Source organism: Hippopotamus amphibius, chromosome 4 (genome assembly GCF_030028045.1).
Source record: "Hippopotamus amphibius kiboko isolate mHipAmp2 chromosome 4, mHipAmp2.hap2, whole genome shotgun sequence".
Taxonomy (NCBI): Eukaryota; Metazoa; Chordata; class Mammalia; order Artiodactyla; family Hippopotamidae; genus Hippopotamus; species Hippopotamus amphibius.
The window spans coordinates 125,899,510-126,476,225 of record NC_080189.1 but is presented as its reverse complement, the minus strand read 5'-3'; the positions used below and the strand labels follow the sequence as shown (position 1 = coordinate 126,476,225).

The 576,716-nt window shown below is 41.6% G+C and overlaps 4 protein-coding genes and 1 non-coding gene across 5 annotated transcripts; 1 reads left to right on the top strand and 4 right to left on the bottom strand.

The window, feature by feature from the left end:
- Window positions 1–227,203: 227,203 nt before the first annotated feature.
- Window positions 227,204–230,658, top strand: FZD8 (frizzled class receptor 8). The gene has a single exon (XM_057732166.1). The coding sequence runs from the start codon at window positions 227,938–227,940 to the stop codon at window positions 230,005–230,007; it is 2,070 nt and encodes a 689-aa protein (XP_057588149.1). The 5' UTR covers window positions 227,204–227,937; the 3' UTR covers window positions 230,008–230,658.
- A 20,412-nt stretch (window positions 230,659–251,070) lies between these two features.
- Window positions 251,071–254,447, bottom strand: GJD4 (gap junction protein delta 4). The gene is made up of 2 exons (XM_057730391.1): window positions 254,384–254,447; window positions 251,071–251,993 (listed from the first exon to the last, which is right to left on the bottom strand). The coding sequence occupies exons 1-2, from the start codon at window positions 254,445–254,447 to the stop codon at window positions 251,071–251,073; spliced, it is 987 nt and encodes a 328-aa protein (XP_057586374.1).
- Window positions 254,448–300,569: 46,122 nt separating this feature from the next.
- Window positions 300,570–367,968, bottom strand: GAD2 (glutamate decarboxylase 2). The gene is made up of 16 exons (XM_057732047.1): window positions 367,862–367,968; window positions 367,092–367,151; window positions 366,768–366,917; window positions 365,447–365,680; window positions 360,711–360,801; window positions 360,048–360,160; window positions 355,526–355,641; window positions 341,273–341,352; window positions 326,086–326,140; window positions 324,598–324,714; window positions 322,305–322,369; window positions 315,327–315,405; window positions 311,912–312,061; window positions 304,949–305,056; window positions 304,522–304,611; window positions 300,570–301,181 (listed from the first exon to the last, which is right to left on the bottom strand). Exons 1-16 carry the CDS (start codon window positions 367,935–367,937, stop codon window positions 301,008–301,010), a joined length of 1,758 nt encoding a protein of 585 aa, XP_057588030.1. The 5' UTR covers window positions 367,938–367,968; the 3' UTR covers window positions 300,570–301,007.
- A 4,862-nt stretch (window positions 367,969–372,830) lies between these two features.
- MYO3A (myosin IIIA) lies at window positions 372,831–570,144 on the bottom strand. Its single transcript, XM_057732602.1, has 35 exons — window positions 570,036–570,144; window positions 569,327–569,413; window positions 554,322–554,506; window positions 551,607–551,741; window positions 539,572–539,676; window positions 538,847–538,946; window positions 516,021–516,097; window positions 511,807–511,952; window positions 508,854–508,919; window positions 505,849–506,004; window positions 483,382–483,481; window positions 481,243–481,359; window positions 479,960–480,064; window positions 479,770–479,853; window positions 474,639–474,841; window positions 464,736–464,834; window positions 464,528–464,642; window positions 458,314–458,440; window positions 454,385–454,595; window positions 452,658–452,805; window positions 439,897–440,050; window positions 438,246–438,334; window positions 436,468–436,597; window positions 430,985–431,064; window positions 430,457–430,534; window positions 427,991–428,196; window positions 421,445–421,556; window positions 418,497–418,659; window positions 409,930–410,053; window positions 407,714–408,629; window positions 405,893–406,037; window positions 384,850–384,956; window positions 379,287–379,327; window positions 377,605–377,748; window positions 372,831–372,948 (listed from the first exon to the last, which is right to left on the bottom strand). The coding sequence occupies exons 3-35, from the start codon at window positions 554,487–554,489 to the stop codon at window positions 372,831–372,833; spliced, it is 4,869 nt and encodes a 1,622-aa protein (XP_057588585.1). The 5' UTR covers window positions 554,490–554,506; window positions 569,327–569,413; window positions 570,036–570,144.
- On the bottom strand, window positions 492,615–492,690 carry TRNAK-UUU (transfer RNA lysine (anticodon UUU)). Its single transcript has one exon. It is a non-coding gene; the product is annotated as a tRNA-Lys (tRNA).
- Window positions 570,145–576,716: the final 6,572 nt, after the last annotated feature.

Here is a 576,716-nt window from a genome sequence, read left to right as displayed (position 1 = left end):
TTCATACTACGGAACGTCTAGTTTTGCCCAAAAAATCCCATACAACCATATCATAAAATTGCACCTTTTGTCATCAGCATGAAATGTCTCTTTTTCATAGAAGAAGGCAATGTTGCTCCCTTTTCCTTTCTCCCTTGGGGTCCCTGGGGGCTTCAACAATGATTCTGGCAATATAACGATAAGTAATAGAGTAACTCTAGCCCACTTAACAAATTTTAGAAACTTAAAGCAGCAAATTACAAACTCCTTTTGTTTTATTTCTCTTTTATCTTCTTGGGAAATTCTTCCTTAGGATATTGAAAATTAATGTGGCTTAAAAAGAAAGCAGCTAGAATTAGGTAAGAAAAAATGAAATCTTTTTATTTTAAAGAAAACCAAAATTTAAACTTCAAATTGAAGGCATCTAAAGTTCTGATGTATACAGACAGAATCCTTGCCACTCCAGGGACATGGACCTTCTGAAACACAGACCCACCCAACTTCCCCATGTGTCCTGGACAGTGAATCACCAGATGAGCCCCAAACCCTGGCATCAGGCTCCTGGGTACGCCCAGCTCCAGCTCCCAGCCTGGCTTCCCAAACGCTTGGAGAGCCTTGCCAGGCTCTGAGTCTGTCTCCACCTGTTTTCATTATGCTATTTAAAGAATAGGAGCCCATCTTAGCCATTAACTGGAAAAGATGTCAATTCTATGCTAACTAGTTGAACTCTTCTAATGTCCTGAAATCTGGAAGCTGCAAAGCACAGGCACACAAACAGGAAGAAAGGAATTGGGGCTTGTTTTTCCCCTGCTGCACTCTCCCACTGGATCTGGAGAGGTCGGGAGAGTGCAAAAGCCCTAGGGGTGGCAGGTCTAGCTCAAGCACAGGTATAAGCTGAGATATCTTTTAAAGGGGAGTCGGGGAGTATTCTTCCTTAATTAGGGGGCTGCCCATCAGAGCCCTGGTTGCTGAAGACAGTCAAGGAAACCCATCAGGTTTAAGAGAGCTCATTCCGAGACCCTGGATATAGCACCCATAGGTCCTTCTTAGATGCTTCTATCACTAAACTAAGACTCTGGTCCATGCACTGTGGCGAGGTGGAATTACAGAGTCAGAAAGCACACGGGCTGAGCACCAGCCCCACCATAACAAGCTGATAGGCAGGCTGAACGTCTGTGCCTCTCTTTCCTCTTGTCCAAAAGAAAGCTAAGAATTCTTCATATGCATAAGGATGGGATTCTGAAGGTCAAATAGATCACACACGACTTCCCTCTATACTGTGTCCGTAGACAGAGGGCACACGTTATTACGCAGCATCATATCATGAATATGAATGGGTTTAAGGTCTATCAACAACTGACATCTTCACCTCTCTCGCTGACCTTCATCCTCGGCTCAGATACATTTCAACCAGAAAAATTTACCTCTCACCCTCCACATATGTGGTTCATGTCTTTGCCTTGATCTCACTTCTAAGATTCTTCAGTGACCCACTTTGCCCCCCTTCAGAGCTTGCTTCCGCCTCTGCTCTCTTAGGACAGGATCCCACTCAATGCTGGTCACCTCACTACCCAGGCCCACGGGCACCCTTGCATGTGTAACCAAACAGCCTCCACTCCCCACTTGTCAAGGACTCATAAATCCATCTAAGAGCTGAAAGAGACTGTAGGAACCACCTCGTCTGATGTCTTAATCTTACAAATGAGGAAACGAAGGCTCAGGTTATTTAACTGATCTGTGAGTTGGTAGCAGAATGGACACTAAAGTCTAGACCTCCAGAGAACATGGACCAACATTTGGGTCTAAATCTGACAACATTAAGCCATGACAGTGTCAACATCTTTTCCTAAAATACACAAGCAGAGGTATTTAATACAAAACACGGATGCCCCAAAGTCTCATTGTCCAAGAGGTCGTTAGCTCCTTTTACGACAAAGGAGTACAATTGGTTTGTCTAAAACATGTGAGTGCAGGAGAAGCTTGGAAATGTTTGTTGACAACACTTAGTATTGTGCTACGTACCCAGAGGGTGCTCAGGTTTTGTTGGCGAGTGGGTGAATGTGTGTAGGAACGAGTGAGGACCCATGAGGGAAGGGCTTCTCAAACCATCATCATAGGATTTCAGCTGCAAAATTGAAAGCTTGATTTAGCACAGAAATTCATTCCTTCTCTAGAAACATAGACCTTTCGAAATTAACTTTGCAGAGTCCTTGTGCTCGTTGGAGACAGTATATTCCACATGTGCAGACGTCAAAGGCAAAAAACTATCCAGGATCGTATTAAACCAATGCAGCTCCAACCAAAATTCCAGCTGAAGCCTGAAAAACAAGAGCCATGTAGTTAGAATTACTTCACCAGATATTAAAGCATGGAACATGCTGTAATGATTAAAAGATTATATTTCTGGTCCAGTTATTTAAAAATTTGAGCCATGGAACAGAATGGAGAAGTTAAAAACAGACCCAGACTCATACCAGAGTAAGTTGTGATAGAAGTAGCATCACACGGGAGCACAGGAACATGGACAGAGTTCAACAGTGTTGGCAAAATGAGCTCATTGTAATGAAAAGATGCAATTATATCCCTATCTCACTCTACAAGCAAAAATAAATTCAGATGGGTTTAAAACCTCAGTATGTGGACACAGAGAGTATCCTACTAAGTGAAGTAAGTCAGACAGAAAGACACATGATATCACTTATATGTGGAATCTAATAAATGATACAAATGAACTTATTTACAAACAAGAAACAGACTCACAGACATAGAAAACAAACTTATGGTTTACCAAAGGGGAAAGTGGGGCGAGGGATAAATTAAGGAATTTGGGACTGAAATATACACACTACCGTATATAAAATAAACAAGGAACTACTGTATAGCACAGAGAACTACATTCAACATCTTGTAATAATCTACAATGGAAAAGAATATGAAAAAGAATAGATTTATATATACGTGTAACTGAATCACTTTGCTGTACACCTGAAACTAACACAACATTGTAAATCAATTACACTTCAATTTAAAAAATTGTAAAGTTTAGTATAAAACATGTGAAGGGGGGAGGGGAAATTAGGAGACTAGCTTTACGACCCTGAGATTAAGAAAGGTTTTTTGAAGTATGTCAGAAAAAGCACGATCTGTAAAGGGGGGAAATGGAAAGATCTGATTATACCAAAATTAAACACGTCTTCTCTGCTAAATACACTATAGACAAAGTTAAAAGACAGGAGATGGATGGAGAGAAGATATTTTCAATGTATATAATCAAGAAAAGGTTAATACCCAGAATATTTAAGAAACTCCTATAAATCAGTAAAAACAAGAAGCCACCCAATAGAATAATGTGCAAAAGCTATAAATGCTCAAATGGCTAAAGTAGCAACGGCATGGCTGATATGAAGAGGTATTTGTCCTCACTGGTAGGTAGCCAGAGAATTCCAAAATACAGGCATCAGTTTAGAGACACGCTGACAAAAAATAAATATTCATAAAATAGCCAATGCCAGCAAGCATGACAGGAAATAGTTATTCTCACATGTGCTAGTGACTTTGCAAATACTTACAACAACCATTTTGGTGAGCAGTCTAGCGGTATGTAGTAAAATTGTGTTAGCACACACCCTACAACACAGGAATTTTCAGATCCATACCTTCAGAGAACTCAATAAACACAGAGACGTATGAAGATCGTTAGAATAGCAAAAGAAGGGGAAAATATTTTCAAAGCGGGGTTTATATACATATTACTATTCAGAGGGCAAGCAAAGATTCTTTACCAAGAACAGAGCTGGAAAACAATGTCGAGAAAAAATACATGCGTTCAACCTGGTATCCAGTACAGTCCTATGAAGATCAAGTTCAGAGGATGTGGAAAACATGTATCTTTCATAGGTATTCCTATGTAGAAGGAGAACGCCCACCAAGCTTACAGGAATCAGCACTCTATGAGAGCCAATGAATTCCATTGGAAGACAAAGGAACAAATAAAGGTTTGAGATTGGAAGACATCTTTTAACTGACACAAACCAAGGAGTGGCATTAATACAATTTTGTGTGCTTAGAGGCCCAAACAGTTACAAAAAATCAAGAGAACAGTTTAAAATGGGGTGGGGAGGAGGAAATAAGTGACCTGTCTTTCATTTCTGGACCGTGAGTGTACAGAAAGGGGTTAACCTAAAATTCACTGAAGTCAGAAATTCTTCTGGAGGGGCAACCCCCCTGGACAGCCTTTCATCCTTTCATCCTGAGGGGTAATTGAGTGTTAATTCTGCTGACCTCATTTGCTACAACTCCTCCATCCCCGGAGCAGCCCGGGCTGTCAGGCAGCAGGCTTTACAGAGCTGTCGACTTTATGTTTTTCTTTTGACTGAATTTTTTACCCGAGGCATTTCAATCCTGTAACTTCAGCAATCAATTTAGGGCCCAAAGCGGCACAGGCCTGAGTCCCTGAGAAGCAGGTATTTGCATGCGAGCTAAGAGCTTAAGCACCGGGGCATGAGTTCAGTCCAAACAGACCTGAGAAGGAGAATCTTATGCTCAGTCTCCACCCAGCCAGCTGACTCGTCTGTGCAGAATTGCACTGAGAGGGTGTGTGTGTCTATGTGTGTGTGAGTGTATGTCTCTGTGTGTGTCTATGTGTGTGTGTGTGTGTGTCTGTGCATGTGAGTGTCTGTGTGTGTCTATGTGTGTGTATGTCTGTCTCTGTGTGTGTCTATGTGTGCTTGAGTGTATGTGTATGTGTGTCTGTGTGTGTGTTAGGGAGATGATGGGTTAAACTTTTATACTATTTTTGAAAGTGGTAAGCTATTTTTAATGCTGTTGGCTTTAATGATCCAAAGCCAATGTTTTAAAAGTCATCATGAAATTCCAATAGCCAGGTGTGTCACAGAAAGAGAAATCATTTGCAACATAACTTGAACGCAGTTATACTAAAAAAAAATCAGAATTTTGTTTTTTTAATTTTTTTAGACAACGGCGTTTCTTCAAAAACTACAGTGACAAAGGGCACATGCTAAGCCTGGCCTGCCAAGAAATGGGACATCACCTCCACTGAGGACTTATTATATATCTTTTAAAAATTCTTAACCTCTAAAATGACACAGAAACCATTTTCTGCTCATTACAAGGAATTCTGGATACAGGATAAGACATTTGTTGGGATCTTGCAAACCAACCAGTAGATCACTTATTATATCCAGATCTTTTACTCAAGAGAGAAATTGCTACATTCATTGCTGTTATTTGTGAAGGAAGAAGCCAGGCTCTCAGCTAGAAGTTTCCCATGTCCTCCCAACTAGGCTACAGAATACTGATCTAGCCTAAACAACCAAGCCTAGTGAGAATGACATCCAAAGCATCTCAGATCCAGATACTTTCCTGGGTGTTTGGAAAGAGAGCAGCTCCCCTTTCAGCTGTACCGCAGGAGAGAAAATCACACCGCATTCTCAGCTAGTCCTGCAGACGACAATCAGTATTCCTAACTCCACCCAACAGAGGCATAACTTGATCCCCTAACAGTCAAAATAAAATCATTGTACTGACTCCATTGGCCTGCAGGTCAGTACCGAGAAAAGCAGCCATTCCTTAGTAAGAAGTGACACATTCATTTACGTGAGGCAAGAAGAGCCTGGAAGCGTATTTAAAAAAAAAACAAAAACGAAGACAAATTGAGTCAAGGATGAGTTTGGCTGAAAACTGAAGCTAGCAGGTTTCAGCCCACCCTGCTGAGATGAGTTACTGAAGATACAGAGAAGTAAAGGCAGGCATTCTGTGAGCCACAAACATAAGGTGAAGAAGGGGTCTTCTTAGCCGCAGTTATACAAGGATTCATGGGAAGAAAGTCTTGGAGGTGCAAAAATGCTCCTGGTAGATGACCACCTTTAGGGGTCAGTTGGGAGAAATGGTTACTGGGCACACTGTCCCAGCATCTTCACCCAGAGCTCCTCTCCTTCCAGGAGCCACCCTAACCCCCAGCAGTGGGAAGGGAAGCCAGTAGGAAGTTTCTCCTTCCCATGAGAGCAGCACAGAGCACTTCATGGGACAGAGAATGTTCATCTGAGATTTCAGTAGTCACTGAAGATGTGGGTGGAGAGGGAGGTGGAGGATGAGAGAGCAGAAGTCCAAGGCATCTCCACCTTATTGTGCAGGTGACTCACCTGAGACTAGGGAGAGCGCGTTTCCAACCAGCTCCCCAGTGTGGACCGCACTGCGAGTCTGACCTCACTCTGAGTGACCAAGTTTAAAGCAATGACCAAGCCAAAGGGGACGACAGATGCCCAATTCCTCTAATGTGATGAACTGATGGGGAAAGATGCTATAAAGTGCACATCTGCATACCTCCTTGCCTCAGAAGGACCATGTCCCCAGAGATGCTTACAATGGGTCAGGTGCCACCCTGACTACTTTCCCTGCAGTCCTGCTCCTTCCTGGGTGCCCGGGTCTGCGAGTGGCATCACCAGCCACCCAAATCCTTGAGACAGAAAATTCAGATTTATTCTTAACGCCTCCTTTTTCTCAACCCCACAGCAGACATTATTTTGCACCACTGAATTTGGGTGATTTGTTCCTTGGCCGTGGATAACTGTATGTATGTCAGGCACTGTGTTAGGTATTTAGGGATACTCATCCCCTTGCGGAGTTTAAAACTCACCGACCCAACACTCTTTGTGAATGTAAGAAACAAGCTCTGGTCTCCTTGATTTTGCTGTGTAAATAGCAATATAGGAAATACTCACATAAACAGTTATATGCCAATATAAGAATATACAGGTAAGTACTATAGGTTGTTTTTAACTATTAATTAATTTATTTATTTATCGGCTGTATTAGGTTTCGTTGCTGCACATGGGCTTTCTCTAGTTGCGGTGAGCGGGAGCTACTCTTCACTCTGGTGCACCATCTCCTCGTTGCTGTGGCTTCTCTTGTTGCAGAGCATGGGCTCTAGGCGCATGGGCTTCAGCAGTTGCGGTACACAGGCTCAATAGTTGTACCTCACGGGCTCTAGAGCGCAGGCTCAGTAGTTGTGGCACACGGGCTTAGTTGCTCCACGGCATGTGGGATCTTCCTGGAGCAGGGATCGAACCCATGTCCCCTGCATTGGCAGGCGGATTCTTAACCACTGCGCCATCTAGGAAGTCCCAGCTATAGGTTGAAGAGCAAACAGAATTGACTAAAAGGAGAGAGCTCTTGGAATCTGTACAATCAGGAGAGTCAGCAAGGAACCAGGACCTGGACTGAATGTCCAGGATTCGTGTCGGGACAGGTCCTGAGAAGGCAGGCATTTTATCCTGAGCCTGGTGGGTGTCATGGACAGATCTGGGAGAGAGTTCCCACCCAAGGAAGTGTGTGAGAAAAATGACTGGGAAAATCAACAGGAGGAAGATGACAAAGGGTCTTGAAGGTCATAGGAAGGCTTTAGACCTCATTTTCTATGCAAGAGGATGGTACTGAAGGTTTACAAGCCATAGACGAGCCGTGCTGAAGAGCACAATGAAACTGCCAGTGGAAGGAACATGAGTTGGATTCACACAAGAGGCAGGGACCCCAATGGGGGACTCTTGAAATAATGTTCAAACAGAGTAAGGAGCACCTTTCACTTTATGTAACCCCCTCCCCTACTCTTCCAAATTGTCATTTGCCGCCTCTCCCGTCTGTGTCTGTTTCAGTACTTTCTGGCCTCCGGAGCCATGATGTTCTCTTACTGACCCACGTTCCCCATGCTGGGCCCGGTGATGGAAATTCTGCCCGGCAGCTGGCAACCCAATGGGTGGGCTCCTGCCATCAAAAGCCCCCTGGCAGCTGCTTCCTGGTGATCCGAGGGCTTCTCGGTGTCTGTTATTTGTTTTGAGTGTTTGATCCTCCGTGCTCTACATGCCTGACAAGTTTTATCCACAAGTGAGCCATGCATGTGAAGACAAAGTCAAGTGTCCCTGAGGTAGAAGCATTCCTGGCTTCTGGAAGAGATGCTCTGTAATGACAACTGTGTGGTGCTTTCATCTTTAAAGCCCTAGGCAAACATTACCTTAATTAACCCTCCCCGCATACCTAGAAGGTATCTCTGAACTCAGTTTCAGAAGAGGAGATGGGAAGCTGCAGTGAGATGGCAAGACCTCCACCAGAAAGGCTCAGCTTGGTGCCAAAACTAGTCAAGGAAGAGCCTGATCCACACCCTACGGCCACACAAAGCCAAGGAGGAGACTTAACACCTAAGTGTTCAATTTATGGTCAAGGTCATATGCCGTACCTCCTTGTAAGGTGTAGCAGAGGCCCGGGAAGGCAGGGTGCTGGGTGCTGGTGCTGTATTTTACTGTGTAGTTGCATGACCTCTCTGTACACTTTGACATCTGTCAGAGAAGCCCTATGCGTCTGTGATTGCCATCACATAACAGCACTAAAGCAATTCATGGAAAGAGTGCTCAGAAAATGAACTCGAATGAGGTCCTACAATACGGATCATTTGAGCAGCTGGGAGAATCCTACGTAGATGAGTCCTATCCCCCTTTTGTACAAAATTTCTACCTCATTCTGCCTTGTCCCCACCGGCAACGATGTCCCTCATTACCTACCTGAGCAGTGTCCTCGGGAGCTCTCTCCCTCTCCCCCATCAAACCCACCTCAGAAACAGCCTCCCGCCTCACCGATATCAGGGCTAGAAGAGAGTTAGGGTTTAGCGTAAGCCGTCCAAGGGGACTTTGCATTTCAGCTGAAGTCCTGCCTGTGGCGTTCTGGCCACAGGGAACGAACCTATAGAGGCATCTGCGTGGCAGGACCCTGATGTCATACACCTCACGGCTAACGAGGTTTGAGTGCTCAGCAGGACCCAAGCCCTGTTGAAAAGAAAGCCTGGTGCTGTGGTTAAGAGCATGGCCCCTGGTCTTTCTACCACTGAGAAACTGCTTCATCTCTCTGTGCCTGTTTCTTCTCTAAAATGGGAACAATAACTTATCCCCCAGGCTTGTTATGATGCTGCAATGAATTAATGCACATGCAGCACGGGGAAGAGTCCCAGCACATAATAATTAGTGTCAAAATACAGCTTGTATTATAGGTACTTTACTTGCAGTAACAAGTGTGTGTTGTACCACTTTTGATGTGAGCACTAGCTCCAGCCCTGCTCACAGATAGAGACTGAGGCACAGAGGTGAACACACAGCTTGGTCGCAAAGCTGGTCAGCAGTGGGGCCGGGCACTCACTGGGCAGCCTGGCCGCAGAGCCGGACCTCACCCCACCCTGCGCTGCCCAGGCCTCGCTGTGTGCGGGGGCCCCTGGGAGACGGGCCCAAGGCAGCCACACGGGCCGGGTGAGAGGATCCTGGGTTCAAGCTGTGCCTCGTCCACAGCAAACCCACCAGGGAAGCTCTCTCTCTCTCTCTCTCTCTCTCCATCCCATCTTGGTATCTTCATCTTTAACACAGACATAATCCACCATTGCAGGTGGCCATGAAGATCAGATAACTGTGCCGGGGGATTTTGAAAGTTCTCAAGAGCTCTCTCTTCCAGGGTAAGGAATTATTCTGATCCACTGTGGCATGTGCTGACGTGGGCAGCTCTAAGTGAGGCACGGGCGGACACCAGGCTGGAAGCCCTCGTAGGTCGCTTGTACTGTGGGGGGCGGGGGGTGGTCCTTGTTCATGGAGGTGATTGCCCAGCAGAGAAACCTGGTCAGAGCTGGGCTGGGGGTCTGGCATCCAGGGCTGACCCCACACCACAAACCCTACTGTAGGTCCCACTGTGCAGCTCTCCTCGTAAAACAGGAAACTGCCCCGTTGCAGAGGCCGTGTGAGAACCCCTCCCAGGCCGGGCACCCACGGGACAGGCTGGGACTGGGGCCCCTGGAGGTCCCTAGCAAGGCAGCCCCTGCAGGGTCTGCAGGACCCCGTGCCCTTGGCCCCCACCACGGGGCTCGATCAACTCTGCTGCACCTACTGTTCTATGCCAGAGCCACACTGAGGTCCCCAAGGCTTGTGGGCTGTCCTGGTCAGCACCCAGCTGTGGGGTCTGGGGAGAATGGACCACTCAGGCCTTTGGAGAAATTCACCCCATTCCTCATTACCCGATGTTCTCAGTATGTAGACTTTTAAATTCCCAAAGGCAAGTGACCCAAACTGCTACATGCTGGGGATGTGAGGGGTCTGCAAAGGCATTTTCAAATGACTGTGTTCTTTGATGGCAGTAAATCTCCTTTCCCAGCTAATCAGAACAATCTCTTTTAAAAATCATTACTTTTTTATCCTGTGTTTTGGTTAATAAAAGCCACCATCCCTCGCCCCTGGATGAGAACAGAGAAGAAAGGGCAGCCCTGAGAAGACACTATGCAGCCTGCAGTCCGGGCCCATCCTCCACCTGCAGCCACCCCGAGTGCCAAGCTAAGGTGACAGGGTCCCTGGGGGTGATGACACCGTGGCTCCCAGCTGCTCTGGTCCTCACACCATCAGGCTGCTCACTGGCTCCTCTGAATGCTATTTCCTGTGTTCTCAGCTTGATTTCACTACAATTTGCACATATTTTACCACTCATGAATAATGCCCCATTCAAATCTGTCACAAGATGTGGTATAGTTTGGAAGCCACTTAATGACAAAGGTGAGTGATTTGCCTAATCTTGTATATATTTTCCAACTTCTACTTCCCACTGGTCTTTTGCCTGCCACCCCCGGCTTACAGTCTGTGTCTTTTGTTACAGTATCACCGTTTGACTGCATCAAGTATGCTCTGTGTGCCCAGTGCTCTAGCGAATGAACAGAAACGTAATGTTCCCGCTAAGCTAATTTAGCATCTAACCAGAGAGAGCAAGAGAAGAAACAAACAGTAAAAGGAGAGGTCCCTGTCACAATGAGGTCAGACCATGGTAAAACTAGGCCCGAAGTCTTCCTCGTACAGCCTCCCATGATTCTCCAAGGGATACCACTGTAGGGAAAGTTGTAAGGAAATGTTTTTCCTGAAGTAAGGTTACCACTTTATTTGGGACATCCCCTAAAACAGGATCCTGGTCTGAGCAGCCTCATTTATCCATCCTAACCTACAACTCTGGCCCCCTTCTGTCTGCCACCCTCATCCCATCCTTCAAGGGGAATATTCATCACACACAATTTTATTTTAAATTGCATCAAAAAGAATAAAATACCTAGAAATAAATTTAAGCAAGGAAGTGAAAGACCTGTACACTGAAAACTATAAGACACTGATAAAATAAACTGAAGACACAAATATCAATACATGGAAAGATATTCCATGCTTATGGTTTAGAAGAATTAATATTGTTTAAAAATTCCCTACTAACCAAAGCAATTTACAGTATCAATGCAATCCCTATTAAACTCCAATAGCATTTTTCATAGAGATAGAATAATCCTAAAATTTGTATGGAATCACACAGCATCCCAAATAGCCAAATAAGTTGAGAAAAAAAAGAACAAAGCTGGAAACATCACACTTCCTCATTTCAAACTATATTATAAAGCTATAGTAACCAAAACAGAATGGTAATGGCACAAAAACAAACACATGGGGATTTCCCTGGTGGTGCAGTGGTTAAGAACCCACCTGCCAATGCAGGAAAAACAGGTTTGATCCCTGGTTTGGGAAGATCCCACATGCCGAGGAGCAACTAAGCCCATGTGCCGCAACTACTGAAGCCTGAATGCCTAGAGCCCGTGCTCCACAACAAGAGAAGCCACTGCAGTGAGAAGCCCGCACACCAAAACGGAGAGTAGCCCCCAATCTCCACAACTAGAGAAAGCCCGCACACAGGAAAGAAGACCCAACACAGCCAATAAATAAATAAATAAATAATATATATTATATAAAATTATATATATATTATATATATATAGACACATAGATTAATGGAACAAAGTAAAGAGTCAGCCCAGAAATAAACTCACACCTATATGGTCAATTAATTTACGTTAAAAGAGCCAAGAATATACAATGGGGAAAGGATTGTCTCTTCAATAAATAGTGCTGGGAAAACTGGACAGCCACATGCAAAAGAATGCAGCTTGACCACTATCCTGTACCATACACAAAAATCAACTCAAAATGGATTAAAGACTTGAACATAAGACCTGAAACCATGAAACTTCTAGAAGAAAACATATCTGGTAAGCTCTTTGACATCCATCTTGGTGATGATTTTTTGGATTTGCCACCAAAAGCAAAGGCAGCAAAAGCAAAAATAACCACATGGGACTACATCAAACTAAAAATCTTCTGCACAACAAAGGAAACCAACAATAAAATGAAAAAGCAACCTATGGAATGACAGAAAATACTTTAAAATCATATATCTGATAAGGGGTTAATATTAAAAATATATCAAGAACTCATACAATTTAATTATTTAAAATCCAATTTGAAAATGGGCTGAGGATCTGAATAAATATTTTTGTAAAGAAGATATACAAATGGCCAACAGGTACGTAAAAAAGTGTTCAGCATCACTCACCATGAGGAAGATGCAAATCAAAACCACAATGAGATATCACCTCACCCCTATTAGAATGGCTATTATCAAAAACAGAATAACAAGTGTTGGCAAGGATGTAGAGAAAAGGGAACACTTGTACACTGTTGGTGGGAATGTAAATTGGTGCAGCCACTGTGGAAAACAGTATGGAGATTCCTCAACGAATTAAAAACAGAATTACCATATGATCCAGCAATTCCACTTCTGGGTATTTATCCTAAGGAAAGGAAATCACTATCTAGAAGAAATACCTGTTTCCCCATGTTCACTGCAGCATTATTTCCAACAGCCAAGATATGAAACTAACCTAAGTGTCCATCAATGGATGAATGGATAAAAAAAAAATGTGATGCATAACTCAGCCATAAAAAAAGGAGGAAATTCTGCTATTTGCAACAACATGAATGAACTTTGAGGGCAGTATGCTAAATGAGACAAGTAACTCAAATGTCTTATGAATATAATTACATGTAGAAATTGTCTTAATGTGTAGTGCTTGGATCATTTCTCTGTCTTGTCAGGTACCTCATATCCTACAATGACTAAATCCTTGAATTAGAGGGTGGCGATACTTTACAAAGTTCTGGTGACTCATGATATTGCAAAGGTTAGAAGGAAACTCACCTGACCTGAAAGTCACTGCCCCATGTCACCCAGGAGTCCGCTCATGTCTACATGAGAGAAAGGAGGGAGGAGGCGAAACTCTTCCCCAGCATGTTCTGTGTTTCTAGGGTCTTCTCTTATCTCCTCTATTTCTGAAGCAGAGTCAGGTTAATGAGTCAGTTTGGGGTTTGAGTATCACTGTTTAAGATTTGACAATAATTTTCATCTTTCAAAACAAGCGAGAGGAGGACAATGTTTTGACCTCTAACTTCTAGGTTTGCTTTTCTCCTTTGGACTATATTAAAAACAACAAAAAAAAAGTAATGCTTCTTAGTTGTGGCTGCAAACGCTCATCACCTTTGTCATCAGAAAGCACTCATTAAGCCCTAATTGGGCCAGGTGCTCCAATTAGAGATGGCGTTATCAAATGTAGAGTTGTAGAAAGCATCTCATTGTACTCCTAATGGAAAGATGCATGTGTCTGAGAAGGGTTTAACTTCACATATTTGAAAGTATGTTCAATCCCAAGGGATTTGTTTTGTCTGAGTCTCCAGATAGCAAGATGGAAGATGAGAGGGAAAAGAGGGGGGAGGGTATAGCCGCTTGCTTGCAAACAGACACTGGTGTCTATCACTAAAATATAGATATGCACATATCTATATTCCCCTGAAATAAGTCCTCTAATGAAGGCATCTCCCCCTAGAGAGCAGCATATTTAATTAGAATGGATTTATGTACGCCTTGGCTCACCAGGATAGCCTCCAGAGATGAACATCTTGTTATGGGAAAGCCCAAGAGGTGTAGCCGCCAATCTTCCTCCCCCAGAATCCGCACAATATGAGCAGTAGGTACAGGGTGTTCTGCTTCTAATAAAGACACAGATCCAGAGTCACTGGCTTCTGCTTATTTTTTAAGAACAGTCCCTTCGAACCTGGGTATCCCTCCTTTCGCCATATTAGGTAAACCTGCTTCTGTGGTCAACTTTGAAATTCCAAGAACCCACTCCTTGGCCTCTTAGCTGCTGTAATTGGCAAGAAGGAGGGACTTCACTTCTACCCCAATTCATACCACGTTGGATTCCTAGATAGAAAGCTCACAAATCCTTTCAGTGCAAATATTTCCTTCTTTTTTCTATAACCAAAAAGGCACTCTGATAATGCCTCAATGAGGTCCATTTTTTTGTTGTTAATTTCTTCTAGAAAACAATAGTCTTCTTTAAAATAAGATTTTTGCATTTCAGATTATTACATAAAAAGAAAATGTAACAATTTTAAAGGGATGACGTTTTACATAGTTTCAGTTTTTAAAACGAAAACAACTAATAGGTAAACATGTTAAAATATTGAATAATGGAATTAAATAAAGGAATGTTGAAATATCTTATGTTTGTGCAGCCCCTCTACATTGACAAAAAACTTAGGAATCTTTCCAACAGCTCTTTGAGGAGGGCAGGGGATGTGTTACCATCACTCACACTCTAGAAGCAAATTGTAACTTCCTCTGTTAACTTCAAAGCTATGAAATAGTTGGAGATTACAAGTCTGAATCATATATAAGGTTTTTAAGTTGAATTGTAGATTGTGTTAAACGAAAATCTGATGGAAATGGCCATTTATATATGCATCTGTCATCCCAACTGCTCTGGTCATTGCTATTGGCTGACTAGCAATTCTAATCCACAATTTATTTAGTCATTACTAGTTTTCATTTATTTTATTTAGTTTTAGGCCTCATGTGGCATGCAGGATCTTAGCACCCCGACCAGAGATGAAACCTTGTCCCCTGCATTGGGAGTACAGAGTCTTAACCACCGGACAGCCAGGGAAGTCCCACTACTGTTCATTTAAAAGGGACCACATGGCCTTGTGAGAAGAGCTTGGGGTCTTGATACAAATGATACAAATGAACTTAATTACAGAAAGAGACTCATAGGCTTCAAAAACAAACTTACGGTTACCAAAGGGGAAAGGAGGAGGGAGGGATAAATTAGGAGATAGGGATTAACATACACACACTACTATATATAAAATAGACAATCAACAAGGACCTGCTGTATAGCAGGGAACTCGACTCGGTATTCTGTAATATTGACCAGAGAAAAAAATCTGAAAAAGAATGGATATATGTATATGTAAAACTGAATCACTTTGCTGTATACCTGAAACGAACACAACATTGTAAATCAACTGTACTCTAACATAAAATAAAAATTTTTAAGAAAACAGCTGCACCAGAATTTTTTTCGAAAAGCAAAAAATAATAATAATAATTAAAATAAAATAAAAGGAGCCACATGGCCATGTGAGAAGTTCTTGGGGTCTTGGGTCACCCTTCTTGTCCAGCATGTATAATGCATAATTACCCTTTGGTAACTGACCAATTTAGCGGAAACATTTCATACAGAAGAAAGTTGAGCAGAATGAATCCCATCTCTTGTTGTGCCCACACACTCAGCTAGCCCGGTGACCGTTAGCAGTTCTGGTGAGGTTGTAGAAAACTGCTTTATCAGGAGACTTACCAAATTTACAGAAAGAACGTTTCCGGGATTTAGCAAAATGACACAGGCAAAGAACACAGGCTGAAATAATGAATAGGCAGCTCCAGAGAAGGAGGCAACAGGAGTAGCCAACGCCCTCCCAGGGTTCGTTATGCCTCTTGAGCTGCTGGTAGGAAAGTTAATTTTTAAATGCTTTGAGGTGATTAAGAAGTTGGGCATCACTCTAAATGTAAATAAGTCCCGTTTCATTTCCTCGAAGCGGACTCTGATGGGGGCAGTCACCAGCTACCTAGCCTGCTGATAAAGTTCAGATCCATAGTCTAGTTCATAATTAACCCTGTCTTATGAAGCCAAAGCTTAGCAAACTCATTTGTAAATACAAGCACAGCCAGAGACCTCAGTTCTCGACAGTTTCACTGGGAAAAAGTTGGTTTATCGCAGAAAGCCATATCAAGACCTGAAAGCCTTCTTGCATTTTTGTTGGAGTGCTGACCAAATATTTGGTGGAAGGTGGTGTCATTTCCTTCAACCAAAAAATCTGAAAAGTCATTTGAGAGCCCATCCTAGCGATTGAGTTTTAGTCCTTTTTTTGATACCAAGACTTCGGTCCCTTCAACATACGGCTTCTGGAAGGAGCCCAATGAATTATGTATTTCCCACTCACTCACTCTTTTACCCTGTGTAGGCGCTATTCATTCTTCTATCTTATCGTAATGAGCCAGGTCACCACTGAACTGAACTTAAATCATGACCGCTTGGCAGTGCCTGCTTTACGGGCCTGGATGGCCTACTTTATATTGTTTGTACTTCACTGATGTCGGTGCGCTGGTGTAAGATTGTACAACTGCTTTACCCTGGGGACCCTCATAAAAATGAGTGGGTTGGCTCATAAAACTGTCCCACTGCGCAAAATTGTAAATAGATTCCTTAGAGGCAGGACAAGTCCAAGGCTGCAAAAAGGGCATACCCTTGGTGCCAGAGAACGGAACTGCCCCGCTAGAGTTTGTACATTCGTAATCCGGCAGCTCCTGTTTGTCCTGGGAATTGCAGTGCCAATTGTTTTATCCGTGTTTTGCAACTCAACACCGTTTCCTCACTCACAGTTCCCTTCTGTTTCCTCTTTGCCACTGTTTGCAGACACAGGAAAAGGCCAGTGGGCTCACATAAGGACAAGGCCCCTGCTGGAGCTCGGTCATGTTGACAAGCCAAGTGATGACCCGTCAGTGTTTACATGAGGGATTAAATAAATAAACACTCTCAGTACAGCTGCTGTTTTTACTATCCGCTTTCAAGACTCGGAATGATTTTCCAGAAAACCTAGACTCTGACCCAGTAGATTGAGCAGAAGTGACTTGGGGGGTGATTCCATTGCCTGTATTGTTTATAAGGCTTCCACTCCCAGCACACTGGGACATCCTGAGATGCAGGAAATATTTCCTCCAGCCAGCCGCTGGGAAAAAGCAGCACCTCAATTCAAAACAGCTTTCTCCCCCGAAGCACTGAAGGAAGAGTAGAACCCGAGGAGACACTGTCACAGATAAAGATTCAGCACAGGGGAAGCAGCACTGTGGCTTCCCGGCCCTGCCACTGCTGGGTGTGGTAAATGAGAGCTGCAAATTAATTGCAAGCTCACATTTCACCTTTCCTAAATCAACTGGAACCACAGGGCTGGGGGCACACAGGGGGAGTGGAGCCTAGAGCTGCAGTTCTCAAAGTACAGAGGTCCTATGAATACCATCTGGGAACTCGTTAGAAATGCAAATTCTTGGACTTCTGAATCAGAGACTTTAGGAGTGGGGTCTGGTCCGGAAATGGGTGCTTTAAAAAGCCCTCTAGGTCATTTTGATGGAGCTAAAGTTTGAGAACCACTGGCCTAGAAAGAGGAAGCACAGATCACAGCTCGAGTCCGTCCTCAAGCTGCTGTGTGCACACCTGCGCTGTGCTGCCCGTGGGTGACTTATTTATGTCCCTTAAACCCCAAACTCCATCTGGAAAACAGGCGGGAATAAGCTGTTGGGACTGTTCAGTGAATGCATTTGGCCTATTAAACACTTAGTATACGGCCTGCTAATAGAAAATACTAAACCTTAGCTAGCATTATTTTAAAGCACTGGGACTGGAACAAAGTATATGTCCAATACCTGAAACACACAAACGAATCCGTGAGTGAATTCACGAATGAACGACAGGATGACAGATTCTCGGGCTCGGTGTGCTCAGGGAAGGAGAATGCTAAAGTGAAGGCAGAACACAGATGAGAAAAATACATGGACTCTTCCAGGAGACCTTGTGAACACCAAATGCAATTAACTAGTGGGAAGGGCAGGAAGAGAAAGAGAAGAAAAAAGTAAAGGGGAGGGGGTGGAAAAGGCAGGAACTGGAATTAATTGCTTTCCTTGCATTTCATTAGACTGTGGCTCTGAGCAACTATTTCCTCCAAGTGGCCCACCCCAGAGCTTGAATTTTCTGATGCCTTGAGGGTCTTTGTCCTCTTCTCCTTCAGCCATGTCCCTTCAGGTTAAGGCCCCTTGTTCCTGATGAAGAGGTACTTTGGGTTTCCCCTAATTCTGCTGCTTACAGGGGAGGAGTGCTGAGTGGGGGATGGGGGGTGGGGAGTACCAGGTATGGGAGACAAGGAGGAGGTGGGACCCCAGGGCTGTGAAGGGGGAGCCAGAAGATGTTGGCTCACGGGGTCATCATGGTGGACATCCACTCATGGGGTCATAAGGGTCATCCGATCACGGCTTCAGAAAACAGAGTCGCCACAGCCAACCTTGGTGTGAAGTTAGATCGGGTGGGGAAATGAAAGCTTCCAGCTGGAAATCTCTGTAAAAACCAGCAGAATCGGATAGCTCTGCTGCCTTCATTTTGCTGTGAGAAAAATCTGCAGTGACTTGACAGATGGAGAAAGGATTTCCCTAGGCATGAGGTCATGAATCAACTACAAACCCAAACGGAGACGAAAGGAGACTGTCCGTCACTCATGCCGATAGCGCATTTCCTCTGCTGGACATGACTACCAAATTCTAGGGAGTCTAAGAAAGGAAAGAGGCAGCTGCAGAATGTTAAAAGGTAGACCTTTAAATGAGTTTAGCTGGGCATTTCTTCAGTTTTCTGCCCAAATCAGATCTGCCCAAATCAAGGAACAACCAAAGAAAATAGCTTATATAATTGTGAGATAAAGGCACTTCTTGTAAGTCAGAAGCACTGCACTCTGAAGCTAGAACAACAGACTTGACCCAAGGCTTAAGACAACAGAGCTGCCTGCTCTCAACAGTGTATCTGCAGTAGTGTCTTGGGGCTGTGACCTGAACCACAGTCCCACCTTCCCCAACCCATTCTGATCAAACTTTCTTCATAAAGGATGTGACTGTGAGTCAGGGTATAAACTACTTTCAAGTTGGGTTAATTGCCTGCCTCTGTAATGGACACAGGATGCTGTGTCCATAGACATATCCTGGATGGAAGATGTCTTCTTAAGTGCCTCCCAGCTGTTCACCGCCATTTTCCAGCCTCTGAAAATATCTGACCTGACAACTCTTCTCAGTGAAAGAGACTTCTTCTCGTCCAAAAGTCATTTCTCTCCATCTGGCCCCAGTGAGCAATTTATATCCCTTCACCGTCCTCCTTCCCCTCATTCAAGACCATTTTCCCATTAGAAAGGGAATTCCAGCTTGGAGCCTCTAGTATCCCTAATGCTGAGAGATGGTTGCTCATAAGTGGTTGGGGGTTTGCTTTTGTCCCCAAAGCATGAAGCACTTTTACTGAATGAAAACCCTTTTCTCCTTTAAAATTTTTTGTTTTGCATAATAATAATTCTTCATTCATGAGGTCTTTTTATTTCCATGAAAAACACTGAGGCCATTTTAATTTTTAGTTACACTAGGGTTCCATTGATTGTAATTCTGTAGTAATATGCACAGAAGCCAGATCTTTACTCACCCATTTCTACTTTAGAAAAATATAAAGGAGGAAAAGCTGGTTTAAAATAGTCATGAATTGCATTTAGTTACAACCTTTTGGCTGTATGTTATTTCTAATTTCACCTAAACCCGCCCTACAATTTTATATCCAGTTAACTCTCTTATTTTTGTCCAGATCCTTTGGCTAAAAGTATTGCCGCGGGAAGTAAACTACAATAGAAAACTTGGCAATGGATGTTGGTAGAATAAGCAGTTTGGGAGATGTATCAGATTGCTGCGAAATAATAGAAGAAGCAGAGAACTAGTTCTGCTACTTACTTAACTGAGTAATCTTGGGTGAATCACTCCATTTCTCAGACCCTCGATTTCTTTTTATTGTTGTTGATGTCGAAGTATAGTTGATTTACAGTGTTGTGTTAGTTTCAGATGTACAGCAAAGTGATTTGGTTATATATATAATATATATATAAGAATATATATCTACTCTTTTTAGGACTTTTTTCCATTATAGGTTTTTACAAGATATCGAATAGCTTGTAATAAGTTCCCTGTGCTACACAGTAGGACCTTGTTGTTTACCTATTTTATATAATAAAATCACTTCACTCTTATCTCCAACCCTCCTCTTTCTGGTCTTTACGATTCTCAATCCAGAATCATCAGGTCTATTCCACACAAAAAATCACCCCCTGCTTCCCCGTAGAAGCTACCAGACATAAAAGAAAGTGAAATGAGAACCAAGAGGAGTGACAAATTTCTCATCTAAGAACAAGAAAGTGAATGTTCTAAAGCCAAAATGAATAAATACATAAATAAGTCACGAGTAGCCATGTTCAACCTGTAAATTCAGCCCCATGACGAAATCTTTTTTTTTTAAAGCTCTTTATTGGAATATAATTGTTTTACACTGTTGTGCCAGTTTTTGAGGTACACCAAGGTGAATCAGCTGCATTTATACATATATCCCCCATCCCCTCCCTTCTGCGGCTTCCTCCCACCCTCCCTCTCCTGGCCCTCTAAAGCATCACCCATCATCAAGTTCATCTCCCTATGTTATGCAGGAACTTCCTACAAACTATCTATTTTACATTTGGTAGTGTATATATGTCAATGCTACTATGTGACAAAATCTTTTACCAGAGCTTCTGGCATAACTTACCGTGTTTATCTTGATTTCCTCCTTTTTTTTTTTTTTAAACAAATGACCAAGGGCAACAGAAAGGAGATATCATTTGCTGCCCTAAAGTAGGAGTGTTTTACATGATAAATTCGCTCCACAAAGATCTAACTTAGAACATAACCCACATATTAGGCAATGAAGAATCCACAGTGGTGCTGAAGCCATAGGGCTACTTAATAAGGGTACTTCCTGAAGCCGCCTCCCTCTGTCTTGTGGTCTTTTGAGGAGTTATGACTTAACATCTCTTCCTAAATGCAATCACGCTTGAGGAATCCAAAAGTTGCTCCCTTAAGGAAGTGGTACCAGGTCAAGCCCAAGCACCATCATCTCCGAGAAAAATAACATGCTTTCATGATGCCATTGACATTTACTGAAACAATAACAGCAGCAAAATAGAACCTGGCTGTGTGGAAACAGCAAATAAAAATACGAGCTCAGGGGTCACGCAGAGGTGGGTTTGAATCTTGGCTGCACTTCTCTAAGCCTCAGTGTCTTTAACCAGAAAATGGGAAAATAGCATAATTTCCCTCAAAGGGTCACTGTGAGGATAAAGAATGCATTACACACACAGTGCAGTCCTGGCCCCCAGCTTGTATTTCTATGTAATTTACTACCTTTACAGTTTTACAAGTTGGCCCAGTTGATCCCGACAGCATCAAGATGAGGCAGGTAAAGCCAACGTTCTGGTCGCCTCCGTTTTACAAATTAAAGTGAAAACTGGATCAGACTGAGGAACTGACCTGCATTTGCTCACCAAGCCTGTGGCTAAGCCAGCACTTCAGGTCTCCTGATCCCAAAGTACTCGCTCATTTTCCTCCACTATTTTATACTTTTGTGCTCATATAAATTTCTTTTGTAACTCACATCAAGTTATTTTACTTGCTTCTAACAGCAAGCCCAGGAAGCAGGTGGGATGGACATTATGTTTCGCAATCTGACAAATGGGGAAACAAGCTTGTGAGCAAAGGTCGGCCGTGAGCGCCTTTCATCCGGTTCTGGGTCCACGGAACCCGCTGCACCTCTGCAACAAGAAACAAACTCCCCCGTCAACCAACACCGGAATCTAGTTTTTTCCATTAGTTACCCTTGCCCTAAAAACTTGCAAAAATTAACGACTTTCAGTCCACAGAAGGCGATTCCAGCAAATCATTTCAAGAGCTCCCAGAACTTTTAAAAGGGCAATTTGTAATCCAAGGTGAGAAAGATAAGATGTCTAGTAAACACGCGTCCGGAGATTCCACCTGATCTGGGCTCTTGCTTTGCAGACCCTGGAGGTGACCGCAGAGGTGGAGGCGCAGGGAGGGCGCGCACCTGGCCCTGGGGCCACCTGCGCGGGCGGCGCGGGCGGGTCCCCGATGGCCCTTTGCAGACCCAGCCGCGCAGGGCTCCCCCACCCGGGAGAGGAGAGCCTGCAGCGCCGCGGGAGTGCTAGTAATTTTGCGACCAGCAAATGAAAGGGCAGAGAAAAATCACCAGGAAACCTTTCTTTCCGAGGTATCTCTAATTTGTGCAATTATGTAAATGCATTATGCAGCCCTCCTGGATTCGGCACTGCTGTCTGACAAGGCCGGCTTGGACTGCTTGCTAGGTTGAAAGGCTGGGGAAGCGGGGCAGGGATGGGGTCAGAGGAGAAGGCCTTATTCAATTCAAATATTTCATACTTTCGGAATCTTTTATTTCTGCTCCATTTTTCTAAATCTTGGGCTGAAGCAGAATGAGACTTCGGTTGTGTGCCACCATCCAGTTTTACAATAAATCTTATACAGACTGACAGTCCCCAAATAGAGTTATTTCTATGCCACAAGCAAGATCAAAGAAAGCGAGTGGATGATTTGACAATAATAGGTAGGGGGCGGACTGCACCCCTGCTGGAGGAAGACTGGGGGAGGGGCTGCTGGTGCCTGACCCCGTGGGAATCTCGGCAGCCAGCTCTTGGCCACTGTGAAGATAAATAACGGATCCCTTACTCTCATTTCTCAAGTGATGGTGGTAAAATGTCAAATTGAAGTTAATATACAGAATAATAACAATCTTTGTCATCGCTTTGTGATAACAATTACTAGTTCTTAAAAATGACTTGAGACTCATTTTGCTTTGATTTCTAGAAGTGTGAGAACTAGCTTGGATGGTCAAGTAATGTCTCACCTCTGCTAAAAAAAGAGCCTCCTTTGTTTTATACACAATTTCTAAGCAGGGTTTCTGACCTCATTCCCTAAAGTATGAGCCTGAGTACAGCTGGAGTCAAAGAAAAGAGGTGAAATGTAACCTGGTCATTCCATGAGCTGGGAGGTGGGGCTGGCGGTGAGGCCAAAGTCAAGGCCTCTGCCTAGGCTGAAGGCAGTCTATAGCAAAAGGCTGGCAGGAACACTGGATTGAGGCAGTTTGGAACTGGGGGGTGGAAAGAATTAGGAACCTGGCAGTGGGTATGGGAAGGTTTACGAGTATTACATTTTTGCCTCAAAACATCCCTAAAGGTTATTTTTTAATCTCTATTTTATAAGTGAGGAAATAGGCTCAAAAAGGTAAGGGATTTGCTTAAGGTCCTATGGGGTAGAACAAGGGCTCTGCCCCAGGCAGTGCTCTTCTGGATGGTGATAAAGGCTGCTGAATAGAATACATTCAATAATCGTTTAAGTGGGAAATCGCTCATTCGACAGGTTCTCCTCCACAAGGAGGAGAAGAGCCAAACCCCTGCCCTGGAGGGGCTCACAGTCTTGTGGAACAGGCAGGGGGAAACAGTCACCCACAGTGTGAGTGTGATGGGCTGAGGCTCAAAGGAGGTCCTCCCGGACCTCCTGGACCAGTTACCAGTCATCAGGGAGCAGTGGGTGGGCGGCCTCGAGAGGAGGCAAAGATCACAAACAAGCTCACCTGCAGGAAGAAACCTGAAGGAATTCACTGTCTGGAGCTCCAACACTGGAGGGGACGAGGAGGCAGGGAGGCTGGAAGGAGAGACCGGGCGGAATCATCACGCCCTATCACACACACTGAAGCCTTTACCCTAAAGGCACAGGGAGCTCTTGGAAAGATTTAAAGCAGGAAAATGGGATTGCTGGGTCATACCGTCTATTTTTAGGTTTTTAAGAAAACTCCATCCTGTTTTCCATCGCGGTTGTATCACTTTACAGTCCCACCAGCAGTGCAGGAGGGTTCCCTTTTCTCCACAGATACATGTGCCACAATGTTCACAGCAGCACTATTTACCATAGCCAAGACACGGAAGCAACCTAAATGCCCATCAACAGATGAATGGATAAAGAAGGTGTGGCACATATATACAGTGGAATATTACTCAGCTATAAAAAGGAATGAAACTGAGTTATTTGTAGTGAAATGGATGGACCTAGAGTCTGTCATACAGAGTGAAGTAAGTCAGAAAGAGAAAAACAAATACTGTATGCTAACACATATATATGGAATCTAAAAAAATAGTATTGATAAACTCAGTGGCAGAGGAAGAATAAAGATGCAGATGTAGAGAACGGACTTGAGAACACGGGGAGCAGGGGAAGGAGAAGCTGGGACAAAGTGAAAGAGTAGTACTGACATTTATACACTACCAAATGTAAAATAGATGGCTAGTTGGAAGCAACCTCATAACACAGGGAGATCAACTCGATGATTGGTGATGACCTAGAGGGGTGGGACAGGGAGGGTGGGAGGGAGGGGATACGGGGATATATGCATAAATACAGCTGATTTACTTTGTTGTACAGTGGAAACTGACATAACAGTGTAAAGCAATTATACTCCAATTAAGATCAAAAAAAAATTTTTAATAAATAAATAAAATAAAATAAAGCAGGAAAATGACTGGGCTACGTTTGCCTCTTAGATGATCCCCCACCCCAAGGGTGGAGAATGGATTAGGGGCTGCACTGGACACAGAGGTTGCCACCCCCTCCCACATCCCCCTTCCTTGTTCCTAACAGATTTTGTGCCATCGACGTGCTGCTTAGGCTGCACTGGTCCTTCTAGAACTAACACCACCCCCTTCACCCTTCTCACCTCGTTCTCTGCATCACCTGGCCTTCCTTACCCTTGGGCTTCTGTGTGGGGTCAGTCTTGGGAGGCATTCCAGCCCAGTTCCCATATCTCTCATCCTCTGGGCTTCCCTAAGGGCTACCTGTCTCATCTTGTTTCCATGACACGGTCCCCCTAGTCCCTGGGAGCTTCACCATTCTTATTGGCCCCCTCAGTCCTGCCCATAGCTCAGCAATTTGCCTCCTTATTTATTTTTTTCTGTTTTAATTTTTAATACATCTTTATTGGAGTATAATTGCTTTACAATGTTGTGTTAGTTTCTATTGTACAACAAAGTGAATCAGTTATATGTATACAAATATCCCCATATCCCCTCCCTCTTGAGCCTCCCTCCCACCCATCCTATTCCGCCCCTCTAGGTCATCACAAAGCACCAAGCTGATCTCCATGTGTTATGCAGCGGCTTCCCACTAGCTACTTATTTTACATTTGGTAGTGTATATATTGCCCCCTTACTTAATTTTTTTGGAATCGAGTATGTTAGCCAATTCCTGTGGAGGCTACTGCTCCATCCCCTGTCCAGAGGGCAGTCCTGATTAGTCTAAGCCAATCAGCATATGGCATTGCCTTGACCACTGTTCTTGGTCCAGGGATTGGCAAGAGCCTCCCCCCCCACCCCCCAATCTCTCTAAATTGGTTCCATTGCCATGAGTCACCACAGATGTCACCAGAATAAAGCTGATCCTGAGAAAGAAGGTGGAAAGTGGAAGGACAGAGTTCTTCACATCATGGCTCAGCTATGAGCCGATGCTGCTCGTTGAGCCAGCTCTGCCTTTGGACTCCTAGTTATTTGACATAATAAATTTTCCTTTGTTGAAGTCTATTTAGGCCAAGGGTTTCTATCACTTGCAGCCGAAAGCACCCCAGAACATACTAAGGGGGAAAAATGGAATCAAAGAGACATAAGAGATTGTCACACTTGTCCAAGCCACAAAAGGAGAGAGAGAGAGAGAGAGGAAGGAAGGAGGAAAACATCTTAACTGGCAGCCACAGAGGGTGGAAGGAGAGGACCAGATGCTTGTAGGTTTGTCTCCACATGCTGTATGAATAGTAGACAAGGATCACCATATCCCCAATCCAAGTGAAGGCCAAAACGATAGGTAGAACTGAACTGTATACTGAACTGTATAAAAATGGTTACAATGCTGAATTTTATGTTATATATCTTTTACCCTATTTTTAAATACATTTTTTAAATAAAAATATGGACCAAAAAAATAAAAAAAAGCTAAAATGATGGGTAGAAATCATCACTGGGTATCTAAATACCCAGATAAACCACGCTAAATGTGTGTCAGAGATCAGATAGGAACATGCTATAAATTATATAAGCAATCATCGCTTATGGTGGTTTTATGACTTCAGGTCATGCTAAAATGCTGTTTCAGTTTTGTCAGGTGTTATTGTCAGAATTTGGAGAGGAGGTCCTGCATCTGTGCTAGTGACTCTGTCACTAGATATGCTAATGGTGCATGCACTTGGTGCTTGGTGCCACAGATGCAGCATTTCTGTGTCAGGTGTAATGGGATTTTTCTATAAATAACAGCCACCCATCTCACATTTTAAGTCCTCTTGGGTGCATTTTAAAAAATAAAACCTGTGCTGCACCTGCTTTAAGTTTTTGTTAAAGTGAAGAATTCTCTGATAAAGCAGATAATCCCATTCTTGACATGCATGTTCAGATTTCTAAATTTCTGATTTTGCCTACAAAAATTTCTTACAACAGGCCATAGCTTTACACATCCAACCTCTTAAAGTTGCATCCTTCCATCAACACATATTTATTGTTTCTATGATACTTAAGATACTTTTCCAGGTACTCTAAGGTCAAAAAGCCCTCAAATATTTTGTCAACAGTCTAGTTAAATGAGTGAAAAAAAATAAGCTTTGCAAGAGACCAAAGAAACATGACAAGTGAAAAATGCAGTAAAAGATGCATAAGATCTCTGGGAATTCACAGAAGGCAGAGGTCAGACAGAACAAGATAATCACACAGAGCAGATACTCTGGATTGAGTGCCCAACTCCCTTTCTAAATGCCTTCTTGAAGATCCATGCCAGAGCTGCAACCTGCAATTGTCAGACTCCTGTGCAGCTATGCGTTCTGGATGTGGTCTTAGGAGCTGCCACCAGGAGATGTCTGCCCCGGGAGGGAGCATTGCACACACAGCTGGGTTATTCTTGCTGGCACAGTGGGTAATGCTGGTTGAAGCGCTCATGTCTTTTCCCTCGTCTCAGAGTTGTTAAGGAGCCTGAGGCTGTGGCAATATCTCCTGATTGCTGTGGTTGACAGCTGAGTAGCATCCAAACCCGGTTTTCTGATCTAAGTTATTTCATATTCGCTAATTAATCACTTTCTGCTTAAACTAGCTAGATGGATCTAAACCTTGACACAGAAAGTCAAGGAAGACTTTATAGAAAACAGGGAATCTGGGCTGAGTCTTTGAAAAAAGGGTAGAATTTGAATAATTGAGAAAGAGAGAGGAGGAAATTCTAGGTGACAAGAGACAAAAACGCAGGAGGAATACACGCAGAAGATAGTCAATAAGACGAAGGAGAGGGCCGATAGGGAAGAGATGTAGAAATAAGATGGAAAGAGGGTCCAGCTCAGAGTGGCTCCAAGGTCTTTATCGGATGGAAATTAACAAGCGTTGCAGGATCTTACCCTGAATCCAACACAAAAGGTACTGAAGAAAAGGGGGGTATGATTTACAGCCATTAAACTAGAGAACAAAATTGACCTAACTGCTTTAATTGAAAGTGTTAAAGGAGGAAAAATAGGTAAGTATAAAACATGAATAAAAGAGAAGTTCTAATCAAACTCTAATATAACCCAGAGACACCAGAGTATAACGGTTAAAAATGCGAAGCCAGCACCAGATCCTCTGAGCTGTCTCCTCTCCATTTACTTGTTGTGTAACCTGGAGCAACTTTCTTAGCCTAATGGTACCTCAGTTTCCTCATTTGTAAAGAGAATGTTTCATCAACCTGATGAGGTTAATGTAACAATTAAGTGTGTTACATCCTTAGAAGCATGCCTGGTATGCAGTAAGCAGGACACAAGTGTTTATTGTTGTAACTAATACATGAATTTGTGCAACTCATTGATCAAAAGAACATGTGGTACAGATTGGATTAAAGAGAACAGATGATCATGTTCTCTCCTTAAAACTTAGGGACACAGAGTTGAAAATATAGAGATGAAAAATGAGTCGTGAATATGTGAGAAACTTTGGTCCTATTTTAGTATTGGACAAAAGACAATTCAAAGTGAAAAAGTCATATATATATACAGGGGGAGTGATGTATATGCTTTTAAAGGAAAAAAAGTACATCAAAATGTTTTAATTATCATGAATGTATATGCATCTGACAATATAGCTTATCAGAGGTTTAACATATTCCTCTCAGAAAGTGATAAATCAAGCTGTCAAAAATTAGCATACACAGAAGATCTTAATAGCATGAATAGGAAGCTTGAAATAGTAGATATATGTAGAATCTTATACCCACCTAATATAAAAATATGATTTTTTTCAAGCAAACATAATATTTTCAAAAGTTGACCAGGTAGAGACCACATAGTAGTCCTCAATAAATTATAAGAAAAAAAAAAAGTATTTCATGGACAGTTTGCTTCTCACAATGATTTAGATGTGAAAATCAGTAACAAAAAAATGTTAGCTAAAAAAAGCCCATATATCTGGAAACAAAAACACCACTAAATACATCTTATTTGAAGAAGAAATTATACAAAAAGTTCAAATACTAAAAACCGAACGATAAAAAACACTGCCTGCCAGTATGTATACGATAAAACATACATAGTACTCAAAAGGAAATGTATAATTCCAAATATATTTATCAGAAAACAAGAGAAATAAAAAACAAATCACCAAAGTGTTCTGAGCGTGCATGTAAGTGTAAGGCATATTTGTACTGAAAGTGTTTCTCTGTAGCTTTAATTCAATGCAGGGAGATTTAAGGAGACATCCAACCTCCTTCATTTCTCCTGATCGAAGATCTCAATTTATGTTCTTCTAAGGACTGGCAGATTCGTGTCCCTAGGAGTATTTATTTTCCATCATTCTATCAAGGCTCAGTGAGGTGATGAATTTTGCTGGCCCCATGCTCCCATACAGCAACAAGGCACCAGCTGCAAGTTTCAGCGGGAGCTCTTCGGCTTCCACTTAGGATTTTTGCCCCCAGGCATCTGTGCCAGAAACCTTCGGGAAATCACCCGACTCCCTTCTTCCCAGGCAGCCCCAGACAAGCAAGACCTACACAGACCTGTCAGGTCTTTCTAGTCTCCTGGACTTAAATCTTTTTATTTCCCTCATTCTTTTCCAAATATTGATGTGGAAATATTGCTGATGAGCACAGTAAGTCATCGATGTACCACTGGAGTGAAATTTCCTCCTTTTTTGAAAATTAAAATATATATAAATATAAAACAGAACTGAAGGCTGTGAATATATATATATGCATACACATATTTATATGTACATATAAAAATTAGAGAGAAAGAGACAGAGAACATTTAGTCCTTTTTTGCTCTAAGTTCTAAGGATATAGCAATAACCAAAATGACAATTATTGCTGTCCTGGGACCTTACAATCTAGTTGGGGGGAAGTGGAGACAATTAATGAAATATATAAGTTTATCACATAGTATTGTATGATGATGCTGAGAAGAAAAGGAAAGCAAGTAATGGATAAGGAGTGTGAAAGGGTAGGAGAAAGATGGGTGGCAAAGATTAAAGGACAGACTTAGAGCCGCAGTCTGACGGCAGTCAAGAAAAGGAGACAGCATCACCGTTCTCTAGTCAACCAGAACCTCTGTCACTGGAGACCCTCCTTTCCCTCATCCTTATGCCCCTCAAAGCCACCAACAATTTCTTAATTCATCCCTAGTCTTTGTAACACTTTCTCTTCCCCATCCCCACATATGGATATCCTCGTCCTCTCTCCTCTCCCCAAGACCCTGCTCACACCTCTCCCCTTCCAGGAAGCCTTCCAGGATGCCTCCCCGGAGCCTTGGCCTGAATTGACCACTCTGGCTTCTGCATCCCATCTCGTTTACTATCAGCCACACCCTTTGGGCACTTAGTACTCACTGCTGTGAGCTCTCGGCTATTGGAATACAAAGGAAAATATCCATTATTAATGCTTTGGGGAGGAAACTTTCTCTGTATCAAAGTCTATGAGTGATAAGAAAAAATTTATTAACTGTTGAAGCTGTGCTACAAAGGCCTGTAACTGGCCTGACAAAATGTTCCGTGGCGCCTCCTGGAAATCTGAGGGATTGCAGTGTGTAGCTTCTGAAACCTCCACTTCTCCATCTGTAAAATGGGAGTGAATAGTACTGTTAGGAGGACTGAATTAAGTACTTAGCACGTGCCTGGCACGTTGGTAAAGCAGTGTTTCTACTACCATCATCAGCTCAGAGGTGATGTTTCTCTTCCGCCTCCCCTCTTAATGATCCCTCTCCCTGAGCCACCGTGGACTCCCTGCCTCCACCATTCCCTGTAGTAGAGCTTATTTTTTAAAAAAATATTTGTTATTTACTTATTTGGCTGTGCCGGGTCTTAGTTGCAGCATGCGGGATTTTTAGTTGCAGCATGCATGTGGGATCTAGTTCCCTGACCAGGGTTTGAACCCAGGCCCCCTGCACTGGGAGCTCACAGTCTCAACCACTGGACCACCAGGGAAATCCCTTGTATTAGAGCTTAAAAAGCAAGTACATGGTTACTCAGTCACACCTGACCAGTATCATTAGTCTAGTTTACCGGGAATAAGTGTTCGTGTGTCACCTCAACCAGCATCCACATCTTACAACTTCTGTCTAAGTGTGGAAAAGCTTCCAGCCTCACAGATAGGTTGGGAGACACGTGGGCAGTTAAGAGGGTTTCGGAGTGAATCCCCAGAAGCTCTCCTTCCTGCCTCCCTGTGATGGATAAAAGAGCTCGCCCAGTTACTGCTTTGGAAAGCTGTCTTCCTGGTCAAGGACATTCTCAGAATCTAACATCCAGCTCCCTGAGAGCCCCTCCCCACCTCTCCCCTCCTGTCAAGAGTCAGCTAATGCAGGTTCCCCCTGCAGCTCACACAGGAGGGTTCTAGGGACCAAAGAAATAGGCTGCTTTCTGGGAAGGGTGCAGTGGACCACACTCTATTCCCAGGAAGAGCCTGCCTGCAGGAGCATCTCATATGAGGCTCTATTAAAGGGTGTCCCAGTCTTCTTTGCACCCAAGTTCCTCACCATAAATGAACATTCAGCTTCAAGTTTATCAATCTCGTTTTTGCTGTGAATTTGGGTATCTTGAACCCAAGATTCAGGAGCTGAAAACTCCAGGAGAGAAACTGCTAAATGAGTCTCTAAATCTGCCAAGTCAGAGCTCGGCTGTGGCTCTGGGGCGGGGGTGGGGGGGTCAGGAAAGAGCAACCAAACCCGCCCTGACCCCGTAGTCTTCCAACAGTGGTAAGATGCAGAAATACTGTAGGATTCCTTACATAATAGGGTCTCGTCTGCCAACTCTGGATACAAGTTCCTTGAGGGAAGACGTGTTTCCCATGGACTCTGCCTGTCAGTCCTTAGCACCTTGTATGTGACACAGATTTCATCCCCGTTGGTTCATCAAATAGATACAAAAGCAGAGTTCCTCACAGTCCACATCCCATCTGACATTTTTTTATGGATGGGCGCCCAGTGGCAGGGGTGTAGTCTCATGGTGTCTTCAACTCTTTAGCTCTGCGTCCTACACATGGTGGAGAGAAATTGGGCAGTGTCCGCCCCCCGTGGCTGATGGGAGGGAATTCCAACCTTAGCCAAAAAAACAGGCAGTAGAGTTCTGAGACTAATGTATAGCATCTTGTTGAAAGGGACAAGACTCACGAAAAGTCTCCACCACTTGCGCAAGCATTTCCTTATACATCACTGATTGGAAACATGAGATTGTAAATTACTTCAAGCTGGCAGGCCAGTATTCAGGGATGCCAGTTCCCCCAGACTCTGGACTGACAAGGCAGAGACTCGTATGTGAGCGAATTAACCCTCTGCAAAGCTTCCAATGATGAAACTGATCCTGAGGGGAAAGCCACTAATAAGTGGGTTATTAGCTACATGGAGAAGAAAAGCAAACGCTTAATGAAGAAGGAAACAATTTTTTTAGAAAAAGCTCCTAAGCAGTAGAATTTCTTGCTTTGTTTCAGTGGCTTCAGAGATGGACCAAGCAGCCGGGCAGCCTGCCTTGTTATCCTCAGCGGCATCTGATGGCACACCTACTCATGGTCATCAACCCTTCATGTCAGATAGCGTTTCTCTAATTTCCACGGAAAGGGTGTTTTCTCCTCACCTCAGTAATGAACCGTGCAGGGCACGCAGCTGAAGAGGAATCCAGTGAGCACCCAGGAATCAAACAGGATCTGATGGTCCAAGCTGCATGCGAGTGAGATGGGCATCTGGTCCACGGGGTGCTCGGAGCCAAGACCTGCTCTGTGCAGGGGCCCCGGGAGGCTAGGGGTCAGCATCCCTTCTCGCCCAGCCAAGTGCACGTGCTCTTTCCTCACCTCATAAAACGCATTCTCATCACAGGCTTGACATATTTACAGATAAACGACATTCCCATGATTTAATTTTCTCCCTGAAAGCCTAACTCACACTGACAGTAATCGTGTTTGCTAGGGTGTCCAAATTAACTGGGATTTGAAGGTCTCGTAAGCACGCCCATCAAAACGATCAGAATTCTCCACAAAGTGTCAGAGGTATTCACAGCCAGGAGGAGTGAAACTGGGGAGGGGGGCGCAGGTACAGTAAAAGGTATTCCTCCAATGTCCTTCTTGCAACTGCTCTGACTTGATTGTTCCATGTTTTATTAAGAAACTATTTTGCTCTAATGCTGCTCTGGCTTATACATATCTCTGCCACTGTCCTTGCAGCCCCTGTTGTGTTAGCTTCTGCAGAAGACCTGCTGTCTCCGTGAATGTCAGGGACACCCCGGGCACTAGCTAGGGCTCAACAAGGTCTGTAGAGCTGGTTGGAGCCCAGCCTTCTTTGGGCTCAGTGCCACGGCTGTCTCTGACCCCTCTCGCATCTCTCATCCCTTCCCTACCTGTAACAGAGAAAAGCAGAGAAGAAATGCCTCCCAGAGCTGCTGACTTGGTCACTGGTGGCAAGCTTTGCCCAGCTGCAGCATCATTCTGGGAAATCCTGCTCTCCACTGTGGGCTCCTTGTCTGCTCCCTGAATGCCCTGCTGGCAGCGCCAGGAGGGAGGCGGGAAGAGACTGCAGCTGGATCTTGAAGCAGGGCCCCCACCCAACCAGCGAAGCTCCTTCACCTCTAGGGGAAGGTACTACCCTCCGTGCCCTGTCTTCACTGTGTCCCTGCCAGGCGTGGGGACTCCCCTGGGAGGCCAAGGGCTTTCTCTTTGCTCACAGTGCATCCTCTGACTTTGCACATGGCTGGCATGGCGCTGGCCTTGAGTGGATGTCCTTTGAATAAACAAGTAGATGGATCTGTCCCTGGACCCCCTTATTCCGTATCCCTCTGTCCCTTGGGCTACACGTTGGCCCTTTATGATCCCCCTTCCTCTTCCTCTCTTTCACTCTGACTTCACCTGGATGAAAGCCCCTTAAGAGCTCACAGCCTCCCTTCACATGGCCCCAACAGATGCATGTGCAAGTCCAGGGTAGGGAGCAGAGGTGCGGATCCATGCCTCGGTGGTGCCATTATGGGCAATTAATTTTTTTTTTTTTTTTTTTGCTATTAAGCCAGATCCCCAGATTTCATGAGAAATAGAATTAGATCTTTGTATAGCCTAAAATGCTCCCAAGTTTAACTTGCCAAAGCCAGTCCAAAGCCAGGGACTGACTAGAAAGACTTGTGGAGAGAAAGTCTCCAGAGTGGGGGACCTGCTCCCCACCTCACACGCTTACGAGTCGTGTGACGCTGGACAAGTCACTAAACTTCCTTTCAAAAGTGAGATGACAGCACGTATCCTTGGTCCCCTCAGGTCCCTCTCAGGATCCCAGGAGCCCTGTGTGGCAGGGCTTTGTAAATGTAAATTACTACCTAGGGGAAAATATTGCTTCTTAGTCCATTTGCACCTGGTAAATTGATTTGGGATTTTGCAGTAAATTAGAGGGGCTGCTGTACGGCCACATGTTGTGCTAATTTTTTTTCTCAGTCTTAGCTCACCCTTTCTCGGGGTCTACAAGTGGATACAAAGCGTTTGGGGTCCTTTACTGCTACAGTTGAATTCACATTGGCCTCACCACCCTCCATGATTCACTCCTTCCCACATACAGCACTTGTAGCTGTTCTGAAGCCCTTGAATGGGGATGGAGTTCACACCCCTCAAGCTTCCTTAGGAGATGGTTTGAATAGGAAATCGATCGTGTGTCACATTGGAAGGAAAAGGAACTGTCTATCACAGATTTCCCAGATAGGAGACTTTCTGGCTCTAGAAAGAGTGATAAAGGGAGGAGGAGCCTCGGGGCAGTTTCTCTTCCTTTCCTTGTGAGCCTCTCTGGCCTTCAGCAGCTGTGCAGAGCCCACGTGGCCTTAGACAGCAAAGGAAGCTTGGAGGGGAGGGGTAGGGGAGAGGCTGGGAGGCTGAAAAGAAACCCGTGACTCTCCTCACCCCAGAAGAAGGGCAGAGGACACCCCAGGCAGCAGATGTCCGCTGCCCGGCCCCTGTTACTTAGCACACACCCTGGACTTCACCGACCCTGTGAACATTATGGAGTGGGATGAGGGGGAGAAGAACGAGAAGGACATTAGCAAAAAGGAAAGATGGGAAAGGATATTTAAAAACACAAAGCAAAGAATTACACAAGAAGAGATGGGGCTTCCCTGGTGGCGCAGTGGTTAAGAATCCACCTGCCAACACAGGGGACACAGATTTGATCCCTGGTCTGGGAAGATCCCAATGCTGTGGAGCAACTAAGCCCGTGTGCCACAACTACTGAGCCTACACACTGCAACTGCTGAAGCCCACATGCCTAGAGCCTGTACTCCGCAACGAAGAGTAGTCCCCTTCCACCACAACTAGAGAGAGCCTGTGTGCAGCAACAAAAACCCAAAGCAGCCAATGCATACATACATACATAATTAAAAAAAAAAAGAAGAGAAGGAATAAGAGCAACTGAGAGGGGGTTCACCTGGGAAAGCTGCGGTGGGAATTTGTAACGCCCACCAGGGATGTCTGGATGGAGATGCTGCCCCACCTCATCTAATGAAAAACTCCCGAGGTTCCCAGCAGCTAATGCAAGTTGCATCAGCAAGCTTCTCTTGTTTACCTGGCTGTCCGCCAAGTTCAAGTCAAAGTCACCTCACCTGGACTAGGAGGTAAATAGCCTTATGACCTGCCTTCCAGCCTGCCCGCCATGCCCTCAAACTGTTTTCCACAACAAGAAAGCTCTTTTCATAACATAATTCTATCTGTGTCATTCCCTAATTAAGACCCATTATCGGACACACCTCCCTCCATTCAAGTACAGAGCAAAAATAGATAAAATAGAAAACTAGAAAACTAAAGGCGTTAATGAGGCCCCCAAATCAAGGTAAATCTCTCCATGAACCAGAAGGAGAAGAGAGATACAACCCAGTGGGCTCTGCTGGAGCCAGAGGCCTGCTGGAGCCCATTCTAGAAGGAGGCAGTCTGCATTTTGATTCCAGTGGAGTAAAAAGGATAAAATTACTCCACTCAAGAGTGTGAATCTGGGCTGGTGTCACTCACCAGCTCCCGCCCCCCACTTCCAACACCCACTCATAAAAGAAACCAAAAACTGTAGCTAACCATCCCTGGGGGTTGAATTTTTAACAGGCTACCAGTGCAGGAAGGAAAAAGAAGACAGAAATGCAGTCTCCCATCAAGTCAGGAAGCAAGTCACAGTATCCCCAAGTTCCACCGTGGGACAGAAGCTCTGTAATACCAAGTTTGGGACAGGGAGTCCTGAGCAGCTGGGCAAAGGTAGCCACAAAACCACTGACCCAGGAGGGGTGAATGCAAAGGAAACAGAAAAAAAGAAAAACAAAAACAAAAGGATCCCACTCAAAATAAGCCTGCAAAGCAAAATTCCAAAACAGAGGGCGAAATCTAATACTGAGAAAGACAGCCAAGAAAATCAACATTCAAAACATGAATATGCCCCCAAGGAAATTAAGTTCATGCAATCATCTGGCTAAACTTTAAAATGGGTATGTTTGGTTGCCCATTGAGATAAATGAATAACTTCCATTTTAAAAGAGTGAGAATGTTAAAAATAAAAACAGGCATAAATTTGAAAAATAATAATAATAAAGGTACTGAGTTTAAAAACTCAATAGATGGTATACACCCAAACCTGACACATGGAGAGAAGCAGAGCATTGCAAGGAATCTGCTCAGGTTTCAGTACAGAAAGCATATGTACAAAGACAATACATGGAGAGGACTGGGAAGGCTCTCACGGCCAACAGGAGTTCTCAGAGGAGGAAAGAGACTCATGATTCAGAATTAAAACTGTGCAGATTTGAAGAAAGACGCCCAATGAATCTTCAGATGGAAAGTACACTCAGAATAAATAATGGTAAAGCCATTCTAAGACTTACCATAGTAAAACAGCAGAACATGAAAGATAAAAAGAAAATGTTTATAGCTACCAGAAAGAAAGGACAGATTGTCTACAAAGGAACCATAGTGAGAAAGACAGTGGAACTTCTTATCAGCAACAATAGATGACAGAAGACAGTGGAATTTTAACTTCAACTTGATGAGAATAATTAGTAATGCTCAACCTCAAATCTCATACACAGGTAAATTATAATTCAAGATCCAAGGGGAAAAATATATGTTCAGACATAGAAAACTTCACAGACTCTCACTAAAAAATAAAAAATAAATAAAAAAAGATTAAGTGATTATCTCAGGAAAAAGAAAAATGAACCAAGAGAATATATATATGTGTGTGTGTGTATATATACACATATATATATATGTTTTAACTATTAACTGAAAAAAACCAAACTTTAAAAAAAAGAAAGCTAGAAACAAAGATAAGGTGAATAGAATATTCCATGGATGGTGATGTATGCAAAAGTCCATGTCACATTCAGAGGCGGGATAGAAATACTCTGTTAGAAAAACTTACATGAAGGATGTTGGTTTGAAAATTGAGAATTACTAACTAAAAAATGGAAATGTAATATGTAGCTTCCAAGTCAGTAAAGATTAAAAAAGAGGAATCTAGATAACTTTATCAATCCAATAGAGAGAAGAAAAGGAAGAAAAAAGCTGAAAAGAAGGATGGTATAAAGAAAATTCAAAATAGGTTTATAAAAATATATCAGTAATTACAGTAAATGTAAAAGGATTCAGTCATCTATTAAAAGATAGAGATGATCTGATTTGCTTAAGAAAGTAACTCCTGCCATAAGCTACTTGTAAGAGTTCATCTAAAACAAAAGACATTAGAAGGTTAAAAATCAATGAACAAATACTATGCCATACAAATATGTTTTTTAAAAGTCTATTATAGCATTTTTAAGACCAAGAAAATATAAACTAAGAAAAAAATAAAGAGGGGTAGAAAGGAGATAGAAAGGAATGTAATTGTATACAATTCTGCACCCAAAGAAATGACAATACACATTCTTCTCACACCATTTTTTTAATGATGATATTTTAGGTCAAAAAGGAAGTCTCAATGAAAAGCAAAGATTTAGTATCATATAAACCATGTTTTCTGACCAAAATACAATTAAATTATGCATGAACATAAAAAGACAGCACTTTAAAAGGTATGATTAAAACTTTAAAGTGCATACAAAAACAACTCATGGGTGAAACAAGTATTCACAATAGAAATTAGTAATGTTTAGAACTGAAGAATAATGAATTAACTACATAAATATTTATGAAGTACAGTCAAAGGGTATATAAGTATAAAATTATAGTGTTAAATCTATTAATTTTAAAAACAAGTAAGATCAAATATAGATGAGAAGCATTCAATCTAGATGCTTGGTGGGAAAGAGTATATCTAAAAAAGATAAAGGAGGAAAGTAATAAAGATAAGAAAATAATAACATAGAAAACAAAGAAATAACAGGTGAAGTAGTCAAAAAGCTGGCTCTTTGAAAAAGATAATGGAATAAACACCAGTTCAAAAAGATACATGCACCCCATGTTCATAGCAGCATTGCTTGCAATTGCCAAGATATGGAAGCAACCTAAATGTCCATCAACAGATGAATAGATAAAGATACGGTATACATATATACAATGGAATACTACTCAGCCATAAAAAAGAATGAAATAATGCCATTTGCAGCAACATGGATGGACCTAGAGATTATCATACTAAGTCAGAGAGACTTACTGTGTGATACTGTATGATACCACTTACATGTGGAATCTAAAAACTACAACAAACTAGTGAAAATAACAAAAAAGAAGCACACTCACAGATACATAGAACAAACTAGTGGTTACCGGTGGGGAGAGAGAAGTAAAGAGGAGCAACATAGGTGTGGAGGACGAAGAGGTACAAACTATTAGGTATAAAATAAGCTACCAGGATATATCGTGCAACATGGGGAATATAGACAATATTTTATAATAACTGTAAAGGGAGTATAACCTTTAAAAATTGTGAATCACTATCTTGTACACCTGTAACTTATATAATATTGTACACTAAGTACTCTTCAATAAAAATTTTCAAAAAAATAAACAGTGACCATGGAAACAACCTCAATATCCATCAGCAGGGAATTGGTTTAATAAGTAACTGATGATAAATCCACCCAATGGCATGATAATGAGACAGTAAGTTTTATTAATTAAAAGTAAATATATACTCCTATAAATAAAAAAAGGTAATGGAATAGACAAATCACTTGTAAGACTGGTTAAGAAATAGAAAACGCAAATTAATATTAAAAATTTTAAAAAGCCATGACTATAGGCATAGAAATATATTTGAGATAATTCAATAAACAATTTTATGCAAATAAATTTGGAGGCTTAGATTTAACTTTAAAAAAGATAAAAATTACCAATACAGTAAGTCCGCTACATATGAATGAGTTCCATTCTGACAGAGGGTTAGTAAGTCCAATTTATTCATTAAGTCCCACAAAGTTAGCCTAGGTACCCAACTAACACAATCGGCTATATACCACTGCTTTTATGTTTGCTTCCGGACAGCCTGGGCTTGAAATAAAAATACTGTACTACTGTACTCTATACCATACTGTACAGTAAAGCACAAAAAGGAACAACCACTTGTGGAGGATGCACGCGTGTGACAATGTATACCAGACACATGAACTAACTTATGTGATTGGATATGCAAACGCATGTTCGCATCTTTGAAAGTTCACAACTTGAAGTTTTGCATGTAGGGGACTTACTGTATTTACTGTGGAAGAAATACATAGTTGAATAAGTCAATAATTCATTTGAAAATTCAATTAGTAATCAAATTGCCATATCCGAAAGTCATCAGACCCAAAGTGTGTTGGAGGAGGGTTTTACCAAACTTTCATGAAACAAATAACTTCTACTGACGTTTTCAGAGTTCGATAAGAAGGAAAAGGAACCCATTTGAGGATATTGGTAAAGGCTTGAAACCCACAAGAGACAGGATCCATGTCATAAAAGAAAATTAGATAAATCTCATGTATGTACGTACCTGCAGAAATCCTAAAAATTTTAATTTTCAAAAAGTAAGTTGACAAATAGATAGGTTGCCCGAGGCCGGTGGGGGACCTGAAGCGGAAGGAGACCAGAGGAAACCTGGATCAGCTGGGTAGGACCTGGGGGAAGACGGGGGGCGGGGAAGGGGAAGCCTGATGGGACTGGTGTCCCAGGGGGGTGGCTGGGTGAGGGGGGAGGTTCCCTCCTGGAGAGACCTTTGAGGGCTGGGGAGATCTGAAACTGCAACTGAGTTTCTTGAGCTCCCCGGCCTGCGAGCCTGCTGGGCTCCTCAGCGGGGTCCTCCATCCTCCAAGGCCTCCTCTGGGCTGCCTGGGTCCTGGGGGTGTGGGAAGGAGGGAGGAGGGGCGAGGAGGTGGAGAGGTGGACTGGTGGGGGTGGGGGCTTTGAGATCAGGGGACGGGGAGGCGAGAGGGCATTTCACCTGCCCTCTTGGCCAGGGAGGCCGACTGGGCTCCTGGGCCTGGTCCTTCACTCTCCGGGCCCCCCTCTGGCACAAGGGTCCTGGGGAAGTGAGGGAGAGGGAGAGAGGCAGACTGTGGGGGTGGGAATGGATCTCTCCGGGTCAGAAGAATGGGGAGGTGCTGCCGGGTATTTCTTCTGGGTGGGTCCTCCATCTTCCAAGGCTCCTCCCGGCCGTTGGTCCTAGAAGTACAGGAGGGAAGCTATGGGGGGAAAGAAAAGAGGGGGAAGGGGGGAGGGACCCTCTGGGATCAGAGGATCGGGGGAGGAGCAGAAGGCATTTCCTCTGCCCACTGGCCCAGGAAGCCTGTTGGGCTTCCGGGCTTGGTCTCCAACTCTCCAGGGTCCCCTCCCAGACACGCTGGTCCCAGGAACGTTGGCGCGTGGCAGGGGAAGAGGAAGAGAGGCAGACAGTGGTGGGGGGTACCTCGCAGGACCAGAGGATCAGGGGAGACGCTGCGGGAAATCTCCCTACCCACCTGGCACCGCGAGGCCTGTTGTGCTCCCAGGCCTGGTCTTCAGTCCTCCAGGGGCCCCTCTGGGTCTCACTGGTCCTGGGGGTGTAGAAGGAAATCAGGGGAAAATAGGAGAGGTGGGCAGGGGAGGGGGCCTTCTGGGATTGGAGGATCAAGGGAGGCAGAGAAGGTATTTCTCCTGCCCACTAGCCCTGGGAAGCCTGCTAGGCTCACGGACCTAGTCTTTCACACTCTGGGGCCCCCTCCAGCTGCTTGGGACCTAGGAGAGTGGGGGGTGGGGGAGAGGAAGAGAGGCAGACAGGGACCCTACGAGACTGGGAGATCTGGGGAAGTGCCACAGGCGTTACCCTAGCCCAGTTGGCCCTGGGAAGCCTGTTGGGCATCAGAGTCTAGTCTCCTGCCTTCCAGTGCTCCCTGCAGCTGTGAGGGTCCTAGGGGAATAGGAGGGAGGGGGTGAGGAAGAAGAGAACCCAAGAGGGAGTGACCCTCTGAGATTGGAGGGCTAGGGGAGGTGCCTAGCATTTCTCCCACCAACTTGGGCCAGGGGAGCCTGTTGGGTACCCAGCCTGGTCCTTTGCCCCCAGGACCAGAGGCATCCCTGGGCCCCTCTGCCTCATTGGGCCTAATCCCCATTCCCCACCACCCCCAGGGCCTTTTCAAAGTGTAGGCCCTGCCCATTGCCTAACCACCACCCCCACCACGCCCCCCCCCCCGCCCTGTTCTAAGCCCCGCCCCCACAGCCAAGGCCTTTTCTGGCTTTTTTTTTTTCTTTTTCTTTCTTTTTTTTCCTTCTCACCTCCTCACTTCAGCTATTGCAGTTGTTTTACCTTCCAGTTGTTGCTCCATCTTTTCTTTTTTTTAAAAAATTTTTTCGTTTCCCTGCTCCACACAACTTGTGGGGTCTTGATTCACAAGCCCAATGTCAGGCCTGAGCTCCTGAGGTGAGAGCCCTGAGTCCAAAACATTGGACTAACAGGAAAACCCAGATCCCAGGGAATATTCATCAGAGTGAAGTCTCCCAGAGGTTCTTACCTCAACATCAAGAGCCAGCTATACTCAACAGCTTACAAACTCCAGTGCTTGAAACCTCAGGCCAAACACCCAGTGGGACAGGAATACAATCCTGCCCATCCAAAGTGGGGGGAAAATGAGATGACAAAAAAATATGTCACAGAGGAAGGAACAAGGTAAAAATACACAAGACCAAATAAATGAAGAGGAAATAGGAAAACTGCCTGAAATAGAACTCAGAGTAATGACAGTAAAGATGATCCAAAATCTCAATAACAAAATACAGAAAATACAAGAAACAATTAATAAGGACTCAGAAGAACTAAAGAGCAAACAAATAGTAATAGATAACAAAATAACTGAAATTAAAAAATACTCTAGATGGTATAAACAGCAGAATAACTGAGGCAGAAGAACGAATAAGTGAGTTGGAAAATAGAATGGGGGAAATAATTGCCACAGAGCAAGAAAAAGAAAAAAGAATAAAAAGAATGGAAGACAGTCTCAGAGACCTTGGTGACAACATTAAGCGCACCAACATTTGAATCATAGGCATCCCAGAAGAAGAAGAAAAAAAGAAAAGGTCTGAGAAAATATTTGAAGAGGTTAGAGTGGAAAACTTCCATAACATGGGAAAGGAAATAATTAATCAAGTCCAAAAAGCACAGAGAGTCCCATACAGAATAAACCCAAGGAGAAATACACCGAGGCACATATTAATTGAACTAACAACAATTAAACACAAAGAAAAAATATTAAAAGCAGCAAGAGAAAAGCAACAAGTAACATATGAGGGAAAACCCATAAGGATAACAGCTGATCTTTCTGCAGAACATCTGCAGGCCAGAAGGGAGTGGCAGGATATACTGAAAGCCCTGAAAGAGAAAAACCTACAGCCAAGAATACTCTAACCAGCAAGAATCTCATTCAGATTTGATGGAGAAATCAAAAGTTTTACAGACAAGCAAAAGTTAAGAGAATTCAGCACCACCGAACCAGCCTTACAACAATTGCTAAAGGAAATTTTCTAAGCAGGAAACACAAGAGAAGGAAAACACCTACAAAAACAAACCCAAAACAATTAAGAAAATGGTAATAGGAACATACATGTCAATAATCACCTTAAATATAAATGGATTAAATGCTCCAACCAAAAGACATAGACTGGTTGAATGGATACAAAAACAAGACCCTTACATATGCTGTCTACAAGAAACCCACTTCAGACCAAGGGACACATACAGACTGAAAGTAAGGGGATGGAAAAAGATATTCCATGCAAATTGAAGTCAAAAGAAAGCTGGAGTAGCTTCTCCTAATCTTCCTCTCATTAGCTGCATGATTTTGGACACTTGATTAATCTGCCTGGGTCTCAGTTTCTTTGGTTATAAATAAGAGCCATGCTACCTACCTATAGCATACAAATCACCTGAACGATGTTGGACAGACACACAGTCTACTGCCAAACACAAAGACTAGCTTGTGTGACTTTTTTTAAAATTAATTTTTATTGGAGTATAGTTGATTTATAATGTTGTGTTAGTTTCTGTTGTATAGCAAAGTGAATCAGTTATACATATACATATCTCCACCCTTTTTAAGATTCTGTTCCCACATAGGTCATTACAGAGTATTGAGTAGAGTTTCCTGGGCTATACAATAGGTTCAGCCCACGTGACTTGAGTCAACCCGAGGAGCAGACTTTTCAGAGTATCTCCAAGAACAGCATGGTGGAGTCAAGGAATTTTAGCATCAAAGGAAACTTACAGGTCATTTTAGTACAACTCCTTCATCTTAAGAAAGAGGAAACTGAGAATCTTACTATCCGTGAGAATCTTTTAATATTTAATGAGAGCACATTTAAGTGAGAACTGATAGATAAACTGGTTCCAAAAGATGGTCCTGACACACAGTGAAGTCCCCAATGGGAAAGGCAAAGCAAGGGCTCTATAAATTTCTAGGGGAAGAATGACTTCATAGAAGGATGTTGCCAACACAAATCTTATAATCCCTAGTTTCTCAAGAGAACTCAAGGTCAGCCCATTGTTTTTAACTAAGGCGTCTGGCCACTTGGCTTCCACTTAACTGGCACTAAAATAGGGGTTCTTTTTCCAGTGGCCTGCTTCCAATCCTCCCCATCAGAGCCCCAGTTATTACAAGTATGTTTTAAAAAATGCCATTTATTCCCACTGCTAAACTTTAGTCTTTTTAAATTAGTTCTGTATCTGAGAAGTTAAGGAGTAGAACATGAAGGGCAACAATTGCCATAAATTTCCTTCATACACAAAGCACACAATTAACTATACAATAATAGATTCTATGAGTTGGACCGTATTCCTACCTTCGAGTCATTGAAGAAGTCCCACCTACAGTATGAATGACTTGGTTTTTCCATCTCAAAATATATCTGGATTCAGACATTCCCTATTTGATAAAGACATCTGTTCCACTTTTAGACGGCTCGATTGCATAGAAAGATTTCTTTTTTCCCTAAAACCTGTCTCCCCAAAACTTTTCATTATTCCTAGTTCTTACCCTGGAGCTACAGTTTGGACCTAGACATATTAATCTTATTTTTTTATTTTCTATGTTTTATGGTATTTTGACATCATGAGGAGCTAGCTGGCTGGAGGGGGGCAGGGTTGGGAGACCACACTTTCCAGGGCTAGCTAATTCCTAAGAACATGCTTTTCATATACAAACCAACGGATCATAAGTTCATACCCCCAACAACCTATGTTATGTAATTCTCAGCCACCAAATCAATATTTCGCCTGCCATAAATCAACTACCTCCAGGTACCAGACAACTAGGAACACCCCCAGCCCCCAAAACCTGCTGGGATTGTTCACACTAGCCTGTCCTAAGCTGTTTCCCCTGCTCTGCCTTGCCTTTCGCACGGAAACCACTATAAAGGCCAATGCTCTCCCCTCACTCTTTGCTACCTTGTGACTGGCACTGGTGCTTCCCCACATGGCCCTGTGTGGCATGCCAGCCCCTGCTCTCAGGAACTGTAAGTCGTGAAAATCTTTTTTCACTCTCATTAACCTCTCTGTGTTGTCCTTTGGTCACCTCTATGAATTAAAATGGGTACAGTCATTGAGATGCCTGATGACCCACTTAATGCTGTTACCCTGTCCCTTCCAAATCATCCCGTTATGCCCTAGACACTTGTCCTTCATTGCCTTCCTCAAGGCTACAGTCCCTCATACAGGGTCTGGTCATTTTAGAGGGCTGAAGGACTTTTTGACACCTTTGACCTGGGCAATATGCTTTTATCAGCTTGGTCACTATCATTTTCAGTAACTAATTTACACTACTGGTTAAAATAAAGCTTTCTTGTTAACAAAAACCTTCAACTCCATTTCACATGACTATTTAATAAAGCAAGCTTCCTCATTTCTTATTTGCACAACTGACAGTTTCGGCTAAATGTTAAAATGTATCATTATTGTCATTAAATTTAAAGTTACTGACAAAGACAAGATACCTCTACCATAGTATTTATATATATTATAAATAATATATAGCATATAGTATATAGCTACTATTAACTACATAATAATTATATATAAGTTGTGTAATATATGTAATTGTATTATTCTTTTTTATTGATGTATAATTGACATATAACATTATACTGGTTTCAGTTATACAACATAATAATTGAATATTTGTATATACTGTGAAGTGATCACCGCAAGCTTAGTCAGTATCCATCCCCACGCCTAGTTACAAAATTTTTTTCTTGTGATGAGAATGCTTAAGATCTACTCTCAGGAAATTTCAAATACGCAATACGGTATTATCAACTTTACTCACCATGCTGTACATTACATCCCCATGACTTATTTATTTTATAACTGCAAGTTTGTACCTTTTGACTCCTTTCATGCATATAACATTATTCTTAAATCATAAGTCTTATATTATCTGTCTTATTTATTGCATCTTCTTTTAGTTGTTTATGCTTTTATCTCCCTCTTACATTTTAAGAATCCCCAATATTTCTCTTTATATAGCCTCCCCCTTGTACCTGATTTATGAGTGCTCAGGTGTGTGTTTCCATTGGATTCTAGGTTAAATCTTGATCGTTCATCAATCTTATTGTCCAGTCCACCTGGATTTGCACAGACACCTTTGTTGTCTTCAAGCAGCCACTGACAAACACGGTGAAACATACGAGACTGTAACTTTCTATGAGACCCTCTTCCCTTTGAGATAATGATGCCGGCTTGGATGTATAGCTGTTCACAAGCTAAGGATCACTCCTTTCAACATTTCTCCCTACGACTAGCAAGTGCTTCCTGAGTGTCAGCATGATTTCTACCTGAACACCGACATTCCACCATGAGAGGATTTTTCCATGATTTTTTAAATTATGATGACATCAAATTTATGGTCATGCAGTCCTCTAACAATAATCCTTTTATCAAAATAAAAGGGGGGGGCAAGGCATAAGCTTGCTTCCTTTCCTTCATGTACCAACAGGCTCACCTACGTCTATTCTGAGTGTGCTCTATCACATTTAATGATACATTCCAGTTTCATTGATGCAGATCCAGTCAACTTTCCATCATTCGAATACCTCATCCTCCAACAGTGTTTTGTAATTTACCAAAAACAAAAAATCTTTCACAAAATGTGAGGGTGTGGTGAATCCGCCACCTGAAGATGTCAGCTCTCCGGGAGGTACAGCCAATGGAACTGCTGACCTTAAACCAGGTCTTCTGTCTGTACGTCCAGAACCCCTTGCACACACACCCCACCCCAAGGCAGCAAAATGTAAGCAAGACAGCACTTCAGGCTCTGTGGTTTCTCAGAAGCCTATAGAAGCCGTCACCCGGAAGTGGAGGCTGTGGCATGTTTCAAGTGTTTGGGAGGCCCCTGCTCTCATCTCCTCATCCCTGGTATGTTTCAGTCCCCTCCCTGTGAGGCATTGTTCTGTGCTTCCAAGTGTAGAGGTCACCATCCCTGACTGCAAAGATGAAAGCAATAAAATATATCTATTTACACACACAAGATTCTACATTCTTTTCAATATTCTTATACCTGCAACTTTTGACCTGGAAAATCTCTCCAAAAGAAGACTTCAAACTGCAGCATTCAACATGGAAAATATTTCAGGAAGCCTTCCCAGAGCAATAAAAGGAGAATTTGTAACACTTGGCTGTTGGGGAGGGGCTGTGTTTACAGCTCTAAGGTAGAGCCCTTGCGGCTGCTCTGTGCTTGTTCTCAGGGGGCATCCTTTCAAAGCCCTTCCTTCCTCTGTGCCCCAAACGTGTTTACAATAGTCTCTCTCCTCCCTAGAACTTGCCACAGGTAGTTAAGTGTGAATAATGACAACCAAAAAAAGAAATAAAACTAAATTCCCATTACTAAAGAAAAACTCAAGTCAGCCCTCTGGGGGAGACACTCAGAAGGATTAATTATATTGTAGGAGTTGATATCTTTCTTCATTTCCCTTTCCAGCAGTTTTGCAAATGCATTTTTCCACATTTTTAAAGAAATGTAAGAACTCCCAAGTTCCACAGCCAGAAAATCCTGACAGTCTCTGATAGCTGAATAATGGATGAAGCTTCACTGTTTACTTAGCAGGGGGAGAAAAAAAAAGGAGGGGGGGCAATAGAGGGGTCCAGATAAAGTACAGGAATCTGACATCCCCTTGTGCTAGACAATGGTGAGAAGAATACTGGCTTCTTTTCTTTTTTGTCCGTGTACAAAATATATGTTGGAAACAACAGTTCAGTATGAGCTATATTATTATCATTTCAGGCCCGTACCTAAGAGTTAATCCCAGGATTCTACTCTGTGTCAACATGACTGCTTCCTTCAGTAAGGGGATAAGACCTGGAACGCAGATTATTAAGCATTTCCATCTCAAAAAATCTCAGATTTCCTATTGCACCGGCACTAAAGAGACTTTTCCTAAGATACTGTATAATTTTCCCAGCTGGAAATTGCCTCCAACGTTATTATATATTCATTCATTGGGAAACTGGTTAAAACATGATTATAATTAGCAAAGATTTAAAGTTTTCTTTTCAATAAAGTTCAGTACTTCCCTGCTGATTAATTCACATTCCTGTCCTCCTTTGTAGGGCCAACCGTACCAAGTCAGTGGAGTTGAAGGCTGTCAGGGTGTTTGCCTTCTGAGAGAACCCTCCCCCTAAAATCTCCCACCATGCCTGTCATAGATACCAAAAATTCCACCATTAGAGATTCACTCTTTTGGTTCTGGAGGCATTTTAATCCCTGGGGGCCTTATTAAAATGCAAAAAACTCTGAGAAGAATAACAGCATGGAAAGCTATTATTAACTGACAGCAAGGAGGCCCTTGGGAATCGGACACAAGCTAGAGCCTGAGGAATGACTACAGGATATCAGGACATAGGAGAGGGATGGTAAGATGGCAGCAAAAATAGACTTTATCTACCTCACAGTTTTTCAGGGGCAAGGCAGCCATACTTCTGCTACTTCCTGCACCGGAGGAATTCCATTCAAGGTGGGATAATGGGCACAATATAAGCAACTTATTTTCAGTTGTGCTAAAGGAGAAAATCAGCAGCGAAACATAGGAGACTTTACGCAGAACCCTGACTTTAGATGAAGATGTTTAATCAGGACGTTGCCCCTGGACTTCCTCCTCCAATGCCTTGAAGTCGTCACTTGGGCTTGTCAATAAGGGTTGCATCTAAATCATATGATATATATGCTCCTATTCCTCTATTTCCTCATCCTCCTGGGAAATAACAGCAATGATGCTAACATGGTGGAGTTGGCAAGATGTACAGAACATGTCTCAGTTTTGGGAGACTGCAATATGGGAATTTGCTTTTAAAATTGTATATTTTACATACACTGTGGGGGGGGTGGGTTCTTTAGGAAACATGTGAGTATCTTAAACTAATAAGATCTCCAAAAGAGAAGAACTTGGAAGTTACTGAAGCTGACTTTCTGAATTTCAGGAAAATCTGTCTCCATCCAAAAAGGTGCTGATATACATCCGCAGGAAATGGTCCTGGAGCAAAGTGTCTGCACCCTTCAGAGATGCTTCCTTCCTTGAAAGAGTAATGTGGACACTAAAAGTTTAAAAAATGCCGGAAAAGATTGAAATTCCATCTAATTATTGTGTTGTGGGTGGCATGTGTGTGTGTGTGTGTGTGTGTGTGTTTAAAGACATAGATGCACAGTGGATAAAAGTGCAGTGGGACATTAAATTATTCCCAGAAAATTTTTGAAGTATTGAAGTATTTTAAGTGTTATGTCTATAGGGGAACAAGGGTAGTTTGAGGCAGTAAGGTTTTATGCTCTTCTCTTGTGCCTGGATTAAAAGCCTAGGGAGGTACTTTTCTGTGTTTTGCTAACTTGTGGTGTCATTTTATAGTTAGTAAGCAGACAGGAGAACTTGACTCACACCCAGACCCCTTTTGGAGCACTTCCAAGTGCAGTGAAGGCTCTGCTCACTGCAGGGTGACCTGGTCGAGTCAGCAGAGGGTCTCTCCTGGAAGAGAGGCATGGTCTAGGGAATACGTCTAATCCTTAGGGAATAAAGTGGGTGATCCTTAAGAAAACTGTACAGTCAAGAAGAAAGAATAGATATATTTCTTTAAATCTTGCTTCAAATAGTGTTTTCACTCTAAGTGAATAACCACGTGACTGCAGTTAATTAAGGACTGATGGTTATGTTATTGATGGGTACGTTCTTATTTTAACAAGAGTTATATTTTCGTAGAGAAAGCCTGATCAAGCTGCCTTTGACCCCCATCGCAGTTCTCTGAGCCTGATGTAAGATTTTCCACTGACCTGACTACACCATCACAGGCACACCTCTAACATAAGGTGCTCCCTTTCTGACACCCCAGGAAAGCAAAACACAAAGGTCAGAGCATCTGAGAAAAATCCCAGAAAATCCTAGGCTATAAACATAATACTTTGGAAGCCCACATACAAGGAAAACCACAAAATGAACATCCTTCTGACCACAGTTCATCAGCCTTTATAGATGTGAAAAGCAGCAGCTCGTTTTCCTCTGAGCCTATGCATGGCCTTACTCTACACTCTATTCTTCCCAGGGTAGAGAATAAGGAGCAAGGATTCACAGGAAGGCCCGAAGCCACCTTCTGTAGCCACTTCTAAGAGAAGTAACAGCAAATCCAGTGCTTGGGGATCGTCAATATTTTTATCATGGGTGTGGAGGGGTATCTTATGACTGAAAACAGGCAGTTTCACTTCTTCCTGATAACCATGGAAACCATTCATTCTACCAACAAATACTGAGTACCTATTAGGTACCAGGGCACATGCTGGATACTAGGGAGAAAAATAAATAAGAGCCAGTGTCTGCCATTTGGTGTAGGCTGGGAAACTAGTCAATAAAATAATTACAGTGCAAAATATGAAGTTAAAATGATGTATATATGAAGTGCTATGAGCTTTGAAAGCTGTCATTATAAGAATTATGACTGTATATTGTGATTAGTTTGTAATACTATCTGAATAATTAGTATGTACTGAGTATCACCATGTGACAAGCATACCCATCATATCTCTCTCTTTTACTCTTTACAACACCCCCCCCCCACTCCAAGATAAGTACTATAATCAAGCTAAGGAAACTCAGGCTCTGTGGGGTTAGTTGATTTTTCAAAATCAGAGCTGGTATCTAAACCCAGGTCAGACTTGCCGATGGCCATGTTCCTAACCACTACGCCATACCAGTTCCAAATCCTAAAATATATTCTGTCCTCTTTACCTTGGTTGGCACTACTGTTCATGGCTCCAGAGACTTTTGGACCTCATCTTTGACAACTGCACCCATGTCTGTAGCACGTATTATTTAACTTATTTGTGCTAAGTATCAATACAATCGATCCCCAAAGTGATGCCCTGGTACCTTACGAATGAAACAATCTCAAGCAACTAAAATAAAAAGTCAGCAAACTTCAGCAAAGCATCCCAGTGGACAAACCATGTGCAAGGAAATATTCTGAGGTCATAGAGGAGACAGTAATCTTTGTTTGGGGGCCAAAACACACTTCCCTAGTGAAGCTGCAGGATGCACATAAATAATCCAGCCTGGAGAAAGGTCGTCTCTGGGGCCAGAGCCAGGGTGAGCAGCGACAGCTTGCAAACCGATGGATCTGAAAATCTTCCACGAGTCTGGCTAAGTACCGCAGGGAGAGCGGTGCTGAAAGCAGATAAGGCTTCACTCTTCTGCAGGAGGAGCCACCCTTGAACCCTATGGTTGCTGGAGATTTTAATGGGCATCACACTGCACTCCCTGCAGCAAGGCAAACCACGGAACAGACAAGAGTGCTCCTTGAGGGGCAGGAAACGCAGGCCACCGGGCACTGCAGGAGGTCACGAGACCACAGGGCAGCAGGCAGGAATCAATAGCGCTGAGCAGAGTCCAGGGGGATCAATGACCCCTAGACTACGTGACAGTTCAGCAAACGATGAACAGCCCACGTGGGGCTCGCCAGGGCTGTTCAGAGTCGCAGACACCAACTTTTAGGGAATCAGATGAAGAACGCGGAACCGCACAGTGAAATAGAGCTGTCAAAGATGTATTTCCTGAGCAGGGACGCCTGGCAAAAGCAGACCATTTGGTCACTTCTGTATGATCTGAGGGCCCCAGGAAAGCGTTCTTCCTGGTGCCTCTAGGCCTGAAATGACCACTATCTATTCTCTGGGTCAAATTGTTTTCCCTCTCTCTGTTATACTATTTTTAACTGTTTTATTATGAGGAGTTTCAAACATACACAAAAGCAGAGAGAATAATATAATAAAACCCCACCAACCCACAAGCTATTGGATTAGTACGTGGCAAAGCCTACACCTAGTAATGGGATTTTACCCGTAAGTTCTGTGGTTTGAATCTCTAGAAGGACTTCTTTCTTAAACACACCACACTATTCTCATACCAGAAATAAAGTGAACAATAATTCTTCAACAGCATCAAAAATCCAATGTGTTCAAATTTCCTGGAGTGTCTTAAACGACCTCTTTACAGTTTGGGTTGTTTTTTTGAGTAGAACTTAAACAAGGAGCACCCATTACAGATAGTCGATATGTCTCTTAAGTCACTTTATTTGTGTATGTCTCTCTTTCCTTCCATTTTTTTCTTTGCCATGTATTCATTGAAAAGCTGTAAAGTTTCTCAGGTTAGGGGTTTTGCTGATTGTATCCATATGGTATCATTGAATGTATTCCACTGTCCCCTGTATTTCTTGGTAATTAAGTCTCAATACTTGATCAAGCTCAGGTTCCATTTCTTGGCAAAAATACTTCTTAGGTGGTGATGTGTACTTCCATCCAGAGAACAGAATATCAGATTGTCTGTTATGTTGTGATGTTAGCTGCCATTGATGATTATGGGCTGGACCTGCTACTTCATTCAGGATCACAAAATCATATGTTAGTTCTATTATTTCTCTTTTATCTAATAGGTGGAAGACACAGGATAAATGTACCTCTGAGAAACCAAATGTTCTTGACTCCTCTCCTATATTTACTTGTTTCTTAAGTCACTGATGGGACTTCCCTGGTGGTCCAATGGTTAGGACTCGGCACTTTCATCGCAGGGGGCCCGGGTTCCATCCCTGGTCCAGAAACTGAAATCCCGAAAGGCACGCAATGTGGCCAAATAAGAAATTAAGTCACAAGTTGGCTCATGAACAGCCCTAAAACAGCTTTTCATTAGTATTACTATGATTTCATTGATTTATACGTGTTTGGTGTCTTACAATCCATCGCTACTATTATTCCCATCAATAGTCAAGTTGCCCTATCTTTTACCAGTGGTAGCCTCTTCAAGTCACCTCTAAGTTCCTTTTTGATGTAACTTTTTTTTTTTTTTTGGGGGGTACACCAGGTTCAATCAACTGTTTTTATACACATATCCCCATATTCCCTCCCTTCCTTGACGCCCCCCCCTCGATTCCCCCCCACCCTCCCTGCCCCAGTCCTCTAAGGCATCTTCCATCCTCGAGTTGGACTCCCTTTGTTATACAACAACTTCCCACTGACTATTTTACAGTTGGTAGTATATATATGTCTGTGCTACTCTCTCGCTTCTTCTCAGTTTCCCCTTCACCCCCCGCCCCCTCCCATACCTCGAGTTCTCCAGTCCATTCTCTGTATCTGCTTCCTTGTTCTTGTCACTGAGTTCATCAGTACCATTTTTAGATTCCGTATATGTGAGTTAGCATACAATATTTGTCCTTCTCTTTCTGACTTACTTCACTCTGTATGACAGATTGTAGTTCTATCCACCTCATTACATATAGCTCCATCTCATCCCTTTTTATAGCTGAGTAATATTCCATTGTATATATATGCCACATCTTCTGTATCCATTCATTTGTTGATGGGCATTTAGGTTGTTTCCATGTCCTGGCTATTGTAAAGAGTGCTGCAATAAACATTATGGTACAAGTTTCTTTTGGGATTATGGTTTTCTTTGGGTATATGCCCAGGAGTGGGATGACTGGATCATATGGTAGTTCTATTTGTAGTTTTTTAAGGAACCTCCAAATTGTTTTCCATAGTGGCTGTACCAACTTACAGTCCCACCAACAGTGCAGGAGAGTTCCCTTTTCTCCACACCCTCTCCAACATTTGTTGTTTCCAGACTTTGTGATGATGGCCATTCTGATCGGTGTGAGGTGATACCTCATTGTGGCTTTGACTTGCATTTCTCTGATGATGAGTGATGTTGAGCATCTTTTCATGTGTTTGTTGGCCATCTGTATGTCTTCTTTGGAGAAATGTCTATTTAGGTCTTCTGCCCATTTGTGGATTGGGTTATTTGCTTTTTTGGTATGAGGCTGCATGAGCTGCTTGTATATTTTGGAGGTTAATCCTTTGTCCGTTGTTTCATAGGCAATTATTTTTTCCCATTCTGAGGGGTGCCTTTTAGTCTTGTTTATGGTTTCTTTTGCTGTGCAAAAGCTTTTAAGTTTCATGAGGTCCCATTCGTTTATTCTTTTTTTTTTTTTTTTTTTTTTATTATTATTTTATTTTATTTTTTTGGGGGGTACACCAGGTTCAATCAACTGTTTTTATACACATATCCCCATATTCCCTCCCTTCCTTGACACCCCCCCCTCGATTCCCCCCCACCCTCCCTGCCCCAGTCCTCTAAGGCATCTTCCATCCTCGAGTTGGACTCCCTTTGTTATACAACAACTTCCCACTGACTATTTTACAGTTGGTAGTATATATATGTCTGTACTACTCTCCCGCTTCTTCTCAGTTTCCCCTTCACCCCCCGCCCCCTCCCATACCTCGAGTTCTCCAGTCCATTCCCTGTATCTGCTTCCCTGTTCTTGTCACTGAGTTCATCAGTACCATTTTTAGATTCCGTATATGTGAGTTAGCATACAATATTTGTCTTTCTCTTTCTGACTTACTTCACTCTGTATGACAGATTGTAGTTCTATCCACCTCATTACATATAGCTCCATCTCATCCCTTTTTATAGCTGAGTAATATTCCATTGTATATATATGCCACATCTTCTGTATCCATTCATTTGTTGATGGGCATTTAGGTTGTTTCCATGTCCTGGCTATTGTAAAGAGTGCTGCAATAAACATTATGGTACAAGTTTCTTTTGGGATTATGGTTTTCTTTGGGTATATGCCCAGGAGTGGGATGACTGGATCATATGGTAGTTCTATTTGTAGTTTTTTAAGGAACCTCCAAATTGTTTTCCATAGTGGCTGTACCAACTTACAGTCCCACCAACAGTGCAGGAGAGTTCCCTTTTCTCCACACCCTCTCCAACATTTGTTGTTTCCAGACTTTGTGATGATGGCCATTCTGATCGGTGTGAGGTGATACCTCATTGTGGCTTTGACTTGCATTTCTCTGATGATGAGTGATGTTGAGCATCTTTTCATGTGTTTGTTGGCCATCTGTATGTCTTCTTTGGAGAAATGTCTATTTAGGTCTTCTGCCCATTTGTGGATTGGGTTATTTGCTTTTTTGGTATGAGGCTGCATGAGCTGCTTGTATATTTTGGAGGTTAATCCTTTGTCCGTTGTTTCATAGGCAATTATTTTTTCCCATTCTGAGGGGTGCCTTTTAGTCTTGTTTATGGTTTCTTTTGCTGTGCAAAAGCTTTTAAGTTTCATGAGGTCCCATTCGTTTATTCTTTTTTTTTTTTTTTTTATTATTATTTTATTTTATTTTTTTGGGGGGTACACCAGGTTCAATCAACTGTTTTTATACACATATCCCCATATTCCCTCCCTTCCTTGACACCCCCCCCTCGATTCCCCCCCACCCTCCCTGCCCCAGTCCTCTAAGGCATCTTCCATCCTCGAGTTGGACTCCCTTTGTTATACAACAACTTCCCACTGACTATTTTACAGTTGGTAGTATATATATGTCTGTACTACTCTCCCGCTTCTTCTCAGTTTCCCCTTCACCCCCCGCCCCCTCCCATACCTCGAGTTCTCCAGTCCATTCCCTGTATCTGCTTCCCTGTTCTTGTCACTGAGTTCATCAGTACCATTTTTAGATTCCGTATATGTGAGTTAGCATACAATATTTGTCTTTCTCTTTCTGACTTACTTCACTCTGTATGACAGATTGTAGTTCTATCCACCTCATTACATATAGCTCCATCTCATCACCTTTTATAGCTGAGTAATATTCCATTGTATATATATGCCACATCTTCTGTATCCATTCATTTGTTGATGGGCATTTAGGTTGCTTCCATGTCCTGGCTATTGTAAATAGTGCTGCAATAAACATGATGGTACAAGTTTCTTTTGAGATTATGGTTTTCTTTGGGTATATGCCCAGGAGTGGGATTACTGGATCATATGGTAGTTCTATTTGTAGTTTTTTAAGGAACCTCCAAATTGTTTTCCATAGTGGCTGTACCAACTTACAGTCCCACCAACAGTGCAGGAGAGTTCCCTTTTCTCCACACCCTCTCCAACATTTGTTGTTTCCAGACTTTGTGATGATGGCCATTCTGATTGGTGTGAGGTGATACCTCATTGTGGCTTTGACTTGCATTTCTCTGATGATGAGTGATGTTGAGCATCTTTTCATGTGTTTGTTGGCCATCTGTATGTCTTCTTTGGAGAAATGTCTATTTAGGTCTTCTGCCCATTTGTGGATTGGGTTATTTGCTTTTTTGGTATGAAGCTGCATGAGCTGCTTGTATATTTTGGAGGTTAATCCTTTGTCCGTTGTTTCATAGGCAATTATTTTTCCCATTCTGAGGGTTGCCTTTTAGTCTTGTTTATGGTTTCTTTTGCTGTGCAAAAGCTTTTAAGTTTCATGAGGTCCCATTCGTTTATTCTTGATTTTATTTCCCTGATTCTAGGAGGTGGGTCCAAAAGGATCTTGCTTTGATGTATGTCAAAGAGTGTTCTGCCTATGTTTTCCTCTAGGAGTTTTATAGTGTCTGGCCTTACATGTAGGTCTTTAATCCATTTGGAATTTATTTTTGTGTATGGTGTTAGGAAGTGTTCTAATTTCATTCTTTTACATGTTGCTGTCCAATTTTCCCAGCACCACTTATTGAAGAGGCTGTCTTTTTTCCATTGTATACTCGTGCCTCCTTTGTCAAAGAGAAGGTGCCCATATGTGTTTGGGCTTACTTCTGAGTTCTCTATTCTATTCCATTGATCTTCCTTTCTCTTTTTGTGCCAGTACCATACTGTCTTGATCACTATGGCCTTGTAGTATAGTTTGAAGTCAGGAAGCCTGATTCCACCAACTCCATTTTTCCTTCTCAAGATTGCTTTGGCTATTTGGGGTCTTTTGCGTTTCCATACAAATCGTAAGATTTCTTGCTCTAGTTCTGTGAAAAATGCCATTGGTAATTTGATCAGGATTGCATTGAATCTGTAAATTGCTTTGGGTAGTACAGTCATTTTCACGATGTTGATTCTTCCAATCCAGGAACATGGGATGTCCCTCCATCTGTTTGTGTCGTCTTTGATTTCTTTCATGACTGTCTTAAAGTTTTCTGCATACAGATCTTTTGCCTCCTTAGGCAGGTTTATTCCTAGGTATTTGATTCTTTTGGTTGCAATGGTGAATGGGAGAGTTTCCTTAATTTCTCTTTCTGCTCTTCCATTGTTAGTGTATAGGAATGCAAGAGATTTCTGTGCATTAATTTTGTATCCTGCTACTTTACTAAACTCATCAATGAGTGCTAGCAGTTTACTGGTAGAGTCTTTAGGGTTTTCTATATATAATATCATGTCATCTGCAAAGAGGGACAATTTTACTTCTTCTTTTCCAATTTGGATTCCTTTGATTTCTTTTTCTTCTCTGATTGCTGTGGCTAACACTTCCAAAACTATGTTGAATAATAGTGGTGAGAGTGGACACCCTTGTCTTGCTCCTGTTCTTAGAGGGAATTCTTCCAGTTTTTCCCCATTGAGAACAATGTTGGCTTTTGGTTTTTCATATATGGCTTTTATGATGTTGAGGTAATTTCCTTCTATGCCCATTTTCTGGAGAGCTTTTATCATAAATGGATGTTGAACTTTGTCAAAAGCTTTTTCTGCATCTATTGAAATGATCATATGGTTTTTATCCTTCAAGTTGTTGATATGATGTATCACGTTGATTGATTTGCGTATATTGAAGAATCCTTGCATCCCAGGGATAAACCCCACTTGATCATGGTGGATGATTTTTTTAATGTGCTGTTGCAGTCTGTTAGCTAGTATTTTGTTGAGGATTTTTGCATCTATATTCATCAGTGATATTGGTCTGTAGTTTTCTTTTTTTGTGACATCTTTGCCTGGTTTTGGTATCAGGGTGATGGTGGCCTCGTAGAATGAGTTTGGGAGTGCTCCGCCTTCTGCAATATTTTGGAAGAGTTTGAGAAGGATAGGTGTTAACTCTTCTCGAAATGTTTGATAGAATTCGCCTGTGAATCCATCTGGTCCTGGGCTTTTGTGTGTTGGGAGATTTTTAATCACTGCCTCAATTTCTGTACTTGTGATTGGTCTGTTCATGATTTCTATTTCTTCCTGGTTCAGTCTTGGAAGATTGTATTTTTCTAAGAATGTATCCATTTCTTCCAGGTTATCCAATTGATTGGCATATAGTTGCTTGTAGCAGTCTCTCATGATGTTTTGTATTTCTGAGGTGTCCGTTGTGACTTCTCCTTTTTCATTTCTAATTCTGTTGATTTGCATCTTCTCCCTTTTTTTCTTGATGAGTCTGGCTAATGGTTTATCAATTTTGTTAATCTTCTCAAAGAACCAGATTTTAGTTTCATTTATTTTTCTTATGGTTTCTTTCCTTTCTTTTTCATTTTTTTCTGCTCTGATCTTTATAATTTCTTTCCTTCTGCTCACTTTGGGGTTTCTTTGTTCTTCTTTCTCTAGTTGTTTGAGGTGTAAGGTTAGGTTGTTTATTCGATCATTTTCTTGTTTCTTAAGGTAGGACTGTATTGCTATAAACTTCCCTCTTAGAACTGCTTTTGCTGCATCCCATAGGTTTTGGGTTGTTGTGTTTTCGTTGTCATTTGTTTCTAGATATTTTTTGATTTCCTCTTTGATTTCTGTAGTGATTCCTTGGTTGTTTAAGAGTGAATTGTTTAGCCTCCATGTGTTTGTCTTTTTTGCAGTTTTTTTCCTGTAATTGATATCTAGTCTCATGGCGTTGTGGTCTGAGAAGATGCTTGATATGATTTCAATTTTCTTGAATTTGCCGAGGTTTGATTTGTGACCCAAGATGTGATCTATCCTGGAAAATGTTCCGTGTGCACTTGAAAAGAAAGTGTAGTCTGTCGTTTTTGGATGGAATGTCCTATAAATATCAATGAAGTCGAGATGGTCTAATGTGTCATTTAAAGCTTGTGTGTCTTTATTTATTTTCTGTTTGGATGATCTGTCCATTGATGTAAGTGGGGTGTTCAAGTCTCCCACTATTATTGTGTTCCTGTCGATGTCCCCTTTTATAGCTGTTAGCATTTGCCTTATGTATTGAGGTGCTCCTATATTGGGGGCATAGATATTTACCATTGTGATATGTTCTTCTTGGATGGATCCCTTGATCATTATGTAGTGTCCTTCCTTGTCTCTTTTAATAGTCTTTACTTTCAAGTCTAATTTGTCTGATATGAGTATTGCTACTCCAGCTTTCTTTTGACTTCCATTTGCATGGAATATCTTTTTCCATCCCTTCACTTTCAGTCTATATGTATCCCTTGGTCTGAAGTGGGTTTCTTGTAGGCAGCATATAGAAGGGTCTTTTTTTTGTATCCATTCAGCCAGTCTGTGTCTTTTGGTTGGAGCATTTAATCCATTTACATTTAAGGTGATTATTGACATGTGTGTTCCAATTACCAGTTTCTTAATGGTTTTGGGTTTGTATTTGTAGGTGTTTTCCTTTTCTTGTGTGTCCTACTTAGAGAAGTTCCTTTAGCACTTGTTGTAAGGCTGGTTTGGTGGTGCTGAATTCTCTGAACTTTTGCTTGTCTGGAAAGCTTTTGATTTCTCCCTCAAATCTGAATGAGATTCTTGCTGGGTAGAGTATTCTTGGCTGTAGGTTTCTCTCTTTCAGGACTTTCAGTATATCCTGCCATTCCCTTCTGGCCTGCAGAGTTTCTGTAGAAAGGTCAGCTGTTATCCTGATGGGTTTTCCCTTATATGTTGTTTGTTGCTTTTCTCTTGCTGCTTTTAATATTTTTTCTTTGTGTTTAATTGTTGTTAGTTTGATTAATATGTGTCTTGGTGTATTTCTCCTTGGGTTTATTCTGTATGGGACTCTCTGTGCTTCTTGGACTTGGTTCATTATTTCCTTTCCCATGTTGGGGAAGTTTTCCACTATAACCTCTTCAAATATTTTCTCAGACCCTTTCTTGTTTTCTTCTTCTTCTGGGATGCCTATAATTCAAATGTTGGTATGTTTAAGGTTATCACTGAGGTCTCTGAGGCTGTCTTCTAGTCTTTTTATTTTTTTTTTCTTTTTCCTGCTCTGTGGCGTTTATTTCTCTCATTCTATCTTCCAACTCACTTATTCATTCTTCTGCCTCAATCATTCTGCTGGTTATAGCATCTAGAGTATTTTTAATTTCAGTTATTTTGTTATCCATTGCTGTTTGTTTTTCTGAGTTCTTATGAACTGTTTCTTGTACTTTCTCTATTTTGTTATCGAGATTTTGTATCATTTTTACTATCATTACTCTAAATTCTTTTTCAGGCATTTTTCCTATTTCCTCCTCATTTATTTGGTCTTGTGGGTTTTTTTCCTGCTCCTTTGCCTGCATGGGGTTTCTTTGTTTCCTCATGGTTGTCCAAGCTTTTGGGGTTGCTTGTCCTGGTGATAGAGGTGTTTATAGAAGACTGTCCAAGCCTCAGACTAATGTCCAAGTATTGGATTAAACGAATATTAAGTCTAGGAAACACATACCTGTATAAGACACACAATTACTGAATCCATTAGGACATAAGGCTCTAGAAAGACCTGACAGAACCCCAGTGTGCTATCAGATATTCAAAGAGAAACCCAACAGAAATTGACAACTGAAACAGAACAAATCAGAGACAAAAGCAAAAGCAAACAAACAACAAATAACACCCTACACCTACAAACATCAATCCAGGGAGATTTTGTAAGCTAGGATCAAATATAGAAATGAGCTGGAGTACCACCAGAGAGAATGGAGATTCTCAGAATGTAATTAGACAACTGTACTAAGAACTAAGATAAAGACAAAAACCTAATATTAATACCAAGGCAGTGCATCATCTGGAGAATAGAGCAAGGAGTCTGAGCAGACCGATAGTGTTGCTTATAAGTATGTTAAGATAAAATACACTTAAAATTGCTGGAAGAAAGGGGCACAGAAGAGCGTAATGTGGTTGGAAATATGCAAAGAAAAAGAAAGGAATAGAAGTGTATAAAAGAAAGGGATGAAAGGAAAGTATGAAAGATATTTTGTCCGTACTACCAAAAACTTAGCTAGATATAGAAGTATATAAAAAGGCAAAAAAAAAAAAAAAAGAATAAAAAATATCCTTAAAAAATTATGTTGTAAAACTTGTAGATCCCTTAGGGCTAAGATCGTATTTAATAAATCAAAAAAAAAAAAATTAAAAAAAAAAAAAAAGAGAGAGAGAGAAAGAAAGAAGAAAAAAAAAATCCAGAACTGATCCCAGAATGGACCAGTTCAATAGGTATTGATACTACTATTTCTGTTTCCTTAGCGTCTCAGCTGTAAGTGTCCTTCTTCTTGCCTTGGGTTTTTTTTTTTTTTTTTTTTGGGTTATTCTGTGACCAGCAGAGGTTCCTTTATTGTTCGTCTGTAAGCGTCGGTGTGTGGGGAGGGAGAGGGTACAATAGTGGCTCCTTCTCTTGGGAGTGAGTGAGCAGTGGCGCACTGTTGTTTCAGTCAGGCTTGGAGGTGCCTGTTGCAGAGGGCGCTGGTGGCTCAGGCGTACACAGAAAGTCTTAGAGTTGGGCCTCTCTCGGGGGTTTTTTCTTTTTGATGCTGGTTTTTTTTTTTTTCTCTCGGCAGCCTCTCTGCTGCTGGTGTTGCAAGGAGTTTTAATCTAGCCCCGCCAGAGTGCCTGAGGGTGCTTGTTATCCCTGAGCACCTTAGGTGGCCCGCAGGGCGTCTCTCCACTGCTTGTTGCAGAGGCACGGAAAGAGAGAGAGAGGCTATGCGCGCAGCTCCTCCCCCCCGCCCGGGAGCCTGCAGCCTCCAGCCGCCATCATGGCCGGGCAGCTCTCAGGGACGGGCACTCCTCTCCGTGGACCTCCTCCCTCCTGTCCTCTCGGTCCGTCACCCTACCGGCAACAATGTTTCTCCCCCTGAACCAGCTCTCTGGTTCCCACGCTCCCGCTCCTGGACCCTCCGTTCAGCCGCGGATCGATGTCTCGGTCCGGGAACGCTGAGCTGCGCTGCGGACCCTCCGTATGTTTCTCACTCCCTCCCGTCTGCCACAGCTCCGCCGCTTCACCCTCTTTGAGCCGTCGTAGATGCCTCCCTACCGGCTATGTCGGGCTCCCCACAGCCCTTTCTGGTGTCCGAGGCCATCTGCTGGTGTTCAGCTGGTTCTCTGTGGGAATGACTGCGTCCTTCCGTGCATTCCCAATGCATCTGTGGAGAGGGATGCACTCCACGTCTCTCTACTTCGCCGCCATCTTTTTCTCCAAGACCTGATGTAACTTTTGATAACTTACTTACTTGTTCATCTTTTATATTTCTTGCCCAGACCAGAAATCAGCCATTTATCTAAGAGCTGCTAGTTCTCAGACTTAAGACGTGATGTCAGAAACCACAATCAGCCCATGAGAGGCACTCGTTAACAATGAGTTGATCACTGTTTCCAGGTCTAGGGCTAAACCAGATACACGTTTTTTTCCCAAAAGAAAATAATACATGAATTCATACGAAAGAAGTTACCAATTAAAATTTAGGATTCCAGGGTTTTTACTTAATCCCTGTGATTTTATATCTGTATACCTCTTTTTTCTTACACTGAGATTAGTTCCTAATTACACTGACAAAATTAAAGTGATTGCTCTACCTGATAATACGTCGTTAATAAGTTTAGACTAGCAACGTCAAAATTATTCCTAACAATATTACTGCTAAAACCTATTCAAGATTTTTAACAGGTTTGTTGTTTTGGTTTTAGGGTATAATTCTCAAGGGATGTATAGACAAGTTACTGAGTTTAAAGCCACTTGAAATAATTCTTCTTAGTGTGGTTATGCCACCAATTTGATACATGGCTGGGTTCACTCATTCCTTTTGGTTTTCTTTTTTCTTTCTCTTTTAAGGAATAGCTTATTCCATTTTAATATTGTTTTATAATTTGATAAAACACTCGGTTTCTAAATTGCAGATACAAAACACAGGACATTTAGAGAAGTCTACCTTCTCTCTCTGTCTTCTCCACTCTCTTTCTTCTTTCCAACTTGAGTGATTTTTGTTAGCTTTGAGATTATTATATATAAATATGAATCTTTATTATATGTAAATGTATGTGTATGGATATACACTTAAACAAATATGTATAATATATGCATTCTTATCCCTCCTTTTTAGATTATAAGGTAGTATACTATATACAGATTTTTTTAAAAATAAATTTATTTATTTATTTATTCATTTCTTTATTTACTTATTGGCTGTGTTGGGTCTTAGTTGCTGTGCATGGGCTTTCTCTAGCTGCATCAAGATGGGGCTACTTTTTTGTTGCGGTGCGAGGGCTTCTCATTGCAGTGGCTTCTCTTGTTGCGGAGCACAGGCTTTAGGTGCTCGGGCTTCACTAGTTGCAGCATGAGGCCTCAGTAGTTGTGGCACACAGGCTTGGTTGTTCTGTGGCATGTGGGATTCTCCCAGACAAGGGATAGAACCTGTGTCCCCTGCATTAGCAGGCAGATTCTTAACCACTGCGCCACCCGGGAAGTCCCTACAGAGTTTTTTTAATCTTAATTTTTTCACTTAATAAAATATCTTAAAGATTAATTCATAACAGTATATAGAAATATTTCTCATTTCTTTTTATAGCTGTTTAGTACTCCATTACGTAGGTGTATCACAGTTTCCAACTAGTTCTGCCTGTATTGATAAATATTTGATTTCTTTTCAATCTTTTGCTATTGCAAATAACATTCCAATGGCTAATCTTATGAATGTATCCTTTTCTTTCTTTCTTCTTTCTTTCTCTCTTTCTTTCTTCTTTCTTTCGTTATTATTGTTGCTATACCATTTCTAGGATACAAATAGTTCTCAGAGAGATACACTTATTATTGATTCTCACTTCTAGAGGAATTGGATTAGCATATCAGATCACTTAGCTCTGAATATGCATTTGGCTATTTGTTAAAATAATCCATCACTTGTTCTCTGCCTAGATGGGTTTGAGCAGAATGAGAATACTTGGCACAGAAAAGGAGGTTCAGCGTTGAATTTTGGAAAGGAGGGCTCACAAAGGAGCTGCGAGGGTATATAACTAGCTGGTTTGTAATTTTGCCTTATCAGCAGCTTGACGGAGACAGAAATGCTTACATGAAATCTTTAGGTACTTTTCAAATCGAATATAATTCGCTTGGGTTACTTTCCTCAAGCCTATATTCCCTTTGGTGACCATTTAGTACAGTACAAGTTGCTTTGTTACAATCATAGAGACACACTGGTGACGATCATAGTTAAGATTACAGTTTGCATTTCCCCTCAACAGCTGCTAACAAAACCACAGCAGCCTACCCGAACTGCATCCTCCCCTTTACTAAAGAATCATGGCTCATCTACAGTTGCGTGGCAAGCATGGCAAAGTAATTGGAATTAGATGTGCCCCAAATTCCAGCCACTAAAAGAGCCACTAAGACAAAAAAATTTTAAAAGCAAGCCATTTATTTTTATGAATGAATGACAGAAAAGGAGAGAGAGATTTGCAAAGCAATTGGAAAACAACTGTAGTTAGAATTACTTTTTTTTCCTTTCCCAACTTTAGGTTTGAGGCTTAATCACATCTCTACTAAAAGAAGACCAGATATGGGAGGCCCAGTTACCCCTCCTGATCTCTGCATGAGGTTGGAGTGGCTTTGGGAATGTAGTAGGACTGAATTTCATTCCAGGAAAAATTGTAGGGTGACAGATTGATAAGGAAAAAGAGAGAGAGTGTACAAGGGCGAGGCAGTATAGAAATGTGAAAGCTCTTAAGTGATGAATATCACAGGGCAACTTTTACTTTTGAAAGGGAACAAACAAGGAAACCGGATCCCTGACCAATGTCCACCGGATGCTGAGAGCCAGCCTGGCCTCTGGGCCTTTGTTTGTTTTCTGTCAGATGGAAGCTTCTGTTTACCTTCCAAGACTGACCCGAGCATGAGGTTTGCCCCTAATTTCCACTAATTGATGGACACTCCAAACATTAGCTTTCTCTGGCATGGCTGGGTTTAAATTCTATTGGCTGGTTTTGCTATGCCGTTGTCATGGCAACCTTTGTGTTATAAACCTGGGCACTCAGGGGAGGGGACCATTACATCTGGAAGGAGGAGTATATTTAACCAGACAAGTAAGGCATGAGCCCAGCCACCCAGACTGGACAGACCAGTTTCAGGGAGGGGATGAGGGAGAGTGATGGGGGTGGGAGAGAGGGAAAAAGACTCTGGGCATCCTCGTCCAGGGAGATGGACACGTGTCTGTGTCCCCTGTACAGCAAATTCATTTCCAAGCACTGCCAAGGCTCTTCACCGCCTGCCCCATGAAATGCCTCAGCTCACTCTTGGATGCCCTGCACCAATACCCCCATCCTTTATAACTATGGCCTTTTCTCTTTAGTCCCTTGGAAAATCTCTTGCTTCAGCCAAACCTATCTACTCATTGGCCCCAAACTTTGCTATAGCCAAACTTGGGTCTTCATTCAACCTAAGCTACCTTCTCAGCTTTTATCCTTCTCCTCCTAAATGCAGAGAGTAATGCACCCCCTTCAGGAAGCCTAACCCTTCAGGACATCTCACAAGTCTAACTTATGGGGACTGTGATCACACCTGGCTTGCAACTGTGTGTGTTCACAGATACAAGTGTTTCAGAGAAAAACCTGGCCTCTGTTCACTGATGTTGAATAGAAATACAGAGACAGAGCTTTGGAGGAGTAGAAAGGAATAGCTTTATTACTTTGCCAGGCAAAGGGGGAACACAGTGGCTAGCGCCTCAAGAACGGTGCCCCCCTCCCTGGGGAATAGGGAGAGGTCTTATAGTTGGGGCTCGTGGTCAGGGGTAAGCGATAAGGACCAAGGCAGTAACAGTCCTGCATTATTCTCATGGCTGGTGGTGAGGTAAGTAGGAGTCAGCATCATCCACCTTCAGGTCCAGCTGGTCTGGGGTCTACATGCTTGTGGGCAGCAAACCACGGTTAATCATTAACTTCTCACACCTAGAGGGGGTTTCAACTTCTGCAGAATAGCTCAAAGATATTGTTGTGTGTGTTGTTGCTGGGGAAACAGGACCTGCCCCAAGGATGCTCTTGCCTGTTTCTCCCAGGTCTCATGCATCCCCTCCCTTTATTAATTATCAACTGCTTGAATCTGCCCACTGGAACTCAGGGAAGGTCATGGAGGCTGAATGAAGGCTGTTTTCCTAGAATCAAAGAAATAGGGGACACAGAAAGGCTTTGTGCCCAGAAGCCCCACAGGGCCCTGCTGGGTATCACAGGTGTGCTGTGGGGAGAATGCATCACCTCCTGGATGTGTATCTTTAACAATATATTCAGGGACAAATATTTATCACTTTTGAATTAGCTGCGATTTTAGAATGCTGGCTTCAATGTTTCTCTCCATTGGCACAGAAAGTTGAGATGCCCGTCGGTCTTCACAGCTGCTGTGATCTCCCCCTTGCTTGCACGGCTGCCCCCTTATTCAGGATGTGGTGCAAACATCACCTCCTTCCAGATGCCTTCTCTCACCTTCTAATCTAAAGATGCCCCCCCAGTCTCTCTAGCTGGCATCTCCCTGATTTTTTTTTCCTCATCATAACACTAGTCATTTCTTGTGTGCTCTTGCATGATTTCTTTATTGCCTCTGTTTCCTCACTGGAATGTAAGACCCAGAAGAGAAAGGAGCTTCTCTGTACTGCTTGCAACTTGCCCCTGGAATGGTGGCTGGTACATATTGCATCATCATTAAGTATTTGCTGACAAATCAGTGAATTCACATTCTAAGAAAGCAGTTTGTGATTTTTCTTTAATTATTCCACCCATTCATTGACAAATAAAGGAACTACTTGATATCATGGGAAGTTCTTTCATTTTCTTTGTTATGGTTCTGCTCTTTTGTTATTGCTATAACGGTAAAGACCAACACAGCAGCATTCCCAGAGCTCTTGCACCCAGGCTTTCTCCCCTCTGTCCTTGCAGACCACCCCCTGTACAGAAAGGGCTTAATTAATGAAATTGTCAACTGCAAAATGCAGCCAACTTAAACATTTTTAATAGCTTCGTGGGGTTTTTGTGGAGGGGTGGCGGGATCTTTACAAGCTTGTCACTGCCTTTTTTATTTGATCCCTCCAGTGATCCTGTACTTTCCCACAGGACAGAAAATGGAACAGGGGTTCAGGGCAGAGGAGTAGGAAGTAACCAGACCTGCACTCAAACTCGTGTCTTTTGATTTCACGTCAACTATTTGTTCCTTGGATGTTCTAATACTGATTTCCAAGAGGCAGTGTCACATCATGGAAAGACCCAGAAATCTCTCCTCATTCACAGCTGGGCTGACCATTTGCTGGACACATGACCTTCAGCAATGTCTCCGTCTATAAAGCTGGTGTCTCAGCCAGCTCAGGCTGCTACAACAGAATACTGTAAACTGGTGGCTCATAAACGACAGAAACTTATTTCTCATGGTTCTGGAGGCTGGACTTCCGAGATCAGGGTGCTTGAATGCTCAGGTTCTGGTGAGAGCCCTCTTCCAGGGTGCAGACTGCTGGCTTCACTTGTGTGCTCACGTGGTGGAGAGTAGAGAGGGAAGCCAGCTCCCAGGACTCCTGTAAGGGCACTAATCCCATTTGTGAGGGCTCCACCCTCATGATCCCATCTAGTCCTAATCACCTCCCCAAAGGCCCCATCTCCTGATACCATCACAATGGAGGGGGGAGGGTTTCAACATATCAATCTGGGAGAGATACAAACATTCAGTTCATAACAGTTGTGGTGACAAAAAACATACCCTCCCTGCCAACTTCCTGTGGTGGCTGTGATGCACAGATGGGCTGATATATGTCCAAGAATAATGTTCCAAGCGAAGAATGGATTCCAGCAGGTTCATGTCCTGACTGCCTGCCCCTGTACCCTGTTTGCTTTGTCTATTCCCTAATCTGCTAAAGAGAGAGAGGAGTCACAGGTAGGGAAGTCAATGAAGTCACAGGTTTGGTGATGTGAGATGGTAGGGTGGGGATGAGTATTGAGGAAACCTCTTCTGGAAGATTAAAAATATAGGTAGCAACTGGTGGTCAGGCAATGCTGCTGAGGGGAGTGAAATGGACTTGAGTTCTCTCAGCAAGTCCTGGGGACACATCTCACAGTGAGAACAGGAGTTAAAGATGGTGTGCTCCAGCTAGCACATTTCAGTAGATTTAACACAACAGACCCAAAGGAAACAAACCCATCCCCAAAGGGACCTGAGCTCCAGGCTTCCCATCCTGGTGACAGACAGTTAATACTCCATATGGCAAACGAACCACTGGAGGACCCTCAGTGCCTCCATCCCTGTCTCTGCCTGAAGATTCAGATCCCACAGGTCAAATAAAACAAAATCATCCTTCACTCCTCCCTGATCCAGTTTTCCAGAGAAACTGGTGAGAGAAAAAAAACAAATCCCTCGAATAATCCTTTTCCAGCAGAATCCTCTTCAAGCCTGTAACTGAACTAAAAACCAAAGCCAACTAAGAGAAAAAGCTAAAAGTTTTTCACATTTCAGTTGAGTCAGACGGACTCATGTGATAACCTAGATAAGAGGTTTTTATATGCTTTTCTTTTTCTTTTTCCTCATGACACTATTTAAACAAGGCTTTTAATATCCTATTGTGAAAAGACGTGGACAAATCCCTAATTTAGGGTATGATTTTTGAGAGGTTTCACCTGAAGGAAGTGCCAAGCCTACCTTGAAAATGCTTTCCATTACTAATAGACAGACCTTTTTTTCCTTATTATTTATATGAGGGCTTCTTTTATTTTCTGCATGTGACACTTTGGGATGAAAAACTAGTGACTGCATTAAATAGAAATAAAGATGAGATGTCTTATTTTTTTTTTTCCAGAAAAATGTTAGTCAAAGTCCCTGCAGCAAACCACAGTGTGAGCCTGCAGCCTGCCAGGCAGGGCCCAGGGCTCTGGCTTTTGTCGTTTGATCTGATACACACCTAAGTCACTGATTAGAACCATTAATTGGAGAGTAAGATGGAGCAGTGAAACGCTAAGCCGCTGAGACAGGCATAGGTGGCCGCTTGTGCTGTCCTCTCAGGATTTGAAAACTCGGCTCCACCCGCCCCTGCTCCCCCCTGCTCCCCCCCGCCCCACCCTGCCTCCCCGCCCCCATCAAATTGGAGATTTCTTGATCAGATGAGAACAAAGGGTGGGGGCTTCTGCCTCAATCTGCTGTCCTCCACTCTGCGCGACTTGGGGCGATGGGCCTAGGTGTCTGGGGGGCAGCACATCTGGACGTAAATCATGAATCAAGAAGTCCCACCTTCTCCTGCCTCAGAAAACCATTCATACGACTCCCCTGGCGGTCCAGTGGTTAAGACTTTGCCTTCCAATGCAGGGGGTGCGGGTTCTATCCCTGGTCGGGGAGCTATGATCCCACGCGCCTCTCAGCCAAAACACCAAAATATAAAAAAACAGAAGCAATATTGTAACAAATTCAGTAAAGACTTCAAAAATGATCCACATCAAAAAAAAAATCTTAAAAAAAAAAAGGAAACCACTCATGTAGGAGAGATGGACTCAGGTTCTCAGCTGTGGTATTTGCACAACACATCATCCTTGCAAGAGGACTTTTATAGTTTCAAGGAGGAGGAAGGTACCCAAGATTCCCTTATCACAGAAAGAGAAGACTCACGACAGGAACTGGAAAAACAGATGGGTTTTCCATCTCGTGGTCAGTGCTCTTTCTGACCAACCTGCCTCTTTCAAAGAATAACTATTCTAAGACAAAGGGAAAAAAATAAACTACTAGACTTGATCTCTATTGTCAAAGGGCTTCCCATTCTGTTTGTGAAAACAGAATGTCACACAGATATGAGTTTCCAGCTGTAACATCTCAGTAAGAAGCAGTGAGTTTATGCATTCATTCCAGGAATGGTCGGCTCCTACGTGCTCTGCAGATTGCCCTGTCCAGAGAGACTCTGCAGCCCTGAGTCAGAAAGACCCACACACGGAGTCCTTCTGTTATTGTTATTGCACGAAAAACGGACAGTTTTCAGAACAGTATGGTAATTCCACAAAAAATTAAAAATAGAATCACCGTATGATCCCTTTCCAGTTTTGTACCCCAAAGAACTAAGAGCCGGGTTTTGAAGAGATATCTGTAGCACATCATTCACCATAGCCAAGCGGTAGAAGCAGCCCATGTGTCCACCAAAGGACGAATGGATAAACAAAATGTGGCACCTACATACAATGGAGGCTTAAAGAGGAAGAAAATTCTGACCTCCTGCGACAACATGAATAAACCTAGAGGTAAGTTTGATAAGTAAAATAAGTCAGTTACAAAAGGACAAATCCTGTATGATTCCACCTATGTGAGATACTCAGAGTAGTGAAATTCATAGAGACAGAAAGTAGACTGCTGGCTGTCAGGAGCTGGGAGGAAGGGAAGGAGGGGAGGGAGTGTTGAAAATGGGGACAGAGTTTCAGTTTTACTGGATGAAAAGAGTCACGGGGATGGACGGGGATGATGGTTACACAATAATGTGAAAGTACCGAATGCCCCTGAACTGTATGCATAAAAACGGTGAAGATGATAAATGTGATACGATGTGTATTTTATCCCAATTTTTAAATAATCGTAATAATACATTGTAAACTAGTTTTTTAAATTAACATTTTGTGAACGCGCATACACGTGTCAAAAATGGGTTTTCACCGGCAAACTGCTGACTGTTAAGGAGCATGATGAATACGAGAAATCATGTTCCGTTGGTGAAATTAAAAGCATTCAGAGTATGTGGATTCACTAAAACCATTCAGAGGCACTCCCATCCTTGAATGAATTGGGGAGAGACCACCACACAGCCTGCACGGGGCGCCCCCGGGGGAGTCCACGTGGAGTCTGATCCCCAGTGCCGGGTGCAGTCGGGCGCCTGATGCCACCAGAAGGCACAGAATCCCCCCTCCAGGGGACTGTCAGCTTGACAGACAGACCCTTTGGGGTTGGAACGTCTAAAAGGCCAGGAGTCGGGGCTACGCTGAGTGCAGAACAGTCTCATAAACTGTTTGTGCCTAAATATGTGACGAATAAATGTCTGTAGAGAAAATCCAGTTCCTCGTAACCTGATAGCAGTTGTGGGGAGCAGCCGCCGCCACCGCTTCCAGCATCGCGATGGCTCTTCACCAAAATCAACCCAAAAACTGTGCCGCTAATGATGCTTCAGCCTCAAGGCCCCTCGCGTGTATGGACCTCTCCTCAGGCTCTGTATTTAATTTGCTTCACGTAGTTTTATAATCTTTGTCTTCAAAGGGCAAGCCATCTCTGGCTAACCCCTGACTGGAGAACAACTAAGCCCAGGTCTCACGTGGTTTTTCTGGGAGTAGTAATCGTGTACCTCTCCCTTTCTTCTCCCTCTCTTCTTTGGACTCCAAGGGCCATTTTTTTCTTCCCCAACCTAGGAGAGGATAAACGGGGAAATGTGACCCCGCTTAGGTTCCAAGTCTGCATCTTGTTTGCAGAATTCGATGTCCTCTTCCAGGACCAGGTAAGCCATGACTGAGGAAGGGGAGGAAGCATCCGAAAGAGGCACTGCGACATCCCCGGGGGAGAGGGATGGAGACTTCTGGCACAAGGACAGGGAGCAGGTAGAGGGACCCAAAGGAGAACACCATCTTTGGGTGCGGAAACTCCAGGAACTGTGGACAACGGAGATATGTCACCTGAACGGGGGTAGGGAACGTGGATGTCCAATGACATGGTGGTGCCACATCTACACACAGGCTAAAACGATAAAGATGCCACGAAGCAGCCCCACTGTGCATAACAGAGATCAGAGAGCTAGCAGAAATGCAGCTTTGGGATCTGGTCTGAGTTCAAATCCCTGTCCTGTTGCCTACCAGCTGTGTTGTCTTTGGCAAATCAGTCAACATTTTAGAGCTACAGTTCCCTCTTAGGAAAATGGGGAAATAGTAGTTACTTCTTCTTTTTTTCTTTTTTTCCCTTTATTTATTTTTCAGTTAAGGTATAGTTGATTTACAATGCTGTGTCAGTTTCATGTGGACAGAAAGTGATTCAGTTATACATACATATATACTTTTTCAGATACTTTTCCACTATAGGTTATTACAAGACATGGAACATAGCTCCCTGTGCTATATAGTAGGCTCTTGTTAGTTTTCTATTTTGTGTATAGTAGTGTGTATATGTTAACTCCATGCTCCTAATTTATCCCCCGCCCCAGCCCCCGACTTCCCCTTTGGTAACCATAAGTTTGTTTTCTGTGTCTGTGAGGCTATTTCTTTTTTCATTTGTTTCATTTTTTTAGATCCCACATATTTCATTTGCACCACATAATTTTACTTGTATTCCACACAGTCCACTTGTATCATATGTTTAGATTCCACATATAAGTGATGTTAATTCTCAGGGTTGTTTGACGTCTTAAGTGGAAATGAAACACTCCGTGTGAAGGGACCACATGGAGTAGCTACTTGGTAGGTACCAGTGATCACGACTAGGATGTCTAAAACACTCCACTCCTCAGAAGCTGCATCAGCAGATGCTGAGCAGGGCAGGATCTTGATGGCAGGAAATTCAGCTTTGCTCTCTGCCCTTGAGGTACACAACCCTTCCATTAGGCATTATTTCATTGTATCACAAACTCAGAACGTTTTATGGGGCTGGAAAAACTACATTAAGTATTTTTAGGTGAAAACCAGACCTCTGTTTCTATTATTAAATTGCCATACTTGGCATGTAGAACCACATGTGTGCATTTTTCCTGCTATTCAGCATCTCTGTTCCAGCTTTTACATGCCAGGACCTGCCCAATCCTCCTGGCCAGCCCCACCGCCACCCTGTTTCTGGGTGGGTGTCTATTTAATGCTGGAACTTCCTCACGCACGGCCCCTTTCCTCTCCCCTGCGTGCTTGGCCACTGAGATGCCACAGTTACCTGAAGCCAGGTTACAACCATCTAAGCCCAGGAAGCCATAAGCCAGCAATAGAAGAGAAAGGGTTTCTTCTAACTCCCCAACTGCCCAGAGAAGGTGGAGAGAGCTGCTGACCAGAGCCCCTCACCCTAAGACGGGTCTGCCTCCTTCTACCCCATCTCCTCCCAGACAGAGAAAAGGGGGAACACAGATCGTGGGGTGACACTGGCCTGGCTTCAAAACCCCAGCTGCTCCATGTAAAGCTGTGTGATTTCAGCCAAAACACTTAAGGTCTCTGAGCCCCATTTATCTTATTTGTAAAACGAAGATTATACATAGGCCATGGTGTCTCGGTGAGGATTCGATAAGCTGTAATATACATAACACTATCAGGTATTAGAGAGCACAGTATTCATGCAGTTGGTTTGTTTTTGTTTTTTGGTTGGTTTGTTTGTTTTTTGTTTTTTGGCCACGCCAAATGGCATGCGGGATCTTAGTTCCCGGAACAGGGATCAAACCCACGCCCCCTACAGTGGGAGCATGGACTGCCAGGAAAGTCCCTCTGCAGTTTTTATTATCAAGAATATTCTGTACTCTTCCACGATGGGTGTCTGGCTTCTCAGTTCCTTTTTTTTTAAATTTATTTTATTGCAGTATAGTTGATTTACAATGTTGTGTTAATTTCTGCTGTACAACAAAGAGATTCAGTTATATATATATATATACACACACACATATATATATGTGTGTGTGTATATATACACATATATTCTTTCTCATATTCTTTTCCGTTATAGTTTATCACAGGATATTAAATATGGTTCCCTGTGCTGTACAGGACCTTGTTGTTTATCCCTCAATGCTGCTCTCACAACAAGTAAACCATCACCAGGTAGTAACTCTGAGCTGTGGGAGCTGCCCTGAGGACAGGGGACAAGCTGGGGACAGACCTTAGCATGGCACGGGGAACAGAGACCAGCACAGGCACAGCGAGAGATGCAGATGGGGCCCACTTCACCCTTTTGTCCGAGGTGGGTTACAATCACTCTGCAGCCACATGGTTCAGAAAATCCTGCTGTAACAGCACAGGCGAAAATACCCACAAATTCCATGGTAGCCAGACAAGGAAGAGTTGCACAACTAGCAAAACTGACTTCATAACACAGCCCATGGAGAAAGAACTGTTTTCTATTTTTCTCTTTTGTGAAAACGTGTTGTGTGCTATTTACCAACTCCAGGCAGAGCTGCATTCCCTGCAGGAACACAATGCAGTTCTTTTTTCTCTCTTTTGTGCCCAAACCTCCATCCCAAACTCAAAGTAAAAGCCAGACATCCTCTACTGGATCACAGGGAGCAACCATAATAGGGATACGCCTGGCTCATTTTTCATATTCTGTTAATTTCAAGGTTAGAGTCTTTTCTCTCTGGCTACTTCTCTGAGATAATTTGAAAACTTATTCCTTTTCCCTTGCCTTCCCTGGGTCAGACCTTTCCCAGCATTTGCAGAGAGCTGTCTTGTCGAGGAGGAAGGAGATGCACCTGGCTTTTCCTCTCCTGCCTTTGGGATTTCTTTCGGTTTGAGCCACGGAGGGTTTTGCAGGAAAGCAGAGATGTTCTTTTTTTTTAACTTCACCCATTGAATATTCATTGGGTGATGGATTCTACCTCAACGGTCAGCCAAGGGAATAAAAATAGTTTGCAGTCAGCTCTCTGCACAGACAGAGCTCCCAACCATTGTAGTGTGGGACTTTTCCTACCCGGTGAGGTTACAACAAACAGCTGTGATTTCCCCAGACATAGCCCTGTGCCCAGAGCAGCTGCCTGTCAAACCAGCCCCCAGTAAGTGGCAAGAGTGATCTCACTTCCTTTCCCTAAAGGTAACTGTCCTCATCACTCTCATTAGCAAGCTGAGTGAACCTTGGGTGCATAATAGAATTTTCTTTAAAATATTCATCCTCTGACAACTGCTATTTCAGCCATATTTCCTTGAAAACTACATTGGGAGAGGAAGGCTGAGCAGAAGGGCTCAATTAACTTAGTCTTTTGCTCACCTTCTGAAACTACTTTTCAAGTCCAAGTCATCAAAAATTCATGGCACTGTGTAACATGTTACTCTCCTGCAAGGACTGAGCAGAACAGAGGTGGCTTCTGGTGCAAGGCTTTCCCTCCTGCACACACAGGGCAGCTGAAGAAGCCAGGGCTTCCCCTGCTGGGGTAAATGGAAAAATCCCCCCACCTCCCCCCAATCCAGGGGCATCATTTTGTGCAAGAAGAATCCACACCCCTTACTAAGCCCTGGATGGGTTTTTCAAGTGGGCAGCCCAGCTTTTTCATAGGTTTCCGGGTAAAGAGGCAGCCAGGGGTACCCAGGAGCACCTTTGAAACATAGCAAGTGGGAAAAGTTGAAGAAAGAGACACACAGATTTACGTGCAGTTTTGCCTATTATTTCTGTGAGCTTCGGTTTCCTCATCTGCAAAATACAGAGTTACAATGTAAGGATTGGGACTAGCATAGAGAAGATGCACTGAAGCTCATGACACTTCACTGATGCTAAATAACCACCTCCATCACCTCCATCACAGGTGGAGTGGCATCTGGACCACTGTGCACATTCCACTGCATCACCATTGGTCGCCAGCTTGTCTGCCTCCCCTACAAAGCACCAGGGCCCAGGTCTTGTTCACGTCTAACCTCAGTGTTCAACATTGTCTGGAACAGAAAAGGAACTCAGTGAAACATTTACAAGATAATTATAATTACATGTAATTATAATTATTCATTGATTCATATAATAGTTTCATATAACTATTATAAGGAAACACGATTATCATCAGTCCATTAATTATTATAACCTTTGAAAAAGAAGAATTACTATAAAGTGAGCACAAAGTAGTCATTGCCGATATAGTGATTTTTTAAGCAAAAATTTAACAGGAGACTGACCAAAATAAGTTGTTCTTCTAATGACTCCAGCTGCCAAGTTCTAGGCAAGCAAGAATTTCACTTCAAAAGAGAACAACTGAAAACAAAAACTGGCCCTTTGGACGTAGTCTAAAAAATGCTTGATAATTGCATCCTAGTTGCTAATGGACATTTGCCCATAGCCCCTAACCCATCCCATAATCTGAAAATTTTCAGTTTGTTTGTCATTTCTCAGTTTGCTGAGGTTCGGTGTTGTCTCCACATCCAAATGCTCAGAATCTTATTCAACCAGATCCAAACCACTCTGGTCTAGAAATAGGGCTTGAAATCTAGCCAGCCTGGGTTTTTATGCAATATTTCCAGTACTCCTGCTTTCAAAACAAGTTGGTGGAAAGAAAACACTTAGACAAGCCCTACTGTGGTATTCCAGAACTTTCCCAGTTCAGCCTGGAAACTTCAGAGGATTGTGAGCTACAACCAAGAAAAATAAAAATAATACCCCATTACATTTGTCTAACATCTGATCGTCTGTGTGTAGCTAATGTTTATTCAGCAATTGCGTTTCACACATAATGTCCGTTGAATCCTCTAAACGAGCCTGTGAAAAAGGGAATTTTCTCCTTTCCACAGAGGATCCTTTTTACAGGGAATTAAGTGCCCAGCCCAGGTTCATGGTTTTCCTGGAGTGTTTACATCCTTATCTTCTTCCATCACCCGGGTTCAGCAAGCCCTGTGAGCCCCTCCATGCAGAACCAGGGTCAGAAAGGTGACTCTCCCAGGGTCACACCACCACCAAGATTCAGAAACTAAAACTCAGGGTTCTGATTCCTGGGTCTGTGCTCTGTCCAAGCACCGAGTGTATTCTATATAGGCTATCAATGCTGCTACGCTGTGAATGCCATCACAATACTAACTGTTTTTAAAAAATAATTATAGAAATACAGGTGTGCCACATAAGAAGTCAGCTTCTAGTGTGTTCCAAAGCATTTATAGCAGCGTTTTATCCAGTGAAACGAGAGTTCCACAAAGTTGATACTAAGTCTACACCCTCAAACTGGATAATGAACAACCGTTTTTTTTTTATTAGAGTATATTTGTTTTACAGTGTTGTGTTAGTTTCCACTGCAGAATGAAGTGAGTCAGTTATATGTATACCTAGATTCCCTCCCTCTTGGACCTCCCTCCCACTCCACTCCCCCATCCCACCCACCTAGGTCATCACAGAGCACCTAGCTGAGCTCCCTGCGCTATGTAGCAGGTTCCCATTAACTATCTACTTTACCCATGGTAGTTCATATACGTCAATCCCAATCTCCCAATTCATCCCACCCTCCCCTTCCCCACTTGCATCCACAAGTTCGTGCTCCACATCTGCATCTCTATTCCTGCCCTGCAAATAGGTTCATTTGTACCATTTTTCAGTTTATATTGATTACAAATTAAACCAGTTAATGAGGATAGAAAGGGCTGGTAAATCCCAGTCGTCAATAGGTCTAACCTATGATTAGAGGGGCAGGATAAGGCAGTATTAGTCAGAGCCTGTGATCCAGGCTGTCTGGATTTAATCCTTTCATCTACTCACTGGTTCAGATGTTGGGTGGGTTGCTGAATTCTGCATGTGTCTGTTTTCTCAACTGTAAAATAGGGATACTGATGTTACCTACCTCACGTAGGTGTTGTATTAATTGAATTGATATATGTGAAGTCCTGGAACAGACTTTAGCAGGTAGTAGGCACCATATAAACATTTGCTATTATCATGAACTACATTGACCCTCTGAGTAGTTGCTGCCTTCTTGTTTTAAGCAGAGACATATTGATTTCTGTCACTCATGTTGTACATATTTCGCATCTCCAGTGAGAATACACTCCCTGAGGGCAAGGGTGGTTCATTATTAATTTGGTCTGCCAAAATGCCTAGAAAGAGTGGCAGACATAGAGCAGGTGATTAATAAATACTCTTGGAAGTAGTAAGCCAATTTTAAAATCTTGTACTGTCCTGTACCAACTCAAGAATCTCCAATGATTTCTGTTGCCCAAGGAGCAAATCTGACCTTCTCAGGCAGGCAGCAAGTCTCTCTTACAAGTCCCGATGCTTCTGCCCCCATTTCTGCCTCAGCTGATTTATTCGCCACATTCCAAGCACAGGTGGCAGTTCCACCTTGCTGCCTTTGCTTATTTTTCTCCTTCTACCTGGAGGGCCCTGCCTCCTGTTTTCAGCTTATTGAAATCACACATGCTCTTCCCACCAAGCCCACTCAGGTCCACCTCCTCGTGGGAGCTGTTCTCCAATTCCTCAAGTCAAGCAGTTACCTTCATCTTCTCTTGAACCCATAGCTTTATAACTACAACTCATTTGAAGTGTCTCACATTCAGTCTTAATTGTTGGTCAAAAAATTATGTATGGCCCCATCATATTTATTTTATTCTATATTTTTTCTTTTTTTTTATTGTGGTAAAATACACATAACATTTACCATCTTAACCACTTTAAGTGCACAGTTCAGTGGTCTTAAATATATTCATATTACCATGCAACCATCACCACCTTCCATCCCCATAATTCTTTTCACCTTGTAAAACTTTTTTTTTTTTTAATCCAGGAATGTCTTTCTTTCTTCCTCACTTTTGAAGGACAGTTTTGCCTGGTATAAGATTCTTGATTGACAGGTTTTTTCTTTTAGCACTTTGAATATATTATCCCACAGTCTTCTGGTCTCCAAAATTTCTGAGGGGAAATCTGATAATCTTGTTGACGATCCCTTGCTTGTGATGATTTGCTTCTGTTTTACTGGTTTCAAGAGTCTCTCTTTGTCTTTTGCTTTTGAAACTTTGATTATAATGTGTCTCACTGTGGCTCTCTTTGAGATCATCTCACTTGGAGTCCAGTGAGCTTCCTGGATATTTATATTCATGTTTTTCATAAAATTGGGGAAGTTTTTAGCCAATTTTTCTTGACATATTCTCTCCACATCTTTCTCTCTCTCTCGCTTCTCCTTCTGCGACTCCCACAATGCAGTGTGTTAGTGGTCTGTTGCTGGTTAAAAATCCACCCCCAACATGTGCTTACTGAAAGCAAGAAAAATCTTTCAGTGCCTTCACAGTTTCTGTGGGTCAGGAACTCAGGACCAGCTTACCTGTTGGTTCTGGCTCAGAGTCCCTCCCTGAGGTTGCAGCAGGCATTGACCAGGGTCACAGGGATCTCAAGACTCTACTAGCATGGAGTGACTTCTGCCATGGCCCCCTCACCCTGCTGGCAAGTTAGTGCTGGCTATGGCAAGGGGCCTCGGTGATTCCCACATGGCCATCCCCACAGGGCTGACAGTATTTTCCCTGCAGAAGGCTGGCTACCCCAGAGTGAGTGATCCAAGACACCAAAGCAGAAGCTGCAATGACCCAGCATTGGAAGTCACTCTGTCTCTAGGAAGCTAGCATTACAGTCAATAGATAATTGGTTTTGGTTGGGTGTCTTCTCCTTCATTAGTTTATATTCTCTTTGAAAGAAGAAACTGCCATAACTTCCTTGTAGGATATGGTACAGGGCTTTGTATCTAGTGAGCATTTAGATCTTTTTTTCTTTTTTATTTTGGGGGGGGGTACATCAGGTTCAATCATCTGTTTTTATACACATATCCCTGTATTCCCTCCCTTCCTTGACTCCCCCCCTCGAGTCCCCCCCACCCTCCCTGCCCCAGTCCTCTAAGGCATCTTCCATCCTCGAGTTGGACTCCCTTTGTTATACAACAACTTCCCACTGACTATTTTACAGTTAGTAGTATATATATGTCTGTGCTACTCTCTCACTTCATCTCAGCTTCCCCTTCACACCCCGCCCCCTCCCATACCTCGAGTTCTCCAGTCCATTCTCTGTATCTGCATCCTTATTCTTGTCACTGAGTTCATCAGTACCATTTTTAGATTCCGTATATGTGAGTTAGCATACAATATTTGTCCTTCTCTTTCTGACTTACTTCACTATGTATGACAGACTGTAGTTCTATCCACCTCATTACATATAGCTCCATCTCATCACCTTTTATAGCTGAGTAATATTCCATTGTATATATATGCCACATCTTCTGTATCCATTCATTTGTTGATGGGCATTTAGGTTGTTTCCATGTCCTGGCTATTGTAAAGAGTGCTGCAATAAACATTATGGTACAAGTTTCTTTTGGGATTATGGTTTTCTTTGGGTATATGCCCAGGAGTGGGATTACTGGATCATATGGTAGTTCTATTTGTACTTTTTTAAGGAATCTCCAAATAGTTTTCCATAGTGGCTGTACCAACTTACAGTCCCACCAACAGTGCAGGAGAGTTCCCTTTTCTCCACACCCTCTCCAACATTTGTTGTTTCCAGACTTTGTGATGATGGCCATTCTGATTGGTGTGAGGTGATACCTCATTGTGGCTTTGACTTGCATTTCTCTGATGATTAATGATGTTGAGCATCTTTTCATGTGTTTGTTGGCCATCTGCATGTCTTCTTTGGAGAAATGCCTATTTAGGTCTTCTGCCCATTTGTGGATTGGGTTATTTGCTTTTTTGGTGTTAAGCTTCATGAGCTGCTTGTATATTTTGGAGGTTAATCCTTTGTCCGTTGTTTCATAGGCAATTATTTTTTCCCATTCTGAGGGTTGCCTTTTAGTCTTGTTTATGGTTTCTTTTGCTGTGCAAAAGCTTTTAAGTTTCATGAGGTCCCATTCGTTTATTCTTGATTTTATTTCCCTGATTCTAGGAGGTGGGTCTAAAAGGATGTTGCTTTGATGGATGTCATAGAGTGTTCTGCCTATGTTTTCCTCTAGGAGTTTGATAGTGTCTGGCCTTACATGTAGGTCTTTAATCCATTTGGAATTTATTTTTGTGTATGGTGTTAGGAAGTGTTCTAATTTCATTCTTTTACATGTTGCTGTCCAATTTTCCCAGCACCACTTATTGAAGAGGCTGTCTTTTTTCCATTGTATACTCGTGCCTCCTTTGTCAAAGAGAAGGTGCCCATATGTGTTTGGGCTTACTTCTGAGTTCTCTATTCTATTCCATTGATCTTCCTTTCTCTTTTTGTGCCAGTACCATACTGTCTTGATCACTATGGCCTTGTAGTATAGTTTGAAGTCAGGAAGCCTGATTCCACCAACTCCATTTTTCCTTCTCAAGATTGCTTTGGCTATTCAGGGTCTTTTGCATTTCCATACAAATCATAAGATTTCTTACTCTAGTTCTGTGAAAAATGCCATTGGTAATTTGATCGGGATTGCATTGAATCTGTAAATTGCTTTGGGTAGTACAGACATTTTCACGATGTTGATTCTTCCAATCCAGGAACATGGGATGTCCCTCCATCTGTTTGTGTCGTCTTTGATTTCTTTCATGACTGTCTTAAAGTTTTCTGCATACAGATCTTTTGCCTCCTTAGGCAGGTTTATTCCTAGGTATTTGATTCTTTTGGTTGCAATGGTGAATGGGAGAGTTTCCTTAATTTCTCTTTCTGCTCTTCCATTGTTAGTGTATAGGAATGCAAGAGATTTCTGTGCATTAATTTTGTATCCTGCTACTTTACTAAACTCATCAATGAGTGCTAGCAGTTTTCTGGTAGAGTCTTTAGGGTTTTCTATATATAATATCATGTCATCTGCAAAGAGGGACAATTTTACTTCTTCTTTTCCAATTTGGATTCCTTTAATTTCCTTTTCTTCTCTGATTCCTGTGGCTAAAACTTCCAAAACTATGTTGAATAATAGTGGTGAGAGTGGACACCCTTGTCTTGTTCCTGTTCTTAGAGGGAATTCTTCCAGTTTTTCCCCATTGAGAATGATGTTGGCTTTTGGTTTTTCTTTTATGGCTTTTATTATGTTGAGGCAATTTCCTTCCTTGCCCATTTTCTGGAGAGCTTATATCATAAATGGATGTTGAACTTTGTCAAAAGCTTTTTCTGCATCTATTGAAATGATCATATGGTTTTTATCCTTCAATTTGTTGATATGATGTATCACGTTGATTGATTTGCGTATATTGAAGAATCCTTGCATCCCAGGGATAAACCCCATTTGATCATGGTGGATGATTTTTTTAATGTGCTGTTGCAGTCTGTTAGCTAGTATTTTGTTGAGGATTTTTGCATCTATATTCATCAGTGATATTGGTCTGTAGTTTTCTTTTTTTGTGACATCTTTGCCTGGTTTTGGTATCAGGGTGATGGTGGCCACGTAGAATGAGTTTGGGAGTGCTCTGCCTTCTGCAATATTTTGGAAGAGTTTGAGAAGGATAGGTGTTAACTCTTCTCGAAATGTTTGATAGAATTCGCCTGTGAATCCATCTGGTCCTGGGCTTTTGTGTGTTGGGAGATTTTTAATCACTGCCTCAATTTCCGTACTTGTGATTGGTCTGTTCATGGTTTCTATTTCTTCCTGGTTCAGTCTTGGAAGATTGTATTTTTCTAAGAATGTATCCATTTCTTCCAGGTTATCCAATTGATTGGCATATAGTTGCTTGCAGTAGTCTCTCATGATGTTTTGTATTTCTGAGGTGTCCATTGTTACTTCTCCTTTTTCATTTCTAATTCTGTTGATTTGCATCTTCTCCCTTTTTTTCTTGATGAGTCTGGCTAATGGTTTATCCATTTTGTTAATCTTCTCAAAGAACCAGCTTTTCGTTTTATTTATTTTTCTTATGGTTTCTTTCCTTTCTTTTTCATTTATTTCTGCTCTGATCTTTATGATTTCTTTCCTTCTGCTCACTTTGGGGTTTCTTTGTTCTTCTTTCTCTAATTGTTTTAGGTGTAAGGTTAGGTTGTTTATTCGATCATTTTCTTGTTTCTTAAGGTAGGACTGTATTGCTATAAACTTCCCTCTTAGAACTGCTTTTGATGTGTCCCATAGGTTTTGGGTTGTTGTGTTTTCATTGTCATTTGTTTCTAGATATTTTTTGATTTCCTCTTTGATTTCTTTAGTGATTCCTTGGTTGTTTAAGAGTGAATTGTTTAGCCTCCATGTGTTTGTATTTTTTGCAGTTTTTTTCCTGTAATTGATATCTAGTCTCATGGCGTTGTGGTCTGAGAAGATGCTTGATATGATTTCAATTTTCTTGAATTTGCCGAGGTTTGATTTGTGACCCAAGATGTGATCTATCCTGGAAAATGTTCCGTGTGCACTTGAGAAGAAAGTGTAGTCTGTTGTTTTTGGATGGAATGTCCTATAAATATCAATTAAGTCGAGATGGTCTAATGTGTCATTTAAAGCTTGTGTGTCTTTGTTTATTTTTTGTTTGGATGATCTGTCCATTGATGTAAGTGGGGTGTTCAAGTCTCCCACTATTATTGTGTTCCTGTCGATGTCCCCTTTTAAGGCTGTTAGCATTTGCCTTATGTATTGAGGTGCTCCTATATTGGGGGCATAGATATTTACCATTGTGATATGTTCTTCTTGGATGGATCCCTTGATCATTATGTAGTGCCCTTCCTTGTCTCTTTTAATAGTCTTTACTTTCAAGTCTAATTTGTCTGATATGAGTATTGCTACTCCAGCTTTCTTTTGACTTCCATTTGCATGGAATATCTTTTTCCATCCCTTCACTTTCAGTCTATATGTATCCCTTGGTCTGAAGTGGGTTTCTTGTAGGCAGCATATAGAAGGGTCTTGTTTTTGTATCCATTCAGCCAGTCTGTGTCTTTTGGTTGGAGCATTTAATCCATTTACATTTAAGGTGATTATTGACATGTGTGTTCCAATTACCAGTTTCTTAATGGTTTTGGGTTTGTATTTGTAGGTGTTTTCCTTCTCTTGTGTTTCCTACTTAGAGAAGTTCCTTTAGCACTTGTTGTAAGGCTGGTTTGGTGGTGCTGAATTCTCTGAACTTTTGCTTGTCTGGAAAGCTTTTGATTTCTCCCTCAAATCTGAATGAGATTCTTGCTGGGTAGAGTATTCTTGGCTGTAGGTTTCTCTCTTTCAGGACTTTCAGTATATCCTGCCATTCCCTTCTGGCCTGCAAAGTTTCTGTAGAAAAGTCAGCTGTTATCCTTATGGGTTTTCCCTTATATGTTGTTTGTTGCTTTTCTCTTGCTGCTTTTAATATTTTTTCTTTGTGTTTAATTGTTGTTAGTTTGATTAATATGTGTCTTGGTGTATTTCTCCTTGGGTTTATTCTGTATGGGACTCTCTGTGCTTCTTGGACTTGGTTCATTATTTCCTTTCCCATGTTGGGGAAGTTTTCCACTATAACCTCTTCAAATATTTTCTCAGACCCTTTCTTGTTTTCTTCTTCTTCTGGGATACCTATAATTCGAATGTTGGTATGTTTAAGGTTATCACTGAGGTCTCTGAGACTGTCTTCTAGTCTTTTTATTCTTTTTTCTTTTTCCTGCTCTGTGGCAGTTATTTCCCCCATTCTATCTTCCAACTCACTTATTCGTTCTTCTGCCTCAGTCATTCTGCTGGTTATAGCATCTAGAGTATTTTTAATTTCAGTTATTTTGTTATCCATTGCTGTTTGTTTTTCTGAGTTCTTATGAACTGTTTCTTGTACTTTCTCTATTTTGTTATCGAGATTTTGTATCATTTTTACTATCATTACTCTAAATTCTTTTTCAGGCATTTTTCCTATTTCCTCCTCATTTATTTGGTCTTGTGGGTTTTTTTCCTGCTCCTTTGCCTGCATGGGGTTTCTTTGTTTCCTCATGGTTGTCCAAGCTTTTGGGGTTGCTTGTCCTGGTGATAGAGGTGTTTATAGAAGACTGTCCAAGCCTCAGACTAATGTCCAAGTATTGGATTAAACGAATATTCAGTCTAGGAAACACATACATGTATAAGACACACAATTACTGAATCCGTTAGGACATAAGGCTCTAGAAAGACCTGACAGAACCCCAGTGTGCTATCAGATATTCAAAGAGAAACCCAACAGAAATTGACAACTGAAACAGAACAAATCAGAGACAAAAGCAAAAGCAAACAAACAACAAATAACACCCTACACCTACAAACATCAATCCAGGGAGATTTTGTAAGCTAGGATCAAATATAGAAAAGAGCTGGAGTACCACCAGAGAGAATGGAGATTCTCAGAATGTAATTAGACAACTGTACTAAGAACTAAGATAAAGACAAAAGCCTAATATTAAATACCAAGGCAGTGCGTCATCTGGAGAATAGAGCAAGGAGTCTGAGCAGACCGATAGTGTTGCTTATAAGTATGTTAAGATAAAATAAACTTAAAAAGGCTGGAAGAAAGGGGCACAGAAGAGCGTACTGTGGTTGGAAATATGCAAATAAAAAGAAAGGAATAGAAATGTATAAAAAATAAGGATGAAAGGAAAGTATGAGAGATATTTTGTCCGTACTATCAAAAACTTAGCTATAGAAGTATATAAAAAGGCAAAAAAAAAAAAAAAAAGAATAAAAAATATCATTAAAAAATTATGTTTTAAAACTGGTAGATCCCTTAGGGCTAAGATCATATTTAATAAATCAAAAAATAAAAAAAAATAAAAGAATAAAAAATATCATTAAAAAATTATGTTATAAAACTTGTAGATCCCTTAGGGCTAAGATCGTATTTAATAAATCAAAAAAAAAAAAAAAAAAGAGAGAGAGAGAGAAAGAAAAAAAAAAAAAATCCGGAACTGATCCCAGAATGGACCAGTTCAATAGGTATTGATACTACTATTTCTGTTTCCTTAGTGCCTCAGCTGTAAGTGTCCTTCTCCTTGCCTTGGGTTTTTTTGCGTTATTCTGTGACCAGCAGAGGTTCCTTTATTGCTCGTCTGTAAGCGTCGGTGTGTGGGGAGGGAAAGGGTACAATAGTGGCTCCTTCTCCTGGGAGTGAGTGAGTAGTGGCGCACTGTTGCTTCAGTCAGGCTTGGAGGTGCCTGTTGCAGAGGGCGCTGGTGGCTCAGGCGTAAACAGAAAGTCTTAGAGTTGGGCCTCTCTCGGGGTTTTTTTCTTTTTGCTGCTGTTGTTGTTGTTTTTTTTTCTCTCGGCAGCCTCCCTGCTGCTGGCGTTGCAAGGGGTTTTAATCTAGCCCTGCTCGAGCGCCTGAGGGTGCTTGTTATCCCTGAGCGCTTTAGGTGGCCCATGGGCGTCTCTCCACTGCCTGTTGCAGAGGCTCCGAAAGAGAGAGAGAGGCTAGGTGCTCAGCTCCTCCCTGCCGCCCATGAGCCTGCAGCCTCCAGCCGCCATCATGGCCGGGCAGCTCTCAGGGACGGGCACTCCTCTCCGCGGACCTCCTCCCTCCTGACCTCTCGGTCCGTCACCCTACCGGCAACAATGTTTCTCCCCCTGAACCAGCTCTCCGGTTCCCATGCTCCCGCTCCCGGACCCTCCGTTCAGCCGCGGATCGAGGTCTCGGTCCGGGAACGCTGAGCTGCGCTGCGGACCCTCCGAATGTTTCTCACTCCCTCCCGTCTGCCACAGCTCCGCCGCTTCACCCTCTTTGAGCCCTCGTAGATGCCTCCCTACCGGCTATGTCGGGCTCCCCGCAGCCCTTTCTGGTGTCCGAGGCCATCTGCTGGTGTTCAGCTGGTTCTCTGTGGGAATGACTGCGTCCTTCCGTGCATTCCCAATGCATCTGTGGAGAGGGATGCACTCCACGTCTCTCTACTTCGCCGCCATCTTTCAGCACTTAGATCTTTAATGTATCGACAATTAGTAGAAAGATATTTGGCAGTAAATATTACCAATGTTTTCATGATCAGCCGAATCATAACTTAATTTTTAAGTTTTCACCAGACAATTATTTTATTCAGATGAATAATGCTGGAGGGAATGGAATTCCCATCTTCAATATTCTTTGAGCAAGCTGGGCATTTTGATGGACACCATCAGGAATGAGTGGCCTATGTAATCTCCTTTAGCTACTGAGCATGACACTTTGTGATGTTCTTATTTAAGTGTTATGTCTACATGTTTGTGGTTTTCATTTGCTTTTGTTGGTATGCACTCACTGTCTCCAGACCACCAGTACACCTACAGACAGAAATTAATTGCTAGTTTTATAGTTCTCTATGTCTCAATGATAGGGATGCCAGATTGTTTCAGAATGAAAACATATCCAAATTTAATGAAGTTCAAAGGAAGAAATGTTTATTTATGGATTAAAGTATAAAACGATCTGTTGCTTGTAGTTACTGAAGTAGTGACAGCTCTTCTTAACAGGCAAAGAAGGGAGGGCTAGAGGGGAAGCGCAAGGGAGAAAGTCCTTCTGTGCTGCTGAGCGCAAATCAACAATCCAGACAGACAAATAAAAGGCTCGTGGGTTTTGACACCAGTTGAGAACACACATGATATCTAAGTGAAGTCTGCAGAAGGGAGGGGGAACCTCTGGAAAGAGAGCAGAGGTTTCCTTCTGCCAGCTCATCACATGTTTGCACAGGGATGTCTCGACATGCCTTCAGGAACAGAGCATACTTGGTGCCTCTGGGGCACAGCTGTGGTGGTTGTTGAAGTTCAATGGTATCATTAAGCATTCCTAGAGTTGTTGGAATGGAAGACACAGAGAATCTAAACTAGAAGGCCACCAAAGAGACTTATTCCCATGTTTTTTATGGCCATCACATCCCTGTGCACAGACTGCTTGAGATCATATCATCGGGTACCATGTTTCCTGCAGCAGAAAGAACTGGACAGCTGCTGTAATTGAGCAGAAGTCCTGAACTGTTCTCTAAAGCTTTTCATTGTGTCCAAGGATGTAAGAGCTTCTTAACAAATACTTTCTCCCATCACAAAATAGACCAATATCTAATTATACTTATTTTACCCAGTTAGACCCTTCACCTACTGCATTCTTCATTTGGTTTCATCTGAACTTGTTCTAGTGCTAGAATTGGCAAATATGGCACAAGGATTTATCATTTAACATTTAGGGGCATAATTTCTATTAATTTACTTCTGAATTCATCCAAACTTTATATCAGCTTTCTTTGAAATGAATATAGTAGAAAGAATATTAGATTTGGAGTCAGAAAACCCAAGTCCAAAGCCCAATTTTGATACACATTTCCCCTGTGATCATAAATATATCACTTAACTTCTTAGAGTTTCATCTCGGTTCCATCACAGCTGAAACAAGGATAATCCTGTTGCCCTCTGTGCTCCATACGATCGCTGTGAATATCAAAAGCATCGGTGTATATAAAAGCCCCAGTAACAGACGTGTTTTACAAGAGTGAGATGTGTTAATATCTTTATCTTACACATAAGAGACGCGAGCGATGCTTCCAAACATCCGGTGTGTCCTCTGCTCTGCCTTGTAGCACGACCTCCACCACCACCTGGCCTCGAAAAGCTAAGTCATCAAATTAGCTCATCTATTATAAGCTTCTGACTCCATCAATGGAAATTGTCCATGAGTCAGATTGCATGATCCTGGTAGAGACTGTCAGCTATTGCTGCCCCTTCAAAATCTTAGTCATAATGTATTCTAATGATGATAACATAATAATAGTCTAACAATCTGAGAGGACAGAAATAATTTTTTCAAAGACCCAATCTTAATTCCAAATGGATGGGAGATTGGGATTGCCATATATACATTACTAACAAGAAAAAAATACCAAATTGTACACTTTAAGTATATGCAGTTTATTGTATGTCAATTATATCTCAATAAAAGTCCTTAAAAAAAAAGAATTTTGGATGTATCCTAAAAAGAAAATCCCAAATGAAGTGAAGTAAGACTGTTTTCCAGCCCCCTTCTTTCTCTATGTCTAAATAATTTGATGCAGCTTTTAGATGGATTAGAGACATGATTTGCTGTGAACACTGTTTTCTCCAAAAAAAAAAAGAGAGAGAGAAGAAATGGATCTTCAAAAAGAGTAACTCAAAAATAATGTTGGAATAAAAATCATGATTTGGGGCAAATCATCTTCATTGTCCAAATTAAATATGTTAAATACCTCCACCCTAGAGGCTAGTTTGGTTCCTTTGTGGTAGATCCTGTAGCTAATTCCCATTGTCGAGCGGCGGAGTACTCAAGATCAACTATCCCACAGGAATCCGGGCAAGGTCTTCCACAATCAGGCTGGCCAATTGGCAATACCCGCCCCCTTGACTTTGTCCTGGAGCCAGTCATCTTGCCTGTGATCTATGGCGTGTAACACTGTGATTTTAACCAAGGAGGCAGATCCAAAGCTGTCCATCAGGAAAATGTGGCCCCAGCCCAGTTTCACACTGGAGTGAGAATGGCTTTCCCAACAAGGAAGTATTCAGCTAGGGTTCCCTAGCCTCCACAAAGAAGTATCAGCTTTGCCACCTGTGCGTCTGGTGTCTGATAAATTAGGATGTCCCTTCAATCAGCAGTAGAAGCTCTGCCCTCCAGGCACTTGCCGAAGAACACAGGCTTGAACTCATCTCGGTGCTGCTAAAAGCCCACGGAAATAAAGGCTCTTTCGAAAAAGAATCACTTGAAGTCCCTTACGTAGAGATCAACACAATTCTTTTCAAATTTAAGAGTAAGTGTATCCCACCTGATTATTTTATCAGGCAAACAGAAGTATAAAACACATAGAAGTATAAAATCCACGTCTTGACTTAGTTGTAATTAGAGGTGGATTTCGTACTGAATTATAAAAACGTAGCCCACAATTTTAATTTCATTCCCCCTTCCCACTCTATGATGTTTAGTTTCCATTCAAATATTCCTAGTGTGTGTAGCTGTACACACATACACACACTCATCATCGCCATCATCCATGAAAGTGGTTTGGGGAAGTAGGTAAAAAATAAATTATAAATAAATGGATCTTATCATTCCAAAACTTTCCTATACACGGTATAGCAAGGCATGAAAACATAAGAAAGATGTATACACTATCAGCATTAAAAATATCCTCAGTAGCTCCTGGAAGCAAATGCTGAACCCTAACTTGACTAATTTCTGCTCATTACTCAAGAATCATCTCTGGAGTTATCACCTCCAGGAAGCCTTTCCACTCCCCAAAACTCTAGCCGTAGTTGGAGCCCCTGCCCTGTAGCCAATGGAGTCTATCATAACCCTGACCATTCCCTGCTGTAACCTGTGAGTCTCCTGAGACCAGACGCTGTCTTATCTCTGAAGCCCCAGCACCTAGCATAGGGCCTGACATATAATAATGACATTAAAAATGTTTCTAGAATAAATACAAAAATACTTACACCACTTCTCTTAACAGTAGGAAGCAACTTTGCAAAGATGATAGAAACTAAAAATCTAGTTTTTTTAAAAATTTAAATTATTAAATCAGACACTGAAATAAACAAGCTCTTTTATATGCTGTTCACACATCAATCTCAGTCTTGTTCATTTGAAGAAGGAGAATTGACATGATTATTAAGCAGTTCACTCAAAATATTTTGAAACAGATGATGTCACCATAAACACCTGCATTAGTAAAAGATGTAAGGTAAGAGCTAAGGAGAAAAAAATGCAGTTTTAAACATAATTGTTCTTTTAATTTAGAAAATATTTTAAAAATTAAGACCTGCAAAAACCAAGTGAAAATGTTCATGCTGGATTTTTTGAGAAAGATTGAATCTCACCTTGCTGAGAGTTTTAAGATGTATAACCTTGACCAAATGTAGTCTAAACTCCGACCTAGAATTACCCAAGTGATCTTCATATTAATCAGAAAATCAGAAGAACTTTTGATCATTAAGAAAACACACACAGGGGCCTCCTAGGTGGCACAGTGGTTGAGAATCCACCTGCCAATGTAGGGGACACAGGTTCAATCCCCGCCCCAGGAAGATCCCACGTGCCGCGGAGTAACTAAGCCCGTGTGCCACAACTATTGCTCCTGCACTTTAGAGCCCGTGAGCCACAACTATTGAGCCCATGTGCCGCAACTACTGAAGTCCACGTGCCTAGAGCCCATGTTCCGCAACAAGAGAAGCCACGGCAGTGAGGAGCCCACGCACTGCAACAAAGAGTAGCCCCTGCTCGCTGCAACTAGAGAAAGCCTGCAAATAAGACCCAACACAGCCAATAAATAAATAAATAAATTCAAAAATTAAAAAAAAAAGAAAACACACACAAGAAGAGCCAGCGGGCTGTGGAAGAAGAGTGAGACAGTTAATAGAACAAGATGAGACGCCAAGATGCTATTCATTTTCCCAAGCTTTTAATATTAGCTATTCACAGTAGCCCAAACACGGATGCCACCTAGATGTCCACTGATGGGTGAATGAATAAATAAAATGTGATCTCTACACACAATGAAATATTATTCAGCCTTAAAAAAGGAAAGCCTGCCATTTGCAACAACACAGATTAACCCAGATGACGTTATGTTAAGTGAAATAAGCCAGTCACTGGAGGACAAATACTGATACCACCTTTTGTGAAATCTAAAATAGTCACATTCATAGAAGTAGAATGGTGGTTCCCGGGGCCAGAGGGAGGGGAAAGGAAAAGGTATTAGTCAAAGGGTACAGAGTTCCAGTTACATAAAATAAATAAGCTCCACTGTGCACAGCAGCACAGAGCCCATCATTAGCAACACTGTACTGTATACTTCAACGTTTGCTAAGAGCGTAGATCTTGTGTCGTGTTCTTACCACATAATAATAGTAAATAAAGAGGATGGGGTAGGAGGAAACTTTTGGAGGTGATGTATAACTTTACAATATAGTTTGCAGTGATGGTTCATGGATGTATATCTCCAAACTCATCAAGTTGTTAAAAAAAAAAAATCAACAGACACAAACACATAAATACACATACACAAAAGCATGCCTTTCATATCCCCATTTACGAAAGTCCATGTCACCCAGTTTTGAGATCTAGTTTCTAGTCTCACAACTACAGCGTTCCTGAAGTTCAAGTCCACATCATAAAAGAAAGAGAACGGATGGAGATTTGTCTGCCATCTTCATTACCACTTTGTTATTGATGTGTCTGCCAAATGTGCCCACCTCAATCCAGGGATTAGAGGGGTCTGGAATCTGACCTGTCCGACCTATCCGAGGGATGGAGTCAGAGCTTGGGGCGGACGGGGGCGGGGGGGTGGGGTGGGGGGCAGAGAACCATCACTTCCCAAGAGAAAGGGAGGAGGTGGCAGAAGCTGGACCCAGTCAAGCCCGTGGGCGGCACATCAAAATGTCCCCTAGAGCAGCTCACTGCTGGCTGCACTCAGGTCCAAAATATGTACATATTCAGAGATCTCGTATAAATACGCAGAGTTTTTCAGGCACATAGATACGTCTATTCCACGTGTGAGGAGAGAGAACCTTTGATGTGACAACTTTAGCTGAATGGAGTTTCTGAAAAAGAAGACCTAAAAGCTGAAGAGGAGACGTTATTGGCTCAGGAATTTGTCCTCCGGAATTTGAAATCTTATCCCCAAGTTAAAGCAGGGGAAACACCAAAGCCTCTCACACCTCCTGGCTCTGAAAATGCTGCTTTTTCTCTCTTCTCTCTGGCTACACCTGCTTGCCTCCCTTTCAGCCTCCCAGACACCACCACCATCATATACACATACATTTGACAAATAAGTTAATTCTCTTTGTTAGTCCATTGAAGGTCCCATTAAATTGCCAGAGCCCCGACTTCAATCTCCCCTAGGATCAACAGTGTGCAGCTGCCTGAGAAACATCCACGCAAGTTTGGAGAAAAGTAGGGATGGGTCGTGCTGTGTGTGTAATTTGTGTGCGTGTGTACTTATATACATGTATGTGTGTGTAAATGTGCACATGTGTGCATGCGTTGGGTGGGGCGTAATCAGAAAGGAGAGAGAAGAGGGGGAACCAAGAGAAAGGGACCGTCTCCATTTCCAAAGAATTCTTGGCCAAAAGGAATCAGCCCCTTCAGTAACCCATCCACCCATCACTGGCAACGAAAACAAAGGACAACACAATTAGGGACGGGGGGATGCCTTTTTATCTTAAAGGAGGGAGAGAGACAAAAAGTAAGCAAGCTAAGAAAAATAGGCCTCTACCTCAATTTTTTTATTTTTTTACCAAATCCAAAATGTACTGCTTATAGCATTGGCAGTTTACAATGGCAATTAACATCAATCCTAGGGTCTAATTAACCTCAATCAACAAGTCTAAGTAGGTTAATTAAATAGGATTTGGCTAAGCATGAAGCAGAAAAATACAGCTGTCTCATTTAAATATGATTTACGAAGGAAAGTCACCCCTTAACCAACGTTTTTCAATTTCTTTTTGGGCAGCAAAGCATATTGGAGGGTGGGGTGGGGTGGAGGTGTCACCCAGAACATCTCTAATGGCCCGCCTCTTCACAGGTTTCCTTGGTCCAAGCCAGTCCAACGCAATGCCAGTATTCCCTCCAGGTTATCTGCCTTGATCGCAATCTCATCTTCTCTTGGAAACCTGGACTCATCCTTTTGTTGTTTATTTTCCTCCTACCTACTCACCCCCACTCCCTTATGTGATAAATTCCTTCAGGGCACAGAGCCTATTTGATTCATCCTTAAAGTCATCAAGCAAAGTGCTTTGTGAATAGTAAGTGCCCAATTAATCGTGCTTGTAATTGGATTTTCATCAAAATGTACTTTTTTCTCACCACGCCCCCAATCATAATTTGGATTTCTAGGCTTTAAGATGAAAGGAGTCTAGATTCCGTGCGGGAGGGTAGCATCGCAAGCCGCAGGGGCCTCTCTGGCCCTGTCCTCAGTGCCTCATTTACTTCCCGACGATCGTCCTACTCCTGTCGTTCCCCATGTGATCAACGAGGCCAATTCGGTCAATGGTGGCGTCAAAGGTTCTGAATGTTCGACTTTCAAAAGAGCTCAACGGTATTCACTTTAGGAGTTCCGAGAACAGCGCCCACTGCTATAGCTTCACAAAGTCAAACGGGCCAATTCTGACTCTGTGTTGGCTCTGTCGTTATTGAACGTCTACTGCCTAGTGTATCTAGATGAATACATAAATTTTTTTTATTAAAAGCATTTCAAGTTGCATAGGCACAGCGGCCTTCTCCATCTCAGATCCAAAAAAGACCTATCTGGTAGCTGACACTCTGAAAGCAAAAAGATGATCCTTCCTGACCCTCAGCTCTGAGATCACAGACGGGCCCTCAGGAACCAGCATGCTCCGCCCCCTGATTTGACAGACGTGGAATAACCAAGCGGGCCAGGCCACGCCCCCCGGGGAAACTGACCAGCCCTGCGCCTGCTCTCTGCTCCTGATACTGTTCTGGCTGGTGGGGAGCTGCTGTCACCCCATCAGAAATGAGAGCGCAGTGTCCCCCAGGCTTGCCACAGCTCCACTGGAGACAAAGAACTGCAGAATCGCGCTGAGTTATCAGGTATTCACCAGGGGTGCGGTCTTGTCTGAACCATGAACTGGTTCCCGCGCGGGGCCAGGAACTGTGCCAGGCACTTATTACCACAGTTTTCTTAGTGAGTACTCAAAAATATCATGTGAATGCTTATTTTTAGATTTGAAAACTGAGGCTCAAGATTTTTTTTCAAACCCAGATCTCCGAATCCTTTCCCATTTCACACCAGTTGAGCTAGAAAATCAGACAAGTTAGACCAAAGATGACATGGGCAATCTTGTCTGACATGTGAGCTGACTAACTCAGAAGGACCCAATTATCCCAATTACGCCTGCCCCCTCCAGTCTCTTGCTGTCTGCTGTCTGAAACACACACACTTGCTTTTTCATTTGTTTTGAGCCCTGCCTAGGACTGTTCTCATGATATGGTCCTTAAACTACTCTTTCTCTTGACTCCGAGTGCCTGTCTAACGTGGCTTCATTCTCTGGTCACTCAGGCCGAAAGCTCTGAGTCTTCACTGGCTGCAGTCTGCACATGTGATTCTGTCTACCCCATCCTCTGCAAGGCCCTTCCACACTCCTACACCACTGCCCTGGTTAAGTTCCTCTCCCTAGGTCAAGCATCTCCTGCCCCAGATCCAGTGTCTCCATTGAGACTCGTTATTCACTTTTAAAAAACATTTTTTTTTTTTAATTTTTCTGGCCGCACCACACAGCATGTAGCATCTTAGTTCCCTGACCAGGGATGGAACCCATGCCCCCTGCAATGCAAGTTACGAAGTCTTAACTGCTGGACCACCACGGAAGTCCTTGGTTATTCAACTTAATGACAGCTTTTAACCCAAATATAACATTCTAGGAGCGTGCAGTCCAACAGGACCTTCTGTGGTGATGGAAACCTTCTATATCTGCTCTGTTCAGTGTGGTAACCACTGGCTGCATGTGACTGTTGAACACTTAAAATGTGGCTGGTGTGACTGAGGAACTGACTTTTTTTGCTATTTCATCTTATTTTATGTTAATGGATTTAAATTTAAATAGCCACACATGGCTAGCGGCTACCACATCGGAGAGTATAGTTCTGGGCAAAGTCATTTCCTCACTGTCCCCAGAATAAGGCTTGTTATTTCCCTAGCCTCTCATGTCCATAAAAGCAGGAATAGGGCCCCTTTTGTTTACTGCTGCATCCCCAGTTCCTAGATAAAGTCTTGACATGTGGTAGGTTCCAAAGAAACATCTTTTAATGAACAAATCTGTCTCTACCACCTGTCTGTCTTATGGTTTGAGCTTTGCTAACATTTATATTTTTCCCCCAAAATCAATAACACATGGTATTGTGTCTTCTGGCATATGACATATAGTACAATTTGTATTTTTAAGTGGATTCTCATATGATTTGCTTTAGTTTCTTGAAAGCAGAGACCAGGTCATATGGCCTTTGGATCCCACAGCACCAAATACTGGACACCACACGTAGCTAGTGATCGGTCACTATTGGTTCAATGAACAGACTGTTTGTCTAGCTCAGGCCTCCCACCAAGGTCTCAGGGCACCAACACATCTCTTTCTTCTCAGCTCAGCTCTGGCCAGCCTAATCACCTGCTCCAGTGGAAGCTGGAGAGATTTTCCCAATGTCTCATTCCTCAGACCATAAAATTGAATCTCAGCTGGTCTTAATTCAGCAGTGGTTTCTCACTCATAGCAGCCAAAGATGCTCTTGGCCACTTTAACCTGATACCCAAGAAAACACCAGGATGGTATACGGAGGAGACCCGTGGAATAGTTTCCACAAGGGCCATGTTCCCTCTCTTACTATGTAATCCTAACTGAATTTCCTCAGCTGCAGAATCAACATCATCAGAGTTGCCACACCAAATCCCCTAGACTATTGTGAGCTTATAGATGTGAAAGTATTTTGGAAAATGTAAAACCCTATACAAATGCAAAATATTTTAAGTCAGCACAAACTTGAGTCACTGAGATGTGAGGCAAATTATTCATGCAAAATATTTAGTTCATTCATTCAGTGAATATTTACCAAGCAAAAGCTCTGTGCTAGGCTCTATGGAAGCAGCAATGAATAAGAGCCACACACACAGTTCCGTGCTCAAAGAGTGTCATTCAGGGTTAAGGATAATCTCAGACAAAAGACATGATCAATTATATACTGCTGTGGCGTGAAGAGAAATGCAAGGTGTTATATGCATGTGTGACTCTAGGAGGGATTAACTAGGTGACCCTGGACAGGGTCAAGTAGAGAGGACAGCAGCTGCAAAACCCTGAGGGGTGAAGGGTGTGCATCTCTGAAGCAATGAAAGACCAGTCAGGACCAGTGGGAGCAGGAGTGGTGGTTGCATGTGGGGGAGGTGAGAGATGAGGCTAGGGAGGTAGGCAAGGGCCAGATCAGGTTGGGCCTGCCGAATGGTGGTTTTATCCCAAGAGCAAGGGAAACCAAAGAAGGGTTTTAGGAAGGTGGGTGATACACTACTGTATATAAAATAGGTAAGCAGCAAAGACCTACTGTATAGCACAGGGAAGTATATTCAATAACTTGTAATAAATTATAATGGAAAAGAATATTATATAATATATATATAAAAAACTGAATCACTTTGGTCTACACCTGAAACTAACACAACATTGTAAATGAACTATACTTCAATTAAAAAACAAACCCACCACCTCAAAAAAAACAAAAACCAAAAAAAGAAGTTGGGTGATAAAAGCAGATTTGCCTTCTGGGAGATCCCTCTGGGAGCACCATGGAGAATAAACTAGAAGAAAGCAAGTGTAAACACAGGCAGAACAGTTGGGGGATTCTTAGAGAAAAAAAAATTCTTATAGTAAACAAGCAAGAGGTGGTCTTAATTCAACCTATGGTGTTAGCAGTGAAAACAAAAGTAAATGTTCAGATTCAAGAGATACTTAAAGAGTAAAATTCTAAGATTGTTTGACTGTTTGGCTGTGAATGAAAGTAAAAGAATTAATAATAATAACCGTAAGGAAGCACCCTGTAACAAAGCACCTACCAGGTGCCAAGGATTACTCGGATAAAAAATAAATTTGAGGACTTCCCTGGTGGCGCAGTGGTTAAGAATCCACCTGCCAATACAGGGGACACAGGTTCGATCCCTGCTTCAGGAAGATCCCATATGCCCGTGCGCCACTATTGAGCCTGTGCTTTACAGCCCATGAGCTACAACTATTAACCTGTGTGCCACAACTACTGAAGCCTGTGCACCTAGGGCCCGTGCTCCACAACAAGAGAAGCCACAGCAATGAGAAGCCCACGCACCACAATGAAGAGTAGCCCCCGCTCGCCACAGCTAGAGAAAGCCCGTGTGCAGCAAGAAAGACCCAACACAGCCAATAAATACATAAGTAAATTTGAGGAAATCTACTAGATATTGAACAGAAAAATAATATCTGAATAACATTTATTGAGTACCTCCCATGCTCCAGGCACTGTTCCAGGTGTTGGAAATAAAAAGTAAACAAAAATCTCTGCCCTCTTAGAAAGTGCATTCTCCACAAGGAAATGAAGTATATAAAGAAAAAAATAAGGTTTAAATCCAGTGACCAAACTCCCAAGAAATATGAGTTCCAAAAAGAGTACACAGAAAAAAAAATAGAGATGCAATGAAATTATCATAGAAGTAATACAAGAAAATTTGCAGAACCAAAGGATATAGTTATCCAAAGGAAAGGCGCTAAACAAGTGCCCAGCACAACAAAAGAAAAAGGGTACACGTTATAATGACATGTCAGAAAATCAAAGACAGAGTTCTAAAACTTCTAGATTTAAGCAACAGGTTAATTTGAAGAAAAAAGAATCAGCATTCTCAATAGAAATAATGAATGCTGGGTTAATGCCTAACATATTTTGGAGAAAACTATTCTTCTAGGTACCTATACCTAAATTACCAATTCTATTGTGAGAACGGGATAAAGATATTCTCAGATATTCAATAACTCAAAAAAATTAACTTTCACAAACTCTTCCATACATTGCTACTTTTTGATGGAGGAATCAAAAAGAAGAAAGCCAAAAATAGGAGTTTCTAAAACAAGTTCAAGGCTGATGGTAATACGGGAGGGCTGAATAGCAAGCAGTCTAAATGGAAGCATGAAGGCACAGAGTCCAGGAATATAATTGTTAACGTTGTAACATACCTTGAATGAGAGTGAAACTCCAAAGAACAAAGCCACAAATCTCCAGCGATAATTCACATGACACATCAAAAGCCCAAACTTGCTCTGAAGAAGACATCCCCATGAAAAATTATCTGTATTGTATAACAACCTTGAAATTATCTGCCTGACTAATGATGCTCTGTCTCTAACAAAGAACTCTGCAGTGTTGAACAGAACAAGGTAGATCCCCATACACTGATGTGGAACAATCTCCAGATATATTGGTAAGTAAAAAAAAGCAAGGCGAAGGACTTTCTTTCCAGCCTGCCAATATTTATGTCATAAAAGTGAAATGGTGCATTGAGACATATGATTGTACCCACAGAGAGTATCTCTGAAGAAAATGCACGAAACAGAGTCGTTTTCTGAGGAGGAGGACCAGGGCCTGGGAGACTGGAATAGAAGAAAGACTTTGTGTCATTGAATTTTTTTACCATGCACTTGTATTATCTAATCAAAAGTTGTGTAATTACAGTTTTAAACAACGTCAGTATCTGCTTTATTTAAACAGAGTGCTGGAGGCTGGGAGGATTATAGTCTTAGAGATTCCCATCACAAGTCTTCAGAATTTTTAAAATTTCTCTTCTACCTTAGAATTATCCACAAAATTTCATCTATTTTATCTGAGTCGTCTTCTGTTTCGTCACTAGAAATTTGGCTTGCATAAATATTTATACACTTAATGAACTGAAAAGTGCAACTTTAAATTCATCATCTCATGCCCATACTAACTGGTACATTTTCTCTAGCCCCACTAATATGACCTGAATGTAAAGATACACCTTTGGATTTGTTTGTAGACGCCAAAATTTATTCATCCCTTATTTTTTAAAATATTTGCTTGTGTTAGTTTATTACTATCCACGTTAGAAAGTAGAAAATAATGTCTTGGACAATAAGTCAATTTCCTATTAAAGTCAGGACAATGAAATACCTAGCTGGAATCTAAAAATTTGATTTTGGGTCAGTACCTTGAAAATGCATAGCCTTGCGAATGAGCCAGACTTTCCAAATATCAGACACCTGGCAAATGTTCATTAAGCGTCATCTCTCTACAGAGCACAGTCTAGGAAGCACATGAGGAAAATATTTGTAGCATGCACAGTTCCTCTCTCCCTAAGGAAAAAACGTCTACTGAGAGATGTGAGACAAACCCGTGAAAATACTCACATGAAGTAGAGTTCCGCTCAATTAGTTTCAAGTGGATAATATGGTCAAGAAGTGTAGAGAACTAAAAATGTTCTGGCTGGGGTGCTTAGAAAAGGTTTTGTTGAAGAAGTAGATTTAAGCCAATATTAAAGAGTAGATATGACTTTTTATAAACTATATGATCAAAGTATTCAAGATAATTCAAATAGTTTACACAAGTTTATCTTGACCATGTTACTACATCCACCTCAAAGGTCAAGTTAGAACAATAGCCATCACTCAACAAATTAGATCAATCACCATCAATCATCAGTTCTTCGCAAGGAATTGGGAAGGCAGCCCTCTCTTTACCCACAGCTCTTCCCCTCCCTGCCCTCTCTCCCCTTCCTATTCATCTCTCTATCCTTCACCCCACCCAGAAAATAAATAACTGCAAAATTGTTAAAAAAAAAAAAAAAAAAGAAAAGAAAAGAAAAAGGAAATAGCAAAAACATTCAAGGAAGCTGCGCTTGCACACCCCATTACAAGTCTGGCATGGACACAGGGTCAAAAGTGCAACAGCCTGGCCCATGGGGCTTCTGCACCTCATTCAGCAATGGGATTTTTTACCCTGATTTTCGCATGGTGATGTCAACTTGAGTTCTTCCAAGTTCAACGTGGAGATTAGGACCTGGGGAAAGGGCCTTCCCTTCACTTGCTGACAAATATTTCAAGAACTCCCTGCTTCATTTAGGGACCTGCCTTGGACATTCCTTACCAACGTCCCATGGCCCCAAAGCAGACCTGACGTTGAAGCAGGCAGTTGTCGTCTCTCAAACTTCCTGTGGCTCCCAGTCCAAGGGCCCTACTGAGAGAAAGCCTTGAGGGTCACCAGGGGTGCTGGGGTGCCGGCAAGACGTACAAATCCCTCAACCCTTTCAAAAATGTCGCTGTTCTTGGGGCTTCCCTGGTGTTGCAGTGGTTAAGAACCCACCTGTTAATGCAGGGGACACAGACAGGTTCAAGCCCTGGTCTGGGAAGATCCCACATGCAGCAGCTCAGTCCACTTAGGCCTCCATCTCCTCATCTGTCAATGACGGGGTGCAAAGTCGGAGGTCACTTTTCACCTCACGAATTTACTAATTTTGGAAGCACTCAACACTCTTAGCTAAAAGTGTGATAAAATAGTTTACTTTGTGCATTTCAACATTTCTAACTGTAAACATCTCTTTCAGGTGAATAGTCCTGCCTACCAGGACCAAACAACCTCTTCCATCATTTTACTCATATAAAGACATTCAAAGTCTACACAGAACAGGTTTATATAAATAATTTCCATTTAGTTTCTTTTCTTTCTTTTCCTTTTAGGAAAGCAAATGCTAACAACCATGAAAGGAGAAATCAACATCTTTCGTTTCCTTGAACATTTCATCCATAGCTATTTTATAGTTCCTGTCTGATATTCTAATATCTGGAGCTCTCGGTGGTTTAAATCTGCTGTTTACTGTTTGTCTGAAGTCTCATTCTTTTCTTTCATCCACATATTTTGGTGATCTTTGATTGTAAGCTGACGTTTGGTTGATATTCGTCTGTTTAAAATCTGTGGCCCAAGTTGAGGATGCTTCCTCCACATATGATTTTTTTTCTGCGTCTTCCAGGAACCTGGGACGGCTGCAAACCTGCAGCCACTTTTAACCCATGTTTGGAGCACGAGGCGTCTTGGGCTCATCCTGCCTCCCTCCCCCTCCTCCACCTCGCTGCTGACCTGACAGCTTACTTTCTGGATTGCAGAGCTGAGGCTGCAATTCCATTTACCTCCTGTGCAAGTTTACCTTCTCAGAGTTATGAGATTCATTGAGTTTTTGGTTTTTTTCCTTTGGAAAGTTCTCTATTTGCTGTGATACAAGCAATATAATAAAAATTGTGTTTTATGTAAAAGAGAAAGGAAGGAAGGAAGGAAGGAAGGAAGGAAGGAAGGAAGGAAGGAAGAAAGAAAGAAAGAAAGAAAGAGAAAGAAAGAGAAAGAAGGAAAGAGAAAAAGAAAGGAAGGAAGGAAGGGAAAAAGAAAGAAAAAGAAAGAAAGAAAGAAAGAAAGAAAGAAAGAAAGAGAAAGAAAGAGAAAGAAGGAAAGAGAAAAAGAAAGGAAGGAAGGAAGGGAAAAAGAAAGAAAAAGAAAGAAAGAAAGAAAGAAAGAAAGAAAGAAAGAAAGAAAGAAAGAAAGAGAAAGAAAGAGAAAGAAGGAAAGAGAAAAAGAAAGGAAGGAAGGAAGGGAAAAAGAAAGAAAAAGAAAGAAAGAAAGAAAGAAAGAAAGAAAGAAAGAAAGAAAGAAAGAAAGAAAGAAAGAAAGAAAGAAAGAAAGAAAGGAAGGAAGGAAGAAAGGAAGAAAGAAGGAAAGAAAGAAAAGAAAAAGAAAAAAGCAAGCAGGAGGAAGGAAGGAAAATACCTAGTGGTGGGAAACACTGGTAATGTGATACTGAGATCAATGCCAATAACACTATGATTCTGACTGTGACCTTAAGTCTCCCACAAGCCATGTAGGCTGCTCATTGAAGAACACAAGAAGCATCACCTGTTTGACACATGGATGGAAATTCACCAAAATTTACGCATATGAACTTCTGCAGCTCTACCCGCTGGTGAGGTTATTTAATACATTTAATCTACTGTATCAATTTGGAGGAAGTTGAATGTGACACATACGCTTGCGTGTCATGTCATTAGAGAGCTTGGTATGAGGTGGAAATGAACTTTCTAAGTTGTTATACCAACAGAGAATAACATAGTTTTCTCCTAAAGGGCTGTATGTTAACAGGTTTCATCCACTACAAACATATTGGATATTTGGCTTCTGTCTAAAATAGTTACCTGATTATTTTTAAATTGTTTAGTCTGCCTTAAACACCCTCCAACCACATCTTCCAGTGGCAAGCGAGGTCCTGGGGGCGGATCACAACCTTTGCTTGGAGCAGCCTCCTTCTGCCGGAGCCATTGCCTTTGACATCCTGGACACATTTCCATCATCGCTGCAGGCAGCAATCAGGAAATGCCAGCCACAGAGACTAGGGGATGTGCAGAGTGACAGCGAGGGGAGAGAACCTTGTCACATAAGCCCAGAAAGGCAACAAATCTGCAGGAGTGGACGAATTTCAGTGACTCCTGGCTTTTTACTGGTGCACCTGCCATGGTTTCAAGGGACGGACGTTATTAGTAGTTAAGTTGTTCTTTCTGCTGCTCTGCTCCTTCAGGCCACAGTAATGGTGGAGGATGATTGAATATAATCTGAGCAGCAAACCGTGGGGAAGGCAAATAGGCAGGAGAGAGTGGCTGCACTCACAGTCTACACAGTCCTAGCAGTAGCTGGGACCACCTGGGATGTACAGTCAGAGAGGATGGGGACAGGGCGGGTGTTCGTCATCCCTGATGCGACAGGACGAATGATTAGAGAATAAGAAGAAAATTGGAGGTTTTGGTGAGCTGGGCCCTAGGAAATGGCTGGGAGCCCTCCCTGATAAGACCCACAGAACAGTCACCCACGTGACCCAAATGCCTCTTGAGATTTCAATTCTAAGAAAACAAACACAGAACGCAAATTTTTGTAACTACATAAAGCATAGTATATTGGGGACAACAAGATATTTGGGCATTAAGACAGGCCTGGGTTCAGATCTTCCCTCCAAGCTTTTGCACACCGAAACCTGCCTCCTCAGGTCTGGTTCTCGGTTTCCTTTTTTTTAGAATGATGGTCCTGATTCCTACCTTTCAGGCCTGACGGGCCCTGGGAGACAAGGCACAAGCCCGTTGCTATCAGCAGCAGAGGACAGGAAAGGCCTGGTGAGGACAGTGGATTAGCCTAGGAAACTCTGCAGAGACTTTCAGATGTGAAGGGCCTCCCCAGAGCCTGGTGGACATGGAGACCTTCCCCAAGGACGATGGGTGCGGTATCCTCTCCTGCCAACCACCACCATTTAAAGTACCTCTGCCCTCATCCTGCACAACCACTGCTGTATGTGATTCCTGGAAGATGAGTCAGCTCTCTCGGGATCTATTCCCTGCCCATGTGCTGCAAAACTTGCCCAGATGGGCATCAGAGATGCTGCAGACCTACTGACCCACAGGCCTCCCGAACACCTGCCAGCCTGGCAGCCTTGATGACAGCATCTGAGGCTGGAAACTGAGACCTGAGAGCCCAGCACAGTCTTTCCACCAAGACAGGCCTCTGTTCAGGCTCCACCAGCCTAAGACAGTGGCTATTCAGCCAACGGGCATTCACCCCTACAGAACCCTTCACACGCCCCAGTTAGAGTCCTGGAGCCCCAGCCCTGCCAGGCACCCTCCAGAGACCGAGGGACCCTGGGCTGGAAGCCCAGCCACTGGTTCCTTCCTGCTGCCTCCTTCCGAGGCTGGGCCATGGCAGGGAGCGGGGCCTGCTTTCACAGGAATGCTCTGTCCCAAGCGTTCTTGCTACTGTGGCAACTCGCCACCTTTAAAAGTTTCACTTAACCTTCTCCTGCATCCCCACCTCCAGACCGGGGCAGGGGGCGGGGGGGGGGGGGGGAGGTGTTTCCCCTGGGGAGCCTGTCTTGATCTCTCCCTGCAGAACCCAGCCACATCTCCTGCCCGGGTGCACAGTGTGCTCCTGGAGGCAGGATTAGAAGCAGGTTTTTCTTTGCACCTTTGCACCTGGCATAAGTCCCGAATGAAAATCTAAAATTCATTATACATCTATTATGTAGTTGACATCTTATACACTTTAAGCTTTTCATCCTCACCACGATCATTTAAGTATCGTCCTCACCATTTTACAACTTGGGGAGACCCGCCCCCAGGACCCTGTGACTTTCCAGAGTGGGATGTTTCCATTGACATCGGTAATGACACACAGTGAGCCCTCGATAAATGGCTGATAAATTAATAAACAGATGCAAAATGTGTTTAAACATTATTTACTCACCACTCTACATTTCATTAAATATAAATTTTCAAAATTGTAGGGAAAAATGCAAAGAGAATGCAATTGCTCAGATATGGGTACATAATGACTTTTAAATAATGTCAAATAGAAGAGGGTTTTTCTTAAGACAACTGAATGAAAAGCTCCCTCATTCACAGAGGAATGAAAAACGTGGGAACAATTGTCAATCGAAGCAGGAAAAATTTCTCTGCTGTCAGTCCTCGGTCACTGAAAAGAGGTATTTTGGAATCTCCATCTCAGGAGAGATTTACAGAAGAGAACGGAGAAACCAGTTGTCCTGGGTAGATTAATCACCGAGCTGGCCCTGGTGTCCACGGGGCTTAAGCATCTTCTCAGTAAGAAGCGGCCTTCGAGAGCTGTCATTCCTCATCCATCTCTGGCACCTGAGACCCGAGGTGACAGGATTCGCACATGGAGACAATGGGTCTTCCTGAAAACATGGATTTTGGACGCAACTCCAGATCATTTCGGGGAAAGAAATGCAATTGACAGAACTCCTGTCATGTGCTCTTTCCTCTCTGCTCTCTTGTTCCCATGACTTACCTTCCAGGAAACAGATACAGCTGTGGTTGTGCAGGATGAGGGCAGAGGCGCTTTGGATGGTGGTGGTTGGCAGAAGAGGATACCGGACCCATTGGCCTTGGGGAAGGTCCCTGTGTCCGCCAGGCTCTGGGGAGGCCCTTCACACTGGAAAGGCTCTGGAGAGCTTCTGAGGCTTAATGCACTGTCCTCACCAGGCCTTTCCTGTCCTCTGCCCCTGGTGGCAACATGGCCTTGTGACCATTTCATTTTCAAGGCAACAGTTATGCATTTAATCTTTACTTGTATGAGTAGTACTTCCCAAGAATTCTAATGCAGAATCGGTAATCAAATTTACAAGAGAAGATACAAAGACTGTCAGAGGCTTTTATCCTGAGCTGAGATCATAATTAAGCTGTGTTACCAAAGTGAATGGTCTGAGACAGATCTGGTAGCAACTGTGCTCCCATTTTGAAGTGAATTTATCTAATGACGAATGGTTAGGTATTGAAAGTCAAAAAGATAAGAGGTGTGTCTGCCGCCGCAGGCAGGCACCCCACTCCCAGGTGAGGCCCACGTGCCCTGCTGGTGCGGGCTTCTATTAGTTACACTGGACAAATGCATTGACTCTAATTGTGAAGAAGCTTCCAGAAATACAAATTGGAGTTAGCTATGAAAAATCTCACTGTCCCCTGCACATTTACAGGACAGTTAGGAGAAACCTCAGCAAGTTTCTCTGTCCCTTGCCATGGGGCTCTATGGCCACAGATGACCTCAACCAAGCAACAAGCCAGACAAATGGAAGCATAGACCCAGAAGCTGGCAGTTGTTAGGCTTAGCAATGATAAATCGCTTTTTCTACTGTCCCTGGTATGGTTTTGAATTTGTAACATCTTTATACTGGCAAGTCCCAGCTAGGATGTTTAATTATTTATAGCTGCTGCTCGATTCAATTTTTATAAGACTGGAGCACATATATAAGAATTCTATCATCAATGAAGCAAAGAAGATAATATCGGGTTGAATACAATGCAAAGGGGCTTTATTACAGGACAGAGAGAAAGCCTTTCTCTGTATTTAACCAAAGTCCACTGTCTGCTCTGAACGCTCCTCTTGCCAATACAGCTGCCGCACGACATGAAACAGGATGAGCATCTCAAGGCACCAGGGGAACGGAGCACAGAGACTCACAGCAGAGCAAGTGCAGAATTTCAACTACAGCCAGATCGGCAGTACCCTCCTGGGTCACGGTTACTGCCTGAGACGATGAGACCGACTCTTTCAACCAAGTCGGTCCGCACATCCCAGCGTCTAAGCGATGGCTTTTCAATTTGTGTTCATTTATTAATGGGATGCACAACTTTGCTATTTGAATCATTGGTACTGTTTTCAGTGATTACGGAACACTTATTTTTATTGAAGTATAGTTAGTTTACAATGTTGTGTTAGTTTCAAGTATATAGCAAAGTGATTCAGTTATACATATATATATACTTTTTTCAGATACTTTTCTATTACAGGTTTTTACAAAATAGTGAATAAAGCTCCCTGTGCTATACAGTATGTCCTTGTTGTTTATCCATTTTATATATAGTAAGGTATATCTGTTCATCTCAAACTCTTAATTTACCCCTCCCCACTACCTTTCCCCTTTGGTAACCATAAGTTTGTTTCCTATGTCTGAAGTCTATTTATGTTTTGTAAATAAGTTCACTTGTGTCACTTTTTTGAGATTCTACATGTAAGTGATATCATATGACATTTGTCTTTCTCTGTCTGACTTACGTCACTTAGTATGATAATCTCTAGGTCCATCCATGCCGTACAAATGACATTATTTCATTCTTTTTTGTGGGTTATCAAACACACTTGATGAAGCACTCCACATAATCTACTATTTCTAAAAACAAATGTTTAAAAAGGGTGAGCATCATTTGAATAGGAGGACGGTGACGACTTACACACACAGCCTCCCTTGGTCCCTGGGAGTCACGTAGGTCGGCACTGAATTTTAAATGTCTTTTAGTTGCTATCATTTCATTGTGTTTGTTGACTGTTTACTTTTTTTAATCACTACATTTACTGTCTCATCAATCCGTGACTAAGCCCAAGACCTAGAAAAAAGGTAAACACGCTGTGAGTTGATGCTTTCATTTTTGTCCTTCAACAAATATTCACTGAGCATTTACTATGTGCTGTCAGACACTGATGCTCTCTAATGAGTCAGGACTGGTCCCGCCCTCAGAGGAGGGTCAGACACAGAAATAAGGACTCGAAGAAGTCGCTGTGCACACTGATATAGAAGCGTGTGGACAAGGTACCATGAGGTTTCCAAAGAGAAAGCTGTCGGCTCCATCCAGGGTATTCATGGGAACGTAGTAATGGAGGTGACCCACTAGATGGGCCTGAGGTATGTGTAGGAGTTCGCCTGGCAGGCGAGGGCAAAGTGCATCAGGCCAGTGGAAGGAGACACACAAGAACATGCACACTCTCAGGGACTGAAGGGTGTGGCCCCTGAAGTATCACATGTTGCACAGCAAGGTAGCAAAGGTGAGGAAGGGGAGCCAGCCCTGTAGGACATTGCATGCCGTGCTCGGCACTGGGACCTTAACCCTGGACAGGAAGGGAAGCCTTGGCTGGATTGTGAGCAAAAGAGTAGAGCCCTCCTGCTGGCATCCTAAGAAGGAGAGACTGGCAGTGGTGTGCACGGTGCCCTGGAGTGGGCAAGACCACCGGGGCAAGACAGGTGGGGGACCATCTCAATGTCTTGAGTGGACTTAACCCAAGGCCCGAAGAGAGGCGATGGCATGAAGGCATGGAACCAAGGGACTCCCAGTCCTTCAAATATGCCGAGAAAGTAGCTCCCTTACCTTTGCTGTGACTCATGAGTTAAAACCTGGGTAGCAGGGAAAACAAACTTTCTAATTAAAAATAGCACAGTCTCCTAGAGTTTAAATATTGTCTTTAAGTAATCAACTCAAGATTCAACTCCCCATCAGCACTGGCTTAGATCATCTCTTTTGGATAACTCCGTAACTTTGGGGAAATGTTAAGTCTTTAAACTCTCCAAGGCAGGGTCTGGGTGGATGAGGGGGACTTCTTGGCAAAAGATAAAGGTCTGAAGATGCACACCTTGGCTGTTCATCAGGGCTCAGGCCCTGGTCCCATCTGGGTTTTCAAGGCATCCTCCTGCCTCCATCCTCTGGAGTCCTTGCCAATTGCCTTTTTGCAGCAGACGTAAAGACATGTGGTCCTGATCCAGATACAGGGAGGTGGGCTGAGAAAATGAAGAGATGTGCAAGTTCTCTTTTGGTCAGCTCTGCTCTCTGGTTAGATGGGAAACAAGATTATTCACTGAACAAAGAAAGGATGAGAAGGAGGGAGAAGAGGAAGAGTCACGCACAAGAGCCAGGAGGACTGAGTGGACTGGAGAACATGGTCTCCCAGCTCCATGCGTGAGAGCCCACGGGAGGCTCATAGGTATGAAATAGAGTTAGATTGGTCAGCCCGGATGTGTGTTTTTTCTCCAGCCACACTTAGCTACTCTGGTTCAGGAACAGAGTAGAGGGAAAGTGGATTTAGCCAGTGTTTGGGTTTTGCAGGGTAAGTCGGATTCATAGAGAGGAGAGGGACGGGGATAGAGGGAAGGATGGGAATGATGAAGCTGGATTCTAAGCTGGGAATGGAGGGGAAGGAAGGTGTGAAGGGGATGAGGGACAACGCAAGCAACAGGACAGGTGAGCTGTGGGTCAAAGGATCGCTGATGACGGGGCAGTAAAGATGGAGGTGAAAGGGGGGTGTGGTGGAGAGTGGATGCCTGAAATGGGGGTTTGGAGTTGGCAGCTACTGTAGGGTGTGACTGCAGTTATTAACAAGGGACAGCGATGGTGTCTGGAGTGAGATCTTTGGAGAACAGGTCAAGAAACTCAGAGACCAGATCATTGAAAGGATGGTACCCGTGGATATCTAAATCACCAAGAAGAGGGTAACGTCATGGTGGAAAGACCCGAGATGAGTTGGGGGGGCCGCAGGACCTGTGGATGACAGCAAAGTGTGGGCAGGGACAGGACCCCAAATCCACAAGCTCCAGAGAAGAGGAAGGGAGAGTTTGGAAGGGGTGATGCCAAGAGGACCACAGTGACCCCACTCCACTGCGGACTCAGCATCCGACGTGCAGGAGAGAAAGGCAGCAGGGAAACAGACTGCCAGCATCTGAGCACCAGTACCAAGAAGCTTGCTCTTTATCTGAGACATTTCTTCCCTCTCGGCAAACTGACCCACTCACTATTTGTAAAGAATTTTAAAAGAGTAATGCTTCTGAGGCTAACAGACAGAGCGAGTTAAATGCGGGCTTTGTGAAGAAGGGCATTATCCCGGCTTCTAGCAAACCTGAGAGTCTGTGGCCACTGAGCCATGCCTACTGTATTTGGCTCCAGAGGCACGAAATCTGGAGCTGCAGGTCTTGAGTTTTCCATTACCACTCACTCGAGTCTTTGTCCTCAGGAAATAGAATAGGCAGCTTGGCAAGTGCACTATTGTTCACATTATATGGGCAGGAAGCTGAAGCTCTTCGTTGATCAGGGAATGGATCATCGATCCTTGTAAGTCCCTGAAAGTAGTCCCAATCACCTATGATTCCACAAAATTGATCATTGTCTTTTTCCCTGAAAAGAGTCATGATGGCTTACGCATCATTTTGTAACGAATGCTGAATCATTTTCCCTTGCCTGGGAATGGTGATCAGCGGTTTGGTAGAGCTTGGGATTTTCTCAATGTGGAAACCTTCCCGCAGTTTATATCAGCCTCTTTTGAGAGGGAGATTTCCAGATTTCCAGATACCTGGAAGAGTAAAGGATCAATAGGGGGGAGTTTTTAACCAAAAGAAAGCCAAACTTTTCAAGCAAAAGTGATTTGAATTCAACACTTAAGGAAACCCGGTGGCAAAGTTACTTTAAGGATCAGAATTCGGTTCAGGATATTAAACCTTGTTCTCAGCTCTTCCCCGCCACCCCCTGCCCCAGGGCATCATCTTTGTTGGGGAGAAAGGAAAAGATGTAGAAGAAGGAAAGTCATTACAAGTATGAAAACAGAATCACTGCCAAAGGGATTTTTAAATTCACCTCCATTTCCTGGCTTTAATGGTCTCAAGTTAAGGATTAACTTTATCCATGTTCTTCAAGTTATTGTTTTCCCCAAACCTGCTCTATTGAGTCAAGGAAAGAATCAAAGGGCGTCTTTCAAGTCCCAGCGTCCATGGTGTGTCTTCAGCAGAAAAGTTTCTCTCGTTCTGCCAGACCTGCTGTTACCCTGGTGCGAAGAGCATCTGTATAAATAAACATGAATGGCGGCAAGCTCGTAGCTGTGTTTGGCAAACGTAGACAATACATCCTGGCAATGTCATAGCATGAATGGCAAAAATGAAAGGTGCACCAGAAGAATCTTCCTGAAGAGTGATGTAAATCATCAGTGCTGAATGGGGTAGTTAACGCACAGTTCCTTGATCAGCCATTGTACATACCTTTAGTCGGACAGAGGTAGGAGGGGAATTGTTCATTCAGCCAACTGCACTGGCCTGTTTGGTCAGGCAGCACTTAGCTTGGACTGTGCTCAGATTCCCCACTGCCCCGTTCACGAGAGCTCTGGCTCCCTGCACACGATGCATCCTGGTACCTGGGAGTCACTGCAAGTGCACTCAACAAACCTGCCACAGGCAGAAAGATCCTCAGAGAAGGTGACGTTAAGTGTGTGCCCACTTCATGTTGCAATAACCGAAGATTGTCTGCTTTATCAAAAAAAGAGTCACCACACATATCTGTGAATAGCAACTAAAGCAATTCAGAGATCAGTTTTTATTGGGATGATGTGATTAACAACTGTGCAAAATGGAGCATCCTTGCAACTAAGGATGTGTCTGCCTTCACGTCCCCAGCCCCACCTCATGCCACTGGGATCAGAGAAGTGAGTTGAGACAGAGGCTGAATCTCCTGGTCTCCCCTCTCTGCAGATACATAAGGATCCTTCATTCCTACAAATTTTTACGCAGTTAAGACCTTACAATCTTTCCACACAGGGTTTGTTCTAGCAAATGTCTTCAAAAAGGAAACGTTTGGTTTAATGTCCCTTCTACTTCTCTTCTCCAGCTGTCCTTCCTCTTGTCACTCTCCCTTCAGCTCTCACAGCCCCCCTGACCGTCCCCCTACCCACCCACAGGGACCCCCATGAGGGTCTACCCCCTCCTCCTCCCAGGACACATGCTGGACCTTCAAAACTTACCAGTCCTGTGTCGAATTCTTCCAGCCTGAGTCTATAAGACTAATTTTGGAAACAAATCCTGTCTAGAATTAAGGGATGATCATTTTTCACAGCACAACCCCTTTTCTGTAATATATTTCCAGCCCAGCGCCTGGAAACTCAGAGTTCCATATACGTGTTGCTGTCTCTCCTTCTGCTCCCAGGACAGATGAAGACTGTCCCATCGGTGACTCAAAGGGACACTCCTGTGGGTTGTCAGCTCCAAAGAAGAGTCTGAAGATGCAGGGCATGTGTGTCAGGTTACCTGCAATGGTTTCCTGACCTGGACCAGACTGTGAGAGAATAAGGTCTCCATCAGACTTGTGACTCCAGCCCAGATGACGGAAGGTTAATTCTGAAGGAAGCAACCTCACCAAGACAGACTATCATGTGTAACACGAGGATGGACCACCACGGGTTAGAGTTCAGAGCAATTCCAGAGAGATGAATTTAAGAAAAAACAAAAGTCTTGTGAGGGGATGTTAATGAAAACCTGTTAAGTAGAGCACAGAGGGATTTGATCAAGGTGGTTTTAGATGGAAGAAAGGAAGGTCGGAGGCCTGCAGAGGCCAGCTGGACATCAGGGTGGGACACCCAAGTATTCGGCCCCAGGAGGATTTCCTGCACCAGAACAGGAGGCTGAGTTCAAAGCATGTCATCCAGAGAGAAACCGGGTGATCAACGGAAACTCAGAGGCAGAGTCAAAATAGGGGAGGATGAGGAGTCAGGAAATCTAAGAATAAAGAATAGAAAACCGTATTCAGGGAAATCCCTGGTGGTTCAGTGGTTAGGACTCTGCACTTCCATTGCAGGGAGCACGGGTTTGATCCCTGGTCAGGGAACTAAGATCCCCACAAGGCACACAGCCAAAGAAGAAAAAAGAAACAAAGAAAGAAAGAGAAAGAAAGGAAGAAAGAGAGAAAGAGAGAAAGAAAGAAAGGAAGGAAGGCATATTCATGGAGGCTATTTAATCATTCACGTATTCAGCAGATGTGTATTAAATACCTTTTATACATGAGAAGTTGCTTTAGGACTACGTGTTGTGATGAGAGTCCCTACTCTCATGAAGTACACAATCTGTTAAGGAAGATACATAATTTAAAAAGCAATCAGCATAGGAGCTTCCCTCATGGCGCAGTGGTTAAGAATCCGCCTGCCAAAGCAGGGGACTCGGGTTTGAGCCCTGGTCCGGGAAGATCCAACATGCGGCGGAGCAGCTAAGCCCATGCACCACAACTACTGAAACTGCACTCTAGAGCCCAAAAGCCACAACTACTGAGCCTGCTCACTGTAACTACTGAAGCCCACGCACTTAGAGCCCTTGCTCCGTAACAAGAGAAGCCACCGCAAGGAAGAGTAGCCCCGGCTCCCCAAAACTAGAGAAAGCCCGCACACAGCAATGAAGACCCAGTGCAGCCAATAAATAAATATATAAATCTTAAAAAAAAAAAGCAATCAGCATAAAGGAGACGTACAAGACCCTCCATGGAAACACAAGGCAAGACCACCTGACCCTCCACAGAGGCAGGGAGGAAGTGGGTCCGGTGGGATGCGATGAAAGTGTCCCAGAGGAAGTAACACACACACACGCTCAGACATTTAATCAGTGGTTCTCAATACAATTAGACTCAACACCCTCATTGCTACAAATATTTTATAGCATTCTCCTTATTATCCTAAAATGAAATTCACAGGTAACATTACCTTTCTAGACACATAATTTAATCAATGTAATTATTTAACTACAGTAAAGAGCAAAAGAAAAATCACATGTATTTCAGTATGCAAATGTATTGCTCATTCAATCAGGACGTCATAAAATCACCATAAAAGTGACAGCCTCGAATACGGACTGATGTCCATAACCCAGATACCATAAGGGCATTGCCGTTTGTGACGCGATTTCCATTCTTGATGAACAACTCCTGGTAACGTTCAGAATAAAAACAAAACTCTATCTTCCCTTGTTGTACACAGTTCCTACTTGTATTCCTGGAAAATTCAACACATAAAGAAATGGCACGAAATAGACTTTTTATTCATATGTAAAATGGAGGTTCATAGAAAAGAAGGGTTTTCCCTACAGGGATATTAAGAGAGGCATTTGAAAGTCTTGCAGATGTACCAAACTCTGCCACGCAGGATGGTCCCACGTGTTACACAATGTCTAGACTCCCTGGGCCCTGCTCATGATGTGTTAGTTGTGTCTCCTGATCATGGGCAAACAAAAACATGCCCACGCTTTTCCAAAATGCTTCCCACTGCCATTAAAACTGCTGATCTGAAATACAGTAATTCCAAAGTGAGATTGTAGAAACCTAGGGAAGGTTCGTCCCAAGACAGACTTCATGGGCAGGCTCTTCTATAAACCCAAGCTCATGGGTTGAGGTGGGCCTGCGCCCCTGCCCAATTCTGCACCTTCTGGGGTGGGGACATGACCCCGACCAGAGGATCCAAACAGCCGCACCACAGTGATCAGCCCAGGACGGTGGGGACGTGGTGGTGATGGTCCGACCAAGGCCCCTTAGCACCTGTTCTGGATGTGTGCTGTGGATACTGGGGGACAGTGCTCTCTTTTCTCCAGGAACACGAGATACAAGCAAAATGCAAAGCCTTCCCACACAGACGAAAAGATGCCTCTTAAGTGCATGGCAAATGCAACACCTTGAAATTGGGTGCTGGTTCACATTTGTTTACTTGAATGTTCAGTGGACACAAAGGGGGGTGAAGGAGGTGTGATCCTTCCTTCTCCTGATTCTCCTTTCAAGAGGCAGAACACCACTGGTGGACCCTTCTCACCGCTTTCTGGGTCTTTACTCGCTTTGTTCCTGGGGAGAGTGATGCCATTCACCTAGGGTTGACTCTGAGGCAAATAGCCAGGCATCATGGCTCTTCATCTTGCAGAGAAAAACCGGGCTCAGGGAGTCAACATTCTCTGTGTTCAGTGCCGGAAATTGTACCGAGACCCACTTTACAGGTTCAGCTGTGGCCCCCAAAGAAGATACATTGAAGCGCTAAGCCCGGGACCTCAGAATGTGCTCTTATTTGGAAATAGTCTTTGCGGGTATAATCACGTTAAGATGAAGTCATTAGGATTGACTACTAACCCAAGATGACTAGCGTCCTTTTAAGAGGGACATTTGGACAAACACACAGATGAACAGGGAGAAGTTCATGTGACAACAGAGGCCCAGGAGGGAGTGACACAGATGCAGCCACCACCGAAAGCTGGAAGAGACAGGAAGGATGCTCCAGGTTTCAAAGGAAGCATGGCCCTGCCCACGCCTGATCTCAGACGTCAAACCTCTGAAACTGTGAGGCAATAAACTTCTGTTGTTTTAAGCCATCCAGTTTGCGGCACTTTGCTAGGCAGTGCCAGCAAATTAACACCCCCTCCCTGGGGGAGGTGGGGCCCACCTGAGCTACACAGGCAGGTGGGGAGCCTGCCTCAGGTGTCACCCTAGAGCCCACTTAGCTGCCCGCTTCTCTAACGTTCTCCAACTCTGCTCCTTTTACCTTAATGTTTTGGCCTCCACCTGTCCCTCCTAGTTTAAAATTTCAAGTTCTTTAGATCCCCAGCAGGACAGGTGGTGACATTTGTGGGGGAGCCTTCAGAAACATCCATGTCTCATGGATAAATAAGGAAGGTATCTATGATTTCCACACTGTGCAAAATCTTCTTGGGGACAAAAATGATCTTTTCAAGAGCACATTTCTTGTCATCGTAGAACTTCCTTCAGTCTTACGTACATTTTTCCAACCATCCTGGTAAATTGAGTTGTCAAAAGAAATAAAGTTATTGAAATCGAGCAGCTGTTGAAATAAAGAACACTGAGCATGACTGCCACACTATGATTTGTAACCTAATTTTTAGGCTGAACATATTATTATAACTACTGCTGCCCAACCTGGTTGCAAGAGTTGCGACTCCTCGGCACGGTGTGCTCTCTTCTCTCCTCTTTATCTTGAACAGCGCTATTCATCCGTCAGATATCAGCCTAACTGTTGTCTCCCCAAGAAAGCCTTCCTGGACCTCCCTGACTGGTGGCCTCCCCCATAAGCATAGTTCCAGGGACCTCTCTATATGAGTGGGGACCCTGTGCCTTGTATGCTCACTGTGTGCCCCAAAAGTCTGCTCAAGTGTCACACACCGGAGCTCAATACACCCTTGATGAATGAATGAATGCACCTTGTACTGTGGTGGAAAGTGGCCAGTGACATCATCCCTCCCGTGGTTTCTCCCGATTCACCTCTGCTGCTCCCACTGGGCTTGGAAACCTTCAGAAAGTCCTTGGAGATGCAGGAAGTGTCCTTCTATTGGAGAAGAGATTCAAGAGTCAACACACTTTTGTTGTTCAAAATATAACTCAAAATCCTATTAGTTGCATCAGTAGGCTAACTTCATTCCTGATCTACTTTCTAGTTCGAATACCAATGGATGGTTTTAGTGCCATTTCTCTTTAAATTTGGATTTAAAAGTACAAATTTAGTATTTCAATAATACTGAAAAATTAAAACCTACTTCTTGTACGTGGAGAGAATAATGAAAAAATAAAAGTGGGAGCAATTTGGAAAACAGCAAAAAAATACTATTAGTTGCAACCTTTAAAGTATTATAATGCTATTATATGTAGAGTCTAAAAAAAAAGGATACAAACGAACTTATTTACAAAACAGAAACAGACTGCCAGACTTAGAGCGCGAATTTATGATTACCAGGGAGGAAGGTGATAGATTGGGAGTTTTGGGTTGACATGTACACACTGCTGTATTTAAAATAAAATGCCTTTCCATGAAATTAAAATAAAATAAAGTAGGTGATCAAGGAAAAAAAAGGCATTTTAATGACAAATATTTAAAAGGCAATATACACAGACACGTGAGGCTGTATCACTGCTTACCTGTGGTCACACTGTCATCAGCAAATCCTTGCCCAACATTCAAGAACAATTTTCCTGAATTAAAATTAGTTGAATATTGGCAAATCTTTTACAAGAGAGTTCCCTGGAGTCTTTTCTTTTCCCGCAGCTTGTACTGTGACATTATTCAATTTCAGATCTCCTGAGCATGGTCTAGCTTGTAGCAGGCAGCAGCTGTCTGTTCTGGTCCAACTTGTCTTCATCACAACAAGAGGGAGATGATGCCAGTTGAGGACTACTGTGAACTGTTTGCCTTCTTATATTTACTATTTTCTTCACTTGGGCATCTTCAACGTGAAATACTTGGTAAGCAATTAATTCTTAAGAGCGATTTTCCTTTTTTTTCTTTTATTCCCTGTGATAATCCTATTTATGACCATAGGGTGAGTTAGTCTCTTATTCAGTCATAGGTTATGTGGCATACAGATATTTTAACATTTTAATTAATTGTATTTTTGTTATGCTTGTCCTAAGGCTTCCCAGGCTATGAGTAGAGTGTATTAAATCCAAAATAGAAAAAGCATGACTTTGATTGGTTCCTAAGCGGGATCACTTTCAGTTTTAGACCGAAGAGGCAGCTTCATTGTGACCCAGGTAGCCAAGGTAACCTCTGTAGGATTTATTCTGATGACAGTCAAGGTTCCCAGCCCAAGGTAGCAATATCTCCCAGACACACACACACACAGAGTTAATGCCTGTCGTTACTCCATTATTTCTTTAGCTCTTCAGGGCTTCCTGGCCTTTTAAAATACCACTTGAAGGAATTAAGGCTTATCAGTTCATAGCTTTGTTATCGACCAACACCTTAGTTGACAACCAGCTGAGAGTGAGAGCGTGCCAGGAATGTGACCTGGATGGGTGCTGGGGGCGGGGGCGGGAGGGGGGGAGAAGGGGTGTCCAGAGAAGGAGAGCACTGGGGGCAGAGGAAGCGGCTAGTGACAGCCTGGCACAGGAGGCAAGACCTTGCTGTCCTTGGGCTGCTTTACTCAGAGCTAGACTTCATCCTCCTGGAGCGAAACCCCCCAGCCTGTGGTGCCAAGGAGGGAGGGAGGGAGGCTGGTTGCAGAAAATCAGCGGGCTCCTGGCTGGGTGAGGGAAAGGTAGGGACACAGCCCCTGCCACAGGCCCTGACGCAGGCCCCAGACAGCAGTTTCTCACACTTATCAGACTGTTTCTATCAAGACCCCCATCCACACTGACAAGGCAGCCATCCACATCACACAGGTGAGCTCGCTACCAGGTGCGTGATATTCACTGCCTGGCGGGCACCATTCTGGACCCCTGACTCACCACCTGATGGACCACGTGAATGACCATCTTCTAAAGATTAGAACTGAGGTTTAGGGAAGTAAAGAACACACAGCTCATAATCAGGAGAAGCAGAAATCAAACCCAAACTTGTCTAATGCCAGAGCCTAGGATTGTAACGACTATGCTTTTGGACGTCTTTATGTTTATAAATTACTCTTTAAAACTTACTCTCAAAACATCCTGGCAAATACAGAGGCTGTGCATGCTCTCTGATTTCCATTTTAGAAATTCAGATGCAAAGACCTTGGGGGACCTAAAGTTGATGGCCCTGAGTAGGAATCGATTGCAGAACAAGGATAGAAACGTGTCCCCAGGTGTCACCCAAGGATTCTTGTAGGAGGCTGCCTATCTTCCTGCATCTCCCTCAGTGCTGCCCCTGGTATTTTTATTTGTTTGCTTTTGTTTTAGCATGTGTTTCTGTATCTACCACTCACAGTAGGTCTTTGCCAGAGATAAACCTTCATATCAAAACACCATCTGTTCTATTTGTTCACGGACCCAACTCTGTGCTTCGACTACCATTTAGGTAGTCACTACATCACTACAATAGGAAGTTCTAATCAAGGATAAAAACGGCATCAACAGTAATTATCAAAAGCATTTCCGAGAAGCCTTCCAGTGATCATGTAGCCTCAGGAAAGTCCCCTGAAGAAATGGGACAGAAGGCCCACCCCATGGCTGCCAACAAAGCCTTGCAGAAGTTTTAACAAGCAGCCCTGGTTTTTTATTGACTTAAAGGGAAATGGAGTCAAGAGGGAAATGTCAGTGAAATTGTAGGTGAGTCAAAGGTTTGTTTTGGTTTCTGTGGATTAGTTCTCACACATTTCCTGTTACTAGACTTTCTTTGGGTGATGTGTAATTTTAACCACAAACCTAGCATTAAGCAATGAGTACTAGTCTATTTCCTGAGGAACCTGAGAAAGGTCAGAGGTTAATTGGGCCATGCCTGGTTAAAATGTCATAAGCTCGAAGGGAGCGCAGTGCACCCCCATCTTATCAGGACCAGGGACGGTTCAGTGGTTTACTAACAAGCAGACACAGGAACGCCTTCGCTTTAGAGAAACAAGCGTAATTTTGTCTGAACTGTGCTACACTAAATAAATGACTCAAACTTCCCGAAACCTTAAGAAAACACAAAAGACCCTTAGTCTGAGAATCTGGGCCTCACCGATGTTACTCCCCCACCCTTACTGCAGAGAACAGAAGCAACTGAAATTTATACTCATCAGCAATTATACAGAATCACATCTGTCACCAGGCTCCAAAGATGAATTTTCTTGTGGAAAATGAATAACACATATTAACAAAAAGTCAAAAGGGAACTTCGAAGGGAGGAGAGGGAACTCCAGAAAAAAAAAAAAAAGCTACAAAAAGCTCTGTGTGTGAACAGATTCTACTGGAAAGTGAGCTCCAGGTTGGACTCAACTTTGCTGCCTGGAAACTTAAGCAGTGCCCCTGAAGAGTCAAAAAGAAGTTTTTCTGAAACACAATTTTTTTTAAATTAATTTTCATTAACCCTGTATTTCTTTTTCTTATATAAATTTATTTATTTTTTCATTTATTGGCTGCGTTGGGTCTTTGTTCACGCACACAGGCTTTCTCTAGTTGTGGCGAGTGGGGGCTACTCTTCATTGTGGTGCACGGGCTTCTCACTGTGGTGGCCTCTCTTGTTGCAGAGCACAGGCTCTAGGTGTCCAGGCTTCAGCAGTTGTGGCACATGGGCTCAATAGTTGTGGCTCGAGGGCTCTAGAGCGCAGGCTCAGTAGTTGTGGCACATGGGCTTAGTTGCTCTGTGGCGTGTGGGAACTTCCTGGCCCAGGGATCCCTTGTCCCCTGCATTGGCAGGCAGATCCTCAACCACTGTGCCACCAGGGAAGCCCTAAAAAAAAATTATTAATTTCCATTTAAAGTTTCAGTGAGGTGACAGTCAGTAGCTGACATGAGATGGAGAGAACAACTCAACATCTAGATGTTCTTCCAGAATTTTCTGTCTTGTATCAGCAAAACTCACTGGGGAGTAATAATGAGAGTCCAAAATCACAGCAGGCAGGTAACTGCTGGGGTAAGTATTTACAGAGAACTTGCAAATAAGGTGACCTAAGACTGCTACCATGCAGACTTCAAATCATATTTCTATTTTCAATGAATTGCTTAAGTTCCTTGTCTCAGCCATAATATTTTTAAAGGAGAGTAAACCAAAAGCAAACCTTATCCTAGAAGCGCTGGGCTGCAAAGAGCTTTCAAACCTTCCTAGAATCAGTTCAGCACATTTCTGAGACCCACATGCCTGGGGCAAGAGAAGAACCTGTCAACAGAATAGGATTGTGAGCTAATTTCTCACAGGGACCAAGCTAATGAAGCATCTTTGACAGAAGAGAGCTACACCTGAAGGAAGCTTTACATGTTCAACACATGCTCTAAGACCTGGTCCACTCAGAGCTTGGGGACAAACTTTCAAAACAGAATAATATCTTACTTCTCTTACTGAGAGTCTAAGATTGTAAATTATTTGAATAATTTAGTCTTCAAAAATTCCATTTTGAGCAAGTTCAAGAATGAACTTCGGGGACTTCCTTGGTGGCACAGTGGTTAAGAATCCACCTGCCAATGCAGGGGACACGGGTTCAATCCCTGGTCCTGGAAGATCCCACATATCGTGGAGCAACTAATCCCGTGCGCCACAACTATCGAGCCTGTGCTCTGGAGCCCGCAAGCCACCACTACCGAAGCCCATGCGCCTAGAGCCCGTGCTCCGCAGCAAGAGAAGCCACTGCACTGAGAAGCCCACGCATGGCAACAAGGAGTAGTCCCTGCTTGCCACAACTAGAGAAAGCCCGTGTGCATCAACGAAGACCCAACACAGCCAAAAAATAAATTAATTACTAAATTTAAAAAAAAAAAAGATTGAACTTGGGGTGATAAAGGGGGGTGGTAATGTTTTTCATATTGGGGAAGATTTTTCTTGACTTTTATCTTTACATATTTTTACACTTAGGATATATATATCTCTGAATCTGAAGAGAAGTACAGTGCTGAAAATGCTGCCTTTGTGTCTTGGATACTAGAGTGTTTTTAGCCAGATTGCCTTGGTAAGTGAATTACTCAAAGATGGCACTTTGGAAAGCTCTAGTCACTCTCGATGACATTTTCTGGAGCAACATTCTGAGTTTTCGTTGTAACCAGTTAAACTGAGAAAGGTGAGTCATGCCACCAGGACATCTGGACACTCAGAACGACTCCGTCCCCGGGGGGATGGCGGTGGGGGGGTGGCATGCAGAATCATTGAAGGAACCTAAGTGAGCCATGCATCCTGCTGTGTGTCTGCCTTCCAAAAAGCTGCTTTCCCTCCTGGATAAAATCTATTTAAATAGGAATTTACTAAAACAAAAAGACAGAACACGTCCATTAGGCTCAGCCAATAAACAGACTGCAAAAAATGTGTCTTAAATAAAGAAAGGAAAATTTGCCCTGAAAGAAAGAATAGGCAAGACTATGCCAGAACATTATCAGTGATTACCCCAGGGATGGGCAATAGTTTTCCTGACGCTTTTCTGTGTAAGTATTACTTGGAAAGTCATTTGCAACATAAAGTAGAAAACAAATTCAGAACTTCTGGTTAAGATAGCACTGTAAGGTCACGATTTAAAGAACTTCCTCTGTTTATATGTATATCAATCACAGACAACATTTTTTTTTAAACAGAAAGAGCACTATTCCAAAGCACTGAAAGATTAGTAGTCATAACGTGGAAAGAACCCCACATAATAGAAAAGTGGATAAAGAATATCAACAGGAAATTCACAAAAAGATACCCACACTCTCTAACAATGAAGTCGTTGTAAATTGAAATAAGATAGAATTTCATATCCATGTTAGCAAAATTTTAAAGTTTTAAAATTCCAAGTATTGGCAAGAAAGCAAGAAAATGGAAACCTCCACGTTGCTAATGCTTACACAAATTGGTACATCACTTTGGAGAATAATTTGGTGAGGTCTAGTAAAAGTGAAGATAAGCATCCTGGAAGACTGGTGAATACTGTTACAAAGTGTAACTTTATCACTAGTGCACAAGGAGAGAGGTACTGGAATACTTATTGCATTAATGTTAATGTTTATTCTAGAAACAATCTGAATGTCAACAAAAGAAAGGTTAAATAAACTGTAGCATGGTCATAAAAAATAAATCACTTTGGAGAAATTAAAATAATCAAGATATCATTGTGTTAATATGGGTAAATATGGAACACATTAATTTGAATAAGAAAAGCAAATCACAGAACGATATACTGTATGCATTACCACTTGTGTGAGTTTTTGAAACACATGACTGCATATTGAAAAAATGCCAACTTCATAGTATCAATTAACTTGCCAAGGAGGGAAGGAAATGGATAAAGAATGAATAAAAAGGTTTTCAAACATATCTGTGTAACATTTTATTGCTAAACAAACAAAAACTTTAAATATCCTAAGCAAATATAGCATTTGTTGCATCTGGGCACTGAGCACATGAGAGTGTATCCTATTACTATCTGTACTCTTCAAAATGTTTGATATATTTCACAACTTAAAACAGCCTGGAGGAGCTGGTGGAGAAGGTGTGGGGCAAGGGGTGAGGCAATGACTGATCCCTGAGCTTGTCATGGACAATTGGACGCAAAGGCTAAAGGGAAGACATAAGACACAAAAAGTATTTGACGTGGTAGAACTCCGAGTCTAGGCTGCAAGAGCGGAAAAGACAGACATCACAGAAGGGCTACTAGAAATGAGAAGCAGAGGAATCAAGAGTGTGGGATGCTCTACAGGATGAAAGAGCAGGGGCCATGGGATGCAGAGTGGGAAGGTAGGAAACTGTGGTCAGACCACAGAAATCGGAAGCAGAGGGGTTTTGAATGGTCCAGGTCTGAGAAAACACACAATAAATGTCGTTGAGCGGACAAAGCTATTGCTGCGGGGGTTGAATGGTCAAGGAGAGGGAGGGACCACTCTGGACTCAGATCATGAGGAGTGAGCCAGGATCTGGGGGAGGAAAGAAAGCAAAGAAAGGAAGACTATGGAGCTCAAATGCAGAACACCTCACTGCTGGCTGATGGGTGCTGGTAGGAGGGGGACACGGAAGAGGACATGAATGACCCTCTAACAGCAGGCTGGCTGGCATTACTTTTGACAAAAAATTGTCACTAGGAAAGGTAAGCTATATTAGCAGAAGCTGCTTCTCATCATTTGGGCTCCTCACCTGCATGGGCTCCTCCAGGTTCTAGGAGGTGCCTGAAAAGTGCATTCACAAGGACACAGACTCTTGGGTAACTTGCCCAGGTGAGATTTTTTTTTTTTTTTTTGGCACACAGGCTTAGTTGCTCAGTGGCATGTGGGATCTTCCTGGAGCAGGGATCAAACCCATGTCCCCTGCATTGGCAGGCGGGTTCTCAACCACTGCGCCACCTAGGAAGCCCCCAGGTGAGATATTTGAACTGAAATCAATTGAGGCTTCTGTTTCTTACTCCAGCTTCCCCCGGTCACACTCACAAAAGTGTCAGGCAGAGTTGCAGGGTCCATGGGCATTTTGAATTCTGGTCAAGGAGATCAGTTGAGGGTGCATTTAATTTAGAGCTAGAGGGATATATTTATATGGTTGCAGGGCAGGAATGACTTCCAGGAATAACCCTAATGACAACCCCGCCAACTCACTTGGCATCATGATATAAGGGCCAGAAGTTTCATTGTTCTAAGAATGAGTTCCTCCATGCTCAGGGATAGAAAATGAGAAACAATGTTTAAAACTAAGGGAGGCAAAGTCTGTGGAAAAGCCTTCAAACCACCTGAGGTGTAAAATTGTAAATTAAGGAAATGTAGGGAAAAAAAAAAAAGCATTCTAGCTGCACGTCATGGATTCGTCTAATAAGGATATTATTGTTTTCTGCATTTGTAACGTGTGCAGTATTTGTCAGCTTTTGTAAATTTGTGATTTGTTGTTTGGGTTTTTTCATCCTAAAGAAATATTCAATTTCGTACCTAACTTTATATTCATAATTTAAAGAGGGCCCTTTAAAATTGTATAAGCTTCCAATCCCCCCAAATATAGATCATTCCTGGTGGTTAAAAATTGGATTCAAAACTATAGTAGATAGTAATTAAGAGTCAACTTGGTTTATCCATCTTCAGTTCACAAGATTTTTGCCTTTCCCCCAAAGAATACAAGTTAAGATTTTAGCCAAACATCATTTATTATATTAAAATTTATGTAATCACTGTTTTCTTAAAATGTAATCCAAAGACCAAGGAATGAGACCAAAAATTTGGATATAGCAATTCTTGCCAAGCTTAATGACCTCTTAATGGTATGAGAGTTTCCATGATTTTATATTTCTAATTGCTTTTTTATTATTGCTTGGATGAACTCTGCAAAACAAAAAATAGTATTAATGATAACCATAGCTTTTTTTTAATGAGGATGCCAGAATTCTACTCATTATATAATGACTCAGACAATCCCAGAAAGCACTCTATCCTTATGGAAATAATTCAGAAGTAGAAGGGATGGATCCCACAGAGTCCTCCTAGAGCAGATACGGAAGAAATTCATCCTGTTCATACAAAAAGGGAGACGATGCCTGCAGAGCCTGCAAGAGATGGAAACCTGCTGAACTCTGCACATTCTTTTATTTATTTATTTATTTATTTATTTGGCTGTGTTAGGTCTTCATTTCCATGTGTGGGCTTCTGTTGTTGTGGAACTTGGGCTCTAGGCGTGAGGGCTTCAGTAGTTACAGCACACAGGCTCAGTAGTTGTGGCTTGCAGGCTTTAGAGCACAGGCACAGCAGTTGTGGCACATGAGATTAGAGGCTCCGCAGCATGTGGGAACTTCCCGGCCCAGGGTTCGAGCCTGTGTCCCTTGCATTGGCAAGTGGATTCTTAACCACTGTGCCACCAGGGAAGTCTCATCAACTCTGTACATTCTTCAACCAAAAATGGAAACGCATCAGTAAACAATGGTCATCTGACTTATAGAAACGTTCTGTTATTTACTGCCAGCGTCCCAATCACCTAGCCATTCAACCTGTAAACCTGTATTCAACATTCCACTTAACACCCCCTTCAAATGAGTTCCTCACCCCTAAGCCATCAAATGGTTGATCTGCTTGTCTTTCTAACAGACATCCTGCATATTCGAGAGAAATCTTTTCAGATGGCTTGGCCTTTCTTCTTAAAATGTCTTTACATTTGCGTTGTGTTGTGTTGTGTTGTTGTGTTGTTGTGTCGTGTCATGTCGTGTCGTGCCGTGTTGTGTTGTGTTGTGAGAGTGATGACTTGCCTACTCAAGAAAGGTGTCGGCTGTTCATTGCACTCATGTGCCACCTCTCCAGTACCTTGTCCGCAATCCCACCAGAGCACAAAGCTCACCAGAGCCTCGCCCGGAGCCTTCCCCATCTGCTCTCTGCTCTCAGGGCCCTGGTCAAGCTCCCCTTGGATGCTATGAGTGGCGGAATTCAAAGGCTGCCCCACAAAACCTGCTCCAACCCAGGGAGCATTTGGTGAACAGAGTGCTTTCTCTGACTGCTCTTTGCCAACCATTGATATTAGGGGAGGGGGAGAGGGTATCCTTTTTGTTAGAATTTACTCATAATGGGAGATTGTTTTTAAATGATTTTTATTTTCTCTTGGATTACTTTCCTCTTTCTTTTTCCTTTCTTTCCTTTTGGTTCAGAAAAAGAAGCAGAAATCGGTGCCTCTCTGATTTCTCCAAATGACAGATCATTTGCTTTCCAAGACTGATCCACTTGTGGAATACCGAGACGTTACCACCCAGGATGCTTGGCGGTGAGCAGAGAGGCAATAGGATGTTGAGACGGGGTGGCTGGCGAGGCGGTCATTGCTGTGCTCATGTTTCCCTAAAAGTTGGGAGGTGATGTTTGCCACAGACTGCTCAGAGCAGGGGACTCCAAGATCTTCAATTTACAGTATATTTGGTTTTCCCGTTATGCTAAGCTACCTTTGTGAATGAACATTAAAATTAATAATTGTAGTTTAAAAGAAAACCTTCTTCTTGCTTAGTTGGCCTATGTGTCTTTCAAGAGATAGGGCCCCCAAATATCTCCCCTTCTCACCCGCCCTCCTCTCTGCAAACCCTGTGCTCAACTGTCTGACTCATCATCCGACCCAACCTGGGTACTTCCTCCACTTCTGGCTCCCATCCAGGCTATGAATCCTCCTCTTCTGTCCACTAGGCAAACCCCATTAATCCATCCAAATGTTGACTAATTCCTGCCCTGGTGTGCAGACACCTGCTCCCCTGAGGCCCACTCAGCATCATTTTTTTCCCCTTTCTTTTCATTTCATTTTTTTTCTATTAAAAAAAATTATGTTATTGAAGTATAGTTGATTTACAATGTTGTGTTACTTTCTGGTGTACAATAAAATGATTGCTATCCATATATAATAGTTTGCATCTGCTAATCCCAAACTCCCAGTCCAGACCTCCCCCACCTCGCCTTCCCCTTGGCAACCACAAGTCTGTTCTCTATAACTGTGAGTCTGTTTCTCTTTCATAGATAAGTTCATTTGTGTCATATTTCAGATTCCACATAGAAGTGATATCACATGGTATTTGTCTTTGTCTGACTTACTGTGCTTAGTATGATAATCTCTAAGTCCATCCATGTTGCTGCAAATGGCATTATTTCATTCTTTTTTATGGCTGAGTAGTACTCCATTGTATATATATACCACATCTTCTTTATCCATTCATCTGTTGATGGACACTTAGGTTGCTTCCATGTCTTGGTTATTGTAAACAGTGGCACCATTCTTTAATGCTGGGTCTATATAATATCAGGTGGAACTAACTCTTTCACGGCCACTCTGATATAGTCTTACCACTTGTATCTTTATTTACCATTTCGCATATTTATGTCTTAATTTCTCAACTAGATTAAAGGTGGAGGTATTTTTGGCATAATTCTCTGTACTCTCCAGAAAAATATTTAGTATAGTTCCTTACTTGTAGCAGGTTACCAATAAATATTCATTAATTCAACCTAATTTGTAGGATGAATGGATGGTAAGTAAGTGAATTATCTATGCACAGTCAGTGAGTTAGGGCTATGCATTCCAAAACAATGCGGTGCCCTGTAGTGTATCCAAACAGGATTCTATTTACCTAGTTTTGCCCATTCCTGGTGCTGATGCTGACGGACACAGGTAGGTTCCACTCGCTCATAATATATATATAAATAATGACACCTAGAAGGATTCTTTAACTCACAAGGTTATAAAGATTAAAAAAAGAATTTGTTGCAGATTACTGAACACACTCTCTGCAGTGAGAATCCTGACAGTGTCTTAGGCATACTTTCACATAATGAACTCCAAAGGAAATACAGTGGCTCTGAGATGAATTTCCAGTTCCTCCTGATTAAGAAACTAATGAGAACCCTCCCTAGCAAGGTTCAGGGTATCATGCTGTCCATCTAGAGGCCCTGCTTTTCTCCTAGGCTCTAGCGGTTGCACTGTCATATGTGTTTCCTGCAAGGCCCTTGTAAAAAAAGTGTTAGCCATTCTTTATGCACTTACTTTAAGAAAAGTGGTGGGCAGGGAGATCAGCTTGATGCTTTGTGAAGACGTAAAGGGGTGGGATAGGGAGGTTGGGAGGGAGGCTCAAGGCGGGGGGGGGATATGGGGATATATGTATACATGTGGCTGATTCACTTTGTGGTACAGCAGAAACTGACACACTACTGTAAAGCAATTATACTCCAATAAAGATTAAAAAAAAAAGAAAGAAGGAAACGTGGTGGGTACCGAATTTTTTACCAAATTTATCAACTGCAGGAGAGTCTATATAAGCTGCTCAAAGCTGAGTGAGGCTGGTTGAGACCACAGGTACTTTTCTGGGTCTCTCCTTGGGCCAGACTTCCCTCCTGCCTGGTAACAGGGAAGGTGACCTTCACACCTCTCTGGCGGGAGACCCCACATCAACACCACTCCTCAGACCCTGGAGCCGCAACTCTTCCTGATGACTTGGCACCCCGTTTTGTGTGGGCCTCCAGCCAATTCAAAGGAAACAAATGGACAGCAGTTTTCATCAGGCAGATGACAAAAACTCAAAATTCTTGGCTAAAATGGTCTCTTTCGTTGTGAACACTTGGTGAAAATGTCAAGAAAACGAAATCTCCTTGGACTTTGTAGGAGCGTTTTCACAGCCAGAGTCCTTTAAAGAATTTTTTTTTAAAGCTTCCGAGGTAAATGACCTCCATGAGAAATTCTAGATCAATTCAAATTATGAATTAAAAGTCTTCAAAAGGGGCCTTTAAAATGAATCCAACTCACAGATATAGAGAACTAGTGATTATCAGTGCTGCGGGGGGCAGGGGAGGGGAACATATAGGGATGGGAGAGAGGGAAGTACAAACTATTATGTATAAGATAGGCTGAAAGATGTATTGCACAACACAGGGGTTATGGCCAATATTTTGTAATAACTGTAAATCGAAAGTAACCTTTAAAATTGTATAAAAATAAAAAATTATAAAATATGAAAATTAAAAAAAATAGATAAGCAACGAGGATTTACTGTACAGCTGAGGAAACTATATCCAATATCTTATAATTACCTATAATGAAAAATAATCTGAAAAAATTTGGATTTATATAACTGAATCACTTTGCTGTACAGCTAAAACTAACACAACATTGTAAACCAACTATGCTTTAATTTTTTTCAAATGTGGTGAAAAAAAGGGGGAGGGCCTTTATAACTCCAGAAATACACAATTCATCATTTTTTTAGAGGCTTCCCTTGTAAATAAGTCCTTCAAAACTGCCTCCTTCCCATTTCCCAGCATTGAAGCATTGTCCATGTCAAATGCCTCAGACACGTATCTGTGGTGACCCTTTATACCTAGTGTGGGGTCATCTGTGATGACACCATCACTCTACTGGGTCTCCATTGAGGACTGCATTGTGTCAGACTCATCCTTCTGTCCTAGGGAATGACCAGCTTTGCATATTGCAGATACTCAATGAGTATTGTTGGTATGGTGACAGGTATCAGTGCTTTCTTATTTTTGGCAAGGCTAGAAGCAAAACAAAGATGTTTATGCCAAATGTCCAGAGCCAGCAGCCATCCAAAGGTCACATGTCATTCTCATTGTACAATTCCTGCAAAGAAGAGTCATGCACCTAAATGAGCAAGTGTTCTCCATACGCACAACAGCAGGCTAAGAGCTCCTAACCAATGAATGAGTCTGACTCCCACTCCAGGGATGGGTAACCCTCGTCTATTCATCCAGTCATTCCATCACTTAATAAACAGTTGTTGAGGACATAAAAAGTGCTGGGCACTGTGTAAGATAGTGACGCTACAGAGATAAGAAAAGCACAGACTTTATCTTCAAGAAGTTCACAGTTTATTGGAAAAGACAGACATGATGAAAATAATTTGAATCCAAGTGACAGGTCAAAAAAGACCAAGTGCTAAGGGATCCCATTAGAAGGAGCATGAAAAATGAAGTCTTTCTTCATATAGGAAACCAAGACAGACTTCTAAGAGGAGATTTAAGTAAAATTTTGTAGAAGAATATTTTAGGACAAGGGAATAGCCCACACACTGGCAGGAAGGGTAAAGTGAAAATGACAGGATTAGGAAGAAAATCCATGTATTGTAGTTAGAATACAGAGTGGGGCAGGGGCCATGGCTGAGGATGAAGCTGAGAGAAGTTGGGACCAAATTGTGAGAAATACATGACAGCAACACGCAAAAGTTTTGGAAGCAGCAAAAAAAAAGTACTAAAGTGTCAGACAAACTCAGTGAAAGAAAGCCAAAGATATGAAAATAAGAAAATAAACAGGAAGGACAGGTCAAAGATCAAAGAGATGTATCCTACACTTAAGTATATCAGCTATGTCTCTTTGGTTGCTGAAGTTTCCGAGAACCAGCTCTTAAGCCCAAAGGGAAGCTATTGGCAGGATCCAGGGAGCTCACTGTGTCATCCAAGCAAGACTAGAGATCTAGGCTGGACAGAGGAAGAATTCTTGCCTGGGTCAAGAGAGCTCAACAGTCTCATCCTGACACAATCACTGAGGAAAATGAACTCCAGCCCCTGGTCAGTCTTTTAATCACTCGGTTCAGAATTTAAATTCCAGGGGGGAAGACTCACATTCCTCAGCTGAGGGACGGCAGGACTCCCAGATAAACAGCCCCACAGGCTGCATCCAGTGAGGAAAGTGCAATTCCCCCCAAAGAAATCAGGCAAGGGTCCCTGACGGACAGTCAAAAACACAAAGACAGAAAAAGTTCACGGCAGTATGCAATACTCCAGGAGGGAAATCCAGCCCAAAAAGAGAGGAAGTGCGTGAAGATTTGAAAGGAAGTAATCCCCAGACGGAAGAAAGACCTGAATCTAGTTCACAGCCAACAACTAGTAGCATGAATGGCAGGAGTGCTGCACTCAGATAGACCCTGGTGAACTGCTTCCACTTCTCTCGTGCGACCTGGAGACCCCGCCCCGTCCCCTGGACCCTGCTGCACCTCCTGTTCCCACTACAGACAGTGGAGAGAGTCACGTCCAAAACTTGAACTGAGCTAAGTGAAGGAGATTCATTTTGGGGTATCTGATGGTCATGGCCGGGGCATGGGGGTCAGACTGGGAAGGCACAGCGGGAGGCATTGCTTCTGTGCCCAGGGGGCTCTGCGCGCACGGAGGGCAGAGGATGAGGACGGGTCCTGATAACAGCGTTAGGTGACAACATGAAACACCATCTTCACCAGGAGAGGGAAACCCTGCGTATGTTGCCTTTAGGAAAGTAATTATCTGGGTTCATTTTAAAAGATTGTCTTTTTGCAAATTACTATTTATCCTTAGAAAATGTGTGCTGCCCAGGAGTTACAGACCAAACCCCCGGTGAAGATGGAGGAAGCATATCCTCCCCGTGCGACAGGGCCCTTGCAGAGAGACTCATCAGTGGGGGCAAAGCACACTCGGGATTATTTTGTTCGACTCAGAAGCGGAAACATGTCAGGGTCTACTGTGCTTAACTCCCATGTGTCAGCCAGACCCCGTAAGTCATGCTTTGAGAACTGTGTGCCTTTGAATTAATGGGTCTTTCAAAATGCCCTGGGCTAAACGAGGTACACATGTGAAAATTCATGGATTTGTTTACTGTACATATATTGGACCTCAATTTAAAAAATAACTGTGGGGACTAGGGAACAGGATGTTCTTAATGACATGGCAATGTGCACCATGACTGATGGCTTAATGAGACAAAAACGTTCTCAATTATTTACGTGGTTATATAAACAGAACGCGTGTCAAAAATATTATAATTATATAATTCAAGGGTGTAAATGGTAATTAAGTAATCTTCATCTGGACCTAGAATTTAATTTTTATCGAAAAAGAACTAGAGGGGCTTCCTAGGTGGCGCAGTGGTTAAGAATCTGCCTGCCAATGCAGGGGACACAGGTTCGATCCCTGCTCCAGGAAGATCCCACCTGCCGCGGAGCAACTAAGCCCGTGTGCCACAACCATTGATCCTGCGCTTTAGAGCCTGTGAGCCACAACTATTGAGCCCATGTGCTGCAACTACTGAAGCCCACGCGCCTAGAGCCTGTGCTCCGCAGCAAGAGAAGCCATGGCAATGAGGAGCCCGCGCACCCCAACGAAGAGTAGCCCCCCAGCGCAACCAAAGAAAGCCCGCGCACAGCGAAAAAGACCCAACGCAGCCAATAAAATAAATAAATTTATAAAAAAAAAAGAAAAAGAACTAGAAAATGAAGTGCGGAGTAGGGAGGAATTATCTCATCTAAATCTGTGCTCTGATAAGGAAAGAATAGATGGTCATTGTATCAGTAGTGTTGAGCATTAGAGAAATGTGTTTAGATATATTTTTTAACTCAGTGACAACAAAGGGATAAAAATAACATTTAAAGCCACTAAATCGTGACGTAGATAAAAACTATAAGAAAATATAATCCTTATGATGAAAGACATAAGGTTCTTAAAATAACAGCAAATCTCTACAATTTTTTTTCATATTTTTCATTCAAAGTGTTTTCACTCATGTTACCAGAGTCCTATTTCATTGTTGGTATCAAATGCACTTTGTTTATCTTATCAAAGCTTTGGTCTTTGCTTCTTGCGCACAAAGTTGTAGGCAGAAAAAACAAGGCTTCCATGATCGAAACAGTAATATTCCATAAAATTCTTTTCCTACCTAACAAGCCCATGAATTGGATGAGCTTACCACAGAATGAAAACATCATCAGCAAGGACAGAAAATAGCATACTTTGCCATTCTTTTTTCTTTCTATTTTTCTTTCAGCTTTATTGAGGTATGATTTACAAATAACCTGTGTAAATATTTAAAGTGTACAATCTGACTTTCATAGTGTCTGACTGTGATGTTCCTACCATATTTATTAAATACAAAAAGGCAGATGCCTTCTTATTTTTTCTTTTTACAAGCTGACTCCTGGGTTAAATCATTTGCCTTTTGGATTCTGGTGATTAAAAGAGAAATATGTACAGCTCTTTTAACTGACACTCAATTACAGAAGGCAACTTAGACGCTCAAACCTTGAACTGGGTCAAGAATTGTTCTTAAATGTCTGTGATTACTCCCAGTGAGAAAAAAAATATTGACAAAAGTTTTAGGTCTTTCTTGATACTCTATAGACATATTGGACAAGAAAACTTTCCAAACAAAAAAACATCGTTTTGAATTAAGTTGGCTTTTATTCTGACTTCGATTAATCTAAATCTAAAAACATTTCTCATCTAATGATTCTTTCTATTTGTTAAATAGGTTTAAGCTGGGAAATAATTCTTAAAAATTAAGCAAAAATCCTGCTTCATGATAAAAAATCCAAGGAGAAATTCCGGTTTTCATTTAAACCCCAGCCTTTATCAACATAGTTTTATGTTGCTTTTTTAGAGCTAAATGAACAGAAGGTCTTCAAAATTCCTTCTCCCCCAAGCATCTAGAAAACTTATTCTCTTATTTTTCTGGATTTCAGTTACCAGATTGTTTCAGTTGTGGTTAGCCTTAATTTAATAGGCATGAATTAGAACCTGACATTTCCTAAAATGTCCTTTCAATGTATTCAGGTTCAAATCATGCATGATTGATCTATCAGATACAGGGACAGCCATTTGGGCCACTTGCACTATTGGGATCATTGGCACAAATAGCAGAACTAGTAGGCAGAGTTCCACAGTCACAGAGATAAAACTATTGCCTTATAAATAGAAAAAAATAACCCAACACACAAGTTAGCTGTACGCTATGCTACCTGGAACTCTTCTAAGTGTTGCCTCAGGATATCAAGAGTAAGATGATCTGGACAAGACTTAGAGAATTGTAAAAACAATGTAATATTTATTTTATAAAAAATACCTTTCAATACCTGATCTCCTGGGTCTGTTGATTAACACTGGTTACCCAGGTTCCCCTGTTCACTTCTCCTCGCTGGTAAGATGGCTGTATCAGCCCCTAGCATGACTGAGCCCATGTGCCGTATGACAGACACCACGCTGAGCACTGAACTTTTATGATCTCACTCAATATGCCATAGGTTCAGGGCTCTTTCTTTTTTAAAGAATTGTCATTTCATGCAAATCAAAACTACAATGAGGTATCACCTCACACTGGTCAGAATGACCATCATTAGAAAGTCTACAAATAACAAATGCTGGAGAGGGTGTGGAGAAAAGGGAACCCTCCTACACTGTTTGTGGGAATGTAAATTGGTGCAGCCACTATGGAGAACAGTCTGGAGATTCCTTTAAAAGCTAAAAATAAAGTTGCCATATGATCCTGCAATCCCACTCCTGGGCATATATCTGGAGAAAAACATAATTCTCAAAGATACATGCACCACAATATTCATTGCAGCACTGTTTATAATAACCAAGACATGGAAGGAACCTAAGTGTCTATTGACAGATGAATGGATAAAGATGTGGTACATATATACAATGGAATATTACTCAGCCATAAAAAAGAATGAAATAATGCTGTTTGTAGCAACATGGATGGACCGAGAGATTATCATATTAAGTGAGGTAAGTCAGGCAGAGAAAGACGTATATCATATGATACTGCTTATATGTGGAATCTAAAATACGACACAAATGAACTTAGCTACAAAACAGAAACAGAGTCACAGACATAAAGAAGAGACTTGTGGTTCCAAGGGGGAGGGAAGTGGGGAAGGAACGATTGGGAGTTTTGGATCAGCTGATGCAAACAATTATATTCAGAATGGATAAACAAGTTTCTTCTGCATAGCACAGGGATCTATATTCAATGTCCTGTAATAAACTATAATGGAAAAGAACAAAAAAAATTTTTTTAAAGAATTGTCGTTTCATGGATTTTTCCTTTTCTTTCACATGCCTTGCTCACTTTCACTGTTGTACAAATGTTGTGCAAAGATAGAGTGTAAGTGCATCTTTAAAAAAATCTCACTTAGAATTAAACAGGATTCAACGTTCATTTGTCAGCAACTAAAATGTCAAGGAAAGCATGACCTGCTCCAGTCCAATTAGATCTGAATAGAGAAAGCTCTAACTTGGGTCAAGTTATAATCATTCAGCAATTAGGACAAACTTGATTGAATTAAGCGTTCATTTCAATGTAGTTAGTTGTTCATAAAAAAGTAAAGGGAGCTTAAATCAAGGTGGGGAGATGGAACCATTCTCAATTAGATTTAGATTCCATATACTTTAATCACCGAGGTTCAGATGTAGACACTGCCAAAAAACAATCAGACATTTGTCCCTCGGGAGTCACTGAACAATCAGAGGAATAGACCAGGGATGTTTCCTGGGAATATAAATTAGTGACTTTACATCAGGGAGGGCAGCTTAACTTAGTTTCTGAAACTAGAATCACGCTACCTGTGCCAGCCCCTGCGGAACCTGGGTGTGATGGAAAAGCACCTCGTCCTCCGAATTGTTTTGAACTAAGTGAAGTTAAATTACCTTTTATTCCAGATGTGATTACCATAAGCCTGAAAAGAATAGAAATAATAGGTCTGCAAAACCATTGTAGAGATAAATGTAGCCCTGCTCCAGAAGCCAAGGCTCATAGAGCAGAAAGCACTTTGGATTTTAGCCCCAACTCACTTGCACTTTGGATTTTAGCCCCAATTCATCTGCACAGCCTTTGCGTTACGTGGCTTATGGGACCTGTGATAGAAAAATGCTGGTGCAAGCAGGACGGCATCAGGCCCTCAAAGTTATCATTTCATTAAGATTTCATGCTAAACCTTCCTGCATGCTCTCTCTCCAGACATAACCCAAAGTCAAACGATACCTGAAAGTCTATATCTAAGTCCAAAATGTTGCCTATATTTCTATATTTTTCCCCAAAGACTATAACAGAAGCTAACGGGAAAAGCATCACCACAGCACCACCCACCACAGGCACACGCACTACACAGTTTTGTCAAATTTCTAACTATTGTTGAGTTTGGCAGACAACATCATGGAATCTGATGGTGAGTAATGACCTCGCTGTGAGGAAGGTTCCAGTGTGTCCTGAGGAGATGGGAAAGGCAGGGGGAATCAGTCAGGAAAACAAACACCACTGGGTACTTTCAGCAGAGGGGACTGAATACAGTGAACTGATTACACAATTACTGGAACAATGGAGGAGACAAAAAAAGAACAGGTCATTGAACCCAGAAAGCAGTGATTTTAGGAACCTGTTAGGGGTAGAGACCAAAGCTGTTGGTGACTCTGTCCTTCTAACGGGACCTTGTGTTTGTGGGCAGAGGGTCGCTTTGAGAAGCATCAGCCTGTCCCGCTCACTGACAGAAGCTCACATGGGTTACGACCCGCATGCTTTAGTCACCATCACTTGGGACCTCTGTCCTAATAGAGTGAGCACAGGCGACACAGCAGAATGTGAGAGAACGGGGTCAGTTCAGCGTGACGTGAGGTTTGCATGAGAAAAAGCGAGATACCCAAAGGGAGTCGAAAAGTGGATTGACTTTGTTGAGAAGAGAAGACGCAAAACAAACGTCAGAACGTTATCAAGTTACTCACCGTCTTCACTTGGATAGCCGCACACTCTACTGAGTGTCTTCAGAAACATCACCTCACGTAATCCTCACAAACGAGAGAGCAGCCGAAGGGAGGTGGTTCACAAAGAAACAGCAAAGGGTGCCGGAATAGCCCAGAAACATTAAAAGACTGAGGGGTGCCCTAGCTGTGAGGGGAAGACGGGGCTTCGGAAAGGAGGCAGTGGTGAAATGCTGGGAGACCGTGAGAAGAGTGAGGGGGCAGAAAAGCAGCAAAGGAGCCACTGAGGACCTGGAGGAGGATGTCCACGAGAGCACAGGGGACAGAAGCAGGACCACAAAAGCAAAAGGGAGCCAATGACGGCAGGTCATGGCTCTCACTCATTTTTCTACGGAAAATATGGAACATGAGGCAATAATTCATTTCACCTGTGTGTGTGTGTGTGTGTGTGTGTGTGTGTGTTGGTGGGAAAGGGGTTCGTGAAAGTTCCTCAGGTTATAATAACATTTACATTCTGATGCTTTGAGGAGTGAGATGCAAACCCTTCCTCTCTCTCCTTCCGCCTCCCTCTTCCTCTCTTCTGCAACCTCGGAGGGGTTGGGAGACCGCGTGTTTGACTCCACGGAGTGCCACGTTTTTGTTTGCCTCTTTTGACTTTTTAGACATTTTTCCATACAAAGAGAATTGATCAGGATAACGGAACCTTTTATTCGCCAAGGAATTCAAACCTTAACACAATAAAACCATTTTTGGTGATAACAGCTATTTCATTTTTTCAAAGTTTTGGGGTTTTCAGTTTTCTCTGTCAGTGGCTCCCACCCCCAGAGACAGACTCTTCCCCAAGAATCGGCTCTCCAGAGGGTCACTCTAAATAGCACTGCCATCTGCAGTGAAAAATAAGTTTAAATCCAAAAAGAGGGCATTAAATGGGCTCAAGGTTTCCTTTCCTTTCTTAAAGGGGGCCTGAGGCCCTGCGGGGACAGGCAGTTTTCGGACTGGCAGGATGGTGACCTGAATGGCTCGGGAAACCTGCGAGTCCCCGTGGATGTAGAGGCCTTGCCCCGTCGCTGAGGGAGCCTAGCTTGGCTTCATCTACTCATCAGGTTCGAGGCTGTTCTGCGGGAGCTACATCACCTCGCTTCAAATAGACGGACTTCTTGCCAGAGCGACATTATTTCACTGGAATCTGGGGCACTTTTCTTTTTGCTTTTTGCAGGCAGGTAAGGTTCCTATTCTTACTGAGTACTTCTTTCCGAACAGACCAGTGAATGAGCCCCTGTTTACTGCTTGGGAAATAAAATCACTGCCATACAGGGGTTCCTTTTACATGACCTTGAGTATAGAATCTTCCACAAACCCGTGTCAGAAGTTCACCTGCCCAACTCTGTTTGCTAAGACATTTTCAGATTAGCGTCCTCCTCATTTTTCACAAAAGACCAAACATGACTGAATCAGACAGTCACTGACTAACAGAAGCCCTGGGAGATAAATCCTACAACGCCTGCCCCCTGGTATTATCTGGAATCCATCAGATTTCGTCAGGCTCACCAAGTATGGCCTGCCACATTAGTCTGTATCACAGCTTGTCAGCTGTTGTCATAAAAGGGGGACCCACAGGCTCCAGGAAAAAGGAAAGGGAGTTGGGGGCCAGTGCCCCTGAATTCTTTTTTTTTTTTTTCTAATTTTTATTTTATATTGGAGTATAGTTAATTTACAAGGTAGTGTCAGTTGCAGATGCACAGCAAAGGGATTCAGTTATATATATACATATATCTATTCTTTTTTAGATTCTTTTTCCATTTAGGCTATTACAGAGTATTGAGTAGAGTTCCCTGTGCTATACAGTAGGTCCCTGTTGGTCATCTATTTTACGTGTAGCAGTGTGTATGTGTTAATCCCAAACTCCTAATTTATCCCTCCCTGCAACCTTTCCCCTTTGGTAACCACAAGTTTGTTTTCTATGTCTGTGAGTCTGTTTTGGTTTTAAAATAAGTTCATTTGTATCATATTTTTAGGTTCCACATATAAGTGATATCATAGGATATTTGTCTTTGTCTGACTTACTTCACTCAGTATGATCATCTCTAGGTCCATCCATGTTGTTGCAAATGGCATCATTTCATTCATTTTTATGGATGAGAAATATTCCATTGTATTATATATATATATGTACCACATCTTCTTTATCCATTCCTCTGTCTATGGACATTTAGGCTGCTTCCATGTCGTGGCTGTTGTAAATACTGCTGCTGTGAACATTGGGTATGTGTGTTTTTTCGAATTACGGTTTTCTCCGGATACATGCCTAGGAGTGGGATTGCTGGATCATATGGTAGCTCTATTTTTAGAGCTCCCTCAGAGATCAACCTCCTATGACTCTCTAGAGCATATATTTTTTGCATCATTAAATTATACTCTCAAGAATCAGTTTCAAATGCCACCCTTTTCCCTGAAACCTTGACCCATTGTACTAATACTACCGCTGAGCATTCTGGTAGCTCTGTCATTTACATTCTCATATTCTGCTTCCCCAGACACCCTTATAAACACCCTGAGGGTGGGGACCGCCTCCCGTGTACCCACCACAAGTGCTATCCAGTTCTCCACAAATGTAGTGCCAGGGCCACCTTGGCCAGAATCTGTCCTCATCTGTTTTCTCTTCCTCAATCTCCTATGCACAGGTGCATTAGGTCTTTTACCAAATCATACATTTTTCTGAGGACAAGATCCCTGGGTTATACTCACAACTCTTAAGACACGTGATCCATTAAAACTTACCCTTGACTGATTGGCTAATTGTTCCAGCCACCGTCCTCCTTCCAGCAATTTCAGTTGTCCTAAGCATGTCCTGGTCCACAGCAGAACTGGGTTGGGGCCCACTCCACCTGTCTAGTCTCTTCTTTGGACCAATGGTCTAAGACGAGTAACACACTCTCCACAAATCCGGTTTCCCAGCTCTGAGGACACACGAGGAACTGTGGGCTCCTGCGTTAGAAAACAGCATTCTGACCGCTGCATCACAAACAGCTCAAGTCTGTGCCTTGTGGGCATCAATTACCATTTGAAGCCGACAAGAAAACACAAACATACAAGTTCTCACCAGTGTTGGGGGGAGAAAAAGAAGATGCAAATATTTGAAGTGAATGATTTTAGACTTCAACTACAGATACTGTGAAATCAATTCCCCAATTACATATATAATAAATCATTTTCCCCTCAGCAAGAAAACTAATGAATGAGCAAAACAGGCAGACTATCACTGTCCCTAAACAGATGCTTATTTCTAATTGTCAGGATACCCGCAAAGGTCGTGATGGGAAGGAACCAATTCCAGTTCCTTCCATTCCCAGTTTCCTGCTCTGGGTAACCATTTTTATAGCGAAAACCAGAACTCCCTGAAGAAGGAGAGTCAGTGTCCCAGCAGCTCAGAAGCCCAGGTACCACTGAATAATTCAAGAGCAATAAGCTCTCACGTTGTTCTCCCCACAGACATTTCTTTGGGGGCAAAAGATCTCTTGGAAAGGTTTCCTTCTTTTCCACCAGGGAGAGGACCAATCCAGGAGGAAATGCCAAACCCAGACCCATGGGGTGAATTTGAAGGCACAGAGCTGACCTCACAAAACTGGGGCCATATTTTCAAAGATGTGTCTTCTCTTTTATTGACTAGCCAGCCTCCAAAAAACATCATTTCCCCTCTTGAATACATTCTTTAGTTTGAAGGATGAGAACTTCTTGCACCTGCCCGGGCTCTTTCTCTGGTGGCACAGTGGTTAAGAGTTCACCTATCAGTGCAGGGGACACGGGTTTGATCCCTGGTCTGAGAAGATCCCACATGCCTCGGCGCAACTAAGCCTGTGTGCCACAACTATTGAGCCTGCACTCTAGACCCCACGTGTTACAACTAATGAAGCCCATGTGCCCTAGAGCCCAAGTGCCACAACAACTGAGTCTGCATGCTGCAACTACTGAAGTCTGCATGCCTAGAGCCCATGCTCTGCAACGAGAAGCTAACGCACTGAGAAGCCCACATACCGCGTCGAAGAGTAGCCCCTGCCCTCCACAACTAGAGAAACCCCATGCACAGCAACGAAGACTCAATGCAGCCAAAAATTAAAAAAAAAAAAAATTAATTAAAAAAAATAAAGTGAAACCTATATAAAATAATAAAATTAAATTAAGTTAAAAAAATAAATCAACTAACAGATTCCTTCCAGCCTTCCAGGCCTCATTGCCTGAGAATCCTCGCCTCCCTCTGACCCACCTTCCCCACCGCCCACTGCAGCTCAGCCCAGCTCACCCGGGGCCGTCAGCACCTTGCTGGCACTCCCCTCATCCTGATCTGTTGAGCTTTGCGGTGTCATTTAGCCCTGAATTTTTGTCTTGGCTCCTGGGCTGAACTGAAGATTCCCAGCGGGCAAGTTTACCTGAGTGGGTCTCTTGGTCGAGCAGCTGTGCCTTCAGGCTAATTTCTACAAAATTAACTCCTATGTTTCAGTGGCTAGGCTCTAGCCTTTCCTTGATAATTCACAGCAAAAGAATTCCATGCAAGTAATGAGCGTGAGGAGATGCACGTGGGTTATTCTAGAGATGGAGAGGAATTGGGATCTCAGTAATGTAAAGGGAACTTGACTTCCAAGGATAAGAATTGTGAGATTCAAATCCCTAAGAGCTCCCTGCCCAATTCTGTGCTCCAGCCAACACTCTCAGAGCACTCAGTTAATATGAAACAGAAATGGCCCTCAATCTACTTGTTTAAAAAAAAAATCATAAAATAGCTAACATTTACTGCACACCAGCAGGTGCTCAGCACTGTTCTAAGTGCCTCCCAGGTACCATCTTATGTAGTTCTCAGTGGCCGTGTGAATGGATGTTACCATCACCTTTGTATCACAGAGTGGGTGCCTGAGCCTTAAATCCGCCCATAAGCTCAAAAATCTTTGAAGAATACATTATAAAGCTTTCGTTTTGCCTCTAAGCTTTCATGTTACCATTTTAAAAACAATCTGCATCCTCGCTAAAAGTCATGGATTCCAGACACGTGCTTGATAAATCTGGCAAAAAACACACAACAATATCTGAGTAAGATGTAAAAATATCAGGGAGGCATTTAGGTGACCTGTTTCTTCTAAGACCATGGAACATAAATGCAATCAAACTTGCTTCCTAGCCTTGGCCTGTAAACCTCTTCAAATCTTTCATTTCCCCGTAGTTTCATTTTTCATACCAGTTCCAATATTATCATGTAGCACTTTAACTTCTAATGTAACTCTGTATGTCCATTTTCTAGAGCATACCTTTTAATATTTGTAAGTTAAAGATTTGGGGAAGTATAGCCTATATCCTAGGACTGCATTTTTTTTTTTTTTATCTTCTTGAAATAGTCAAGCTGGTAGTGTTCAGCTCTTAAGCATGTTAATATTGCGCTGCTTTGTTCTCTGGTCAAAAGAAAATGGGAGATTTCTCATTGACCTACAGCTGAGAGTTACGCTGACATTTATAATGGCATCTCAGATGTAGAAGCCTTCAGGAAGGTAACACACTGCTCTCTCACACCTAGAAATTCAAGCTTTTCTTACTGATTCAGCCAAAGAGATGTCATAACACCCACCATTATTCCCAATATGGAATCTTAGGATGAGTAAACTGGTCCAAATAAGAATAGTTTTATTGTGCGAAACTGATTTTGAGTTTTGTGATAGCATTTAAGTTCTTTTAAAAATATTCATTGGTGTGTGCTGCTTCAAGTCCAAACTGCCAAAAAGGAAGATTGTTCTCACAATGTTTCCAACTCAATTTTCACAATATCTGAAACCCTTATATAGCATTTCCTATGTTAAAATGCCAGACAACTCTTTGTCTCCCTGATGCCTGACATTTAAGGCTGGCTTGTACCTATGTCCCCTAGTCTTATTGAAAGTATACAAATGTAGATCCTTTCCTAAGAATATGAGGTTTCAATCTTTGAAGTAGTCAAAATCTAAGAGTGAAATAAAATTGAGAGTGTTCCTAATACATAACTGTCACCAAAACCTACCCATTCCAACTCCTAATCATCATTTGAATTTACTTCTACTTCTTTTTATTGTCATTGTTTTGGGTTTGTTTTTTTTGTTTTGTTTTGTTATTTTTGGTTTTGTTTTGTGCTTCTACTTCTTAACCATAATTGCCACTGTCTTAATTAAGAACAATTTCTCACTAGATTCCTTCACTGGTAGCTTCACCAGTCTACCTGCCCCACAGTCGCACCATCTACGATCCATCCTCCTTACCATCTGTTGGAATAACTCTTTAAAAATCCCTTTAAAGGGGTCTGTATCTATAAAAAAAAAAAGTGTTCGAGGTTGGACACACACTGCAATTTTCTACCCATTACTGATTTCCCCTTCATCCTTACTAATAAAATTCTTCCCTCTTACAAAGTGGCAACATGCCCAGTTAAAAATACATATTTCCCTAGACCCACAATATCATTTCTGGCCAATGATATGTATGTAGAAGTCTCTGGGTGACACTTCTAGAAAACTTTACTATCCTGATCAAATAGCAGAGTTGACATGGGCCTTTCATCCTTTCCCTTCCTTCTCATTCCTACCTGGAATGCATCAACAATGGCAGGAGGCATGGCAGCCACTTTAACACCATCAAGAAGGAATATATCCATCAAAGTGGAGGAACAGGTCAACAGAAGAAGTTGGGTCCTGGCTAGTATCTTTGAGCTGCTGCCTCAACCCTGGCTGCACTACACACCACTGGCCTTACTTCTGCTTCTTATGGGAGAAAAATAACCTTTATTTGTTTAAAGCACTGTATTTTGAATTTCTGTTCCTAGCAGCCAAACACAGTCTAAACTGATAGAGGGGGTCAGGATAAAAGCTTGGTAAATTCCTGCTAGGTCAAATGCTACATGGTTCCAGGATTCAACGCAAATTCACCTCAGCAACAGGATTTGATTTAAGAAAAAAAAAAAAAAACTGACACCAAGTTATACCAAAATGCTCATTTCCCAACATCTAAAGGCTGTATTCTAATCAAATGGTTTCCCAAAGTATAGCTGATTAACACATGCTCTTTGTGTATAATAATCAATGGAACAGAAATATAGGGAATATTAATTTAATTCAAAGTCATTCTATGCATTGTAGAATCATAAAGGAATTAAAATATAGCGTTCACAACTAGTCATATGCTAAGCAGCCTAAGCTGTGAATTCACGCAGAGAAGCAAGTTAGCCTTTCAACACCTCCATGGCTCACTCAGGACCTAGTACACTTTGTCTGGTTACAGCTTCAGACCGGTTAGCACCCCAAAACTTTACAGATGGTTTGAATTGTCATCACTTATAGTTAGAGATCATTCCATTTGTTCCATTCAGCTAATATTTGTTGAGGGTGTCCTCTGCACAAAGTATGTAGGGTCTCGTAGGGTAACCAATGACCCGTGAATGAGACACTGTTCCATCCTTTTGAGTCTCAGCTTAGTGAGGAAAACTGACACACAAATGAATGCTCATATGTATTGGGTTGGCCAAAAAGTTCTTTTGCCTTTTTCTGTAAGATGATGCTAAAAACCTGAACACACTTTTTGGCCAACCCAATACAAGGAGAATGGTGAGATGCGTGGCCACTGATGGGGCTCAGTCATGTTGAGGAGACCAAGAAGGCTTCAGGGGGAGGAGCAGAGACTGGAATTAAAGAAACAGATCTGAGAGCTTATAAGGAGGAAAGGATGGAAGATAACTTGCACAGAGGCCCAGAGGAAAGGAAGGAGAAGAGGTATTGAAGCAACAGTGAGGAAAATTGTAGGGTCGAATCTCATGGCTCACAGGTGAGCAGGGTAAGAACTAGGGCGTGGGTGTGGGGGGGGTGGGGGTGGGAGGAAGCCTAGAGATAGAGGAATCTAAACACCAAGCAGAGATGAACTTAAGTCTCTAAGGAGTGGCACGTCACTCAAAGGCTTCCAAGAGAATGAGGGGAACAAAGTGATGGGATCTCTGCTGGCTGGAAGAGTGACAGGAGGATTAGGGCTTCAGCAGTGACCTTGGCAAGAGGGAGTAAAGCCAGAGTTTGGGACAGTGAAGACGGGCACAGAAGTTACAGGGGTGGACTCCAGAGATAGATGCTCATCTTCCAAGGTCCAACGAAGTCCTTGCTTCCCAAAGAGCCATTTTGTCAACTTAGATCAATATCATAATCTGACAGTGTCTTTCTTTTTCTAGGATGTAAATGAAGTGATACCACTAAATTTTCTTCCTCTAGTGTAGAGAATCCTCGCAGCCTAGATCTGCACATCTTCCCAACATTAGAAAGCATCACCTGCTTTGAACAAACCCTACATAGTACGACTGAATACTGATTTTACATGAAAGTCCTCAACTACACAATTCAAGTACAAGACTACAAACCCCATTCTCCAAATTTCAAGCATGGAGCTTGAACATAAGCTCCTAGGTTTCTGAAGGCAGTAAGCGGCAGGCATAAAATCTCAAAGCTCATATGCCTGATAAATTCAAAAAGCTAATGAGTGTTGAATCCCTTCCCTCCATTTCCTCAGGTCAGCTTTCTATATTCCTGGCATGCAGAAAGTGCTGGGGGACTTCCCAACTTTGTCATAAATGTGCTCATGGCAGGAACGGTAATGTCATATAATTATAATTCAGACCCGCCAGTGTGCAAAATTTATTTGAAGAGTTTTATCAAAGGATCTCTCAGCACATTGAGTATCTTTGGATCACTTCCCAATATTAGATTTTTACAATGCTTTCTGGGGATCACAGTCATGGTGACTTGGTTAAAAAGGATAGGTAGCTCTTTTCCCATTTCACAAATAAGAACTAGTCTCATATAATGAGGCAGATCAGCGCCACTCTGACGTGATATTTGAATATAGTGGTGACTCTCTTCAACAAACACAAAACTGATATCTATACGTGGATATGGGCTGAATAGTGCCCCTGAAATTCATATGTTGAAGTCCTAACCCCCAGTATCTCAGAATGGGACTGCCTTTGGATATAAGATCTTTAAAGGGGTAATGAAGTTAAAAATGAGGTCATTAGAGTGGGCCTGAATCCAATGTGACTGATGTCCTTATACGAAGAAGAAATTTAGAGACAAGAACAGAGGGAAGACCAGGTGAAGACACGGGAAGAAGACAAGCATCTACAAGGCAAAGAAAAAGGCTTCAGAGTAGACTATCCCAGCCCTGGCACACTTATATACAATTTTATCATCTGTTTCAATGGACCATACAGGTATAGCTGGATGAAATTTATCATTTCTTTCTTTCTTTCTTTCTTTCTTTCTTTCTTTCTTTGTTCATTAAAAGAGCAATAATATATGGTTTCATTGTTTTTCTACTCTGGGAAAAGCACTGAATTGGAAGACCTTGGTCCATCCCCAGCCAGCTGTGAGATCCTAGGAAAATTATTTGACCTCTCTAACCTTCCATTTTCTTATAGGCTGACTGAGAAACTCTTAAACTAGGTGAATATTTCTCAAACTGTGTCAAGCAAAACCCTAGAGTTTCAGAAAGGTGCCCCAGGAACTGCCTGCAAACGCAAAAGCAGCTCTACTCTGCTCTCTTTGGAATTTGGCATAAAATCATGAGAATTCACCTTCAATGTGGAAGGTTAAAAAAGAAAACCACCACTAGATGATCTTCAAAGATCCTTCCAGCCCTTATGAACTGGATAATTCTACTAGCCTGCAGAAGTGTCTCCACTTGTTAGTTCTGTGTTTCTAGAATATCCAAGTGTTCAAAACAAAAGTGCCAGTTAGTCAACTGGTAAACCTCAGGAATACTTATCAGAATGTGGCACAGGGTTTCTCATCTCTATGGAGATTCTAGCCTGACTGATTCTTTGCTGGGGAGGCTGTCCCATGTCCTAGAACATTTAGCAGCATCCCTGACTCCATTCATTATATGCCATGAGCAACTCTCGCCCTCAGTTGTGACAACCGAAAATGTCTCCAGATATTACCAGTGTCCTCTGGGGAGCCAGAATTTCCCCAGATTGAGAATCACTGTGTTATAGTAACTCATATCTCCTCACAACCTATCAAGAGGGCCAGAAGGATACAATCTCAACCCACGACTCTCAATTCTACTCATCGTACGCTTGGGCCCAATGAGCCTCTTCCACAAAGAAAAGAAAAGTAGAAAAAGAAGCAGTCACAGAAGAATGTTTCTATGCTGTGTTTTTCCTTTGATCAGGAGAGGTTAACAGACTGTGAATAACTGCTGTGCTGGTTGCTTAAGCCAAAGGAGAGTGGTAAGGAAATTGTGTTGCCCCGTTGGGGTGCTCTGCCCATTCAGAAGGGCCCCGAGCTCCAGGCTTAATGTTCTGAGCGCTCCATCTTGAAGTTCTTTACAATTACATCTTTGAGCCTGTGTTTTGTAAGTGAAGTCCCATAGGACAATGATGCATGGTCCCCCTCTCACTGCCTGCCATCCCTGAGACTAGTTCTCGACATCTCCCACTCCCCTCCCACATCAGGGACATCCTGGTGACATCTCAGGGCTGGGGACCCGGCAGCACTCCCCCACCCCTCCACAGCAGGCTGCCAGAGCCAGGAGCACCTTACAGAATGCCCAAGCCAAGTACGAGCACGTCACCACGTAGAGGAAGTAGTCTCTCAGCACATCTATCTGCTGTGATTCGTGGCTACAGTCAAGGGAAGGGGAGACTGACTTACCTGTCCCCAGAAAGAACAGGGATTTTTCATTTTGCAAAATCCATAGCCTGCCCTACAGCTGTCATCAGAAAAAGAGTTTCTTTGCACCAGCCCACAGTGACTTGGAACTTCCTTTCAACCTCTCAACTGTGTTTGTGAACTGAATGATGTGATGAAACTAGCAGAATCAAGTTAGCTGGTTGGCAGCAGCTGAACTATCCCACTCTTAACTGGATTGCTTTGTAAACTTTTTTTCCTAGGATATATCTAACTAATCAATTTATTTATCTGTTTTTCTAGGAACCATAGTTAATTAGGCCAATGTTTTCAGAGACATTCTTTTCCTTGTTATTACCAGCTTAGTATCCCACGGGCCAATGCTTGCTTTTTCTCACCTCTGTGTTCCCTGAAACCTAGCAGTGTATCTGGAATATAATAGGTCCTCAATATTTATTGAATGAATCAATGAATGCCCCCCCTCGAACTCCACTGCCCAATTTTATAGGTAAAACTAAAACAAAGAATTATTCTTCTATTTGGCTCAAGAAAAGCATCCATGGCAAAGCCAAAAAATAGAGGCATTTATTTAATTCCCACACACTGAAGAAGGGGGAAAATGCCTATAAAAATAAATCCTGTGAATGCTTTAATTTTCTGGCAAAGTCAGAAGACACACGAGTGAGCTGGAATACTGCAGGATGAAGAACGTCCGCATCTCCAAGGTCACAGCAACATCTGCATCGTGTTAGAGCTATGTCTTGGTGGGGTAGTGATGAACTAAACTGAAGTGTTGTAACTGAGATTAATTGACCATTTTCTCGAACAAAGTGCTCTAAGTGCTACAAAAACCCGTGCGAAACGACCACATGGTCGGAGTTCCACAAGGAAACTCTTACCGCAGAAGGCAGGATTGTAATCAAGTTCTGAACTGGAATACACTTCATCGTAATGGTCTGCACAATTTCTAAATGGTAAAAGGGTCATTTTAGAGGTTAATAATAATAAGCACTGGGTTTCTTGACTCTGGGAATTTTCCAAAGGACTGTGAATGAACCCAAAGCATTTCTCCATTATCACGAAATTGACTGATGTGGGTCAGGCAGCAGTAAGTCAATGCTGAATTAATTCTGAAAGCAAGTGTCTCACCGGGGAGTGAGGGAGACCAGGTAAACACTGCTAACCTTATATCCTTTTCTAAAGAAAGACAACACAAGCAATGGAGCTTCCTACTGTCCGAGTCCACCAAGGACAAACCAAGGAGACCACACGTGGGGTCGGTTCAGTGTGTGCCCTGGAATTCCCACAGCAATGTCTGCTTCTAGAATGGGCTCATGTTCAAAAGGCACCATAAATGCCTATCACTGGCCCCAACAGATGGGCTCCTAGCATAGAAAGGAAGGAGAAAGCGATGAAACTGTACCAAATTATCCTCCAAATGGATTTCTTTACAGGAAAAAAAAGTGAATGCAAAATAAACTATTTCAGTTTAGCAGCAACTTCAGCAGAAAATGAAATCAAGTGGGTTTGTCATTAAGCAAACACATTACTTTTTTTACATGCAAATATCAAAATATTCTTGGTAAACGATATTTTGAAAATCAAAAAAAGTCCCTGGATTCATTTCAGCTCCATTTCTAGTATGTGTTTTCTTATCACTGTGAGTAGATAACTCTCAGTCATAAACCAGAGGGATAAATTTGAATACAGAGATCAGAACATACAAAACAGCTGCTCACAGGAAGTCATCGGTGCCAGAGGACTTTTGCAAACACGAATAGTCTCAGCAACTTTTCATCACAAATCGCTCATCTCAAAAGTCCTGGAAATTCATTAACAGCAAAAAATCCTGCCTTTCCCGTAATTGCACCACCATTCAGAGCCCAGTGGCTTGCACGCAGTGACTGCAAAGAAAAATTATTTAATCAAATTTTACTTCTGCTCACCACTATGCAAAAGAAGCTCCCTAGAAGCGTTCCTTAGGCGGGAAATAATAGAAATCTGACACAAGGTAGCTACAACAATTAAGTTTTTTGCTAATTCTTACATTTAAAAAAAAGGGGGGACTTCCCTGACAGTCCAGTGGTTAAGAATCCGTGCTCGCACTGCAAGCGGTCAAGCAGCCTATCCCTGGTCGGGGAACTAAGATCCCACATGCCGCGTGGTGAGGCCAAAAAGAAAAAAGGAAAAAAGGAGATGTTCAGAAGTAAGGAGACTGCCAGGTTAATCCAGCAGCCTGACAATAATGTCGATGGTCTGTTGCTTTACATTTCTCCCTTTTCCCACTTTAACATTGGCTGTATCCCTAACTGGTAGTAGTGACTGGCCTCATTCCCAAGTACAACAGTCTAGAGTAAAGAAGGAAAGAGAACCCTCTCCTGGCTCTTTCTTAAGGGAAAGAAAACCTTTCCTGGTGGTCCCTCAAAAGTCTGACTTTCGGGTGTCATTTTCTTTTTTTTTTTTTTTTTTCCGAGTAACTGTTAATTTATTTATTTTTTATTATTTTTTGGGGGGTACACAAGGTTCAATCATCTGTTTTTATACACATATCCCCGTAACAGGTGTCATTTTCTATATTGGTTCAGAAGCTGCTGTCATCTGAATGTTTCTGCCCCTCCCCCCCCAAATTCATGTTAAATCCTCATGCCCAATGTGATGGTATTAGGAGGTGAGGCCTTTGGGAGGCCCTCGGGAGTAGGATTAGTGCTTTTCTACCAGAGGCCGCAGAGAGCTCCCCAGCCCCATGCCACCACACGTGAAGAAGTCTGCTACTTGGAAGACAGCCCTCGCCTCACCTGGCTGGCATCCTGACCTCAGAATTCCAGCCTCCTGAACTATGAGCAATAAATTCCTATTGTTTAGAAGGCACCCGGACTGTGGCATTTTGTTACAGCAGCTCAAACTAAGACATAGTCTTTCCCTAAACTAGGAAAATAAATCTGATGAACTCTGAGGCTGTATTGGGTGATGAAGTGTCCCCCAAAATGACCAATACCGGGAAAATGTCACTTCCCCACCTGGTATTTCATTGCAGAGAGCTTGAAACCCCAGGACAGGCCAGACCCACAGATGCAAGGCGTTGAGTCCCTGGATGCCTCTGCTGGCCAGCAGCAACTACATAGGACTGTTCCCTGAGTGAGAAACTTCTAGCATGTTTTGCCACTGAAGTGAGTTATTTGTTGCAGTGGCTAATGCTAGGATGTGCTATTTTGTTTTTGTTTTGGGTTTTTTTGTTTATTTGTTTTTTGGCTCTACCACGCAGCTTATGGGATCTCAGTTTCCCGACCAGGGATCGATCCCGCACCCTCTGCAGTAGAAGCGAGGAGTCTTAACCATTGGACTGCCAGGGAAGACCCTAGGATGTTTATGAGGGACTTTTGAGGCAACACAAATTTGTTGAGAATAACTGAACTCATATTCAGGAGTCGGGGTACTAGAAAATGCACTCTATGTCAATCATAGCCAATGTTCCCTAGAGAATCTAGAATGGGTTTGACATCTGTCTCTAGTTCTCTCAAGAAAGAGCCCGTGAGATCTCTCCACAGTGACCAAGGACCGAGTCCATGTTCTGTGGTCTCTCTAAAATATCCGCTTCTTGATTCCAGGAGCCTGGTACATGACCTTGGGCATTGCAGGTGCACAAGCTCCACAGGTGCTTGATGGCTGCATTTCAAGTATGGATTTTACAGAAGCCCTGGTCTCCTCTGATACCCCTGCAAAATTCTAAGCCTGTGTTGCTGTAGCTGACCGTGTCTCTAGCAGGAGAATGTAGCATTGGTGTTTCTACATCCCATCCCTCACATCAGAGGCTATGCTGCGGTAATTGGCAGGAGACAGACGGGGCAGCAGCGCTTGTCGCAACCATGACATGGGGCTGTTAACGTCATTTTACAGAGAAGACTTGCTGCTGGCTTAACAGTGGAAACTGAAACTGGTCCTCCAATGTCGGCAGCACTGACCTATCGCCGTCTTTCAAGCATCCCTCCTGCAACAGTCACTTGAGGTGGTTATTATTTATTCACATCCTGTCCAGCGTTGTCTAGTTTATGATTGCTTGGGGGAAAAAAGAATCTTTTTCACATACCCTAATTTATATGTAGATGAAAATTGAGGAAGGCAAAAATGGGGGAGTTCGGGTACTTCATTTGGAAGAACACAGGTTTTAAAAATTGAATTAAAACATTCAAGGACATTTGCCTCAGCTTTCGTGAGACTATATTCCAGGCAGAAGAAGCACAAAAATGGTTCTTAACCTTTCAGAAGCATTGGTGTGAATGAAAATTCTTCAAAGCAAAATGAGTATATTATTCCCTCTTTTATTCTATTCCTGTATCAAAACCGAAGTTGAAGGGGAGTCGAAGGGGAGAGGATATCGAAACGCACTAATTCATATCCAGTTGGTTGAGAAAGGTTTTGTGAAATAAGTGAAGTTTTAGGAGTCTAGATAATGACACAGAGAAAAAACTTGAGCACAGGGAGGTTGAAGGTGGTAACCCAAGAGTAAGATGTCCTCAGCTAGGCAAAGCTCAGAGATAAAACAGAATGAACAAATAGAAAAGTCCGGGGAGGGGGGAAGGAGAAGCTGGGACGAAGTGAGAGAGTAGCATTGACATATATACAGTACCAAATGTAAAATAGATGGCTAGTGGGAAGCAACAGCATAACACAAGGAGATCAGCTCGATGATTGGTGATGACCTAGAGGGGTGGGATAGGGAGGGTGGGAGGGAGGCTCAAGAGGGAGGGGATATGGGGATATATGTATAAATACAGCTGATTTGCTTTGTTGTACAGCAGAAACTAGCACAACAGTGTAAAACAATTATACTCCAATAAAGTTCTGGAAAAAAAAATAGTCCATTTTATTTTCCCGCATCCATTCAAGCAGAAGCTTAAATTCAGCGTTAGACACAAACACCTTTTTTTCTGAGTTTATAAAATCTCTTAGGCTAAAATCCTGATTCTCACCACATTTTTGCCACAAACTGTTTATCTCTTTCACAACCAAATGTATCAACAAAATATATCAGCAGGACATAGATTTTCTACTAAACTGTCATTATGCAGCTAGTTTATACTTCTCTCCTAAGGTTGAAATAGAAAACTATAGTCATAACCACTTTTGAAAAATTCAAGGATGAGGGAAACTGAGAGGGAAAAAAAGCAGAGAACTTACGTTTGCTTTGGAGCTTAGGTTCCAAAAGGATTCTTGACAGAGGAAGGAATTCATTTGTCGCAAAATAGAAACTCAATGAAAGAACGAAGCTTTCAAGTAAAAAGATCTACATCCTTTTGGTCTAAGATTTAGACCAAAAGATCTAAAGTAACTCACGGGCCTCAGAAGTTCCCTTAATTTGCCATCATCCCACTTCAAGACTTAAAGGGTAGGTCAGCGTGGGATGCCCAAAGGGCCCATGGAGGCACGGGGTGGGGGGCCAACCAACTTTCCTAAGAATGAACTGCGATTCCAGAGTACCCGGGTGGAGCTGTGATTTGGGATCTTCCCTCCACAATGAACTTTCCATCCTGGAAAGATGTTCCTCAGTCAGAGAAAATGCCCAGTTGTGATCTCCAGAACACCTTTTAACTAGTGGATTTTAACTTAGGGAAAAAATTAAGCAAGGTCATAGGAGTCTGACCAAGTTGTTTGAACGATGTTTACTTTTTTCTGGGTAAAGTCTTGCCCTTGGTCCATATGTTAAGAATTCGATTATTAGAGCAGATTCTCCATCTATCTTTGAAAGCACAATTCCGTTCCCTTAAGCAAAATAAATGCAAATGTGCATGAAGGTTCATTTTTATCTTACGCACTGAAATATATGCTTGTCTTTCACAAGAATTTGTGAAGTCTGGACCACTTCCTTCAGAAATCATCAGGGTGTAGTAAATGGGGCTAAGACACTGATTCCATTGTGTTTCTGATTCCATCAGCAACTTTCAATGTACAAGACCTGTGGTCCATGGCATAAAACTTTGCCTTTGGTTTTCTACTTCTACACAATCATTAAATAGGTAGCCTCAAAACATGCAAATGTGTGAAACTGAATGGAGAGGGGGAAAATGTAGTTAGCATTGTCATTTGTATTTTTGCAAAACTCCTGAGGAGGGAAAGAAAGAAAAGGTTTATTTTAATAGCTTTTGCATATTGGAATTTGCTGCATCTTCAGAACAAATATTTATGGAAACATAATCAAGACTTTTTCAAACTTCCTGCTTCCTTTTCAACATTCTCTTCCAATGTGGTCATAATCAATGTAGCGTTACATTCATTTTTCCACCTTGCCTTTTATTTTTAAACCATCTGAATGTACATTGAGCAAAATCAGATTGATATTGTTGAATTTTGATACTTGTGAGTTCTGATAAAAGTAATCACTGGTTCAACAAAAACTGTGAAAACCAGGCATTTTATGGATTTTAATGACAGGAAATTCTGTAAAGCAAGGCACAGAAACTCAGCAAAATTGTTCAGATTACTTTAGCTGTTAGCCTAAGCACAGGAAGAAAAGAAAACCTATAAGAAAAGTACAGGCTGACAAACATAAGATTTACAAAAGATATTTATGAAGATCAGCAAGAATGCATCACGTCTTTCTAATCCAGAAAGAATTCCCTTCGTGATAGATCAATGATTATATGGAGAGTTCAGGATTTTGTTTGTCTAAAAGACTGCAATTCCTTCTTAATTTCTGTCAAAAATGTATTACCCTCTGCCCATATTAACTACTCCACTCCTTGCCTTTTCCTCTAAATCCATAAAAGAATATTATTATAAAAAAAGAGCAAAATAAATGAATGGAGGCTGAGAACAAGAGAGATAGGAAAGGAAAGCAGAAGGGGGAAATCCTTGAATCTTAGTGACTCCATCTAATTAACCTTCGACCCTCTATTTAATTTGCTCAGTTATTAAGACAGTAAGTGACCCATCGAATCCAGCACAGTCGACCTAAAATGACCATTTTGTGATTGATGCATTAATAGCTGATCTGATTGACCATATTGATTGGCCCTAGAGAAATATCACCTGAGCTGAAAAGAGACCTGGGCTTAGGTCTTAGGAGTCCATAAGGGATAATCAGTTTCACTTGGCAACATTAAATGGAAAAGAGTGTTGTGAAGAAGGCCAGCAATCAAGCAAAGGAACATCTAGAATTATGACTTCTCTTGCCAACCACTTAACTCCTTCCCTCCCTTCGCAAAGACAGAAATTGTACTCAGGATAAGCAGTCAGCTCGGCCCTTGGAGACCTTCTATTGCTCCTTAAAGGATGCTTTGGCACCAACTATACACAAAATATTTCTTTGCAGTCAGAAGATTAACAACCCTACCTCAGGATCCTCCTGTTTCTCTAGATTTAATGTTCTTCATATTTAATTTGAAAATTGATTTCTTAAGTATTCACACCCATGCTTTCTTCTTTCTCCATGGGGACTCTGTCTAGCCTTCCTCTTTCATTGTCTATACCAGTGGTTCTCAACCAGGGTAACGCCACACCCCAGGGAATGTTAGACAATGTCTAGAGACATTCCTTTATTTTTTCAGTATTTCTTGGGGTATAGTTCATTCACAATGTTGTGTTCATTTCAGGTGTACAGCAAAGTGACTCTGTTATACATATATCCATTCTTTTTTTGATTCTTTTCCCACGTAGGTCATTTGGAGATACTTCTGATTGTCACAGCCTGGGGGTGGTGGGGTGTTGCCACTGGTATCTACTGGGTAGAGGCCAAGGATGCTGGCACACCTCCAACACTGCACAGTACACCCCCACGACGGAGAAAGAGCTGGTCCCAAGTCTCAGTGGTGCCAATGTTAAGAACCCCTGACCTCTGTGGTGTTATTCACGCAGCATTTGAGACCAATCAGTGTGACGGGAAGCCTACCTTGGCTTTCCCAGGAGCTGCTCAAATGCAGACCAAACCTCTCTCCTCCTTTCCATCAGCATATAAGCGGGATTTAAAGTCATGAGACTGAATGAGTTCTCCTGGGAAGTGAGTACAGATAGTAATTTTTTTAATTGTTCACACAAGGTAGAAGTCGATTTCTCTTACATGTGACAGTCCAAAGAAAGAAATCGGGACATGCTGGGAAGCTCCATGGCCCAGAGTCACTGAGAGACACAGGCCCCACGAGTGTCCAGCCCACCACCTCCTCAGGAAACGCCCCCCTCCTGACGGTCCAGGCTGACCTTCTGCTCTGAGGGCAGGAATGAGAAAGCCCCACCAAGCAGCCTCATCTTGAAGAGAATGACTTGACACATCGTCTGATCCCGTCCCACGGCCTGCACTGTCACATGGCGACACCCAATAAAGAGTAAGGCCGTGAAGCTTACTGTCTAGCTGGGAGGCCAGGGTCTAGCCAGAACCAAGGGTTTCTAAAGGTAGAAAGGGAGAGTGAATGCAGGGGGACAACGACCAAGTTCTGCCCCACTGGGTCTGCACATTTCCCTTCAAAGTGCTCTCTGAAGGGCCAAGCTCTCTTCCGGTATTTATTATTTTAAAGGTGTGTCTATGAATATCCTCACGGCCCCACGTCTTTCTTTCCTAAACACTTATAGGATTCTTTTTTTCTTTGTCTTCGGTGTTTAACATTTTCAGGATGACCTTTAGAAGTGGGTCTATATTAAATTTACATTTTTATATATTCTTTTCCATTATGATTTATCACAGGATATTGAATTTAGTTCTCTGTGATATACAGTAGGACCTTGTTGTTTATCCACCCTGTATATAATAGTTTGCATCTGCAAACCCCAACCTTCCACTCCATCCCTCCCCCAACCCCCTCCCCCTTGGCAACTACCAGTCTCTTCTCTATGTCTGTGATTCTGTTTCTGTTTCATAGATAGGTTCATTTGTGTCATATTTTACATTCCATATATAAGTGATATCATGTCTGCATTAATTTTACCTTGATCATTTTAAACATTCTCATTGAAGCCTTCCTTTAGATCAGGAAAACTTTCTCCATTGTTTTCTTTTTTAATATAATTTTTTAAATTGAAGTATAATGAATTCACAATGTTGTGTTTCAGGTGTACAACAAAGTGATTCAGTTGTATGTGTATTTCATATTCTTTATATTTCATATGCTTTCCCATTATAGGTTATTACAAGATATTGAACATAGTTCCCTGTGCTATATAGTAGGTCCTTGTTGTTTATCTATTTTATATATAGTACTGTGTATCTGTTAATCCCAAACTCCTAATTTATCTGGTGTTTTCTTATTATTTGTATTAAATTTGTTGTGTTCTATTAGCAAACCTATTATCCTTCCACTGACGGCATCTCTGATACATGCCTTCCATAATTATTGTTTCCTCTCTTGTATTTTCATTCCTTTTTCTTTTTCCTTTTCATTTTCTAATAATTCTTCAAGTTTGCTTTCTGTGTCATTGATTCCATTTTCTTCACTTAGCAATCTATTCACCGGGTTCATGGAATTCCTCTTTTTTTGTAACAACTCTTCTGCAGAAAAATGCAACCACTTCAAAAATTAATCCGAAGAGTATAGCTGCATGCTTTTGCCATGTTCCTTTCGTTCTTAGGGACATCTCTGCTTGCCAGTTATTGAGTATTGCCAAATAGAAGTCAAGCTTTGGCAGGGACTTCCCTGGGATCCAGTGGTTAAGACTCTGTGCTTCCACTGCAGGGGGCATAGGTTCGATCCCTGTTCAGGGAACTAAGATCCCGCATGCCATGCAATGTGGCCAAAAATAAATAACTAAATAAAGTGTGTGTACAGTCTGCCATACTTCAAGAAAAAATTAAAAAGCCAAGCTTGGCAGGGTTCCAAACTCACAAAGCAACCTCTAGGCCAAAGTAAAAGAAACGAAAAAAGATATTGAGTCGGAATAAACTAGTTTTATGGGGGCGGGGATGGGGAGGAGGTTTTGGTTTTGCTTTCTTATCTTCTGCTGAGGTTTGAAGGTGGATACTCTGCCTTTAATCCTGGCCTCCTTACAGTACACGGCAGGCATAGCATAACCACCACAGGAAGGCTCATCTCCTGAAACAGCTGGATCCCCAAAACAGGGCTTCCCCACACCCAGGTCTCTGTTTTGTGTAGCACCATGTCAGGACCAAGCGAAGGGACCTAAAAAACTGTTGAGATCCTAAGCTACTGGTTCATGAGGCCAGAAGTAGCCTAAGAAGTCCCGTGAATCCCTTTCCACTTACCACCTGCACCCAGCAAGGATGCTGTCACCTTTCAGTGGCAGGCGTCAGCCCTCGATGTCAGTGGCACAACTCTGACTTTCAGCCACGCCACACTTCTCCCAGGAGGAGGGCCGTTATTTTGTCATTTGAGTTTTTTCCCCTCATTCTAAGTCCATTAGCAGATATTTAGCAGAAATTTCTCTGAATTTCTGGTATGTGTGTATATCAGATAGATTGAGAGGAAGGGCAGAGAGTTGGAAAGGATGACAGAGAGAGGAGAGCTGGTTCTTTTAAAGAGTATTGGGACTTCCCTGGCAGTCCAGTGGTTAAGACTTTGTGCTCCCACTGCAGGGAGGCATGGGTTCGATCCCTGGTCAGGGAACTAAGATCCTGCATGCCACCCAGCTTGGCTAAAAAAAAAAAAAAAAATGAGTATCTATAGGGTGGGGGCAGGGTTATATCTATGTCTCCACACTGCCCCTTTACCCAAATGTCCTGTCCTGCTACTTAAAAGGTCCAAGTGTCCCCAAACTGCCATCTACAGTTGTATCAGGTGCTATCTGTTCAATTGCACCCCTTTCTGCACCCCGCTCCCTCAGGCATTCCCTCCCCCGGTTTTGTAGTTTCCAGTCCCCGGGCTGACATGTGCCCAGGAGAACCCACTCTGTGTAGCTTCCCCATCGCTGCTCCTCAGGCCCGGGGGCCCATAGCTCTCACCCCAGCAGGACTAGACGCAATGAAATGCCTTGTCTGGCTCTTAACTGAGCAGAGGTGGTGTGTTTTTCCCCCTAATGTTAAAACCAGGTTCCAAACAGTCCAAAGTAAGCAATTTGCTGTCATTAGATATTTCCCTCGCACCACAGAAAGAATTCACACACCATACCTATACCATCAGGAATCCAGAAACATCTCACGTTCAACCCAAATAGCCCGTTGCTCTTCATAAAGGCTGTTCCCGCGCCTTCGGGTCACTCATGAATGTCTTTAGTTATTCAGGAATCGAGCAGCTTTGAGACCTTTGGGTCCCTGTTATAATACAGAGCCAAGGATTGTGTTACAACTGCAAAAATTAATCATAGCAATTAGGCAGGAAAGGAGGTGTCAGGCCAGCTCCTAGTTCCTGGAGCAGAGTTAGGTTACCGCATAGGGATTACACAAAATGTTGTTGTAGTCAGCTTTTTTAAGGCCGGATTGGGAGCTCAGATGCCTACATTTTAATTTAAACACTGAGCTGCTATACTCTGCACAGCAACAAAAAATACTGCTTTAATCTGCACTGGCGTCACTTAGCTCCTTTTGATGTTGCATTTCTTAATAATCTTCCATTGGTCATTTCTAATGATGAAAAATATATACTGGGCTCAAAATATGCCAATCCAAAAGGCTTTTTAATCTCTTTACAAGGTGGACAATGCTTTTACCTAAGCACATTCTCTTCTTTCACTTCTAGAAAGGCTCTAGCTGTGCAACCAGGTGCTAAACTATTCAGGAAGTGCAACCGAAGTTCAGCGGAGAAAGACGTCCCAGGGGTGCCGTGGTGGAAACGCTTTATGAAGAATTCAGGCCTTGAGTGAGACTCAGAAAGATAAGTGGGCTACAGAGAGGCGGTCGGGAAGGAGGAGAAACTGCGGTTGGGGGAACAGCACAGACAAAGGCATGGGAATCAAGTCATTACATAAAACAGATGCAAGATACTGCTCCAGACTCTGTGGGATAAACAAAGAGAAGAAAATCTGTCATTGAGGGGTATGAAACTGGTTGGAAAAACACACACAGAGCTAGCAATGTATTTCACAATGAGATGTGGCCATGAAAAGCAGCTCCACGATAGGGCTGCTGGGAGCAGAGACATGGACATAAGGGTGATGGAGGCCGGAGAGATGAGCATGTGAAGGTCTGTGGGGAACAGGGTGCAAGAAAGGGAGGAGAGCTTGAAGTCACGCCTGAAGTCACACAAAGAAAGCCACAGGTAGCACTTATAGGTTGACACAATTACTTCAGTTCCATGTTTTCTTCTGGTCCCCACAACCACACTGTCAGGAAGGTAAAGTGAATATTAAACAAAGTTATAAGAAAATTTCCAAGGAAATCAAGACTGATTTATCAAGACCACCACCACTAGTTTCCTGTATTTTAAGTCCAGTGTTCTTTCTACTCTTGCTTACTTCTGAGTGTTACAGCTATTATAGAGGGCTTCCTCTCTGACTGAGCCATTATCCTAGGGTTCAAATAGCATGCAGATATTACTCAAAAGTGAGACAAAGAATGACCAAATTAAACTGATCCTAGTGAAGAAAAATGAAGAGGAAAGAGATAAATGCAATGAAAGAATCAGTAAGACTCAAGGACTGATTCGTCATGGAGGGCTAGACACCTTTACCTTCATGGGCCTCTTCTTCCATGAAATGTGTATTAAATGTAATACATTATATAAAAGATATACATTATATGAATATAATGACGTTGTTGGTATAAAGATGACTATATAAGTATTATTGATTAGAAAATATTTTTTACTTAATTTTTTTCATATTTTAAAAGAAATTAAAACATTTTCATGGGACCCTAAAACAGTAGGGCCTCCCCTACTGTGCCTAACAGATAAATCAGTCCTGGCTGAGGGGCAGGAGGGAAGATGAGAGAATTAAATGATGGCACAATTTCTAACAAGAGTGAAGAAGTTAAGAAGGGAAACTAATTTGAAGAGGAAGACAAACAATTCTGATTTTGCACTTGTGGGACTTGAATTGGCTACAGACATCCAGATGAAGATGTCCAGTAAGTCGTGTGCTGTGTAACATATACGTTCATGCATATTTGAAAATCAGTAGCTTAAAGGTGTTATTGAAAACCATGAAAGCAAACCATCTTCCCAAGGAAGGGAACTGTAGAGGGAGGTGCTGGAAACTAATACAAAAGGCTTCAGAGTGTCCCACAGTTAAGGAGATAATAGAGGAAGAGGAATCGGCAGTACCTATAGAAATGGTGGATTCTTGTGCTCCTGAGAGAGGTTGTTGGTGCTGTGATTGGGATTGTGGCTGTATTTTGCTTTCAAAATGGAGTCCTATTTAGAAGTGGTATAATTATGAAAGTGAAGATGAAGACAGAAGCAGCTACAACTTTTTCATTCTTTCTTCTTGTGTCCTTCATTGTCCCTAAATACCCACCACACAACCCCCACACACACATCACACACACACAGCTGAACATAAGCTTCCCACATTATGAAACATTTCTAAATATCTCCATCCAAAGGTATCTTCTGAGTGAAGATACATGAACTCAACTGATGGAAACAACTGGCAACTCAGCAACCTGAGGCAAGCACAGTAACTTGGCAAAGCACAAGTTACAAGAGCACCTTTATGGTTAATGCATGAGCAGGTGGGAAATACAGAGCCTTTTCTTTCATCTCAAGAGAAATTTTCCTTGTTGGTAAACTACAAACTCCACTGTGTGCAGTCATCACAATAACAGTCCCCGGTTCTGTTGAAGACAGTGCAGATGATGGAAGTCATACTTACAATTTATTATGAAAGACTTGTTTTCTGTGCTAACATTTCCTTAAAGAAAATTACCACTGATGAGGCTTGCAACACATTTCCCCTGGGACTGTAGATTCTAGGTATTTCAGTGCAATTGCAGAAACCTACTCAGAACCAGATGGATCTGTGAATGATTGATGGATGAACAGGGAGGTGGTTGTTTAAGGTCAGTCATCTGAATCATGTCTTGGGAGAGTTCCCATGAAGTTACATAGGATGAAAATCTGGGCCAGTATTCACATGCCTGATTATTGAAGTCAGAACAGCTGCATTTATTTCAACATTCCCAGCCTCACACATACATACATGCCAGTGAAGCTTAGAGGTTAAAGTGTAAGAGGAAAATCACAAGTGGGATAATAAGAAATAGAACTGAAAAAATACCCTGGAAAACTAAATACATGCTTCAGCTAGGCTGGAATATAAAACTGAAAAATTACTAAGGTATGGTACAGAGGAAAAAAAGAGGGGGAAATGTGAGAGATTGTGAGATGTGGAGGAAAAAATGAGAAACTCTGAACTGCATTTAATTGAAGTCTTAGCAAAAGAGAGTAAGGGTGTAGAGTACAGGAAATATATAGGAGATAATAGCTGACAATTTCCAGAATCAATCAAAATCATGAAATGACACAAAAAAGAAATGCAAAGTATACTAAACAAGTCAACAAAACAAAAACATTAAATCTTCAAAACATAGTCAAATTGAAGAACAATTTTAAGAAGAGAGAAAAGATCTTAGCATCCTAAGAGAAAACCTAGATCATGAACAAAAGAACAGTGAGACAGACAGCAGACTTCCCAGCAGCAACAGTGGGAGATAAACAGGAGTGGAATATCTTCAAAATGGCAAGACATTCGGTATCAGTATAGAACAGTGTATCAAGCAAAACTTTCTTGCAAGAACGAAATAATCAGCCAAACATTTTCAGATTTTAAAAACTCTGGAAAACACCTAATGGAAGAACTTTCAGAAGAAAGGAAACAATTCCAGAAGAAAAATCTATGGCATAAAAAGAAATGGTCAGCAAAGAAATTGGTAAACACGTGTATGAAACTAAACATAAGAAATCTAAATAATAAAAAAAAAGCAACATTGGTAAAGTCTAATTTGTGAGATGATGAATCTCAAGGACTGGGCAGCAATAGCAAAGGGGCATGTAAGGGGTTATAAGTCCTTGTATTTTTCCAGAGAAGGAAGAAAGTTACTGATACACTTTACATTTTACATTTACTTTACCTAACTTCAAAGGAAACTAATAAATAATAGAAACAAAATTTAATTTCCCACACAGTAGGAGATGAAATGAAATGGAGTAGGGGTCAGGGAATATAAAAGACAGCAAGAAGGAAGGATGGGGGTGAAGCATAATAAAAGCAAGACAAGCAAGTACCAATAAAATGGTAGAAAAAATCCAAAGATGAATAGACACAAACTCACCAATTAAGAGACGTGCAACAATCACAATCTCTTTGGACAAATGGGATCTAGTAACAGGAAACAAAGAAAGCGAGGTCCAGAGAGCAGATAGCCTCTTACTAAAAACGAGAACATGCATCACTAATATAGATGCTAAAAGCATGCAGAGAAAAAGGGGGTGGGGTCGTGCCATGCCGTAGCAGCAGACCTAACATGGTTTGACCTCAATCTTCTGCTCAATATCTGCGTGATCCTGGGCAAATATTTAGCCCTGTCTTTATTTTCTAAAGCGATAGAATCAAGATAGGAACAGCGTCTACTTCATAGAGTTATAGTAGGAGCATCTGAGATAAAATATGAAAACTGCTCATGACAGTGCCTGGCACATAGGATGGACACAGAGAAATTATTAGTGTGGACTGCAGGAGATACAGCAGGTTTTATACTGTGAAAAACCCTTAAATTTGAGGAAAGGGTGAGTGGAATTAGGGAAGGTGGACAATAAGAAGGACAGAAAACAGAAAAATTGAGCAAAGCCAAGGAGACAAAACTAGGAAGATGAGATGCACCTGGCCTGGGTGAGACTCAGGCGGGCTGGCCGGGGAATCTGGGCCCCTCAGCATCCCACTTCCTCCTGCCTCTCCCGTCCCTTCAGGATGTCTTGCTGGAAGTCAATGGTTACCAGGAGAAAACATCTGTATCTGAAAACAGCTGTATGTGCCTTCATCTCATTACATGTTTTTTTTCAGAGTTTGGACCTTAATGTTGTGTGTCAACAGCAATGTCATGAGAAATCTGGAGAGAAAAATGTGGTCTGTGCAATTAGTAGCCCTCAGGCAATAAAGCTTCTGTTTCAGACAGTCAAAACACTGCAAGAGCCAGGGAGGCAGAGCCAGCTGCCAGAGCAGATGCCTGAACTCACTTCGTTTCTGGCTGCACAGCGCATACACATTCTTACAGACACATGCACACACACACACGTGTGCATGCGTGTGTATACACTGCCTGTGCACACTGACACAGTGCCCACATGCACACACAAACCACACGGTCTCACACGTGTGCACGTGCCACACATGCACACACCACATATTCCATATACACCCACGAACATGTGCATGGACATGCATATTTGCACACCATATGAATGCATGCGTGTGTACATGCCACACATGCACAAGCACGCATGATCACATGTGCACGTGCCAGTCATATGTCATACACACGTGCACATGTGTACACAATGTGATCACACAACACAGGCACACATGCACACTACATACACCTGTGTGTGTGCACATGTACACCACACACATACAAACACCACACATGCACAAACACACCTCCTAGCAAAATAATTACTTGAACATCTCAATTAGCAACCACCAAATGTCCTTATACGCAGCTTTATTTTAATTCTGTAGTTACCTTCCTTGCACTCTTCCCACTTTTTGAACATGAAAACAAGCCCAATCTATGTTAAATTTATTTCAGGAATAATTAAGTGTATTCTTAAGGGCTCACATTATTCAAATAGTATTCCACGCTTGAATCTGTCCTGAGTAATGAATTCATTTACATACCTTGAGAATACAACGGTTGTAATTTCATAAATATAAAATTCTCTCTCTCTAAACAGACAGTGAAATGTTTTATTACATTATTATATTCTACTTATGGTCAAATTATAGCTATATAATAAAAAACATATTTCTGTGTAGGCCGTTGAATACTATTAAATTTGAATAGGAAATCTTTGGCACAAAGAATCCAACACTTGTAGAACAGACCACAACAGCTTTCTGAATTATCTGCTTGTCTTTATGCCAATATATAGCAATTCCCTGTCTTTTCTAGTATTTTCCCAACTCAGTCATGAGTCTAAAATAGTTGGACTTTTCACCACTTCCTTTGGTAGCGGAGTAGGAAACAAAGCTGCAGATAGATTTTGCTGTAATTTACCCTGGACTTTGTGGGGAAAAACTTTCTCCAGTGTATGTGTGTATCTGGTTTTCCAGGACATCCTGTGTGCTTGTTTAGTCAATGCTTTCAACTACTAATAACAGCTCCTCATCAGTAGCGGCGTGAAAGGAGCCCCACGCTGGAGGTTCTGGCCCCATCACACCCCACAGAGGCTGTGGCCACGCGTCCCTCTCTCTGGGTCCGGGTTTCTTCATCTCTGCCGCATGTATCTCAGGCTTGTTGTGAGGATCCAATGAAAAGGTACATTCATCGCCGATCTGGTGCCAATTACTGCTTCATGCCTGGGGCTGCTCTGAAGGAGGCCAGTCGAGGGCAGGGATGGTTAGGGCACAGCTACAGGGGTCCAGTCTGCCAAGTGCCGCAGGCAGATGCTGATGGCTGACTGGCATGGTACCATCCTGGGACGGGACTACAAAATCAGAGCTAAAGAAGAAGACTTTAAATCTTTTGAAGGGATTTAAAGTTCACAGTGGCATCTGTATAATGTAAGCAGGCTGAGTGTTTGGTCAATGAGCTCAAACTCAGTTGGGAAGCCAAGGAGACTCCCTTAGGGGTACACAGACGTGAGATAATGGAAATGCTGGGACTCTTACAACCCCTGGTGAATTTAAAGCTTGGTGCTGATGCTATAGACTTCTCCAACATCCAAACCAATATTTTTCTCCTAAATTGGTTTTGGTGCGGCTTCAGCTATTCCTCCCAGTTTTGTCCCCACCCTTCTCGTAACTGGGCGGTCAGGTCACACTGAACAAGCATCCTCAGACCAATCCTTGTGTGTGTACATGGGGTGGTCAGCACAGGTCAGCAAGAGGTGGTCCACATGGGTCCCAAACACAAATAAGATATAGTTGTCATCCTTGAGACAACAAAATCTTTCTTCTTAGAAGCGGATTAACACAGCAATAAGAAAGGGACTTACAGTTTATTGGAAAATGTAGCAAATTAAACAGTGAGGCTCACCCGTCAGAGCAAATCATTCCCTAGAGGCTTTCAGAAGGAAAGGAAGGACCACGGTCTATAATCAGCCTTGTCACTATTATGATATTTATTTCAACCCGGTTCAAAAATTATTTAGGTCATTTACTGCAATTGATAGAATTGCCCATTAATATGACAATATTTGTAGTCAAGAGTCAAGGAGGTTTGACCTATTCCTTTGAGATATTAAGAAACCTCACAAAGGTCTAATTCTGGAAACTGATTTATTGGGACAGTACCTAAATACCCATCAATGTTTGGGCAACTTCAACAAGAAAAGTCACCACTGCTGAGTTTCACCAGTGTCTACAGGAAAGGCATGGAAAGGGGGAAATTCCAACCACAGCAGCTCAAGAGAAAGCCTTTCTTCTTCCAGTGACTGTCTGCCCTCCCAATTATTAATGAAGAAAGACTCCTTTTTTCCATTTCCTAATGACGTCCACAGTTGAAGTGCAAACTGACTACGGCAGAGTATTTAAGTGGAATATTTCAAGGACATTTATCATAAGTGGATACAGAGAGACCAGACTCCTGTTTCAGTGTCAAGGTTTAAATGTCAAACACCTGGAGACATAATTACTCAACCTTAAAATCATTCTATGAGTTCATTGCTCTGGTTCAGGGAAAGTCAAACTCATAAGTTAAGTTCAAGACACGTCTTAGGCTGGGGAAGGGAGGGCCCCTGATTACGTCCGTAACCCAAGAGCACGCTTGCCCCATCACACAAGGATTTCACTTACTAAAAACTACATTCGTACAGAACTTAGATGGGAAGAATGAGCATTTCCTATGTGCTTGAGGAACCAGGTACAAGCAACTGAAAATACCCTCGCTGAAAGTAAACTCATCGAAAATTTTGCCATGAAGAACTTTCTAGTAGGACAGGGATTCTAATATTAAAACAGCAGCTTCTTTGACTCAGATTCAAGTCAGCTGCTATTTCTAACTTCTTAGACCTAAAGGACCACTCACCCGCTTCCACAAATTTCCAGAACAGGACAGACATGCGTCCTTTATTTCAAATGCATCAGAGTAAGGATGTCCTCCTTCTGACTTCACCTTCTGCACCTAATTTCCTTCTAGTACTCATTCACCATGTTCTTTTAGTCAAAGTCTGATTGCAAGTGAAAAAACAAAATAGTATGCAGATTAAGGGTGGTCTGGTTAATCCACATACTTCCAGAAACCCTCGACTTGAAAAATGTTTCAGTTCTGAAGGGCAGGAGTCACACACCCCTGAATATACTGTTCTCCACTAACAAAATTCCATAGCGTCTTATTACCCACAACACGAACTTTTCCATTTCTACTGAGCATGTGGAAAGGATTCATGCTGTCCTTGTGCAAAAATCCGAGCTAGGAAACAGTTCTTCGGCTGCCCCAGCAACTCAGAGCAGCCAGAAACAGTCTCTCACCCAAGACGGCTACTCACACTCCCTGTCTCATGTCTTGGCACACAACACAGAAATAACAAGAGAGGCTAATCAAAGAAGAAGGGAAAAGAAAAACCCATATCCCAAACTAGGTTACATGGAAATGGTGTCATAAGTCAAACTGGAAGCATTTCTCAATTTACCATTTTACCTAAGACCCTGAAAAGGCTAATTCTCATATATTATCACATAAAACACTTATAATTCCTAGTGCTTACACCAAAAAACTTTAACGAAACATTGATTTTCTTTTCTTGAACACCCAGTGGGACCCCAGCTGGAGATTATTCCCAAGGGAAAGGAGGCTTTCTTGAGTCCCTCTTCCTTACTGAACACTAAAAGTCAAATAATTGAAAGTAATGTTTTAGCTTAACAAAATCTCCGTATTGACTTGAATTTAGTCAATGCCACATCCTCAGCTCATTAGGGTTGAAAACAAGATGGTAAGGGGACAGGAAACGCCAAATCCAGCTGTGTTTGGAAACCAGTAGTCACTTCCGGTCTGGATCGTAAAGACCCCAGCTGGAAGCTAAAACCACTTTTGTCCACAATACAAAATAGATTTTGAGTGAGTATTTTCCACTTGTTAAATTTTTGGCTTATGCAGCCTTCTCCCTTGTGAACCACTCTTCCTCCTCCTGAGTGACGGCTGAAGAACAGAAACCCCACTGTGATCCACCTTCACCAAAACGCATGTGATTATTTCAACTCGATTAATGGGAATCCCTGCGGATAAATGTGACATCCATGTAAGACATGGTCAAGATGCGACCTAACTGCAAAATTCTGAGTGTGCTTTCACATAAGAGAAAAGCCTAAGGGCCAGAAGATTAGCTGTAACTTATTCTGTATAAAGTTGGTAGTCAGTTTACCAAAGCAGGAAATTTCCACAAAATAGTTGTTTCACTTCCCTAAAGTAAGAGCTCACAAAACCAGTTCCTAAAAGGAGAGTCAAAGGAAAATAATTGTCCTTTTCCTTTTACAACTACATTCAATTACTTGGGAATGAATGGCCCTAACCCTTTCTGCATGATCGCCCATAAAACAAACAAACTAACAAAAAACACTGGTTCACAGGCACTTTGCTAGGATGATTGGATGTGGCCTCTTCCATCAAGGCTTTTACTATCTGGGAAGAAAGATAAATATAGAACTAATTTTAGGACAATGTGATATAAGTTGTAATATAGGTATGAACCATGCATTATATGAGCACCATTATATGAGAATCTCCTCGTCAAAATTACTTACAGTAGGAGCTCAGTGAATACCTGATGAATGAATGGATGGATAGATTTTGCACATGAGAAAGCAAGGCTCCGAGAAGCAAAGCAGTTTTCTCAGAGTCACACAGCCAGTCAGCAGCAGGAAAGGACTAGAATCTGTACCCCCGACATGTAGTCACTTTTTCATTTTCCAGCAAGGTGACTTGTGAAATCTTCCAGCCAATGAGAGAGCCTCTGTTCGTTGTCTAACGAACTACCCCTGCCTTGATAGAAGCAAAGGACACACAATTTTGGATGAGTGTTCTTACCCCTGTGGGAGTTAAAATCCCTGCTCAACAGCTCCCAACATCTGGAAAAGCAAAAGACGAAGAAAGACCCAGAGCCCAAAACAGAACCCAAAAGAAGGGAAAAATTATCTTAAAGGACAATTTTTATGATAAAATTAGTTTTGAAATCAAACTAAAACATGATTAGAGATTATCATACCAAGTAAGTCAGACAGAAAAATACAAATATATGATATCACTTATATGTGGAATCTAAAATATGATACAAGTAAACTTATTTACAAACCAGAAACAGATTTACAGACATAGAAAACAAATTTATGGTTACCACAGGAGAAAGGTTGGGGGAGGAATAAATTAGGAGTTTGGGATTAACAGATACACACTACTGTATATAAAATGAATAAACAACAAGGACCTACTGTATAGCACAGAGAACTATACTCAATATCTTGTAATAAGCTATAATGGAAAAGAATATGAAAAAATATACATATGACTGAATCACTATGCTATACACTCGAAAATAACACATTGTAAATCAATATACGTCAATAAAAATTAAAAATTAAAAAATTAAGAAAAAAATACATGATTGATACAAAACTGAATTATCAGCAACTTTAAAATATGACACAGTCCTTGGCCCTGAGACATTTAATTGTGGAGCTAAGAATTACTTTGGAAAAGGTAAATGCCAACCATGGTGTTGTTTGTTGAGTCCTAACTGAGTGATCAGACCAAGCTGGTTTGAGTAAAGAGAGTAGAAAAGAATTTTACTAGGGCTTCCAGAGGTCAGGGAAGCTCCTTCAAGGAAGGGAAAGTAGGCCAGCCTTTGGGGGATGGATAGACTTGGAAGAGAGAAGGAAGGGAGGAGGCCACAGCTGGTCAGGAGACTGCATGGAGTCAGAATGTGCAAAGTGTGTCTCAAAGCAGTGTGTGGCTGGAGCACACTTACTCCCAGGAACAACCAGGATTAAACTAGGGGGAATTCTGAACAACAGTGAAGGAGCTTCAGTTTGGAACTTTAAGGGGGCCCACATTTTTGAGGCAGGAAAAGGCATGATACAAAGTAGTTCATTAGGAAGATTAATGCAAACAGAGGAAGCAACAAGGGATCGGATTCCTGACCACAGAAAAATCACTGAGGAGGCTTGTAGAATTGTCCCAAGGAGGACGTAAGTGGGGCCGTGGCAGATGGGATGCAGAACAAAGAGAACGTTATCCAGAACAGACTGGATCTCGCTTAGAAACTGGTTGGAATTAAGGGAAAAAGATGGTGGGTTCATGAACAGAAATGGGACTGTTAAGGAGGAGAATCAAGTCTGTTCCAGGTTAATGTGTTAGTGCTGGGGAGGAAAGCAGTGCATCTGAATTCAAGTAGCCAGTGAAGAGTAGGAAATGTGAGACCAAAATGGAAATCGAGTTATAACACAATGACCTTTGTGCCCTAAAGGTGGTAGCCCAGGGCTTGGGAGTGGGGCTGAACTGGCAGGTGTCCTACAGGAGGGCTGAAGCTGAAGGTGATGGGAGGGGAGCCCTGGGGGAAAAGAGGGTGTCAGGAACAGGGAGCAGCCAGTTTCCAGAAGGAGATGTCACGATGCTGTGAGTGGTCCCCCAGGGGTCCATGTGAGACTCACATGCCCTCCCCCCACCCAAGAGCGAGGCCAGGGTTTCCCACATTCCATTTCTGCTCAATTCCTATAATGACTAACTGAGCACCCAGGGGATGCAGTTCTGTTGGAGGGGCATCTTTAAAGTGTATCTCAGCTGCTCTAAGCATCCTGGGATTTGCTACAGTATTCACGGCCATTAAAGTTATGTTCCAGAATCACAAGCTTTAGAAGTTTAAAAAAATATGTTTCAAAGAGAGGGAGAAAGCAGCCTACTGTGTGTATAAATTTTCCATGTGGTTTTAAACGGCGTAAAGGACTATAAAATGCATCCTATATCCTGCCTTTCACACCCCTTCCCCCAGACACAAGCAGCTTTCCACAGGCAGACCCCGCCCTCCAGATGGCAGAGGTCATCTCCGGAAAACTTGAAGTTTTCCCTCCACTCTCATTTCTACTTTGATATTTTTATATATTCCTTTTCCAGGGAAGGTTAAAAAAAAATGAGTTTCCAGAGTTTAAAATGTCAGCCTTTGATTGATCAGAGTAGCTTTCCCGGCTTAACCAGTCAGTTGATGTGAACGGTTCATCCCGTTAATGCAGTGAAACACATGTCAAAGATTACAAATTGTTTAACAAGTTTTGACAAACAAGTCCCCTGGTGGTCCCGAAATTTCTGAGAAGCTGATGGAAGAGGTACAATTTTATAGATTCCCCTTCCTATCTGCACAAAGGCACAGAGGTCTAAAGTAGGTATTGGTGCAAATAAGGGCCATTGTCAGACAAGAAAGAGACACAATTGCCTCTGTTAGCACAACAATTAATTTTGTTTGCAGAGTACCAGTCTGTCTATTTGTTACCAGGAATGTGCTAATTATTCTTGCTAATTACATGCAAAACACTCATTATCACCTATAAGTGGAGCCGGACCCCTCAGGTTTCAGTGACAAATTAATTACTGTGTTTTCCTTCTGAATGTATTTCTAGTCTGTTCCTGGTATTATCTGAAAAATAAATAGTTTAGCAGCCTGCTCGGCTCTCAGAGCCACGCATTAAAATGAAAAGTAGGCCTACAGAGCTAGATCGGTTTTCCTTCCCTGTTCTTTTAGGGTGGTGGCAGTTCCTGAAAGGCTCCAACTCCAATCACAGATTTATAAACCCCAACGCCTGGTACAATGCGTACATCTGGGTTTGATTAGGTACCGGAGTGTATTTGCTGCAGTAGCTACTCGCTGAACCTCGGAGAGAAGGCAAGCTCCATTTCCCCAGGAGGAGGAAAGAGCCCTAAACCCCTTACACACCACCCCACACCTCTTGATCCTGCCTTTCAAAGGGTAGGGGCAACATTTGCAATCTGGTCCAAATTTGGAATCCCCCCCACCCCGCTTTTAGAATCCAATCTACCACCAAACAGATCTTGCACTGCCAACTTACTTCTGTAGCCCATCTACCTTGGGAACAAACAGGATAGCTGCATGCATTTTTATTCTAAATGTGGGGACATTGGAAAGACCAAGACCCACACATATATAATTCTGCCTTGACCCTGTGTTGCCTGGAGTGACTGTCTAAACTGTCTTGACTGTTTCTAACAGGCAGAGATCCAGTCTTCCTTGCTCTCCTGACCTTACACTTGCCTCCCACAGCGGCAGCCGACTGAGGCTTGTGAGATGAAAATAAATCTGCAGGGTTTGGGGCTATTCGGATGAGCTTTCTGAATCAGTAATTCAGAGTTACTGTTACTCACTCTTCCTCCCACCACTGAAGCTCAAATGTCTAGAAAGTCTTTAAATAGACAGCATTTTGGGTGAAAAGTTTGCACCTGAAAGGGAGATGGAAGAAGGTAGCTGTGGGCCACCAATTCCACACCTGCAGAAGGAAGCCCACCTAAGACTCTAGCGTGATGCACGGCTTCTGGGGCAGCGGGGTCTCCTTTAGCTCCTGATGAGTCCAGATGAGACCAGAGCCTGCATCACACACAGGATTACTTTGCTCCGTTTATCAATCTCAATCAAGTTCATTAACTACTACGTGCTCAGCCCTGCAGGGGCGCATTTTGCAAAGATCCAGGTTCATGAATCTGTATCTCTTGTTCTTCCTAAAGCTTCCTCTTATTGGTTTCTTCATATTTGCTCTGGCCCTTTCCAGGCTGATATCTGCCAACATTTGGTCTATTGCTCTAGTAGCTCCATAACACAGATGCAAACAGTAGTTCTTGATCATAAATAAAATAGGAAGGAAGTTTCCATTATCACGTAATTTATTCTTTCTACAGTTTTTCAATTTAAAACAGCATTTGGAAACAGGAAATACAGGAAGCTAAATAATCCTCTGTGTGAGGTGCCCATAAATTTCACACTGTCTGAATAACGCATTGTAGTTGATTTCACCAGAATTGAGGTTTATAGGATTATGGCTTTCATGTTTCACAAAGGAAGCAGTTTAGAATTTTTATTCCTTTATTTTTAGTATCACGTCTATTTCTTCTTTAGTTTCCTTAAGTTTGTCATCATCGTGCCTGAAATGTAAAGTTTCAACAAAAGGAGTAAAACTGTGTCCCAAGATCGTGGAACCAGGAAATGCCTGTAAGAATCAGGTCATGAGCACATTACTGCCTGATTTCCATTTTGATAACAGAGGAGGGGTACCAGCTGAATTTGACCCCTGTGGCCGGATGAATCTGTCCCATCCTCCCCTTCTCCCTCCCCACCCATTTCTGACGTCCTGTTCCCAATGGGGTCACCACCCCATCTACACCCTGCTCCTGCTTCCCCACCTTCCCAAAATTCCATCCCTCGTTTTCACTCATTTAACAGTGTTTGGCTGGTTTTTCTTAGATAGTAGACACTGTTATATACTTTTAAATTAAATGCATTACCATGTAGCTTTCTTTTTCCCCTGTTATTTCAAAGTTTTGCTAATATCGTCAAATCATTCAGGCTAAAGTTTGACTGTGTTATTTCAGCCAGTCTGCTACCACTTGTATATTATCAAAGGAGTCCTAGAGATAATTTTTAACCCAAAAGAGATGAATGTCTAGTGGTAGGAATGGCTAATCACGTGGCAGCATGGGGATGGAATTATTTTGGAAGTGGCAGGAGGTCCTTGGCAATCCGACAGATTATACACAGAATGTGACCACTTGTCAATCAATGCAACAAGTCCCACTCTGTGTGCGTTCTATTCTTAGAGGATTCAGGGAAAAGATCCCACCTCCAGGAAAGGCTGAAGAAATTCTCTACACTTGCCCTGAGGTCATTCAACCAAGTATTGAACAAAGTTTCAATTTCTTAAAATTACAGTTCTTCTAAAATAGCAAGTGACTATGTTATCCTGAGGATAATCACCCAGCATGGACTCCTGGAAGGTCAACCTAGAGAATCTTTGAGTTCACGAACCAGACGTCTTTGCAGGGAAGGTTAAGAGCATGTACCTTGGAGTCAAGGAGACCTTGAGCTTGGACGCAACACTTACTAATTCTGTGACAAGTCCTGGTTTCTACACGAGTAAACTATAAGAACAACACAAGGTGGTGTGAGAGTTAAAGGCCAAAAAGACAGGAATCTGACATTTAATTGCTCTACTGTCTTAGTAAATCCTGATATAATTAAATAACATTTTCATCATTTTGCAGGTTATGTGGACAAATGCATCATATTTCACCCAACTGTACAGAATTAAAGAAATAAGCAAACAAATTCGACTAATCTAAAAACTGAAAATCTTTTTCTCATGTAACTTACCCTTTCAAAAATAAGAAACTCCTTGCACAAGAACTAAAAAAATAAGTTTCATGAATTTCTGGTATCAATCACCACCATCGTGGTTTGGGCGGGGGGCCCCACTTAGGATTTTGAAACAAGCAGAAAAAGAGCGGAGGAGAAACATGGCGGGGAAGGAGAGGTGAGGGCTGCACCCTAGATTGTTTGTGAGGGTGGTGGAGACCAGCTGCAGCAAACAGCTCCTGACACCAAAGTGTCAGAGCCAGCTCTCGCCCTCCACACACAGCACACGGATACATAACCCCCACCACCCACCGACATTCCAACCTGAGATGCATACGTGCTACTGGCCGCCCCAGAGAGGAAATGTCAGGGGAAGGCTGATGTATCTTGGCCCTAGGACCAAATTTCACCTGGCAGGACCGTGCTTCCAAAACCCATCAGTTCCCCGCTTTTCCTGGAGCTAAATTCACCCTGAAATTCTACTCCTCATGGCTCCTTCCAGAGCTCCAGATTTCACGTTTGCTTCCCACACAAATTAAAACCATACAGTGTCTCCTTCAACAGCACTCCCCTTTTTCTAAAATGTTGCAGATAACATTGGGCTCCACCCCAGTGCGAGGGTGCATTCTGTACACCACTGCTATGAATTGCCACCCCTGAAGGAGGCTCTAATCTGCAGCTCTGTTCCTCTACAGACCCTTCTGGGGTAACTCACCCTGCCCTCCTTGACAATCCAGCAACGTCCTATTACACTGGTCACAACGGTATCTTCTCTAAGACACATAATCCATTTCCACTTGGTGACTTTCAAGTCAGTTCATTGAGAACATTGTAGAAAGGCTAAACCTAATAAGTGACCTTTCTGAGAAATGGATTTCTACCTTCACTCCCCAACCAAAGTCTCACAGCAGAAAGATCTTAATATAATCATCGTTCCTTTCAGTAGTATTACCAAAAATAGGTAGTAATTAATGAGATCCCACACATTATTTTCTCCAAGGCTTGCAAAATGGAAGATTTTAATCCTTGCACCTATAACCAAATAACGGACTATGAAAGGAAAAATGCTACTGAAATTCATTTTAAAAGAGCGTTAAGGGAAAATTCCACAGATGCTTAATTTTCAGACCTACCTGACTTTTTAAAAATAAATTTATTCATTTATTTATTTATTTATTTATTTATTTATTTATTTATTGGATGAGTTGGGTCTTCATTGCTGTGCCCAGAGGTGAGCAGGGGCTAGTCTTCATTGTGGTGCATAGCCTGCTCACTGTGGTGGCGTCTCTTGTTTTGGAACACAGGCTCTAGGTGCACGGACTTCAGTAGTTGAGGCACACGGGCTCAATAGTTGTGGCTCACAAGCTCTAGAGCACAGGCTCAATAGTTGTGGCACACGGGCTTAGTTGCTCCAAGGCATGTGGGATCTTCCTGAAGCAGGGATCGAAGCTGTGTCCCCTGCATTGGCAGGCGGATTTTTAACCATTGCGCCACGTAGGAAGCCCCAGATCTAGTTGACTTTTATTTAGCAATTCCATGAATCAGGAAGCATCCGGTCTAGAAAACAGAAAGGAGCTCTGCAGCCTAGGGTAAGCAGGAGCAAGGAAGTTGTACTAGGCAAACACAGATTGGTTCATACAGGGTTGCCTTCTTTATTTGGAAGAAAAAAGAACATTAGGCTCCATAACCAGAGCTGAGCGGGCACTATTTGAGTGGCTGGCTTGGGTTTGGGTTTGCTTGTGTAGGTACTAAGGTATTAGAACCACCTCAGTCTGATGGCCTCTTTAATTAATTAAGCAAGACACACTGTCTTAGTTCAGGCTACTATAACATAGTACCAGAGACTGAGAGGCTTACAAAAAAAAGCAATTTATTTCTTAAGTTCTGGAGACTGGAAGTCCCATATCAGGGAGCCAGCACAGTCAGGTTCTGATGAGAACCCTGTTCCAGGGTGCAGACTGCCGATTTCTCCTTGTATCTTCGTGGTGGAAAGAGAACAGGAGAGACCTCTCTGGGATCCCTTTATAAGGGCACTAATCCCATTCACGAGGGCTCCACCCTCATGAACTAATTACCTTCCAAAAGCCCCACTCCTAACACTATCATATTAGGGGCTAGGATTTCAACATACAATTTGGGGGAAGACATATTTAGGTATTGCAGACACCTCTGAAGTTGAATAACTCTCATCTACATTTGGACAGTGCTCAGCATGTAATAGGCCTTTAATAAGTTCTAGAATTGAGTTGCTAGCCCCCACTTGGGAGGTCTCCCTAAGATCCAACCAATTGTCATCTGCCCTGGTATTTACCATGAAGTCAAGTATCCACCATAGGATATTCACAGTAAAGATGAAGTCCCACTGAAATATAGGAGAAAGCACATTCCCTCCAGAGTGAAGTGTTCAAACTTCTTCACAAGAATTCAATCAAATTCGTTTATTCAATCAAGGAAACAGATAGAAATGTATCTTGAGCATCTGAATCTTGAAGGACAGGAGATAACTAGATAACTCGGCTTCCCCATCTACTCCTAATGGAAGGAGATGGTCCCAGCCCCTGTGACTGCCTGTTGCCAAGGGGACCATCTGGCAGCCAGGGGACTGATCTGGACATAGATGTAATTGATTTGGCCAAGTGAGTAGACTTTTATGAACTAGTATGTAAATATTGGGACAGTGCAGATAAAATCTGCATTTTCAACTTCTTTTTATTTATTTATTTCCATTTGTGTTTTTGTTTTTGTTTTATTTTGTTTTTTAACTTTTTATTTTATATTGGAGTATAGCCAATTAACAATGTTGTGATAGTTTCAGGTGCAGAGCAAAGCGACTCAGCTATACATATACAGGTATCTATTCTCCCTCAAAGTCCCCTCCCATCCAGGCTGCCACGTCTTCTTTTTAAATACAAGGACCTCTGACAACACCAGGCTGCTTCCCCGTATGGTAGCAATTGGTTAGAATGAACGCAGGCTGCCCTTATTAGCAGAGGCTGGATTCTTGAGGGCTCCATTGCCTCCACAACCTTTGGAATTTTCTGCCTGGCTCGCTGCACTCTTACCTGATCTGCCTGGCCCATGTTGGCATAAGAGTTTCAGTAGTTGAGCTATAAATAAGTAATAAATATATTTATCATTGACTGATTTTTCTCATGTTCTTTAAAGGTCATACTGATGCTAAAGAAAATCTTGGCAGAAAAAAAAAAAAAGAAAAAAAAAGGAAAAGATTTTTTTTGCCCGGTACAATCTAATGAGAAGAAAGCATCGCTAAGAATTTGAAAGTTTGTTAAAGACTTGGGCGGGAGGAGTGGTCCCTTTAAGACCTGAAACGGAAAGGACAGAGTTGACCACAGGGCTGAGCAGGACCAGGAATTCCAGCCAAGGTACGGGGGGGAGGGGGGCTGCCCTGTACCTGAACAACTCTTTTACTGAATGGAGTAAGGGGCTGAGGTGAAGCCAAACCCATCCTGGTGAGAAGCAACACATTGATAGTTGTGAGATGTGTCCCACAAGCAGATAGCTTGATAAAGAGACATGCAGTCAACAAAGCTGACCAGTCTAGCTAAGGGTCTTGGGTCCACTTGTTGCTGGTTTACGATGTACAAGATTCAAAACCAGCCCAGCAGAGACCATGCACAGATGCAGGCAGGCAGGCAACAGGCTGTGGAAAAGGCCAAGGTAATACAAACAATCTCCAGAAGATGAAGGAATCTTATTCACTAGGCAGCAAGGTAGATGGTCTGCAACTGGGCAAATCAGGACAGTGAGGAAAAAGTGATCAGAGAGAAAGCCCTTTGGCAATATTGTTACCCCCGAAGGATGCCGTAGCCCACCCCAGGAGAGGCGGCAGCAGCAAACCCAAAGCCTGCTTTCCAGGGCTTGTAGGTCCTGTTTAAATTCCAAGACACGACAGGGTACTATATTCAATATCTTGTAATAACCTATAATGGAAAATAATCTGAAAAAGTATATATATATATTTATGTGTACATGTATGTATAACCGAATCATTTTGCTATACACCTGAAAGTAATGCAACATGGTAAATCAACTATACTTCAATTTAAAAATAAATAAGTAGGGGACTTCCCTGGCAGTCCAGTGGTTAAGACTTCGCCTTCCAATGCAATGGATGCGGGTTCGATCCCTGGTCAGGGAGCTAAGATCCCACGTGCCTCGCGGCCAAAAAACCAAAACGTAAAACAGAAGCAATATTGAAACAAATTTAATAGAGACTTTAAAAATTGTCCACATCAAAAAAAAAATCTTTAAATAAATAAATAAGTGAAGGGGAAATAATTTCCAAGACACAAGGAACACTTGAAGTAGTTTCACTGTTTGTCCAAAAAAGTCCACAAGAGCACAGTTAAAAGGAACCTTAGAGATCACCTAGATTAAAAGTCCTCATTTTACAGATGAGGAAACTAAGACCCAGAGGGTGGTTATCCAGGCTGTACACAAATAGTTAATGCAGATCTGAGACTAACACCACCTTCCCTGCCTCCTGTGGCCCCAAGCTTCCAGCTTCTGAAACAATACATAGCAAGTCACTCAAGGAAAGAAGGAACTTTATGATGTTTTAAATAAAAAATACTATTTCTTTAGAGAAGAAAATCTAAATAAGAGAAAAAGGAGGTAGAACAGGCTTATTCCTCCTTATTAATTGATAAGAAGGATTCTTCTGAAAAATGTATATTGCTGGTAACTCTCATCTTCCACTATGCTCTTCTTTACCTCAGAGTAAAGAAGGTTTCAAATATTTAACAAATGAAGCTAATTATTCAAAAATAGCTGAATCTCTAACATAATCCCTAAGAGAATCATTTTTTGAACATTTCTTTGTTTCCACTGTGAATCCCAAGAAGATAAAACAGTAGACAGGTTTGGAGAAAGAAAAAGAAACCCTACCTTTCTTTTCAGGCCTGCACTTGACTCAGGAAAGAAGTTAATTATTAAGCAAGTTTCATTTTTAAAAAGTAAATGTAATCATTCCTTCTTTATTCCAAATGTATGCTTTACTGAGGCGTAAGGATGTCATTCTATTTGAAGAACTGTTTGCTGGAGCTCAGAACTACCCCAGGGCCATGGGTTATTGATAAATCCATTTTCTTAATAATCATCACTTCACATTTACAACAGTTCACAGGATTCCATCGGTAAGTTTCACAGAGCAAGGGGACTATGTCCTCCGTGTTTCCCAGAAAAAGTCAACCTTATTCTGATGGGTAAACTCTTGCAGTTGAAGTCCCTAAGTAATTTGACGAGACTTTCTCACAGAAAACACACAATTGAGGTTACTTGTATTGCTATAATAGCTATAAGGCCTGCAACATGTTAAGACGTATGCCTATCTGCATACATTTACATGTACTTAAGGCACCTCCATTCAGAGTATAAAGGTCCACTTCATAGAGTTGAATATGGAAGCTATGACCGGGTGACAACACAAGGGCTTATTTAAACGATATTGGTCTCCACATTCCTTTACTTTCTGATGACAGAAGGATCAGCTAAGGACCTTTATCTCTAATACGCTTCACTAAAGCAGTATTGTGCTTTTTTTTCCCTTCCTTTTTTTATTATTGAGAATTGGTTGGTTGGTTGGTTGCTTTTTGGCTTGTTTTTGCTTTTTTGTTGTGTGTGTATTGGGGGTTTATTTGCACAGTGGGAGAAAAAAAAGAGCTTCTGCCAGCTAACAGGAGGTGAGAAAAATGCACAGTGTACTGTGGCAGGATACTCAGGAATCTCTCAAGTGTTTGAATAAACACATACCACACCAATTTAAAAAAAAAAAATAGAGCTGGTTTAGTAAAAAGACAAACATAGTCTTCTGAGTCCGTCCAATGGGCAGGCATGTTCGTGTCCGTTCCTAGAGCCTGGGACGGCACTAATACTGCCTTTCACCCTAATGGGCCCTGAGCCCATCCTTTGTCTGCTGATTAACTGCTCTGTTCATTGACCAGCCCACTAATTGCGTGTTCCTTATAGTTAACCCTTCATTACTGTAAGAATTAATGAGACACAATTACAGCTTCCAGAAATCTCAAGCCTGGCCAACTGCACGGCACTCCAAGTGAATTAGAACCCTCCAAGGGAAAAGAGGAAAACCGGTCAATTGTTCACAGGAAGCAGAATGTTTTTTTGTTTAAAAATTTTTGTATTTATTTGAAGTTGTTTCATAATTAGGCCTGGGGGTGGGGGGGTGAAGGTGAGAGGAAAGGAGAGAAAGGATGGATGAAGGACTTGAGAACTCAGCTTTCACTGAGAAATCAGGGTAGATGCAAAGAAACATATATAATTTAGTTGTAGGAAAAACTTGGGAAGCAGAATGAACACAAAATGAATGCTATGAACAGTACATCAAACCAGTAACAAATCAGCTGTTTAAACAGAGCGTGTATTACAGGGAAACACACTGTAAGACCATCCTTCTCGTCTCCCCATGTAAAAGGTAATTTGCCCAATTTAAGCAAAATCCTGAGTTGTATTTATTTTTTTCAACTCATGGAATTTGATGGTCATTAGAATCCATGGATTATTTGCCAAGATTTGTGGCAAATGGCCAAAGAAGGAAGAGCTCTTTAACTACAGAGCAGGGAGAAAGGAGTACTTTTCCCTCTACCAAATCTTTTCAAAGCAAAAGAAATTTTTTTTTTTTTTATTTTGAGTGTGGAAATAATTCCAAGACACTTTAAACTGCAATTATTCCAAAACTCTTTGTAGGTTGTGCTATCTCAGTTTTCTCTACATATAGTGGTTTGTTCTCACTTTTCACCAGTCTGATAAAAGGTACTATTTTAATCCAATTTTCTCTAAAAATAAGGATATAGTTTTTATATATTGACATATATATATGCACAGTTAGAGAATTGATGGAGAGATGGGATAAAAATAGAGGGAGAGAAAGATGCAAGAGAGAAAGAGAGATGACAGCCAACTAGACAGACAGAAATGAGTGTCAAGTTCTCAGGAGCAGACAGACTGAATCTTCTTCAAACCTCAACTAACTCTAAGAACTGTACTTTGTATATCAATCTGACCTGGAGGGAGTAATGAAAAAAGAAACTCATCTTTTCAGGTACAAGCCTGAAGACATCACATGTGTATCAATGAAACGTCTCCAAGTATGTGTGAGAGTAACTCAAGGTTGGACCATGAAAAGTCTACAGGGCCTTTTCCAAGGCAGACAAGCCCCCATGGAGGTGACAGAACATTTGTGGAGACTTAACTCTTCAGAGCAACAGAAAACAGCAGATATATATACATGTTAAATTTCTTAACATTTATCGAAAGGCAGAAGAAAACATCTCTTTCTCTGTGTTTCCATTAAAAATCGTGCTGTAGAAAGTAAAAGAAGGGCTAGAGAGGCTGATGCCCAGGTGTTCCTCAAACAAATGACTGCCAGGCTAGGGGGGAGGGGCCCTGTATCTCTGCACACCCTGTCTGTTCCATCAGGGCTGCAGCTCCCTCCTGCCAGTGGGTTCTCTCATCCTCCCCACCTCTCAAATCTTATCCACGCTTCAAGTCTGCCTCCCTTACACACCTACCTCCCAACCCCATCCTCCCATCAAAGGAAACTATTTTTTCTTCTGACTTCCCAAGGCACATGTTGCTTGTCCCAACTTGTACCAAACATTTGTCACTTAATCATGTGCAGTCTCAACTTTTCTGCAAATAAATGCCTGGGTCTCCGTCTAGACTGCAAATTCCTTGAAGAAAGGCAAGATAACTTCTCCCCCTCCCTCTACAACTGGCACTTAGCAAGGCTTTGTGTACCTTGCTGGAGCTTAACAGATCTCTTAGGAATAAATGAAACCATGAACAAATAAGTCGATACAGAAAAAGGCAATTGTAGTGAAAAAGTAGATAATAAGAAACAGGGATGATTTAACATGCTAAATGGTTTGTGAACAGATATGGAGAGGCTTGCCTCAGGGTTGGAGTGTAGACCTAGGGCCGGACCCAAGATCTTCCTTGGATCCCCTTCATGAATATGCTTCACTGGGAGGGGGCTTTTGAATGACATTGAGGGAGGAGAGAGGGCCACCTCTGGAGCTCTAGAAGCACAAGGACCTGATACTGGGAGGAAGCAAACAAGGGAGTGGGTTCGCTGGGCAATCAGAATCAATGCAAGATGAGATGTAAGAACAGAAGCGGAGATTTACAGCCAAGAGTTTGGATATTGATATGGAGATGGAGGGAGTGGCCAGTGCAAACATCCAAGGAGAATGCTTATCTTAGTACCTAAGTTAGGAACGAATGAGGTGGAGGCAAAGACGGTGAGCCCACCTTGCTCCTTGGGTATCCAGGGCCGGGAGGAAGTTGATACTGTGAATACAAAGAAGGGAGTACAGAGTTGCAAGTGACTTTGAATATGAATGCAGGAGAGGTAGAACTAGCTGCCTTAGCTCTTTGGGGCAAGGGAGGACAGGCCCCTATGTACACTGGGACTTTTACCAGTTTCAGTGAACTTTCAAACAATTCCAGCTAATGGTTATCAGCACGGGGACCATATTAAGAAACTAAGTACAGGCTACAGAAGAGGAGCGTGCATCTCAGTTTTCTCTCAAAAGACTAATATATCAATAGTTACTCAATCCAGACAGGAAAAATTACCTTAAACCTGAAATTTAAGGAAATTTCAATAAGGAGGAGGAAAAACAAAATATGACTATTATTTCCTGCCAAACACATTGAACATTGCAGTAATGACAGACAAGTAGATGCAGAAAGAGAATAAAGAATTTTGAAGAAAGAAGTGACACAACCACCTAAAGCCAAAATCCAGGGGTTTTTTATTTGTCGTTTTGTTCCGTTTTGTTTTTGCTAGTATATAGATCGTCAAACTGAATTTTCACTTTACATGCAGATAGTTAGCAAATTGTCAACACCATCAGAATGAAGACTTCGTAGCTTTGGAGATGTTATGTTGGGATCGTGCAATAATCAGATAAATTAAGCTTTATCCAGTTATGGTTCTCAACTAGACTCACCAGCTACAGGTATCTACAAAATAGTGTCAACCAGAACCCTCATTAGACCAATTACATCACTTTGTCTAGTTAATTTAAGAAGTCAACTAACTTTACTCCTTTAAATTTTCATTTCAGAAAAAAACAAGTTATCTATAGAATTGTATTTAAATTAACGTCAGTAAAGTATTCAACTAACTAGAAATTGCATTCATTAAAATATTATTTTAATTACAAACAAGCATATCAAAAAATGCTCCACCCCACTGATATTAATTTTATTTATTTATTGTTCAAAAACAATAAGAACTTTTTTCCCATCAAACTGATTTTAGAAGATGGACAATAATCAGAACTGACTAACAAACTGGTAAACAGAAGTTTAAATTGGTAAAAGCCTTTTCGAGGGTACTTTGTCCCAAGCTGTTAAAATTGAAAACATGAGCATCCTTTAACTCAGCAATTCTACTTACAGAATTTTTCCTAAGGTAATGCCCTAATGAGTGCACAAAGATATTCTTTTCAGCATTGTTTCTAAGAGTGAAAAAATTAGAAGCAGCACGATTATTCAATAATGGGCAATTGCTAAACTAAGCAAGATAACATGTAGTATATTTTTAATGAGTTTATTAACGTATATAGACCAACCAGAAATGTACAAAATATCGTTGGTGAAAGAGTCGGTGCTAGATGTATTTATGATATATCAGTGTGTATTCATAATAATTATAACTATAGTATCTATTGCTACATACATGAGAAAGTTTGGGAGGATATATATGTCAGCAGGCAGAGAAAAGATCACCAGAGCTTGCTAATTTCCATGCTACACATTTCTGTATTCTTTTGAATTTTTTTTATAACTAGCATATATTATTTGCGTATTCAGGAAAAAAGCTAAAATATAAAGAGTAAGTGCTTGAACTCTTTTGAAGTTGCTTCCCAGTGAAGGTCAGCAATTCTACTACTAGGAAACATGTGAATTTTTCCTTCCTGAACAGCATACTAAACCGGCCCTACGAGCAATGCACACAAACTGCTCAGGCACTTTCTCAAACTCTCCAGGTTTTAATCAGCTCACTTCCACATCTACCATTAATCAATTCTATCGTACTTTACATTCAAACAACGCTCCAGGAGAGATTTGTAGCTCTACTGAAAGAAAACGGAAGTGATTTTAGAATTTTTAAATTAACATTACTCTTGAAGTAACTTGGACTCTTTTTAGGTAACATACTCACTGGCTGTTAAAGTATTTCAGTGGCACACATTTGTTTTTAGATTTTTTGAAAATCTGCAGTAAACCCATTTCATTTATGACATTAAATATACTTGTAAATATCAATGCATGAATACAATGGAACTAGCCAAAGCTCTTTCAACCCCAAACTATGTCATATAAACCCAGAATGCATTGTGTCATATAGAAGTAAATCTACACCAAGCTGAACTCTCCAAAATGGAATCAAACGTCAGCTTTAATCCATGTTGTTACATGTTCCCAAAACAGTCATTTGGCCTCCTCCCCACCACAGAGCAATGTGAAGTTTCACGCAGGTATAAACTTTGTACATTTGTTCTTATATACAGACATGTTGACAATAGAAGTCAGCTGCTTTTTAAAATAAACCCTCTAAGAATGAAATCACAGAAGTGACGTCCAGTTACTGGCCCAGCACATAAAGAGCTTAGAAGTTGTCACCCCATCCCAGCACAAGTTAAAAACTCAACAAATTGAAAAATTAACAACTCTTCTTACATCTGCCAGAGAGGCAAGGTCACAGGAAAAACTGCAGCCCCAAAACTCGGAAGACAGACAAGTGGATACGGAAAGATCACCATTTACCAGAGCAGAAACCTCCCCGGAATCAGTGCCAGGGTCGGAATATCCGAACCGTAATTCACAGATTGCTGGAGACTCAGTGTAAACAAGCCTGAGAGTTAAAAATTCCAGAGGAGCACAGTGTTGGAGGACCCCCATGCTTTTGTGTGTTTTACATCCATGAGCGCTACCAGGTCCTCACAGTGAATATTGCAGAAAGATCTCCTTGGACTTCTGGCAGGGAGAGGGGGCAAGGAACACTTTGAAATATGCCAGAGCATATTCTCAACAAGGCCTATTATCAGAAACAGCTAGTTAAGCAGGGCCTGCCTGCTGTGATTTTTATCCAAGCCTAACCACCTGGGGGATGGGAAGTACCCAACTCCAAGTCACTCGAGCCATCCTGTCCCACCTAAAGGGGGTAAAAAATAAACTAGAAGCAGGAGTGAAGTTCATAGTCTAGGGTCACAGGCCCACTGAAAGACTGATATCTAATCATTGAATTATACATTGTTTCCCTTCCCCTCACACCTCACCACTCCATTACTAAAGGACTATCAACCACAGTTCCTTGACCCAGTACATCACGTCTGCCTTTCAACAAAAAAGTACAAGTCACACTAAAAGGCAAAAAACATAGTATGAAAAGAGAAAACAAGTATCAGAACCAGAGCCATATATGGAAGAAATGTTGACATTATCAAACCAGTAATTTTTAAAACTACTATGCCAAGGGCTTTAATGGAAAAAGTAGACAATATATAAGGACACATAATATAAGCAGGGAGATGGACATTCTAAGAAAAAATACAAAATAAATGCTAGAAACCAAAAACACTGTAACAAAAAAACAAAACAAAACAAAACACTGTAATGGAAATGAAGAATGCCCTTGATGGGCTCATTAATAGTCTAGACGCATATGAGAAAAGAACCTCTGAGCATGTAATTTCAACTACATGATATTTTGGGAAAGGCGTAAGTGTGGAGACAGGAAAAAGCTTACTGGTTGCCAGATGCTGGGCAGGGGAGAGATGAGTTGGTGGAGCACAGAGGATTTTTAGGGCAGTGAAAATACTCTATGATACTATAATGATGGTTACATTTGTCCAAACCCATAGAATGTACACCACCAAGAGTGATCTCTACTGTAAACTATGGATCCTGGGTGATCCTGATGTGTCTATATAGGTTCATCCGTTGTAACAGATGTACCATCTGATGGCGATGTTGATAATGGTGGAGGCTGTGCGTGTGTGGAGTATATGGGAAACCTCTGTACCGTCCATTCCATTTTGCTGTGAACCTAAAACTAATGCAAAACATAAAATATTAAACAATATATAAAGCTCATTAATTGTTCAAACATGAAGTCATAACTATTCTATAATCTAGAAAATGCCAAAGTTCACTGTGTCACGCTCAAAGCACGTCCTCCATCCAACTAATCATTGTAATATGATTGGAATTTGTCTAGATTCACGATATGGTTGTCAATTCCAATTATTTTGAGGCTTAGAGACTAAAAATACTGACCCCTATTCATGTGTCATGAGTAAGAATGTGAAGCCAGCCTTGTTCACAAGACCCTAACTTGGTGAGAGTCTGGGAACCCCGAAGTCGCAGGAGATCCAATCCCCCAACGAGGATGTGTTTAGAAAGCACGCTGTCACCTATTTCAAAGCTAAAATAGAAATATTTGTTTACAAACAAGGATACCTGTCAGTTTTATTGTTCACACCAGGGATTTGCTTTTAAAAGCACAGCTGTTGTTGCTGCTGCTGCTACTGAAGAGACAGAATTTTAAAATCACCATGTAATCTATAGACATACCTTGGTTTGTTGCAGGGCTGGGTCCCGTTGACTCCATGTGGACACAGGTAAGTGCGGCTCATGGTCTCCACTTCTCTCACTCTGTCTACCCATGAAAGGGAAGGAAAGAGCTGCTACCCTAATAACAAAATTAAAACCCACCTTCTTTTCTTAATGTGCTGTTTCAGGCAAATGTGGTTTGGATCCAAGTTATTATACTAATTGCCTAACTCTTCACATCATAAACTGATGTTTGTGCAAAGACTTAGCATATAGAGTTCAGCAAACAGTGTTATTTTTCCAGTGGTAGTATCTACAAAGTTCAAAGGAAAGCCTTTATTTCACACTGTAGACCAAGGCTAAAGTAAAACATTTTAATCTCATCCATAATATAGAGCTGTGTGATCTTCAAGCTGTGACTTATGCCAAAAACTGATGATCTATTCATGAGAAAAAAATTTAATCCTAGAAAAAAATTCATCTATTCTATTTTCAGCCAGTGTGGAAAATGACCACCGTTATTTACCTTTATAGGTGAAATACATCAGTTCCTTTTAGGGAAAAGTGATACTCCATAAGGCTTAGACTAAAGACAATTTATGTACATTTTCTTTCTAAGCTAATGGTAATGTGTATATAATTCTAATGCTTAAAAGTTTAGATCTACTTTAAACATATATACTTTAAACACTGTAGTGTCAGGATGAAGGGGGGAAATTGCATTCCGTTTATATTATATGTATTTATTCAGCACCCAAAATATGCCAGGTGCTGTGGTCAGCAGCAGGAAGAATAAAAGCCACTATCTAAATAGGGTTCCTGGGGCTTCCCTGGTGGCACAGTGGTTAAGAATCCGCCTGCCAATGTAGGGGACACGGGTTCAAGACCTGGTCCAGGAAGATTCCACGTGCCATGGAGAAACTAAGTCCATGAGCCACAACTACTCAGCCTGCAATCTAGAGCCCATGAGCCACAACTACTGAGCCCACAAGCTGCAACTACTGAGCCCATGTGCCTAGAGCCCCTGATCTGCAACAAGAGAAGCCACCACAATGAGAAGCCCGCGCACCACAATGAAGAGTAGCCCCTGCTTGCCACAACTAGAGAAAGTCCAGCTGGCAACAAAGACCCAATGCAGCCAATATAAATAAATAAATTTATTAAATAAATAAATAAATAAATAAATAGGGTCCCTGATTTGAATGTCTATTTCCTAAACCTGAGATCTTTGGAAAATGGTGATCAACACACACTTTTTTCCACATCTTTATTGGAGTATAACTGCTTTACAATGTTGTGTTAGTTTCTGCTGTACAACAAAGTGAACCAGCTATATATATACATATACACATACATATATCCCCATCTCCCCTCCCTCTTAAGCCTCCCTCCCACCCTCCCTATCCCACCCGTCTCGGTTGCCACAAAGCATCAAGTTGATCTCCCTGTGCTATCGGACACAAAAACTTTCTTTCATTCATTTACTTTTTTCAACAAAACTCTCTTACTTAAGAGAAGTCACGTGAATTAAAGGAGGTAAAGCATACTGTATATTCCAATAGGTGCTCTTGATAAAACTCTAAGCACCGTTGAATTCTGCAATACGTACCAAATTCCTCCAGCATATGAAATGACTTTGTTGACACAGTATTAATAGTGACTTTTGAAGAGCATTCTCTCTTCACAGGTGGTTAGAACCCTGATTAATCCTGTTCTTTGCTCAGTTGTTTCTGAGCTGCTTTCACGTTAGCAATGAGGTCCTACACTGGCCACGCCTGCTCCAGCAGTTTCTCTTTGAATAAAGCTTCTACTTACGAAATGGCTGGTGGCTTTAAGGAACATCTGGGACAGCAGTTTTCTCCCCACAAGGTTATTTATCAAAGAAGGGTTAGGACCATGACCTTGGAATCATTACCCCTGTACGTTAACCCAAATAAGACTATTAAAGACAATGATTGTCTCATTTCCAGGTAACTGGTTTCTTCCTTAGAGTCCAAGTAGGAGGTGAAAACATGAGTTTGAAACGAATCTTTGCTCTTTCTACTTCTTCCAGGAGGGTTCTCAGTTCTCTCCATGGAACTTGTACTCTGGTAAGGTCTGTTTACGTTTCTGTCCATTGAAAAAGAAAGCACTTAGCATAAAGGGACTGCAATTGTAAATTTTTTCATAACTTAATTAAATTTCAAGACAGAAATATTAGAAATTAGAAATGTCCGAAATTAGAAACATTTTCGGAACACTGTCTTTTTTTTAATTGAGGTTTAGTTAATGTACAATATTACATAAGTTTCTGGTGTACAATAGTCGCAAAAATTCAAAAAAAATCACAATTTTAAAGGTGATATTCCATTTATAGTTATTGTAAAATCTTGGCTCTATTCCCTGTGTCGTGCAATACATCCTTGTAGCTTATTTATTTTATACATAATAGCTTGTACCTCTTAATCCCCTACCCCTATCTTACCCTCCCCTCTTCCCTCTCCCCACTGGTAACCACGAGTTTGTTCTCTATACCTGAGAACACTATCTCTTTGTATATACAAAGCAAAGATGAAATTTCAGAGAACTGAATAGTGCCAGGAAAGACAAAAAAAGAAGAAATTGTTTTCATATTGTTACTGTAAGCCAGGCATATGTCTACCATCATTATTATTTTATGCCCTTTATAAACCTACACAATTTGTAGTTCCATTTTGGAGTTTTTTTGAACGGAGGCAGAAAGAAGGTACAGTACTGAGCAAGCTTTATATCACACTGCTGGAAAATACTAGAGCTGAGATTCAAACCCATGTCTTTTGAGTCAAAATCTAGTCACCATTCTCTTCTATGAATTATCCATCTATTTCTAATTAAAATACAAAATCTTTCTACCTGAAATACTTAGATTTTTGCTTTACATCTCAACTTACATTTCAAAAGCGATGGGAAACCTTCAATTACTAATAGAGCAACCAACTCTAAAAATCTTTCCATGAAAGAGTAAGACATCATCTTAAAATAAACATGTTGTGAAGTAAGAAGAGTGTCTTTGTACATCTAGCCCAAGCACAATACTCAGTAAATGTTGCTGATAGCCGCTAATTGGAAAGGATATCAGAAAATAGTTTAGTTCTCTGTCGGATATTTTCTCCAAGCAAACCTTGGCCTCACCAGCTCCACCCTCCATACCTCTGAGCCTCTAGAGAGAAAGGACTGGCAGACAGCAAAGAACAGGATTAATCAGGGTTCTAACGACCTGTGAAGAGAGAATGCTCTTCAAAAGTCACTAGCAGAGGTTCTTGATGCTGGGAGGGAAAGAGGCCTACAGTCTTCCAGCCTCAAAACGCCTCTAACAGTGCTGGAAACTGACTCTGCACGTGTGTTTAACTTTGTGAGCCATCACTCCGGCCACACCCCTCGTCTCCAGCCTTGCCCACTTGGCAAAATGCAAGAAATTCGTCAACCACGTTCTCACCTACTATCATCCCCAAACTGTGTTTCTTCCCACCTACCCCTACCCTCCAACTTCTACTCATCCTCCTTCCATTGTTTCCACAGTACTCTCTGGACTCTTTATTTAGTTGTAAATAAACTATCTTTTACCCTCACTGTTGTGTCTTGGTCCCTTTCTCCTCTGAGTTGATGGATTCTGGCTACACCACACCATTCTTTTTCTTTATATTCATCTACTAACCCAACAATAAAACCATCACAGTCTCCCCACACCCCCCACACTCCTCCCTCCCCCACACACATGCACACACTCACACATTTATTAAGGACTTTGGTGTTGGTTCAATTTCTTATTCCATCCCAGCATCTACCATCATGGTTGCATGGCATCAGTGTCGACATGGAGGAGTTCCACTTTCAGTTAAGATGTAGAAGGTCGTGAAAGACCTTTATTCCTGCTTTGAAAAGAAGACATTAGATGAACTAGAAGCATGTCATTAATGATCAGTGACTCCAAAGTAGCCTAAATGAACTAAATTTCAGAGAGGAGCTAGCCCTTCACAGATAAGCAAAGCTCAGCAGGGGCCCCATACTTGGGACTGGATCTTGCCTTGTCTGGTATGAGTAGACAGGGATAAGGACCTGCCCTAAGTAGAAAGACTTTGCTAGGATGAGGGGAAGCAAACCAAACTTTTAAGAACAACTGGAGCTGGCATGACAGATTGAATTCCAAAAGAAACCAAATATAAAATGTCTATTGGCCTAACAATTCTACCCGGCAGGAATATTGCTGAATAAGTGGTCACAGGAGTGGAATTGGAAAGTAGAAAAAGATTTTATAGTCATGTTCAATGCTTAAGTTCCAGGGCCCTCCTGGTATTGAATTTAGAGGTAAACTGAAACTAACTAAAGCTGTAACCCAACTCCCTGCCAGCCCAGATTCTGATGATATCCTCGAGATAAGTCTCCCTGTGGTGGCAGGGGAAGTTGTAAATTAATCTGAGGGGCAAAGAGAAATCTCAATAATCTCATTTGAAGCCATGGATAACTGAAACTGAGTAAAGCTGTACCAAATCCCCAGCTCAACAGATCCAGGGTGGGACCTAAAGAGTCATAACTTATCCTAAATGCCCCACAGAGGAATTGAAATAGTACCCTGTCTGGGAAAAAATAAAGCAAGACAAAAAATATCTAGTTCAGCCTCCACTGTCCTTTGATTTTTAAAAAAATTTCCAGCATTTAAAAATTAAAGTCATGGGAAGAAGCAGGAAATTGACCAATAATCAAGAAGAAAATATCAATAGCGGCAGACCCACAACTGACCCTGCTGGTGGAATTAGCCAATGATGATTTTAGAAAATAATTATGATATATATTAAAGACTTTAGAGAAAAATACAGATAAAATGAGTGAGCAGATAGGGGATTTTATCGCAGAATTAGAAGTTCTAAAAAAATCAAATAAAAGTTCTGTACTGAAGATGTAACATCTGAGATGGAGAATTCAGTGCATAAGCTTACAGCAGACTGACATGGTAGAAGAAAGGATCTGCTAACTCAAAGACAAATCCATTGAAAATATTCAAAACAGATTAAAAAGTGAAAAAAATCAAACAGCATAAAAGACCTCTGGGATAATTCTGTAACACATGTAATTGGAGTTCCAGCAAAAGTGAGAAAATAGGACAGAATAAATATTATCCAAATTTTTTTCAAAATTTATAATCCAAGATTAGCAAACCTCAAGCAGGATTTAAGCAAAAGAAGAAGACAACAAAAAGGACATAGGCATTTCATACTCAAATTGCTGGAACTCAGAGAAAAACTCAGAGGAAAAAAGATGGAATGACATCTATTATATACTTAAACAAAATATTGTCAACGTATAATTCCACATCTGGTGAAAATGTCCTTTTCAGTATCCATGTGGAAAACCCAGCCAACACCCTTCAAATTTCCTAAATCTCTGTCAGTAACCTCCCCCTATGATCACACTCAGATCTCAGTCTCCCATAACTGAATCATTTCTAAAATCTTAAACTCCAATAAATCACTCTCTACCCGCAGCAGCTTTTTTTTTTTTTTTAACATTCTTCTTTCTTTATTCTTACTACACTTGTCTCTCTACTGGTTCCTTCAGTTTTAAATATTCTGAAGATATCTCCATCTCAAAAAAAAAATTTAGGACTTCCTAGGTGGTGCAGTGGTTAAGAATCCACCTGCCAATGCAGGGGACATGGGTTCAATCCCTGCTCCAGGAAGATTCCATATGCCTCGGAGCAACTAAGCCCGTGTGCCACAGCTACTGAGCCCGTGCTCTTCAACAAGAGAAGCCACAGCAGTGAGGAGCCCGCACTCACTGCAAAAAGAGAAAGCCCGTGTGTAGCAACAAAGACCCAACACAGCCATAAATAAATAAATTTTTTAAAAAATTAAAACAGGGCTTCCTAGGTGGCGCAGTGGTTAAGAATCCGCCTGCCAATGTAGAGGTCACGGGTTCGATCCCAGCTCCAGGAAGATCCCACATGCCGCGGAGCAACTAAGCCCGTGTGCCGAAAAAAAAAAAAATTAAAACAAAAAAGGAAGCACAACTGATCCTACATCTCCTTCTGACTACAACCCTTTCTTACCACTTCTTAGAGCCAAGTTCTTCAAAGGGACATCTGCATGTATGCATCGATCTCCTGCAACTTATCTGTCCAACCCATAGTAATGTGATATTTCTCACACACCATTAACTTACTCTGGCTACAATCACTGATGGCATGCTGTCAAACTGAATTGATATTTTCCAGAATCTTCCTAACCTTTCAACAGCATTTAACCCTGTTGACCACTCTTTTCAAGGCATTTTCTCCACCTTTGGCTGTCTCTTCTGGCTCTCTTCCTGTATCTCTGATCAATCTTTTTCAGTTTCCTTTATAATATTTACTTTCCCTTATATCTTCTTTTCCCCAGCCTGAGTAGTGTGAGTCTGGAAGTGTGATGCCTGCTCTAAGATTCTAACATTTTTTCAGTGTCAGTAATCAAAGATCTGCATCACGTATCTACACATGAGTGTCTGAAAATAGTAATGACTTTACTGTTGGAAAATTAAAATGACTGTTTCTGCTGCAGTGAGTATCAGTGATTGAGTAAATCACAGGGGATAATTAACTAACTTTGAAAATGATCATTCTCTACATTCCTTTCAAAATATTATTGTTCATTGACAATGTACCTGGTCACCCAAGAGCTCTGATGGAAATGTATAATGAGATCAATGTTGTCTTCATGTCTGCTAAGACAACATCCATTCTGCAGCCCGTGGATCAAGGAGTAATTTCTACTTTTAAGTCTTATTATTTAAAAAATACATTTCATGAGGCTATAGCTTCCAGAGATAGTGATGCCTCTGGTGGATCTGGGCAAAGTAGATTGAAAACTTTCTGAAAAGGATTTACCATTCTATATGGCATTAAGAACATTCATGATTCATGGGAAGGGGTCAAAATAGCAAAATTAGCAGGAGTTCTTCATGGATGACTTTGAGGGGTTCAAAACTTAAGTGGAGGAAGTAACTGCAGATGTGATGGAAACAGCAAGCGAACTAGAATTAGAAGTGGAGCCTGAAGATGTGACTGAACTGCTGCAACCTCAGGATAAAAGTTTAATGAATGAGGAGTTGCTTCTTATGGGTGAGCAAAGAAAGTGGTTTCTCAAGATGGAATCTACTCCTGGGAAATATGCTGTGAAGATGGTTGAAATGACACCAAAGGATTTAGAATATGACATAAACTTAGTTGATAAAGCAGTGGCAGGTTTTGAGAGGATTTTGAAAAAAGTTCTACTGTGGGTAAAATGTTATCAACCAGCAGTGCATGCTACAGAGCAATCATTCGAGAAAGGAAGAATCAATCAATGCAGCAATCTTCACTGTTGTATCATTTTAAGAAATTGCCACAGACATCCCAGCCTTCAGCATATACCACCCTCATCAGTGAGTCACCAACATCCAGGCAAGACCCTTCACCAGCAAAAACATTAGGACTCACTGAAGGCTCAGATGATGGTTAGCATTTTTTAGAAATAAAGTATTTTTAATTAAAGTGAGTGTATTTTTTTAGATATGATGCTCTTGCACATGTAACAGACCACAATATAGTGTAAACATAACTTTTATATACACTGGGAAATCAAAAAATCAATGTGACTTGCTTTATTGAGACATTTGCTTTATTGTGGTGGGCTGGAAGGGAAACTGCAATATCTCCAAGGTCTGCCTGTAAAATTACTGTCCACCATCTCCCTGAAATTGAGCCTGGTTATCAAGGCACCTCCACTTCTGGGCTTTGTCTACACTGTCACTCATTCTGACTGCCCTCCCCTGCTTATCATCCTTGGCACTACCTATTCCTCTTTAAGAAAAGACCCAGGCTGGCATGGCCATTTCTCACTGAGAATGCTGTTCTGAAGTGCCAGGTGTGAGGTCTATGCATGTGGCCTGCTATGAGCCAGTGAAACTAGACTAGGCACAAAGGAAAAAAAGATGCATCAGGAATACACCAAAAGATGCAATAATCCCCACAGAGAACCAGCTGAACACCAGCAAACGACCTTGGACACCAGAAAAAACTGCAAAGATCCTGACATACCTGGGTAGGACAGAGGGAAAAAAAAATAGGAGAAAGAGGAGGAGAAGAAAGGAAAGGGATGGGTCCCACACCCTGGGGAAGGGGAGTCTGAAACAGAGGGGAGATTGCTGAATTCGGGGAAACATCCCTTATCTGATGGGGAAACCCCTTCTCCAATGGGAAATTTCCCTGGGTCAGAAGGGAGGCATTTGGGACTGTTCAAAGAGGGTGAAGAGGCTGAGCTGTGGCAGATGGGAAAGAGTGAGAAACACACAGAGGGTCTGCACCACGGCTCAGCGTGTCCAGACTGAGACATCCGTTCACAGCTGAATAGGGGGTCTGGGAGCTGGAATGTGGGAACTGGAGAACTGGTTCAGGGTGAGAAACATTGTTGGCAGCGGGGAAACAGACTGAGAGGACAGGAGGGAAGAAATCCGCAGTGGAGAAAGCCTACCGCGGAAAGCTGGGCATCCATGGCAGCAGCTCACTACTGCTGACTCACAAGCAGGCGGGAGGAGCCATGGGTGTAGCCTCTCTCTCTCAGCGCCTGTGATGGACAAAGGAAGGACCCCTCTGGGCCTGGCTAACACACTCAGGGATAACCAAGGCCCCTGGGCGGGGCTGGCCTAGAGTGCCTGTAGCAGAGAGCCAAAAGTCCTCAGAGTGGCCCAGCTCTGGAGACATTCTGTTTACACCTGAGCCACCGGTGTCCCTCTGCAACAGGCACCACCAGAGGTGACTGAGCCACTGCAACCCAGGCAGGGTGCCACTGCTCACTCACTCCCAGGGGAAGGAGCCACTGTTGTACCTGCTCTCTCCCCACACACCAGCACCTACAGACGAACAATAAAGGAAGTTCTGCTGGTTGCAGAGTAATACAAAAAACCCAAGGCAGGGAGAAGGACACTTACAGCTGAGACCCCAAGGAAACAGAAATATTATTATTAATTCTATTGATCGGGTCCATTCTGGGGTCAGTTCTAGTTTTTTGTTTGTTTTTTTGTTTTTTAATTTTGTTAATTACAATCTTAGTCCTAAGGGATCTACACATAATTTTTTTATTCTATTTTTTATTCTATTTTTATTTTTAGCCTTTTTATATATTTCTATTTCTAGCTAAGTTTTTTGTAGTGCTGACTGTATCTCTCCTACCTTCTTTTTATCTCCATCTCTTATACATTTCTATTTCTTTCTTTTTCTTTTCATATTTCCAGTCACACTATGCTATTCTGTTGCCCTGTCTTCTGTCCCCTTTTAGTTTATTTTATCTTAATATACCTATAAGCAATATTATCGGTCTGCTCTGTTTCCTTGCCTTATTCTCCAGATGACACACTGCTTTGGTATTTATTATTAGGTTTTGTGTTTGTCTTAGTTCTAAGTATAGTTGTCTGATTTCATTCTGAGAATCTTCAGTCTGTCTGGTGGTACTCTCGCTCTTTATTATATTTGATCCTAGCTTTCAAAATCTCCCTGGATTTGTGTTTGTCTGTGTGGGGCTTTTTTTTTTTTTTTTTTTTTTTTTTCGTTTTGAATTTCTGTTGGTTTTCTCTTTGATTGTCTGATGGCATACTGGGGTTCTTCTATCAGGTCTTTCTAGTGCCTTATGTTTTATTGGATTCAGTATTTGTGTGTCTTATACATGTATGTGTTTCCTTGACTTAGTATTTGTTTGGCTCAACACTCTGCCATTAGTCTGGGGCTTGGACAGTCTTCTTTAAACCCCTTTATTGCCAGGACAAGCAACCTCTGAAGTCTGGACTACTCCATCAGAAGTCAAGTAGGAGGCTCTGGGGAGGGAGCACTGAATCCAGGATGCTAGACTACTAGGGAGTCCTCAGACACAGGGAAGATTAACTGCAGAGAACTCTCACAGAGCCCTGCATCAGAGTCTAAGACTCGGCTTTGTCTGACTGTCTGCAACTGCCAGTGCTGGACACCTCACACCAAACTACAAACAAGACAGGAACACAAACTCACCCATCAGCACACAGACTACCTAAAGCCATATTAACCTCACAGTTACCCTAAAACACCCCACTTGACACAGCCCTGCTTATCAGAGAGAAAAGACACAGAGCCACACAACGGAAAGCAGACACCAGAACCCCCACCAGGAAGCTTACTCAAGACACTGGACAAACCCCAGCACAGCGGCAGAAGTCAGAAACAAGAGGAATTACTACTAGGCAGCATAGGGGAAGGAGACAGCAAATCCTATAAATTAGACAAAATGAGAAAACAAAGAAACACCATGCAGGCAAAGGAGCAGGAAAAAAAAACCCACAAGACCAAATAAATGAAGAGGAAATGGGAAAATTGCCTGAAAAAGAATTCAGAGTAATGATAGTAAAGATGATCCAAAATCTCAACAACAAAATAGAGAAAATATAAGAAACAGTTAATAGGGAATCAGAAGAACTAAAGAGCAAACAGATAGCAATGGACAACAAAATAACCGAAATTAAAAATACTCTAGATGGTATAAACAGCAGAATAACTGAGGCAGAAGAACGAATAAGTGAGTTGGAACATAGAATGGGGGAAATAACTGCCACAGAGCAGGAAAGAGAAAAAAGAATAAAAAGAATGGAAGACAGTCTCAGTGACAACATTAAGTGACAACATTAAGCGCACCAACATTTGAATCACAGGCATCCCAGAAGAAGAAGAAAAAAAGAAAGGGTCTGAGAAAATATTTGAAGAGGTTATAGTGGAAAACTTCCCCAATATGGGAAAGGAAATAATTAATCAAGTCCAAGAAGCACAGAGAGTCCCACAGAGAATAAACCCAAGGAGAAATACACAAAGGCACATATTAATCAAAATAATGAAAATTAAACACAAAGAAAAAATATTAAAAGCAGCAAGAGAAAAGCAACAAATAGCATATAAGGGAAAACCCATAAGGATAACAGCTGATCTTTCTGCAGAAACTCTGCAGGCCAGAAGGGAATGGCAGGATATAATGAAAGTCCTGAAAGAGAGAAACCTACAGCCAAGAATACTCTAGCCAGCAAGAATCTCATTCAGATTTGATAGAGAAATCAAAAGCCTTACAGACAAGCAAAAGTTAAGAGAATTCAGCACAGCAAAACAAGCCTTACAACAATTGCTTAAGGAACTTTTCTAAGTAGGAAATGGAAGAGAAGGAAAAGACCTACAAAACCATACCCAAAACAATTAAGAAAATGGTAATAGGAACACACATCGAAAATCACCTTAAATGTAAATGGATTAAATGCTCCAACCAAAAGACACAGACCGGCTGAATGGATACAAAAACAAGACCCTTCTATAGGCTGCCTACAAGAAATCCACTTCAGACCAAGGGACACATAAAAACTGAAAGGAAAGGGATGGAAAAAGATATTCCATGCAAATGGAAGTTGAAAGAAAGCTGGAGTAGCAATACTCATATCAGACAAATTAGACTTGAAAGTAAAGGCTATTACAAGCGATAAGGAAGGACACTACATAACGATCAAGGAATCCATCCAAGAAGAACATATAACAATTGTAAATATCTATGCCCCCAATATAGGAGCACCTCAATACATAAGGCAAATGCTAACAGCCATAAAAGGGGACATTGACAGTAACACAATAATAGTAGGAGACTTGAACACCCCACTTACACCAATGGACAGATCATCCAAACAGAAAATAAATAAGGACACACAAGCTTTAAATGACACATTAGACCATCTCGACTTAATTGATATTTATAGGACATTCCATCCAAAAATGACAGAATACACTTTCTTCTCAAGTGCATAGGGAACATTCTCCAGGATAGATCACATCTTGGGTCACAAATCAAGTTTCGGTAAATTCAAAAAATTGAAATCATATCAAGCATCTTCTCTGACCACAACACCATGAGACTAGATATCAATTACAGGAAAAAAAACTGTAAAAAATACAACCACGTGGAGGCTAAACCATATGCTATTAAACAACCAAGAAATCACTAAAGAAATCAAAGAGGAAATCAAAAAATACTTAGAAACAAATGACAATGAAAACACAACAACCTACGAACTATGGGAAGCAGCAAAAACAGTTCTAAGAGGGAAGAGCTACCTTAAGAAACAAGAAAATTATTGAATAAACAACCTAATCTTACATCTAAATCAATTAGAGAAAGAAGAACAAAGAAACCCCAAAGTGAGCAGAAGGAAAGAAATCATAAAGATCAGGTCAGAAATAAATGAAAAAGAAATGAAGGAAACAATAGAAAGGTCAATACAACTAAAAGCTCGTTCTTTGAGAAGATTAACAAAATTGATAAACCATTAGCCAGACTTATCAGGAAAAAAAGGGAGAAGATGCAAATCAACAGAATTTGAAATGAAAAAGGAGAAGTAACAACGGACACTGCAGAAATACAGAAGATCATGAGAGACTACTACAAGCAACTATATGCCAATAAATTGGATAACCTGGAAGAAATGGATACATTCTTAGAAAAATACAATCTTCCAAAACTGAACCAGGAAGAAATAGAAAATAAGAACAGACCAATCACAAGTATGGAAATTGAGACTGTGATTAAAAATCTCCCAACAAACAAAAGCCCAGGGCCAGAAGGATTCACAGGCGAATTCTATCAAACATTTAGAGAAGAGATAACACCTATCCTTGTCAAACTCTTCCAAGATATAGCAGAAGGAGGAACACTCCCAAACTCATTCTACGAGGCCACCATCACCCTGATAGCAAAACCAGGCAAAGATGTCACAAAAAAAGAAGATTACAAGCCAATATCACTGATGAATATAGATGCAAAAATCCTCAACAAAATACTAGCTAACAGACTCCAACAGCACATTAAAAAGATCATACACCATGATCAAGTGGGGTTTATCCCTGGGATGCAAGCATTCTTCAATATATGCAAAGCAATCAGTGTGATACATCATATCAACAAATTGAAGGATAAAAACCATATGATCATCTCAATAGATGCAGAGAAAGCTTTTGACAAAATTCAACATCCATTTATGATAAAATCTCTCCAGAAAATGAGCATAGAAGGAAATTACCTCAACATAATAAAAGCCATATATGAGAAACCAAAAGCCAACATCATTCTAAATGGTGAAAAACTGAACGCATTCCCTCTAAGAACAGGAACAACACAAGAGTGTCAACTCTCACCATTATTATTCAACATAGTTGTGGAAGTTTTAGCCAGAGCAATCAGAGAAGAAAATGAAATAAAAGGAATCCAAATTGGAAAAAAATAAGTAAAATTGTCACTCTTTGCAGATGACATGATATTATACACAGAAAACCCTAAAGATTCTACCAGAAAACTGCTAGCACTAATTGATGAGTTTAGTAAAGTAGCAGGATACAAAATTAATGCACAGAAATCTCTTGCATTCCTATACACTAACAACGAAAAAGCAGAAAGAGAAATTAAGGAAACTCTCCCATTCACCATTGCAACAAAAAGAATGAAATACCTAGGAATAAACCTGCCTAAGGAGGCAAAAGATCTGTATGCAGAAAACTATAAGACACTGATTAAAGAAATCAAAGACAATACAAACAGATGGAAAGACATACCATGTTCTTGGATTGGAAGAATCAACATTGTGAAAATGACTATACTCCCTAAAGCAATTTACAGATTCAATGCAATCGCTATGAAATTACCAATGGCATTTTTCACAGAACTAGAGCAAGAAATCTTACGATTTGTATGGAAATGCAAAAGACCCCGAATAGCCAAAGCAATCTTGAGAAGGAAAGATGGAGTTGGTGCAATTAGGCTTCCTGACTTCAAACTATCCTACAAGGCCACAGTGATCAAGACAGTAAGATCAATGGAACAGAATAGAGAACTCAGAGGTAAGCCCAAACACATATGGGCACCTTATCTTTGACAAAGGAGGCAAGAACATACAATGGAAAAAAGACAGCCTCTTCAATAAGTCGTACTGGGAAAACTGGACAGCCACATATAAAAGAATGAAATTAGAACACTTCCTAACACCATACACAAAAATAAACTCTAAATGGATTAAAGACCTAAATGTAAGGCCAGACACTATAAAACTCCTAGAGGAAAACATAGGCAGAACACTCTATGACATACATCAAAGCAAGATCCTTTTTGACCCACCTCCTAGAATCATGGAAATAAAATCAAGAATAATCAAATGGGACCTAATGAAACTTAAAAGCTTTTGCACAGCAAAAGAAACCATAAACAAGACAAGAAGACAACCTTCAGAATGGGAGAAAATACTTGCCGATGAAGCAACAGACAAAGGATTAATCTCCAAAATATACAAGCAGTTCATGCAGCTTAATACCAAAAAAGCAAATAACCCAATCCACAATTGTGCAGAAGACCTAAATAGACATTTCTCCAAAGAAGACATACAGATGGCCAACAAACACATGAAAAGATGCTCAACATCACTAATCATTAGAGAAATGCAAGTCAAAGCCACCATGAGGTATCACCTCACACTGGTCAGAATGGCCATCAACAAAATATCTAGAAATAGTAAGTGCTGGAGAGGGTGTGGAGAAAAGGGAACTCTCCTGCACTGTTGGTGAGAATATAAGTACAGTCACTATGGAAAACAGTTTGGAGGTTCTTTAAAAAACTACAAATAGAACTACCATATGATCCAGTAATCCCACTACTGGGCATATACTCAGAAAAAACCATAATCCAAAAAGAAATATGTACCATAATGTTCATTGCAGCACTATTTACAATAGCCAAGATATGGAAGCAATATAAATGCCCATCAACAGATGAATGGATAAAGAAGATGTGGCATATATATACAATGGAATATTACTCAGCCATAAAAAGGAATAAAATGGAGCTATATGTAATGAGGTGGATAGACTTAGAGTCTATCATACAGAGTGAAGCAAGCCAGAAAGAGAAAAACAAATACTGTATGCTAACTCATACATGGAATCTTAAAACAAACAAACAAACAAACAAAAACTGGTACTGATGAACCCAGTGACAGGGCAAGAATAAGGATGCAGATGCAGAGAATGGACTGTAGGACACGGGGCTCGGGGGGCGCGGGGTGAAGGGGAAGCTGGGATGAAGTGAGAGAGTAGCATAGGCATATATACACTACCAACTGTAAAATAGATAGCTAGTGGGAAGTTGGTGTATAACAAAGGGAGATCAACTCGATGATGGGTGATGCCTTAGAGTGCCAGGTCAGGGAGAGCAGGAGGGAGTTGCAGGAGGGAGTCGCAGGAGGGAGGGGATATGGGGATATATGTATAAATACAGCTGAGTCACTTTGGTGTACCTCAAAAGCTGGTACAAGAGTGTAAAGCAATTATATTGCAATAAAGAGCTTAAAAAAAAGAAAAGACCCAAATGAGGGGGTGAGGAGGGATAAATTAGGAATTTGCGATTAGCAGATACAAACTACTGAATATAAAATACATATAAAAAACAAGGTCCTACTGTATAGCTCAGGGAACTATATTCAGTATCCTATAATAAATTGTAATGGAAAACAATATGAAAAAGAATATATATATATATATATATATATATATATATATATATACACACATACATATACATATATATAACTGAATCACTTTGTGATACACCAGAAAGTAACATAACATTGTAAATCCAATATACTTCAATTTTAAAAATCATTTAAAAAAAGCAGAGACCCAAATGTTACCTTTTCTAGGAAGCTTTCATGAATTGCTCCCCCTCCCACTCTTGACTCCCCAGTGAAATCAGCCACTCCCCCAGGTACACGGTGCCCCATTCCATACAGTACCTGCTGGACTCCATGCACTTGCTTATTATAAGGAGGCCTCTCTGCAACCTGGCAGCAGCCTGAGGGCTAGAGCCATGTCTTACTTCTATTGTAACCTGAGCACCTGATGCAGTGCCTGCCATATAGGACTTTACTGTGGTGACTGGATGGATGAATCCTTAGGACTGTAGCTATATCTAGATGCCTAACCATTTTGGAAATTTTGAACAAACTCATCAGCATTCCCTCTTGAGTCAAAAGATTTCAACTAGAATCCACCCATATAGTCAACGTAAGACTTTCCTAAAGTAAACCAAAAACAAAAACAAAAACAAAAAAAGTCACTTGCCACAAGTATAATATCAACACGTGATTATTTAATAAAACCATGCAAAGACATCAACAACAGTATCCCTGTTGGTAGCCAAATCTATAAAGCATTTAAGTATTTTCTCAGAGGCGAGAAAAATAACTCTTATTTTCTTTAGGCATTATTAAAAATCCATGAATGCTAAGTCTTCAAAAAGGGAGAAGTAACATTACAACCAAATTTCTTTCCATATTGTTTAAGAATCACATTCATATTGGAAATTGTCATTTTCCAGCATTTGAGTGTGAGATCTCTCTAGAGTTCAAACCTGAGAATGTGGCAGCCCCAGTTAGCCTGGTCCCTGAGAGCAGAGCCTGAGACAAAGGCAGGTGGGCAGGTAGTCTAATGGGAAAGTGATCCCAGGCTGCAGAAGGGAAGGATTAGGAGGATAAAACAGACCGAAAGATTGGCAGCTGGGGGGATATGTAATTGAATTGGCCACTGCTGCAGGCAACTGTGCTGGATTCTGCCAGAACCTTCTGAGGAGCCTTATTGAGATACATGTCAGAATGATCTGCCTGGGGGAGGTAAAGGGAAACGTTTATTCAATGGCTTTTGCCCATGTTGGTCAAGGGTGGCCCCTCGGGTGATACTCCCCATTAACTCCTCCCACCAGACACACACCCACACTCCCTGGTTGCTTATGCCTGAGTGTGAGGCAGGTGCCACAGTTGGGTACCCACTGGGAAAGCTCCAAGACTACAGACAGGAAGAAGTCATGGGCTGATGTGACTCCACCATCAGACTACACCTGCACAAAACTGGCTGAGCCTCGCCTCTTCCCACAGACACACCAAAACTACAACTGCATGTAGAATAACTATCTGCAAGAACGACCAGAAGATTAGTCGAAAGGATTTTCCACAGCTAAGGATAAAATGAAAACGCCCCATTGAGTAGGGTAGGAGGGGCACAGACATGGTCTGGTTGGGACCCACTCCCCATTACGGTGACTCAGAGGTGGGAGGAATATCACAGCTTTGTGCATCCTTCCTAAGGTGCAAAGGGTCCAAACACCACATTGGGCTCCTCAGCCCAGAAGACCTGCACCAGGAAGATGAGCCCCCATGATGCCTGGCTTTGAAAACCATGGGGGTGTACAACTGGAAGGGCTGGAAGGCTGAAGGAAACTGAGATTTTGCTTTTAAATGGTGTTTGCAAAAACTCACTCACTCTGAGCCCCCGTACAACGGCAGCAGTTGGAAAGTGCCTGGGTCATACACGAAGTAGATTCATTGACCAATCTTAGGTTGTGTGCCCAAGAGCCAGTGATCTATTGGAGGGTACAGAGATGTTGATGAGTGCCAGTTCCTTTTGGGGGGTTGCTCATCTTCTACCTATCTTGCCTGGCACTGGGTGGGGGGGGGGTGCCATTTCTGACTCTCCCACTTACCTTACTAGCACTGTTCACCCCACCCCAGATTCACCTGTGAACCCAACCTAGTCAGTACTCCTCCAGAGTGGTCTCCTGCCCCAAGACCTGGTGGATGCCTTCAGCTGGCACCAAAGTCTCACCAAAGTGGCCTCCTGCCCCGCCAGACCCAGTGGGTGTCCTTGGCTGGTGCTGGAGTGCCTCTAAAGTGGACCCCTGCCCTACAACCTGTGGGTGTCCTCAGACAAGGCTGGTTTCCCCCCAAAGGAGCTCTCACCCCAGGGGCCAGCCCCACATACCAGAGTATCCATGATAGTCATGGCCAAGCCTTGCAGCCACTTGGGCCAGGGCCAGCCCCACACATTAGGACACCTACAGTAATCACAGCCCAACCACAACAGGAAGCTACACACAGCCCACCCAGGGAACACTCCTGTAGCACCAGGCTCTGGTGGCCAGGAAGGACTGCACTACTGAGCCCTGCAGGACACCTTGGACATAAGCCACTTCTTCAAGACTGAAGATGTAGCTGACCTACCTAATACTAGAAACAAACACAGATAGTTAAAAAAAATGAGGAGACAAAAGAATATGTTCCAAACAAAGGAACAAGAAAAAACCTCAGAAGAAGAACTAAACAAAATGGAGATAAGGAATCCTCCAGATAGAGTCCAAAATAAAGGCCATAAAGATGCTCACCAAACTCAGGAGAAGAATGAGGGAACACAGTGATAACTTCAACAGAGACACAGGAAATAGAAAAAAGAACGAGCCAGAGTGGAAGAATACAAAAACTGAAATGAAACATACACCAGAGGGAACAAAGAGCAGATTAGAGGATGTACAAGAACAAAGCAGTGATCTGGAAGACAGGCTAGTGGAAATCACCCAGTCAGAACAGAAAATGGAAAAATATAAAGACAGTTTAAAGAACGTCTGAAACAACATCAAGCATGCTGACATTTGTATTGTAGGGGTCCCAGAAGGGGCAGAAATGTACATGAGGAAATATTGGCTGAAAACTTCCCCAGTGTGATGAATGAGATACACAGGTCCAGGAAGCACAGAGCGTCACCAACAAGATGAGTCCCTGAGACCCACACCAAGACACGTTATAATTAAAATATCAAAAGTCAAAGAGAAAGGTTTAAAAGCAGCAATAGAAAAACAACTAGTTACAAACAGTGGAGCCCTCAGAAGACTATCAGCTGACTTTTTAGCAGACTTCACAGATCAAAAGGGAATGGCACCATGATACTCAAAGGGCTGAAAGGAAAAAACTTACAACAAAGAAGAGTCTATCTGCCAAGATTATCATTCAGCATTGAAGGAGAGACAAAGGGTTCCCAGACAAGTAAAAGGTAAAGAAATTCAACACCAGTAAATTGACCTTACAAGAAATGTTGGGACTTCCCTGGCAGTCCAGCGGTTAGGACTTCACCTTCCAATGCAGGGGGTGCGGGTTTGATCCGTGGTCAAGGAGCTAGGATTCCACATGCCTCTCGGCCAAACAACCAAAAAAACATAAAACAGAAGCAGTATTGTAACGAATTCAATAAAGACTTTAAAAATGGTCCACATCAAAAAAATCCTTATTTAAAAAAAAGAAATGTTAAAGGGAATTCTTTAAATGGAAAAAGCCATAAATATAAATATAAAACTTATGCAAGAAAAAAATCTCATTGATAAAGGCAAACATATAGTAAAAGTAGTAGATCAACCATCTCTATAGTTAATATGAAGGTTAAAAGACAAAAGTAGTAAAATCATCTGTATCTGTAATAATTAGTGAAGGGACACACAAAATAAAGAGTTGTAAAATATAACATCAAAAACATAAAATGTGGGGGGAGGGGGTAAAAATGTAATGCTTTCAGAACATGCTCAAACATAGTAATTACATAGTAACTGGATATATAAGGTTATAAAAATAGGTTATAAAAAAAATCTAATATTTGTCAATACATGCACAGATGGGTGGCTAAGAGGCTGGAGTCTAACCAAAATGGAATAGAGGTTATATCTGAGTGGTTGGATTATGGATGGGGGGGGGGGGGCTCCTGTGTGTATGTTTGTGTAAATAAATATATTTTTGTATTTATCCAAATTTTATAAATGTTATATGTGAATGTTTGTAAATACCCTATAAGGAATATACACTTATTTTATAAGAATAAATTAAAATAAAGACCTTTTTAAATACAGGTATCCCTTGCATTTCAGAAGTTCACTTTATGCCACTTTGCTTTTATAAAAAAAAAAACAAAACCTCACTAGCACTGATTTTTGATAACTGAAAGAAATTCAAGGAGGACTTTTACTTTTAGGGAAAAAAGCAAAAAGTAAAAATAGTGTTCAGCGCATGTTTTGCAGCAGGCTGTTACAGAAGCTCTAAGAGCAGCAACACCAAGCTCTTTCCAGGGAACCACACTCAGCTTCTCAGCATTCAGCCGCCAGAGCGCTGAACTAACTGGATCTGTGAGCATCTGTGCCTGATCTCCATTTGTTTTGTGCATTTGTTAGCAAGACGTATCTTAAGGTAATTGCTTCTCCATTTACAGCATTTCAGTTTACAAAAGCATTCATGGGAACACTCTTCCTTCGGATAATGAGGAAACGTGTTATTAACTTATTTTACCCCAGATTACATACAAAGAAACTGAGGTATTGAGAGGTTCCGTAATGCCTAGAAAGTTACACAAGGTGAGCAAAGAATTCAGGATTGAAATCCTTGGTCTCTAAATCCGTGGCCAAGCCTTTAGCCACAATTCAATATGCTCTAGTCTTTAATTATCTGGAAAATTAAAAATTGATCAAGTCTGTCTAAACAGTGTTGAACTCCAGTTAAGGCTCTTTCCCTCATTTGTATATATTAAAAACAACTTCAATTCAAATGAAACAGAAAAAAATGTTAAAAGCTTTTCTGACTGTCAGAGTAATATAAATGTAAACAATGTGAGAGAGCCCTTCAGTTGGTTTAATCTAAACAAACAAAAAAATTAAGAATTCAGCCTTGTTTCCCTTTATCCCCAGAAGATAGACTCATAATTAAACTTTTCACCTTTCCAAATTACTAACTCTGCATCCTGCATAGTGGGTGGTTTCTTTCCAGACATTCTGACTTGGAACAATATATAAAGCAGGAGACCATGAATGGAATTTATAGCTAAATTTAACCAGGCATATTTTAATAAGATTAGCATATCTTTGTCTTTCAACACTAAGTACCTTACAATTAACTGAGTTTAGGTAGCATATTGTTTCATCAGAAGTGAGATTTGCAGCCTTCATTTCCATATTTATTGATGTTGTATGTGGAAGGAAATCTGAGTAAAATTCCTGTGTCTGCCCTAAAGAGATTTCAAGAGCCAGTGTATATTAACCTTCCCAGGAAGCATATGTAGACACAGAATCTCACCTAGTCAGTGCTGACTTACGGGAAAATTCATCACAGCTTTTACTGGGGGCATGGGGTGGGGAGAATTAAATAGGAACACCAAGGTGTTACAGCCATGAGAACTCTGTCTAGACAGAAAGGAACCCAAATGTTGTGAGTGAGAAGATGGCGGCAAGAAGGCTGTTCTCTCTGGAGATGGCTGGAAAGGATGTTTTCAGAACCTACTGTCTTCGTCCTTACAATCAGGTGACCAGATAAAAACCCTCAAGTGTAAGCAAGTCAATATATCTGGGTTTCAGTGAATTCAAAATTGGCCAAAGGTCTTAAAAAGCATTCCCACGATGTAACTCCAAAAACACAGTTTTCGATAAGCTATAAAAAAGCAGTCATGAGGGGCAGGAAAGATGGTCCTTTTCCACTGTCAGCTTTTCCATCTTGCAAAGTGTACTTCTCAGAAGTCATCCAGTTAGGAGCGTATACACATAGGTATGACTTACGGAACTCATCACAAGAAGCTGTGAAAGCAGCAGTTGGTCACTAAAGGGACAGGCTATGTTTACTAAAGCTAATGAGTGAAAGCTGAAGCTCTTCCAGATATGGGGACCATCTCTTCATGGGGCCACACCAATAGGATGTACAGAAATCTCCTTCCTCCCTCCCCAAAGCTAATTAGCAGCAATGCCCACATGTAAATAAACCCAGGAGGAGGTAAATAGAAGTGAGGGGAATTCCAGAGCTGGAAGTTATCACACACAAATGGCTGTGTGTCAGTAATACAGTATGTAAGATCACGAACAGAGTTCAGAGAGGAACGTCAGAGCCAGTATTTCCTACGTACACAAGTCTATACTCTTTTAATGTCATATTATTGGATGAAATAGACTTTAAACATGAAACCAGCATCAACCAAAATCTAGCAGATGGATCATCTTTGCTGAATGAAAATGTGGACCTTTAGAATAAACACCCTCCCAGAAACTAACATGTCAGTATTAACTGAAACTTTTAGTGATGGAGTTGACATAAACATTAAACTGCATTCATTTATTTGGACTAAAAATGTGGCTATAAAATAATCTCATTCACTTTTAGGCAATTTGAGTGGACTTCAAAGTTAAATATTTACAGAACTCTCACTATAACATCCAAATATTTAACAATACATGAATTTATTAATAAGGAAAGTTTTAGGTATATATTAGTAGTTCATTGACATACAGGAAACATTTTGACCAACTACACTTTCCTGACTTTGCTTGTCCAGAATGTTCTTTGTCAGACCAATTGCTTTACTTTCAGTTGCTGCCAATAAATAATAGTCATCCTATAATTAATTTATGACATGTTTTAATAGTTTTCTGATTTTTAACCAATTATTTTATCTAGTGTGGAAGAAATTTTAAATATTGCAAAGTACTTTACAACTGCATTAACTGCAACATTATTTCACCCAATAAGAACTTCAGGACTGACAAACGACACATGATGCTCTAAGAGTTATCAATGAAACAGGAAACCCCACACACACCCCTGACCCAAGAAGAGCTATGGAAATCACCTACATGCCACATCTCCTAATTTATAGGTGTGTCCATACCTTATTAGTATCATTGGTTCTGTGATGTCAAATCAAAACATCTAAGAGGCTAACATCTCCTCAGAGATGAGACAGTCCCTCCAAATGTAGAATAATGACCTGAGTCGTAACTGTCAATGAGCAGGGCACACCTGCTTTATCCTTATGGGAAACAGCTCTTCTCTAGAGCTCTAGTGAATAACAGTGTGTGTGTGTGTGTGTGTGTGTGTGTGTGTGTGTGTGTTCTATAGTAAAACTGTACACACCTAGACACAAGAAAAAGAGTAGGACAGAAAAGGAGCACAGAAGTTTAAAACCCGCAAGTTGACACAGTTTTTTTAAACTTGGTTTGGTCACAGTACTTTTAAATTTTCTCTTCAAGATAATAAATCAATAATAGAAACCTATCATCAGGCACAGATACAAAGAATCAATTTTTAAAATACTACACCATTATCATCACTAATAGGCAGTGGTTTCTGAAACAAACTGGTATGAGTTTGTACTCAGTTTCTGTTCGTTTCTATTCTAACTGGTCAGTAAGATGACGCACCCCTTGCCCTGTGTTGTGTAAGTTATATGGGCACGCCAAAGAGATAACTTTGGTATTTTGTCTGGCATTACTCCTTTCCCACAGAACCCCAAAGTGGTGGTGTAGACAGAGAGTAGAATAATAAATTGTCAGTCAGTCCCTGCTCACAGTGGATTAATTTATACACTACACTGTGGAAACATCAGAAATTCTAGAAGATAAAGATTTTGACTGGAATGAACAGGAAAGGGCAACAATTAAATCTCTACTTATGTCAACCTCAAAATTATAATTCACTAGCCACTCATGTTTCGCAAAAGAGTAGTGACCAACTAACTTCAGACGCTGTTGAAATTGTTCAGGAAAAAGTGACACCGTAACATCTTGCCTGGTATTTGCAGACAGGACCCCAAAACTGCACAAACAGGAATTATGCCAGCCGTCACCATGTCTGAGTACCATGATGACTAGGCTGAATGGTGTGCTTTAAAGAGGGTAAGTTCCAGACGCTTGCCCTGACTTGGGTCTGGTTTACTAACCTTGAAACACTGCCACCAAGCAGCACGTGTGACTGAGGGAAGGCGGAAAGAAGAAATTCCCCCTCGCCCAGGTGCACCCCCATGTTCACGGGTGCTCGGATGATGAGCCTGAAGCCCAGCTCATGAGAATCATACTAAGTTATTCCTTTGTTTACGTTCAAATTCAAATTTCATTCATTGTTAAATGAATATGTAAAGGCATTCATTTGGTAAAAAATTCAAGTGATACTGATACCCCCCAAAAGAAATAAATTTCCTCTTGACCGCCACTCCAGCCCACCCCCTCCATAGCAGTAACTACTGTTCTCCATCTAGAGTGTATGCTTCTCGACATTTTGTCATGAGCATGTGTGATGTGACGTAATGTATCTGCAGGAATTTAGCTTTTGTATATGGTGGGAGCTATGAAGTGTGTATGGACTGGCTTTTTTCATTTAAAAATGTCTTTTTTTTTGGGGGGGGGGCTGTGTTGGATATTAGTTGTGGCACGCGGGCTTCTCTCTAGTTGTAGCGTGCAGGTTTTCTCTTCTCTAGTTGTAGCCTGTGAGCTCCAGGGTGCATGGGCTCTGTAGTTGTGGCACATGGGCTTAGTTGCCTCACGGCATGTGGGATCTTAGCTCCCTGCCCAGGGATCGAAATGGCATCCCCTGCATTGAAAGGCAGATTCTTTACCACTGGACCACCAGGGAAGTCCCTAAAAATATGTCTTTTTAGGATCGTATGCCTGAATCCATCTCATGCGCTTCAACTGCGTTATGGTATTCAATAGCACAGATGTTTTTCTCACCCCCCAGCCAGTGTGCATCTCAGTAGTTCCCAGTGTTCTTCTATCATACAGAGAGTGAGATAAACACCCTTGTAGATGTCTAACATATAGGTATAGACACCGAGAAGGCTGTATTTATTTTATAGAATGGCAGTTTACAACAATGGCCAAAAGGTTATCGGCATCACTACACATACACTCTTTTGCAATGTGACTTTCATGTCTTCCAGTTGTATGATTTGCTTTGGCCCACAGGACATTAGCCAACATAATGCAAGCGGAGCCTTGACAAGGGCTTGTGCAGTGAGCTTCTCTCTTTTTTTTTTTGCTGCTCTTTCAAAGGCTGACATCACTGTTGGAAGAAGCGTCGGTGAGCCTCCTGGAGGTTGACAGCTCACGTGGAGCATTGTGTGTTGTTTCTAAAGCACTAAGTTTTGCAAAGGTCTACTACACACCCAAAGCTAACTGATTGAAAGAGATGGAATCCCACTGGCTACACCATCTCATACGTCTCCAATGGGCTAGGACATCTTGCATTTCCTTGATATCACATCATAGAAAAATAAGGAGGTCGTTTCCTTTTACAGAAAATTTAAGAAAGTCAACTAGCCAATAAGCATACAAAAAGGCATTCTCTCTTCTTTGTGCATAATGATTAACTGCTCTGTCCTTTTAGACCACTTTTCTAAGCTAGCCTCTCAGAAGCTACAAATCAGAGCCTGGAGAAGTGCACTGGCTGCTCTGGGAGTGAAAACCCAGAGCCTGTATAGGAAGCAAATTTCTGATACCTCAGGTGTGTGTTTGCCATAGGCTGGCAAACCTTGAGGGGATGTGTCCTGCCTGAAGTCTGTTTTCTCCACTCCAGGGCTGGGATCTTATGCCCAGACAGCCACTTAACTATGGATTTCAAAGTCATACAATAGAGCGGTTGTTAAACAGCCATATTTGGGGGACTTCCCTAGTGGCGCAGTGGTTTAGAATCCACCTGCCAATGCAGGGAACACAGGTTTGATCCCTGGTCCAGGAAGATCCCACATGCTGTGGAGCATCTAAGCCCATGCGCCACAACTACTGAAGCTCGCATGCCTAGAGCCCGTGCTCTGCAACAAGAGAAGCCAGCACACTGAGAAGCCTGCACAGCGCAATGAAGAGTAGCCCCCACTCACCACAACTAGAGAAAAGCCCCAGACAGCAACGAAGACCCAAAACATAGCCAAAAAAAAAAAGTACTTTAAAATCATTTGAAAAAAAAATTTTTTTTAAAAGACCATATTTTGGAGAAAGCCAAGATTCCATGGAACCAGAAGTTTAACTGAACACTTGAATTTCCCCTCTTAATATAATCTTAACTATTCTTAATATTTTGAAAATACATTGTATAAAGACAAATGCAGTATTCTCAGAGGGTCTATGGAAAGGCAGACTGGGCCAATACAAAACATTCCTGCCGCAAAATACCTAAAAATGCAAGATAAAAATGTAATGCAGACCTGAACTCAGAAGATAGAAAGAGAAATTCCCAACACTAGCAATAAAGAGGGGCCTGAAAGCTGGAGGGGTGAGCAGGCAGGAAGGCCAGGAAGTGGGTCAACTCTACACACGTGTCCAATGGGACTGACACATGGATTTAAGCCAGAGCCATGGAAAGGCTTCCATCTCAGTGAAGGGGACTAAGAAACCCTGCCTGCTGACAGCAGGAGACAGGAGACAGCAATAATGAGCTTGTTTCATAAACCAAGGGCATGAGTGGGATTAGAACCCGATTTACACAACACACCTGGTGCTAGAAATCACATATCTCTCTTCCTCCCAAATTCTATGTCCATTTAGGCTATCATTTAAGAGCAAAGGCAGAATACAGATATTTTCAAACTAAAAGATGTATCTTGGGAAGAAGGAAACTGAATTCAGAAGGAAGAAGCAATATGTTTTGAAGAAGGAGATATAAAGAGTGAAGGTAAGAAAGGACATGGTTTAAGGTGTGAGTAAATCTGAGTATTGATCATAAAAATCACAACACTAGTAATGAATGTCACCAACTTGGCTGGGTCAAAACAATTTGGAACTGTAATACTAGAGAACTAGAACATGTTGGAGAAGGAGGAAATAGAGTCAAAACAGTCAATTTAGTGAATTATTAAAGAGGTGAATACAGATATTGATTAACTTTATCAAGTCAAATATGGATGCTAAAAATGTAGTTTATTTAAAAGAAAAAAAAATAATAAAATGTGTAACTTCCAGTCCAGTAAAGAAACCTTTGTCCAATAGAAGGCAGGAAAGGAGGTAAAAATACTCCAGGACTTCCTAGGTGCCACAGTGGTTAAAAATCCACCTGCCAATGCAGGAGACTCTGGTTCGATTCCTGATCCAAGAAGATCCCACATGCCTCGGAGCAACTAAGCCCATGTGCCACAACTATTGAGCCCGTGTACTGCAACTACTGAAGCCCAAGTGCCTAGAGCCTGTGCTCCACAACAAGAGAAGCCACCAAAATGAGGCACCTGTGCACCACAATGAAGAGTAGGCCCTGCTCACCCAACTAGAGAAAGCCCGTGTGCAGCAACGAACACCCAATGCAGCCAATAAATAAATTAATTAATTAATTTTAAAAAATACTCCAGAAAAAAAAGTGTCTATGAGAAAGCAGAATAAAGCATTAAAATAACTTTTATATCTTTATGTAGATAAAGTATAACATGTTTCATCAATTCTAAGGTGCACATATTCACATTTTAACACCTCTGAAATCAGAACGCATATTTCAACTGATGCTGTTTTTCAATCCCTGTTGGCCATCCAGCGCCTGTGACATGGATGCCAGTGACTACACATAGTAACATCAAAAGAGCCAGCAACAAAACTTGCAGAATTAGTGTCAGCATCTCAGAAGAAAATACTGAAAACAATGGTGGAGCTGTACTTTAACTCTTAAGATCCAAACAGTTGTGGGGAGGGAGTGAGAAATTGATGAATAAAACAGGTTTAACCACATTCTCAAAGCCAGACTCCAAAGGAGGTTTGTTCTACATAATTGCAAAGCCAGCTTAACAGTCAATTCTAATGGCTTTTAGCTCTTGTGAGAATTGCTGCTTCTGATAGCTTGGAGGGTGAGAGGGCCTGGAAAAGCACAAACATTGGTGAGTCTGAGTCAAAAACTAGTTGAGAAGAGTTAGATACTGAATGTGATAATTTTTCAAAAAAACTATTGATTTATTTCATTTATATGTATGCATACAATTAACATATGATTTTTACGTATTTATAATTAATTCTAAAATACCTCTTTAATAAGTTCCAAATAAGCATTGTGTCATTTAATTGCAACATTTTTTCTGTTTCTTAATGATAACTAAAATGGTTTTGTATCTTATAATCAATGGCAGCTTAGATCTGATGAAATACAATATACTGGCATTCATAATAAATGTAAAGAAACTAGACCTCCCAAATAAAATACAGAGACTTACAGATTGTATATTGAAATTCTAGTTATATGTTGTTAACAAGAGGCTCACCTAAAGCATAGTGACACAGAAAAATTGAAAGGAAAAGAATTGAGGGGGAGGAAATATCTGAAAAATACTAACAATAACAACAACAAAGCCTTACATAAACATATAATCATCAGTAAAATCAACTTGGAGGGAGAGATAATCAGGGATGCAGAGGCTAACAGCTGCCTAATAATGAAAGGAACAATCCTTTCCAGGAAAATAGGACAATTTTGACATTTATGCATCTAGGAACATAGCCTCAAAACAAACAAACAAACAAACAAAATGGATTTACTGGAAAGAACCTAGAAATTCACAATTTTAGTAGGGGACTTTAACTTTCACTTCTCAGCAACTGATTAAATGGTCATTTATCGAACTCTGAAGACAACAGGGAAACCATATTCTTTTCAAGCACATATGGAACATTTACAAAAATCGACAGTGGGATAAGCCACAAAACACGTCTAAAAAAAGAAATCTACACGTTATAGAACATGTTCTCTGACCAAAATGCAATAAAAATGAGAATTTAAAAATCACCTCTGAATACTTCCTGGTTCAAAAAAGAAATTATAATAAAAATTAGAAAGATTCAACAAAACCCAAAACAAATTTCTGAAAAGATTAAAAAAAGGACAAACTTCTGGCAAGACTATTTAAGGAAACTATTCAAATGGTATAAATTAGGAAGGATGAGGAAACAAAACTATAGATACAACAGAGTTCTCACAGAACTTTTGACAAAGTGGCCCTGAACTTCTTGGAGGGAAATGGATATGAACGACAATTTTGAAAAGGAAGGTCAAGGTGTCCTCACCTACTAGAAATTAAGGTTTATAAAACCATAACAATTAAAATGTGTTATTTATGCAGAGTTAGAAAATAGATCAGTGTAGCTGGATAGAACTAGTAATAAACCTATGAACATTAAAATGAAGAGAAAGAACGGACTATTCAATAACTATACCATCTTAATTGGCAATGCATATGGGAAGAAATAAAATTAGAAACCTACTTCACACAAATCACAAAGGTAAATACTATATGGATTAAAATTTAAATGTAACAAGAAAAGCCTCAGAAAATATAGAAAAATATAGCATAAAAACTTTACAACATGTTAGAGGAGGATTTCTGAAACAAAACGAAAACAAAGAAAAATTGACAAATTTGAACAGATTAAAAGTTTTAAGACTCTATTATATTTATTATATATAGCTACATATTATGACCACACAATCTATTACCAAAAATACAGTAAACAAAACAAAAAGATAAACCACACACTCAGAGAAAAAACCTCTTCAAAGCATAAAAGATGAATATTTTAGGACTTCCCAAATTCAAAACAAAAATGGCAAATCAATGCAGGAGAAAAAAAAATGGACAAAGTATAAGAAGAGGTAACTTGCAGAAAAGGTAGCCCAAATGGTCAAAAAAACACATAAAAATGCATTTAATCCCATTAGTAATCAGAAATGCAGATTAAAGCAATGAGCTCCCTTTGTAAACTCATCTGACTCGTAGAGTCACATCTCCCAAGGGTTGGTGAGGCTGTGAGAGCCAGAAACTCCTGTATATTTTCTGTGGCGTGTGAGTTGGCTCAACCACTGTGAAGAGCAATTTGGCAATACCTAGTCAATTTGAAATGAAGCACAATCTACCCTTCAGCCATTCCATTTCTACTTTACAAATTTAGGTGTCCTCTTTAGAGAAACTCTTGGACACTTGCACAAGGGGACATACAAAGAAATGTTCACTGCAGCATTAAGTGCACTAGTGAAAAACCACCAACCCTGATTGGTCATGCAGTAAATAATAAAGTGGCTTGTTCACACAATGGATACATGATCAGCTCAAAAAACTAAGGAGACCAAAGTTAAGCAATATAATGTTGAGTTTATAAAGCTATTTATAAAAGGACATATACAGAGACTTCCTAGGTGGTACAGTGCTTAAGAATCCGCCTGCCAATGCAGGGAACACAGGTTCGAGCCCTGGTCGGGGAAGATCCCACATGCTGTGGAGCAACTAAGCCCGCAACTATTGCGCCTGTGCTCTAGAGCCCGTGAGCCACAACTATTGAGCCCACGTGCTGCAACTACTGAAGCCCTCAAGCCTAGAGATCATGCTCCGCAGCAAGAAGAACCACCGCAATGAAGAGCCCACACACCACAATGAAGAATAGCGTCCCCCCCAACTTGCTGCAACTAGAGAAAGCCCGTGTGTAGCAATGAAGACCCAATGCAGCCACTAAATAAATAGATTAATTAATTAAAAATAAATAAAAAATAAAAGGACAGATACAATACCACTTGTTAAATATTTAAAAATCATTCAAAACAGTACTATTATATATACTATTGGTGCAAAACCATCCAAGGGTTCAAGTCACAGGATCTATAGGACAGTGTTTACTTCTAGGAAGAAAGCAGGATGAGGTGTAGAATTTTAGCCATATTTGTACTTATTTATTTATTTAAAGAAAAGAGATCTGAAACAATCACATCGAAGTATAGCACATTAAATATGGTTTGTATATTTCTTGCATTTTCTACATTTGGAATATCGTATAACATAATGCTTTTGTTTTATAAAAGAAAGTATATCGAAGTAAAGCGAAAGTGGGGAGGGATAAATTAGGAGTTTGGAGTTTTATTAAGCATGAAATAGATAAACAACAGGTCTTACTGTATAGCACAGGGAACTATATTCAATATCTTGTAATAACCTATAATGAAAAAGAATATATATGTATTAGTGAATCACTTTGCTGTACACCAGAAACTAACACAACATTGTAAATCACCTATACTTCAATTTAAAAAATAAATAAATAAATAAAATTTAAAAATCCAAAAAGTAAAAATAAATTTTAAAAAAAGAAAGCAAATCAAAGTATTATGACAAGGGTGGGGGTGGGGGGATAAACAGAAACTATATTGTTCCTTGGATTGCAAAAAAATTGAAAACTAAGGTACGAGGCAGCCAATGGAGGATAAAATACACCTTTATAACCAATAAAGCTGATATTAGGAAATGCTGCTTTCGTTTATGGGCTGTTTCCTAATACTGAATGCCAGCACCGAGCAGACTTATCCAGGGGTCACTGGCCATCCTGCGAGAGGCAGGCCTCTCTCTGCAGGAACAGAGCTGGCCAGAGGGGTAGCAGAATGAACGAGAGATGGCTGGCTGGGCAGTGCACACCTATAGCTTCCGAAATCACAGCCAAGTAAGTAGGAAGGAGCGAGCAGTGGGGCGCAGAACAGCCAGGGGCGCTGTGCCCAGCGGAGATGCTCCACATACAAGGAAATATCAGAAAAGACAGTCCCTCAAATTACGATACAATTGTAATGCATTGAAAACCCTCAAGACAGCAGTCGTTGCAGTGAGATCAGCATTTACGTGAAGTGCACACAAGCAAGCTGTTTTTGTCATTTCTGTGCATGCATGTAACCTTCTTATGAGACACTGGTTGGGAAAGATGTAGGTCAGCACTGGTCTTTTTCTGAACTTAGGTGTGCATCTGATGCCACAAATATCATCCGTAACTAATATTCTCAAATTTTTGCCTTCAAAAGCTTTATTGGAGTTTTAAAATTGATTTTCTTTTCCATTTCATTATTTGAACTTATAGTTTTATCTGTTTATGTATTGTAGTTTGGTGCAAGATTCACTTGGAAGAGAGAATTCCATTGTTTAAAAGCTCTATGGTAGAATACATGATACTGAACTGAGCCCCATCTGGAAAACATGACTTTTAGTATTAATATCTATCCCGCAGATTTTCCATGAGGCTCAGACATGAGAAAGACAGAGATGCATACAGTCACGTAGCAGAGTGTTGGTTGCCGTGCCAACATCCATCTCCACTTCTCTCTTTTTTTTAAAATTTTATTTATTTATTGGTTCTGTTGGGTCTTCATTGCTGCACATGAGCTTTCTCTAGTTGCAGTAAGCGCAGGCTACTCTTTGTTGATGTGGGGTCTTCTCAGTGCGGTGGCTGCTCTTGTTGCAGAGCACAGGCTCTAAGCACGTGGACTTCAGTAGTTGCAGCATGTGGGCTCAGTAGTTGTGGCTTGTGGACTTAGTTGCTCCACAGCATGTGGGATCTTCCTGGGCCAGGGATCGAACCTGTGTCCCCTGCATTGGCAGGCGGATTCTTAACCCCTGTGCCATCAGGGAAGTCCCTCTTCTTTCTTTCCTATAAACCCTAATTGTATTCAGATATTCACCCTCCTCTACCTAGCCAGGTACCTTCTGAGCTCCAGGAGATAGGGTGTCCTGATTTCTTTAAGCCAAGTGTGGCAATCCCATTCCTTTTATCAATGGTTTAACAGTGAGGATTCAGCCCAATACAACGAATGAAGTCTTCCAGGAGATTTCTGGAAGTGTGTACTTCTCCTAAGAAAGAGAAAAGGAATGAAATAGCCCCACTCTTGTTTGTTTGTTTGTTTGTTGTACTTCATTGGGATGTTGTCTCCGGACGTGAAGTCATCTCCTGACCCTGAGATCACCACTGCCAACACCCTAAGGGAGGCAGGACCAAGAAACAGAAAGAACCTGAACGCTTGATGATGTTTTTGACAATCTTTAACAATCACCCTGGGAATCTACCCTACCCTGTACTTCTTGCTGCGGGAGATAACAAATTTCCATCCTGCCCAAGCCAGTTTTTGTAGGGTTAACTGCTGCTAGTTGCCAAAACACCCTAAATGATGAGAAAGGTCAAGCCCAGAGCCACACACATCAAAGGCATGATAAAAATAGTTAACATTATTATTCTACTTTGACCTCGCCCATCTAACCTCCTCTCACCACCCTCTGATACAACGCAATGTAACATAGATCAAAATACTTTCCATCCTTATTCTGGTCACTCCTATTCTTAAGTGAAGGGACTATTCCCTGTAGTAACTATTAGCATAGAATCCAAACTTCGTTTTCTAAGTACAGTTTTTACGGTTCTCTTAGGGGATCTAGGAACAAGACTCACATTCATCATTCTGCAATTATAAATTATAGGTTGGGATTCACTCTGTTTAGTTTTACCTACATTTTTTTACTCTAATCAAAAAAATTAGGATGTATAATCTCAATGAATTACCTTCCAGCAGAAATCTTGGTCTTTTATTACCACAAGGCAACCGAACTCCAATAGCATCCTAATAGAAAATGAATCCCTTTTCAGATTTTTGACAGATACAACATAAAGTGAATCTTTCTGTTCTATTTATTTTAAGACTGGAGGACAAGACATCACAAAATGAAGTGTCACAGTGGAGACAGACATTGTTTGAAACAGGAATTCAGAGACCACACGGATCCCACTGGAAACATAATGATTTAATAATCAACAGGGTAATAGACCAACAGGTAAAAACAGGAATCTTTCCCTTTTAGCCCCCAAAGGAGCAGAACATGACAAAGCCAACACATCTGAAGAGCAGAGATTCTCTCCCAAGAGTCACAGTTGCTCAGGAAGACATTTGTGAATGGGAGTGAGGGCTAATGCATGATGTAAAAAGTCACCTCTGTGAATCTGGGGCACTTCTTCCCGTAGAGAAGGCTGTCCCAGCAGCTCAGGAACCACATCCCACCCAAAGGCTTGTAGGCAGGATTTGGTGAGTCAGGAGCCTCTTGAACCAGCATCTATAGCAGAAAGGCAACTCCCAAGGTCACTACCGGAGCTGTGCTCCAACCTTATGCTACAAGGGTCTTCCTGAGAACTAGGAGTGATGTCAAGAGAAGAATAATGTACTGAAAGTAAGTAAAGACACAAAATGCTGGAGAAAAGATAAAGAACAAGCAAACTAGTACTTTGATGGCGCTGTAATTCTCTAGAAGGTGGTTTGTTTGGGGCACCAGCGGCAGGGAGTCAGCACACGCAGAGCCTGGAGCACCATCTGGCCCCTGCATTCTGTGCTCTCCTCAGGTTACTGGAAGCAGCTCAGGCCTCAGCCCCACAGGGCTCTAGAAATGGCACAGGTAAGAAATAAATTTTCATCTCTGGCAGTTCCTTAATAGTCATGCTTCCCAGCTGTTTAGTAAGGTGTTCCTCCAAGTAATTACCCTGCAGGGAGTTTGCGGTGAGACTGGGACGTGAGCAAACCCTACAAACCACCCAGCTCGTCCTGCCAGACAGAGTGGTTCCCCAGCCTGGCCAATGGGCCCTGAAGGCAACTGGATTTCTGAACACAGAAGACACTATACACTCAAGCAAAACAGACCGCTCATGAAATAAATAACCGGAACCTTATTGACAGATCACACCTGCCTGCGGCTTTAGGGGAAGGAGGAGGAGAACGGGTTCCAGCTTTGCTGATAATCAACACACAAAGGGCACAAGGATCTTCTCCAGAGACGTCTAGGCTCTCAGTTTCTGACCTTGGGCAGCAGGTCTTAAAAGAGATGCTGGCCTCTTACATCAGCTACGACAGGCCGTGGATTCCAGCAGACACCCCTAGTCACCTACCCAAACCTATTTCCTTACCCTTTCCCTTACTGGCAAAGCCCCAATTTTGCTTAAGTGTCCCTCCTCGGCCAGGCCAGGGTTCAGTGACGTGGCCTGTCACCCACTTCTGACCTGTGAAGCGTAGGAGGAAGTCCCCTCCAGGAAAGCCTTCTTGGCTCTTGCAAAGAGGCACAGGTAGAGGAAGGTCCCTCTTTCTGCCTCTTGATGTCAGTATGTGCAGACGTGAGCTTTGGTCTGTAATGACTGTGGAACCAGGACTAACCACCAAGGAGAATGACAGAGCAAGGAGGTGGAAGGACCCAGATCTTGATGGTATCATGGAGTCACAGCATCAATCAGCTCCGCAGCCACGCCCCCTCCTGATCCCGGCGATGTGAGTGGCCTCTGGACCACTCTGGCAAGGGACCTGTTACTAGACGCTCAAAACATAGTAACACACACTGAAGTCTAGGTCCAGATGTAACCTCACCAAAGGTGCACATTACTTCAACTGATTGAGTACAAATAAATATGTTTCTGTTTCAGGATGGTTCTTGCTGTTTCACCAACAAATGTAACCAATGCAAAGGCAATTTCATCTTTTCCATCTGTAAATTCTTTGCCACCCGCTTAGGACTTTCCACCCACCCCGCCCTTCGAATTAGCAAACTCCTGACCACTCTTCAAAAAACTCTGTGAAGGCCTTTCCAGCTCCCTTGGGCACATTTCGTTGTTCCCGAATATGACTTCTGTGTGTTTAGTAAATACTTTCACCTAAAGGCATTGTGGTTGTGTGTCGGTAGCTGACCCACGTGCATTCCCTGTGAAAGAAAACGTTTGTGATGGTTGAGTTTACGTGTGGACTTGGCTACATCACACGGTGCCCAGATTTTTGCCTCAACATTATTTCTGGCTGTATCTGCGATAGTGTTTCTGGATGAGATCAGCGTTTGAATCCGTGGACTCCGTAAGGTAGATCCACCTCCCCGGTGTGAGCAGGGCCTCCTCCTCCAATCCACTGAGGGCACAAGTAGAACAAAGGTCAGAGGAAGGGAGAATTCGCCCCTTTTCTGCCACACTGTTTGAAATGCGACATCAGTCTTCTCCTGTCCTCAGACCGGGACTCACACCATCGGCTCCCCTGGTTCTCAGGCCTTCAGACTTGGACCGAACTACACGGCTGGCCTACTGGGCCTCCAGCTTGCAGATGGCAAATCATGGGACTTCTTCGCCTCCATAATCACAGGAACCAATTCCTCATAATAAACCATATATATCCCATTGGTTCTGTTTCTCTGGAGAACCCCTACTAATACAATGCCTTATGCATCCTTACTGCCCTAGCACGCCACGCAGGACGCAACACTTAGTTGCTCTGACTGTTTTTAAATATGGCCTGCCAAATGTTTGCCATTCCTTCCATTTTGAGGAAGGTCCATGCCCTTGCCCTTGAAGCTGAGCTGGCTTTACAGCTCCAAACTTCAGAGTACAGCAGTTGTGCTGCAGCTAAGTCACAAAAAAAGATCGTGCAGTTTCCACCTGGTTCTCTTAAGATGCTCTTGCTGGGAAATGCCCCACCACATACGGAGTCCAACTACTGGGAAGTGGCCACGAGGTGGCGCTCCAGTTGGCAGCATCAACTGGCAGCCACTTGAGTTGGCCAGTGTGGTCCTAACCCTGCGACGTCTTGTGTCCTGTGAACATCTGCCTGCAGCCACAAGAGAGATCTGAGCATCTGCCTAGACAAGCTCTCCTAAATACCCAACCCACCAAACTGTGAGCAAAATAAAATGGTTGTTTTAAGCCACCAAGTTTTGGGGTCCCTGTTATGCATCAATAGTAACCAGAACAGGGATTAAATTAGGAGCTAGGGATTAACATATACGCACTACTATATATAAAATAGATAAACAACAAGGACCTACGGTATAGGACAGGGAACTCTACTCAATATTTTGTAATAACCTATAAGGGAGGGCTTCCCTGGTGGCGCAGTGGTTAAGAATCTGCCTGCCAATGCAGGGAACACAGGTTCAGTCCCTGGTCTAGGAAGATCCCACATGCTGTGGAGCAACTAAGCCCATGCACCGCAACTACTGAAGCCCACGTACCTAGAGCCTGTGCTCCACAACAAGAGAAGCCACCATAGTGAGAATCCTACACACTGCTATGAAGAGTAGCCCCCACTCTCTGCAACTAGAGAAAGCCCATGTGCAGCAACGAAGACCCAACTTAGCCAATAAATAAATACATAAAATAAATAAATTTATAAAAAAAACCTATAAGGGAAAAGAATCTGAAATAGATATATGTATAACTGAATCAATTTGCCATATACCTGAAACTAACACAGCATTGTAAATCAAGTATCGTTCAATAAAAAAAAATTTAACATTAAATTAAAAATAAAAAAATAGTAACCAGAACAATTGGTACTAAATAAATATTTATTGAATTTATGAATGAAAAAAATTTTTAGTGAAAGATCAGGATAACTTCATTCTGTGGTCATTTCTGTGGTCACAGATACATTTCCTATCACTCTGTACATTCAGAGTACTCTTGTGAAGCTCAGTTTATACATCAAAGTCCAGACATTGTGCTGCACCAAGCTTTTAGCTTTTAGCTCATCTAATCCTCATGACCTGTGAGGACTCTTGTATTTGTCATTCCATACTTTATGCACGAGGAAGTGAAGCTCAGAGAGTCTACAGGTTACTTGTCCACACAGGTAGGGAATAACTCAGCTGTAATTCCCCAGGGCTGTCTGATCCAAAGTTCTTCTCCTCCACCGCTGCACATGCTCTTCTACAGCTACTTACCTTACCCATAACCAGTAAAAAGAAATGCTCAGATAGTTTGGCATCTCAATAAGTAAATACCACAGAGATGACCTCATGTCATGCACAATAGGCTGGATTAGCCTAGGGCAAAAATGGACTTGGTTCCAAAGACAGGCAAAGCTGGCATCATGTAGAATTCTACCGCTAATGCCAATTCTGTGGCCCTCGAATGACAAACTCCCTTCCTCCTCCCCTCCCCCTCATCCCATTTAAAACCGCAACTCTCAATCAGAAAGACAGCTCTGGGGCACTGAGATTAGAGCATCCAACCAAAGGTAAGGACAATAAATCAATCTCTGAATCAGCTACAATATATTTTGACAGCATATGGTCCTAATGGTACAGCATCTGTGGGAGGAAAAAGAGAAAACAAAGACCTAGTCCTCACTCTTTGGTCATTTTGATCCATGTAAGAAGGAAACACAAAACACAGAAAATAAAGAACAGCATAAAAGAATATATAATAAGTGCTAAGTCCAAGGTAGGTTCAAGATAATTTTTTCTCAGCATAAAATTCAAATCATTATAAGAAAAGAAAAATTACTGCTAGCTAACCCAATTCAAATACAACTATAAGTAACATTTTGATGAACTTCTTTCTAGTCTTTTTTCTATTTCATATATAACGATATAATTGGACTCATACCATACAGTTCTATATCCTGCTTTATTTCACTTAATGGTATATTTTGAACACATTTTAGACTAGGATTTTTCAGACTGAACCCTACTGGATTCTGTTTTGAAAAAGCACATCAGGAGTTCATATTAATGATGTGATGCTATTTCAACACATTTGATGTATATTTTTTTCTTACTTTATCTTTCTAAATTATTATACTTATTACAAAATGTAAGCTTAAACCTATATAAGTACATTTGCTTATAAGAGCAAGTGAGACACACACCAGAAAAAAAAGAAAAATCAAGTGCTGTCACCTCTTGAATAAAAATTACATCTGTTTACCTGGATCGGGTCAAAAATAAAGTAGAAAGAAATGTCATTGTTTTCTCCACCACCTCCATGCCCTCAGGATAATTATCATTCATATTACTACTGAAAATTTTATTATCGTTTCAGACCACCATTTTAAGCAGATCAGTGTTACCAGAAGTAAACTCTTGCACCAAAGTTTTTTTCTATAAAAGGTTCTTTCACATCCATAAGCCCTTCAGAGATGAGATTCAACAGTTTCTCCTACATTATTTGTTTGTCAATATCAGAAAAGTTACATGATACAAAACTTAAAAGAAAAAAAAAACACTAAAATTCCAGAATCGTTTCCATATTTTTAAGGAAGTCTCCAAAAGGGAGGGGAAGGGTTTACCAAAAAGGAACTGAGGAGTTACACTACACAGTTTATATACACATTATATATAAAACAAGTAGTAAACTGTTTGACATTTAATTCACACCACTGTACAGAGTACTTCAAAAGGAAAAAAAAAAAAAAAACCCAGATATCAAGATTTTCTTGGATCTAGATCATACTTAATTCATTGCTGGAACAAAATACTCCGGAAGACTAGGCGTGTTGGTAAATGATATTCCTCATAAGTTAATTTCAAATAGTAACGTGTGGCTGACTGCTGTGTGTTGCTGTGTGTCTGCTCGATGGTCCTTCTCCCCTAGGGGACTTTGAGCCATGAGAGCCTGTCCACCACGAGCTGCCCGCCAGACCCTCACCTGCAGAGCCTTCCTTGCAGCTATGGGTGGTGTGACAGGTTCAGACCAGTGCGATCTAAGGCGAAGGATTTTCTTCTCTAATACTGGGAGCTCCTGCCACTCTTTCTGCCTTGGTTGCTGTCCTGTGAAAGGTGATGATTCCGCAGTGGGAGGCCCCACACAACCCAAGGGGAAGCCGAGAGACCAGAGCACACCCACAGGCCTAACACCGCTGTCCCAGCATGAACCAGTGGTGGAACTCCCTGCTTCTAGAGGGATTGATACAGGAGATTAGTTTTGTCCTTCTTGGCTCTGACAGTTTTACTTAGGCGGTTTTTATTCACCCGAAAATTCCCAAACTCAAGCACAATGCATCCTATGTCACAAGAGTTTCAGCATCTGGCCAATGTTTCAGTGTGAATGAGAGGGGGGAAATCAATGACTGATTTTTAAAACATATTTTACAATAATTATCAAATTAAATGAAAGTGCAGCTGCCATTTTCCAAAATGGCAGCTGCATGTAAAGTGGGAATCTGATTCCTGGCCAGTGGCACCTGTTTGCCTCAGTCACCTCCAACCGTTTACAACTTGGTCTCATTATAACAGACATGGCAAGGAGTACTTCCTCCTGACAGAGTCCTTTTCCTGGTGGTGGAGAAGATGGAAATCCTCTGATGGAGTTTATTATTCACATGGAAGGATATAAAATAATCTCACCCATTTTAATTCTAACAGAGATTGAAGCAAGACCAGTTAACCTCTATCTTTCCTTCCAGCTATGGTTGGGTGACTCAAGACATAACCCTTTGAAAGACAGATTCTAAAACATCGAGAAACCCCAATATTACTCGATAGAGTTTAATATTCTCTAATATTATAGACTTGGATTGTTCCCCTGAAAGAAGCTTTTATATAATGCCAGAAACATTTTATTAGTTACTAAAGACTTCTCTGTTTAACCTCTGTGACACATTGGTACATGTTAGACCCACTCTTGGATTAAGAGTTTTAGGTTGGCCTTTTAGATTAAAATCCATTGAAACATAATTTCACCCAAGTTTCTTAAATTCACGACTTATATTGATAATCTCCTATCTGACTAGGTATCCAATGTTTTGTAAAATCCCCTCACGCTTCCACTTGTTTATATTACTATGCTCATGGGCTATTCAGTAACTAGACATCTGTTCAGAAATCCCTCTAGAAAGTTTCCTACATTATTTATGTCACTACTAAAGCTATTTCCCCTCCCTGAAAAAACAGCTGCTTTACATACAAAAGAAAAATCATTATTTAGCCAGAATGTTGATAAATGATTCTAGTTTCTTTTCGCTGACCCATCATTGCCTTTTATACACTAATTGGCTCCCTAAACCTCTTCTGCTCTCAAAGATTGCCAAGTAGCCATTTAATTTAATAGTAAAATTTAAACGCTATTCTTCTATTCTCTCAAATTAAAAGTAAATGTTTAATGATTTTCTGTAAATGGTTTTTATCTCACCCCCAATATCTTTTAACATGATTTTTGAAAGCTCTGAACTTTTTGTCTGCTTTTCTCCTGCAAGCTTAATATATTTCCCCCAAATTTCCACATTCCACATCATCAAAACTTTCATCTTGTCTCAAAAGAAAAAAAAAGATTTAAATGCCAATTAAAAGCTAAAATCAACTATTTTCAGCCTCAATTTTCAAATGTCAGTTTGTTTTTACCCAATTCTAGTAAATGTATAGAGTGTAATTCTAAACTCCACTATTTGACATTTCCTGCTGAAGAAAATCAAAAGAAACTTTTCACCCTTTATGTTGCTTTTGGAACTGAGCCCCACCTATCTATGGTTACCATGAGGCAGAGCCCAGGCTGGTCCTTAATAGGGGGATTTGCCTTCACTACTTTGCTTAGAATCCTATCTCCAGGTATTACCTGCTGTTTCTCAGCGGTTGAATGTTCTGGAGGATGGCCATCTACGAACAGGGTACCAACAGGACAGAGGTGACTTTCTACATTCAACAAACCATAAAGGGAATTCCCATTAAGAGGAGAAGGGAAAGAAATCCATTAAAAGCCCAACTAACCGTGGAGTCTTTGCATTTTTGAAAACTCGAGGTCATTTTCTGCTGAATCAGCTAATACTTCTGAAGACTTAGAATTTCTGATTCCTATGAAGGTTAGTTTTTCTAAAACAAAAATGGGAAGGAAGTGTCTTGTTTTGTTTTAGTATAAAGATGTCCTAACTAGACTTCAATTTAAAAGAAAAAAGAAAAACACCAAGGGGTATAACTACAGCCTGGTGGATATACCTAGAATTCTTGGTGAAAATACAGAACTTGCCAAAAATCAGGCGTGGATCTGGGGTGGGGGGAGAGTCTGCCTTTCTATTTAGAAGATGGTTGCTAAAGTAAGCTAGAGAGAACAGGAGGAGGAAGACATAGGCTTCCTCCATGTAGAGATGCTGCTAGTTATTTTTCTTTCATGACAAGAGTTGCTTGTAAACAGATAATCACCAACTACCACCACCACCCTCCCCACCCCACCCCCCAAAATGACCTCGCCTCAAACTTGCCTTTAGTTCTACTTCTCCTTCGTCCTCACATCCTCAATAACTGTGGTTTTCTAGCCGCACTCGTCCCTGCTATGAAACCTGACAAATAGCAAAAATCTGGAAACAGAAAGAGAGAAAGAGGAGAAACTAAGGAGAGGGAGAAGGGAGAGGGAAGAGGAAAAGGGAGAGAGGGGAGGGGTGGAGAGAGAGAGAGAGAGGGAGAGGAGACGTCTGTTGCCACCCTCCTGGCTAACTGAAATGCTTGTTCCCGAGATTACAGTAATTACAACCCCAGCGTGAGTTCCGTACAAGCGCTAAATGAAACAGCACATCAATTAAAAAATAAACACTCCATTCCAGGAGAAAGACAACCCCCTGGGACGCCCTAACAAGCGTAAATGAACCTACCAGGCCGCCCGCCCCTCCGGCCCCTCCCCGTCTAAGGTGGCTGCTAGCTGGCGGGGGCCGCGCTCGCTGGCCGCGTCCCCAGCCGCTCGGCCCCGGGTACACCGCGGAGACGTGTCCGCGCGTCCGCGCCAGGGCCCGGCGCCGCCTCCCACGGCGGAGCGGGAGGCTCTGGCAAAAACATGTCAACTTTGGAGAGACGTATATATGTTCCAAAAGCACGAGGCGAAAAGGGAGCATCCAGCCGCAGAGTTTCCAGTCTGTCCTAATTCTAAGTTTTTCTTTCTTTCTTTCTCTCTTTCTTTCTTTTTTAAAGAAGAAACGGAATTATGTCTCATAAAGGAGCACTGTGTCCGGATGCTTTATATATTTTACCTCACCTAATTAGCAGAACCCCCTTTGAGATCTGTACTATGACCCCACTTTCCAGGTAAGGAAACTGAGGCTCCCCCACGTCTCTCAGCGGAGGCGGGAGGAGACCCCCGGGCCTGCCCCGGTGCCCGCGCCCCTCGCGCGCCCGGGGCTGGGTTCCCGGGCACCTCCTCCCGGGCTGCCCCCGGTCCAGCCCCACCAGCCAGAATGAACTGCAGTCGTTCCACTAATCCCACCCACATTGCCAAGCCTCCAAGACCATCGTTCTGAGAACCCCAAGAAGGGCACCCCTTTCCAGGATCCCCCGCAACGCCCCGGGGCACTGGCCAGCTCGCGGAGGGGCGCGGGGGTCCCCTTGCCAGCAGGTCGCCCACATCTGGGAGCGTAGGAAGAGGGGCTTGACTAGTTCGAAACTGGCCTCTGAAAACGCGCGTTGCATAAAACCTCGTCCCCAGTCCCCAAGCGCAGACTCGCGGAAATGGAACCCCGACCTCAGCCCCACTGAGCGCCGTGGGGACGGTCGTGGCAAAGCCTCAGTCTCCGCGGTCAACCCCAAGGTTATCCAAACTCCGGCCGCAGACAGCGCGCACGGCCGCGCGGACAGCTGGGCCCGCCCCAGGAAGGCTGGGCCTGGGGAGCGCGCAGACTCCGCCCCGCGCCCGGGATTGGCGCACCGGCCACGGGCGGAGACGGAGTCCGCGCCGTATAAATATTCATGAGCCGGCCGGGGCGCAGCGGGGCCGAAGCGGGAAGTTGGCGAGGGGCGCTGCTCCCGCCGAGGAGGAGGCGGCAGCGGGGCGCGGGCGCGCCGCTCAGGTGTCCGCTCCGCCTTCCGGCCTGGATTTAGCTCCGTGAGTTCGGCGAGAAGGGGACCGCCGACACCTTGCCCTGCTGCCGGCCCGAGTGCGACGCGGACTTCCACCGGAGGCGGGGCCCGTCACCCCGGCGGCGGACCGACGGACCAACGCCGGGGACAGAGGGCGGCGGCCTCGGCGGAGGCGGGCCCCGAACCCCGGCGGCAGCCGCGCGGCCTTGGGGGCGAGCATGAGCCCCGGGACGCCGAAAAGGGGCCGCTGGGGCTGACCCGGCGCGGAGCGGCCTGGCCCAGCCATCTTGACTGCGCACCGCGGCCCGAGAGGAAACTTGCTGCGCTGCCGCCCTCGGTGCCCGGCAAAGTCACCGGCGCGCGCGGAGAAGGCGAGCGAGAGAGGGACGATGAGCCGGGGGCCGGCCACTCTGCCCCGCCAGGGCTGAGCCCGGCCGGAGTGAGCGGGGCAGACGCGGGGACCGGGGTGCCCTCCGGCAGCCTCCCTCAGCTCTCGCAGCGCCTTGAGGACGCGTCCCGAGAAGGGACTAGGCTGTCGGCAGAGCCCCTCCCGGGAGAGGCGGGAGAGAGCCCGGCAGGGCGCCCGCTCTCTCCTCCTCCGGTGCTCTCGCAGGACCCCCCGGCGCCCGGAGGGCGAAGGCGCGGGGCCGAGGCGCGCAGCATGGAGTGGGGTTACCTGTTGGAAGTGACCTCGTTGCTGGCCGCCCTGGCGCTGCTGCAGCGCTCCAGCGGCGCGGCGGCCGCCTCGGCCAAGGAGCTGGCGTGCCAGGAGATCACCGTGCCGCTGTGCAAGGGCATCGGCTACAACTACACCTACATGCCCAACCAGTTCAACCACGACACGCAGGACGAGGCGGGCCTGGAGGTGCACCAATTCTGGCCGCTGGTGGAGATCCAGTGCTCGCCCGACCTCAAGTTCTTCCTGTGCAGCATGTACACGCCCATCTGCCTGGAGGACTACAAGAAGCCCCTGCCTCCCTGCCGCTCTGTGTGCGAGCGCGCCAAGGCCGGCTGCGCGCCCCTCATGCGCCAGTACGGCTTCGCCTGGCCCGACCGCATGCGCTGCGACCGGCTGCCCGAGCAGGGCAACCCCGACACCCTGTGCATGGACTACAACCGCACCGACCTCACCACGGCCGCGCCCAGCCCGCCGCGCCGCCCGCCGCCGCCGCCGCCGCCCGGAGAGCAGCCGCCCTCCGGCAGCGGCCACGGCCGCCCGCCCGGGGCCCGGCCCCCGTCCCGCGGCAGGGGCGGCGGCGGGGACGCGGCTGCGCCCCCCGCGCGCGGCGGCGGTGGCGGTGGCGGCGGCGGGAAGGCGCGGCCCCCTGGCGGCGGCGCGGCGCCCTGCGAGCCGGGCTGCCAGTGCCGCGCGCCCATGGTGAGCGTGTCCAGCGAGCGGCACCCTCTCTATAACCGCGTCAAGACCGGCCAGATCGCCAACTGCGCGCTGCCCTGCCACAACCCGTTCTTCAGCCAGGACGAGCGCGCCTTCACCGTCTTCTGGATAGGTCTGTGGTCGGTGCTCTGCTTCGTGTCCACCTTCGCCACCGTCTCCACCTTCCTCATCGACATGGAGCGCTTCAAGTACCCGGAGCGGCCCATCATCTTCCTCTCGGCCTGCTACCTCTTCGTGTCCGTCGGCTACCTGGTGCGCCTGGTGGCGGGGCACGAGAAGGTGGCGTGTAGCGGCGGCGCCGGGGCTGCTGGCGGGCCGGGGGGCGCGGGGAGCGCGGCAGCTAGCGCGGGTGCGGCGGGCGCGGGCGCGGGCGGCCCGGGCGGGCGCGGCGAGTACGAGGAGCTGGGCGCAGTGGAGCAGCACGTGCGCTACGAGACCACGGGCCCGGCGCTGTGCACCGTCGTCTTCCTGCTCGTCTACTTCTTCGGCATGGCCAGCTCCATCTGGTGGGTGATCCTGTCGCTCACGTGGTTCCTGGCGGCGGGCATGAAATGGGGCAACGAGGCCATCGCCGGCTACTCGCAGTACTTCCACCTGGCCGCGTGGCTCGTGCCCAGCGTCAAGTCTATCGCCGTGCTGGCGCTCAGCTCGGTGGACGGCGACCCGGTGGCGGGCATCTGCTACGTGGGCAACCAAAGCCTGGACAACCTGCGCGGCTTCGTGCTGGCGCCGCTGGTCATCTACCTCTTCATCGGCACCATGTTCCTGCTGGCCGGCTTCGTGTCGCTCTTCCGCATCCGCTCGGTCATCAAGCAGCAGGGCGGCCCCACCAAGACACACAAGCTGGAGAAGCTCATGATCCGCCTGGGCCTCTTCACCGTGCTCTACACCGTGCCCGCCGCCGTCGTGGTCGCCTGCCTCTTCTACGAGCAGCACAACCGCCCGCGCTGGGAGGCCACGCACAACTGCCCGTGCCTGCGGGACCTGCAGCCGGACCAGGCGCGCCGGCCCGACTACGCCGTCTTCATGCTCAAGTACTTCATGTGCCTGGTGGTGGGCATCACCTCGGGCGTGTGGGTCTGGTCCGGCAAGACGCTCGAGTCGTGGCGCGCGCTGTGCACCCGCTGCTGCTGGGCCAGCAAGGGCGCGGGCGCGGCGGGCGCGGGCGCGGCGAGCGGCGGCCCGGGGGGCGGGGGCCCGGGGGCCGGCGGGGGCGGGGGGCCGGGCGGCGGGGCGGGCTCCCTGTACAGCGACGTCAGCACCGGCCTGACGTGGCGATCTGGCACGGCCAGCTCCGTGTCTTATCCAAAGCAGATGCCATTGTCCCAGGTCTGAGCGGAGGAGAGGGGGCGCCCAGGAAGGAGGGGGGGGCGAGGAGACCGGGTGATGCGGGGGGACACTCGGAGGCAGAGGGTCCCACCCCTTCACCGTGTTGATTGCTATTAGCATGATAATGAACTCTTAATGGTATCCATTAGCTGGGACTCGCTTAGAACAAAGTACCTGGCATTGAAGGCTCCCAGACCCAGCCCCCTTTCCTCCACCTACGGGCAAGGAATTCCTCTCGCCAGGCGTTAATTTCTGTTGGCAGAGGAGAGCGAGCTCTGCTGCTGCGTTTCCAGGACCCAAGGCTTGGAGCCCTCGCTGGTTGCCATTTGCTGAGCTTGAAGCCAGACCTACAGATCTCACCTGAGGGACCTAGTGTTCTCCCTCGACTCTCCTATGTAGACTCTTACTCCTAACACGTCCTAGAGGAGGGATGACCGAGACCTAATGGGATTGCACGGTTTGGGTATTCTTAATGACCAGGCAAATGCCTTAAGTAAACAAACAAGAAATGTCTTAATTATACACCCCAAGTAAATACGGGTTTCTTACATTAGAGGATGTATTTATATAATTATTTGTTAAATTGTAAAAATGTGTAAAATATGTACATATCCAAAGATATACAGTCTGTACATTTTCTGTAAAAAGTTTAGAGGCCACCCCTGTAAGAACAAATATAAGTATTCTATTTTGTCAATAAAATGACTTTTGGTAAATGATTTAAACATTGCCCTCTCCCCCTGCCTCTCCTAAACTGTTAAACCTCAAAAGTGCTTGCTGAGGGCCCGTTGGAAACACGGACAATTTCGAGTTTCTCATATGTACACTGACCTTAGGCATGGAGAAAATGACCTGTTAAACTCCAGTTTGTAAGTTGTTAGCAAAGTTGAAATATCACTATTGAACTGACATCAAGATTGAGATTTTGCACCTTTCCGAGAAGATGGTGTTTTTTTAATGGTCACTCTTTTCTGATCCATGGATTACAAGACTCACCTTAGTGTATGTAAATAGAACTTTTGCAAGGCACTAATTCCACTCCTGCCTTGTTATTTATCTTGTATGATATCACTAAAGGCTTCAAACTCCACGTTCATTTCTCGCGTCCGTGATTTTGAAAGCACCTGCTCTTCCAGGACTGAACACACTGCTGAAGGGTAGAGGTTAATGTTTTAAACCATCAATCACACTTTACAGTGTAAGTCACTCGACAATGGTGGTAGAGCAGGCGTTCTTTAATGGATTAAACTAACGGGTTAACATCTTAATAACCTTCCAGGCTTGTGTATATCAAATGTGCTTCTTTTCCTAGAGAAAAAGCTATTGTTCTTCTGTCAAGACTAAGCTAATTTATTTGAGCAGAAGGCTGTTGAATTAGCAGAAGAATGCCTGGGCAATTGTTGAACTTTTTACCTGTCTGCCTAGTGGCTCAGCACATCATTCCTTTAAGAGGAGCCAAATGAATAGGGTTAATCTGTAGGGAACTTGGTCTTTTGAGTTTGAAAAACTTTGATCTTTTCTCCTCTCCAAATGTGCTGTATAGTCTGAAGTTTCTTTCCCTGCGGCCCGGCTCCTCTTGGTGCAGACCAATTGGCCACCGCGGAGCCTTAAAGTTCTTCCATTAAAGGGATGTGGGACTTTTACTTTAAAAAGGAGAGAGAGCGAGGGAGAGGAAGACTTGTAACAGTTAGTGAAGACCAGAGGCACAAGTGCGCGCAGCCTTTTAAACAGCTTTCCCCCGCATTGTTAGCCAGCCTGCAGGCAGCTAGGCATGGGTTGAAGCATTATAGAAAAGGGCTCTGAATGCCCTACAGGTGGTCTGCACACATAATCCCCCAATTTAAAGCGTTTTCCTTTGCTGGACAATTGCATTACAAAACTCCCTTCTTTTTCGCTCCTAATTGAACCAATGAACTATTATAAACTACAAGTTTTTCTTAAAAAAAAAAAAAAGAAAGAAAGAAAAAGAAAACCTTCAGTGCCTAAATTCTATTGACTAAATTCTGGCAAGTTTTCTGAACCGAACGTTTTAAAGCACCGGAAGTAAAAGCTTCTTCAGCAGACATTTCTCTTTTTCAGATATTTTTATTCCCCATGCTTGTTATTTTCTGACAGATTAGCAATCATTTAAAAGTAATTGGTAAGGTTGTGTGTTCAGCCTGAAAAGATAGCCCCAGGTCCCTTATTAACCTGTCAATCAAGATAAGAAGTGGGCAGCTACCCTGCTCATGATGGGGGCATCAGACATTGAGGGGTGGGTAGGGACTTGTTCCCTGCAGCCTGCTAAGAAGTTCGTTCTCTTTACTTTCCCTAATAGGAATATTTAGTGGTTCAACAATTTTTTCTTTTAATGAATAGGATGGAAACTACTTCCTTGACTGATCTTTCTCATGTAAGTGGCTTTTAAGAAGAGTTTCTTGGTAGGAACATTTTGCAAATCCTTTCCAGAGTCATTCTTGGTGTTAATTGGATTTTTAAAATTAAATATACGGTAAAACACCTACCTTGGCTATCCTGCCAATTATATATTTTAAAGTCAGAACCACCGTAAGATCGTCACCTCCTGGCAGTTTATATTAAAGAATTACTATTTTGTAACTTGGGTACCAGTGAGTGGCCTGCATCTAACCCATGGGGTGACTTGCATGTCATCTGTGTACATAAACTAGCCATAAACTTGCATTTTCAGTTATAAGCTTTCAAAGGCAGTTTTCATAGTCTTTACCACGTATGTGAGATGGAGAGACAGAAGATGACTTAGCATAGTGGTTTCCAAGTTTAGCAGGATTCTCACTATTGACATATTTTCAACTATGTGACAGTGAGGAATGGTCAACTTTGAAGTTTTTTCCTTTATTAATTCTTCAGTCTAGCCTTGTAAAATGTCATACTTGATCACTTGCGCAAAATGGCTATAAATGTGCTTAATAAAAGCAAGCTTATACACAGAAAACTCCACTGGCAATCTGAGGACAGCTTTCAGGAGAAAGCTGCACCTGTCATCGTAGAGACTGATTTTAGGGACTAAAATGAAAACACAAGTGCTGATTCTTTGCCTTTAAACCTAAAACTTGAGTTGCAAAGTTGCCAATACCCAAAAGGTATCTATTAATGGGATAAAAAGCCCCAATTGGTTGGAGGAGTGGAAAAAAGGGAAGAAGAGTATTTGGCCATTCGCATTAGATGAATAGATGGGTCTCTCACCAGAGCATGGAGCAAGTGTAAGTTTCTGAAAACCTTGTCAAATATGGGGGGATGGGGAGGGGATATGCTTACTGTGTGGCTTAGAAGATCGATGTAAATAAAGTCTAATATGGTTAAAAGCATTAGAAAAGCCAAAACTCATTAAAAGTACTTGTGGGAGAAATTATGTGAAACACTTTCTTTTTGCTTTATGATAAATGCAATTTGAAAGTACCACAAAAGAAAGGGGAAAGTGTATTAGAAGTTTAAGGAGCAAGCTTTGTCACCATTACAGTGACGCCTGCATTGATGTCACCAGCACTGATGACCTTGAAGGTGTCTGTGAGCCTTCAAAGATGGAGGGAAGGAAATCAGATTAGTTTACCAAAAGATAAGTCCACACGTGGAGACTCAAGCAGTTGTGGGCACAGGATGCGATTCAAAGCACAGCTACAAATAGTCCCTTGAGATGCTGCACACAGCTTCCCACACCTGATACAATACTGCCACCTGGTGATGCTGCAAAGTTCCAGAACCAGAGGATGGGCGGTCTCCTTCATTTCAATTCTTTCACAAATACTGAGCCCCCGCAGTGCTAGCCTGACCCCTGCACAGAGGGCCTGCAGCTATTTGTATTCATAATTTTGAAGTCTTTCTCCTAAGAAAAAGATTCCGCAAACTGCATCCGTTTAAGGCCCCACAAGACCTCACTCGAATTAAACCCTCAACAGAACAGTTATGCTAAAAATCTAAGTAAGCTGTGCTGAAATACAATGATACGTCCTTTTAAAGATTATCTTCTGAGTTACTTATATTTCAAGCATGAGCTGCTCACCACAGATGCACCAAAACTTAACAGGAGAAAGAATAAATCATGAAGACCATCTTGAGGGGGGCCACGCAGTCGGTTTGTTCATTTCAGTGTACGCCTTACAATTTCCCACTAGGAAGTCCATCTGCTGAGTCCAGCGGATGCTCTCCAATGCCACACACGAATGCTGCTGGCTTGGAAGGGATGCAGGCTGTCCCCCCTCGTCTAGCCAGGTGTTCACGGAAACACACCAAGGAATAGAAACTGCCAGGATACAGGTCAGCCAAAGGGAAGAGAGGGGGAGGCGTCAGTTCTGGAAAGGTTGAGCACAGCAGTGTGGGAAGCCCAGGCCTGTAAGGGGTGTGTATAGAAAAGGGCAGCTTCACGAAGCCCATGTCTGAAGACTTCTTGCTCCTGAGGATCAGAATGGCTGGTGGGACTGGAAGGGAGGAGGCGGCGCTGGTCAAGGGGATGAGGACTAATGTAGATCTTAGAGGCCACCTACGCGATCCTGGAGATTTAAAGGGGTTATTGAGAACCTTGCTGCTCTGCGAACAAGGAGGAGCAGCATGACCTAGAAATGTGATGGAATTGGAATCAGAAGCTGTACTGTATCCAGATGCAGAGCCGTTCAGCACGGCCATGTAAGTGCCTCATTTTACAGGCCAGGAAACTGATGCCCAAAGCGGACTGCACTTGCCCAAGGTCCTACAGCCGGGACCAGAACTGGGCTTGGAAGCCACAGATCCTATGTGTCACTCCTATTTCCCTAGGCCTTTCCCGGCTGCCCTGGTGTCTGTGTAACTCCTTAAGGCCACCAACTGCCACGTGCATGCATCCCTGACATTAGCTTTCCTGGCCGTGTTTACTAGGTCCCAGAATCCCACCAGGGTTCAGGTTTCCCATGGCCAGGTGCTGACCCACAGAGGAACAGATGGACACACAGCCTGAGAGCCTGCCAGGAGAGCTTCAGGAAGCTTTGCCTCTCGGGCCCCTTGCCACCTCGGGCCAGATCACCTGCTCTGTGCTGCCTATATTCACAGTAACACAATAATTGGCCAAGTTCACATTTTCTTCATTGATACAAAGGCCCAAGGACATCATCTGTCTGCTACTTAGTGAGGAGCTGCAGTGACTGGGTTGAAGGAAGGGGTCAGTGGCTGATGGAGTCACAATGGGAGGAGGGCCCCAAAGTGGGGAGCGCCTGCCCTGGTCAGCAGAGGCCTGGGGCCTCCAGAAGGAAGGTGAACAGTGAGCTGCTGGGCGGTGAAGAGCCGGACCGGAGCAGGAACCAGAGAGTGTGGCTGAGTCCCCCGGAAATCTCTGGAGGGAGAGGACCAAGGTGAAGGGAGATGAGCTCAGCTCATATAAACCACAGGCTCCGGGAGATGTTCCAAGAGGATGGTGGTACCCGAATGGGGAGGCCAGAGAAGGATGGAGTGGAGGAGGACCGGCCAGGCAAGAGCAGAGTTGGGATAAGTTTTAACTAAATGACCATGTTCTAATGGCTTTACAAGCCTTGGGGAGAATCATTATTCACCCAGGACAAAGGTACCTATTTATAGCACCTTATTTAATGCTCAGGTGAACCGTACACTAATTTAAATTAGAAAAACAATTTCCAACATTCGTTCTCTAACAACCCTGTTTCTAATTAACTCACAGCCTGGCAGTAGCTCTCACCCCTGCCTATACACTAGAACCACTCGGGGTGTTTCTTAAAAATACCATGTCCCAGCAGCACGCCAGACCAACTGAACCAGAACTTCTGGGCATGAAATCTGGGAATTCAGAGTTTTCTCAAACTACCCCAAGTGAATGATTCTCGTGTGCAGGCAGAGTTGAAAGCCAGTGAATGCAACTGAAGGTGACGTTATGATCTAAAGTGAAACAACAAAACACGAATAGACGTTAACTAAGGAAACTGCTGTTGTGATCCAATTTTACTAACTTAAAAGGAAGTGGTTATTTTTTGTCACCTTGAGTAAATATTTGGGAGAGGACAAGGGTGCCCTCACCTGGTCCAAAGGGAGAACTTCATGCTGTGTTGTTTTGAACGGAAGCTCTTGCTACCCAGGGCTGTTTTGGATAACCCTGTTATTTCTTTCACTTGTAAAGAAATAACCAAAAACTGGGTACACAGAGAATGATGCTTTTAAACTAGAAGTTAAACCCAACCTGTAAACTTCGGAGGACCCAATCATGTCGATATATTATTAGTATGATATTAAAATATTAAATATTAAGATATTAAAATTAAAGATACTCTTCAGTAAATGTTTATTTAGTGAAACCAACTCAGCTAGAAATGAAGGTTCATCCTGTGCTGACCTGATCTCAGTGTGACTTTCCAAGATGAGGTGGTCTGTCACCTTGCAGTCCTGGATGCAGGTGGGCAGGGACCCTGAAGTTATGTCAATATGTGTATCTTTAAAAGGAACCTCATACTATCTTACCTGCTGCTGGAACTTCGCTCAAGTTTTAGAATTTTAGGATAACATTTATTCAGTGCAGAAATCTACTCTTTCCAGGTAGCCTGAAAGAAGGGATGAGTCCTTGACCAAATATGCAAAAAGTGAGATTTATTCTGCAAGTAAATTCTGAGGTTTTCCTGAGTCCGCATAACAAGTATGATTTTAAATCTTAACTGTCACACCTCACCTGATTTCTGTAAGAAAAAGTCTAAGCAGAGGGTCCTAGACCAAACCCATAGACAGGATACAAATTTTGTGTAATACCATTAAAGAGCATCCTTGGCTATACTTAGTGAGAAGCAAAAAGAAATTAATTCCAGGAATCAGGAGGTGGACATTTTTGGGGGGCCATTATTAAAATGGAAGTTGTTATTAAAAGAATCTGTTAGAACCAAACAAAAGGTATCATTTCATAGCATCATTGGAATTAGAAGTATAGGATGTAGCTGTAGACACTTAGCTTGTGAAAATCAACGTGTAAGTGTGTCCTCATTAAAAAATACCCTCCTTGATCCTGTGGTTTACACTTTATTTGAATTTATGCACTTAGGACATTGGTACAGAGAGTAGAGATGCATCCCTTGGACTCTATCCAGTCCCTATTCACTCATCTCACCACCCAGCCACCCAGTGACCCATGCTTTCTTTACCCATTCATGCTCCTTCACTTCTGTGAAGGGGGTGGGAAAAATGAGTAAATGGGATCGAGAGGTACAAACTTCCAGTTATAAAATAAATAAGTCATAGGGAGGTAGTATAGGAGCCTGAAGAGTATCGTCAGTAACATTGTCATGTAAACTTGGAAGCTGCTAAGAAAGTAAATCAAGACAAGAACAAAAGGAAACTTTGTAGGGCGGCAGATGGTAACTAGACTTTTTGTGCAGATCATTTCCCAGTGTATACAAGTATCAAATCATTATTGTTGTACACCTGAAACTAATATTATATTGTATGTCAGTTATACATCAATAAAATCGTGGTAATAACTTATCACTTACACACACATGCACAACGTGTGTCAGCAAAGGGATTCTTTCCACCTCAGGTGACAGGTTGGTGAAAGCTTTATATTGGCACGTGCTACCATTTTCCCTGCATATGTTGGGAGGGATGTATCCACTGATTCTTCAAGTTTCTGCTTGGAAATGGCTGTGTCATATCTTCATGTGTCATTAACCAAAGCAAATTGTATGCCCATATTACACCCCAAAGGGTGCAGGGAAGTAACCATGTGCCCAGAAATATCTATTGAATGGCAGTAACGACCACCACACCTTCCCACAGACTATTCACCACAGTTAAGTCTGCCTTCTCCTGAAAGGAGGGAAGTAAAATACAAGAAGAACTAGACTAAGATAGAATTTCTATGTTCTTGCCCTAGTTTTTATTATCAATGTTTCTGGATTCCTTGTTCCTTGTCTGTGAAATGAGGGTAATAACTGTCGCGTGACTGACTCTTCCTTTTTTATTTTTTCCTCTCTTTTTTTAAATTGAGGTATAATTGATCTACTATTGCTCTGCCCTTCTCACACAGTTCTTCTGAGAAACAAATGACATGATTGAGAGCAAAATGGTATATTTTAAATCTCTATTTACAAAAAAAGAAGGAAAATCAAGATATAAATATAAACTCCTCAGTGAGATGCTTGTGACTTTCCGCTGTGCTTATGATGCTGTGTCTGTGCTTTAACCTGCTTGGAAGAGAGCATTTCTATTATTTTTTAAAATTTTATGCTGTTCTAAAAATCCATTCATTCAGCACATGTCTGTTGAGCATCTACTGTGCAGAGAACTGGGGATTACCCTTGAGCATCTCCGTGAACCATCATGATGTGGGAGGGAATTCAAAGCAGCATATTCAGCTGCAGACACTTTCTTCATGAGAAACTCACTAGAGACAATGAATACCCAGTAGAGCTAAACAGCAAGAAGAATAAAGAAGAGAGAAGAAAGTGTACAAGAAGCAAAGCTCAGATGAAGCAAAAAAAATAAAAAAGTTTAATCAGCGTTGCAAAAAAATGCTGCAGGTACCATTAGCAATATACCACCATACCCGGTCTCCACAGTGGAAACTTGTAGTTCTATACACTGGAAAACCTTGCGCTTCATAACTTTTATGCTGGAAAGTTGGATTTCATGTGAAGGAAATGACTAAGTCTGAAATACTCTAGGTTGAAAATGACTCACATACTCTTCAGATTAACAGAACCTAGCACTGTATTATGATTTGTATATTTGCACTTCAAAATTCTCAGGGGATTTAGCAGTCTGAGAGCAAAGATTGGATTTTTCCAAATCACACAGAAGCTTTTAAATCCAAGTTTAGTCTAATTAAAGGATGAATGTGGCGAATTCCATGACTTTCCGGCACAATCGTGTTGCACCAGCTCAAGAAGGATTAATGCAAGACTAACACAGAGGTTTCCAAGTTCAATAAAGTGAGGGTGGGTCTATGGAAAGTCGGTAACTCCTTTCCAGGCCCCTAAAGTTACCGATTTAGTTTTACTGTAAGCTGTTCATTAACTTGGGTGAGAAGTGTCAAGTTAACAACAAAAGGTGTTAATTCCATTTGGATTATCAGCAATGTGATTTCCCAGCACAATCAAGACTCTGCTGACACAACCTGGATGCCATTCTACCCCCAGCTCTATGTGAGTCTCTGGGCTTATATTTTGCCTCCAAATCTCCCATAACATCCCCCACTGGACTAACCCCCATCCGGAGGCACCCTGCTGGGCTGGGGGCAAGCACCCATTTGAGAAGTAGGCAAAGTGTGTCTTTGGGGTCCCTCCATCCTCGTTCCTTGTCCCCCTCTTTGGAGACGTCCCTATTTCCTTCTCTGGTACCAAGTTACATCCTGCATCCTTTTATTTACAATGAACTTTCTTATTAGTCTCTTCACCAATCAAACCCAACAAGACTCCAAGGAAAAGGATACAAAACAGAGTTCATGTCCCATCCAAACCAGAATTTCTGGGAGGTATAAAAAAAAAAAATGTAATATAAAAAGCATGCTTTCTGACCCAACTAATGAATAACAATTTATTAGGAAACATTGGTGTTAGAAATACATGCAGCGCCCCTAGGGAGATATACTTGGACAGAGTCTCTCAGTACCCCACAAGGAGACCACATATACTCCCTTACCTTGGGCTGACTCATAGGGAGTCTTTTTGGACCTCTGTTGGCCCCATTTAGAGATACAGAGTTACCAACAGATCAGCTAGGCCCTTAGACCTCTTCAACCTACACACACAAGGGCAAGCCACCCTTCTTCCACTTTCCCAGCATCCAAGGCCACTAGGCTCCAGCCACACCCTGTCCCCATGTGCTGTTACCCAGCCTCACAATGACCAGGCCTTAAACTCTGCCTCTGGCCCTTCATCCCGGGGTTGGCCTTGATCTCTCCGAGCACCAGGTGCTCCCTGCCTGGGCTCCCTTCTCTGTCCCTTGGCGTCTCTCACATAAAGTTGGTCTTTGATTCTAGTCTCTCCTCCTTTTCTTCCTCTTCCCACTTGGGTACCAACCACGTCTCCCCTCCATCCCCAAGAAGTCCACCCCTCTTCCCGAATCTTATCTTCTTCCTCCTCCTCTTACCACGATCATTGATCTGTCACGATCACCAGAGTAATTGCTGATACCAGGTGATAGAGGGAGCAGTTTCTCCCAAGGCCTTGGGACTTTAAAAGGTGTCCAAGCTTGAATACTTAATGTAAGAGCTGAATCTTGATGGGTAATTTCATACGTCAGCCATGCATGGCCCCCACCCAACTAGAAAAAAATTCCAAGAGTTACAGAAATATTTCCCACCTCTGGGGCTTTTTTATTTTTTAATTGAAGTATGTTCAATTTATAAAGTTTCAGGTGCACAGCCAAGTGACTCAGTATATGTGTGTATATACACACACACACACACACATATATACAACTTTTATATATATATATAACTTTTTCAGGGTCTTTTCCATTACAGGTTATTACAAGATATTGCATGTAGTTCCCTGTGCTGTACAGTAGGTCCTTTTTGTTTATTTTACATATAGTAGTGTGCACACCCCTGTTTTAAAGACGTTGGATACAGTTCATAAAAAGTGAATTTTAAAAGTTTTATATTACTATTGAACTTTAAGTTGTATAGAAAGACATGGTTGAGGTTCCTCGTGCCCTGAGCAGAGCTGTCGGGCATCTGGTGAAAGAGTCGCGTGCAAACAGACTGCTGCACACCCGGTGGGAGGGGCGCACAGAGTGAGTTCATCGAGCAGCTGAGAAATCCTCTTCTGATGGAACAATCAGCGGTTGGCCAAGGTAGTACCTCCGTGACCGTAAGCGTCCTCTCTGTTCCTGGCCCAGAAAAGGAGTGATTAAGAAGCCTCCAGCCGGCCAAGAGTTGGTTGAGGTTTGGGGAGGGCTTTTCTCCTTAATGAGCCAAAACCTCGCAAGAGGCAGTGGGGTGTGGGGAAAGAACATCGGTTTTTGGGGTCAGATCTATTGATAAATTCTTGCTGCAGTCTCCTTCACTGTGTGGCCTTGAGAAAGTTACCGGTGCACCTCGGTTTCCTTATCTGTCAAATGGTACCTTCAGGGCTACTGAGAGGATCAAGTAACCTGACTTGAGCTCTTGGCATGCAGTAGACACTCAGTTAATGCTTTCCTCCTCCAGTCTCAGGGACACGGGCTGATCTCTTGCGTGTGTCCTTGGGCAGCTTCCTCCTCCGTTCCTTCCTCCTCCGTTCCAGACTTTATCCAAACACACTTGCCCACAGACGCTTCCCGCCCTCCCATGAGCATCCCATCTGCTCTGCCCTCGCCCCCTCGCCTCTGGTCTCCAAGGAGACGTCTCCCCTCCGCTCAAGGTCAGCCCCTCATCTGCATTCTTCGTCTGATCCTCCATCAGGTCGAACAGCCGTTCTGTTGTTGATTCCTCTTTACCTCATGTCTTCAAACCTTCCCTCTGTGCTGCCATTTCCCCACAGCTTTAAGTTTCTCCTATACTAAAATTACCTTGAAAAATTGCTTATTGAGCACCTAGCTGGTGCTGGACACTGTGCCCTATATTGGGGCTACAGTGGGGAACTTGGAGTTTATCAGACCTTCTCTTTTTCTTCTGTACACTGAGCCCCACTACCCATTCTGTAAGCAGATTATAACAGACTCAACCAGAAAATCCAGACAGGGGAATTCCCTGGCTGTCCAGTGGTTAGGACGCGTGGCTTTCACTGCCAGGGTCTGGGTTCAATCCCTGGTCAGGGAACTAAGATTCCACAAGCTGTGCAGAGCAGCCAAAAGAAGGAAATCCAGACAGGGCAGGTAGCAAGCAAGGTCACCAGCTAAAGTGGAGAGGGGAGTGGGGAGAAGAGTTTAAAATGATTGATGAGAAGCTAACTAGGAAAACAGGGAGCTGGGGGGACAGTGGTGGGGACCCTACTGGAGACCACGACTTATTGTGGCATCAATCTGGTGCTTGGATCTAACTCTCCAGAAAGGCCAGCCGCTGGGCAGCCCCTTCAGGCCACAGCCCTGGCCCTCCTCTCTCCCCAGCACTCTACCCATTATCACTGGGGCATCATGTCCATGTGTTTCTGGAAAGTAAAACTGGCAATAAAAGATAGCAGCATGCTGAAACTTAAATAACATCCCCCCCTCCCCAAAAGTAAATTTAATCTGAGAAAAAGACAATCTGGTAACAAGAACAAACAGTGGAAACAACAGCATAAGGACAGTTAAACAAACAAAAGACCGGGTTTGATATCAACTCATGCGTACAGAAATAGTGTTAAGTAGATAAGTAACTCTGCTCTATCCAGCAAATCAGGTGCAGGAAGCCACACCCTTCCCCCTCCCAATGACGCGGAAATACAAGGGGGGCGGGGGGGGGGGATTGGTACACATCAGGCCCCCCGGGGTGTAGTAAAGACCATACAGCCCATCAGATTCCTAACCGCTGTGCCACCAGGGAAGTCCCAAGGTTAGCATTTTAAATTCAACCCATGAAATTATGACAGCATCACAAATGGTCTGCCTGGAATTAAAACTGGCTTAATAGTCAACTGAAAATGTAAGCAAACTTTCTTAAAAATTTTCTGGAAGTGTATCAAAAAGAAATAATCTAATAAGAGAAAAGGCCTGTGTGCCTATGCTATTTTTATTTCCTAATATCAAAAAGCTAGAAGCACTTTATTCGACAGGAATCTAAATGTTCCATAGCAGCAGCTGGGGTTGATGATCAGTACCATCTTGGTGGATTATTTCACATCCGTTCAAAGGAGTAATAAAGATCAGAGAACCACGAAAAATGTATATGATTGGTCATCAAGGGGAAAAAGCAGAATAAAAGTATTACAAGTGCAGTTATAAATTTTAACGCCTAAGAAGCTAAGAGTACAAACAGATTATGATGTTGTATTATAGAGGGAGGCCAGGGGCATTATTTCAAAACTTCTGTGCTCTTATATTTCCATTATAACTGTTTTAACTTCAAGAAATGTTCGCTGCTCTAACTTTTAATCAAACACCAACTGCATTCTTCTACTATAGACCTCTCACATGACCTTAAATACCACTATTCAAGACTCCCTCTAAAACAACAAGATCCAAGGGACTTCCCTGATGGCTCAGTGGTTAAGAATCTGCCTGCCAATATAGGGGACATGGGTTTGAGCCCTGCTCCAGGAAGATCCCACTTGCCTCGGAGCAACTAAGCCAGTGCACCACAACTACTGAGCCTGTGTGCCATAACTACTGAAGCCCACGTGCCTAGAGCCCATGCTCCACAAGAAGAGAAGCCACCGCAGTGAGAAGCCCATGTACCGCAACGACTCACCGCAACTAGAGAAAGCTAGCACACAGCAAAAAAGACCCAATGCAGCCAACATAAATAAATGAAATTTTTTAAAAAAATTTAAATAAATAAGATCTACTGTATAGCACAGGGAACTATATTCAATATTTTGTAATAAATTATAATGGAAAAGAATATATATATATCATTTATATATAAAATCCCGTAGAGGCAGCCCCTCTATGAGGACCCTGCACCCTCTATTCATTTGTCAACCTCCTAGAAAGCCTACACGATTGAGAACATTCAGCTTTGTGAACAATGACCCCTCCTGTCTGACTGCCTTCAGAAGGCATCCCAGAGCAATGGAAGAACCAAAACCAGCTGGGAGTGAGAAGGCTTGGCCACCAACTGACCAGATCATCTTAGATGAGTGACCTCACCTTCCCGGACCTTCACTTCCCCAGGTGTAAAATTAGCTGGTTAAGTTTGTCACTAAGGTGCCTCGCAGATGGAAGATTCCAAGATGCTGAGGTAGGTGCTGGAGGGAATGGGCCCAGGAGGCCTCCCAGGGGTGAAGTCTGGATGATGAGCCACGGCCAGAAGGCAGTGAGCAGGCAGGTGCCTGAGGGAGGGGCACCCGAGGGGCCCAGGAAAGTGCGTTAGCTTGACTCCCAAGGCCCAGCTGCCACGTGAGTACCTTTACTTTGGAAAAATTTTTGCCATTCAGCTCAGTGGTGGTTTATTTATAAACAACAGAAATTTTATAATGAAATATCCAAGTCCGAATCATGAAATTTAATTTTTAAGTATATGTCGCCTGCATTGATTCCCCAACTGTCTCATCAAAAGATATCCTCCAATACAAGGATGCTCTTTCCTTATCTTTCTCTTGTAACTCATCCCTTGCTTTGTACATGTACCAGAGATATAAAAGATGCTCAGTAAATACCAGGACATAATGATGGCCATCTTCCATATTTACATTTCTTACTTTTTTTTAATAGATGAGGAAACAAAGAAAAGCTAATGTCCCTGGAGCCCTCAGCTGGTGGGAGAATGAAAATATTTCCTTGTCCTTGGAGTACAGGCTTAACCGTGTTCTCAACTTCTCTCTGAAGAACCACTCTGGGCACAGAACAAAATCTGATGAACCTGCTTTAGCTTATGACTTTGTTCCCTTCTAATGGCCAATCCCATCAACCACCTCTATGAAATGACTGAATTTTCATCTCTGAAGGAAATAGCACTAGATTTGCTCAGTGTAAACTTTAATAATGCCTGAGGCTTTTCTCAGATCAAATATCCCAGGTGAAGAAGACCAATTTATAGACATTTAATTGCCTCTCAAGTACTATTTCTGAGATCAAAAGCACTTTAACCTTCTAAAGCACAAGAAAAGGAGAACAAATTCTTAAACATAAAACAACACATCATTTCATAAACCCAGGGGGAGAAAACCTCACGCACCTTTGCAGTTACCTTACTTGACAAGTTACAGCCTTAGGGGAATTTTGGTGGCTATTTAGCAAACAGCTGGAAGGAGGAATCGTAAATGAAGAGAGAGATTTGTGTCTGTTGGCACGTCCACTATGCAGCTTCCTGGAGGCACACAGGAGGGTGTGCAGGACCCACCCTGAACTCCACCTCTGAGAGTCTCGGCTGTCATCTTTTATTACAAATCCACATCTCAGGCCAAACGTCTGCAGTTTACAGCCTGATCACGTGAAAAGCCAAGGAAGTGGACAATCAAACACTGAGGGCAAAAATAAAGTAAATTAGAAATAAGGGGCTGCCTCTCAATCCCAAGAGGATGAATTGTTCTCTTGTTAAATTATCTCCTTCCCTGGAGGCCAGAGTGCCCACAATTTCTCCATTAGCCCTAATTTCTCACCCCCTCTGTTTTCAAAAGTTAACCTAATACAACTCCCAGATCTGCTGCTGAGACTTCTTAAATCCTGCTTTCTCTGGGCGGAGATAAGCAAGAAGGGAACAGAGTGAAAATGGTCAAGAGACGCCTCCAGAAATAAATGACCGTTTTGGTGCTGAGAAATATTACATCCTAAATATGGTCCAAGAGGGGCCTCTGCTGGTCAGAAAGGATGTGGGAAGGAGGTTGGGAGCATCCTTGAGTCTGTAGACATCTTGCTCCTCATGCAAATGCTGTATTAGCACTAATTCCTGGAGAGACCTGTTTAGAGTGATCTATCAAGCATGGGTGAACTCACAGCCCTGGACACACCTCACCCATGTTTCTGTTCTCTTGGTGTGGGGAGGGGGGCAGTGTCCACCTCCACGTTCTCATTTGACCTTTCTAACAAGTCCACAAAGTAAGGCAGTCCTTACATGCCCCTTTCAGCACAGAGAAAATCAAAGTTCACAGGAATTGGAGGAGTTGTTTGAACCGGAACAAAGGCCTTTAGCTAGAACTCTTCCCACGGGTTTGCTGGCCTCTTGGGTGATAAGCTGATTTTTTTTTCTTTTAGCCTCATAGAAAGAAACAAAAGCAAGAGATTAAATGCTAGGTGCAGAGCTGATGCTCAATAAATACTAGTTAATCAATGTAGCTCCATTGATCTGAAATCTTATTTCTCAGCCTATTGATAAAGCACAGATGGGCTGTGTGGAGAGCAAGGAGCACCCCTGAGAGGAGGGAGGCAGGGCTGCGGGGAGAGGAACCTGACCAGCAACCCCAGGAAGGCGGCTGACTGGGAGCCTGGGATGTGGACGCCAGTCGGCCAGAAGCGCATGCTATGCAATCACTCCAATCTTTTAAACGGGTCACATACTTCTGTGCTCCACTTGTCTACGGAAGGAGGAAACTTCTTACTAAAATTGAGCTTTTGCATATGATGTTTAATTTCCTCACTTCTCCATGAAATGCATTGGAGAAAATTTTGTCACTTCTTTAGGCTCTTTTCTGCCACTCACATCTCTCTCTTGGGTCACAGCAAAGAGAAGGAAGTTGCCCCAGGAAGAGATTCACTCTGATGGACAGGAGGGAGGAAAAATATACATTCATCTATTCCCAGTGGGCGACGAGAGAAAGACATCTGTTTCCTTTCTAGGAAACATGTCTCCCACAGAACAACCAAAACACAGCTGGCAGGGCTCAGGGGCTCGGCTGTCAGCCCGCCCCTGCAGTTGGGATGCTGAATTAGGGGTGGAGGCATCTCCACTGCAGGGGGCGACCCCTGGCAAGTCTTCACTGCAAAGCATCAGCCTCCTCCTCACTTCTTCCAGAAACCAGATTCACTCTCAGAAAATTCGAGGTAGGTTCTCACAGGGGATTTCAGCATCCAACAAAAAAAAGAGTCACATTTACTCATGCTGTAAATAATTCCTCTCTTGGCGGGACACGAGCATCATCTCACTGATGCTCACACTGTCTCTTACGCATCTGTCTCAGCAGCACCCAGGGCCGGGCATGATGGTCCAGCACTGGATTCCACCAGCCTGTCCCCACCGTGGCCGGGACACTAATCCGGGAAGATTTCTGGAAATCTAACCTGGAAAGCTAGACTTAAAACATCATCTAACTAACACAAGCCATTCATACTGAACAAAGACCATCGCTGTGCTCTTATACCTACTTAGATCCTTTCTCATCTGAAACCCTCATATCTAAGAGGACAGGTTCCAGTATAAGAGATTTGGGTTCCAGACCCTTTTCCGTGAGTTCTCTTCATCCTCATCACCTCCTTTCTCTTCTCTGCAGCCCGGGTGCATCCTGTCCAAGGACCTGAACCAATGTCCTTGCTTAGCTTCTCTCCTGAGACCAGTTCATCAGCCACTGAGAAGGTATTAAATCCCTCCCATGGGGCAGGTAACCAGGGTACGGTTGCTGCCTGAGACAAACACTGGCCAGCCGTCGGCCCCAACTTTTCCTCCTCCTTCCTGGACAAATGGTCATCCTTTGCTATCCACTGAAAATTGGTTCCAAAAATCTGCAGATGCCCCAGTCTCATACAAAATGGCCTAGTATTTGCATGTAACCTAAGCACATACTCCCTTACACTTTAAATCATCTTTCGATGATTTATAATGCTTAATATGATATAAATGCTATATAAATAGTTGTAAATACAATGTAAATGATATGTAAATAGTTACCTGCATGCAGCAAATTCAAGTTTTGCTTTTTGGAACGTTCTGGAATTTTTTTTTTTTTTTTTTAAATTTTAGATCTGTGGTTGGTTGACCACCCTTCGCAGCCTTCTGAGAAGTCAAGACCAAGTTCTAGCCAGGTGTGCCCGGTGCCCTTTCCAGACCTGGCCTTAAAACAGGTCTGGCCTCTGCCCCAGCAATCTTGGCACTGTGGATAGAAGATGGTAGCACCTAGGATGGAAGGAGCCCTGAGTCACCACCCAGAAGAAAGCTGCCCATCAATCAGGAAACTCGGCTGTGTACTTTATGAAACTTCTGTATTCAGTGTCTGAGACTGGGGTGACCTGTTGCAGCAGCTACAATTACCTTAACTCTCTCTGCCTCTGCCTTGGGCAGTGGGTGACTCAGTAACACTCTGTGGGAGGAAGACAAGCCCATGAGCCATCTTGTATTCACCCAGTATGCCGAAGATGCAGAGAGGCAGACCAAAATCTTGAAAAGGAGGGTGATAGCCACACGACTTTCTACCTTGTTTATCTACTGGATACAGTCTGAGATTTTTTTCCGCTCCCCTTAGCTGACGAGAAAAGATTTTCGAAGGCTTCAAAGCCTAAATTACAAACCAAGGGAGATGTACAGTGACCTGAGAGCAAAGAGAAGAAGAAGGTCACCCTACTGTGCGTGTTTTGACAAGGCAGCCACCGTCATGCTGACACCACCAACCTCGCTCCAGGACACGCAAAGCCTCTTCTGCAACCTTGCTCTCTCAGCACAGGGTCACAGCTGATGAGCCCACGTCTGTTCACACAGCCCCTGCCATCACTCGAGCAGAGTGGGGAGCCGCTGAGTCATCCTCAGAGCCAACCTCCCACTTTCATGAGGTCCCCATCTCTCTCCCATGGCAGCCCTCCCCGGGACAGGCAGGTCTCTCCTGTTCTGACCATTTTCATTTATGGAAACCTGTGCTCAGGCAGGTAGAGGATGGACAGGCCTGATAAGCCAGCCCCTACTGAGGCTGAAAGGACTGACCGCTGCACCCATCATCGTGGACCATTGTCCCTCAGAGAAGGAAAGAGAGGCCCAGAGGAAGGGAGTGACCTGCCAACAAATGACGGATGTGGGGGCAGAACCCATATGTCCTTGCCTTGACTCCGCACCTCTCCCCGTCTCCTGGCCCCCATCACTCTGAATGGTATTTACAGTTTTCCGCAGAACAAACCTCGAGGCTCTGATCCTCTGATAGCGGGATTTGGGACATCAGCAGAGAGGCCGAAGCAGCCCTTCCCAGTGCCACCCAAATATGGGCGCCCTTTGTAAACCCAAACCCAAGCATGGACTCATAGGACTCCTAGGAGAACAGGGCCCTGTTCTCTCTGCGGCCACGGCCAGAAGGGAGTCCCCCCTCAGCCCTCACCATCTTCCTCTCCAGCTGTTATCCAGGGTCCCCGCTCGAACGTACCCACCAATATTTGTTCATTTGATTTCCTTTCTTCACTCAGCATCTTCACTCAAGGCTCACATTGGCGTATTGAGGGGCCTGTGGAACTTATTTTTAAAATAGCGATGAAATCCTAGAGAATTCTTATGTCTGTAAGACTGTGTCCGATAATACATGTCTCTTAGTAGAGTGTAAGACCATGAACATGAACAATTATTCCAAACACAAATTACAAATATTTGCACATAACTAAAGCCTCTTACAGACTGAGATGAGTTATATGGAGTGGAACAAAAATGTTGTAGCGGTAGGTGATGCAAATTTAAGAATCCTTTTTACATGTATTGAGTACAGAAGAGACATCTGGTAAACGCACAGTATCATTTGAAAGGAAAAACCAGCACATAATTATTTTCACTTTAAAAGGCCCAAATAATTGTTCTGCTTTAAACAAAAAGTTATAATGTTTCTTCTCAAGACGTGTAAATTCTCTGGAAAATTTGCTTCCACTAGTACTGATAACTTTTTCAAAGGTGACTTCAAATTGCCATTTTCACAAATATTTTATTAATTAGTGTTAACAGAGTAATTCTTTCATTTTTAAAGCTAGAAGTGTGAATATATTCCAGTCTATTGCAAACTTTCTCAGGCCAAATTATACTTTATATAGCCAGAATTTGCAAGCAAAAATTAAATATTTAGATTAAAAATTAAATAATTTGACTACAGTTGTAAACAGAATGTATATTAAGCTATGTTTGAATAATGTTAATTATCATTTTGATGTTTACTAGCAGAATAAAATTGTCTTTGTAATCACACACACACACACACACACAAAAGACTGTGTCCAAACTTGGAAGCCCACCAGGACTGCAATGCTGCAAGGGGCAAGAACAAGATTTGGCCCCAAATTCTTCAGGAATATCAGGCTCAAAAATCACATTTACTGAGCACTGGCTGTGTGCCAGACGTCAATCTAAAAACTGAAGAAAAGGGTCTGAGTCATGGTTCACAGTTTTTGATGGATTGAGGAGCAGAGAGAGAGAGACAAAGAAACAGAGATTGGGAGAGAGATTTACTGCATATGTTAAAAACAGGTACATTCATTCAAAGAGCTTTATGCCAAAACCAATTTTGGATGATTTTTTTTTAAAGTTTTAACCAATGGCTTTGACATTCTGTAGATAGATCAAGAAAAATGTCATTCCCCATCCCGGCTGATATTTCACCAACAAAGTTGTCTTTGGAACAGTTGATAGTGCCCACTGGTTCCTGGGTGCCTTGGTTCACATCTTTAATATTTGTTGGCATGAAGGACAGTTCCTCTTCCTCAGCGTTGGGTGCTTGGGGACCAGAGGTGCTTCATCCGTTCTGGGAGGACAACCCAGAGATTCCAACTCGGCAGCACCTGGACCAAAACCAGTGCAGAGGTGCTGATGGGGAGCTGCCCTAAGAGATGAGACTGTTGTGTCTCTAGAGTACCCCCCCACCCCCCGCCCCCCAGCATCAGCCCAGACTGCAAGGCTGGAACACTCGCAGCATGTCTCCTCTGTTCCCCTGGGACATGAAGACCCTGAGGGCAGCCCTAACTGTACGACTCTCTTAAGGGCACAGATAGAGCTGGAACTGGAAGCCGTGTGACAACTCTAGGCCCATCAGCAGCAGCCAAAGTGCTCCCCTGTGCTCAGTGAGGACAGCCACCCAGCCACAGACCCAGCGACAGTAAGCAAGCCAGTGGCCACCCCTCATCCTGCGCACCTCACACCCACATGCAGCACAACCCAAGTTGTCCCCCGAAAGACCCTAAAGCTTTTAGCCACATTTCCTGCATTTGTGGTTTCTCCTCTAACCCAGTGAAGTAGGAAATGTGACATGCAATGCAATCAGCATTAATTTTATTAAAGGGGTTTGGAGAAGTTAAACTAATATCCCTCTACGGATGATGTGCATAACAGATGCCCTTTCGGGCTAAGCAGAAAAGCAAACCCAAACAAAACAAACACACCCGAAAACATTAAAACCTTAATGAGCTCTATAAATCAACATTATGTGCTTTTCATTAAGCACATACTGCGGCAAACTCTGGGACCTGATGCTCTCTGGTTAATCCTTGGAGCTTCCATCCACATGTGAACGCCAAGGGCAGTTTTCCCCAGAAGGCTTTATCTAAATTAAATCCGTGATGCGCAGCGTCAGAGCCTCTCGGGAAGTCCGTCTGTCCCGCCAGCTCGTCTCTCCACCGGTCGCCGCGTTCGCGGGGCGGGACGCCGGCAGCTCACACCCACTCGGACTTGCTGGGTCCCTGGAGCCTGGCGCGCGGCGCGCAGGGGCGCTCCTCCCACCCCGGGGCCGCCACTCCGGGCCCGGCCAAGGGCAGCTGGTCGCTGGCTGAGGACAGCGCGTCGCTCTCCTCCTCGCCTGGCAGCTCCCGGCGCCTCTGCTGGGCGGGGTCCGCTGCGGGGTTGTGCGCGCCCTGCCCCCCAGTCCGCAGGCCCGGGCGAGCGCGCGCCGCGCGTCCCCCGTGCGCCCCGTGTCCCTCCCGCGCCGCGTCCCCCGCCCCTTGACACGGCTTCCTCCGGGCCCCGCCGGGTCGCCTGCGCGTCTTCCAGGGCACGCTGCAGACCAGGTCGGCGACACTGAGCAGAAAGGACAGCGCGCAGACCGCCCAGACGAAAAGCATCAGGATGGACTTCTCCGTGGGCCGAGAGACGTAACAGTCCACCACGCTGGTGCAAGGAGGGTGCGTGCACGAGAATCTCTTGGGGACCAAGAATCCAAAGAGGAGGTAGTGCACAGCGCCGAAAGCTGCCTCCATCATGGTCCGGAGACAGAGGTGGACCACGTAGCCCAAGGAGAAGTCCGGCACCATCAGGCAGCGCCTGGCCCCAGGGGTCCGTTCAGGGGCGTGGTGGTCCTCCGAGTCATCATCCGGCCCGCGGGATCCACGTGCCGCCAGCTGGGCTCCTCTGTGCAGCACGTAGACACTGAAGACCGCGGACGGAAGGAGGACAGACATGCTCTGGATCAGCCAGAAGCGCAGGTGGGACACGGGGGCGAAGATGTCGTAGCAAACGTTGGCGCATCCCGGCTGCAGAGTGTTGCACACGAACCTCTCCTGCTCGTCCTGGTAGACGGGCAACCCGGCCAGGATGAGCACCCCCAGCCTCAGGGGCACCATGAAGATAAGCCAGATCTTCCCTGGAAAGAGGAAGCAGGAAGGGCACCGTCACAGCCACACAAACACATCTCCCGGCAACAGTTTTAAGCCCTTACTGGGGCTGAGCCTGGAGAACTAAATGGATAAGCATGTATTTCAGTCACAGCAACAGTATCAGCCAGTTAGCTCATTGGACGACCATCTAATGAGCACTTAGAATGCCTTGGACACTGTGTTCAACTAGGCTCACCCTGGAGAAACTAGGTTCTGGTCCACGCCCCACCCCCACCCCCAATAAAGCGAGTCACATGGATCTTTTGGTTTCTCAGTGCAGGTAAAAGCTATGTTTCCACTATAACTTGGTCTATGAAGTGTGCAGTAGCATTGTAAAAAACAATGCACGTACCTCAACTAAAAAATACTTCGGGGGGGGGGCGTCAAGGAAGGGAGGGAATACGGGGATATGTGTATAAAAACAGATGATTGAACCTGGTGTACCCCCAAAAAAAATAAAAAAAAAAAATACTTCATTGCTAAAATTGCTAACCATCTACTGAGCCTTCAGCCAGTGGTGGTAGTAACATCAAAGATCGCTGACCAGGGTTCATATGAATATATATAGTAACAATGAAAAAGTTGGAAACATTGTGAGAATTATCAAAATGTGACACTGAGACATGAAGTGAGCAAATGCTGTTGGAAAAATGGCACCAATAGACTTACTGGAGGCAGGGTTGCCACAAACCTACAATTGTTAAAAAAAAAAAAGCAAAAAAAAAAAAAGCAATGCAGTATCTGGGAAGCACAATAAAACAAGGTATGCCTGTGCGTGTTTGTAAAAATGCTTTGAAATTGGCAGATTTAAAGAACCATGGATACTAAAATGTTTAATCCAGTTTGGCTAATTCAGACTTTGGGCTGAAAGTTCTACAAAGAATGTTGGGCTGATGTAAATAAGGTCTTCCTCTTAAAAGAGTGAGCTTTTTCAAGGATGTTAGTGTGTTCCTGTAACTGTGTTGAGCAAATACAAGCTGCTAATTTCAGTGAGTTTTCTCTATGGTAACAGTCTTCACAATCTTTATGAAATAGCAGGGCTTGTGTTTAATGTTGCTTTATGGCCCTTGAAATCAAATTTCTTGAAGAACATTCAATTTTTTAGACTCTTCAATAATTTGGAATGCCTTTTCCCCTATACCAGCTGTTATGAATTGAGGTTTGTCTTTCTTCAATTTATCGTGAATAAATGAGGCTAACCTAGAAATCAAAATAACTTCCAAGTCCTATTTTCATGTCTGAATCAACTATTTTGAAATATGTTGAAGAACTAGTCAAAATAATTTGTAAATATTTTGTTTTGTGAAGAGATACAAAAATCATAACCTGACCTCAGGAAAACTAAAGTCTGTCATAAATGAAGGCAGTTCAGCTCCAGGATTGCGTGATCATTACGTGGTAAAGTTATTAACTCGAACTTTTAAAACCAAGTTGGCTTCATTTAAAAAGCAATGAGTGGACTTCCTAGGTGGTGCAGTGGTAAAGAATCCGCCTGCCAATGCAGGGGACACGGGTTCGAGCCCTGCCCTAGGAAGATTCCACGTGCCACGGAGCAACTAAGCCTGAGCACCACAACTATTGAGCCTGTGCTCTAGAGCCCATGAGCCACAACTGTTGAGCCCACGTGCCACAACTATTGACGCCCATGCGCCTAGAGCCCGTGCTCCAAAACAAGAGAAGCCACTACAATGAGGAACCTGCGCACCACAATGAAGAGTAACCCCCGCTCGCAACAACTAGAGAAAGCCCATGTGCAACAACGAAGACCCAACGCAGCCAACAAATAAATAAATAAATTTATTAAAAAAAAAAGCAATGAGTAAGAAAAATATCAACCACTTCACGGGCACATTTTAATCCTTTTCTCACTCCCCTTTACTAGGATACCCACACCTCTCTGAAAATTTAACTTGGTTACATCAAACTCAGAAAGCGTTATTACTTTATTTGTTGAAAAAAAAAACTAAACTAAAATTGGAATTTGGTTTAAAGTGCACAAGAAAACTTACTAATCTCTACAAACAGAGCTTCAAGGATAAACGCTAAAGAGATGAACAAGAAAGCTTACTCAAAGAGGCATGAGTTTCTCTGACTACATTGTTACTTTTCTTGGTATTGTAGGTAGAGAAGAGTTACATAAAAATACCCCTCCTGCCTTCTCAGCCCCAAATGTCAGCAAGAAGAGGCCCCTTGAGAGAAACATCATTTGCTCCCAAGACATCCTTAAATGATGGGGGATCCTCCTTAAGTGATGGGGAATTAGAGGAAACCTTGAGCTGCAGCTCTCTATCCTCCAGGGAGGCCTTACTTGTGGGGGAGGGTCAGGAAAAGTGGCCCAGAGTGGAACCCGTGTTCTGCAGGGGTGTGCGCTACTCACCCACCATGGTCACGTTGCAGTTCAAGGTGATGATGAGGAACCCCAGCAGGTCTGGCTGGTCCATGCTTCCAGGGAGTCGCAGACTCAAGGTGTCAGGAGCCATCCAGAGCCTGTGTTCTCCAGGGAGGTGGGAAATCCTTGCAGGAATAAATGTATCCTAGCTACAAAAGACTCCCAGGTGAAAGCTGGAGATGCGAAAAGGAAGATTCAAGCCCAGGAGCACGAGATGGGTCTTCTGTCTCTTCTGTCTCCCATTGAGATGGCCCCGAGCTGTTTGAGGCAAAGCCTTCCTGACAACTGCAGTGACCAGAGGCCAGCAGCAGCCGTCTCTCATCGTGGCTATTCTTACCCTCTTGGGACATTCCAGGCCCCTGACTGTGCTCACGTGTCTCCACCAGGAGAGCCAACGCTTCAGGATATAAGAGAAGTGATGACATTTAACCCAAGAAAGAAAAGTTCTCTTAACTAGCCAAGTCTCTATTAAAAAGGTGTTTCCTCCTTGAAAACATTTCCACAACCACTTCATGGGTTAAAGAGCGCTATAATGTCCATATTTCATCTCTTCTGTGAAGCATAACCCACCATAACTCGAGCCCCAAAGGATCTTGTCCTCAACTCCAAATTCCTATACTATGGGTACCAGCAAGAATCTGCCCCTGGGATGCGTGTCCCAAAGTTAGTCTGTGACACAGTCATTTCGTAGCTGTTTCCTGTCTGAATTAATGATGAGAGCCCTTCACTCAGAGACAAAGGACCTGGATGTAAAACTGGGGGCAGCCACCTGGCCACCAGGAGTTCCTGAATCTTGCCAATAGCCTTGTCTTGCACTGGGGTTTGTGGGAGACAGACATGAAATGATGGTGTTAAGAGCATCTAGCATGCAGAGGGTGTGCAAAACTCACATCACTGGCATTTCCATCCTTAATTGGCCTCAAACACCTTCATAGCTGACATCTTCCTTTTGTATCTCCCAGCCCCATCGAGCCCAGAGCTGCTGCTGTTGAATCGGCTTAACAAATGTCCATTAAACTTGTCATAAAATATCACCGTCTGGACCTGCCAACATCAATCACAGTTGCATCAAAATCCTCTCGTGGCTGCCACCTTTCTATCTAGGAAGAGCCCATCTTGCAAGGCTGGGGGGTCTATCCTTAGAGTGGAATTTGTGAACTTTAAAAGGAATGATTTCAATTTTCCATGAAAGCTATTCTTGATATTCCTACCTTTTCTCCATTTCTGATCTATTCTTGACTTTAGTAATAACCCTAGAAAGAGTCCCTGAGGAAGAGTACAACAAAGCTGCTTTCATCTGCATTCACAGGACACGTTTCCACCCACAGAAAACATTTTGACCCCCTTGAAAGGAACAGTAGTTTTGCTACACTTTAGTCAAATACTTTGACATGAACAATGAAATTTCGAGAAATTGTAGTTACGTTAAAATTTTGAAATAATTGTTTCAAGGGTTCAAGAATAAAATAAAGGAAAACATCTTCACTCCCTAATAGATCGCTCAGGATATTGACTTAAAAATGGAAAGACGAGGAAAGCAGTGACTGAATTTTGCTGTATGATATAAATAGTCTCTTCTGAATGGGAATTCAATTAGAATGTTGTGACCTTGAGCAAATCTCTAGAGCTTTTCATGCCTCAGTTTTCTCATCAGTGAAGTAGGAAAAAAAGTGCCTTTTAACCTACACAGAGTGGCTGTGACATGCAAGGTGCAACCATAGGCATGAGAATGGTTTTAAAATATAAAGAATTCCGTGTGGGAGTGACTGGTGCATCTCAGGGTCTGCATCTCTGGGTTCCCACCCTCAGCCTTTCCTTTCTCTCCCACAGCATCTTCTGCCTGCTTTCCCCCCTTCCACCTTCATCACTTTGTCCTTCCTCCTCTAGGACTACTTGGCCCCCATTCTCTGTCTTTCTTCCTCTCTTTCCTTTGTTTCCTCTCTCTCCTGCTAGAAGGCATTCTTGCTTTTCCTGAAAATCCTCACCTCTCATGGCTGCCAAAAGCAAGATGGGGACAGAGAGGAGGGGGGCGTAGCCAGAGCATCAAACTCGTGCCTCTCTCTCTGTAAAATTATCCCTGAATCGATGGGGAACTTTGATTCGTGTGTCTGTGGAGTGGAGAGAAGATCTGGGGGAGTCCTGTGCTCGGCCCAATGGAAGAGAAACCCAGCAGGAGACAGGGACACGTCTGTCGTCCCCCTTTTCCTTTCCTTTTTTCTTCCCTGTTTCCATACTGACTTCTGAGGTGTGCATCTGTCCACTAACTCACATCACCCACAAGACAGCACAGACCAGTCCCCATGGGGATAACAGACCCCTCCCCCCCCAAATCCCATTATTCACAGACGTGCTGATTCTTGCAGATTCTGAAATAGAAGTCACCTTAAAATCTACTCAGTCCACCTTCCTAATCTTACAGGTGAACTTGAAGGTGTGGCCCAGACCACTGGCCTTGGTAGAGCTCTTACGTGATATTTGGTGTCCCTGCCCTGGACAGAGAATGTGTGATCTGTGAAACATTAAAAGTACAAAAAAGTTTTTAACTGTCCAGAATGTTAAAGAAATTCGGTTACCTGATAGCACAGTGTTAGCCCTTCAAGCATTTGAAATTGTATTATTTTAACTTTTTCATGGAAATCTTTCTAAGGCACCTTTGGAATCTAAGCAGATGGGCAGGACAGACTATACGGGTAGAAGGGATGCCCAGGTACTAACAATCACTCAGAATCAGGCCTTCCTTATGAAGAAAGCACAAGTCTCTACCACCAGCTTGCTTTTTGTTCCCAGGTGTCAAGCACTAAGTCAGAACCCCCTTCCTGAGTGCTGTGGGCTGAGTGTTTGTGTCACCCCAAAATTCATACCTTGAAATCCCAACCCCCAAGGTGGTGATATTAGGAGGTGGGACCTTTGGAGATGATTTATGGAATGAGTGCCCTTTTAAAAGAGGCCGGAGAAAGCTCCTTCGCCCAGAACTGTGAGAAATAAATTTCTACTGTACCTGAGCCACCCGGTGTATGGCATTTTGAGAGAGCAGCCCCAATGGAATAAGACACTGTGATGTCGGCTGAAACGGAATCCAGCAGATGTTCTCACCATCCAGGCAGGAGGGAGGCATCCTCTTACTCGCTGCTGTTGCTATTGGTGTGCTGTAACTTATGAGCACCTTTTAAAATAGTACTGCTCATGTGACAAACACAGTTCAGTCCATACTTACTGAGCACCTCCCATGTCTCGGGCACTATTCTCGGCAACTGAGAAACAGCAGAGGATGAAACAGATTGCTGGCCTCGTTGAACTGACCTTCTAATGGAAAGAACGGACAGTAAACAAGAGAAGTATCTTCGGCAACGTGAATGACTAATTAGATGGTGATAAGTGTTGGAGAGGAGAATAAAGGGGAGATGGGAGTAGAGGATGCTCCAGGGGTAGTCAGGCAGCCGTAGACAGCTTCTCTAAGGAGGGCACATTTGACCCAAAACTGAGGCAGGGGAGGGAGGGAGTCACAAGACCTTCCTCATAATTCCTTCTCTCTTTTCTAATTCACCCAGACTCAGACCCGTGTAGCAACAGTTGCTAAATACCCCCCAATCCTTTCCAGGGCCTGCGTATGCATCAGGTTACCCAGTGCAACCTCTTAGGGACCCTCACGGAACACGTGGGTCACAGGGTGAAGCAGTGGGGCCACACTGCAGAGCAGGGACCAGGGACACAGTGGAGCTGTTCCCCAGTGTCCACTAGGGTCGATGCACCTGCCACAAATACACCTGTTCCTTTCCCTGGGGGATTTTTGTTTGTTTTAGGTCAAAGCAGTTCAAAATTCTTCACTGAAGCAGTTGCCGGTAGTCAAAGCCATCATTAGGGAAAGAGTACAGAGTTCCAGGTCAGAGGGTCTGGGTTCCCTCCTGGTTCCAAGCACGTACCGGTGTTTGACCTCGAGCAAACATTAACCCATCTGAGCTTGTTTTCTTCTCTTCACGGAGTTGAGGATTCGTTCCTTCCAAATGTATTAAGGCACCTGCTGAGAACTCTGCCCACTCTTAAGAATGCAAATTAGCAGCTTGGGATTGACACATACACATTACTATATATGAAATAGATAACTAACAAGGACTTATTGTAGAGCACAGGGAACTCTACTCAATACTCCGTAATGGCTCATATGGGAAAAGAATCTAAAAAAGAGTGGATATATGTATCTGTAGCTGTACACCTGAAACTAACACAACATTGTAATTCAATTATACCACAATAAAAATTGAAAAAAAAAAGAACTAATGGGCTCCTGCCCTCAACAGAAAGAGAATCTGAAAATGCAGGGAGGGAGGAAGAAGAGAGGCGGGGCAAGGGAGGGGGAGGGCAGCAAAAGGTACTAACTACTGTGTATGAAATAAGCTACGAGGGTACAGTGTACAGTATCCTTGGGAATACAGCTGATGTTCTATAATAACTATAAAGGGAGGAGAACCTTTAAAATTGTGAATCACTGTATCGTACGCCTGTAACTTACACAATATTGTACAGCAACTGTACTTCAATTAAAAATAAATAAATAAGCAGTAAAGGAGCAGTCACAGTGCAGAGCAACAGAGGCTGCACTGGGGGACATGAGAGGGGCACCCACCTCCCAGGCTTCAGGGAAGACCCCCCGCCCAGGGGGGACGGAGCCAGGTAGCCAGGGTCTGAAAGCAGGTTGTAAGGCAGTCACCAGATTCCTCCCCAAGTTCGTGATTTGCGCTTATTATTTTGGAAAAGCTGGTGGAAAATTGGAAAATGAAAGTGATACAGCAGTGACCACAAGTGAAGTTCTGAGCCAGAGGTGGGGTCCCTGGGGAGAACCGGAGATGTTCCAACCTCCACCAAGAGTTACTTAGACCTCAGCCAGTTAACGGTGTTCAGTCTACAGGAGAAAGACCAAGATGAAAAGTGCCCCTTAAACACAAAATGTGTTTAGGAATTCCTTTTTTAGAACCCACCAGGAACAATAAGATGGCATTGATCTCTCCCATATGGAACGGAACACACATTGGCAGACGGGCGCCAGGTGGGAAAACAGGTGCTCCATTCTGGACAGACCTGGAGAGCGTACACGTCAAACTCACATGTCCCAACAGACCACACTTTTCCCTCGTTCTCTCTTTGGGTGAGGGACACCAAGATCCACCTCGCCCCAGCCAACATCCCAAGGCTCAACTTGCTTGAAACACTTAAACTTTTTTTTTTTTTTTTTTTACCTGCTTCATGCTCTGCCATGGCCCATCACCTCCGGGACCAGGTCCAGGAGGCCCTGCCAAGCCCCAGAGGCCAGCCCGCATCCTGCCCCCATCAGAGCTGCCCTTCAGGCAGCTCCCAGGATCTCTGACGCCTCTAGACCTGCCACAGCTGCTACCTCTGTTTGGGACATCTTACCCTCTCTGGCTGACTTCCAGAGATTTCCTTCTTCGCCAAGGTCGGTGTAGGTGCCCCTCTGGGCGCACACGTGGCATCCGTGCTCATCTCCTGGCTGGGAGCCTGATTGTCACCCGTGGCTGGTTTCCCCAGCCCCACCACCCCCACCCTGGCCCTGTAAACACAGCCAGATGCCAGCTCCCCTCACTGGCCAGGGAGTCTTCTCTACCCGCTGCTTCTGGGCTGGGAGTTAGTTCACCTTAAGGATCAGGAGAAGCAAGAACACAAGAGAAGATGTGGATTTGAATCTGTCTCCTGTTACTAACTCTGGGTCTTATTTGCTCTGCTGCAAAACAGGGATAATAATAGCACCCACCTCTCATGTTGTTAATCAAATTAAATGAGCTAAACTCTGTAAACTGCCTGACACAGTGGAAACAGTCAATAATGGTAGTTCGAAGTTCACGTTTCTTGTCTCTCCGACTTCTCTCAATCACTCATTTTCTGCATAAAGGGTTGACCCTTGTTTTGGAATGACCAAGGAGCTAGAGGGGTTCTTTCCCTTTGCTCAGTGACTGGGGCAGTCACCGCACACCAGAGGTTGTTTCTTGTACCTTGAACCCTTCCTGACTGAATTTTCCTTGGAACTGGATATTTGGCATCAACTATTTTGCCCCAACTTTTCTGTGTTGAGCCCAGAAGCTTAGGGCTCCTGAAGTTTGTCCAACTCTTAATGGCCCAGAGCCATCGTGGATTGCATTGTTTCTCTGAGAAAACAGAATCCTGTGCCCCTGGGGTTCCCCAGACATCACTGGAAGCCCCTCTGTGTGGAGCAGACTTGTCCCAGGAGGTGTGCCTACCAGCTCTCTGCCTGGGCCACCCATGTGCAAGGCAGAGTCTGACCACACTGGGCCCCAAACGTCCTACAGATGACAGCTCATCCTTTGGGTTTGGAACCAGTGTGTGCTTTGTTTTTGAAAACATTTTGAGTGACAAATTTTTAATTGTTTTATTTTTACATTTGTTGTACTCCAACAAAGGTAGGTGAAAGAGAGAGAGGAGATTGTTTTAATTATTTCTCTCCCTGCATAATTGAGAGGGAGTTTCAGGGCCTGGGTAAGACCTCCTGCCTCAAACACCTGTACCTCTGGTCTATGATCACACGTTAAGTGCTTGCCATCCTTTGGCTTTTACAAGGGATGACGATGGCAGTGCCTCTGGGAGAGGCAACACGGAAATCCTCGCCAGTCACCCTCACTAGAGGGTGAGTCCAGAAACACATGTCCTGGGAGCAGGCTTTGCTACCAAGGTGAGGACCTTGGTTAGGGAGGAGGAGTCAATGGAGTGTTGCAAACCCGCTTCCACATTACCGAGCAATTCAAGTTTGTTAGTGTTTATATTTTCCTCTTATGTTTCAGATAATGGGGGCGGGGGGAGGGAGGGAGGAAGGAAGGAAAGAAGGAAGGGAGGGAGGGAGACAGCCAGACACTAGGTGGCTGTGGCTGTGAGTCCAGGGTTAAAGAAACGAGTCTCATCAGGAGCACCAGCCCCCTCCCCCTCTGTGTGTGTCTCTGCCCGTTCTGGACCATGAAAGGCTAGGAGGGGGGATGAAGGAATTCGATCTATTTTAAAACTCAGCAACTGTTAAACGCTAACCCCCCAAGCATGCAAAGCGCTTTAATTTGGGACAAGTGATGAGCCTGTCTGTTGAATGAAGGATATATTCGGAAGCCCCAACAGTGGTGTCTGGACGAGCAGGCGACAGGGAAGTCTTTGTGGAGTCAAGGTCCTCCCTGCCCACCAGCAACGTGAGAGACAGGGGCCTCCTCAGACAGTGTTTTCAGGTCAAGTTTTCTCCTAAGGGAGACGTTAAGGAAGGAGGGGACATGCATCTCATCTGCTGCGGCACCCCTGGTACCACCTGGACCTCCAGGGAAACCGGCCAGGCCATGACCACGCTGTGCTCGCCTGTGAAAGCAAAGGCAGAGAAAGTCAGTGTGAGGAGATGGATAGGAGGGTAGACAGAGTAATGGATGGTACAGCAGAGGGGGATCAGATGGCAGAGGAGCACCTTGTATCTCAGGGTGTGATCTGGGTAGGAGCAGGGATATCACAGAGACAGGAGCCAGGCCCGCCCTGGCCAGGGCAACATATTTCCTCGTTGGATGGAGCAAGGTCACCCAGCTGGTGGACAAAGGACCTGAAACTTGAACACAGGGTCTGACATCAAAGCCCTTCACCCCGTAAAAGTACGACCGCCTTAGCCTAGGAGAGAACAGATTCTGGGAGGGGCCAGGGGAGGAAGCTGGAGGACGTGCTTCATTTTATTTTCTAAAGAAGGTACTGGAGAGCTTGTTGAGTCCTTCTGAAAAAGAGTGAGGGTTTCATCCAACAATAATATATTGACATCTACTCCGTGCCACACGCTGGGCCAGGTCTTGGGATATAGGTGAGTAAGACGCAGTCCTTCCCTTCAAGGACAGGGAGGCTAACCAGGACATTTGTACCTGTAAGAATGATGACCAGTTTTCCAGATCCCAAGAGATCTAAGACACGGTCAGGTAACAGTAATGAATGATAGGCCTGTAATAGAGGCACAAAGAGGGTGTGAAGGAGAGAAGGAATATCTGCAGTGTGTGTGTATGACTGCACGTGTGTATGTACATGTACACGTGTGCACACATGAGAGAGGCACATTATAGATGACAAACACATATGAAGTTCTGTGATGTCTCATGACTGCCTAAGACCACACGGTGTAGGTGCGAGGTGGGGATTCCATCCCATGTTATTTGACCCCAGTGTCCCTGGTCTTTGCACACAACAACAGAGCTGGGAGCAGCTGGGGAAACTGGGGAAAATCCAGAAAGGGGCTCTCCCTCTCAGTCGAGCCCAGAAGAGACATCCCTCAGGGCTTCCACTTTTTCTTTCTGGAAGCAGCTAAGCTTGTAGAAGGTTTGTAGGTGAGCTACTTTCATCTTTTTTGGAAAGAAAATAAATAAATAAATTCCATCCTTTATTAAAAGGCAACAAAGAGCCCCTCCTGTTAGTTGAGTTGGAATTTCTGGAAAGGCTCTTTTAAGGGTAATCCACTATAATCCGTTGTAACCTCCAGGCAGTTTCCTTGGGAAATATGACTGCATTGAAAAAGATTAAGTTGTGTATATAAAGCGGATCTTTAAGAATGATTTTTCCCAGGGTGTGGCTCTGGTCTCATCTTCAGTGGGGCTTTACTGGCTTAATTAACCATAATGAGTGTGAATCACTCTAAGGATGAATATTTTTTCTTTTTCTTTTCTTTTTTTAAATAACTACTCCTTATCTGAGTGTTCTGATGCCTCACAGCCTTCCTGGAAAACAGCTGAAAGCAAGGGGCCTGCAGTAGCTCATCACAAGCCTCCTTGGGACCCCAAGATTGATCTCTGGTCTCATGTTAACACTGATTGTCCTCCAGTTCTGTGCGTTCTAGCTGAACCTAGGAGTGAAGGGGGTGGGCTCATGCAGCCACTTGGGCATAGAGGGGATGACTAAGCAGTTACTATGACGTTTGTAAGGCCAAGCACTAATCCTTCAAAATGGAAAACAGCCAACAAGAGCTTAATGATTTATTTGATTCAAAAATTGAAAGGCAGCAAGTTTAAGGAAAATACATAAGACATATCTTTTAATCTTTTAATCTGTGTGTGTGTGTTCTGTATTTCAGCCCGATTATGAGCTCTTTGAGGTCAAAGCCAAATCTGTTAAGCTGTTTTCCTGTCACCCCAACAACACCCCGGGACAGTTTCCTTACTCAGTCAATCCATGGCGGTAAAGATGACCTTGCAAGTAGCTGTGTAGTGTTTTTCCTTTTTAATTTAAAACAGCCACTATAAATGTTTTTTTCTGGTTGACTGGTTTCAGGTAATTTGAAATTTTGCTATCAGATGCATACATATTAAGATTTTTATGTCTTCTTGATGAATGGACCTGTTTATCACTATGAAATGTCCCGGTTCATCTCTAGTAATAGTTCCTAATCCTGAAGCATATTTTCCTGATGTTAATATTGCCATTCTCCTCATTACATTTGTTTCCTCTTAAATTCTTGAGTATATTTAGAATAACTGGTCTTAAAGTCCTTGCTGCTAATTCCATCATCTGGATCTACTCTGTCTGGGTCTATTGATATTGACTGGTTTTTCTCTCAATTATGAATCACATTTTTCCTGCTTCTTCACATGTTTGGTTATTTTTATTCAGTGCTGGACATTGTGTATGCTACATTGTCAAATGTCTGGACTTTATCTTCCTTCAAAATGTGTTGAATTTTGATTTGACAGGTCGTTGAGTTGTTTGAGTATTAGCCTGACCTTTCTGAGACTCGTTTTAAACTTTGTTAGAGTGGATTCCATTTGGCCCTACTACTAAGGTATTACATTTCTAGAGTCTTTAGTGAATTTCCCAGGTGTTTAACAATGTATCCTCACTCTGGCTGGCTGGAATTTAAATGTCTTCCTATCCTACATGAGACCTAGGAATTGTTCAGCTTAAAAAGCTTCCTTGAAGTTGCTTATTTCCTGACCAGATGGAGTTTCTCTTTTTATGCATACAGCTCAGTATACAGCCAAAGACTCAGGGAACTTCTATGCGCATTTCTGGGGTTCAATATAGCTTCCTCTAATCTGTCTTCTCAACTCAGTGAGTCCTCCGTGCTCTTCTTGGGTTTCCCCTGGGAGCAGTCCAAAAACTGCCTCCAGACAAAAAGCTAGAAAAGTTATCAGTGTGATTTCACTTATTTCCCTTACGTCAAGGACCATAATCTTTTGCTGCCTATTTTCAATATCTGAAAGCTTTTGCTTTACATATTTTATCCAGTTTTTGAAGATATTTACAGTGAGAGGTCTAGTCCAGTATCATTTATTCTGTTGGGCAGAAACCCTACTTAACGATCTGTGTCAACCTTGACCCCGATATCCCTTTACCCTGAGGACATAAAGAAACAGCAGGATTTTTCCTCCCATTAATCTTTAATCTATTCTTGCTATACGGAGATGTCTATTTTGCTGTCAGGGCACTGCAAACAACTTGATCTGAAGCATTCTAATCAGGCTGTGAAAATGATAAACCAGGATATAACCACCTAGGAAACCAACCAGTGTACCCTTACCCTTAGGAAAGAAAGAGAAATGAAAAGCAAAAGAACGAAGAGGAAGAAGAGCAAAGGGAAGAGAAAGAGAGGAGGGAAAAAAATCACAAAAGAAGAGCAGATAAGGAAAAGAACAAGAACTTTAAATCTCCAGGAATTAAGTTTTCCAAAAGAATTAGACACTTCTGCCTCAGCCCTGAGGCTCACCAGGATTGCTGTGAAAAGTGGGGACTAGAAAAGGGGTCAAAATATTTCTGTTGAATCATTGCATTTTCTCCCTTTTGCAAGGAAGGGCATATTTATGGTAAGAAATCCTTACAAGAAGACGGTGAAATACGATAGTGATAGTGAAAATATTCTAACTTAATAAATTAAAAAAATGCAAAGTTATCAAATGTAGATGACGGATTTTGGCATTGCACTGAAGAGCTGTTGAATGCTGGAGACATTGGCAACTTGAGCCTGTTTCTAAATAAGTGTTCTAGCTGTGCTGAATTATACAGCCAGTGCAAAGTGGCTCCCCTCAGCTTCCGTAGCAAAATGGCTCACTGCGTGTTGTTTTTGACAACTATGAATAACCTATCCTAAAAGGCAACAGGGATTGAGTTCTTCGTTCTTACTTGTATTTCTAATTTCTTACATGCATCCCAGACTGCCGAGACCAGCTCGGCGACTCGAGGCGAGTGACGGGTGCCGCAAGCTTGAAGAAGACACAGACACAGACTGAAGAGAAAAGTGGGACCGGGGGGGCTCAAGACCTCTAGGATCAAGAGCCCTGCTGACTCATCCCAGGTTGCTTTTATTGAGTTCGTGGGCTAACATTCTCAGGTTACACTCATAAACAATCAAAGGCCTCACATGACTGAGGCAATTATCTTTGTTTACTTCCTGGGTCCGAGTTGAGCAGGTGTGGATTTGAGCTGGGGGTGGAGAGCAAAACAGCCCTGGGGGCAGGAGACCTCTCTCAGATATTAGGGGTCTGTGCCCCACCCGTGTTGGCCCCTCTGCGACTGTGCCTGTCTTAGGTTGTTCCTCCCTTGAGGAATCTTACCCGTCTCTGGCTAACCAGTCATCCTCTAGGGCCAAACAGGGTGATACAAGGAAGGCTCTATGCACCACCCCTGTTGGCCCCTCTACGGCTGTGCCTGTCTTAGGTTGTTCCTCCTCTGAGGAATCTTACCCGTCTTTGGCTAACCAGCCATCCTTCAGGGCCAAACAGGGTGATATGAGTCTCCACGCCCCACACCCTCAGTTCCTCCACTGCTCAAGCAGGACATTCTGAATCCCATCGCTCGGCCCACATACTTTAACATTTTCAAGGTTTCAGAAAGGTTCCAGAATGTCTTCCCACACCAGACTTAGCTTTTTGGAAAGAAAACTCACACTGTTGCCAAAGTTGCTAAAGTTATGCTAGAGTTTTCAAAAGTGAGGGTACGTTTTTTCTAACACAAGACAGATGGCTGGAAATGTAACGTGCTTTGGTTGTCGATATCGTTTTGTTTTTTTGGCTTAGTGGGGGAAAAAATGCCCTTCTTCAGTAAAAAGCCTCAGCAATGGACTGAACAGCCTGGGAATTGCAGGAGGGATTTCCTGGGAGTGCTTTTCTGCCATTTTTCAGGGACAACCACAATCTAAAACCAGTTGTTTCCTGTTTCTCGTTCTTTTTTGTTAAATTGGATCATGAAGGCAGACCAGGAGTTGAAAAGATGTCTCAAAGTACAACATGTACTTTGTTTCAACACGTACCATGTCTCAAAGTTTCAACATGGCCGTTGGCTGCAGTTTAAGTGACCAAGGACATGCATGAGCTTCTGACATGTGCTATGTGAATGCTTTCTCTGTTTGGAGCTCAGAAAAGAAAAACCTTCCCTAAAATACGGTTTCAAGCAAGAAGTTCTTTCAGCCACCAGCACGTGTGTTTGTGGGATCTTACTGCTCGGTCCACCCCTCTCCTTGGTAAGTGAGAGCAGCTCCGAAGGAGGGAAAACTCATTGATTCTGCACTAAGGATGGGATCATTGAGGTTGTGGAAGCTGGTCAGTAGCTGTGGGGTGGGTGCATTTTCTGATCCATACCCTCAGAACAAGGATCTAAAGAGAGCAGGGGTATGCTGGTACCTCCTACCGCTAACGCCTCTGTGACCGGTGGCGCCCTAATGAGAATGATGCCTGTGCCCTGGGGGAGCCACAGCTCATAGCAGCCAGGGCGTGGCTGGGCTCTGGCCCCGATGACTGCCATTCTGAAGTCCAAGCTCAAGAGGAGCCAGCTCGGGTAACCTTGGCACTGGCAACACCAGCAGCTGACAATGGAAGGGGAGGGTGGTATCTTCAGGCGGGGAAATATGTGAAGAAAGATGACACCATGGGCAAAGCCATCTGAGTATAATATTTATAATCTCATGGTGGGGGCACACCCTCTCAGGTAGCATCGGTAGATGGAAAAAGGACCTCAGAAATCACTGGTTCAACTCCTTCAGACATCAAAGAACAAAAGTAATGATGTTAAAATAGGTGTTATGGGCTCAATTTGTGTCTGCCCTGCCTGCCTCCACCGCCCCCCCAGCCTGGAAATTTATATGTTGAAGCCCTAACCCCCCAGACCTCATAATGTGACTCAGTTTGGAGATAGGGCCTTTAAAGAGGCAATTTAAGTCAAAATGAGGCCATTGGGGTGGGACCTAATCGAATGCGACTGGTGCCCTTATGAGAAAGGAGATCAAGACACATAGGATATAGCAAATTAATAACAGAAGCCTCAAGTGAATGGAGTCAGGAGACCAGCAGGGGGAGCTCTCACACCCTGCGGAGATGGCAGATCCCAACAGGAAGAAGACTCCGCCTCTTTCCTGGTAAGGACTTGGCCAAGAGGTGCCACAGACCCTGTTTACTGTGGCCCCCCTCCCCCAACTTCCTTTTCCTCCCTATAAAAGCATCTTCCTTCCTTTGCTGTGCAGGGTCTTGCACACGACTCATAGTGCCTGTGGATCCCAAATTGTAATTCTCTGATGATCTGACAGGGAATTCCCGAGGGTAGGGCGATTTTGAGCTTGAATTTAAGAATCCCACCAGCCTGAGTTTGAATCCGTGCTGTATCACCCTCAAGTTCATAAATTTCTCTTCATCTAAGTTTCCTTAACTAGAAAGGGGGAGAAATAATAGCCCTGCATAGGAGAATTGGGGAATTTGAAAAATAGTGCAAGAAGTGATTCTCAAACTTGTTTCTTTGAACTATAAGGTCTGATGGTGGTTTTTCAGGGCTTGCTAAGTGGGTGGAATGTCTTCCACTGAAGCAAACCCATCCTTGTGTCTCTGTCCCACATATACTGGGTTTCCAGAGAGAAGTGTGCCATGGGAAAGGGCTGTGCAGCTGGCAGCAGGCAGTGACAGCCACAGGCTGTGCCCACTTGGCATGAACATGCAGGGACAGTGCAGCTGGGTCTAGTATTGAAACATGGGTCACGCTAGTGGCCCCACCCAATCGGCCCCAGGACATCAGACAGGAGATCTGGGGATCAGGGAGAAGCCTCCACCGCCAGACCACGGACATCCTAGGCTCACCCTCCTCTGTCTCACAACCACGTGTGCAAACTGAAGATGATTGTGGTACAGCAGGCAAGGCGCTGTGCGGGGACAGGGGTGTGTCTGAAACCATCTAAATCCTAGTTTTCAGACTCACAGGCATAAAGAACAGACTTGTGGTTGCCAAGGGGTGTGGGGGGAGGGAGAGGGATGGACTGCAAGTTTGGGGTTGGTAGGTGCAAACTATTATATTTAGAATAGATAAACAACAAGGTCCTACTGTATAGCACAGGGAACTATATCCACTCTCGTGGGATAAACCATAATGGAAAAGAAAAGAAAAAAAGAATGTCTATATGTGTATAACTGAGTCACTTTGCTGTACAGCAGAGATTAGCACATTGTAAATCAACTATACTTCAATAAAAAATAAAAATAGGAAAAAATTATTATTATATATGTGGACACACACACACATGTATATAGCCTTAGTTTAACCAAGACTTGAATAAAGATAAAGTTAATCCCCAAATGCAGTAACCATACGAGCCTAGTTTTCTGAGACAATGACTCCCTTACATTCTCTGTGCATTTTATTTATTTTCTGGTTTATAAGTCCTACTGCATGTCTTTTTGTACATTTCCTCAACCTCTTTATTGGGAAGATTCAGTTTAAATTTTCAATAAAGAAACATTGCATATGAAAATCGCTCAGTCCTACTTTTCTCCCAGAGAGTTTTGTGACCTGAGTCACTCCTCTGTCAAGTGTATGTGTTGGACAAGATGCACCCTAAGGCCCTTGCTAGGGTTGTTTTACGCTCACATGCGAGGAACATCAGCTAAGGGGGGAGGTGGTCAGACCGGGCCCAGGACAGGATGGAGTGAGGCGGCTTCTCTCCGCAGCCAGGAGGGTGGAGGGTCCCCAGCCATCGGCGTCGGTGTCGGAGTATCTGTGCGCTGCATCCGCCCAGACCCGGCTCAGAGACAGGTACATGCTCCAACGGGCAGCAGGCCCTTTGTCTGGAAGCTGGAGGGACAAGGGCTGCCACCAAACCACTAGCTTTGTCAAGACCGTGTCGCAGCCAGTGGGAGAGGCGGCCAGAATCTATCGGTTCCGGACAGCGAGCGATACCAGCCTCCCGGGTGGGGCTCGGCCCGGGCATCTGAACCCCACGCTGTGCTCCAGTCCTGCACTAACTCCCCCTCCTCCGCCTGCATCAGGGCCCAGCACGGAGGTGGAGGGTGTGGAGCGAGGTCCTAGGCGCACACAGCGCACGTGTCCACACGGGTGCTCCGGCGCTCCCGATCCGGGAACTGAGCTGCAGGGCATCCAGGCCAGGGGCGCCTCTAAATCCCGAAGAGAACCCAGAGAGGAGAGAGAACAGCTCATTTACAATGGGCGACAGCTGGCGTGAGTGTGCAGGGGTATGGCAGCTGGCTACATCCCTCAAATGCCCTTCTTTCTAAATAGTTCCGTCTACACATCTGCTCTCCAGGCCTTTGTGTTTGTTTGTTTGTTTAGGCTCTGCCTGAGGACATGTGGGATCTTAGTTCCCCAGCCAGGGATGGAACAACACCCCCTGCAGTGGAAGCCCGGAGTCTTAGCCCCTGGACCACCAGGGAAGTCCCTGGTCTCCAGGCCTTTAGATGCTGGCAGCCAGGCCTGCGGCAAGGAGGGGGGACGCTTCTGACAGGTGTCGTTGCGAAAGGGTGACTAGGAGCTGATGCCAGAAGCCCTGCTTCTGCCACTCTGGTGACACCAGCGGGAAGGCATGCAGGTGGGCAGGCACCTGCTCAGGAGAGAAAGCAGGTCCGTTTCCAACCACAGCATCTCTGAGGGTCAGTGTCCTGCTCGCCTGGTGAGGAGTCAGGCTCTTCCCCATCAAATCCACGGCCAGGCTGCCATTTCCACCCGTGGTTGCCGCCCTTCAAGGACTGGCTTCCTTAGGCTGAGCAGAAACCCACGGCCGTGGAACTGGCCCTGACCACTGGCTGTGGCTCTGCGCTCTGGAACTCAAGGTAGCACTTACCCCACTGTCCATCTTCTCCATTCAACCAGTCAGAGCTCAGATCACCCCCGCCCTCCCAGCACAGGAGAAGCTGGTACCAGTTCTGAGGCGAACACGACAGAACGTCCTTGGCTTCAGAGAGCTCCCAGGGGGCGGGGGATCAACAGCTTCTGGGTGTTATTTGGCCACAGCTACAAGGACCCATCAGAACTGGTTTAGGACCCAGACTCACAGGTCAACAGGGATTTTCCATCAGTCGCTGAAATCCCTGAGCCCCGTGTCTCCGACACCGCATGTAGGATCCCCTTTGCTCAGAGATGGGCCCTGGGCCCCTGACAGCAGCCTTCCTGAGAGCAGCCAGTTCCGCTTCCTGTTACAGGAGGGACAGGGAGGCTCTAAACCCAAGGGAAGCAGCAGGTGCTCTCGGAGGATGGCAGGCAGAGACCAAAACACGGAGGCCAACAGCGAGCTGCGGTGGAGGGGAGGAGTCGGTGCAGCCCCAGAGGAGGCAGCAGAAAAGGCCGCTGAAGGGATGACCTCTGAGCTGAGACATGAGTAATGAGGAAGAAGAAGCCACACTGAGACACCCAGGGACAGTCACAGCCCGGGCATATTTTGAGCTAGAGAATGTACCTCAGGCTTAAAAATGAGAACTCGTGAGTACAGGAAAAGAAAACCACAGTCCAGCAGGACCCTTGCAGACCAGAGGATGGGCCATGGCCTCGGGGGAGGGGACGGTTGGGGCCACGTGAAATCCCCAGAGTCCAGGTTCCCTAAAGCACCCAAGCTGAGACCTGATGGGAAGGGCGTCCCTGGAGACCAAGCCGAAGCTTCGAAACAGCTGGGCCTGGAGTCCACAGGATGCTGTGAGCAGGCCGGGCCCGGCATCTGCCTGGCATCTGTATTTAGCAGCTATAAAAATAACAGTCCTGTATGCTGCTCGTGCTGGTAGGTTTTGCTAAGCCTTTTTAAAAGGCTCAGAGAGTGCAGCTGTCTCCCCCCAAGGACGATGCTCATGGAGATTCCGGTGACAGGTGGGGCCTGCCCCCACGACGGTTTTAGGGGCCACTGGAGAGGGGCTGGGGCTGCGACCTTTACCAAGTCACTCTGCCTTCCTGCCTTCAGCCCGTCTGGAGACTGTGGGGACCAGGTCTGCTCCACCCCATCAGGAAGTTGCCCAGGGGATGGATGGGAAGAAAGCTCTGTGAGTTGAAGTGCTGAGTATAAAGGAGTAGCGTTATGTTTCTGGGGGGAAAGCTATGTTTAAAACACTATTCAGACTTCCCCGGTTGACTTCCAAAGTCTTTCATTTTTACATGCGCATCTCTACTGAGGGGAATGTCTCCCTAGCCTGGGCCTCAGCAATGCCCAGGGGGAAGGATTGGGGGGAGGGGAGGTATGGAGGGAGGAGGGGGAGGGGGAAGGGGGAGAGAGTGGTGATGGGGAGGGTGGGCATGGGGAGGAGGGACGGGATTCCTGAATGAATTCCTTTCCTTCTCTGTGTGTATCCAGAGCCCATGCACTTCTTTCCCTAAGTCACCCTCAAGGCCAGCTCTGTTGCAGTTCTCTGACCTCCCTACATCCCTCCCTCTTGGGACCACACTCCAGGGGCAGGAGGACACGAGGACAGGGACCGGGGAGCTGAGTCTTCGAGGGCTGCCTCCCAGGAGGTGGTCACAGGAGGCCTCTGGGACAATGTGACATCTAAGGGGCATCTGAATGAGAAGAGGGACTCGTGCCAATCTGTGGCGGAAACATGCCAGACAGAAACCACAGCTCAGAGAAAGATCCTCAGACAGGACAGGACTGGGTGATGGGAGTCCCCTGGACAGAGGGGGCAGAGGAAAGGGGGAGCAGACGGCTGTGTTTACATCAGGAATGCGGTGCGTCCTGGCCAGACCTCTTCCGAGGAGAGTTGAGCACTTTCTGTATTTAGATATTGCACGTCTAGGAGGTTCTAGGAGCTGCAGCAACAAACTGCCACCCACTGGACGGCTTCCAACAACAGAACTCGAGTCTCTCACAGTTCTGGGGGCAGAAAGTCTGCAACTGAGGCATCAGCGTGGCCACTCTCTCTCCAGGCTCCGGGGAGACCCCTTTCTTGCCTCTCCCATTCCAGTCACCACGTGGCCTCGTCCCCATGTCTCCAGTCTCCATCTCCTTAGAAGAACGCCAGTACTGGATTCAGGGCCCACCCTCATCCAGTGTGACCTCACCTCCAAACAAGGTCACATTTGCAGGTTTGGGATTGGAATAAATTTTGGGGGGACAAGACCCAGCCACTATAGTACTTTTCTTGACAGGTCTTTCCCTGAGAGGGGCAGGGAGAGGCCTTGGAGTGCAGTGGTTAAACATCAGCTCTGGGGTCTGCCTTCCCAGCTTCCAGGCCCTACAACCTTCTGAGTGGGCCCAGGGCAAGGCCCTTCTCCTCTACACACCTAAGCATCCTTGTCTGGAATAATAATAGCAGCTACCCCCTCAAACCATGGTGAGGATTTGCTAAGTGCTTACTGTGCTGGGCACATTTGGTAAGAATGATGTTTTTGTTCTTGGATTAGTTATACTTTGTTGCAATTCTGAATGGTACCTTTTCTCCATTGTATTCTGTAATTGGTTATTCCTGGTGACTTGGAAAACTATCCATTTGGGTATAGCGATCTTGGACCTGCCATCTTGGACCTGCCATCTTATAGAATTCTTAGTAATCATTTTCCAGTTGCTTCTCCTAGATTTTCCTGGTAGTAATCACATTAGCTTCAAGATACTCAAAAAATACTGAAGTATAACATTAAATGATTGTAAAGCCCTATGAACTGACATTCAGGAAGCACCTTATACACATTCTTCCCACCAGAGACAGGCTCAGAGACTCTGCCTCCTGCCCCCGACATGATGAAGGCATGTGTCTACTTTCTTGTCAGGTCAGGATCATGGTCCAGACAAAAGCAATACAGCTTTACGAGGGCAGGGGCCACGGGTTTGAGTCCTGATAGATCCCCATTGTGTGCGATGCCTGGTAGATATAGGTGCTTGGTGTGTGGACTAACCTCATGAAAAGATAACCTCCAATCAAAGTGACTGACACGGGAAGGGAAGATGCTTCCAGGCTGCCACAGGGCGAGAACCCTGTCTCGTGAACGTGCCGGCTGCTGCTTCCAAAGTCTGATCTGTGACCAGCACCCAGCCCTTCCCTCCATCAGACACAGAGGCAGGAACCATGCGGTGCTGGGATGAAGGTGCAGAGGCCCTCAGCTCCTCCTCTGGAGGAGGACTCTCATCTGTGAGCCTTCTTGTCCCTACATGTTCAGCCGTCAAAAGTCGGATGGGAAGAGCTCGGCACAAGGGCAAAGCTGAGATGCATACAAGTATAAGACACGAGTCACACACCTTAACGGTGACGGCCCTGAACCCAGGCCAAGATCAGCCGGGCTGGCCCCAGCTCTAAGTGGGCTGTGAAGAAAATACTTTGAAAAAATGAAAAATAAAAGCAGAATCAAACCTTTTTGATTCCCAATCGTTAGGGTCATCTGGTATCTTTTTCCTTATAAAAGTGCATGCTGGGAAACACTTTTTTTTTGTGGGCTCATTTTTTTCAAAACGTTTTTTTTTTAACTTCTTTGATTTAAAAAATAGAATCAATGTGCATTAAATAAAAACTGATATTAAGAAGGTTATTAAAAGTATGAGGTTGTACAAATTAAATCCAGGGCACCTCGTCCTTATTTTACAGCGACACACGGTGGCAGGAACCAGCATGAGTGCACAGTTCGGTTGTCAGCACTGCACCCGCCTGGTGCCAGCACTGCACCCGCCTGGTGCCGGCACCTCTCACCTCCAGCTTGTGGGCCCTCTCCCTGCTCAGGGGCTCCAAGGGGAAGCTCAGGTTGTTGGCTTCCGCCACAGAACGAAGGTCAAAATAACACTGGAGGGAACGTTGATGTTGAACTGGAGTGATTCGAGGAACTGTCACTCCAGCTCGTCCCTGCAGAGAAAGACAGAAAGATAGAAGCTCAGCCGCCATCCCCACCCGCGGCTGGCCTGGGCAGGCTGCTGGACACAGAGGCCACCAGACTGCACCCTCCAGGGAGAAAAGCCATCTCATGCGCTGCCTGGTTGGATGCAGAGTTGCTGTTTAACCATTAAGTTGGCAGTAAAAGGCAAGTCTACCTGATCCAGTGCCCAGAAGGATGAGGCCTGATTGACAGGGATAATTGCCAGCAAGTGCTTCGGGGAGACCCCCGACACGGAGACTGAGCACACGCGTGCACGGGCGTGCACACACATATACACACACAGATACACACACGCAGCAGTCTCTGGGACCGCCCTTCTGGGGAGGAGAGGGTGGAGAAGCGCTGAGGGGGAGATGGTTCCCGAGCCGAGCGCACACTCGTCACCTGCTGGGCGTGTGAGGACTCCGCTGCTGCGCCCACCCATCTGATCTGCAGGTCTGGGTGGACCCGAGAACATGCATCTCTAACATGCTCCCGCGAGCTGCTGCTGGGCCTGCCTGCCCGCCGAGAACGGCTCGACAACAGCACCTGGTCCATAAAGCAGCCAACCCACGTATAGATGGATGTAGACAAACCACGGCGGCCAGAATACATCTGGAACCTTCTCGCGTGGGCAGGCCTACTCCTCGGTAGTTACTGCCGGGCGAGAAGCGTCCTCAGCGACAGGTCTGTCTGTGAGCACTGGTCCAGGGCCACCACCCCGTGCAGGACCTCGGGCTCACTTCTGTCCTTGATCACAGGCGCCCCTCCTCGTCTCCTCGGAGCCAGAAACCGTGACATCTGATTGGGCAGCCTGGCCCCAGCACAGCGCCTGACCTGCAGCTGGTGCTCAATAATTACTGTTACTGAAAGGAGAGGACCGGGTTCAGCCCGGACGGAGGGATGAGGGAAGGCCTCCCGGAAGTGAGAGCTGAACTGAGTCCGGATAGCAAGCGGCTCCGGCGGGGAGGAGTCAGGTGGCGGCGGGGGTGGAGGCGAGGGGATGCTTGGGGGGCGGGGGGGGCCCGCCAGTCTGCTCCCGGTGAGGGCCCCCACCTAGCCATCAGAGCCCAAGGAGGGCTTTGCCTATCTCTTGCTGCTGTGAAAACAGAGGCGGCGGAAGCACTGAGGCGGCAGGGAGGCTGGGATGTGAGCAGGGTGGCTGGTGCCCCGACAGAAGCTCCCAGGCAAACGAGCCCTGAGAAACCTCAGCAAGTTATCCTCGAAGGCCTGAGCTCTTCGAAGGGAAATACCAAGACGTCGCTTTCAGGTCATTTTATCAGAGGGGCTGCTTCGATGCAGCTTCGAGAAAGGAGTTGAGTCCCCAGTGTATGTGTTGTGCTAAATGTTACACTTTTAATGACTTTTATTTATGCCTCCTTTAAGTGAGACTTAAGAGGTCAGCCTGTGAAATACTGGAACCCAGATACGATCTTATAACAAGTGTCAAAAAAACTCTAAGGCACAAGAGGTCTCCTGGGCGACCTGGAAGCTGCCTGTGGTCACACTGCCGCCCGGTGGCCAAGAGCTGCCACTACAGATCCCGTTCTCCAATGCCGGGAAGAAACCCTTGCTTTTTAAAATGTAAGAGAACTAGTCAGCTATTCCTGCCCCAAATGGTATCTAGACACCACTGCCTCATGTTGAGGGTATAACTAGGATTAGAGTCAAGAGGAATCTTGTTTTGAACAAGGTGAAGGTTTCCCAGGGTTCCTTAGGGGGAGAAAACAGCCTTTCTGAGTAGTTGAGCATTTTCTTGCAAGTTTCTGTTTAAGTTTGGGGGGTGGGAATAAAGATTTTAGAGCTGTTGTGTTTTCAAACTAAGGCAAGATTTGGAGAATAAAAATAATTCCCCAACTTTGAACGTCCAATCGGGAACAGTATATCCTCCAGGGACATCTGACAGCTTGTTATGTGGAAAATCATCAGAAAACTAACAGTGATGCGGAGAGAATGGCCTTGGTGGATTTATGGCCCCGGAGGAGATAATTAGGGGGAAACAGTCCTGACGTAAAACTTTATAATAAATAAATTCAAGTCAATAAACAAAAAATATTTCAGAAACATTTGTTACGTTTGATCAACATGGTAAAGAAACCCAAATGAACAGACGCCGTTTAGCGACTTGCACACGGGGCTCTAAGATGAAGTAAAGAGAGTTGTTTGCATCACCTAATGGCCTGTCAGCTTTTCTAGAAAAATGGGCTCACTTGAAAGACCATCCACCAAGGAGCAACCCCACTTCAGGGCATAGACCCCAGAGAACGAGAGTGGGGCCACGGGGAGGTATTTGCACACCTGTGTTCATGTCCAGGGCAGTGTTATTTACAGCAGCTGAGAGGTGGAAGCAACCTACTCAGGGTCTGGATGACAATTATCTTAGTAACGGTTTTCACCTTGAAATATGATCAAGAATTATTAAAATATTTTTATTTTATTTCCCTGGCTATCAAAAACTTCCTATTTTTCTTACTTTTTATGATAAAGAATGACAGACGCAGGAAAGAGTCTTACAGGTCTGCAGCAGGTAACGGCCAGAAGCAGACTAATAATTACACAACAGAAGGACCCAGGATGAGCCAGGTAAACAGGAAGCGTCTCAAACATGTGGACTCGATCCATCCTGTGCTATCTCAACACGGAGGGCTGTGGTGATCTAAATGGGAAGGAAATTCAAAAAAGAGGGGATATATGTATATGTATAGTTGATTCAGTTTGCTGTACAGCAGACACTAATACATTATAAAGCAACTACACTCCAATAACAATTAATTAAAAAAAAAAAACCAAAGTCTGACTTCAGCTGGTTGAGGATGGAACAGATGGAATGAAATGAGCATGCATTAAATAAGATAAAAATTGTAAGATAAACAGCATTCGCTGACTTCATAGTATTCAGGGTCATTATCTTAAAAATAGTAATAATAAAGTAGTTAAAAAAGAAAAAACTGTGGAGGGCTGGGCTCTCGGTGAGCCCGCCTCGCAGACACAGGAGCGATGGCCAGCGGACACAGGAGGTCACTGGAGCATCCCCCACAGGGGACCAGCATGTGAACTGAGGACACAACAGTGGAGGCTGGCAGGCACACCCCAGAGGTCTCTGGGAAGTGACCCCAACACACACAGAGGGTGGGCTGCCATGGGAGACCCCGAGGCTCCGCCGCGTGCAGCTGGACAGCTGCTGCCCTCTGGCTCGGAGAACCCACAAGAAGAGCCTGACTCTGGATGTTTTCTGTCTGAGACATTCCAGAAGGTGCCCGTCAGCAGTGCATGTGCAAGTCTAGAGCTCAAAGGAAACAGAGCTGAGACAGAAATTCGAGATTCCCTGATATACAAACGATTAAACCGCGGGCCTGGGTTCGAGGACCTGCAGTGAGGGGCGAGAGAGCCCTGAGAGCCTCTCCTGTTTTAACAGTTGGAGAGGGGATGGAGGGGTAACCAAGCAGAGGGAGGAACAGAATCTGGTAGGTTCTGCTCTTGTAAAGCCTTGCAGTAGTTTGGAGAAGAACCTACAGGGCAAAGCTGGGTGTTTGTATGCATTTGGATTAGGGTTACAGAATTACACAGGACACGTGGGATGATGGAACTGAAGTGGTCTTTTCCAAGATAAAAAATAACATGAAAGCAGCAGGGACACTTCAGGCAGTGACTGTGTGGGTGGAGAGGGACAGGGGAAGAGTGGGGAGGGATACGGAGGTGGGGAGGAGAAAAAGAGTGGAGGGAGGGGGGAGGAGAGAGGAGAACTGATCTTTAAAGGAAGCAAATTCTGGGCGGATTAAGAGCAGTCAGACCATCAGCTGGAAGCATACCTAGTCCCTCCCCAGAGCCTCCCCAGGTTCCCTTCATCCCTAAACCACAGGCAGAGGGAGAGTCAAAGGCTCCCTCCAACATACACACAATGGAATATGACTCAGCCATAAGAAAGAACAAAATAATGCCATTTGCAGCAACACGGATGGACCTAGAGATTCTCATACTGAGTGAAGTAAGTCAGGCACAGAAAGACAAACATACATATCGCTTATATGTGGGACCTAAAAAAAGGGAACAAGTGAACTTATTTACAGGACAGAAGTAGATTCACAGATGTAGAAAACAATCTTGTGGTTCCCAAGGGATAAGGAGAGAGCGGGATAAATTGGGAGATTGGGATTGACACACACACACACACACACACACACTACTATATATAAAATAGATAACTAATAAGGACCTACTGTGTAGCACAGGGAACTCTACTCAATACTCTGTAATGACCTATATGGAAAAGACTCTAAAAGAGAGTGGATATATGTATATGTATAACTGATCCACTTTGCTGTACACCTGAAACTAACACAACATTGTAAATCAACTATACCCCAATACAATTTTTTTAAAAAGTCTCCCTCCAGAGCAGCAGAAGCTTCCTAACGTTCTCCTCTGCCAAGCCATACCAGACTGCTGTCTGTAAAACAGGGGTGATGGTGAGCCCCCGGGGAGGTCTGGAGAGGGGACCGCCACCTTGCCTGCCTCTTCCACTCAAACGTGAGCTTTGCCTCTTAAGATGGAGGGCCGGCACTCCATTGTTTGCTAAATGAGGAAACAGGTGCATGATGGTTCTTCTTCTTAAAAGGTCATTGTTCTGCTTTCAGTGCTTGACTAATGAAAAGTCCAGTTTTTCAATCTGAGAAACCTAGGTTTTTATGGCTCCTCTCAGATACGAGGTGTTCCTCAGAACCGATCAGGGGCACGGTACCAAAGACAAAATAAAAATCATGAGGAAGAAATCACCAACATCTTTCAAATCTCAAAGACAGAATAGGCAATAAATGGCCAAGAGGTCCTAAATATCCTGAAAGGGAATGAAACAGGAAGTCGTCACAGGGCAAGTCTACCTTGTTCCCCCAAACTAGTCTGGGTGACCCTCCTACCTGCCCCGTTGCTGCGTTTCTCTCAGTGCAATATAATTGCCTTCCCACCTGTCTCTCCCCCTCGGAAGCTACAGGTCCCCTGCAGACCAAGCCCAGGTCTCACTCCCACCGGGCACCCAGCATCCAGCACGATGCCAGGTCAGGGAGTGGCCCCTGCATGCTGGCCTCAGGGACCCAGGACCCCGCAGAACAGGGACACGGTCCACGCAGGAGCTCCGGGTCTGGAGTCCGGCTACAGGAGAGCAGGTCTAGTAAGGGACTTAGCTAATGAGATGATCGCAGGTAACGGCTTTTAGGAAAGGGAGCCACAGTAGCAGAGGTAGAGAGGGAAACCCAGTCCCTGGGTTGTGAGACAGGTGCAGGGAGAACAAGGGGGTTTGGAGAAGACCGCTCCAGGGGACGAGCCCATTCTGCTGTGGGAAGCACGGAAAAGCAAAGAGGCTTTCACACAAGCCCCAGCAGTCATGACATGGCATTCCAACTGCACGATGTGCACTTTCTTGGGCACTTCCAGATGCCACTCAGGGACAGGAACAGCACTGGGCTGTGACAACCACTGGTGGAAAAAAGCCAGTCACTGAACAGAGCTCAATAACTTTTCCATCTTTTTTCAGATTTTAGTTTTTAACAGCATTTACTATATTCAGTGAGCAGGAAGAGTAAGCTAATGTTTTACATCATTATTTTTATTTGTGTGACAATTTTAATGAGTCAGGTAAAGATCCAGGCCAGGCCAAGTAGAATTTTAACTGGACAATGACCTCAGGACCCCAGACTACATATTTTACAAAGGTTGATGACTAACTCTTCTCATTTTACCAAGGAGAGAATCAAGAAGATGTATGTTGGGGAATTCCCTGGCCGTCTAGTGGTTCGGACTCCACGCTTTCACTGGCGAGGGTGAGGGTTCGATCCCTGGTCAGTCAACTAAGATCCCACAAGCTGTGCAGCACAGCCAAGAAAAAATAAAAACAAAATAGAGTATTTCTTTTTAAAAAATAAATAAAAGTATGATAAAACTGTACTAAGAGCAGAAAATTGAGGCTGGACCTAACTCCAGATTTTTTAAAGCAACTGTTATGAACAATCTTTATCCAGATCCCTAAGACTCTACGCCTTTACATATACGAGCTTTGCAAACCTCTCCAAGCTCCCCAGTGAAATAGCCTCTCATTGACTCAGTACAAAAAGAAGGATACTCAATTTTCTTCTTACTTACTTTACCATAGTTGATAGATATTAACAGGTACACTAGATAATATTTAAGATAATGTTTGAAAAAAAAACAGCGGGCATCTACCATGTCTGATATTCCACTAGGGCTAACTAAAGGAATTAGATATGAAAATACACTCCATTACTGAGGGAAGGCCATTGTTATGTTGGGCGATAAGACATCCATAACAAGCACCAGTTAATAGCATGTAATTTAGCAGAACTTGCCGGTAAAGCTATATTCAAGGGTTAGCTGTGGGAATTCCCCAGTGGTCCAGTGGTTAGGACTCTGTGCTTTCACTGCCAAGGGCCAGGTTCAATCCCTGATCAGGGAACTAAGATCTCACAAGTTGCACAGCATAGCCAAAAACATAAAAAAAAATAAATTAAAAAGGGTCAGCTGCAATTTCTTTAGTAAACTCTCACTCGAGTGTTATAATTCTTTGCAAATACAGTAACGGACAATTGATTTCTTCTGAACACCATTCCCCAGACCACTGCTTCTGGAAGCTCCTTCCACAGGTAGGCTGCAGTCTGGTTCCTTGTGGGCAGCAGGGAAGAGCTAACTGTGGTCTTCCCCGCCTCCCCCAGGCAGCGGGCCACGCCGCCAAGAGAAGGCCCAGGAGAAAGGCCGAGACGTGCAGCTGTGCCGGGTCTAGACCAGACCTGTTGTGAACGGCTGCTTCTACCTCTAGGGACCTGGGGAGAAGGCAGGGTCATCATAGATGGGGCTTTCTCATAGCACACAGCTGTCTGCCCTCTGCCCACAGGCCCCAGGCTGACCAGGCAGGCCCCGGAGAGTCGGTCTGCAGAGCTGTGCCCTCTGTGCAGGCTCTGAAGCTACTCACCTTTAGGCTGTAGCCGGCAAGACCCCCACGTGTGCCAATGCCCTGCTAAGCCACCAGCTGATGTCAGAGGACAAGAGAAGATCTCCAAGTATTTGCTTCCCACATTTGTGTTTTCCCATAACCTGTTGATGACAAGCTGTCATCTCATCTTCACTTCACTGCTTGTCACAACTCTTTCCTTGTCCCCTTCATAAAACAGACTGAAGGGCTGTGGCCCCCACCGCTGAGACCCACACTAACCAGAAGGTGATCTTTCTGGTTCCCGGAACTGGTTCACTCCAGTGGTACTTGTTCCTATACTCATGTAACACACATTAATGTCACATTAATCAGTGAACTAGGACTGCAACGAGAGAGACTTTGTTCTCATGAAAACAAAGGAGGATGCTTTGGAAAGACCCAATAAAAGGAAAATCACTGAAAATAAGTTTGCTGTATGCCGAGACCAGCTCCGCGACTCGGGGTGAATGACGGGTGCCGCGAGCTTAAAGAAACACAAACACAGATTTAAGAGAAAGATGGGACCAGGGCACTCAAGACCTCTAGGATCAAGAGCCTCGCTGATTCAGCTGATTCATCCCACGTTGCTTTTATTGAGCTCTCGGCATTCCAGAAGCAAGATAGCATAAGGTTCTCACACTCCCATTTTCTTCCCACAATCAAGGTTATCTTTGAAGTAAACAAACAAAGGCCTCACATGATTGGGGGCAGTGATCTTTGTTTGCCTCCTGGGTCCCGATCTGAGCTGGGCGTAGAAAGCAAAGCAGCCCTGAGGGGCAGGAGACCTCTCTCAGAAGGAGTAAGGGTCTGTGCCCCACCCCTGTTGGCCCCTCTGCGACTGTGCCTGTCTTAGGTTGTTCCTCCCCTGAGGAATCTTACCCGTCTCTGGCTAACCAGCCATCCTCCCGGGCCAAACAGGGTGATATGAGGTGTGCAGGTGAGGCAGGCACTGCGCCCCCAGCGAGGGTCAATTTTCTGTTTCCACAGTAGCCTATGCCCTCATGACCTCCACACCCAGCACTTTTAGTTCCTCCGCTGCTCAAGCAGGACACCCTGCATCCAGTTGCTCAGCCCACCTACTTTAATTACTTTTAGTAACATTTTCAAGGTTTCAGAAAGACTTCTGGCTGTTTTCCCACAGCTGTAAACATATGGACACCAAGTGGGGAAAGGAGGGGTGTTGGGGGGTTATGAATTGGGAGATTGGGATTGCCATATATACATTACTAATAAGAAAAAAATATCAAATTGTATGCTTTAAATATATAGTTTATTGCATGTCAATTGTATCTCAATAAAAATTCTTATAGAAAAAAAAATGTTTGCTGTAGATCAGGTGTGATCAAAACCTGAAAGATTCTACACTCAACTTGTTTTGCAAATGTCACAAGTTTTCTCACTATTGATTAGAAAAAAACAAAAAACATAAAGACAAACCCACTGTGGAAATGATGAGTTACAGGTATGTCTTATAAAAGGACAGCACTTCAGTAATCAATGCCCCGTGCTCAAAGTCTTGATGCTGTGTGAAATTGGCAAATGAGTGTAATTTTACATGTTTTATGTTGAATTAAAATGTTTAAGGTAATTTTTAAATGATTTTTCTATGATTCCCTATTTTAATTGACTTCTAAAATTAATTGAACTATCTCCAGACTCCTAACAAATTTCTATTACACTAAAATATTTTATGACTAAATTTACAACAAAACTTCTACTGAATTGAAACTATAAACATTTTTTCATGTTAAAGTTGCACACAGTAAACTTAAAATATTTTATAAAAGAATGTTTAAGTAAATTATATAGAAAATAAAGTCAAGAGGAGGCTGAACGTTGTCAAGAAACTTTGTGCTGTTTTGCTGGCTTCATTTGGTTTCCTCTGACTCAAAAGAAGTTCAGCACTTACCTGGGAAGTATGGATAAATTGTACTAACTTTAGAGAGTCTATAAAAATGAGATAAGAATATAAAACTCAAAGGCTGTGTCAGCCAGAACGTAGTAGGAAAAACATAACAGTAGATAAGGTGTGATTTTTTTAGCACAAAATTTATCAAAATCCACGTACCTGTTTTTGATGTGGTAATATATTATGAAAGCTACACTGTAAAATAAAATGCAGGAGTTCAATGTTTCATAAGCATATTCAAGATGTTATATATTATCTGGCATCAGTCAGACCATAAATATTTAAAATTTAAGCAAAAGTTAAATGATCCATCTGAACAGCCCCGCTTAATTCAGAATGCTGATTAAGAAAATGCACTCTTTGAAGTAAATCAGTCAGGTACTTATTCCCAGCAATTATTAAATCTTTTCCAGAAACATCAGAACTTCAAGTGATATTCAGAAACAAATTTCTCTTTCTATCTGAAATTTTAAGCTTTCCACACTTTAAAATACAGGCCCTATGTAAAAAGTAGGTGGTGAAATTAAACACCTTTAGAAGTCTCCAACTTAGCACCTGCTACTTTAGAAAATTAGTGGTTTCTTTATAACTACTGGAAAAATGTGAATATTATCTACAGTGGTTTGCCATTTTTTCTCTTAAATCAATAACCTCTTGGCAATCTGCCTAACTTATTCATTCATTCGCTGAAATGGTACTGGAACTCTTATTTGCAATACCTTACATTTTAATATCTTAAAATTTTATTTTACATTTTAAAAGATCTGAATTTAATGAAGACATTCCCATCCCCTGAATTTTCTTCAAGTGATGTTTTTCTGATTATAAAACGTGTTATATTCAGATTGTAGAACTTTTTGGGAAATAAAGTATAGAGAAAAATAATTCCTCTGCCCAAAGATGATTACTATCAGCTTGAGAGATAAAGGTATCTAATTCTATCTACCTATAAATTATATATGTAAGCAAACAGGTTTGCCTCCCACTTTTAGTCTAATTAATATTTTTCTTACCATTAACACGTTTTTCAAAGACATGACTTTAACTGCCTGACTATATTCCATCATATTGTTGAGTAATCTATTAACCATTCCCCTACTATTGAACAGTTAAGTTGTTTTTAATATTTTGCAATTATGATTAACACCATAATGAATATCCCCACAGACAGATATTTGTGTGACCTATGACTATGTTATTTCCATAAGAAAACATCCTCTAATTGGAATTACTTGCTCTAGGGTCATTAATAATTGTAAGGCTCCCCACATATACCTCCTGATATCTTTGCAGAAAAGCTGCACCAGTGTACTTCCCCACCAGTGTCTGTTTTACCTCATCCTCACCAACACTCACCTTGAATGTTTTGGAAAAATGTTCTCCAACTGGATCGGTTAAAAAGGGTAACTGTGTTGTAAATACTAAAGGCACAGATCAGGACAAATAACCTGCTTTGAAGTGGGGCAAGATTGAAAGTTTGGTGCTGCTAGGAAGAAAAATCAAGCCATCAGAGGCACATCCTCTGATCAGGCAAACCTAAAAACAATGAACCCTTGGAGAACCTACTGTATAGCACAGGGAACTATATGCTCTGGTGACCTAAATGGGAAAGAAATCCAAAAAAGGGGATATATGTATACGTGTAGTTGATTCACTTTGCTGTACAGTAGAATCTAACATTGTAAAGCAACTATATTCTAATAAAAATTTAAAAAGCCAAAACCAAAAAAAAAAAAAGGGTAACTTTTCAATTTGTTTCTTTGATCACCTATCAAGTTGGCGGGGTTATTCATGTTGACTGCCCAGCCTTTTTATTTTATCCTCTTTTGTCTACATCCTTCTACAATTTTTGTTTTACTTTAAAATGTATTAAGGAGGCCAAAATTAATTTTTTTAAGCTTCTAAGAAAGCACATAGCTAACTGGCTGCATCAGATTGTGTTCTGGGTCTCAGCGCACAGAAACTGCCATCCAGGGCACCGATATGGAGGTAGAGGGCTGAGTCCCAAACATCTCAGCTCACTCTGCAGCACCTAGAGACCTGGGCATGCACCCTGGATTTCAGGTAGCTCAGATGTTCACCCACGACTTACCACGACAATAGCTCATCTTGCTCTAGCAAAAGAAAGCATCTTCTTCCAAATCTCTCTTTCCAGATCTATTAATTCAAGTGATTTCAGCTAAGTGTTTAAAGCATCCATGAGCAAGTGTAATATATTCTTTTTGTCCCAGCATCTTGAAAAGCAGCTAAGCTAATTAAAGAATTATAATTGGGGTGAAGGAACTTCAGAAGTTTAAAAGATAATGGTACAGTTTTCAAAGTGCCTTCACATGTACCTTAAAAGCCCTGCAATGGGAAATAATAAATGTTATTGAATCTATTTTATAAATGAGAAAATTCAGATGGAGACACTAGATGGCAGGATTTCTGACTTGTGTCATGGTTTTGTGCCCTTTCATTCTATAATGTTGCCTCTGGAAAAAAAGGAAGACATTACTGTTTTATTCATTTAACAGTCCTGCTGTGATGATTTAATTGAATGTCTCATATGATTGGGTTTGGTACAGTGATTACTTTAATTGCTTTGATTGATTGAGAAAAATATGGTCCCTGCTTCCCTTGTGAGAAGAGCCCGTCACGGGAAAAACATCACTGGACTGAAGTCAGACCAGCTGGGTCCAAAACCTGGCTCCTTCATCAATGAGAGCTCATCCGCCTCTCAGAGCCTTCACTTCCGCATCTGTTAGATTAGGACAATTCAGCCCACACCACAGCGTGCTTACTACAATCATATGAAGCATATGAAAGCATGACCTCAAATATAAAGTTCTAAAATGAGAGTTATTATTATCGTTGTTGCCCTGTGGATAATTCCACCTCAAGAGGTCTTCCGGCTTCTGTAGATGGAGTGACGTTCTTCAGGGCCCCGAGGTTACTTGCTCCCAAATCTCCCAAGCTGAAAGCAAGCTTGGATGTTATCACAACTCAGGCCTCCATGAAACACAGGGCCGCTCTGTAGGCCAATGTCTGCCCGAGGTCATACCCCGGAAAGTGAGAACACCAAGCTGAGGATGCACGTGTGGTCCAGCTCCACGGGCCAGTGCAGTTGGTCGTCGTGAAAGAAGTGACTGCCGGGGGCAAAGGCCAGCCAGCTGAAAAGAGAATCATTGCCAGGCTTCAGGCTTCACTCCAAAGGCCCAGCTTCGGAGGCCAGGTCATTCTCTCACATCTTCAGAAAAATGGCGGTGTCACCCAGGACAGGCTGACCAGAGGGTTCGCTCCACTGCCCCTGCTGCAGAGCCAGAAGCGAAGGGGAGCCGGGAAGGAAGAAAAGCTATTTTCTTAACCAGGAAAACAACACATTTCTGAGGGTGGGCACTGCCCTTGCCGCGCTGCTTACTTTGTCAGAGGTGCCGGGTTCTGGGGGTGTACGAAGCTGCTCTCCGGCCCTGAGGCCAAGGGACCGTGGGCGGTGGGCAGCTGTGAACGGCTCTTGCCACCCTCCACCCGTCCTCTGACTCCATCCCTGTGCTCACACACGATTCGGGGCCTGGGTGGGTTACAGACGCACGGGGGATGGTGGGTGGCAAACTCTAAATCCGTACCACGGCTACGGGCCTTCAGGGGATTCAGGTTCTCAGAGAAGATATTCTATTGTGTCTGTGAAAGACATGACCACAGAATCATGCCTGAACGTGTCCCACGTCTGCTGCTCTGTGACCCTTAGAGTCGCCCTCAACCCTCCACCCATTCCCCAGTTTGTAAGAACTGTAAATAGGTTTGTCCCTGGAATTTGTAAATATGTTTGTTCCTTTTGGTAATCAACAATTTGCAGAAGGGTTTCTCTTTCTTTCTTTCTTTCTTTTTTTCTTTCTTTCTTTCTTTCTTTCTTTCATATGAATTTTATTTCACAGTACTTTTCAACTCCTGGATTTCCCTGTGGTTTTTTTTTTTTTTTTTGCCATATTATACGATTCCATTTAAGTGAAATGTCCAGAATAGGAGAATCAATGGAGACAGAAAGTAGCTATGTCGTTGCCAGGGGCTGAGGGAGTAGGGATAGAGAGGGACTGCTAAAGGGTAGAGGGTTTCTTCTTCTTTTTTTTTAAATAAATTTATTTATTTATTTTATTGGCTGTGTTGGGTCTTTTTTTGCTCTGCACGGGCTTTCTTTAGTTGCGGTGAGTGGGGGCTACTCTTCGTTGTGGAACGCGGGCTCCTCGTTGCCATGGCTTCTCTTGTTGCAGAGCACGGGCTCTAAGCGCGTGGGCTTCAGTAGTTGCAGCACATGGGCTCAATAGTTGTGGCTCACGGGCTCTAAAGCGCAGGATCAATAGTTGTGGCACACGGGCTTAGTTACTCCATGGCATGTGGGATCTTCCTGGAGTAGGGATCGAACACTTGTCCCTTGCATTGGCAGGCGGATTCTTAACCACTGCGCCACCTAGGAAGCATGAAGGTTTCTTCTTAAGGTGATGAAAAATTCTTGATAATCCTGCGGGGCAGCCCGGCCATCTTGTCACATCCCGAGTTCGGCCTCTGGTCTCGTCTCCGGCTCCGCTCGCCTCACGCACGAGTCCCTGTGGTTCTTTTTGTAACTTTACTTTTTCTTTCTGGCCACGCCACGGCTTGTGGGATCTCAGTTCCCCGACCGGGATTGAACCTGGGCCACGGCAGTGAAAGCCCAGAATTCTAACCGCTAGACCACCAGGGAACTCCCCAGAAGGGTTTTCTTCTAAAATTAGCTTAGAAAGTGATTGTTAGAATCCAGAGCATCTTCTCAAATGTCCTTCGTGGTTATCAGGAGGCAAGTTCAGCCCACGAATGCTGGCTCCGCCCACAGGAAGCTGAACCACTGATTCATAAGTTTTATCAATGTTAACGTCTTGGGGGAGGAGCTTACAAGGACTTGACAGGTGTAGGGTAAGGTGAGGCAGGGTTTAGAACAGGAGGGCATTCAGACTTCGCATCTCCCTGCTCTTCACGACATTCGTTCCCCTCAAGGGCCCTGGTTGAAGTCACGGAGGCCAACAAACACCTCAAAATGACCATCACCAGGTCACGTGTGACATACAGGGATTTACGGGGTGGGATTCTGATGGTATTGCTACAATGAGGGTCCACCCTGCCCAGCTCCCAGGTCCAATTTTTAAAAACAGGGGACATTTTAAAACAAATAAGCTACTGACTGAAGGCATCTCAGATCTGGGTGGTGCGGAGACAGCGTCCTCTGGGCCAGGGAAGCCACAGCGTCCACACTGGACACTTCCTCTCGGTGCTCAGCCATCGTCAACGGCCCAGCTGTTCAGCTTTTTTTTCCTCCCGGTATTAACCACACGTTAAGCTTCCAAGGGAGCTCAAGACAGTTGTCCACTGACACCAGGGGTCCTCAGCCTGGGCCGCCTATGAGAATCTCCCAGAAGGCTTGACCCTCCAGACCCTGGACCTGAGGGGCCAGACGTCACACCTCGGCAGGACTCTAAGCCCCCGGGGGCCTTGCGGGTGCGGACCAGCTGGAACCATTGACTCACAGAGCACACTTGGGACTTCAGAGCTTCCACCTCCCAGACTCGACACCGAAATATCCAATTGTCACCCAGCCTTCCCCCTGGGCCCCTGAGGGTCTGTGTGACCACAGTGTGACGTCATCCCCAGGGCAAGTGCTGAGCAATGGAGCTGGGTCCCCGGAAATCCACAGCTCCCGCTGCTCTTGGAGGGAGGGTCCCAGGCTCCAGCAAGTGCCAGTCGCCAGGTCCCCAGGCTCCTGCTCCCCACCAGCAGCTCCCAGAGGCGCTGCGCTCCCAGTCCCCGGCACAGAGCCCGGCCCCAGGATGGAGCAGCTCGGTCAAGGGTGGCACAGTGGAGCGAGGGCGCACTCAGTCTCCCAGCTGTGAGCACCCACGGTGGAGTGATGCCCCCCAGTCACCACCACGCCCTCCACCACCAGTGTAATGAGGGACGACACTACGCTCCCATTTGGATTTTAGAAACATGCAATGCACAGGGGAGAAAGTGGTGCTGTTCCCTTTGGGGGTGGACAAGCCTCCTGTGGGCTGCCTGTGCACCCCCGGTGTACATCAAATGATGATAGTGTACCCCTCAGGGTGGTCATGCACACCTTGGGATGGACATGTCCCAGTAGGGGTGGATGTACTCATTCAGTGTGGATGTGCACCACTTGGGGTACCCATGAACCCCCTAGTGTACATCAAATGATGATGATGTACCCCTTAGGGTGCACATGTACCCCTTGCGGTGGACTGCACCCCTTGGGGTACATCAAATGCCCCTGTGTGTGGGAGGGGGTGGGGGCGGGTGCCCTTTGGCGGTACACAGTTTTGTATACGCATTTTGTATCCAAAGTTCCTTTGTGGACACACAGTATGTACACAGTTGTGTATATATCATGTACCCAAAGTTCCTTTTGGTACATGTTACATACATAGTTTTTTACATAGGTGCTGTCCCCCTTGGTGGGGGAGATGCTCTGGCTGATTCAAACAACTGTTGGATCACGTGACTCCCATATTTTTGAACCAGCCCCCTAAGTCACGTGATTCCCATTGATGAATTCAGCTCCATTAAATATCCTGATCCCCATTAAATCAATCATTCTTCTTAAATCTCCTGACGCCAGGGGGTGGGCTTTCCCCTGTGGGGGGTGCTTGCACTTCCTGGGGTTCAAGCCTCTGAGCCACCTGATAGATCTTTCAAGACTGTTTGAGGACAGGCATCCTCAGGGCCCTACTGAATAGCTGTGTAGGGGTGCAGGGCTCACCGCTGGGGGGCGATATTCAGCCCATGATGTGGACGGTACCTCTGGAAATAGGCAGAGATGTAAAAGCAGCTCTGGCATGAAGTCTCATTCATCTTTAAATTCTCTGTCCCTGGCAAACCAGAGATAGACAGGAAATCTTTGTTGAGTCAATCAGGAGTTTTGTTTAGTTTTGTTAAACAATGCTGTCACTCCTTTCTCTCACAAACATTTTTGCCCATTCAAGCAGGTTTCGACAGCACCACAGTCCTAATGGGAGATTTTAATCTCTCTCTCCCTCAAAAACAGACATACAAAGCTGAAAATACATGAATTTTAGCCTTCAAGCAAATATTTATTAGATGCCTATCGTGTTTCAGGAACTGCTCTTTATGCTCAAGATTAGAGCAAGGAAAAGAATAAGCAAAAATCCCTGGTATTGCAGTTATATTCCAGTGAACATAAAGGATTTAAATAGCAATTTTACAATTAGATCACATATACATGTATTTAAGTATCATACATAACACATACATCAACCTTGAAAATTTTGTGCATATATAAAATGATAATTTTATACCTACATATAATATGCATGTGCACATATATTGATATATGTGTATACATACTACATATGCACACACGTAGAAATTTGTATCCATATAAAAGTGACCATTAGTACTTATGTAGTTAATCATATACTTGGCTAGACAGTAAATGTCACTAAATTCTCTTATACAGGCTCGGTTTCTAACTATGGTTCACTGCAACTAGAAACTAACATGAGGATAGCCAAAAACAACTCATCACGTGAAAATTAAGAATACTATATATTCTTACACATCTTTCGATATAGAGCTATATATTTCCTGTGTAAAAGAAAAAGCAAAACTAAAATTATAGACAAGTCAACGACAATGAAAATGTATTAGTATTTATGGAAGAGGGGGAAAGTAATATGCAGAAGAAAATCTGTAGATGTCAATGCATTTAATAGAAAAGGTCAAGACAGTGTGAAAGTAGGGAGGCCAGTTAGAAGGTGATTATTGCCATGGGTGCGAGGGGGCAGCTTCCTCCAGCCCACGCCTGAGACTGATGCAGGCAGAACGAGATTCTTCCTAAGCGGTGTGGGATCTGGGAGACGCAGCCTCGTTGACTCTGTTCCTGGCTTCCTTCCACGCTCACGTGAGTCACTGCTTTGCAGCAAAGGCAGCTGTGGTGGCATCTGTCCGCCTGGGGTTCTGTCTCAGGTGGCTGCCGCTCGCCAGCTAATAGGTGATTATCTGTTCTGCCCCTGGTGGGCCCCTCTCTAAATCAAATCCAATCAAGTCCTTATAAACGAGTTTACTGGAATGAAAGCTGCTCCCAGTGTGCTCCAACCAACCCCTGGCTCTTTTTGCAGAAATGCCTGATTTCAGCGGATGTTTTGTTTAAACAAAGAAACGCCAAATCGAAACCCCCTTAGTTGATAGGAAGAGCTACCCGGGCTAGTAAACAACCATGTTTGTAATGAATATGTGAATCTGGTTGACTTGCCCCAAGCGGTTCCATCAGGAGGTGATTCTAATAACCCAGGCAGGAAGGGCGGCCACAGCACAGAGTTGGGAAAATAAGAGAACAGTCACTGGCCACTTCCTATTGCCAAGGGCCTTACGGGTACTCTCTCAACGAAGCCTTTCAATCCCCCACAGTATGTATCACTAACCCATTATTACAGATGAGGAAAAGACATTCAGAATTTATCCGAGAAAGGACAATATATTACTGAGGAACAGGGAATTTTGTCATTAGTTTGGAAGAATGGAAGGGGCTTGTGACATTTTGGAATATCTGCTTCAGAGTCAGGGTGAGTGTAAGACAGAAGAATTCAGCCAGGCCTGGCCCCTTCCTCCATCCCTGGATTCCCTCAGTGATCATTGCTGTAATTACTAGGTTAACGGTGTCCGTGGGTTGAAGAACTTCATGCAGTGGATTTACTCCTAGATGGAATCATCTCGCGATAAATTATTACAGCTTGTTGTGCCAGGAGCAGAGAGAATGGATCAATCCCGGAATTTAATTTCCCACCCATGCCTAACTAGAGATGTTCACTATGGACAGAGATGTTACCTGAAACTCCATCAACCCTTTTAAAAAAGTGAAGTGAACAAATGCTTTGTTTTTGCAACTTTAACAAGCACATACACAGCAAGAAGGAAACGCTTTTTTTTTTTTTTACTATTTGGCTGCTTAAGGAGGAATGGGAACCGTCTACTCTTTCCTGAACTTACACCAGCCTGAGCCCAGCCAGCTGTGGAGACACACAGTGAGGGATGGTCTCTCCTCTAGAATGTGTCTCAGCAGTACGGAAGGAACGGAGACCCTGTGCAACAATTTTTGGGGGGCCGCCCCACCAGGGCTTGCGGGACCTTAGTTCCCCAACTAGGGGTCTAACCTGGGCCATATGTACTGAGAGCATGTGTACCTAACCACTGGCCCTCCAGGGAAGTCCCGTAACTATTTAAGTAAAAATGAATACTTCAAACAAAGCAGAAAAATATAAATAACAAAAGCCTAAATCCCACTCTCTTCAGTGAATTTTCTAAACATGTAGATATGGTAATGGTACAGGTGTATTTGCGTGTGTTTGTGTATAACTTCTCATAAATGGAATCAAACTGTAAAAAAAAATGAATACTAAAGAAAATCCCTCTTCTTTACGGTCTTGATCTCCACCATGCTAAAATAGACACATAAGGAGAGAAAGAGAAGGCAGAAGCCTTAGCAGCAAGATTCCCTTTGGACCGACTAAAATCTGAATCGAAAGAAACTCTTGGAATCTCTCCTTTTCTCGAGTTTGTGTAACAGTTTTCTTGGCATTCACAAAGTTGCCACATTTAAATACATTAAAATTCCTCTTGAACGTCATTTCCTTGGCAACTGTGATAAGCTTTTCATTACTTTTTTCACAGCCAGGAGCCTCAGTTCTGACACTGTAACCAGGACCACAAACATTTTTTACAGAAATGGGAAACGGGACTCCAAGTATAGAAGCCCACTTTATTTGTGTTTGCATTTTTCTGTGCACGTGCTACAGGGCCAGGACTAAAGTCAGCAGATCCTGCCTGGGCAGGGGTGACCTGCAAGGCAGATCTTTTAGTGCTTCTTTGCTACTTGCTTTTTGAGGCATTGGAAACTCCTTAATGGCTTGGGGAGACCAAGTCACTCCTCCTTCTCGTGGTGTGCGGCCAATGATTCATTCACCTTGTATAAATGGAAGCTGGGAGGGCGTGGGGACGTGATGGTGTTAGCCATTCCAATGAAGCCAAAACTGACAGCACATGTGTCATTTGCTGTAACTCTGCTGGGTGCCTGTCTGAAGCAAGGATACTCCCTGGGGAAATGGGTTCAAACAGGTACTGGAGGATTCATTCTCACTGAGATAACCTCTTGCTCTTTGTTTCTCCTCAGCTACCCTGCCCAGTTCTTCTGGGTCTCTTGTCTGTGCAAAAGCGAAGGCTGAGTCTGTGGCTGAGGTCGCCTCAGTCCCCACCCCGCGGTCCTCAGGGATGACTCACAGAATGGCTTTCTACAGGGAGATGCTGGTGCCACGTCCTCTATGTGGTCAGGATGATCTTCCCTAGGTGAGCAAAGTGGGATGAAGGGCTTGCCTCGGAAGCCTGGTCCTTATAGGCAGCAGCCCAGAATCAAAATATAATGAACACACATGGAACAATCACTATGTTCCAAGCACTGGGTTCTCTTCTCATCTGAATCTTCGATATCATCCTAGGAGGTTAAGTACGATTTTTGTCCTCACTTTACAGATGAAGAACTGCTGTTCATAGAGGTTAAGTGGTTTACGCAGGGTCACAGAGCTAATCAGTAGCAGAGCTGGCATCTGAGGCCAGGCAGCGTCTCCAGCAGCTGCCTTGTTGGAGGAATGAAAATGTGAGGACACAGATCCAATCTCTCCCAGCAGGAGCCCAGGTTTCCAAGCCATCACATCACAAACCCAGCCCTTTAGGTCACTGAAGGGTACTGAAATTATAGTACTCACAGCATTCATAACACCTACTAACAGATTTGTGTTTATTTGGCCATGGTAGTCTCTGGGAAGGAAATTAATGGGACTCGATGCCTCAGTAGATGTCAAGGACAAGAAGGAATTTCCTTGGGACCCCTCTGGTTCCTTAATTAACACCTGTGGTGGTTTTATCGTAAACACTGGGCAGGTGATTTCAATGCTGGTTGGGTTAGCATGGGAATTAGAACCTCTTTACTATTACAGGTGAAAAAATATCAGGGGAGGTAGGGGAATGGAGACATCTTAAAAAAAATCTCATCTACTTTGGGGTAATGTTGTTTTTACAGTCAAAACCAATCTCTTTCGTCATTTAGTCTTAAAATACTCACATACCCGTGACATAGATATTTGGTAACTGCAGCTCATGGAAGGCCAGGAGAAAGAAACCTTCTCTGATGCCCTTTTGGGATGAAGAGGTTAAAGCAATAATAGCAGCTTCATTTCTCTCTTCTATGCATCTCCCTCCCTTTGCCTTACAGCAAACTTCCACTAAGAATTAACTGGGATGGTAAGAATAAAGAAAAGAACTGAATTTATTAAGTCATTTCTAATCAGAGTTTCCTTCAGATAAACAAGGACAGATGTTAAACCAGGTGCTTTTCCTAAATGGACATTTCAATATACGTTGTTGACAATTTTCAGTTTCCATGCGGTGGCGAATGGTATCAGATGTGTACATTTGTTTGAATCATGGACCGGGAAACGTTATGCGAAGTACAAGAAGAATTGCCATTCTAATCACTGGAGCCTGGGCAACACCTAGATGGTGAAAGAGCCTATAACTCACTCTCCTCTGAAGTCAACAGAGTGAAATGAAGAGATGACTTTGATATTTGAGTCACAACTTCTCCTCCATCTATCAAAGACTAATTTGGAGGTTCTTGTTTATTTGAAACATCTTAAAAGATCTTGGGTTCTAATATCGTTAAGTGGTTCCCTAGGGGAAAAAACATCTCATTATTTTGTATGGCCAGAGTGGAGTCAAAGATGGCACCTGTCTGGGTAAATTGCAATAAAAATGCAAGCAGTCAAGTATGAGGAGTCCAATGCCAAGAGGTGTTGGGATGTGTATGGACTTGAAAATGAAAATATTATTGGGGGACATAGTAGCTTCTCACAATATGTAGACCACATCACTATCCACGGTCTTCCAAAGCTTTCGGTCTGATTTACAAATATTCCAGTCAATTTAAATAGCATTTATTAAAATCTAAGTGCTCTGAAGTGGAGTTTGGGGGTGGGGAGAATCAGAAAGATTTCATGGCATTAGCGGTTCTCAGATTTGTGGCTTACAGAAAAAAATGCAATTAGCAGAGTTGCTAACTCTTTTGCCAAGTAAGATATCATTGCTATCATTGTAGAAATGACAGGGCACTGATGAACAAGAGCCACAGCGAAATGCACCAAGGACATAATCTGAGATGAGAGTTTGGCTTCAGCTGTGCAAAACCCCTTCCTTGCCCTGAACTTCTTATTTTGCTCCAAATTAGAGACGTCTTCCTTCTTCCTGGGTCCTCGGGCCAGAGTTTGCAAAACTTCACACAGGTGATCTTTCAGAGTCTTTGCAGGTCTCTAAGCCTGTGATCGGAAGACCTGTCTTTGCCCTCAAAGTAAAATGGAAAGACTAGGTTCACAGACAAGAAATGCCTGGAGAACAGTTTCAGGGCAACAGTCAAGGTTAGCTGAATTAATTAATGCATCTAAGGACCCTTCCAGGTTTACAAGCCTGTCATCTTAAGCCACCTTCCATCTACATTTTTCCTTGGAGATCAAGTAGTCCCACCCTGATTTCTCAGCTAAGGAAATGGGCTTGGCGGAGGGCACACCCCACACCAGGGGCAGATCCGGTGATGGTATCGACAGAGTGCCTTCTACTTGTAGGAGAGCATCAGAGACTGGAGAGTCTTGTCAGGGCATGTGTGTTGCTGGAGGGGGGCCAGGAAGGAGGGGTGATAACATAGAAGGATACGAAACAGACTTTGTATGATCGACATTGGGCGAGGAGAAGAAAACGCAGAAGACGATGTTTCCAGCCTCAACCTGTTACATACGAATACTGCTGACCAAGAGATGGTAGGGAATTCAGAGGACCGTTGAGTGTTGAAGGAGGCAGCAAGAGCCGATTTATAGAATTCATGTACAATTACCAGCGTTAGTAGAATAGCGAGATTTGTTGAACACCATTGGGTACAAACCACCATGCTAACTAACTGCTAACATTTTATTTAACCCACAGAAAAATCTGTGAAGATTACTGTTGTGACAGTGAAGATGCGAGGAGTTTCGGAAGATTCTTTCCAGTCCGAGAGAATAACGGGAACCAAGGCGGGACAGTCGAGCTGTTCCCTTTATTTGGCTGGTGTTCATTGGTTCCCCTATAAGCAATATTGAAATTATCCAGAAACTTCATCTCTATGTCCTCCCCCCTCCGTATGTCTGCGTGAAGTACTGTCTCTTCACTCCAGGCTAATACGTTTAAGGGCATCTCAAGCCCATAGGGCAGCCTGGAGCTGATAGGGCAAATCAGGATACACTTCACCAATTCAATCTTCGTGGTGGTCTAGCTTTAACCTGCCTAAACTTCTTAACCTCTAAGAGCATGGAAGGAAAGCCCCCAAACATGTGATACCTCCCAGAATCACGACACACAGAGGTCCAGAAATAAACTCGACACAATGGAAATAAACTTGACACAATGGAAATAAACTCGACACAATGGAAAATATACAACAGCCCACAGGTAGCCCACACATAGCCCACATATATACAGGGTTGCATTGTGCCCTGGAATTGTATACTGTATGTCCCAGCTGTCCTGAAAGGTGTGGAGGGCCTCACTGGGTTTCCTGGGCAACAGGCCATGGGCCGTGGGTTTTGCTTTAGAACTGAGAATCCGGGAAATGAGATATTTGATATTATTATGGCGCTATTATTATTATTACTACTACTATTACCATTTTAGCTGTGATCATTGTATTGAGGACTTTTTAAAAAGGACTCTATCTTTTACAGATTCATACGAAAATTATTTGGTGTTGGGGAGGATGTGGGGGGGCGGGATGGATGAAACAAGATTCAGGCTCTGAATTAGTAACTTTTGAAGCTGGGTGAAGCCTTCATGAGAGGTTAATATACTTATTTTCTATACTTCTGCATGTACATGAAATTTTCCATAATGAAACATATTTTTAAAAAAGACCGGGTCTGATTGAAGGAGAAATGACAGTGGTGAAACAATATCCTTCAGAAGCGATTGCAAAAGTAAGAGCTTTTTTTTCCCAACAAAGACTCAAAGACGCTCTGAGCTCCGTGACCAGTGAAGGGCCTTTTTTTGCAGGTAATTCACTAGAAAGGAGCCCCGCCGCATGGCAAAGCCAGAAATAAGCATCTGAAGCCTGAGCTGTGTCCACATGTGCACATTTATTTGGATTTAGAGAGACGACACATAAAGTACTTTGATCATACACGAGTTTCTATTTGGTAAGAAGAACAGGTTGCCACGTGTTTATAGCTTTTATTGTTTTCTGTCTTTACTAATGGAGTGATGCTGGGGAGATGTCTTTCAGAAACACCGATTGGGAGGGGAGTATTTTGGCACAAGTAACTAATCAATACACAGCGTTTGCACTTAGCATTTGAAAACAGGAGGGCACATGCAAGATGATACCCACTGTTAGGTTCCTGGGTTCCTTGTCCTGCTGCTATATTTACACCTGTGCTTTCTTGGTCCCTATTCTGAGGAGTAGAACCTACTCCAAATCTTAGCAGGGACAGTGCCTGCAATGCTGGCTGTTTGTGACACCCTATATCGTTTCCCTCTGTTCTCAGAGACACTGAAGTAGCGTTCCCCTTGCATTTTGCGAAATCAGTCAGTTCTCAAAGGAGATTTCTCAGTAGCGAGTGGAGCCAAGGGCATTCCCTGTGAGAGCTGAGGTGGAGGGCGTATCGTTTAGCAGAGAGAGGGCGAGAGAGTTACGGGCATAGATGCGAATGTGGTTCTCAGAATATCAGTACGGCTACCACACAGGAAAAGACACGTCAATAATATATTGTACAAGCTTTTACAGCAACACATGTTGATTTGCAACACTGTAAGTTCAGATCTAAAGTGCACAACCCCCATCTGAGGTGACAAGACAGTACTGGCAGTATAATAAAGGCAGCACAGTTACACAATTGATTTCCTTTTCTTTCCTCACATCCTTGAGACACTCCAGGAAGTCAATACCATTTATGTGTCTCCGATGAAGACATACCACACTTTTCTTTAAGTATTTAAAAATAATAAACACAATATTGCTGTCTAAATGAAAATGGCCACATCAATTGTGATTAAAGCTAAAACCAAACTTCGCTAATATTTGTAAAGAATGGTCCCATATAAAGGCCTTTGGCACTGGGAATTTGGGCTAAAGTTCATAACAATCTCCCTCCCTTCCTTCCTTCCCTCCCTCCCTCTCTTCCTCTTGAGTAGATTACAAACCTACTTTAAGGAATATTTATTAAACTACCGGGACTTATCAGGCTCTTATTTACCTCCTTCCCTGGGTTATGGTTGGTGGCATTTCACAGCATAGGATTGAGCAAGGCTCCCAGCAAACTCAGGGAAGATCCTGAAAGGGTCAGGGGGTCGGGGAAACAAGCTATGGTTAAAAGCGCTTTTGCTGGGATTTCAAACACAGGCACTAATGCTCCTCCTTCAAGTTCCGTCATACCATCAAGTGGCAAGGCAGCTGCTTCTGATAGAGAATTTGTACCCCTAGGCAGAAGCATCCTGGAGTAGAGAGGGGGTCTGTCCAGATCAGGGCACTGGGCTCCACTGTCTCCTCCAAGCAAGATGGTGGGTTTGATAATTAGCATCTCTGCCTCTGAGATGGGGCCTTTTGGCCTGAGGCTCAGGATAGGTAGGCAGTTGTGGCTTATTCTCAACAGCCAATTTCTAGAAAGGAAAGGAATGCTTGGCCATTAGACCCAGCCTAGAATGGGAGGCTTATTCCTTCATGAAATTCTGAGGCACAGATAATGCATTTTCTTTTAATAGTCATAGAGAATCCATTTGCTTCCTAGATAGAGAGGGCCCAAAGCCATGTTCATCTCAAGAATCTTTTTTGTATATAACCTGGGAGAGAGATGTAGGAGCAAGCTCAGGAAGCCTTTGGGTGTTGGATCCCACGGTCACACTAGAGGAGTTTTCTATCTGATGAAGGACAGGGTCCTCTTTCTTCCCTCATACACTTATCTTCCTGACCACTGCTCTGACTGGTCCATACAGAAAGGATGAAGTTGCTAAATGTGTATCCATTGTCTGCGTATATGGGCCTGCAGTCCACCACTAGCACGTGGAATCTGACAGTCTGTGCCCCGCAAATATCTATGGGAGCTCTCATTAGCTCACGTCTCTCCATCAGGTCTGCAGGGGTGGAAGGATGCTTTTAAAATATTATTTTGAATTCTAAGGAGCAGAAGATCTCTACGTAGTCTGGTCACTTTGGATCTTGATGGGAGACAGATGATAAAAGAGAGTCTTAGGACACTGTCTCAAAATCCTGGGTGAGGAGCTCATTTCCTGAGAGGAAAATAACCACTCATGGAGCAGAAATTAACTGGGATCCCAGTGATGGGGGGCTTAGCAGGAAAGACTTTTGTGGGTCAGTATGGGAGGGAGTGGGAATAAGCAGTGACCCGGGAGGGACAGGACTCCTCCCTGGGCAGGGGCACTGTGGCATTCAGGATGATGACATCATTCTCACACAGAGATTGAAGGCCAAGTTTAATATTCTGGTCTCGCCACATCTGGAGTGTGTTTCTTTCTTCATTGCTCGGGCTGATTAGATTTTATTTTTATTTTCTCTAATGAATCCAAATGACTTAATAAAAGAATACTGTTTGGGAAGATATCTCAAGAACCAGCATCAACTTTCTGTTCAAAACAGGCTGAGGAAGCAGAATAGAGATGATTACCCTAATTTAGTCTGAGATGAAGCTTGGCTGTCATGCCTACAGAGCAGGTCTGCTAAGGTCCAATGGGTGAAAAACTTAAACGGGAAGAGACGCTTATTGTCGAGCTGACCAATCATTCTAAAGAACCTGCAGTATCCTTTTGTGTCTGTTTTGTAATACTAACTCCAGAGATGTGATAAACCGTAAATGAACAGAAAGAAGTCATCATACCTTTTAAGAATTTTGTGGGCCTACGTTTCCAAATAACTTTGCTAAGTGTTTTATTGTGCCTCCGTTAAAAGAAAGAGAAAAAAAAAAAAATCTGGCTTAGTTTTTATATCTGCCCCTGCAGTTTTTATAACCCATATAAAATAAAAATCTATATGTTACAAAATAGGATTTCTTTTTAATATATATATTTTCCTTTTGTAAAATTATATGCATTTAAATACATTTGAAATGTTGCTATAGGTAAATTAGAAATTTTTTTCTAATACTATGAAAAAGGCAAGAGTTGTTTTTTTTTTATTGTCAACCTACATTTTATATTTACTTTATCCTTTTCACTGCACCCCAGAGAACCTTTTATGATTCGGGGGCAATTTGGCACTGTTCAACCCTACTACTCTGAAGTGAAAATAAATTTTGATTTGCACACTATATTAAAAGTAAGGGAAGTATTTATAACAATTTTAAGCTTTTCCTTATTGATTAGAACACAGCCTTTTGTCACTAATTATTAGAGAGGTATTCTAAACTTACGAAAGGATTTTTAAAAGGAGCAATGTTGGTTTGTTTTTGATTTTTAAACTGTACTCTACTTTGACACCACGATATAGAAATAGAGTTACTTTGGAACAAACTACAAATACATTTACACAGTTTGTGACAACTTAATTGTCTACCTAGAGAACTGAAACAGCTTAGTGAGCTAGGTAATTATAAATCTCGCCCAAGGCGTTCTATTTCTTCAATCAGGAAGTCAATGTCTTGGTGAGTTGCTGCAGGGTTTGAGATGACCATGCGGAAGAAATTGACCTTGTCTCCCAAGGGCTGGTAGCTCACCATTGTGGTCCCATGCTCCATCATTCTGGCTTTAATCACTGGAGCCACCTGCGGGAGAGAGCAGACCACAGCAGTGACTGTTTCTCCCAGGGACTCTTCCTTTCATCAGAGAACCCAAAACCAAGCAGCATTTTTAGTTTTTAACTGAACAATCAGAACCATCTTTGTTTTCCCTTGAAGGAATTGCCTTCCACTTTTCTTGGAATCAGAGGGCTGAAGCAGTTTAACACATCCAAGATCTCGAAGATGTTAAAAGGAATCATCAGTGGTAGGCTATGAACGTCTTGACACCTTGACGTTCTGCCAAGTATTTTAGAAGACCAGGACGAATCTGATGTTGGTTCCAAGGCTAAAGAGTTTAGTGATACAACATTTAGGGATTTTTCTCCCCTCAGTAAAGATAAAACCATTGGAAGTAAGACATATTTCAAAGACTGGTTACCAAGATGTAAGCCTCACTATCAAGTGATATGTAAAAATAAGCAGACTTTTGAGATCCTGAAGTTATTTTCTTTCTTGCGACCCTAAAGCTTCCTAGTTTCTTTTTATTCTCTTTTGCATTACCTCAGTTTATAAGATGTTTTGAAATATATTTCCTAATAATGATGAAGAATCAGCTGAGGCAAAAAGCTGCACTGACAAGGATTTAACCTTACGAATTGGATCACAGACAAGATTGAACACATTTATGCCAGGCAGATGAGTATAGCCCTTGGTCCCCTATTGTGTATGAAATTAAGTTCAAACTCTTTAGTTCAGCATAAATGCCTTTTGTCACCAGCTCTGAGGACTCATTTCCCAGTGCTCACCCAAATGAATCTGCAACTCTGACAAGACCTACTTATTCAATATCCCTTGAATGTACCATATATATATATATATATTTTTTTTTTGCTGCCCCACACGGCATGTGGGAATTTTAGTTCTCCGATCAGGGATCGAACCTACACTGCCTGCATTGGAAGCTCGGAGTCTTAACTACTGGACCACCAGGGAAGTTCAGCCTCACTTATTTTTATCCCCTCACACTGAGGACCAGTCTCACCATGTCACACTTATTCTCTTTGCTTAGAATACCTTTTCTCTTCCAGTTTGCATCCTACACAGACTTCAAGGCTCTGCCACAGTCCTATACCCCCTAGGAAGCCTTTCCTGACTTTTGTAGTCCGTTAGCATATTTTCTCCATGTTGTAAGTATTGATACCTAATGGTTATCCATAGATTCAGTCTATATTCTAATTTCCTATTGTCCCCCTCACTTATGAGAAAATACACTTCATCTTTTTACTTCAACTGTAAGCTCCTGGAGGGCAGGGACAGTGTCTTTCTCTTCTTTTATCAGCACAGCAGTGTGTGCACACGGAGGGCTCCCTGAGTCCTTATTGAACATAAAGAGTGGCATAAGAGGAACAGCTCCCAGGACGAAGCATACATTTTAAATTATGTCCAACTCTATGCAGGATCTGTCCACATATTTTACCACTTGGGTCTGTAAATATGACATTGATCTTTTAGGTTTGTTCCCACAAATACTTAACCAGGAATATAGATGTCAGGGAAGCTTTAGACTTATGTTAGATCTTCATAGTCAGCAACTCAGTTCAGTATGGGAACTATGCCTTCTATCACAGTTCTATGCATCTTAAATGAAGGATAGATTCAAATGGAATGGTGTCATGAACACGCAACTTCTGAATATCAACACTTACATAATCATTGGTTTGCAATGAGGTTTTAATCCCCAAAGTACTCAGTGTGAAAAATCAACATGATTCCCATTAGGACCAATTTTTTGTAAGTTACCAAAGCCAAAGCCAGACTTGACCTTCATGTTCCTTTCACTTTCACTTCACACTCTGAACCTAATTTCCTCACCTAAAAATGAATGTGGATGATGATGCCAACACTGAGATTTTCTGAGTCTAGATGAACAAGTTCTTCCATCCCTTTCTGCTCCCTCCTTATTCCACAGGAGGTAATTATAAAGAGGAATGTTTCTGTTGGGTTGATCCTCTTTCACCCAAAGGATTAATGATATATGCAGGGCATCAGGCTCATCCCAGGGAATAAATATAAAAAAGAATTTAAATATTTCAATACTGGGATTAAGTCCTGAAAATGGATCTACTAGAATATTTTAGCCCAAGGACATGAAATATATCACTTTGTGCTGTGAGGCATCGTAAGTCAATATGTTCTTTGGAAAGAGAAATCCCAGACTAGAAAAGGAATTCCAAATCCATGTGTCTGCAGGAATTTAAGGGAAAAAAATCACATAACTATTCCTTAGTTTTATTTGTGCAATAAATCATGCTTGCTCTTTAGCACTGATGAAACAACAATAATGCTTTACTCAATGAATTAAACTCTGATTTCGTTTTCATGGGCAATCCAAGTAAGAGCACATAGGAATGGGATTAATTATTAAGGGTGATCAACGCCAATTTTTCAAATAAATGCAAATTGGAAGTCAAAAGACTAATGGTCACCGCCATCATCCCAAACAGATTTTGGCAGAAAGTAAGGTTGAAACCCCCCCAGTTCCTGAAGCTTGCTGGGCTGGCAGAAATCACAGCTGTCTAAGTACATATGGCTTCTCGTTGCTTCCAGAAAATGCTGACAAACTAAAATTAGCAAGAACATGGAACATCTATTTCATTGCATAATCACTAATTGCAAGTTAAGAAGGAAAATAAGATTCTGACTATTCTGATGAGTATATAGCACTTTAATTTTGTTCTAGACTCTTTTGGGGGGTGGTCACATCCTTGGTTTTGCTGAATAAAGTCAGTAGGAAAAGAGGAGAGGCATGTTGAAGAATTCACTAAGGCTTAATGAAGAAGAGCTCTTTGGGGATGCCTTAAGAGTTTCAGGGTACCATTTTCTCCCTTGTACCATTAGCTTTTTAAATCCTTTAGAAAACAACAACTAGGGAACTCTTCCATAATGTAAATCCACTTTTGTTTCCTCCAAAGAGGGCTCAGATTAAAGCATCATGAAATAATCTCACAAAGATATCACAGAAATGTATTTTTCACTATGTGTTATAAAACTTTTCTGTTTTTACATCTTGGAAGGCCAAAATTTTGAAAAATGAAAAAGCAGAATAACTATAAATAAGATATTTGAGAATATTAAAATCTCACCAATTACATTTAATAACACAGGCTTTCAAAAGAGTCACTTTATATATGAGGCCAATCTACTTCTTTATCAATGTACTTCTTGCACATTCTAAAATTTTCATTTCTAATTCTGAATTGCTGAATTGACCAAGGCTGAGGATGGATTTCTGCTAAAGACATGCACATCTGTCCTAAGGATGACATGCATGTGAAAGGCCCACTATACACATGGAGGTAGAGATCAGAGGCGCTCACGTCCTTACCTTGGAGAGGCGGCTCATCCTCTCTTCACTGTTGTCTAGGACACGCAAACTCGGAGGGATATACCAGAAGCAGACGTTTGTGTGCTGAGGCTACCAAGAGGAAAGTAAGATTCACGCTCCGCCCAAACTGGCAAGTTTGCAAATTCCAAGGACATTTCACATCTATTCTGCAGCTTCCAGATACAATCCTGCTTTTACATTTGTAATCAGGCATATCTTTGGAGCGCCTGACTTTCACACCATCGTACAGTTATTTTTTCGTGAGTTTGATTTTTACTTCGGCTCTGAATGGCTACCCCCTCACCCCTGCTTCTCCTTTGTAACAGTCCCACTTACCTAGACAGTACATTCTTAACGTCAAAAAATACCAGAGATAAGAACTGGAGTGGACTACACTTTGGGGGATTGTAGAAATCCGAATACATACCTTTCCATCAAACACCATTTCATAACCTTCTCGGTTTTTGATGATATTGTATAAATACTCCGCCAGCTCCAAACACTTATCAATGTGTGCTTCAAACCCCGTGGTCCCCTAAGTGAGAGAAGAAGAAAGGTTAGCAGGCTGAGAAAGGTGGGCGAGCCGTCAGGGGAGATGTCGGGACGAATCTCTCTGGGCACTGGTGGTCTTTCTGCCCCGTAGGTCTCAGTTCTGCGCCCGCCCTTTCCTGACACAAGACTGTGTCGCTAGAGGCTTTTCTGGCAATTAGTTCCCCTTTAATGCTCTCCCCGTCAGGTGCTTTTGTTCCCTTTCATGTCACCACAGCTCTCCACGGCACAATCCCTTTTTCCCAAGCCTCCATTCCCCAGGCAATTATTTTGATTACTCGAGGGGAAAATTTGCCTCTGCCACTCAGAGGAGTAATTATGGAAGTCATTAATAACAGGAGGGCTGGCTATTCTTTTCCTGTGGGTAAGAAGCATCGTCAGAGATCCCCCCACACACCCCCCAGGATGCCTGCTTAGTCGCTGCCCATCAGGTAAATTCACCATTTCCAGACCTCACTTTTGTTCACCAGTGTACCCCCATTATGGAATAAGTAGGGTAGGTGCTCAATGAATATTGGTTGGACAAACGAATGAATGACTCTTAAGGGGCACACAGATGCTTTGTTAACCTATCATTTTGCAAAGCTTATTAGACTTCTCCCTTGGGGATAAATGTCTCATCTGTCTGAAAAGGGTGAACATTATCGGAGGTCTTTTAGTTTCAAGCTCTTGGAAGTCCAGGATCTGGACTTGGAAAAAACAACACAACAGCCTTGGACTGGAACTATTTAACTGACAACAGGACACAGTAGGGAATTACTTTTCAACATGGCTTTACTCCTAACTCCTTTGGTATCTGTGGAGTGCTAAGGGCATATGCTTAGAGAAACAGCTAATGCTCATCCCGGGAACTCTTAGAACAGGCCTCCCAGTGACTCATACAACCTGACATCTAGAGGAAGCAACTGTATACAGATAAGATGGGCCCACTTTGCTGTTAACACACAGTCTTATCATCTCAGCTAAAAGCGGGACCTGGCAGAGCCAGTGACTTGTAACATCTGAAACATGTTTAAGAATAACCTGCATTAGGGGAACGGGTTCGATCCCTGGTCTTGGAAGATCCCACGTGCTGTGGAGTCACTAAGCCCGTGTGTCACAACTCCTGAGCCTGCATGCTGCAACTACGGAAACCCATGTGCCTAGATCCTGTGCTCCGCAACAAGAGAAGCCACCTCAATGAGAAGTCTGTGCAACACAACAAAGAGCTGCTCTCACTCCCAGCAACTAAAGAAAGGCCGCGCACAGCAACAAAGACCCAACACGGCCAAAAAAAATTAATAATAATAATAATACAAGAACAAGCGGCATTAAAGAGATCTAATAGGTTCAGAAACTAATTTCTTTGGAGACTGCTACCCTTGCTGGCTGGTTCCTGATAACTCCAAGGACTGAGCCGATGCCTTGGATGCCCGTTCGGGCCAGCGCTCCATGAGTCTGTGAGTACCAAGGATTTAGGATTGGTTTGGACCGACCTGGCAGTTTGAGTCCACATGGCATGGAGCTTAGGTAAGAGGAAGGGGATGGCATCGTTCTCCAAACTGGATCCTTTGGACCAGCCTAGAGTTGGGTTTTAACCCGCGTGGAGCTGTTCCAGGATAGTCCAGGACCAGTACGACTCTGACCTTGTCTAGCCGTATGACCTTGGCTAACCTCTCTGGTCACACGGGAATGCCAATGCTTGTCTGACTTCCCACACAGAGACGTGGTGAGGTGAAATGAACACTCTGAAAATGAGTGTGATTGTATCACAAAGGGAGTGGGGTTACCACAAACGGGGTGGGAGCCCTCCTGCCTTTGCTAGTCTGGGACTTCACTCTGGAGAGGCTCAGGAGTCATCCGGCCGCCCCCTTCAGAGGAAGGCTAGAGGGCTACAGGGCAAGTGACACGGGAACGCTGATATGCCCTTAGAAGCCTGGGGCTCCTCCTTTCAAATGGGGTATTTATGGGAATAAGACCCATATTTTAGTTTCAAGGTTTTGCAGGTTTTTAGGAGATTCTCCAAAACTCATTTATTTATCTAATGCTTGTTGAATCGTTATATAACCACACAGTTCTTCTGGTGAGAATGACAAAGGCACATGGAAAACCTTATCAGGCATTGCATCCCCGTGACCCGAGTTGCTGTGAAGGAAGCTGCAAGCTCAGAAGAGCACTTCTGGGAGGAAGGCAGGATCCCAGTGTCCAGGCTGCGCTGAAGGAGCTTTGGGGGAAGGATGTTTTACTTCTCCCTCACCCCACACACCTAGCTAGGATGGGTTTAGATGGACCCACTCATTCCCTCTTATCTGGATGGTAGCACCCTAATTCTCCTTCAGTCAACTGAGAAGCTCCACTAGCTCAGAATACGCCCTTTAGCCCCTGCCTGACCTTCTTCCTGGGATGTCTTTTTCCCAGCTCTGCTGATGGAAGTCCTACACATTCTACCCATCATGTTCACGACCATCTTGAGGGTCACCTCTTGAGAAATCATTCATGGCTCTCAAACTAGGCCTTGTCTCTCCAGTCTTTAACTCTTCAAGGTGTGTCTGGGTTTCCTTTATAACCAGTTGTGTTCTGTCTTTTGTGATGGTCATTGGTGCATTTCCTGCCTGGAGAGCTGGAGCCCCCTGGTCCCATTCAGCACCAGGCACGATAACAGATGCTCAGTATCCACTTACTAGAACAAATGAATATTTTAGAGAGAAAGGGAATATTCAGTCACTCAGCAAAGAGTGGCAGACATCCATTTCCCTTTAATAGTTTTCTCCTGTTATTTTTTTCCCTTGGCCATTTGCCAACCCCTCTGCCATCTACATTTTAATTACAGAGGCCAATCAGAAAAAACTCTAAGGAAATCTGCCGATTTGCATAATCATATACAAACACAAAGGTTTTCGGTGAAAACTCAGTAGTTACCTATTAAGCCATCACTGCAGGCCTAAAACAGGGGATTCCTTTTGAGGTTTTTTGTTTGTTTGTTTGTTTCTGTCTACCACTGAGTTTTAACCACTGAGGAAATCTGTCAAGATGAAAAATAATCATCAAGTCTTAAGCTTCACTAATAAAATGCAGACCAAATAAAAGGTCTATTGAACAAGAACAGAGTTGATGGCAGACACAGTGTCTTTGCCAGGGAAAGACTTACAAATCACACCACCACCCAGAACACCTCCTAGCATCCCACATCAGGAGGCCCAGTACTTTTTTCTGTATTAATTTGCTTCAATCAAGTTGTCTCGGATTTAACATGATGGTCTTCAGTGCATTTAACTCCGTTTGTTATTAACAGGTGAAAGAAGAGTAATTTATATTTAGAACACTATGTGTCATGTGGTTTCTCTTACTAAGGAGAAAAGGTGGCTTCACTGGAACAGTGTATTTTGCAGGTGTATCTGATGAACGCCACTTTCCCCCACATTCCTCTTCCTCCCCATTACAGCGAGGCCCCTAGGAACGAACAAGTTCCACTCCGAGAGCACATTCCTAAGTCCAATGTGTTTGTAAGTCCAACAAAGTTAGCCTAGGTGCCCAACTAACACAATCAGCTATATAGCACTGTACTGTAATGGCTTTATAATACTTTTCACCCAAATAACACATTAAAAAGACAAGCACAAAAAATAGTACCGTACAGTAAAGTACACAAGAGGACAACCACTTCTGGAGGATGCACACACGTGACAATGTACGCCACACATGTGACAATGTACGCCAGACACGTGAACTACCTTATGTGATTGACAAGCAAACGCACATTCACAGCTTTGAAAGTCTGCAACTCAAGGTTCGTATGTAGGGGACTTACTGTTTTGTTTTTGCAGATGCAAAATAGAATGACATGGCCAACTCTCTCGTGGTTCTTCTCAGGAGAGGGTGACTTCTCCTGCCCTGGCTGGCAGGACCAAAGAGTTAGGGGGGTCAGAGGCTAATTACCCTCACCTTTGATCTGGACTGTAGGGCCGAGCTTATTACTTTAATAATTATTATCATTTCATTTTTTTTAAATGCAGCTTTCAGTTGAAAGCCAAATGGACGTTTCTGGCCTTTAGATGTCTAGATACTTATGAGTTTGTGTAAGGAATTAAAAAATCTATATGTGTCCATGTCTTCCAAGTAACTCAAATTCTCATTTTTAGTTCTCCACTGTTATATATTTTTGCATTTAAGTATAAAGAATGTGTTGACTTTCATTAATTATAGAGTTATCAATGAGTCTTCATTTTTGTTCACACCTTATATATGAATGTTAGAAAATGAATTATTCCTTTACCCAAATGTGATGAACATGAAATCATTACTTTAAAATATTTTAAATTCTGGGTGATGATAGTGTATTATATTAAACTATTTTTCCATGCAAAAAATATGTGTCCATAAGTTATGCAGCCACTGTGATTTTTGTCTTTCTATCTCTCTCTTTTTATCCCCTCTTTTGGTGCCTGTATTTCAGCCCTTTAGAAATTGGATCCTTTGCCTTTATTTCAAGCTTCATTTGGTCCTGCTGTTTAATTCACACCTGATATCCTCCAAGTGGTTTCTCTGAGAACCAGCCGGCTGCACCACGCTGGCAGGGAGGCTTCTGATGGAAAAGGAGCAGCAGGAACTGATGAACCGTGTCAGAAACATTTTTATGTAAATATAGCTAATAATCATCATCTTAATAAAAACACCAGGGGAACAAGAGACAAAAGAGTGATACTGAACAATATTTAGAGACCAAGCTTTCCTCAACTTACTAGCTGATGTTTACCTTTGGTATTTTATAATTCCCATCAATCAGTGAAATGAAAAACCTGCTCATTTTAAAACAGTCTAAGAGTTCACTGATAATCTACATTCTTGATTGATTTATTTTTGCCAAATAAAAGTGTTGTTGCCAACAGAATGAGTCTCGTCTTGGGCAGTGGGGACCAGATACCTGTCCTTGTCGGGCTCTCAACTTTCAAAAGAGGAAGAGGTCCCCTGCTCAGCTCAAGGGATTTCAGCTCACTGATCTCCCACCTTTATGGGGCAATAACTCACCTTGGGCCTCACTCCAGGTAACTGCCTGATCCTTAGCAACACAGAGAAAACTCAACCAGGGCAAATACCATTTTGGAGGCTTGCTGGAAGACTATGTAGTCCAGCCATCCCTGGAAACCATCTAAGAGTTATTGGTGCATTAAGCAAGACCATCTGTCTAGTTAAACTGCCCTTTTCCAGGATGGGTTTAAAGAAGATTCAGAATGAAGTAAATCAGAAAGAGAAAAACAAACACCGTATGCTAACGCATATATAGGGACTCTAGAAAAATGGTACTGATGACCCTAATGGCAGGGCAGGAACAGAGATGCAGATGTAGAGAACGGACTTGAGGACATGGGGGTGGGGGGAGGGGAAGCTGGGACATAGTGAGAGAGTAGCACTGACATATATACACTACCAAATGTAAAATAGATAGCTAGAGGGAAGCTGCTACAGAGCACAGGGAGATCAGTTTGATGCTTTGTGAAGACCTAAAGGGATGGGATACAGAGGGTGGGAGGGAGGTTCAAGAGGGAGGGGATATGGGGATATATGTATACCTATAGCTGATTCACTTTGTTGTACAGCTGAAACTAACACAAGACTGTAAAGCAATTATACTCCAATAAAGATGAAAAAATTTTTTTAAAGTTAAAAAAAAGAAGATTTCATAAAATAGTTATCAACTGCACTGCTTCACTTCCACGTCCCCTCTTTTTCTTGTTAGCCGTCCACCTCTCTGAACTGTTTAAGGCAATCCAGTTGACTTTGAACAATTTTATAGACACCAGCATATGGATTGGGTGCTGTGCATTTTACACAGACCTGAGGAAGGACCCATTCTGTGGTCTCATCCAGCGAATCGAGTTATTTGCTTGTTCCTATGGGGCTGAACCTGTCGCCTCTTTGCGGAGGCTACTTAGAAAACTCAGAGCCAAATTTGTGGACCATTTCCCAAACACACAGGACCTCAGGGCATGCCAGCTTCCCTCTCATCTCTCCCTTTGTCAGGTTACCCTCACGTACTCTTTTAACAGTTGGAGTTTTCTAGCAGTTGGGTTTTCCCGGCATGTCCCCGTTGGCTCTGGCCACTGCCACCTGTGGGAGATCAATAAAACCAGGTGGAAAGTCACTGAGTGACATGTAAGTTAGGAATCTGGTCAAAACAAAAAATAAAAATCTTTGACCTTTTCACCCTGCTTACATGTAACCACACACGTATGCTCTTTGAAGCTACGATTAGGTCCAGCAGGTAGCACACACCATTAGTTACAGAGATCTGGTCCTGAGAGGGGGGTGATTATCCACAGTTAATCTCTGAGGTAAATAGAGAAACCAAACCAAAGGAGGTCACTAGGTAGTTCCAGAATTTTTGAAAAAAGCTTTATAACTAGAGATTACCCTGTGAAATGTCAAAAAAAAGCTATCACGTTGGGATTTTTTTCCTTTTCCTTTTTGTTCTCCAAACAAAAAGTTTGCACTTAACCTGCCCAAAGGATCGATCACTGGGTAAAAACCAAGAGCTGGGACAAACACAACCCTGGACCACCTCTTAGGAATCCAGAGGTTCTGCTGTAGGAAGCAACATGGATTGGTTTTTCAGATGAGTGAGCGTTAGAGGCAATCTGGCTTAAAAGAAAACACATACACACACACACACACACACACACACACACAATGGGTTTTCTTATATTCTTGTCCACGTAGAATGCAGATAACTAGATCTAGGATTCGAGAAACTTAACCTTGGGTAAATAATTTTCAATTTGGAAATCAATTTTTCATGTCATGATAAGGGTCACCAGATGCAGTGTCTGTTTTTCAGTCAACATTCAGCCAGTCCCGGCATGCTCACCTTTGCCCTCCACATTAGCCAGAGTTTAAAAACATCGACGTGGCGTCCGCACTGTAAGGCCTTGTCTCCGGTGTCATGGGACAGGTCGTAGTGCTTGTCTTGCTGAAAGAGGTAGGAGGCATGCATCTGGTTGCAACTCTGCATCAGCCCCTAGAGGAGAAGAGAAAACTTAGGAAACTCTACTAACTTTATCAGGTATTCTATTAGATTTACATTGTGGTGGAAATTAAGGAAAAAAGAAGAAAAAGAAAGAAAGAAAAAGAAAGAAAGAAAGAAAGAAAGAAAGAAAGAAAGAAAGAAAGAAAGAAAGAAAGAAAGAAAGAAAGAAAGAAAGAAAGAAAGAAAGAAAGAAAAAGAAAGAGAGAGAGAAAGAGAGGGAGAGAGAGAGGGAGGGAGGGAGGGAGGGAGGAAGGAAGGAAGGAAGGAAGGAAGGAAGGAAGGAAGGAAGGAAGGAAGGAAGGGAAAAAGAAAGAGATACTGAATATTCTGGAGAAAGAAAACGATAAGAATCAAATGAGGAAAAAAAAAACAAGGCCAATATCTGGACAGGATGGGCTGTTGTGATAGGTCAACTCTAGGGATAAATGGCTCAGGGTCAACTGTTACCAGAAGTTAACAACAGGGCATATAGACACTTTTACTCTGGTTTTTAAGACAAGTTATTTATTTATTTTTTAATTTGTTGATTATTTTACTTAAGCTTTACAATACCTGTTATTGTGGCTGGTTACTAATAATTCCCATCTTACTGATGAGACTGAATCTCAAAAACTTTAGGTAAGCTGCTCTGAAACTTACACCTAGAAATGGAACAGTTGGGAAGTAAATCCAGGTGAGGCAAATTTCAGTGAGAAGGCATTTATGTAAAAAAAAATCACAATCAGAGATATAGTGTTCATTGGGAGAATATCCTGGTGTTCTGGTTTTGTTGTAATCAAACTATTTTGGAAACACTTTGGTTTTGTAAAATATTATTAGTGTGATTCTTCTACTATTTTGTTCATTTTTAGTTCAAGTAGTTTATCATTTAGCTGTAAGGGCTTGTGTTCTTTATGGAAATCATAGTTTTTAAGACAGTTCATTGCTATCATTTTTACATGCTAAAATCTAAAAGAAAAAGACATTGCTACTCTGAGGTCTTCAATAGTGAATATTTCTGACTTTCAGACATCACGCTCCTCTCTCAAGAGTGATTAAAGCACTGAGTTTTCATACTTATTTGCTAACAGTAGTTACAGTGGAAAGTTTTACTGTCAATGACTATTAATTTGCCCTTGCACCACAAGTTTACTATGGAAAATGGGTGGCAAAGTGACTGAACTATTCCAAAGACCAGTGGATGAATCATGTTCTCTGACTAAAACAGCATTGTCAGCCTCCCCACCACACTGCAATTTGTCATGGACCACAGGAAGCCTTTGATACCTTGGTTATCTACAGGGTAATTGTGATTTTACAGAAGCTTTGGCATTTACTTTTTTCTTTTGTGACTCATGACAAGTGAAGAAAAGACTAAACTGTGATCGCTTCATTGTAGTTAGAAGTGAGAACCCTTTTTAAAAGTTCTCCAAACTAAAACAAAATGCAACTAAAATTCAATCTAGGTCCTGAAAGACCAGACTGAGTACCCAGATGGTGGATAACAGAACTGGGTCCAGTTCTGTAGTCTGGAATTCACATTCAGTGGAATTCATTAAGTAGTTTTTTTTGAGAGTAGTGGAAATTCAATACAATGTAATTATAATAGAGCAATAGAATGACATTGACTTGGACTTGAAGACCAATAAGACTGAAAATTGCAATTGGTGCACCTATTTTGTTTCATGGTCATAGAAATTTGGCACCATTTTCTGCCAGCCACACAAGCTCATGACTAGGTGCCTTCAGTCCCAAGGGAGACCACCCAGGGGTGTGGAAAGATGGACAGACCAGACCAGCTTCTACTGGGACAGCAAAAGCAACTCAAAGCACATGACCTCTAAAAGGTGGGACAGCACCAGTCTCATTGTACAAGAGGACAAGTAAAAGTCACATAAAAGTGAGAAAATATCCTGATTCTGAGCCATTATATCCCCAACTATTTAAAATACATGAGTAGCTGCTGGTAGTAAAACAGTTGCTGTCAAAGAAATTCCCCTGGTCAAAGAAACTTCAGAAAACTATCATAAATACCTTCTTTTTAGATGTTTATAATATATATCAGCAATTGAAGGCTCTGGTATGTCCTGAAGTAATGAAACTTGTTTTTAACTCTTTAAGCTAATATATCCCAAGCTTTTTGAAAACCAAGAACTCTCATCACAGAATACTTAATACCATCTTATAGCATGTACCCTTGGACCCCTATAAAGGAAATGCTGTCAGAGCATCGTAAACTCTTGGATTTCAAAGGGATCCTAGAGCTATAGAGCTATTCATCTATTCCTTCCCCTTTCTCCTTCTTCTTCTTCTTCTTTTTTTTTTTTTTTTTTTTTTTTTTGCCACACTATGAGACATGCGGGATCTTATTTCCCCGACCAGGATCAAACCCACACCCCCTGCAGTGGCCGAGCCAAGTCTTAACCATTGGACCACGAGGGAAGTCCCTATTCCTTCCCTTTCTGTGTCTCCATCCTCTTACTAATGAGCGGTTGTCCCGTCTCCATTCAGTCACCTGCCCTGAAAATGAATTTATTCCTGCATTAAGTCATTCATCACCGGCTGGGCAGCTTAATTGTTAGAAAAGCATTCTTTTTATTGACCCCACGTCAGACCTCAAATCCTGGTAATTCTAATTGTGCCATCAAAGCTGTCCCATCCAGTGTTACTAACCCAGCTCCCTGAAGCCTCAAGAAAAAAAAGTAAATTTCTCCCCCTTGAGTCATTTGAAGGCCCTGCCCTCAGCCCTTTAAGTTAAATCTTTTTTAGATTAAACATCTTTAGTTTTCTTCAACCACCCCTCTTCCACATTGACTAATGTTCCTCACTGTTCGAGCTCCAGTTTGATGGGGTCCCCTATACGATTTGACACTAACCTGAGCAAACCACGCCACGTGTGGTTTAACCAGAGCCCAGTGGGGAACCGCCACCTCCCTCATCCTGAAACTCCACTTTTTTCATCCCATTACTATTGTTTGAATGATATTTCTCTCTTGACCCGCTGTTGACCCTGCAGAGGACAACCAAGTGTCCTACAGCTTTTTCACAAGTACAATTTAGCCATGCCTGGAACACGCCTGTCTTGTCTAGTCAAAATATACCATCCTATTTGGACATAAGAGCAGGACCTTACAATTATCCTCATTAACAAGCTCCCCTTTGGGGGTTGCGGCTCACTGTTCCAGCCTGTAACATCATCATCCTGATTTCATCACTACACACATTTACTCTATCCATCCCCGCCTACGGACTGGCCCACGAGTCAGGAAAGACATACCTCTTCCCTCACCAGGAGAGCAGAGCACTGCAAAGGGACGCCCATCATCTTATGTGGGTTCCACGTCACGGAGTTGGCCCTAAAGGAAACAAACCGCGTTAAGAGGCTGGCACCCGTGATGGGGTCAGATCACCAAGACCCTGTGATGGGCCGCAGAGCTCAGGGTTCTGGGCACTGTTTCTCAGACTCCAGCATGGCATTAATTTACAAAACAAGAGGTGGACTCTTCAATCTACAAGCTTTTCTTTGTCTGCAGAGACGGTCAGCGAGGGCTAGCAGCTCCATTCAGCCTTCACGGTGGCCTGAGAGCCTCTCTGAGTGACCGGGATTATCTAGTCCCAGGTCCCTCCTGTGGCCACCACGGAGCAGGGCGCCACGCAGGGGCCCTCACATGCCTGCGGTGTTCCTGCTTCTGACACAACTGCAGTGCCCCGGAGCTCTGAGCAATGGCTCATTCCGCTGCTGAATTTTGTTATTTTCCCAACCTAATTCCTCCTTCTTCCCATTCGATCAATTACCAAATGTTTCAAACGTGTTTTTTCATCACTGTTTCTAGTTCATCCCCTGCTTCCATCTCTTCTCTCATCCAGAGATATCCTTCTGGTCCGTGGGGGAGATGTGCTATGGCTCCTATAGCGGCTTTCAATCTATTTTGTTCCAACACGCTTGATACATTGAATGCTCTCCCATCAGTAATAGTGATTCTAAGCTCAGGGGGTTATGATACTTGAAAAGCCTAAACCATAGTCCTGGTTCAGAGTCCTTTAATAATAATAATTGTTATTATTTTAATCTGGGTATGTTGTCTTAACGGATGCTTGGTTTCCATTTCACCCTTCACCCGGTATCATCGTTATTTTCTAGCTCTCTTTGTGGCCTTCTCCTCTTTCCTTTTGCCTCCGGCCTAAATTCCAAACCGTGGGGTAGAGCTCATGGCGTGCACGTAGGTGACCCCAGGCCAGGCGTCCAGTCTTGAGTCCTGGCAGTTTCCTGTACCACCTGCCATCACACCAGAGTATGTTTTGTTCTCAGAAAATTCTATTCTCACACTCCTGGGTCTCCTGGTACAATTTCCTCTTCGTGGAATGTTATCTCCCGTGGCTTCACTTGGTTAAATCCTACTTATTCTTTAAGGCCAGGCAAGTATTATCTCTGCAGCCTTCTTCAACTTCCCGCTGGGCTGCTCCAATCCCCTCCTCCTCTAGTTCCTGGGAAAGCAGCTGCTCAGTTCACGTGAGTCTCTGTGCATGTCTTCTGAGACACTGAGAAACCTTGAGGATGAGGCTCAGGAACATGACCTTGGCATGAAGAGACTCACAAGAGGCAGGAAAGTAGTAGAACCATCGGTGACAGCTGCCTCCAGAGCGCTGTGCATTGCTGGCCTTCCCCTGGCTGAGCCACAGAGCGGGGCTCACCCTGCCGCCGGCACTCCAGGTGTGAGAACCTTGGGAAGAAATAATATGCTGCGAAAGGTCCCATTCATTTAGTTGATGAATGGCGGTCATCGGCTGGCCAGTCAGGGAACACTTAGTGGCCTGCGGATCTTATCTGAATCCATGAACAGTCCAGCTCATTGTCCGGTCTTTCTTTAGCTTTGACATTGGCTGTCAGATATGTTGGAGCTGGGGAAAGAGGCAAAGGCAGTTCATGGCCAGATGGCTACACCCCTGGAGAGAGGACTAAAAGACTCCATGAATAATAAAGGAACTGGTATCGAAACGCTCCTTCCAGGAAAACATCACCTTGCTCTTTAGGATGACCCCGAAGTCAAGAAACCTTGGCTCTGAGCAGGAGGTAAACAGTGGTTAAGGGAGGGGAGCTTGGGAGCTAGACAATCTGAGTTTGCATCCATGTTCTATCTCTTCCTAGCTGTGCAACCTTGAGCAGGTTACTTAACCTCTCTGTGCCTCAATTTCCTTGTCTATAAAAGGAGAATAATAGTAAATTGTTTGGGTAAAGGGCTTTTAACTGTGTCCAACACACAGTAAACATTAAAAAATAAGGTTGGCTCTTGCTACTGATTCCAACTCTATCATTTACGAGCTTCGTGACACGGGTACGCACACACCACGGTTCTATACATTCTGTAATGTTCTATGCTTCATGCCTGATCCTGAAGAAACTCAGCTTTCTCGAGAATGACACCTGACAGAGAAGAAAACGGCTGTTCTCCACGTCTCTGACTGAGGGTGTTTATTTCTCGGCAGTGGCCCATTTGTCTTTTTAGAGTAGAAGCTGCCAAGACCCACATGGATGGGTTACTGAATTCTCTCAGAGGAGCTGCCTCATAAAGGTACAAAAAGATGCACAGAGTGATTCAAGGACATGGCATTAGCTTATGGGAGAAATGCTGGCAATTTGTGAAAAACAGCTTCGGGTTCATTTTAAAATGTTTTGCTGTGGAACTCAGTCCTCTGTGACTTTCCGTAAGTTGCAGAGAGCTGAGACTGTAGGGCTGCTTTGAGACATATCCCAGTGCCCCTATTTGCACTTCAAACTGAGAAGACCCAAATGAACTCGTTAACTTGCTCCCCCGCCACCATCCTTCCAGATCTTTTCTCTTTCCTCTGTCCTGGACCTCGATTCCTCGCACCATTTTCCTCCCAAGCATTCAGCTCTCAAACCTCAGTGTTTGGTTTCATTCTCTTTTTTTCCCCTCTTCTGACATCACCACTTGCAGTTTTTTAAAATTCTGTATAAAGCACTTTATTCTGTAGTATTGATACTTTGGTGCTAGATGTGTGTGTGTATGTGTGTGTGTGTGTGTGTGTGTGTGTGTGTGTACAGTGTATGAGAATCACTTGGAAAATTTTGAGTGTTCACATGCTAACTATATTTATTAAATATTTACTATATGGCAGGTGCTGCCCTAATTGATTCACATGGATTAATTTATTTAATCCATACAACAGTAACCACGTGAGGTCACCAGTTTTATAGATGGAGAGACACCTTGCCCAAGGGCACACAAGCAGCAAGTGGGATTCAAGCCATTGCCTGTCTGCAAGGTCCTTGCTCTAACCATGACCTAATGCCACAGGTATTCACTCAAAACCCTGGAGAGTCTGAAATGTTTCCTTGGGATGTGACTGGTATGTGTGCATTGAAAAGTTCCCCAGGCAGTTTTGACATACTCCCAAGATGGTGGTGTTAGATTTTTTTTTTTTTTTTTTTTGGCCAGGCTGCACGTCTTTTGGGATCTTAGATCCCAGACCAGGGGTTAAAACAGGGCCCTCAGCATGAAAGCTCAGCGTCCTAGCCACTGGACCTCCAGGGAATTCCCGATAGTGCTAGATTTTTGATGTAACTTTTGAGAGAAGTGTTTTACACACAACAAACTAAAGCTAGCTCAATCAAAGACGTCTCCAAAAAATGTCCTCCAACTTTTCAGCATGATATACAAAACTGTAAAATCTGTCAAGGAGGAAACTCTCTGGAAATTCTTAAAATATTAGAAAGTACAGCAAGGCAAAAAAAAAAAGTATTATATACAAATTGTGTTTCAGCATTTTGTAACATCTGGTGTTCTTCGTGTAATTGGAATGTGCTCTTTCTATATACACATGCAAAATATTTCAGAAGCAAGTGAAGGACACAGAAGCACCAGTTCTTTCAACTACACTTGAAGCACAGGTCTCTGATCATGCACCCTGCCCCGGATAAAGCAACTCTCCCGGCTTCACCTTTTCCTTTCCCTCCCTGCTGCTGCCGCCCTGGTTCCCAACCTCAGCATCTCTCCCCTGCACTGCCTCCCGCACCTGGGCCTCTGTGATGCCCCAGTAACGTCTAGTCAGTCCCGGCCTCCATCTCCTCTGGAATCCAGAGTGGCCTTTCCAAAGCACACGTTATGCCACTCCTCTTCTCAGACCACTACTACGGGTGCCACGGCTGGGCCTCTGTAGGCCCGGGAAACGGAAGGCTCTCCGTGTGTAATAATGGCTCACACAGCAGTGATGCTCAGCTCAGCTCAGCTCAGGGATAGACCTTGATCTGGACTTGGCTCTGCAGGCAGGCCCTCTACGGAGACTCACCGGGCAGGACTCCTGGGCCCTCCACTAGCTCCCTGGTCACTGCCATGAATCCATCTCAGTCTCCCACCAAGCTTGTCTGAACTTTCCCCAAGGACCCTCTCAAACCTCCGCGCCCCTGCTCTTCACCTTCACACCCTTCTTCCACTTCTGCCTGATGAAGCTCCAGGGCTCACCCCCGGGGGAAGCCCTCCTCTCCTTTAATAACCCTGTTTAGAAGGAATGAGCTGTCTCTCGAGCCTTTCATTCCTCTGCCTTGGATTATAATCCATGGTTGACTGCAGTCTCCCTAGTAGATTCTCAACCCCCTGAAGCCTGGCTTCGTATCGTATCTGACTTTATGCCTGCGCCGTGCCTGGCGCTGCGGCTTGCCTGTGACAGAGGTCCGGTAACTGATGAACTGAGTTTCTGAACCCCTGGCTCTCAGGGGTGGGAGTGGGAGCAATAACTGGTAATTCGGCAGAATTGGTGCTGGGACCTTCAGCTCGGCCAGAAAGTCTTGAGCGTGGACCACAACAACGGGTTCTTCCAGGGACACAGCAGCCTGCAGCCAGAAGGGATTAAAGGAGGGTCTGTTGACAGTGCCCAGAAACATACCGCGGAGTGCCGGGGGTCCTGGCCTCCACAGCGTCCCTAAATAGCTTGACAGAGTTATCAGGGAAGAAAGGTGCTTTCTGAGAATTGGGTTGATTCTTGAAGGGGAGGGCAGGCGAGTCTCCAGGTGCTCGTGCCATTTGGTTATGAGGACGGCACTCTGGGACCCCGGGGACCACTGGGCCACCTCTGGATTTGGAGGCAGGAATCGACCACGGATTTCCTCCACTTTAGAGTCCTAGCGCTTGGAAAAACGTAACATCTCAAGGGAGTCACATTGCTTTCCTAAGCGTGTGTCTGTGCACATTACGGCCGGGGGTGTCCCCTGACCCTACAATCTTATTCACCAAAGAACGTGTGCCTTTTGCTGATGAGTCCCTGAGATGCATTCTCTCAGGTTAACGGATGGGGTTGGGCTCAAAGCAGAACAACAATGGTCCCAATGGTCCCTCATTTTTTTTTTTTTTTTTTTTTGCTGCACCGCACGGCTTGTGGGATCCTAGTTCCCCAACCAGGGATCGAGACTGTACCTCCTGCAGGGGAAGCGCCGGGTCCCAACCACTGGACTGCCAGGGAATTCCCGAATTTCTGACAGTCCTACATTTTTAAAAAGGACTTGCTGTTTGGCTGTTCCACTTAGTAGATTTACTTACAATACAGTTTCAAGAATTGTGGCCATTAGAGAGGACTCTATGTCCTGATGACGAATGTTCTCCGCTTTACTCTCAAATAACAGTCTTTAGTACAAAAGCGCGTGGGTGTTTATTTTTCCAAGGCCTCGGGCAGGGGGTTTCGCGAGCTTTCAGGTAGTCACTGGTGGAGGCAGCGCCACGGCTGCCTGACAGCACTTGGAGTCACAGCTGGCGTGAAAGGGACAGTAATAGCCTCTCAATTTTTGTGCTGGTCAGTTTAAGGGGACTCAAAGGCGAGACGGTTCTGCGTCCAGGCCACTTCTCTGGATAGCACGTCAATTGGATTCTTGTTCTGATGCTCTGAACAGGCACCTCCTGAATCGTTCTCTCTTCATTCTCTCTCACTGTGTGGTTCACTGCCTCGTCCTTAAGCGTCTGGTTTCAGGCAGATCTTCATGACAAAAAGGCACTCAGCCCCACAGACCAGAAGCGGAGACCTAAAGCAGGCTCCCACCTGGCCTCATCCACTGACACCTGAACAGGTGCCTGCAGTCAGAGGGCGGGCAGCAGAGCCAGGGACACAGCCCTGCTGACCTGGGCCCCAGCTGCCCTGTCCCCAGTCTTCACCAGCCTCCTTTCCGCTCATGAGGCAGGGTGCCCCGGACTCTGCCCTCCTTCCACACCGGTGGCTTCTCTGCATGTGGATGTCACACAGCACGCCCTGCCCGTTCGTTCTGGCCCGGCTGCCCTGCGTGACCCGTGCTCCCAGATGCTTCAGAGCTCCACCAGCCTCTCTCCTCGCCTTGGGACAGAAATTGTGTCAAGATGTGCAGAGGCAGAGCCAGTGGGAAACTCTTCCTGGGCAGCGTCTGGCTACTGGGCAGGGCACAGTAGGCACTGGGCAGCCCCGGGTGAATCCAGACTTTCTCAGCTGCCTGGAGCGTCAGAGTTCACCACTGTCCTTGACCTGCCATGTTGTGATGGGAGAACCAGGAACTCTGAGCTCTCTCTGCAGAGGGGCCAGAACCAAAGCCTGAGGCTGATTTTGCATTCTGTAATTCTTTTTCTTTTTCCTTTGGCCCTGAGTAGGCTTTATGCTAATCAAATATTACCTCCTCTGTGTTTTGCAGCTTTTCTCAGTGGTCTGCTGCTTAGTTTCTGAATAAAAGGTGCTTTGCAGCCTCAATCAGAGCTACCCGAGAAAAAAACTATTATGGGGATGAAACTATCAGATGATGTTATCACAAGCAGGTTTCACTTTAAGTAAACAGGCTGTGTTAGACCCCAAAGCCCTCTTTCAACACTGATAAATTACTAGGTGCTTGTTAGCTTCACAAAATTATTTATTGGTTTCTCTAAAGCAGTGGATATATCCTCGCATGAAACATGAAAGCTATATATCTCCCTAGAAAACAGTGGACTGCCTGAAGTTTTAAAGAGTTTTGGTAGTTGGTGCAGAGATCCCAGGAAGGTCATTCCTGAGTCCTCTGGCCAACCACAGGAATCTCTATGTTTGAGAGACATTCCACTTGGGTCACTTGGTATGCGATTTAATTTCTTTGTTGTTTACACATGATATTCATGCATATATGACCACAAGAGTCACACAAGCACTGCATAGCACGGGCTCACCTATACTCTGACAGTTCTCGGAAATGGGGTGTAATTTGCTTTTCACATTCAGCTTTCACACTTTACGTTGTTAACAAGAAAATTGTGTGTACCTCTCCACGCCGCTCAGTTTCCACTTGTGTTTCCGGGACATCAGTAATCCCCCACCCCAAGCTGCCTGGAAAAGGGAGAGCATACAAAAAAAGGTAGTGTTTTTTCATTGCCTGGATTTCTAGAGTTTGGTGTCTTCCAGGACAGCAAGCATTGCATGGGGTGAAAGTTGCGGCCTCAACCCCAGGTAAGTTGGGGATTAGCCACTTTCTTCTGGCACTGGATTTCCAAGGTTAAATTAGGGGGCTATTCTAAGGTCTTAGGCTCCATCCCACACTTATATGGGTATAAGGAGCCAAACATATCCTCAGTCTGCATGAGAAGGAGAAAGCTCCTCCCTCAACCCATCACCACCACTCTTAGTCCTAGTGAAGCTCATAATCTCAGAACTAAAAAGCCCTGTTATCTCCACAGTTCAGAGTAGAGAAGATGGGCTGGGACCTTTTAAACAGCTTTCAAGTTGCAAGGAAAACTCTTTTTGACAAGTCTGCATGATTCCAGGGGGAGGAGGCAGCTTCACAAACCTATTTTACTGACTTGTAATTTTGGATAAGATAAACCCAAAGCTAAAACAACAAAACAAAACAAAACAAACAGACAAAAAAAACAAAAACAAAAACACAAGCAGGAAAGATTTGTACCTGTCAATTAGTTGAGCAATTAGAATGTGTTCCTTTAAAAACCTGTACTTAAGTTTGAAGATTTGAATTGGTGTAATGATCTCCTTTAAAGATAAGATGTAAAGATGCTGATTCACGGAAAATGTTAACATTCACTGGGTGTAAAAAATAATCCTGGGATAATTTTAAAGGAAAAAAACTGGGTATAGTTGCATTTTTTTTCTTTGTTGTAATTTCAGCCCTTCTACACTTTGAAAAATTATTCAATTTTCCAAATGTGTGATATTTTAAGATTTTTTGCTAGTTTAATTATAGAATTATAAACAGTAAGGATAATGAGTGGTAAACGATATGTTTCAAAGAAAGCTAATACAACTGGTGAAAAGATCTCCTACTTCTATTTTAATAGAAATTCTGGAGGAGGCCTATAGCATCTGCTGGCTTGGGACACACAATGTTGTTTTTAAAGCTGTCAGGGTAACCCTCTTCCTGAATCAGACAGTGAGGTTTAATAGGCTATCTGGTTCCAAGACCCAGGTCACTGATGGTACTTGAGTCTGTCAACCTTTTCTCAGTGTCTTCACGTGTGAAATAAAGGAGTCTCTGGTAAGCTAATGAACAACTCACACTGTGAATCAGGGAAGGAAAGGAAGACTGGAAACTGCTATGCAGGATAACTCTGGGGTAATGGAAATTAACCTAGCTTAGCCTGTGGAGGTTTTCTGCTTATAAACAAAGAGGAATTAATTTGGTCTGAATGCTTACTATAAAGCCAAAATGATCTAAGGCAGTCTACTCAATAACATAAGCCTCTTGCACCAGAATGTAAATCAACTTCTGCTTCCTTCGTTGAGAAAGTCTTACAATGGAAAACACATCAGCTGAACCGAGCACTGTGCTTAGCAATGATTTGGCATCGATTCCTTATCTTATCGTGGGCCATTAGCAGTTTGCGGAGATCAGCTGATATTAGAGCCACACTTGGAGTCATACTGGTCTAAACTAAATCCCTTTAATTTGTCCTTCTCAAAGTTGACATTTTTTTCATTTGAAAATATCTCAATGGGTGCATCTCCATTATTTTTTGGTGTGACTAACCCTACAGTCAAAACATCTCATATATAGTTTATCTTACTAGCTGACCAAGATGAGAAATTGGAAATTTGGATTCATATTTCCTAGCAAGTTGTCAAGTCTGCTTCCCTCTTCGATTATACTAGTCTCGGATTTGAGCTGAATTTTTTTATCCATTGGACTGGCTAGATAAGTGCAACTCCTATTTAGTCTTTTGATCATTCTCTTAGGGAAGTAAGCTTTGCATGTGTGTGACTGTGTGTGTGTGTACACGTGTGTGTATGTATATAAACCTTATTCTTCCGTGGACATTATGGCCCAATGAATTGAGAACTAAGTGTTCGGCTCAGATCCTGGTCATAGAAATAAGAATATTATCCTGTTGGGAACATTAAGGCATAATCAGCCTCAGATTGCTTCCAGCGAATATTGTGTATTGTGTGAGTTGTGTATTACTTTGTCTCTGCAGTCTTTAAAAGCTTAACTATCACCATTCTGAAAATAAATTCCTAAATTAAAAAACAGAATACATTTCATTCCATGAACTCGGGGTGAAAAATGTGCAAGGACATTTTAGTGGTGGTCCCTATGGGATACTTACATCCACGTGCATCCAGATCTTATATTTTTTGCAAATGTCAGCGACAGCTAACAGGGGATCGAAAGCTCCGTACACGGTGGTCCCAGCCGTGGCACTCACAAGGAAAGGGACAAATCCCTGTGCAAATGAGAAAGCCCCAAATAATGTAAAATGGGGGGTCCAAGGATTCTTTCAAAAAGCTGGTTTAAAAAAACAGTGAACATTCTCCTCCTATCACGCACCTCTGCATTTCTTGGAACCATCAGGATTATCGACACCTTGGAGCCTAGCAGGAACGTTGTTTGCTCTCCAGGATCTGGGTTCTCCAGGCCATTCTGTTGGCCCTGCCAGTTGCCTTAGGAGAACAGACGTCCTGGTTCTCAGAAAAGGCTACGCTAGACCCGGCGGTGAGTGAGCTTGGTGGTACCCACAAGATATTGATATATTCCAGGGAGACTTTCTGGCCTCCCCCACCCCCACTTACTTTTCCAGTCTTCCTTTTTCACAACAGGGCCTCTGAATGTAATAAATCTCCCAGGGTGAGCAGACAAGAGGACAAAGGGAAGGAGCTCCTACCAGCCCATTATTCCCATTTGGAAAATCCTCAGATAACGTATTCGGAGTCTTAGGGGAGAGGATTCATTTGGGGCTAAACAATAAGCCATGACTTTCACCCGTCTACGTTGGCTCAGTCTGTCTGGCTGTGGCTAAATGAAAATTGATAGATATAAGAGGCTGCTGCTGAAAGATGGCCAAGAATGTCTCAAATTCAGGATAGAACCTGATGTTACAGAGGCAGCCTTTAGGGGGCAGCAAAGGTTTATGTGACTAGAAGTGGTTTTCGTACCAGAATGAGGGGAAAGAATCTGGCTGCCACTTTGTAGAGGGAAAAAGAGCATATGAAAATTGATAATTATTCCTGAGATCCTAATAATAAAATTAGTGCTTTATGTCGCCAAACTAGGAACTATAGATAGATCTACTAAAAGCTCTGGGCTACAAATCATCCAGGGATGTGAATGACTTCCTAGAGCTTTGTAGGAATTTTTAGCTGGTCTTCAGAACCTGTCACTTCCAAAAAAAGTACTGAATTGCTTCCTGAAATATAAGGTCTTTGGAGGGCCAATCACATCAGTAATGTGTCTAGGCAGGAAATATTGGCCCTTTTCAAATAACCACACACAGTAATTCCCATATGCTAAATTAGCTTCCTGGGATTTTCCACTTGTGAATACAATCTTTCCAATGTGTCTCTAATTAATGCCAATACTCTTCACATGGGAAGACAAATTCTTTGGAAACTGTTACAGTATCATTGCACACAGTATTAATTCAGTAACTTAGACTTTTTCAAAGCAGAGCCTATCACTCAGAGAAACAAGTAAGGACAATGCAAAATTCCATATTCTCTTTTAAAAATAAAACAAAAAGGTGTTCTCTATTGGTAGAAATAGAAATACATACCCTCAGCTTATTATGGGCCGGATAAAGTTCCCTTCAAAGACTTACTTTTTGTTTGGCTTCAAGGATCCTTCTTTCAAGATCAGATGGGATCATTTTCCCCCTGAAAGGAAAAATAAATGTAAGTTTGCTTTGAATAATTTACTTTGTTGTCTTTACAAGGAGCCGCAGGAGGGTAAACATCCAACCTTAAACCACTAACAATAACAATCAGTTAGAACAACCCCTTGGCTGTTTCCAAAAGGAAAGGCATTTCCTCCCTGAGTGACGTTGGACTGTAATTTCTGACATGTTTAGCAGACACCCGACCTCACTGTCCACGTGTGTCTCCACTCTGCACAGAGCCTGCTTTTTAGGTCATCTTCCTAATTAAAGCAAACCTGCTTTGGAGCAAGACATTTGGCACTGAAAGCAGAGTTCAGAAAAAGATTTGTATTTCAAATCTTCCAACGAATGGACCTGCAATTTCACATAGAGGTGAAACTCCAAGAAGAGAATAAAAATATTGAGTCAAAGGCTACCTAAATACATTCCAAAGGCTAAATTAAGCACAAAGCAGGCCAAGAACCCATGGACTCAAGTGTCAGACAGACAGGCATTGGAGAAAGAAACATCCTTTCACCTCGGAAATGTTTCCTTCCTAAAATAGAAACACAGATAGCCCTTTGCTTACTATAAAACTCTACTGTTACAATAATCAAAGGAGTTGATTTCTACAAGAAGTTAGACGTGGCTACTACATGTGTGATCTTAGTCACGTTATCTAATTTCCCTGTGCCTATTATTATGGTCCACGGAACACAGCGATAATCCTGCTACTTATGGAGTTATGAGGATTAAATAAGTTAATAAATGCAAAATTACTTTAAAAGTGCTTGGCATCTGGGAAGTATTTCATAAATGTTAGTTTTTGTTTTTGAGATTGTTATTACGCATAATGACATTCCTACCCCAAGACTCTGGGGAAGAAACCAGGCAAAGGACAGAGTAGCTACACGTTACTGGAGGCTGTGAACTATTCTTTAAACCCAAACAGCTCCCTTGAGGTTGCTAAACTGGCTAAACTTCTCACATCTGGGTCATTGATCCAGGTTTGTAAAAGGCAATTTGGAAAAATAAATGGTGGGGAGGAGGTTGTCACAATAAATGTTTGGGGAGGCTACTGGCATTTAGGGGAGAGTAAGTGCGGTTTTGGAATGTGTCACTAGCTCCACAGTCATTTGTGGTGGTCCTTGTGATGTTAGGTAGATATAGATTTAGATACAGAGCAAGCAACTGGTCTACCTCATCCACAGCTTCTAGTGTGGTCTTGCCTAAGCTTTACCTATTGAAATATGTTCTCCTACTATGAACTACTTTTCTAACATTTCTCCATTTTATAAAAACAATTTGGGCATGGTAAGTAGGTAAGTTATATATTCATTCCAGGCTAACAAAGAAGGTATTACATAAGAGCTGGCACATAAAGCAGACATTAGTCCTGAAAGCGTGGAGAACCACTGGGTTTTGTGAGGCTGTTTTCCCAAGAAAGGCAGTTAACATGCAATTGCCTGGCAAGGGCAATGGACACACTGCCAGCGATTAGTCAGCTGGGCTGGAAAGGAACAAAAGGCATTAAGTTTGCTGAGGGTATGACTCTAACTCAGGGCAGCCCACCTTGGGGGAACTTCTGTGAGATGGGCCACTGAAGCAGGGACAGAGGGAACGGAAGGACAGGCCGGGGGGCGAGGGGATTGGCGAAAGAGCTCTGGAGGGCCTTTCATGCCCTACACGTCTCTCTACACATCACAGCTTGGCCTGGGGGCATCCCTCAGAGCTCTGATTTTTCATCCTTTCTTAGACCTGGCTATGCTAAAATACCTTGCTCCACCATGATAGAAACAAAACATTCAAATTTCAGAGGGCATTCAGGTCTTCCATTTACCTTTTACATCAAGTTTTAAGTTCTTTAAAATTGCCACAGTATTTTTGTAGGTAAACATAAAAATTGAGGGAGAGAATTCTCAGAAATTGTCTGCAAGTCCCAAATGTCACCCAGTCTAGCACAACTCACCCCCTCTGCCTTGGAGACTCTGGCGGAGACTGGCGTGATGATTGCTGTTTGGTCAGTAATCATGTCTGGATATTCTGTTAAGCCTAGTCAGTAAGACCTCACGAAGAAGTCACAGATGAGGGGACATCAGAATTGGGAGGGAATCAAGACCTCTTTCTCATCTAATTGTCTCATTTTTCAAACGAGGAAACAGGACAAGAGCGTCACCTGCATGACAGCCCAGGATCAGGTAAAGGCTGGTTGTAACTAGAAAGAAAATGCCAAGCTTCCAGAACAAACTCAAAGAGCCAAACGTATAGGAAACCTCTTTGGAAATGTTGTTGTCTTTTAAGATAAGATAAAGCCTTTGAGATAACATCTGGCGTTCACGAATCGGAGGTGTCATCCAAACCTGCTGGGAAAGCAGTAATGAACATATACTCTGTCCCGTTTCCGTATCAGGGCAGGGAGAAGGGACAGGCTTGTCAAATAATCAAGTCCAAGTGTTTGCTTCTTGTAGAGTGGAAAGCTCTGGGTGTGCTCTCAACAGGTAGGCTCCAGACTTTCCCGGGCATCTGGCCTTCCAAGCCCATCTTTGTTTGGTCCACTTAGAAACCCAGAGCCTGGCACACTGTGGGTGGCAGGTCGACATTTGTTGGACATATGTGACTAGAAGGAAAAAGTTTCACCCAAGGATAGTATTATATGTTCACTTTACCTTCGTGACTGACCAGACAGCTATTGTCGTATGGAGGCCTCTCGAGACAAAACTTTTCATCTTTTCAGTTATCTAAGAATTGGATGAATTACTTTAGAACAATGGTTTGTAAAATTTAGCATGCATAAAAATCACCTGTGTATGTGTTTAAGACACATATTCCTTGGCCTTGCTCTTAGGGATTTTGATTCAGGAGGTCAGGTACAGGGCCCAGTAATTAACTCATTCTACGAATATTTACTGAGAACTCACTATATGCCAGACACGATTAGGGGTGCTGGGGCACCAGGGTAAACAGGTCAGTTTCTACTCTCCAGGCTCACATGCTGACAAGGGAGACAAACAATGACAAGTAAATAGACAAACATGCATAGCAATCTGTGTTTTCAACAAGGAGATTGTGACACAGGCAGACCTAGGTCCACATGCTCAGAGACATTGCTTTAGAAATGGAAGTTTTAGCCTGATACGTAGTTCAATAATTGTGCAACATACTAGCCAAGCACTTTTCACAGGACCCAGGGTTTTCAGCCATTGTAGCTGTAGGGCAGCAAGCAGAAGGTGGTCCAGATGTGGCTTTGTGCATCCCTGCCTGCCCATTGTCGTGGGGGGAGAGAGAGCTGGGCAACACCCAGCAGGCTCCTCCGAGGATTAGAAGCTGTCTGGCAGTCCTGGCTTTTCCACACAAGCATCTCTTGGCGCAGGGCAGCTTTGGATGGCAGCTGTTGCATCCTGTATGTCTCATCTAGAAGTATTTCCATAGCAAAAATGTATATCTTTTATGTTTACGCATGCAGCCTTTAAGAACCTGATTAAGTAGTGACTGATGGTCTCTGTTAGGTGTTAGTGTTTAAGAGAGAACTGCCATTAAAGAGAGGACTGTTGAATCAGACTGCTGCTTTGGATGTGACTGTTTTGCATTGAGATTCGTGATTTTGTGACAGGCTTTAAAAATTCATATACTGCTCTTGCTGTCATGTATACGGAAGTCAAAACCTTATGTTGTACACATGAAACTTTTATAAATATGAGAAACCAATGTTACCTCAATAAATTAAAAAAAATTTTTTTAATTCATGTGATGCTATAGGGTCAGATAACTTCATGAAGTTGCCTGGGCAAAACTGCACACTGCCAGCTAGAGCTGCCAACAGGAAGAATCTTCTCTTTGTGGGAAGAAGCGAAAGACACAGATTCACTGTGCGTGGACTTTGGACCCAGATGCATGGCTATCTTCCCGTGGCTCTGATGGGGAAACGATCTTACCAAATGGAGCACGTTACTGGGGAGTTAGAGCTCTAGGGCAGGCACCCAAATGGTCACAAATTGGGTGCTTGAGACTTTGGTGACCTTGCTCCTTGGCCCTGCTGAACTGCAATAATTCTACCAGCCTTTCCTAAGTGCTTAGAGTTTGGCTTTGTTCACAAAGATTTGTGTGCAAAGAAGAAAGGATGCGTGATCCTTCCCATTAGAAATTGACTAATGTTACAACCACTGTGAATAGCAACAGCCCCAGCAGTGATAAGGAACTACCAGTTTTAGAAGCAGTCACTGCACTATGACTTACTCCCTATCTCTGCCCCTCATGCCAACCCCACAAAAGAATTATTACTGTCCTTACTTTGCAGATAAGGAAACTGAGGCTCCTAGAAGCAGACAAACGTGGCTGAAAGCTTGGAATGTGGAGACAGAGTAACCAGATTTCTGCCCCAGATTCTATGCTACTTGTGTGTACTTGAAGAATTCAGTTCTTCCATTTAGTCATTTATAAATGATATTAATAGTACCTCCCTCACAAGGTTTACATGGGGATTGAATGATGCAGTAAATGTAAAACACTGTAAAGCACTAGGTATAAAACTCTGCCTAGCATATAGTAACCACACAACACATGTTAGATAGTCTCGTTGTTATTACTAGTAGTGGTGCTAGCGTTGTGTGACTTGCAGGATGTTACACAGTTAGTAGGGGCAGATTTCAAACTTAGAGCTATATTCTGACATCAAAATCCAGGTTCTCAGCACTGTCTGTCTTTCAAAGCATCTATGGGATTTTAAAAAATGCCTACTACCCTGACTTAACAAGAAATCTTTCAGGTTCAGTCCTAGAATTATAATGATGTAGGTAATATTTCCACTATGGAAAATATTCCACTACACCCTGGATAGAGTAATTCCTTAATCCCAATACTTATTGCTATTACTACTGATTAGTAAAATAAGAAAAACGTAGACCCTCCTGCTAAAACATATCTGCCTATCATCCTTAGATGATATTGTTCTTTCTAGTGGCACCCCCAGAGGCTACAGGAGTAACAGGAAGCTGCTAGATTTTTGGTTTTGTTTTTTAACTAGTCAGTGCTTAGCAAGACTATTTCTTTAACATTGATTGTAATGTAGATTAAGCACAGGGAATTCCTGGACTGAAGTGAATTTTCAAATTGCCTGGACCGTGTGGTGACTTGACAATTTGCATGGACTGACTTGGAAAAAAAAATGTTGCAGGAATTATATGATAAAACCTTCCCGAGGACTACCATGGGGAAAAGAGCTCCATGTGTGTCCATACGGCTGCTGCCAATGTGATAACTTATCCCAGGAAGGGCCCATAAGAGAAACTGATAAACAGCAGTCAAAACAGATCATCCAGGAAGCACTGGCCTTATGAAACCAAGCCCTTTGCAAAAAAAAAAAATTTACCATAATCATAAACAGTGAACTTCCTTGATCCCTTTAAATTCAGTTTGATGTGGGAAAAGAACTTTATAATAATGAACAGTATTTTTCTCCTTTAAGATTTGCTTTTCAATATGCACAATGGGATCTCTTGGCATTATGGTCAGGATATGGTAACAGGATATTTTTGGTGATTTTTGTGTCTAATTCCAGTAATTAAAAGAATTTGAAAAAAAAAATAGGTGCATGTATATGTATAACTGAACCACTTTGCTGTACACCTGAAACTAACACATCACTGTTAATCAACTATACAAAAAAAAAAAAAAACACACACTTTACAGTTTCAAAAAGCACTGACTGACCCATACTTCCCAGATGGGCAACTGAGGACTCCAGCCATGATGTGGTAAAGAGTCATTTTCTTCTTCACATGAAACCTCTTTATTGCCGCCACTGGGAGCTAACACTGAGGCTGAGAGGGAAGTAGATGATGAGGGTAAGTGTGTGGGCAGGAAGGGACGCTAGCGATCGCTCATCACCCCTCCCCCTCCCCAGACTACCATTCCTCTTCCCTGGACATGTTGGTAAAGAGAAGAAAACGATCATCATAAGAGTTCAAAGGACTTCCCTGGCAGTCCAGTGGTTAAGACTCCACACTTCCAGCACAGGGGGTGTGGGTTCGATTCCTGGTCCAGGAAGATCCCACGGGCTGCGGGAAAACTAAGCCCCTGTGCCACAACTACTGAGGCTGCGCTCTAGCCCACGAGGCACAACTACTGAGCCCAAGCACCTAGAGCCTGTGCTCCACAAGAGAAGCCACCACAACGAGAAGCCCATGGACGGCAACAAAGAGTATCCTCCACTTGCACAACTACAGAAAGTCCTCGCGCAGCAATGAAGACCCAATAAATAAATAATAAAAAAAGAATAAATTAAAAAATAAAAATCTTAAAAAATTAATGAGATGGAAATAGGACATATAAAATTATGAGAAGCACCCTAAATCATTCTCAGAGGGAAATGTTTAGCCTGATATGCTTTTGAAATTAAGTAACAGAGAATTAAAAATAACTAAACATATTTCATTCAAGAAGGTAGGAAAATAAAAACAAACAACGTAGGCAGAAAGGATGAAAAGTTTTTTCAGTAATTTAGAAACTGTATGAGTAGACCAAATTAATAAATTCAAAAGGTCATACTTTGAAAGTTAAATGAATATACAAATATCTGATTAGTCCAATAAAAAAGAGAGAAAATGTAACATCTGAAATGAGAAGGAAGGTTATAAAGATATTTTAATATTGCAAAATAATTATATGTAGAGCTTTATGGGTTTTAAAGAAATGGGAACCTGGGAAAATAATTCTAAAGTACAACTGGATGAAAAAAAATTGGAGAGATGAATATGAACGTGCTAAGAATGGAGAAGACTTTCTAAAGAAGACACTAAAGATGGAAATGGAATGTTTCTATAAATACTACAAATAAAATTAAAAAGCAGATGTACATTTTGGAAACATTTACAACATATGTGACAAGAAAGGACTTTGTTTTCTTTTTCAGCTATAAATAACTGATAAGCATAAAATGCTCAACTTTGCAAATTATCAAAAATGCATATGAAAACATCAATAATAAAAAAAGGTCCCATCCATCCAATTGACACAGATCACTTAAGGTTTTAGTTCCTAGTATTGATGAGGACATAATGAGTAGTCACCCCTGTACTTGGAGGGAGTGTAAATTAGCCATTCTTTTCTGAAGGGCAACATGCCAGCAAATATCATAACTCTTAGTATAGGCACAGTCCTAGGCTCAGAAATTCTACTTCCAGGAATTTATCCTAAGAAAACAATATATGTGCAAATATTTGGACTCAATGATATTTATATTTGTATTTTTATATAGCAAATTTTAAAATAACTTTAGTGTCTAACAACAGGAGATTTGTTAAATATTAATAATATAAATTCTAAAAAATAGATTATTAAACAGTGATTGAGAATTATATTGGAGAATTTCTAATGACATGAAATTACCTGTTATGTTTTATTATGTAAAAAATATTTAATCAGTAAGTTTTATATTTAAATATATATAAATATATTTGGAACTACATGCACCAAAGTATTATGAGAGATTATGTCTCAGTCCTTCTATTTTCTTATGTTTCTAAAAGGAATACATGCTGCTTCTGGAATAAGAAAAGAAAATTATGTTTGTTTTTTTTAAAAAGAAGGGGCTAAACCTCACCTAACACCATATATAAAAATTAACTCAAAATAGAAAAGAGACCAGAATGTAAGAGCTAAAACTATAAAACTCTTAGAAGAAATCATAGGACAAAAGTTTCATGACATTGGATTTGGCAATAGCTGTTTTCATGGATATTGTACCAAAGGCACAAGCAACAAAGGTAAAAACAGACAAATTGGACCTCATGAAAATTTAAAACTTTCATGAATCAAAAGACACTATCAACAGAGGAAAAAGGCAACCCACAGAATGGGAGAAAGTATTTGCAAATCATGTATCTAATAAAGGATTAATATCCCAAATACATGGAGAACTCAATCTTGAAAACAAAAACACAAAACAACCAATTCGCAAATGACCAAATGGACCTAAGAGACACATAAATAACATTCCAGCCAACAGCAGCAGAATAACCATTCTTCTTAAGCACACATGAACATTCTCCAAAATAGACATTAGGCCACAAAGCAAGTCAAAAGATATGAGAAGACTGAAATCATATCAAGGATTTTTGTAACCTCAATTATATGAAACTAGAAATCAATAACAGGAGGAAAATTGGAAAATCATAAATATGTGGAAATTAACTAACACACACCTGAACAATCAGTGGGTCAAAAGAGAAATCAAAAAGTATCTCCAGACAAATGAAAATGGAAATACAACATAGCAAAACATACAAAATGTAGCAAAGCAGTTCTAAAGGGAACTTTATAGTGGTAAATGAGTACATTAAGAAAAATAAAAGATCTCAGAGAAATAACCTAATTTTATATCTCAAGGAACTAGAAAATGAAAAGCAAAAGTTAGCAGAACAAAGGAATAATAAATATTAGAGCAGAAATAAATGGAGACTAGAAAGACAATAGAAAATATTAACAAAACTAAGAGTTGCTTTTTTAAAAGATATACAAAACTGACACATATTTAGCTAGACTAACTAGAAACACACAAGACTGAATGATAAAGAAATAGAATTTCTGAATAAGCCAATATCAAGTAAAGATATTGAAGCAGTAATCAAAAACCTCCAACAAAGAAAAGCCAGGATTAGGTGACTTCACAGGTAAATTCTATCAAACATTTAAAGAAGAATTAACACCAATCCTTCTCAAACTCTCCCAAAAATTCAACAGTGCGGAACTTCCAAAAAGTTCCACACTCATTTTATGAGGCCAGCATTACCTGCAATATGATAGCCAGACAAGGACACTATAAGGAAAGAAAACTACAGGCCAATATCCCCAATGAACATAGATGCAAAACTCCTTATGACATACTTGCAAACTAAATTCAACAATACATTAAAAGGATCTCACACAATGACTGAGTGTGATTTATCCCTGGGATTCAAGGGATGGGTCAACATCCACAAATCAATCAATGTGACACACAAACAGAATGAAAGATAAAAAATATAAATATCACATAATCATTTCAACAGATACATGAAAGGTATTTGACAAAATTCAACATCCTTTCATGATAAAAAACCTCAACAAACTAGGTATCGAGACAAAGTACCCCAGCATAATAAAGGCCATATATGACAAGCCCACAACTAACATCATATTCAAAGGTGAAAAGCTGAAAGAGTTTCCTCTAGGATCAGGATCAAGGTAAGAGGGCCCACTCTTACCATTTCTACTCAACATAGTACTAGAAGTCCTAGCCAGAGCAATTGGGCAAAAAAAGAGGAAAAAACATACCTAAATTAGAAAGGAAGAAGTTCAACTTTCTCTGTTTGCAAATGACATGACCTTATATATAGAAAAACCCTAAAAACTCTATCAGAAAACTGTTAAAACAGATTTAAAAATTCAGTGAAGTTGCAGAATACAAAATCAACATACAAACATCAACCCCATTTACAATAGCATCAAAAAGAACAAAATACTTAGGAATAAATTTAACTTAGGAGATGAAAGTTCCATACACTGAAAACTATAAGCTGTCAATGAAAGGAGACAAAAAAATGGAAAAATACCCCATGTTCATAGATTGGAAGAATTAATATCGTCAATCCCTATCAAAATTCCAATGGCATTTTTCACAGAAATAGAAAAGAACTATCCTAAGATTCATATGGAACCATAAAAGAACCCAAATAGCCAAAGCAATCTTGAGAAAGAAGAACAAAGCTGGAAGCATCACCTTTCCTGATTTTAAAGCTATAGTAATCAAAATGGTATGGTGCTGACATAAAAACAGAGAAATGGACCAATGGAAGAGAATAGAGAGCTTAGAAGTAAATCCACACATGTATAGTCAAGTAATCTTTAACAAAGCTGACAAAAATACACAATGAAGAAAGAATAGTCTCTTTAATAAATGGTGTTGGGGAAACTGGACAGCCACATGCAAAAGAATGAAACTGGATCACTATCTTACACAATATACAAAAGTTAACACAAAATGAATTAAAGACTTGAACATAAAACTCCTAGAAGAAAACATAGGTGGTGAGCTCCTTGACATGGGTCTTGGCAGTGATTTTTTTTGATTTGACACCAAAAGCAAAGATAACAAAAGCCAAAATAAACAAGTGGGACTATGTTCAAACTAAGAAGCTCTGCACATCAAAGAAACAACCAACAAAGTGGAAAGGCAACCTATGGGATGAGAGAAAATATCTGTAGACCATATATCTGATAAAGGTTAATATCCAAAATATATAAGGAACTCACATGACTCAATAGCAGAAACCAAATATCCCAATTAAAAAAATAAATGGGCAAAGGACCTGAATAGACATTTATCCAAAGAAGACACATAAATAGGTATAAACTAATAGGTATACTGTAAAATGTTCAACAGCGCTAATCATCAGGGAAATGCAAAGCAAAACCTTGTTTGGATGGTTTTGAGATATCATCTAACAATGAGATATCACCTAACACCTTGTTAGGGTGGCTACTATCAAAAAGGCAAGAAAACACAACTGTTGGTAAGATTGTAGAGAAAAGGAAACCTTTGTACACTCTTGGTGGGAATGTAAATCGATACAGCCACAATGGAAAACAGTACGGATGGAGGTTCCTCAAAATTAAAAATAAAAATACAGTGTGATTTCTGAATCCCACTCCTTGGGTAATTATCCAAAGGAAATGAAATCAATATTTCAAAGAGGTATCTGTACTACCAGCACTGGACAAGATCAGGAAACAACCTAAGTGTCCATCAACAGAGGAATTGAGTGAGATATATGTATATATGTATATGTGTATATATATATGTATGTGTGTCTATATATATATATATAAATATACAAAATTCAACCACAAAAAAGAAGGAAATTCTGACATTTGCTACAACATGACGAACTTTGAGGCATTATGCTAAGTGAAACAAGTTCATCTCAAAAAGACAAGGGTGAGGTACTAAAGCAGTCAAATTCACAGGGACAGAAAGTAGAATGGCAGTTGCCAGGGGCTCGGGGGAGGGAGAGTGGATAGTTTTTGTTTATGGGTATAGAGTTTCAGTTTGGCAAGATGCAAAGAGTCTCAGAGATGAAGAGTGGTGACGGTAGCACAGCAATGTGAGCCTATTTCACATCGCTGAACTGTACACTTTAAAACAGTTAAGAGGGTAAAGTTTATGTGTATTTTACCACAGTTTAAAAAGATTGGAAAACACAAAAAAGAAGGGACCATGCTTCGTTAGTGAGCACGTGGAATTCTCTTCTGAGTACAAGCCCTGATTCTTCACCTCCCAGCTCTGTGACCTTGGAGCTGTCACACCTTGCCTGGACCGTGAGTCAGATAGAGAAAGGAGACCACATCCTACTGTTCAGGACTACTGTGTATATAGAAACTCTTCACAAGCTATGTCAGCACCAGGTAAATGTGAGGGAATATACTCTTCTGTGTCCCCAATAAATGAATTAATTAGATCAACTGTGTAACGTGCTCAGGACTGTGCCTGGTGTGTAATAAACACTCAATACGTGTCAGCTATTACTATTTTATAATCCTTTCCGATATAGGACATAATGAAGAACAGACACCACTAGCATCTCTAAGTTCTCTGCATCCAAACCCACAGGAGACAGGACACTCAGGGGGCTCCCCAAAGCCCTGCGCATTAATTGATTCAGGGTGAAGTCTATCCTATTACAGTGCACTCAGTAGCTCCCTGAGGACTGGAAAGAGTTAATTAGCTTCCTTACCACCTCTGGGCACTGGCCACAACTCAGCAAATTTAATGAAAGAGTATAATGATCCCAGATTATTTATACTTTCAACTGTTTAAATCAATTGTGTGACAAAGTATGATACTTCACAGGAGCAGGGAAATGTAACTGTAATTGACAAAGCTAAGTGATACTGTTGAAAGAACTAAAAATGTATACAAAAGCATAAGTAGTTAATTTTTGTAGTATAAAAGTGTTAATCAAAATAGCTAACAGAATTCTTGGGTTACAAGGGAGCTAGGAAGGCTTGTGACTTTTCTAGTCCTATGCCAACCAGGTAACACATATTTTGGTCAGACATTTTCTGTAAGGTTGAATAGCAATTTACTAGTAATTTAGGTAAGTTAAAGGGAACCCTGAAGAGAGGAGCAAGAGATGGAGAACTCGAAGAGAGCGGAAGAGAATGTTAGAGAGAATTAATTTCTAAAAATACCTATAAGTCCACACTGATAACAAATAACAGAGAAAGACAGATAGGCAGAGACAGAGAAACAGAGATGGATGGAGAGAGACAGAAAGGGGACGTTCTTCCTTACAGCAGAATGAAAGGAACTAGTAAACCTAGAAGGAATGATGGAGTTAGAAAATCATTATTTTGCAACCATCATAATCATAATTCAGGCAAGAATCATCAACGGATGCTCACCTAGTGAATCGATGTTTTAGGAGGAACATAATGTTTATACAGTCCTAAAGCATCCTCTACAGATATTTATTAACTGCAAAGTTGAGCCTAGTCATTTTACAGTGGAGAGACCTGGCAGGCACCACCTTAACCAAGGGTCAAAGCTGACATGACTCCTGATCAGATGCACTTGACAAAGACAGGCATCACCTCCCTGGAATTCCTACTCAAAATGCATCGCCTGAATCTGATCACGAGGAAATGTCAGACAGACCCAAATGAAGAAATATTTTACAAAATAAATGGTCTACACTCTTCAAAATATCAACATCATGAAAAACAAAGGAAGGATGAGGCCATGTTCCAGATTAAAGGGGACTAAAAATGCATGACAACTAAGTGTAATCCGTGATCCTGAACAGGGAAAAAAATGGCTCTAAAGGATAGTACTGGAACAGTTGATGAAATTTGAATAGGATGGGTAGATTAAATGAGTCTTGTGTCCATGTCAAACTTCCTGATTTTGATAATTAGACTGTGATTATGTAAGTGAATATCCTTGTTATCAAAAAATACACATTGAAGTATTAAAGGAATGATGTCTGCAAGGAATTCTCAAATGAATTGGAAAAAATTATATCTATAATATACGTACAATTTATGTATGTAAAATTGTAATATTCATTACATTCAACATGTAATATTAAATTCTATCCATGGAGAGAAAGAGAGTGAGAAAGCAAATATATCAGAATGTTAGCGACTGGTGAATTTGGATGTAGGGTGTAGGACGTATGAGAGTTCTTGTCACTATCCTTGCCATTTTTCTTTGTTTGAAATTATTCACAAAAATAGAAAGTTAAAAAGAAAAAGTCTGCATGAGTAAACGTTTAAGAACCTTTCCAACTCTGAGGGTTTCCAAATCGAAGTCCATTAGCAGCTGGTCAGGGTAGCGTAAGACCAGAGCCCTGCCCCTCCCCTTCCTGCCAGCCCTCCCTAAACCTCTCCCCTGCCCTTCCATCACCACTCCTGTTTTCTTCCTCTCCGTCTCCTTCCCATTTTATAATGTAAGATGATTTCAGAGTTCCTGTGAGCTCTTCAGAGGAAGATCTTACATAACTTCAGCCAAAAGAACAAGGAACTCACAAAGGAAATTAAACCGCAGCTATTTTATCCCTTCTTTGTTTTCATATAATTCACATTTCATCTCTAGCAGACCCTTCACTGCACAGTTAAATATGCCGTAAGCCCCTTTCCTTAAAACAACCAAACCCAAACCATCCTGGACTCAACAGCTTCTCCACCCAGCTTCTGCCCTACCTCCTCCGGTTCGTGGCTCAACCTCTGGAAACATTTGGCTTTGCTCTCCATTTCCTCCTCTCCCCTCACTCTTCGAGCCACTGCAACCTGCCTCCACCCTCAGCCCTCTGTTGAAACTGCTGCTGCCAGACTCCCCGGCCACCTCCTTATAAGGAAAGCTGAGGGGCCTTTGCTGACCCTCGTCTCATCCATTGGTGGCATGTGATGCGGTTCCCCACTCCTTCTAGAAACACTCTCGTGGCCCCGGGGCCCGATTTGCCTCCAATACCTCTGGCTGTTCCTCCTCAGTCTCCTGCAGGCTCCTCTGACTGTCTCTCCCCGAAAGGGGGATGCTTCTGAGCTCGTTCCCAGGCCCCCGCTGCACGGCTCCCATTGTACACCTTCTGACCTCCCAGGCTGCTACTTCCAGCTGCCTCCCTGACACCCTCACTTGGCTGTCTCTTAAGCTCTTCACACTCAGCATCTCCAAATCGGAACTTTTCACTTCAGTGGGGCTCCCTGGCTCAGAGAAGAGCACCACATGGACTTAGCTGGAGAGCCCAAAGCCTGGCGTTCCCCCTTGACTCACCTCGCAACCTGCACACCCATTGGTCAGGCAATAATTCCTGTCAGTTCTAGCACTTCATCTCCCTTGTTCCTCCTTGGGTCAGCCTGCCATCCTTCTGCTGCTACTATATCTCCCCACCTAGGTCATATACAGTCAGGGAGCTGGGACTGCACCTTATGCTTTTCTAGAGCCTGGTGACATGGTGGGCGGTCATAAATATCTGTCTAAGAAATACAGATGAATAAATAAAAGGTGAATTGAGTAGCATCCTCTTAATTTAGTGGAATTTCTTACTCAACCCTTAAGGACTAAGTGTATTTTCTTATATTTTAACCTCCCCTTCACCTTTTTTCCAGAGTATCTACGAAGTTTGGGTGCCAATTAAGATAGGGATTTTTTCCTGAGAGCTCTTTGGCTTAGGCACCAAGTGGATGAGTTGCTGGGGGCGTTATTTACCTCCTGCTCCCTGAATTGCCCCCCATCCTGTAATTACTCCATCAAGTTCACACAACCTGTGGTGCCTGGAATGATGACACCTCCATAAATCAGTTCTCAACCTGATGGTTGTTGCTTAAGCGTCCAAGTGACGAATGTCCTTCTGCACCTTCTTGGTGCAGAATACTGTGATTGATTTCACAAAGGTTCTGATTCAGTCAAAGGCTGAGAATGGCTCCATGGCATTGAGGAACAACATCCCAGGACTCCAAGCAAGAGGGAAAAGGAAACAGCAAAGGCCAGCAGCTGGGATGCAGGCAGGTTTGCTTCCCTACAAGTCATTGCCTGTTATCAGACTTTAGTCCTTTTTAGGTGTATGTGTAGAAATTGTTAGCAAATTGCTAACCAACAAGGTTACAGACTCACGCTCACCTTTCATCACATTTAATCAGAATCACGCTGTCGGTTCCAATGCCCAAGGCTGCAGCTCCCTTCTTGAGAGAAAAATGGCTCTGTAAAAGCAAGTATATTTGTATCAATAATTAGTTGCAAAGTAAAATAAAGTAAAATAATTAGTTGCATATAAAGTCAAGATCCATTCCTATGGCTGTTTTTTTTTCTTTCTTACTTTTATTTCTAATATGTTCCCCCAAAACCTGGATTGCTGAGAGAAGATGGCATCCTTCACTTAACCTTTTTTTTTTTCCAATTGTGACAAAATGCACATAACATAGAATTTACCGTCTTAACCATTTAAAGTATACAGCTCAGTGGCATGAAGTACATGCGCATTGTTGTGTGACCATCACTACCATCTATCTCTTTCACTCTTTATCATCTTGCAAAACTGAAACTCTGCATCCGTTAAACAACAGCTCCCCATTCCTCCCTCCCCAGCGCCTGGCAACTACCATTCTACTTTCTATCTCTATGCATGTGACTCCTTTAGTACTTCATATAAGTGGGACCATACGGTAATGATCTTTTTTTGTGACTGGCTTATTTCATGAGCATAATGTCCTCAAGGTTCATCCACGTTGTAGCATGTGTCAGAATTTCCTTCCTTTTTAATGCTGCATCACATGCATTTTATTCACAGCAGTTTGCTTTTTACATCCATCCATCAATGGACATGGGTTGCGTCCACCTTTTGGCCATTAACAATAATGCTGCTATGAACATGCATGTACACACACCTCCTTGAGCCTTGCTTTTAATTTTTTTGGGGTCTATACACCCAAAAGTGGAACTGCTGGGTCGTATGGTAAGTCTGTTTCTGAGTAACGGCTCTATTGTTTTCCACAGCAGCTGCACCACTTTACTTCCTGAACTGCAGCACACAACAGTTCCAGTTTCTCCATACCCTTGTCAATGACAGGTGTTTTCTGGGTTTTTTTTACAATAGTCATTCTAATGGGTGTGGGGTGATACCGTATTAATATGTTGCTTCGTATTTCTCTGATCATTAGTGATGTTGAGCATCTTTTGATGTGCTTATTGGCCACTTGTACATCTTCTTTGGCGAAATGACTATGCAAGTTCTTTGTCCATTTTTGAATGGGGTTGTTTGGCTTTTTTTGTTGTCGTTGAATTCATTTGGGCTTTTGTATGAAGATCACAAGACCCTGGAAATTATGAAAGAACCTACCATACTATCCCTACACACAGTAATCTACACCAATCTCACACACAAGGCATAAGAACACAGCAGCTGCCTCCTGCAGTTGTGTACTGTACGGCTCCCAGACGTATTTTGCTACCCAGCGATTACATTCCGTTTCCTCCAAGTTCAGTGAAATTGTGTGCACTCACGTAAGAGAAGTCGGCCTGAAACCCAGCACTCTTCATCCCAGGCTCATTGGAGGGGCTATTTGTGGTGATGACCAACCAGCCTGGGGTGTGATCAGGAAGGAGGGCGTCAGTCACTGGCTTGGGCAAACAGTGCCTGCGAAAAGGCCACCCACCCTGACAAGCCACCACTGAATCTCTGTGATTTTTGTTATCGATTCCGGGGAAGAATCTGAATCTCAATGGCTGTAATCACTGTGCAATCTGGGGAGTGGAGAGGGGCTAACCTAGCCCAGCTGTATTGCATCTGCGAGCAGCCTCTTACTATTAACTACAGATCATTAAGCTGTCCAAAAGGAGAGCTGCTGCCTCGATTTACATCTCCAAAAGGCTGCTGACCGGAATTTTAAAGGATGACTCCAGAGTGCACTCTCCTCAGATGCCTGCTTTTGACTCCTCCGAATTCCTTTTTTTTTTTAATTAATTTTTATTGGCGTATAATTGCTTTACAAAGCTGTGTCAGTTTCTGCTGTACAGCAAAGTGAATCAGCTATACGTATGTACAGATCCCCTCTTTTTTGGATTTCCTTCCCATTTAGGTCACCACAGAGCATTGAGTAGAGTTCCCTGTGCTCTACAGTAGGTTCTCATTAGTTATCTATTTTATACATAGTATCAGTAGTGTATATATGTCAGTGGCTCCTCTGAATTCTTAAACATGCAGCCTAGGAACTGTTAACAGGCATATTTCTAGGGGGTGTGGCTAATAAGAAAGAACTCACATGTATAACAGCAGCCGATAATATAAATCAATAAATGAGGCACTGAATAGAGGCATTTTAAAAGCTAAGAGCAGTGATGGGAAAGGGTCATTAGTCTCATTTTACATCCATAGGAAGACAACACGGATAATCGTTACCAAGATACATGGGAACTAGGAAAGCTTAACTGGGTTTGAAAAGATGCATGACTCCTCCACCAAAAAAAAAGGGTTCTCTCTTATGTAATTACTGGATCTCTGGGTGACCCCAAAAAGAAGGTGCTAAGGGGAAAATAGCAGTAAGTCTGTTCCTGCCAGGAGGGCACAAAATCGAGGTGCCAGCTGCCCCCCTGAGCAAGCGTATGCTCCCCAAATTAGGCCCCTCAGTGAACGAGCTCGTAAACACTGTTATAATCAAACACAAACGGAGACGTGAAAATTCTCTGAGCAGACAAAACCAGTTTAGTCAGACAAGCAAAGCTTAATTTAGCTGATTTTGCAAGACAAGTGAGGCTCACTTGTCCTGGGTCACTTACGCCTCTGAAAATTGTCAGACTTACATTGTTTTCTCTCCGATTGAAATGAGGGAACCACTAACCAATTCCCTCTCATTTAAGAAAATTCTAATATGGTAACCAATCACTGGGAAGAATCAACAGTCACTGCTTCCACATTACATAAGGTGCTTTGTAAAATTAACCTCTGAGCTTCCTTCCATGTTTTGGTTGGAGTGCTCATGGTTTGCACACTGTCTTTTTGGGATGTGCGTAACAGGGAAGAGGGAAATCTGACTCCATGTGGGATCTGTGTCTTTTATTTAACCTTTGCTTTTCGTTGCTTTTATTACTAAAAGGATGCTGTCTATAGCATCCTATAAAGGTACCTCAAGGAGCCCTGCCCCTCTGCCTGAGTGTTAAACTAAAGTGCCTCTGTTCAGCTCACAGGGAGACATTCTGACCCTGCCCACCTGTGAATGGCTGCAGAAAAGAAGAAACTAACACATCCCCTCCTCGATGCTCACCAAGCCAGGAGATATTTTGCAAGACTTACGCCTTCTTACTTTACTTCCTCACCTCTTCCCCACTCTGTTCTATAAAAGAAACTGGCATCCAGACCCCAATAAGATGGTATTCTGGGATGCTAGTATGCTGTCTTCTTGGATACTGGGCTTTCCGAATAATGTCACTATTCCTTGCCTCAACACCTTGTCTCCCAATTATTGGCCTGTCGTGTGGTGAGCAGACTGAGCTTGGATTCGGTAACATGTGTGCCATAAACTTTTACTAATGACGACTTCATTGGTGATTCATTGGTTTTGTTTCTGGGGTTTTTTTTTCCTGAACTTTGAACAGCACTAAACAGCTACATGGCCCACTGGGAATGAGTAAGTAAGAGATCTGGTGCACCCGGTCAATGAGAGGAAGTAGTCTTGTCCGATCTTTAATGAAAAAGAATGGGGATTCTCAAGTGAGGAGCAATTACTTATGATAATGTATCACTGGACCAAAGGCTGCACATTTAAAGGAAAAACTCATCTCCGAACAGGAAGTTTCAAGATAGGACACAAAGGCATGAGAAAGAAAATTAGGTACCAAACACTGAGTCTGTTTATATTTTCAGGAGAGGAAGCAGGGAAATAGCTAAATGTTATCCACAAATAGCCAGGGACCTAAGAGAGAAGGAACTTGAGTGGGAAAAAAAGATACTTCCTCCCCAGGCTGGTGAGAACACGTGAGGAGAATCATTTGCACTCCTTGGGACCACGTTTAATGGAATCACGTGTTGATAAACCAGAGCGGAGGGCAGCATCCTGGAGGCTGAGGAGCCTGGGAACCAGGTATCTAGAGAGAGCTCAGAGGATGCTTGCTCACAAGCACAGGGTGTTGGGGACACGTGGCATGGGGGGGCGGGTTCACATCTGAAGGGCTGTGCCAGGGTGGGGGTAGAGGGACAGATTGCTCCTGGTGACTTCAGAAGGTAAAAGCATGAACACAAATTGGGAGCTACAAGGATTCTGATGCACCCCCAAATCATCAAGCCTCTTGTAATGATCAGCTGCTCATCAATGGAAAGGCTAGGGGATGAGTTAGTAAAGAGCCCCTCCCCCACCCTGATTCTGGAAAAATAACATGTGTTAGAATAGAAAGATAGATAGAAAATAGAATAGAAAAACAGAAAAATATTTACAGTGGAATATTTCTCAGCCATAAAAACGAATGAAATGGAGCTATATATAATGAGGTGGATAGACCTAGAGTCTGTCATACAGAGGGAAGTAAGCCAGAAAGAGAAAAACAAATACTGTATGCTAACTCATATATACGGAATCTAAAAAAATGGTACTGATGAACCCAGTGACAGGGCAAGAATAAGGATGCAGATGCAGAGAATGGACTGGAGGACACAGGGTCAGGGCGGGAGCGAAGGGGAAGCTGGGATGAAATGAGAGAGTAGCATAGACATATACACACTACCAACTGTAAAATAGATAGCTAGTGGGAAGTTGCTGTATAACAAAGGGAGATCAACTCGATGATGGGTGATGCCTTAGAGGGCCAGGACAGGGAGGGTGGGAGGGAGTCTCGGGAGGGAGGGGATATGGGGATATATGTATAAATACAGCTGATTCACTTTGGTGTACCTCAAAAACTGGTACAAGAGTGTAAAGCAATTATATTCCAATAAAGAGCTTAAAAAAAAGAAAAGAAAAAAAAAAAAAAGAACCCTGATAGAATCTAGTGGCTACTTAGGACTAAATCATATTTCTATTCAAGGGTAACAGATGTTAAAACCCATATGATTTTCATTTTACACTAAATGAAAAATTCAAGGTTGAAGATTAATTTCTCTATTTTAAAAAAATATAAGGAATCTAGATACAGGCTACATAATTCAGCTGACATTTAAACTAGGTGCAATTAAATATGGGATTTTATAATTATAAAATAATTGTAATTTTAAAAGAAGAAGGCTTCAGGGGCTTGAGTGGGATGCGATTACCCAGAGTAAGAAGGCGTGAGAGTGAGAGCCCACCCCATCCATCCCCATGACTGGAATGTGCCTGGGTATCTTTCGTCTTTAACGGGGACAGTAAATGTCTCCTGTTTTTAGGGATGTGGGGAGAGTGAGGGGAATGGTAGAAAGCTCTGAGACAAACCACTGCAGTCTCTGGCCCTGCAGGTTTCTCTTCCTCTATTACAATCGAGATGAGCAGTTTAGAAAGCAGCCTTAATGCTTTCAAGCCATTGTTGGTCACATCCAGATATTTAACGGAGGCTCAGCTTCAGCTGCCTTGTGGACCACAGGATTTCAGGGACACACCCTGCCAGGCTCCAGGGACACAAAGATGATCAAGACAGCCCTCAGTAGCCAGCTACCACCCTCCCCTACCTCATCTCCCTCCACCCCATCTCCTCCCGCCCCTCCCCTCTGGTTCTCTACCTGGTGGTAGTGGCCTTCCTGGTCTTTTGTGAGCTTGCTAAACTTGTTCTTGCCTCTGGACCTTTTTACTTGCTCTTCCATTTCTTGGAAAACCCTTCCCCCATCTATGCACATGGCTCCCTGCCTCATTCAGTGCAAGTCTATATACAGATTTATATGCAGGTCTCTGCTATAGATCACCTCACAGACACCTTTCACAACCACGCTGCAGAACAGCCCACTACCACCCACCCTCTTGTCACCATATGACATGAGAGTAGATATTAATTAGTCTACTGTCTTTCTCTTACCAGGATAGGCTGAGCGACGGCAAAGACTTTGTTGAAATACTTAAGGACTTCACTGGTGGCGCAGTGGTTAAGAATTCACCCACCAATGCAGGGGACATGGGTTCAAGCCCTGGTCCAGGAAGATCCCATATGCCCCAGAGCAACTAAGCCTGTGCGCCACAACTACTGAGCCCAAGTGCCACAGCTACTGAAGCCTGTGCACTCTAGGGCTGGTGCTCTGCAACAAGAGAAGCCACAACAACAAGAAGCCTGCTCACTGCAACGAAGAGTAGCCCCTGCTCGCCACAACTAGAGAAAGCCCGAGGGCAGCAATGAAGACCCAACACAGCCAAAAATAAATACATAAAATAAAAAAGAAATACTTAACAAGCATCTGTTGAATTTGACCATGTGCTCAGAGAACAAGTTCGGGGAAATATCCACTATTTGCTGTCATAAGTCTCTGGCCACAGTGTTGATGTGTGGCTTTGGTGATTGGGGCCAGATGAGGGTGGGATAAATGGACTCCAATGCCTCTAACCTGTGGCCTATTCGAAAAACACATCCGAGTCGCTATACGTACACACATCACTGATTCACTTTGCTGTACACCTGAAACTAACACACATTGTAAATCAACTATACTCCAATAAAAAATTTTGAAAAAGAAATTGTTCTACGGATATTTACATATTCACTTGTAATAGTAATAATTATAATAAAGGGTAACAGTTGCAACAAAAAAATAAATAAAATTAAAATAAAATAAAATAAAATAAAAGCATGTCCAGAGATCACCCACCCCAGACAGCCTCCCATGGGGCCCTTCCCAAGCAGGAAGCAGATAAAGGTGCTTCCAACCAGAGGAGCTGCTTGGTGGGGAAGAAAGAAGCAACCCAAGGACTTCAAACAAAGAGAAAGGACACACTAGGTTAGAAATCTCCACTCTTAACTCTTCTGACATTCTATCAAACCTTTACCTCTTAGCTCTAAAGTCTGTCAATCATCCTTGGATTTGATCCTTTTGTACCAAGAGCCTTTCCCTTTGTGGGTGGCGTGAACAGCGTGTGTGGGTCTGTGTGTGCGTGTGTGTGTGTGTGTGTGTGTGTGTATGTGTGTAGGAGCAGAGAACAGAGGCGGATGCATTTTGCATTGTTACACATCACAGATGCCCAGCAAGGAAATCTTGAAGCCCAACCTACAAATGAGCTGGCATCTGTTCCTTTGACCCCTCCCCATGCCCTGGAGCCCCCTCCTGCATCATCAATGACTGGACCAACAGTCTTTCCCTGTCCTCCTACTTCTCCACACCCCTTCCCGACACCCCCCTCCTATTCGCCTCCTATACTGTCTCAGAGAAAACTAGAAGCTCTTGTTATTACTTCTGCTCATCAAATGGCCTAAAAGAACACCCTGCTTTTGAAAGCATCCCACGTACAAAGCAGCTTGTACGCTAGGAGACCGCCTCATTGATTTCTAATTATCATTATTTGGAGGGGAGGGGATTGCCCGCCATGTTCTTAGAGACTCCGTGTGAGTCAGAGGTGATACAGATCTGCACACAGGTGTTTCTATGAAGCTGCTACCTCATTATTCACACTCAAAGCTACAGTTTAAAGTTACTCCACTGTGAGTTTGTGCCCTAAGTATGTTTTAAAAGAAATGAATGGCATGTACCAGGATTAAGGAGACCCAACGGTGATGTGTGGTGACAAACGTGGATACCAGTACTAAGCATGGATTCAGTCACATGAAAGCAATTACTTCCCTGATTTTAGGATCCTGAGAAGAGTGAAATGAAAATGTGTAATGGAAAAATCTTTTGGCATGGAAACAACCTAAATGTCCATCAACAGACGAGTGGATAAAGAAGATGAGGTACATAAAAGCAGTGGAACATTAGCCGTTAAAAAAAATAATGCCATTTACAGCAACATGGATGGACCTAGAGATTATCATACTAAGTGGAATAAGTCAGACAGAGAAAGACAGATATGATATCACTTATATATGGAATCTAAAATATGACACAAATGAACTGACCTATGAAACAGAAACAGACTCAAAGACACAGGACAAATTTGCGGTTACCAAGGCAGGAGGGGGAGGGATGGAATGGGAGTTTGGAATTAGTAGATGCAAACCATTATATATAGAATTGATAAACAACAAGGTCCTACCACCTAGCACAGGGAACTATACTTCAATTAAAAAATTTTTTAAAAACCACAAAAGAAAGAGGTCATTTGAGATAAAATGACCTGGCTCTAGTTAGGCAAGTTATTCTCTCATTCTGAGCCATTGTTTGCTTGGCTGTGAGGATGAATTCCTCTCTTGCTGGTGTGAGAAGCATAGCTACTGCATGGGAAGGACCTACAGGTCCTTCAGGTCACCCAGCATCAACAGATGCTCACAAAGTTGTGGCTCCTCCAATTCTCCAGCCTCCCGCCTAATGTGATACCATCCTCAGGTCTCTCTGGGTACCTTGAGCAGAATTTTGTTAATTAATTACACACAATTAAATTAAAATTACATATGAATTCACTTTATGTCTTCAAATAAACATATACCGTATTGGAGCATGTTAAAAAAAATCTCAAAATCTTACAAATGGCAATAGAGAATCCAAACCCTCCCAAAGCTGTGGACCCTTGAGTATTGCTTGTTTTTTTTTGGGGGGGGTCCATTATCCATCTTAAGAAAATAACTGGCCCCCAGATGTGCCTTCATCTTGCCTCCTGGAGGCGCTCAGCTCTCTAGCCATCTAACCAGTGGGTGGGTGGTTACAAAGTCAGTGTTAGCTGCCATTTGCGGACTCTTTACTGACGGCCAGTCACTATAGTATCTCACTTCATCCTTCCAACAACTACAGGAGCTGGGTATTATAATCCCCATTTTACAGACAAGGAAGAAATGAAGTAGGTAATCTAAGGTCATGCTCTGGGAGGTGGCAGAGCAGAGTCTGTCATTATTTGTAGTCCATTCCAAAGCTTATGGACGTCATCCACTAACCTGAAGAAAAGTAAGTCTATCCAGTGACCCCTAACCTGGCATTTGGAGCAAGGGAGAGTCATCCACCCGATAAGGAACGTGACCTCGGGCACTGGGAGGGGTGACTGTACTCTTCTTGTTTTTCTCTTCTCTGACAGTACAGTGCACGCTCCTTGAGAACAGGCATTGGGTCTGTTCTGCTCACTGCCATCTCTCCAGTGCGTGGCATCCAGGGCACTGAGTGAATGGAGGAAGGAATAAAGAAAACATCTCACTGCCCAGTGGCTGGACTTGTGCTTTACTGCCCCATTCCTTTGTCCCCTATTGCAGTGAAAATACCCTCAGGAGCGGCAATACTTAGATTTTTACAATCATTTACATGGCTCTCAGGTTCTTTCCTAAGAGAGCAGGCATCTGATAGGATTGAGTAGAGGAGAAAATAACACAGGGGTGATGAGGGCCCTAAAGGGAAAGGAGGGAGGAACACAGAGGCGGAGCAGAAGGTGCCAGGGATGAAATGATTTTGGTTCACTAGTTCACTTACTGAAAGTTCTGTCAGTGTTTCTGTCTAATGAGAAGCATGGCATGGGAGCTTTTTCCAAGCTGCCTGGGTCACCATTTGTTTTTTGTTTTTTTTTAACAGAAAGGACGTCTATTTTTGGAATTGAAACCCTCACAAAAAGTGTTGTTATATGAAAACCATCTTTCTAAAACAATTATGAGAATCACCTCCCCACGCAAGTGGGCTGAGGTTCTGCCTCAGCAGGACGTAGGAGACGGGTTCCAGGGGTCGTGGACCTGAGTGTGACCGGTGGGGTGATTAGTTATAGTGATTTGCCTGAAAGATCCCAGTGTCTGTTGTGATTATAAGGAACATTTTTCCTAGATGTAATTATGCTATTTCATTGACGCTATTTCTGGAAGAGATTGTGTCACATGAGGAAATAAGAAGAATTTGGAAATAAGCTCACCGTTGGGACTTAGAGGGAGAGAAATCTGCATTACTGAGTTGGGTTATAGCTTCCCTCTAAGCCTACCTTCAAGAAAGGACCTAAAATTCATCAGATTAATTTTCTGCCAAGCTTTTCTATTGCTGAGTTTGACGAGATTCCAGCAAATGATGAGTGTTGAACCAGATCATCTTTAAGATCCCTTCCAATTTTTTGATTCTATATTTTGGAGGAAAATAATCTTGGAACTCGTAACTCATAAACGCTGTCTCTTGTTTCAACTCGGTGATTTATGTTATTGTGTTCTTCATTGCAATACTATTTGTTTGATTTAGTCCTATGTGAATTTCAAGCAAACAGTTTGATTCGAACAAACAAAAACAGCTTGCCCTCCTTAACAGCTAGGGAGACTTCTAGTCTGTTTTGGTGGCCAGAAAAGTGAGGGGTAGCCTTGCGGGATGTGGCAGAGAGAGAGTGTGAAGTGTTGTCTAGAAAACAAAAGATGACACTTTGCTTTCTGAACATGTGAAGTTTCTGGATGGGTGCTGGAGGATGACAGTTTCTCAACATCATTTTCATCTCTAGGGTGCTAACCACGTCCAGTTATAAACTCCGTGCTCAGAATGGAAGAAAGGACAGTAACTGGACCTTGTTCAATAGATCAGGAAACTGCATTAGCATTAGAAGAACCAACATGAAGAAAACAGGATCTGAGAAAAGATGCCTCCAGTGAATGTAGAACAGCCAGTTAGAGTGGCGATCAAGTCAGCCAGCCTGAAGCTTTAGAGATGACGCTGCCTCTGACTGGATATGAAACCTTGGGCAAAACATCTTTCATCTCTGGGGCTTGGCTTCTTCATCCATAAAACAAGGTGTTATTGTTGTTGTTTTCAAGTTACCTAATATTTATGTAGAGCTTCCTATGGTCCCAGGCACTGAGGGAAGCTTTTGTTAAGGCTCCCATTTGATTCTCCAAAAGTCTTGGGCCTTGGAAACTCCCCAAGAGCATAAAGAACAGCTCCTGCCTCTAACATCAGCCTCCCCTTTCCCCACCAGGTACACACAGCAGGACCCCCATCACTCTTCTCCCTGCAAGTCAAGGGAGTCAGGAAGTAAACCTCCACACAGAGATGGAAACTGGCGCAGGGAAAAGGCATTTGAGACCTGACTTGGAAATTTTCTTTCTTTAGTTTGTGAAGATCTATTTCTGGAGCTGGTGACTATAAAATCCAAAAAGACTATGGAAAGATCTGGCCTGGCCTGAAGTTGGAATGGGGTGGAATGGCCCTGAGGTCTGGAGCCCAGAATCAACTAGACATGGGGGCTGTGCTACCTCTTCGCTTGGAACTTCAAGGGCAAGACTCACTTTTAAGGACTCATCTGTCCAGAATGGTTTGCATCAAGTGCTTAAGGAGATATCATAGTTCTTTAAATCAAGCTCCAAAGCCCCTTCCAGCCCAACCAATGGGTATTGAGGAGGATTTTTTTTTTTTTTTTTGATGGGTGATGGAGAAGGAACAGTTTAGCATCACCTTCATATTAAGAAAACAGCTCTTGGTGGAAATCTGACTTGGGGAGGTATAAAAGGTTAAAGCAATTGATGAGCTGTGGTTTATAAAACTCTGTCCCTGTATCTTTTAATCTGGTTTCTGCATTGGTGGTTGGGGCAGGGCCCTCACTGTTCTGGGAGTCAGGAAATCCATTTAATCCTGGCTCTACCTACCTAGCTAACCGCAGCCTCTTCATTTCAAAAAAAAAAAAATGCTGAGAACAATCTCTGTTCTGCCTGGCTCACAAGGTCATTGTTGAATCAAATGAACTTATGTCTATTTGAAGTTGGAAGCGGTCGATAGCAATCTATTGACCATTATATTGACCTTATATCTAATGTACAAGAGATAAGGTCTTGCACATTAGAAGGATAGTTCATCTGTCAAAATAATTCTTGAGTTAGAAACGATTGGTACTTTAGGTTCATAATTTTCAAATATTCCTCCAATAATTATGGGCACAGACAGAAATACCAGAAGGAAGCAGGCAAATCGAATGGTTGTTATAGAGTCATTTCTTTCTGAACCACCTTTCTTTCCTTGGAAAATGGAGAAAGAGATCCCAAGTTGGCAATATCAAGGAAAACAGGCATAGAAAAAGTATCCTCAGATCACATGACCTGGATTTTCTGAGCAACGTTAAGCGAACGTACATCAAACTTGAGTCCGAGAAACTTGTGCAGAAACCAGAGAGCACAAGGAACTTGCTGATAGGTCAACCTCATTTCGGAATGTGGAAACAGCACCAAAACCAAAAGAAGAAGATGCCAATAGAAGATGACCCGGGTGCTTCTAGACTGAGAATACAGTAACATGTACCTATTTAGGGATCCAAATCCATTTCAGGGAAATAGTAATTGGAAGACAAAATGACATGTTTTTCTACCCTTGGAGAAGCTGAGAAATGAGAGCTATCTCATGGTGGGGAACTAGGCTTGGTAGACTGAATGATGTGCTCTCCCACACAGATGTCCAACAGTCCTAGTAGTATCCTAGCAATGTGGTTTCTCTAATCCTTTCCACTGCTCTTATGCCTCACCTGGTCCTACATGGGACCATTGAGGTGGCAGGTTCATATCCCCAAGGTCTTTACAATGCCTTTCTCATGCTGCCCCACACTCTCCACACCAATCTGAAAAGTCATGTTCCCTGTGAATATGTCACCTTACATGGCAAAGGGGACTTTGAAGATGTGACTAGATGAAAGATCTTGAGATGAAAGATTATTCTGTGTTACTGGGGTAAAATCACAAGAGAAAAGGGAGACGGGAGAATCAGAGGCAGAGGAGATGTGGTAATAGAAGCAAAGGACAGAGAGAGAGAGAAGGATTTGAAGACCTTCCGCTGCTGGTTTTAAAGATGGAAGCAGTGGCCATGACCCAAGGCCAGCAGGCAGCCTCTAGAAACTGGAAACCCAAGGAAATAAATTCTCTCCTATAATCATCAGAAGGAACACAGCCCTGCCTGACCCACTGCAGATTTCTGACCTCCAGAACCATAAGATACTGAATTCATATTGTTTTAAACCCTGAAGTTTGTGGTAATTTGTTTCAGCAGCAATAGGAGAGTAAAACATCAGGTGATTTCAGGCTGTAGTTGTCTCTGCTAAATTTGATGCCTATAAATTGAGGCAGGGCATTAAAAAATTAAAATGCTAAAACATGACTGAAAGCAAGACGCTAAAGATAATGTGTTGAAATAAATCATTCATTTCCTTTAATTCCGCGGCTAGTGGAGTTGTTGTGAATTGTATTCACCTGCTTCCAATCTGTACTTGCCTTTTGTTTCCTTGTTATGAATTCACACACACACACACAAGTGCGCGCACACACACATCACTTAAAACAGGAGAAAGAAAAGTTCTGTAGTAGATCTGAGGTCCACTATGACTCCCTGCTTCTCCTCACTGATGTATCCTTGTAAGAAACCCCCAGTCTCCATATAGACCACTCTTCCCTCCCCCTCTCCTAGTTCCCCAGCCATCAGAGGGTTTTTGGATCTTTGAGGCAGTTGTTGCCTAGACTCTAGGCTACTTTGGAGCAGATGTCATGAAGGAACAATCTGAGGAATTACACAGCAGGTAACATTTACTAACACCTGTCAAGAACAAAGAACGGACTCTGGTTCTCTGCAGGGCCTGTGTGGCAGGACAGTGTGGAACCAAGATCTTGCTCAAACAGCTGCACTATGGCTTTGAACTTGCGTGCTGCTTTGCCCTGGCACATGGGAGAAAAATGGCAGCCTGGCAGGTTAAAGCTGTTTGGTTCCATCTACAGTTTGGTTCCATTTTTCCAATGCCTCAGTGGTAGTAGGGACAATGGCATTAACTCTTTAAAGGCCATGGAGAGAATGTGAAGCACCATTCCCCGGAGCCCCGAGCTGTCAGCGTCCTGCCTGTACAGCAGCCTGGCAGTAGGCAGGAGCCTGTGCTTGGCTGAGACAGATCCAGCCCAGAGGTGAGATATGACAGACACTAGACCATTTCTCTACAGGGATAAAACCTCTGGTTAAGTCAGCTGAAAAAGTGTCTCAAGGAACCAAGAGGGTAGAATATCTGATCAGAATTTTCTGATAGAAGGACTATATCAACAGGATACTCGGGGGTTTTGAGTTATGCAGGCACAGTATTGATGTAATGAGTTCATAGTTTCTCTGCCCTCTCTCCTCCTCCCGCTCCCCAACATGCGACATCACTACAGAGAAGTACAGGAATGAGGGGCGAACGCATTCTGCTTTCTCTTTGGGCATTTTCCTTAATTTCAAAGAGAAAGGAGCTCACCCCATTGTACCACCCAGCTCATCTCTCCCCTCATTCTCTCCCAAGAAGTATATTCTGGAAAGAGAAACCATGGGGTAAAGTATTTCCAAATAACCATTCCTTGCACCCGGGCTTTATGAAATATAACCTTAAACTTGGAAAGAACGTTGACACCTACATGCTCAGAGGTGAAGGCAATGAGCCTGGGGACCGCAGCCATGCCTTTCTCCTTGACTTCGGGGAACATCTTAAAGCGCGCGATCAGCATGGCGTACATGTTGGATATAGCGCCACCTACAGGGCAGAGCAACAACAGTTACCTTTTCTAGTCATGGTGGACATCATCATTTCACATGCAGGCAGCATTCCTTATTTCCATCAACCGAGAGTCTTCCTGGGACACAGGAGAAGACCTTCTCACTGGCTGTCCTTGAAGTTGAATCCTCAAACTCACAGGCACTAGCTAAGAGGGTCCAGAGAAGGAGCATTCAGCCCAGCCCTAGGATGCATGCCAGCCCTTCACACCCACCTCTGTCGCTGGGAGAATTGCAATTGACTCTGCTCTTGCTAGGAGCCCTTTGAAGAGGCTTTTAAGAACTTAAAAAGTGTTGCCTTCCTTCTCCGCTTGAGAGTGTGGTCGTTCTGCTTGAGGCCTAGTGAAAATCCTACCTTTATCCTCATGGAGAGGGCATTTCATTTCAGCTCATGCAATGCCTTGCACTTGGACTGAGGAAGATCAGTTGCTATTAACAATGCAGTCTGTTAACAGTCCTTATTGGGTAAGAGTAAACATCAGAGCCCATCTCATCACTCATCTGTTCGTTCCCTCCAAAATGTTCTTCCCTCTCAACGACATCATTGAAATATAATTTTAAGGGTTAAAATTTCATACTTACAGGAAAACACACAACAAAGGGAATTTTCAGTCCATATTGAATTACTTTCGATGTGTCATCTAAGATTGTCAAGGATTTCATACCATAAGATTTGTATCTTATAAGTAAAGTCTCATTGGGCAAGCAAAGAAAAGGGAGCTTCTCCCCAGGATGGTTGAAAGTTTAGGATTTTTGCTAACCAGGTAAAAGATAGATTGTTGTGAATGCAAATGAATATGCTGGTGTGGGAGGTGTGAGAACACCAGGCAGAGTGGAAACACAATGACCCTCCCCAGCATAACTTAAAGGGGGGCGTGCCCGGGCTCCGCCATCATGTGAGTTCTCGGAGTTCCTTTCCCCTCTGGTGGCTGCAGAGCAGTAGGCTTCTCTGTACCAAGCTGGATGGCCCACGCAGGGCTAGGATCTCTGCCTCGTGAGCCCTGGGCTCTGACGCAAGCCGGCAACCTGGCACAGGGCAATCATCACCCAGAGCCTGGCTCTGTCATCAGTCAGAATGAGGGCAATTCCGACCTCTTCTGGACCCCGGAGACATGGGACAAAGAGAATCCAGGTCAGGCCTGCTCTGAGCAGACACCTTGTCTAAAAGCCTGCCCGTGTAGGATGCTGCTGAACAAAGGACCAGCTTTTAAAGGAAGTTTCACTCTAGTTCACAGCTTCTCCATCCTGGCACTCAGGGATATTTTGGGCTGGATAATTCCTTGTGCTGAGGCTTCCCTGGGCATCCCTGGCCTCTACCCAACAAATGCCAGTAGCACTACATGCCCCCCACCCCCAAATGAGCTGTGACAACCAAAAATTTCTCCAGACATTGTCAAATGTCCGCTTGGGGCAAAATAGCTCCCAGTTGAGAAATGATGCCCAGGTTCTTTTCAGAGAAGCTGGGGAGAAAGGAGGGAGGAAGGAAAAGGGTAAGATGGACACAGAGAAAGTGCGCTTCCCAGGACAATTATTCAGGGAGCTTCCCGCTCTGCCGCCTGCTCTTCATCTGACAGCTCAGCCATTCTCCATCTAAAGGTTCAGCAGCCCTGAGAGGGAAGAAGTGGCTTCTGAGTCTCTGGACAGAGCAGACTGCACTGTGTAACACAGGCAGGAGAACAGATGCATAAGCCCTATGTGCCCTTCTTTCCCAGGAACCTTCCAGAGAAAGAGTGCAAAAACAAGCCCTGAAACATTCTGAAAATCCAGTTAGATAGGAAAAGTTTTGTGACTAAGCCAAGCTTTCCCTGAGCAGTGATGTTCTCCAGTTCCCTCCAGCTCCGGCTGAAGGTGACATCCCATAAATAGATTTCTTCTAGAAGTCTCAAAGGACTTTCCAGGAAGCATGCCACCTCTGTATGTTATAGTGGGAGGTGTAAGGAAACCTGGCTGAGCTATATATTCAAGCCACAGACCTAACTCTTCATGTCTAGTCCCAGGCAATGGGACTCTCAGATCTCAGGCACATATGTCCACCTCTTAAATCATAAGACCCATTCCCCCAGGAATAAGACTGGGTGCTACCCAGAAAGGCATCCATTAGCAAGTGAGGATGCTATGATCCATCTCTTCTCTGTAACGCCTTGTACAAAGCAGAGCAGAAACAGGTTGCTAATGATCTTTTCTTTGGTCCCCTCCCAATTTGGCAATGTCTACATTACACTGTAGCCTGGCATCCGCAGCTTCCATCTCAGGGTCAGAGCATGTGGGTCTTCCTGATTCAAGGAAGGAAGCTCGGGATCAACTTAAAGTCCCTTCTATCTGATCTTTCCCCACCGTTGATGAGGGTGACAGCCCTTAGTCCATACCTGGCTTATTAGCAGAGCTGCCAAAGAGGAGTCTTTCTCTGGGTGTATATTTTCTGGGGTGGGTGGGTTCCAAGACCAGCCAGGTGAGTTTAGCCTGGCCCAACCCCCCTAGGTCAACTCTTCCAGGTCCACAGGAGCAGCCATTCTCTTCCCACTCCTGGGAACCATTAAAAGAGAGCCCAATGTGCTCCTTGTTTCCTCCAGACAGCTCAATCACGCAACCAATCTTACAAGACGAGGAAGAAGAAAGGCAGAAGCAATGTTGATCTCTGAACCCTACCTAGTTACTCACAAAAAAGCACCTTAAGAACATCAGTTCCAGTTAATGATGACAAACTTCCCTCAGTCAGGTATGGTTTTCCAAAGGAACACTAAATACTCAATCCCCTACAAAATAAAGCTAGCTTAAAATTCATCACAGCTGGTGTACGATGACTGTTTTTAAAAAAGGCGAATTTTCCCTTTCATTTAACTAACACATTTTCCATCTGCACCTGAAAACATATGCTATATCTTTAAAAACAGAAAATAAGGACTTTCTAGGTGGTACAGTGGTTAAGAATCCACCTGCCAATGCAGGGGACACAGGTTTGATCCCTGCTCCAGGAAGATCCCACATGCTATGGAGGAACTAAGTCCGTGTGCCACAACTATTGAGCCTTTGCTCTAAAGCCCATGAGCCACAACTATTGAGCCTGTGTGCCACAACTACTGAAGCCCGTGTGCCTAGAGCCTGTGCTTCCCAACAAGAGAAGCCACTGCACTGAAAAGCCCGAGCACTGCAATGAAGAGTAGCCCCCGCTCACAGCAACTAGAGAAAGCCCGTGCGCAGCAGCGAAGACCCAACCCAGCCAATAAATAAATAAATAAATAAATTTTAAAAAAACACGCAAAAAAACCCCAGAAAATAAAATAGCCAACCTGAGCTTGCAGATAAAGCTGCTTAATTTAAGACTTGGCCTTGAGGCCACCGTTACTCATCATCGTTTCTCCCTTCTGCCTTTTCTTTATTTTCTCTCTTCCTCGTCATCCCTTTGTCTGTGTAGATTTGCTGAGAAGGGATCACGACTTGGCCTCTGCTCTGCCTGACATGATGGCAGGTGTGGCTCTGGCCTCCCCAGCGGCGCCAGTCTCTGTGGACTGAGCCCCAGGGCAGCGACACCCATTCCGATGACCCCTCTCCTGCAGCTGAGGAGGTGACAGTCTGCACGCCAGCTTTCTTTTCCACGGATCAGTGACTCTCTCTTCCCACTGCCTTCCTAACTTCTATCTCTTCCCTGCATCAAACCAAGGTCGCACATACAGACCTGGGAACCAAAAAGCAGGACCTGCTGTCTCAGGTTGATTTTCTTGGCTGGAAGAGGTGTAAATAACAGAGCTTAGGGTGCAATGGCTGGTGATAAAAGGCAGGATAGGAAAGACTGGAAAGATTGAATGACATCATAAAGAAGAAAAAGAATGAGAAATCGCTTGAAGAAATCGTCACCCTGTTTTTTAGCTCTGAGACACTCTCTCCCGAGGCACCGTCCTCCCGGACAATAGTGTGAATCAGCTTCCCTGCTTGTTACTGGAAAGGGATGGGGTACAGAGGCTCTATTAAGTAGACTGTCCTTGTTATACACCCCCAAACGGAGAATGTTTTCTTCAGTGAAACTACCCTTCCCCTTTCACGGATGCTTGGGAGAGTGAAATCCCCTTATTCCCGAATTCCCTTATTAGGAATCTGCATTCCTTTGTTGCACATGCCATATATCCTGTGTAGATCACAGTAGAAGTACTGGGTTAATATTATATGCTGATTATGCTCTTTTTGAACACAATTAATATTCAAGAACGGAGTAGGTGGCTTGAAGGCATGGCCAACAGTCACATGTACTGAATCACATTTGTTCTTTTGACCAACATACAGCCTATGTAACCTAAGCAGAAACACAGACTAGATATTTAATCATTTCCATGTTCATAATAATGCATGACACATCAGAAGACAAAACGCTGAGAAAAACTAAATATCATATACCAGGAGAGAATATCCCATCGCCAGAGCCCCCAGGCCAGCCAATGATTTCTCTCATTTTCTTCAGCGTGACATATTCCAAAAGCACAAATACTGGAGCAATTTCATAGGTGAACCTGAAATGTAGTGATGGCCACATTTTACGTCTGTAACTCAAGGAAATAATTCATCATTACAATATCTACAGAACAATTTCCTTTTTCAAACCCTACATTCACAAATGTTACAATTACAGCATTAAGCAGAGAGAAAAAAGGTTTGCTCGGTTTTCTATTCCTAAAGTCAAGAGCTTCAATCATTGGCTTAATGCACAAGGGTCATTTCTCATAGTGAATTAATACATTGTAGAGCAATGTTATAATACTATCTAAAAGACAGCATCTGGTCCCACTTCTCTTTCATATTATACAGAATTATAAATCCAACATGCCCCCAAATGTCCCTTCTGTGTTTAGAACATAGTGTATAACTTTGATTGCATGAAAGATATATCAGGACTACTTTCTTATAAGCTAGAGTGAACGCCCATACTCCTCTGAAGTTTGTCTCACCATTTTAGGGGCTACTTAATAAAAAAAGATTTTTCACATGAGAGGTAGAATAAAGATTATGGAATCTCATTAATAATTATCCTGGATTTACCCAAAAATACATTTAGCCACTTACATGTTAGTGTTTGCTGTTGATGTCAGCCAGTCTGCTGCCAGTCCAACCATATCCAGTCCAGTAGAAAGTTGATTGAAATATCTGGGATGCCCTGAATTAGGTGGAACACCAGAATCAGGATGAATCCAATGAAAATAAATGCTTTTGAAACACATGATTTCTCTAGCTAAAGAACCTTGAAAGATCCTTCAGTAATAGGAAATCCATACTCAGAAACCCAGCGTGTGTGCAAGCACTTACATGCACGCACACACACACACACAGATACACACACACACACAGATACACACACACCAAAGGAGCATTTCCTTTAACAAGAGAGCCTGTTCTGGGTTTTGATATTTCTTAAAACACACTCTAAAAATCTTCCTTTAAACATACCCTATAAAAAATAACAAAGGTAGTTTGCAATGTGGACACTAGTTTATTTTCTAGCCTTCTTTCAAGATATCTGCCAACTCAAATGCTGGTGCAATCCGATGCTGTTCAAGGCGACTTCTTATTTACATTCGTGCTGCTAAGAAATCCTTTTCCCTTAAAGTTATTCTGGGAATCCGTCAGCTACCATGACATCCGCCAGGCATGCTAACAGCCATAGTCATATCAGTGACAAATGGCTGATGATCAGAAAAAACAAGGCAAAAATGAAAAAATAGGACATTCTGTTGGGTGATTTACCATGGATTTAAAAGGTGATGATTGTCTAAAGATAGTATGAACAGATCTAATTCTTGCCAGTTCTTTCCTGTCTGAATATTTGATTATAAACAACAGAGCTCCTTCACAGTTGCAATTCAAAATAAAGCTAAATACAGTCAACATCGTGGTCTTGTCAACAAGATACATGAAGGTATAGTCAATGGACTGATCAGTCCGTTAGCCAGGCTTATCTAATTAACTTCTGGATTCCTCTAAAACTCTCTAAAGGGGTTGACACTCAAATACTCCTGAGGCTATTATTTAAAATGTGATTATAAAGATCTCCTTAGAATTCCATTTTCTCATCTTGCCCCACATAAGCCTATCTATAAATCTGTGATTTGTTTAGCAGCAAAAATTTTGAAAGATTAACAATTATGGGAATGGCCTCTGATTAAAAGGCATCCGCCACTTACTGGACACCTGTCTGAAGCCTGAGGATGTGATAGTCTCTAGTGCCAGCATGGACAAAATAAGATAAAGGAAGGCAATGCAGGAAGCAGAGACAAAAGTCAACACAAAGCTGATCTCCAGGAAGGGATGCTCTCTAATCAGCCTTGGGCATGTGGCTAGAGGATTAGACCCTGAGAAAAGACAGGAGCTGGGAAAGAGCACATTTTAAAGAGATTGGGGTTTGTGCAGCTCTCGCTCATCCTCCGGCATTGTTTTACCTCCCTATGGCCTTGCATGGTACTCTTTGAGCTTTTTGCTCTTTTCCAGGTCCTCTGATGCTGACCCATCAGTCTGTGCATCCCGGCTGTGGCTGCTGCTGTGTCGGAAGCAGCCCTCCACTCCTCTCTGCCTCATTGACTCCCCATGTCATTAGCGCTCGCAGCTGAAATCACAGCCGTCTTCTCCCTCCTGATGCCCCTTCATTTTTCTTCCCTAAGCCATTTCTTTGAAGTGACGAAATTAATAAGGATTAGCAAATCTACCCATTAATCTACTCTCCCAACTCATACACATTTTTCTGGATGAATCTGGTATCTATGATCACACACTAAGTCTCTGGAAACTTTGGCAGGAAAACCTCTGCAGAAAATTGAGAGGGATCCCAAGACTTGTGTCATGCCACAGGGAATCAGAAGGTCAAGTCACCCTGATGACTTTAGGAAACTGTGGAAAGAAGTTTGGTGCTTTGATTCCTTGGCTTGCTTCCTCTGTAAATTTTTGACCTTGGTCTATTTCATCTAAATCTCTCCTGCCTCAAAATTTGCATTCACTGATAACGATGGGGAAATAAGGAAGGAGATGGTTTGACAGATCAGAACAACATGTCCTCTTGATTTCTGCAGAAATATTATATTTGCTCTCTTCCCATGGACCCATTGGCTGCCGGTGCATCCCCGAGACCTGCCTGCCTGCTGTCCTAGCTGCCCTAGCTGCCCTGCCCCCCTGCTGCAGCTGCTGCCCCACCCGGCCCTTTGCTGTAGAGCCAGCGCCCCACCAAGGAGGCGGGAGACAGCGAGTTTGAAACCAGAGATTAGAGCTGCTCCCGTCTCTGGACCACTCCCCACAGATCACCAAATGAGCCAGGAAGGATGCACAGACTCTGTGAACAACCAGCCCCAGGCAGTTCTGACTCTGGTGGACACAGTCCATTGGGAAGGAGGCCCCCAGTCAGTCCAGACTGCTGTCTCTGGACCAGCAACACACACCCAAGGATGGCCTCATTTACTGACACTTCAGTCGCTTTGTCTCACGGTTGAGTTCAGAGATTCAAGACAACATTAATCCCTCCACCCCCCATAACCACAACCACCACCAAACCTAACGATGCTAGCAAACGCTAATTATTCCAGAATTTTATCATTCTCAGCACTTCTCAGATTTATGTTCCAATATTTCTTACAGAGGTAATTTTAACAATGTATGAAGACTCCCCCCCACCCCACCCCACCCCGCTCCTCACTTCCCTCTAACCCTGGAGTCCAAGTGGAAATTAGGTTAAGGACTCTCAGTAGAAAGCAGATGATAATATTCATTTTCTAAAAGAATCTCCCGAGAAGCATTAACACGCCTAATGGTAGCAGTGATGGTAACAGCTTCACAGACCCTAATAGTACTAGTTGTCAAATACAAGTTATAGCGTGAAACCTATTAACTTGCCAGTCTAAAAGGAAGGTGACAGCTGTTAACTATTTGAAATGCTATTGGGGGTGGAGGAAGGACCAGAAGACTGCACACGTTATGGATAATATTGATACTGAATTAATATTGATATGCCTTGGTCAGAAATCCAACCTAATCACATTTTTTACTGACCTTTAAATGAAATGCATTAGAGCTACACTGACCAACAGTTTCACAAGCATTATGGCAAAATCTAAGTATTGAATTGGCCCATCTTTTCCTGACACTGAATGGGACATTGACAGACAGAACTGTTCTTTCATTGACCTGTAATTCCCATTACCTTAACTCTTTAAATTGTACTTCAGACACCACCAGCTTTTAAGGATGAAGATGTGAAACATTTTTATAGATTCTTTTTGGTTTGGTAGCAATAAAAATAATAGGTAGCAATTTACTGTTAACATATTCAAACATTAGGTTGGAGAATGGGTCAAAGAAAAATGAATTAAAAGCATTGCTCAGGTTTGCACCTACAGATATAGGAAAATCTGGAAGGAAAAACATCTTTCATGCCTAGTACATACATCATGTGGATTCTCTGTGAATATACTTGAGAATGAAATCTAAGAAGCCTTCAAAAATCATACTCCATAGACTGAGTTTGACAGAAATCTTCAAGTTAAATTCTTTTCCCTACGTATTTAATTCTAAGTTTATAGTTTCAGAAAAGCGCATAATAATACTACAGGAAATCAGTTTCCCAAGGCTTCCATGCATACTTTTCCTCTGTGTTGGTAAAAGGAACATGCAAAAACAAAAACAAAACAAAACAAAGGGCTAAAAGTCACAGAGCAAATGTTCTTAAAATTTGTCGTTGATTAGAATGATACTGATAGTTCATGTAATTCAAAACTTGCAAAGAAAAAGATCAGGTTTCTATGGCAATTGATATTTTTGTGATTTTTTTCACATTTACTTGCTAGCAAGTCTTTTTTAAGGCTACAAATCAATTCAGATCCATGAGGTCTCCCCTCCCCCCAAATTCATTCATGCTTATTTTTATTGCTTTAATGAAGTGTAGTGCCACCCTGTATCAGGATGATTAGAAGCAAAGTAGAAAAGGAAGGGGTAAGCATGACCTGGGGAGATGAATAGCTGACTTTGTGTAGATAAAATGAAAGCTTAGAGTGCACCCACATAAATGTTACACCCGAGGCTATAAAATGGATAGAGTATGAAGAATACTATAAAAAAGCAATAAATACAAAATACACTAAAAATGTTTGTCCCTAAGGATATCTGATTCCCCTCTATTCCTTTTTTTTTTCTTTATCTTATATACAGAGTAGTTAGGAAACACACACATCCTTGTGTAACATGGCTGAATTGTTAAGCTAGTTTGTATTGTGTTTTCTTTTGTGTACATTTCTTTAAAAATAGAGGAAACCTGGAGTGCAAATCTGAAGTCTTGGCCATTTGAGACAAAGCCAGAATATTATCCCGCTGCTTCAACCATTACATGGGGCGGTTCGTACAATTTCTGATCATTTCTGTGCCAAAGAAATAGCAGCACGGCATCAGTATTTGGGCTTTTGTTTGGATCATGCCTTTTGAGCTTTCGTTTCTAGATTCCTTTTCTTTTTCTATTTTGCGTCACTTCTACTGGCCGCTGCTGGCAAATCATTGCTTCTACATCAATGCTTAATTTCCATGGCCAAATAGTGGAATGTAAAATCTGACGATTTATACTTAGATAACCTTTCTGATATTATCAGCTTCACAAGCATGAATAATGGCAAAGGGTGTTTTGATGTGAATCATTCTAATCATGACTATTTTTTTTAATGAAGAAAATAATTTTGTAAATTTGAAATTATCACTAACTTCATAAAACAAAACATTTTTATAGAAAACTAAAGATGGTTAAAAAAAGAGCTTTATTGTTTCTCATTAGACAATACCTGTTTTAATTGCATATTTTAGAGTTGTTTGGCAATGCATCAAAATTTCCTCCAAATTTTGTGGCTGGTCTGTCAATTCCCAGTTATATTCCTGAAGAAGCTCATTAGGGTAATGGAAATCAATCACTTTGGTTGATCTATCGAAACTTTTCACCACGTATTGAAGCAAAATGTCCATAACATCTTGCAGAAACGCCAAAGTTGGTCTTTCTCCATCACATGCTGGTAGCAGGTCTGAAGAACGGAATCAAAATGCCACATTTTAATTTTACAATGAAAATATCCAGGCAAGTTCTTCATCTGAAAAATGCTCTTTGAACCAAGAGATTTTACGCTTAAAAAAAAAAAAAAATCCTCTGGAAATGCAGAACATCTTCTTTAAAGGGGAGGTATTTTTCAAAGATGAAGGAATGAAAAAAAAAATATGATTTCTCTCCCTACCCGATTATTTCTTGCATTTCAGTTCACAACTTGTTTGCTTTCCTCTCCTTTCTCTCTCTCTCTCTCTCTTTCTTTTTTTAAAAGAGAATGTTGCCTGCATTCATCTGTTTCACCGGGTTTCACCCTAAATGTTACTTCTCAGTAAATCATCTTAAATGATTAGGGAAACACTTCAAGTCAGGAATGTTTGAGGAATGCCTTTAGGCAAATCAGGCAAAATGGATCATGCAATGTTAGGATCTCTGGCCTATCACCAAGGCCCGCTGCTTGCAAGGACATTGTGTGTGTGTGTGTGTGTGTGTGTGTGTGTGTGTGTGTGTGTGTGTGTCTGTGTGTGTGTGTGTCTGTGTGTGTGTGTCTGTGTCTGTGCGTGAGTGCGCGCGCATATGTTTGGGTGACCGGGAGTGTAAGCGCAAGGAAGTAAAGCCTCACGCAGGTCTCACAGGAATCCTTCTCCCGTGAAGTCACAGCTACAAATTACTCTTGCGATCTAAAGACACAGAAAATCTCAGCAATTTTGAAATGGAAACCGCATCCCACCCGAGGCCTCAGCGGCACCGAGAAGCGGACCCGGAGCTGGGGCGCGCGCGGGCGCCTCGGCCACTGGCAGACCCGAGGGCTGCCCTGGGGGGAGGGCGCCGCGGCCCCGGAGCTCCCTTGGAAAGCGGGCGCCCAGCGCCAAGCAGAGGCCGAGGTCGGGGTCTAACCGAAGGGGCAGGCCCGGCTTTTCTCGCTGTCTGCTGAAGATTCTCCTAAGGTGCGCTTCCGCCCTCCACCTCGATGCCCGGTCTCAGGCTCCCGGTGCCGGGTCCCTCCTGGCCACGGTGAGCGGGGCAGGGCGAGGGGCAGAGGCTCCCGGGGCCCCGCGAGGCGCCTTTACCTGTTGCGTGTAGAAACGCGTAGTTGACCTCCGCTTTGGGGCAGCCGCAGGGCTTCTGGTTGCAGACGCAGGCGACCTTGCCGGAGGTGGCCCTCGGGGGCTGGCTCCCGCCGCTCTCCGCTGGCTTCTCGGCGTCTCCGTAGAGCAGGGCTGGGCAAGGACACGGAGCACGGATCTCGGTCAGCCGCCCGCCGGCCCGGCTCCCAGGCCCCCGCCAGCCCCTGAATCTCGGGTGAGATGCGGAGGTGAGAAGGTGGCTTTGCCCCTGCGGGCCCCGAGGCTCCTGGCCACGTCCGCCTCCCTCCCCCGGACACCTGCACTCACCGCACAGCTTGTTTCCGATGCCACCCGTGAACTTCTGGGCCACCTGACACCAGGCCCTCGCTGCAAGGCAAGACAGGCAGGAGGATAGCGAAGCAGAAAGAAAATAGCAGACCGACGTGAGAAATTTCGTCCTTTGTGAACGACGTCAGTAAACCCGCGGTCCAGGAAGGGCTGCCTGGGACCCGACACAGAGGGTAGGTGCCGGAGGTGCGCGGGAGCCTGGCAGCCTGTCCCGACCCTCGGTTGGCTGCTTTGTCCCCCAAGGAGCAGCCCACACTGCGGCCCTTTGCACTTGCCTTCCAGGTGCCACTTGGTTAGGGCAAAGTCCCCTTCTTGCTTCGCTTGGGCTTGTTTTCCTAAACACCAAGGCTGTCCATTTCCTCGCAAGCTCCCCTTCCAGACCAAGAAATCTACCCCTGCTTTCCAAGTTTTCTTTTCCCCACCACCACTCCGTCCCTCTCCAGGGTCCAGACACCAAGATGGTGGCAGTGCCCCAGGCCCACGGGTTCCGTGTCAAAGAGACGCCGCCGTGTTTTGGGAGCTCTCCCAGATTTCAGCGGAAAGGGCCAGAGATCCTCTAGGCATCTTCCCAGGCGGTAAAAGCCTGTGCGGGGTTTGGTCTTTTGGATCATCAGAGACCCACCCCGAGGGCAGGGCTAAGTGTCCGAAGTTTCCTGTTGCAGGTGGAAAAACCTCCTTCAATCTTCCCCAGCCCCGCCAACCCCAGTCCACCTGCAAAGCTCGCCTCCTGCAGGTCCCGGTTCTCCTACCTGTGCCGGGGTTCTCGGGATCCCCGGAGCCATCTTCAGCTCCGAAAGACCAAAAGCCGGAGCCGGGAGATGCCATCGGCGCTGTGAGACTGGAGCAGGATGAGTGCGAACTGTCGGCGAGCTGCCCTCCGCTCGGCCCTGCGCGCGCGCGTGCGTGAGTGTGTGTGTGCGCGTCTGTGTGGCGGGAGGAGGACTCCGCGCGGGGACCTGCGCGGCCGCCAGGCAGAGGGTGGGTGTCACACAGGGACAGGAAACGTGCGTGTCTGTGTGTGTGTGCACGCACGCGTGTGTTGGGATTAGAGTTTAGAGACGTGGCAATGCTCTGAAAGCTTCGGAGGTTGCACAGGGAAGTGAATTGAAGGGTCCTCACAGCCAGGAGATGGGAAAGCGCTGAGCGCCCGAGCGATTTTTGAAACAGAGGGAGCCCAATAGGGATGGATGATGGGGCGGCGGAGGGAAAAACGGGAGAGGGACAGAGCTGAACCGTGAGAGTGCGAGGCAAGACCGTGCGCCGGAGCTGGAGTCAGAGCGAGCGGGTGGGAGGCGTGCAGGAGGCCCCCGAGGGCCGGGTGCGCTGTCCAGAGTGCTAGAGCGTCTGACTGCGCGCCGGCCTCAGCAGGGGTAGGCACGAGACCTTGGCGAGGCGGGAAGGGTGTCCGAGACAGTCTTTTATTTGCATTGATTGGTGTATTGTTTGAGGTCTGGCTCCCGCTGCCGGGAAGGGCGCGATTTCCGTGCCACCTTACTCCAAGAGGGTGCTGAGGTCGCTGTGACCCCGGGAGCCGGAATTCGGAGCGGTTCGCGAGCCTGGGGAGGGGACGGTGGGGGAAGGGCTCCTATGCGCTGATGGGCTCAATTCAGCTCCTCAGTGGAGCCTAACGCCTGCCCACTGAGCCGCGCAGTCCCTGGGGGCGCGCCATTTCTGCGCTTCGGAGCGCGTGGTCGCCGAACCCACTATCCAGGGTTTGACTGACGGCTGGGGAGAAAGACTGCTGATTGAGGCAATTAAAATCCAGGCTGGAATCTATCACCAAGGGCCTCAGGCTGGGCAGATAAATAAAATGAATGGAAACTTCTTGGAAGGGGGCTAGGGAGAGCAGTTAGAGCCGGCAGGACTGACGGCTGCTGGGGGATGGCGTCGGGTCATTTGATGACCTTGGCCTGTGGAGGCGTGGAAGGGCCCGCTGCTCATGTGTCACAGGAATCTGCGTGTGCGTGGGAAGTGTTCGCCGAGTTTCCACTAAGCAATCTGAGCTTTCCAAAGGCGGAAAGAAGGCATGGCCTGCCAGGCCCTCTGTTTTAGCGGGCCTCACATCAATGACCACCTCCTCCCCCAAGGGAATCTTCACAATGGGGGGTGGGGGGAGACAGGGGATTCTCTATTTCCGAGGCTTGGTGGAAAGGGGTTTCTCCTTTCCGGAGAAAGTCATAATCTCCTCTCTTACATTTTCCTTTCTCTACAAGCTGTTAAACAAAGGGAGGGCGTCTTGAGAATTTGGGGACCCTTGAGTTCGCGTTGCTTTCCCTTGGCAGCCGAGATCAGTGTCAAGTGCGCCCTGCAGCTCCTGGGTGCGGATGATCCGAGCTGGGAAACGGCTGCGTCCGGTCTCCCGTGGCGCGCACTCTTCCGCGTGCCGCTCCCCTTGGGCGAGCGCCTTTCATTGCCACTGTGCTCACAGGATGTTCCTTCTCTGATCTCCAAACCAAGTTACTAAAGCTGCTGCCAAGGCAGAAACCCATGGATCCTCAGTATTGGCTACCATCCCTCGACCCTCTCTTAGGAAGGGCATCATGGCGCCGGGGGGCAGCCTAGGGTAAGCCCAGGTCCTGTGCCACCAGGCTCGCAGAGGCCTGGTCAATTCTCCGCACAAAGCTTTGTCTTCTTCCCACGTGCCCGAGCCTGCAGGGTCCGTAGGATCTTCACCGTGGCCGCCGGACCAGGGCCCAGAACTGGGAGCAGGGAAGGGCGCTGATTGGGTTCGGCCTTAGGCTCGGCATAGATCCTGCTGTGCCAAGAGGCCTATGCCAGGTTGCAGTCTCCTGCATTCCACCCCTCCATCCCGGAGCTCCCGGCTCCAGTCCTCCAGTAGATCCAAGTGACAACTCCAGGGTGTAAGGGCTTTGTGGAGTGGCTGTCTGCACTGGTGGCAGGGCTGTTCTGCAGCTCCTGCTCCAGCAGCACGGATACTAGTCGGAGAGACCCGTTCCTTACTTAAATCCACATGAAATCCTCACATTTCCCTTCAAGTCAGCAGGCTGGAGTTGCAGAACTTTTCTACTACGAATGAGTGGTCAGAAACAAAAAGGTTCTTTAAAACAAGCATTTAACACACACACAAAGCTGCGAAGAAAGAAACATTAAAATAGAAAGGTAGAAATCACAACGCCTAATTTAATAATTTTTTTTCAAAAACTCGATGACAAAATCCTACTGTGTAACCTGCATTGAGTCCCACAAATCCAGAGTATTTTGAACCTAATGGTGGTATTTGCGTTTTTTATTTAACACACCCTCTTCAGATGCACACGGTATCTGATTTGTCGTTAAGCCAGCCCCCTCCAGACGGCAATTTGCTTTATAAAGACTTTCATTTCGCAAAAGATCCCACTTCCCCCTCACTCGGGCTTGGGGTTGGAGATAACAAAAGAGCTCGGGAGGTAATAATTACAGTCATTAGTTCACAAAGGAGGCAGCCACTGAATGGGAAGGGGAGGCAGGCCGGCACTGGGGAAAAGCTTTTGAAGGTCTTCCTCGAATAAGGGAAGAGAGACCCACGCGCCAGGGGCCTCCGGCTGGGGCTGGTTTCCTTGGCTGATCTATTTCTTGTCTGTGGTTTGCCCAGAAATTGCATTGCAGGCCTCCCAAGGAACAGTGCCTGGTAGAAGTTTCCCTGGTGTCCTCCCAGTGCTTAAGTGTCGAAGGACAAAGAAGAAGAGATGAAAAGAGGGAAGGAAAAAGGAGAAAAAACAAAGACATTTAAAAGAAAAAAGAAAAACAAAAACATTGCAACCTTTCACCGCGTGTTTGCTATTCTCTTTTCTAGTCCCACTTAGTAAGGGGGGGGGGAGGGGGATTTTAGGGAAGAGCCCAATTGCCTCTCTATCCAGCAATGGGCAGGGCTGACAGGGCTCTAGTCTGCAGGGGCCACTCCAGAAGCTTGGACTGAAGAGGCCTGTTTTATTCCCCACCACGAAGCAGAGCTGCTTTATTCCCCTAAGGCCTCCCGGTGGCGGGTGGACAGGTGAGTAGTGGCAGGGGGGCCAGGCCACCTTGGGTTACAGATACCCCACCAACCCCTATTGCCACCCCACCCCCAGGGTAAGTGCCCTGCAGCGCTTCTTCCATGGGCTGGGCCCAGCCTGCAGCCTTGCCGTCTGTCCGGACTGCCAAGGTGGCTCCTCCCTCTGGGTCCCAGCCCTGATGGAGGCCGAGGCATGAACCCAGGTTAAGGAGCTGGGTTCCAGTGCACTTGGCCTTAGAGCTCAGCGCTGCTGAAGTGGGAGATTTCCTCTCTCGCGGGATCCCCTTTGTGAAAGGAAGAGGTTGTATGCGTCATCACTGGGGACCTTTCAGTGCCAACTGTTTGGGTTAGAGAGAACCTTACCAACCACCGGGCCATTCGCTCACCAAATGCTGTCGGCCAGCTGCACGCACCCTCACTCTCTCTTAGAATATTTTCCCCAAGTCCCCTGGCTTGGGGCCATGGATGCAGGAGCTGGGGACAACAGCAGAAGAGACAAGCCCCCTTCCAGCCAAAACCCTTCTCCCAACTCAGTCATCCAGGAAACCGCGGCACCACCTTCCATCACCCTCTCCAGGCTGTGTAGACGCGGAGGGTGTCACTTTCACAGAAGAGCTTAACCTGGGTTTTTAAATAAAATGCAGCCAACTGAGGAAGGCAAACGGCTGGCCACCCACTGCCCTCCCCTCCACTTTAAATACACCAAAAACCAGAGCAGTGGAGATGGCCCCAAATTTGCAGACTAGGAGAACCTTAAAAATCTGATAGTTCAGCTCACTGGTAGGACTAGAATTTTTATAGGCGGGGCCAAAGGAAGTCACCTTGGTTAGGGACTGGTGTGTGTGTGTGTGTGTGTGTGTGTGTGTGTGCGCGCGCGCGCATGTGAGAGAGACGGTGGGGGGGTGGGAAGGCTGTGTGTGTGAGCAGGCTGTGTGTTGCAGGATTTGGAGATCTGTCTAGAAGACACGCTTGTCTCTCAAGCACAGGATTTTAAGCTAAATGTTATGTTTGTTTGGATGGCTGGGAGGAGAGGGGTGTCTTTCGCTGATGGAGACAGAAGTCACCTCACCCTCCCTCCCTGGGCGCTGCCACCTGCCACCTGCACAGGCAGACAGCAGGAGCCTGGGCCCAAAGGGGAATCTGGCTGACCAGCCCCAGAAGCCACATACTTTCCAAGGCACTTCCTTTATTTAATAACCTTAATGATGAAGGGAAGGGAAAGTGCGAGTTTGGGATGAAGTTCGTCTTCAAAGCCGCCCCCACCCCTCACCCCCCGGGCTTTGTTCTGTCCTCACAGACACACCCACTTAGCGAGGATCCCGCGGGTCTGGTAAAACGTTTCCAAGAAAGACGAAATCTTTGAAGTCACCCCAAAAGAGAGAGGAGGGGTCGGCCAGAGCTCAGGCGCAGCCTGGTCCACAGAAGGAGTCGCAAACAAGTGAACAAAGACATACATTGGGGGCCAGGGCCAGGGATGCCCAAACCGGCGGGCTGGTGGGAGTGGAGGATGCAGGAGCGGGGAGACGTGGCGTCCGAGGGGCTCTCAGTTCTCCGCCCTCCGAGCTGGCCCGGGTACTCGAGAGGCTAGCACAGCAGGCAGCCCCTGCCAAGGTCAGGGCCACAGCCCCAGCGCCTAATGGCGCAGCGCCTAAGGGTCCCCTCCTATGGCCCCGGCAACCCCGCAGTCTCGGGCACATCCTGACGGCGCTGGCCGCGGCGCAGCAGGGCTACACCTGCTGAACGAGGCGCCGGCGCTGGGAGGTTTTGCGCAGGAGCCTCCTGTAGTCGTAGGGGTTGGCGGCGGGCCCATTCTCCTCCTCCTCGCGGTCCTCCACCACCCAGCACCTGCAAGCGAGACCCGGGACCGAGCGTCAGAGGCGCCGCCGCGCGCCGCGCATCCCCGCCCATCCCGAGTCAGGCAAGTCCTCCTCCTACACATCCCACCAACTGCGGGCGTTTAAGAATTGCACGTTCAAAACGGCAGGAAAGTGACCAAACGGATCTGCGACATTTCCTCAGCAGGTTTTCAAAGCTCCTGAGCGAGAAGCAGAAGGGTTAGTAGAACCTGGTGAAACCTGGTTGTGTTTGAATGACATCAGAAGGTGTAGTTCATCAGGTGAGCTTGGTTTGGCTTGAAATAATTCACAACCGATAAACAAATACTTTAATACGTTCTGGTCAAACAGGAAACTCAAGCTGCCTATATAGAGAACCATCGTTTTGCCCCTGCTCAGTTCTTTCTTTAAAACCCTCCCCCCAAATCTAACCAACCACTCTGTGAGTCGCAAGGAGTAGGCCCTGTTAGCTTTTTCAATGTTTCAACATTTTCAGTGAGGCTGTTGGGCCACCTTTGTGAACCCACTACTGGGAAACCCTGCCAACATTTACCTTTAGGTTCTGCAGCTTGCCTGGAGAAGTGGGGCGCTCCCTAAAATGCACCTACATTCATCCGTCCATTTATTCATGGAGCACCTACTAAGTATCAGCCACCAGTGTAAGTGATGGGTCAACACAAGTTCCTGCTTTCCCGGCATTTATCTTCTAGTGGGGGAGAGGACCATGGACAGCTCCAGTACACCAGGTGACAGGAAAGTGCTCTACAGAGAAGTAAAGCAGGTTCATGGGGAAAGGCTGATTGGCGGGGTGGGGGGGGGGTCTAAGCAATTTCATAGAGGGTGATCAGGAAAGGCCTCTCTGATAAGCTGACATTTGATGAGAAACTGAAGGAAGGGGAGGAGTGAGCCATGCAGATCTCTTGGGGAAGGGCAGTCCTCCCAGGATGATGGGAGATGCATGTAAAGGTTCCAAAATTACTGTGTGCACTGTGTTCATAGCACGGTCAGGAAGCCATTGTGGCTTGAATGGAGTAAGCAAGGGGGAGAACAGTGAGGAATGAGAGCAGGAGGAGAGGGGACAGTGTGACAGATGACGTGGAGCCTTGAGACCATGGCAAGGACTTGAATTTTACTTAGAGTGAGAGAGACACTGGAGCATTCTGAGTGAAGGAGTGATTCAGCGGAAGTAAGGCCTGTTAAGAGACACTGTAATAGTCTAAGCAAGACTGATAGTGGCTTAGGCCTGCAGAGGAGGTTAGAATTGGTCAGATTTGGATCATACGTGGTAGGTCAATCTGGAAGAGTTTGCTGATGGAATGGATGTGGGGTGTGAAAGGACTCAAGAATGTCTCCAAGGTTCTTACCTTAAACAAAAGGAAAAAGGAAGTTGCCATTTAATAAGATGGGGAAGGCCACAGGAGGCATATATTTTGGGGGAGAGGGAGGTAAAGATTTTGGATTCAGTTGTGCTAAGTTTGAGATACTTACTAGATAGTCAAGGGAAGATATTGAATAGGCAGCTGGATATATAAGCCCTGATCTAGGCTAGAGATTTCAGTTTGGGAATTTTAGGTAAATAGATGATATTTAAGGTCATGAGAGTATGAGCTGATGACTCAAAGGACTGGGACTCTCCAGTGTTGAGAGGTCAGTGAAATGAGGAGGAAGCAGCAAGGGAGAAAGAGAAGGAGCAGCCAGTGAGGCAGGAGGCAAACCAAGAGAAGTACCTCCTGTCCTGGAGGTCAGTGGAGAAAATGCTTAAAGAAGAAATGTCAAATGCTGCTGATAGGGTGAGATCAGGATTGAGAATCCATCACCAGATATGGTGGCCTTGGCAGGGACAGTTTCGATGAAGTGGCGGGAATGGAAACCTGAGTATGGTGGCTCAAGAAAGGATGGGAAGGAACTTCCCTGGTGGTCCAATACTTAAGACTCTGAACTCCCGATGCAGGGGGCCCAGGTTCGATCCCTGGTCAGGGAACTAGATCCTGCATGCTGCAACTAAAGATGCTGCATGCCGCAACTAAGACCTGGCTCAGCCAATAAATAAAGAAATATTAAAAAATAGAATAAAGGATGGGAAGAGAGGACTTGGAGGAGGCAGGGTCTCACTCATCTATTACTCTTCTGCTGTAATGAACAGCAGGAACATGGGTGCTCTGGAAAGTCAAGGCTGACTTCCAGATTGAGTCAAGGGTGCTTTTTATGATGCATCCAAATTACATCATGTTCGCAGATTGTCAGAAATGATTCAGTAAAGAGAGCAAACTTTCAAGATGCAGAAGAGAGATGGGACAGCTGCAGGACAATGTTCTGGCGGACATGGAAGGACTAGGATTCAGTGCACAAAGGTTTGGTCTGAGCTATGAGGACAGACAGTCATCTTTCTAATCACTGACCACCTGCCACCTGCTTTCATTCATTCAAATTCACGGGACACTCAATTCATCATCGCTGTTGTCCCTGACTCCCGGACCTGCTCATACCTTCCTGGTGTACCGGTGTCAGTACTTGGGGGGTGTGTGTGTGTGTTCAAATACATATATGTGTGTATAGTATGTATTATATAATATATATAAATACACATAATATATTATCAGAATAATGTATTAATATTATATATGAGTATGTACTATATATTTCTATATAGTATAAATATATAGAATATTTATTAAATAATAATTTAATATATAATAAGACATAAAATATTCTTTCTGCAATAACACCTTTCAATATATAGTTTGGCCTGAAGCTTCTCTAATTGTCCCAAAAGGTCTGTTTGACTCTAACAGCTGTTAGAGCTGTTTTTCTGTTTTGTTTGTATTTTCTATTTTAAAGCCAAGATCCTACCAAGGCTGACCTACTGCACTTGGTTGTTTTGTCTCTTTAATCTTCCTCAGTTTAGAAATATTGTGCCTTGGAGTTATCTATCAGCATGGTTAGATCAGATACTTTCTCTCTAGAGTCCAGCTCCTCAGATAGAGATACAAGGGTCACCTTTTAGGCACCACTGCATCACTCCTTCCTCAAGCACCCAGTGTGGGTGCTTAAGGTCATCAAAAAGGTCTGTGTTCAAATTCTAGCTCCATCACTTATCATCTAGGTGACTGTTTTCAGTACGAAACTTTGCAGGCTTAGCCTCCCCATCTATAAAATAGGGCAATGACAGTAACCATCTCACTAGCTCCTTTGAGGATTAAATGAGATAAAAGCAAAGATAATGGGATAAGAGCACAGTCTAGCACACCAGGAGCACTCCACTGAGGCGAGCTTCCAGCTTCTATTCTAGTGAACACTGACTCCACAACCACAGATGCTGCTGGAACACCAGGGATAGAGAACGTGCACTGCAGACGTGTGCCTGCTGCTGGGGGAGGGGAGAACGTGCTGGAGAGGGGGCAAAATGGCTTGTTAAAATGGGAAGCAGGTGAGTCAGTGAGAAGCCATTTGAGCAGGGAGTGGAAGCCCTTGGATTCCGGTTCACTCGCTCAATATGGGACTTGGGGCACGTCTCTTAATCTCTCAGGCACTTGGCATTCTCCTGTATGGAACTCTGTGGTTGGACCAGAACATCTCTAAGTTCCAACCTGTTACACTTCTCGGCTCCAAGATGGAAGTATACATTTTCTTTGGGAGACGAGGGGCAGGAGTCATAGTTCAGGTCGGTTCTGGACAAGCAAATAAAGATGCTGATGCCACCATTTGTGGAACACCTCCCCAGCGCCACATCTGGCGTTAAGCGCCCGGCATTCATCATTTCACTTAATCTCTCTGACAATATGGCGAGGCAATTAGTAAATCCTTTAGCAGATGTGGAAATGGAAGCTTAGAGAGGTCTAGTAACAGGAGCAAGGTCACTCAGCTACTAAGTGGCAGAATCGGGACCCAAATCTAAGACCATCTGATTCTAAAGCCTCTTTTCTTAACCATACATCACACTGTAAAAGAGGTGGGTGTGAGGGTGTCTGAGTGTCCTGGGCTGACAGGATGTTCGCTTAGGATTTTGGAAAAACAGCTTTTCATTGCCTGGCATTGCTACCATTTCTCATATACCACATGTCCTTCTTATCATGTGCCCTCAAGCATCAAAACTTTACAAAGAATTTTGGGGGGAAAGCAAAAAAGATTCCCAAAGTAGTAAGTAAGCTACAAATGGTTTAAGTTAAATGTCAAATAAAGTTGGTGGCAAAGTGAAAAATCAAATCCAAAATACATATTTCTGTATGACTCTTTCTCCCAAATTTTTTTTTGGTCTGACATCACTGATTCTGAGAAATTACACAGCATAACTGAGAGAACAATAAGTAAATAAAATCACATTGGTTACAGCTTAAACACAGGTTTTGGATATCATTAAAGACAGATAATGCTTTTATTTAGTATGACTACATAATTTATCACCCAAACCGAGGTACTTTTAAAAGGGGGTGCTATTGATGATTATACCAAGAAAATAGGTAAAAACTGGTATTGTGCTAGAAAAACTGGGATGTCTGATTACCCTACCATAACCCTTACGATGTTACTTTTAAACAGTGTACCAATCATAAGACTCAATATGCATTAAGAATGCTTCGTCATTAGTCCATACATAAACGAAAATGCTTTAGAAATGGAATGGTGAGTATACAATTGAAAATACTGTACTTCAACGCATGTTCATTACCTTTCATCAGCCTTAAAACATCGATTCTGGAGTTCTCGCTGTTGTCTTCGTTCTCTTAAACTAGGGCTGTGTTCCTTTGGTCCGGGATGACTGGGCAATAATTCCTTATAATAGAAATCTTCCAAATCTAATAATTTTCCCTGACTGCAAATGAACACATAAACACACCACAGTATCAAGCTGTCTACTCACTTAAACTTACAAGATACTTGTTTTCTTTGTTTAAAGTATTTACGATAATTAAGGAGTAACACACATCAATAGGAATGAGAGAGGTCTTGAAATGTGCAAAAACAGTATATATCATCAATTACAAAGGAAAACAACCCCCTTGTCTCTTACCTTTAAGAGAGCATCAGCTGCTGGAACAGCTTTTCTACTACATTCAACTTGGCACAAAACTAGTAGATACTAGATAGCTGGTGAATATGGTGTTCATTTGGCCAGTCTATGCCAGAGCTCACAACTGACCCGTGGGCCTCTATGAGGAAAGCTGACCTTTATGTATGAACACAAGCGTTTCCCAGTTTTATCAGCCCACCGAGGCACACAATGTGTCATGATCTTACCTCACTTTCCTACCAGGTAACCTTCTGTCCTTCCCCTATGCATTTGTCTTTAGGGGGTTACTTTCCGCACTAGGTTTTAATTTCTGCACACGACACACACACACAGGGTTGTGCCCTTGACTGTTCTCGTTCCTGAATCTACTCAAACTACGCTTCTGGTTCCTGCGGTGTTCCGTATCTCTGGTCTGATGAGACTTCATACTGAGGTCAACAGGTATAGGTCTGGAAAACTACCGGGTGTTACAGAACTTTGGGGAAAAATGTTTTTCAAGTTACATACGCATTTGTAAATGAGCTTTCAGAGTATTATCGATGCATAAATCGGGAATTCTGTGTCCACTCAACTTAACAGAAGAACCCTCAATTGCTTTGAGCACTGTCTGGAAATTAGTTGGTTGAAACAGTGGTATAGGGGACTTCCCTGGCGGTCCAGTGGTTAGGACTTCGCCTTCCAATGCAGGGGATGCGGGTTCGATCCCTGGTCGGGAAGCTAAGATCCCACATGCCTGGGGGCCAAAAAACCAAAGCAGAAAACAGAAGCAATATTGCAACAAATTCAATAAAGCCTTATAAAAAAAAAAGAAAAAAGAAACAGTGGTATAATACTAAGAGTAAAGCGCTGGTGGGCTGAAATGTTACAGGGAAAGGGGAATAGTGTGAATTGAAGTGGGCCACACACGCAGGTGACATGAATCTCATCTTCCTAACAAATCCATAAACATCATAAAAAGAGAGATTTAACTTGTGTTAAAGAACAAAAAAGTACAAAGGAGTTTGGGGAAAGAAAGTTCATGAACATGAGCATGTTCAAACTGCTCAATTAAAACCACATTTATGGGACAAGAAAAGCAAATTGTGTACCAAACGGTACAATTTATTCAAAACTGTTTGAGTTCTCAGTGTATACCCTGCATTGTGTTAGCTCAATATATTTCCGATAGGCAAGATCTTATAAACTACATATAAGTCTCATATTTATAATATAAGTATGTTAAGAGCACACTACTTTCCACATCTATCCACATAAAACAGTGGTTTTTAATCATAATTTGAACATATGGATTTATATTTTGATTTGATAAGATGACAATAAAATTTAGAAATAATAATTACCTATCTTTCCTCGGTCTTCGTTTTTCTTCTTGGATTGACTTCTAAAGGGAACAGAATAATTATAAAAGACTATTATAATACTATGATCTTAATATGATTACTTGATTTATTACTAGAGTATTAATAAATAAATGTATTCCTATAAAGCTAACTTAGAAATAAGCAAGTGGATAAAATATATCTACAACCTAAAGAAATTTTACTCAATTAAAAATTTTAATTTATTCAAATTTTACTAATTATGAATTTGTGCTTTTTTTTTTTAACTGAGCTGAGAATGAAATTAATCTTTGCATTCCATATAAAAAAAGGGTTTACCACACAATGGTGACCAATCTACACAAAATTACATAACATCTATCTACTACAAATGGGGACAAAATGTTGGACTTTCTGGGAAGTCCATCTCTCTATCACAAATGTGTGACTGTATTTAGGCAGGTTAATTAGACTGTTGATGCCATCCTTGTCTGCAGGTACAACAGATGAGTGGATAGTTAAGGCAGGGGCAACAGGGCACAGAAGAATGGAAATCTGACTTCATTAACCCATAGGAGCCCATTTATGGTGTAAAAGTAGCAGCATGGATGACACATATGTTCATTTGCAAAATGTGTTCATAATTGAGAATTTGATGTATCAAGGCACAAATCAGAATGTTCAAGTATAGAAATAATTAGATATATTTTAATACTTCAATTTGAACACTAACAAATGGTATTTCATTTAATCTTACTAACAAAGCAGTATTCTCTTTTCTATTGTGACATTAGTTATGTGTTTCACTGAACTCCCATATTTACATGTTGAAAAGAGCATATATGCCTTTTAGGCTGAGAAAACAAATACCACACTCACCTTGAACAAGCTGAAGATATTATAAATGTGGAAACCCTAATGCAAGTATCAAGTCGGTTGGCACCATAAAAGTGCAAGATAATAAAAATGGCAATTAATAATGATTTGTAAATATCGAGGGTTTTCCCAAGTTATCCTTAGACATATTGAATCCTTTTTTCTCATAAGGTATCATTTGTAATATCCTAAAATGTCAGATGAGTCAAACAGTTCATAGTTTCTCTTATTCTAATTGGTTGGTATTTTCATGGGTGGATGCGGTAGGAGCAAATGCTTACAGTCATCAAGTCTGGGAGTGGACCATTCAGGAAATAACAACGTAAGGGGCAGGGCACGAATTACATTCCTGTCCTCCTTCCCATCTCCTGTTACTTCACATTCTTGACCCAGTGCCCTAGGCAAGGAGGTGCTTACAAATAACGGTATTACCAGCATAGGTACAACGGCCCCTAGTGGTCCAGTGAATGATTCTGTGACCAGCGTGGTGTTTGCTGTGGTTGTTGTTGTTTTAATAGGAGAGGTCCTCCCTCCTCGATCCATTATCTGAAAAAAATGTATCTCTTGTTCCTGATAACCATTTCCTCTAATCCAAAGTTATGCTGAATGATGGATGCTGAGTAACAGAGATCCCCTTTCTACAATGAAGAGTCAAATAATGTTCTGCTCTGGCAAGGACCCCTTTTTACTGCGGTTCAGCACTGTCCTCTGGGAGACGCTATGTACAAGCTGGTTCTCAGTTACAGGAATTCTTAGAAGAGGAAATACTGTCTGTGCTTATTTCGCTCTTGCCTGTGCTAAAATATTCTAATGAAATGTAATTCAATGATATATGTTTCCAAAAATTATTTAAGATGGTTTACAATAGAAGCAAATATGTAATCAAGGTAATAAAATAGGAGTTGTAAATAAGGAACAAAGGGGGAAAAGAAATGAACGTTAAAATACAGCTTTACGTTTAGTTGTCTCTTAGTTTCCTAGGCTCTAGGGCTAAAGGGATGTATGAAATGGCATTCTTCATCATGATTGAGGATATTGTACTTCTTGGAAGAGGCTTTCATATGAATTTTATCACACTGGGCTTTATATTAGAGGCATTTACAGGCACACCTCAGAGATATTGAAGGTTTTGTTCCAGGCCACTGCAATAAAGAGAATGTCGCAATAAAGCAAGTCACACAATTTTTTTTTGGTTTCCCAGTACATATAAAAGTTACACTTACACTATACTATAGTCTATTAAGTGTGCAAAAGCATTATGTCTAAAACATGCATACCTTAATTTAAAAGTACTTTATTGCTAAAAATGCCATAAAATGCTGATGGAGAGTTTGAAATATTGCAAGAATTATCAAAATGTGACACAGAGACAGGAAGTGAGCAAATGCTATTGGGAAAATAGTGCCAATAGACTTGCAGACTGCAGGGTTGCAACAAACCTTCAATTTGCTACAAAAAAAAAAAAAAAAAAGGCAGTACCTGTGCAGCACAATAAAATGAGGTATGCCTGAATCGCTAAGACCAATGATGTTTTCAAATAGAGTTTTGATATGACAAATTACAAACCTGAAATCTGAAATGCAAATAAAGAAGCAAATGTCCTAGGGCAGTTTCTCACAGAACTAGAGTAAAGAAGAGAGAAAGACAAGGAAACAGAGATGACTTAAGGAGGAGAGGGTTTCTGGTGAGGATGTTTCTTGAGGAGGCCTTTGAAAGTGCAGAGGCCTGAGCTCAGAAGACTCTGAAGAAGCCATTCCTCAGTCACTGCATCTCACTCCCTCTCCCTCCTTCCTGACATAAATATACTTTACGGCAAAACTTTAAAATTCATCTCCATTACATCATGGTGGACACAGTCTTACCTCCCTTTTGGAAATACATGAACACATTATGTATTTGGAGGTCTTCACAAGGATGAAGTGGGTAGCCACAATACAGACATAAGAAAGAGACCTGGGAGAGGCCACTTACTGCTGTGGTTGAGGGAAGGCCCCAGAAAAATAATGGGACTGGAAGGGAGTTGTCATGTGATGGTGTCCATTACTCACTTTTTGAGGAAGCTGTTGGCCCTGGGTCGTTCTGCGGATGACTGCACAGCTTCTGGGTGTTAGCGCAGACACAACACGCCGTGACAATGGGGTGCGTGTTCAGCTAATGTTCTCCCCTCCACAGCCAAGCTTCTCAGCCTCAGCTTACTTTTATTTTGGACACAACAACAGCAACGTTCCCCAGATGGAGGAGATTAAGAGCATCAAGTCACAGAAGAGAGCTGGTACTGATGTTAAGGTCGGAATGACCACAGTAAGTGGTGACATCCAAGAAGAAACAAAAGCTATACTAACAGGTGAGACATCTGTCAACACAGCTGCTCGTGCCGGGCATGTGTGAGGAGTGTCGGGTCCACAGCTTGGCAGCCCTGAGAGCCTTGTCTAAAGTTTGCTGTGTGTTTTTTGGCAAATAGTCTCGTGATGACCAACAGTGGGGCTATAAGAGTGAGCAAAGTCCCTGCCTTCCTGGAGCTTCTGGTCCACAGGGAAGAGTCAGACAGGAGACAGGCAGACACATATCTATACCTGCTGTGAAGAGAAATCAAGCAGGACCAGGTAGATACAGAGACAGGTGCTGCTTTACATACGGCCGTCAGAGGGCCTCTCTGACAAGCACAGATTTGAATACAGTACAAACATTTTTGCTCACTACAGTGACCTGGGTCATGAATGTGCAGTAGAATGTATTTTAGAAAGATGTTCATGAAAACCTTTCAAAAGTACAGAGCGTTTTGATGGTTAAAGGGAGTGGGGCACCATCACAGCTATATATTTACATTCATTTTAAAAATAATAGTACGATGACAAAGTAAGCTTCTTGGGGGCAGGAACTCATTTATATCAGATTTATATATATATATCAGATATATATCTCCAAATCACTTGCTGTATACCTGAAACTAATACAATATTGTAAGTCAACTATATTTCAATAAAAAGTTCTTTTGAAAATAAAATTGACTGTGGTGATGCTTGTACAACTCTAATTAAAAAGAAAACCATTTAATTGTATACTTTAGATCGGTGAACTGTATGGCATGTGACTTATATCTCAGTAAAACTCTGTGTGTGCATATGTGTGTATGTACCCATAGTATATAGGGGTCTGTGTGTGTGTGTGTGTGTATGTACCCATAGTATATAGGTGTATGTATAGATACTTAAGGATGCCTTTGTGCATTATGTAGACTATGTAAAATGAACACTAAGCATTTTGATATTTGAGTTTGGAGTTAGAGGGAGAATCTGAGCCAGAGACCAGGATTCAGGAATCAGTAGAAACAAGTCTTAGCAGCTGATGAGACTGTCCAAAGGCAATGAGATGAGAAGAGAAGCTAAGATTGAATCCTAGGCAACACCAAGGGGAAGAGGAGTCTTCCAAAGACACTGGAGAGAAATCAGCAGAGAGAAGGGAAAGGACTGGGAGACAGTCGACTCGAAAGTCAAGTTTTATTTGTTGCCGGGGAGGTGCGAAACTTAATTCCAACACATGGGAAACACTGTCTGGGTTCTACAGGGACATGGCAGACTGTGGCAGCAGGAATTGGGAGAGGGAATAAGTATTGCAAATGGAAGGGCCAGCAGGTGCAAAGGACTCAGAAGCATGGGAGGCCACGCACCGGCAGAGCTGTTAACTGGCCAGTGGGCACAGGGCCAGGGAACGGGGAGGAAGAGTGGTCCCGGGTCCCATGAGGAAGGAGTCTGGACTTGATGCAGAAGAAGGTGCTATCCAGGGACTATCCAGGGAGGAACACAATCAAACTTATGGTTTAGAGAAATGTTCTGGTACGGCCTGCAGAGGCTGAGATTAGAAGTAGTTAGGTGGGGCCTGAACTATTCCGGGTGAGGAATGAGATGGTCTGAAATAGGGTGGCTGCCATGAGGCCAGAGGAGGAAGATGAAGCAGAGCGAGCCTTTGCGGGGAGAAGTCACACTTTAGCGTGACTGATCAGCGGGCAAGATTCAGGATGCCTCGCAGCTTCCTGGCTTAGGGAACCAGGCGGATGATGGTGGCATTCATGGAGAACAGGAACCTGGAAAAAGGGCAGGCTGGCAGGGGTGATGCTGAGGGCTCCCAGGCTGCTCACCGTGAGTCAGCAGGCGCTGGGGAACCAGAAGACCTCAGTACAATTACTGGCCCTGACAGCTAAGAGGGGGCTTATCCACGTCTCAGAATCCTGATCTGAGAGATGTGGATGCCACCATCTGGGATCTTTCTAAGACTCGATCTCACCATGTATGTGAACACACAGCACTCTAGGCCTGGAATTTAAAAGGTACTCAGTAAATGTCTCCTCCCCTTTCCTACCCTGTAACTCACCCATTCACACTAAGGTCCCTCCCTGGAGATCTCCTGCTGTGATGCCCTTCTCTTTCTGGGTTGATATTTGCATATCAGCTCAGATTAAAGGACCAGCAGAGAAAACTGCTGGGAGGACATGGGGGTTACAGGACTGTGGGAGAGGCGTAGACCTTGAGGAAGAGGGGCTGGAGGAGGACGTGCCCAGACTGCTAGCCAGAGGAGGGGCAGGGAGGCGGAAACCGAGGGGTGGCTCCTTTTGCAGAGCACTCCCTGCTGACAGGACTGATATGGTCAGTTTCCGCATGCTGGCCATCAGGGAATGCTATAGCTCCCACCTGATAATAAGTGAGCCACTTACATGTAGGAGAGAATAGTACGTGGAGTCTTCAGGGTTATTTAATGTTTTGGGTTTCCGGGGCCGCCTCGGGGGCCTCAATATTTTTGGTTCCTCTCCTTTCGAGATCCCTACAAGAAAGGTGATCATAAACAGATACTCAGTTACAAAGGCTAGTATCAAGCACTGTTTACCATTGTGTTAAATAACAAATTAGATATATACAACTGGGGCTGAAACTGAGAGAAAGAGGAAATTCCTTTGTTCCCCCGCCAACCTTTATCATATTCCTCAGCATGTGTCTCCTTCCGATTGTCTGGTGGTCTAGGACTCTGAGAAGTAAAGGGAAGAGAAGACGGAGAAGAAAAGAAATGCACGGGTTGGTAATGTGGAATAGGGTACAGGAGCTCAGAGGGTCAATGGGGCAAGGAGACAAAGCTGCCAGAAAATCTCTAAAAAGGAGGATTATGTTCATGGAATCCTGCTGTCTCCTTCCCTCCCCTGTCACTGGCCTTACAAAGTGACCCACCCATCCATCCATCCATCCATCCATCCATCCATCCATCCACTGCATGATCCTCATTTAAAAGTACCACCTCATGTTATGGCCCAAACCAAGAGACTGCTCATCTGCAGGCTGGACTCTTTTCTAAAAGCCTAATCTAGTCTTCCACCAATATTTAGAATCTCGAACTATCAGAATGTTCAGATTGGACTTGGAAAATCTTGGCCAAGAAAGAATTAGGTTTGTCCTCTTTTTCCTGCTCTTTCTTTCATAGAGCCAAGTTCTCAAAGCTGCAGCAACGTCATCAGAACTTCTGATGACCTTCACGCTTGGCTGTCAGTGCCTGTTACAAGCGGCTTTATATCTGGAGTTAACAGGCTTCTTACAAACAATTTCTGTCTATTTTTCATGATTCTTGACCACCCTATTCCCTAAGTGCATTTGTGATAAGTATATCAGGGTTGGGCTATGAGTGGGATATAGGTGCTTACTGGAGAATAGCCTACATTCAACAAATATCTGAGCACACATTTCTTAGTGAGACCTTAAGGGCATCACTAGATCATTATTGCATATAATAACAGGGCAACAATAATTCCCAATCCTCAGAAATACACAGAGAAACTGAATTGTTCCAAACCATTCTAATCAGATCAAGTCAAACTAATCAAATCAATGACTATTCCATACTTACTTATTACGTGACTGGCAGCGTAAACAACTCCAACCAGGATGGAGACTCACAAATGCCTAACTTTCTAGTCCCAGCCCCAGCCCACTGTGTGAACATATTTATTACAAGAGCATTCATAACCTAACGTTACCCAACTCATTCATTTAAAAATGTATGGGAAATTGCTGGATGACAAAAATAGATCAGCTAGTTGGGAGTATGTCGTCATGGTGTAAGGCATGGAACAGGCAGAACCAGAGAGAAACCAGGACAATCATTCATTACCGTCCTTTTTGGAATAAAACAAAAGAAAATGGGATCTTTGGCAATGAGACCATGTTAACAGAGATCAGTAACAGACAGGAGGAGTAAAAGCACTTTTCCAATCAATCCCTGGAGGTTCATCTCCCATTCTCTCCCTCTCTTCTTCTCCAAAGGAGTAGACAGAGGAGGTGGAGGGAATCCAGATACCAGAGCCCTAGCCGAATCCTGTCTTAGACCACCGCCGGTGCAAGGAAAGATGGTAAAACCTGAATTCTCACCGCCACCATAAATAGTGGTCTTTTATTATTTTCCTTCTCTTTATTTATCATCTCCCTCAGAGCTGATTATTAAACAGCTCTTATTGGCTCTTGCAAAGTTTTATTATTTTTAAATGTAACAATAAGACATAATTACATTTAAAAAATAACATCCACTTATATAACTTAATTGAGTCTGAATGGCAAGAAACATTAAAATACAGTATCAAGTTATTATGTTTTTAGAAACATGAAGGTGACCTGGGACTAAATTTTAACTTGACTTTAATATTACTTAAAGTCTGAATTAAAATATCAGAATATTACTATTGTAATAACAATTAATTATATTTAAGGTGGCAAAGAACCTGAATAAACACCACGAGAGGGAAAAACAAACAGATTCTGGGAATAAAGGAAGTCTGCTCTTTCTTCATTTTCTCATCAAATGTTGCCATTCCATCTGATTTCTGTCACCAAGACTCTATAGAACCTGCCTTCCACACGGTCAAGGGTGATCACTTTGTTGATGAAACCAAAGGACTCATTTCTGTCCTTGTTACTCTGACTTCATCACCATTTAACATTACTGACCACCCCTTCCCTTTGTGACTGCAGGTGAGGTTTCTGAGGGCAGACACCTTGTCTTATATATCTTTGTATTCCTGGCACTTAAGGAAATGCCTGACACATAGTAAGTGCTTAAAAAAAGTGTGCTGGATGAGTAAATAACCCTTTGCCTCCTGGATTGAGTCATCGTGCTCCCAGCTCCTTGTACTTTGCACAATGATCCTTACAGGTGACTTCCAAATGCATACCTCGGTGTGAACCTCTCCTCCACCAGAGCTCTGCTCTAATTTCCTACCCCTGTTGAATGCTTGCATCCCAAACTCTCAGACTCAGTTGAGTCAGGGGTCATCGTTCTTCTCCATCTAAGATTCTGCACACCATGACCCCAGTGGCACCATATTTCTGTCCCCCAGGTTTATAACATTGATGTCCCCTTTGCCTTATTCCTCCTCTTCATTTCCTAGAAGCAGGCAATCAGCAACTTCTGTCAGTTTTTTTTTTTTTTGATACATGCTTTGAAACGTCTAATACTCATCCACCAGTTCTTCTTGTTCACCCTCGCTAACACTCGGGGCTAAACTGCTCATTTAACAACCGTGGCAGTGTCTTAAAGCATTCTGTGCTTTATCTCACAAATGAAAGCCAGATTTGCGTTCCTTAAATGCCGTGATGAAATTTCACTTTCCAAAAATTCATGATGCTCCTTTCTTCCTTCTTCATTAAACCTGTCTCTCCTAAATCCAAGCTATTTACAATCTCAGCCATTTCAATATTATCTTCCACTTCCCCACAAAATGAACCATCGCCTCTGGTCAGGCTAGTTAACTCACTGGAACCTCAGGGCCCCACATTTATAGCTGTAAGTGCTTATTCTCATCTTCTCATAGAAGATTTCATGGTCTCACTGAAATCGTAAGCATCCTTCAATGCCAGTCACTATTTCTGGCTCTTCCATGAAGCTTTCACCGATGGTCCAGTGACCTCCCTCTCACATGAACACCAGTGGTACTCAACAGGTTGTGCAAATTACTTGAAACGTGCTATGGGCTGAATTGTGTCCCCTCAAAATTCATATGTTGAAGTCCTAACCCTCAGTTCCTCAGAATAGAGGTATTTGGAGAAAGGGTATTTAAAGTGAGGTCACTATGGGCTCACTAATTCAATATGATCGGTGTCCTCATAAGAATAGGAGAATAGGACACAGACACACACAGAAGGAAGACCATGTGAAGACAAAGGCAGAAGATGGCATCTATATGCCAAGGAGAGACCTCAGAAGAAACCAGACTTGCCAAAACATTGATCTTGGGCTTCTAGCTTCCACAACTGTGAGGAAATAATAACATTTCTGTTGCTTAATTCCCCGCATCTATGGAACTTTGTTATGGCAGCCCTAGCAAAATTATACAACACTTACTCTCTTACTTCTTGCCACTTACTATGTCTACTTATGACTTAAAAAATACAGTGGGACCAAATGTTTTTAGTTGGTGGACATTATGCCTTAGGTTCTGATGTCCTCATGACTTTTCACTGCATGTCTGCAAGGTGGTAGGCGTTTGGAGATGCTAAGAGGTTTTTGACTGATTCCATTTTAGCTTAGAGACACAGTGCTAAGTAAAGAGTAGATAATATAATTTTCTTAACTTGATCACTACTGTAAAGAAGTGATCAAGTTAAGACATAAAATAAATTCTGATATAAAAATAAATTCTGATTCTTTAAAGATAAATATAAATGAAAGAACACACAAACCTCTTGAAACAAAATCTGGATTACTTTATGAACAATTTAGAGGTACAAATGTCTTAGCTAAAACTCAGAAGTCATAAAAAGGTAGCAAACGACTACAAAATACAGACCAACAGAAAAATAGGCAGAAGATGTAAATAGGAAGATGAAGGTGAACAAATCCAAAAAGCCAATAAGCATGAATGGCAAACAAGCTTGTTAGCAGACAAGACAACATGAATTAAAATAACAATGGGATATCATTTTACTCCAGACATATTAGGAAAGATTAAAAAGAAGAATAACACTGCTGGACAGGATGTCAGAAAAAGTGAATTCAAGCAAATTGTTGAAGGAAACATCGATTGTTAGGGCCTTTTAGGAAAGCAATCTATCAAAACACCAAATGCCTTTCAACTCAGTGACCCCACCCCTGGGGGCTTTTCCCATAAAAACCAAATCAGTTTACATGGACATTTTCAAAGATGTCTACTGTAACATTTTTCATAATGGCAAAAAATCAAAACAAAGTGAATATCTAACAATAGGGGAAAGGTCACATAAAGTATTGTGATCTTCATATGGAATACTACACAGCTATTAAAAAGACTGATTTTTAGCTATACCTGTTGATGTGCAGGGATTCTTGCTCAGGTAGTGAGGGAGAAAAGCAAGATGCATAAACATTTATATTATGACCTATTTATATAAAGTAATGACAAAAATCACTATGTTTGTATGCATAAGGGCAATTATGCACACCTACAAAAGATAAAAAAGAACACGTTTTATAAGAGTTTCCTTGATAGGGAGAGTAATGTGGGTTGGAGAGGGAGAATGGGGGAAAGAAACAGGAAAAAAAGAGAAAATTTAAAGAAAATATTGCATTAAAAAGAATCCTGGAAGGTATAGTATGGTCACACTTATGTAAAATAAATATGAATGAGGAGCAAAAGTTAAGAGAATTCAGCACCACCAAACCAGCCTCACAACAAGTGCTAAAGGAACTTCTCTAAGTAGGAACACAAGAGAAGGAAAAGACCTACAAAAACAAACCCAAAACAATTAAGAAAATGGTAATAGGAACATATATGTCAATAATCACCTTAAATGTAAATGGATTAAATGCTCCAACCAAAAGACACAGACTGGCTGAATGGATACAAAAACAAGACACTTCCATATGTTGCCTACAAGAAACCCACTTCAGACCAAGGGGCACATATAGACTGAAAGTAAAGGGATAGAAAAAGATATTCCATGCAAATAGAAGTCAAAAGAAAGCTGGAGTAGCAATACTCATATCAGACATATTAGACGTTAAAGTAAAGACTATTACAAGAGACAAGGAAGGACACTACATAATGATCAAGGGATCCATCCAAGAAGAAGATATAACAATTGTAAATATCTATGCCCCAAACATAGGAGCACCTCAATACATAAGGCAAATGCTAACAGCCATAAAAGGGGACATCGACAGTAACACAATAATAGTAGGATACTTTAACACCCCACTTACATCAATGGACAAATCATCCAAAAACAAAATAAATAAGGACACACAAGCTTTAAATGACACATTAGACCATCTCAACTTAATTGATATTTATAGGACATTCCATCCAAAAACGACAGAATACACTTTCTTCTCAAGTGCACATGAAACATTCTCCAGGACAGATCACATCTTGGGTCACAAATCAAGCCTTGGTAAATTCAAAAAATTGAAATCATATCAAGCATCTTCTCAGACCACAACACCATGAGACTAGATATCAACTACAGGAAAAAAACTATAAAAAATACAACCACATGGAGGCTAAACAATACGCTATTAAACAATGAAGAAATCACTAAAGAAATCAAAGAGGAAATCAAAAAATATTTAGAAACAATTGACAATGAAAACACTACAAACCAAAACCTATGGGACGCAGCAAAAGCAGTTCTAAAAGGGAAGTTTATAGCAATACAGTCCTACCTCAAGAAACAAGAAAAATATCGAATAAACAGCTTAACCTTACACCTAAAACAATTAGAGAAAGAAGAACAAAGAAACCCCAAAGTGAGCAGAAGGAAAGAAATCATAAAGATCAGATCAGAAATAAATGAAAAAGAAATGAAGGAAACAGTAGCAAAGATCAATGAAACTAAAAGCTGGTTTTTTGAGAAGATAAACAAAATTGATAAACCATTAGCCAGACTCATCGGGAAAAAAAGGGAGAAGACGTAAATCAACAGAATTAGAAATGAAAAAGGAGAGGTAATAACAGACATGGCAGAAATACAAAAGATCATGAGAGACTACTACAAGCAAATAAATGTCAACAAATTGGATAACCTAGAAGAAATGGATAAATTCTTAGAAAAGTACAATCTTCCAAGAGTGAACCAGGAAGAAATAGAAAATATGAACAGAACAATCACAAGTATGGAAATTGAGACTTTTTGATTTAAAAATCTCCCAACATGGGCTTCCTAGGTGGCGCAGTGGTTAAGAATCTGCCTACCAATGCAGGGGACATGGGTTTGATCCCTGCTCCAGGAAGATCCCACGTGCCGCGGAGCAACTAAGCCCATGTGCCACAACTATTGAGCCTGCGCTTTAGAGCCCGTGAGCCACAATTGTTGAGCCCATGTGCTGCAACTACTGGATCCCACGTGCCTAGAGTCCGTGCTCCACAACAAGAGAAGCCACAGCAATGAGGAGCCCATGCACCACAACGAAGAGTAGCCCCCACTCACTGCAACTAAAGAAAGCCCGCGCACAGCAAAAAAAGACCCAACCCGGCCAATAAAATTAACGAATAAATAAATAAATAAAATCTCCCAACAAAAAAAAAGCCCAGGTCCAGATGGATTCACAGGCAAATTCTATCAAACATTTAGAGAAGAGCTAACACCTATCCTTCTCAAACTCTTCCAAAATATTGCAGAAGGAGGAACACTCACAAACTAATTCTATGAGGCCACCGTCACCCTGATACCAAAACTAGGCAAAGATGTCACAAAAAAAGAAAATTACAGGCCAATATCACTGAGGAATATAGATGCAAAAATCCTCAACAAAATAGTAGCCAACAGAATCCAACAGTACATTAAAAAGATCATACACCATGATTAAGTGGGGTTTATCCCTGGGATGCAAGGATTCTTCAATATACGCAAATCAATCAATGTGATACATCACATCAACAAATTGAAGGATAAAAACCATATGATCATCTCAATAGATGCAGAAAAAGCCTTTTACAAAATTCAACATCCTTTTATGATTAAAAAAACCCTCCAGAAAATGGGCATAGAAGGAAATTATCTCAACATAATAAAAGCCACATATGACAAACCAAAAGCCAACATTGCTCTAAATGGTGAAGAACTGAAAGAATTCCCTGTAAGAACAGGAATAAGACAAGGGTGCCCACTCTCACCATTATTATTCAACATAGTTTTGGAAGTTTTAGCCACAGCAATCAGAGAAGAAAAAGAAGGAAAAGGAATCCAAATTGGAAAAGAAGTAAAATTGTCACTCTTTGCAGATGACATGATATTATACAAAGAAAACCCTAAAGATTCTATCAGAAAAATGCTAGTACTAATGGATGAGTTTAGTAAAGTAGCAGGATATAAAATTAATGCACAAAAATCTCTTGCATTCCTATACACTAACAACGGAAAAGCAGAAAGAGAAACTGAGGAAACTCTCCCATTCACCATTGCAACAAAAAGAATAAAATACCTAGGAATAAACCTAACCAAAGAGGTAAAAGACCTGTACTCAGAAATCTATAAGACACTAATGAAAGAAATCAAAGACGACACAAACAGATGGAGGGACACACCATGTTCTTGGATTGGAAGAATCAACATTGTGAAAATGACTATCCTACCCAAAGCAATTTATAGACTCAACGCAATCCCTATGAAATTACCAATGGCATTTTTCACAGAACTAGAACAAGAAATCTTACGATTTGTATGGAAATGCAAAAGACCCCAAATAGCCAAAGCAATCTTGAGAAGGAAAGATGAAGTTGGTAGAATTAGGCTTCTTGACTTCAAACTATACTACAAGGCCATAGTGATCAAGACAGTATGGTACTGGCACAAAAACAGAAAAGAAGATCAATGGAATAGAATACAGAACCCAGAGGTAAACCCAAGCACATATGGGCACCTTCTCTTTGACAAAGGAGGAAAGAATATACAATGGGAAAAAGACAGCCTCTTCAATAAGTGGTGCTGGGAAAATTGGACAGCAACATGTCAAAGAATGAAATTAGAACACTTCCTAACACTATACACAAAAAGAAACTCAAAATGGATTAAAGACCTACATGTAAGGCCAGACACTATAAAACTCCTAGAGGAAAACACAGGCAGAACACTCTATGACATCCATTAAAGCAAGATCCTTTTGGACCCACCTCCTAGAATCATGGAAATAAAATCAAGAATAAACAAATGGGACCTCATGAAACTTAAAAGCTTTTGCACAGCAAAAGAAACCATAAACAAGACTAGAAGGCAACCCTCAGAATGGGAGAAAATACTTGCCAATGAAGCAACAGACAAAGGATTAATCTCCAAAATATACAAGCAGCTCATGCAGCTTAATACCAAAAAAGCAAATAACCCAATCCACAAAAAGGCATTAGACCTATATAGACATTTCTCCAAAGAAGACATACAGATGGCCAACAAACACATGAAAAGATGCTCCACATCACTAATCATCAGAGAAATGCAAGTCAAAGTCACAATGAGGTATCACCTCACACCAGTCAGAACGGCCATCATCACTAAATCTGGAAACAACAAATGTTGGAGAGGGTGTGGAGAAAAGGGAACGCTCCTGCACTGTTGGTGGGAATGTAAGTTGGTACAGCCACTATGGAAAACAGTTTGGAGGTTCCTTAAAAAACTAAAAATAGAACTACCGTATGACCCAGTAATCCCACTACTGGGCATATATCCAGAGAAAACCATAATCCGAAAAGAAACATGTACCATCATGTTCATTTCAGCACTATTTACAATAGCCAGGACATGGAAGCAACCTAAATGCCCATCAACAAATGAATGGATACAGAAGATGTGGCATATATATACAATGGAATATTACTCAGCCATAAAAAGGAATGAAATGGAGCTATATATGATGAGGTGGATAGACCTAGAGTCTGTCATACAGAGTGAAGTAAGCCAGAAAGAGAAAAACAAATACTGTATGCTAACTCACATATATGGAATCTAAAAAAAACGGTGCTGATGAACCCAGGGACAGGGCAAGAACAAGGATGCAGATGCAGAGAATGGACTGGAGGACACAGGGTTGGGGGGAGGCGAAAGGGAAGCTGGGATGAAGTGAGAGAGTAGCACAGACATATATATACTACCAACTGTAAAATAGATAGCTAATGGCAAGTTGTTGTATAACAAAGGGAGATCAACTCGATGATGGGTGATGCCTTAGAGGGCCAGGACAGGGAGGGTGGGAGGGAGTTGCGGGAGGGAGGGGATATGGGGATATATGTATAAATACAGCTGATTCACTTTGGTATACCTCAAAAGCTGGTACAAGAGTGTAAAGCAATTATATTCCAATAAAGAGCTTAAAAATATGCATGAGGGCATGTGCATATTACGGAGATAAAAAAAATCTCAAAATGTGTTGAATTTTCAGAATTTCTGAATAATTCTTACATCTTGCAGAATCGCCTTTTTTCTTCACCAGGATAATACTGAATATTCTTAAATGGTGTCTTCCCTTAAGATACAGCCATGTACCATGGGCAGCTGGTAAGTGAAAATTATTGAGGGATGTATTCAACAGGGTCTGATTGTTCAGATTAAATCTCCCCAGGCTATTTTGTATTTCTGAAGAACAAACATGCCCGTGAGCTTATAAGCATACAAATACTTCAGAAAGGCATAAGTTTATTTTGCCCTCTAAATTTTTGTTTCTTTGGAGGAGCACAAACATTGCCTGCCAACATCATTCTGACCCTTTAATTACAAAAGTGACATAAACATTTATAATCACAAATTACCAGCAGCACATCAATGCTGGCAGTAGCAAAATTAGGTTTGTGACGATTTTGTGTGATGTGCATGATATATACTAGCTGGTAAAGGTTGTTGCTATATTAAATAGCCAGAAGGTAAAATATTTATTGTAGCTCTGGTAATAATTTCATTAAGCATTTGAGTTGATCAGGAATGCACGTTTAAAAAATAATGAAAGGACAAATACCTCAACATTTCTCATTCAGAGGAAAGAAGACAGATTTAAAACTCACTGCCAGTATTTGCTCTAGAAAATTAAATTTCAATGTTATTCTCATTTTAATGATAATGACACTATTTTACTTTTAAACATGCAGAGTAGAATTTGCAGAAGTATCACATGTCTAAATCAGATATCAGCAGCATAGAAATGCACTTATGTTATTGTCATTTCTTCCTTAAGAAATCAAATTTTTAGTTTTTGTAAATTTCCATTGACAAATGGACAGTCTGTGAACTTTAAGCAATACAGGGGCCCAGAGGAACTCTTAGAAGGGAGGAATATTCATTGCTATTTGTTAAAAGCAGGATTCACTGTAATTAGGGTTGCAAACTGCCTTCTGGAAGCTACTCCTTCTGCCTTTCACCTTGTCTGCCCTTCAGCCAGGCTAGGCACCATTGAACAGAACTGGATGTGGGTTCTGAGCTTGTGTGGACAGTTTAGTCCCTCTGTGGCCCTCCCTGCCTTGCACTGTCTCATGCTCAGAGTTCCCAGAGATAGTTTCACTTCTCATGGTTTCCCTGGATTTGACCACTTGTTTTACTCTACTCTGTGTTCCCAAGTCTTCCTGAGGTGAAGAACTGTAAGGGTAGATGCTCCTGCTCTGCGTGTCCTCAACACCTTGGGGATGCCTTAGTGTTCAGTGGTCTGGCTCACGGGCTCCCTCTGGACTCCCCAGCAGGCAGCTGCCACCTCCACCCCTATTTGGAACTGCTTAAGTGATTTCTTTGGCTCTCCTTTTTCTATCAACTGAACACTGATGCCCTAGAGCCAACTTACACCTGTCCTTATCCTACAGCTCATGGGCTTCAAGCTTTGTGCCACTCTCTGATTTGAGTACTTTGCACCTGAACCTTAATAACTGGGCATTTAGTTTTTCAATTGAGCATTTAGTTTTTATAAATTTATTTATTTATTTAGTGGCTGTGCTGGGTCTTCATTGCTGTGCATGGGCTTTCTCTAGTTGCAGAGAGCGGGGGCTACTCTTCGTTGTGGTGTGTGGGCTTCTCATTGCGGTGGTTTTTCTTGTTGCAGAGCATGGGCTCTAGGCTTGAGGGCTTCAGTAGTTGTGGCGCATGGGCTCAGTCGTTGTGGCCCACGGGCTCTAGAGCGCAGTCTCAGTAGTTGTGGCACACGGGCTTAGTTGCTCTGCAGCATGTGGGATCTTTCTGGACCAGGGCTTGAAACCATGTCCCCTGCATTGGCAGGAGGATTCTTAACCACTGCGCCACCAGGGAAGCCCGAGCATTTAGCTTTTAAATTACACTCTTAGGTTTGGGGAAGATGCTGTCCCCAGCCTGCCCCTCATGTCTCTTCTAAACTAATGTCACAAGGGAAACAGAGAAGAATAAAGCAGCTTTGTTTGTGTGGTGAGACCCACAGATGTCCCTTCTGGACCACTGTCTGTCTCCTGGACATGTTCAGTACATATCCGCCATTTTCTTCCACCATCTCTGTTGGGCAGATGTCATGGATGAGAGTCCTCAGAGGCTAGTTAGTTTCATCCTGGTCCATGGGGTTAGATTTCTCCCTTACCCCCAGCCATCTTGCATACACAAAGGGGGCGCCCTACGAGAAGCACACGGGAACGCACACAGTGATGCCGCCTGACAGAGTCTTGAGGGTGCCACCTATTAGGTGTCATGCTGAGCTGTGAGCCTGCATCCTGTGTGCAACCGTCCATGAGATTGAGACAATCACACAACAAAAATACACGCTTACCTGACTGAAGAATAAGGAAAACTCAGGGGTGGCATTTAAGAGCCCCCCCAATTACCTCTTGGTTATTTTTCAAGATCATATTGATATCTTAATCTACCTGAAAAATATTTGGGTATATAGCTCACGGTGAAAACCTACGTTATTTTTTTTCCAAAAAGCTAAATTTTGGAAAATTATTTATTGACTGCTCATAGTCATTTTCTCAAATTGGCCTTTAAAAAAACGCAGAATAGGGACTTCCCTGGTGGTCCAGTGGTTAAGACTCTGTGCTTCCACTGCAGGGGGTGAAGTTTCGCTCCCTGGCTGGGGAACTAAGATCCCGCATGCCATGCAGCACAGCCAAAAATAAGTAAATAAATAAAATTAATAAAAAAATAAAAATAAAAAAACACAGGATAGACGAATACTACCTGATTGTAAACAAGCAACACTTAGTTTGTTTTTGGCCTCCCCCACCTAGCCACCCCGCTCACACTTCTTAACAAGTGAGAGGTGGTTCCTATCGAGGGAAGGTGAAATACACCAATATTTTTAAAAAGCCGCCATTCCTTATGAGGCCATGACTGGTCACAGGTATGGCCACAGGAGATGGCAAGCAAGTTTTTCGTGGCACCAGACAGCCTGGCAGCAAAGATACCTCATCTGGAGTTACCTGGCACATTCGTCTTCTCCCACCTGGTGTGGAAGGCCTGTACTGGCTGCAGCTTCTTCATTTCATACACAATGGACTCTGAAGGTCCAAGGTAGGGAGGGATGGAGAGCGTCCACCTTATTGGAGAGCAGGCACGTGGTCCTCCCTCCACCAGCATCTCAGCTTCTCTAGAGCTCCGTGTGTGGATGCTCTTGTCAGTGAATCCCCGACACCGGGGAAGATGAAGCTGACTTTACAGGAGTCTCACTCCAGTTCTGCAGTCTTGTGTTCCCTAGTTAGATTAGCTAGCAGTTTACCAAGGTTCTTCTTTGAAAAATGAATTTTAAGGACTGTTCATATTCCATATATGAATGTGTCATTACTTATTAATCATTTTCTTATTATCTAATTTTCTTTTTGGCCATGTACATTATTTTTCTCTTTCAGCTCTGATTAGTTCCTTAGGCTATGTTCTCATAAGTGGGTTTACTGGATGAATGATAGAAACTATTTCAATGCTTTTTTTCTTTACATATTGCCAAATCACTTTTTGAAATGTCGACTCTTTAGTCTCACCATTAGTGCTTGAGAATAACTAAATTAGCACATTCTCGTCACTGTTAAATATTTTTTCATCTCTGCCATTGTGATGAGTAGATCTAGTAACTTAATTTATATTTTTAATTTCTAGGGCAATTATATATATGCTTGCTTTCCATTTACATTGTTCTTCTATAAATAAATCAACATGTCCATTTTTCCATTGAGGGTGTTAGTGTTTTTATTAATGATTTATAAGAGCTCTTGCTACATTATATATGTTAGCCATTTTTCCATTTGTTCTAAGTGTTTTGTCCAGTTTGTCTGTAGCTCTTTAACTTTAAATGATGCTTTCTAATCTCTAGAAGGTTTTAACGTTTACATAGTGTAAATTGACCATGATTTTTCTTTGCAATTCCTTTTGTTACTTCTTATACTTTGTCATTTTCTAAGCAGACTGTGAAAAAGTAGGTTCATATCATCTGGTTTCTCTTGGTTTATTTCTCACATTTAAATTATTAATTATATCTGGTAAATATTGGGGTATTCAGGTAGGTAAGGTAAGACTGTTTTTTTTTTGTTTTTGTTTTTTATAAATCAGCTTTATTGAGGTATGTTTTACATACAGTAGAATTAATCAGTTTTAAGTATACACTTCAATGTGTTTTTGACAAATGTGTACTTCAGTGTAACCACCATGACAAACCAGATATATAATATTTCTATTACCCTCAAATATTCCCTTGTGCTCCTTTGCCGTCAGTCTCCCCTACAGTCTGTCACCCCTGCCCCAGGCAACCAGTCGTCTGTTCTCTGTCATTGCAATTTTGACTTTACTAGAATTTCATATAAATGTTTATAGTCTTTTGTATCTATCTCTGGCTTCTTTTACATAACATAATGCTTTTGAGATTATCCATGTTGTATCAGTAGTTCATTCCTTTTTTTTTTTAATTTATTTTTTTTTTATTTTTTTGGGGGTACACCAGGTTCAATGATCTGTTTTTATACACATATCCCCGTATTCCCTCCCTTCCTTGACTCCCCCCCTCGAGTCCCCCCCACCCTCCCCAAATCAGAAAAATTTAAGCATTATCTATCCATTTCTTATGGGCTTGCTGTGTATCTTTTTGGGACAGGTTTTTGTAAATACTACGGTCAATTTTAGGACTATCTATTCTGTTCCATTAATCTTTGGTTGATTTTCATAACAGAGGCATATGGTTTTAATAACTTCATATTATTTATTTTACCATCTACAAGGCAAGTCCTCATCTATAATTACTCTTTTTCCTGAAATTACAAGTTATATTTAGGGACATTTTAAGTTCTAAAGAAAATCACATAGAAAATGAACGCAATTTTTTAAAGCTAGAAATCAATTTTAGAACATGTTTACAATTTCTTATCTTTCAATCCAGAAACACAGTGGGTCATTCAACTATCCACCACTTTTTAAAATCTCTTTGTGGTTTTCTTGCTAGCTTTATTTCAAGGTCTTCTATTTGTTTTTGCTGTTATTTCCAATAAGTTCTTTTCCCATGATAAATTATTACAGGAAAGAACATCTACAGACCCCTATCTGCACATGCTTGCTGAAGTCTTTTGCTAGTATCAATCATTATTTTGGTTCATTCTTTGCATTTCTAAGGTCAAAATTCATGTTGTCTACTAATACTCTCACAATCCTATCTTCTTCTCAATAATTATGCTTCCTCAGAAACTTCTGTTTGCTGCCCTATTGCTTCAGCTAGAAATTCCCAAATAACGTAAAACAGTGGTCAGTAGCATCCTTATCCTAATCCTGCTTTTTAATGGAACTGTTTTCAGTGTTTTACCATTAATTTTGACGTTGACAATTGGTTTAAGAAATATATTCTTTATATTACTAAAGAATCTCCTTCTATTTCTAATTCGGTGCGAGTTTTCCTTTCCATTAGGACTCAGTGTTAGATTTTATTGAAAACTGTTTCCATTTTTATCAAGATGGCTTTTTTCTTTTGGCCTTTTGATACTATGTTACATTGATGTGTGTTCTCTGGATAGCCTTTTAATGTAATATTGCCTTCAATTAGCTGGTACTATACTTAGGAGTTTTACTTCTAAATCCCTGAGATTGATCCATAGCTTTCTTCTTCTTTTCTGTTTTTTTTCCTTCCTTTCTCCTCTCCCTCCTTTCTTTCTTCCTAAAAGGTTATTTGTCAGACTTTGGTTCTAGGGTAGATGACCTTCATACAATAAGTAACCTTCTATATTTTTCTTTTTTTCTCAAACAGATGACACAGTATGGGAATTATCTGTTTCATGAACTTTGAATGCATTTGTCTAAAACACTATGAGTTCTTGGAATCTTCTTTTCAAGGTAATTCTTTGACAGACACATCGTCATATTGACTATTTCTTCTCAGAAATTTATATTTCAGCTCCAAATTGTCTCTGAGAAATTGACTGCATTCATAGCAAGCAATGATTTCAGTATTATCAGCTATAGTTATTATAATCTTGTTCTGATTTCTAATTTTTTGTGGCTTCTTTTTTAGATAGTCTATTTTGTTTCATTTTCTTAAAAAACTATTTTAGCCTCACTTAGATAGCTGGTATATTTCTGTCGTAACAAAATTATTTCTCTTTTGTGTTTTTCCTGGGTTTGAATAATACTTGTTCTTTTTAAAAAAATAAATCTTACCTTACAACCTTTTTTCATTATTTTCTCTAAATTAATCATAAAACATTTAATGATTTGAATTTTCCCATGAATGTAGATCTGGTTGCATTACATTCATAGTTTTTATACGTAGCCATTCTCACTTTTATTATTTTGAAATAATTGATAACTCTAATTCTTTCACCTCAGATTTCTTATTGATTTTTAACTTGCCGATTTGTTTTTGCACTTCTATCTCAATTGCATTATGGTCAGAAAATGTAACCTGTTTCAATTCCTATACTTGGGAGTTTACCGACTAGCCCAGTATGTCTAGTTATAAGAATATTTATTTAAAATACTAGATATTTAGGAAGACATTTTCTCTATGTGATATGAAATTATAAAAAAACTATGTGAATTTACCTTGTTGACTATATATTTTATCAAATATGCTTTGTAATTTTCCTCTGAATTGATCTCATGTAGTTAAGTAATACTGTGTCAAAATATGTAAAGAAAAAACTGTTTCCAGTGCTTCATGTTTTTTTTGTGTGCATTTGTTATGAGACATTTAATGGGAAGTTGGGGAAACTATATTGTTCACTGCCCTCCTGCTTCCATGGCAGCGCCATGTCCTCTGTGGTTTAGAATAGATAAAAATTATGGAATGAGAAGAAATAATTTGGGTGCAGAAAGTTAGCTGTTTCCATTGAAGGCTTCTAGGTCAACTGTTTTGTTGGAATTAAATCAGTTAACTCACCAAAAATCGATAATTCAGAGTGTAAACCTATGTAAGGCAAACTGCTTTTATGATTAGTATTTAATATAATTAAAATGCTAAAAATAAATATTCACTAAATAGCAGCATTGTAAATAAAATTATTTGTTTTTGGATACTGAAGTTTGTTGTTTTTTTAAAGATTTTTGGGGAATTTATATTATTTCTTATGAAGAGAGAATAGTAGCAAACAAATTTAGCAAGATGAGTGTTCACCAGAGGTATGTTGGGTGGGAAACAATACAACTTCTCATTTCTCTTTACTTTCTACTCTTAATGAAAAAAAACTCCTAGAAAGTATATATCACCCAACATTATTCGAGCTATTTGGTCTCTACATGGATGTAAATATGTTTACTGATACATGTGGAGATGTGTTCCTGGATAGTTTGCAAAATGCATTTCTAGGGGCCAGCATTACAGTGGTAAAACGATAGGCATACTTAAAAAAAATACCAAATCTGCACCACAATAACTGAAAATATTAGGACTGGCATGAATCTAGATGCCATAAAAATTTAGAAATACATAGAAAATTGCTATTTTCTTCTGACATCTACTCTGAAAGCAACACAAAAGCACTTTCATTATATCTACTGTATGTATGCCTGGCAAGGTGCTGCTCTGATTTAGAGCTGAATTTACTGACAGTATTATGTAAATGAAGCATTGGAATTAGCATAGTGTCCTTATTTGTTAACCTTGCAACCCATTAAAAAATTATAGCCCGTTGGACAGTCACAGCTTCTTTGTAAAAAGAGAGAAAGAAAATATGTCTTTGTGTTATCAGGGTGTATTTATCCTGCAGTTAATCATATCTTTTGTGTTATAAGGGTGTATTTATCCTACAGTTAATCTTTTTATTCTCTTCACAATGGTCAACACAAATTGCCAGGTGTACCATATTTAAGAAGAAAAACATCCCCCCCAAAGGAGCAACTCTGCACATTATTCAAAGAGAAATAAAGCAATTTCATTGTATATTTCTGAATACGACAGCATAGAACTCTATGATCAAATGGCCATGCTCTAGTTATATAAATCCTATACTATACTTCTTTCAATGAAAATGCAGGTGCAGTTAACTCCTATCAGTTTCAATTTATAACAATTATTATCAAAGGTATAAAATAAGCAGTTTCTGTACTTACCTTATTTTATAATTAGGCCTCCAGTTTTCATTTGGAATTATTTTACTTTTGACACTTTCACACATTAAAAAATTTGTCTCGGAGAGAGAAACCTTATAAAATAAGGTTACAGCTTGTTAAAATTAAGTTGAAAATTTAATTATCCTCATTTATTATCCACATTTTCTAGGGCTTTCTTTAGAATAGGTAAGAAGCTTCCCCAGATCACTTTACTTAATCCAGCTAAGGTTGACTGAGGTCCTACAATGGAGTTGGGTATAGCAATGATTTGAAGATGCCTGTAGATTTTTGAGAGGCATGGGATAATTAAAATTTCAAGTGACTCAAGCTTATTTTAGTGACAGAATTATTTATAAATAAGCTTGATTTGGTTTTCCGAGTGAAATTTTTCACGAGGAGGTATGGTTTGCCATGAAGGTCAGTGCTGCAGGGGTGGCCTGTTGAAGCCCAGCTGGCAGGTCCCACAGCACATCGGCTAAATCTGCCTCTGCAGGTGTGGGCAGCTGCTTGCACTGCGAGGTTAGCGATTCTGATGACCTAAGGGGATAGGACATCTACCTATTAGGCCTTCTACAATATAAGGCTTTCCCTGACTAGAAGGAGTTTAAAGGCATACGACATACAAACATAAATGAACATTTAAAGAATGTAATGAGATTTTTTTTTGTTTTAATAAAAACCAAACTTTTAAATCTTCACTCCACTAACCACTATACTTTGCTCCACATATAACTCTTGGAGGAAATTAAACAGCTTTCTAGCCAATTAATAAGCCATGACTAAATGTCTGCTGTGTGATGAATAAGTGTGTTAGGGTAACAGGAAAATGAATAGCCAAAACAAAACACCAAGCAACCAGATTAAAAAATTGGCAAACAACCTGAACTGACATTTTTCCAAAGAAGACATACAAGTGGCCAACAGTATATGAAAGAGTGCTTTCATACCAATCAAAATCGTAATGAGATAGCATCTCACACATATTAGGATGTCTATTACCAAAGAGATAAGAGAAGCAGATGCTGATGAGGATGTGGAGAAGAGAGACCCCTTGCACACCTTTGGTGAGAAGGTACATTGGTTCAGCCATTACAGAGAACAACATGGAGGTTCCTCAAAAAACTAAAAATAGAACTACCATATGATCCAGCAATCCCTCTCCTGGGCATATATCCCAAATAAATGAAATCAGTACCTTAAATGATATGTTTACGTTCACTGCAACATTATTCACAAGAGCTAAGATTGGGAAACAACCTAAGTGTCCAGCAACAGATGAATGAAATACACACACACACACACACACACCCCCCACAGTGGAATATTATTCAGCCTTAAAGAAGATCCTACCATTTGGGACAACATGGATGAAGCTGGAGGACATTACGCTGAGTGAAATAAGCCAGACACAGAAAGAAGAAAAACCTCATGATCTCACTTATATGTGGAATCTAAAAAAGTCAAACACTAGAAGCAGAGAGCAGAACGGTGGTTACCAAGGGTGGGGAGGTGGGGGAAATGGGGAGATGTTAGTCAAAGGGGACAAAGCTGCAGGTGTGCAGGATGAGTTAGCCTAGAGAGCCAACGTACAGCATGGTGACTACAGGTAGTGATACTGTACTGAATCCTGGGAATGTGCTAGCAGAGTGGATTTCAGGTGCTTTCATCACACACACGCCAAAAAGAGGTAACTATGTGAGGAGAAGATGTGTTAATTAGCTTGACTATAGTCATACTTCACCAGGTATATGGGCATCAAATCATCATGCTGTGCACCTTAAAACATTTTCAGTAAACACGTCTACACACATACACAACACAGTACACACACAGAACTCCCTGGATGTTCAAAAGCGCAAGCCATGGCAGTACACTGGCAGCCTTCACTCCCCCGCCAGGACCCCCGCCACCCCCTCCCCGCCAACGACTGTACTGAATTGCTTAGGGAAGCTTCCCTCCACCCCCAGCACATCACTGCCCCCACCAGGGCCACTGCACACACAACCGAGATGGAGGCTGAAGCCCCCGAGCCCCCTCTCCGTTCCTGCCAGCAAGCAGGCCTCTGGTCAGGGGTCATCGGTGGCACTCAAGCTAATGTGCCTCTGGGCTCTGACTTGCTAAGCTGCTTCTTCACAGCAAGAGGTCTGGGAGGGGGCGCCTGGGAGCAGCAGGGTTGGGAAGGGCAGACACTTAGTGGTAGCTTTTTTTTTTTTTTTAAAGCTTCACACAATTCTTGTAAACAATGTGACAGAATGATTGAAACATTAAGGTATTTTCCCTTCCTCCCATATCAGACAAATAGCTGGGCTCATCTTAGTCTTTCCCTGCCTAAGGGACTTTCACAGAAGCTACCTGAGGTTGGCACTGGTCTGGCCTTTGGTAAGAGCAGAACTCAGTGCAGAGGTGGTGCCAGGTGCCCTGAAGGGTGGAGGACCTCCGAGAAACCAAGGGAAAAGGAACAAAGGAAAATAAATGCAGACTCTCCCAGACACGGGTCCGCAGGGTCGTCAGCGGCTGCCCCTGGGAGACACGGTAAGGATGCAGGGAGGAGGGCTGCCTGGAGCGTGTGTGGACCAGGTGAGACTCCCGACTCGCCAATTTCCTGGTGCTTCCTGCACATATGGGGGCGCCAGAGCCTCGCAACTTGCAGAGGTCACGAGGCCAGCTAGGAGATGAGTGTCACAACAGTAACTGTGTGACTACAGGCTCTACCTGATCCTCTGGTGGGTATATAAGGCCCCAGGGCCTTTGCACAGCCCTGCGGATGGGAAGGTCTGATAATTCCTGAGTTTGAATTCGCCGCCAGTTTAGTGAATACGGGTAGAGTGTGACTTAGGCTGATAAGAAGAAAATTTAATAGTGCATCTGGGTTTAGTGCATCTGAACGGAGATTTGTACCTCCTACTTAATGTACAGATTTTGACAGAAGGAATAGATCTATTCACTTGTTTGCTCCCTCTTACGAAAACTGCACCCTGCTCCCCTCCCCCATCCCTAACCCCATCCCTTTCTACTCTCTTCTGGTGTCCTATGCCAAGTTCTAGTTAAAGTGTACATAAAGGGGAAAAAGGAAAAAAAAAAAACAGAAAAAAGGAGAATGAAATCAGAGAAAGTAGGAGGGATGTGGAACATTTTGGAAAAGTGTGTATCTATTGATACTTATAAAAACTTAAATGAAATGAAGGTTCTTGCCAAGACAGAACACAGTCACCCCAAATCTGCCATCAAATAAAGGTGAGGAACTAATAAATAAAGTATCTGGCTTTGCTTGTCCCTTTGGGAATTTCCAACTGTATTCACCTTTACCTGAGATGAAGCGTTGGGAAGAAACTCGTCTAGTAATTGCCTTATGAGGATAGACACCAGGATAAAGAGGCTTCAGTTGCTTTGACAAAATCATTTCATTCAGTTTTTTCTGCAGAATGAAATATTCTTCAGATAGCTTTGATATCTAAAAAGAAGGTCACATGTGAGATTAAATCAAGGAAAAGAACTCAGCAAGCTCCACAGGTACACTGGGGTCTGATCAGTTCCTGATCTGATCCCCCTGGGCTCTCACGTACTTCTTCTCCAGGACTCACCCTGACCCTGTACCAAGGTCAGATAAAATCCTCACTTGACAAAACCTCCCGCTTTGCACTACTTGCTCATCTCACATTTTCCACTCAAAGCTGCCAAACATGTCACTCTCCTGAAAACTCCTTCCCGTGGTCCCTGATACCTGGCTTCTGTCCTTACCATCCTGCTGCCGTGGCTTTTCTGCTTTTATCCCAAGGAACCCCTCTGCTGACTGTGACTGTGTTAACCTTTCTCCTTTCCTGTCTAGACTTCAGCACTACTCTTTCTCTTTCTTCTTGTTCCTTTTTCCAACCTGGTCCTTCTGCTTCTACCTTGTCTGTTAACACAGCTGCCCTGAATCCACCCCTGTGGTGTTATTAGCTGGCTCTGGGGGGATGCCTGGTGATTCTACGTCCCCTGAGTGTCTCAGTTGCATGGCAGGTCACGGTCCTAAGCTCTGCTTTGGTCTTTAGAGTGAGCAGATTTATCACAAGGAAAGGAAGGACTGCATGTATATTAAACTCACTATTTCCATGTGCTGAAAAAAAAAAAAAAAAGAACAGAAAGGGGCTAAATACATCAGTGGCAGGTTTATGAACAGCTAGAGATTGGAGACATTTGGGCCACACCCATAACAGTGAGGGGGTGTCCAAGGGCAGTTACTGTGTTTCCTGTGGGCTCAGCCACCGTCAGACAAAGAGCAGAGTTTAGGGACTCAGGAGTAACAGGTGATCCTTCTTTGAACTAAGCCATTATGACATTTCTTCTATGACTTCATACACTATTGACTTCCCTGGTAGTACATATTAATGTATAATATGCATTTCAGAGGTCATCTAGTGAAAATCCTTCACTTTACACAGGAGAAACAACATAAAGGGGGTTTCTCAAGGTCAAATCTCAAATCAAGAAAGAGAGAAAGAGCCAGAGTGGGGCAGAGACAGGGGCCTGTGATCTCTCCATAGCACTGATTCAGAGTTCCATGTACACCCAGGAGAAGCCCTAAAACCGACTGCCCCTTCTAGAAACAGCTGAAACACACCCACCAACATCCTCCAAGAGGGAATTTTCCTTTGTGTTTTTTCCTTATGGTTCCTCACTGCCATGACGGGACATGTACACTGTTATCTTCATTGTATATATGCTCAGTAATGCTACAATCAGATTCTGATACCTAATTATGTCTTCTCAAAATCCGGGGTAGAGAAAGCATAGACTTTAGAGGATTTTGAAAACTTTTTTTTTTTTAGCTATAAAGGAAGATCTCAGGCACATGGAAATTTGCATTGTCAAGTGCCAGCATTTTAGCAGGCTGTAGAAATCAATGACTAGTCAGTCTCTTTACTACACATGATTTCCATCATATTTTAATCTATTTTTACCATAGAAAATTGCTTTAAAAATGTATGGCTATTCCAATAGCACAGCCCCTGAGACATTTTATTGAAAAGGTTTGCAGCCTCATAAAAACAGATGAAACAATATATCAGTTATCAATTGTTTGTTTACTCAGGTATCAGGGAGTTCCCAGAGATCTGCACTAGTAAACAAATCTATTCATTTACATACCTGTTTTGAAAAAATTGCCAAATCACACGCTTCTTTTTCTGAAATCGCTTTCGCGTCTCTATCACTTGGCATCCTGCTGTTACAGGATTCCTCCAGTTTTGTGGGACAGGAATACAAATTGTGAGCATTTCTTGCTACTTCTGTCAGTGGTGCAACAACCGTCTGGTTTCTAGAAGAAGACGTCCTGTCCTTCCTCAACTGCTGCCTCCTCTTGTAGCCCCGGTACCTGCTCTGAATGAACACGGCCGCTCTGTCTTCTTCTTCCTGGGCTCTCACTGCTGGTTCGACGTGCCTCTCTCGGACCACCTCATGCCCCAGGTGGCTCCTCGGACGGCTGCATACAGGTGCGTTCTGGGTGACCACAGATGTCTTCTTTTCTTTTTCCTTGCTATTTGCATTTTGACAAACCGAACTTTGGCTAAGACTAGGTTCTAAAGTTTTTTTAAAAGAAGGCTGCTTGGGAGCTGAAGTCTCCTTCTCTGCTAAGCACAGTCCTGGGTAGCTTGGTCTTTCTGATACGGCCTTCCTTTCTAGATATGCTGTTTTTGAGTCTTCAAAATTCCTTTCCTCTGTGTACCTCTGATAGTAATTCTGGACCACAGTGTCCTCCTTTTCCACCTTCCTTAATGTACTATTTTCTTCCAAGTCTTTCATATACTTCTTATTGGTGTTTACTTCTGCCCAAGCGTCCCCCACCAGATATAATCCTTGCTTAGCCTCTTCCTCACAAACGTTGTTCACTTTTTTCGGAGTCTGATATCCTCTGTAGTTACTTTCCATAGCATTCGTGGCTTCCCCCTCAGCTCTGAAAGTAGAAGTCTTCACTACAGATGTACTCCCTTTATTATTTGGAGTTGGAATGACTGTTTCATTAGTAGAGACTATATTCTCTGTCTGTTTCTTCACAAAAGATTCCCTGTGTAAAATATAGTGCATTGGAATATATGATACTAAACTAGAGCTTATTACCTTGTTTGGCAATAGCACATGTAACATTATGTTGGGAGAAAAGCAAAAGGGACAAAACAGCTCAAAATAAAAACTTATCAAGTCACAACACTCAAGCGTTTCCCCAAAATGCTGTCTCTAGCAACAACTGTGATGGCTACTCAAATAATGAGAAAACCAGCTTCAACTTAGATTATCCTAGCATAATTTCACTTACTGAGGTATCAAAATGCTAATCACTTCAAGATATGTCTGTTTTCAAACAAAGTACCTACAGTGAGGAGATGTGGAAACTATATCTAGATTTCAGACCAGTAAGTAGGGTATGTTCACTAGGTTGGCATGCTGTACTTTGATAAGCTCTACATCTACCGATCACAGAAAATATCCTACAAAATTAAAGGAAAAGAAGTGTCCCTGCTACGGTTCATGATCTTATAATATGTTAGCCAAAATTTCACAGTTGTTACTTTATTAATACCCTTTCCAAAGGACATTTGGAATGATTTCCCCTTTGTTTGAAGATAAGCTCTTCTTGGAGAAGGGAAGTGTGGTCATCAGAGTGAAATGCCAACAAACTCTCAAACAGCATAAAGAGCATGGAAGTGGCCACGGGGTGTCACTGACATTTCATGCATCACTGTTAGGAATTTGATCAGGTATGAGAAAGAATGTGGACTTTATTTTATTTTTTAATTAATTTTCATTAGAGTATAGTTGCTTTACAATGTTGTGTTAGTTTCTGCTGTACAGCAAAGTGAATCAGCTATATGTATACATATATCCCCTCTTTTTCAGATTTCCTTCCCATTTAGGTCACCACAGAGCACTGAGTAGAGGTCCCTGTGCTATACAGTAGGTTCTCATTAGTTATCTATTTTATATATAGTAGTGTATATAGGTTCATCCCAATCTCCCAATTCATCCCACCCCTCTTCCTTCTTAGTATCCGTTAAGTTTGTTCTCTATATCTGTGTCTCTATTTCTGCTTTACAAATAAGTTCATCTGTACCATTTTTCTAGCTTCTACATATAAGTGATATTATGTGATATTTGTTTTTCTGTTTCTGACTTACTTCACTCTGTATGACAGTCTCTAGGTCTATCCACGTCTCTGCAAATGGCAGTATTTCGTTCCTTTCCATGGCTGAGTAATATAACATTGCATGTATGTACCACATCTTGTTCACTGTGGACTTTATTTTGTGACTTTCCAGATGTGAAAAATCTATAATGTCAAGATGGTATAAGAATGAACATTATCTTACCTTTTATTTTCAAAGTTTTTCTTGTAGTCAAATTCCTGATCTTGAGTCTGAACGGTTTTTACTGCTGTGTTTTTCATGTTAACAATTTCTTTCCTTTGTTTCCTGGCTAGATGTCCTCTCACAGCTGAAACACATAAGGCCCAGAGTAGTGGTTTTTTTTTTGGGGGGGGGGTTAACACCAAGTTCAATCATCTGTTTTTATACACATATCCCCGTATTCCCTCCCTCCCTCGATTCCCCCTGCCACCCTCCCCGTCCCAGTCCTCTAAGGCATCCTCCATTCTCAAGTTGAACCCCCTTTGTTATATAGCAACTTCCCACTGGCTATTTTACAGTTGGTAGTATATATATGTCTATGCTACTCTCTCACTTCGTCTCAGCTTCCCCTTCACCCCCCGCCCCCCTAAACCTCGAGTTCTCCAGTCCATTCTCCGCACCTGTGTCCTTGTTCTTGTCTTGTCACTGAGTTCATCAGTACCATTTTTAGATTCCGTATATGTGAGTTAGTATACAATATTTGTCTTTCTCTTTCTGACTTACTTCACTCTGTATGACAGACTCTAGGTCTATCTACCTCATTACATATAACTCCATCTCATCCTTTTTTATAGCTGAGTAATATTCCATTGTATATATATGCCACATCTTCTGTATCCATTCATTTGTTGATGGGCATTTAGGTTGCTTCCATGTCCTGGCTATTGTAAATAGTGCTGAAATGAACATGATGGTACATGTTACTTTTCGGATTATGGTTTTCTTTGGGTATATGCCCAGTAGTGGGATTACTGGGTCATATGGTAGTTCTATTTCTAGTTTTTTAAGGAACCTCCAAACTGTTTTCCATAGTGGCTGTACCAACTTACAGTCCCACCAACAGTGCAGGAGAGTTCCCTTTTCTCCACACCCTCTCTAGCACTTACTATTTCTAGATATTTTGATGATGGCCATTCTGACTGGTGTGAGGTGATACCTCATTGTGGCTATGACTTGCATTTCTCTGATGATTAGTGATGTGGAGCATCTTTTCATGTGTTTGTTGGCCATCTGTATGTCTTCTTTGGAGAAATGTCTATTTAGGTCTTCCGCCCATTTGTGGATTGGGTTATTTGCTTTTTTGGTATTAAGCTGCATGAGCTGCTTGTATATTTTGGAGATTAATCCTTTGTTTGTTGTTTCATAGGCAACTATTTTTTCCCATTCTGAGGGGTGCCTTCTAGTCTTGCTTATGGTTTCTTTCACTGTGCAAAAGTTTTAAGTTTCATGAGGTCCCATTTGTTTATTCTTGATTTTATTTCCATGATTCTAGGAGGTGGGTCCAAAAGGATCTTGCTTTGATGGATGTCATAGAGTGCTCTGCCTGTGTTTTCCTCTAGGAGTTTTATAGTGTCTGGCCTTACTTCTAGGTCTTTCATCCATTTTGAGTTTCTTTTTGTGTATGGTGTTAGGAAGTGTTCTAATTTCATTCTTTTACATGTTGCTGTCCAATTTTCCCAGCACCACTTATTGAAGAGGCTGTCTTTTTTCCATTGTATATTCTTTCCTCCTTTGTCAAAGAGAAGGTGCCCATATGTGTTTGGGCTTACTTCTGAGTTCTCTACTCTATTCCATTGATCTTCCTTTCTATTTTTGTGCCAGTACCATACTGTCTTGATCACTATGGCCTTGTAGTATAGTTTGAAGTCAGAAGACTAATTCTTCCAACTCCATTTTTCCTTCTCAAGATTGCTTTAGCTATTTGGAGTCTTTTGTGTTTCCATACAAATCGTAAGATTTCTTGCTCTAGTTCTGTGAAAAATGCCATTGGTAATCTGATTAGGATGGCATTGAATCTGTAAATTGCTTTGGGTAGTACAGACATTTTCACTATGTTGATTCTTCCAATCCAGGAACATGGTATGTCCCTCCATTTGTTTGTGTCGTCTTTGATTTCTTTCATCAGTGTCTTAAAGTTTTCTGCATACAGATTTTTGCCTCCTTAGGCAGGTTTATTCCTAGGTATTTTATTCTTTTTGTTGCAGTGGTGAATGGGAGAGTTTCCTTAATTTCTCTTTCTGCTCTTCTGCTGTTAGTGTATAGGAATGCAAGAGATTTCTGTGCATTAATTTTGTACCCTGCTACTTTACTAAACTCATCAATTAGTGCTAGCAGTTTTCTGGTAGAGTCTTTAGGATTTCCTATATATAATATCATATCATCTGCAAAGAGTGACAATTTGACTTCTTCTTTTCCAATTTGGATTCCTTTTATTTCTTTTTCTTCTCTGATTGCTGTGGCTAAAACTTCCAAAACTATGTTGAATAATAATGGTGAGAGTGGGCACCCTTGTCTTGTTCCTGTTCTTCGAGGGAATTCTTCCAGTTTTTCCCCATTTAGAATGATGTTGGCTTTTGGTTTCTCATATATGGCTTTTATTATGTTGAGGTAATTTCCTTCTATGCCCATTTTCTGGAGAGCTTTTATCATAAATGGATGTTTAACTTTGTCAAAAGCTTTCTCTGCATCTATTGAGATCATCATATGGTTTTTATCCTTCAATTTGTTGATATGATGTATCACATTGATTGATTTGTGTATATTGAAGAATCCTTGCATCCCAGGGATAAACCCCACTTGGTCATGGTGTATGATTTTTTTAATGTGCTGTTGGAGTCTGTTAACTAGTATTTTGTTGAGGATTTTTGCATCTGTATTCATCAGTGATATCGGTCTATAATTTTCTTTTTTTGTGACATCTTTGCCTGGTTTTGGTATCAGGGTGATGGTGGCCTCGTAGAATGAGTTTGGAAGTGTTCCACCTTCTGCAATATTTTGGAAGAGTTTGAGAAGGATAGGTGTTAGCTCTTTAAATGTTTGATAGAATTTGCCTGTGAAGCCATCTGGTCCTGGGCTTTTGTGTGTTGGGAGATTTTTAATCACTGCCTCAATTTCCGTACTTGTGATTGGCCTGTTCATAGTTTCTATTTCTTCCTGGTTCAGTCTTGGAAGATTGTACTTTTCTAAGAATGTATCCATTTCTTCCAGGTTATCCAATTTATTGGCATATAGTTGCTTGTAGTAGTCTCTCATGATCTTTTGTATTTCTGAGGTGTCCATTGTTACTTCTCCTTTTTCATTTCTAATTCTGTTGATTTGCATCTTCTCCCTTTTTTTCTTGATGAGTCTGGCTAATGGTTGATCAATTTTGTTAATCTTCTCAAAGAACCAGCTTTTAGTTTTATTAATTTTTGCTATTGCTTCCTTCCTTTCTTTTTCATTTATTTCTGCTCTGATCTTTATGATTTCTTTCCTTCTACTTACTTTGGGGTTTCTTTGTTCTTCTTTTTCTAATTGTTTTAGGTGTAAGGTTAGGTTGTTTATTTGATAATTTTCTTGTTTCTTAAGGTAGGACTCTATTGCTATAAACTTCCCTCTTAGAACTGCTTTTGCTGTGTCCCATTGGTTTTGGGTTGTTGTGTTTTCATTGTCGTTTGTTTCTAGATATTTTTTGATTTCCTCTTTGATTTCTTTAGTGATTTCTTGGTTGTTTAATAGAAAATTGCTTAGCCTCCATGTGTTTGTATTTTTTGCAGTTTTTTTCCTGTAATTGATATCTAGTCTCATGGTGTTGTGGTCAGAGAAGATGCTTGATATGATTTCAATTTTCTTGAATTTGCTGAGGTTTGATTTGTGACCCAAGATGTGATCTATCCTGGAAAATGTTGCGTGTGCACTTGAGAAGAAAGTGTAGTCTGTCGCTTTTGGATGGAATGTCCTATAAATATCAGTGAAGTCGAGATGGTCTGATGTGTCATTTAAAGCTTGTGTGTCCTTATTTATTTTCTGTTTGGATGATTTGTCCATTGATGTAAGTGGGGTGTTCAAGTCTCCCACTACTATTGTGTTACTGTCGATGTCCCCTTTTATGGCTGTTAGCATTTGCCTTATGTATTGAGGTGCTCCTATGTTTGGGGCATAGATATTTACCATTGTGATATGTTCTTCTTGAATGGATCCCTTGATCATTATGTAGTGTCCTTCCTTGTGTCTTGTAACAGTCTTTACTTTCAAGTCTAATTTGTCTGATATGAGTATTGCTACTCCAGCTTTCTTTTGACTTCCATTTGCACGGAATATCTTTTTCCATCCCTTTCCTTTCAGTCTATATGTATCCCTTGGTCTGAAGTGGGTTTCTTGTAGGCAGCATATAGAAGGGTCTTGTTTTTGTATCCATTCAGCCAGTCTGTGTCTTTTGGTTGGAGCATTGAATCCATTTACATTTAAGGTGATTCTTGACATGTGTGTTCCAGTTACCATTTTCTTAATTGTTTTGGGTTTGTATTTGTAGGTGTTTTCCTTTTCTTGTGTGTCCTACTTAGAGAAGTTCCTTTAGCACTTGTTGTAAGGCTGAATTCTCTTAACTTTTGCTTGTCTGGAAAGCTTTTGATTGCTCCCTCAAATCTGAATGAGATTCTTGCTGGGTAGAGTATTCTTGACTGTAGGTTTCTCTCTTTCAGGACTTTCAGTATATCCTGCCATTCCCTTCTGGCCTGCAGAGTTTCTGTAGAAAGGTCAGCTGTTATCCTGATGGGTTTTCCCTTATATGTTGTTTGTTGCTTTTCTCTTGCTGCTTTTAATAGTTTTTCTTTGTGTTGAATTGTCGTTAGTTTGATTAATATGTGCCTTGGTGTATTTCTCCCTGGGTTTATTCTGTATGGGACTCTCTGTGCTTCTTGGACTTGGTTAATTATTTCCTTTCCCATGTTAGGGAAGTTTTCCACTATAACCTCTTCAAATATTTTCTCAGACCCTTTCTTGTTTTCTTCTTCTTCTGGGATGCCTATAATTCAAATGTTGGTACGCTTAATGTTATCACTGAGGTCTCTGAGACTGTCTTCTATTCTTTTTATTTTTTTTTCTTTTTCCTGCTCTGTGGCGTTTATTTCCCCCATTCTATCTTCCAACTCACTTATTCGTTCTTCTGCCTCAGTCATTCTGCTGGTTATAGCATCTAGAGTATTTTTAATTTCAGTTATTTTGTTATCCATTGCTGTTTGTTTTTCTGAGTCCTTATGAACTGTTTCTTGTACTTTCTCTATTTTGTTATCGAGATTTTGTATCATTTTTACTGTCATTACTCTGAATTCTTTTTCAGGCATTTTTCCTATTTCCTCCTTATTTATTTGGTCTTGTGGGTTTTTTTCCTGCTCCTTTGCCTGCATGGTGTTTCTTTGTTTCCTCATGGTTTTCCAAACTTTTGTGGTTGCTTGTCCTGGCAATAGAGGTGTTTATAGAAGACTGTCCAAGCCTCAGACTAATGTCCGAATGTTGGGTTAAACAAATACTAAGTCTAGGAATCACCTACATGTATAAGACACATAATTACTGAATCCATTAGGACATAAGGCTCTGGAAAGACCTGACAGAAGAACCCCAGTATGCTATCAGATATTCAAAGAGAAACCCAACAGAAATTGAGAACCGAAACAGAATAAATCAGAAACAAAAGCAAAAACAAACAAACAAACAAATAACACCTTACACATACAAACATTAATCCAGGGAGATTTTGTAAGCTAGGATCAAATATAAAAAAGAGCTAGGGTACCACCAGACAGAATGGAGATTCTCAGAATGAAATTAGACAATTGTACTAAGAACTAAGATAAAGACAAAAGCCTAATATTAAATACCAAGGCAGTGCGTCATCTGGAGAATAGAGCAAGGAGTCTGAGCAGATGGATAGTGTTGCTTATAAGTATGCTAAGATAAAACAAACTAAAAATGGATGGAAGAAAGGGGAACAGAAGAGCATAGTGTGATTGGAAATATGCAAATAAAAAGGAATAGAAATGTATAAAAGATAGGGATGAAAGGAAGGTATGAGAGATATATTGTCCATACTACCAAAAACTTAGCTAGAAATAGAAGTATATAAAAAGGCAAAAAAATAAAAATAGAATAAAAATAGCATTAAAAAGATTATGTTATAAAACTTGTAGATCCCTTAGGACTAAGATCATGGTTAATAAAGGAAGAAAAAAATCCAGAACTGATCCCAGAATGGACCAGTTCAATAGGATTGATACTAATATTTCCTTAGAGTCTCAGCTGTAAGTGTCCTTCTACTTGCCTTGGGTTTTTTGTATTATTCTGTGACTAGCAGAGCTTCCTTTATTGTTGGTCTGTAAGTGCTGGTGTGTGGGGAGGGAGAGGGTACAATAGTGGCTCCTTCCCCTGGGAGTGAGTGAGCAGTGGCGCACTGTTGTTTCAGTCAGGCTTGGAGGTGCCTGTTGCAGAGAGACGCCGGTGGCTCAGGTGTAAACAGAAAGTCTCAGAGTTGGGCCTCTCTTGGGTTTTTTTTTTTCTCGGCAGCCTCCCTGCTGCCACAGTTCCAAGGGGTTTTAATCTAGCCCTGCCCAAGTGCCTGAGGGTACTTGTTAGCCTTAACCCCCTAGGTGGCCCACAGGGCATCTCTCCACTGCCTGCTTCAGGCGCCAAAAGAGAGAGAGAGAGTATGCCCGCAGTTCCTCCCCCCCGCCCGCGAGCCCGCAGCATCCAGCTGCCATCATGGCCAGGCAGCTCTCAGGGGCAGGCACTCCTCGCCGCAGGCCTCTTCCTTCCTGTCCTCTCCGTCCGTCACCTTACTGGCAACAATTTTTCTCACCCTGAACCAGCTCTCCAGTTCCCGTGCTCCCACTCCCGGACCCTCTGTTCAGCTGTGAATCGACGTCTCAGTCCGGGAAGGCTGAGCTGCGGTGCGGACCCTCCATGTGTTTCTCACTCCCTCCCGTCTGCCACAGCTCCGCCGCTTCACCCTCTTTGAGCCGTCGTAGATGCCTCCCTACCGGTTGTGTAGGGATCCTTGCGGTCCTTTCTGGTGTCCGAGGCCATCTGCTGGTGTTCAGTTGGTTCTCTGTGGGAATTATTGCGTCTTTTGGTGCATTCCCAATGCATCTGTGGAGAGGGACGCATTCCACGTCCCTCTACTTCACTGCCATCTTTTTTTCCCCCAGAGTAGTGTTAATTATAATAAATAAAAAACATTACTTCAATGGGTAGAAACAAATGGGTTTTGACCATCAATGTCAAAGAGGAAAATGAAATTAAAGACCCCAAATAGAACAGGTTCATAAAAAATATGGGACTCATTAACAAGACTCTTTCAGATGACAAGGTTTAACAAGAAAATAAAGTACCTTTCGTATTAAGGGGAGCATTAAGATGAAACTAAAATGATAGAGATGAGCTAAGTTGATGAAAAAAGACAATGTGTACTCACTCATTTGCTTAAAATCTGCTATTGTTCCTTTTATTTCTGCCATGTTCAGCTACTCATGGGAGAAAACCCCTATTATCTAAGCACATTGTTTGGACCTTTTGGCCAATTATCCTTGGAACCAGGTATATTTGAGAATTCAGATTTAAACTGTTTAAAAAATTTTTTAGAAAAGTAATTCAGGACAAATAACATACACTCTGTACCATTCCCCATGACAAGTCAGCCTTCCATAGTCAAACATGTGAATATTTCTCCAGAAAAACCCACGATTTTTACTAAGTGGGATGAATAGAGGACTGTGAATATTAGGTCATGTTTCACTCCCAAATGAGTTAAGAAAAGCCTCTTTTTTCAGCGTTTTATGAAGTTTGGAATTGTGGATAAAGAATTAAATCCCAAGTTACAGGGTTTGCGTTTCTGATGTCGCAGTGAGAAGTTAAGGGCTTAAAATTCCAAAAGATGATGACGAGCTGTTACAGATTGACAGATTGGAACTGGAACTTGAATCTTCTGAATGTTAGTCAGCTACTCTGCCCACCACATCTGTGTTCTTCAGAATATAGGCTGCAAATAAACAGTGGATCACAAAATTGATTTAGTGGACAGAATCCACTACCTAGAAATTAAAGGGAATAAACTCGAATAGAAAACTATCAGAGTGCATTGCTTGTAGTATGTGTGTGTATCGGGTTACAGAGTAAAATACATTTTTTACTATGAATATCTAGTCAGAAGTTTTTGAAAGATATTGCATTAAGCCGTGCTCGGTTCTGAATCTAGTTTCTTATAGAAAAATGGAAAGAGAAATCCAAAGTCTATTAACACATTTAATAAAAATTTGTGAAGTATGATTATAAATATTATTTCCCTACAGTTCATAGAAAGAAATGGATGCCCTTTAACAAAATGAGATTTCATTAAGCCGTCAAAAATTATGGCAAGTGTAACCTTTGAAATAAAGTAGGGAAAATGTTATTGTCCAATGGCTTATAATAATATGATTCTTGAGATTTACAATTAATTCAGTCACTTGCTGTATCTTGCACAATAGGTCAATTGTGTTTCACTGTGACAGGAAATTTAAAAATTATTTTGTTTAAAACAAAACATTTATTCAGATATTAAAATTGTCAATCACTATCACAGTCATTCAGATTTAGCAGAGAAAGTATCGCAGTAACAGAGCTTGGAATTAAACATGAAAGCTATGTAAGCACTGCAGGTTTGTAAGTAAGAACTGATTTCATACCCACATCTAAACATAACATTATGTTTTGTTACACCGTGAGATGGTCTGAGTAATTACCTGACTGTATTATTATAGCGCTCTCTCTCCTTTTCTCCTGTATTTTTTGGTATCTTCTTGAACCCAGGAATCCTCGGACACAGGCTTGAATCAAAATAAGCTTGTCAATGGCTTTCTTCCGCATTAAATTTAACTGTTCCACATGATAGTACTTAAGGAACACCTTAAAAGAATTAAAAGAAAACACAAATAAAACTATGGCATGCAGGTGTGAAACACTCATGTGCAGTGCTCTGAAGACTAGATCAAATTCTGAATAGTTTTAGATTTTGGAAATCATTATCTTTTGCTTCTTTGGCCTGGATGTTGCTATGACACTACAGATTGTTATGTTTGAAGAAAATCCCTCTTTGAGAAGGAATATAGTTTAACAGTCATACTGTTTATTTGCAACAGATACCTAGGTTTTGTTGGATGGGCCAACATGAGTGGAGGATACCAAGCTCTTTTATCAAAGTTTTAGCATCAGATACTCTGGGCAAAGCTAATTTTTATGCTTTTTGAAAGAAAAGATCATTATATTTCCCGAACTTAAAAATCTTACAAATCTGTTTGTAGGAGAGAGGACAATTACAGGAGTTCATTCACCAAATGTTTATTGAGACCTATTCTTTGTATTTATGTGCTGGGAAACAAGGTGAACAAACCAGGGGCTCATAGCGTGGTCAGTGGAGAGAATAAGGCAGAGAGATGGCCACACGCAGAACAAACAACTTCCCCTCTGGACCCAGTGGCCACCATGAAGATAGAAGGACTGATTTCTGATGATTCTAAAATCAAAATGAATTGGAGCAACAGGGGAGCCTGAAGGCTTGGAGTTGCTCTGAACTAAGAGTTTTCAACCACTCCCAGGAAATAGGAAGGTATAGTTTTTATTTTAATGGCTAAATTTACTAATGAAAGTCACCTCAAAGAGAGTTTATTGAATCCACTAAGAAAGCCACTTAAATTCAAATTTAAGAGCTGAGTCATGAGATCTGGTAACCCTGACTATAGAATTCTCTCAGCACTTGGAATCCTGGCACCAAGGGCCAACAGTTTAGCATTATAGGTTTTGATTGAATTTAGTTTTAATTTCTACAGGACTCTAGATGTTAATATATTTAGTTCATTCTACTGTTGACAAGTCATTTAAAATTCAATCTGTCTAAAAAGGTCATCACTTTTTTTTGCACAGCATTAGAAATGTTCTTATATTGGATACTTTTATCCATCTTAATGAGTTGGAAAAGGTGAAATGGAAAAATACAAATAGCTTTAAAATGCTACTTAAATATCATGCAAAACTGGAACTGCACAGGGCCTTTTAACAAGTTAAAACTCCATTTGAAGTTAGGCATGTGTTTCAGACCATAAATCATGAGATTTCAGCCTGATAAAATTCATCTTTGTGGGAATCTGAAAGAAAATGATGTGGATAAAATACATATTTCTTAATGCTCAGAAATTCCCCTTACTAAATACTAAAGGAAATACGGATTACTGAATATGTAGGACACTCAGTATAAGATGAACACTTAAAAAAATTTCTTAAATTGTCACAGGCCTAACTTTACTTTTTTTTTAATGAATTTTTATTGCGGTATAGTTGATTTACAATGTTCTGTTATTATCTGCTGTACAGCAAAGTGAATCAGTTTTAAGAAAGACAAATATCATATGATATCATTTTATGTAGAATCTAAAAAAATGGTACAAATGAACTTATTTACAAAACAGAACTAGAGTTACAGGTGTAGAAAACAAACTGATGGTACCAAGGGAGAAATGGTGGGGGGTGGGGGATAAACTGGGAGATTGGGATTGACATATATGCAATATTATATATAAAACAGATAACTTACAGGCCTAATTTTTCATCTGAACATTATGAAAATTCTGTCCCACACCTCCCAAAGCTAATATAAATGTCTTGGCAAGTGTGGAAGTTCAGTCTATGTCTATGGAGTGGCTGATAGCAGTTACTCGAGTGGTCAATCTGAGCGCTGCTCTGCCTTAGCTCGGCTTTTCTTCTCCATCCTCCCCACTGATACATTAGTGTACTTCCAAGACCTGGTACCCTGTTTATCTCCTTATCCCCATCTTGTTTGTAACACTTTGAGGATATCTGAGAAGTAAATGCATCCTTTCTCCAAGAACCCACCTAGCTTACTTCCATATTCAAAATGGGTTCTAATTTTGTACTTCATTCTTTAAGGCAGGGGTCCCCAACCCCCAGGGCTGTTACGAACGGGGCCGCACAGCAGGAGGTGAGCGGCAGTCCGGGCCAGCGAGAGAAGCTTCATCTGTCACTCCCCATCACTCTGCATAGCTCACATTATCACCTGAACTATCCCTACCAACCCCTAATCCCCACCCCCCCAACTCCCGGTCCATGGGAAAACTGTCTTCCACGAAACCAGTCCACGGTGCCAAAAAGGTTGGGGACCGCTGCTTTAAGGGATTAAGTAAACTGAGATCTCACAGGCTCTCAAATCTGATACATAAACACACTAATATCCAAACACCTATAGTGAGTCTAGTAATCACATGTCACTCCGGATAAATTTCAAGTTTACAACAAAAGCAGATTTAAGAATTAGGAAAAAAAAGAAAAACAGAATCCTATTGAAATCATGATTCTCGATAGCTTTTTGACTATATTTGGTGGTGATAAAATAGAGAAAATATAACAGACTGTTTTCTAGACTCATACATTCCATCCTTTTTCAGATAAATCTTCAGGATATATTTTTCTTGAATTTTTTAGAAGAAACCTTTATGAGAGCAAAGTGTTTAATTCTGAAGAAGGGAACCTTTATGAATTTATCCATTTTCTTCCCCTATTTCAAGCTAGCGATTCTACAACATGAAAAGCCATGGTATTTTCAATCACTGTAAGATGTAATTCTCAGTATATCCACTGTAAGTATTATTTTTTTTTCTTGAAAACTACATGAAAACATTACTTTGGTTTTTCCAAGAGCCCAGTTATCAAGACCAGCTTTTTCCAAAATGGTGGCACAGGTATCAGGGCTCAAAGGAGGCTCTTCACACCACTTGTAGCAGAGAACGTGATACCTTTGAATGGAAGAAAGGTTTGGTTAGTATTGCATAAAAGTTCAACGTCTCAGGAGCCTGATGGGTCCTTCAGGATTCTTAGAACAACTCTGCAGTGAACTGAATTCCAGACTACTTGTGTAATTTGAGCATTGTTTTCCATTTTAGTGATTGCTTTTCAACACAACACTGAAATCCCGCACAAAACTCTGTCATTCAAAAAAAAATTAACTGGATATTTCTTAAAAAGCAACCTTTCTCTAGTCACTAGAATTAGAAGGACAGCAGTGGCAGGAGCAGAGGGAAAGATTTCATTCGTTTTTTTCACCTTCACAAAAACACTGGAGACTGATCTTCAAATTAGATGAAGGCGTTTAATTCTACACAAACTTCTCACATTACAGCAACAACTGAGGGGAGGAAGTGAGTAAGGGGTTAATACAGGAGGGAAATGAAAGAGGAGGAGATAGTTATTCTCCATCTGCCTGTGTTCTAGATGCCTTCTCCTCCTCTTCCTCCTCCTCTTCTGTATGTTTTCAATCCCCTTTCTCTCTCCTGGCTCCTCCCATTTGGTGCAAACACCGCCCCCCCCCAAGTGTCTCTCCTCTGAAATGATTCTATATCCCCCACTAGCTTTGTAGATAAGTGGAAAGATGGTTTAGAATAATTGTCTCCATTTCTCTACTTCCCATCGCTTCTCAGCTCCTTGGATCATATTTAATAGCATATGATCTTTTAGTGATGAAGCCTTAGCCGGTTGTTTTCCATCCTAAGTGTTCTTTCTGCAGTTCTCCGTCTTGAGAGAGTGTCCCCAAGGTTCCTATCCCACCCTGGCCCCCCATTTCTCCTCATCCCTCTCAGTCTCCTCAACACGCCTCGTATTTAGACTTGCTGCTTAAATGCTAGAGTTCTACAGTGTTCCGTTTCTTTCTACGCCCGCTCCACGCATGTCTCCTCTACATGCACGGCTCTGACTGTGCCCTGTATGTGATGATTCCTATACATACATCCTCAGCCCTGTTTCCATAAACTGGAAGCACATTACTTCTGTCTGCCTACTCCACACCTCCACCCAGTTATCCCAGAGACACTGCAGACTCAGCAAAATGCATCACCTTTTCTTTCCTCTGCTAGTTCCTATCTCTGTGAAGGCGGTCACCCCTTCTTAAAAAGGTACTAAAGCTAGAAATCTGTGTGTCATCCAGATTCTTTCCTATTCTTCACTCAGCATATGCAACAAGATTAGAAATCTCTCTGGAGTCCCTTTCTCTCTAGTCCTACTGCCCTCCCCTTAAACCACCTCTTCAGTGCCTCTCACCCTGACATCTGCAACCGCCCTCCTCCCCCCCCCTAGCCGATGTCCATGGCTCTGTCTGAATTATCTTAATAGAACGAAACTCTGATCAAGTCCTTTCCTGACTTGAAAGTCTCTGAGAATTTCCCAAGTTCTAAGCTGGGACGGCAGGAGCAGGTGCTTCCGAAGGCTGTGCAGGTGGCAAGGGGGGAAAGGCGGAGGTCACATCTGCTGGAAGGCCGTCACTGAAGACCGGCTGCCCTGCATGATGATGAGAATGCACGCTCCCTCCTGCTCTGCGTCCCTGCCCGCCTTGCCAGCCTCACCCCTTGGCCATTTTCCATCTTGAGCTCCAGCCATGAAAGCTATTCACAGCTATGCCAAAGGGCCCCTTCTGCTCATGGCTCGATGCTTTTGGTTGTGCTGTTCTCTATGGCTGCATGTCCCTCCATCCTCATTCCTTGTTCCCTCAAAGAAGACCTACCCTTTCAATATTCTAGAAACGCTCCTTAACGAATCTTCAACGAGCAGACAACTGGACTGACGTATTTCCCTGCGTGAGACACACCAGCTGATGTCCACCGCACGCAGCTCTGCCTGGGGTGCCTGGGTGCTGCTGCTCCCACCAGGGGAGCTGCGTTTGCTGCCAAACCTGTTTATTCCAGTTGCACTTGGTGAGGTGTTATTCAAACAAATATCAGGTAAACTGATGAAACGTGTGAGGAAAGCCAGAGAGCTGTTTCTTGAAAACGGCATCAAATGTTTTGCTAAGACCTTATAAAGAAGTACTTATTCTAAAAATCTATGGAATTAAACATGGATGAAGCCATTACAGAAGGTGGAGGAGAACCCTAAGAAGCGAGAACTATTTAGCCTTATGATTGTTTCAGGAGTATCTTTAACTTCTTGGTTCACTTCAAGAAATATGAATGGAAATCATACATAAGGGATGATGACTAGTTTATGTTAGAAAGGGTCAATAAACTCTGATTACTGGACTTTATTCAAAGAAAAAATAAGTATATCAAAAGACTGAAAAATGAATCTATGTCGATTGCCATATATACATTAATATGCATAAAATAGGTGACATAAGAAAAAAACCAAATTGTAGACTTTAAGTATATGCAATTTATTGTATGTCAATTATACCTCAATAAAATTCCTTTTAAAAGGGAAAAAAAAGAATAAGAAAAATGAATATATGTCAATGTTCTAAGTTAAAATGTATAGTATATATTTATTTACTACTTTTATGATTCTCTGCTTTATCTGTATTTGTCCTATAAGAAGTCTCCCCCTTTCCTCCTCACTCCCACCAGCTCTACTTCATACTCCCAGATGTGCACACGTTTAGTAAAAATATCCACTCTTTTCTCATTCATGTGACAAATGCTTCTTGTGCCAGGCACCCTCCTAAGTGCCGGGGATACAGCCGTGACCACGGCAGACCAACACCCTGGCCTCCTGGAGTTTACGTTACATCGTATCATAGTGCAGATAATCAGATCCCCAGTTCCCACTACTAGTCTGGTTTGTGAGCTTCTTAGCATCAGGGGTTCTTTTATGAATCTTTGGGTTAAGATTTGAGTTAATCTTTTGTTCAAGGACTGGACCATAGTGGGTGTGCTATTAAATGCTTGTTGAGTGACTCATGGCCTGTCTCTGGGACTTGCTGTGGAAATAAACATTGAGGCAGACCAGAGGAGATTAAGCAGGAAAGCCCCAGACCTGTGCTTTGCTGTGTCTCTTGTTTTAAAGCCAACATACCGACTCTGCTTTGTTGTTATGGGTTCACTGCATGGTTTACACGGTGGCATTTGAGTAGGTAGTAAGTAATTTAGGGAGTTTGGGGCTGAGGAAAAATAATAAAGGAAATAATTATGGCTGACATTGTTGACATTTGGCTCTATCTATATACTTCATATGTATTATTTCATTTAGTGCTCATAACTTAAAAAGTAGACATCGATACTATTATCATCAAGCTTATTTGCAGATGGGAAGACTGAAGAGCCAACATTACTCAGGTAACGTTGAACAAGGCCACACATTTGGTAAGTGGCAGAACTGGGACTCTAACCTGGGTTTTCTGACTTCAGAGCATGGGTACTTACCTCCCTCACTGTACTACTCCCTTCACTAAGTTCTGCTGGTGTTAGAGCTCTGACAGTCAAACCATTGTGCACAGGTGCCTGGTGGGAAAATGGGAGCCAACTTCAGTGGCTTGTTAGTACAGGGCTCATTTGAAATAACTACAGTTAAAAACCCAGTGTCTCGTGCAAAGTAAGTTCATGTTGCGTGTCTTCCTTTAGGATTATTTCTTTGTCACAGTTCAGGACAGTGTATCTACAACAGAGTGGACAAAGGGTCTGATGAATTTTGCGTCTTCCAAGGATGATCAGTCAAAGGCGAAGGCTGGACAGAGGACGTTATTTAGTCCTATTTACACCTCCACAGGGCCTTTGCAAATTGTCCTGCCTTCCTAAGAGTCTTTGCCAATCCGGATGACAGTTTTCAAATTACTGACAGAGAAAAGGTTTAGGCTTTTATTTCTGGAGCTTCCTAGATTCAGAACAGCTATTCACATGTTCTCCAAAAACTTAGTTTTTCCCCATCTTCATTTATCATGTAGTAATTTGCTATTCTATAATAGCACGGACTTGGAAGCATATTTAAAAATTTATTCTCACCTCTAACCTTCCAAATAAGCTACTTTCAACGACAACATCATCAAGAAAATAGGCTCAGCTCTTCTATGGTCCACACTGTAAAACCACGGATGGTTTTGAAACTACTAGTTTAGTCTAGCATTCAGGACTTTCTCTTCATGATTTTAACCCGATTGGTTTTCCCATCTGATCCCATCTTTATCATGTCTGTCACTTCAGTAACACACACTGCTGAGCCGGTCTAATCCAAGTCCTTCTAGTTTTTGGAACACCAACCTGTACACCGAGAAAGCCTCTTCCTGTCTTCTCCATAAACCGTGCCCACCATGAGATCCCAATTTAGCCCTCTTTCATGATATTCTCTCTTATCAGCCTTCTTGGAGATCATCTTTCTTCTCCCTGGACTCTTACATTATATACCATTCCTTCGGATCTTTGTATTTATGACCTTGCATTGTTTATCAACTTTCCATGTCTATAGCTCTAAGAATCCTAACTGGATTGTTCATTCTTGAGGATCAAGTGAACTTTAAAATTCAGTCTTCCACGGCACTTAGCATGGTGCCTTGTATATAAAAAAGTCACTAAAATTTGAGGGTACTTATATTAAATTTATATTAATATTATTTATATTGACAGTTAAGCAAGTTAAAGATGAACTCTTCTCCTAAAAAATGAAAAGTATGACAACAGGTCAAATTTTAATTTGAAATTTGAAACTCAAGAACTTTTGGTTACCTGCTTTCATGTACAGAATGGAGAATTTACCTACTGGCAAATAAGAAATTCCAATATTTTTTATTTCTTAGTTTTGAATGTCAGATTGGGTCCGGGTCTGCTCTATGAGAAATAAAGTCATTGATTAAATGCTTGCTGTACTTCTAAACTCTAAAACTTGAAGTTTTTAAGTCTGTCTTAAACTACTATAAAGAATTTGCCAATACGAAAGTCACTATATTTATGTAATTTTGCTTTCTGTCATGAAAATGTGGTAGGGTTTTCTTTCTATCGAGGCACTTCAAACGAATATCTTTCTTTTCTTTCCTAGGTCTCTAAAGAAAAAAAAAATCAAACGATCATGAATTGCTGAAAATATGAAAATTTGCAAAAAGAATTAGAATTCTCATTTCATTTAGGAAGGGTCTTGGTTACTCCAAGCAAAAGAATGCTTGACACAAGACAAGACAATGTTTTGTGTTTTTCTGGGGGCGGGGGGGAGAGGGAGTTAGAAATCACAGTTCATTGTGCAATCAAAACACTTTATTTTATTCTTTTTTTTTTTTTTTAATTTATTTTTTTGGGGGGTACACCAGGTTCAATCATCTGTTTTTATACACATATCCCCGTATTCCCTCCCTTCCTTGACTCCCCCGCCTCGAGTCCCCCCCACCCTCCCTGCCCCAGTCCTCTAAGGCATCTTCCATCCTCGAGTTGGACTCCCTTTGTTATACAACAACTTCCCACTGACTATTTTACAGTTGGTAGTATATATATGTCTGTGCTACTCTCTCGCTTCATCTCAGTTTCCCCTTCTTAACATTAATTTATACACTCAAAAAAGGCAGAGAATGTTACCTATGGAGATTTCCTCAACTGCTAGGTTTCATCTGAAAATTGTAATAGACTTCACTTTTGAAAATTGAAACTTCAAGTTTAATGGCTAGGAGAAATCATCGAATTGATAAATTTCAGAAACGGGCATTTCAAATATTAAACATATGAGATATATAAGATAATGAACCTCTATAGCACCACCAAGTGTGTTACTTGATAACATACATTTAATACATAGCTTAATTCATTTTACATTAGTCTCGAACATTGAGAAGGACTCCTAAAACCTAATTGTTTCTGTATGCCTTCTAAATCCCCTTCAGATACAGACAAATTTCATTCGATCCTCATAACAACCCTATCAGGCCTTCACGGCATTTTACAAGATGGGGAAAATGAGGTTCCCTGTAGGCCAGGGTTTCTCACCCTTAGCACTGTTAATATCTTAGGCTGGATAATTCATTGTTGGGGGCGGGGGGAGGTTGTCCTGTTCATTTTAGGATATTCAGCTGCATCTCTGATCTCCACGCACAAGATGCCAGCAGCACCCCACCCTCCCACCAGCTGTGACAACCAAAAACGTCTGCACACATTAACATGCTTTCTGAGGGTCAAAATCTCCCCTTGTTGACAATCACTGATACTGGTTCATGGTCATACAGCAAGTAGCAGAGCTAAGATGGGAACTGGCTCCCCAAGCTTCTCATAATAGAAGCTCTGGTCCCTCCATCATCTTGACTGCGACCTGGGTCTTTCAGCTGACAACAGAAAGTTCCAGCCCCAGTTAAAAGTTACCTTCTCCTTTGACACACAATCGTTTTCGTGAACAAAATGCCTCCTTTCTAGAACACCTGAGTGATTCTATGTTTCCTTTCATTCTTCTCAAGAATTTTTATACAAACTGTACACGGAAACTTAAAAAGAAGTCCACATACCGCTTTATAAAGTTGGCAAAAAGTATCCGATGTGAGTACCCCAGCCTTCGGATTCTTGCTGTTTCCAGAATGCCTGTGTAGCGGAGCTGGAGCAGGACTTTCTCTTTGTCGTATTTTCTTGCCTGACGTTCATTGTTTGGTTTGATGCAGCGGACAAAATGAGGTTGGCCGACCACCATTTTAGATAACAAATCCATCAGAGAATACTATAATGTGCGACAAAGACAAAATTCCCAGTGTAGCACACGGAAACTCGTGAGCCTGTGGGTCTTCTTTTAATTATAAGAATAAAATCTGAGAACTGAGTGTTACACAGCAATTCACAATGGGGGCAATATGTATGAATAAAAATTTACAGTATACTTTTAAAAATACATATTTACTCATAAAAATGTAAAGGTAATAACTAGGAACTTAGCTATTAAAAGGTTGCCTGTAAATTCTTAAGGCAACTTAAACAGATAAAATTATTTTTGATATATAGTTGGTTTGGAAACTTGCCTCAGGGAAAATCCTCTCAGGGAAACTTGCCAAATTGCAATATTTAGGCACATAATCTGGTTTCCTCCTTATATTTTTAATTTCCTTGTCTAACTTTTTTTATATGAAAGTAAACACTTTAATTCCTTTCAGTATCACCTCCTAGTTTAAAATAAGGACTGAGAAGTTAATGCATTTTAATATATAAGACACAGTTCTAAAAATAAGCAAATCCACTTAAGTACTCTAATCTGCTCTAGTTTGGTAATTTTCTTATTTTAGAAATATTTTAATCACAGAGATATGAAAACTGTCTTCTGCAGCAATACCTTATTAAAACAGCAGCCAACTGCTGGACAACCAAATACAACATGGTAGGATAATCATAGTTCAACTAAAAGTGGAATCCCAGCAAACTAGTATGTGAAAGACCAGGATTACAACTGTTGGCAAGGTAATGAATGTGTGGACATAGACAGCTGTTGACGGCTGGATGTCCTCTACTGATGGAAATATAAAGCCTGAGTTACAAAGCCAGTGGAAACCAAATCCTGGAATTGGGCAACTGACACAGCACTGGATTTTGCTTCCCCTTGGGCACTGAGACTCAGCTGTGAGCGTCTTCAAACAGCTGGGGTCTGCCATTTTGGGGCCATTTTCCTAACATTCATCTGTGAGTTATCATTGCAAACATCTGCCAGACACCAGAGGTAGAAATGTGACAGACCTGTCCGTCGGCATTCTGAGCAAGAGCTCCATGCAATTTAGGCACTGGTGTTTCTTAGGGACCAAAGCAGAATACGTTACACTCGTACTATATGGAATGACCTTCTATCCTTTTTCACTGCAGCCTGAGGTGTAAAATGACCTTATGAACAAATGGCTTGAACATACACACAGTGGTTGATGTCACCAATGGTGGTATGACAATGGTCTCGGATAACTCAAAGAAGAAAATAATCTTGGCTGTAAATACTTACAGTCATTCAGCTGTGCTGCAGCCTGCTGTAAGGTGGATGTACCAGCAGCAAATGAGATATTAAGCATATAAATGCACTAGGGGCTACCCAAAGATGATTAAGCACACAGTGTCTGCTATGAGCTTAGGACCTGAAAAATATTTAATAAAGCTACCCATTTAAAGCATTTCATGGCTCTGTTAGGGAACTGGATTTATTCACTGAACACCTAGTAAATTTAACCCAACTTATTCCCCCACCCCATTACATGATATTAATAATTTCTAAGTTTTAGGGGGTATTGTATTCATGTTCATTGGCTGGTTAATACGATTTTATCAGAAGAGATACACAAGAACTGGAACCAATAATGAAGGCAGGGTTATCTAGAGTTCATTCTCCAGGGCACAGAGAGAATGAAGTGCTTTTGTTCTTTCCTATCTCTCTCCTACCTTGTCCAGGGAAGAAAGGTCACCTTGGTCCTGTGCTAAGGACACAGCGACTCCCTTCCCTGGCACATTACTGTGCTTCCCTGGTGTCTCTTCTCTTTGCCCCATGTCTATACCAGTTCTGGTTTTCTTTTGAGGTTTTCAGCTTGTCTAGGTAGAGGGAGATGAGGAATGGAAATGGATACTCGACCCTTGTCCCATCGGTCCACGTTAAGATCACTCAGGGGCGGGAAGGAGGACTGATGGTCATCATGCCATTGAATTTCAAACCCTTTTAGGCTTTATCCTAGTGAAAACGTGTTTGGTTCTATGGACAAACTTTAACCAAGCTATAGACCTCCATTAAGACTGACCTAGTATACAGTAATTTTAGCGATAAAATACCAAAGTAAATTAATCCATAGGTTTTTGACAGCGCACTCTAATATATCCTGTACCTGACAGACAGTAAGTGAAATACAACACAAATTCTCTGTTGCTAATAGCACTCTGATATTTGTTACTTACTTCTAATCTGTAACTCTCATTTAGAATCAATAACATGCCTAAGCACACCACATCATAATTTAATATCTTACTCTAAAATACGATGCAACTGTTTGTGTTTTCATGTCGGTTGTCTCTTTGGCGTGACAAGTGGCTTCTCCAGTTTCACCCTAAGGCCAAGAAAGATAGCAATATATCAGCACCTGTTGTACTTTATGATCTACAGGGAGCACGTGGAATTTTCCTTAGTCTATGCCTTCATATACATAAAATAACAAAATGTTGAATTTTTATTTTCAGGTAATTGTTTCGTCAGTCTCATTGGGATTTTAATCAGTCTTGCATGGAATGTGAATATCTCTGACCTCAGCTAATACATTTTTAGTTGGTCTTAGAGTACCATGAAAGCTAGCTATAAATGAAGAGTTAGGAATATATCAGAAATGTATGATTATTTTAGTGACTAGCAGTAATATGAACATAACATAAATATCTGTTTAAGTAGAAAAGAAAGATCAAAGGCAGAAAATGAAAGGAAAGGCTGTTTACTCTTATTCAAATACTGCCCTTGTAAAGGTTAGATTCAAAGACTCACTGCCAGGAAAAATACATTTTCTTACCTTTGTCAGGTTGATTGATTTTTCTGAAGTCCTCATATGATAGTTTACTATGTTTTTAGTTTTAGAATGTGGCAGATTACCTACGGGAATATGGATAAAATCAATACACCTTTTAGAATCCTTAAAGGGAGAAGATTTCCTCCATTTACTTCAATGTTAAAATAAGCATTGTTGGTCCCACAGTACTTATGCTCAGATGCTTGGTTAAGTAGTTACTGAGACACTTAGAAATAAAATAATATTACTTGAAAATGTATAACAAATTTTAAATTCAGAAAAAAAACTCCAGCTTAGAGAACAGAAGAAGTAGAGGTAAGTGTTGGATTTCTGTTTAATCGCTACAAAACATGGGGTGATTAGGATAAAGGGACCAATTTGCTTCTTTTCGTGTGTGTGTGTGTGTGTGTGTGTGTGTTACATAGCATCTGAGATTTTCTTTAATGCAAACGTAAGCTTTATAACAGCCCTTAAAAATCATCATTAATTCACATGAAGTGCTTATAAGCAAATCAAGTGGGGTTGAGGGCAAAGGACATTTTCAACCTAACATGCAGACATATGCGCCTGGTGAGAGGGCTATATATCTACACACAGCCCAAGGCTGTCAGAAATTATGGAGTAGCGAAAAAAATTATGTTCTTTGAAGCTGTGAAGACCAGGGTTTGCATACCAGCTGCAGCGCTTACATTGTGGGTCATCTACTTAGTCTCTGAGTCACAGGGTGAGTCCAGAAAATGCAGGTAATAACGCCTACCTCACAGGATTTTGATGCGGTGACCGTATGTCTGGCCCATGGTGGCTGCCTGGAAATGTTAATTCTCTTTCACTCCTTGCCCACCCCCACCAAGCACAATACACCAACCAACCCACCATCCAAGAGTTTATCATCCTAGTAGGAACGTTCAACATATCCCAGAATTCAGTGCCACTTCAGGAAGACTGCTTTTCTTTCATTCTTTCAGGCAGTAAGTAAAGGCTGGGTGTTTTGGCAAATCCTTCACTTTTTTTTTTTGGCTGCAGAAGGCTGGCTCTGAGATGAGGGTGCAAGAAGAAACCCTGCCTGGGGTGCGGCTGGCAGCGCCTCTGCTCTGCTCTTGTCCCCTCCCTTCATCACTCCAGGAAAAGTGCTGGGGAGGATGGGCGGCTTTTGTGCGGGGCTGAAACTGCATATAGTACAGTTCCCTCTTGCAATGTGACTCTTACTGAACACAGCAGAATGGACAGAGATGGTAACTGATGACTGTCACAGGGGCAGCTTCAGGAATTACGCTTACTGGTTTTTTGTTTGTTCGTTTTTAGGATTGCCAGGGAAAGTTTCAGAAAAAAAAAATTTAATTGGGAAAAAAATGACCATAGACTTGGAGATTTCTTGGAAGCATGATGAATATACAAAGTGCTAATAGCATATTAAATAGGATAGACCCTTTGCTTAATAGACATCATTACTTAATATTAACCAAATATAAAGTAAAATTTTAAGTTTATCTGAAAATCAAACTAGAGGAAATTTAAAGATTACTAATTTCTCTCTAACGAAATTTATACATTAAGCATAAAATTATTTAACAACAAAATAAATGAGTGTCTTCCAAAAACTCATTTATGCATACCAGCAGGAACTAAAATTAGCATAGATCTTAATTTCAGAAAAATATACCCACTTTGCTTTTATAGTTGACCTGATAAACGAACCTGTGAGAAAGAAAACTAGAGATCTGAGCTGCCAGGAATTCTGATGTACTTTCCCCTAACACTGACTGAACTATACTTCATATTTACTTGCAAAGGGCCACGGTCATTTTAGAATCTTGGAGACAGCATAACATAGACCCGACGAACCTGAACTTTCCAGCCTAATTCTAAGCCTTCCCAGTGGGGTAACTTTGAGAAAGCAGTTCAATGTTCCTGAGTCTCAAGGTCTCCAAGTCTCAAAGTCTCCTCTGTAAAAGCAGCTCCTCCTCAGAGTGTTGTTTTTAGAAGTAAATGAAAGTACGTAGCATAGTGACAAGCTCACTGCAATTTCTAAATACCGTTATCTATTATTATTATTACTATATGTGTATACATCTAGCTGAATGTAAACCCCACACACCTTTGATAGCTTTGAGATTCAAGTTACTGAAACACCATTGACTATAAAGTTCTTCTCTTCTCCCTGGTCAACAAGACACTGTTCTGCTGAAAGTCAGGAGACATGGGCATGGTATTGAGAACCTCGTTGCATATTTTATAAGGGTGAAAACAAGAAGTTAGATGCATAGATGCTGTTGGCAGATACAGAAAGAGATGACAGTTTTTTATATGAATTTATTAAGAATATTTATAATATATATCATCTTTTAGAGTTAATATGAGAAAAGGGAGAGCCACATCAATCTATTTGGTGTTAAACTCTCCAAAGTTAGAGCTTTAATACAATTATGTTGTTTCTATTTAAAGGCTTTCTTTTCTTTTTAAATTTTTATTGGAGTATAGTTGGTTTACAATGGACAATTGTTAAAGTCAAAACTGAAGACTTTTCTCGGGACACAGACTGTGTTATTTCTCCCCTCAAACAACTAAAAAGACATACAAAGTCTATGGAACAAGAGTTTTTTTTTTTCTTTCCAATGTTTTTACTGTGATAAAATAGATATAACATAAAATTTAGCATCTTAGCCTTTTTAAGTGTACAATTCAGTGGTATTAAATACATTCATTATGTTGTGCAACCATCACCACCATCAATCTCAATTACTTTTTTCATTTTGTAAAACTGAAAATCTATACCAATTAAATACTAACTTCACACGTCCCCCACCCCAGCTCTTGGTAATCATCAGTCTACTTTCTGTCTCTATGGTTTTGACTTCTCTCAGTACCTCATATAAGTGGACTCATGTAGTATTTGTCTAGGAGCAACAGTTTTTGCATAAGCAAACAACAAGCAACAATTTTTGCATCAGTATAGGATATTGATCCCTGAGAGAGGGGAAACAAATGAGGTGAGCCCTATGTTTACCCCAGCTTTCTGTCTAGAGGGTTTATGTTGCAATGCAGGGAGGGGAACCCAGGTGTAGCCTGGAGAAAAGAACAGACGTAACCAACAGGAGAAAAACAGCAAGTGTCAAGCCCAACCATATCACTAATCACATTAAATGTAAATGGTTTGATCTTCCCAATTAAAAGGCAGAGACTGTCAGATTGGATTTAAAAAAGCAAGACCCAATTATATTATGTCTACCAAAAAACCCACTTTAAATATAAACTCAAAAGTAAGCTGAAGTTAAAAGCATAAAAAAGATACTCCACTTAACTACTAATCATAAGAAAGTTGGAGTCTTCCTATTAATATCAGGCAAAGTAGATTTCAGAACAAAGAATATTAGCATACATAAAAGCGTTATTTAGTAATAATAAAGGGGACTATTCATCAAGAAGATATAATAATTCTAGATGTTATGCATCCAATAATAGACCTTAAAATACAGAAAGCAAAAACTGGTAGAAATGAAAGAAAAATAGATAAATTGACAGTCATAGTCAGATTTTTCAAAATGTCTTTCTCAGTAACTGAGAGAACCAGAAGAGAGAAAACTAGTAAGTATACAGAAGATCTGAGCAGTATTATCAACCAAGTTGATCTAATTGCCACTTGTGGAATACTCCACCCAACAATAGCAGAATACACATTATTTTCAAGTGCAAATGAAACGTAAAACAAGACAAAGCATATCTGGGCCATAAAACATGTCTCAATAAATTTAAATGAATTAGATCATACAAAGTATGCTTTCTGAGCAATATGGAATTAAATTAAAAGTTCATAACAAAGAGATATCTGGAAAACCCCAATACATTTAGAAATTAAATGTAATACTTATAAGTAAGTCCTATAAAAACCTATATTAGAAAAGAAGAAATTTTCTTAAATCAATGACTTAAGTTTTCACCTTAGAAATCAGAGGACAAAATAAAACCTGAAGGAAACAGAAGAAAACAATAAATGCAATATAAAATAAAATAAAAATCAACAAAATAAAAAACAAAAATTCAACAGATAAAATCAATGAAACTATAAGTTTGTTCTTTGAGAATATCAATTAAATCAATAAATCTCTAGAAAATCTATCAAGAATAAAATGAGAGAACACAAGTTCCCTATATCAGGAATAAGAGAGCTGATGTAACTCAAGATCTATAGATATTAAAAGGATAATAAGGGATTATTATCAACTTTATGTCAATAAACTTGACAGCACAGATTAAACAGAAAATTTTCCTAAAAGATACAACTTACTCTAAAGCTAATTCAAATACAAAATAATTTGAATAGCCTTATATTTATTAAAGAAATTGAATCTGGAGTTAAAAGCCTTTTTGCAAAAACACCCTTCAAGTCCAGATGACTTCCCTGGTGAATTCTATTAAGCAATTTAGGAAGAAATAATACTCATTTTGTTTTTCCTGAAAACTGAAGAGGAAGCATTACTTCTCAATTCATTCTGTGAGGCCAGTATTAGTCTGATCTCAAAATTAAAAAAAAAAATTGCAAGAAAAGAAAACTAAAGTCTAATGCCCCTCAGGAACATAAATGCAAAAATTCTTAACAAAATTCTTAGCAAATTGAATCTGGCAACACATAAAAAGTATGTCAAGGTTTTCCCATGAGTTTGGGACTGACATGTACAAACTGCTATATTTAAAATAGATAACCAACAAAGACCTACTGTATAGCACAGGGAACTCCGCTCAATACATTGCAATAACCTAAAATGGGAGAAGAATTTGAAAAAGAATAGATACATGTATGTGTATAACTGAATCTCTTCACTGTACACCTGAAACTAACACAACATTGTTAATCAACTATATTCCAATATTAAAAAAAAAAAACTGTATTTCAATAAAAAATTTTTAAAAAGATCTTCCCGGGAATAAAAGTTGATATAACATTCAGAAATCAATCCGTGTAACTCACCATATTCACAGATATTAAAAAAAAACCAAAGCAAAAACAAATGATCATTTCAACAGATGCAGAAAATTCATCTATGTATGTCAAGAACTCATATTTTACTGTCTAAATATACGCTCTTTATTGTGTATCAGTTATACTCAACAAACTATAAAAAAGGAACAATTTTGAACTCCAATAAAGAAAAACAAACGAAACTACATTTTTTTTTTCTACCTCAAAGCAAATGCGAGGATTAAATGGCTGGCTGGGAAAAGGCACACGATGTTTTAATCAATAAGGCAGAACTCACTAAACCTGTAGAATCTCAAAGAATCATCCAGTGCTGCCCACTCCTGACACAGCAGGTAATTCTGAACTCTCTGGAGGTGACTGTACGCTTTCAGGGAGTAGCTAGGACACCACTGTATTTTCTGGTGAGTGCTTCAAACACTTTTTTTTTTTTTTTAAATGGAAACCTAGCTTCTTTATAGAAATAAAACCAACTCATACATGAAAAAAATGGAAGGAAATTGGCTCAGCTTACCTGTTTTTGTCAGAGGGTGGCTGACTAGCTGCCGAATTACACTGTTTTCTGATGACCTCAAAAGTAGCACAATATCAGTTGGAAGAGTATCTCTATTTTTAGCTAAGAACCCACTTGCATTATAGATGACCTGTTGATAAAGCATGTATCATCACTGTCACAATCAATGTCGTCACCCTCACTGTCAGCAGCAGCAGCAATAGATATTTAATTACTGAGCGCTCACTCAGTGCTGAGTGACAGGTATACAAAGACTGATAAAGATAGTCCCTTACAACTTGGTTGGAAAAGTGAACCTCTCCAGGTTGACATTGTATCTTTCTAGAGAAAAATTTGTGTCTCACTGATTTTATTTGGGTTGAAATATCAGAGGTTTGATTCCTCCCATTTATTATATTATGTTGCAAATTTTGTGGGTCTCCCTTCTCTATGTGGAGGGTTGAGGTCACCAAGGTATTCTCATTTCTCTAATTGACGCACCTGCAGTGAAAAGGCTTTTATAGGTTTTGTCTCAGTAGTAGTGTGGTCTAAATACACTGTGGGTGCTTGTGTTTCTGGCACTTCTAAATAATTTAAAAATTTTTAAAGATCAATGTAACCCAGAGATTTCTGTAGGTGGTCCAATGTGGTGATTGTTATGGACTGAATTGTGTCCCTCCAAAATTACTGTGTTGAAAATCTAATCTGAAATGCGACTGTATTTGAAAACAAGGTCTTTAAGGAGGTAATGAAGGTTAAATGAAGTTATAAGGGTGGGGCTTTAATCCCATAGGATGGTGTTCCTGTAAGAGAAGAAGATACACCAGAGATCTCTTTCTCTTCCTCACAGGTACACAGAGAAAAGGCCACATGAAGGCACAGGGAGAAGGCAGCTGTCTGCAAGCCAGGAAAGAGGCCTCACAAGATACCAGATCTGCTGGCACCTTGATCTTGGACTTCTAGGCTCCAGAACTGTGAGGAAATAAATTTCTGTTGTCCAAGCCACCCAGCCTGTGGTGTTTTTGTTATGGCAGACCAAGAAAACTAATACAGTTGTTAAAAATAACTGGATAAAATGATTATAGGAAATTCTTAATGGGTGTTTTAAAGGAGGCTGATTCAGAAAAGCACATGCTGAAAATCACGAGAAAGGCTGTAACTATAATACTTAAGGGAGATTTTGTTTTCAATGACAAAAGTCTGGGCTATTGACTGATACAGAAGTTCTACTAGACTAGATGCTCAGGGTTCTTTATTTTATTTTATGTATTTCTATGACTTCCTTCTTGATTTAAATATCTTCTTAGTCCTCCAATATTTATAACATCATGAGGGAAAGACCTGCTATTTTCTACGGAAGGAAAAGAAACCATCTTCTGAGTGTAGGACGACATACTTGGGGTTTGTTCTGGTGTAGGAAGGTGTACCCATCAATGCATAAATACTGCTTCCTCCAACTGCATGACAGTCCATAAGCTAATTCTATCTAATTAATTAGCTCAGTTATCTGGCCATACCTCCAGCCTGCTACCTTCTCTTTTTGGGAAGGAGGAAAGACAAAGGCTGCAGTGAACAGAGAAGCATCTCAAGTCTGAAGAAGGCAGTTTATATAACAGGTTCCCAGCTATCATTAAAAGAAGGAAAAAAATAGGTACCCATTGCCAGCCAGCCGCATGCCAAGTCAGATCTCAGGATGGTCTTGTTACAACCATCTATAAATATTTTGGGCCATAATTTTCATGGCCTTATTCAGTGAAAGACTAAAGAGGAACTCAGTTATAATGTTTCAGAGTTCTTACCTTTCCTGCATAATGGTGAATTCCGAAACTAAGTTCCATTCTTTTAGGCCTCCAGAAGTACTGTGATTTCAGATTACCTTCAAATTTTTCTGTAGAAAAAAATTTAACTCCAATATCAAGCATGTAGGAGGGCCTCAAAAAAATACTGATTGACAGAATCATCTCTTTCATCAAAAAAAGGACAATGTACAGTGAAAAAACAGAAAATTTTATATAGCTATTATATGCAGATTTGTAATATAATTATAAATGGTAATGCAAAACTTGAGATCATGAATTTTACCATTCCACTATGATTTAGGTCAGCAGTTCTCAAACCTTAGCAAGCATCAGAATCACCTGGGGGGTTTGTTAGAATAGACAGCTGGGTCCCACCCCCAGAGTTTCTGACTCAATAGGTCTGGAGTGGGATCCAAGAATTAACATTTCCAGCAAGTTCCCAAGGGATGCTCATGTTCCTGGTCTGGGGACCCCATTTTAAGAAACACTGGTACACAGGAAGGAAAGTAAGTATTTGAGACTGTCCAGAGAGCTTTGTGAAACACAGCTGGATGTGAAGCCATGAGCCTAGAAATTTGTTATTTTGGCTCTCTTTTCTATAAGAGGAGCTATAGATTGTTACTGATTACACAGGAAACGCAACAGGATCATACAGGCATTTCTACAACAGTTTTACCAACACAGGTTCTCTGTTATTTCATGTCCTGGAAGGTACATTTTAACATCAAAATCAAGTGACTAGTATGAAATGATTTCCCCACCAAATTGGGGTTATTTTCTCTTCCATCCAGTATCATCCAACTAGAGGAGAGGATAAGCCAATCAGTGAGTCAGAAGGAAGCAACGTCGCAGACTTAATGGTAAGAAACAGAACCTGTGTATTACCCAAAGTAAATGAGAGAAAAATGTAAATCTAAGTTCTCCGCAAGTATTTATTATACATAATAAGTATCTCTTATATCAGGGAATATGGTGTTTCCACATTAAAAATGGTTTAATGATATTTGAAAATGGTTTTCAGATATCTGAAAAATCTAAAGTTTTTTTTTTAATTTAAGGGGTAGGATATTTTTTATTTTAACCATTTTAGATGATAACCTCCTTTAATATGATATACACATCTCTGACTCTCAAACAGAAAAAATGAACATGTTTAATCATTCTTTGATGACGCAGGATTATTACCATGAACATTTATTAATGTGCTGTAACTTAGAGATTATTAAGGTATTTGAGGCTATTTGCCTCTATTAGATAAATGACGAGAACATCACAGATAAATTTATTTCCTCCTTGTTAGGTATCTCTTTTCCAGTTCTAGAGCTGTCCTTTTGTCCTGCCCTCCAATTTCTAATTTGGGGCTGGATAATTTCTAAGGTCATTTCTAGCATAAAATCTTATGGTTGGGGCTTTACCATAACATAAGGAGAAGTCCAATACTGAAACTTGTTTAATTAATCACTGAATATTTCATTCTATTACAAACATTCACTGGTCCAGGTATTAGATCCAAAGCCCCTTCAAAGTTAGATAAGCAGGCTTTGTCACACAAATATTCTACTAGATAATTTAAAAAATGTTAAAAAGTCATTCATAATCACATGACTGTATTACACAAAAACTATGTAGACACACTGAATTTAAAACTCACCTACAAGAGTTTGGTCAGTGGCCTTGGGAAATCTACTTTCTTCATCGAGGAGGGAGAGTAAACCCATTGGCTTCTGCAGAAACATATCTAGGAGAGGCCGGTTATCTTCATATTCAATAACTCTAGCATCCACATCTTCATTTAAGTATTCATTCTGTAACAGGACATGATAGGTATAGAAACACTTAAAATTTGGGAACAACATGTAGCTTGGCAGTAATTACCTAAAATTCTACTTTACACATATGATAAAAGGTTGCTCCCTATGCCCTTGCCCTTAAACTGAGGGTTTCGTTTTATTTCTCTCTCTCCAGAAGGGCTAGTTCATTCAAGTCAGCACTGATGATGCTCAAGGTAGTAAGTAAATGTTTCTAGCCTCTACCAGGAATTACAGGCATCTCAAGCTTGCCAGATGTGGGAGACTGTGTTGCTAATGAGCAGTGATAGTCATGGTCTAGAATTGATAGAATATTAATTAGGTATATCTTAGGGTTACACTTTCCCCAATTTAAGCCTTTTACCTAAATTCAGAAATGCGGGATCTCTCAAGAACATAGCTTTTCAGTCATGATGACATTTACATTGCTTGGGGTGAACAGCCATGGGTCACAGGAACAATGCATGGATGGAGGACCAAGAACACACAGGTTCCCATCTGGGCTCTGCCTCTTAACTAGCCATATCATCCTTTGGAGTTTTCTTACTCTTTCAACTTCCATTTTCTCATCTACTAAATGGAAGTAACAATCTCCAGCTAACAAAGTAAAAACATCTGGTACATTAGAAATCATTTGTGGTTGAGCATACTGTAATATAAAATGTATAAAATAAAAACAATCATTACTGTAAGATGATACCAGCACAACCTAGATACTGATGATCTATTTTACAAAAAGGACAGGGAGAACTGTGCTGCAGCTTTGCTTCTGTGACTTTTGCCTTCATCCTGGGTTACCCACCCCCCCCCCACCCCAGTGCTGCAGTGTGTAAAAGAGAGGACACAGATGACCTCTGAACTCCAACCTGTAGTGATGTTTACATAGAGGGTATTCACCTGTTCTCAGGTGATAAAACAACTATTACTGGGGAAGTGTATCAGATAACCACTGACTGGGGAGGAATGTCCTGCACCATTCACAAACTAAAATTATAGGCTAGTTTCATTACTATTTTAATACATTCTTTAATTCATTAAATATTTTCATTGAACACCTTATAATAAGGCACTGTGACGAGTGATAAAGAGATGTTTAAAACAAACTCCCTGTCCTCAGTGGATTTAAGATAAAAATTTGAGTGATTAGCTTAGTAAATAAATACCCAAAATGCAAGGTTACACAGGATAGATAAATGCTAGGTACAATGTACTACAAGGAGTTCAGAAAAAGAGAATTTATTTCTGGGATTTTCATGGATGAATTTAGCCAATGGCAGGTGAGGCATTTAATAAGCCAAACTTTTAATCTCTGCTTTTGGAGCCTTATAAAATTGAAATCACAGTTCAAGAGCGTCACCAGGAAAAAAAAAATAAAACAAAATCTAATATGTAAAAATGAGGCAGAACCCATTGGTCTAAAAGGTAGATTACCTGAAAGACATTCAGTTTACCCAGTACAAAAAATGGAAATAATTGAAGTTTCACAGCTTTTTCACTTGACGGTAACCTTGGGAGATGTACATAGACCTAGAATTACTTGACTGTCAGACATACTATGCTGACAGCAGAGTATAGCTGACATGGCAACTGCAAAGTTCAAAAGAGGTTTTGTATATTTTCTATGGAAAGTGTGCAAGGTTATGGTCTAAATCAATGCATTTGTCACTTTTATTTGCCTGTGTCAAAATTCACTGAATGCTTTGGTGGCAGGTCACACAGAGCAGAGTAACTTGGAAAATAATGGGCTTAGACCGTTAAGATACTTGTTAGTATCTACAGGCAAACCAATGGAGAAAAAAATGCTGTTACTCAGGATTTACAAAGCACTTTTAGCAAAGTTATCATGCCTAAAACAACATACCATGTATTTTTATAGCCCTTATGATTTCAAAACGTTCAGTTGTTTTTAAGTGTATGTGGAGAAATGTAGCTCGTATAACTACTCAGAAAGTCCTCTGCTGTGCCATGTACATAAAAACACCTTCAAAGCAGATGAGTAGAGTTATTAACTGCAGGAAAGCTGAGCTGTTGAGCATATATAACCCCCTACTCTGTTCCGATGCCCCAAATTCCCTTTTGAAAAAGGGTAGATCGTTTTAAGTATAGGTCAAGGAGAAAGGAAGTGAGAAGCTGTGAATGTTAGAAAACCTCATGCCTGAGACAAGATCTCCTTGTTTTGCATTGAACTTTGAGTGTGAGATGTGGAAGGACATAGTAGTAAGAAAGCCTATGGAAGATGCATCCACGGCGATGGCCTAAACAACAAGCTTAAACATTCTGGGCCAAAGTGTCACCCCAGCAGGGATTCGAGATTACTACACGGAGTCCTCCAGCAGCATGGAAGGGTGGCCACTGTAAACTGACAGAGCCACATGCTTCCACGTGGCTTCTAAGGCAGGTGGAAATGTAAGTTTGGGTCACCCAGCACAGATCAATAACACAGTAAAGGCTCGGCGAGTATCACTCAGGTCTCAAACTCCACAGAGAGGCACCCCCTCATCTCCTGGTCTAATCCAGCAACCCCTCTTCCTCCACTGGTCACTTTCTATCCCCGCCCCGCCCCAGCCACCATGCTTTATTTCACAGTATTTCCAGCATTTTCAGTTATTCTCCCTCTCCCTCATTAGAATGAAAACTCCACAAGGACAGGAGATTGTATTCCCCTCGGTACTCTTCTCCTCTGTATCTAAGGAGAGTTGGGTGTGTTAAATAAATTATGAATGAATGAACGAATCTCTGAGTGACTTTCCTGGGAAATTATCTTCTTTCTCCCCCCAGCTTTATTTAAATAGAATTGACATATAACATTGCGTAAGTTTCAGGTGTACAATGTGTTGATTTGATACACTGATATATTGGAAAATGATGACTACCACAGAGGTAGCTAACACCTCCATCCCATCACACAATTACCTTTTTTTTTTTTTTTGGTGAGAACATTTAAGATCTATCCTCTTAGGAACTTCCAAGTATACACGGTATATAGGCAGCCTAGCAAGACTGCATCATCATATAAAGGACAGACAGGTCTTACCTATCCCCCCAAAGCACCACGCGATCATTTTACTGTGGGAGAATACATTTTACTACCATCTGATAGTTTTGCCTAAGTCTGGAGTTTCAAACAGATTTTCCTGAAATCAAGGTTTCAGTCAAGGAGTTTGGCTTATATCATACTTTTCTTTCACGCAAGATGGGTGTATGTAGTAACAGGGCACACGGAAGTCTTAAACTGAACTTGCACCTGGGAAAAGAAATACTATCCTTCTCATGTAGCTGAGTCCATCATCTGACACTGCTCCGCAGTTTGAGGTATTTTAGAATCTGGAAATATTTTAACAGTTGGTTTACATGATCCTCAGTATTCACTCGCCTGTGTTTGTTGTTTCAAGTCATACATCACTCTCTCTTATTTTTATAAGTTTAGTTCACTTTTTAATGCTTCTCTCTGCTTGAAGTCATGGGAGAAGAATGAATGGGACTTAGATGGTATTTGGAATTCACTCAGGTCTCTGGCACTGTATCTGTGTAGATCATTGCAGACTATGCTACACATTGAAATTCCTCAATCATTTGTGGAGCACCTACCATGTGTATATTTAGGGGTAGGTGGGACTGGGGAAGGTAGAAATCAAGATGGAAAAAGGTAGAGTTCCTGTCTTTTAGGGCACAGCAAGAATGCCCTCTGCCTTTCCATTCCAACGTTTAAGTTACATCCTAGGATTTCTTTGCTTTTGCTATATTCTCTTTTTCAGTTGTTCCATCTCCTAGGTCCTATTGGGTGGTCTCTTAGGTCTTCAGCTGTCACAGTCTCTGTCACCGCTGCCACCTGCCTCAGTGCTACTGTTCTCTCCAGTTCCCTTCCTTCCAGACTTATGTTGATTCGCCTTGGCCTTTCACGTGAAAATACTGCCTCTCTCTCTCTCTTTTTCCTCCTTTCCTTGAACCTCTCTCTCTCCTTTCTTCTTTCTTTCTTCAACTAGATGGAGCATGTTTTCTTCTGCACAAGAGAATACTTTGTTAGTTCCTTGTTTCTTCTGAACTTTGCTTATTTGTTGGTTCCTGAGAAGATCCTTGGATGGGTATCAGGCGACCTGGATTCCAATCCTGGCTTCATCTGACGAGCCTGTAACACTGGGCAAGTCACAGGGAGTCATTTGTATCTATGAAATATAAGTGATCTATTTAGGTTGCTTCTGGGTCTAACATTTCAAAATGCCAAAAGTGCCTGAATGTGTTGTGAAACTTAATGAATAAATGAATAAACGTTCTGTTGACATAACATTTGCAAGGGGGAAGAAGCCACAGACACATTCATCCCCTGACGTCTGTCTTTCAGTAAAAAAGTCCCTACTCACCAACTGTTCATCTGAGGGTACATATATATGAAAACACTGCCCACGTTGAAAGAAACCATTGAGAAGTTACTCATTCTAAAAGAAAGGTTGAAAATCGAGGTTGAAAATCTAGGATTTAGGGTGTTATCAGTACTCAAGGTGAACTGACTACGTTTATTATAGTAAAAAAAGAAACTTTGCCACTTTTTATCTTGAAATAATTTCAAACTAAAAGAAAAGTGGCAAGAACAGTGCAAAGAACTCCCATGCACCCTTTACCCAAATTCCCCGATTTCTAGCATTTTATTGCATTTGTTTTATCATTTACTCTTTCTATATGTACATATTGCTTTTGATAATATTTTACTGAAGTAACTATTTTAAAAAAAACTAAAAATGAAGAAAGCAAAGTGTTAAATATGCATACTGTAAAAATCTAAACTCTTGAAGTTAAATAAAATTTATGATTGGAAATCTAAATATTTCTTTCAGTATTTTCTATTCAAAGCTGCTATCAATGGTCCTGTTCATTTTTACATTAATGTTCATAGCAAAGCAAAGACAACATTGATCATCATTAATGTGAAATGACAAAGGTCATTAATTCAGAATTTGACAAGTAACCTAATGAGAAAGTATTTTGGATAATTCCTAATAAAATATACATGTTATATTGTACATATATTTAATGAACTTTGGAGAAAAGACTTACACGATGCTCTCTAAAACAGCTTCCTTTTTCAGAAAAAGAGATATATAATACATTTTGAGATGAAAAGTTTCATCTAGTCACTTTTTGTGTATGGTACCTATCCTTGAAAAGTCTTTAAAAGCCAGAAAGGATTTTACAAATTTATATTATAATTACAGGCATTAGTTTAGGATAAGGAGGAATTTCGGGTAGGCATTGAGGCGTGTAGCTTTCTCTATACTAGGACCTCTTTCACCTTAAGCTATTTCTCTTTTACTGTCATGCTTATGTCTTTACCAAAAAATTTTATTTCAGTTTGTCAATACTATGCTCTTACCTCACATATATAGAAAACTATAGTTATAGTTTCGGATCTATGCTCCTCGTGTATTTCACTCAAAATTATTTTTAATCATAATTAAAAGATTTTTTAAAGTATTATCAAGCTGTTAAAATAAGTACCACAAATCCCCACATCACATTCAGGATGTTGACCAATTTCACTGATGGAGGAGAAACAGACTGTGTGCAGCATGGGTGCTGAGTGAGGGATGGGGAGGACCCAGGAGCCCAGGAGGCTGCCTGCGGGAGCCAGAAGGAGAGGACGGCTTGCTCACGGCCAGGAGATGCTGCAGGGATGTGCCACATGTATCTACTCATTTGGGTACTAGCTTCCATACTCACTTAATAGGTGCGAAGTTTAAGGAACATTTGCATGTGATCTCAAACGACAGACTAGAACTTGGCCAAGCATTTATAAAGGAAGATTTATTGTATATCAAGGGTTTCTTAAATGTACAGCTGCCTTAACACTTAAGGAAAATCCCTGTAAAATGGCCTTTATTCCTTGGAGAGCTCACATAAGACAAATGACACCACCATCACAAACATATGGTGGGTGCAATAGGGAAGAAAGCTGGATATAAAATAAAAATTCGCACTTTGCAAGCAAAACATCTTGAAGACATTTATAAGGGGTTTATTTTGAATTACCCACTTTTTTTTATCAGATGACTGATTCTTTTTACTTTATGATGTTAAAAAACGTTGAAAGTGTAGAACTATATAATTGAACGAATTTTTGTTCTTTGTAATTGCCACAAATTATGTGTTGGAGCCCACGTTCAAATCCTCAAAAGCTTTAAACTTTAGAATATGAACAGCTGGAGATAAAATTCATACACATCACTTTCTGTGAGAAGCCAGAGCCATAATTGCAGTTATTGTTTCCATTATGTGCTGTAAATAGCTTCCTGCTTATGAAATGACTTCTGACTTTTAATTTTAAACCCAAGGGTACATATATAAATTATACATACACACACACACACGTATATATATGCCTATCCTTTAGAGAAAGAAATATTAATAGCTCACTTTAAAAACAAACTTCAGTTAACAGTCAGAAAAATGTGCTGCACTAATGGATCAGAAAGCTTATGCTAGGGATAAACAGGCATATGCGGAAGCAGAGTGAATCTTCAGGATTCTAAAACAATGCTTTGTAGCATCACACATGAGTTCTGGGCCTAAAGAACAATGGCATTTATTCCAGTTCAAACTCATGCCCATGGGGGAATAATTTATGGTTCGTGTTCACCCCCCTTGATATGAATTGTAAACTTTCAGGGAACAGGACTCTTCTCTTTTTGTCTGTTCTGTACCATAATGATTACACCACGGTGCAAAATTCAAAGGACAAAACCCACCGCTACAGCACCAGCTTGACTCTGACTTGAAGAGAACTGCAAGCTTTCTATCACACTTTGCCTACTGTTGAGCTCCCTTTCAAATGGAAAAAAAAAAAAAAAAAAAACCAGAAAATAAGCAAAAACAAACCCAACGAAAGCAAAATCTTGGCTACAAATTAACATGGAGATTCAGCTTGAGGGCTACTGTGAAAAGATGCTGCCGTTATCACAAATGCGATGACAAGGGCAGCATCTTCTCTAAAGGCTTGTTTGCTGCCCTTTGAGCTGCTAGTTAAAAGCTTTTTGAAAAATACAGAAGTAAACAGTGTGCACCAAAATAATGCTATACAAATGGAACAGGGAAGGCTGAAATATGAATACTCTGGGGAATTAATAAAGTGGACAGAAAAGTATACACTTTTCAGTTGCAACTTATCTAGAAGAGTTTGATTGAGTCTTGAATTTTAAAAGATTACAACCATACCCTTCATCACCTATTTGCAGGGCTGGGGACCTAGACTATTATCTAATTTTCAAACTATTGTTTTCAGACATATATTGTTCCTTTAAATTTTATTAAAGTAGAATGGTTCTTATAGTGCTGTAAATGTCTACTGATTACTGTTTTAAATGAAAGTAATAGGAAAATGATATTCAAAATACCCTCATAACCAACTTTGCTGTACATCACATGCAAACTGAACTGGGGCAAAAACAGGAAACACCTTCAGCCAAACTTGAACTTATGTCCCAATGTTGTAGGACTGTCAATAAAGATTATATTTGTTGATTAAAGCAGGAACAGAAGTGGTTTCATCTGTGAAGATGCTGCCCAAGGCTTGTGTCTTGCTCAGACTGGATGGGTCATTTGTATCTCCATGAAACTGAGAACATTATGCCTTCTTGATAAGCAATAACGGCTTTATTAAATGAAGGAGCTCTTAGGTCAAACCTATGATTACATTTGACCAGGAAAAAATGTGACCATGATTTTAATTGATGATTTCGCTTAACAGCTGTTTCTCTTGTATAGAAACTGGTATAAGTGTGCTCTCTTAATCTGTGGCAGCTAATGCATATACCTACATAAGCATTTCTCAGTTACGATTTTTGCTTTCCCAGGGAAGTTACAGAGTGAAAGAAAAAAGAAACAAACAGGTACACCCACATGTTAAAATCAACAAAATCCCTGACTACTCCTGTGTCCACCAGATCACAGATTCACTGACTTGATCACTCAGCTGTCAATGCTTGGTCCGTAAGATTATGAAGCAGGGATGTTCCTAGGGTCGTTACCCTGGGAAGGCACTCGCAAGGATTGGGAACAGTCTTCATTCCTCAAAATGCTTTGCATAATCCTGGATCCTAGTTGCATTTTTAATTTGTTGGGGCAATTTTGAGTTGGTTTTGTCTTGAAAGTTTCTCAAGGATGTTTTTTAAAGAGCCGTATTAGTTTCATTTGTAACAAGCCCAAAGGCAAGAGTTAAGAGCGTTAGGATGATAAATGAAATTTAAGGCTATCAGTCCAAGTGAACTGTACACTAAGATTATATAAAAAGTGAAAAGCAAATAATTATTGAAAGATATGTATGCTGGTTTAAAGGCTAGTTCCAATAAAACCAGGTTCTAACCTCGACCCCCAAAGAGAAGAATAATAGAAGTCTACTAACACAAGTTGTTAATTAATTAATCAGATGGGAAATACAAGAAGATGTATCTGGTCCCATGAAACAGGTAGTCCTAATAGATCCCTATCAAAAGGTCCAAACCAAACAAAATTTACTTATTTCAATTTCTGGTTAGAATGGATTTTGTGAACATTGTGAGTCATTAAATCAAGATGACATTGATTAATAAATATTTATTGAGTATTTGCTATATGTCAGGCTTTGAACATACTAAAAGAATTAATACAAGGAGTCTTCAGCCTAGTGAGAGAGAGTAAAAATGGAAATCAATACTGTGATGTCAAACGTCAAATGTTTTTACTGGAGCACAGAGGAGGGAGGAATAGGAGTCACTGATTTTTTGGATTTCAGAAATGAGAAATGAAATGTAACATAACATTTTTGGCTTGAGTGAGTGGGTAGATAGAGATGCCATTCACTGAGAAAGAATATAAGTGGGAGGGAAAGGTGATGAGTTCAATTCTGGATAAAGTTCTGGAAGCTGTCCTAATCGGGAGAGGACATGGATTAGAGATGGAGACTGCAGCATACCTAGCATGGAGGGAGTAGCTGAAATACTGGAAATAGATTCTTTCCTAGTGAATATAGGAACTATATTCAAGGATAGAAGACTTTGGGAGCTAGCATTTAGGGCAGTAATTCTCAATCTTGGCTGCACCCAGTTGGAAAAGAATGGGAATCTTTAAAAAATAGTGATGACTAGATCTTATCCCAAGAGATCTGACTTAAATGGACTGGGACAGGTTCTGGGCACTGGGATTTTACTCCAGTGATTCTAATATGCAGCCAGGGTTAAGAACCACTGATACGTGGGCTGGTACAGGCAGAGTAAAGGAGGAACCTATCAAAGAAGAAGAGAAGCAGAAAGCATGTTAGGGATGCCAAAGGAGGGGTTTTTTCCAGAAATAGGAATCTGTCAACAGGGTTGAAAATACAGAAAGGCTAATGTGGAGACTAAAGTGTTTTTTTTATTTTTTTATTTATTTTTTTGGGGGGGGGTACACCAGGTTCAATCATCTGTTTTTATACACATATCCCCGTATTCCCTCCCTTCCTTGACTCCCCCCCCCCCGAGTCCCCCCCACCCTCCCTGCCCCAGTCCTCTACGGCATCTTCCATCCTTGAGTTGGACTCCCTTTGTTATACAACAACTTCCCACTGACTATTTTACAGTTGGTAGTATATATATGTCTGTGCTACTCTCTCGCTTAGTCTCAGTTTCCCCTTCACCCCCCGCCCCCTCCCATACCTCGAGTTCTCCAGTCCATTCTCTGTATCTGCATCCTTGTTCTTGTCACTGAGTTCATGAGTACCATTTTTAGATTCCGTATATGTGAGTTAGCATACAATATTTGTCCTTCTCTTTCTGACTTACTTCACTCTGTATGACAGACTGTAGTTCTATCCACCTCATTACATATAGCTCCATCTCATCCCTTTTTATAGCTGAGTAATATTCCATTGTATATATATGCCACATCTTCTGTATCCATTCATTTGTTGATGGGTATTTAGGTTGCTTCCATGTCCTGGCTATTATAAATAGTGCTGCAATAAACATGATGGTACAAGTTTCTTTTGGGATTATGGTTTTCTTTGGGTATATGCCCAGGAGTGGGATTACTGGATCATATGGTAGTTCTATTTGTAGTTTTTTAAGGAACCTCCAAACTGTTTTCCATAGTGGCTGTACCAACTTACAGTCCCACCAACAGTGCAGGAGAGTTCCCTTTTCTCCACACCCTCTCCAACATTTGTGGTTTCCAGACTTTGTGATGATGGCCATTCTGACTGGTGTGAGGTGATACCTCATTGTGGCTTTGACTTGCATTTCTCTGATGATGAGTGATGTTGAGCATCTTTTCATGTGTTTGTTGCCCATCTGTATGTCTTCTTTGGAGAAATGTCTATTTAGGTCATCTGCGCATTTGTGGATTGGGTTATTTGCTTTTTTGGTATTAAGCTGCATGAGCTGCTTATATATTTTGGAGGTTAATCCTTTGTCCGTTGTTTCATAGGCAATTATTTTTTCCCATTCTGAGGGTTGCCTTTTAGTCTTGTTTATGGTTTCTTTTGCTGTGCAAAAGCTTTTAAGTTTCATGAGGTCCCATTCATTTACTCTTGATTTTATTTCCATGATTCTAGGAGGTGGGTCAAAAAGGATGTTGCTTTGATGGATATCATAGAGTGTTCTGCCTATGTTTTCCTCTAGGAGTTTTATAGTGTCTGGCCTTACATGTAGGTCTTTAATCCATTTGGAGTTTATTTTTGTGTATGGTGTTAGGAAGTGTTCTAATTTCATTCTTCTACATGTTGCTGTCCAATTTTCCCAGCCCCACTTATTGAAGAGGCTGTCTTTTTTCCATTGTATACTCGTGCCTCCTTTGTCAAAGAGAAGGTGCCCATATGTGTTTGGGCTTACTTCTGAGTTCTCTATTCTATTCCATTGATCTACCTTTCTATTTTTGTGCCAGTACCATACTGTCTTGATCACTATGGCCTTGTAGTATAGTTTGAAGTCAGGAAGACTGATTCCACCAACTCCATTTTTCCTTCTCAAGATTGCTTTGGCTATTCGGGGTCTTTTGCATTTCCATACAAATCGTAAGATTTCTTGCTCTAGTTCTGTGAAAAATGCCATTGGTAATTTGATTGGGATTGCATTGAATCTGTAAATTGCTTTGGGTAGTACAGACATTTTCACAATGTTGATTCTTCCAGTCCAGAAACATGGTATGTCCCTCCATCTGTTTGTGTCGTCTTTGATTTCTTTCATCAATGTCTTAAAGTTTTCTGCATACAGATCTTTTGCCTCCTTAGGCAGGTTTCTTCCTAGGTATTTTATTCTTTTGGTTGCAATGGTGAATGGGAGAGTTTCCTTAATTTCTCTTTCTGCTCTTCTGCTGTTAGTGTATAGGAATGCAAGGGATTTCTGTGCATTAATTTTGTATCCTGCTACTTTACTAAACTCATCAATGAGTGCTAGCAGTTTTCTGGTAGAGTCTTTAGGGTTTTCTATATATAATATCATTAAAGTGTTTTTGATTCTAATGACTGATGAGATTAAGAAGGCCCATTCCAGTAGCCAGATGCTATGGACTCAACGTACCCAAGTGGGGAAGAAATCAGGACATTACAATGAGTGTTGAATACGCTTTCAAGGAGCCTGGCAGTGAGGGGAAGAGACAGGGCCATGGCTATAGACATAGGCAGGCTGGACAAGGGCTTTGTTTTTAAAGATTTTAAAAGATTTCATCCTAAAGAATGGCACTATTGGAGAGGAGTGGAGGAGGGGTGGAGGGAGAGGGCAGAGAATGAGTGTGTGATGAACAAGAATCTGGGGTAGGTAGAGCTGTGCAAACATAGATAAAACCTTAAAATTATGTCCTTTTTTTGACCTAAGAAATGTCACAATCTAAACATTTTTTGTGCAACCACTGTTTTCAAAATGCGATTTCAAAATAAATTTGCAATATGGCTAAATATTTTGAAGCAAAAGAGGTTCATGTACCTCTAATTTATTTCAAATTTAAACAAAAACTTCAGTTTTAATCAGTAAACACAAAACAATTTAACATTATTTTAAGGAGGAATGACATACTAAATGATATAAAATACGATTATTTCTTTTAGACTTGATTAAATAATTCTAATACTACCATTTTGCCAAATGCAATTCAAGTGAGTCTCTGACTTTTGAAGCTGAATCATCAATTACACATTGTACTCTGACAAAATTACCGTTTCAAGGCATTTACATCAGATCCATTATCTTGCATTCTGTTGCCTAGCAACTGGAATTCTGAAGTTTAATGCATTTTAGATGGATATTTACATTTCAAACAGAATTTCAGCTATGCAGCCTACAGAAAAACAGCTAGACACATCTCCTTACTTAAATTTCTAAAGGAAACTTCTTTGTTTGCAAGGGCTCAGACCTGCTAAGTTTTGGAGAAGAGTCCAGTGATTTTTGGTGGGGGACACTCAACATCACGTATCAAGACACACCAAATTCATACTAGCTTTTTGACTTTTGTTTTTATAACAAGCATGGACAAAAGGAAATCATTTTTTGGTCTTTATTAAACGTCTCAGGCTTTAAACCTATGATTTAGGTCCTGCTTCATAGTACAATTCTCCATAACACACACAAGCTGCATGCATCTGTACTATACATAACAAAGCACCTCAACTTACCTGTTCCCAGGCGAACACGTGTTGATTAAAATAAAACTGGATCTGTTCATTTGCAATGTTAATGCACAGCTGCTCAAAGGAATTTTTTTTGAAATTTTCAAAGCCAAATATATCCAGAATGCCAATGCTTAGTTCATCACCACTCCCACTGGAAAATCAAAGAGGCATGATTTTGAGTTCTTATTTATTTTCTTAGGAGGTAATTGAAAGCAGGGTATCTCAGAACACTTTTGTGATTTAGCTAAGAAACTACTACCAGGACGTAGAGTGAAAATGTTCTTAATTGAAAAAGTTTCCCTCCATAGAACATAAAGTAGGTAGCATTCATTTTAATATGCAGACAGTACAATATTTTCCTTGTTCTACAGAAACTACTCCTATAACTACCTTGTATACTTAACCAAAACAGGCTTTTTTCCCTATGGGTTTGTGAACATAAAATCACAGCCCTGAGTGAGTCATGAATCACAGGGAAAACCTAGCCAGCACTCAGAATATAACATAAATATGTTCAATAAAAACCATACCAGAAAAGCAAAAATTCTGTGGAAGAGTATTTAATCTCTCATTTTAGGACAATTAAAACATCCTGCTAAAAATATTTTACTTATTTTAAAGAATTATTTGTTTTTGAATTATTCACTACTTTTTAATATGGAACGAACAGTAACCTGGAGAAAGCTATAAATATATATATATATTAATTTATTTTATCATTAAATACTTTAAAATACTCTTAAATACTATTTTACAATTCAATATTCCAATATTACAATGCATTTTTCCCCTGTTCCTCCACAATGGTTACCTCTGTTAACTAATTTTGAGGGACAGAAAGTTAAGAATGTTATTCCTCCATGTTCTTAACTCTCTTGGATAGTTTGAATGATATCATGGTGTGGTGTGCATTGTAGTGGAAAAATAACAGTGCATTACATGCCTGAAATGTGTATAACATGGTCTTTTACGCTGAGTAAGCAAGTGTGAATGAGGTGATCTTAAGGCAGGAATCCATCTTGTTTTTCACATACAAATTTCTAAATATTGTAATATAATTTATGGCAGAACAATTTGGATGTAAATGTAAGGATATACCTCTGCACAATCCCTGGTGTATAGAAAGCTCAATGGTGGCTGCGATTTCAAAGATAAGGTACTAGACAGGCTGTAGACTTGTTATATCGTTATGGTCAACATAATGCTATTGCTCATATCTTGCTCTATCACTTACTAGTTATCTAGAGCATTTCTGAACCAAATTGCATTGAAGGTCATACATACTGTTGCTGGGTTATACTGAGAGTTAGAATATGAAAAGAAAGTTTTTCTTTGCCTTGAAAATTTAATTCAATCCCTCAAAACAAAGAACTGCTGAACATTCATTCTTTGCAAGTATAAAATGATATATGCTTCACAGTACATCTTCTAATTAAAAGAACATATAAATTGATAGTAAGAAGTCACATTAAAAAATCACTTTCTATTATGTTTACTCGTGTTGCTACAGCTTTTATGTTCCAGCAGTTTTAAAGTTTTATAGCTACATGGTGCAATGAAGTGGTACCAGTAGGAAACAGAGCAGAGCTTAAACTAGAAATAAAACTTTAATAATTAAATGATACCAATTAGACACAACTTCAAAGGGACTCATAGACAAATCTAAATGAGAAAACAGATCCACCTGACATCTGGTGATGTTCTATAACATGTTGTATAACAGTTTTTACCTGGGTGACCCATCATGCTTCAATAAGCTATTAATCCGATTGACTATCCAACTAAACAGGCGTCCATACAAAGTTTTCGCCATCGCATCCCTGACGTCAGTAGCTTTCTCTACAGTATTGGGCCGTATGATCGTTTCTCCTCTAGTGACCACACAGTGGGAGGTGAGAGCTTCTTGCAGCTCATCTGCTTGAATGCAAAGCAAAGAAGCAGCTAAAAATAAATAACAAACAGATGTGTTGTTAGAAGACATTATGACAATGAAGTCATTTCCCAGAGAATGAAAATGTCTTAACTCACCTTCTTCAAATGACATGAAATAAACATGTGAAGGTTTTATAGTATAAAAAGAAGCTCCTATTCAATAAGTCCTATGTTTCTTCTTGATCATAGCCCTCCACTCATCTCGACTGGTCAGCTAGAGGCCGTTGTATAATACAGCACAACCCAGACCAAACAGGCTGACAGACTGACTGGCTGCACGAGCCAGGGGTTGTTTAGGTGATGCCAAACACAATTTCACTGAATTATGTTAAATAATTTAAAAACATAATGAAAAATTCTGGTATCAGTTGGGTGCCATTATTACAGACACATTTTCAAAAAGCAGAAATTAATTGTAAGGTTACCTAGACTTTGGGGATATACCCAAACAAATGTATTATATTTTAAGCAACTTCTGCAATATAGAAACCAATGAGCATAAAATGTCGTAACATTCGTATACTTTTTATCATACTACTTTTCAGTTACATATGTCATTGACTAGAGTTTGTTAAAACTTGTTGCCTAAACAAATATATAATATTTAATGATAATTAAATATCACAGGGCATTTTAAATAAATAATACTTAAACTCAGTGAGCAAAACTCATTTTTGAATGTAATAAACATCCTTGACCCAAACTATTACATGACAGTAGGCTAATTTCTCAATTCAGTTGTTCTCCTTTTAAAATATTTCAAACATTTTAAATTTATTTTTAGCACTTGGGACAAGATACTTTTTAGTTATGTGAACCTTATTTAAACAAAAAATTTTTTTCACACTGGAGAAGTAATACAGGCTTGATGCAGAAATCTTACCTTCAAAGAAAATATTCTGCATTTCTTTCCTCCTAGGCATGTTTATTGCCACTATTCTGCACAAACATTTTATCTTAATATCTTAAGCATGTCCCATTTCGTTGAATACTGTTTTTTATTATAATTTTAATTTGCTGCATAATATTCTGACATATATCATAACGTACCAATTTTTAAATTGTTGGGTGTTTAGGTTGCTTCCATATGTTCACTACTGTAAAGACTTCTGGGATAAACATTTTGGGCATGAATCTGTGTTTCTGTCTTGTATTATTTTCTTAGCATAAATTGCCTAAATTTAGCAATTGGTTGAGTATATAAACACATTTAAGCCCTTTGATACATTGCATTTAGCTGCGCTTAAAAACTCTGAACCAACTATACTCCTATCAGCCAAATGAAAGATAAATAATTTCAACACAATTTCATGGACACCAGGCATTGTTACTTTTAAAAATAATGCTTTCTTCTTTCAATTTGTTTTTGATTCCTAGCAAAGCTGAATATTTCCTTTTCATATTTTCATTAGTGATTTGTGATTCTTATTTTGTAAACTGACACTTTTCAATGATTTTAACTTTCTTTGATTTTCATTTTCTTATTTTGTAAACTGCCTCTTTTTCATTGATATATTCATCTCTTCCTAATCAATTTATAAGAGTTTAAAGAGAATAAAGCTTTGATATATATGTTGTAAGTATTTTCCTTCATTTTTCATTTGCATTGCAATTTAAATTATTTTCCTTTTTTTAGTATGACAGTTTTAATTTTTATGTAGTCAAATATCCACTTAAAAATCATTTCTGCTCTTGGTTTTCTGCACATAAAGTCCTTCAAGTCTTTTCTCATCTCAGGATTACATAAATGCTTTTTGTCCTGTACATTTATGTATTTATTTATTTACTTATTTGCATTTAAATTGATACACATTTGGAATTCACTTTGGTATATTGTGTATGAGAAGGATTCAAACTCCCCCTCCTCCAAATGGTAGGCCAGTTTCTTCTCCCTGCAACACTGAATCCCTCGTGATTTGTAATGCCTTTTCTAGTAATTCTACTTGGATCTGTTTCTGATTAATGTCCCCTATTGACAAGTATGTCTATTTCTATTCCCCCATCATTCATTCATTTGACATATATTTATTTATTGAGCATCTATTACATGCCAGATGTTTTACCTGGCGATATACTGCTAAGTAGAACACCTTGTAAGACAAAGTTCTCATCTTGATGGTCTTTATCCAGAGGAAATGGGAAGTCAATCAAGAATTAGAAGTGAGAAGACAGAGGGAGGAGGAGAAGGAGACTGAGAGACCCCACAGATACATGTGTTAAGTGGTTCCTGAATGAACAGTGGAGAACAGGCTGGAGAAGTTCAAGAACTGATGTGGAATGAACAACTGGGTGGTCAATTAGTTCAGGTGAGAGGTGATGTGTCTTGGATGAGAATAAGGATGATGGAGATAAAGAGAAGAGGTTATATTTGAGAGAGAGTTATGGGATAGAATGGATAAAACTGGTGCCTGATTGAAACTGTGCACCTGTAAAATGATCTGGAAACATGGCCCTGGTTTGGAGATAATTCCCTGTAACTTTAATTATAAATCATCTCAATATAAATCAGTAAAATTTCTATTCCAGAAAGTGCTTTAATTAATTTTAACTATATTCATATTAATGTTAACCTTTTGTGACCCATATGACTGTCTCCTGCTATACAGAGACAGGCTATCGATCATCAAAATCACTTTTCAGTTTGGTAGTTTCTAAGTGTACTCATATCTAGAGCGTAGCTCTGCTGAGACTCATTCTGGTGGCTGCTGATATCTCTTCTAATTATGATCAGAAGGTGAGGTTGAATCTTAGCGCTGGCGTTTTCTGGCTATTCCTTCCACTTCTGATAACCTAATATCTTGTGCGCCAATTGAGTTTTCTTTATATATGAAAAACCAGAACAGGTTTCCAGGTGCATGCCAACCTCAGACACCTGTTCTGCTGTATTACCAGGCTGGTTCCAGAGACTCAGGGAAATGGAGATGATGCGGGGGTTGGGGGGACAGGTTCAGACCAGAGTGCTTTGGCATCTGGCTCTCTGAAATTACCCTAAAACATCTCATTCTGTCCCTGAGTAAGTATAAATCAGAAAAAATATATACAAACAAAACTTTATATCATGATTTCCTAGGTTATGAACGAAGCTTTAACCAATCTAGAATTGTGGGGGTGTATGCCAACACTAAAAATAAAAAGTAGGGTATATTCTAAACGAAAAAGCTTTGCCACTGGACAATATCAGTGAGAAACCTTAAATTCTTAAAATAATTCATCAAACTCTGCCAGTAAGTGAAAAGTTGATTTGAAGCAAATACCGTGATGTACTTTTCTTGCACAGAAAATAACTCCAAAATTAATCAACCCAAGATGAATGTGTATAAAAAACCCATCTGGTACAAAAAATAAATATTCAGGTCTTTATTACTTCTAAAATGGTAGAAATGCCAAATCTACACAATAACAACTTTAACTCTTTTTCAGATCAGTTTGCTAAATTTTAATTATGCTTTCTGCATTTTTACATTGAAATGTAAATAGCTCCTAAAATAGTCAGGAAAGCCTAGTCTTGAGAAATCTTTCCTACAGTAATTAGTTAATTTGTAGGCATGAAGATGTGTTTTAAATAGTGGACTTTGAAAACTTCATTTTACACAAATTGAATCTGAGTATTCTTTTTTAGGATTCCAAAAAAGTACAACTGCTTGAAATTATCCCCATGTGACACTTCCAGAATGTCATCAGACTTTTTTTAGGAGTTCAGTTTTGAGTGGAAGATAATAAAACTCACAGTTCTCCAGAGCTGCATGATTAGAAATGTGGCTCTTGTCAATCTGGTGTTCTGTTGCCACCGAAGAAAATTCAATATTTCCGATGTTCAAGACTGCAGCCAGTATACTGTATATACTTCCAAGTTGCTGAAACACAGCACAGAAACGTTAGCACCACTCTCCTCTTGAGGACAGCAAGGCAGTGGCTGCGAACAGACTGGGGAAGAATCTTTAGGCTCCAGCATAACAAGGTCATTCCACAGACTATGATGTCAAACTAAGAAAAGCCAACTGGCTTCCTTGGTCCTCTCATTCTGTTCAAATCATCAATGTTGGCTGAATTATGATGTTCAAGAATTGTAACTTTTTATGCATGTTGAATGAAGGCAACTAGGTATCAAATATATTATTTTTCAATTATTATCAAGTGACTAACTAAAAAGGACTTTTGTGCCTTTCCCACCCGGACAAAAACCAATTTTTAAAAAGGAAGTGTTTCATAGAAATTCAACATTTTGGACTTCCCTGGTGGCACAGTGGTTAAGAATCCGCCTGCCAACGTAGGAGACATGGGTTTGAGCCCTGGTCCGGGAAGATCCCACATGCCTCGGAGCAACTAAGCCCGTGCGCCACAACTACTGAGCCTGAGCTCTAGAGCCCGCGAGCCACAACTACTGAAGCTCCCACCCCTAGAGCCCATGCTCCAAAACAAGAGAAGCCACCTCAATGAGAAGTCTGTGCACCACAATGAAGAGTAGCCCGCGCTCGCTGCAACTACAGAAAGCCCACATGCAGGAACGAAGACCCAACACAGCCACAAATAAATTAATTAATTAAAAAAAATTTGTAAACCTCAGGAATATGTAAAAGGGCACATACACCATGGATGCTACTGACACCAATCAGAGAAAGACAAGGGGAGAGACAGAGAGAGAAAGTATTGGTGAGTCACTGTATTGGAGAGACACCCTCTGTACTGGAAAGTCACCAAAATTGTACAGCAGTAAAATGTGAAAGCAGCAAGCTGTGCTTAGAGGATGTGAAAATCAAGCCATTTAACTTGATTTCGAGAGTTGCCTCTTTCCAAAATGAAACTGAAGCAGCTATGGACAAAGGACATATGCAAAAAAGCCCATGAGATGACATTAAAAAAATCAGGAGTGGGATAAAAAGGAAGTAAACATCCACTCAGTTTAATTTCAGTGTCTGCAAACCAGGGCAGTCTGCCCTGTTAATTCTCTGAGACTCTGCTTTTAGGTGGGAGACCAGCACATTCTAGGAGAATCACCTTGAGCTGGACTAAAAATCTTCGCAAAATATTTAGCCGTGATTGTGGTTCAGCTCCAGAAACAGATCTTATCTTTTCCCTTATCCTAAGCTGTATATTTGGATGTTCAATAAACACTGAATATGTTTAAGTCTGGAACATACAGTTTTACATAAATGAATTATATTTGTCACTAGATGCTAACTGCTAGACTGCTTTCATTTTAACGTGACTAAACATTGCTCTACCAGGCAATGGGAAGCAGTTGAGGCAAATGTAAGTGAAACATTGCCTCTAATGACTGGGACTTAGAAGTAAACAAACCAATTAAACATGATTCCCTGCTTCTAAGACAGCAACCTCTGGGGGAAGGAACTGGTAAAAAGATAAGCTCCTCTGATGATGTACAGCAGGGAAAAGAACTACAAAGAGGCCCAGCCCCATGTCGGCAGCAGGAGCTGCTTGCTTGGTCTACATCATGCTTCCAGTTTGGAGGATGCTCTGAGAGCCAGTGAACCTCTCCTATTTTCTCCCAACCAGGCAAATGACAGAGCCAAACTGCAGTCCAAAGGGGCATCTACCACTAGCAACATTCATCTTAGGACCAAGGATTGGAGACAGGAGTGGATGCTGCTTTTCTCTTTATTCACTGCATCCCCTCCTGCTATAAGGGCCAGGATACCCCTAGTGCTTAAATTAACTTGTCTCCGTAGGTACAAGCCGTGGGTGATGGCAGGGTTGGAGGGAGGTTAGGGACAGGGAAAGTGATGCAACAGAAGGGGAGGAGGCCGACCTGAATCTGAATTTTGGCAAACAGAAGTGAGTAAGATGCACCTGGAAGCAGCCACAACCAGGAAGGGCTTGGGGTGGGGTAGTGGTTAAGTTAAACTAACCAGCATCATGCCAGTCCAATGGAGAAGCAAATATCCTATTTTTGCTCCTGATGCAGCTAATCTAGGCTTTATATTGTGCTCAAACACAAGATCTTGGTCCTTTGAGCCAGAATGAGAGCAAAAGACCCAGGTGGTCACCAATGATGCTTGGGACCTCAGAATTAGAACATGTGAATGGGACTAAGTCTGGAACAGGGGGGCATGTGGAACCACCTGGAATGTCTCCCATGGCTTCTCTGAAATCTCTGGGTGGCAGTCATATGTCATTTAAAATATGGCTGAAACTCATGCCTTCCAAGTCAGGGACTTCCTCTCCCAGAGCTGAACCAATTACAAACACATTTCACTAGTAATAAAAATATCTATTTTATTATGAAATGTATTAGGGTCATCTCTGACTACTAATGATACAGCTCAGATTGGTATTGTTCCCAAAAGGTAGTCAGGTAAGGTTGACAGCACAGTTTTCAGTGTTCTATGATATCCACTACGGAGACCTCATGGTTAAAAAAGGGCACACGCCACTCCACTCTTCACATGAGATATTCACAGTAAGTTCTATAAGCTTAGTACTCTCTCAATTGTTCGACTCCTGTTCTGGCCTCATCATTTTTCTCCCAACTCTCCAGCAGAGGCTTTTATTGATCAAGCAAACTGTCCCGTCCTTACACATCAATCCAGTCGCCCTGCACGCCTTTGCTGCTGCTGCTTGTTCTCCTCCTTCTCCTCCCCCTCCTCCTTTCTCTTCTTTTTCTTTTGTGAGAGTGTAGTAGGGGAATAAGATTTATATACTGACCCTTTAAAAACTGTTCATCTGTCTCACCTGTAGAAAGGTCTTCACAGTAACATATTACAGCTAAGAGCAAAGTCTGCAAGCTTCCCTAAAAACCCTCAGAAATCTTATCAAGCAATGGATTCTTTTTTTCCATTTTACAGCCTAAAAGCTATGTAATGCATCCACAGAGAGAAGATCCCTAATCATCTCCTTTCTGCCTAGAGACCAAAAAACCACTGAGTTTCCTGATTTGAGCTGTAGTTTATAGAGCGGACGGCCAAAGTTCCAGGCAGGGTCCGTGAATTTACGGAAAGAATGCATCCTTCAGAAATAAAGATGGTCAAGCTGGAGCCTCTACTTCTAAATTAAAAAATTACTCAACTTTAGCTCAAGACTTTCTGTGAGTAAAGTATTTGCCTAAGGATGCATTCAACCCTGGCTTGCCAATGAGTCTACAGTAATGCTTCCCTCTTGTCTTTATAATTCTCTATTTTCTGGCAAAAACTGAGAACCTTTGGGAAAAGCATGGTAATAATTCTTCTCTGGTCCACAGAGCAGTTATTTTTCTTTGGATGGTCCTGAAAACAGCCTGCCAGGTCCCCTACGGCTCCTAAAGCTCTTACCCACCCTTCCCACAAACTAGTCCATTCATCTAGAAAAATAGCAGCAAAGCTTATTCAGAATTCAAGGAGGACTCTGAATTCTAGGGCTATAAAAGCAGCTATGTAGGAAGTCTCCCCATCAAATCTGAATTCCTCTTTGCTATGGAGAAACGCCGCCGTGCCAGAAAAATTAACTCTAGAAGTTGAAATGCACAATAGTGTGAAGCAATTACACTCTAATGAAGAGCTTTAAAAAAATGACATTGCCAGATTAAAAAAAAAAAAGTTGAAATGTTTCCTGATGGACAAAGATTACCCTGGTTTACCTAAACCTCTCCTGAAGGCCCTAATTTCAAGGCAAAAAAAAAAAAGAAAAGAAAAGAAAAAAGGAAGCCATTCATCTGCGTCTCCAACCTCACCCAGCTGGCAGCGATCACACCTCATTCCCTAAGGTCAAGGTCTCAAGAATACTTCCCCTCAGGCCTGCAGCAAGGATACCCAAGGTGGAGTCAAAGGCTTTCAAAGAGAAGTCAAGACTGGGAGACCACCCATCGTTGGAGCTGTCAACAGCAGAGGTTCCGTATTTGGAGAAAATGCACTTAGCAGCAAACTTTTCTCTAGTCTGAGAACAGGTACAGCTTTAGAAATGTTACTTTCTAGTGAGCAAATGCACCAAATGGACGAAAGGTTACTGCTGACAGCCTTCCAATTTAGAAGGGCGTCAACAGTGCCTGAAAAACATGCTACAAAATTAGATTCAAGAACCTCACTGCGCATAATCTGAATGATTCTTGTCAGGTTTCACTTCTATCAGCATCTCTACATTTTACATCCTGCTGATAAAATCTTCCAAATTTTTAGAGAAGAATCAGGTATTATTTTTAGCTCAGGCTCTTAGTAAAGATTGGATAACCCAAGAAATTTCAGCAAACTTCTTAAGCGGACACATTAACAATTTCAAGTTGCAGGAGTGTCATTTATGAAAGTAAAATAAAAATCCAACAATTTGCACATTACTTTCTTGCAGAGTTCATCTAAAAGCCTGATTCACCTTCTGAGGGAGGTATTCTTTTTATCTCAGGATTGAATCAACACAGCAAACAGCAAACTGCTAAGAGCCGAGTCTGAAAGCTTCTCAAAAAGCCTTCAGGAGTCCCTAGTAAACAAGATACTTTGTTATAAAAATTTTAAAATACAACCCAGGATGAAGAAAGAAATCTTTATTATTCAGAGATAAATTTATAGCCTTAAATGCATTCATTATTAAATAAGGAAAATGAAGAAATAGAGGAACCAAGTATTCTCCTTAAGAAAAAGAACAGCACAAGAAACCAAATTAATATATTAATAAAAATATTTTAAAAATGAAATCAATAATACAGATAATATGCTTCGAAGGACACCATCAAAAAAGTAAAAAGACAACAAAAGAGAGAAAATTTTTGCAAGTCATATAAGACATCTGTATCTACAATACAAAGAATACTTACCACTCAATAATAAAAAGACAACCTGATTAAAACACTGGCAAAGAATCTGAACAGACATTTCTTCAAAGAAGATATATAAATGATAAATGACCAATAAGTACATGGAAAGAAGTTCAGCATCATAAGCCTTTAGGGAAGTGCAAATCAAAACCACAAGAACACACCACCCCGCACCCACTAGAATGGCTGTGAACAGATAATAACCAGTGCTGGGGAAGATGGACAGAAATCGGAACAGTTATGTGCTGCCAGGTGGAATCTAAAATAGCGCCACTGCTTTGGAATACAGTCTGGTTGTTCCGCAAAAGGTTAAACATAGTGTTACTCTACGACCCGGCTCTTCCACTTCTCAGTATATACCAAAGAGAAGTGAAAACTCACATCACACAAAAACTCGGACACGGGTGATCACAGCACCATTATTCATAATAGCCGAAAAATGGAAACAACCCAAATGCCCATCACATGATGAATAGATAAAGAACCTGAGGTATAGCCACACAATGGAATATTATTTCTCAACAGAAAGAAATGAAGTACGTGCTACAACATGGATGGACCTCGAAAAAATAATGTCAAATGAGAGAAGGTGGTCACAAAGGGTGCCATACTGCATCACTCAATTCATGAGAAATGTCCAGAAAAAAAACAGGTCTAGAGTGATAGAAGCAGAGGTAGGGCGGGAAGGAGGAGGACCTGCCAATCACTAGGAGGTGTCTTTTGGGGTGAAAAATTTAGAACATGAAAATATTCTCAAAGTGATTACGGGGAAGGAGGCACACCTCTGTGTATTAAAAGTCATTAAAACGTACACTTTTAAACGGCTGACTAGTGTGGTTATGTGAATTATATCTTAATAATGTTGCTAGAAAAAAAAGACTGCACTAAAAAAAAGTGTGACATGATCACATTTATGCATTTACATAAAATTTTATATATGTGTGGGAGATGCAAGTATAAGTAAAATAAAAGATTAAGAACAAAGCCAAATTCAGTGATATCTCAAGGCCACAGTTTCCTTATGTATAAAGTAAAAACTATAATTCTAGTTATTTCATGAGGTCATTTCAGGAACTTAAAAAATGATCCATGTAAAAAGCACTTAGCACAACGTCTGGCATAGGGACCACTCAGTAAATGCTAACTCTACTATCAGCGGCGACAAAAAGATACTTCCTAAAGAGGTTCAAATGTCTTCCAAACTCACCTCCGTTGTAAAACCGATGACTTTGAAACACTGCTCAATTAATTCATATTGGGATTTATAGAAACTATTATTCATCATGTCCTGTACTGTTCTGATGTGGTCATTTTGCAGGTATCTGGGGGGGGAAAAAAAAGAAAGGATAGGTGAAAATCTGAAATTAAGTGAAAAGTGGAAGTATTATTTATGAAAGTTCAAGTTGCTGGGTTACCTGGGAGGCTTATTTTCTGGCAATTTGTAATGGGCCAGTTTCTTCTTTTCGGCTAAACCAGCGTAGATGTAATAAAAAATATGAAAATTTTTTTCTCCACTGAAAAAAACAAGACATTTTCAGGAAGGTGGTGGGTAAGAACATTTGTTAATTGCTAACGTTTCTTGGCAATATAATTATCAGAATAACTGTAAATGCTACCGAGGACTTCCCAGGATACTGGATTTTGGCTTTCTGTGGTTGCGACTGTCATTATTATTTTCCACAACCACTGCCATCAAATTCCAAACTCTGCTGAGCACTTCATGTGAATCATTCAGCACACATTTGTGTGGCCATCAGGCACTGTTCTAGGCACCGGGGATACAGCACGAGCAAACACTCAACAGGCCCTGACTTCTTGGAGTTTACATGCCAGTGGTAGCCGACAGGACCACTGAAAAGAAACAAAGTAGTAACAAATAGAGCATGCCAGGTGTGGTGGGTGCCTCATTATCTCATTTACCTGCCATAACCCTTTCATTTCACACACAAGGAAACTGAGGCTTAGAGGGGACACTAATCTTCCCCCAGGTCACAGAGCTGATGGCCAAACTGGATTTAAACAGGGCAGTTTGACTCCAAAGCCCACATCTTTAACCAACTCGCTACACAGTCTTTCTGGGGCTCAGTGTTCCCACTTGAGAAACCGGTTCCTTATGAATCTCAAGTTCCATGACTCCGTAGTTGTACAGCCTTTCCAAGACACTGGAACAGTACAATTAAGGGATGTGGGTCACAACAAAGTGAGTCTCTAGTTCAGGAAGGGCCACAGCATAACTACTGCGACCCCAGGGACCCCACTGTCCTTCTGCCTTTCCCTCGTCTTCTTTTTGCTCTGGAGAGATATGGGATGGACCACACTTTCTCTCCAAGGTTAGGCATGTTCTCTCCAGTCTTACAATTTCAGTCTCTGTTTTCCCTCTTCCACCTTAGAGAAGATGGTGCCCTTCCACAAAATAGGGACCAAGGTGAAGAAATGGGTTTCGGCCAGTGTGTACAGGCATACCTCATTTTACTGCACTTCGCTTTATTGTGCTTCACAGATACAGCGATTTCTACAAATTGAAAGTTTGTGAGGGGACTTCCCTGGTGGCACAGTGGTTAAGAATCTGCCTGCTAATGCAGGGGACACGGGTTTGATCTCTGGCCCGGGAAGATCCCATGTGCCACAGAGCAACTGAGCCCACGCACCACAACTACTGAAGCCTGCGCACCTGGAGCCCATGAACCACAACAAGAGAAGCCACCTCATTGAGAAGCCCGCATACCGCAACGAGGAGTAGCCCCTGCTCTCTGCAACTAGAGAAAGCCCACGTGCAGCAACGAACACACAACACAGCCAAGAAAGAAAGAGAGAGAGAGAGAAAGAAAGAAAGAGAAAGAGAGAGAAAGAAAGAAAGAAAGAAAGAGAGAGAGAGAGAGAGAGAGAGAGAAAGAAAGGAAAGAAAGAAAGAAAGAAAGAAAGAAAGAAAGAAAGAAAGAAAGAAAGAAAGAAAGAAAGAAAGAAAGAAAGAAAAGAAAGGTAAGAAGGAAGGTAGGAAGGAAGTTAGTTTGTGGGAACCCTGTATGGAGCAAGTCTTTTGGTACCATTTTTCCAAGTGCACTGACTCACTTTGCATCCCCGTGGTAATTCTCACAATACTTCAAACTGTTTCATGATTATGACATTTGTTACAGTGATCAGTGATTTTGATGTTACAGTTGTGGTTATTTTGGGGTGCCATGAACTGCGCCCTATATAGACAATCTTACATAGACAGTAAACTTAATCAGTAAATGCTGTGTATGTTCTAACTGCTCTACCAACCAGCTTTTTCTCCATCTCTCCCTCTCTTCTTCCCTGAGAGGAGGACACAACAGTATTGAAATTATGCCAATGAACAACCCTACAATGGCCTCTAAGTATTCAAGGGAAATGAAGAGTTGCACGTCTCCCACTTTAAACCACAATCTAGACATGATTAAGCTTAGAGAGGAAGGCATGTCTAAAGCTGAGACAGGCTGAAAGCTAGGCCTCTTGAAACAAACAGCCAAGTTGTGAATGCAAAAGAAAAGGCCCTGAAGGAAATTAAAAGTGCTACTCCAGTGAATGGTAAGAAAGCAAAAGCAGCCTCGGTGTTGATGTGGATAAAGTGTTAGTGATCTGGATAGAAAATCAAACCAGCCACAACACTCCCCTAAGCCAAAGTGTAATCCAGAGCAAGGCCCCAACTCTTCAATTTGGTGAAGGCTGAGAGAGATGAGGAAGCTGCAGAAGAAAAGTCTGAAGCTAGGAGAGGTGGGTTCATGAGGTTTAAGGAAAGAGGCCATCTCCATAACATAGAAGTGCAAGGTGCAGCAGCAAGTGCTGACATAGAAGCTGCAGCAAGGTATCCAGAAGCTCTAACTAAGACAATTAATGAAAGCGTCTACACTAAACAACAGATTTTCAACTTAGACGAAACAGCTGTATATTAGAAGATGCCACCTAGGACTTTCATAGCTAGAGAAGAGAAGTCAGTGCCTGGCTTCAAAGCTTCTGAGGACAGGCTGACTCTCTTGCTAGAGGCTAACGCAACTGGTGTCTTTAAGCTAAAGCCAGTGTTCATTTGCCACTCTGAAAATCCTAGGGCCATTAAGGAGTATGCTACATCTACTCTGCCTGTGCTCTGTTAATGGAATAACAAAGCCTGGATGACAGCACATCTGTTTACAACATGGTTTACTGAATATTTTAAGCCTTACTGCTTAAAGACTTACTGTTCAGAGAAATAGATTTTTTCCAAAATATTACAGTTCGTGGACAATGCACCTGGTCACCCAAGAGCTCTGGTGGACAAGCTCAATGTTTTTTTTCATGCCTGCTAACACAGCATCCATCCTGCAGCCCGTGGATCAAGAAGTAATTTCGACTTTCAAGTCTTTTTATTTAAGAAAACTATTTTGTAAAGCTATAGCTGCCATAGACAGTGATTCTTTTGAGGAATCTGGGTAAAGTCAATTGAAAACCTTCTGGAAAGGATTCACCATTCTAGCTTCCATTAAGAACATTCATGATTCATGGGAGGAGGTCAAAACATCAACATTAACAGGAGTCTGGAAGAAGTTGATTCCAACCCTCATGGATGACTTCGAGGGGTTCAAGACTTCAGTGGAGGAAGTATTTGCAGATGTGGTAGAAAAAGCAAGAGAACTAGAATTAGAAGTGGAGCCTGAAGCTGTGCCTGAATTGCTACAATCTCATGATAAAACTTGAACAGCTGAAGAGCTGCCTCTCATGCGTGAGCAAAGAAAGTGGTTTCTTAATATGGAAACTTCCCCTGGTGAAGATGCTGTGAAGATTGTTGAAATGACAACAAAAGATTGAGAATATGACATCAACTTAGTTGACAAAGAATAGGCAGGGTGTGAGACGATTGACTCCAATGCTGAAAGAAGTTCCACTCTGGGTAAAATGCTATCAAACAGCATCGCAGGCCACAGAGGAATCGTTCACAAAAGGAAGAGCCAATCCATGAGGCAAACCTCACTGTCTTTTAAGAAGTTCCCACAGCCACCCCAGCCTTCAGCAGCCACCACCCTGATAAGTGAGCAGCCATCAGCCAAAAAATTACAACTCACTGAAGGCTCAGATGATGGTTAGCATTTTTTAGCAAGAAAGTATTTTTTAGTTAAGGTATGTGTATTCTATTTTTAGACATAATGCTACTGCACACATAGCAGACTACAGTATAGTGTAAACCTAACTTTTATATGCACTGGGAGACCAAAAAGCTCACGCGACTTGCTTTATTGTGATATTCACCTTATTGCAGTGGGCTGGAACCGAACTTACAACATCTCAAAGGTGTGCCTGTATTCAACTGGATTCGAGATGACAAGATATCCAGGGTGTTGGAAATGAAAACTGTGAACGTGGGAGACAGCAAAAGGTACATCTTTGGCTGTCAATCACACAGAGGTATCCATTAAGGCTATGACATCAGAAGAAATTGCTAAGTGTGAGAGTATGTGGAGAAAAAAGAAAAGTTCCAAGAACATATCTTTGGTAAGTACACATTTTGGGAAATGATGAATGAATTTAAGTCAGAGAAGAAAAACTCAGAGAAGAGTCCAGTCTTGGAAGCTAAAACAGGTGAGCATCTCAGGAAAAGGGGTGGCCACAGGCTCAGATGCTGAAGTGAGGATGCTGGCATCCTTTAGAGCTGCTTGTGTTCACACCTTCTACGCCCCCAGCCATTATTTGTGGCAGTCACCAGTAACACTTCGATGAACACAGGTGTTGTACACAAGCTGGGTTAGAACAAAACAACAAGTTTAGTTCTTGTCTTTTCTCACCACAAAATAATAAAACTCCTCTTAGACAAGCACAGCATATAATTTAGTTTGCTTTGTTCTAATGAAATCACACTGATTGCTCTATGTGTCACACCTCTAACGCTTAAATGATGCAGGGCACAATTAGAGCAGTGACTCAGAAATGCAGACGCGCAATTGGTGGTGTTCTAATTATCGGTTTACATTTACAGAGGACTGTAATTTGATAAAACCTGGAGATGCTATAGGAAATACACTGACCTTCAGTGGATAAACAATTAGAGAATTAAAGGAATAGGAAAAGAAGATACGTCCAAAGAATATCCTTCTCAGGTCCCACCTTAACTACATCAAAGCTGCCCTTAAAGGCAGACCATCGGGCTTCCTAGGTGGCGCAGTGGTTAAGAATCCGCCTGCCAATGCAGAGGTCATTGGTTCGATCCCAGCTCCAGGAAGATCCCACATGCCGTGGAGCAACTAAGCCCATGTGCCAAAAAAAAAAAGGCAGACCATCTTCTGTAGCGTCCCACACACTCTTGTGATTAGCAGTTCCCAGGTCAGAACGGCCTGGGGACCAATGTAGGGGCCTCAGCAAGTCACCAGATAGTACAGCTGACCCTTGAACAACAGGGGTTTGAACTGTGTGAGTCCATGTATTGAAAATTTTTTCAATAAATATTTTTAAAATGTGTGTAGACTATCGTGTGCAAGACGAAGTGGAGAACCTATCTTCACATAGGCATAAGGGGAGAGACACACTATAAAATTAACGTGTTAAAAAAAAAACCGGTGTGTTACTCTTCTTATTCTTTTATCACTTTGTTTTCAAAGAATTACATTACTGTACAGTATGCTTCTCTCTCACAATTGGAGAAACTGCATATCAGCCTATCATCACAAAGTGTTTTTTTTTTAAAATGTAGCAATGTTTCCAATACTGTCTGATGAATATGACTGTAATACTGTATGCCCTAAAATTTTATAAGATTCATTCATTCGTGTATCAGCTGGGCCACCATGAAGCAATTGCATTGATGACACCAGGCAACGTAAGGCAACCACACTGCTGCTTCTTGGTTATCAATGCATGAACCATTACACCTGTAAGTAAATATGAATTGCCTTTTTCACATTATCTTTTCATTTTTGATGTTGAGTATTAGTATAACATCTACAGTGTTTTGTATCATCTAAGGCAATACTGACGTAGGTACTGACAGATGATTCATCTTACAAACAGAAGACATAAACTTACAGCATCAGCAGAGACAACAGTACTTTCACTGTATTTTCTCTTCCTTATAATTTTCTTTTTTTTATTTTTTATTTTTTTAGAACTTTTGAGATATAATTGACATACAATAAACTGCATATATTTAAAGCCTTATAATTTTCTTAATAACATTTTCTTTTCTCTACCTTAACTTATTGTAAGAATATAGTACATAATACATATAATATACAAAGTATGTGTCAATTAGCTGTTTAGGTTATCAGTAAGGCTTCTGGTTAACAGTAGGCTATTAGGAGTTAAGTTTGAGGAAAGTCAAAGTGATAAGCAGATTTTTGACTGCAAGGGGGGGGTCAGTGCCCCTCAACCCCCCCCCACCCCATGGTTCCAGGGTCACTGTATCCTCTGGCTCTGGCCCCACCCCTATTGTGGTCCCTACTGTGCACCCTCTAATCTTCCTCAGGGTCCCACTCAGCCATTTGCAAGAAGGCCCTCCAGGCTGTCTCACATGAGGGATGGGACCCTGGGGATCACTGTGCAGTCAAGGCCTCTAACCCCTCAAATCCATGGTAAAGTCCTCACAAGGGTGTGTGAAACCTTGGAATCTTCAACAAAGTGGCCTGCAACGAGGTGTGGAAGGCCAGCAATGCGGCCTTGCATTCACAGGGCCCCATAGACGTGCTCACGAAACAGTGCTTCTAGTTTCTCCTGGTTAGTTACAGCTCCTCCTCCAGGACTCCCTCCTCCAGGGTATTCAGTCTCCTCAATACCCCTGCCCTCACTGTCTACACGCTCACTCTCCACGGATGAACTCATTGCCTACTTTCCCGCAAGATCAGAAACCAACCGGTGATGGAAATCAGCAAGCTCTGTAACAAAGCACCTGTGGCTTCTGGGAGAAAGAGCGCTGCTTTACATGGGGATCCTGGCTCACTCGGCTTTATAGCTCCTGTGCCTGGAACAGCTCCTGGCACTTAGTAGCCACATGGGTGGATGAATGAATGAATGATGGGCTCTTGGAGTCAAACAGGGAGACATGGCTTCAAACCCCAATTCAGTCACTTCTTTGTTTTTTGACATTACACAACTTATTATAATTTTCTTGGTCTCTTTCCTCCTACAGGAAATACACAATAACACCCTGTCCTATCGCTGAAGGAATTAAGAGAGATTGTGGAGGTAAAATGCCTAGCACGGTGCCTGACACAGAGTAACTGCTCCATAAATAATATTTTCTCTTTCTCCACAGCGGAGAGCACACGTCTGCCGTTTGGCTGAGGTCTCCTGTAACGTCTGGTAAAGTGCTGGGGGTGTGAGAGACACACAAGCAGCGCTTGCTGAACTAAACTGCAGAAACTGCAGTCAACCAGCGGTCATGTCTATTTATGAGCATTTTCTAGCACTGACTTCTGTATGCTCTCCTTCTTGGAATTGAGTAGCCTCTTTTTAAAATTTCCTTTTTAAATCATTTACATTTAGGAAGGGCTTTAAGTCACAACTTACACGATAGAATAATACCACCATTAGAAATACCATCAGTTTAAAAGTAAATGTGGTCAGAGATGGGAGTGGGATGACATAGGCAGAAGCAAAAAGAGAAGAAAAGAATTTATTCCTTTAAAAGAAAGGGTAAGCCCCTTTAAAAAATTGTCTACTCTGGTTCATCTCTGCCGTCTGAGATTCATTCTCCACTCTTCTTTGCCCTGCTGTGTGACCCCCAAATCTAACCTCTACAGACTGCAGTTCCTGGGCTCCCCTGCTCTCTGGCTTCCAGCTGGGTTTGGCCCACAGGGAGCATAGGTAGAAGGCTGGAAGGAGGGAGAAGAGAAGGGGTCGAGGTTTTCCCCCTCTCCCTTGCTCTCTTCCTCCCAGTAGCTGTACAGTTGGCCCTCAACATCCACGGGTTCTGCATCCACGGATTCAACCAACTGGATCCGTGGAGATGGGGAACGCGTGGACACGCAGGGCCAACTCAGCATCTGCAGATTTCAGTATCCGTGGAGGGAGAGGGTTCTGGGACCAATGCCCCGCACATACCGAGGGTCGACTGTATTCCTTTAGGCAGCAGCTCCAGACAGGCAGCAGCCGTCCACAGCCCTCACCAGCCTATGCAGTATGGTCCCTCCTTATGCCCTTCAGACCCAGGGGTAGGAGTGATTTCGCAACACTGTTAATCTGTGGGTATCTCACCATTTATTCTTGGTTCTTCAATGCCCTCTACCTCTGTAAACAGTCCTCTCAGTTAAACCCTTTGACCTGGATCTTTCCTTTCAGTTCCTGAATGACAGGGTACGTTAATATTTATCATTTTAAACAGGATCTATTAAGGATTTCTCTATTACATCTCTGATATTTTCATTTTTTAAAGCTTTTTAAAGATCATACAAAAGCTTCTCTACAATTTAAAAATGCAATTTAAATTAAGTAAAAGAACAAAAGAGATGTAAAAAATCCCTGGAAAAATGGAAAAATTATAAGACAGAAGTACTTGAATGATAACTGAGATGTATTTCAACCTGCCTGTAAATAAATACTTTTCCCCAATAAACAATGTCGTAAAATTTTACAGTTCCTTAGGCCAGCTGAAAATAAGCTTCGTTTCTTAATAATATGCCTAAAATATAATCGTAACTGTACAATTTCCTAGACTATATGGTGCAACAGTTCAATAACCATGAAAGAGATTATTTCTATGGTTACAAATCCAGGGCCTCACTGTGCAGCTGCTGAGGGTACCGCTCACATCATATTCTCCGTGAACTGGGCTCCAGCACATGACTCCAGGGAACCCACTGCCACGGTGCCCTTGACACTGTGCAGCGTGGTAGCCCCGTCTACACCCCAATAATTCACCGTCTCAGGCAGACATTCCCCAGACACCTGAAGGCCAGAGTCCTACACAAGACAAATTGTTCTGAGCACCAATTGTGCTGAGAACCAGCCTCCACACCTGCCTAAGACCCAGAGGTTCCTCCAGGTACGGGTGGCAAAGGCACTAACACGCATGCCCAGCTTGTGGGCCCTGGCCCAGCTTGATAATAGGAGCTGCTGTTTACTGACGTCTTCAGTGTCCCATGTACTGTGCGAGATAGTATTTCTCATCTTCACACAACTATCAACACTACTACTGCTAATAAGGGCTTAAACTTCATGGGGTTATTTCTATGTGCTGTTCATTTCGTTAAACACTTTACAGGCATGATCTTAATAGGTAGGTACATATCTCTTTTTCAAAAATGAAAAACTGAGGTGCAGTGAAGTTAAGCATTTCAAATTATACACACAGTAAATTGCAGAAACAAGATCCTATAAGGGTCTATAAGGTTTAAATATCTTACCCAAAGTGGACTAACATGTCGAGGAACCACAGTTCAAAGCCATATTTGCATAAAAATCAGTCCTGACATATCTGGAACTGAAGACCAGAGGATAATTTTCCACATTGAAGGCTGAGCTGAGGGGTTGGCTCCAGGCAACTTATATTCACAATTTATCATAAATTGAAGGAGAGCAAATATGAAGTCACTTATATTAAATACTAATGTACTTGTACGTAAGAGGAGCTTATGTTGCTGTGAGCTTAACATATAACACATAACTACAATAATGTAGATAAGTTTAACATGAAACCAACATAAGAAAACTGGAGGACTCTAAATTGCCACAACTATTTTAAAAATAATATAAAGGCCAGCGTGCAAATTCAATGTTGCGATTTTTCATAAGAACAACACACAAAGATTTGGAACCATGAGGAAAGAAGAAAAATTTTGTCATTCAGCTATGAACTGCTGAAAGGAACTCACTCAACCCAAACATACCAGAGCATCCTGTGGGTGGCTTAAATCAGCAGGCAGGAAAAAGACACTACAATAAAGCCCCTTCCTGAATCTTTTTGATTTTTTTCTGGCCCCTTGTGCATAAACATTGGGAAGAATAAATACAAAGCTCTCTTTATATACACCAGCATTTGAAAGAAAAACAAAATGACTTATTTCTAATTAAATTTCACATTTGTTTTGTGTTGAGGAATATATTTTCTCCTATTTCAGAAATTACTCTAATCTACCCTGTTAGTACCTCTATGATGGGCTTAGGCTTTCTGTTTTCATAAACTTTAGGTTACTTATTAGCTCCTCTACTGGATGTAACATATGAGAGAGTAAGGCAGTGCTGAAGGATCTCTGCTTCCAACAGTAAATGCCTCACACATGGTAGATGATCAATAAACTGTTGTTGAAATTTTGTTAAATGAGTAAGACATTTTATTATTACAAAACAAAAGCATCATCTTGGAGTACATTTCCCAGAAAATAGGAAATATGTGAACTTACATGGCTTGGTGGATAACTCGGGATTTCTCCAGAAGGTATTCAGAAATCTGTGCTCCCACAACAGTTCCAGAAAGGGTAAATTTCATTTCTAAGTATTTTCCAAATCGGCTGGAATTGTCGTTTATAATAGTGCAGGCATTGCCAAAGGCTTCCACCAAATTGTTCACTTGTAAAATCTTCTCTTGCAGGGTTTTGTTATTAGCCTACAGAAAATGTCAAGATATTAAAAAAAATGTAAAAAATTATTTTTGTATGGAGTGAAAGGTCTCTTCTTTGATAAGTACTTTATGTAGATGTAAACATACGAGAGCATATTCTTAGTGTGCTGCCAGAAGTTACAACCTAGTATATTTTTCTTCTCCCATAAATGCATTCACTCACTTACTTTCTTAGAGGCGTGAAGAGATACTTTACACTTTTTCTATTCAAAGATAGTCCTGTTTAGTTCCTGATTTACAAACACAGTTTATAAGCAGTACACATACTGAGGTACACCTCAAACTTTGTATTCCTCCTACACCTGCCTGGGTTCTCATCCAAATGTTCCTCAGATCTGTGGACCAACTTCCTTTGCTTCCATGGAAGCTGACAAACCTACAACTAGAGAAGTAAAGATAATGTGTGAACTCAGAAGTGGCGAAGAGGGAATAACTGTGAAAATCAAGAACAGCTCGGGTGTGTGGAAGGGAGGTGTGGATCCCAGGCCCAGGCCAGCCGGCCTGCCTGGCTAGCCCTCTACTTTCTCCTACCCCATCTCACATTTTCCTCCCCTAAGACGAGCATCATGTGGGGTTTTGTCCCTTTACCACTTTACTTGAAATTCCACCAGAAATTTATCTGGGTTAACAACCAACCTCTTTTAGAAGGCATCCTCCCTCTTAGAGGTTTAAGGAGGTATCAGTCGTTCACATCTTGGTAGAAATGGATCGAGTGGATTATTTTCAGTGTAATACCTTGCTGAAGTCAGCTGTGTTAAAGGTACGGAAATGATTAAGTAAGGGAGAGGAGCAGTAGGTATTTCTGGAACATGGGGTACATTAGAATTTGGGTAGGCCGGGACTTCCCTGGTGGCGCAGTGGTTAAGAATCTGCCTGCCAATGCAGGGGACATGGGTTTGAGCCCTGGTCCGGGAAGATCCCACATGCCGTGGAGCAACTAAGCCCGTGAGCCACAACTACTGAGTCTGTGCTCTAGAGCCCACGAGCCACAACGATTGAGCCCACGTGCCACAACTACTGAAGCCCGAGCACCTAGAGCCCATGCTCCACAACAAGACAAGCCACCACAATGAGAAGGCCGCACACCGCAACGAAGAGTAGCCCCTGCTCACCGCAACTGGAGAAAACCTGTGCACAGCAATGAAGACCCAACACAGCCAATAAATAAAATAAATAAAAATAAATTTATTTAAAAAAAAGAATTTGGGTGGACTGAGGAGGCATTCACAGTGAGGTTCTGGGGGCATATAAGAATTTTGGATATCCTCTAAAAGAGGCAATAAGGGGAGAGAGAAGAGAGGAGAAGAATTTGGATAAACTTGGCTCTTTTTAAATATCTGGGGCTGGTCTTGCACTTAGAGAAAGGTAAGAGAACATCATCCACCTGTATTAGATAGCAGTGCCCGGCTATGTAAGGTTTCGAAGCCTGCATATAACAAAGGTAATTTCCATCCACCAAACATACCATTTTTGTATCTGCTAAATCTTTATCAAAGAGATAAGTAAAAGATACACTCAGTCCCAACAAAAGTAGAATTCTTCTATTTTTATATCACCATTTCCAATTAATATCAAATCACATTTTTAGATCTAGCACAAGATAAAGAGATTAGATAAACACTGGACTTGCTGACATCCACAAAACAACATTCATATGTTAATCTGTTATTGATGAGAGCTTCTATCAACCTCACAGATCAAGAAAGAATAGCAGGGACCTCCCTAGTGGCACAGTGCTTAAGAATCCACCTGCCAATGTAGGCAACACTGGTTCTATCCCTGGTCCGGGAAGATCCCACATGCCACAGAGCAACTAAGCCCGTACACCACAACTACTGAGCCTGTGCTCTAGAGCCCAAAAGCCACAACTACTGAGCCCATGCGCTGCAATTACTGAAGCCCGTGAGACTAGACCCTGTGCTCCACAACAAGAGAAGCCACTGCAATGAGAAGTCCGCGTACGCAAGAAAGAGCAGCCCCCATTCGCCACAACTAGAGAAAGCTTGTGTACAGCAACGAAGACCCAATGCAGCCAAAAATAAAATAAAATAAAATAAAATGGTAAAGTAAAATAAAATAAATAAAATTGAAAAGAAAGAATAGCAAAGGCCCTTGTGTAAGGCCCCTGCTGTGCCTCCCCACCCCACTTCCTCCAAAATGACATCTATTTCACCGAACTCAAAAGCCTGTAGAGTGATACTTAGCCCAGAAGTCAGGAGAGGGGAGTGGATGGGGAAGGGACTGAGATGACAGCCCTGAGGTAGCTGCCCCCCTTCCTGGCCTCTACTGGTTCTTCCAGTCCTGAGGGGTCACAGGTCTGGTTATTAGGGGTCATATTTCTCCATGGAGCAAAGTGTATTTCTATTCCATACCCACATCCATGATGGAAAATATTAAAACCAGTCAATTGATTTTTAATAGGAACATGAAATTCTTTAGACACACTATTTCAACAATGAATTAGACTCAATAAGCAGCTGTTTTGACACCATGAGGCCTCACCCTTTTATAGAGTGGTTGGGTCTGGTCTTGTACCCAAGGTGTGTTGTAGCACAAGATTCCTATAATCACAGTGATGGCAAAAATTTTGAGATGACTCCACCTCTAACTATGTAGATCACAAGAAACATTTTCACAGGGATTAGTTGTGCACAGTGATTATTATATATTTTTTTAGACTTTAGCCTAATGAGAACACATTATTCTTGACTTATTTCATTTCAAGGACTCTACTTGGAAAATCAAACCAAGTCTCTGTCCTCAACTTCCCATTTTTAAAATGTAAGGTAAAATTACATAGAGTGAGATTCATCCTTTGTATAGTTCTGAACGTTTTTACAGCTGTACGCAATCATAAAGCTCCCACTACAGTCCACACATAGAACAACCCCATCATCCCCCAAAACTGTCTCATTACTCTCTGCAGCCAACCCTTCCCTCCACCCTCAGACCCTGACAATCACTATGTTCCTGTGCCTACAGTTTCAAATTTGCAAGAAAGACAGAAAGTGAACCATACAGCAAGTAGTCTTCTTAATCTGGCTTCTCTAACTTAGTCTGATGCCTCTGAGGTTTAACCAAATCTCATCCAGTCAGCTTCACTGCTTGTATCAGTGTTCACTCCTTTTTAATTGCTGAGTAATCTGCTGCATGGATGTACATTGTTTGTTTATGCATTTCCTAATTCTGTTGTTTCCACTTCCTGGAGATTATGAATAAAGCTGCTACAAAGTGTTTGTCTGTAGTTTTTTGTATGAACATAGGTTTTCATTTCACTTGGATAAATACCCAGCAGTAGATGCTGGATTGTATAATAAGCATGGTTATACTTTCTAAGAGACTTCTGAGCTGTTTTCCAAAGTGACAGTACCACTTTGCATTCTCCTCAGCAAAACATGAGAGTTTCATTCAGTTCCGCTACACTCTTGTCTGCACTTAGCATTGTCAGGTTTCTGCAAAAAACTTTAGCCATTTTAATGGGTATGTAATGGGGTCTTATTGTGGTTTTAGTGTGCATTTCCCTAATGACTGCTGGTGTTGAACATCATATCTTCATTTGCTTTTTTTTGCCATTTACATATCATCTTTGGGTGAAATGGCTAGTCATTTTTTTGGTTCATTTTTAAATTGATTTCATATTGTGGAATTTTAAGAGTTTTAAAAAATATATATTCTGGATACAAGTCTTTTATTAGATACGTGACTTAAATAGTTTCTCTGAGTCTGCAGCTTGTGTTTTCATTTTCTTAACAGCATCATTCAGAGAACAGAATCTTCTTAATTTTGGTGAAATCAAATTTTTCCCTTTACGGATTATGCTTTTTATGTTGCATTGAACAACTCTTTGCCTGACCCAAAATGACAAAGAAAAAAGTGAACTGACAATTTTCTTCTAGAAATTTTATAGTTTTGGGGTTAATCTTTAGGTCTTTGATACATTTGGAGTTAATTTTTTATAACCTGTGAGTCTAGAGTAAGGTTCAATATTTCTGTATGGGCATATTCCATTTGCTAAAAGACTGTCATTAATTAACCTTGCACCTTTGCTGAAAACCAATAAATCATATACGTACAGATTCTTTATTCCATTCCATTGATCTGCATGCCATCTTTTCTTTAATAACACACTGTCTTAACTATCTCAGCTTTATACTGAGTCTTGAAATCAGGTAGTATTTGTTAATCCTCCATTTTGTTCTTTTTCAAAACTCTTTGATTATTATAGTTATTAAATGTATTATATACATTTTTGATTCAGTTCAGTCAGTTCCTAAAAAATAAAATCCTGCTGGGATTTTTACTGTAAACTACATTGACTCTACACATCAGTCTGTGGAGAATTGACATCTTAGTAATATTGAGTCTTTTAATCCATGAACATATCATGTCTCTCCTATTATTCAGATCTTTTTTGATTTCTTTGATCAACTTTTTCTATTTTTCAACATACAAATCTTGCACGTGTTTTGTGAGATCTAGATTTAAATGATTCATGTTTTATGGTGCTAATATAAATGATACATTTAAGTTTAAATTTCTAACTGATCACTGTCAGTATGTATATAATATATAAATATAATTAATTTTTGTATATTGACTCCCCTTTAACTTGCTAGTAACAAAGGAAAAGGAAGTAAAGAAAGCACTCAGTGAATACATTAGGGCAAAAGAGAGAGAAAATCACATTTATAAAGCCTTGCCTACTAAGAGTGAGAAAAGTTAGAATTTGCTTAAAACAAAGCATATGCTCTTTCTATCGTTTGTTGTATTTTAAACTCACCAAGGACAACAAGTATGCTATCATTTCTGGGCATTATTAAATGTAGGAATCATGAATATTAACCTAATCAGTTAAAGTACATTCTGAGGTATAACAAATATTTCTGTTAGGACAGAGAAAAAATAAATTATACCTTTCCAAGCACTGTCAGCTGCTGAACTAAGAGATGAGCACTTTCAGTCTTTCCAGCACCACTTTCTCCAGAAATAACAATGCACTGCACAGCGAGAAAAGGAAACTGTAAGAAGACTTTATCCCACAAAATTCGGCTGACACGTGAGAAATTAAGAGGAGAATTTCTAAACTTGTGAGACTCTCCTTACCTGATCGGAATTATATGTTACCATAGACTGGTATCCCAAGTCAGCCATGGCAAAAATGTGAGGAGGATTGGCAGTTCTCTTTGCTCCAATATACAGTTTGGAATGCTGAAGGTTAAAAAGAACATGTGTTGTAGGGCTCTTGTTTTTGTTTAAACCCTACTTATTTACAGATAGAGTGCTAATTTTTAAAGCAAACGGTGAATCAAAATACAGCTTCATATCACCAAAATATTACATATATATTACATACACACATACATGCACAAATCATGGACAATCATGTAAAATAAAAGCTTGACATAAAACAACAGGGAAAAATGATATTACATAGTATGACATCACTTTGGCAGTGGTGTTTAAAAGAAGACTCTTTTGGAAGTGCATACCACTTTCAAAGCAGAACTTAAAGTTTCAAAATACTATGATTTCCTTACATAAGCAGACACTTCATAAATAAGACAATCAGGTATCATTTTGTTGACTATTCCTTGGATGTAGTAACGTACGACATATGATCAGTACTTTTTTCCTCTCATATCATTTAATGTGCACTTTCTCATTTGATTTTCCCAAGATCACACAGTTAATTGACAGCAGAATTCGTGCTAAACCCCAGATCTTCTAAAACTTTGGTCAAGGTTCATAAATATGCCATTATTCTTGTAAATCTTCAAGTGGTAGAGACTGAGAGAATTATACTTTTCACACAAAAAATTATATTAAGCACAGTATTAAATACTATTCTAGAGTACACAAATAGCTACAAGAGTATGGACCCAATTAAAAATGAAAAACAGCCTAGCTTAACTATATTTAAACATTAGGGGTTGAATAATGGATAATTATATGTTTGTGTTCATAAAACATATTGTTTGATATTAAAAATCAATCAAAAGGAATTTTTAAACTCACAATGATGAGTTTTATAGCCATTAAGTATATAGTACCTATATATACAATGTAATTTTACTTTTGACTCTCCCATACTTCGCTCAGAGGTAGACATTAAGTCTACAGTTTTTAGGCATCTGTTTGTTGATATGATATGTAGTGTGGACAAGTTATCAATTACCAATGACTGGAAGTAATCAATATAGCTCACACAAAGACCACAGATTGCATCCAGATGGATTCATCTTCTGTTTTTTCCTATCTCTATGTTTTAATAACAATTATTTAACTGTTTATTCAAAGGATTAGATAAAATTAAATTAAATTAATTTAAATATCTGAAGAGTATAAATTTTTGTACAAAGTAAGAAAATGCAAGCCAGACCACATACCTCTTCGGAATAAAGATCCAGACTCTGAAAAGGGTTAAGAGCAATGAGTATGTCTCCCACATAGATGTAAATCTGATCTCTGGAGTAACACTTCTCCAGTTGCTCTGAGACTGTATTCTATAATGAAATAAAAATAATTTCTTTTTCTTAAAAATCATTGATGGTCAATTATCACACTTTAAAAGTAGTAGAGAGTCTGTCATACAGAATGAAGTAAATTAGAAAGAGAAAAACAAATACCATATGCTAACACATATATATGGAATACAGAAAAATGGTACTGATGACCCTAGTGGCATGGCAAGAATAGAGATGCAGACATAGAGAACGGACTTGAGGACATGGGGCTGGAAGGGGAAGCTGGGATTTAGTGAGAGAGTAGCATTGACATGTACACACTACCAAATGTAAAAATAGATAGCTAGTGGGAAGCTGCTACAGAGCACAGGGCGATCAGCTCGATGCTTTGCGAAGACCTAAAAGGGTGGGATAGGGAGGGTGGGAGGGAGGCTCAAGAAGGTGGGGATATGGGGATATATGTATACTTATAGCTGATTCACTCTGTTGTACAGCAGAAACAAACACAATACTGTAAAGCAATTAGACTCCAATAAAGATTTTTAAAAAGTAACTGGTAATAAATAAAACATCTGGAATCTGGAGGAAGAATCAGAAAGAAACAGATCTAATTAGAGTAAGAAGTGTAACCTCAGGTCAGCAACTATCCTCTCCCTTGATGTGTATTTTCTTTGCTTTCGAGAGCCATGGAGGGATGTCACTGTCACCTGTGTTTTCCACAGAACATATTATATGTTACAGGGATTACATATACACAATGCTTTCAAGGAAGTACATAAATGCAGTAGATGAAGTAAAGAGAAAGAACACTAGAAAAGGGAAGAGAAGATATAGTGAACATGATTTTATTCCAAAGCAAGGTTATTCAGTGCTTCTGTGGAATGTCTTATTCCTTTGTTTAAATATTTGGCTTTGAGGCAGAGTAAAAAGTACAGAAAAGTAACTTCCACAGTTGATAAATCAAATGAATACATGGAATCAATTTTAATAGTGCCAAAAACCATCATTTATAGTATATGACACAAGACCAAAAGATTCTGGGTCAAAAAAGAGACAAAAAAATAAAACACAGATAATAGAAAGAAACAAAGCCAGTGTTTAATACATAGGTCAGCAATATGATTAGCAAAGCATTCTTTATAATCCACAAGCCTAGGAATTCACATCATTGGAAAATTTGATACACAAAGATTCATAAAGGTGTTGGCAATCTCTGCTTGCAAACACTATTTGATTACAAGATGTTTGAGGTTCTCAAGAGAGATTATTCTGAGGAAGTACTTGAGTTGTTTTTGCAACCCAAAATTTACCAAATGACTACTCTGGTTCAGAAAGTGCCTCTTGATGTGCTGCATTTTTAAGCAAAATGTTCAGGAATGTATCAGACGTATTAAAAAAAAAAGAAAGAAAACCCTGTGGATCAGGCAGGATAGTGATCCCAACCTTTTACTGAAAAGGAGCCTTTTATTTCTCTAATGATGTGATTATGTGAACTAAAAGGAGATGAGGAGAAAGAGGCTGAGACTATAATTTACTGGCTTGGATTTATACCTTCATGAGAGATGTGTGAAATATTTCTGAGGTCATTGGGATAAGAAATTTCAAGCAGAATGCATTTCCCTAAAAGGTGGACTCTGTGATGCCATGAGAGGTCCACCGACCATGGTGAAAGACAGGCTCTCAAGGTATCTTAGAGGCTTTGGGTCCTGCCACTGAGGTGGTGGTGTACAACAATTCTGGATTGTTTTCTGACTGCAATTAACCATCCCTTTGAGACTCCCAGAGAGAATTAGGGGAGGACGGGGTCTGTGACCTAAGCAACTCAAGCATTTTTGTAATGTGAATATAAAAAAAGAAGAAAAAGTTGACACCAGGCTGGAGAGATCTGGAAATGTGAGTTACACACAGCAAAACTGAAGACAGGAGAGATGATTAGGAATTTGAGATGAAGAAAGCATGAAATCTCCAGATGCTATTCAAAGAGCCGTTCTGCTCAAATCACTTCCATAAATTTTTAAAAATATATAGAATGTTTAAGTTTAATTAAGCTGAGTTTCTTACCTCATCCAAAACTTCTAGGGTTGCTAAATCATCTACATCCTTGAGGTTGGAAATTAAAGATCTGCTGAAGTTACTTTTCTTGGTGTAAAGACGTTCATGTCTGAGGAGCAATAAAAAAGAAAACCCTTTCTGATTTGAGAACTTATTACTAATCACAGTAAAAATCAAATTTAGATACTGATACCGAAAAACATCTATGAAGCTGATTTACTAAATTCAGCGGTAACAATCTACCAGAAAACAGCCTCGTGTATTTGATCTGTTTTCTCCTCTTCACCAGGAAAATGCAACACGTCCAGCTTACCTCATAGATGATCAAAGGAGCTCATTATTTCCATTAAGAACTATCCTATATGTAATATTCTCTAAAGCTTCCTCAAAATTCCAATGTGTGATTTAATCTGTTACAAAGTGGTAAATCGGAATGATTTGCATTCATTAGATTTCCAGTTTTGTCTGAGGTAGTGTTATGCCACTGGTGGTCAGGAATGATAATTTGGAAAATCACTATGCAGCAGAATTTAAGAGGAATACAAAATAAGCCACACTCTGGACTTTCAAAAGGTAAACTGTATGCAGAAAATTGATTTCCAGTACTAGGAAGTTTATTTTCAAAGTGAAACATTTCAGCTATTTCAATAATACTGTAAAGATCTTGATTTGACATGAGGTCTGGAGAAGTTGCTGAGGCAAACACAAAGGTCTGTTTCAACTTTTCTGGACATGAAATCATCACCTGCTTTATTTTGAGCAGAACAATATTTTCAGGTTTATTTTTGGACAGACTTGCGCATTTGAATTTGCCCAATAGTAAAGGGGGGAGGAATACGTGGATTATGAAGAATAAGAAGAATCATACTGCATACTCACCAAACTGGAACAGTTTCTCACTGCTTAGAGATGAAAGCTATTGATGACGGTCCCCCCTCTATCTATGGCCAGACCCTCTGTTTTATGCACTAGATTCCATCTCCTCTCACTTACTCAAGGACATCACTCCTGCTAGCTCCTCTTTCTCTCCTGTATCACTCATTTCTCCCTCTCGGCTGTTATAGCATCCTTCCCAAAGCAAGCAATCAAACCAACCACCTGTCCTTGACTTTGTTTCCTCCATGTACTCTTCCACTTCCTTGCTTTATAGTGAAAGTCCTCAAAAGGATTATCTATACTTAATTTCTTCAATTTCACTCCACCCATTAAGAAAACCCAGGTCAATCAGGCTGTCATCACACTCCATGGAAACAGCTTCTGTTAAGGACAGTGGTGACCTTCACATTGCTGAATCCAATGGTCCATTCTAAGTCCTCATTTTCCTTAACCTACTGGCAGCAGTTGACAAAATCTTCGTGAATACGTTTATCTTGGTGTCTTAGCCCTTCTCTTGATTCTCTCCCTTACCTCACTGGCATCTCCATCTGAGTGTCTTTTCCTGGTTCCTCCTCATCTTCCTACTGTCACATTTTTGAGTCTCCCAAGCTTCAGTCCTGAGAGCTATTTTCTTCCCTATCAACATGTACTTCCTGAGGTCATAGCTTTAAAAACCACTCACGCACAGACAGCTCTGTTCATCTCCAGACCTCAGCATACAGCTGCTCGCTCAACACATCATGTGGATGTGTTGGTGGCCGACTTAACGTGCCCCAAACCTGTCCCTGCCCACAACCCTCACCTCAGCCCATGGTGACTCCATTCATCTGCATGTCAGCGTGACCCCGGCTCCTGTCTTTCTCTCATATCCCTCCTGCAACCTATATACAAATCCCCTCAGCTCCTTCATCAAATTCAATCTAGAACCAAACCTTTCTCACCATCATCACCTCCACCATACTTCATCTCACACCACAGCAGCCTCGCCGTTGCCACCTTTGCCTCTCACATCCTTCCCAATGCTGCAGTCAGAGTGAGATTTTAAAAATACATAAGATTTGTTCTTTGTTTTCTCATTTCTTCCTCGGTCCCATCTGTGTGATGAAACTTTATTCACTGTTCACAGTCTACCTCAAATGCCACCTTTTTAAAACCCCCAGCCTAATTCTGTACATCCTTCTGGACAAATATCTTAGTTAAGTCATTTTAGTCAATCACTTGTGTACAGGTCTCATTCCCTTTACTAGACTGTACATTTCCTCAGGATGGTGCTGGAATAATTGGACATCCATGTACAGGAAAAAAAAATGAATCTAGACACTAAACTTATACTATTCACAAAACAGGTCATAGGCCTAAATGTAAAATTCAAAACTATAAAATTTCTAGAAGATAGTATAGGAGAAAAAAGCTAGATAACCCTGGGTGTAGAAATGAGTGTATGGATACAACACCCAAAATATCATCCATGAAAGAAAAAAGAAAAAAAGTAGACTTCATTCAAATGAAAACCCTCTGTTCTGTGAGAGACACTGTTAAGAGAATAAAAAGTAAAGCCACAGACTGGCAGAAAACATTTGCAAATAATATATCTGATTAAGGGCTTATATCTAGGGACTTCCTAGGTGGCTTAGTGGTTAAGAACCCACCTGCCAATGCAGGGGACACGGGTTCAATCCCTGGTCCAGGAAGATCCCACATGCCGTGGAGTAACTAAGTCCGTGCACCACAACTACTGAGTCTGTGCTCTAGAGCCCATGAGCCACAACTATTGAGCCTGTGTGCCACAACTACTAAAGCCCACATGCCTAGAGCCAGTGCTCCACAACAAGAGAAGCCACCGAAATGAGAAGCCCATGCACCACAATGAAGAGAAGCCCCACTCGCCGCAACTAGAGAGAAGCTCACACGCAGCTACGAAGACCCAACGCAGCCAACAAATAAATAAATAAATAAAATAATTTTTTTTAAATGGACTTATAGCTAATAATAGGAACAGTGCTTTACTCTTACTTGCAATTCTTAGGTGGTTCCATAATAATTTTTATAGCATTTACAAAAATGTATAATTATGCATTTATTTGTGTAGATAATTTAGTTAATATCTGAATCCCTTACTACAATACAAGCTCCAAGATACACAAAACTATGTGTCTTTAGTTTCCCACTGTGTCCTAGGAACACGGAGATGATTTAGAACATAGTAGGTCCTCAATAAACACCAGTTGAATGAATGAGTGAATGCATATTTCCCACAACTGCTGGCACAGGATTTACACATAGTTGGTCTCCACATTGGCTGATCTCAACAAGAATCATCTTACATATCCCCCTATTTCCAAAGAAACTCATATATGATTTTTAAGAAAATAGAGAAAGAAATCCAATTACGTATTTAATTTAAGTGAAGAACACTGAATTTTTCATGTTTTTATGGGCCCATTTGGCATCCAAAGACTGTTCCCAGGCTGGTCCCCTCACTCTCCCACTTCCATGAATTCATCCTCCGTGATGCTTTGGGTACTGGCCTCCGAAAGTAAGAAAATATTTTGTTACTGTGTTGATGAAAAACTTCGATAGCATGATTTAAAATTTTCTATGGTATGACTTAAAAATTCCTTGGCATGGAATTCATGGACCTTCAGAGTCTTGTTGCAACCTTTCCGGCACCCATCATCTCTGTACAGAATATTCCCTGATATGCCCAGTATTTTCAAGATTCTGTGCTTTGTTCATTTTGTTTTCTCTGCCTGGAATGATTTTCCTTCCATGTCTGGCAAAAGTCTACTTCTCATTCAAAGTCAGGCTCAAATATCACCCTCTCTGTGAAGCTGTTGTAGGATATTCCAGTGAAAAATGCATCACTAGGAGAGATTTCACATTTAATTAGGTATGGTCATCATTCTTCCCAGACTGGGAGAAACACATGGGCAGAAACCAAGCATTTCAAGGATACAAAGGATATGAAGATGTAAAAATACATTTGGTGGCTTGAATCGCAATGCTGAGCCCTACTGAACCAGCGGGTGTGCAAATGATAGCATCTCTTAGTGCAACCAGTCCTATGTCCTTCCCTGTTGATTCACATCCCACCTTTTCTAGCAAGCCTTTGAACAGTAAGTCAGCTTAGGCACCCAAACCTATATGACCTATCACCTTTCTCACCTCTTGCCCTAATGCACCCTTAATATTCACAGAATTAGATTCTGTGATTCACAGTTTTAATGGAAAATATTAAATCTGGACTTTTATATGTACCTGGGAGTGAGGAGGCCATCAGGGCTGATGGGGAGAAGGGGAAAAGGGCATGTGTGGAGACCTGGACTCGGGGACGGGCCCTGCAGCTGAAACAGCAAGACGGACAGTGGTCCGTGCTGAGGGTGGGCTCCAGGCACTATGGGAAGCCAATGGAGTATTTTAATCAAAGGGCAGACTGTGGCAACAGTAGGGTGGAGTAGCATGTCTCAGTAAAGAAAAAAATCATTTTACTGTACTTTACAAATAAACATTGTCACTAGGTAAAGTAAGCCAGGAAAAGTTAAACTTCTAGGAGTGAATATAATTTAGGGTCATCTATTCTAAGAACATATTAGATGATAAATGTGGCATTTCAAATTAGTAGAGGAAGAAAAAATTTCAAGAAATTGTGCTGGAACAGCTGGTTAAAATTTTGGGAATCACGTACTTTATGTAAAAATTAATTCCATATGGATTAACAAACTTACAGATTTAAAATGTCATCATAAAAGTTTTAGGAGAAGATGCAAAAGAACAGTTGTATAGTAATGGGGTAAGGATGGAATTTATAAGTATGAAAAGGTAGAAAAGAGAATTTAAAAATGGAATAGATCTGAAAATATAATTTTAATATAAGTATAATAAAACACAAGTAAAAGAGAAAACAGGGAAAATATCTGCAATATGTATAACAGACAATTAATATGTCTAATATATTGGGGATATATGTATAAATACAGCTGATTCACTTTGTTGTACAGCAAGAACTGGCACAACAGTGTAAAGCAATTATATTTCAATAAAGAGCTTAAAAAAAAAACTCTTGAAACTCAAAGAACACAGAATATGAGATACCATGAGATATTAAAATAGCGATCTTGTACTGAACACACAGGTTTTAGGCTTGTCTATTTTAATTTGGGAAGATAAATTTATCACTACCATTTCCTAAAAAAGACATGTTATCCCCCAAAAATGTTGGAAGCTAATAATCCTACCTACACTAATGATATTAAAATAGCTGAATCATATAATCTCTGTTGCCTCTTCCAATCCTGGAATTCTCTGTCAACCAAAATTTGTGTATTGATAGGTATACTATGTAACATACGGCTGACTGCTCCACTCTGAGGAGGAAATACAAAGCCATTTTCCATGACTTTGAAAAACTAGGTTTTACCATTCATAAAGACTTCAGGGGAGTTGAGAAGATGGTTTGGCCCTATTCTAGAGCATAGCTCCTTTATGTAGATTTCTCTCCAGTTAAAGGTAGAGGGGCTAAGGTATATGGTGCACGGCCAAGCAGGCAGGAATAATGGCCACAAGGGAGGAATAGGGATTGACTGATAGATTATTATATGCTGAACCGAATTCGGAGGTAGTTATATAGAAAATCAAAAGTTATTTCTGAAGCTACATAAATCCTTCCCTTTGTTTAGATCATGGCATTAATGACAGCAACGTCGCAGCTAAGAGGCTGGGCTCTAGAATCTGAATGCTCAGATCAAACAATAAACGATTTTGTTAGGATAAAGGATTATTTCTTGTAAAACTCTCATTCAGAAAGGGCATGTGGAAATGTCTTATGTATAACTGCTATTATTATTCCAACTGTGGTCCTACCACTTACTGGCCATGTGGCTTATTTCAGAAATAAAATGGAAATAATAATGGCTTATTTCATAAGGATGCCGTGAGATTAAATTATATAATACATGTAAAGTGATTCATTCACTGCCTGCTATGGTTGATACATTTTAACTATTAAATATTTAACTATTATTATTATTATTATTGCCTTTACGATCATAGGTTTAATCCTCATTTACTTCATATTTTATATTTATACTTAGTATTTACTTCTCATTTATACTGTATTATATATTTAATTTCTATTTCTGTATTTCATATTTAGTTGTCTTCACTGTCTTTTTGTCCCGGAGGTGACCCCTCTACCCTCCTCAAGCATGAATTGTAAATACATGACACCGAACTCAGCATAAACCAAGCAGGAAATGAGAAAATGTGGGCCCAGGTCTTGCTGATGGAAGACTCATGATCATCATTGTTTCTGAAGGACTTCACTGTATTTATGATTAAATCCTGCGTATACGCTGATGGTAGTATCTCAGCAGGAATTAGGCATCATATCAGCAAACAACTCTCCCTTTTTTTGTTTCTCCTCCCTGTGTCACTGCACTGCGCAGGCTGATTTTACAGGTACCAGAGATAAGACTCAGGTGCTGGAGGAAGGGGGTGAAAAGGCACAGGGCGTCAGGCACATCTTGGAGCCAGCACCCTCCCTGCCCACCTCCCGCTGCTTCAGGGGTCTGCGCTGCTCTCTGTGAGGTCAGTTTAACTGGAGATGCCCCCTGGCCACAGGGGACTGCCTATTTCCATTTCTCCCATATCTGTATTTCTGTACCACCAATGGCTGCTGGACATGGCCGTCACGGTGGACTGCTCTAGAAAACACAGTCAGCATTGCTGTCACTTGGTTGGGTCTTAAACATAATAGAGACAACGGGGCCAAAAAAAAAAAAAGACAGTTATAGCTGTCACAACAAAGTAGCAAGAGTGAAGGATTCACATTTATACTCTCTCAAGTGGCATGGTTAATTGAATCAATAATACTATCTCAATATTTTAAAAGCTACACAATTGACTACATGTAACATCATAGGGTGTAAGAGTGAGAAGAGCAGTTAAATATAATACAGTCCTATTCTTTTAATCTTAAGAATCAAGAAAAATGAGGTCAGCAAGTGTGTGATGCGTTCACAAAAACTCAGCAAACCTAGTGACTCATATGAGATCCTCATGCCTGCTCTGATTTGGTAGACTTCCCTCACCCCAAACACACACACACACACACACACACACACACACACCCTATGGTAGAGCCTTAAACTGTAAATGTTTCAACATCCACTACTGCATTCATTCATTCAACAGATATTTAAATTTCTGGAGCATCTAATATGTTTCAGGCACTGTTAGGAGCTGGAGTAAAGCTATAAAGACAGCAGATAAAGTCCCTGCTCACATGGAACACACATTGTGATGGAAGAGTTAACAATAAATTATAAACAAAAAAGATCATTTCAGCCAGGATGGATATGTCTGGACAGATTCATTTCTGAAGGTGCATATGTTAAAATCAAGCATGCAGCACTGGTTATTGCTTCAAATAGTATTGGATTAATGGACAAAGTTGTATTTGTTCATGAGGGTTTTGAAAATACACAAATCATGCAGAATTAATTCAAGTGCATAAAATTAGTTTATAAAAGCTTTTTTCAGGAATTATAAACACTTTCAAAGCTATTAAAGTTGTAATGAATGATTAAGAAAAATTATTTTCAAGGTGTATGCTATGAATGAAAATAAAAAGAGGGCTTCCCTGGTGGCACAGTGGTTAAGAATCCACCTGCCAATGCAGGTGACACAGGTTCAATCCCTGGGCTGGGAAGATCCCACATGCCACAGAGCAACTAAACCTGTGTGCCACAACTACTGAGCCTGTGCTCTAGAGGCCTCGAAACACAACTACTGAGCCCACACACTGCAACGACTGAAGCCTGTGAGCCTAGAGCCTGTGCTCCGCAGCAAGAGAAGCCACCGCAATGAGAAACCTGCACATCGCAATGAAGAGTAGCCCCTGCTCACCACAACTAGAAAAAGCCTGTGCACAGAAATGAAGACCCAATGCAGCAAAAAATAAAATAAATAAATAAACAAATAAATAATAAAATCAATCAAAAAGAAAAAGAAAAGAAAAAGAATCATCAATTATGAAAATATTTTACATCTTCTTACATGTTTCTTTTGGTCACTAATGTATCCTAAGCACCTACAACAGTAGCTGGGACATAGTAGGTACTCAATCAATATGTATAGGTGCTCAATAATATGAATAAATGAATGAATAAATAATTATTTGTCAAAGGAAATTGTCTAATCTTCATCGTTACCCTATCTTTCAAGATACTTTTACACTTTTTACATTTTCCTTTTGCCTTCATTTTATAGAATTAATCTCCATTCTTGCTACTTTATTAAATATTTAATTTCTGTAAGACTTGGAGAAGGCACCGTCAGAACCCTTCCCATAAGATTTTTGTCCTCTCGTGAAAAGGACAGCTTGTTAACCAGATTACATGTTTCATTTACTCTGTAATACTGGAGAGACATAGTTTCAGACTGCAAATATGTTCTTTCTGTGTTGTCAAAGGTCACAAATGCCCTCAGGGCTGGTTAGTATAGCTTCACTTGTATTTCCATTCTACACACTGAGAAAAGAAACAACTCTTGCCGCTCCTTGTTCAATTTTTATCCTTAACATTCAGTTGTACTATTGTAACCCAACAGCTTTATTTGCTTTTACTTTGGTTATATATTCTCTTGTAAATATCAAGCCCTATCTTCTAAGGTGATTCAAGAGCCACTGGGATAGTACAGAAATCCTTTTGTTAAACAGAAATCTAATCAATGGTTTCGTTTTAGTTTCCTTATCCATCTTTAAATTCCACTAACAAAGTCACAACTGCTAGTATCAATGGGCGTACAGGCTCTCAGGGGTGTGCCCTGGAAGACTAGTTTTTATTGATCTGCATTTGACCCCTTTGGCCAATTGTCCAGTTGTGAAATGATGGTGGGGAGGGAAGCACACACCAGCCGGGCCAATCAGATCAGCAGGTCAGCTTCCTTCGGCGATGACTGGAGTGACAGATGTTATCGTCACCCCGCTCCACTACACGTTTGGTTGTCCTTTTCATTCACAGAGCCCCTCCTCTTTCACATATAATGATCTGGAGGCTGAAGTAAAAGGTTCCCATTGAGAGATCTTGCTAGGAATGTGACTCCTCTGTGCTATTATTTTAGAGTGACCTGGTTTTAGATGCCGAAATGAAACTGACATCTGTGTTCGCAAGAATATTTGATCCTCCATCTGCCGAGAGTTCCTAATATCTTTCTTCTCCTCATCCTTAGCTTAGAGACAAAGTAAGAGAGCAGAGAGGAGACAGTTTCTCTAAGTAGAATCTTGTTGCAAAGATGGAGTAGCAGAGTTCCTTCAATGTGTAGAGTTACTAGTGCCACTTTTAAGCATCTGTTTATTTATTTATTTTTGGCTCCTGGGCTGGGACTTAAACCCTGGGCCCTCAGATTAAAAGTCTGATGCTCTACCAGCTGAGCTATCCAGGCCCACTGTAAGTATCTGTAGGCCAAACATCAGTACGGCAAAACAATCTGGTTAAGAACAAACATGGCTGGGACCTCCCTGGGGTCCAGTGGTTAAGACTCTGAGCTTCCACTGGAGGAGACATGGGTTCGATCTCTGGTCAGGGAACTAAGATCCCACATGCCACACAGTGCAGCCGAAAAAAAAAAAAAAAGAACAAATATGGCTGAGGAGTTTCACATAGTCTGACTTTTCAAGAAATAATAGCAGGAAGGGTCATGGAGAGTGTATGATTATCTTTATTACATTAATGTTTTTATAAGTATCAAAAGTATACTTTGTTTTTTTAAGAAAAACTGAAAATTACCAAAGGTATAAGAAAAAAAATCACCTGTAACTGCATCACAAATATAACCACTGTTGACATTTTGATATTTCCTTTCATTCTTTTTTATACACACACAGTTTTTAAACAAGACGACAGGATTTCATCTGTGTCCTCTTCCTCTCCCAGCCTCCTTCCTCTCTGGTGATGAGGGATGAACATCCCTGCTCTCGTACTTGTACACTTGCTTCCTCCAGGATCACAGCTGTGATGCTCCCCTCTCGTCGGTGGCATCAACCTCCCCCTCTATCAGTGTACAATGTGCTCTAGTATCTTCCATCTTAAAAAAAGAAATCTCTCCTTTGATCCTCCATGCCTTCCAGCTACTGCCCCATTTCTCCTCCTTTAAAAGCTGAGCTTCCCTGGTGGCACAGTGGTTAAGAATCCACCTGTTAATACAGGGGATATAGGTTTGAGCCCTGGTCCAGGAAGATCCCACAAGCCGTGGAACAAGCCCATGCACCACTACTGAGCCTGTGCTCTAGAGCCCGCAAACCACAACTACTGAGCTCACGTGCTGCAAGTACCGAAGCCCGCCCTCCTAGAGCCTGTGCTCCACAACAAGAGAAGCCACCACAATAAGAAACCCACACACTGCACCAAATAGTAGCCCCCACTGGCTGCAACTAGAGAAAAGCTCGCGTGCAGCTACGAAGACCTGACACAGCCAATAAATTTTTAAAAATAAATAATTTTTTTAAAAAAGCTGAGCATCTTAAAGAGTAGTTCATATTCCTTATCTCTTTCTCACCTCACCTCTCTCCTTAGCTTCTCCCAGCTGGGCCTGCCCGCCACTGCACTCTGTTAAGAGGACTCTGGTCGAGATCACGAAAGAACTTGGTGTGTCCAAACTCAGCATTACTCCATTTTTTAAAAATTTCAGCACTCTTTGGCAGAATTGAGTATTTTCTCCTTGAAACACTGGGTTTATGTGGTTCGCAACAGACCACTTTCCTCTGCTCTTCCTCCCTGGAGGCCACAGTCCCTCAATCACCTGTTCTGGCTCCTCTCCTTCTGCTAAATCCCTAAACCCTCACATCCAGTGACCTCATCTGTGTCATGGCACCAAATACCTCTATAAGCAAATGACTCAATGACTTCTCCTCTGAAGCCCAGACTCCTATATCCCACTGTCTACTTGATAACTTTACTCTCATGTTTAACTGGCATATCAAATGTAACTTGCTTCAAACAGAATTGATGACCACCCTCCACTATATTTGGATAAATACAGGGGAATTACACTTTCATCCACGGACAGGGAACAACACCCACATTTTAGGCTGGGCTGCCCAGGTAATGTGTGCATGTATTTGTATTTTATATATTTACATATATAAATATATACTTATATATATTTAATAGATATATATATATACCATTTTTTAAGGGGATCTTGTGATACAGTCAAATCTATATAAGAATCAACCATGAAATCATGGTATTCTATTTCAATTTCTCTTCCCAAGACTGGAGTTGCCATAATTAGCTATTTATTTATTTCCCTTTCTTTCCTTCTTTTTGATAAAACACTGGGAATTTTGATGTCAGATTTTTCACTTAAAAAAACCACACAGCTGTATTTATGTAAATGTATAAAAATCTAACTTCAAAGTGAATCATAATCGTCCAAAACTAAAAATTCTGCTAAATACAGCACTTTTTTTTTTTTTTTTTTTTTTTTTGGCAGAGATTACAAAACTAAACAGGGAAGCAAACAAGATTAGGGCAGCTGAACAGCCAGAGATAACGCTTTACGTGCCTGGCAGTAAGGAATGAGGGGCATGTCATTTTGAATTCTGCTCAAAGGCTGAAATGTTCTGCTCTAAACCCTGACTTCTATCTTTAAAAAATATTTCTCTCCCCCTCCCCAGCAAAAAGATGGTTAAGAGATTTAGCTACTTTAAAGCAACATTTTTCCCGGAAGTTATCTTGCAATATGCTTATTACTAAGGCTTTTGACATGAGAGCAAAAATGTATTCAAAGGACTAAAAATGTGAAGGCAATCAGGAGAAACCGTTGCTCTGCCCTCTACTCAATCCGTGCATCTCACTTTGCTGCAAAAAAATTTGTAGCATCTATATTCAGTGTCCTGCCTCCCATGAGGCGCTGCAGAATTCAACAGTAAATTTAATCCTATGCAAATGTGTCTTTTCTTTATAGCAATAATACCAAAAATGGGCACAGTCAAGTCCTAGGCTATTGTTAATTTGAAAGAAAAGAAACAGACAGGCAATACTGCAGTATTTCTTGTAACCTTTATAGTGTAGGTCAAGGCTTTTGATAATCCCTTAGGTTTTTATTTTCTTCTCTCTAAAATACATTTTTTTTTGAGACTAATGCCTTTAAGAGAAAGGCCAAAAGATATACATCCAGAATTTTTCAGGGAATTATTTTCTTTTCAGAAAAATGTGTTACATTTTGCTCTATTTAAGTGCATATACTTGTATTCACAGAATTCACAGAATCCCATGAAATCAAATGTGATCACTTTCAGGACGCTCTTTAAAGAAAATAATTATGAAATTATGAGAAATACATGCACAAATATTTTAAGAACAAGTAAAGATTTGATTCAGTTTAAAATAGCTAAAAATGGGTAATGCCATAATTAAAATAATTAACGATTTTTAGAACATCATTGGAAACATTAACATTAAAGGAATTTGGGAATCTGATATAAGCTTTCAGAATTTGTAAAGCGATCCTACTATCTAATAAAATTTAGATTTCTCTCTAAGGAATCAGCATATTTCAATACTGAATGCTAATAAAAAACAATCTTCCATTGGATGATGTCAAAAAGACTCAGGAAATGACTAATAAATTAGCCCACATGAACTTTAGAGAGGCATCACAGGATTTAATCCTCGTACAGATCTGCTGAAAGCAATTTTATGTGAAAGTCCTCAGAAGGATGAAATTGTTCAAACTAAATTAGGACCTCGATAATAAACAATGAACCAGGGTAAGCATTTTACTCTATCCAATTCTTTATTTGTGCTAATATCACATGCACATAGCTAATACCACAGATGGAAATCTATTTTGAGTTGTAAAACAAATGTATTCAGAATCTTCCCAGGCTTCTGATCCACAATCCCCATGATGCAACTCTAGGAGGCACCATTCATGTTGTGTCTATGGGCTTGGGGGTGAGAGCATTCACATGGAATATGAAACAAACAGTGTCTCTTGGAGATGCATGGTGCAGGCTGTCCCACACCACTTATGGGTACAACAGAGGTCATAACACTCGCAGTGAAATTTTTCCTGCTCATCGCCTTCACATGCTAATGTAGGACTCTTGCGGCCTTAGAAAGTCCCTATAACTATGTCTCGCAAGTGCTCATGGACAAGTCTTCTTCAGCCACTGTGCCTCAGCTCTTGTTCAGCTGGGTGCTGGTGGTTGACACCCTGTTGGTCATTTTGAGAACCTTTGCGGCTCCCTCAGCACGTGGAGTCCTTGCTGGCCAGGCTGGGCACTGCCCAGTGTTCCTCAGCAAGCCTAGGCTCAAAGATGTCCTAGATTACTTCTGCTATCTTCCACTGACCAAGGAAGTCACGGAAAATGCCAGATTCAAGGGCAGGCAACATAGACTCCAAATCTTCATGCAAGAATTGTCCAAAAAAAATGTGACCATCTCTAATCCATCATAGCCTGTGCTACTTCACTAAGAAAGTGGGTGAGAGTTACTTCAAGCTAAGATCACAGAGTAAAGTCATTGTTCCCTTCCCTTAAGACTCACAGAACAACAAAAAGAATGGAAAGTAAAGTCTCCTTTATGAGAAGCAGAAATGGCCACAGTCCCAAACCACGATCAATAACGCACCAAGGTCAAATACTGTGAAACCTGTGTTGAAATGAGAGAGGAAGCTGAGAATCAACACATAATTCTTTACACCTCAGTCAGTAACTATAGAGACTAAACAAAAAAAAATGCACGGCCCTGAGAGGTCTGTCGGATGATCCCTTGCCTGGCACTGTCAGTTCCGGGGGCATGGGTGGGCCATGCTGGAAGTGGGAAAGGCTCCTGAAGAAGCCCAGGTCAACTTGTAAAAGAGCAAGGGGGTGAGGAGCTGGAGAAGACCATGGGACAGTGACCTATCACATACTTGTCCAGCAGAGTAGTGGCCAGTGGCCAGGGGTGGGGCAGCACTAAGGAAAGAGAAGGGACAATTGCTACATTATGATAGAGAAAGACGGTCATGATGGGTTTTGCCGTGAACCTCAGAGAACACAATGTGAATGGTGCTATTTGGGCTTGTACCACCTAGTGGCCCTGTACACTCACTTCTTCAAGGTTCAAAACTGAGGAGAGATGTGCCAAGGGAGAAAAAGTACAGATTTAGCATGAGGATATTCAAGAGAAACAACCTAATTCAACTAAAGACTTCCCAAGTCATTCTTCCATCACTCCCACCGTTTTTTCTTTTTTGCTAGGAAGCACCTGTTCCCAGTCCCACCTGAGAAGAGATTCATCACCACCCATTTGTAATTTTTTTAAAAAGGAAGAGAAAGAGTTAAGGATTATAGGCAAAAGACAGATGAAGAGCATATACCATATGAAAGAATCATGGGAAAGTTCAGACAAAAAGTTCCCCATCCCTCAAAGTCATTTCTTAATTGATGTCTCATTAAAAAATTAAAACAGAAAAATCTTCATGAGAAGGTACAAAACTTTAATGAAGAGATTAAGAAGGCAAAAGAAATAGGTAAAAACTGAGTCAGTTGAATTCAGGAAAGAAATGGAGGAAAATCATGACAGAAAAGCAACAAGATGCAGAATATACATGACTGAGGTTACAGATGTAGTAAGTGTGTGGTTTGTGCACACAAAACAGAAGGAAAGAACAAAGACCCAGCTGGCTCTCCTGAGCTCTCCTGAGCCAGTGGGGGCCAGTTCCCACACACCACATGGTGCAGGCAAAACTCATATGAGGACTGACTCGAAGACACAGCTGGGTGAAATTACTGAAAACTTTATGGATACCTTGCAGAAGAAGCCAGTCATGCACAAAGGGAGGAATCTCATTGCCTGGGTTCTTTCAACAGCAATACATGCTGTCAAAGAGATGGTGGAACGATGCATGCAATACTTGAAGGAAAAGAAACACTAACCTAACTATGTTTTACCTAACTAAACTAGGCTTCAAGCTCAACAGGCAATGAGTTAGGGTCTAAGGCTTTCTGGAAATAGCCATGAGATGACACAATTTATCTACTCAAGAGAATAATTAAAGAACTCAGAAAAGGAGAGGGTACAGTACAAAAAAAAAAAAAAAACAAACCTGCGAGCAACTACCTCTTCCTGTTTATTTGAATTCCCTTATTTATTGCTACTGAGGAACAAAGATGCCCATAATGGTCTTTTCCAGGGAGTGCTGATTCAATCACCTATTCCTTACAAAATTCCTGGAGACCATGTTTAAAAGCTCTTTAGCTCTTATTTAGGAGCTTATCCAGAAGGGGAAGTGGTGAAGAAAGGCATAAGGAAATATTTCATGTGAGGAAGGAGAAGTGATCGTTTCTTTTTTTAAACTTCCTGGTCCTAGATGGGCTTTACTACATTCTCAGGGTTTCATCTGTCTCTTTCTGAGTTACCAATCTTGGACAGACACTGCCACCAGCTCATGCCTTGATGAGATCTTTTTTCTTGGATTTCACATGGACAATTCCTTCACCCCCTTATTCTGGCCAAAATAAGATTAGAATTTTCCAAAATAAAATATACTAAGAATAGAAGCACCCATCATCAGTGCGCACAGTGCACACACACACACACCATTAAAACATCCCACAAAAACACAGAAATAAGTGTATGTGTCAATAAGTTCCTCATTTCAAAATAGCCAAACGACAGCCGTTAACTGCTTTGATAATTAAACATGATGGGGACCAGCTTCCCCCACTTTCGAAAAAATAACAATAGTTTAAAGTTAGGAAGAAATATGGGGGAAAAGCAAAACATATCCAAAATTATTCTTGGTGTGTCCATAGTTTACCTTGTAGAACCAATGACAGGACGGTGCACCGCAGGACACAGGTGACTTCGGGCCACACCCTAGAGGGGCTGTCAGGAACACGGGTCAAGCCGCTCAGCCCAACTGTCAGTGCTCTCTGTGGTCTGGTCTCTGCGTGTCTCTCCAGTCCTATTTCTGAGTTTCCCTCCTTACAACTTGGATTAAAATTGAGCATATCTCCTTGCTTTCATGATTCTGCTCAGGCTGGTCCTTCCAACAACAATGTTCATCTAGTGGTAACTATTTTCACAGGATTCAGTCCTGCTCCTCCCTTGCAGTGCGGATTAAAGGCCACTTCCTGGATAAGCCCTCCTGTCCCTGCTAGTGGAGGTACTCTCAGCTTCTTCCAAACTCTCACAACACCATTTTTATTCCTTTTGTGGGACTGAAACTTCCTACTTTGTATAATGGTTATCTACATGCTGTTTTTAAATTTTTAGTAGCTTATCTTGGTCAAAATAAGGAGGCAAAGAATTATCTGTGTGAAATCTAGGATAAATGGTCTCATCCAGGCATGAGCTGGTGGCAGTGTCTGACCAAGACAGATGACTCAGAGCAGAGTCTACAGCTGCTTCAGCTGCGGACCCTTGCGTAGCAGCTCATCCAGAGCTTTTCACGATGGCCTCAATTAATATGGAGACAACATGACTGTTGTCCCAACCCATCCTTTCTATAGTAGCAAGGACTATTTCATCATTAGTAATGGGTGGATCATGGCTGTAAGAAATTTAGCCTTGCTATGGACTGAAAACGAAAAGTAAGAGAGAAGAATACGTCAAGATAATCCCTAGATTGCTGGTGGGCATAATGGGATGACTGGTGGTACCAATAAAAAGAAAGCGAACAAAGAACTAATTTGGAGCGGGACAGCATAAGTTCCATTTTGGACAGGCTGCGTTTGAAGCAGGCGTCTTCGAAATAGTCACGTGGAGAAGGGAATCAAAAGCAGTTATTATGACAGCAGCCAGGACAGTGTTTTAGAAGTCCCATGTATGAAGGAGTAAATATTCCGAAGGGTGACTAATTCTCACCACAACACAGTCATAGCTATTAGAGGAAAATTATCTTGCCCGGAAAATAGGAAGTAAAATGGGGTTGTGCATTGTATTGCACTGAAAGAACCCTATAATTACTTTCTATTGATTTCTCTGCTTCTTTCTTTCATTTTTTTTTGTAAAATCAAAATCCCATTCTAGTGAATGTGTATTACATAAAGTCCCACACCTAAACAAAGAATTGACACCTTGAACCAGGCACTTTTAGCACTGAATGGTTGGACAATTTTTAAATTTTGTCTTTCATTTGTGAATCCTTTGAGATATGTCTCAGATTTGCCTTATATCCTGGTTTGCAAAGCACATATGCTGGGACGAGTGGGATGATTAGAGCAGCAGCACAAGTACAGCCATTATTATTGGCCCAAGAAATAACTATGCTTGAGTTACTAAATTCTTATAAATATTCCTTTTTGCTTCTATAAAATTGCATGCAAAACATAATTCACACTTATCAAAGACAATCACCACCAGCATGTTAAGGGTATCAAGTTATTTTGCTTTGTATATAAAACATGAGAAATTTTAAATGATAACATGTCAATAGCATAACTATCATAAAAATAAAATTTATTTATTTATTTATTTGTGGCCATGCCATGTGACTTGTGCGATCTTAGTTCCCTGACCAGGGATTGAACCCAAGGCCACGGCAGTGAAAGCACCAAGTCTTAAGCACTGGACTGCCAGGGAAGTCCCCATAAAAAGAAATTTTAATTGGGAATCTACTATCATTCAAGTAGGTACTGGGCTAGGTTTTGCCTTTATTTACAAGGTAAATATTTTTACAAAATTGCTTTTCTTTTTAAGTTGGCTGGTATTGTTTTTAGTCAAGAATGGTGACTAGTACATTTCGATTACAAATGACTTTTATCTATTCCCATTAAACTGGATGATTGAGTTTTTTAAAATCTGGATTCAAGCGTAAAGCAATTCAAGTTTTTCACTGACCCAGCTTGCATACTAACACTGCAGATTTTAACTCCTGTGAAAAATGTGTTCCTACAGCTGAGGAGTTTGTCATGGGAGTTGTTGCTACAGTCATACGCGTCTGCATTCCGCAGAATAGGTAAGTATTTGAGTGACTTGTTTGTTCTATTCAGGCCTTGACTTAGAATACAGACTTCTTCTTTCCATTCCACACTGGCTTCCAACACCACCTCCTCCCCATCACCAAGAAATTTAAAGGGTCCGTGCTCCCACTGGAGGGGACTCAGGTTTAATTCCTGGTCAGGGAACTAAGATCCCACGTGCTACACAGAACAGCCAAAAAATACATAAAAATTTAAAAATTAAAAAAAAAAAAGAAATTTAAAGAACTCAGTTTGTATTCAATTTATAGAAAAGTCATCTTTAAAACTGAATTATGCATAAAAAAATATTTATCCTGCCAAGCATATGCGTCAATTCGATTCTAAAGGTTAGTACCACATACCAAAAAATGTCAGCTTTGATTTAGGTATATTGATTTAGTACAGTCAGATTTTGGATCAGTTTTATCGATGTTGGGAACTGTGACAAGTCAAATACTTTTGCATGATCCTAAAGAGGGTGATTTTTGCCTGAGGAGATGCCACCGGCATCCCAGAGCCTCTTTTCATTTCCCTGAGTATGTCTCACACTTTGGGACTAGTATAAAAATGCTGAGAGCATTTTTCTTCCCCCTCCTATAAGGTCATAGATCTGTGGTCAAAGGGTGCTCTGGGTTCATGATTCAAGCTCCACTCCCACCCCCTCCAAACATTCACTTGTAAAAGATAAAATATATTTTAAAATATTTTTAAGAAGAATTAAAACGACATAGACATTCTCTAAAACCAGATGAGCATTATGGTGGACCAACAGATGAGATACATACTGGGTAAGAGGGCAGAAACTACAGGTGACTCGAAGTCCAGGACTAGAAACAGGCAGGAGCAGCCTGGAAGGTAAGGAAGCAGAACGAAAGCCCTGACCTGCGCTCGGTGGAGAGAATGGAACTGAATGTGTGTCTTGCCTGGAAAGAGATTCTGCACCTTCTTCCTTTTATGGACCCAGGTACCCAAGATGGCAGGACAGAGCAGAGACATGGGGTCTAGCTCCTACTGGCTCAGGGACTAGATCTGCAATACCCTCAAAGTCATAATGGACAGAGAGGCTTTGGACTGGGGGCTCCTGAAGCCAGATTACAGCAAAGGCAAAACCTCCAAAATAGGGGAAGAAAATGGAGAAAGAAGAAACAAAACATCACCTATCAAAGGTGGGAGAGCAAACTAAAATTCTAAACCACAGAAGGAAACTACAAATTGAGGAAACAAATGAACTCATTAATCAGGACATTTCAACCTGTTGAAGTATATTTTGAATTCTTAACTGGAAAAAGAAGACTACATTTTATGACTCAAACAGAAGTACTGAGCTTAACACAGTATCCAATATATAGTAGTCTTCAATATTTTTATTGTCAGAACTCAGAGCACCATTCTTACCATCTAAATCTTATCATCTAAATAATAGTGTCTACCTCCAGGAGAGATGCCAGTTTTGTCTGCTGTCCAGAATAGTAAAATCTGCTCCAGGGCAAAGTTTACACAGACGTGCTAACACCCCCTTTAAAAGATTAGTTTCCCAGGCTCAGGGTTCCCCAACTGTGAGGCAAACCCACTATGTATACAGCATCTATCAAGGCCATTCCACATCACCCCTAGGACTTATGGGGCAAGAACAACAAACATGAACATAAAACTCATGCTGTGGGCTTAACTGTGCGTAATAAAGCCCTCTGTCTCTGATCCAGGAGTCTCATATCTTCTGCCAGCATTCATGAAACTGGCAGGTCAACTTATTAGCTTGCAAGTAGGATTAAATCTCAGATCCTTCACAGTTCTTGACATTGGACACCCTATACAATATTGGCACACCCCAATCTCTGTTTTTTGTTTGTTTGTTTGCTTGCTTGCTTGACATTCATTCATTTGCTTTGGGAAGGATGGGACTGTGGCAGACCATGGAGCTGTACCAGCACAAACATACAAAGATGGGCATTATAAGCCCACAAGCACCTCCTCACTAGAAACCACGTGTCTGCCTCCTTCTTTGGGGGACTCTATTCCATTCACAACTTAAGTTTTTCCTCACTGAAGGTCTCTCCAGCAAGGCTGTAAACTCATCTAGGCAAGGATTATTATCTCCCCAAATCCGCCACAATCATTGACCATTCATGTGAATAAAGCTTTGTCACTGGGATCAGGATTTGAATCCCTGCTAAGTCATTCACTGCTTGTGCAGCTTTGCACAAATTAATCAGCCTCTGCAAGCCTCAGTCCTACTTGCTGTGAAAATGGGGGGGTCATAAAACATTTCCCTCAGGGTTGTTGTAAAATCACATGATATAGACTCCTAATACAATGTCCTGTGCATAGTAGGCGTTACAGAAATAGGAATTCAAGATGTTAAACTGCAACAGGAATTCAAATACAACTGCCTTTTAGGTCATGACCTACTTTCTACCCACTCTCCCACCTCCCTAAATAGTGACATGCTCCTGAGATGCAACTAATAGGATTCTCATGAAAAAATTTAAATTACAAAAGACTATTCTTCAACTTAACAGTACCATCTACAGGAACTTATCTTAAGGAAATAATAAGAGATTTGTGTACAACTCTGTTCATTAGAGCGCTGTTAGAATTTTAAAAATTAATAACAACCTAAATGTCCAATAATAGGGGATTGTTTAAATCAATGACTGAATAGTCATGCAAGAGAATGTTGCGCAGCAATTTAAACTTCTGTGGTACAGAATGGGAGAAAATATTTGCAAACAACATGACCAACAAGGGATTAATCTCCAAAATTTACAAATAGCTCATGTGGCTCAATATCAAGAAAACAAATCAACTCAATCAAAAAATGGGCAGAAGACTGAAACAGACATTTCTCCAAAGAAGACATACAGATAACCAAGAGGCACATGAAAAGATGCTCAACAAAGCTAATTACTAGAGAAATGCAAATCAAAACTCCAATGAGATATCACCTCACACCAGTCAGAATGGCCATCATCAAAAAGTCTACAAAAAATAGGGGCGGGGAGGGTGGGGGGGAATCTAGGAGGGGGAGCCAAGGAAGGGAGGGAATACGGGGATATGTGTATAAAAACGATGATTGAACTTGGTGTACCCCCCAAAAAATAATAAATAAATAAATAAAATTAAAAAAAAAAGTCTACAAAAAATAAATGCTGGAGAGGGTGTGGAGAAAAGGGAACCCTACTACGCTGTTGGTGGGAATGTAAATTGGTACAGCCACTATGGAGAACAGTATGGTGGTTCCTTACAAAACTAAAAATAGAGCTACCATATGATCCAGCAATCCCACTCCTGGGCATGTATCCAGAGAAAAAACATGGTCTGAAAGGATACATGCACCCCCATGTTTACACTACATGTAAACATGCACTGTTTACAATAGCTAAGACATGGAAGCAACCTAAATGTTCACTGACAGATGAATGGATAAAGAAGATGTGATACATATATGCAATGGAATATTACTCAGCCATTAAAGATGAAATAATGCCATTTGCAGCAACCTGGGTGGACCTGGAGATTATCATACTAAGTGAAGTAAGTCAAACACAGAAAGACAAATATCATATGATATCGCTTACATGCGGAATCTAAAAAAAAATGATACAAATGAACTTATTTACAAAATAGAAACAGACTCACAGACTTAGAGAATGAACTTATGGTTAAGAGGGCAGAAGGGTGGGGAGGAAGGATTGATTGGGAATTTAGAATTGACAGGTACACACTGCTATATTTAAAATAGATAACAAAGACCTACTGTATAGCACAGGGAACTCTGCTCCACATTCTGTAATAAGCTAAACAGGAAAAGAACTTGAAAAAGAATAGATACATGTATATGTATAACTGAATCACCTTACTGTACACCTGAAACTAAAACAACATTGTTAATCAACTATACTTCAACATAAAATAAAAATTTCAAAACATTTATGGTAGAAGGATACTTAAAGACATGGATATTCACTAGTCAGTGAAAGAAGGCAGGCTCCGGGACACATATATTCCAATTTTGTTTTTATATGTATTTCCATTCATAAGATACTAGAAGGTTATAGATTAAAATGTAATGATTGATTTTATGTTGTACACTTCTTTGTATCTTCTAAATTTCCTAAAATAAACATATATACTATCTATAATAAGTAAACATATTCAATATTATAAAAACTATACATAATAGATTGTTAAAAATTAAAATACGAAGTATAAATAAAATATTAAACATGATTTTTTAATATAATTCAACCAGGGAAAATGATACCAAAAAATAAGTGTCAAAAAGTATTTCAAGTGTTATGTTCATTTTTAAATCTCAAATCTAAGATATCTTACTTCACAGAAGAGGCGAAAAATACAAGAAAATATAAGCCAATACTAATCATCTAACAAAGTTTACATTCTTTGTTCTGATGAAGCTGTTTTAAAAAAGCTGCTAGTAATTTTACCAATATCAGGATGCAACTCAACATGTGACATTCACTTTTCATGCAAATACTGCCTTATGTCCAAACTGCAACCAGGAAACTTAAATCATTAAACCAGAGAGTTCTTTTCTCACATTTAACAACCATCCCATTATAAAACTGTCAGACTCTTTAGGATGATCTTTGGATTTTGGAGTCAAGATGTTATTTGATTACCTGGCCTTTTCTGTGCCTCCCGTGCATTGATAAATGCCAATAAATTCCGTGAGTTGTTTTTGCAACACTGCATCTTTGCCTTCAACTTGAGTAATGAATTTATGCTGTAAAAGATCTGACACTGTTGGACGCTTTTCATAATCTTTAGTCAAGCACCTGCACTGGCAAAAAGGAACATGCAATTATTAGATAAGTTAGAGTTTTGAATTTATGATTCAGAGTACTAAAAACTCCTCTAACACAATGGAAAGATGTTCATCGATGCTCAGCCCAGGAAACATATCTCAAAAAAAAATGTTAAAACTGTAATATGATGGATTAATGTCTGTGAAAGTGCACACATCTCTGAGCGATTATGCCATAGTGATACCAACTTCCAACTAAATTCCACTTTCCTAGCCTCCCAGCCAGCATTACTGCAGAATGATAATTGAACTCAGTCTTCACTGCGAAGTCTCCTTCACAAGTCAGTAGCTAAAGATAAACAACAATGCAGTCATTACAGTTTTAATGCTTATCTAAAATTAAAACAAACTTCTCAGGTTCCTTTCACTAATGCTTTTAAAGGTTTCTCAATTGATCTATTTCTTCCTACGTGATAAAGCTGCTAACCCATCTGCGAGGGCTTACATGCTAAAGATGTTTAAATCCTACGTCAGTGGATGTCTTTTGAGGTCCTACAGCAGATGTATGAATGCGTATCACACCTCTTGACAGGATCAACCAGGTGTGAGCACCTGAAATGGCATCACAGGAGGAACAGTGGAACAAGCACTGGATGTTTAATCAGCTGTCTTCAGCTATTTGGAAGAGGGATTAGACTAGTTTTCAGTCACAAGGGACAAAAAACCTAGGATCGATGGGTGGAATGAAGAGAAACACAGATTTCCGGTCATTATAAGGGAGAACTTTTTGACAGTCAGGCTTATCAAAGATGGAATGGACTACATTGGGAAGTAGGATTATTTTTATTAGGGGTTTACTGATTGGATAGCCCCTCGGCGCATACGTGCAAGAAGAGTTTACCTTCTGGATATCCTGGCAACCCTGTGGTTCTGAGCATCTACGATTATGAGAAAACTGGTCAGCGCGGAGCTGCCATTTGGGGATAGAAAAAAAGAAAAAAAGAAGAAGGAACTCATGCCTATCCTGAGCTGCGCCATTTCTCATCTGCATTGTTAATCCTCCTGGGGAGAGAATTTGGCAACTTAGTCTACTGGGCTTACCTAAAAAATATACTACCCAGGGATGCTAAAAGATGCTAAGGGATGAGGATGACAAGGTCCGAAAATAAGAACAAGTGTTCTTAGTTTTCATTCGCCTTTTTTTTTTTTTTTTTTTTCTTTTTAAAGACAGCTTTATTGAGGTTCAATTCCCACGCTGTAGAATTCGTGCTAAGGGCACAGTTCAAGGGCATTTAGCACATTCACAGTGTTGTACAATCATCACCTTCGTCTGGTCCCAAAACATTCTCATCCCCACAAGGAGACCCCGCCCCCATGAGCTGTCACTCCCTACCCCCTCCCCAGATCTGGCATCTCTCACCCAATTCCTGTCTGTGGATTTGCCTGTTCTGGACATTTCTTGTCAATGGAATCACACACTGTGTGTCCTTCTGTGTCTGCTTCTCTCACAGTTTTCATTTGCTTGAAGAGAATATGTCGATTTCTGCCACCTGCAGCACTTGTATCTACGTACTGAGTTTAGTCACACAGGAGATTATGTTATTCATGTAAAACCTTATCAGATAGCTGATATGTACCAGCCTCTCTGCTAGACGCTGGAGTTACCGTGACAAGTAAGGCACATTCAGTGCCCTGGAGTTGTTTACTGGCTAGTGAGGGAGAAAGACCTCTAAACAGGTGGCGAAATAAAAGAGGCAACGTTACCAAAGGAAGAGGAACAAAAGGCAGGGAGAGCTCCCGGAGCAGAGTCCTAAGTGCCTAGAGGAAACCAGGAAATGTTTCTCAGAGGTGAAATTGTGTGGAATACGTCAAAGTCACCACGTTCCATTGAGGAGCCCGGGGGAAGGATGGGGCATGACTATGGATCCTGGGGAGCCCTTCAAAGCTGCCAACAATTCTCCTAAGAGGCCTGTGAAACTCGACTGCAGTTTATTCAATATTCTGCAGCACACAGTACATACTCAGTGATGACTAGTTAAGTGAAAACTAAAAGAAAAAACAGATTGTCGATCTTCCTTGTGTTTTCATAACCCTTAAATAACTCTCGTCTTTATAGAAACAAACAGATATTCTTGGTGGGAAAACCCGCGATATCAGTACGGACAAGGATGACTGGTTCCTCTACTTTTTTGCCCTTTTTACATTTTCAGAGTGAAGTTTGACACATCAAAGCTTAATGACCCCTCTCTCCCATTTACAACCTACAGCCATCCCTTCCCTTATTTTCTCAAGGTGAAGTCATGATAAAGATTGTGGAAAAAGTTCATGGACAGATTTAGAAATGGCTGACTCATAGCTTCTGCTCAAGTGTCTGAAGGCACTGCCCTTGGACTAAATATCTGTCAAATTAAAAGTGAATTTCAAATGTGTAAGTGTTTTATCTGTATGATTATCTGACTCACCAAGTACAATGAAAACTCCCTAATTGTGATGACAGTTAGAGATGCAGGTCAAAGAAGGGGTAAACAACACACTGAATAGATGATGGGTGAGAAGGTGGGAGATGCTGAGGGTGGGGCTGCAAAGGGCAGGTGGACTGAAGAACGGATTCGTGGACGATGCAACATCCGCAGAAGCACAGCTATTGATAAGTGAACGAACGTGACCCCGAGATCATTATCGGAACAATAATGAGTTCACTGAACATTCAGAAGACGCTACAAATGCTTGTTTTGAAGAAGATCAGGCAAACCTCTGGGGCTATTTCATAGATAAGGAGGAGAATCAGAAGTCTGGAAGAAATGTTACACAAGGCACATCTTAAAGCTGCAGCAGGACGGGATCTCTTCGGTTCTTTTAAAAGACTCTCTTGTTACTCACTTGCTGATGAAGTCATTGAATTCTGCTGACCATATCTCAGGCTGCCTCAGTTTGGGGGGTGGACTCCTAGAAAAATAAGATACAAGGTTGGATGGTATACGTTGGTCAGTCAGGACAAAACTAAGAGGCAGAGGCGGCCAGGCTAATGCATTACCGCATTCAGAGTCTGGCAGGTATAATCAAGCATTACCATCATTCTCCAGTTCAAAGACAGATAATTAGTTATTAATCATTCTTTATATGTAATGACAGGCTCCCTGTTTCTCTGAAAGCACTTAATATATGACCCATTTTTCTTCTAGCTGATAATTCTTTTTCTTTGAAAGAATCTTCTTGCTTTGAACAGAGAGCCTAGAGGAAAACATAAATACTTAGCCAAATCGAAACAATGACTACTGGGGAAAAAGATTTTTTACTTTGAGTCCTCCAGAAATCTCTGAGGAATATTCAGGATACACAGAGGTGACCTGAAAGGAGAAGTGTTCAGAATTTGGAAGAAACTGCAGGGGAAAGAAGCCTTTATAGTAGAATGCCTTTACGACTTGCTCTGTTGTTACTGGGTAGATGGCCAGAAACAAGGTTACAAAAGTAAGGAACTGGAAAATACGATTCGCAATAAAGCTCTGAATGCCGCTTAGAAGATTTTGTTATTAAGTCCTTTCATTTTAAGCTGAACAAATCTTTCCTTTTTTGATATGTTCATGAACACAAAGGAACGTCATTTGAGGATGGGGCTGACCTAACAGTGATCAAGCAACACCAATCAACCGTGAGAGCTGAATTTGCTCAAGTGCTGCTTTATGTTCATTCCAACAGCTCCTTGTTTTCGTTAGTGGGATGGAAATACTTTGTCTTCAGCTCTGCACTACTCCTTAAATAGCTTATAATGAAATTAATGTACAGTCTGTACAGGCTCATTAAAGAAAAGTGCAGCTCTTCATCTACCCTAGATCATGCCTGAAGCTCATTTTACAGTCCTTAGGACTATTTGAAGATTGCTGATCTGCACATTGAAAGAAATAATTCTTTTCTCCAATGATCTTGCTTTGCTTCTTGTTCTCCTGAAAATTTTCTTTCTAAGAGCTGTATTGGTTTGCTTTGAGTATAACAAGGTTTTGATGATTTTAGAACATTCACAACTGGATAGCTCTTCAGGTCCCCCTTTTTTCCTAATTATGTCTATGGTCATTTAAACTCTAATTTAAATGGCTCAGGAAGAATAGTGCTTCATCTTACTACTGAATGACAGCAGGAATTAGGATATACAGATTTTGTTTGTTTGTTTTCCTCAAATTTAATGAAATATCTTAGACTTGGTATAGAGCAGGTTTTCTGCTCTTTCTTTTTTTTGGCCACGCAGCAAGGCATGCAGGATTTTAGTTCCCTGACCAGGGATAGAACCTGCGTCCCCTGCAGTGGAAGCGTGGCGTCTTAACCACTGGACTGCCAGGGGAGTCCCTCTGCTATTTTTTGTAATCTTGTTTTCCCACTTACAAAGTAACCAATATATTTTACAAACAGCAAGACCTGAGAGATACACCTGAGATACCTGAGAAATTGTTATGTAAAGGATGATATATATGTAAGGTATTATAATTCAGAACATATAGACAGGACAGAAAATTCCAAGGTAAAGTTAAAAACAGAATCAAGTGCTTTGGTCTTATACTAATTGAATTACATGCCAAATATTCCAAACAGATCTATTTGAAAATGAATAGGTCATACTGGCATTATTTCTTTAGGACTGGAACCCACCCCTGACCAGGGCTTTGTACGTATGATTCAACGTTCTATAGGCATTAGGACCACATAATTTATTTAATAGAGAATGTGGTAACAAACTGTAACATACCTTACCTCTCTGCCCTGGACCTCTGTCACCACAGGCCCTCTCTGTGCATTTCATTAAAATTTAGGTACCAGGCAAAATCCTTAAGAAAGTCTTCAAAAGACAACACATTTATAACAAAAATAGCCTTTTTTTCACATCGCTTTTCTGAAATATTGAGGAACTAAGCAAAGCATATACAAACAGTATTTAATTAGTGATAAGGCAAGCAGAAGAAAGTCTGTCAATACACATATTGAAGGGGAGAAGTCTACATAGGAAAATGCCTTTCTAGCTCCAAAGGGTATTCTAACTTTAGTGTTTTATATCTATATATTCAAAACACTAACATATTAAAATCATTATTATTTTATCAATAAGTTTTATTTCTAACTTTCTTGATACTATTATTTTAAAGCTCTAAACAAAAGGAAGTCTTAGCAAGTAGTAAAAAATTACTAGATTGATAGAGTGAAACAAAGCACATATCTGTTTCACTGACTGTGGACCAGGGAGCCTCACTGATGAATCTGGGAGTGGATCAAGAGTGGCAGGAGCTGTTGTTTTCTGAGCTCAAATCCTTGCCAAAGAAGAAAAGACACACTGAGTACCAAGGAAAGCTCTTTTAGTTAGACCAGGGAAATGAAACTACAGAACAAAAAGAGTGTCTCGTAAGAAGCAGAATGAGGACTTCCCTGGTGGTGCAGTGGTAAAGAATCCGCCTGCCAATGCAGGCGACATGGGTTTGATCCCTGGTCCGGGAAGATCCCACGTGCCATGGAGCAACTGAGCCCATGTGCTGTAACTACTGAAGCCCAAGTGCCTAGAGCCCGTGCTCCACAACAAGAGAAGCCACCACAATGAGAAGCCTGCACACCACAATGAAGAGCAGCCCTTGCTCATAGCAACTAAAGAACGGCCATGCACAGCAATGAAGAGCCAACACAGCCAAAAAAAAAAAAGCTCTTAAAAAAAAAAGAAACAGAATGATATTCCAGGCCACTCTGCTCCCAACCTGTTGAAATATATCTGGATATTTCCATGAGGAGCTTCACGAGCACTCAGTAGCTGGAGGAAGAAAGATGGGCTGCAGGGACTGGACCCAGTGTGAGAGCCCCTGACCTTGGTATTTTGAAGAGCGCTCTCATAGGATGCAGGTCAGCTAGTGGGGGATCTCCATCCCCGAGCTCGATGGCCGTGATCCCCAGGGACCATGTGTCACATCTGGCATCGTATGTCGTATCCAACTGCTGTTCACATGCAATCACCTAGTAGAAAATAAAAGAAAGGTGAAGTCTGTGACTTTAGCAAGCACATAGAAAATGCTTAGAATAATGTGTACGTGTTCAAACTGATGAGGTTTGAGAGCTCCAAGCAAAGGCAGTAACACTGGAGAGTAAAAGCTCAAATTATAATTAGTAGCCATAGTTTTATTCTGAGGACAGAGAATATCTTGGCAAGATTGCAAATATAAGGGAAGAAGCTTATGAAAAAATATTTTTGAAAACGCAAAACAGAAAGAGGACCGAAACGGTATCCCCCATGGGAAGGGATGGGATCAAATCACAACTAACACTTGTGCAACAATAGGCACTCGATAAACATTTGATGAGTGAACACAGTTGTTCATCTTGGCAAAGATAAAGAACACATCTTTAACAAATACAAAGCAACGGAGGTAAAGAACAATCAGCTTGAGAGCAGCCTAGTTAAATGGCCTTGATCTTTTCTGACAACTAGAAGACAGGAATGAGACAGGTGTGGAGAAATGCAAAAAGGCTTATGGCATTAATAAGAGAAAAATAAACTGGATAAAAACAAACATTGATAAGGCTTTATGAGCAGCTTATCCGGGAGCACACTAAATAGTAAAGCTACAACCAGGTTTTAAAAATTTCCACTAATCAAAGGATGTCATTGAGAGACAAGAAAAAAAAAAAAGAGGGGGAAGCTTTTTTGCAATATCATGAAATAGTATAGCAAAACAATTATTACAGTTACTTCACAATTTATTTCTAAATATGTACATATAAATACAGATGGACTGCAAATAATAATTGTAACATCAGTGATAACAAAAAGAAAAAATTCAACTTTAAATTTTTTAAACTATTTTACCTTTAAAAAATTTCTTTTAATTTTTTACAGTTTGTGAATGTCAACTCACAAGACAAAAACTGATTCGGGGGTGATGGCAGGTTAGAGTTTTATCATTTAACTACAGCACTGTGAAATGATCTGCAAAGTGAAAGAAATCTAAGGTCCTGTCTGGAACAGTATTTCATCTCTCTGACTCCACTGAACATCAAACTTAACACATTAAATAATCCCTATGTGGGCGCAGTGGGTGAATTTATACTCACTTGCCCATGACATTCTTGGTTTATGCCTGCCTCCCTAGAGTCATTATAAACACCACCCCCTTTCACTCTCCAAAGTGTCCTGGCTTGTACCGTAATTGCATCGTCACCTACACAGCCACTGTCTCCCCTGCCCCTTCATCCTGAAACACATGTACTCTAGTTTGGGAAGGATGGCTTTATGTAACTGACAAATGCCACCTTTGAGCTAGAATTTAATTGAAAAAATGTCAAATAAAGAATTGCACTTTTCAACTGATAACTGATTTGAAAAATTTTGTTTACCTTATTGTTTTCTAATTCTTAGAAATTTGACATGAATAACATAGAGCTGGCATATATGTGATGTGTTCACCACCTATGTAACTGATTATTCAAAATACATTCTTCAACAATTCTAGGTAAGTGGAAATTTATTGAAACAAGTTGGAAAATGCTTATTACAGGGAGATGAATATGCACAAAATCTTGAACATATATTTATGTGACAATTTGAAAAGATCACAGTGAATCTTTCTCTTTTATATAATATCTGTTGGTTTGCTGAGTAGGAAAGCACTTTCAAACCCTATTTGTGCTACAGTAGACTTATTAATAATAAATAATGACAGTAAAATGACTGTCTAGTAATTGCATAGGAGTATCAATTTTAATTATTAATTCATTTATTATTCTGGTAATTAAAGTTTAGATAGCTCAAAATATTTCCTTTTACTCATAGAGTGGTTCCAAGATCTACTAATCAAAATTGTTTTTACTAAATGACCAACTTAAAATATAATAATGGCTTTGTTACTATAAATTAATATGTAAAAAATCCAAAGCTAGAGTATTATTTAATATTAAATGTTTAGTTATTATATATTATAGTATTTGTTATAGTAATTATTCATACATGTGGATAAGATGAAAAGCTTGATATTATAGCTAAATTTTATTAATTTCTCATTTTTTAAATTTTTTCATAAGCCTTTAAAACAACAGTAATATATCAGAACAAACTAAAGAAACTCTCATTTGAGATTCTCTCATTCAATTTTTTTATCATTTTTATTTGAGATTCTCTTATTCAATTTTATGTTTGCTTATATGACTATACTTTCTACTTTTATTCTAAGATGTTCTCCCTGTTAAAAAATTTTTGACTCCATTGGAACTTTTAAAAGTTCCTTAAGATAACTCTCCATATTTTACATTACACTTACATTTTAACTTTTCTTTGCAAGTACTAATTGAATTAGTATTAAAATAGGAACAGTAGACCAGGAATTACTCCTCAAGCAAATTTAATTCTATGATTTTTCAATATTAATGTAGTATTTGAATTACTTCTCCTCCCTTCACTCCCTAGGAAGTTGTGGGTAAATAGCAAAGCTTTTCCCAAAGATTGCAGAGAGACTTTTCAAACATGTGTTCTTTACTGATAAACATAATTAAAAGGATTAAAGACATTAATGCTGACTGTGGAGAAAAGATGTGATTCTAGAAAACACTATCCTCAACTACTTTAGCAGTTTCTCTACAACTTTCCAAAGGTGATGGTGAAGAATCTCCTGAAGTGCGATGTGGCCCTAGGCAGGGTGACTCAACATGGGAACCTACTATAAACATAGGTTAATAAGAGTGAATCTGATCTTAAACAAAGTTTGGTGTTTTTATATTTCTGTCCAAGTGAAAAACAAAATTTAAATAGCATTAACTGAGATTCATGCTAAGCAATTAAAAGTACATTTAATGAAAAATTAAGGCTGCAAGTACCGCTGACCCTTGAGAAACTGGGGGGGGGGAGGGGGTTGCACCAACCCTCCCACAGTCAAAAATCCACATCCTGCTACCTCTGCCTCCAAACACAGAGGAACTGATAAATGACTCACCCAAGGGCAGGGAGCTGAAACAGCCTGGATAGAATCAGGACTCAAACCCTAGTTCTTTTGACTCCACATATTGTGAGTTCTGATCAAACACAAAGTTTTCCCCGCACTTACTTAACTTAAAGATCTGTAAAACGGGATTGGGATGAGCACATACCAACTACAAGTACTATGTATAAAACAGATAAACAACAAGGTGCTACTGTATAGCACAGGGAGCTATAGTCAATATCTGGTAATAACCTATAATGAAAAAGACTATGAAAAAAGAACATATGTACGTATAACTAAATTGCTTTGCTGTACAGCAGAAACTAACACAGCATTGTAAATCAACTATACTTCAATTAAAAAAAGGAAAAATCTGTAAAATGAAAATACAGGTACCATATTTATTGAAAAAACAATTGCATATAAGTGGACCCACAATTCAAACCTGTGTTGTTCAGCTGTAGTTTCTCTTTACCTCATCTGACTCATTCATTCAGTCCTTCATTTATTCATAATTTGCTCACAGCCCATTTATTATCTCCCATGTCCCCCCTCACACATGCAAATATGTCACATAAAAACACAACTGGACTTCCTGGTGGCGCAGTGGTTAGGAATCCACCTGCCAACGCAGGGGACAAGGGCTCAAGCCCTGGTCCGGGAAGATCCCACATGCCACAGAGCAACTAAGCCTGTGCGGCGCGACTACTGAGCCTGCACTCTAGAGCCTGCGAGCCACAACTATTGAGCCCGTGTGAGGCAACTACTGAAGCCCGAGTGCCTAGAGCCCATGCTCTGCATCCTGAGAAGCCACTGCAATGAGCAGCCTGTGCATCACAACGAAGAGTAGCCCCTGCTCACCACAACTAGAGAAAGCCTGCACACAGCAACAAAGACTCAACACAGCCAATAAATAAAATAAAATGAAATAAAATAAAATAAAATAAAATAGTAAAGCAAAGCAAAGTAAAATAAAATAAAATAAAATACAACAAAAAAAACACGACTGACATTTTCTTCTAGTATAGTCCAAAAACATATGGAGCTAGAGTATGCATGAAAAGGAAGCTCAGAATGGATCAAATATTACATTTGCCTTCCTCAAAACGCTGACCTCAGGAGCCATCCAAAAGGGCGTTCCTACAGATGTGTTCCGACGGTGCCAGGTGCTGGTGAGCTGCGCAGACACGCCTGGAAGGAAGAGACGAGACTTACTTCTTGCATTCATTACTCAGGTAAGGAGATTCCAACTGCAATAAATCGCTTACAAACTAATACTAAAATTCTGTTTCCTTACAGCTGCCATTGGAGTTGAACTTCACCTTAAAGCATCCTAAGTCAGGATGTCTACACAGCCAAGGTACACAGTGGTCCTCCTATTTTCTATTTCTTGTATCCAAATGTATTTAGGCTTAAAGCCCCATTCCAAGTTTCAGTTCCCTCATGCTGACTTAATCTGCTCTTGATCATACCAACCTCTATATCCTTGAACTTCTAGGTTTTAAACTATTTGTCTGTATTGCATATTCTGACAGGTAGTTATGATTTGAATGGTACACTCCCTCCACTCCCGCCTCCCTCTGTCCACTACTAAATTCTGGTGAATTTGAGAGTGTTTTATATGGTAGTACCCACATAGCAGGTGACTTGTAAATAAAACTATTTTCCATCAATCAACTTGGGACAAATCACACCTGACTAGAAATTTCAAATTAACTACACTTATTTAAATCAACACCATCGAGGAGAGAAAAGATGGCGGCGAAGTAGAGAGACGTGGAGTGCATCCCTCTCCACAGATGCATTGGGAATGCACGGAAGGACGCAGTCATTCCCACAGAGAACCAGCTGAACACCAGCAGACGGCCTCGGACACCAGAAAGGACCGCGGGGAGCCCGACATAGCCAGTAGGCAGGCATCTACGACGGCTCAAAGAGGGTGAAGCGCGGAGCTGTGGCAGACGGGAGGGAGTGAGAAACATACGGAGGGTCCGCAGCACAGCTCAGCGTTCCCGGACCGAGACATCGATCTGCGGCTGAACTGAGGGTCCGGGAGCGGGAGCGTGGGAACCGGAGAGCTGGTTCAGGGTGAGAAACATTGTTGCCAGTAAGGTGAGGGACCGAGAGGACAGGAGGGAGGAGGTCCGCGGAGAGGAGTGCCCGTCCCTGAGAGCTGCCCGGCCATGATGGCGGCTGGAGGCTGCAGGCTCATGGGCGGGGGGGAGGAGCCGCGCGCATAGCCTCTCTCTGTCTTTCGGCGCCTCTGCAACAGGCAGTGGAGAGACGCCCATGGGCCACCTAAGGCGCTCAGGGATAACAAGCCACCCTCAGGCGCTCGGGCGGGGCTAGATTAAAACCTCTTGCAACGCCAGCAGCAGGGAGGCTGCCTAGAGAGAAAAAAAAAAAAAAACAACAGCAACAACAAAAAAAAAAACCCGAGAGAGGCCCAACTCTGAGACTTTCTGTTTACGCCTGAGCCACCGGCGTCCCTCTGCAACAGGCACCTCCAAGCCCGACTGAAACAACAGTGCGCCACTGCTCACCCACTCCCAGGAGAAGGAGCCACTATTGTAGCCTCTCCCTCCCCACACACCGACGCTTACAGATGAACAATAAAGGATCCTCTGCTGGTCACAGAATAACACAAAACAACCCAAGGCAAGGAGAAGGACACTAACAGCTGAGACGCTAAGGAAACAGAAATAGTAGTATCAATACCTATAGAACTGGTCCATTCTGGGATCAGTTCTGGATTTTTTTTTTTCTTTTTCTCTCTCTCTCTCTTTTTTTTTTTTTCTTTATTAAATACGATCTTAGCCCTAAGGGATCCACAAGTTTTATAACATAATTTTTTAAGGATATTTTTTATTCTTTTTTTTTTTTTTTTTGCCTTTTTATATACTTCTATATCTAGCTAAGTTTTTGGTAGTACGGACAATATATCTCTCATACTTTCCTTTCATCCCTATCTTTTATACATTTCTATTCCTTTCTTTTTATTTGCATATTTCCAACCACATTACGCTCTTCTGTTCCCCTTTCTTCCAGCCATTTTAAGTTTATTTTATCTTAACATACTTATAAGCAACACTATCGGTCTGCTCAGACTCCTTGCTCTATTCTCCAGATGACGCACTGCCTTGGTATTTAATATTAGGCTTTTGTCTTTATCTTAGTTCTTAGTACAGTTGTCTAATTACATCCTGAGAATCTCCATTCTCTCTGGTGGTACTCTGGCTCTTTTCTATATTTGATCCTAGCTTACAAAATCTCCCTGGATTAATGTTTGTATGTGTAAGGTGTTATTTGTTTGTTTGTTTGCTTTTGCTTTTGTCTCTGATTTGTTCTGTTTCAGTTGTCAATTTCTGTTGGGTTTCTCTTTGAATATCTGATAGCACACTGGGGTTCTGTCAGGTCTTTCTAGAGCCTTATGTCCTAATGGATTCAGTAATTGTGTGTCTTATACATGTATGTGTTTCCTAGACTTAATATTCGTTTAATCCAATACTTGGACATTAGTCTGAGGCTTGGACAGTCTTCTATAAACACCTCTATTGCCGGGACAAGCAACCCCAAAAGTTTGGACAACCATGAGGAAACAAAGAAACACTATGCAGGCAAAGGAGCAGGAAAAAAACCCACAAGACCAAATAAATGAGGAGGAAATAGGAAAAATGCCTGAAAAAGAATTCAGAGTAATGACAGTAAAAATGATACAAAATCTCAATAACAAAATAGAGAAAGTACAAGAAACAGTTCATAAGAACTCAGAAAAACAAACAGCAATGGATAACAAAATAACTGAAATTAAAAATACTCTAGATGCTATAACCAGCAGAATGACTGAGGCAGAAGAACGAATAAGTGAGTTGGAAGATAGAATGGGGGAAATAAACGCCACAGAGCAGGAAAAAGAAAAAAGAATAAAAAGAATAGAAGACAGTCTCAGAGACCTCAGTGATAACATTAAGCATACCAACATTCGAATTATACGCATCCCAGAAGAAGAAGAAAACAAGAAAGGGTCTGAGAAAATATTTGAAGAGGTTATAGTGGAAAACTTCCCCAACATGGGAAAGGAAATAATGAACCAAGTCCAAGAAGCACAGAGAGTCCCATACAGAATAAACCCAAGGAGAAATACACCAAAGCACATATTAATCAAACTAACGACAATTAAACACAAAGAAAAAATATTAAAAGCAGCAAGAGAAAAGCAACAAACAACATATAAGGGAAAACCCATCAGGATAACAGCTGACCTTTCTACAGAAGCTCTGCAGGCCAGAAGGGAATGGCAGGATATACTGAAAGTCCTGAAAGAGAGAAACCTACAGCCAAGAATACTCTACCCAGCAAGAATCTCATTCAGATTTGAGGGAGAAATCAAAAGCTTTCCAGACAAGCAAAAGTTAAGAGAATTCAGCACCACCAAACCAGCCTTACAACAAGTGCTAAAGGAACTTCTCTAAGTAGGAAACACAAGAAAAGGAAAACACCTACAAATACAAACCCAAAACAATTAAGAAAATGGTAATTGGAACACACATGTCAATAATCACCTTAAATGTAAATGGATTAAATGCTCCAACCAAAAGACACAGGCTGGCTGAATGGATACAAAAACAAGACCCTTCTATATGCTGCCTACAAGAAACCCACTTCAGACCAAGGGATACATATAGACTGAAAGGAAAGGGATGGAAAAAGATATTCCATGCAAATGGAAGTCAAAAGAAAGCTGGAGTAGCAATACTCATATCAGACAAATTAGACTTGAAAGTAAAGACTATTAAAAGAGACAAGGAAGGACACTACATAATGATCAAGGGATCCATTCAAGAAGAACATATCACAATGGTAAATATCTATGCCCCCAATATAGGAGCACCTCAATACATAAGGCAATTGCTAACAGCGATAAAAGGAGACATCGACAGTAACACAATAATAGCGGGAGACTGGAACACCCCATTTACATCAATGGACAGATCATCCAAACAGAAAATAAATAAAGACACACAAGCTTTCAATGACACATTAGACCATCTCGACTTCATTGATATTTATAGGATATTCCATCCAAAAACGACAGACTACACTTTCTTCTCAAGTGCACACGGAACATTTTCCAGGATAGATCACATCTTGGGTCACAAATCAAACCTCAGCAAATTCAAGAAAATTGAAATCATATCAAGCATCTTCTCAGACCACAACGCCATGAGACTAGATATCAATGACAGGAAAAAAAATGCAAAAAATACAAACACATGGAGGCTACACAATTCACTCTTCAAAGACCAAGAAATCACTAAAGAAATCAAAGAGGAAATCAAAAAATATCTAGAAACAAATGACAACGAAAACACAACAACCCAAAACCTATGGGACAAAGCAAAAGCAGTTCTAAGAGGGAAGTTTATAGCAATACAGCCCTACCTTAAGAAACAAGAAAAGTATTGAATAAACAACCTAACCTTACACCTCAAACAACTAGAGAAAGAAAAACAAAGAAACCCCAAAGTGAGCAGAAGGAAAGAAATCATAAAGATCAGAGCAGAAATAAATGAAAAAGAAAGGAAAGAAACCATAAGAAAAATCAATAAAACTAAAAGCTGGTTCTCTGAGAAGATTAACAAAATTGATGAACCATTAGCCAGACTCATCAAGAAAAAAAGGGAGAAGATGCAAATCAACAGAATTAGAAATGAAAAAGGAGAAGTAACAACGGACACCTCAGAAATACAAAACATCATGAGAGACTACTACAAGCAACTATATGCCAATCAATTGGATAACCTGGAAGAAATGGATACATTCTTAGAAAAGTACAATCTTCCAAGACTGAACCAGGAAGAAATAGAAACCATGAACAGACCAATCACAAGTACGGAAATTGAGGCAGTGATTAAAAATCTCCCAACACACAAAAGCCCAGGACCAGATGGGTTCACGGGTGAATTCTATCAAACATTTAGAGAAGAGTTAACACCTATCGTTCTCAAACTCTTCCAAAATATTGCAGAAGGCGGAACACTCCCAAACTCATTCTACGAGGCTACCATCACCCTGATACCAAAACCAGGCAAAGATGTCACAAAAAAAGAAAACTACAGACCAATATCACTGATGAACATAGATGCAAAAATCCTCAACAAAATACTAGCTAATAGACTCCAACAGCACATTAAAAAAATCATACACCATGATCAAGTGGGGTTTATCCCTGGGATGCAAGGATTCTTCAATATACGCAAATCAATCAATGTGATACATCACATCAACAAATTGAAGGATAAAAACCATATGATCATCTCAATAGATGCAGAGAAAGCTTTTGACAAAGTTCAACATCCATTTATGATAAAAGCTCTCCAGAAAATGGGCATAGAAGGAAATTACCTCAACATAATAAAAGCCATATATGAAAAACCAAAAGCCAACATCGTTCTCAATGGGGAAAAACTGGAAGAATTCCCTCTAAGAACAGGAACAAGACAAGGGTGTCCACTCTCACCATTATTATTCAACATAGTTTTGGAAGTTTTAGCCACAGCAATCAGAGAAGAAAAAGAAATAGAAGGAATCCAAATTGGAAAAGAAGAAGTAAAATTGTCCCTCTTTGCAGATGACATGATATTATATATAGAAAACCCTAAAGACTCTACCAGAAAACTGCTAGCACTCATTGATGAGTTTAGTAAAGTAGCAGGATACAAAATTAATGCACAGAAATCTCTTGCATTCCTATACACTAACAACGGAAGAGCAGAAAGAGAAATTAAGGAAACTCTCCCATTCACCATTGCAACCAAAAGAATAAAATACTTAGGAATAAACCTGCCTAAGGAGGCAAAAGATCTGTATGCAGAAAACTTTAAGACATTGATGAAAGAAATCAAAGACGACACAAACAGATGGAGGGACATACCATGTTTCTGGACTGGAAGAATCAACATTGTGAAAATGTCTGTACTACCCAAAGCAATTTACAGATTCAATGCAATCCCAATCAAATTACCAATGGCATTTTTCACAGAACTAGAGCAAGAAATCTTACGATTTGTATGGAAATGCAAAAGACCCCGAATAGCCAAAGCAATCTTGAGAAGGAAAAATGGAGTTGGTGGAATCAGTCTTCCTGACTTCAAACTATACTACAAGGCCATAGTGATCAAGACAGTATGGTACTGGCACAAAAATAGAAAGGATGATCAATGGAATAGAATAGAGAACTCAGAAGTAAGCCCAAACACATATGGGCACCTTCTCTTTGACAAAGGAGGCACGAGTATACAATGGAAAAAAGACAGCCTCTTCAATAAGTGGGGCTGGGAAAATTGGACAGCAACATGTAAAAGAATGAAATTAGAACACTTCCTAACATCATACACAAAAATAAACTCCAAATGGATTAAAGACCTCAATGGAAGGCCAGACACTATAAAACTCCTAGAGGAAAACATAGGCAGAACACTCTATGACATCCATCAAAGCAAGATCCTTTTTGACCCACCTCCTAGAATCATGGAAATAAAATCAAGAATAAACAAATGGGACCTCATGAAACTTAAAAGCTTTGCACAGCGAAAGAAACCATAAACAAGACTAGAAGGCAACCCTCAGAATGGGAAAAAATAATTGCCTATGAAACAACGGACAAAGGATTAACCTCCAAAATATACAAGCAGCTCATGCAGCTTAATACCAAACAAGCAAATAACCCAATCCACAAATGGGCAGAAGACCTAAATAGACATTTCTCCAAAGAAGACATACAGATGGCCAACAAACACATGAAAAGATGCTCAACGTCACTACTCATTAGAGAAATGCAAGTCAAAGTCACAATGAGGTATCACCTCACACCAGTCAGAATGGCCATCATCACAAAGTCTGGAAACAACAAATGTTGGAGAGGGTGTGGAGAAAAGGGAACTCTCCTGCACTGTTGGTGGGAATGTAAGTTGGTACAGCCACTATGGAAAACAATTTGGAGGTTCCTTAAAAAACTACAAATAGAACTACCATATGATCCAGTAATCCCACTACTGGGCATATATCCAGAGAAAACCATAATCCCAAAAGTAACTTGTACCATAATGTTTATTGCAGCACTATTTACAATAGCCAGGACATGGAAGCACCATAAATGCCCATCAACAAATGAATGGATAAAGAAGATGTGGCATATATATACAATGGAATATTACTCAGCTATAAAAAGGGATGAGATGGAGCTATATGTAATGAGGTGGATAGAACTACAATCTGTCATACAGAGTGAAGTAAGTCAGAAAGAGAAGGACAAATATTGTATGCTAACTCACATATACGGAATCTAAAAATGGTACTGATGAACTCAGTGACAAGAACAAGGATGCAGATACAGAGAATGGACTGGAGAACTCGAGGTATGGGAGGGAGCAGGGGGTGAAGGGGAAACTGAGACGAAGCGAGAGAGTAGCACAGACATATATATACTACCAACTGTAAAACAGTCAGTGGGAAGTTGTTGTATAACAAAGGGAGTCCAACTCGAGGACGGAAGATGCCTTAGAGGACTGGGGTGGGGAGGGTGGGGGGGACTCGAGGGGGAGGGAGTCAAGGAAGGGAGGGAATATGGGGATATGTGTATAAAAACAGATGATTGAACCTGGTGTACCCCCCCCCAAAAAAAAATAAATAAAAAAAATAAAAAAAATAAAAAATCAACACCATCAAAAGAATTCGTTCTTTTCCTTTAGACAAATTATACACAGAAGGATTACAGTGAAGAGGTTTAACCAAATATTGCAATCATGTTATCCCATTAATTCCACCTGGTTGGATACCATAATAACTGACTCAAGAAAATCTGGAGTATAGCCTGCCTCCTCACATTTCACACTTCTGCTCCTCCAGCTGCAGGTGCTGCCTCCCTTGATCTGTGCTGTACTTGATGGGTTTTCCCCAAATCATGGACTTTAACTCCCTGATGTCCCTGTTTTGAAAAGTACCTCCTGGGTGTCACATTTGTTTTAGGCTTTGGCTGTTCATCTTATAAGCCACGTAGAACAAAGGCACTAATTGAGGTTTAAAATTGGATGTATTTGATTCCTCCAAGATGATACTTGACCTTTGTCATGATATTCACAGGCCATATTCAGCCAAAAGGGCATTTCACTGGTGGAAACATACTTGAGCAGAGGGCTAGGCAGTATGTTTTGGTTCCATACTAATTTCGTCCCTCAAGGAGCTCCTCCACCTCCACCGATGTATTAATCTTGGTCTATGTGGAATCTTTATCCATGACCATCAAATTTTGTCCTTAAAAAAGCTTATCATTCGACAGAAAAAAAATCCTCATGAAATCATTTTTGAAATTCAAAGGAGATTATCTAGTCTGTGATTGAAGGTTCTCCCTTGAATATTTTCTAAAGGATGATCAGAAGAAAGGGAATAAATGCTTAATACACATTTCTCCCCAATGCATCCTCTATCTCTATCTCTGCTCCAGATATTTTATCTTTTTGAAAAACTAAATGTAAATCTAAACATTTTATCTTATCTTTCTATGAATTAAAAGTAGGAATGATTAAGCTTGAATTTTATGACAGCACCAGAGTACAGTAATTTATTTATGTAATGAGGAAAAGTAAATGGATTTTAAAAGAAATTTAACTTAAAATCGATTATAAATCTACTAAAATTTATTCTCAGTGTTTCTAATTATTTATGAAAAAATGAAAACTGTATTTGACCCTTGGTGAACATTTTTGTTTCAATTTCATAAAGATAGTTTAAGAATTCAAATGTCATTTAAGCAAAATGTAAAGGGGGTAGAAAAAAAACACAACTGAGTAAAATACCTAAAGTATTGCTCCTGGCAAGAAAGTGACACTTTAGACTAATCATTTGATACTCTTTTTTTCTTTCTGGAGATAAAGAAAAGGTGTTGTCACTAAAACTGGCATTTTTCAGCAAGCAGTCATGCCCTGGCATCTGAACGTACAGATATGAATGGCAGGAAAGGGCCATCCTTTCACACCGCACAAGAAATGCAAGGGTGAGTCAAAAATTATCCGCACTCTGGCTGTAGAGTTTATTTTAATTAACTTCTAGAAAAGTCAAAGACATCATTTTCAACATAATTTCCTTGCTTTTTGATACACTTTGTCCACCTGTCAACAAGCTTTCATATTCCCTCATTAAAAAATGTTTTAGACTGAGCTACGAGCCACAAATGCAAGCCACTGTCTTCACTTCATCAGATGTGAATCTTCGTCCTTGTAGGGTTGCTTTCAGGGGACCAAACAGGTGAAGGTCCAATGGAGCAAGATCTGGACTATAGGGAAGATGCTTTAAGACCTCAAAATGAAGTCATCGATGACAAACTTAGGTTTCAAAAATTTTGTGCGAGATGGGCACCAAAACAACTCATGGAAGAGCATAAACAGAAGCATTTGGACATCTGCAAACAAAATTTGGAACAATACTCTAAGGAAGGTGAAAGTTTATTAAAGACAATCATTACTGGTGATGAGACCTGGATTTATCACTACGACCCTAAGAGTAAAAGGCAGAGTATGGAAATAGAAACACCCTCAATCGCCAACAAAGAAAAAGTTTAAAAGTCAACCATCAGCTAGAAAATTGATGCTTACAGTTTTCTGGGATTCTCAAGGGCCAGTATTGGAACGTTATCAGGGAAAAGGCTCAACAATCAACAGTGCTTCTTACAATGAGATGCTTATTGAAGAGCTGAAGCCTAAACTTCAGATTAAACACCGAGGACTGCTATCCAAAGGCGTTGTGATCATGGATGACAATGCACGTCTGCACACTTCTGCCCACACTGTCGACACTCTGCAAAAGCTTCATTTTGAAGTGTTAAAGCATCCTCCCTATAGTCCTGATCTTGCTCCATTGGACTTCCACCTGTTTGGTCTCCTGAAAGCAGCCCTATGAGGATGAAGATTCACTTCTGAGGAAGTAAAGACAGTGGTGCATTTGTGGCTCACAGCTCAGCCTAAAACATTTTTTAATGAGGGAATACGAAAGCTTGTCGACAGATGGACAAAGTGTATTGAAAAGCAAGGAGATTATGTCAAAAAAATGATGTATTTGGCTTCTCTAGAAGTTAATTAAAATAAATTCTACAGCCAGAGTGTGGATAATTTTTGACTCACGCTCGTATATTGGGAAGGATGCTGGGAAAAGTGTCTTAGGGGGTGGCATGGGACCCATTGTAGACCATTCAGACTTCTTCTTGGAAATATGAATCTTGAGCGGAGACACTCAGGGAGGGAGGTGACTAGAGCAAGTCACCCAGTGTTGGGGATCTAAGGATCAGCCCAGGTGATGCTGCTCTCGAGGTCCAGGGATGCCACAGCCCTTTCCTAGGAGGCTGGATTGCCCACCTTCTCCCTTGGCTTTGTAGGCCACTCAGTGCCATTTTCAGTAGCACTGCCTAAGTTGGTCAGAGTTAAGTTTCTGTTGCCTACAATCAAGGAACTCTGACTAATACAAGAACCTAGTGACTTTACATATAAAGGAGCAAATTAACAAGGGTAACGGTCAATAATAATGAGTTTACAAAGCCTAAGAGTTATTAGGTTTTATATTCATATGAGATTATACTATATTTACCTATATTAATATGAATTAAGAATTTTTTAAAGCAAATGTTTCGCCTCCAAACTCCCTGATCACACATTTCAAACAACAAGAAAGTTCTGAGCAAGCATACTAGATATAGATATAGACTACTTTCTATATATTTATTGGTATAGTAATATACACATTATGAAATGCATAAAGAATTTTTAAGGATGATATTAAAATAGTAACTATTATGAATATTTCATAATTAGGTATGGATATTTCTGCACGCCAATGATATCTGGGGTAATGAAATACAATGTTAGTGGAGTTTCATATATTTAGTGTCCTTTGGTATCCTGCAGAAAGAATGTTTTACACCTGGTGCCTGTAAACTGAATGGAAACAAAATTCAGCCCAAAATGTAAAGAAGGAAAAACAAAAAGTCTCAAAACAAGTGAAAAAGGAAAAATGCAAGTAGGTAGAAGAAACCCTTGAGTCTGAGAGTACTGGAACATTATCACATTAAAAAAAGGACACACACCTCACTATGGAAGAGTGACAGAGAAAGGTCTTGACCAAATCACATTTGTTGAATGCTTCTGCCATGATTGTTAACTCTCAAGATCATTTTTCCAACACAATCAACTACTTCAGATCTAGAAGGCAACTTAATGGTCATAACATCTAACGAGTTCATTTTCAGGTTAGTAAACTTCAGCTGGAGAGAAAAATGAGTTTCCTGAGGCTAAACTGCATTTTTACTTAACTGCACAAGAAAATCAGCTAAGAAGGTAGAAAAACACAAAATTCTCCTGAAAACGATTGACATAAATTACTTTAAAAGGCAACAGGAATCCAAATTATGAGTTCGGGAGCCCTAGGAAGTAAAGAAGATTAAGAAAATCATCTTGTCCAGAGAGGAGCTAATGGAGTAAGTCACCAAAGTAAATAGTTACATAAGCAACTCAAAGGATGAGATGCCAAAGGTGGAAAATTTCAGGCAGCAAGAGAGAGGATACAGAAAGGAACAGGAGGCCAACAAGAGATCAGAGCTTAAGAGAAAACAGGCTAGAAGAAAGGGCAATAACCCATTAAAAGTCAAAGCCACAGGAACATTAAAGAGGTTTATGTCAACAATTCTTCAGCACTTTGCTTTGATGGGGAATTATCAAGTCCTTCCAATAAGACTTCCTGAGCTGTTTGATGGCTGTACAGCAACTCCGTCCCCAATGGCATAAGTTTTGTTTCCAGGGAGAAAAACGTGCAGGCTTTAGACTTGTGGTGAGGAGAACTCAGGTCTGCTTGGGAGTCAGAAAAAACATCAGATACATGGTTTCCAAAGTGGTTCAAACAGACCACTGCAGGGAACTTGACTTGCTATAATCACAGGACAAGGTCCTTAACATCTCAGGAGAGCAAAGGGAAGAACATGGGCTTTTGTTGCTGTTAAAAGCAAAATACTGCAGGAATTAGAACTGAAATCATAAAACTATAAAATTTTTTCAGCAATAAAGCACCATAAAATTTATTTTAACCATCTAATATCCTCATTTTGTTGGTGAGGTTAAGACAGTGTGATGATTAATTTTATATGTCAACTTGGCAGGGGCATGGTGCCCAGATAGTTGGTCAAACGTTCTGCATATTTCGGGGAAGGTGGTTTTTGGATGAGAATTAACATTTAAATCAGTGGACTCTGAGTAAAGCAGATTACCCTCCAAAACGTGGGTGGGCCCCATCCAATGAGAGAGAGACCTTAAAAGAACAAAGACTGACCTCCACCAGACAAGGAGTTCCACCAGCAGACGGCCTTGGGACTCAATCTGCAGCTCTTCCTGGGGTCTTCAGCCCACCCGCCCACCGTCAGGTTTTGAAGTCATCAGGCCTCCACAGTTACAGGAGCCATTTTCTTAAAATAAATTTCCCTCTCTATATATATACATACACAGCCTGTCTGTTCTATGTCTCTGGAGAACTCTGTCTAATGCAGATTTTAGTACTGAGAGTGGTTCTAGAGGCACAGAATCTTAAAGATGAGTTTTCTAAACTGGTTCCAGGGTTTCTGAAATTGACTCTCAAATCTGATTTGATTAAAAGAAATCAATGGCTCTATTTCCAGGAGTAAAGACAGCACGAATAGTCCAGGGCAGGATGTGGCCACAGAGATACACAAAATATCATCATCAAACACGTGTAATTAAACTCTTACAAGAGGCACAGCTCAGCGTGACCATGTATATGATATCTTCGAACATTTCTGTCAAACGAACGAGTACGTTGAGATTGGCTGGTTGCTTCTAATATCGCTGGACAGAGTGAGGAAAGAAAAGGATGAGCTCACGGATTCAAATTCCCAGCTCAAGTGCTGCATGAGTGACCCGAAAGCTTCTGTGTCTGCCACAAAAGAGACCCTTCTCTCCTGCAGCCACACAGCTGAGACTGCTAAAAACAAACCCAGAATCTCATGCTCCAAGTGGCTAGATTACAATGCAAACTGAATTCTCAGCCTCAGAGGGTGTCTGTCTTTACACTGAAGGCACTGATTGGGAACGGGATCCTGAAAACTGGAATGCGGATGAGAAGATCCTATTGAAGCTGAGGGCTTTGAACCCCTGAATTCTGGTGAATCTTCTCTGCCAGTGGAAGCAGCCTCTCTAACCCCACTGAGGATATTAATCTTGCATTTGCTTGAGGACACTATATTGATGGTCTCCTCTGATGTAATCACCTTACAAGACACTGATAATTCTCTGGACCCACCCCAACCACCTCTTTTTGTTTCTACACCTATAATCAGACTCAAGTCCCAGCAGAACCCCAGAGGTAAGGTACAAAGAACTACCTGATTTATTTTTCAAATGTATACAGATAGAAATTCAGGGAATATGTGTGGGAATGGATAGTAAGGGTGTGGGGTATGGTGGAAGGAACATAAACGAATCGGGCTGAAGTTACTGATATGGGCCCACTAAGCAGACACCTTGCCTCTAAGATTGCATCTAACCAGTTGGTTGATTGGCTGGTTGGCTCAGACACGGATCAAAAAGTGGCCCCCAGTAAATGAACATGAAACGCCAGAACTACATTGGTTTATTCTGAAGGAGGGGATGCTAAGACTTAGGAAGACTGTATTGTTAAGAGGGGATTTGTCATTTAAGACCTACTCACCCAACACGGAGGGTCCAGGGGACCTACCTTTCAACACAACTGGGAGAAATAAGTTTTTGAGGGCAGCCCCAGCATCTCTGAAGAGCTCTGTTATCACTCTTCTCTGCAGGCTAGAACTTACGAGGGGACCTGCTGCCCCAGAACTGGAAAACCTAAATGCAGTGGGAGTGATGGATCCCAGAGTGGCAGGGGCCCAGTGGCGGCAGAGTCAGAGCAGAAATCACAACAGTCTGAGCTGCAGAGCCCTATGGGGTGGCAGAGTTGATCTTGGAGTTCCTGAAAGAGAAACAGACTGGAAGGCTACTACATATTTCTTCATTGATCTGTATAAGCAGAATAGTTCTAAGTCAGGTGAACAAAAGTCTAATCTGAATCATAAAAACAGACAGTCACAGCCCCTCAATCAATTCCGAGACTTGAGCTGGTTTCTAGACCTGAACTCCCTGAATGAAGGCGAAGCTGGCCCCTTGGGGAAGGACTCCAGCTCACTGGCCAAAATTTATGCTGTGAATCTTTCTCACAGCCTTCCCCAAATGGACCCATGGCCCTTTACCAGGGGAAAAGGGTTCATTGGTGAAAAGGAAATAATTAGACTTTTCTGGAATTACTGGACACTAACTCTGAATTGTCACTAGTTCCAGGAGACACCAAACGTCACTGTGTTCCACCAGTCAGAGCAGGGACTTCACAGAGGTCAGGTGAGCAAGGGCCCTTTAGTTCAGGTCTGTCTCAGAGTTGGCCCAGGCTTCTGTTTCCTCACTGTTATTTTAAGAGATTGGAATAAATCAATGATTCTTTATTACTTTTGGGTCACAATTACTTCATGAGTTTCTTGAAAGCTTTATACTTTCTCATGAGGAAATTCATAGTCAAACAATGGCTTGCATATAAGAAATAGCAAACGTCTTCTGATATTTTTGTATTTAACATACCAAATGATACTCAAGGTTATCTCCAGCTTTGAGTGAATCTGTAAGATGACACAGGGAGCTGACTCTATGCAACCACCACGCCTGTCAATACTAATGTGATTTCCCTTGAAAATCTGTCCTCTCTGCAGTCCACCTGGCTCTAGATCTTCTCCTTTCTTCAATACTCAGCTCATACAATGCAAACAGTGTAGTGTTTTCTCTATAGGCATCAAGGTCACACTGCTCCCCGTACTCTTTGTTTTGAACACAGGAGCTGTGCACCCGTGCTGTCCGTCTGTGCCATTCGATCCTGTATGACTTTGTATGTGTGTATTTATGTACAGTACTGGACCTCAGTTGTAAAGAGCCGAGTATATATCATACTCCTCATTTATGGTACACTATTATCACTGGCCTTTTATTTTCTTCATCCCTCATTCCCCGTTGTCCTCTCTCCTGCCCCACCATAAAAATCTTGAAGCTCTTGAAGCTTGAAGCTCTTCAGGAATTAAAATTTTAGAGCAGACTAAGATCACTGAGCGCTACTCCCAAACACTTATTTTACAGTGAGAAAAACTGAGAAGGCAAAGAGGTGATTCTTAAAAAACAAGAACAGGAATGTCCTCTTTGGTACCCCTAAAGTGATCACATTATGGAAAGGCAGAATTCGTGACTTATATTAAAATTTCTAACCTGCACTGAGGTGGTTTGTTTTTGTGTTAGGTAAATCCCTAGATAAAAGGTTTTTTTTGATCTGTTGCTAAATAAAAACTTTTTCAAAATGTCTGAAATCCATTCTAAACTTCACAATAGAATTTCTTGGTGTACTTTATGTAATTTAATTTCAACAATTAAAAACTAAAATTTTGAATATCTTTCAGAATATAGAGCAGTGCCCATCAATAAAAAAAAATGTATTCTCTAGGATATTTAGAAATTTCTTTGTCTCTCCCTTTCCATAACACTCTCTAAAAAAATTTTTTTTCTTTATTTACAGTTTCTTGCAGAATGGGAAGATCTACTTGTACTATGTCAGCCCAATAGCCAGTCATGGCTGATTGGATCAAAGGGGATGTGTGGCCCCACCTGTCCAACCGAACTCCTTCTCCCATTCCCAATTCCTCTGGATTTAGGTGCTAAAAGTCTGGATCAGTTAGCTGTTGGCACTAGGTCATAAAAGCTGGGAAGGCTGAGGCTGCTATTTTTGAGAAGCCTTGTTGGACAACATGAAGTCTCCAGGGGCTGCTCTGTAGACACACAAAGAGAAGCAGAGGAGAGACTCAGTTTCTCCAGAGGGAAAGAAGCAGCAAGAGTCCCGGTTCTTGTCTTACATTCTTCTATCCCTTCCTGTCCCCTTACTCCTATTCTTCTTATCCAGGAGATTGCCTTCTGTATCTTACTCCATTTTGGAGTTAGTCTGGGTTTCCTGTCGTACAACTGAAAGACCCTTGCACAAGACACACAACACTACCTATAAGGCTAAACGGCTTAGTTCAACTTCAGAAAATGTCCAGTTTGGCAGATTTGAGCCTGTAGGTTCAGCTGGAACCACAAAGGTCTAAAAAAAAAATCCATTTATTCACGGTTTTGCTTTACAAAATGAAAGAATTTATTTAAAAAATGTCTTCCCTTTGGAATGAAGTAAAGGTCATCTCCCTGAAGTACAAAAATAAATTCTAGCCGAGGGAAATATTAATTTTTTGTATAGGTATGAAAAGTCTAAAGCTCTGCCAGCTTTTAAAAATGCTTCTTCCCTCTAGTTTCTTTTTTCAAAGTATCATTTCTTTACATAAAACACTAGCTCTCAAACTTGCAAGATTCATAACATTCAACTACCAAACATATATATTTAGTAGATATATATGTGCATATATATATAATTTTTAGACATATATAAACATCTTTAGACACCCATACTAAGTCTCCAACTCTACTCCATAGTTAAAAAAATTTTTTTTGACATAATCTCAACCTTAGAGAAAAGTTGGCAAGAGAAGTATAAATGGTTTTCTTTCCTGAACCACTTATGTAGGTATGTAAACCATGCAATGTAAGTGGGCTACATGATGCCCTTTCACCCCCAAGTACTTCAATGTATGACTGCTACAAACGAGGACATTTCCCCTACACACCCACAACACAACTGATAAAACCAGGAAACTTAACACGGATCCATTTCCGCCATCAAGCCTACCGACTCCATTCAAATTTCATCAATTGTCCCCCAAATCCTTACAATGAAAGGATCCAGTCCAGGATCACGTATGGTGTTTGTTTATTTATTTTTTAAAATAAATAAATTTATTTATTTGTTGGTTGCATTGGGTCTTTGTTACTGCACATGGACTTTCTCTAGTTGCAGTGAGCGGGGGCTACTCTTCAATATAGTGAGTGGGCTTCTCATTGCCGTGGCTTCTCTTGTTGTGGAACACGGGCTCTAGGCACATGGGCTTCAGTAGTTGTGGCACACGGGCTCAACAGTTGTAACTCATGGGCTCCAGAGCGCAGGCTCAGTAGTTGTGGTGCACAGGCTTAGTTGCTCTGCAGCATGTGGGATCTTCCTGGAGCAGGGCTCGAATCTGTGTCCCTTGCATTGGCAGGAGGATTTTTTTTTTTTAATTGAGATACAGTTAACATACAATAAACTGCATATATTTAGAGAGTACAATTTGGTATCCCAATCTCCCAGTTCATTCCCCCCCAACCCTCCCCACTTTCCCCACTTGGTGTCCATATGTTTGTTCTTTACACCTTGGCAGGCGGATTCTTAACCACAGCGCCACCTAGGAAGCCCCACATGTTGCGTTTAGTTATCATTTCTCTTTGGTCTCCTTTAATCTGGAGGAGTTCCTTCATCTTTCCTTGAACTTCATGACCTTGCTATTTTTCAGAATTTCAGGCTAGTCATCATGTAGAATGTTCCTGAACTTGGATTTGTCAAATATTCCCTCATGGTTATATTTTTGGCAGGAATATCATGGAAGGGAAGTCTTCTCTTTGCATCCTATCAGGCAGTACGTGATTTCCATTTCTCACATCACTAGTTGTATTCACTTTGTTTACTTGATTAAGTCTGTGTCGGCCAGCATTCTCGTCTGCAAAGTTTCTCCTTTCCTTTTGTAATTAAGTACTTTATGCAGCCGTATTTTGAGACTAAATACCCTATTTTTAATCAAAACTTAACCCACTAGTTTAGCATCCATTGAAGTTTTTGGATGAATTAATTATTACTATGATGGTTGCCAAAAGATAATTGTTTAACTTTCATTATTCCTTCTACATTCATTAGTTGGCATTCTTCTGTAAAGAAAAGCTGTTGCTTTTTTCCATATCCATCTATTTATGTAAGCACAGCAGTAGGAATTAATGGATTTCTACTTTATTCAATGGATACCACTGTCATCAGCATTATTATCATTATTTTGATGCTCAAATTGTCCCAGATCTGGTCAGTGAGAATCGCTTCAATTTGGCTTCTGTGTCCTTTTGACATTGTCTCCATCATTCTTTGAGCATTTCCTTACCTTTTGGGCACATTAAGTTCCAGGCTCATCTTGCATAGCCTTAAAAATCAGCCTTTCTCCAAGAATCCTTGCTTCCTATTAGTTGAGAATTGTATTTAAAGACTAATAGCTAGGTGTTTGATGTGCTTGCTCTTAGGGCATCAAGCTTGCCAGTCCTTTTAGTGGACACAGCCAGATAACCTGTACACACGCACACACACAATCACATTATATTTATTTTTATATTCCTCTCTATATATTGAAAACCATTAGTTCATACTGACATCTCCAATTCCAATCCAACATCATGGGCCTCAGCTTTCTCCCTCTCACATTTGCAATTCTCATCTCTAACAATAACCTGGCTCCCACTGTCCTCAGGATACTTCCTGATGGCATCAAGCCCCCTTTAAGTAACGAACCCCTTGGCTCCATCTTGACCCCCTTGCAGACCCGCTTCTTATCCAGCTCAGGCTCTGACAACCTGACTGGGGTCACCACCGTCCCCCTAGACAAGTGTTCTCTTTGTCCCCTCCTCGGCGACTCAACGCCCCAAGCCCAGACGCCACTGCCCCTACCCTCCCAGCATGGACACCTTCCTAACCCCTTTCAGATCCAAACCATGTGCTGAGCTGCACCCTGACTCCCATGCTGACTTGGCCCCACCGAATGGCTTTTGTTCTGAATTATTCTGGGAAAAAAGGAAGGAATGAAGGGAACTTCATAGTTTTTAAGTTCAGGTGTACTTACGTCACTTAATGCTACAAAAGTGGGTTATTAATAAATAAGTCACAACTTCTCTTTGACCTACATTACTCATTGGGGATTTGGTCTAAAATTGGGCATGTGGGTAATAAGAGATTGAAAGCCATAAAATACTCTGTCATAAGAACGATGTCTAAATAAATCACAAGAAGTACACCCTGTACTTTTGTATTGAAATGTTAACTATTCCATTAGAAACGAAGGTTCCCCAGAGAGAAATCTGTAGAAATGAGAACTGAGTACTGCCCTGTAAATTTAGTCTCTCTTTCATTTTCTATTCCAAATGAGGACTCCTTTTTCAGACATTAGCTGACTTGCCTAAAGGGGTTTATCTCCTGGGAGGTCATGTTATTTATTGATTGATCATATATCAGTGACTGCTAATGTATTTCATTAATAACATCTGCAAGCTCACTTGTCTTTTTATTCTCTGAGGTGGCTGGTGGTTTTCTGTAAAAGCCTAGCCCACTTAACAAGAAAACAAAAGATTTTCTTAAAGGCTCTACTCATAACTAGCATTAGCAAACTGAATCTTACTTTTAGTGTAATTAAATAGCTTGATATTTAAAGTTAACACTCAGCTGACTCCAGCAGAGGGCTAATTGTTTTAAACAGAAAGAAGCACCTATTTGGGGAACTCAGATTTTCATTATGTAGCAACTATTGATATTTAAGTAAAGTATTTATCTACTATTTATTAAGTATGTGTAAAACACTGAGCTGGGCGAGGTGATGGTACTATTTCATGATAATGGTAATAGCTCAGATTTTTTAAATTATAAAGTGTCAATAATGACACTAAGTAGTTCACCTGTATCATCCCATTTACTCTCCACAGCAATCAACCGTACGAAGGAGAGACTGTTTTTCATACTTGATATCCCTGTAGATTTTAAGTGAGCTTCTCAAGGTCACACAATTACATGGAAAATCCTACCTCCCATTCACTCATTCATTTGAGAGTATTTATTGAGCACCTCGGATGTGCCAGTACCATGCCTGCTTCCAGGGACAGTGTGATAGACCAGACAGAGACTCGGTTATCGCGAAGCTCACAGCTTAGCAGGGAAGGTAGTCAAATTAAACACATGACTACCATCAAGTAGGACAACTGGTTGGCTAAAGAAACTAGAGTGCATATGTACAATGGAACATTATGCAGCCATTAAAAAGAATGAAACAATGCCATTTGCAGCAACATGGATAGACCTAGAGATTATCACACTAAGTGAGGTCTTTCAGACAGAGAAAGACAAATATCATATGATCTCTCTTATATTTGGAATCTTAGGAAGAGGGGTCCCTGATGAGCACCAAGAGGTAAAAAAGGTGGTACTCATTAAGTGCTTCCAGCAGAGAGCATCATAAGGGCTACAGGAAACCACCCAACAGAATACTGAACAAGAGAGTGGCAGGGTCAGCCGAGCTTTCTGGCTGCAGAGTGGAGGATGATCTGGAAGGAAGGGAATGAGACTGGATACAGGGGGTTAGTAAAGTGTAGCTGCAGAAACCCCGGTCAGAGATGATGGCAAGGACTAGGGCAGAGAGATAAAGATGGAGTCTGGGGATTTATAAGAGAGAGACAGAGCCTTGTGACTCCTTGTAGATGTGGGAGAGGAAGACAAAGGCAGGCTCAAGGATGAGCCTAAGATTTCTGGCTGGAGCAACAAAACAGACACTGAGGACCTTTCCTAAGACAAGAAACTCATGATATGAAGCAGATTTCCGGGGACAGATGAGGTGGTGGAATTCCATTTGGACATTTTGTGGACTGTCAGTCATCTAAGTACGGATCCTCCATATCCAATAATGAGCCTTCCATACCTTTTATGAGGTCAGAAATTCAAATAAAAATGTATTCTAACCCCTTAACTAGCTGTAGCCTTCTCTGAACATCTGATTTAAATGTAAAAGGAGGACACTGACTTTCAGTTGGATTCTGCAGTCTGTGGCTTAGTGCGTCTTTTTCCTTCTGCTCTTGAGAAGTTTCACTATGCACGCACCTCCATCCTCAGGTTTTAATTCAAATAAAATCCTTAAACCATCTTAAGGTGAGTAGAATCCCTATCCTCTGACCATGGAGAATAGAAATATAAGCATCCTTTTATATGCAAATCATAGCCTTTTAGTATCAGACACCAGGAACACATTTAATAGGCAACTGGCTCTCTTTTCTAATTGTTGCTGATAGCAAAGTCTTTTAAGTCAACTGATATAAAACCAAAGCTCTTGTTTTGTCCACTGTCCAACTTACTACTTTCTAAAGATATCATAATAAAGGTCACTTTATTTATTATCTAGGTGTATATTTTTACTCTGATTACTTTGGAGGGTGTCCCAGGAAGTTGCCTTTCTCAGAGCTACTGGTTTACAAAGTCTTTCTTTCATGACTGAAGAAGATGTTCACTTTTGAACATTTGTTGTAACAATTTTCATCTGGGCTATATATATTGTCGCCATCTTTTACCTCAAGAGAATTATGAGATCTCACGTTAAATATTAAGTTCTCCATTTGGGTCTGTTAACACTGGAGCCATAATTATTGTCGGAGGAGAGTCATGGTTCTGTCCATGGAGCAGTGAAGAGTGTTCTGTTGTTTTTTTTTTCAAATTTCAGGCACAAGTTCTTATTAGTATCCTAACCCGGCCAGACTGTTGAAATGCACAGCTCTGAACACAACTAGTAACACACACTAGCTGCATCCCAGTTATTAATCAGTAATTTATTGCCAAGCTCACTGCTGCTGCGTAGTTTTCAAATGCTCAGCTGAGGGGAAAAAAAGGTGCATGTGTGGTAGTTTGAAAGACACGCTATTCAGCTATTCCCGTCTAGATGCTCTGAAGTTCATTCCTGGGTGAAGCCAGATCACTAGAGAGCTACATACTTGGATTAAAACAATTAATTTCTAAAGTGAATTGATTACTTTCCCTAAGCTTCATTTTCCAAAATGCAAAATGAAGGAAGAGTCACGCATTCATTCAACTGTTACTTACTGAACTACTATTCCCAAAGTATTAGGTCTACAAAACAGAAGATGACACAATCCCACCTCGTAATGACTCAGTCTATCTATGTGCCTAAGTATCTTTATCTACATACAAAGACCAAATAGACCATTACAATCCTATGTGATAAGCACAGAAATGGAGAAATACACAGGATACAGATGCACAAGGAGAGACACCTTACCCAGCCTGAGCGCAGAAGGGGAGGATGACAAGGATACTGAGACACCCTAGAATAACGTCACCCATTCTCACAGGTGTAGCTTGTTAGTGGGGATCCAATGAGAAGGGGGGAGAAGTCATTGTGACAACTGGAAGAGGAGGAGCTACAGTGCCTCCAGCTCAGTCAATATGGAAATTTATTATCTCACATGACAGACGGTCCAGAGAAAGGACAAGGTACCAAAGTCAGCTGATTTACTGGCTGGATTATGTCACCAAGGACCCTCATTCCTCCCGTCTCTCAGGGCTGCCTTTCCACTTGGGATGGAACATCTCAGGATAGAACAAGGTGGCTGCAGCCATGACAGTAAGACACAGAAGGTCCCAAGGAAGAAAGAGAACATCTTTACTTGTGCTGCCTCCTTAGGAGGGAAGACATTTTTCCAGAGACATCTGAAGATTTCCCCTCATGTCTCAAAATCCTGGGTTTTGGCACTTGCCCAGCAGGAAAGCAATCAATAGTAAGGGCCCTGGGCTTACCATTTAGACTTAGTGTGACCATTTGGAGACTCTCTATTTCAGAGAATCAACCACACATACTGTGGCAGGGGTGTTACAGCCACAGGCTGGCTGACTTGAAAGAAGTCACTCTTTCTTCTGGGAATCTCTCATTTGCTAAGTTTTTCAAAATCTCTGCAACTTACTTACCTCAATGAGATATTTGTTTTCTTTTCCCCTCTACTTTCAATGCCTAGAATGCAGTCTGATGGAAAATGATCAAATCACATCCTAAGAGTCATTCTGCAGCCCAAATCCATGCATTCAAACACAACTTACCAAAATCTACAAGTTTAACTCCACCTTCCGTGGTTAACAGGATGTTATTTCCTTTTACATCACGGTGGATAGTTTTGTTGTTATGCAAATGCTGAAGTCCCTAGAAGAAGGAAATAAATACATAGTGACTTTTAAAGAAAGCATCAAATACACATTTTTCAGATGGATGCATTTATACAAAATCAATAGGAAATACATGTTAAAATTAACATTCAAAGGTTCTTAAATGTTTCACATTGAGTTAGTCAAATCAAAATACATCATTTCCACTCTGGACTACATAAAAATTCAAAAAACCAGAGCATACTCCTTAGCCCTTAGCAAATATTTCATTTAAAATGTGCTGATCTCAGAAGAAAAAAACATTCTATATACTCATTTTAAATAATGGCTGTTAAGTGAATAAATAAGTAAATAGATAGATAAATAAATAAATAAATAAATAAATAATGGCAAATAAAAACCTACTAGTAAAAATACACATTATCTACCTTTGTCATAATATCAGACATATACCTAGGAAATCAAAACTCAGGTTTCTGTTGACACAAGGAAGGTAGATTTCTAATGGAAAAAGGGAATTATGCTAAACATTTCAGATTTTGCATCTCACTCTTGCATCAATAAATACTAATGCAGTGATGTTTTGCTAAAAATAGGACCCTTTTTTTTATTTAATTAGAACTGCCTCATAATTAATGCACGAACAATTTAAACCTCCTTACCAACAGCGCTTCACGTAAAATATAGGCAATTATGGGCTCACTCATTCTTTTGCCCTTCTTCAGAAATCCTTTCACAAGATCTGTCACTGATCCTCCGTTGCACAGCTATAAAAGAATATTTCAAGGTAGATATTAAAATGCATATGACATTTTAAGTACTTCCTGTAAAAGGTTTTCTCAAAACATTTAAAAAAACTGTTCCAAATTTTTGTTTCAAACCATTGTTCCCATGATATTTACGGTTTCATAAACGAAATGAACATATAAACTTGTACTGGTGTACAATTAATTATTGGAACACAGTTTCCATATGAATTAATTTTTAGAAGAGAATCTGGAGAAGTGCTGGGCTTGGCTTTCAAATTTAAGGATAAGAATTACAATTCTACAAATTAGTCTTAAATTTTAGGACCTAGGGCTTAAAAGCATCCTTTATTTGTGACAGTTTAATTAATAGTACAATAGACTCTATGACCTCAATTCATGGTCATAGACTCTGTGACCTCAACACATGGCTGTTTCACATGTGCATTAATTTAAAACCTTACCTCCTTTCTGCTAAAATTTCAGAGTGCATTGAAGTAAGGATTACAAATAGTATTTTAGAAAATTGTTTTAAATATCATGTTTCCTAGCTTCCTCCCTCCCCACCTCCCAAGAGTAGAGGAATCTAAAAGGAAAAACAAAAGGGAAGAACATGGTAGGGGAATTTTTCACATCCACGTTTCTCCAAAGTTAGGTAATATGAAGTCCCACAGTAAACTTTCAAAGGGGCTGTGTTGTTTGCAGAAGAGACCTGACATCAGCAGTGGAACATGAGAGCGGAGATAACTAGGTATATGGTCCCAGTAAAGCTCTGACCCCTGAACACTTGATGCCCTAACCTCTGATCCTTCAGCCCTTGCTGTCAGCTCTGTCTCTCCTCCCGAGGGCTCTGATTCATGGTCCCGTTGCCCTTACCCTGAACTATGGGGCCTCCTCTGCCACCTCAGTGCCTGGAAACCAAGAGCCTGGCACTTCCCTGACTCTATTGACCTGAATGAAAGTAGAGAAAGAAGGCGAGAGGAGGTGTATTCCTAGAACCCTCGTCTGAAATACGGAACACATTTTCTCTCCAACCTTTTTCTCACTGTAATTAGATTTTATTGGATGCCTGAACACTTCTGATACATTATGGATTAGATAATAACTGCTGTGGGACTTCCCTGGTGGCACAGTGGTTAAGAATCCACCTGCTAATGCAGGGGACATGGGTTCAAGACCTGGTCCAGGAAGATCCCACATGCTGCAGAGCAACTAAGCCTGTGCCCCACAACTACTGATCCTGCGCTCTGGAGCCCTTGAGCCACGACTACTGATCCCACGCGCCTAGAGCCTGTGCTCCACAACCAGAGAAGCCACCCCATTGAGAAGCCTGCACACCACAATGAAGAGTAGCCCCCACTTGCCACAACTAGAGAAACCCTTGCGCACAGCAACAAAGACCCAACACAGCCAATAAATAAATAAATAAATAAATAAATAAATAAATAAATAAATAAATAAAATTTTTAAAAAATTCATGTGAGAATAAATTGTAAGAATAGCCTGGAAAATGTTAAAAAAAAAAAAAAAGATAATAACAGCTGTCCTGAGCACATCCTTTATGATAGGACATTTCTAACCCATTTATATGCATTCTCTTGTATCTCACCACTGTGAAGTAGGTATTACTAGCATCTCCATACTACGGATTGGGAAAGTGAGGCACAAAATGATAAGGTAACTTGGAAAAGATCACAGGGTAGTGACAGAGCTAAGATCTGAACTTGGACAGCCTGACTTTAGAGTCCAGCCTTACATTTAATAATGACACATCATGATCTCCCAACAGGTGGTCTGGGCTGGCTGGTCGATCTAGCCATCATGTATGATATTGCTTTAATAAGTATATTTAAAATCTAAACACAAACTCACAAATGAACACTTAGAGTCAACCTCATCTATAGCTGGGTCTTTGCACATTCAAAGAAAACTTCCATCTTCTACAGGAGTCAGTGCAGCCCTAGCACTGCAAAACCAGCATTTTCTTCTGCAGAAAACGGAACACTTTTTAACTGGATACGCAGAAGAGGGTTGCTGTCCTGGCAGCGGAATACAGGGTCACACTGCCTCCACACAGCTGGCTCACAAAATTATTCAAAATGGACTGAAAAGAAATTCAGAGTCCTTAAATTGCAAAGCACTTATTTAAAAGAACCAAGTTTTAGGACCAGTTTTTAAATTTCCAAAACTCATTGCAGGGAGACTGAATGGCTCTTCCCAAGTGTGGCCTCTTTGGCTGCATCTTTTGTGATTGACTATTTACTATTATGTTAGTGACAGCAGGGATCTTACAGGGAGAATAAAGGAGCCATAAAGAAATGTGCAGGAAATAAAATAAAAATTGAAAAAAGAACTAATGTGATCACAGCGTTTGCGCTAAGCAGTTCAAATACCACTTTCCAGTATCAATATTTCTTTGACATAGTTATTTTCCCCAACTAGTAAAGTTGAGAATACAGGATTCTTGGTGATATACACTTTAGTTTTTATAAAAGTAAGGTATATTGAGGCATAATTTATATAGAATAAAATTCACCCAATTTAGCATACAATTCTGAGTAATGACAATGTATGGTCATGTAACTATACCCACAGTCAAGATACAGAACAAATCCATCATGCAAAAATCTACCCTCATGTCTCTTTGTAGTCAAACCTCTCCCCCAGCCCCTGGCAATGACTAATCTCTTTTCTGTCCCTGAGGTGCTGTCTCTGCAGGACTGTCATGAGGACTGAGTCACAAGGTGTGTAGCCCATTAAGTCTAGCTTCTTTGATTCGTGACAATGAATCTGACATTCATCTATTTTGTTGTACATTCCGTCTTTAATGCTGTTTTAATGTTGCTCGTTCCTTTTTTAATACTGAGTAGTCCATTGAATAGAGAAACCACTGTTTGTTCATCCATTTATTAATTGAAAGACCTCTTGAGTCGTTTCCAGTGTTTGGCAATTATGACTAAAACCACTGTAAACATTCACACACAAGCTTTTCCGAGACTGGTTTTCATTGCTCTTGGGTAAATACAGAAGAGAGGGAATTGTCTGACCTTCTAGGCATTTGCTAAACTATTTCCCAAAGTGGCTGTACCATTCTGCATTCCCACTAGCAGTGAACGAGAGTTCCAGTTGCTCTGCGTCCTCATGAGCACTTGATGTTGTGACTTTTTAAAATGCCATTCTAATGGTATCTCATGTGATTTTAATTTCAATTTGTCTAATGACTAATGATATTGACCATCTTTTCACTTATGTATTTGCTATTCATTTAACTTCTTTGGTAAAGTGTCCTAATTTGGGGTTCATTTTTCACTTATTTATTTTTTCATTCTTGAGTTTTAAGAGTTCCTTACATATTTTGGGTACAAGTCCTTTATCAGGTGTTTGGCAACTATTTTCTCCCCAGTCTGTGGCCTGCCCTTTTATTTTAAATGTCTTTTGAAAAGCAGAAGTTCTAAATTAATCATTTAAAAATTTTTATGGAATGTGTTTTTTCTTTTGGTCACATCAAGAAAATATTTGTCTAATCCAAGGTCACAAGATTTTTCTCCTACAATTTCTTCAGGAAGTTTTAGGTTTTATATAGAGGTAGGTCTATAATTCACTTTGAATTAATTTTTGTACTTGGGTGAAGTATGGATCATATACGGATGTCTAATTATTACAGAACATTTCTCTATTATTCAAAGTGTCCAAGAAAACAGAAGACATGACTCTCAATTGACTTTAAAACCTAGTTACCAACACAAGGAATAGGGGAATCTTAAATGCATATTAAGTGAAAGAAGGCAATCTGAAAATGCTACATACTGTATGATTCCAACTACATGTCATTCTGGAAAAGGCAATACTACGGATACTGTAAAAAGAGCAATGACTAATAGGGTTCAGGGAAGAGAAAGGGAAGAATGACTAGACGGAACACAGGATTTTTTAGGGCAGTGAAACAAGTCTACATGACATTGTGAGGGTGGACACACTCATTATTTGTCAAAATCCATAAAAAGCACACCACCAAGAGTGAACCCTAACGTAAACTATGGACCTTGGATGTTGATGATGTGTTGATGTAGGTTCATCAGTTGTAACACACGCACCACTCGGATATGGAATGTGGATCACGGGGGAGCCTATGCATGTGTGAGGACTGGGGACAGATGAGAAATCTCTGTACCTCCCTCTCAATTTTTCTGTGACTCTAAAATTACTCTAAAACATACTCTTTAAAATATCTGTAAAATCTACAGCACAAAGAACTCACCCTAGATGGACTTTAGTTAATAATAATAATGTATCATTACCATCTCATCAACTGTAACAAATGTACCATGACAGTGCAGGATGTTACTAACAGGGGAAACTGGGGGTGGGGGGCAGGGGGCAGGACTTAGGGAAACTGCACTTTCTACTCAATTTTTCCACAAACCTACACCTGTTCAAAAAAATAAAATCTATCAATTTTTTAAAATCTAGCTGCTAACATCAAGAACACTCGAAAAGGTCCTAAACTAATAATGAAGAAGCATACAAAATTAATTCAAGTTATATCAGACCCCTTATAGTGTCTTCTTAGAAACTAATGATTCTACTATCTGGGTGCTGCCTAAGCAGGAACAGTGGTTTAGTTCTCAGAATGGGGAAGAGTCTTCTAAATGAAACTACAAGAAGAGTTAGGTTAAAATGAGAAAAGAAAAGGAGAAGGCAAATACAACTAACACGGATTATTATTAAACAGACCATGGGGCCAAATGTCAATAAGCCACAAGTTAATTCACAGTTGCTCTTTTTCTAAAGATGCTCAAGATGAGATAACACCACGACTTTTCTAAATCCTCATCTAGAATTAGCAAAACTTCAAATATGCTCGTGAATGAAATTTACTCTTGTTCAATCAGCATAAAATGCCTTTCACATGTGAAAAAAAGTAAAAAAAAAAATTAACGGATGTTTGTTTTCAAATGAATGTGAAGTATTAAAATATACTAAAGGAAATGCAGATATTCTTGAATTAAGCAGTAGATCATAAAACATAAAAATGACTATATGTTTCCATTCAAAAAGAAGGGCACTTGGGCTTTCTAGGTGGCGCAGTGGTTAAGAATCCACCTGCCAATGCAGGGGACATGGGTTCGATCCCTGCTCTGGGAAGATTCCACATGCTGCGGAGCAACTAAGCCCATGCGCCACAACTACTGAGCCTGCGCTTTAGAGCCCGTGAGCCACAACTATTGAGCCCATGTGCTGCAACTACTGAAGCCCACGCGCCTAGAGCCTGTGCTCTGCAACAAGAGAAGCCACGGCAATGAGGAGCCCGCGCACCACAACGAAGAGTAACCCCCACTCACTGCAACTAAAAGAAAGCCCGGGCACAGCAAAAAAGACCCAACACAGCCAATAAAATAAGTAAATAAATAAATTTATTTTTAAAATAAATAAATAAATAAATAAAAAGAACGGCACCCAGGGGAATGAACTGCATATTTACTTTACCCTATGCAATTCTTACCGACTCAGCTAAGCCTTCTTTGACCTCTCTTTTTGTAAAAGGTCTTCTTTTTCATTCTTTATTAGCACCCCATTTATATTCTTCATAGTATCAATAACAATGTATAATTATTTAATTAATTTGTCTATTTAGTTTTTAATCATCTTTGGGCACCACTACACTCTAAGCCCCAAGATGACAGTTTGTCTTGTTCTCTACTGAAGGCCCAAAACCTACCAAAATGGCTGGCTCAAAGTAATAGATAATATTTATGGAATTCATAAATGACTGGATGAATAAACTTTAGTCCTGGACACCTACGCATGCACATACACACACATGCACAGAGAAGGTCATCTTTTCACAAGGTATGGAAGGTACCTCTGCAAAGTGTGAACTGTGTGACTCAATGTCAATAAAATGCATATATTAATGTAGCAAATTCTGCATTCCAATGAAATACTGACAAAATATTAATGAGAATGGCACCATCGCCTAATAGATACTTCCTAATGTGTAGTTTTGTAATGTTTACAATTTTTGCATTATTTTTCTAATGTGTAAACTAGAGGCAATATGTTTAAGCTATTACTGACACAGACTCTAATGGACTCATTTAAGTATGCAGTTTGATGTATTTTGGTAATTGTATACAATCCTGTAACCACTACATCAAGATATAGAAGAGTATCCCTCACCCTCCCAAGCATTTCAGAATTCTTGAGAAAACACCATCAAACATTGGTAATGTGAGCAACAAGAAATCTACGACAAAAATGAAAACTTAGAAAAAATATTTTAACGTGCATGATCAAAATATATTGATTTACCAAATGGCAAAACATCTCATATTTTTCCCATTGAGGTAATACTATAAACTTGCAGTCCTATTCAGAGAGCAGATGCTTTTGCAAGCACTGAAGTACTATTAGGGAAAAAAAGACATACCAGCATTATATACATTATTTACATATTTTCTGGGTTATAAGAATGTAAAGAAGTACATTTATACTGTTTTTCCATCTTGCCCACTAAACAAAAAATAAAATGAGATGACTCTAGGTAATTGTCTGTCATGTTCTGTTGTGAGTACACCAAATAACAGCCTTTTATATGAGAGCTGGGAATGGTTGTTTCATCCCTAAGAGTATGAAAAGAACCGCCTGTCAGTCTGCTACTCCACTGCGCACAACCAAAGCAAGGAAGGAACAAGGCTCTCCCATCAGAGCGGCTCAGAAGCCCAGCTTTCCACCCCTGCCCTGCACCCCTGCCTCCTCCCACACATACAAGCCTGCAGGGGCTTCACGTCCCCTTCCAGGTACATGTTATCTCCACGGCAGCAACATTAAAGGGTTAAACAGCTGAACAAACAGAAACTGCTCATTCATTCTAACTCATTTTCTTTCTGTCATCCTAGTTTCCTCTCCTCGTGACGGACCGTGTCTTACTTACCAGATCTAAGTATAAGAACAGAATAGCCAATAATGCATGATATATGAAAGTAGTATTTAGGTCCATGAAAACCACTTTCGTTACCAGAAATGTGCATTTTAGAGGCTTTATGACTATTTACTGAACTTTTGTGCTTCCAAACGCCACCTGTAATTTCCAGTCTTTGTTCTCTTGAAAAGCATATAATTTCAAAAAGAAAAATTGCTATAATTAGAAAGCAATGAGAGAAAGCAGTGTCATTATTAAGAATGAACAAATCAGGACCCATTCAGATAAATAACAGAATGCAGTCTGCAGTACCACCACGAAAGGAGCAATTATAGCTAAGACTGGATTAGCAGGGAAACGGCCTTCTGACAGAAAGATGTCCTAACTCTAAATTTTGGTTCCATTATGGCTGAGGACACACCAGACAAACAGACTCTGAGACAGAAGACTGCATTCCTCATGTACCTAAGGTGTCACTCTTCATCCAACCAAGGAAGGGGAAATTATAATTTTGTCCTTCGTGCTCATCAGTAGCAAATGCCTAATACCAGACTGATTTAACTCGATTTTGACTGTCTTTTAGTCTGCAGGTTTAGTGATAATCATATGCAGATACCCAACCACTTCCCCCGAGGTTCCCCTACATCCTGCTCCTGACCCTCCAGGGTAAATACTAGGAATTAAAGGAAACACTAAGCAAGAGAGGCATCGACACTTTGCAAAGCAGGTCGGTCAAGAGATGTGATAGCAATCAGCAAACATTCATGTAAGTATGGTATTTCAAAACGAGGCATAAGTAAAACAAAACAAAGCATCAGTTCTCCCTTCATGCTGACATCATTAGGAAAACCTAACATACTAAGTGACCGTAAAAATTCCCATAGACGTTTTGTAAAAAAAAACATTCAGTTCCCACAAAAGAAAACTTTGCACCCCTTCTCTTCTTAGGCAGTTTCATTACAAGTATGTAATGGGAATTTCAGAAGGCTAGCAACTAGTGCTCTTCTGTATGTTCTGAAAATGAGCATACAGAGAATTGAGAAGGGAATAATTCTTAAACAGAGCCTTGTGTATCACTCATGCTCAAAAATTTATCGCATAACAAAATGAAAGAAAATTACAGGAGGAAGAAAAATTGTATCAAAGTGAAAGCAATAATTCAAAAAAATCACAACTAAATAATAGAAGTAAAGGGTTGTAAAATCTGAGCAAGTAATCCTCTTCTTGGAATTTCCATTCTGGATTGAAACATAAATAAAATGATTTTTCAAGATGAAAAATCTCTGGGCAGGAGTTTGCCTGTGCTGGTACGTCCCCCATGCACATGCGGGGCTGATAACGAGGGATGTCATGAGTGGCTCAGCCCCTCTGGGATACACCTTCTTTATGCAGATTCACACTAGAAGTCTAGCATTGTTAGCATGACTCTGGGTAACACCGGAACCCCTCTTTGGCCATCTTTTTGGTATCCTCATGCAAAATAATTTATTGGGGCTTTATTATGATAAGAGATGTAATTAGTAGTCATTTTGTAGAATAAAGTATTGATGCCACAAGCCAATTTTCTGAAAGTGCCTCTAAAGCAGCACCTGCACCATTCATGTTTATAAATCAGGTAATTATACATCTAGCCACTTATGTGTATATATAATTAGTCTAATTTGCATATGCAAGTCAATTATCATAGGTACAGTTTGCCAACTTCTTGCTTTCTCTATGTTTCCCCCCCACTTTGTAAACTCAAATAGGTCAGATTTCTGAAAAACTATTTTAATAAACTAACTTTCATTCTTTTTTCTCAAGCCTTTTAGGGATATTTCCAATACTTCCATCTGATAATAATATATAAATAAAATTTAAGTTCAAAGAAGCTGTTAAGTCTCTGCTGATTCATTACATCAGGAAGCCACTTAGCTTGTACTGGATGTTCCAAAACCATTGTAATCAATCTTTTCTGCTCTCTCAAAAGAACATTTAACTATGATCAGGAGTCTCCAACCCACACCTACCTCTGAGTGACAATACTGAGAAATGGCAATATAATTAGAATAGGAATCTATAAGGCATAAAAGACAATGACTGATTTCATTCAATATTTTAAAACTCTGAGCAAAGATCTGCACCTTGTGCCCTTGCCCATTTAGGCCTACATTAGTCAGAACACCTGAATCTTCAAATGCTAATTTTCTGATGATTCTATACGGAAAAAATTAAAGATGCATTGCTGAAAATGCTCTGAAGGACACAAAGATAAAAATTTTATTCTGCATTAAGGATTTGCAGAGCACCACACCTCAAATACAAAAACACAAATATGAAGTAAATTCTTTAAAATACTCCATTAATTTAAGGTAAAATGGTTTAATTTCATAATTTATATTCTGTTACTTAGGTAAGTATGTTGAGATGAGTAGAAGTTTTGCTTTGTTTTAATTTGTGATTTAACTAAAAATACAAAGCTGTCTTGAACTAAACTGAGAAATACAAAATAACTCTGAAATCATAATAAATTGCCTACCTTTAAAGAACACAACAGGTTATTTAAAAACATTTTAAACTTCTATAAAATAATACACAGTTTTGGATTCTGAGAAGGTTCTTGAAAATTCTATTTTATAATTTTGAAAGACTCTTTGGTTCAATTAAAGGTGGCAGATTAAACATATACATTTACTTCTCCTCACTATGAATCTCCATTAAAATGCTAGAAAAGGAATAAAAACATATAAAACCACAAAAGAAAAAGGAACAAAGAGGGAGAGAAGTGGAGAAGAGATCGCAGCAAAATTTTTCAACATGGCAGGCAGATGACTGCGTGGTAAGTGACTGAGCAACGCAGAGGAAGCCACAAGCTAAAGCACTAGGTGCGGGTTATTCTGAGGTCACCTGAGCAGATTAACCCAGACAGGGCAAGGAAACAGTGAAAGTGGAGGAGGTGGGCGGGGAGGGGCACAAAAAAAGAGATCCTTTGGAGGTCTCTAATCAAAAGACTTGACACCCTCTTACCCCAGATACAAAATATCAACATCCAGGAGCCTGCCTGAGCACTACACACACACACACACACACACACACACACACACACACACACACACACACACAAAGAGATGGGGGTTTTGTTCCCTAGAAAAACTGAACTGAAGGGACTCGAGATCTGGTGACATCAGTACAGTGGATAAGGGAGTAAGGCACAAAACTCATGATGTGCAAAACAGAGAAGTAACCTTGGAAAGAGGAGGCCACGTGATCTAGAAACAGTGGATTCAACCCAGGTGAGCAGCAGAGAGATATCAGAGGTCAGATACCTGGCAGACCTCCAGAATGGAGTAGGAAGATGTAGGGTTCCAGAGGTGCAATTAATAACCATGCCAAAATTCAGAATACAGATTAGGAAATGAAAGAGTAGAGAAGCTCAGCCATTTATTTCCAGGTACGGCAGTCAATACAGCAAAAGCACAGACCTACCTGCTCAGGAAAGGGTGGCACCACTAACCTGGACCTACATTAACATTGTTCTGTAATATAAGCCCTTTGGTTTTACTTGCTTTTTATTAATCAAGTGGATGTATTTATTTTTTAAAAGATAAAAATGATTGTCTATCTGAAATTATATGAACTGGGAAAATGCACTAATTTCATAACTAATATTGTCAATCATTTTAAACATACAAAAAAAGATGAAGGACATATGTTCAGAGCTAACAGTGGTTCTTTTTATAGTTTCAAGTATTTTCTACAATGATCACTACTTGTAGATTCATTTAAAAAACCATAATAGAAAAGTATAAAGTATGGAGACAATATAATTTATAAATGATTATTGTGCAGGAAAATCAATGGTACATTCCAAAAATGAAATTGAATAACCAAATGCTAATAAAATAATGTGAATACAAGACACTTGAGAACAAACTAGTGGTTGTCAAGGGGAAGAGGAGGGCAGGGGAGAGATGGATTAGGAGTTTGGAATTAGCAGATGCAAACTATTATATATAGAATGGATAAACAACAAAGTCCAACTGCATAGTACAGTGAACTATATTCAATATCCTATGATAAACCATAATGGAAATGAATATGAAAAAGAATACACACACACACACACACACACACACACCTTTGCTTTATACTGGAAACTAACATTATAAATCAACTATACTTCAGTTAACAAAATAAAATAATGTGAATACAATAAATAGATGCTGTAAAGGTGATCAAATAAAGGTTTTACTAGCACTGAGTATGATAAAAGCAGCTTTTAAAAATTTTATCGGAATTAATGATTATTTGAACTTGAATAAAAATATTCAATGAAAATTAGAAAAACCACATTCTTCTAGGACTGGCAGTTACCTTAGTGGGACACCTTCGTAGTACTCCTGCATTAGAGAGACTTGAAAAGGCAGACTTTCTAATTTCCCTTTGGCAACTTATTCAGTATTCAACAGCACTTCCAGTAAGGTTTTTTTCCCCATAAATGTAAATACAGTTGACCCTCCTTATCCACAGATCACGCTGATCGAATCCAACCATGTGGAACCCGAAGATATGGAGGACCAACCGTATCTGGTTCTATAGTTTATGTCATTAGTACTCAGTGATGCCAGAAGAAGAAATTAGCAGCTCACCATTTTTGTCTAATGAAGCCTCAGCTACATTAATTTTCTCTCATATCATAGCACCTGGCACTGAGCCTCAGTCACATGTCAGTTGAACAAAATATGGATGAATAAATAAAAATTATAATGAAGTCTTTTTTTAGCTTGTTCTTCTGCAAGAAGAATAATCCTAGTTTCTTTAGTCTTTTATTGTGGAAACGTTTTCTTTTAATCTTTAATTAGTTTTCTTTCATTTCCCAATGTTTCTGAAGATGGCAAGATGAGAACTGGGCACAGCATTCTACAGAGGATGTGAACAGCCAGGAACATATTAGAAGAACTGCTTTATGGGGTCGATGTTACATAAACATTAAGTCATTCCAAGACCACACCGCAAATTTCCACATGTGAAATAACACTGAAACACTCACCTCAAGAACCAACCACAGCTTATCTCCATTTATTTTATCCTTCTTAAAGTACATGCCATAGAATCTGACCACATTAGGGTGGTCAGAAAGTGCTTTTAAGATGTTGTACTCTGCTTCAATCTCTTCATCGATATCCTACTTTCAAAAAGTCATGGGGAGAGAACAGTGAGAAAAACATGAATGAAGTCAAAGAAACATAATTTAGACTACCAAATGTAGAATTTTGTCAAAGCAAGGTCAGAATACTTTTTACTGTGCTCAGTACTATGTATTGAAATTTCTCATTTCACCGTATAAGGGGAAAGGTTGTGAATTTCCTGAGAATCAAGTACATCTTTAATTATATTAATTTCACTGAAAAGGAATAAATAAAAGGCTGTTTTCTATGTGCGCAATTAGAAAGACACATACGTGGAGAACTCCTTCCGATGATTTTTCTTTCTTTGTACTGTTAACTTTATTTCAGTGGCAAAGCCACTGATTTGAAATTAAAACTTTTAGCTGCTTCATTGTGTTTCTTTGAAGTACGGGGTATTTGAAGGCTATTAAAACTAGTCCTACATGCAATGAACTCCTACCTTTCCAAAAAAAGTGAAAGAGTTAAGTTATATAAGATGTCATACAGCCTTTAGTCAGCTAAAGGCCCACCCACCCGAAGTAGAAGAATAGGTTGCTATCCTGTCAATAAAAATGCAAACATGACCAAGCACTTAGTCATGTATCTGGAAAATCACATATACATGAAACAACTTACAGAGTCATAAATAAGAAAAAGACTTCTAATATTTTATGGTAACATTTAATGCCCTCATTGTTTTAAGACAGAATCATGGAGCTACAGAGCTGGAAACATTTTAAACCAGAGCTCTAATTTGAGAGGAAGAAACTAAAAGCTCAGGGCAGTTAGAGTCACAGAGCTGGTTAGCATGAGATCCAGGACTAGTCTGCTGCCTCCTACCTTCTAGTTCTGCTCATTTCCTCCCTTTCTTGGAGAGAAGATTATTACTTCAAAATCCATAACAGTAAAAACCCTTTTAATATTTTTTTTTTAAAAAGCCACTCTGCAAAATGCCTGGGTGCATTTAAATTCATTTTGTTAAGATTATAATCTCCTGGTTATAAATCTTTTTTATTTGACTTGTGGCATGATAAATGAAGAGTAAATAAAGAATTCTTAGGAAAATATAGATGTACTATGACAAGAAGAAAATCAGCAAAAGAACACATTTAATACTATAGTTATGAATCTATATGTTTCATTAAAACAATAGAACAAAACATGATTTATAAGGTTAGTAGTATAACAAACATGAGTAAATTATGAAAGAATAACGGCTACATGTATTCACCAGTCATTTGTTCTTGTCCATAAAGAAGCAGAAGAATGGGAGACACTGATTATGGGGTCAGACGTTGGGATCAGGCTGGAGCCCTTTCTCTCACCACCATGAACCCCAACCCTTAACAGCGAAGACCAAACGACAGACCCACAATTGCAAAGACCAGACGTACAGTTACTTTGATACAGCCTTATCTCTGTCTCTCTTCCCTCAGTTTGAATGGTAAGAACTTTCCAACAGGGGATCATGAAGACATGCAGCATCAGTGAAGCCTGGGCACAGTGCTTCTCATTTTTTTACCTCCAGTGTATCTAACTTACTACTTGAAAAGAAATCCCCACCCTCCCTTGCCTCTGCTAAATGGATTTAGTAGGAATAAACTATCAAAAAAGAAAGAGAAACCCCAAGGTGAACAGAGGTCCAGAGACCTTTTGCAGGGTCCTACAGTTTGAGTGTAAGAGCGGTGACAAGGATGAGGACTCCGATGCCCTCCCCACACACATCACATCATTTCCATCACGCCGCCCTCCCATCACGTTGCAAGAGCTGAGTAATTGGGGAAGCTGCTCTCAGTAGAGGTTTGGGGATTATGGGATCACTAAGCTTATTCTGGCTCCCCCACATGCTGGGGGAGAGCTACATATGTCCCAGTAGCTGAAAATGCTCCCAAACTTCCAGCTCTCAGCCTCAGAAAAAAAAAAAAAATCCATCTCCACATGCTCTTAAAGGCACAGAAAGATGAGTTTCCCTCATCATAAGTGGATTTCCCAAAAAAGCCAAGCTGCAGCCCATTGGGGCACTGCTGAAAAAGAGGCCATATGGACTGACCATGACATTCAATTCTTCACAAGGACCCTCACCCTGGTTATAAAGGAACATCTTTTCTGCTTTGGAAACACTTAAGTAAACCTGAAAATTAACTTCCTTTTTTTGAATGAAATTTAATTAAAAAAATATTTCTGGTTTGGCATAAGAGGAATTCTGCCTGAAGCCTAAATAAACACAGGAAGAAAAGGAGATCTGGTCCCGATAACATTTTAGGATTACTTCTAGACCCATAAGTCTGCATTCTGACAACACTCTGAAATCTAAAATAATATTAAATCAGCTACTAAGCTGTTGAGAGTTGTAATATTTATATACTTATTTGTATTATATATTTATTCATTTATCAGGTACTTATTGCGCTTTATTATATATGTAAAGCATATGAACAAGGAAACTCTAACAAGGAAACTTTTTTTGAAACATTTTCTTCAAGTTGTAACTGACATTGTGATAAACAAATCAAGATAAGATACCTACAGATTTTTAACTAATACAGATATTTTTTAAAAAGTTAATTAGCAGGAAAAAATAAACCAATGTGACTTACATGAATCGGATCCAGAATTTTGACTGCTGCTTTTTGGCCATTTTTCTTATTCAACACTTTAAAAACTTTTCCGTAAGTTCCTTTGCCAATTGTTTCGGTGATTTCCCACGTATCAGAAGGATCAGGAAAGTTATCAAAGATGATTGTTTTTCCAATTAATGGAAGCATCTCAAAAGTTTAATTCACTGGAGAGAAGAAGTACAGAGTTTCATCTACATTTGATTGATGATATTAAATGTCACACGTAAACTCATGGGAAATTATCTAACATTTTCATGGATATGATGAAAAATACACAGCAGCAACCAAATGTACTCAGAGTTGTGGAAAATTTTAATTTCAATTCTTTCTTGCAAACAGATGAATATGAGTTTAATAATGTTTTGTAAGCAGCACTATATGTAATACTGCTCCATATTAATCACTACTAATTATTTTCAGATTAAAACAAAAGAGGCACATATTTAAATCACTTTGACTTACTCCTTTATACTCATGAGTCGAAGAATTTTAGAATGAACCTTAGAGATGATAAAATTCAATTTCTTCACCAAAGCAAATCCCATACTTTAAAATGATTGCATTTTATATTACTGCTCTATGTAAAAGTCAATGACTGGTCCCCCATTGCTTTGAGGATGAAATTTCTTTCACATAACCTACCATGTCCTTTAAAATATGGCCCTTGCTTACTTTCCTAGCCTCATGTCTCAACACCTCTTTCCTCAGACACTACAAACCAGCTACTTGGGATCCCTTAAATCATTTCTTTCTTGCTTGAGGATCTTTTTTTTTTTTTTTTAATATTTATTCATTTATTTGGTTGCACTGGGTCTTAGTTGTGGCAGGCAGGCTCCTTAGTTGAGGCACATGGGCTCTTCATATACACTATTCCCTCCCACTTTAATGGTTTCTTTGCTGCTACTTATCTTTTCAGATTTTAGCTTAGATGTCATTCTCTCCAATGTGGGATGTGACCACTCTCCACCCCATTTGGGCTGCATCCCATCTCTGCGCTCCAAGATCACTCTGAACCCACCTTGACCTGATATTACTGTACGCCCAGCACCTGGCACAGTGCAGAAATAATTAGGAGAATATGGCTGATAAGATCAAGTGATTTTTAAAAAGAGATTTTATATATAACCTGAAATAAGATCTTCCAAGTAGTGCTATTAACCTTTCATGTTCTCTTTATATTAGTCAACCGTTCATATAAAATTACAAAGAAAAAAAAGGAACAGAAAGAAACCAGAACTTGTGGCAGTCCTCAGAATTTTTCAATTATCTATGCAAAACCTCACTCTCTTCAACTTTAAAAAGTTGACTGCAGTTGTTCTTGTTTATGTATGCATACACACAGAAACACATCTATTAATAAATGTGTTAATATTACACACTAATATTAGCCCATGAAATTCACTTGTCTGACCACAACTTTCAAACCTCATTTAATCCACCAATCCATTGATTCCTCACTTTCTTTATATCCATCAACTCTCTTCAGTCTTCATCCCCTCTTCATTTTCTCTTTCCCCAGCATAAATTCTACAGCTTGAATTATTATAACTTCCTTGCAAATGCCCTCAGCCCTCTTGTTCTTCTCTTTCTCCATCACCAGTCTCCTGGGGTTAAAAAACCAACTCTGGTTAAACCCTACAGCTTCTTCACACCTGTGCCTGTAGCTGGAGAAAACTACACAACTAGGCTGAATCATTTCATTTTTTTTAATTAAAAATTTTTTTTTATGTTTTAAGTTTTTTATTGGAATATAATTGCTTTACACTGTTGTGTCAGTTTCTGCTGTACAGCAAAGTGAATCAGCTGTATTTATACATATATCCCCACATCCCCTCCCCAACACGACTCCTTCTCACCCTCCCTATCCCAGCCCTCGTTTCATTTTAAATTCAGGATAAACACCTTACAAGCAGACCCTCAACACAATCCAGCAATCCTACCACACATCCCTGGTTTGTACATTCCCTGATCTCTAGGGTGATTAACTATTTCACAGTGATCTCTGTCCTCAAATTTCTCTCTCCTCTAATTGTTCCCTCTTTGCTGTCCATCGCCTCCCATAAAACTTCCCAACTGATGCCCTCATTTTAATAATTAAGTGACAAAATGGAAGCAACAATAAACTCCTTAATCTTCTCACCTCAGAAACTACAAACCAAAGTGCATCAAACATGAAGAGTTCATTTTATTTATCATTAGTAATTGCTGTTTGGCCTCAGTTAGTCTTTTTCTTCTGTTCCATCTCATCCACCATATCTCAGCTCAAATATCACATCTTTAGAAATGTCTTCCTGAATATTTTATTCATCCAACAGAATGGAAGCTACAGTGGGTATAGACTTGGTTATTTTTGCCACTGTATCCACAGTTCCCAGAACGATGCCTAACACAATGCAGACAATTAGTAAACGCTGGCTAAACGGGCACATGTTTGCTTATCTGTTAATTCTGAGAGCTGAGATCTTATCTCTCCTGTTCACTTACAAATCTTACACTGCCTCACTCTGTGCCTGGCATACAGTAGATGTTAAATATATAGCTGCTGAATAAGTAAATCAATATGGTTCTTCCAAAAAGCTTTAAATGAGGGAGAGAAATAAGGATTAGGAGGAGCTGAAAAGAATTTGAAAATCCAAACAGAATAAGGATCATATTCTGATTCATTATATTTAAGGGGACATCACCTAGTACCTGCTAAGAATGCCTAGTGAAAATCACATCACCACATAAAAACACACTTAAAAATAGTTCTTGGAACACTTAATCCTTATGAAACCTGTGCTTTTGATCCGAAATGCAAAGGAACAAGTAGGAGGTAATCAGCAATAATCATCCACTTTAGTGATTTCATAATCAGTGACAACTACTTTTTACATCTATCTACTTGAGTCATGCAAATAAGCATTTATGCCATCTGTATAATGTAAAAGTTAGACCAAAAGACCAAATTAAATCTTATTAAACGCCTGAAGTAGGAGTTTTCAACCAGGAAAAACATTCATTTTATGGAACATTGCCTTTTCAGTGCCAGTGTTATTGAACACAATTTTAATTTCTGCTGTTTTAAATATTAGGGATTAACTACTGAACACCAAATGTGTGCAAAGTATTTTAGAGTTTTGGGGATACAAAGATCAGTAACTGGTGGATAGATAAATAAATGTATAACTATTTATAAAAAGTGATAGGTAATAGAAATATGCATAAAGTGCTATGGTAGGGCTTCCCTGGTGGCACAGTAGTTAAGAACCCACCCGCTTGTGCAGAAAAGGGAACTCTCCTGCACTGTTGGTGGCAATGTAAGTTGGTACAGCCACTATGGAAAACAATTTGGAGGTTCCTTAAAAAACTACAAATAGAACTACCATATGATCCAGTAATCCCACTCCTGGGCATATACCCAAAGAAAACCATAATCCCAAAAGAAACTTGTACCATAATGTTTATTGCAGCACTATTTACAATAGCCAGGACATGGAAGCAACCGAAATGCCCATCAACAAATGAATGGATAAAGAAGATGTGGCATATATATACAATGGAATATTACTCAGCTATAAAAAGGGATGAGGTGGAGCTATATGTAATGAGGTGGATAGAACTACAGTCTGTCATACAGAGTGAAGTAAGTCAGAAAGAGAAAGACAAATATTGTATGCTAACTCACATATACGGAATCTAAAAATGGTACTGATGAACTCAGTGACAAGAACAAGGATGCAGATACAGAGAATGGACTGGAGAACTCGAGGTTTGGGAGGGGGCGGGGGGTGAAGAGGAAGCTGAGACGAAGCGAGAGAGTAGCACAGACATATATATACTACCAACTGTAAAATAGATAGTCAGTGGGAAGTTGTATAACAAAGGGAGTCCAACTCGAGGATGGAAGATGCCTTAGAGGACTGGGGCAGGGAGGGTGGGGGGCACTCGATGGGGGCAGAGTCAAGGAAGGGAGGGAATACGGGGATATGTGTATAAAAACAGATGATTGAACTTGGTGTACCCCCCAAAAAAATAATAAATAAAAAACAAACAAAAAAAAACTACGTGTAAAAAAAAAAAAACAAAAACAAAACAAAAAAAAACTTTAATTGCCCAATAAAGCTTTATTTTTACCCCCCCCCCCCAAAAAAAAAAGAACCCACCTGCTAATGCCCGGGACACAGCTTCGGGCCCTGGTCCCACACGCCACAGAGCAACTAAGCCCGTGTGCCACAACTACTGAGCCCACATGCCACAACTACTGAAGCCTGAGCACCTAGAGCTGGTGCTCTGCAACAAGAGAAGCCACCGCAATAAGAAGCCCACGCACAGCAATGAAGAGTAGCTCCTGCTCTCTGCGACTACAGAAAGCCCGCATGCAGCAATGAAACACAGCTAATAAAAAAAAATAAAGAAAGAAACAAAATTATTTTTTTAAAAGGTGCTATGGTAGCCCAGCTAAAGAAGCAATTAATTCTGGAGTATCATGAAAAGATACAGAAAATAGCAGCACTAGAGCTGGACATTAAACAAAAACAGGAGTTTATCTAAAATAGAATTTCCTCTTTAACAGTTCATAATAAGACAAATATTTAAAGCAATGCATTGCTACATTATAAAACAATAATCACAAAATGACAAATGCATAGGCATGTTGGAAACTGAATACACTTAGTTAAGTTCCATTTAAAACAAATAAAACTCCCAAGAAGGCAAAAGAAGACTAAAATGACTTCCTCAAAACTAAACATTAAAAAATTTCAAGAATTAGAATAGAAAAAAGTCTTATGACTCCTAAACTATACTTTTCGAATACGCAGTTGTTTATTCTTTAAGAATATAATGTCACAGTTAGTAAACAACTAATTATTTAATGATTACAGCAAACTGCATTCTACAGCAATGTTTATATTTTTTCTAGTCCTTTAGCACTCACAGAATAAAAAAAATAATTCTCTAGCTCATAAAACTAAAACATACAATTCTTCTTAATTATATGATCATCTGAGCTAAAGAATTTGACATATATATTTACTGTATTTTGATATATGTATTACAAACTCCTGTACATCAAAGGACACTATCAATGGAGTGAACAGACAACCTACAAGATACAAAAAAATAGTTGTAAGTCATATATTTGATGAAGGGTTAATATCCAGAATATAAAGAATATCTACAATACAACAACAAAATAACCTAATTTTAAAATGAGCAAAGGACTTGAACAGACATTTGTCTAAAGAAGATATATACACGTGGCCAATAAGCATATGGAATAATGCTCAACATCACTAATCCTTAGGAAAATGAAAATCAGAACCATGAAGAGATACTACTTCTCAGCCATGAGGATGGCTATTATCAAATAACAACAAAAATGTTGTTGAGGGTGTAGGGAAATGGAAACTCTTGTGATTGCTGATGGGAATGTAAAATAGTGCAACTTCTGTGGAAAATGCGATGGTGGTTCCTCAAAAAAACAGTGAATTCTTTTGATTTTGTTAAGTGAAACAGTCTATAGTAGGACAGAGCACTAAGTACAAGTGGTCCAAAGTAAGATAAAAGACTACAGTAAAAAATGCTAGATCTTAAAAAAGAAAGTGGTTTATGCACTAAACATTTTGTGCCTTGGTCTAATATTAACATGATGTCTGTGTAAAATAACAAAAAGAACCAGTGTTGAATCATGTTTTATTCCCTGTCTTATCCCAGATTGCTACATGTGTTCTTTCCAAGAAGTCTGATTGAATTACTGTACACACTTACCGTCATATGTGACAGTTTTGTCATTGTTAGAGATTTCAGTAATTAAAATGGGAAACAGAAACTTAGGTTATTTTCCTTATCAAAACAATGTTCCCTGGAGCCACACTATTACGATGGTTTCGTGCTCTTGTACATTGGATGTCTTAAGCTGAGTGCAGTTTAGGGGATCCTTTCTAATTACAGGAAGGTCCTTCTTTCCTTCAACACTGTGATCTGACCTGTGACAAATCTGTGCTATACTCTATGTAAATAGCTAACAGTCAGTTGCAAACCAACTGAATGTACAAATCATACTGCTGGTGCTGAAATCTCTTCAGAATAGTCATCATGATCTCAAAGTTTGTTTCAAAATTTGCAAGCATCAAGTGTCAATCAAAACTGAAGATGAAACACTAATGAATGTTGAATTGTCATGCTTTAGGTGTACTTCCTTTTTAGAGTTTTTGGTTCTCTGCTATTTTTACCGTACTGTTTCATTTAAACTTCCTACATACTAACATCATTGTGCGATTGAAATAAAATTCCAGTATATGCAAAAAAGACAACAACAACAGTGAATTACCATACAACCCAGCAATTCCACCTCTTGGTATATATCCAAAATAATTGAAAGGAGGGTCTCAAAGAGATATGTGTACATCCATGTTCATAGCAGTATTATTCACAACAGCTAAAAAGTAGAAGCAGCTCACATGTCCATCAATGGATGAACGGATAAATAAAATGTTGTATTACATATAATAGAATGTGATTCAGCCTTAAAAGGGAAGAAAATTCTGACACATGCTACAACATGAAGGCCTAGAAGGCCTTCTACATTGTGAAAAAATAGCCTGTCACGAAAGGGCAACTATCACATGATTCCGTTTCTACACAGTACCCAGAAGAGCCAAATTCAGAGACAGAAAGTATAATAGCGGTTGCTAGGAGATTGGGGAAGAGAAATGGGAATTATTATTTACCAAGTAGTTTCAGTTTGGGAAGATAAAAAAAGTTGTGGAGATGGATGGTGGTGATCGTTGTACAATAATGTGAATATATTTACAGCCACTGAACTGCACATTTAAAAATGGTTAAAAGGGTAAATTGTATGTAATGTACATTTTACCACAATAAAAATATTACTCCGGATATAGTACAGGGAAACAAAGTAATGAAAAACAGGAAAACCAAGTTTAAATATATGCAAGGGAGATTGGAATGGTCTGCTTGCTCTCAGATCCATGCATGACCTTCCGTGTCCTAAATCCTGGGGGCTGACATCTCAAAACTATATTTCCCAAACTTCTTGTCCCACTGGCTTCCTCCTCTGCTAGATGCTGCCAGTGAGAGTGACAGGCAGTAGACTGGCTGGTTGGAGGTTATTTCTCCTCTGCTTTCTCCAGGTTTTGTGGTGTCTCCATCAGTGGCTATATCTCCCCAATAGTCCCTGTTCCCATAGGGCAAACCTGCCATGGGTCTAGATGGCCTCAGCTTCTACATTTTGGTAAGACTAGCTGTAACTCTACTGCCCGAGGAGTGACAACAGTTTTTTGCTATTGCTAACTTTTAGATTGCCTCATTGTCCCATTTGGCTTTCAGATAACCTAAAACATCTGTAACGAAACCCTATATGTCTTAGTCTGTTCAGGCTGCTCTAACAAAAATAATATAAACTGGGTGGATTATAAACAACAAACATTTATTTCTCACAGTTCTAGAGTCTGTGAAATCCAAGATCATGGTGCTGGTAGACGTGGTGTTGGGTGTGGGTCCACTTTCCAGGTGACTGTCTTTTTGCTGTAACCCCACATGGTGGAAGGGAGGAACTAGCTCTCTGGGGTCTCTTTTATAAAATGCTAATACCATTCGTGAGGCTCTGCCCTCATGACCTAATCACTTCCCAAAAGCCTCATACCCAACATCATTATCTGAATTTCAACATATGAATTTGGGTAGGATACAAACATTCAGACTATAGCACCATATTAAATCCCCTCTGTTGAACTGCTTGGTATTAATTCTATTTTCCTGACTTATTCAGTCTAACAACCACCTAATCAGTCTGAGAAGGAAAGAATGAAGAAAAGGCAATAGACAGAGGCTGAAACTTTTTCCAAACAGATGAAAGGTATGAACACTCAAATTTAGGAAGCTCAGTAAAGTTTTCAAAAAATCCACAGTTAGATGCACTGCAATGAAAAAACAGAACACCAAAGACAGTGAGAAGCTCTTAAAACCAACCAGATAGAAAAGATATATTACAATTCAGATTATGCAGATTATGTAATTTGCACAAAGTCTCACCATCCTTAATCACTAACTTTATTCTGCTGTTGTGATATTTATCTATACTTAGACTACTAACCATACTGATACTCTGTATAATCATAAATTAGTTCACTAATTCAGCCAGCCTGTGTTACAGATGTGTCAAACAATGAGAATACAATAGTGATGAAGGTGCATCCCTGATGCAGATGTGTGTTCATCTTCTGGGTCACTGTCTTTTTATAATTAGTGCTCTATAGAAATAAATGTTATGGAAGAACAAAAAAAAAAAAGAAAAGAAAAGATATATTACATATAAAGGGAAATAATTAGAATGACTGCTGGTATTTCAATAGAAAACAGTAGTATAATACATTCAAAATGCTGAAATAAAATAACTGTTAATCTAGAACAAAGAATCCTTCAAGATCAAAGGCAATTTTTTTAGCCAAAAAAATTGAGTTTAACAACATTAATTGACCCCTGAGAAAGAGAACTTCTAAAAGATGTCTTTCAGGACTTCCCTGGTGGCACAGTGATTAAGAATCCGCCTGCCAACGCAAGGCACATGGGTTCGAGCCCTGGTCCGGGAAGACTCTACATGCCATGGAGCAACTAAGCCCATGCACCACAACTACTGAGCCTATGCTCTAGAGCCCGCAAGCCATAACTATTGAGCCCACATGCCACAACTACTGAAGCCCACATGCCTAGAGTCCGTGCTCCACAACAAGAGAAGCCACCACTCTCCGCAACTAGAGAAAGCCCATGTGCAGCAATGAAGACACAATGCAGCCAAAAATAAATAAATAAATAAATTTACATTAAAAAAAAGATGTCTTTGAAGAATGATAATGGTCTCACAAGGAAGATCTAAATTGCCAAAAACAATAAATAAATCGTTACGTGTGTGTGTGTAAATCTAAACTAACATTGATTATAAGAAACAATAGACAAAAATGAACAATAATAATCAAAAGCAGAGTGGTAGAATTTAAAATGTTCTTAAGTTCCTCATATAGTTAGGCAGTTAGAAATAGCTTTAGACTTTAAGATATACATGCCAAATACACTAAACCCTCAAAATACCATGCATAACTTTCAAAATATTAAAAGAGAAAAAGTGATATGGACAAACTCATTCAATCAAAAACTCAGGAAAAGAGAGTAAAGGAAGGCTTAAAAAAAAGCAGAAGAAATAGAAAGCATAAAATAATCCTGTGGAAAGAATTATAAATACGCCAGTAATCACAAGAATCGTAAATGGACCATACTAACCAGTGAAAAGACAGAAATTGGTAGTTTCCAGCTGTTTGCAAGAGGTTCACATAAACTACAGACAGAAATATAGTGGAAATAAAATAACGGTACCATGTAAATATTCAGCAAAGGAAAATGACGTGGCTAGATTAACATCAGACAAAATGTACTCTAAGGAAAAACATTTGCTAGAAGTAAAAAGGGTCACTACATAATAATCAAAGACTTACTTCACCAAGAAAATATGAAAGCTCAAAATAGCAGCCCAGAATATATAAAATAAGAACTGAAAGATGGAAAAATGGAGAAAGCCACAATTTTAGTGGGAGATTGTAACATACTTTGTCAGTGATTTCTGGATCAAGTAGAGAAAAAAATTCTTAAGAATAAATAAAATTTAGACCACTTTATTAAGAATGAAAATTGAATGGATATCCTGAACTACACATGAAATCCTGTATCTAACAATGAATAATCTTCCTGAGCACATATTACTGCAATGTAATTAAGAACTACTCAACTACTAGATAAATTTTTTAAAACCTATACAATTGGATACTTTAAAAGGAACTACTGAACAATTCAAGAGCCAAAGAATAAAACATAATGACCTTTTTCAAATAGACTTAGAACTGAATAATAATGAAAATACTACTCCTGAAAATTTATGGGATAAAGCTAAAACAGTACACAGAGGAAAACATATAGCCTCAAATTTTCTCGTAGAAAGGAAGAAAGGCAAAAAATTATGTAATTACAAAATAAAAGCAAAGGGTGTAGAAAAAAGAAGAGCTGAAATTAAAAAAAGGCATTACAGAAAAAGAATGACAGATTAAAGGACTGATAAATACTATAGTTCTTCAAAGAGAATTTTTTTAATAGACAAGCTCCTATCAGGACTGATTAAGGAAAAAACAAACAAAACAGAAGGCACAGATGAGCAGTACTAAGGATGAAAGACTAACAAATTACAAGAGACTAAAAAGATCAAAAAAGGATATAATTTTTTATCAAGAAACTTAAAAACTGAGATTAAATGGACAATTTCCTAGAAATAATATTAGAGAAGGGGGAAACTGAGACGAAGCGAGAGAGTAGCACAGACATATATATACTACCAACTGTAAAATAGTCAGTGGGAAGTTGTTGTATAACAAAGGGAGTCCAACTCGAGGATAGAAGATGCCTTAGAGGACTGGGGCAGGGAGGGTGGGGGGGACTCGAGGTGGGGGAGTCAAGGAAGGGAGGGAATACAGGGATATGTGTATAAAAACATATGATTGAACCTGGTGTACCCCCCAAAAAATAAATTAAAAAAAAAAATATTAGAGAAGGAAAAAAATCGAAAAATGAAAGTTATTTTTCTTGGAATGTCTGCATTAATGGGCCTTCATACTCTAACTTCTAACACTCAATTCTTAACTCATATAATCACTAAGGAGAGTACATTAAGTTCTCAAACACCAGAAAATCCCTCTAAGTATCTTTTAATACTTTAGAGGTAATGGCCAAATTTATCAGTAGAAGGGGCTAAAAACCCAATTTAGGGATAATTGCTTCATAACTGAACACAAACACATTTTCTTTTCTCATATAACACAAACATTAATCAGCTTAATTGTTAACTTTTCCAAAATATAGGCAGAGAACACCATTTTTCAATGAAACTGCAATTCGCCCATGACAGAAAACACACTAAGAACGTAGCAGATGGCTTTACTCAAAACTAAGCAATATTTTAACACTGTGATTCTCACTTTTAAAAACAAGCATTACATATTTCCTGTAGGATATTATTGGAAGATACTTCCTTTTATGCTTTCACTTCTGCCAAGCTGTTTAAACGGCATTGCATATGGCTTAAGTTACATACAAAAGCAACCGCTGTCTGTGATGGAAGAGAAATCCTGCAATGTCAGCAGGGCAGCCACAGAACTTCTCTCTCTCCGCAGACAGAGCAACCAGGAGGATCTCAATACAGAAGCTGGACTACATTATTTTCCCACTAAAAATCCTTCAAAATCCACATTTTTACCATGTCCTTCAGATCCTTTCTGACCTCTCTAAACTCAACCTATGTTCTTCTTCACCACTCACAGTGACTGCAGCCTCAACTGCCTTCTGACAAGTCTTAGAACACTGTAGACTCTTTTCTGCTGCAGGACCTCCTATATTCTTTGAAGAGATGCTTTCCCAACCATAAGCATGGCTGGCTTGAAGTTCTCTCTGACACAGTCACATATCATGAACTGTCCCTGATTTTAATTTATTGTGCAGATTATTTTCATAGAATGATTATGAAAGTAATAAAGCCTTGCTGGTGAAAAGCAGCCAACAGAAAAGTGAGTTTGCCATATAAAATCACCTTCCGAAGAACACTCTTCGACATAAATAACAGCAAGATCTTTTTTGATCTACCCCCTAGAATAATGGAAATAAAAACAAAAATAAATAAGTGGGACCTAATGAAACTTCAAAGCTTCTGCACAGCAAAGGAAACTATAAGCAAGACGAAAAGACAACCCTCAGAAAGGGAAAAAATATTTGCAAATGAATCAACAGACAAAGGATTAATCTCCAAAATATATAAACTGTTCATCCAGCTCAATAGCAAAAAAATAAACAACCCAATAAAAAAATGGGCAGAAGACCTAAATAGGCATTTCTCCAAAGAAGACATGCGGATGGCCAGGAGGCACATGAAAAGCTGCTCAAAATCACTAATTATTAGAGAAATGCAAATCAAAACTGCAATGAGGTATCGCCTCACACCGGTTAGAATGGGCATCATCAAAAAATCTACAAACAGTAAATGCTGCAGAGGGTGTGGAGAAAAAGGAACGCTCTTGCATTGCTGGTGGGAATGTAAATTGATATAGCCACTATGGAAAACACTATGGAGGTTCCTTGCCAAACTAAAAATAGAACTACCATATGACCCAGCAATCCCACTACTGGGCATATACCCAGAGAACACCATAATTCAAAAAGACACATGCACTCCACTGTTCATTGCAGCACTATTTATAGCCAGGACATGGAAGCAACCTAAATGTCCATCAACAGATGAATGGATAAAGAAGATGTGGTACATACACACAATGGAATATTACTCAGCTATAAAAAGCAATGAAACTGGCACATTTTTAGAGACATGGATGGACCTAGAGATTGTCATACAGAGTGAAGTGAGTCAGAAAGAGAAAAACAAATATTGCATATTAACACATATATGTGGACTATAGAAAAATGGTACAAATCAACCGGTTTGCAAGGCAGAAATAGAGACACAGATGTAGAGAACAAACATATGGACACCAAGTGGGGAAAGCGGGGAGGGTTGGGGGGGAACAAATTGGGAGACTGGAACACCAAATTGTACACTCTAAATATATGCAGTTTATTGTAAAAAATAAAAAAATAAAAAATAAAAACAAAACAAAACAACAAAAAAAAACCCACCTTCTGGAGACATGAGGCTGAATCACCAAGCAAGTTTCAAGTATCTCCCTTTTCACAGAACTTTAAAACACAGACTCACAGAAATCTCTGGTCTCACTTAACTACAGACCAGATGAACGGGTCACATATCCCTTCCAGTTTTCCAACAACATACGCAGTAAAGTATGGTTTAAAACAGACCTGTCCAGTTATATGTCTGGTCAGCTTCGAATGAGCCGTAATCAATGTTTTGTTCCCTTCAATTTGCTTGAAAACGTTTTGTAGAGAAGGGATGGGTGTACTTCTATCCATGTATTCTGCTTTCCACCACTCATTTTCTCATTCTGTAATTACTGGGATAAAAGTACACGCTTAAATGATGGAACCAAAAGAAAGGCTATCATTTCCTAGAAAATTTCACCCTATTTAAAAAGTGGCATTATTGAGAACCCCCAAAACTGTCATCAAAACTATTTTAAGTTTTAATGCAAACCTATAAACTTCAGTGTCCACAACAGTAAAACGGAATAAAAATGCACGTCTGAACTAATTCTCAGAGTTGACCTAAGTATCAAATGAGTTTTATGAGGAAATGATGCTTCCTAAATAGTAATACAGGATGATTCTCCTCCTTTTTCAAGGAAGCAAGTTGGGTTACAGTTTTGGCCACACAATCACCTGTTGAAATTAGCAAGGGATATTTTCTGAGTCAGAAATCACAAACTGAGTTGTCTGCAGTGACAAAGGAGGTGAAATATACGAGTGAATCACCTCTGGATGAATAAAAGCATGGAGTAGAGGCACATGGCAAAGTGGAGAGAGTGCACCCCAGCCAAAGTGGGCAGCCACATCCTGCTGCAGGGCAGGCAGCCACAAGCCCCGCCTTGCCTGGTCCTCTTGTCTTTCAGGAGAAGCCAGGACTCTGGGAATTTGCATAAAACTTAAAAAATTTACACCACTGGTAAACAGTTGTAATTATTTTAAAGTGTCAATCTGACCCAAATAAATACATCAAATTCAACCAAATTCAGCCTTTATGCTATCAGTCTATGACTTCTACATGAGGTTTATTTTGTGTTCTTTGTTAAAAAATGGCCAATAAACAAGAACCTATCCACATGGTGTAATCACCCTGAGACTTCAGGAAAAATAGATAATAACAGTGGCTAGCATTTTTCTGACTGTTTATCAGATGCCAGGGTACCTACAGGGCTTTCAGTTTTACACACATTATATTATTTAACTTTTAACACTTATAAGAAACCCTTCAGAAAGACATTACTGTAACCCCCATTTTCAGAAAAGAAGACTAAGGATAAGAGAGTTTTTAAGGTCATAATGCTGGTAAATGGCAGAGTCAAGAAACAAACCAGGTCAAAGTCCATGGTAGAAATCTAATGTTCAGTGATAGATGATTTCAGCTCTAAAGAGTAATGCTTCCCAACTTGAGGTTCCTTACTCCCTGTGTGTCCTCAAAGTGGTAAGGGGTTTTCTGTGAATTAGTCTGAAAGTCTAATGGAAATCTATTTGCCCTCTGAGTGATAACTGAGTTTGTTTCCTACTGCAAAAGAAAGGGAGTTTGTTAGATACAATCTTTCAAATGATCAACCTAAGGAAAAATCCAATGAAGAGACCCTCCTTCCTTAAAAAAAAAAAAAAAGAAAGAAAAAGGGAAGTAAACAGTTTACAATTGCAGAAATTATTAAAATGATAAAACATTTTATATCAAAACTGTACATAACTTACATCCATATAGCCTAAAGTACATATGCACTTTCAAATATTTGTTTATCACACCATTAGTAGCAACTAATGGACCTTCAAATAGTTTGGACTATTTGACAGATAAAAGTTACTTCTCAAAGAATATTTGCACACACACACACAAAAAGCTGTAAGGATAAAGTTGAAAAAGGAAGTGCAGGGCAATGCTACTCCTTATGTGACTGACCAAAATCTCTCCAAATAGATATAGTCTGGTATTAAAGATCACCTCATTGAATCTTTTAATTTGCACATTTTTGTTCCCAACAATAATAAAAAAGGACTAAGACAAATGAGAGTAATTTTTCACATGCCTGGACACCACATCAATAGACTCATAAAGAACAAGCTATCTTTGAAATCTTATACATCTCTAAATTTCCCCATTTGAAAACAATTATCTTTTACAATGTAATAAAAATCAGTATGGCATGACTAACATGCACCGTCATTTATCCGTCAAAACTTTGCACTTAGGCTCCAGAAAATCCAGAAAACTTGTCAACTTTATCACCTACCTTTAGCAAAGCGTGAAAATAATGCATAATTATGTTCACATATCATGACACAGAGTAAGTGTACAGGCTGCAGCTGTGATCCTGAGTCTGTAACACACAACAAACAAGCCAGAGTTTTACAGGATAAACATCAAGGATCCAGAGAAAGTATTTAGAAGTTGAACATAGAAACATTTAGGTAGAACGGCAGGACCATAATTTATTCCTCAGGTTTGGCATTTTTTGCACAACTAACACAGAACAACTCATATCCTGTGCAGGCATAAAATAACTGTAAAGTTACTGGAGCAATAAGAATTACCAAAAAATGTTAAATGCTTTAAGGGCACCCATTCAATCACCAAGAAAACTCCAGAAACCACAAAACCCATAAGGATTCTTTGGGTTTTCAAATTCTTTCAAAAATCTTTTTTTTTTTTAATTTTAGTGTCATTACAACCTCCATTTCCAGACTTATATTCAACTATCATGCCAATAATAATACAATATTTTATTATATTATTATTTTCGTAGGAAAATTCTAGCAAGGTGCAAATAGAAACCACTACAGAACCAGGCTGTTGGTGAGCAAGTCGAAATGACATCGTTTCTGGGAGGATTTCTCTACTTCTCATTAATAATCACAATGTTCTTTCTTGTCTGCACTTTCTCCTCAAAAAGGAAACTTTACAGATGCGTCTGGAGGGGCAGGGACCCCAGCTCCACCGACCTGCTCCGAGAGAAATCAGCTCAGAACAGGAGTTCCCTCGGGTTGACCCGGCGCGGCGCGGGCCACAGGTTCCCGAGATTCGGCCGGGACGAGGCGCGCGGTGCCCGCGAGTACCCCTCCCGTTCCCGGTCTGGTTCCCCGGGGCGGGCGCGGGGTTCTCCGAGCCCCGCGCGCGCCCCACACGCCCCCTGTGGCCGGGGAGGAGGCGCCGCCAGGCCTGGAGCTCCGCGCCACCTGGGCGGGAAACGGGCGTCTCCATCCTCCCCTCGGGGCGGGGACGGGGGCGGGGCGTTCCCGGGCGGGGCGGGGCGCTCGAGGCCGGGGGCGGGGCGCTCGAGGGAGTGGCCCCTCTCCAGGCTCCGGAAGGATGTTCCTCCCGCCCGCGCGCGCCGCCTCCGCCCCCCGTGACCGCCGGCAGGGGAGGCGGCGGCGTGTGCCGCGCGCTCCTCGCAGCGCCCAGGGATGGCGGACGAGGCTGCGAGGGGTTTCCTGGGACTTGGCCGCGACTCCCTGGCCTGGAGCCCCGGGGGAAGGGAGACGACCCCGGAATCCCTGGAACCCCCTCGGACAGGCCCACTTTCCTGAAGAAAAGCTTCCTTGTGGTGCGCGGTGTCTTCCCCCAGATTCCGTGGGGAAACGTGCCACGAGGGTGTCATCTTGAGGCCACTGGGTCCCGACCCCGAAATTAGAGGGAAAGTGTCTAATGAGATGTCCCCCCGCAAATACCAGTTCACTTTAGCTGCCCGCTAAGGAACTTCCAACTTCAGGAGGAGGCCTGTCAACTACCAACCCTCTGGCTTGGTCCTCTCTGTCCCCTGAGCTCACTGGATGGGTCCGTGCTGGCCAGATTCCCTCAACAGCCTCAAGGGACATTGGGGGCATGGTTATGGCTTCATGCCCTTCAAAAGGTGAGCACCACAGTCCATATGGCATTTGATTCTCTTCATAATCTAAATGGGTCTGCCATTCGTGATGTCTAAAAATGAGAAAAATTCTGGAAGACCAAACAGGGGTCATCTAGTCCTAATCGATGCATCTGTCTTAAGAAAAAAAAGAAAACCATCATTTGAGTAGATGCCAAAAAGGCATTCAGCATTTTTGTGATGCTTTCCTCATAAAATATCTTTGAAATCTAGAAATTGAACAGTGGATTTTTCTCAGAATATCATATATCTCATCTAATATGTTATGATATCTTATTGTTGAGACTAGCGTATCAATATAAACGGATTCAAATTTTCAAGTTCTTTCTTTAAAAACAAGATCATACCAAATATATTATTTAAGGTAAGAATTCATAAAGCGTAACCAAATGGCCACATACAAAATTGTAAGAGGCCAACTGTGACCAATTAAAGTACAATGGGAAAAATGGTTCCCAGTTCACAATAGCCACAAAGAACATAAAATAATTAGGAATGATAAGAATGAGAAATGTCGGAGACCTGAAAAAGGAAAATGTAGGACTATCAAGAAATCATTTATAAAGTATGTTATTTATTAGAGAGACATGATATCCTTCAGTGAGAAGATGAGATTTTAAGTACATAATTATTACCTCCCAAATTGAAACAAAATATTCTGAAATTCATCTGAGAAACTACAAGCTAGAATAGCTAAGTTCACAGCTTCAAAATTGCTTACATAACAATATTAAGACTTTTTTTCACTCTTTTTGGCTGCTGTTCTTTCACAGACATGCAATGAAGTTTTCCAGTGGTTGCATAATATGTGATGTCACAACAGATTGAATGCAGGATCAGATATGTCTTCTGATATGCCAAACATTAAAGGAATTTGCATGAATGTAAAAATAATTGGTAAGTTTAACTGAGAAATCTGGTAGGTCCCTTAAAAACATCAACCAAAACAAAAAAACAATAAACATGAAAAGAGTAACTATACTCTGAAAGAAATAGGTGCCACAGATGAAATAGGGTTCATGTCTTTAATCTATAAAAGTGAATTGAAATTGATAAGAAAAATACCAGGACTTTAATGGTTAAAGAATGCCATATATAGATAAGTGCTACAATAGAGGGATGGGTAGGAGGCTATGGGAGCACAAAGGAGAAAGCAGGTAATTCTATGTGCGTTTGGGTTGAGGGGTTGAATAAGGACAAGGGGAAGAGGGTGGTAGTCAGGGAAGTCTTCTTAGAGTTGATACTGGGTTTGAGGCGTACGGGTGCAGAGGAGCTCACTAGGTGCAGAGGAGCTCACTAGGTACAGAGGAACGGGGGTCACAGCAGACAGACAGGAGTATGTGCAGAAATAAAGAGGCCTGGGGAAAACAAAATGCTTGATTATAGCTGGAGAGGCATAGGGGATAAAGCTGCAAAATGGATGAGTTTGTGTAACCGGGCAGGAGCCCATGGGGCCTTCCAGGGACAGGTCTTCCCATATCCTCTGCTTTAGCTCTTCTCTGAAGTACCTAGGTAATAGTATTTGATGCACATTACCTGAGTTGTTTTGCAGATGTGAAAAAAAACACCCCTCTCCAACAAATGGGAGATGATAACTACTTGAGGACCATGAGCACACAGCCCCCAGGCCTCCTGGAGCCTAAGGATTGATCATTTAAACCCATGTAACAGCACCCTGTTACCTCACCAGCAGGTAATCAGAGAATTGTGTGCGAGCTCATCATACGCCCTGTGACAGTGACTGCCCCCTCACCCCCCACCTGGCTTTTAAGAGTGCCTTGCAGAAACCCTACGGGGAGTTCGAGGCTTTTAGGGCATGAGTCTCCTTGCATGGCCCTGCAATAAACCTTTCTCTGCTCCAAACTCCGACGTTTCAGTTTGTTTGATCTCACTGTGTGTTTGGGCACACGCACTTGCATTAACACTTGGTCCAAAAGCCCCATATGCTAGACCATGTATTTGATCATGGGAAGTTATTAAAGACATTTCCATAGTGAATACCACCATCTGATAGATGAGACAGAGGAAGAGGTGACTTTGAGGGCTACTAAGGATTTTTGGTGGCTAAATTTCCTAACTGAATGTGGCAGAAAGACAAAGGAGTTGGAATGACTGAGGTTTTTGCCTTAGGACTAAAGACACCAAAGTGAGTCCTATTTTTGTTAGCAGTCACGCCTCCTTCCCCCTTGTTCCCTCAAGAGATCTATTTTTGATGAAGGAATGCCCTGACAAGTATGCATGGACACTTGTGCCACCACCACTGCCACCACAACCACCACCACCTCCCCCTCCCACACCCCATGAGTGTGTTCCAGTGATAAGAAATGGTTGCATAATTGTTTTCTAGGAAAGTTGATTTCAGCCAATTGAGAGCTTTGTTTTGCGGAGTAGAATTGAAATGTTTGGGAAAAGACTCTGGGAAAGAACTAATAGGCCCCAGTCATTTGATTCCGTTTTGCTAGAGGTTTAAAGAGTAGAACCACCTTTGGTAAAACCAGGGGAGGGGTGGTGTGGGATGGAGATAAGATGAAGTATTAAATCTAGCCTCAGGGCGACTCACATAAACCCAGTGCTCTTCATGAACTAGTTAGAGAACTGTGGTCCCAGAAACCGAACAGAAATACAGAAGGAGATGTGGGTTTGGGATGGAAACAATGAATTCTAAATTTCACATGGTGTGTCTGAAGCGTAAGTTAATTATTAGAGTGCTCTGGTCTCTCCCTTTTAGAATAGATTCATGTCTGTTTTAGCTCCAGAAAGGGCAGGATTTACTTTTCGTTTGTCTCCTGTGTTACTTTGTTCTGTTCATAAGCTCTTTTTAGTGGTTTAGTTTTCTGCCATCTCACAATATTTTCTCTACTGTTATTTTTTCCTGTATTTTTTTACCCTCTTATCCGGGAGATGCTCATCCTCTCTGCTAGAGGTTTAGGGGAGTTTATTTCTAACCAATTAGAAACAAAACACCAGGAATTGTGGCTCAAAGTAGAATGCCATCTTTATTACTCGCAAAAGGATGAGTCCCACCTCTTCTCTGTCATTCCAGTTTTAACCCACCAGTCCAGGGCCTGGCAAAGAGGCTCAGAGAAAGCAGGACCTGAATGGACTTGCCAGAAGCAGACCCCGCCTTGCAAGCGAACAGCATCCTGTAAGTGAGGCCAGCACAACTGGTGCAGAGATTTAGGGGAGCAGGCAGGGAAAGGAACAGGGCTCATCCCTGCTTTCTGAGCCTCAGAAACTCCTCCCTGCAATATTTGTGCAAGAACTGCAGCCCAGTGAAACTAGTTCTCAAACATAGCCTTATCTTGATCATACTGGTATTGCCTTCCTTTAGGTTTTCACCATCCTGGGGTATTCTGACTTTTTCTTGACTTTTGCCTCTGCTTTACAGTAAGTTAAATCATGGGCTATATTACTCAAGCCCTTTGGAGGAAGACGCGTTAACATTGATAGCGCACCTGTGTGTGACCTTCTCAGGCAAGAACACATAGTAAATGGTCCACAGGTCTCTCAACCAGCTCTCTCTCTCTTTTAAGTGGCATGGAGGGATTACTAATTGTCATTTAATGACCATGAAATCAAGTTTTCAGCAAACATGGTTCAGGGTGAGCTTTTCCTGATTAGTGATATAATAACACTTTCCTATTGAAATGGATGGGTGTGGTTTCAGGGTGCTCTGAGGAGCCTGGTACTTTATGTCTCAGTGCAGAAAGAATTGAGCAAGAGGCAAAGTGATAGATAAGAAGGTGATTTATTAGAATAGGACACTTGTGAGGCCTACAAGTGGGTGGGCAAGGGGGTGCCGCCCCGAGAACTTAGTGGACTACGGTTTTATAATCAAAGGAAAAGTGGGAGGGGGAAAGGATCTTCTTTGTCTTTCATGCTTCCGTCATCAGCTCCTCCTCCAGGTTGGGCAGGGGAGTTTCTTGTCCCTACATGGTCAAGCCAGGACTGTAAAAATTATTCCAGGTCTCTGTACAGTGAGCACCTTTCCATAAATTATTGTTTTTTCATGTGTGCAGAGAGCATGTCCTAGGGATCATTACCTTACTGAGCTCACTGGGCAGGATGTGGGTCTCATGCCACCATTATTTTTTTGTTTTGGGGCATGTCTCATGCGTGTGTCGCATGGTTTTGTTGGTAAGCAAGCCTGCTTGGTTTTGTGATTAAGCAAACCCACTTTCCTGAGTAATCATTAGCTTACAGGGGTGTCCCATATTTTTTTCTACTTACAATCTCCTAGTGGGATTAACTGTTTAATCACCTACTTTGTCCCTTTACTCTGTCCCTATAGCTATGATTACAATGATTAACAAATGAGTGAAGAGTTCAGAACTTGCACATCTATGGAAGAACTTTGTTCCCATTGATTTAAGCAACAGCAATAAAAATCTCAACTTGCATTCTGTTTTGAGAATTCCTGAAGCTGAAATGTAGGCACAGCCTTGTCTTCTGCATTACAAACTAATTTCTGATTTCAGAACGTTGCAAAATTCTTTGTCATGTAATTAATTCAAGGCTGAGAAGCCTCAAATGGTGAGATGAAGCCGGTTGTCTTGGTTGTGTTAAATTATACATTTGGCTAAAGCTGAGGTAAAGTAACCCCACAGAGTTTGTTAAAATATTTACACTGCCAATTAGTGTAATGGGGGCAGTAGATTCTGTGCAAGATAGCTTTGGGAAGCAGGAAAACCAGCAAAGTAAATGTCAAACAAACAAACAGCAGAAACAACAAAAAACAAAGAATAAAATCCACCTTTGGAAATACATTTACAAATGTGTTCAGGTCCTCCTGAACATATTTTTCTCTGCAAGTCCACCAAATATGTGGTTTTTCACTCCCTTTCATGTATATCTGTCCTGATCTTTTAAAATTGTGACCCTCAGCGTATAATTAATTCTCATTTCAATGAGTTTATCTGTAAAAGGAAACAAACATACTAAGCACTCCCTGTGTGCCTACCAGGCCCTTTCCATTCCACATTTAATTGAATCCTCGTAAGGAAACTAAGGCAAAGAGAGGCTAAGTAACTAACCCAAGGTTCTACTGTTTACAAGTGGTGGACCCAGGTAGTGCGAAGCAATTGTACACGTAGTCGAGCAGGTATAGAGCATGAGGTGTGTAGCTAACTTGCCTTGTTTTACAAGTTGCCTCAAATAATAAATTCTAACGGCATTTCTTTGTTTTTGGACACTTTGTTTATACACAATTGCTTAGATAAGAAATGGGGGACTTGGATGTGCCAGATTGGTTGATCGTCCTTTTTAAAAAAAATTGTAGTGATATACACATAACATAAAAATTCCTGTCTTAACTACTTTTAAGTGAACAGCTCAGTGGCATTACATACATTCACATTGTTGCGCTACTGTCACCACCATCCATCCACAGAACTCTTGTCATCTTGTAAAACTGAAGCTCTGTGCCCATTAGACAGTAATTACCACTCCCCGAGCCCCTGGCAGCTGCCAGTCTACTTTCTGTCTCTAGGAATTGACTACTCTAGTTACTTCAGATAAGTGGAATCATATGGCATTTGTCCTTTCTTGACTGGCTTATTTGACTTGGCATCATGTCCTCAAGATTCATCCATGTTGTAGCATATGTCATAATTCCCTTCCTTTTTAAGACTGAATATTATTCCATTGTACGTGTATACCACATTTTGTTTATTCATTCATCCATTGATGGACACTTTAGGTTGCTTCCATCTTTTGGCTCTTGTGAATAATGCTGCCATGAACATGGATGTATAAACCT

What these genes read in the sequence shown, in the direction of transcription:
- FZD8 (XM_057732166.1), top strand. Translation starts at nt 227,938, where the DNA reads ATGGAGTGGGGTTACCTGTTGGAAGTGACCTCGTTGCTGGCCGCCCTG.
- GJD4 (XM_057730391.1), bottom strand. Translation starts at nt 254,447, where the DNA reads ATGGACCAGCCAGACCTGCTGGGGTTCCTCATCATCACCTTGAACTGC. An exon ending in CTGCAACGTGACCATGGTGG is followed by an intron (nt 251,994 to 254,383) that starts GTGAGTAGCGCA and finishes TCCTCTTTCCAG; the next exon opens with GGAAGATCTGGCTTATCTTC.
- GAD2 (XM_057732047.1), bottom strand. Translation starts at nt 367,937, where the DNA reads ATGGCATCTCCCGGCTCCGGCTTTTGGTCTTTCGGAGCTGAAGATGGC. An exon ending in CATCGGAAACAAGCTGTGCG is followed by an intron (nt 366,918 to 367,091) that starts GTGAGTGCAGGT and finishes GTCCTTGCCCAG; the next exon opens with CCCTGCTCTACGGAGACGCC. An exon ending in CGCGTTTCTACACGCAACAG is followed by an intron (nt 365,681 to 366,767) that starts GTAAAGGCGCCT and finishes TCCGTTCTTCAG; the next exon opens with ACCTGCTACCAGCATGTGAT.
- MYO3A (XM_057732602.1), bottom strand. Translation starts at nt 554,489, where the DNA reads ATGCTTCCATTAATTGGAAAAACAATCATCTTTGATAACTTTCCTGAT. An exon ending in AAATTCTGGATCCGATTCAT is followed by an intron (nt 551,742 to 554,321) that starts GTAAGTCACATT and finishes TTTTGAAAGTAG; the next exon opens with GATATCGATGAAGAGATTGA. An exon ending in AAGCATGATGGGTCACCCAG is followed by an intron (nt 452,806 to 454,384) that starts GTAAAAACTGTT and finishes TTGATTTTCCAG; the next exon opens with TGGGAGTGGTGATGAACTAA.